The 576716-nt window shown below is 37.2% G+C and overlaps 1 protein-coding gene across 1 annotated transcript; it reads right to left on the bottom strand.

Moving 5' to 3' along the window:
• Positions 1-111952: 111952 nt before the first annotated feature.
• Positions 111953-401109, bottom strand: MYO16 (myosin XVI; the record flags this gene model as incomplete). Its single annotated transcript, XM_083883531.1, is given in 35 exon segments — positions 111953-112214; positions 127224-127315; positions 130515-130673; positions 148033-149247; positions 151048-151355; positions 153199-153445; positions 158761-158851; positions 171181-171286; positions 190162-190367; positions 190616-190696; positions 195031-195206; positions 197898-197973; positions 206429-206629; positions 207812-207964; positions 217332-217404; positions 226702-226843; positions 227457-227528; positions 228306-228423; positions 231821-231932; positions 256322-256469; positions 262544-262661; positions 264503-264608; positions 273491-273618; positions 276261-276326; positions 279144-279254; positions 285835-285985; positions 292936-293089; positions 294351-294426; positions 308362-308487; positions 312260-312384; positions 326011-326119; positions 348807-348950; positions 352573-352643; positions 380356-380619; positions 401082-401109. Coding segments are annotated over 35 exon segments (5787 nt in total). The 3' UTR covers positions 111953-111980.
• Between the last annotated feature and the right edge of the window lie 175607 nt (positions 401110-576716).

Raw genomic sequence — 576716 nt, 5'->3', positions numbered from 1 at the left:
ATTGCCACTAGTGAGAAAGTGCCTACACATCTCTTTAGGTCAATAAAACACAAAGAAGCAGGTGTAAGTCTCTCGTAGAGGCACAAGATAAGACAGATAATGATAAAGAGATCTGATAAATTTTTTTAAATTGAAAGATTGTCACCAAGTATCACCATCACTTTAATTAAATCAGCAGATCAGGAACCTGTATGGGATAAATTGTAACCCTCAGACCCTTTCTGCGCCTCGGGGATACTGGTAGGGTCCTTCTGTGTGTTGACTTAGATTAGCAGGAGGACAGCCCTTGCTAAAGGACCTTATGGAAGTCTAATATATTATTTGTGTGATCCATCAAGAAGAGCCTAATCTTAGGAATAAAACCCACATTTTTCATCGGATGGACTTAGTGTCTTGTACTTTTACCATTATTTGTGATAGGGGGAGTGGGATACGTTTACCTAGTCTAATAATAATAATGCAGTGAAGCATCTGAATAACAGATGTCTCATCATCAAAAAGGGTAGATGCAAGAGAGGTGTCAGGTAAGGTCAGGTGAAGAATCAAACCTCAATATAATTGTTTTTTATGTGAGATGAAGTGGAAAGCCACATGAAAGCAGTAACTGGTTCAGCCTGCAGCAACTTGCCTCCTAAAAGGATTAGATGGTAGACAGAACACCACACCAGAGCTCTGCCCCTTTCTCTGGCTCCTGCTGGTAGCTCAAAATTGCATCAAGATGTTGGTTCTAAAACTTTAATGAATCCTTTCCTGTGCCCCTCAAGGCAGCTGGGATTAATGGGGATGCTGCAGCTGAGGGAGGCCCCAGGGGAAGCTCTGCCACACACGGCACAGCACCCTCATCTGAGGCACTACTTAATCCCAGATCTGAAGGCACATTTGCAGTTTGCCACCATTCAAGCAAAATGTTGTGTTCATTTCTTTGTGCAAGTGCTTGTAATAGCTGTGTTTGTTTACAGAGTGGCTTGGCACTAATTTGCCCAGAGGTAATCCAAGGCATAAACTGGCATAAACAAGTGAGGGAGTGGAAGGCACAGAATGCTTGAGTTCTTACATGTGGCCTGCAAACCCATCTTGAAGAAACTTTTATGAATGCCAACTTGAATTAGATCAGCTATACAACCAAGCTTTGATTTCAAAGAGAAACATCCCAACCATTGTATACATCTTAAGAAAAGTGGGCACTGCACAGCTTGAGCTCTCCTTGTGCTTTGGAGCTTTTCTGTATCAAGGGAGAGGGGAAACCTACCCTCCTCCAGTCTCTCTGACTTAATCTTCAACAGAGGTAAAACATTGTCTGTCTTGGTCAAGTTGGCACGAATTTCAGACAGTGTCTCTTCAAACTACAGGTGCAGACCAGAAATTCAAAGCATGGGATAAAGTAAAAATATCCCTTTAACATATTTCTCCAACATTATAACAAACCCCCTCACTGCCAGAAAGCAGGGATTTAAAATCTGTGTTAGTACAAGTGGAATGGAATTTGGAACAAATAAACAAAAATAATCCTGGGCACATTTCCAAGAGGCTTCACAAGAAGAATGCCATAGGAATAAGTATCTGCTAAAAGACAAGGGTCTAAAAATGAATTGATTTAGCTTTTGGTGCCAAGAATATTTGACTCCAGAGAAGAGTTTTCATCCTTCTGACTGAAGTTCCAACCGTAGATTGTAAATAGTGAAAGAGTTTTAAAATGCCTCTTTCTGGTAATGACAGAAGTGAGAATACCTCTGCAACTAGCAGAACATGATCTATTTTAGGGTAGTTAAAAAGAAAAAAAAAAAGAGATTTTTGAAGTGCCCAAAAGTAAAGCCCTGAGGCTAATCTCACTAGGTAAATGTCATAATAAAAAATTATAGCTAAAAAAAGGAAACAGTCTAACAGAGCCAAAGGGAGCAGACATTATCAAGATGGCCAAAAGCAGGAGGATGTCATTACGGATTAAGATTTTAATATTTAAAATGCAGAAGTGGGTGTACAATACCAAGGTGGGATGATTTTTCATGTGCTGTTCCAGAAAGATGGGTTTTTGTAGAAATGAAAAAAAAAAAATCCCTAAAGAAAAAGATATTGTTAATATGTAAGTCATTAAAGCTGAATTAAAAAAAGAAACAAATACAATATGTGCTTTATTTTATTAGGGACTCAACAACTATTACAATAAATTATAAAGAGAGACAGATGTGGCAGCAATTAACAGATAAAAGCTTTCTGTAGGAATACACAGAAGTGTGGATTGGGGTGTGATCCAATGGACTTGGATGAGGCCCCAAATATCAGCAGAAAAAAACATGAGAAATTTCCTTCAGCCCTTGAGGGCATTGAATGCCCAGAACAGCCTTCAGCAAAATGGGAGATACTAACGCCATCAGTGAAATAGCATTGAATACAGAGGATCAGCTTTCTAGAAAGTCTGTTATTTCATGGATGTAAGATACCAAGGATAGTTGATGTAGTCTGCAGCTCTAGCTGTCACACTCTGAAGAAATCATGATCAACATAACTAGCTCAGATCACTGCTAAATTTTGGGTTTTTGTGCTTTTTGCAAAATTAAGTAAACCATTTGTACCCCTCAAAGTTAAAAAAAAATTAAAAATTGCTTGTTTCAGTATGTGCATTCCTGAGAAGAAGAATTCTAGAGAATTGCATAATTGTACAGGTGTTCTGGTGTGTTAGCCAAAGAGCTGGTTTTAATTGTCATCTTTCTAAATATTATGTTACATTTAGTCTTCTTGTATTTCCATTCCCTATGTGTAAATCAGAAGGGTTTTTAAACTACCACAATAGAGATTTTTTTGGATGATAATGAGAAATTATTGTTAAGTACTCCAATTTTTTTGCAGTGGAAAATAGACAAGGTTCAAAGGACTTTGTAAAAAATAGGTCAGATTGTTGATAACTAAAATTCCAGAGACGTAAAATATAAAGGTTTTAGATTCATCATTATGGCAGTTGTAAACAACAGAAGCAATGACAGTGGTGGATGAAAGAGTGCCCTTAAAGTTGCCCTTCTGTCACCTCAAAAATAATGCTGCAGGGAAAAAAAATCTATTCCTTTATAATGTTGATATTCACAAGACCTCAAAGTGATAAGAAGCAGAATGCAAGTATTTGTACAATCTTAGAGAAACTGAATGTGCAGATGATTCTTTAAATGAAACCTTTAGAGATGTCTGGGTCTTGGCCATGCCTCCAAAACTTAATGCAATGGTTGAAGTGCCACTGATTGCAGTATTGTTTTCTTCAACTTCTTCTTTTATCTTATGCCACTCAAAAATAAACATTCATAGATTAAAATCCAGAGATCCTGTTAAAGTTCTTAAATTCCTGTACCTCTTGCTGAGATGTTGATGGTATTTTCAGATGTAAATTTCATGACAAAGTACTGTAGAAATACAGAATGCTTCTGCATCATCTATGGTATATAAAGCAAAGATGAAGAGTGTCTTGTTATTGGATATCCAGTTTGCTACCCCTCACCATGTATTTTTTGGTTAAATCCACACTGGTGTATCAAGCCACAAAGTTTCATTTCATTGGATGACTTCAGGATTAAAGAGTATGTTAACTGCAATCTATTCTTTTCACCTGTCCTCAAAACCATGTCAGTTTCAACCCCTGCTTTGCCAGTGTGCACAGGCTGGGGAAGATCTTTTCATCCTTCGGTATTTGCAGCCACCCCCACTTGCAGCACCCACGTTTCTGCTTTGCCACCAGTGCTGTGTGGGCAGGCAATTAATATGTGGCTTGCCATCTCCATCTATGGAGTGGGTTTCTAAAGCTTCATGTGTCTCATCTACTTCATTCTGCAATCCACCCCAAACCTCCCACCAGCCAAAAATCAAACCGCTTTACCTTATGCTTTCCACACACCTCCTTCAGGCAGACTAATGATCTGGTGCTGCTTGTTTCTTGGTAGGAGGGTGCAGCTCCTCCAACACACTAACCATCTGATTATATTGACTAGTGCCTTTAAGATCTCAAACCTTTCACAGCATTTTCTGTAACTCCCTGTGAACTACTCTTCATCATTAGTAAACAAACCTGTCAATATAAAAGCAGAAAAAAACCCCACAAAGCCTATATTTTCTCTGTACTTGTTTATGTCAGGTCCCCCTTGATGAGAAGAGTGTTTTGCTTTACAAAGAATCTCGGAAAAGAAATTTTCGTGTATAAGCAGATAAGATATGTTAAAAGTGCTGTGCTGGGATTATAGGTGCCTTGTATATCAAGTCTGACCAAAATATGTTTTGAAATGTCCAGGACATTGCATTCTGTAAAAAGTGATTGTGAGTGGAAACTTTGAGCAACTTGTAATAATAATAGTACTGCTGAGTACCACTATGTACTCAGTATAACTTCAAAAACAATCCTTTCTGTGTCTATTGTTTTTATCACAGTTTCTTCATTTTCTGTTTCAAGAACTTACAATTTCTGAAAGGACAGTATGAAACCAAATGCAAGGAATTGTTTCCAAGGACAGCCATTAACATTTTTATCCATGCTACGATTACTCCCCAGGTGAAACTGGAGTGTTGCCAAATCTGTGTGGAAAAAGGCCACTCCCTTGCAGAGGTCTAGCACAATTCCCAACCACCAGGTAAGCTACCCTCTTACTGTCAGCCTGTGAAGCTCCAAGTCTCTGTTTTGTACCCAGACTCACACAGCCACAGTCATGACAATGCTCAGCTTGATCATGAGAGGCTGTGGGAAGGGAAGCAGTGGAGGAGTATCTGAAAATGAGCCCAGCAGAGAGGACACCCACACTGAGACTGGAGGAGGAAAGCATCTGAGCTGGCCATATCACAAACAAAGCACTGGGTGCAGACCTGATACAAAAACTTCTCCTTACTGCTCTGCATATAGGCACACACATATGCATGTGTAAAACAGAACTGTGTAGGCAGGAAGTTTTATAAATAAATGAATAATTGAAATATTTACAGATGGAAAACATTTCCAGGTGCAGATAATCCACACAAAAGTATATCAGGTTCACCCTGTATTTCATCCTTGGTCCTTCAGGTGTATTTCATCTCTATGTCTTTTTAGTACATTTTAGCAATATACAGGTTTAAACAGGATCAGTCCATTCTGTTACTGTCTATTTAAATGTGTATATATATATATATATATATATATTTGTTTAGATAAATTTAAATATATACTCACTGATATATTTTGCCCACAAGATTTGTGACAGTCATCCAGGAATGTAAAAAATGTAGGTGGTAGGAAATACTGAGGGTTTCTCCTCTACAGTAGCTTTTTAAGAAAATTATTTGGTGTCTTATGATCCATGAGAAAGACAGTTTCATAAAATAGATGATGACTGTACTTTAAAGGCAATTGTGATTGACCCATCCACAGGCATTGCATGCATGGGCACTAATATGTGTGTAGGCTGCTTAACAGGAAGGATTCCTTCCCCATACATGAAATATAGATGTCAAAGTGCCAGAGCGTGAAAATCCCGCTCACACCCATAAACAATTTTTTGAAGAAGACCAGTGCTGTAGTCTAAATGTGGGTGTAGTAAATGATTATACAGTAATAGGATTACTAAGGTGAACAATTGCTCAATGATTATGGTAAAGAGTTCACTACTGGCCTGGAGGGACTGATTGGCACATTCCTCCTCTGGCTAAACAAAAGCTGGCATCTTCTTCTGGGGCAAATTTGAATACATGCATTTACTTAATTTGTTCCATGACACAGTCATGTCATTGGAGATTACACATGTCTGTCTTCATTAAAAACAGTATTAGCTTATATTAACAAGTTTTTCACTCCTAAAGAAATCTACTCTGCTGAGTGCCTTACTAAACATTCATAATAGACTTTGTGATGGTGGTGGTAGTGGTTTGTATGAACAGAATACAAGTGATAAAAAAATGCTATTAAGAATATTGATAGTTGATGTAAAGCTGAGGACTTTTCCGCATAGTCCAGTATACTTTTGCAGAAGTAGGATCTGTTAATCATGGCAAAATTGTCGTTTGGAGCTGTTTAATTAGATTATTAAATATTGCTACTTTAAATGCCCTTTGCAGTTATAACTTGATTTAATTTTCTACACTTCCTGGAACAAACTGTTGGAGTAAGTTCATGGGTGCTGTCTGCAGCTACTGGTTTCATCTCTGCAAGAAATAAATTTGAGTCTGGGACAAAAATTATATGAATGAACATATGGCCAAATTCCATGGCTGTTTCGCAGCCTCCTATAGTACTTCCTTCAGACATAAGTATAGAAAAGTTCATAGTTACATGCTGTCTTGTTTGGTATAGGCAGATTAAAATGCCCTCCTTTTTCCAAGAGTACACATAAAGCTCTACCTGATGGAACATGTCAACACAACAATAAGCAAAGAGCTGAGGGAGGTGAGAATGAGCTGCTTCTCAGAGACTCTGGTAGAATCAGAACCATGAAGGAATGAGGTTCAGACCCTCAGGCAGCATCATGTCCTACCAAAGGAGCTGAAGATTGGCACCTACTTGAGCCCAGCCCAGAGGAAGGAGTATCTGTGAAGTGCTACTGCCTCACTGGTGCAGTGGGCCCTGGGGTGGTGGAGGCCACATCTTGCTGGACCTGCAAGAGTGGACATGCACCTTGTGGTCTGTGCCAGCAGATCACACTGTCTCCTAAGCATAGGAATGCAGCTGTAGGAAATATGAGACAACAAAAGTTAGAGGGACTGGGAGTGATCAGACTGAGAAAAAGTTATGCCCTAGTTTTGGTTCACATACTGAACCCATGATGAAAATGGACCTAAAAAGTATCCTGAAATTTGAGGGAGTTTTGAGTACGGATGGAAGTGAAACCGGCTATAACAAATAAATTGGCAAATTCTGATTTAGTTCTGAGTGGATGCCTACCTACAGAATTGGATCAAGAAATGGAAATGAAGGAATCTGTACCTTGATTCAGAATTGCCTTCTAATCAAGTTCTTAAGCCCATAGTTTTCTTCTCTAAAAAGGTATTTCCTAGTAATCTCAGTTCAGGAACAAAAACAGAATTTTCAAATTCTAGTGCTGTTTTTGCCACAAGACGAGTGTGGGAAAGGATAATCAAAGGTATTGATTAGTAAAAATGCAGTTCTTTCCAACTGGGTAACATCTTGTAGTTGCTAGGCATAGCATTTGCATTTTGAAAGGAGGCAGCTAAATGCACCTTGAGACTTTCAGAAAAGGTATCTTGATATTTCTAGGAGTACAGAGAACTCTTAGCTTCTGTTATCTTCAGGAGGAGCTTTCGTTGTTGAACACAACTGGAAATCAGTCAAGCATAAAGACATTGCATCTCAATATGAATCATGGGAATGTTGATAGCTAATTGTTAACTCAGTAAACAATAAATATGGTAATTTAGTTTATACTGGATTAAGATGCCATGTACTTTTTTTCCTCTTTTTTTTTTTTTTATTTTATTTGAAAACAGTCCAATACCATAACAACAGTGGACAGCATTCATGACAAAGACGGGAAAGATAATTCTTCACCAGTTGTCTGAAGACAACCCTGAGAACTGCTACATCTGAACTCTTCCTGGCATAAGAACAGGAACTTTAGGTTTATTACACAGACCACTGTCATGTGCCTATTTTATTTTTTAGCCTGGCACAAACTAAATTAATCTTTTATTAGGCATGTGTCAGATTGAAGAAAAGTAATGGTGGAAGAAAGGTGATGGTACAGCAATTTACATTCCTATGAGATTCTTACGAGTAAATAAGTAAATTGCTCCAAAGAAAGAAAAAAAGGGGAGAATGAACCTCTGCATTCCTGGAGTTATTCCCAGGATACTATATCTACCAAAGCACATGCTATTGGTTGATTTTAATAGATGTGTAGCTTTTGGACAGCAGCTAGGTGCTTTTTCATAGAACAGAAAAACACACCTTTCATCTGGTTATAAAAAGTTTGATTAGTGGAAATCTTTTAAAATTATAACCTCCAAATGCAGATAAAATTTTATAATTAGCAAAAAGGAGTGCATATTTTATTTTAAAAAAAGGAAAATATTCACTTTGTGAAAAAATCTTTAAACGGCTCTTCTCCTAGAATGACCTTTTTTTGTTTTAGATATTTTATGGAGTCTTCTGTGGCACACTTCCCCCCAGTTGTATTTTTCAATTAATTTCCTTGGCAAATAAAACTACATGATCACTGACCTGGTTAGATACTTTAAGAGCTGGAAATCAGATTTTTTTTTTTCCAGCCTAAGGGTTAGAACCTGATATAATCACACACACACAGAATCACACAGAGAATCACTAGGTTGGAAGAGACCTCCAAGATCATTGAGTCCAACTCAGCCCTAACACCTTAACTAAACCATGGCACCAAGTGCCACATCCAGTCTTTCTTTAAACACATCCAGGGACGGAGATTCCACCACCTCCCTGGGCAGACCATTCCAGTATTTTATCACTCTTTCCATAAAAAACTTTTTCCTTATATCCAACCTATATTTCACCTGGCGCAGCTTAAGACTGCATGGTATTTCCTTGTGCTGAAATGGAGAGGGCTTTGAACAACCTAACCCGGTGAAAGATATGCCTGCCCATGGTGGGGTGGCTGAAACAAATGACCTTCAAAGCTTGCTCCAATACAAAACATTATTGGATTCTCTGAAGTCAGGTACGAAATACATTTGGCTTTCATTATGCCTGTCTTAAATTCTCACCCACTACATGCATTCCATTACCTTTCGTTTGCACAACCTCATCTGCAGGTAGTGTGAATTTGATGGGAAACCTATTATTCAGAAAGAAATCCATGTGGTTACAGTCATTGTATGACCCTTTAAATGGCAGCAGCTTTATGATACGAATTTTATCCCAGGAGGTTTGCTTAACCACAAAGCTTGAACAACACCACTTCTAAAATCAAATACAGCAACAGAATGTCCGAGTGCTCTGACAAAAGCATAAGTCAATAGTAGCAAAGCAACTGGTATTTGATGACACTGATAGGATATGATATTAAATCTAACTGTAAGAACCTAACTGTAAAAGGTAGTAAACATATTCCATTATTGGATTTGTTGTGAAGATCGTATAGAATGTATAGGCTTTTAAAAGTGCTTTGAAATTCCTCGTCAATCTAACAAGGAAGTGATACTTTTACCCCAGGGCATCAATTAAGTAGCCACTGTGCTTATGTAGTTTGGGGTATAATTGTTAGAAGAAGAAGGAACTAACTCTCCCTGTGATTTTTACTAATCAACACAGTTTTGAAGTTTCCGTGATGGGCAACATTAGCTTTGCAGATTTCCAACAGAAATTTGGGTGCATGGAAATAAACTATTCAACCTACTTGCAGCTCTGGGCCTTTTCACTGTTTATATGAGAACAAGTGTCCTTCACATTAGGCAGTGAGGTTTTATGATCTGACATGACAACAGGCCTGTCAGTGTCACTTCAGTGCCTGGTAAGGTTATGGAGAAGATTATTCTGGGAGGTATTGAAAAAACACCAGATTGACAACCCAGTCATTGGTGCTTTCATGAGAGGAAAGTCCTGTTAAACCTAATTTCCTTTTATGAGAGGATACCTCGCCTACTTGATCAAGGGAAGCCAGCTGATATAACCTTTTTGGATTTCAGTAAAGCTTTTGATACTGTCTCTCATAGTATCCTTCTGGAAAACTGTCCAGCCCAGAGCTGGATAAATACATCGTGTGATGGGTGAACAACTGGCTCATGGGTCAGGCACAAAGGGTTACTGTGACTTGGGTTCATCAGACTTATCACTAGAGGGGTTCCATAGGGCTCCATCCTAGGCCCTGTGCTCTTCAACATCTTCATAAATGACTTGGACACAGGATTAGAAGGGATGCTAAGTAAGTTTTCAGATGATACAAAATTGGGAGAAGCTGTCTACTCCCTGTAACACAGAGAGACCCTGCAGAGAGACTTTGACAGATCAGGAGGCCGGGCAATCACCAACTGTATGAAGTTCAACAAGGGAAAGGTCTGGATTTTGCACCTGGGATGGGACTACCCTGGATGCATGTATAGAGTGGGGAATGAGAGGCTGGAAAGCAGTGCCAGGAAAGGGACCTGGGGGTCCTGGTCGATGGCAAGTTGAACATGAGCCAGCAGTGCCCTGGCAGCCAGGAGGGCCAACCCTGTCCTGAGGGTATCAGGCCCAGCATGGCCAGCCAGGCAAGGGAGGGGATTGTCCCCTCTGCTCTGAGCTGGGGCAGCCTCACCTCCAGTGCTGGGGACAGGTTTGGGTGCCACAATATAAGAAAGACTATTAGAAAGAAAGCTATTAGAGACCATCCAAAGGAGGGCCACGAAGATGGTGAAGGGCCTTGAGGGGAAGCCATAGAAGGAATGGCTGAGGTCACTTGGTCTGTTCAGCCTGGAGGAGACTGAGGGGAGACATCACTGCACCCCTAAACTTACTCACAAGGGGAATCTGAGGGGCAGGCACCAATCTCTTCCCCATGGTGACCAATGACACGACTTGAAGGAATGGCCTGAAATTGTGTAAGGAGAAGTATAAGTTGGATATTAGAAGAAGGTTCTTCACCCAGAAGGTGATTGGGCACTGGAACAGGCTCCCCAGGGAAGTAAGTGGTCACAGCACCAAATCTGACAGAGCTCAAGAAGCATTTGGACAATGCATTCAGGTGCAGGTGCAGGGTGTGACTCTTGGGGGTCACTTCCAACTCAGGATATTCTATGATTCTGAGATTCTGTGATTCTAAGCCTCAACATGGATTTCAAAGAGAAGCTATACTGCAGAAGCATTGTGTTGATTCTTTCAGTTTTACCCTTTCTCCATAATTTCTATATGCTTTAGAGGAAAGAAGGAATCCTTTGATGCCATTTTTTGGAATGAAATGACTTCTCACCTATGAAATCCTGGTAAATATTTCTGAATAAAGGCAGAGACCTGGGATGATTTATGCATCATGTATAAAAACATGAGTCCTCAAACATACATCAAATTTTCATGCTTAGTTTACCGATGATCTGTTGGAGGGTGAGAAGGGGAAAGAATAAATAAAACATTTTTCCATCTATTTAGAACTTTGGATCCTTGATCTCAGCTATGAGTTATGCTTTCCAAGATTCACTGCCATCTTCTTTGCCTGTCTGATTCAGCTTTCATTCAAGTCAGTGGAGAGACTCCCACTGAGTTTGATGGGATGTAGATGATGCTGTTATGATATTGTACACCAAAATTGCAATGGTCATTTACTGTGGCTGTGAATGCCATAGCAAAAGGCTAACAAACCTAACATTATATAATTTTATTTTATTTTATTTTTTATTTTATAAATTTGGGGTAAAATTTATAGCCATAAAACTTGACTGGAGACTAAAGCTTGTCAACAAATCCTATGGCCTTAGTAAACAATCAAGTTTTGATTTTTCTTTTTTTTCTTTTTTTTTTTTTTAATAGAAAATAATTAGGTGTGACTATTCATTAAGTTTAAAGTTGCAACAAAACAAACTATAGGTTTTGGTGAAATATTTTTTTATTATTTTCTTCTTTGCTTAATCTGAACCCAGAGCTTAGATTTTAACTCTGGAGACCTGTAGCACCATTTCAGCTTCAAATGTCTTAAGAGAATTGAGAGAATTGTTTGAAAGTAAATTTTCCTGCATGAAGCATCTGTTTTAATTCTTCATGAAACAATTTGTGAAACTAGTTGAAATGAAGTTGTGGACATAGTTTCCTGTGTTCTTGACACTGCACATTTGTGGGCAAGAATATATTTACTGCACTGTCTTACATTCAAGTTTACCTTATCCACAAAAATGTGATAATGAGCTACCACATTACATCAAAGATGTTTCAGCTGTGGCTGGGACTCTACACTGGGGCACTGATTAGACACTCCAGAACACTAATAGCATTCTGTCAGTGTATTGGTTTAATATTCCTATTCATGTTTGAAGAGAATACTCTTCCTTTCTTTTCTTCTAACATTTGCTTACATATCAGTCTTAGAAAACATATTGATAGGTTATATTTATTTTTCTTCTTGAGGTCCTCTGAAAGATTTTGCCAATTTTGATTTGTTTCATGCACAGAGACTTATGTCTCTCACAGTAAATTACTAGACAGCACTCATAAAGAAATACAAATTAAGTCTTTTGCCCAGGGTTCTATAAAATTGTACTGTTTTATGCATTTAGCACTTCACAACAAACTGACCTGCCTTTCAGGGAGATGCCACCTGGTTAGAAGGTGTGGAATGGACATTGTCCTTGAGGGATCCACAGGAGATGTTGTTCATGAGGGAAGAACAGTACCAATTCAGATTTCCTCTAAGTGCTGGGCATTTATTTTCTAGAACCTCCTAATGAATGTATCATACCCTCCCCTCCTCAGTAAAACAGGCATAGAAGCAAAAGAGCAGAAGCAAAAGTGTAACTGCTTTTTCTATTGCACTCCCTCCCCACACCATTTTTCTCATGAGGCACTCACAGGGGAAGCAATCTTTCCTCTCTTGAAGGCAAGTACCGATCTCAATACCCCTTTTTATGCTGACCATGTGTGGGTGTTGTTCTCACGTTTATGTATATTGTTGTTTAATGTACCCCAGTTATGTTCCCCAAGATGGCTCCCCTGGCCTTGTTCTATGTCCTCCATTTTGTTGTTTACCACAAAAGTCCCTCTCCCCCACCCTGTCTGCCCCTGGAGACAGCCCCTGATTGGCCGCTCCTTCCCGCCACCAGCCATGTCCATCACCTCTACCCCTCCATGCCAATCTCTCTGAGGCCTGGGCCTGGGGATTGGCTGGGTCCCTTCCCGCCTTTTCCCTAGTCCTCCCTGTGTGGATCACCCCACTTTCTAGCCACTCCCTGGTTCTGTCTCATTGGTCACCGCGTGTTTTCCCCAGCCCTGGATGTTGCTGTACTTAAGCCGGTGTTTTGAGCAACCCGAGGTCTCTCTCTTCGGAGAACTCGGGTGAAGAATAAACTGTCCTTTGCCCCCTCTGGGAGAGCCCCTTCCCTTCACTTAACCGACTCCATTGCAGCAGAGCCGGTTGCTGGACGAGGTGGAGGACCCAAGGTTGTTGGTGGCTGTCACGTGTGCCTTGGGCTAGCCTTGAGGTGTAGGTGCACGGCGACAACCATGTAATAGGAGGAAAAAGGAACTATTAAGTCCTTCCTTTCCTGCATGTCCAGGATGCTTCCCTCAACCTATTTCTGTATAAAGCTATTTTCACTTAAATTGAAACGTAGTTGATCATCCATCTAAACACAAGCCAGACTTGCTGAAGACTTTAAGAGGTCAGTTTTTTCCTGGCAGCTAAAACCAAAACAATAGTAAAAGCTCAGCTCTCACTGAAACACTTCTGGTCACTATAAATATTATGGGAAAGAACACTAGTCCCAGTGAAAGCAAATGTTCAAAACTGCAGTCTGCTACATAACAGTTAAGATCTGCTTTCAATTTTCAGCATTCAGGCACCTAAAAACCCAGTGACATCCCATGGATGTAACAGGATTTCACCATTGCAAAGCAGTATATTTCAGAGGATGTCAGACTTTCACTCCAAGTGCCACTAAGAACACTTTTCATGACAATGAATTCTTATTCTCTGGCTCATCTCTTTCCAAAGGCCTTTGTACCTTTCCTTTCCCCCTGCACTACGCCCCTAGCTCCTCAGTATTTAAGGGCCACAAATGAAACCGTCCATTTATTTTACATTTTTTTTCCTCTGAAGATGGCTGTGTGAACTTGTTTCATTCTGACATTTAAAAACATATGATGAATGCTGTCATTATTATTACCAAGAATAACTGAGTAAGGAGCTTTCCAGTAGCTATCTAGCCTTTGTGTTCCTGGGTCTTTTTATGTTATTTGATTAAAATTTACCATTATGAATATAAATGCCATTATTCCTTTCTGAAAAGATTATTGTTGTGTCTATTTTTCATCTGTATTGACCTTGTCCTTTTAATGTGACAGAGACTTCATTCATATATAATCACACCGAGATATAAAGTGGCCCATGAAAATTGGTCCTGGAAAAAAAAAAAAACAAAACAAAAAACCAAACATAAAAAGGAGAAAGGAGTGTGTCCTAGATGTTGAGGAAAAAATCAGTTTAGTTTAAAGGTTTTCTTCACATTTTGTTTGTTTTTAAGTACTGTAGCATAATGAACAGATTGACAAATTTATCACTCTCTCCTTAAAAAAACCCCAAATATGACAAATAAAAATATCCAACCCCTCCCAAAAAACCACAAACAAAATAAAACAAAAACCCTACAAAAAAACTCCCAGAAAAACCAAACCAAAAGAACCCAAAACACTAAAGAAACCAAAAAAAACCCTACTCAACCAACCAAAAACACCAAACCAACCAAAAAACAAGCACAAAAAAAGTCCTACAAAAACAAAGGAAGAAAACCCCACCAAAAGCCCTCAAACCCAAACACAAAACCAAAGAGAAAATTGCCAAACCCCAAGAAAAACCTTGATTGGAAATTTGTTATTTGTAGTAATAGTTCTGACTTCCTTCCTGCTCCAGTTTGGTTTTGATCTGCAGACAATAGGAAACTATTTTCCACTTTAAGAGGAATTGATTTTTGTGCTAATTCAGTCTTCATCTCAACCTAACTGTAAAAAAGGAGACCTTTTTCTATACCTTTTTTTCATCTTCTCCAGTAAATTGTTTATCTTTTCTCTCATGCATCTCTGACTAGTTTCAATCAATGTAACAAGGTAATAGAATAAAAGTGATATAATAAGAGCAGAATCTGGTTTGCTAAAATTTTTAATACCTTAATGACCAGAATAACTGAGATAGCTACAATAGCTACTGCTGAGGCTTTGAATTTCTAAATTCGTTCATTCACAGATTCACAATGGAAGAGTTTCTCAGCTGTTCTCATTATCATTGAAAGTGCATACACATGTCCTCCTACTAATTCATAACCTATGTTTGCCAGCTAGTCAAAGCATGAACCAAGCTTATTGAAATTTTAGCAAGCCTGAAAATTGGGCAAGATTTTCTCCAAGCTATTTTTATTTTTGGAATAGATTTGCTTCACTGAATGTAGGATGTTTTAAGTAATCCAATATCAACTCATCTTTCAAAACAGACAAAAAAAGAGCTTTTGTTAGTGGAGCTGGTAATTAATATGTAATCCACATAAAAATTTTCCAAATTTACTTTGTGTTTGCACAGGCTTACATGGCTAGCTTAGAAACTGTGTCTGGAAGAAAATCAAACACGGGACTTTCTACACTGATGATTCATCCACTGTCTCCTATTGGTTATAACAGAAGGGAGCCTGCAAGAAAGATGGAGAGAGACAATTTACAAGAGCATGTGGTGTCAGGACAAGGAGGAATGGCTTCAAACTGAAAGAGAGTAGGTATAGATTAGATATTAGAAAAAAAATCTTGACTGTGAAAATGGTGAGGCATTCTAACAAGTTGCCTCAGGAAGTTGTGCATGCTCCATCCCTGGAAGTGTTCAAGGCCAGGTTGGATGGAGATCTGAGAAACCTGGTCTGCTAAAGGGTATCCCCATCCATGGCAGGGGTGTTGAAACGAGATGATCTCTGAGGTCCCTGCCAACCCAAAGCCAAATTCTATGATTGTAAGTTTCATCTTTAGAGATTTCAAGTCTATGGAAGGAAGGAAGGAAGGAAGGAAGGAAGGAAGGAAGGAAGGAAGGAAGGAAGGAAGGAAGGAAGGAAGGAAGGAAGGAAGGAAGGAAGGAAGGAAGGAAGGAAGGAAGGAAGGAAGGAAGGAGAAACAAACAAACAAACAAACCCAGGCAGTGATACAGACAGTGGGCAGAGTGGCTGGAAAGGGCCATAGAGGAAAAAGGACCTGGGGGTGCTGGTGACAGCAGCTGAACATGAGCCAGGGTGTGCCCGGGTGGCCAAAAAGGCCAGTGGCATCCTGGACTGTATCAGCAACAGTGTGATCAGCGGGACAAGGACAGTAGCCATCCCCCTGTACTTGGCACTGGTTAGGTTGCACTTCAAATACCATTTTCCATTTTGGGCCCCTCACTACAAAAAAGACTGAGCTGCTGGAGTATGTCCAGAGACCAACAACAAAACTGGTGAATGTTGGACATTGGAATGAGCTTCCCAGGGAAGTGGTCTGGTCCCCATCTCTGGAGGTGTTGAAGAAATGACTGGGCATGGCACTTAGTGCTGTGGTCTAGTTGGCAGTGTAGGCATGGATCAAAGGTTGGACTCAAAGATCTCAGAAGTCTTTTCCAACCTAAATAATTCTGTGATTCTGTGATTCATAGCAGAGCACTTAATTAGCACACTGAAGATACTGATTAGTTGTGTAACATATTAGACCTTGGAATCCCAAGAAGGCTCCGTTAGGTGGATGAGAAGAATAAACTTTTGTGCAGTCAAGAGTCAGGAAATGCCATAGAAAAGGCATCTGTAACTAACTGTATGGGACAAATGTAACTGAATGGGACCAAATACAGATTCTCCTCTGTATGCCAGGTAGGCTATTTTCAGAATTTACTTAACCACTTTCTTATAACATTCAAAAGATCTACTCATCAAAAGCCTTCAGTATGAAAAAATTGAATTCACAATGCTCAAAAGCCTTTAATTGTTTATTTAGAATAGTCAACACTTTGTTGTTACCTGCATTACACACAAATTCTCTTTCTTTCTTGGGAGGCAAAGGGAACTGGAATGACCTTCAAGGAGACAACTGGCCTAGAAAATACACCTTTACAAAGAGATAAATTCTGGAATTTAAAAGTGCTTTGTGATGTGGGATTAGAATATAAATAATTATGAAAATCTAAATACAAGCAGCATGGATGTTTCTCTTTCATTATGGAAGACAAACTGATTAGGTTTATCTTTATTAGGAAGCAATTCCTTCACATTACTTATTACTTGAACTAATGGGGAGCCAAGAGATAGTCTGTAAAATATGGTATTCAGAGTCCAGAGGTAGTACTATTCATCCATTCTGTGTATAATACATAACTTTTATGGATTTTAAGTCTTACACTTGTGATTCTAATTTTTTTTTAATTGTAAATGTAATTCAGCTATATCTCACTTATCCAGTCCACAATGACTATTATCTATACAAAAATAAAGAAAAATCAGCAAATTTTGACAGACATTAAAATGCAATTTATACTGTAAGTCACTTAAACAGCCCTTGGCAGTGTTGTTGTGTAAGCCAACTAATACTAATCCAAAAAATTTCTGTGAACAACTCAGTGTTAGAATGGACCTGGAGGCAATTTGGTAATTTTTAGGTGTGCTAAATGTACTTTGTTGACACATGAGTCATGGGGGGTGCTCTGCAGTATAGTATTAAAAAAAACAGAGGTGACATATCAGAAAACATTTCTTAAAAGAAAAATAAAAAATTGTCAGTGCTACTGACAGAAGTGGAATTCAGATTTTAGTCACACTTGACCATCCAAAATTTCATTAAGAACAAGTAAGTCTTCCATCTTATACAGTACATACAAGAAATGTGGTGGTTTGCTGATTTTTTTTGCTCCAAATCTGGCTACGGGGTGGGTGACAATCAGACAATTATTACTGTTAAAATAAAATATAAATATTAAAGAAACTCTGATGACTAAAACCTTTATGTTTTATTCTCATGTGATTTCTGTGATTTTAAATGAGGAGTACCTCATTTGAAGCTATTGAAATGACACAATTGTGAAAGCAGGATGTGAGGATTTTGGTTGTTCAGGTGCATTTATGTTGCTAAAAAATATACGGAAATGAATGCAAGCATTGGACCACTGATTTCCACAAAGAAGTTTTTTTTCCCCCGTATTTTGCTTCCAATGGCTCCAGCAAGCTGCACACAACAATACCTGGTCTTCAGCTCCACTGATGTCCAAGACCTCCTGGAAAGATTGTGGACAAAACTATCACAGGCTTGCCTTCCTTGCTTTACATCATTTTCTGACACCACTGGGCTTTGTGTTTCCTCACGTGCTCTCATCTCTCCCAAAGACAGAGCATGTACTCTTGGATTTTCATTATATAAACACAGTTCCTGTGGTCTACAATACAATCCTTGCAGTAATTTATTGAGTTTGAAAAGAACCTCCTATCTCTTAATAGCAAAAGATAACAACTGCATCACAGGCTGGGGGGACAAAGGAGGATTGAGGGATGAGCCATATAGTGTAGGTAGGGCTACTCTGCCTGGATGAGCAAACATTACCTGGCAGAGAACTGAGCTTGTTTATTTCAGCTAGCCTGGGGTCTGGGGACTAGACCTCTCAAACTTGGTGACATGGACAGTTCAACCAAAAGAACAAACATGCAAGATACTAGCAATGGGAAACAGAAAACAGCACCTGATGGACTGACAGAAAGAGAAATTGGGAGCAGAGAAGTGAAGGAAATATTCATAAAAATGGAAGGGATATGTTTATAACAGGGAAACTTTTTACATTAGCCAAGGAAGAAGGAAACAGATTGCAATGTGGAGGCAGATGCACAACATAATTAAGGAAAAGAGTCACAGAAGGAAAGAGGGATTATAAACTCCTTACTGAGCAGAGTATTTGTGTAAATTATTTTTAAGAATACTTATGAAACTGGGACAAGCAAATACATACAGTTATTTTACTGCAATATGAAGATAACTCTTGTATTAGCTTAAGTAGACTTAGTTAAAGGTAGATTTGGAGGATGTTCAGTGACTATATGCATCTGCTGCCACATCATCCATCATCTTACAGGTATGGCAGAGGATGGGCTTAAGCTACTTGTAAATCATTCAATCAAAACTACTGTGATGATTTAGGGCAACTGTGCTGTGGCATCCCATTTACATTAAAGGCTAAAAAAAAAAGAGTACCACAATATGTGCCAGTAAGACCAATGGATCTGAGAGGCTTTCAACAAAATGAGGCTTCAGGGCATATAATTCAAAGCCAGAGGAGGCCTGAGAAATAGCATGAATATATCTAATGGATTGTCATTTTATTAGGAATTTTAAAAAGATTAGATTTTAAAAAAGAATTTTAAAAGATTAGATTTTAAAAAGATTAGCTTTTGAAAGTTAAGTGTTCATTATGAAGTTCTACTATTTATTGCAACAAACTTGAAATACTGAAATTATTTGCAAAGTGCAAAGACAGTATCAACATTCTTTTTTTTGCTTAATGAGGAAATGAAGATAGAAGAGATAGAACAATTTGAGATAAAGAGCTTTGTCAAATTCTCAAGATTACATGGAGATAATTTTAAGGTTCTGCGTAGACCAAATCTCACAGATTTAATAGAAATAAAGGAAATTCTGTAAGGCAACTTTCTATCTCATTGAGAATATCATGCCTAGTAAACATACTTGCAATGAAGAAGTATGACAAAAACAAGAGCTGTAGAAGTCACTATCCCCCATCTTCTTCAGAAGGATGTCAATAAATTAAGGCTTGGGAATCTCAGACTTCTCAGCAACATAAGTGGCTTTTGTGATTCTGCACAGCTACTTCTGAGTCAAAACATTAATGCAAGCCATGCACATTTCTCAGTGGAACACAGACTTACAAGGGTTGCCTTTGTGTAGATACAATCAGAATTTACCGGAAGATGCCGGCATATTCCCCACTGATTATTGTCAGCTGTATTAATGCAATTACAATGGCTTGAACACTTTGGTACTTTCCAAGGACCTATTTATATAGCAGTCTATTACTAAACTCTGACAACAGCAGCCCAAATTATGATGCACTTACTCACCCTGGAGAGTACTTTGTACCATGAGCAGTCTCCCTTTGAATAAAGCATTCACGATCTGGCCCATTACCCTTTAATTATAGATGTTTCAGAGAAGAGTGAGCATCAGGGTTTACTGCACTATTTATAAAACAAGCTACCAGCCAAACGTTGTAGGACTTCTATAGCTTTAAACCCCCCAACCTTTCCCTTTAGGAGCTCTTCCACTGTGTGCTTGAAGCTCATTTGAATGTATCAAGAACTTCATTGTAGTAAAAGAGGCATCTACAGATCAGAAATAATCCCACTCTTGGAAAAATCCAGCAGTTAATTCAAACAGCTGATTTATAATTTCTGTTTTGGAAATTAAACACGTGTTTATTAAATTAAATACAATGTGTTTATTAATGCAGACAGTAAAGCATTCTGCACTCCTAGTCTGTCCTCTTACTGTAAAACATTTTACAATGCACTACAGTAGCTATCATTGTGTTAACTGAAATTCAATGAAATCTGTCTTCATTGTCTCTTATGCAAATATGACTACACCAAAACACTAATCTGCAGAAATCAGACTCTATCTGGCAAAAACTAGGAGGAAGCATCTCTTGGAATGAAGATATCCCCATTTCTTTATTAACAGAGTGCTACCACCTTGAAGTTGCTGCCACTAAATATTGTTTGAAGTAGGACATGAGCCTGAAGCAGCAGTGCTTGGATTCAGCAGCACAGGTGGGATTTTCTCAGTGTGTAGGGAGAAATATTTATGGAATTCCTGGGCACCAGGGGGAGGATACATGATATGTTTCCATATGCCACATATAGGTGGAACAAAGAAAATGTGCCAGAGGTCTTCAACTGTTCTGACCTTACTTAGTATCTCTTAGTTCTCTGCTACTATATCCTAATGTAAAATTTGCTAGTTTTTCCCACTGTGCCCAGTTTAAGAAGTCATGGGGAATGTGCCATCCATCTTAAACTTATTCTTTGTAGTTCGGAACTTGTACTGTTTTTTTCTGGATTTTCAGAGATTTTTCATGTTATATAGAGGCTGCAGGTTATATAGAGTTACTAAAATATATGCATATCCAATGCATCTTTGTCTCCATAAAAGCTATTTTCAGCTTTTATCAAATAAACATTCCTCTCCATGATAGTTCCTGCTCCCTAGATATTTATATGACCTTTTTTGCATGGTTTATGAGTGGGTCATTATCTCACACCTTTCCTTATCTTTATTTAGCCATACAATAGCCTATCAGTGTGAAAATAATTACCTTCCATACAGAAAGAATGACCCAGCAGGCTTGTCTGTATTTCTTAAGGTCTGCATGCCATAACTCCCCTAACCATTACCTTCCTCTCCCACTCCCAGAGGAAGTTGTTCACAGAGGCAAAAGGATTCTTCTGCAGGGGTAGGTTAAACAGTCCCCTCCAAATGGAAGGCATTTTGCTAAAGGAAGTTTTCCTGGTGTCATTGCTTCTCTATAAGAGTATTTCAGTAAATAGTCACGCCAATGAAGCACAGCTCTATCACTGTGTCTCCAACCAGTAAAGTTAAACTGGAAAAACTTCTAAGTGTACAAACAGCGAAGTTGAGGAGACTTGTATGTGGATGTAAAGAAAGGGCATGTAGAAATAAAGGGCTGTTTCTTCAGGTACAAATGATATTTGCTTTGTGTTCTAAAGCAAGGCACTGGATCAGCTGAGTTGTTGCTGTCAGCCTTTATCAGATGCTACTGACAGGAACTTGGGAGATGTGATCATTTTTTGAGAAATAGCTGGAGAACTCCACAGTGACAGGAAGGGGGAGAATTACACTTGTATTCAATATGTTCCTACCACCTATAATGACAGGTGTGTGAAAAAAAAAATTGTTCTTGCTTGTGCTGAAGTTTCCTGTAAAATGGAAGCAGTTCTTTTGCTCCAGGTGCTCTCTGGGAGCAGACTGCTCTACAAGGTCAATATAGGGATCAGAGACCCTGTAATAAATGGTAAATGGTGAATATCTCTCTACATGAAATATAATAGTCCCAGACCTAATGCTGTGCTTTCTAGCCTCTGTATGTGAAGACATTGTACCATAATACGAAGTGGAATCAGAAAGCCCAAGTAAGGTGCTGAATGAGTATCAGCCTTGTGTCATTTAACAAAAAATATTAGGCACGGGGGCTTAAAGGAATTTAGGTCATCTGACTCAGAGACTCAGTTCACTGAGTCCGTCATAAATGCTGCCTTTAAATATCCTGTTTTGGAGAAGAGCCTTGAGTGTGCAACAGAAATTACTTGATTTCTAATAATAGTCAATTAGAAGTTCTCTGTAATTGTATTTGGAAATGCAATGTAAGTGCTTCTGCTGGAAGAAGTTAATTTGTCTTAATTTTCCTATGATTTCTAAGAATAGATTAGAATTAAATGTCATGTACCTTTGGAACGTGTATGTTTGGTAACTAACAAACTCACTTTGTCACTGTTTATGATCTCAGAATTCTTTCCATGGAAACTATTAAAAGATCACTACTATCATCAAGCAGCAATGAATGCTGTTCATATTTTAGAAAGTCATTAGGGAAAGGACAATCCTAAGGCCTTAAATTCCATTTGTGTCTTCAGCAGGGGAGGGATGTATAATACCTTTTTTGTGTATATATGGTTTCATGTGTTCACAGACAGACATTTTTGGTTTGAAGAGTCTAAGTCATGCACACTACCTCTTATAGAAAGCTATTTGTCAGTCAGAAACTTTGCTGGGTTCCCAAACTACATCTTCATAAATAGCATATTTTTAAATGAAGGCAAAACCTGTAAGGTACTCTACAGTCTCAGTTTCCATTAGCACCTTTTAAGGGTACCCATAACCCCACAGAACTGAGGCGTTCACTGAAAGCAAGATTCTGAATTGTCTCCTCTAACAACACAGAGGTCTTAAGGTGAATGTAGATGTACTTCCACTAGAAGATGTCACTGCACTGCCAAGCCGGTGTAAAGGACTACTCAAACAAACATTTGGTGCAGGACTCATTCACTGATGTAAGCTGTCCCTGTGGAAAGGTCTGATATTTACTCAAAACCAAAAAGAAAAGAAATACACAAACCTGCAATATTTTTTTCAATAGTTCTCTATGTGAGGGCATTTTCCCTATTTCACTCACAGCATTTATACTGCCAGAACAGGGGATTGCATAGCGTAAGATTTCACTAGTATACTGGAAGCAAGAATGGTTTTTAAAGATTTATTGTATATGCATGATTATATGTATAATTCAGCTAATGAGCCTAACTTTAACTGTTGCTGAAGAACTGCAATTGATTTATAGGATAGCACTGGAAGTAAAGGAGGAAATGTTGTCAGTAGAGAACATGTATGCATGCAGATATATATCATAGCAGAAGACAACTTCCATCAGTCAAGGCATTTGTTCACACTTTTCTACTATTAATCTGCTAGCAGGTTTTCACATTAGCTGAAACTCTTCTCTAACATTTGAGAAGATTTAATTAGAATGAGGAAGCAAACTGAATTACAAGATCTGTATTAAAACAAAAATATAAACATAGGAATGGATTTGAGATGACAAATTGAACATTTTACTCAGAGTTGAAACCGAGAAATGGATGAACAGAGGTGTCTAAAACCTTGATTTGTTAATCTAATGAAAATATAGATGTTAATGCTTGCAGCTGTTTGCTAATAGAGACCTTAAATGAAATTAGTTGGTAAGTATAATAGTTTTATAAATAGGTATGATGTAATATTCACCTTAGGATGTCAGAGTACCTCAGGTAGTTATAACAAAAATTGTGCATAATTTCTCCTTTTTTCTCTCCTGATGTCCTCTTTTTTTCCCCCAAGTATTTCTCTAGTTTCTAATAAAATATATTTCTTTTAAGATATGTAATAAAACATATTTCTTTTTTTATAAACCTTCAGAGATGTTTGAACTGTCTGTATGTAGCATTTCAGGTTACAAATCTGAGCATCCCTGGGGTATGGCTAGTTTACTGAAGATCAACTTATCTTAGCAATTTAATCTCTTTAATGTTTCTTACATATGCCATCCTCTAATTGATTTGTATTTTTTTGAAAAAAAGTTTACAGTTTTTTTAAAGCAAGTAACCATAAAAAGTTGTGTGCCCCATTCATACACACATGTATGTACAAGAAACTTAAGGGGAAAAATTTTTATATATCCTAAATTATGTAAGTTCTATATAGTCTGATTCAGAAATGTGTGGTGCTGTTTTGTGAAAGCAAAGTTCCAATCTGAAGTAGTCTTCTTTGCTACACAGACAAAACTAGAAGAGGAGCACCTTGTTTCCTTGTTGCAAACATACCTTCAGCAGCCATAGGGTTCCACAAATTACTGGGTTTTCTGTGGTTATATAATCAGTTTTTTCAACAGTGTACTGTCAACCTCATGAAAAGATTTTTTCCCTTTTTTTGGTACTGACTATAAGTTTGCAGTTATTTTTAATTTTTGTCCTGCTATTTGTTTTCTTCCAGGCTTCCAAACATCTTTGCAACAGCAGTACATGTGCTCTTGAGAAAACTATTTATATCTGTGGCATTTTTCAGATAGAGGTGGCCACACAGGTTTTCCAGACTTTTTGAATGGTCTTACAGAGCCAGAAAGGGACAGGACATCTTGGATTTTGGGGAATGATTGCAAGCCAGGTGATAAAAATCGATGTGTTCTCTGTTAGGAGCTACTGTAATACTGACTATTTAGTGGTATTTGCCCTCTTCGCACTATATTATCTTTAGTATCCACTGGATGGTTTTATCAGATTTGGCACAGAAATGATCTCAAAAAGAGATGTTTTTCAAAAAAGTCTCAGGAAAAACAAAAACAAAAACAAAAACAAAAACAAACAAACAAACAAACAAAATAACCAAACAAAAAACACACACACACAAAAAAAAAACCAAAACAAAAAACACACACACACAAAAAAAAAACCAAAACAAAAACCAAACAAACAAAATTGAAGAGAGATGCCCTAAATCTGAGTTTAACTTAATACTATACCCTTTCCTTTAGGATCTTGCAACATATATTGTGTTTTTCCACCAGTCACTGTCTCAGACCATGGTCAATGACAATCTGAAGTGGAAGTCACCTGCCTAAATATAGACACCCTGTGCCACATGAGATGCCCTAATGCATTTCTCCTAGCCTTCAGCTGCCACTTCAGAAGGCCAGTGAGCCCTTATCTTACCACAAGGATGGTTCAAATATTTTATGAATTACAAACAGCAGCTAGATCAAGCTCTGGATCTTCACTGACTATAGTGGGCTCTTCAGTGCTAAGTCTGCCTGAATTTGTACTAAATCTCAGCCCAGATGGGGGATGCCATTGCCTACTGTCAATGACATTGTAAATACTGCCTACTTTCTTCTGCTCTAGAAGGATGTAAGTCCTATAAATCCTGTCTGCTGGTTCTGTTCCATTTCATTTGGCTTCTTGACTAAAGGAAAGCTGCAATGTAATTTCATAGGCTCTGAAATCCATAACTGGAAGAAGAGTAATAAATGTCCCAGCTCTGAAGAAAGTGCCAGTAAAAGGTTTTAATCAAAAGTGAGGATCCCATGCAGAGGATGCTGAGACTTGACAATCCCAGAGCTCATCAAGCAGCTTCTCTCATGAAAGGTGAGATTCTGAAACCGGAGCAAAGCCACTGCAGAAAGCCACAGTATCCCCCAAGTGACCCCTTTTTTAAAAAAATAAGAGTAAAATATAAAGGCAAAGAGTAAGCTGGTAGTTAGCCAGGATGAAGAAATACTTCATTATAGTCTTGACCATCACCCTGTTTTCAGGATTAATTTATTTGAGCATCAGTCTTTAATTTCCCCCCAAACTCACTGGCTAAAGTGCACATTCAGATTATTCAGTCAGAACAATCAACATGTGATGGACAATGACATTATTCTAGGCTCAGACTTTCCATTTGAATTTGCTGTTCAAAGCAAGTCCCCAGCTCTTTCAAATAGCCTTGGGGTTGCTCTTTTAGCAGCTATTGAGAAGTAGCTACAGCAGCTCCAGGGCTGTGCAGAGGGCTGTCTGTCTCCATTAAATTGAACTAGCCAGTAGCAAATACAATCCTCTACCTTTTGCTAGAGGTTTATGGAGACTTAGCCCTCTCCTAACTGCCTTGGCTTTAACCTTCTCCTCCTCTCAAGGCCTCATTCTTACCTTGGTTTTGAGCTGAAAGCCCTACTCCTGATCTGCCTCCTCAGAGCCATTCCTTCAGATGTGGGTGCTATTTCTTGATAGAATACCCAGTGCAAGGGGAGGTAGTGGGTGATTAATTTGCTTAATTGGCAATCAAACAGACTGCCTTACTGGCAGCTGCATTTTAATTTTGTAGGAACAGTCAATATGGATCTTGTTGAAATCTCTCTGGTGCGTCTCTCCAGAGTTGCCAGAGCTGTTGATTGAACTTTGTGTGACACTGGCATTTCCCTTCAAGCTAATTTTCAATTGTTGCCAAGTGAAAGGAAATTATTTAAATGGTTTTGTGGGAAAAGAAAGTACTGGGATATGACCTTCTGCTTCTAGCCTGATTTCCTTTCATAAGTGTCTCCGAAGTGACAGGCACAGCGACAATTATGGGGACGTTCATGCTTTGGAACAGACTGTTGTTCCAAGGTGTGTGTTCTGCTGTGACCATAGCAGTCTGCATATATGGGAAATGGGACAAATGAAGGAACATCTAATTTCTGTATCCTGCCAAAGAGTAGGAAAAAATAAGCTCCTTATGGCAATATTTGAACAGCCTTAGTTGTTCACACGTCCCCATTACCTTGTAAGTGTATATGTAGTCTTGAAAGTGCACCAGAGACTGCCCCCATACAGATGTCTTCACCTATAAGAAGTCAACTTAGACTTCCCTGACAGTCAGTGGAGTAAATATATGTGCTGCAGATGTGATTAATTTGTCTTATTTAAGACATACCTTTTAAAAATGAGATTAATGAGTCCTTAGAAATACCTATCTTTCTTTATTAGCTGTGAAGGGTGATGACTAACTCAGACGTTGATGTTTCCATCACAAATGTCTTTGGCCAGATGAATGCTCCCTCCACTGGTTTATAAATGTAAATGAGTGTTTTCTGAGTGTCTTGGTAGCTACTGAAATATGGGACAGGACTAGAAGCAATGGGCTCCACCTAAAACTCAGGAGGTTCCTGCTGAACACTTGGAAACAACTTTTTCACTGTGAGGATGACCAAGTATGGCACAGGTTGCCCAGGGAAATTGTGAAGTCCCTGAGCTTAGAAATATTCAAAATACATCTGGACATGGTCCTCAGCAATGGGGTCTTCATGGTCCTGCTTGAGCACTGGGTTAGAAAGGTGAGCAAATACAATCCTCTACCTTTTGCTAGAGGTGCCTTCCAACCTCAGCCTGGGCCATTTTGAGAACTGCCCGTTCAGGCATCCCAGTTGCCTTTGTAAATCTAGTATGAATCGTTCCCAGTTCTACTGGTGAGAACCTGTGAAAGAAAAACTAGTGTAAAACCACCAATATTGTTTTGAATGTCAGTAGCAAAAATCTGTGCTATTGTGTATCCAGATTTCCCTCATTTCTGCTCAGAAAAGAAAGGAAAAAAAAAAAAAAAAGCAGAGCAGCTGAAAAGGTCAAGCCTGCTGATTTTGCCTATTTTTGTGAATTAGTACCCCTTAGTGACCTTGATTGACACTTTATTAACATTAAAAGCCTTGATAGTCTTTACTAATTGCCATGCTTCTCCACTCTGGGAATACTGCAGACCCATATCTTCCTTTATTAATTTATATATTTATTATAGTGGTTTTCCTTACACTATAATGTAGGGATAACATTCATCAAACTCTCAGGGGATCACCTTTTGTGAATCATTTTTCACACTGAGAAAAGACTGTTCTGTGCCAGACACTGGATTTTCTGGCTTTGCTGAGAAAAGGCTGCAGGGGAGGTGGGCATGAAGATGGAAAGGGTACCTTGCATTCATCTAAAAAAAAAAAAAAGCCAAACCAACAACCTCTGAAAACGTTTTGTTTTAATCATTGTATATGAGTAAGGTTAGTTCAGTATGTAATAACAGGCTGTCTTGACAACAAAAGGCTGAATCAACACAGAACATGATTGGAATTATGCATGTCAATTATAATGAATCTCATTATGCAACACGAAAGTCTAATTCTATTGTAAAGGTCTGCAGTCTGCAGTTTTGAGTCTCATGTCAATGCTGCACAATAACTGCCCTCTCATCCACCTCATAGCTATAAAGAATAAATATAAACCTAATTTCTGCAGATTTTTAATATGTAAATTTCCTTGGGGTAAGGGAAAAGAGAAATTTTTCTGTTTTTAATGAAAAACTGTCCAGGTCTTAAAGCAATCCATCATGTCCATGGCTTCTTTGGCTTTAACTTTTTGCTGTTCACAAGAAAAACTGATGTTTGAAAGTTGTCTCCTTGTCTGAAACTATAAATCAAGAATGACAGTTTCTCATATTGTACCAACTCAGTAATGTGTTTATCAAAACAAAATAATTATGCAGCTATTAGTGATTAGGCTCTAATTTCTAGCAAGAAGGTTACAGCAATAAATGTGTTTAGCAACACCTTTATGGAATTACTGGGTAGTAGGGATGTTGTTCTGGGCTTTGTTGCAATTTGCTCTTTTCCCCATTATTTATTGCATGTATTTTGACAATTGCAGTTGAAATGTCTAGCTTTGGGAGTTTATTTTGCAGCAATAAATACAAAGGTGGATTCTCCTTTGAGAACATGTGATTGGAACACTGCTTGAGCTCTTATGTACCTTCCTATAATTAATTTTTAAATAGTGGATAACTTCAGCTGGAAGCGGGTATATAACTGGCATTTTTATTTGCTGAAAGAAAACACTGTTGTGACACTATGTGATTCCAGAGGAGTGGGAAATGTCAGCAAATCGTAGTCAGAATTCAATACTTAAGTCTTCAAATTGCCATGCAGAGTGGTTGGGTGAGCTTATTACTGTGGGGAAGAGACCTCTGCATCCCTTGCACTGAAGCTGGTCAGTGGCCATCAAAGAACACTTTGCAGGACACAGTAGAACTAATCAGTTACTTTGTGCTATTTCATTATTTTCGTTAGACATTATGACAGAGTGATGTAGTTGACAGCAAAGCTTATAGGCATGAGTACCTCTGCTCCAATAGATAGGACTTTTGAATGCAAAACAGTCATCAGTTCTGGACTGCAGTTTGGTGTGAGAATTCATCACTCAGGGATAGTTTACAAACAGACTCATAAAATATCCATTTTAGATGGTGTAAGCTGATTTTTAAACTCATAATTTAAATCAAAATTGAAATTGGACATTGACTTCAAAAGAGTTGACCCAGAATTGCTTTGACCTCACATCTTACCTACAGGTCATGGTTATTAATTTTTCCTTTTAAAAGAAAGATGATGAAATTTCACAATCCTGAAAGAAACTTGCAGTTGTTAGAGCTAAAACAGCTATTCAGTTTGTACAACATGTGGAATTTTCCTTGTTTAGAATTTCTAACAGCTTTCATTGGAAAAGTTTGATTCAAGTTTAGCAGCCTGAGAAAACTTCCTAAAGCTGGCTGTGAAATTAATCATACTTATGTCTTCTTTTGAAATCCAACTTTACACTTGTTCCAACAGTATGTTACTGTAAGACCTGACCAGAGAAAGGATTAAAGACAGCAATTTGAAGAAAAAAAAAAAAAAAAAAAGAATACTCTTCATTTCATAAAGAGAAGGTAGGTTATTCTTATTATTCTTGTTCTTATTGTTACCATCATCTTCATTGGTACATTTATCCTGAGCCAGTAGAAGGAAAAGAAAAAGAGGAGAAAACAGCATCCAGGACATTTCCTCAAAGGATGTGATTCTCTTTCAATTGCTCTTAAAGATCTGTGGGATATTCATTAAACATGAACTATTTTGAAAGTGCTGTTTTCTCCAACAGCAGCAGGATAGGACAGGAAATGATAAAAAAACCCCAAACAACAAACCAACCCCCCCCCACCCCCTAAAAAAACCCAAAAACCAAAACCAACCAACCAACCAACCAACCACATTCCCTCCCCCGCCAACAAAAAAAACCAAACAAAAAAACCAAAAACAAAACCAAACAAAAAAAAAAAAAAAAAAAAAAAAAAAAAAAAAAAAAAAAAAACCACCAAACAAAAAAACCAACTAGATACTTTGTCGGCTTGGTGGAAGATCTCTTATTGGATAGAGAAAGGGAAGAGGGGCCTTTTCTCGAGGTTTTTCTCGAGGTTTTTCCAGAGGCACAAAAGGAAAGCAGGAAGATGGAATTCATTGTAGGCAGCTTCAAAATTAAAGTGAAGGTGCCTGGGTTTGTTGTGAAAACAGAATAAGGAAATAAGGAAATAGGGAAATAGGGAAATAAGGAAATGGGAGGGGCCTATTATGTAGTATTTATACATCACTATGGTGTGTGTAGAGTACGCCAAAACTCAAGTGGATGATGTTCACGCAGGAACTTGCAAAACTGTTGTAGGAAACTATTTTTCACTGCAAGGGTGACCGAGCACCCCATCTGTCCTAAGAGGTTGTGGACTATCCGTCCTTGGAGATAATCAAAATCTGCTTGGAGATGGTACTGGGCTCTAGGGGGCCCTGTTTGAGCAGGGAGTTGTATCAAATGACTTCCAGAGGTCCCTTCTACCCTCAGCCATTTTGTGATTCTCTCACCAAATCAGCCAAGAGCTCTCCCTAACTCAGCTGCTTCAACTGTTTTTATTTATGTCTATGGGGATCATGTTCAGCATCCTGCCACTGACTGTCTTCATGAAACTCAAGTTGAAAGAATCACTCCAAGTCTAGTTTTACAAGGGGATAGATGTGGGTAATAGCACTCCTGTCCCTGAGCAGTGGGAGAAGCCTTGGGTGAGGAACTGACCATAACCCCCCATTCCCAGTCTCCTTGTGCCACTGGGGGAGGAAATAGAGCTGGCAAAAATGGAGGGAAGGAGGGGTGGAAGGTGCTTTTAATGTTTTATTTTACTTGCCATTATCCTGCTCAGATCTTGGTCATAATAAATGCAATTGTTATCTCTGATTCTAGCCTATTTAGCCTGTGACGGTATTTGGTGAGTGATTTCTTCCAGTCCTTATCTCAACTTGGAAACACTTACTTATATTTTCTCTCCCCTGTCCAGCTGCAGAGGTGACTGAGAGAGTGGCTTTGGTGGGTGTCTGGCATCCAGCCAGTAGCAACCCACTACACTGCATCACAAGTTTGGGCCCATGTCCATCTTTAAAGTGCAAATAATGATCTAGGCAGAGCATGTGGAATGGACTGAAGTGTTAGAAGAGCACACTTGGTTGGTTTTTTTCTTCCTGGAATTTCTCTATATTGAAAAACAGCTAAAATAATGATGTCTGCAATTCTCAAGTATTATTATACTTCAATATCCACTTTGGAATCTCAAAAGCTCTTGTTGACTCAATAGCTCCTAAGAATCTTTAAGGAACTGTAATAAGCACCTGGAAACATAAGTGTCCTCCTACAACAGGGTAGCTACTACCTGAAAAGGTCATTATAATTTTCTGTCAAATGAAAAATTAAATAGCCATGTAAACTAATATTATCAACCAGTGAATTCTTGTGCTGTCAGCAGCAAATGTCAGATGCTGTACCCTCAGATCAGTGGTTGTATTCCTAATGCTGCCTTTTCTCAGGCAGTATTTAATTTTTGCACACACATTGTTACACTAGAAATAAAACTAGACTGCAGGGTTTTTTGCTCTGTGAAGCTTTTTTCCTGATGCACAGACAAACCAGTGCATAAGCCAGGTGAGTGACTGTAGACTAGCCAGAGGATCCCCTTGGGCATGGGCCCTCTCTCCCCAGGTCACGCTCCCAAGGGTCATAGTTTCCTGTACACAGGTTGCAAAAACCAGTCAAAGGCATAATGGCATCTGGAGCGAGAAGGAGTGAATAAAGGACAGACTGTAATGAGGCATCGCTGCAGAGAATTCTCTTTGGTGCAAACAGTCATCAGACTTTTGCATAAAATAAACTTACTATCCCTATAGGAAGCAGGATGCCCTGGTAATTAGGGAGTCCCAAACTGTGGAGATCTATGTCCAAAGCTATGTGGAGAGCTATGTCCTAAGCTCATGCTTGTCCTGCCACAGGCCACCTCTATGACCTCTGGTGTGTCATTCAAGGCCAAAACCCTCCACTTTTTCATACACTTTACCTTCACTGACCTCCAGTTTTGGCTGGCCCATCAGGTAAACAGAGTTGATGTTTTGGAAGCCTGGCAGCTTGCTTGTGTTGCTTTGGCTCTAATAAAAGATCTTGGCCAGTCAATAGGGAAGCAGAGAGTGTCTGTAACTAAAGGGACTGCGCTTTAGTACAGAGATAGGTGCAGTCCTGAAGAGGAGGGACACTGGGCATGATCTGTGGGACAGCTCCCCTGCTCCCCTCCCCTCAGACTGCAGACCCCAAAGTGGGCAGTGGTAATTGGGAGAAGAGGGGGATAGGGTAGAATACATCTGCTACCTTCTCTATGAACGTCTACCTCAGTTTAATAGGATTAAAAATATTTTCCCTGTGAGGATGAGAAATATATTTGCCTCCCTGCAGTTGTTCTTACCTTACAGTGAGTTAACTAGGTTTATTGGGCACATTTCTCTATCATATGTGTGGTACGTTGCATTGCTACTGAGAAAAAACCCCTATTACTTCTATTACAAAATATACACATACATAGAAGTGAATTCTTCAATGTCCAGTGATATTCTTAATTTTATTAAGGAACAACACAAGAATTACCTGCCCTTAGCATTTTAATCTATGAAATGCAGTTGGCAGAAGTGCTTAGCACAGGCTTTTATTTTTAGTTTTATGGATATTGGACTATAGGTAAATGAAGACCATGCAGTACTTCAAGGATATATGTATGTTCATTATAGAGATGACAAATTTTAATTCAAGAAAATAGTCTTTAGTAGCAAAAAAATGCTGTCTGATGACATTTTATTGGGCAAAGCAATGAGTCCTAGGCCTTGGGTTTTGCCTTTAAGAAGTTAGGGGACTCATTTTGAGAATTATTTTTAAGAAACAAGCTTCTTCTAAAACAAACTTGTTCTCATAAAGCTGGTCACCATATAGCTGTAAAAATGCTGATGGGAATGCTCCTGGAGAAAGGGAAGCATGGATAAAATGCCCTTATAGATAAAAACCAAACTCATTCATTCAATACCTAAATAATTGCTACTACTGACAGCTGTGCTACACATAATATCTCAAAGGTACTTCTCAAATCAGCAATTATTTTAAAACAAAATGTTTACTAATTCTGATATGCCCTCACAATTGCTGTGTTAGATTTTGATTTGCAAGCAAATAGTACAGTATAAAATATGAAAATAAAAAAAAAATCCCTGAAGAACTGGTGTGTGAACACAAAGCTACTGAATGATGATTTATGCCTGGAATAATCACTGCCATGAGCCCATTTGGAGCATGCAGCTGGAATTAGAATTCCAGAGGAGGAATCCTAAGCGAAGGGCTGCAGCAAGATCTGTGGTTTTTTTGTTGTGTTTTTTTTTTTTTTTTTTTTTTTTTTTTTTTCCCCTAAAGAGCAAAAAGCCTTGTCTCTCCCTGTCTGGGCAGAATGGTACTGTCCCAGACAGAAAGGTCCCCATAGGCCAAGCTATTCATGGAGCACCAGGCTGCCGGGAGTACCAAGCTATGGCAGGGATGGGGAGCAAACTCAGGGAAACTGCAGTGGCTGCGTGGCAATTACTGTGATGTACACTGGCTTTGCTTGGCAGTCCTGAAAAAAGAGAGGGAAAAACGGAGGAAGAAAGAAGAGAGCAAATGAGAGAATAAAAATACAAATAAAGAAGAAAAGAAAAAAAATAATTAGACCACACAAGGCAATATTTCAAGACACCAAAATTAATGATTAGAAATATCAGCAGCAAATCAATCTTTTTCCCCAAGTTGTTTTATAAAATTATAAAAGTGTTATTATTTTTAGAGAATATTCATAATTCTGATAAATCAATGTGTGAATAAATTCACTGAGTGTATGCAAGGTTCCCTGGATGACTGTCCCTGAGTGCCCTTCTCTTTTTTCATGCTTTTTGTAACTGTTCTCCAAACAGTTTATGAAGATCAACATTACACATGTGGTTCTTTGAACTAAAGGATCCATTTTACCAGATTTAAAAATCTCTATAAATGAGGACAACACTGACAAGAGCAGGATAAATAACCGACTGAATATTCTTGTGTGTGAGTAATAAAAACAAATGTTTCAGGATAACGTAGCAAGGTGATGTATGGGGCTTTATGCACGTCACTGCTAGTAAAACCCAGCACGAATAATCAATGTATATATCTGCATATTGAAGGGGACTAGGAATGGCTAGTAACCACCCAGTATCACATTCCTTGAAAAAGCACATCACTTTTTCAACAAGGGAAAGATAATTTTATCATAATGAAAAAATCATGTTCATGTGAAGATGCTCCTTAGTTCTAATTTGTATTATTTTAGTGGTATACTAGTCTGGAAAGCAATCATAATTTTCTTGTTTCTCCCCACCTCCTCACCCTCTGCTATTCATGATTTTCCGTCATGCAGATTTTCCAACTGCGTTCTCTTCTTTATTTTTTTATTTCACATTTTATAGGACACTGTATTTTTGCTCTTGGTTAATGAAAACAAAGAGATCAGCTTAAATTTCCTGTGATAACAGTAGTTTAAAATACCATTATGATGCTTTCTTAGTCTTTAAAATCTTTCATCTTCCATAATCTTTAAGCCTCACTAACCATTATTACCCTACATATGTAATCATAATAAAAGCTTTGCAGAAAGAAGAGTATCAAAATGCTTAGCAAACCAAATGAACCTAACAAAATAATCCTACTAAATAATGTATATGATAAATACATGCACACAAATTTATATGCATCTATATGTGCATATATAGAAGCTTATGTACCCATTTACATATAAAGATTTTTCCTTTTTTGTGGTTGATATCTTAAAACACTGTTGGCTTCCCTGGATATCAGATGATACTTGGAAACTCTCTGATTTTTGCTTTTTATGATGTTTCAGATTGCATCTCCTGCTTCATTTGGGCTCTTTGATCTGTGTGGAGTGAGTTGCTCCAATTCATATGATTATCTCAGATTATTTACCCCAGCTAAGGGCTGGCCTTCATCACCTTCAGCAGGGAGGTAAGATGGAATGTCTTTCTGAAAAGTCAGCCAACTGATGCTCAGAAGCCAAACATCTCTGTCAGTGTAACACAGAGTTGTGCTGCATAAGGGCAGGTTCAGATGGTTAAGCTGACAGAACTGAATGGTTTATTGACTCAGCGGTCGCCTCCTCCATCCTGGATCCATGCTGATGTTCCCTCATGCAGGGTGCCTCTGTAGCTTGTCTGACCCAGCACTGACACGACTCTGCTGTCAGGAAAACCCACACAAGTACAGGCCTGGCTCAGAGGGTCACAACCAATGAGTCATGCTCTGCCTGGAGGATGCAACGAGGTACTGCAGGGGTCTATCCTTGGATCTGTGCTGCTTGGCATCATTATGAATGACCTCAAGGAAGTGCCAAAAGGGTAACCTTGTTGAGTCTGCAGATGGCATGAAACTGGGGAGACCAATGGTAGGACTGACAATCCGGGGGGACCTAGACAGACTGTAGGGATGGGCCCCAGGAAACTGGGGCAATTCAGCAAGGAGAGGTTGTGCACATGGGAAGGAAGAGCCCACTGAAAAGATAAAGGCTGGGGAAGAGACTACTCAAGGAATACCTCCATGGAAAATACCCCAGAAGGTCTGGAAGCTGGGCAGGAGCCTAGGAAAGGCTCTATTACTCCACCACATCTACACATATTATTTTTCCTACCAAGGGACTGGGAATAATAACTGGATGCTTTCCCAGAGCTGGGACTGGGAATAGTGACTGGATACTTCCTTAGAGTTCTTTCTAACTTTATGAATGTAAGCACAAAAAAGGGGGAAGATCTTAGCCCCTCTGTTATTCTGTATTGTTGGTGTTGAAATCCTCCATCTTGTGCTGGTTTTGTCTGGGATAGAGACATTTTCTTCACATCTTGTAAAAAAACTAAGAAAATTAAGTAGTACAAAGAGATGGGTTAGATGTTAAACTTGTAGAGGAAATATTTTGATATGGTTCCTCTCTTCCAAATTACCTCTCGTCTTCCTCTTTTCTTTTCAACCTCCTCCAAGCAATATGATACACAATAGATGAAATAGGTGAGTAGGTTCTTTGTGACTCAGAACCTCCCTGAGAGAAAAGGGAATATCTGTTTTAATTTGCTGTGGGAATATACTGACTCAGCCCAACTCCATGCCACTTCTCATTTCTTGCCTGGCCTGTGTTCCTCACCTAGACACTCCCTGCTCCTTCCCTCCTGGAATGAGTTAGAAGCTGTTAGCACTGTGTTTCCTAATTAGAGGTTTTGATGTACAGCCTAAAGTTACAGAAATCAGCTCATATTTACTCATGTTGTAACTCATATATGTAACATGTCTGCAAAAGAATCTGAGAAACAATTTATCATAGCCAACCTGATCAAACATGGGCACTTTCAGGGAAGGTTCATTCATCTTCCATGGTGACTTGATGCTCATAAACACATTGACAACTGTGGGGTACTATACATTAAAAAGAGGTTTCAATTATAACCAAATCACACTTCCTTAACTGAAAACAAAGCTTTTGATATTTATAACTGCTAAAAGTCCACAGGCATGTTTTCCCATGTAATGACTGGAAATACCTCCACTTGAGAATGGTGAAGTGTGTGTTAGATTCAGTATCTGACATGCTATTTTCACTGATGATGAAGTTAAATGCAAATAAAAATGTATTTTTAAAATTTTTGGCAAAATATTATTTATGCATTTCACTGTCCAACTCAGGACATTAGGGATGGGCATACCCATTATTTTATGTATCACTATACCATGATTTCCAGAGGCACCATTGCCTAGTAAGAAAACTTCAAAAAGCTAATTATAGGTGATGCGACAGAGAGTAAACCCCTAGCAACCTGTGCCTCCCCAAGGAAAAAGCAATATAATACTAGGGCAGATCACACTTTCCTGAAAAGTCATATTCTCCTTCTTTCAGAATCAGAAGCAGGTGGATCTGAGACTGCAGTTCTGTGCCTGTTTAGTGAAATCTCTTGCTGTGGCAGTCTCAATCTATTCAGCATTTGAAACTTGCTGCATATTTGCACCTCAAATGATTATAGTATCACCAATCCCTTGAAAAATTGCTGCTTTGACTTACTTTGAAGACTCCTATCAGCACAGAAACAACCATAGCTTAATCACAGTTTTATTTGAAAAAGAAGAACATGTATTTACTTTGATTACATTTTTGACTTCCTGAAGGCCAGATCTTGTTCCCACTGGTGGCTGTGGCAAAACTCCCATTATCTTCAATGGCAACAAACCCAGCCACTTAGTTTGCATAATCTGCAGAAAGTAAATATTTTAACACTTGTTATCTGTGATATTTAAGTAGCTAATAAAAATGTGCATGTAAAACTGGTTCATATTTATTTAAGCTTGTAAAAAGTGACTTTCAAATAGGACAAAATATAGGACAAAAACATTCTGTAAATGAAGACTCAATAAATAAAGCAATTTTTTCCTCTCCCACGACACAGCATGCACTCTTTATTGATGTTACAGAAATAAAGCTGTAAACCCTGAAAAAAATAAAATGTACTTATTATGGCCATAAAATGACATAAAATGACTTTGAGTCTGGAATTCTGCCACTATAACACATGCATATATATTCATATAAGGGTAAGGTAAAATGACAAACTGTTCTACTTGAGCTTGTTTTTGCAAAAAACATATCAGCCCAGTTGCTAATGTGCTATTTATCCATTAAAGAATGTTGCTATAGTTACAGTATCTATTACAAAAATAGCATGGTAATATGAGAGAGAAGATGAAGAATGCAGAAAAAACAAGCTTTCATATTTCTAGTGCTTTTATTGTACATGAAAGTTAAAAACTTAGCTGTTGGCTCAGTTTTGAATTAAAGCCTTAGAACCATCTTTTGTACTTAGTGGACCTTTTTTTTTTCTCCATCTGGAGTTACAGGAACTAACACCCTGATACAAATAAACACTCCAGTATAAGGATGTAGCTAAAATTTTCACTACACAATTATATGAGTGATTTTATAGGCTGATCAAAACATGAAGATTTGACTTAGTCATCTCATGTTTCATTTGAAAAATCAGATGGTGGAAACAAAATTTTTTTAACCAATGAACAAAGAAAAACAGGTAATTGCACAATTCCAGACTTAGACTGGCATATTTCAGCCCAGAGCTACACCTTGTCGGTGTTTCACATGAAAACATACTGTTACTTTTTGGTGTTCCCACCCAAAATTAGCTCTGGTGAAATCCCTTATCTGTATAGGAGAACATCATACCTCAAGTGCTTTTTCTTGAGGTAGTTTTGCATCAGAATTAAAATGTGCAGTCTAGTTACATCTAAGCAATATGTAGGTAGAATCAGCAGTTTGCCAAATTCCTACTATGCTTAAAAAAACATTTCCAGTCTGAAGAGATTAAAAAAAGAATAATCCAGTGGTAATATTCCTATCTAAAAAAAAAAAAAAAAAAAAAAAAAAAAAAAAAAAAAAAAAAAAAAAGTTAATTGTACTAGGTGTCTTTTACAACTTTTGAAATCTACACAGCCAACCTTAGTGTAAATTAAACTAGGATTAGACTATTCCTCCAAATAAAACAATCATGATGTGAGAGCTATTGGGTTTAGCTCTGGAGAAGATGAAGCCTTGGACAAATTCAAAAAATGCTGGTTTGTCACATCAGTCTTAAACCAAATTTGATATCAAAGACATTTTTCCTCCATGAAATTTTTGTAGTCCTTCTGTTCATCAGCCAAAAATCAATGGCTGAAATAATTTTGCTCTCAAAGTAATCTTGAGTACTTTGACCCTTCCCAGCAGAAAAGAGAAGCCAGAAAGTATGTAGGTAAAATATTGCTTTTGGACAACTTCAAAAAAATTTAGTCCAGAAAAGACTATTCTGCTTTCTGTTGAACCTGTATATGTAAGCATTGAGGATCTCTAATGCTCATGGACCTGCTACAACAAATAAAAAAATATCCTAAAGTGAAATTGTCTATGTTATCAGATAATTTGGCTGCTCACTTTATCCCCTAGTGCCTGATCATCACACTGGCTAAATACCAGTCCCACCGTGTTCTCCCTTTTGGAGAGACCCAACTTCGTTTTCTCACAAATAAACTCTAGGCTGGGTTCGTGTTTTCCTCAGACTCCCACTGAGCATTAGAAGAAGAGCACACAGGAGACAACCCACGGCTAACACCAGGTAGGAAGAATGCTGCAATCTGCTCTACAAAAGGGCATGCTTGCACTAGTGGGAGCGCATGTCTCTTTGCAGCCCTTGTTTTGGAGAGGTTATAATTTGCTGGGGCAGATGCATTTATCAGTCGTAGAGGTAAGTTGTTGTTTAGTCAGAGTTTACTCTCTTGGGGCTAAGAGATTTCTGCAGGCTGCTACCTTAGCACTTGCTCCTTTTGCCAGCTGTTGTGTCTGCAATTTGGTTGCTATGACTTTCCCAAAGTATTGGCTCAGCTGAATGGGGTATCTTTTGCCCAGAACTGGCCCAAGCCTGGCTGAAGTTCACAGCCCCCCACCTATGTTACCAGAGAGGCCTAAATCATAGTACCCTTGCCATGTGAAATGTCTTTGGCAAAAGGAACAGCATCTGATCTCATTAGAAAGAGATGGTTGTGCCTCCTATAGCTCTATGGCCAGAGCATTCAGACTGGAAGAAAGGAATTTTGTGACTTCATTTCCTTATGGACATGTCCTAACCATGAAGCAGTGAATGAGACTGGGGTACACAAATGCTCCACCACTCTTACTAAAAGGGATTCAGTGTTCTTGAGAAAGGGACAGAGCAAGTGGTAGAAGCATGGTTAGATCTCAAGACATTCACTTGATAGAGCCTGACATAATATATACATTTTAGCAGGGGACTGAAAATGCAAAATGCGTAAGCAGTCTTCAGGACAAGGTTTAGAGCAAGAATAAATAGTTTTGGAGGCATTTTGTTGACGGAAATTTGTCTGCAGAAGGGGGCAGACAGTTTTTTCATCACTAGTAAAGACATTGAAAGAATAGTATTGTGTAGGATGGGGAGCCATTAGCCAAAGATATTTAGTTATTACTTCTGTGTTTGTGTTTGTCTCCAGGAACTGAAAAATCTTGTTTCTATTTTACCTGAGGAAGTCAGCATAGCCTATAAACCTCCAGTGAATCTGTTAGATGGAGTTCCTTCAACCCTCACTAGTGGGACTGAGGGACAGTTTGCATAGCTGAAACACAGTACTCTCTCTGCCAATATATCTGTATAGCTTTTGGAAACTATGCAGATGTCTGTGGATGATACCGTATGACTGACCAGTTTCTCTGTTCATAAAAAAAATAAAAAAAAAAAAAAATTGGAAACATACTAGGAATTTATGTGCCTCATAGGAGACAGAAATACTGGCTTTCACCCAAAGCCATGTATCACACCAGAATGCACACTGCAGAAAGGACTGCAACCCAGTCTCTTGCATGAACTTTCTTCACAGAGAGTTTAGGACAGACAAAATTTGATTGTTGGACCATGCACAGATTTTTGTTCCTTTTGTGATACCATGTATTGCAAGTAGCAGTGGGGATGCTGAGGCAGGTAACCCCCATTTCCCACTCCCAGGAGGAACACTGGCAGCAGTTGCATCAGTGGGGATGCTGAGCCAGGTAAACCCCATTTCCCACTCACAGGAGGAACATTGGCGGCAGTTGCAGCAGTGGCAGCTCTCACTAACATTGCTAGAGTACTGTGTGATCCAGCTCATCCCCAATCCCCTCCTTCAGCCTCCATCTTGTGTTGTGACAATGGCATGGCTGAGGAGCTGGTGCTGTCTCCCACACTCAGCTATTTCCAGAACTCCAGTATTGGAGAATGTGTTTTTTGGTCTCAGCACTACAATGGTTTTGGTGCACTGCTAATAGAGGTCGAAAACGGTCTTGCAAGCTTCCCTTACCTTCAGTTTAAGAAGAGTTTAATTCTACTGTTCAACCAGCTTGAGCAAAAGTATTTAAGAACAGGCAGAGAACTTAGGTTTATTTTATAGTAAACAGGCAGAAATAAAAACCTAATGCTTGAAAGATGCCTTGGATAAGGATAGACTATGTACTTTACTTTCATTTCTTTAAAATATATTTAAAGAATTTTAAAAGTCTTCCAGTCTATTAACAAGTACTTTTCCATTCAACTGCTGTCATTAGTTTCCTGTAGACCAACAAAGCCATTTGCTTGTTTGCATGAGCTAAGTAAAAATGTTATTCAACCCTTGGCATAGTCTAGGGTTTGCCACTGTGCTTTCAGACAAGTAATCATACTAACACCTTCCCTGCTAGCCATTTAGCACCAAAACTACTTTCTCATATATATACTATTTAAATATAGAGCAATTAATTCTTTATTGGTTAGATCCTTTAGGAACCTCTCTAGTGATTTTCATTAGATGGTATCTTCTCATTCCCATATAACCATTCATTGCTGGAATTCATTTTGCATGAGTTCCCGATACCAATTATCCCCTCCAAGAGTCAAAGACTGCTGTAGAGGTATAAAGGTTTACTCCTATCCAGCACTGGTGAGTGACAGGGCTGTTTTCTGTCCTTTTGGAAATTGACTCACCATTTCTACCTTGACCGCATTGTGAATTATTTTTCAATTCTGTCTAAAACAGTTCATGATACAGCATTATTGCTAAGCACGTGTTGTAATCAAACCTCTACACTGCACTGTAATTTGCTTTATAAGGATACTAAAAGGTGGAGAAAGCAGGTGATACTGGACTTCTGCTCCTTAATCAGACCAAAGGTAAAGGAGATTTCCCTGTCCATCCTGTCTTGGCTGTGTAGGCCACAGATCTCTCTGAATTTTCTGGCAATTTTTAAAAAGAGATTAAAATCACCATTGTTTTCTGAGTCATTGTGTTATGACAGCACTGCAGTTTAGCAGGACTCTGCTATCCCTATAAAAGTGTGGGAACATCAGGAAGATCAGAACACAGGCGGATTTAGAATAGACTGAGGATATAAAAATCTATTAAAGACCTTCTCTCTCCTTTTTCCTCAGAGTGAAAAATCAATAAAGTAGTATAAGCCAGATAGCACAAAATGTACAACTCCTAGACCTCCAATTTATGCACAAAGTGACCTTGACCTATTCTGCAATTTCCAGTCATTAATTTATTATGTACCTCTTCTAACCATATCACTCCAAACCACAATGAAAAACAAAACTTAAGAGCTAGATGTGTTTCCTTTCTTTTAAAGAAGCAGATTTAGCATGGAGTAAGTTATTTACAACAAAGGGTGAAATACTTTTTTCACAATTTGCAATCTGACTAAATAATGATTTACTATCCAGAAACTAGCTGCAAAATACATTTAGAAATCATATGACTCTGAGCTTTCTGAAAATGTTGTTACTGCCTGTACTCTTCTACCTTTAGCCTGACACTGCTTTCTGTGATATTTTCATGAGTATATGTTCATACTGAAAATGAGGAAAATGTAATGTGAAAAGAGTTTTCCAACTATGTTTAGCTCTTTTAAAGTAAGTTAACTCATTGCATTTTCAGTCATAGATCTATATAACCATAGAATGTTAAGGGTCTGGAAGAGACCTCAAAGACCATCTAGTTCCAAACCCCACTGCCACAGGCAGGGACACCTCCTACTAGACCTGGCTGCTCAAGGCCTCATCCAGCTTGGCCTTAAAGCTCATAGACTGGCTTATTATATAAACTGAAATCAAAGGAAGATAATCACTTCCTGTTTCCTCAGGTAAAACACAGAAGTTAACTATGGAATTTAGGCCATACAGTGGGCAATAAATTTAGTTGAAGAAGACCTCAATGTTTCAGTACCAGTTATAATGAGCAGAATGGTGGTCAGATTTATTATCCATTTTATCCTGAGGAGCCCTCCAGGTGACTGGAATTTACAGGAGGTACACCTTTTGCACTTCTTACTTGAACACAGGATGAAAACCAAAAAGAGGCAATGATTTACATCTATTCTACTTCACAGCCTATTCCCTAGCCCCTAGGAAAAGGCCTTTTGTGTTTTTCCTATTCAGTTACATACCTGCCAAAAGAATGGCTAAGCTTCAAGAGAAGAGATAAAAATAATATTCAGCCAGTAGAAGTTCTTCAGTAGAAGTCATCAACAGAAGGGCCAAATGTTTAACATCTGGCTGGACTTCACTCCTGAGCCCATAAGCTGCTTGCACAGACAATACCAGGGACATGGCAAAGAGAGAGGCACCGGCACTCTCTCTGTTGATTTGCACATCTCCATTTTGATGGAGTGAAGAATTTAGGCAATTCTGTTAAGGCAAATTAGATGCTCTTCACCTTCCCCTTCAACATCCACCCTCTCCCAGGAGCAACTGCCTGAGAACAGGCAATGCCTAAATGAGGTTGCCTGGATTAACATCTTGGTCAGGTTACTCTGCCAAATACATTGTCTTGATCTTACAACAGCTCCAGTTCAATCTGAATATCAAAAAGTCTCAACACTATTGTGATTGAGAGTGGCAGAAGTTTGTTTTCAAACACAAGCCCTCTAAGAATTTTTTATTCTTTTACATTTCAAGTTCTTCACCAAACTGAACACGCAGGTAGTGAAAAACATAAGATATTTTTATATTAAGAGCAGATACTTCCCAGAAGAATTCAAATGTAATTAAACATCACTAGTGAAGAGCATAAGGAAAAATAGGTACCTGCTATTAATGGTGTATGCTCTGCAGATGGGAGGCTGGCAGGAAAAGTGCCCCCTTGTATGGGTAGGTTGGGGTCGCAGATGGAAGGGCTCAGAGTGATATGAACTACAGGCAGCCTTGAAACTGTGCTGCATGAATATGTGCTTCTTAAAATACCCAAATCTGCTCAGAGGTTTGCCATCGATTTCAACAGGAGCAGTATCATGGTCTCTGAGAGGGCTTAAGAGCTGCTCTGCACCTCCAGCACAAAGTGAATGCATTCATGCCGGGAGCCCTGTCATTGCTATTCACTGCCCGATGCACAAACCCCAGGGAAGTTGTTTCTGGGTCAGTGTCTTGCGCAGTTGTTCCAAAGTCCCGATCAGGACTATGGAGAGGACAGATTTGCCAAATGTTTTCTGATTCCCCTCCTTCCATATGCGGGTTAAAATCCATACGGGTTTTATCCTTCAACCCAGCCTTCTGCTACAGTATGGATTGGTGCTCCCCCAGAATTTGGGGATCTATAAATCACACATATCTTTCACTTTTTCTATTCAAATGTAAACAGCACATGAAAAAGACAGGTGTCTCTTTTTGTGTGACCCAAATGAAGCTTTGCAGGAGGAGTAGCATCAGGCCCACACTGTTTACATTTTCATTCCCACTGTAGAACCATCAAAAACTAGTTTTCTTCAAAGTTAACCACATGCAAGAATAGGGCTGCTTTGGCTGGCTGGAAACAACAGGTATAAATAATCTCCTGTGTCCTACAAACAAGCGCCTGGAAAGGCTCCTTGGGTTGTTTTCTGCACATCAGCCTATGAGCTCGGGGTGTTTTAATGCTCTGTTGATGCCACAGGAGCCGATAGAAGCAAGGACAGATTACACTGAGAAGGAAGTAAACAAGTTGTTTACAACTCAGCGAGGCTGCAGTGTATCCTCCTTATATCGGCTGGAAGGCAATGAGAGCATTGGCCACTGGGCTGCTGATGGGAAGGGATCCCTGGAGCTGCCAAGCTCTGTATCCAGAAATGTCTGTGGGGCTTCAATAACAGGAAATCACGTGTCCGGTCATTATCAGCTGCTGAGTGAGACAGATGCACCCAGATCAATATTGGTATCCGATATCAAAGAGCTCTTGTGACGATACACAGGCTTTTGAGCTAAGGCAAACAACAAAACTATTTTAAATTATTAGGACTGTCAAAAATCCCCTGACTTTCTCTTTTCTGCTTTGTTTCTGTTTTTCCTTTCTGAGGCAGGGGATTCATCACCATTAAAGGAACTGAAAGTCCTCTCTGCCCAAAGTAACTTTGATCATTATTGATCTAATTAAACTGTTTGCTTAAGGTTGCAGCAGGAAAAGGCTGCAAATCAGCAGTCTTTCCAATCTATCCCAATAATAAGGGGTATCGTTCACTCGGCTGGGGAACTGATATATCCTTCAGCAATAGCTGAAAATGGAGTAAGTTTCCCTTATTATGCCATGTTTTATGCTGTCTAAAAATACAATTTTGGAATAATGATAAACATCTCCACGGGTCTTGTTCCAAACAGGACTTGGGCACTGGAGAGGTTCTGCACACTGTGCAGAGTTAAGTGCTCTCCAGGTACCAGCATTAGAGCTGTGGGGGTCTTGGTCACACTATCATTGCATAACAGTGGTGATTTCTGCATTAGGCTTTCTGTTCCTTGTCATTTGTGTTGTCAAATAAAATACATTTGTAATTCTATAGCGTTTTTTTTTAATGTTTACATACATTTACACATTACAAACTTGTGTTTGTAAACAAGCAAGTAATTTTAGCTCTGTGCAAATCATACCCTAAATGATGAACTCTGTTTTACAAGGAAGCACCTCACTCCTGATACTTCAGCCCCATTTTTTTCTTTAAAACACACAGTAAAATAGAATATTTTTGAAGGGTCTTTTTCTTTTATGCCCTTAAAATCACTGCAAGCTGTAGCAGAGAATTCAGTAGTTCTCACGCTGGGTATGTTCAAAGGAAATTCACAGGTAGAATCAGGGAGCTTGTTTCACACTCCAAAAAGATATTTTTGTTATGCAAGGGCAGCCCCTTCAGAAGGATTCCTAGGATACTTTGGCCCCTCTGATTTCACATAGAGAAGAATCTGTGACACATGAGAAAGGCACCGAGGTGGATCACGCACTTATTTCCATTGCTTCAGCTGGATGACTGCTGTGCTATTGGTACTTCAGAAAAGAGCCAACAGCTAAAACAGATATTTGCCTTCTGCCAGTTTTGCTGATGGCTCATCTGTTCGCATTACACACTCTAGCTCGTAATTGCATTGCTGTGTTTTCGTGTGTATGTAAACTGCTCACATAATCTTGCATATCCTGATAGTAGCAGTGTGTAAGGATGAGATGGCGCAGTCTGCACGCTAGCCCATATAGATATTTCTGTTAAGTGTAAGTCAGGTGCTTAAAGGGAGATAAGCAGATTTACCACCGGAAATGGTCCAGCCTTGATTTTATTCTGGTCTGGGGAATGGCATTGGGCTGAGAGAGGCTTGCAGTTTTCACTGCCTTTGGCTTTGTACCAGCAGTCAATCAGAGCATGAAGGACTGTCTATTTTCAAAGCTGGAGAGAGACTTGGGAGTGGTGGCAGAGTCTGAAGCAAGGGCTTTTCTTATCCATCCACGGCTGAAGCACTCCTTCACTATTTTCTAAGATTACACCTTTGGCAATCACCCCTTTAAATCACCCGCCTTTAAAGCAGTCCTGCCTGGTTTCCAGTGCTCCTTCTGCAGTAACTGAATGGGCGAGATGGGACAGAACGGCTGCCGTTTCGTTCCTGGCCAAGAACTGCTCCGCAAGGAAGGAGTTAAAGCGCGCAGCTCCCGGCGCTGCCCGCCCGTCCCCGCCCGTCCCCGCCTGTCCCCTCCTGTCCCCTCCTGTCCCCACGGCCCCGGGCGGCTGCGGGCACCCGGCGGGGACAGCCCGCAGAACAGCGCTTGTCTCCCGTGATAAGATAGACGAGTCCTTAATGCAATTCCTCAGATACCCAGGGGGATATCCATAAATGCTGCAGAATAAACAAACAGAGGGAACACTGAATGGAGGCAGAGCAGCGAGCGCTGGGCGCCGGGCGGCAGCGGCCCCCGGGCGTAAACAGCGGCACACGCGGCCCGGGGCCCCCCTCGCCCAGCCCGGCCCGGGGGGAGCGCTCCCGCAGCCCGCAGACTCCCCGCCCGCCCCGCCGGGGGGATCCCGCAGCCCTCCCCAAAGCCCCTCCCGCCCGGCTCCGAGCTCGGGCGGCGGGGTTCGCCCGCCTCCTTTGGATGCACAGGGCTATTTTTACAGCTCGCTGAGAGCCCTGGTTTCCCTTGGCAGATCCACCGCTAATACTATTACCCGACAGGAGAAAAGGAACGAAGTTGCTAAAATAACTGCGCATCACCGAAATAGAAGGATGAGGCATTTTAGGTCATGCAATCCGTGCCCTGGACGGCAAAGGTTGCTCCCTACAGAATAAATCAGAGAGGACTGTAGATCAGCTTTACATTGATGTATTGTCTCTTGCTGAGGAGGTTTTTCAGTTAGTTTCGGTGCATTTTTTTCTTTCTTTCTTTCTTTCTTTCTTTCTTTCTTTCTTTCTTTCTTTCTTTCAAAAAAAAAAAAAAAAAAAAAAAAAAAGACCAAAATCATGGTAAGAAATGGCACGGCTTCATTAGTAATGTTTTACCCCAGGCCAAACTTAGTTCGTTTTCCTTTTTTCCTTTTTTTTTAGCTGTTTTTATGATATAAAATATTGCTCTCTGCAATATAGAAATGTTCTCCAAGGTCACTTCACAAAATGTAATAAAGTAAGCTTATTGTTTCCTAGAAGAAGATTATGTTTGAATTTCTCTAGTCTCCTCTTTTTATTTAACCTGCTGTCTGGTTCATTTTGACAGAGTTCAGCTGTGAAGGTCACACAAGCCCTGACTTTCTTCTCATAATCATATGTTGGGTTTCAGACTGTTTCAGTCAGCGAAGCAGATATTCCAGGGCTTCTCTGACCCACTTTAAATGCTGTAAAATTTGATGATCATCAAGCGACCCTGTTATTCCCTGGGTGCTTAGGGAGCCAGTTATACCCAGAACGATGTTCAGTGTTGTGTCCTGCTCTTCTGACTATTTATTTCTCTCAGTTCTTCGTCTGTGAGGATAGCAATCAGAAGGAAGCCAGCCAACCTGACCAAGAGGGAATCCTCTCCATGGTGTAGCCTAGCTGGAACTCCTTGGAAGTGGAAGAAAATTGGAGGGAGAGATAGAAAATAACATCTGAAATCCTGGTGTTGCCAAGATTTCCTGCACCTCAGCTGAGATGATTTCAAGGCTATGGTGACACCTGCATTCCCAGATCTGAGAGCATTTCCATGTTTCTGAGCCAGCACTGAATGTATGTGCTCTGGCCATATCCTAGCTCCTAATTCTACACCAATGCCAGACCTGCACACCAGCTTTCTCCAGTTTGTTCCTGAGTGTCAATGGAAATGAAACCTTGTGGGTGAGGGCTGGCTGGGAATGGTGGCGTGCTCCTGATGGCAGTTGTCCACCCCCATAGAGCACAGGAGTGTTAAGTCTTGGTGTGAGTCTTTCCTTCTGTCCCTTCTGATCCAGTGGAAAGGCAAACAGATTAGCTTAAATAATTGGCTTTTTAGAGCTGTTAGACATCAAAAAGGAATGGAGAAGTAGTGCTTGCAGACTCAGGAGCAGGTAGGAGGTTGTTTTTAAGAAGCTATTTCTTATCAGCTCCCAGCTATTGGTTGCTGTCTCCCAGCTGAGATGGTGCCTGAATGTGCCCTAATTTTGATGTGATAAGGTCGGGCCAAATATGAAATCCAAGTGTGCAAGAGCCATCCGGAGAAAAATCTTCAAAACCTTTTTTTGTACAAAGATTTGAAACCTGTGTTATTGGCAGAGGAGGAAGTTTTGAGGGGAGACCAGGAATAGGTTACAAACAGCACACCTCTGTAATTTGAGATAAGGTGAATACCCTTTGTTGTTTGCAACTCAAGCCTACAGTACCTATGACAGGCAACAGAACATTTCTGATTTACTGTATTATAGCAACAGTAAACACACTATATAAGTAGCATTTTAGAGTGTTTATCCATGTGATTTTTCAATTCTAAAAGTATGTATTTTTTTCCCAAATCTAATCAGGTTTACAAATAAGAGAACCATGATGGGGGTATATTACTATGGAGGTGGATTATGAATTAAACATCTTTATAATCAGGAAAGGAACAATAGCCAACCAACTAAATTTAGATGATGGTTCATAGTATAAGTCCTATGGAGTACAAGGAGAAGATAGGAGGGGAACAACATTTCAACCCATTCCTCCAGCTGGAGACTTCTTGTGATGAATAGTTATTGAGGGCACTGGTCCAGGTAGAGGGCAAGGTGACCTGAACCCTGTTAGAAAGTGAAGAGCAGAAAACTGAGGCAGTAACTGTGAACAGCAAGGGGAAGTCAAGATATCAGAACATGCACAGGCACAAGAGAGTTAGAAAAAGAGTTGAAGAGGACAAAAGCAGTGACAGCAGGTCTGTGCTGAACCTCTCAATGAGTAGTTGCTGATGTTCAATGAGAGACAGAGTTAAGTATGAGAAGGCTGAAGAAGGCAAAGAAACTTACAGAGACTAGGACAAAGCAGTGAGGAATTAGATGCTACCATTGTAGATTGAATAATGAAACACTAATGACGAGCCAGAAAAGGACGTGCAGAGACACTTATAGCAGAGGAAGCTATCTAGTGCTGAACTTTTCCCAGATGGTTTCAGTGGCTAGGCATTTGGCAGAAAAGGGAGTTGAATACTGCTGAAATTTATGATAGTTTATTTTCTAGGGTTTATTAAAAAAAAAAAAAGGGGGGGAAGAAATGCAAAGAATTGCTATTTTGTCTATTAAATGTGTGACTTCAGCCTTTTAAATTTCTGTTTGTAGCAGCACTCAAATGACTCACAGGGTCCTTCTAAGCAGCTAGTCTGTAATAGCTCTTTCCAGGCATCTGCTCAAACTGTATCCAATTAAAAAAATAAATCTGGGAACAAACTGCTCCTGACAGAAAACTGTCAGGTATGGATTCTACTTTCATAAAAGGCTTATTCTTGTGCTCAGTTCTGTTTATGGCAGTTCAGGAAAACTATATCATGTAACTTTCAAGTCATATAGCCTTTAAATTTATCTAACATTGTCATCTGAAAATAGCATTAGAACAGCATCAAGTCAGTAAAGAAAACAAGACAAAACATCTCAGAAACCTAAAACGCGGTGACATACATCGTTATGAAATACTGCCAAGAGTTCTTATGAGATAAGTGCATCACATTTCATTGGTTTTGGGGATAAATGTTATTGATTTCTGCTAAGATTAACAGACTTCTTGTTTTCAGTAACCACAAAACAAAAACAAAATCTCTATCAGTGGTGATACCTTCCACCTCATGAGATATGGTAAAAAGCTTTCAAGCCTCCCTTGCTTAAGATCCATTCAACATGAGCACCATTAGTATCTCTGCAAGGTGTGGAGCTCTAATAAAGGCATAAAGGTAGAATTTTTGGCACATGAATGTGCTAAGGCAAACTTTTACACTTGAACCTCCCTGAGATTTGTAAGACCAAATGCTGCAGGCAGTGGAGCAGCAACAGTGGGGCAGGCAAGTGTTAGAATTCACACTTGTAAAATTTATAGGGACCAATTGGTTTTGCAGGTGTACTGCCTAGCACTTGTGTACACCCAGTTGCTGGTGCAGATAAAGTGTGAGTTGGGGGTTGGAATGTAGGTCGGGAACTGGGGAGTCAATACCCACCCTGGGGCTACAGCAAGAGGCCTGCCTTGAGAGGCAGAGCTCTTGGCTCTGTAAAACACCTTATATGGTGTCAGGTTTGGCACTCTGAAATGTAGGTATCTCTAAACACTGCATTTTCTTAAAAAGTTAGGAAATAATGCATATCTTTAGAAAATGTGTGCATTTAAGATAGAAGCCTGGTGTAAGGTCTTTAGCTAATGTAACTCATAATGACGAGTCAGACACTTTTCTTTTAATTGTCAGACATAATCTCCAGCTCTGTATTTACTACCCATCTGCTCAGAGGGTTACACTTGCTAGCAGATTTACTGGGGGAGTGGAGAAGGGGAGAACAGGAGTGGGCGAGGTGTTGGAAGGAAACAGGAGCCCCTCCTGTAGCTGCTAGGGCTGAAGAAGCCCTTGTCACTGTACACAGTGCACAGCTCCTTTTCCTCTTCATGCTGCAGATGCAGGAAAGTGAATCTTCTTTTGAAAATCACAAGATGAAACGTTAAAAATTTGATACTCTGGTCTGAAATTAATTATCCTGCATTTTTTAATGTTCTCAGAAGCATAGGTTGTAAATGGATAAATACATGAATCGATTATTTGCATTTTTAATGCTGACTGCTATTAAGCATGATACAAATTGATCACTAGTATAGCAAAATTTAGAAACAGCATTTCATTAGAGTTTGCTGTTTGCTGTCATTGTTTCCATTTCTTCTGTGCTTTCCTAGTAATTTTTACAGGTCAGAATGAGGAAATCACTCACTAATTTCCTCTTTCTAATGGATTTCATAAACATGGCTTCCTGTTAAAAATATATGATTATAAAATGCTTTACTGTTGAGTCTTAAAGCTAATCACATTATTTTACTCCATTTATCAGTGCCAGTTAAGCTTCATAGCACTAAGAGCCTTTAGGTATCATAATTAAAGACTTTTTGGTTAGGAATAGATTATTTGATAAATTATCCTTTACTGTTTCAGATAAGCCATGTATCAAAAGTTACATAGCTTAATGAAGAAGGAAGAAGTGCAATCATTTTAGATGCTTCTCCCTAACACTGAATATCTGAGGACACCAGCTATAACATACCATAATATTCTAATAATTCTGCATGAGAAAGAGCTACTTGAAGATTCTTTGCAACCAAATCTCATGCAAAATATAGCTGTGAATACACAGATCCAGATCCAGGATATACAAACCCTGCTGCAGGGAATGCTTTGTCACTTGAACCTCCATATGCTGCAGTTCTAGTTTAGGGGTGGGATGGGGGAATATGCTATCTATTTGCTTTCTAAATAGCTACCGAGCCACCGAGAAGCTGAGCGTAATAATTCATTTTGTAATCAGGCAATTAATTTTGTGCAAAACCCATGCCACCCCTCTCACTGCCCATAGTGGTGAAGAGGCAGAGTGGGGCCTGGCTGAGCCCTGGCCCCTGTGCTCCCAGCCCTCCCTCCATGTAAACACCACAGGGTTGGAATGCTGCTGGAATTTGGGGTTGGGAGCCAGCCTTTGAGGGGAGCGGGAAGGAGCAGCTGCTTTGTGCGACGGGCTGTCATACAGAGCTTACTTAGCTCATTTGAAGCCAGGGAACCTTCTAAGGCTGCAGAGAGGCTCCCCCGGAAACTTGAAAGGCTCAGGAGGCTGGAGGGGAGCTGCCAGGCAGCTCTTCCTCGGTGCTGAGAGCAGCCGTGGATGCCACATGTTCACAAGCAATACGATGCCGACACATCTCGCCCTTGCTGTTGTGTGGGGAAAAGCAGACTCAAAACACATATGGCCTCTGTTCCTCCTTCAGAATGCAGCAATTCACATGCAGAAATACCATGTGCTGCTAAACTTATGGTAATTTAATGTTTTTAAATCAATTTTAAAACTTTTCTAAGTGTGTGATGGGAACTTTAGTTCTGCTCTTTGCATTTCCACTCAGTTTGACACAAGAATCCTACCTAGGCTTTCTTTTAAACTTTCATTGCCAAGTCATCTATCAGGATTGAATTAGTTTCTAATGACCATGTTTTACTCAGAGCATGATAAGATACCTGCTGTTCCCATCTATGTCCCATGGACAACTCTATGCTGATATTCACCAATAGATAAGAACTGAAAATAACTTCTAGCTGAGCACCCATAAGGACAAGTCAGAAAGATGGTCTATAAATCAAGTTAATACTTTCCCTTTCTATGCAGATTTATCTCATTTTAAGATACTGTGTATTGCGGAGAGACTTCTTTAAATTGATTGGCGAGAACATCATATTCCTTTGGGACAAGAGCAAGTGTCTCATTGTTCCTTCACTACCAGTCTGTGTCATTTTGTGAAAATGCAGTTTTGATTCTGAGTTTCCTGTAGCTCTATCACATTATGTTTGTCACACATTCAAGCTAAAGCTCTGCACCTGCAAATTCTACTTAAAAGAGGGGAAATATAAGGAAGCCTATGTGACACACACATTAACTTGGGAGAAATAAATTTGACTAAATTGCACCAAACTGTCATTCTTTTGCTACCAAATACATTTAGTGCCTGAAAACAGACCTAATTGTCAGAACTCTTTGAGCACAGTGAATAACACTTTAAATAGCCACTGATCTTCATATCATTAGTTCTGTGTAAAAGAAACTGAAATGCCCTTTAATTATCCAGCTGTGGGAATATATAAGATGGTACTAAATTTTGCTTAAGTACAGACTATTGCCAAAAAGAAAGCCAAAATACAAAATTGCATTGGCATTAGCATTCTATAGTTGTGTGATATCAAACTGCACAATGGCTGGAACATTCTGTGAAGGGCAATGCTGTCTGGGTAATGTAGCAGAAACACTTATCTAATAGCATGCCCTCCTGTGCCCTCTGTCAGGGCGCCAGCACATTAGTCCTATTATCAGCCTCCAAATACTGGAGGCTTCCACATCGTCACTGCTGCCAAAAGAAACAGTCTTCCCTGTTACAGGAGCAAATGTCTGTGCACATAAATGAAACTGAAGAGTAATTAGATTACAGGGTTTCCAACTGACCTCCATGCAACAAAATATTCGGGCTCTCTAATTTACATTAATAAAGATTCCACTACATTTACAGCATGTTTGGTTTAGTTCACAGGTCAGGCATTTTCCATAATACATTCTAAACAGACTATTTCAGTCAAGTAGGGAAGAAATGTCGAGGTGACTGCTCATAATTATCTTTAAAAGCACTGTTTGTCTTTTCCTTCCCCTACATTATGGAGGTTTTTTCACATGGGGTTAGTATTTGATGGGCTCAGGGTTTGTTTATTCATTTTCCAATTTGAGCTGCATAGGTAAAAAAATGAGAAACAGTAACAAATACCTGTGCAACCACCACCACCACCAAAAATCCATCAGGAAGTTATTTAATGTTATTTAATTTAACTCCCTCATTAGGAGCATAATACAATAGTCTGTCATCGTGTGACAGGCATATTTCGTATTTTCCATGAAACCATTCAATTTAGTACAAGAAAAAGGGAACCAGCCTTTTAAATGAGATCTAAATCCCCCACACAAGCAACCCCCTCACCAGCCTCAAACTAAAGGACATGTCTTGCTCTAATTATTTTAAAAAACCCAAAACCACCAAATGCCAGGATGCACTGTTCATTAATACATATATCCATTTATTGATAGGCACTGTGATCAACATTGTTGAGTAAAAAACATCTGTTCATCAGAGGACATGTAGTTGAATTCATATTAGCTTGTATAAACAATCTATGTAATATTGAGCCTATCCTTTTTAGAATAAATCAGTGACCAAAGAAGGCAAGAACCAAGGGAGGCAAGATTTACGTTTTATAAGATTTTGTGGTTTTATACGTTTTTATATTTCACAAGTTTTTGTGTTTATAAAATTCCAAAATATTTTTGTGAAACCTGAAATAATAATAATCCATTCATTGTTTTTTCTCCATTTAAATGATTCTCTATAATTTGAAGAATTTGTAAATGAGGAGAAACAAAACAAAGTCTTGATATTTTACTATTTTAGATTAAGGATTGCCATTTTTGTGAGATTTTTCTGTCCTACAAACTATTCCTGGAGCTGCTCATGGGAAAAAAGGATTCTGATGCAAATAAAAGCTGTCAGGTGTCAATCTGTAAATTGCTGTCACTTGTCAGAGATCCCAAGGAGCACTCCATTTAGGGCACGACAGTTTCTTGGGTTATTTGATGAGCTCATTATAAAGGAACCAAGGATTCAGCAACTAATTTATTTACAATGGTGAATTGTGTTTCTGCAATCTTATGAAAATATGCATTAAAAATAGTGTAATATGACATGACACCTTTTACACACATAGTTATGTTGTGACTTTAAAATAGTTCTTTTGTATGGTTCTGAGTGTGACATTATTGACAGCACAGGTTACCAATGTTACCTTGCATTCATATGGCTTCAAACCTGCTCTTAAAATAACTGAGAAATACATTTCTCGCTATTTTGCCTTAGTACAAGTTGTGGGTACTAGAGAACACCTTTTACTTCCTTTAAATCTTTTATCAGTCTCAGGAAAGGCTAGTAAGATGTCAGGAAAAAAGTTAGTGAGAGCTAGCAGGCCTTGTTATTATCAAGTGATCTGGAAAAGACAAGAAAAATGCAGTGAATTATAGGTTAAGGGCAAAGCCTTCTTTATCTGAGCAGCAATGACTTTGGAAAAAAAGAAAGAGAGAAAAAAAGAGAAGGAGAGAGGGAGGGAGAGAGAGGGAGAGAGAAAGAGGAAGGAAGGAAGGAAGGAAGGAAGGAAGGAAGGAAGGAAGGAAGGAAGGAAGGAAGGAAGGAAGGAAGGAAGGAAGGAAGGAAGGAAGGAAGGAAGGAAGGAAGGAAGGAAGGAAGGAAGGAAGGAAGGAAGGAAGGAAGAAGCCAACACATTTATTTGCATTTAGAATGTGTATCATTAACTCTCCTTCGTAGAACCAATGCAAAAGCACTGGATCAGCACCCCCAGTAGATCAGTTCATTAGAAGAATGTACAAGCACCTCACTTCTTAGCAAATAATTCTGTGTATACTGCAAGGGATGAAGCCTGATTTCCAGTGATTCCTGCTTGTAGTTTTAGATTCCCATACAAAGGCTGCACTGTCAGCACAGTGTTACCTCGTCTTCTCTTTTGCTTTGGTTACCTCTGGCTGTTTCCATATCACCTCCTTCATTTAAATCTCAGCACCTCTTCCCTTCTTTGCAATACGTAAAACTTTTGATGTTTCCTATGCACTACAGTATCTGCATAGTTGTTCTTTGTGTGGCCTGGGACAATACCTGTGTCTATAGTGTTTTAGAACTTGGTCTTTGGTAGGACAGCAAACTAAAAATGCACTTTAAAAATTTTACCTTGGTAGAGTAAAGTTCCAGGGAGAATGCTGAGGAGATGTCACCAGCAGCGAAAGCGGGAAAATAGTGTTTAATTTCTTGTTCTGCTCCAAATATTCACAACATCCTTCAACAAGTTATTTGAAAAAAGTTTTCTATATGGAACAGTAACATAAAAGAGCAATTTTATGCTTGCCATACTGCCAGTGTTGCATGGCACAGCACAATGATGACCATGGTGATGAGGGACAGATCAGTGAAAATGGATGTAGGGAATGCCAGATAAGTAGAGAAAGGAATCCAGCAAACTTGATGATCCTATATTCTAAAGAGGAACTGGGTTAATATTGAGGGAAGTCTATTTGCAAACAAGTATGTTTCATCCTGTTACGTGTAGATTAATGTTTTTCTTTGCCTATGAATATTCACGCAATCAATTTTAATTCATCTGGAGGAGTACATTTATTGTAACAGAGATGGAAGTTCATGTGTGAAGACAGTATTTCTGGCTAAATAATGCAAAACCTCTCTCAGGCTGTTCTCACCTACATACTGGGAGGTATGAGATAAGGATTTGGATATTCTGAGATGAGAAGAGCAAGTCAAATGCCAATGGCTTTCAAGGAACCTCAGATCCATCACCCCAGTCAGGCCGGAGCAGCAGTGGGAGGTGATGCAATGCAAGGACAGTGATGCTGTAGTAGCAAACTCTGTCCCAGTGACACCTTTAATGTGTGTCAACCTGAAAAGGCAGCATGATGTGCCTGTAACATGGTACAACACCTAGGGAGAGGGATCAGGCCTCTAAGGACAGCTGAAGGAGACATTGTGTGCTGAAGTCTGAAATGATCTTCACACTTCTGTGTCTCTCTGCCTGCAGGATGAAATTGTGGCTAGACTTGCATTATTATTAAAAGCCTCAAGGTTCTGAATCCATCTTATGTAATTATGGGATTATTGAGGGTTTCCTAAATTAGGAATGTAGCCACTTCACCCTCTGTCTACAGGCCTTTCTAACTGAGAGATATAGGGATTGTCAGTAGGCAATTTGTCTATGTACTTTTCATTGCTGTACATTGTGTGTTGCTTTTGATGAACAGCCTCTTACCACATTACCCTTTCCCAGTCCAAACTGAGGGTGGTAGCTTTCATTCGGTCTCTTTCTTGACTGGTTTAAAAATTATTTTTATGCTTTCTTGCACACTCCCCAAATCATTGTGGTTTCTCTGTGCTAGCCTAATTTTTATTCTTGTAAATCAGTGAAATCCTGTAACAGGCCCATGTTTGACATATTCATTTTAATTTACCTACAGAAATAACCCATCTGGTTGCATGCGGTTGTGTTTTTCCTCCAATCTGTTGTTTTGTCAAGCCCCACAGCTTAATTCCCATTGGACAGTCATTCATTTGCTCACTGAGGCAGGAATTACAGCATTTATGCATCTCACATCTTTGTTAAAATAACTAATGTGTGTGACCAATTACACAGTGAGATATGAGGGTGCTGCAACTGCTTGGTGAAGTGAAGGAAAACACTCTGAGACCTTAATTTACTCAATAAGAATCAGTTGAAATAATTACAGGGTTCTCATTTGTTAAGCAACTAAATCCACAAAAATTCATAATAATAAAAATATTGGTAAGTAAGGAATTTGCTGGTCACACTCAAAGAGTTGTGATTAATGGCTTGAGCTCTGAGTGAGACCAGTGACAAGTGGTGTTCTTCAAGGGTTCATACTGGGACCAGCGCTATTTAACATCTTTGTTGCTCAACAGTGGAAATGGGTGCACTCCCAGGAATTTTTCTGATGACACCAAATTTTGTGGCGTGGTCAGCATGCGGGAGAGAAACAATGACATCCAGAGGGACCTGGACAGGCTTTTGAGGTGAGCCTGTACAAACATCATGAAGTTCCACATGGCCAAGTGCAAAGCCCTGCACATAGGTTGGGGCAATCACAAATATGGATACAAGATGTGTGATAACTAGATTGAGGGCAAAAAGAGTTGGAGTTATTCAGTCTGGAGGAGACAAAGCTCTAAGGGAGACTTTGAGCAGTTTTCCAGTATGTGAGGCACAGCAACAAAAAGCTGGAGAGAGACTCATTGTCAGAGAGTGAGTGTAATGACAGGATGAGGTGTAAGAGTTTTGAACTGAAAGAGGTTAAGTTTAGGTAGGATATAAGTAGGAAATACTCTACAATGAGGATGTTGACATCTATTCCATTGATATGGAACAGATTTTGCAGAGACATTGTGGATGTCCCATTCCTGGGAGTATTCAAGACCAGGTTGGATGGAGTCCTGAGCAAACTGGTCTAGTGAAAGATATTCCTGCCCATGGCAGGGGGTTTGGAACTAGATGATTTTTAAGGTTCCTCTCAAAAAAAGTTTTGTCTGATATTATAATAAAATTCATGCTCGATGTTAACCTATTAACAGGAGTCATACCTGTTGATAGTTCAGAATGAATAGTCTGTCCAGTTGCAATCTGAAGCATCCAGATAGCAAATCAAGGGTAATGTTGTGAGCCTGTATAGTGTCTTGATGTTTGTGTTTAGCAGATGAAATTTTTCGAGTTAAAAGTGGAGCTAATATGTGGGTTCTATAAGTGTGGATAATAAATGATGACCTGAACTTGTCTATGGGTATTGTTGCTTCTCCATTTTTGGTTGATTTTTCTCAAATGGGCTGCAGACAGACCTCTTTTATGAACAATATATTCTATAGTTTAATCAGATGCTTTGACTAAGATCATTATGAATCATCCAATCTGGTTAAATGTTTGGTCAGACTAAATTACCATTTTTGCAGTCTTTTTCTGTTTTGTGCAAAAGACATTTGTTTCCTGTCAAATAGATGAGCCTACCAGAAAGTAGGTCTCACTTTCTAACTACTGGGCTACACTCATTTATAAAGGTATAGCCTCTGTGTACTTCATGAATATAAAGATATTTTCAAGAACTGGTTGTAATGGTCAGATACTTAAAAGACACCAAATAAAGGGTCTGCAAGGTTGTTTTTTAGAGTTGTTTTGGTTTTTTTGTGGCCTCTCAAATACTACTGCCTGCTGGTCTATGACTGAAGGTAATTCTCATTAATTTGCTGCACTGAGCTAATTGAGTCTTCTAAACGTACAATACTTCTTTCCCAGTCTTTGTCCAAGTGAAATGTCTTTGAAGTCATAACTTGATAATGCTTTGATATTTATTGAAAATAAGGATTAATACAGGTGCATTCAAAAAGGACACAGTTAAAAAAAGGAAAATAAACTATGTCTTATATATCCATCACCAGGTTCCATTGTCTAACATTACTTTTATTACATTCAAAATGTTTGAATAATAGATCCTTGCAGTTGGCAAGAAGCAATAATAGAAATAACTAATTTTTATTTAAGGACTTGAAATATATTAGCAAAACAATGAAAAGAGGAAAAAAAAGCAACAAGAAAAAGACATTTCACAGCCTCCAATTCTAGAACAGGAACATTTTTCCTGTAAATTGTTAGAATTTTTTTTCCATACAACTGACACTATAATGTGTACCAAGGAGTGTTTCTAACATATTTCAATCATCCTTAAATTCCTACAGTTCTCTTTGTAAACTTGATGCATGAAAGTCAGTTTTCAGCCTATCAGATATCATACTCAAATGTACACATTTTATTTATTTTTTTTTTTTTTACTAGAAAGACCACACTAACTTCTTATCTGGAGCTTGTACTGGACCTTTTGAATACTTCCTCACCTAAAATAATTCACACAGAAAATTTTTACACAAAATCTCAAAAGTTTCTAAATTATGCCACTACCCAAAATAATACAGCATGTTCTGTACTAATCAAGGCTGTTCAATGGTGCCAAATCTGGCAGTGAAAAATGCTGCAACCTGAGTTTTAATGAACTTCAAGAGAAATTGCTAAAGTTGACAGAACAGTCTGGCATGCAATTTAAGAGTAGTTACTCATATATTCATTTAAAATAATTTTGTCTCACCACTATCTAACATAAAATTACAAGCCGTGGATAAATGAATTACATTTAGACTATTTATCTTTTATATTCATGGTAAGGTTTCTCTTCCAAAAAAAAGTATGGCAAAAACATGTGACTGCACTAGCCAAAAGAAACAACATTGCCAAATCAACATTTTTCTTTTTTTTAAATTTCACAGAAAAGCTGGGGGGTGTGCACAACATAGCTGTAATACAATCTATCTTCATCTTGCACAGATTAAAAGTTTTGTTCTCCTTAATTCATTTATTTAATTCGAAGTCTATTAGAGGCATGGAAACCTTGCTGTACACAAGCAAGGAGAATGTGCCCCATCCTCTGCTTAAGACACAGAAATATTGCATAGATACCAAATATTATGCAGCAAGAATACTTCTTGCATAGCAATTAGACCTCTCTAACAAGACATTTTTCATTGGAACTTGCTTCGCTTTTACCTTGCAAGACATTTCAGGTGTTTTGGCACAATAGACCCTTTTCTTCTGAAAAGAAGACAGAAAAATATGTCACTTCCTTAATAATTTCCTAAATAGGATTGAATCTAAGATGAAAACAGTGCTTGCAAGGAGAATGATTGGAGACTCTTGTCACTGGAGTTACAGCTCCAGCTGCAAGCTGCAGGTGTGATGACAAATGCCTCCAGTATAACGACCTGATGCTGTGTATTTCTTTCCCTTTTTCAGGTAAATAGTTCTTATTAGTCACACTGCAAACAATGGACTAAACCCTGAAGATTTGCTCTGTGCTTAATCAGTTGTCAAGAAGCCTCCTTGGAAGTCAGTTGTAGTTTGCCTTGGAATTGATAGGATAGGAGTTTATTAAAGCTTATCAAAGTTTATTATTATTTATAAATAATAATAAAAGGAGTTTATTTCATTTTCTTAAAATTGAAATATATTCATCAGAGTTGCAGGATCAGGCCTCTAATTTAGCACACACTAAAGATGTTGAGGGAAAGCTAGTCATTTAAAAAGCTGTAGAAAGGCTGAGCTGAGTGCCTGCCATGTCTATGGATGTCGTGGGAGTAGTGTAATGAAAAGTGACTGATGTAGCTTGATAGAACACTTTAAAATGACACATTGAGCTAGATTCAGTGTAAGGGTAATGGACAGATGCTTTTCATTTTCAGAAATTTATTGGCTATTTGACATTCTTTGTCATTAGTGATCCTGCCTAAAACTTTATTAATAGTGATAATTTTTATTTCATTTTTTTAACAGAACAATAGCTCTGCTATCAGTACAGCCAGCAAAGCATACCTATTAAGAGCCTCTACTTCTCAGCAGAATGACTGAGAGATTCTTTACATACAAAACATTTGTATTAATTTTTAACAAAGAAGTTGTCTGAAGGGAGAATTGGTTTACTTTTACTTCCTCTGTAAATCAGATAAAATACTATAAAATTGTTCCTCTTTTTCCTAAATAAAACACCTCTTCCCCCACCCCAGGGTAATTTAGTAATTCCTCTTAAAAGAAATTCACATCAAAATTTATCCAAATTTCTGTCTCCAATTTCAACTTTACAGTGAAGTTCAGGCTATGAGGTAGTAGAAATAAAATCTATGTTATTTATTTCAGATATTAAATAATTAATCACATATTCCTGAATTTATCCTTATTTATATTTTTGGTCTCTATATTTCATCTGCATATTCTGACATCTTTAGAAAGTGTCAGGATATCAACTTCATTGCACGGAGCACTGTCAGATTCAGAAGACGACAGCAAATGAATTGTTTTTCTTTCATGAAGACACAAAACCCCACCCCTGAATCTGAATCAGAATCAGAATGGGTGCATATACATGGCTTGAAATACAGAATTAACAGTCTCAGTGAGTAACCTGAGGTCCTTTTACAAAACATGAAAAGATGTTTTATTTGAACATTTTATAATGTTCTAGTAAAAATCTGGATATGAATATTTTTTATTGTTTGCTGATTTGTGCCTTATTCATATTCTGACAGAAAGCTCATGACTGCAGCAATGCTAATGCTCATTTCTTTATTTCTTTGCAAACTCAACAATGCTTTATTTGCTACAGAATGATGAGGTTGCTCACAAGATGTAAGTTGATATTAGGAGATCTACATGCTCTTACAAAGAGACAGGAATAAAAGTCCAAATTTGTGACCTACTGACTCTGGCAGTATCCTTTTGAAGCATTATTGTTTACTGATGGGTTCATGTTATCAGGCACATTCCATTTTCATTACTTATAAATGGTACAAGGCTTATTTCATTATTTATTAATTTAGATCCCATGTTGTTTTCTTGAGATAGTGAGTATCCAGGTAATTCCTGGAATGTGATGCAAAGGGGCAGATTATCAGCTCCACTTAGCTCCCCTTTTTTCACTGAAATGCATCAAAGCCCCTCTTGGGTATAGATTGCTGGCTGGCTGCTGGCAGGAAACCCTTGATGCTGTAAGATTTGCTTCTGTCCCTCTGCACTGAACACCCCCGACTGCTTTGATAGCGAGCGGAGTGGGACGACACTTTCCTGGCAGCACAGCAGATCCAGCCTGTGTGGGTGTCTTGGTTTAGGGTAAATTTGGGAGAAAACCCTTAAACAGGGTTTCTTCGGAGAGTAAACTTAAATGGCGCTTTCTCTCAACTGGTCTGGGAAAGAACTTCTTTGGAGAAAAGTGGAAAAAAATATTTATTTAACAAATAAAGTGCCCACAAGTATAAAGAATGAATAATATGAAACAATAAAACGTCTTGTTCTGCAGTGAGATGGTAAACTGAGAAAGTCCTTGCTGTGGGTGTAGCTCGTCTCTCTCAGTCTCTTATCAGTCCCTGTGGAGGTCCAGGCCCTGGTGGGTGCAGGTGTCAGTGCTTGGTACTCCTCTGGCTCTTTTAGTTTAGAGCAGGTTTAAGAAGTTCTAAGAAAAAGGAAAAAGAATCAGTCTAGGGAACTTCTTTGCCTTAGCTAGCTAGAACTAACTAAGAGCAAAGCAGATCTTTGTGCCACTGTCTGTCCCTGCCTCCGATGAACACTCAGTCTGGAGAAGGAATGTGTGGGAATCAGGCAGCTTTCTCAAAACTAAACTCGGTGCTTTTCTTTCTCTTTTGTTTTGCTTTCAGAGCTAGTCTCAAAGGTACGGAACACAATATACATCACAAATAGAACAGACAATTGGGGATACAAGCATTGTAAAGTCACCCTAGGACAGTGGGCATCTTTGAGTGGCCCTTGGGCTGGTTCAGCCTGGAGGCATCTGGGAGTGTGAGTGGCTGAGGGGCAACTCTGTCCTTTGCCACCCCCAGCATCTCCACCAGACTGCACCTTGCTGCACTGCTGAGTGTTACAGCCTGGCAGTGCTGTCTGGGCAGGAAGCCTTCCTGCACCCAGGACAGCGTGCTGATATCCTGACTGTTTGCTGCTGCCGCTCGGGTGGCTCTCGGGGCAGGGATCAGGCCGGCCTGGTACATCGCAGAGCAACCAGGGGCAGGCCTGGCCCAGCTCAGCAGGGCTTTAACACCTTCCACAAGGATCTCCCTGCTCCCAGGGAGGCGAGGGGCGGGTGGCAATGCTGGCCGTCCCCCTGCCCCATACTGCTGTTTTCACAGCCTGGCATTGTCATAACATTTGGGAAGAGAGGTCAGCAACTTCCCATTCCCATTACCAGGTGTCACAATGGCAAAATTACGCACTTGGGTGGAAAGTTAAAATATGTGCTGGAAATAAATGTTAGAAAAGAAAAATGTCTCCAGGTCTAATTTGAAGCATGAATCTGACAAAAATGGCTTCCCTGCTGCCTAGGCAAGTGCTATCAAGATTAAAATTTTCTCTGAGAGTAGACACCCTTCTAGATTAAATAAAATTACATAAAAAAAGCTCATCAGCATTAGGTAGCTAATCACCTGCAGAACAGAAATCAGTCAGATCTCGCTTGTCACTGTACCTGGTTAGAACTAAAACATCAGTGTAGAGCAAAGATGTTTTTTTTAAAGCAAGGAAGCAAATGTTTAAGGAAGAGCATCACAGATAATGATAAAAGTTTTTAAGTACTTCATTTTATTTTAATGTAGTTCTAATTTTCCTTAATTATTTTTTATGGCTAACGAATCACCAGTGCTGATTACATCATCTGATTTAAAATATTTGCATCTGTAAGCAAATAAGGATGTTATTAGGATGTAGGTTAACTCTTTCGCTTTTACAGTGAATGGCCAAATGACTTTCTTCCCCCACTGCTTTTAGTGACAACACTATTTTTTGGTCCCAACTTGAAGAGATCAGCCTGTACACCTCTTTGGTAATGTCTCCAGTGAAGCTTGTAGGATAAATGCCAAGGGAGCTGCTATTATTTCCCTGTAGCATGACAGCCTCTTCAGCAGGAATAATTGGCTCAGGCCAAGAACTTTCTTCATGTATATGGCAGAATTACTGACCCAAGCTGGATTTGAACCAGCAGCCATATGATTTAAATAGGAGATGAAAATTGATCTCAAAATAACCTCAACAATCTAAGCCAAGGAAGCAACAAAAGGATGAATGCTTAGCACTGCAGAAAAATAAATATTCTTTTTTAAAAAACAGACCTTGTCACAAGAACCAAATACTCATACATCATGTAATAGCCTAAGTTGAAGAATATGCCTCTGCTGGTAAACACAATGAAAACAATAAGAAATGGTTCTCTGTATATTTTTACAATGTTATGTACGATGTATCACACATCACATATATAATGTGTTTTATCTCCCAACTTTCACGTATATACTTGCTATCTCTCAAGTTTAGCAAGTATTCATTGTGACCTTCAGTGAAACAGTAGCTCCCTGAATCCCTGGATTGTATTCCTCATGGCAACTGAGGGTCCCCAACAAAATTTATTTAGCAGATGAATAAAATTTAGGCTGTGAAAATAGCCCCACCTTCCAACTAGACAAATAGTGTGGGTGAAAACCAACTCACCTTGTTACCTGCTTGTTTCCTTGTACCTTCTGGAGTGTGCTGCTAGACAAGCTACACTGGCACCAGATGTTCAAATAGTCTGTTGCACAAAATTCAAGGGCAAAGCAATTTTTCTCACATAAAGAGTTCTAAAAGGCCTTCTGACAGGAGGAGTAGGTTCTTTGCAGCCTCTGTGACAAGCATTTTAACTATACAATGGGATATGTTCTGCCTCTGGAATCCCAGTACATAAATTACAAAGAAAATAATAGCTTCAATCCAAAAGACCATCTACTAATCTCCTTGTTTATATCACAGGTAATATGTAAGTGTTTTTCAGAGCTAATCCTTTCAGCCATAGCATGAATGCAAAAGGCCAATAAGATTACTTGGAGATGAAGCATTTTAATAGCATCACAGAGTCAGGAAGTAAACAGATTATGAAAGACAGCAACTGGCATTGATTTTATTTTGCAGCTTGGCCTGAATGTCCTACACTTGATGAGTCTTGTAATCAATCTTGTTTGAATTTTGCATGAGATTTTAGCTCATCTTGAGGCTAAGAAAATAAGCAATTTCAAAAATCAGAACATTAGACTGCAAATCATGAGAGGCAAGAAAACCACAGTGTAAGACCCAATAGTGAAATCCTCTTTGCTGGGCCTCAGAAGTTCCTGACAGGGTTCAAAGGATGAATCTGTGAAACAGCTGTGCAGAAGATTTCTGTGACGGTGTCCTCCGGGAAGTACAGGTTCTCCAGATAGGGTCAGATTTTGCAGGTGTGTTGCTAGACAATCTTCAGGCTTTTCCATCTCCAGGTTTGTTTTTCTCCGTTATTGCTCTGGTCAGTTCCTATGAGGACTATATCATTCTGGATTGTGGATTTAATATGAAGACACATATCTAGAACAGAGATACAAGCTTTCTTTCTTCTGAAGGGCTTCTCATTGGTGCAACAAAACTGCTTTGCCAATCAAACTGATGCAAAGGGACAATCAAGGAAATAGTCCTTCAAAACTTCACTGTTTCAAATCAGAACACTAATGTAGAAAAAGGAATGTGTCCTAAATTGCCAAATCAGTGAAATCAATGCCCCAATTTTCATCTTTGTGGTCTTTCTGATAATCCCCATCCTGTAAGAGCTATTATTCATTGTTTTAATACTTCTGTGAAAGTTCTTTACAACCTTCATAGAGACAGAGAAGTATTTATCTGTAAGAAGGACTATTTTGGAGAGGATGGGTAAAATTTAGATCAACAGACTGTTAATCAGCAGTCTGATTTTCTTCCACAGAAACCTTGAGTGTAGTGAAAAAAAGTACTGTGTCTCATGAAGTTGACTACCATGACTAAATAAATAAATAAATAAAAAGTTGTACTATTTTCATACAATAGGAGTAGTTGACGTATCTTTTTTCATAACATTTTTCTCACCAAAATGTTGGAATATGTTCAATATTTTGCCATGAAACACATGAAGTCTGTGTCTGAGACAAACCCATGAATTTCTTTCTTTGGAGGTTACAGCCACAGATTTCCACTGGTATTTGCAAATCCAGTGCATTTTAATATATTTTGAGTCTGTTCAATTTGAAATTCAACCCTTTCCACTCTGTCCCTGCAGCTAGATAATTTGTTTCTGTGGCAGTCTGCTTTTGCCTAGAATTTATGACAAATCTGCCAGTGCGTTCGTTTTGTGTGGTTATATTTCCACTTCATACTTCCAGGCTAAATGGGATAGCAATTTTGTTCCTCTTTGGTTAAGAATAACCTAAACAAAAGAAGCTACTGAGCAAGAGTGGGCAGGGAATAGCTAATACAGTTTAACAAATACTCTTTGGTGCTGTGGACTAAGAGGGATTGGTTTAATGTAAGTGTGAAAGGCAACAGCAGAAACATACTGAGCACAGGTAGAGGAATAACAGCATACTAACCGGAAAGCAAGGAGGAGGACTGGAAGCTCATGAGACCATCAGCACAGAGAGTATAGAAACAATGCAAAAGCAGTTCAAAACACTCGTGAAAATAATAAAACTCTTGTACGTAAAGACTTGCAATGGGTGACAAAGCAATGCATCCTACTGACTTTGCTACAGAGTTTAGGGGGATTAGGCCATATGAACTTTTTCTGCCCATACAAAGGATTGCATAAAACAGGTATCTGACCCCACCATTAATTTCTCCTAACGCAGAGAGCCCTGAAACACTGTGGCAAGCAACCATTGCACAGTTTCAGCTCTGTCTTTTGGGCCACTCTCTCCTGCAACGAGATGGTTGAGATCTGGCATTATCCAGATTTATAAAGGGTTTCAAAGCACAACTTTCACTGAAACTTTAGCTCTTAATTTCATTTTTTTAATTTCAATGCCTTTGGGATTTTCATCTTCCTCAAGTTTTTGAATCAAAACTTCTGTATCTTTTTGCAATGCACTATTTACTTTAAAAACCATCCCAGAACTGATGTATAAATTATCATTCACATCTGCAAATTATTCACAAACTCTTCTTTTTCAATAAATTTGTGAGAAGCAAATAAGTTATAAGCTAGTTTTGTAAGAAAGAAGGATGGAGGAACAACATAAGACTCCTAGGGAAGGAGTGAAAATCCAGGATTACACAAATTATTTTTTTCTGTGAATTTGAAGTAGATACATACTATTTGAGAGTCTGATTTTGCCAAAAGGGAAGAAGTGAAGAAAAAAAAGTCCAGTATGTTTTTACATTTTGAAGAAATGTTTCTTTTAACATTTCAAAAAACGAGTAATTTCATGGCAAGTGTGTAATATGAGTCTGTCTTCATGCCCTTTGAGAACCCTCAGGCAGGAAATATGTGGCATGTTTTACAAGAATACATGAAAAAAAAAGTACTTTGACCGCTGAATTTTTTTATAAAAAGTTGGTTCTCCCTAACAGCTCAAACTGTGATTGCCTTCTCAACTTTCTTGGTTTACCTTTTTCTCTACAAGGTTGTGAATTTTTCCCCTGAGGCAGATCAATGCTGTAATTTTAGCACATAATTTTGTGGAAGGTTTTCAGCATCACTGCTTGATTTTCAAGACTAGTTTTGAAAACTGAATCGAAAAAGGAAAATAGCCCAGGAAAATTAGCCTCAAAAAAACTTTTTTTTTTCTCTTCCAGTTCTGAGGAATCATGTCATCACTCATGCTTATTTTAAGGAAGGCATCACCCTTTTGAAACTGTTAGAGATTTTTCTGTCTGAAGACCCTTTTGCATTCTTTCACCAGCTTGTTTACTATACCATCTCCCTTCATCACTTTGCAAAGGCTGTGGAAAATCTTTTCCAGCTGACACAGAACCTTGTCAGCATCTGTGCACTCTAACAGTACAGGGCACCAGTTACTGTCCCTTCCCAAAAGCCTGGGCTGGTTTTCTGGCATCCAAAAAATGCTTCAGAGGTTTATATGTTGGCACTGACCTGCTTGACAATGTTAAGTGAGGTCTCAGTGCTACCACAAAAAAGTCTTTGTGCTTTTTTTTTTCCATGGTGGAAAGCAGGGGTAGAGTGAAAACCTCTACTGTAGCCTCCTGTTGCTGGTCAGAGGTTTTTTAGTGGACTGAGCATTATCCACTGGCATCCACTACCTGGTTTATTCCAATTTATTATTCTAAACTGCTGTCTGGGTCAGTCTACTCACCTCTCCTTCCCTCTGTGCTAAAGAACAGTTCACCTCTTGTTGTCTCTTAGCTTGCAACCTGCTTGTGGAGCCCACAGGGAGACATTTAAGTCATTCCTGCACATTCATAATAGCTTATAGGGAAAAGAATGGGCAAATGCAAGCTAGAATGTCTTTGAACCTCCCTATTAATGAAATAAAGATTTAAGTCTTCAGAATTAAAAACAGATATGTAGCTACAGTACTATTAACCACTGCTTTGTAACACTTCTCATATAGTCTAAAAATGCCATCAGTGTTTCAGTATTTATGTTACCTCTGTTAATGTAAAACATCAGTAAAGCTATGAAAACAGAGAGCCACCACTTGAAAACTCCTTGATGGCTAGTCTATGATCTAGAGAATGTAAATCGTGGCATAAGGTATTATCCAGATGAATTATTCTTCATGGAAACCAGTTGGGTCCTTCTGAAGTTGCCCATCTTGCAAAGTACAGCCATAATTTTCAACACATACTGGGCTAAAGTGTGGATCTGCCAGGGAAAATGCATACCTCAGATTGCAATTATAGGCTGAGGGCATCAAGTGGCTGAGTCTCTGTGTAAGGGGATCAACAGTCACTGTGATAGGTAAAGGGCTATTCTGAAAATGGTGTAAATTGGTTCCTTTCTATCTATTAAACATTAAGTACTATACAGCTTCTGATGAAACTGCAAGGGAACAAACTGTCTGTATTATTTATAATACTGGTGATGCTCCACAGAAATGTAAAAATACAGTTTTAATCCTCCCATAGTCCTGTCAAGTATGCTACTAATTATCCTGGTTTATGCTGTTGGGAGAAGGGCTCATACATTCTCGTGCCAGATTGCTGAAGCGGCATGTTTTACACTATGGGAAAGCACTTATTGTTTCCTTTCATTTGTAGAAATGTACATACGGCATTTCATTGTAGCTACAGCAAGAAAATAAGCAATCTGTTTGAAACGTGTTGGTGTAAAAACGGTGCTGTGGTCTGGCATCTTCACTTTCAGCTGAACTGACAAAACTTTCTCAAAAAGCCCTTCATGATGCTTCAGCTATTTCTGTATCTACCTTCATCTTCTTGCAATACAATACTCTGTGTATTGTCAACAGAAGAACAGTGATCATGGGTCCACAATAATTTCTTTGTTTTGGGTTATAATTTTTTCTGAGTATTTTCTATTTTGATTGTTATGTGTCTTAGTTTAATGATGATCGGACAGATTTTAATATAAGCTCCAATAACAAACTTATTATGTAGTTAATGTCTGAGACTGAATTTGAACCACAACCAATATTTATATATATATAATCTATATTAATATATGTATATTTCAAAATAAAAATAACAATTTTGAGAAAAGTAGAAATCTTTATCAACATTGGATATACATTTTCGCTTTCCCCTATTTATTTTGCACATTCATGAAAGTATAACAAATAAATAATATTAAATGTAAAGAATATTAAGTACAGGGTAGGAAATATTTGCATGAATTGAAAAGCACTCAATATTACACCATTGTATTAGCATTTATAGTACATCTGTATACAAAAAGTACTTGTTTGAAAATAGTTAGCATATGTAGAGTAATACTGGAAGCCCTACTGGAAGTGTTTAAAAAACTAGTAGGACATACCAGGAAAATATAGGATGTGAATCTGAAGAATGTCAGGTGTCATTTTTAAGTGTACATGTAGCAAGATTTTCCAACAAAACTTGGATTTATTTCTGAAGTAGAAAGGTCAACATGAAATGGACCTAAAAAGTAAGGACACAAATAAAATTTAGAATCACTTCAGGATCAAGTGGTTACTTAGTGAAAAGGACAAATAAATGCGATTTCCAGTGTGGTAGAACTTCAGACAAGTAATGTATACAGTTCATTTACATATTTAACAAATTTTTTTCCTGACTGAAAAAAACAATATTTACTGTTTAAGACATATGTATTTTGTGTTGTACAAGCAATAAATATACTGGCCAACAAATTTTATGGGGACTGTATAGGGTAGCAATCTAGAATAAGCTTTTCTGAAAAAATGGTCTTATTCTAAGCATATAAAAATTAATATCTTCCTCCTAGTCCCATGGTTGTTGGTCTATGCACAAGGACCTGTTGGTGAGTGTCAGGACGACCAGTTGCAAGTTTATGAACTCATTTAAAAAACAAATAAAACCTGAAAACAAAGGTCTGCAAAAGAAATTAAGAGTTTTGATTTTGAGATGTATTTCAGTTGGGCAGATTTTAAGGTATTTTCATTTTAAAAATCTAAAAAAAAGTAAAAACTAGACCCCTATATGAATATATCTCTTCTATAAAAACATATTTTTTAAAAAATTAGTAATTTCTGATCATTGTGTGAAAATTCTTTCTTTTTCTTTCTGGATTTGCAGAAAGAAATCTGAGGCTGAGAGGCTCAGACTCTGAAAGGCTGAGACTGTTCAGCCTGGAGAACAAAGGGCTCAGGGGTATCTTATCAAAGTGTATAAATACCCAAAGGACCAAATGAAGATGAGCAACCAGGCTCTTTTTAGCAGTGCCCAGTGCCAGGACAAAGGCAATAGGCATGAATCAAACCCCATGAAATTCAGGATGAACACAAGAATAGAATGTTTTGTTGTGGGGGTAGTCAAACACAAGAACAGGTTGCCCAGAAAGGCAGTGAAGCCTCCAAATATGGAGATATTTCAAAGTTGGCTGGACACCATCTTGGACAACTGGCTCTATCTAATGCTGCTTTAGCAGTGTGGCTGGACTAAAATAATCTGGAGAGATCCCCTCCTGAAGATTCCTGTGACTGCAGTACTTCAGCCATGGGAGCTATCCTGCTAGGTCTCCGTGATCCCAATGATAGTGTAGCATTGTGATTGCCCGCAGGTCTCTAATTTAGCCTCTAATTTTATAGCACTGCATGCTTCTAGATTATTGGTTTGCTTTGGAGCTACCAGTCTGAACTCACTGCTGAAGATCAGGATCACTTCTATCTAATAAATGTTTACTGACTGCTGTAAGATGGATTTTTGAGCCTTGCATTTCCTTCTGTAATGCATCCCTAATAATTAAAATGAAAAAAATTTCGAAGAGATTTTTAAAAGCTGTGTATGTGATTTAATTACATTAGTCATACAGAAGAGATTCATATTGTCATAGTAACTAAACCAAGATTCTTTTTTCCCCCTCTTACATTGCCATAGTAGATTATGTTAATATAATACTTGGTCTTGTTCTTGGAGAGGCATGTCTGAACACTTTTTGAGATATTTTTTGTTGCAACATACGTTCTACAGATTGCTGTTCAGATGTAATTCCTCATCACACAAGTGTTGCTTGATGAATATGCCATAAGAGCCCAAGACCCTACTCATCTGTGCAGAAATCAGTGTAAAGATTCAGGTTACTAGGGCACTGAAATTCATGCTTTGAAATGGAATTCAGACACATACTGGAAATTAAGTGATGGACTGCTTCACCTGTTTTAAGATCTAAATCTTCGGAGGACTGAGGCCTTACGATTGGAGTTGCAACCAAATCAGCCGACCATCTTCTGTGTCTTGGGGTCATTTGTTACTGCTGGTTTTGTGGGGAAACACTTGCTACAGAACAATGCAATGATACTGGAGTGTACTGCAATGAACTTTTTGCTTAAATTGTCAATCTTTGTTCGTCCTTAAACTTATAATGAGTTACTTTGAAATAATTAATTTTGCCAAGGGTTACTTATATTTACATTGTACCTTGTTCATAAGAAAAAACAAAATATTGATTATAAACCTAGCAGACTGTGTCTTGGATTTTGATTGGTAGAAAATCAGTCATTAACTCAGGAAAATCAGTAATTTTCCTGCACAGCTGCTCAAACATGCTGGGGAATTTACTGTGGGAAAAAAAGGGGGTGAAGAAAGACATTATCGGCATTGTAAAACATTGATTAGAGTTTATTATACAAAATAATTAGATTAAATCAATTATCACAGTTAACAAGTGATTTCTTGGGGATTATTATTACCTAATTGTTATTAAAGATCTGACTACAGATGGCATATGCAGTTCATTGCTTATTATTACTTTTACAAGCACAGATGGCACAGTACAAGCAGTAAGACTAGCAGACAGTGATCTTTTCTTCCTAATGTAGTAACAAATGAATGTGAAGAGTAGGGGTTTTTTTCTTAATTTTTACTAAAGTGACGAAAAATACCTAATGGACTCAACTGTTCAGATCATTTTACTTCAATAAAAATTTCAACATGGTGCATGTAGAAGCCTGCCCAGGATATTCTCAAATTAATGTTACAGACTCAAAATATTTGCCTTATGATGCTCATTCCAACTTGCCTGAATCTACCCTTTGCATAAGAATCAGTTTAACTCGAACTCTATGACCTCTATTGGCAGAACTTCTAAGGCATAAAAATATCAATTACAATCACACAAAGAAAGAAAGGAGTTAGCTCAAGAACATTTAAAAGCTATTTATTTAAAAAGAGAGTGGTAGATTTTTAAGAAACAAAAGAAATAAAAAAGATGCTTATGAAAGAGTAAAAAAAATCCTTTCAAACTAGCAAGAAAAATTATTTCAGCAAAAGAGCAAAAGTTTGTTCGGGAACAAAAACACAGCATGCACGTTATGCATTTATTCCTTCCTTTCCATCTTTGTGTCCTAAGGGAAGGGTGGAAGGATAAGTGTGTGGTTTTATGAACTGTTTACTTGGATAAAATGGATCCCTATAAGCAAGACAAGTGTGCTGTGATAACTACAGATTAATTATTTGTCCAAGTCTATCCAGTAATTATGTTTCAGACTAACATTCCCTCTCAAGGTCCCCATCTCTAGGAAGCAAGCCAATCATGTCATTCATGGTACAGTGGCATTGTCACAATATAAAAAAAAGTCTTGCACTCCTAAGGCTTAATTACAGTACTCCTCCATGAGAGGTTTTATACTCAGTGGTTGCACAAAGCTGGAACATGCTTTCCCTATTCATCTCAGGTCATATTAAAAATGCATTGTTAAATCATGTCACTGTCCTTTAAAATATCCTAATCATATTTCTGAAAAGGTAAACAACAAGGCTAAGTGTTATGATTAAAAAAAAAGTTATTGAAATACTCCAGCATTGAAACAATGAAAAATATATCTCATGAAAAGGAGAGCAAATATTACAGTATGTTAAGTATAGATAGTACAAAAATAAAATTAAAAAAAAAAAAAAGAGAGAGAAGAATTGTATATCAAGATTAAAATCCCTAACATTACCTTATAAATAGGTCAAACATGGAAATAGACATAGATTTTTTTTTTGTTTTTGCAGAGGGCATATATCACAGTAGCTCTACCCCTAAGTATGTAGCAAATAAAAGGAGTGAAAATAACACCATTTATTTTTAATACACTTGTGTGCCAGTTCTGCCATTACACTAATTCTACCATGCGCTGAATATGTCTCTAATTTAAATCAGTAGAATGGCACTTCTAACACTTAAGCTTATTATTAAAGCCCTCTAACATTCTCTATCTCCAACCCCTTCTAGGCCTGAATCAGCCTGCCAAGGCATCAACCAAAGAAATTTATCTGATCTTCTGAATAATTTTTTTAATAATGATGTCAACATCTCTCCTTCTATATGGCATATTTACAAGGTCAAAAACTGTTTAATTATTGTGTCTTATTGAATTGCTACTGTACATCTGAGCTGTGGTAGCTGGCAAAGTGCATCCCCTAGTAGAATCCATTGTGTGAGTAAAAGCCATTAGCTTAAACCACTAAGAAACTGTGCATAAGAAAATCACCATCAAGGAGTTGTGGTTTAACTGGTGGTTTGATTTAATGTGTTTCACTTATCACAGCTTGGCAGAGAAGCAGCCGCTTGTTTAGCCACAATAACATGATAGCTTCCATTCTACGGCCATTTCCTTACGCATTTTCCATTAAGTTCATCAAGGAAGGGCCTGGTTCTACCTGACTTGCATTAAAAGGGTGCTATTTTTAAATAGGCATGACAGAAGAGCACTCACATGTAATTTTTTTACCCAACATTTTTAATTGAGAGCAAAATAATCTTGTCTTTCAAGCTCTGAAGAATACAGGAAATAATACAGACTGTTAGGTGGGTTTAAAATGGCAGATATGTCTGGTTCAGAGGGTAATAATCAATGGTTTCTTTGTTTGTTTGGCTGGTGGTCAGCAATTAGTAGAGTACACCAGAAGCTGATACTGGGGCCCTTATTTTTTAGACCTGGATGATTTTGAAGTTTTCCCCCAGCAGATTTGAATCAGAGGGTAAAATTACCATAACAAAGAGTAGGCCTTGATAAACTGGACAATGGGACCAGCACAAACCTCATGAAATTCAGCAAGGAGAAGCATCAAGTTTTGCATGCCAGGTCGTACAGCCCTGTGCAGTATTATGGTCTGGCAGCCAGGTGATCAAGAAAGAGTCACACTGAAAGAGAACCTGAGGCAAGTCAGATCACTCTCACCATGAGAAAGGCAAATCATGTGCTGAGCTGATGTATGGTTAAGGAACATTAATCTGATCTGTAACAGATCTTGTCCTCTGCTTGCTGTTGGTGACATTACATCTGGGATATTTTGTCTAGTTTTGCAGCTCCCTGTGGAGGTGGGGTAAAACTGAAGAGGGTCTAAATAAAGGCTGGGAAGTAGGACATGATGTAGAGAGGATGAGGGAGATTGTCTTCTTTATCTTGGTGAAAATGAGCTAAAGATGATCTAAAGGAACTCATTATACATAAATGTAGAGTAGCTTTGAATATGAGAGATGAGGCTCTCTGTAGTATCAGGTGATACAGAAGGGACAACAACCGCAAGAGAGGTTCAGGTTACCCAAACAATTTGTGAAGTAGCCATTACTAGAGAGCTTCATAACTTGGCTGAAAAAAGCTGTGGCTGACCTGATCCAGTTTTGACCTGACTGAGTTTTGAGTAGAATTTCCATAAGTTCCTTCTACCCAGCATTTCAGTGTTTCCTATGAATGCTGTTATGTATTATGTGTCCAGCAGAGGAACTATGTATGATTCGGGTAAGTATTTTAGAGTTCAGTATCAGTAATACAACCATTTTCAGGGCACAAAGCTCATGATATCAAATGTCCAACAGCAACTGGTTGCACAACCAGGAGGAATTTGGTCATATACTAGATGATCATGGTTCAAATATAAGAATACCCCTCCGAAAATTAGCCTTTTAAGCATTAAGTATCAAAATTTTAAAGTGAGGGAAAAAAAAATCAGAAATATCTTCTTGAGTTTATTTCCTGTGATGGTAAAAATGGGTACTCAAACCCTTCATTAGATTCTGTGTTGTCTAGATATTCACTTTCTTCTCTTTCCCATATGGATTTATTGGGATAGGAAAAATCAATTCCAGGAATTTTCAAGAATATTTGATATAATTGCACACCAAATAGGTAAAAATCTATGTTGATTTTAAGTAGAATGTGACTACAAAAGAATGTTTAAATGTCTTCATGTTTCTGGACTGTACTTATCACAGTAAAATTTTTCCTCTCTAGTTCCTGGTTTTTAAGTATAAATAAGTTGGTAAGTTTTTATAATAGGGTCATTGAATGGTTTGCATCAAAAGGGACCTTTAAAGACTATTCAGTTAAACCCAGATTATCTAGTCCAATTCTTGGGTCTGTTTTAATATGTCTTGTGAAGTGTCTTAGTCTTAACTTTTTCTTGTCTTTTCTTGTCTCTTTTTTTCTTGTCCTTGCCATTTGGTCACTTCCCCACTCAGAGTTTGCTCTGACTTCTTTTCCCAATACTATGCAGAGAAGTAAATGCTTATAGAAGTGCCTATTGAAGCACCAAAACCTGGGGAAAAAATCACTAAGAAAGATAATTGTTATTTTCCCAACCTGTGGGAAGATGGAGATGTGAGGGGATCCTCACTTCCTTTCAGCCTGCTCCCCATGGTATATCATGTTATGTTATTCTCCACTGCTGATGTGAGGAGGATTTATTGCACAGTGCATGGATCACTTTCCTATTTCTCTCTTTCTAACCAGTTTAAAGTCAGCTACACTCATCCATATCCTAACCTCTATTTATTTCCACATAGGCTATTTGAAGTCTGCATGGTGCAATGTTTTCCCAAAACCTTTAGTCATCTGGATAATTATATGCAAAAATAAGTGTCTCTAAAAATTGTTGAGGCCCTACAAAATATCTTTTTATTGCTACAGATGTTGTGGCTCAGGGACAAAACTAACCTTAATAAAAAGAATTAGGGAAATATCAGCTACACAAAAAACAAAACCAAACACAAACAAACAAACAAACAACAACAACAACAACAAAAACCCAAACAAACAAACAACAAACAAAAAAAACCCACCTGAAGATTTTGAGACAAATCAGTTTTTATTGGAAAGCCAGCACTTCTTATCAGAGCTAAGATGTAAAGATTTCAATATACAGATGTGATTAGAAAGTAAGCCAAACATTTTCTATGATTCAAACCTTTCTGTAGTGAGTGTTTTGTCCCTTACAATAGAAGCTCTTGGCACTTCAGAGAGAAGTGGCCAGAATCTTGCTGTGATATTTTTGGCCTCAAAACATGGTATGGATTTATAATCATTAAAATAAAAATGAAAAAAACCCATCAAACCAACTAACAATGTAAAGTAAAGCAAACACAAAAGATTCCTTTGAAATACTTTTTCAAAAGCAAAAGTAATGAGCTGGGTTCCTAGCACGTGTACATGTTCAACAAGAAACAAAAGAATGTTCATGTATATAGCTCTACAGGCAAGCATGGCAAACAGTTTTATGTGACTGTTTGCTCAGGGTTTGTTTTATTTTCAGCGACACTTTTTCCCTTTTTGTATTAATTTTCAAAAAAAGTATGGATTGTTACCATACATCTTGGCTTTGAAGCTGCCAGAGTAATTATTAGCAAAACTACTTGACACATGAGAATTTGTGCACTCTTCTAATCTGAGAACAGAAACAACACCATATGACTCGTCTGACCAGTCACAACTAATCAACACAATGAGAAAAACAAATATCAGGCATTGCATAAATACAGAAAACTGTTCACAAGCAGTCTCAACATGACTGTTGCATAACAAGCACTTATGATCTGCTCATAGATTGTTCAGTATTACAAAAAGGGAACCTTAAGGTGATGACAAACAGTATTACTTTATTTCTGTTTTCTTTGATTTTGAGCACATAAACCCTTAAAGGAAAATTGCCTCCTTCATGAAGTCTCCTCTATTAGAAAAATAACAATTCTAAAAGAAGCTTAGTGCTAAACTTTTGATTTAATATTGATTAAATTAAACATTCCTTGCACTGAAGATCACTTTGCCAAGCTCCCAAGTCTAGGCATTACCTTCCTCACATTCTGTTTTTATGCACATAACTGTGTATAAACAATAAATGTAAGTCAGGAAAACAGTTTTGGTATGATACAGTAGTGCCACAGCTTTGCTCCAGTTAGTGCAGAGAGTTCACTTTTTGAAAAAGTTGTTTCTCCTAAGGGCTCTAAAATCCCCACACTTCCTTGAGTCTTGCTCCTGGAGACAGTGAAAGGTGTGGATAGAAAACCAAAGATAAGACTATCTGAAAAAGAGTGACAAGGTAAACAATGCTATTTTAATGAGTTGCAGATTTTCTTTTTTCTTTTCTTTGGTTTGCTTTGACTATCTGTCTGGATATGACTGTGCTATAATGATTGTTCTTAAAACGGCCTTGCTGAATATTTACTTCATGCTTGGCATCAGTTGAACTATTGGGAAAATCTCTAAGGAAATTGTACCTAGACACATATTTTTCTACTAAAGGAAGTCTAAAGCTAACTCTTGTGAACCAGATATTCACTTCAGAACAAAACTGCCCTCTTCTCAAGTTCTCTTCCCTTTTGAACTGGATACATTACCTGTGTCTTGGGAACTGAGGACTATATCTGAAGCGAGGTAGATTACTGGAGACAGCCTCCCTCTGTGGGCTTTGCAGCCTTAGAGTTCACTGTTCAGCAAAGAAAGGCACTTGCTACTTCTACCTTTCCTCAAGGTCTCTGTGAAGTATTTTTATAGTGCTCCTGATTGTCTTCCAAGACAAGGGGAAAAAAAACCATGACAAGAAGTCAAGTGTCTATTAATTTTTACAAGCACAAAAGAAGCATAATTGCTGATTCAGAGCTGCTTGCAGTCCAGGGAGCTGTCAGTACCATGCTATCATTAAACATATTTAATATGACCTGTCAGTAACAGGATGCTGTATTTCCCCTTCAGCAGCACATCTCTCATATTCTACTTCCTTGTGCTCTCAAATCCAGTTGGACAAGTTGCAATTTCCTGGTTTTTGGGAGAAGATTACACCTTTTGAGGTGCATATAACTCAGCCTTTGGAATGTCTCCAGCAGTGAAGGAAGCTGACAACCAACTCATAGGGACTGAAAAGTCAGTAGACAGGAACCAGTGTGAAGGAACTTGCCTGCCAATACTTCTGTCCATCACCATGAGCCTGTGACGACAGAAACCTTGAAGCTGAAGTTTTCAATGTGGAACTCACCTAAGTCTTTGGCATTTTCATTTAAGGCTACTACAAATGTGACCATCTTGATTAACTTTCCCTGTATGTTTACTTGGAATTCAAAATCCAGATATCCCTGTATATGGGTTTCCTCATGTGCCTAGCTCAATAGACAAGCTCAGATGGTGCCTAGCAATTCTAACACAACTAATTAAAAATAGGTGCTTTGATCTGAAAGCAGAGTGTTCACTTCCCCACATTTTTTGATAAAACACTAATTAGAGCACTTCTCAATAGAAAGTTTTGGACAAAGAAAAATAATACCTCTGCTTGCTATTTACAATAAGCCCCAAGACATAGAGTGTCAACCATATGCAGCCAAAACTATAAAGGCCATGAGGTCATCTGGTAGAACTAGGAGCCTTTGTAACCTTTGGTTCCACATAAAGCTAAAGACCTGTTTTTATACTCACACTTGCATATCTGGATCTACTAATTGATGTCATTTAAAAAGAAAACCATAAATGAGGGAAAATTGCTATGGTATGTGCCTTCTTCCCAGATATCCTTTTGTGACTTACCTAAAATGTTTAAAGTCTGACAATTTTAATCAAGCCTGTACAAAATATATTGGCTATAGCTCAAATGAGTTCTGTAAAACAAAGTCTATTTCAAGCACATCTATTAATGAAGTGTTATCAAAGCTCCATTTAAAGTAAGTAAAGAATTTAACTTTGAGATAACTATTCAAGGTTTCTTAAAAAAAATAGATTGTTTTCTAGTGAATCAGTATATGAACAATAACCCATATTTTCAGAATTTTGCATGTTGATTTACAACTCCTTTGTCAGAACTAGTTTAAGATATTTGCAGTTTCACTTGTCTCTGGTGTTAGATGGATATTTCTTGAACAGTTCACATAGAAAAAATATAAGGTTTATCATCACACTGACTGTAAAATATATTCTTACTGGTGCTTCCACCCACTCCTCTGATTTGAATGGTTTAGCACAAGTAGCCTTGGTTTCAATTTGACAAACCATTTTGCTCATAGTATGTCTGGCAAAGCTACTTGAATGAATTGAAATAACCGTATTCTCCCTGTCTGACCTGATTCTACAGTCTAAAAGCAGTAAAAAGCAGAAAAAGTGTGTTCAATATTAATACTGTGCTCTCAATGACCTGGGGTAAACATAGTGAGGAGATTAGATGTACAAGGAGTTGCTGTTTTTGCATACCCACTGTCAGAGCAGAACAGAACTTTATCAACTTTAAAGAAAGTATTCACAACATCTTTCCAATGCAAGCTTCACTCACAGACCATACTGTGCATTGAAAGATACAGATCTAGAGAATAATTAGTAGGCAATCCATCTTTGAAAAATATGAACAAATAAGGGGAACCATAATACATTTATTTGTAGTGTGTAACAAATAGATCTAGGGATAATTTCTAATTGCTTGTTTACAAAATAATTTAGTTTACTGAATACATTTTGAGCGAGTTCAAATGTCATTAATGTCACTACATGTGTCACCTATAAAAAATTGTTGATTGCAACTATGTTCACTTATTATCTTCAGAAAAAAGTTAAAAAAGAATATTATAATTTATCCATTTAGATCCTAGTGTAGAAAATATTCATTGTCTGTTCCTGCAATTAATTTAGTTCATAATTTAAGAGAACATAGCTGTGCACCCTTGTGCCTCTTGGGTGGAAGAGAGCAAGTGTTCCACTAGGAAAGAGAAGGTTTGGATGTCTACCAACCTCATCACCAACGCATTGCAGCAGTATTTGTTTTCCCTTCATGAACCAAGGAGTTTTGCACTTCATAATGAAAAAAAAATCATTATCACATGCACTTCTAAACCGCAACTAAACCTACAAAACACAAGGTATAGCTTTAAACACTAGTAAGCCTCTTCTCTGAATTACAATGTATCAGTACTATAAGTCAAAGACTGTGATCTCTAATAGCCAGAGATCAGCAAAAGTGTTTAAATCCTTGTGGGAGGGCCCAGGAACAAATTCCCTGACAATGCCAGGGAATGTGTATTTAGGCTTCAGAAAAAAGGCTTTGAACCCAATTTGGGTAAGAGCAAGAGATGTTAGTCACAACTTAGTCAAAGGCATTTGATCAAGTAGGGTCTTGGCAAGAAAGCAAGGGAGTAGGAAAATTCCCTTTTTCTCTCAATCTCTTTTTCCTTTCTGGTTTCCATTGTGTGTTTCTGTCTTTCTGCATGATTAGTGTGCTCCTTTGTCATTCCCTCCATACTTCTCTTGTTCAGTCAACCACATTCCTAACCTTCTAGCTAGCACTGACATTTATGTGGGCCTAATTACCACTGCCTGCAGGACAATGCCCAGAAAGCTCGTATCAGTTCTCGGATAGGATGCTGCAATCTAATTAAGTCCAAACTGGAGATTTCAAAAACACCTGCTTAACTGCCGTTACAAATATAGGTGCGTCTAATTTGGTCAGCACCCTGCTGTGGTCCTTAGCACCTTCCTATAGCTTAATGGCCTGTGCTTTCCAACAGCCACAAACGCCTGGATACTGGAGTTAGACACGCAACTTTCTTTGAGGGTGCTGGTCTGAGTTCTGTTCCTCTATCAACCGTTTTAAAGTCTTTTCAGATCTGGGCAGTGGGCAGGATATTCTGTTCTCAAAGAGCCAGAAGGGAGTTTCTATGCATGGATTGTTCATAGAGTGTAGAAGATGTCTGCATATTTTTTTCTGCTCTTGAACAAAGATTTTGTCCTGTAATGTTCTATATATGGTAAAAGTGGCTTACTATATATACATAAGTTGCTGTACTGTTATCTCTTGTTCTTTTTTTTTTTTTTCTCTTTAGGATAATTATGTGTCTTTACCTTGATATTTTTGCAGAGTAAATTTTAACTAATTTTGGTAGTAGTAGTTGTTAGTGCCAATAGCCCAATGTGTATTTAACTTATTTGTTGGTTTGAACTGTAGCAAGCCTGGGGCAGAATTGATAAGCTGCATGTATTAACATACAGAACACAACTCTATGGAAAAAGGTAATTCTCTATTTAGGTTAGGTCTTAGCTAGGATATTACCATACTGTGAAAAAGAACAACTTTCTACATTTAATATTTCTGAAAGCCTTTTTTCTTTTCCATGCTGGAATGGAATAACGAAAGTGCAAATTGTTATAGAATCATTCTCTGAAAATAGCTGAAGTAATAACATGGAGATGAATTCAAGTTCCATAGCAGAATAAACAAACAAAATCCCCAGGAAGCTAAACTTGACAAACACTAGTAATGTTGCAGTGCTTGTTATTAATATTAAAGCTTTCTCCATGTGTTCACCTGAGCTCTGTGATTCACCGTTTAATTAGACACACACAGAGCAGCAGATTATATTGTCTCTCCCATGAAAACTTTGAAATTTCAAAATATTTTCTATTCCACATCAGGATAAAAGCTACAACCTTTTGACAATTCTCATGTAACAAACAGCATACCACCTCAGTGAGCACTCAAACTGAGATGAAGGCACAAATCACTTCCCTTATTTAGGCTGACTTAGCAGCTTTCAACTTAAAGATCCACAAAATTGCTCTGGGCACTGGGCTGTGCAACATTCTTGACTGGCAAGTCAGCAGACATGCTCTTTCCTTTCCACTGCCATCCCTAGTTGGGGTTTTCTCATTAAAATGTTTGTTTAAACATAAACACATATATGTATTTAAATTCTGACTATCTGTAAGAGAATATTTTCAAAAGGCTTCTTTAGGTTTTGTGATCTGTTTTTTAGCTAGGGCTGTGTGAGGCAAAGTTTTCTTCAGGAGGGATTTTTGCCAGGGACTGCTGTAGATGACATTCTTTTTGCAGCAATATTAAACGAAGTTTTTGTTAGTTTTGCTGTTATTGTTTTTGTTGCATTCATCATTTTTACATAGCCATCCTGGCACTTTTAGCTCAGTTTCTTGTATATAAACATTTAGATTCAATTAGCCCCAAGTAGATATTATTTCTAAAGGTCTTGGTTTCACAGTACAAAAACATTTCCACCTTTGGATACAATGATAATAATGAGAGGTCAAGTCAATGAGGAAGCTTCATTTTGAACTGCTGCTTTTAAATGGTTTGAGGTTATTTATTTGAGGATTTTAAAATAATTTTCTGGTGTTTTTTTCTATATTAAACTTTCAGATTAACTGCACAGTATTTTGGAAGATACCTCATTTATGTACACAGTAAAAATGTGTGTCTTTTTAAGAGCCACACCAAAAAAAACCCACATGCAAAGGAAAGCAATCTCTAATTTACCTTTGTAAAACATAACACCTGTGGTAATCTTGCATCCTCCAGTTGCCATACAGAGGCACTAAAGCAGATTTCTGTTGTATGTCTCACTTGCCAAAGATAAATCTGTATTTGTATTAATTTAAGACACTGAAAAACAGTCTCTCCCCATGTAACTATTTCACTTGTTTTGGTTTGGTGCTGTTTTCCAAGAAAGGAAGAAACACTTAGGGAGAACTGGTGAAGAGGAAACCTGAGTAATCTACACAGAAAAGTCATATGTTCCTGTGTTTATGCAAACAAGGTCATAAAGTATCTGACAGTGAAAAGTCAGAGTAGTTTGCCACATACAAGCCTGTCTTCAACTTCTGCTGACATGGCTAAAATAGCAAATAAACAAATCCAAAGTCACTCTTCTGAAAAGCAGAACTGCTTAATCATCTTTCAGGATGATCTTTATAATTATCAATCATGAGAACTGAATTAAAAAAAAAAAAAAAAGAGTAAAATACCTATGATATTATTAATGTACAGTGGCTACAGGGCCTGTTTTCCTAGAACAGCCCCATTGTTTTGTGCATTTCAAGCAATTGCTTGCAAAGTTCAGCTTAGTAATCAGGACAAAAGAGAAGTTCAGATTTCTGAATATATGAGTAGCAGTAAGGACAAGAAAAAAAATAATAATGATAATGAAAATTATAATGACAACAACAACAATAATAATAATAATAAAGATAATGAATATAAAAATAAGTTGTACTGGGTCTGGCTGGGATGGAATTCACCTTCTTCACAGCAGCCTGTATGGTGCTGTGCTTTGCCTTTTGGGAATTCTATGACAGTGTTAATACCCCAAAGTTTTGGCTACTGCTGAACTGTGGTTGCACAGAATCAGGGTTTCCACTCTTCCCAAACACATCCAAAAGTGAGTAGGTTCAGGGGTAGGAGAGATGCTGAGAGTGGAAAACATAGCAGACTCAAAGTGACCAAAAAGTATTCCATACCATGTGATGGTATGGAAGAAAAGGAAGAAAAGCTCAGGGCAAGGAGGAGGAAAGAAAGATAATTGTGGTGATGGAGTTCGACTTCCCAAGCAAGCATTGCATGTGCTGAGGCCCTGCTTGCCAGGAATTGGTTGGACATGTGCCTGCTGATGCAGAGTAGTGAACTAATTCCACATTTTGCTTGGCTTATGACCACAGCTTTTGCTTTCCCTATGAAATGGTTATTATCTAAATACACGAGACCTCTTGCTTTTGTTCATTTTTTGCCCTGTCTTGTGAAAGAGGGAAGTGAGCAAGAAGCTGGTTGGGTGTTTGGCTGTTGGCTGGGCCCAACCCACCACAACAGTATTTCCAACACTTTGTAGACAGACTCTGGTCTGAGTGAGTAGAAATATAGAGTAGACATTTGAATCGCCCCGTTTTAGCAGCAAAAGATGAATATCCATTAAGACCTATTTTGAGCTGAGAAAAATAAAAAATATTTATCATCTCAAGTCACATTGCTATGTAATTTTATCATATGAAAAAATGAGAGGCTTACTTTAACATCTTTTCTAAAACACCTTTCATTAAAAATATGGTTGGTTTTATGGGTCTTACCAAAATTTTCACAGCTGATCCAAAACTGAACCAGGCTTTATGGTTATTGTGATTGTGGCATATCAAAGCTGTCCTTAAATCTGGCAGTCTGCATACACAATTACATCTAAATTAGGAGTAGGTGAGGGCAGGCTAACCTCCCATCTGGTTCACTGACACCCATGAGTTCAAGGGCAGAGTTGTCATCCCGCCCCAAAATTCTCATCAGCATAGTATGGCTGTTCCTGTGCCTCAGGTAATTGGTGTAAAACTGATTTTGGAATATTTATGAATAGGCATTTTGTATTTGACACCAAGTATACCAGTGACAGAATGATTATGAGTTAAAAAATAAGAGCAATATTTACTTGGAGTAGACATGCTCAAAGTACATCTCACCAGAACAAAATGATTCATTTAGATTCCAGAAAAGATAATGAAATTTCCCCTTTGTTCTACAAGGTAATGGCATATTGTCTGACTTAGAGTTGACAATATGTACACTCACAGTTAATCATTGACTACTGAGGTGCAACAAAGAAAGTGGAAGCCATCACATAAGCAAGATTGAATTTTGCTGTGTAATCATGCACAGTCAGAAGGCCCTTTTGTTGTAGCAGATAGCAAAAAAGTTTGAACTTCAGTTCAATCAGAGCTCAGTGCCCTAGAGTCCTTTCATTATCAACTACTGGTTGTTTTAGTCATGCCAAATAATCTTATTATTTACTGTCCATCCATGCTGTGCCTGTTTTTTTCTGTGTAAGAGAATTATACTGTCAGGATGACATGTAAATTTACCTCTTTGGATATTGATGTAGATATTCATTTTCTCAGATTCCAAAACTCAGAAATTAATTTTGCCTCTTGAGCAAAAAGATGTAATTCTCTCTTCATAAGCTGTTCATAAGAATTTTTGGCTTTGATAATCCAATCCATACTTAACTACCCTGACAGTTTGCCTGGAATTCCTCAGTCTGCCAAAAAAATGTCAAATAGCATTGAGTGGTGAGGAGCTCTGAGACCCATCAACTCATTCCTCTTCTGAACCTGAAGGCAATACTGAGAGAATTGAGTCTTCATGTGGTATTGTTTGTTCTGTAATGGCAGCTATGGTGCTCTGAAAATAGAAAGCCAATTTGCCTTCTGTAGATACAAAGGGAGCCATAAGTCTGCTTTTGTAGATTATTACTCTGATCCAGAACCTTGAGATCTTTTAGAAAGCACAGGCTGTTCTTTACCTTTCAGAACAGGTATCTGAACCGGTGTTCATGTGAATGTTTATTTGAATTGTATTTTACCTGGCACAGTTACTGCTATTCATCCAGAGGTTCTTTTCATCTTTTGTGAACCAAATGGACATTTGGTACTAGTACCAAAGATAATATCAGATACTCAGCTGACATGAAACACTCTAGAGAGCTGCTCAATTACTTCTGTCAAAGTTCAGATCTTAAACTTGTTGGCAGTTTCCTTCTGCTCTACATTAGTATCTACATAAAATAAACTATTTCCTGCTGCTGTTCCATAGAGGATCATGTAACCAAACATAATTCCCTCTGAAGCAATTGATTACAAAAGCTTCGTCACCATGACATGGAGTCTTTATTTGTTGGTGTCTAGATGTCAAAATGGCACAGAGATTTTTTGACTGATGGGCTCTACTATGATGAGGAAGAATTTAGATAAGCCTATTAACCTGGATACATTTATCTAGGAGTTTCTGTTAACTTGCTCATGATCTTCTGGAAGTAGAATGTCGTAGAAGGAACCACTGCAAAAAGTATTCACTTTTGTGGGTAAATGCAAACTTGTGGTCAGTCTTTGATAGCTACTTTAAGGCAAAGTTTATGTTTTTCCCCATAAATAATTTATGTCAATGTTGTCCCATAGGAGTGCCTATGTATAGCTTTGAATCCTTTTGATACATAAACAGATATGTGCATAGAGTATGAGGGACAAAATCAGAGTTCCAGCTTGTCCTGCAAACTCTCTCAGTCTGTGCCTGGGGAAGAAAAAAGACCCCTCAAAGATACTCCTTCTCCCAGCTGCTTTCTAATCAGGGAAACCAGCCATGAACACTTTAATTATAATTAGTTTTCAATTAATAAGGTTTTGCTTTCTCAAAATTGTTCGGAGTACCCCTAGAAAAACCTAATAGACAACCATCTTTTTATTTTAATTCATTGTCTGCTATTAGTAACCAGGGCTTCACATTCAATTGCTCTTTCTTTTATATTTTACTTATAAGATTCATATTTAAACGTTGTTTACACAAGTCACAAGCACACGGTAATGACAGCTCTTTATCTCAAAATGATACCTTAGGACCTTCAACAGTAGGCAGTGAAGTTTAAAGATACATCTAAGCTGGGAAGAAAACATTAGAGATACTTGATAGTTGTAAATAGTTATTATGAATGATGTAACGGCAACATTCAGGGCATACTGGGCCTGGATATGTGTCCTTCTTTCTTTAACTTCTGAAGAGCTTTGTGTTGCTCTTACTGGAACATTTTCCTTCATGAATAGCTATTTTATATATAGCTCAAACTTTTTAAAGCTGTATCATTGACGGCAGTACCTGCACCACAGAAATACATTCAGGGGTCCACAGTGACCCATTCACAAAACTGAGGAGATGAGCTGCTCATCACAAATATTGCTCCTCCTCTGAAGGACCTACTTCTGTAGAAGAAGGCCACTTCTAGCAGAGTGAAAATATTGAATAGAAATAAATCATCTTCATACCAGCTCCTACCCACAGTGACCCCAGCTGTTTGTATTAGCAGTTTCATCTTCTTAAGGGGACTTTTAGGACACTGTAAAAAGTATTGTTCTTACTGCTTTTACTTTCCAATGGTAATTTCAGCCATTTGGTGTCACAGAGCTGAAAGGGACTTATCTTAGTCCCTTATCTTAGGTCCAAGTACGATCTGCTTGGTGCTGTGGTTGATGAGGTCACTGTACTTCATACTCTCTCCTTGTGTGTTTTAGCTACACTGATGTTGACTGGTTTCCTGCATTTCCATATTCTTTGGTCCTGCTTGATGAGCTAGCTGTATCCAGGATTCTAGAACAGCAATTAATGTAAAAGGTTTCTTGCGAACTGGGTGAACAGAATGATAGATCTACTCTTTACTGAGGTCTGTGGACTTGCTCTGAGTGCACATTGTTATTTTGTGGACAAAAAATGTCCACAGGCTTTCAATAACAACAGATGGTCCTAGGGGCACTAGCCACTTGAGGGTATTTGCAACAGGTAATTGTATGCTGTGTATGTTGAATAAGGCACAAGTGTTTGCTGCTTTCCTTTAATTGCTCATGTCTCTTCTTTATCCACCTCCAAATCATGGCAGCAGGTCAAAAGAGGCACAAGTTCTCAGGGTTTTGTGTGAAGAGTGCTTTGCTACTTGTATGTTTCTTTTCTTTTTTCCTTTTTTTTCTTCATCAAGCCAGCTTGGGAGAGATTACCATTTCAGTCTTTCCTGCTTAGCCCTTGGGAGTGCTCTGAGCTCTCTTTTCCTCCTGATAGAGGGGGAACTATTGAAGTGGGGTACTGTTTATAAACAAAACATAAATGGAGGTTTTTCTCCCTCCATTTGTGTCAGTGGCTATGACCTCAAAGATTTAAGTATGTTTCCTGGGAATATGAAATAAGTTTATTAAATGGAAGTAAAATTTTTGATACCTCTGACTGTGCTTTTCAAGCTCAATTATATATATTTATTTGACATGTCTGTTATTGTGAGCACTAGGAGTCTACATAATTCTTTCACAGTCAGTCACCTCTGTGTGATCTGCATAAGTTCCATCAGGAATGTTGCCCTTGTGCTGTCCTCATGCATCTGTGTCTGCCCAGGTCCATGGTGACCCTTTGCTTTCACATGAAGAGAAATAGAGTGATAAGGAAATCTATGACATTTTCATCCTACTTAAAAATGTCCACAAATAATAATAATTTATTTATTCAATAAATAAATTACAAGCAATTTTTTCCTAAGATGGAGCAAGACATACTGAGGCTAAGAAACAGCATGGTGTGTTCCATGGCCATATTTTTTGAGCAGCATTGCTTTTGGATTCCTTTCTAATTATTAAGATGTCAGGAATAGAAAATCCAAAAGGTCTCTTTCCACAGTCATGGAAAGACCCTCCCTTTCCTTCCTACAGAATTACAATGAACTGATCATGGATCTATTAGTATATTTGGATCTTGTTTGATTATGCCAGATACTTGTTTCACATTTATTGAGTAGTCCAGTCACTGTAAATTCAACTAAGTCAGAAACAAATGTACTAATACATCTACTGAGAAAACAAACCAACAAGTCCAAATGAAATTCCAGTTGGTATCCTTGACAACTGGCCAAATGGTCTGATGTTTAATTCAGCCCTTTTCTACCTGTTTGTGGTAGGCACCAGGAATACAGTACCTTCTGCTTTATGGATTCCCATCCAGCACCAAATATGCTTCTCTGCTTCAGACAAAACCATGTCTGAGCATCTTGCCAGCCCATTAGTGCTCAATGCAACCTTCATTGGACTGCAAAATGAGAATTCTGAACACTCTCTGAAAATGATTTTATGAAAAATCTAGCCCAAAGTGACAAAATGGTTAATACCTTTATAGCTAGAGCTCACAGGGGAGACTTCTATCTGAATTTAAAATCTGATGTTTTCAGATATCTTTCTATAACAATAATATTAGCAAGAAAAAAATATTTACTGTATCTTTTCCATACATTTCTAGAATTTATAAAAAAAACAAGCTACCCTTGTGTTTACCCAGTAGAATGAGTGGAGGCTGTGGGGGCTGTTTTCAATAGTGTGTCAGCACTACTTTAAAGGGAAGTAGTGTAAGTGTAAGGAAGCTTCAGAACAGCTTGCTGAGGTAGTGGAATCCATCTACTACAGGCTCAAAGACAGAGCAGCTCAGATTTCTCCAGGAAATGGTTTGGCACAGCATGCCTGTGCTGCAGTTGCAGTGTTCCAGGTCCCCAGAGAACTCCCTAGGGAGGAGTGTCACACAGTAGGACTCTGTGGCTACATAGCAGAGCTATGTGGCTATGGATGAGTACAGGAGCACTGCACTACTTCCTGCAGCACAGCTTTGGCAGGGCTAAAGCCTCAGATATCACACTCACATACAGCTCTGCTGCTTCAGGACCCAAATCAATATTTGTGTGAACAGTATCTGAGACAACCAGTCCCACTGGAGCAGAACTGGCTCCATTTGTGACACAGCCAGTGCACAGCCAGGTTGGACAGGTACATCACTTGTGTGGGTGCTCTTGGAGGGAAATCAAGGCTCACAATCTACATTCAACTGTATACTGTCAGTCAGCCCAGATATTACTTGTGGACTGGATGTAGCATTTTGCCCTCCTGGTTTTCTCTTAGTTTTTCCATCAGGTTTTAATTTTAAATTAGTGAAAGAAAAAATTTCAGACAGTACAGGTAAAGCAGTGCTGCCTATTTATAGCCTGTGCTTGGAGGTCACTTCACTTCTGCTTTGAAGAAGTCAGCCTTTCCCTGTGTCCTTCTAAAGCTCAGGTGTACCTAATGAGGATGATGGACAATTGCACCTGGAGGGGATGTCCCTGGCTGGCCATTGAGGCATTTACCACACAGGCTACACTGGGGAAGTTGCCTGTAGAAAAACCTCTGAGGAAAGAATTCTCAGAGACACCATAAGTATGTAAATTATGTGTAGTTGTGTATTGAGAAGAAACTTTACCTTGTTAAGGTAATCTTAAATCATTAACACTTTTCCTAGATTAATTGCTTGTGCATATTCTGCTTAACATTAGGAAAAATTATACTTACTATGTCCTGGTTTCCTTTTCTGTTTTTCTTTTACTTTCCATCCTCACTCACTGCCTCACTGCCTTTCTCTCTCTCTTTTTTTTTTTTTTTTTTTTTTTTTTTTTTTTTTTTTTTTTTTTAGTGCACTAAAATAGCTGAAATAGCTCATACATTGTTTTGGAACTTGTAGTACTTCTGTTATGCAGCAACTTGATTTTAAAAAGGGAAGCTTGACTGGCCCAGCCTTCGAGGAGCTGGAAAATAAGAACTTCTGCAGTGCAGCATATAAAAGAGATCCAGACTCAGCCTCGTAAAGAAAAACATCTAAACATTTATGTGATTACCAGGAACAGCGTATTCTCCTGCACCCACGTGCTTCTGGAGGCATTCCAAGATATTAATAGCAGTAGTGGCAGGGCTGTACATTATATTGTTATTTCCTCCTTGGAGAGAACAGAATGTTAGACTGTGAGACTATGACATGGAAACTATGTGAATTGGCTGCCCTCTTCTACTTTATTTACTCCTTCTTAGTTCTTTCTGACTTTGGGGCGTTTGCAGTCGCTTTAAAAGGGATTTGCTTTTTGCCCAGAAAGAAGATTACTGGAACTGCTACTCTGGATCACATGATGGATATTAACCCTGGTTTCTGTCTCTTGGAACCAGACCAGACCTGAGTAGTCAATACTGTGTCAGATAAAGGCAAGATCTTAAATCTACTTCCCTCCTGAGTTACAACAGTGATCAATACATGTCAATAGGTAAAATATATATATGCTTCACTATTTTTCATCTTACTTATACAGAAATAAACATTACACCTTCCGATAAATGTCCTTTCATTATATCATCTGTCTCACTGAAGTATTCAATGACATTTTGTCTTCCATGAGATTGATCTAGGACTCAGCTAAGAATGGGCCAAATACTGCAAAGAGACAGGCCTAAGAAGCCAGGCAGAAAATAGTGATTTAGTTTTTATTATTGCTAGAGCAAGGGCTGTCCACCTCCTGAAAATCTGCCATTCTGTCACTAAATGGGAACCCAAGTATCTCTTGAATTGCCTTAATCTGGATGGAGTCTAGATACATTATCCAACATTAGGTTAAATTTGTGGTTTTCCCAGCACCCCAATGAGGAGGTAATGCTCCTGCAAGTTGCAACTTCCTCTTTTCTACACCTTCCTTGCTTTCCCATGTTTTCCTGCCCTTTGCACCATGTGGGCTCGGGCACCAAAACAACCATCTGCATGGTGTCTCGACAAGGCAGATCAGGGAACTGATCCAGTTTGAAACTAGCTGTTACAAGAGCTCAAGCCAGTTTCCTGCTGCTTTTCACCACTCAGCCATATCAGTTTGCACTGGTTGGTTGCACAGGGTGGAGATGATGAGGGTGAGGGAAGGGAGGAAGATAGAACTGCATCTACCTGCAGCACTACTGCTTTGTGCCGTTTGAAGTGTTATTGTAAGTATGGGCTTGGACATTGTCAAGACTGCATTTCTTGGCAGAATTTTTTTTTCAGAAAAAGAAAAAAATTACCAGTTAATGCCTCTAGTCCCTCCCGTTTTAGGAAAAAAAATAAATCCATGTATCTCAAGATAAACTTTTGCTCTCTGTGAATGCAAGCCAGTGTAAGTTTATGTGTTATAGCTAAAGTAAAATTACTTCAAACTAGAGGCAATGAGGAAAGGTTAAGGGACATTGACAAATTGTAGATGTATGGTAATAGCTGAAAAATTTATTTCTACTCCAAACTAAAGGGTTGCTTCTTTTGTTCTCCAGATTACAAGAGGAATCTGCAGATTAAGACAATAATACCTGTAAGATATTGAAATAACATTGCATTTCAGGGGATATGCATTCAGTAATCCACATAGTACCTTTCAGTTTTCCATGCAATGGTATCTGTTACAACACAGTAGCACTGAAGGGCAGATGCTGTCTCACCATAAATTAGCAATGGGGTGGCAAGAAAGATGCACACTTTTGATTTTCATTTCTCTCTGATGTGGAAAGGGAGCAATCACCAGCTCCTGTTCTCTGAAGACTGTGTGGCTTATTCCCCATGGGACAGATGGTACCAGATAAGTCTTCCCACTCTGTTTAACAGAAGTTGTTTCCCATGGACAGATTTTGCTATGGATAGAATCAAATTGTATAGCCACCGGGAGAACATCTAAGGCACCAAATTTCATGCAGTTGTGTTTACACAGTTTATTGGAGGCAATGCTTGGCACAACCTAACCCCTCACCCCCTGACTTATCATCACCATTTTAGATTTAAGAGCCTAGAAAAAATTGCCTATATTAGTCTAACCGGCTCTAAAATACTTCTATATTTTGATTTAGAAACTGAAGATGCTAGTTTTTTGTTCATAGCAGAAAGTACTATGAATGCAGAACTGATTTCTGAAAGCAATCAATTTTTTCTTATTAAAATTTCATCTTCTTTTGGTGTGAAACCACCTTGAGAGTCCTACTTATTATTTATATGACAGAACAGTGCTTCTGTGTTCCATTTAAGATTGTTCTGTTAGAAGCACATTACTTTTCTGCTTGAATGAAAACATGCTTGAAGGCAATTTGATCCGAACTCTCTGATGCAGTTTCTCTTCGGGATCTTGCTTCAGATTTCTTTTCAAAAGCTGGTCCAAGACCAGAAGTTGAGTTCTGCATTGGTGCTGAAGCGATTCAGATGCCTAGTACTACAGGACAGTTTTGAAAATAGCAACCGATGTGCAGTTTTAACACCACATGAGGTCCGTCTCGGAGTGTCAGAAACTTCAGAGCTGATGTGCAGGCCCTTGTCAGTGCAGCAGGAAAAGGTCTCCCTGGCTCTGATGGTTTCCAAAACTTGCTGATGAAGGTGCCCATTGAGAAGATCAAGCTCAAAAAGTCAGACTCTCTTGGAAGATATTAAAGGAACTTAATTTCCTCGTAAACCAAACATCCAGTCATCAAGAAGATTTGTGGAATGAATGATACAAGAGTTAGTCTTGTGCATGGCATCGTGAAATAAGGCTTATTGCCTTCTTTACTTTCTGCTACTGTTCACAGTGTTTGACAGCAAGGAAAATAAGGTGCATATACGCAGGACTGTAAAGCTACTTAATGAAGTGAATGTGTTTTCAGTTTGTTTTGGAGGCTCTTTAATTTTTATTTTAAGTGAAGTAATGTATCAAAATACATTTTTAATATCTAAATACTATGGTACCTTCCAAGATTTTGCTGTGGTACTTTCCAGCAAATAAAGACAAAGTGTCACCCTTGAACAGCGACCTCATCAGAAAGTTACTTTTGGAATAACAGCTGCAGCAAGTGTTAATCTAAAGAATTGTCAAGGAAATAAGGGTGACTAACTCACTTTCCTGTAGTGTCATTTAGGATTATATTAAATATTCTAGTAATGTGCAGACCCCAGCATTCAGAAGCTGTCACCGAAGTATCAGAGGAATCAGGGTTTGCATAACAACAGGAGGGGATACCCTTGCTATGTTTCCTCTTGTTCTCTTGTTCCCAGTCATGCCTGTGACTGGAATGTAAATTCTAAACCACTGAACACGGCAGCAAGCAAACCCACGGAAGGCAGCTGGCAGGTGGGCAGCAAGTGGTCAAGACAGCAGGAGAACACTGATATGTTTTATGCCTTAACTCTCAATATAGCTCTTCAGATATTTCAGAGCACGCACAATCTGTACAGGAGACTATGGCTCAGATGTCCAGACACATGAAGAATGAGCATGCAATCAATCTTGTATCTGCACATCACTCTGCTTTCCTGAAGATTCTGGTTTTGAGTACTTAAAGATCCATTTAGTCAAGAGAAACCTCAACTTACAAAGTGTTTCTTTTTTTTGCATGCACACGGAATGTTCATTAAAGACTCTTCTGTGATGGTTTTGTGGCCAAAGTGACCTTCATCAGTGCAGTTCATGCACATGAATTCACCACATAACCTTGGTTGACCCTAGATGGTCCTTTTGAGGGAAAGGGGATACTGCCTGCCCAGTAACCATTCTGGTGCTCTGCAGAATTTATCATGTTTATGAAGTAAGATAAAATATTGTGTCTGTGATATTTTTTTAAAAATTAAGCAGAATTTAGAAGCAGCTAAATGGGAAGAAGAAGAAGAAAAAACAAAACAAAACAAAACAACCCCAAAACAATCCAAAAAGCCTGGGACATACTAGAAAACCAGCAATCAAACAGGAATGATAACACAAAAAAATCAATAGGAAAAAGGACATATACAGAATCCAATTAACTTTGAATTGATTATAGAGAGAAAAAACAGAACCAATTTTTAATCCTCTCTCTAATATTTGATCCTGAGAACAGTGCACTCATTTAAAACATTCTCATAATCAGTTTCCTTTATAATCTGCTTCCTCCTCTGAGAATGCGCATTACACCACATTTGTAATTTATGTCAGAACAAAATAAAAATAAAAACAAGAAGCTGGGATAATCAGTTTCAGTTTTGAGAACTAAAGTAACAAAAGTACAATCAAAGAAGTGAAAGGATAATTAGTAACAGTGAATACAAAAATGGCAGCTTAAAGCCTCTTTCAGATTTAGCAATATGTCAGAGCAGGGCTAAGGAAGCAGAGACAATGAGAAAAATGTTTCTTCTCAACAGAGTGGGGGATAAATTCAGGCCACAGTTAAGGACCTAACCAATATTTTCAGTTAAAATTCTTGAGGTTAAACTTAACACGAAGTATCAAGAGGCATTTTTTATTTATTCACCTAACTACTACTTTGCTACTGCACCTTTCCAGGTGATCAAATTGCTCTGACTGCTGTAAAACTTTTACATCAAGAAAAAGGTCCATATACAAACCTGGATCAGACAAGTGGGTAAAAAAGTAAACAATAAGGCAGTGTCCAGACCTTTTAGGACTTTAAATTTCATAAGCAAGATAATTTAAAACAACTAATGACAGAGAAGAATTTACTAGCATAATGAAAACATCTGTTCTACCCTTGACTTCTTATGTTATTAGTCTTGAAGATTCATTGACTTTCTAGGCAAAATGAGGATGATGTCAGTATTAAAAGTAAATATCAGAAAATGGGTAAGTTTAGGATGTGCATTTGTACAAATCTTGGTGATATTTAGCAGAGAGAGCTCTGAGAATGCTGCTCTTTTGTTTCTTATCAGCTGTGAAGTATCTACTCATGAATTATTTCTGTGAACTTACTGGGCTGAAGTTAGTCTCTTTTCACATCTAAAAGCTAAAAGCTGAGTATAATCTAAGCTTGTTGTCCAGTTTGATTCTGTTGTGAAGAGAAAACACTGGATGCCTAAAGTGCGTATCCAAGAAGTTGAAATAAATTGTCCTTTAAATGTGCTTGCTTCTCAGCCAGTGTAGAAAGCTTAAAGTGTTCATCTTGTTAGACAGTTAAACTTAAGTAAGAGGAATCACAGTTTGACATCCAAATCTACAAAGGCATCTGTTGGTGTGAGCGGTATTACATTGAGAGATCTGGCTTCAAAATGCTACAGTTCATAATCTCAGTAACTTTGGACACTGTGATAAAACATGCAAATCCATGAGCATTTCTTGCAAGACACATTCCTGAAATATCTCCTCTCTTGGACTTATTTCTTTTGTTTTCTCCATCCTCTTACTCAAATAAGGCTTCACTATGATAACATATGCATGCAAAGGTGAAAATAAGCAATGAACCTGTGTAGTCACAAGAGAAAGCGTGAGGAAATCAACTTAATTATAAAAAATAATTATTTTGGGTACTAGAAAGAAATTCTTACTTGTTAGAAGGGTGGAACTATAGAAAAGGAAACTGGAGTTGTAGCAGTGTATAACATACTGGTGGTATGTAAGAGCAGGTCCTACTTTACTCTGCACTGGTGTGGCCATACCCTGAATATTGTGTGCAGTTTTGGGCTGAGATCACTTGGTTTGTTTGGCCTGCAGGAGACAGAGGGGAGACCTCAGTGTGATCTTCAATATCTTCATGAGGAAAGTGGAGGACAGGTACCAATCTCTTCATTCTCATGACCAGTAAGAGGACTTGGGGAAATGGCATGGAGTGGAGTTAGGGGAGGTTTAGGTTGGATTTCAGCAAAAGGTATTTCACCTAGAGGATGCTTGAGGACTGGAGCAGACCCAGGGAAATTGTCATAGCACCAAACCTGACAGAGTTCAAGAAATGCTTGGAAAATGGTTTCAGGCACATGGTGTTATACCTGCTGTTGTCCTGTGAAGGGTCAGGAGTTGACTTGGGTGATCTTTGTAGGTTCCTTCCGATTAGGTATATTCTATGATTCTATGATTCCATGATTCTGTTAACTGTCAGTGAAGACCTGCAGAGAGTAGATCTTTATTGGCCCTGACTCAGTACATGAAAAGATGATTTGGCTTGGTGAGTTCCAACATCCTATTTTTTGCAATATTGTGAAAGGACTTCTTTTGCATCTAAAAGAACTCTGAGCTTACATAGGACACATACGACAAGGTCCAGCCATATTTTATAATTTTCTGTCAGTGCTGCAGAATAGAGACTGTCTTATTTCCATCTGTCAAGACTTGAGCAGGGCTGTGCATGAACTGAGGTGTTACTCAATGTATTTGGAAAACTTTAAACTGAAATATTGAAATGGAATTTAGCAAAATTTGAACAGCTGAGCAGGATCACAGCTTTAGCCTTGGGTGTCTGTGTGTTCTGTGCAAGTCCCAGTTTTGGTAAGTCCCTTTGGCTCTGCTGAATTTGTGGGATGTGAAAGTGCCTGCCAGCTTCTCCATCCCTGAAACTGAATCTAGTCACATACCATCTGCCTTTCCTCCTCAGGCTGTGGTCTTCAGCCAGAGAATATTAAGACATACAAGAAGACAGTGACAGCAAGTTTCAACAAGTCCCCTAAAAGAATGGGGGTTCAGGACTGGGTGAAGTAGGGTACCATCAGGGACATGCAGTGTAGAAAAAGTGATCCCTCAGGCCATAAGAGTAGAGGCAATATATTCATTGTTCCTGTGCAAGCCAGTAGTGGATATTGAAAGAGAGATATTCTGCCCTTCAGTATAGGCATGATCTCTCTGAATCTGGCACAGGCAGCTGCCCAAAATTAAATATGCAAGTAAGTAAAGCTTCTGAGGAGAAGAAATGTTTTCTAATCAATTTCCATTAGATAGAAAGATGTTATGGATAAGTAGGTGGTAAGCTTTTCTGCCAGTGAATTAATACATCTATGTCATGACCATCAATTGTTGTCAGAAATGTGTACGTGGCCTGGAAGATTTTTTTACAAATTGGCAGTGACTGGCCAGACTGAAAGCAGGTGTATCTATTTGAATCTATTCTGACCTTTGGTTCATGCCATATGCTCATGTCATGTCATATTACCTCATCATATCACAAAAGCTAAATGTCGTACAGTGTCACATCTTAACCTAAGACAGCTCATCAGCCCCACTGGTGTCAGATTATGTATAATGTAAAAAAAGCACAGTAAATACAATGTCCTGTATATTATTTTAGCAGTTATCAGTCTCATAAGAAGTTGAAAGCAATGTTCATGTAAATGGAAAGATACAGCATAATTTTTTTAGAAACTCTTTGGAGCTTATTTGCTGTTATTCCCATAGATAATTTTGTTGTGTGCTAACAAATCTTTTGAACAATTTCTTCTTAATATTCAGAGCCACAAGCCCTTGGAAATCTTCTGCTTCAGACTCCCTGAATTATTACCAAGTTTAAGGTGAAAATTGCACCTGAGGGCAACTGGATAATAAACCTGTCCTTATCTTCTGCTTGTGGGATTGCCCTTCTTATCACACTCCTACTTTTGTCAGCCTGCGACTCAAAGCCTAGTAACTTAATCAACCTTGTGTTTATAAGGCTTATGGTCATCTGAGTAGGAAACTGAAGCAATCTCTTGTGACTTAGGGGACCAGTCACCTGCTTCCAAAAATGACTGACTGTGGAGCTTTGACTGCCAGGACATAATTGGTTTAGATGAATGGCTGACAAAAAATTGTGAGTGATATACAGGTTTGAATAAATTATCATCAGCCTACAGGAAGCTCATAAACTGGAAGTCAGGCAAAGGATATATTCATGTTACAAACTGTTTAAGTAATCTTTCCATAGGGAGATTCGTGGTCTACATAGCCCACAAAATGCTAGTGTGTCATAAGGTTGCATGTGGTCAAACCAGTAAAGTTTTAATACTCTAAGGACAGGTAGTTGCATGCAGCTGCAAAATGACACCTGGTGGCCTTTTGGGAGAGTGGCTGTCATGCTTTCTTGAGACAAGGGCACAGGGGTGGGCAGGTGCAGTTGCTTTCAGAAGACCTTTATTTCTGGGGACTGATAAATGTGAAGATCTGGACATATCAAGTTTCAAAGTAAATGCTTCTGACTGTTCCTCTAACTACTCACCCCTGGCTACCTGCGAGTACAGGCAAATGCCATTATAATGATTTCGTACAGCCACGTGACACAGCTTCATTTCTTTCTCTCCTCCTCCTCCCACTCCATGCTGGGCATGTAAGGAAGGGAGGGAAGGAACATGCAGGATTGTGCCCTTCCTGCCAGGCTGTGTGCTAAGATATTCCCTTTTCTTGTTCCATCTGATCATGTGCCTACTCTCTCACACACAGAATCATAGACTCACCAAGGTTGGAAAAGACCTTCAAGACCCTTGAGTCCAGCCTTTGACCAAACACAGCCTTGTCAACTAAACTACAGCATTAAGCGCCTTTCTTGAACACTCCCAAGGATGGTGACTCTACCACTTCCCTGGGCAGCCTGTTTCTAGGTCTGATCACCTTGTGATGGGGTGATAGCAGCTTTGGAAACAATGGGGAGCATTAGACTGGCACACAACTTACCTGTTTCAAGATTCTGGGTGCCATGTAGCTTTTGCCAGCATAACACCAAAGACAAATAGGAAATGAGAGATAGGATTCAACAAGGGAATGAGGATTTATGAGATAGCAACCTTAAGGACCAGCTCCCTTACATATCAGATCCTTCTGTGGGAAATGCTGAGCATCTGTAGGCTCCTCAGTAGCCCAAGAAATGAAAAGTATTTTTCATTTTCCAAAGGCTCCTTGGAGACACTCAATTTCTTTCAAGACTACAATTCTCCCATTACTCCCTTCTTTTGCTGTCCTGATCCTCCTTCAGTTGAAATATCTGATACTTACTAACTAAATCATTATCTGAGTCAAGCATTTTAATAGGCTAAGTAATTATTACCCATGGTCATAATAAAAGATATGGAGACGGGGGTTTTCAATTAAGAAATATTTTCCCACCCCTGTGTTGCATATGACCTTCAATGTACAGGCCATATTTCTCACTCCTTCTGCCACCCAGAGGGAACTGCTTCTCTCTCTATATATATAAAAAAAATTGTTAATGGTGCACTTGTAATCACATGGCTGCATTTGAACAAATCTCATTCCAGACTTTCCCTGGAGGGTTTAATTATCCTGGTTTGTGCAGAATTACATCCAGTTTTAATTCTGTGTTGCTGACTGCAGCTGCTGGATCATTTGAGCATCCATTCTTAAAACCAAGTGCACAAAGAAATGTGATGCAACATTCAAATGGACAGCTTAATGGACAACTCTAAACAGAACCTCTCTAACAACAACTATATGTACCTTTCTGTAGAATAGCAGATCATAATCCTGAGCTATCCCTTCAATGTGGGAAGAAAAGATGGAATTAGTTACTTTCATTATGAAAATTAATTAAACATTTTATTTTTTGTCACAGATATTTTAAAAAAAATCAAAAATTAAAAAGGAGCTCCTTCCATTATATCCTCCATTAAAGGTCTGGGTCAAAGACTGACATCTGCTACCTTTCTATAAATGTAGAGATGATACCTGGATTCCAGCAGAGCAAGATTTATACCAACTTCAATGAGAGCTGATTTGGCCTTCTAAATATGTAATTGTTCTTAGCAAAAAAACAAAAACCCCCAACTATTAATCCCTCACAGCAGTCAGTGGTTGTGGCATTTTAACAATAACAGCCAGCATGATTGAGTGTTTTCAGTGCTTACTGACAGATGGTCACTGTGTTACAAAACAGCCTCCAATAAATAATGACCATATCTACATGAGAGGTGGAAAATAGTTCTCTATTGTCAATCCTTTTTTGCTGCACATAATGAAGTAGAAATATTTCTTCAATCCCATTTTATTCTGATACTGAAAGTCAAAAACATCAATTTGAATGAAAAATTATAAGAATTTAAAAGCGGAATTGTTTAAAGTTGTTTTTATTTGTCTGCTTGCCCATTTCTTTGCATCAAATAAACTTTTTGGTTAATGTTTTTCAATTCTCATTTGTTAGTATACATTTCCCTTCAGGTGCCAGTGAAGCTTCATATGAAAAATCACAAGTAAGCTCAAACTGAAGATATTGTTCCATAGTTGCAAGATGACAGGTCTGAAACTTATTCCTCATAACATGATAAGCATGAGTGCACAGTGTATGACTGGGAAAGAGGTTTCATTCTAATCACAATGCTTCAGAACATAATGTGTACCGACAGTTTATTTCAATCACAGAAGTGTGAATTTACTACCGTTACTAATGATGCTACAGAAGTTATGACTCTTATACTTTTAAAGAATCTGAAGCATCAAGTGTGTTCAACAGGTATCTTAAACATATTAGCACAGCACAGTAGAAACACAAATATTTCTGGCTGGGTAGGAGGTGAGAGTCAAATGAAGGGAACAAGTTGTCTTGCATCAGATTGTTGATGAACAAAAGGAATATTTTTCACAAGGACCAAGACTGACTTATTGAACACATGCAGAATTCAATTTTTGAGAATAGATTGTTGACCAGTTGTTATCCCGATTTGCACTGCAAAAAGTCTCAACAATCCAAGTGAGGTGAAGTAGAACAATGAAGCACAACTAGAAATAATATTGCACAGCTGTTTGTTTACATGTTACCTGTTTAGGAGTTCTAAAAGTAGCTAAACTGTTTTTTTGTCTTGAAAAGAGCAAGTAAAGCTAAATATATGGAATGACTGTATCTATGAAGCAAGAAGGATTCCTGTCAGCTCTCAGAACCAAGCTATCCTTCAGCAGTAATTTTCAGCCACATCTTGTACAATCTACAACAAAAACACTCTTGACTTCCAAATCTTTATCCGTGTGGGACTTGATTGCTCATCTCTTCACATTTGCACTTCACTACGTTTGAGGTTTTAAACTGGACTATTTTACTGACTCTTACTTTGTAATCAAGGGAAAAAGAAAAGCTTCCAAAACCATAAGCATCTTGCCTACAATAGTTTTCAGAGCACACTTTGCATAAAGTTCACTTCTGTGGGGGTCAATGATCAGATTGAAATCAGAAACTTCTGTGTGTCTGAATGACCCTTACCAAGTGCAAGTGCTCTTGGGTCATAACCTGTGGGGTTTATATCCCTCTATGTGTTTACATGTGTTTAAATTAGGAATCGTCTGAACAAGGTTCTACAATTAGAAACAAGGAGTTGTGCTTTTATTAGAAGCCATAATGAGTTCTCAGAGCTAGTCACTTGACCCCAACAAGGTGTGGGAAATATTTTCTGTGGTGGTTCCCACTTGTTTCTGATAATGAACTAGCCTCTTCAAGACCAACTAATCTCAGTAAAGATGGGAGACATTCTCATATCTATTAAGTAATCATTTATAATTCAGAAGAACATTTATGAAAGCAGCAGTATGTCTTGTCTTCCATATATAGGACAATATTCAATGCTTAAACTAAGTGAACACTTTTGCTACAGCTTGTTGGCAGTTTGAAATCCTGTGGGGAAATGAGTTCATGGCTTCATCACCTGCTAGAGAGCTATCACAGCTCACCCATAGCTAGCAATCTCAATAACCTTGAAAACTGAATGATTACCTTGTCATATTAGAAAGGTGGTATCTTAGAATCAGACAATGGTTTGTTGTGGAAGATCATCAAGTTCCAACCTCCCTGTCATGGGTAAGGACACCTTCCACTAGACAAGGAACTACAAATACTATCCAACTATCCAACTTGGCCTTGAATACTTCCAGGAATGGGGCACCCACAATATCTCTGGGAAAACTGTTCCACTGTCTCAACAAACCTCACAGTAGATATCTTCCTATTATCGAATTTAAACCTGCACTCTATCAGTTTAAAGTCATTACCCCTTGTCCTGTCACTGCAGCCTTTCTAAAAGTCCTTCAGCTGTCTTGTATTCCTCTTTAGGTACCAGCAGGTGCTATAAGGTCACCCTGGAGCCTTCTCCAGGCTAAACAACCCCAACTCTTTCAGCCTGTTTGCATAGGAGAGGAGCTCCAGCCATCTGACCATCTTCCTCTGGACTCCAACAGATCCATGTTCTTCCTGTGCTGGGGACCCCAGAGCTGGATGCAGCACTACAGGTGGAGACTCACAAGAGCAGAGTATAAGGGGAGGAGCACTTCCATCGATCTGCTGCTCACATCACTTTGGATGCAGCCCAGAACAGGGTTGGCTTTCTGGGCTGTTGAGTGCACATTGCTGGGTCATATTGAGCTTCTTGTCAACCAACATCCCCAAGTCCTTCTCCTCAGGGCTGCTCTCAATCTTATCTTCATGTGCCTTCATGTCAAGGCTGCAATAAAGCAAAATGGATCTTGTAATAGTGGTATCTGGATGAAAAGTTGACTCCTAGCTATTGGCAGTTTCAAGACCTTTTTTCTTAGGTATTTTCCAGCCTAAAGAATTCTGTGATGCTAGGACTCTTTGTCATAATTTAAGTCATTGTTTGAAACTCAAATGTATGAAAAATGTATGAAAAAACCAGCAACAAAGAGAGAGATAAAATCACTTGCTTCCTAATTTTCAGCTGTTGTGATCTTGTGAAACTACTTTCCTGTTCAGTGGTACCTTTGATATGTTCTCTGATTGTACCCAAATAGAGCTAAATCTTGCTTTATCTTCTTACAGAACTCTCACCCACCTATTATTTTCATGTATGGAAAGTAAAGGGAGATATAGGAAGTATTATTTCTCCAAAAAACAGGATTTGGAGCTATCAGGGACAGTACAAGGAAAGAAAACATTTCTAACACATGAAGACATAAAATGGAAGAGAATTTGAAGAGCTTTTGTCAAGTCTGAATTGAAGATCCCAGTGTTTCTATAAGGGCTTTATTTGCAGTAACACCTAAGGAGAACATGTTAAGTTTACAGACAGCATAAGAGACACATGCACACACACATTCACAAAGTGAATCTCCATGCAATACCACACTTACGACAATACAGTTTGTTTCACACCAAGTGCTGCGTGCTGTAGATTGCTGTCTTAGCACAGTACACACAAACTCCACCAGATCATACTCGTTTCCTAGACACGGTCTTCCAAAACTGATTTTTTTCTCTCTATGAGTCTTGAAGCCCTGTTATGTCTCAAACTGTGGGCATGCTTTCTCCACTGAGGGCTAAATGAGCATCTCTTACATTCCCACACTGTGGGAGAACCTTTGGCAATTTTTCATTATAATTTTGAATTCTGGCCCAGCATTCTTATAAGCTCATTCGAGTTTGGTGCCATCCTTAGTTTTATACAAGTTCTTCTTCTATTCAAATAACAACTATTTGGAAAAGTGGGTCTTGAATGACTCTTACAAAAAGACCCATTGTGGAATCTCTCCTTCCTGCTAGTTTGCCAATGATTATTTTCTTGGAATTTATTTTCAACCATATCTTTATCTACTTTACTGTGAACTAAGGTTGCTATCTATGACAGCAGCCTACAATCTGACTGATGAGATATGATTAAGGTAGGTGGACTTCATGTTTGGTAACAAATTAGCTGGACCACGAGGTTCAAAGTGTATTACAATAACATAAAGTCCAGCTGTCAGCCAGATAGTAGCTTTTCTTCGGGGTACACTGAGGAAAATAGAATATTTATTAATGAGCCATGCAATCAATACATTTGTGCATAATACAGAGCAAATTCTGTGTATGCAGCAAGATGAGAGGAGCCAATGCTTCAGTAAATCTCTGGAGGACAGGGCTGACGTGTCAGTGGATGCTGGCAGCTTGAAGGAATGGACTGGGAGAACATTGACATTGTTCAAAAACAAATTAAAATTTGAATCCCCAGTGGAAAACCCCTATGAAACAGAACAGGTTGGGGGCTGATTGGACAGAAAGCAGCTTTACCTGTGGAAGAAAGAAGTTTCCATAGCTTGCCTTGGGAGTACAGGAATCCAACCTCATCACCCTCTCCAAGGCCCTGAAAGGAAGTTGCAGCGAGGTGCAGGCTGGTCTCTCCCCACAAGTAACAAGTGACAGGATGAGAGGAAATGGCCTCCAGTTGTGCCAGAGGTTTAGACTGGAGATGTTTAAAAGACTTGTAGATGTGACATTTAGGGACATGGTTTAGTGATGGATTTGTCAGTGTTTGGTTTACTGTCAGACTCAATCTCAGAGGTCTTTTCCAACTTAAAAAAAACTATGATTCTCCTTTTCTCCCCTGAGTACAGTGCCTCTTTCAGGAAGAAAAATTTGGAATCAGATGGAGTCAGGAATTGGAAGCACAGAACAGCCAATATGGAAGTCCAGTTTAGTCCTGCCTACCTCCCCAGAAGCAAGCCACCTAAAAGGCAGGTAATGCGTAATTTCCTTATTGGAACTGAATTCTCACTAGGATCTGGCCTTTTATTCCTATACAAGGATTACATTAATTACTAGATTACTTTTTTTTTTTTTTTTTTTTTTTTTTAATGATTGGAAGATCTTATGTGAATGTTTGTCAGGACTCTTGTACACACAGAGAAATAAGTAAATCATCAGTGGGCCACAAAAATCAGCTAGGGTCAAATCCTGAACTTAACTGAAGATCTTTGAAAAATCATGGACTTAAACTAGACCCACATTCCCAGCTACAAATCAACCTATCTGTTGAACAAATAAGCCTGTTACAGAGTGTTATATCTTCTCCAGAAAAGCAAGCACATTTACACAGGATATTAGATATAAATCATCCATTATTGCGCCTTTGATGAACTAAATAGAATGTCTTTCCAACCTCAGGGAAGCTGAGGTCTGGGTGTTTGTCTCTCCCAGAAGACAAAAAATGCACTCTTTCCAGTCTGCATGATGTCTGACTTCAGTAACTAGTCATGCCTCATGAGAACTCAGGGATTACATAGGACAGAAGTTTAAGGCAGAAGGAAGTCTTTAAACTTAGAGAGCTACTTTTGGGACATTGTCTTGATCTCTGATGATATGGCATCTACCATGTTACTTATCATAATTCTAAAGCCCAAGGCGCCCCAGTCTCAGCATGAACATAGAAGATATGTTTCAAATACACTTATTTATATACTGTCTTTTTCTTACTTCCTCCCTTTTCTAACTGCTAAATTTATATTACATGAATGGCAGTTACATTAATGTCTAGTTAAAGCTAGACATGAAGAAATACTTTCAGTATTCATGTTACTAAAATATAAATTTAGATGACTAGAGGAGTAATTTCTATTCAAGAAAATTTTAATTGCATTGACTGATTGTGACTAGATTTATTAGGCAAGAATTTAGATCAAATCTATATTCAGGCTACTGGTCAGAACCATGAGGAAGGTCATGATTTTTGGAAATTTCCAAAGCATTACCCAAATTTACCCATCCACTGATGAATATTTTCCTGTCTTAGTCCTGTCAGATTAGGTGACTCCTTGCCTTTTTTAAGGCTCTGACCACTCTTTTAGGGAGGGTCTGCACTAAAATCATCCAGAAATGGTTTTAATTCAAAAAAAACACATGGAGTTGTCTTCCTGAAAGGACACATAATCAGGGCCCCTAGTTTTGAAATCATTTCCTGACCACCAAGTTGAACTATACTGTGAGAGAGAAGAGCTATATCTGTATAAAAATTTATTTATTAGCTGTGGCTATTTTATTGCCACAACTTTCTGGCCTAGTGTTTTGGTCACCTTCGGGCAGCAAGAAAGTTGCATTCCAATACTCATTTTTGGAAACATGTAAATAATTTATATTAAGCTTTAATTAGAGAGAGTCTACAACAGGTTCCTCCTTTTTTTCTGAGAGTATATGACAGATTCAGCATTTTTCTTTCTGTGCTCTAATGAGTATTAGGAGACAGGTGACTACATATCCAAGTAGACTGAGAAGGGGCTACAGCCCAAATAAAACAGTGAGGGCACAAGCATTAGCTAATAACTATCACATGAACATTTCTATGACAGAAATATACCCATGCTTGTCAATTTTCCCTGTTGATACTTCAAAAGACTTCAGCAATTCTCCTGCATCTCAAAACAAATATCCATTACTGTGGTCTTTTCAGAGAAGAGTGGATTTATGAAAGTATATGTTTGTGAAGAGTTGAAATTATGGGTAGATTCAGACTGCATCCAACACATAATTTCAGCTAGAAAGGGTGAAAAACACATTGAAATACTGAAATAAAATATTTCAGTATTTTAAAGGACTTCTTTGCAAAATATAATTATAAATGTTATACTGTAATTTCATTTAACAGTATTTTCTTTTTTATCATAAAAGACTGATTGAAAATTAAGCTAAGTTGACAGGAAAGGAAATATGGAAGTGCTAAGAGAGGACTCACATATGTGAGAACCAAACCAAGCTAAATAAGGTTGAAATAAATATGTCTAACTAATCCAAGATGAGGTTATTTTGTTTACTGTAATAAATCAAAAATCCTCAAAAAGTGAAATCATGACTTGACTGGACTTTTGCCTATGACACTTCACAGCAGAATGCATGATTTGACTAGATCCAGCATACATTCATGGATTGGTGAAAAGGCCAAACCAGAGTGGGGAGGACAGACAGTCTTTGCTAATGATCTAATTCTCACAGCCACAGTACAAGCCAGAACTGGGATTTATTTATTTCTTTTCAAATGGAAAGTCCTGAGTATACAGAGAACAGCAGAACTGGAAGAAAAGCAGTTTCTTCTATTTTGTTCAGCTATTGTAAAATAGTTATGCTCAGGTCGTGTTTTCTTTTTAAAAATTATATATTTAAAACACAAAGCCATGAAATGTTTAATACCATTCTGGAAAACTGATTTGTACAGAGTTTAGTTACATTTATTATTTAACAAGTGAATGGCAAAACTTACTTAAAGTTCCTCAGAGCATTTCAGATATTAGCAGGCTTTATAGAGATAAGAATAACAGGATTACTAGGGATGCCAATACTATACAGCAGAATTAAAAGCTACAATTAATATGGCTATTACTATCACTTTAGAACTATGCTACAACCTATTATGCTTTCTTAGCAAGTTAATGAAATTCTTTGTCCCACACACAAAGGATCTGCAGAATAATAAAGTTATTAATGAAAGTAATTAAACCTTTTAGAATTAAAAAAGGATCACTGGCAAAAAAAAAAAAAAAAAGGTAAATGCAATTCACTTACTCAACAATCATACTATTCTTTTGTAAACAATACAAATTTTTAAAAGGCTTATCACTTCATGCTGTACACAGATCTTTTGAAAAATATCGGTGCATGTTTTCTCTGAACATCTAAATCAGTTTTTAAAAACAAAGTTTTGCTTAAAAACTGCAACAGGAATGTAACTAAAGCAACTAAAAACCACCAAGTGCTGTTTCAGGAATAACAAGTAAGGTATACAAGCTTTAAAAAAGTTCTCCTGCCAATAGATGTTGTTTTTCTTTTTTTTTGTGGCTTAATATGTTTTCATAATTCCCTTAGCTTTAAGACCAATGACTTTTAACGTGTAAAGTGTATCTGATTCCTCTTACCTTATGCTGAAGGACAGATTGACTTGTTAGGCGTTTCGGTTTTTTCACATATTAAAAATTAAGCAATAAGGCACAATGTGGAGGAGTGATTATCTGATGATAATCCCAGCATCCTGAAATTGCTTTATTGCAAATAGAAATATATTTTTAGATTTTTCACTGGATATTAGGGCATTAGCATGCCCATAGAGTTTAATCTTCCCCTTCAGAATATTAAATTCATAAGGCTTTTTTTTTAATTTCTAAGCTATTTTTTAATGTGCAAGACAGGACTTCATATACTTAAGAAATACTGTAATTGGCTGGTGCATACTCCACTGGGGAGATTAATTTACAAGCACTGTACAGTTCTGCTAAAACTACTTCTCAACATTTCAAAATGTCAATAGTATATTTTCCCAGCCCTGTAAACACATTTTGATACACAATATAAACTTTAATGGTAGTTTTAAGACACCTCTGGGGGTATGGTTATTTAAGCAATAAGACACAGTGGGGTGTGAATTATGGTATAATAATTCCCACCAACTGCATTGTTAGGCATGAGGCCAAAGGCCAAGAGACCAATGAACACACTACGTGTGAATTATGACATCATAAGTCACACTCTAGAGTGTCTTACTGCCATTAGAGAAATATTTAAAACATGTTTTAAAGCAAGTACTTTATTCCTATAGTACTGTACTTTATTGGAATATAATGAAAAATCTTTCCAAGTAATCTTTCCATTATGTAACCTGGAATTAAAAACAAATTTGAAACAAACCAAAAAAAGTCTTCTAAGTTTGTAATATTGCACTGTGGTGACATGCTTTAAAGAACAGCCCCAGAAAATATGTCTTACCCAAGTTTGCAAAAAATAACATGATGGCCTTCTGCACAGGGGATTATAATCTACTTTGCTCATTGTCTGTAGAACCAGATTGCCAGAAACAGGGGTGTACTGGCTTCTCCCATGTAACTGTGTTGATGAAACTGTTAGAAAATCTACATACTTGTTTTTGACACTTGTTCACACTGCTGTAATAGGAGACAATATGGACTTTGAGCAGTAAAAAAGTTCCTTAAGACCTCATTTGAGCTCCTGCAGTTGAGCTCCTGAGGCTGCTCACAGTTCTAATACAACTTCTAGTAAGGACTGCAAGTAGGATAATGTATATTTATACCATTTCCCATTTTAAACTCCATTTGACAAATGTAATTTCTCCCCTCTGGGTACTCCCGCATTCCAAGTGCAGCAATGACAACAGTGTCATCTGGAGATACACAAGCTCACCTTACAAGTAGCTAAGTGACTGCAGCAGCAGGGATTTTGGCATGATCTAAACTGGCTTCTCAGTTAATTTTTACAGCTTGTCTTAAACTTCCAGGCTGCTGTGGATTGATTGCTACCAGTGGCTGAGCCAGCTAGTGAGCATTAGGGTTAGCAATATGCTAGACCTTATGAGAGGGCTGTTTGCCAGGCCCATTTGGGGAGCGATAAGCCTCAGGGCATGTCTGCACATCTCAGTGCACTGAGGTGCTCAGCACTGCTAGGCTGGCTGGGTAGAGGTTGTTGTGGCTGTGGATAGAGATGCTGTGCCATGTAGGGATAACAACCTGCATCCTGGAAGCAAAATAGCTGCAAGGTCAGGTTAGCTCTCCTGCATCCAGTTCTGGAGCTGTTTCATTTTGCACTCACAGAGGGAACTGTGTGTCCCTGGTTATCTGACCAAAAAACCAGAAACCTCAGATCTTCCAGGCACAGCCTCATTCTGTCATAATTGTAGCAGGTGAAAGTTGTTTTCTGCATAACCTCAGTCACAGGGGTTACCTGCCTCTCCTGGGAAAAGTCATTATCTGTGGCCGTTTACATCAGTCAAAGGTAAGATTTGGAGTCCAAGGTTCCTCTTTCTCCATGAAATACAAATGGATAATCTTACACAGAGGAATTCTGTGAAGCTAACAGTAGTAACAAGGTAAAATTCTGAGCTACTTTGGTGTCTCCCCTTCCTTGTCCACTCAAAATGTCTATTTTAATCTTCACCAAGAGAAGGTGCTAAATTCTGCCTATAGCTTAATGATACTCATGGGACAATTTGAGTTTTGCTGCTTCCTTGTATAAACAAACAAACAAGCATGTGATTGCTTTTTGCTATTCATCTTGCTTGAAATTTCTGTCAAACATGATGAAAAAAGCTATATCCTTATGGATTTTTTTCCCTTTTCCAACTACTTTCAACCAAGAGTGAGCACACCAATTTAGACCTAGCTTCTATTTGAAAATATTTGTTTTATATTCACTTGCAAAACTGGAAACACTTTTTCCTGGATATCAACAGAGAATGGGACAAACAACCAAGAAAAGGGTTCCACACTGGCTCTACATACTCCAAGAACTTAAAATAAGTAGCCCCAGAAAAGTACTTTTAAAGATATATATAAATTGCACCTTTTAGTGGCAAAGCAGTATTTCAAAGACTACTGGGCAATAACTAACAATTTCCCAGCAGTATGTTTTTGATAAATTAACATTACTGCTCAGAACTCATGTACACTAACTAGAATGCTGCAATTTCTGAAACCATTTCATTATATGAAATTTGAAGTATAAATGCATCACTGTGCTACCATAATAAGGACATAATACTTTGATATACCCATCTCTGCAAAGCCTTCTGGCTTGTAACAGTAAATCACAGACTTATTTTTCATACCTCATTACCATTACATATCTTTCCACTGACACCTGACCTTATGCATAATCAGGTATGAATTTCAAAGCACACTTATAATATAAATGAATGCCTCATTATTTCACATAGCCTAGAATTAAATAAGATTTGAGATGTAACTTCAAAATTCACAGTTCACAACGTCAGAAATGCAGGTCCATCAAAAAGAAGTAATGGTCTCTAATTCATGACTGTGAACAGCACCAAATCACTCCTGCACATAGGAGCTTTGCAAGAATTTCAGGATTAGATTTTAGATAGGATATTGCCAGTTCTGAAAAAAATAACACAGTGTTGAAACTGTTTGGTATGTTGTTGAAGATAATCTATGAAAGAAAAATGCAAGTACTGAATTTATTACCTGTATTTTGAAGAAAGAATGACAGCACCAATTGCATGAAGTTATAAAACACCAGAAATAAACATGTAAATAATCTCAATGGAACACAGACATCTACAAAGAAATATATATATATGTATACATGAAATATAATAAACTCATTCATTAGGGAACAAGAAACATATTTTTGTACTGTATAAAACAGCTGTACAGTGTGCACACAGATTCTCCTGATCTCTCCAAAATGTCTGTCAGTCACTTGTCCCCATCATCTTTTTCTTGACATACTTTCTTCATTGTCCATGGGAGAACTCTTAAATGATGGTTTTGTATTTTCAAACCAAGTACTTATAGTGCAGTTTGTCTCAGTATATATATACACATGCACACATATATATACTTGCTGGTGCACACATATATGTATACATGTATATATATGAAAAGAACAAACGCACACATGTACACACACACACACACACGTGACAGATATAAACAGCTCCTCCATCCTGTGCTATTGAATTAGTGCTTGTAAAGAATCCCTGCATGTTTTGTGAAGGGAAGAAAACTTGCTGATTGTGCAGATTGAAGTCATTAGATGGTTCCATTACTAACAGTCTGCAAACACACATCTGAATCATATGGTGGTATCCCATATGCCTGAAGAGAGTCTGTTGCAGGAGGTATCTTCTACCTTCTTCAGCAGTGTTGGCTTCTTACAAGGGGGTGGAGGTGGGGCTGTGATTCTTTGCTCAGTGTTATGCAATATTTGCTGCCAATCTTCTCTCTCTTCACACAGCTTTCTCCTCCAATCTAGAAGCTCTTGTAGAGCCACACTCTCATTCTCAGACAGTCTAAGCTGATGAATAACCTGTGAGAAGAAAATAATAATAACAATAAAGGTGGATAAAGAAAACTGATCAAATAAGCCTGTTAATAGTTTGAAGCAAACTTGTCCTCCAAAAAGATTTTAAACTCTTTTCACTGTAAATAAAGGACATTAGTGATTTAGAATTGCCTTATTGCAATCTCATGTCTGAAAGTCACAGTCTGAAGTCACAATGTCTGAAGTTGAATGAAGCAATTGCCAAAAATGAAACAAACAGAAGAAACTCCCCTGTGTCATCAAAGGGAGTTCTCTAAAACAATTCTCTAAAACACACAAAGCAGACTGCCTACAGCTGCTGCAGGAGTAGCAAGGTTTTTTCTCTAAAAGTAAATATCCAAATAGCCAAAACCAAGAAACCATAACCTTTGTTGCATATTAGAATCAGTAAAGTTACTTGTCAGACAGGTGTTATCCTCAGCACCAGGGGCCTGTCCCTGTCTTCCTCCAGAGTATACATTAACAATTTTAACTGTAGTTTTGGTTGTCCTGAATCTATTTATAAATTCATTCTGAAGTAGCCATAGTTCTGTACTAGATTCATAATCCACCTAGAAGAAACTGTTCCCTTCAATTTAACTTTTCTATTGAAGTGATTATTTATTTTGTTCAAGTCAGTTTGAAACTCTCATGGCAGCACAAGTCCATGAAGTGATGAAGTCCATCTCACCATCCTTTAAGACTTACTTGACACCTATGCAGTACAGCAGCCCCTGGAGCAAGTACTATTGGCTTGGGAGCATTCTGTAGCAGAAGAGGCTTAATTAGAAAATATGAAACAAGCCCATCATAACATCTAATAGCCCACAATCCTTATCCTGTTACCTTCTTTCTTAAGAACCCCACAGGAGCTCTAAGAAGCACCTATGGCATGACTAAAATGCCCCCATTTCATCTCACACAATGGCCTCACGTTAAGGTTGCCTTTCTACTTGTCATAATGAGGGATGGCTGCACGTTAGTTATGAAAAAGGGAATGATGTGCAGTGCTCATGAGACACCCCACACATGATTAGATCCAGTTGTAAGGAAAGCTGAGCGACACAAAGGGCATTTTTGTCACTGATCGACAATGGGTTTCCTGGGGCAGAAGAGCTACCTGTGGGCTATTCCTGTGGCTCCTGCTATTCCTTCATGCAATAGCAAGTGCCTGGGTACAGAGGCTTACCAGGCTTTACACTGCTACTTCAAATGGATTCTGGGCAAGTCAGAACTTTCATATGCACATGCAGTCAGAGAAGGAATGAGCCCTTATATGGATGTGCCTGAATATGTCCAGGGAATTTGCTTAGTTTCTGGCTGCTTGATACTTATGCATTAAACTATAATATATCTTAATAACACGTATAATAAACAACAGTTTAGAGTTCTGTTTTTTTTTTTTTTTTTAAATAAGAAAAATGGAAATGTTTGAAAAACTTAATTGAAGTATATCTCAATTGCATATCACTTTAAAATTAAAAATCTCTCTGCTCTTATATTTACACAAAACAGCATTTACACAAAGGGCATCTCAGCAACTCAGATGAAAATGGAACATTTCACATATACTGCTAGAGGGATATCAGAGAAAAAAAACATACTACCTTTTTTTCAGTGGTTTATATAAGACTAGAAGACAAAGGCTTTCACTTGGAAACCATGTGAAAGACAGGTGAGGTGACTATCCTGTAGAACAGCTGGATAGTTTGTGAGTCACCTCAGCTTACCCACTCCTGGCCAGTTTCTGTAGTTTTTTGTGGGTTTAAATTATGAGCATAATCCATTTTAGAAACACAAAGATTGGAATACAGTCTTCCCAATTTGGACACCCTATTTGTACCTAAATTTCAAATATTTCATGAATCTGCATTAGGCATGCTTCTCAGAGAAATGCTGTAATACATAAGAACCAAGCTTTGTTAGACTGTCATGGCAAGAGTTTCACATGAAAGAGTTTCAGAGATTATTAATCAAAGACATATCTGAACACTGGAGGATAAATATAGTAATAAAAAAATGGATATTTTCAAACTGTGTAATTGGATGTGCTCTGGTGACAAAAGTTTGATAACATGACTAATGAAGTCTGGAAGAATTGTCAGATTGAGAGATGGACAGAGTATTTGAAAAGAGACAGTGCTACTGCCATTCCAAGGAACATAAAAACACATAGGTGCAGGTGAGAAGTGAGTACATTTTGCCTGGGCATGGAATTGACAAATGCATCCTGTTTATAGCTTATAGGCATTGAAGAAGCTTTATTGTACTGGCCCTGCTTATGCAAGCAGTCATCAGTTAGAGCTCATTTTCCAGTGCATAGTGGACAAAAGTTGGTCTAGTTCACAAATAAGTGTACATATTTTATCATATTTTCTAAAACAGGGATGAAAAAATATCAAACATTTATTCATGGTGAAACTGATCTGGTAAATAAAAAAAACTGGAAAACAGCCTAGATGAAGGACATGAGATGAAATAGCAGTCAAAATGAAATGGGAGAAAATGCATAAGAAGTGGCAGAGCTCTAAATGAAGCAATTAATTTAATTAGATCTATTTGAATAACACAATATCTTTTCTCTTTTCCATTTATGATTAGACCTGCGATGAGCTAAAGATCTATTATACATATTCATTATAGAAAAGGTTGGCTGAATCATTTTACATGAAGCACAACCTAAAACAGTAAGCTATGCTTCTTCATTATTATTCTATAGCCTGAGCAGTTATTTTATGAAGAGCAAATGGTATGTGTAGGAATTAATTACTTTAAGACTACTGATCTTTTTAATGGACACTAAACAAACAACTTCCACCAACTGTATCAGCAAGAACAACTGTAGACCAGGATTTTTGTACTCAAAGTCAATGGTCCATCAGACATGGTAAACACAGCATTTAGGCTAGAACCACAAAACAAACAGTATTTGAATACTTGGCATTTAACAGCTCTGCTATTGGGTGGAAACACCATCCCTGTATTTAGTATCCAGAGCTCTTTATGAGCAAACAAGAAAAGCTGAAGTATCAAAGTCACACACAAAAGAAGAAATTGTGGTTACCACAGGTAACCACTGGAAACTTCAATGGATAGAATTTATACCAGATCCATGTTCTCCACTGCAAATTATGGCAAGATGGACAAAATAAATTTGCAATGGGAGGAGCTTTCAGGATTAATTCTTTCTAATTCACAGCCCAAAATCTCAGGCTGTAAAAGCAAATTCTCTTCTTCTGGTGTTAGGGATTTTGGCTGATGACAGAACACCAATAACTCAATTTCATCATGTGTATGGAAGGACTTTTATCATTCTCTAGAAGTTAGAGCATATTGGGAAATAAGATGTGGATTCAGCTACTTTGTGTTGGCCCTAGCTGAGATGAAAATAATTTTCCTCTTTGCATTGGGAGCTAAAAAGGAGCTGATAACACTCCATTGTTTTGGTTGCTGCAGAGCAGAGTTGGCACAACTCAGCGCAGTCTCTCCAACATTCCCACCTGACCAGTAGTCTAGGGGTGGACAACATTTTGGGAAGGGACACAACTAGGCCAGCCAACCCAAAATGACCAAAGGGATATTTCATACCATATGAGATCTGCACACCTATAAGAAAAAGGAGGAGGAAGGGGGGACATCCATTATTTACAAAGTTTGCCTTGCACAACAGCCTCCACATACGCTGAAGTCCTGCTTCTCAGGAAGTGGCCAGATGTTGCTTGCTGATCAGAAGTAGAGAATAAAGTCTTTCTTTTTGTTGTTTTCTTTTTCCTTTGCTGCTTGCACATGCACAGCCTTGACTCTTGCTTTAGTAAACTGCCAATATCTTGACCCATGAATTTTTTACCAGCTTATTTTCCCCCCCTGTCCTGTTGCAGGGGGAGTGATAGAGCAGCTTCGTGGGCACTTGGTGTCCAGGCAGGGTCAACCCACCACAGTTCTTTCAGGTTAAGGAAGAGAGGAAGTTCCCACATGGTGAGAGGACACTCCAACAGAAAGTGGTGGACTCTGAGTGCAGAGAAGGAGGACTCTGACTCCTGTGCTTTGTGCTGCCAGATTAGTGTGCTAAAGGAAATCCTTCAGAGAGCGCCCCTTGTGGTTTTAAAGAACAAAAAGCCACTGGAGTCAGAGGACTTTGGCTATATGCTGGCACTCATGAAAGTCTTAGAGCACAATTTTATCTATACACATTTGAGTATTACATAATCATTGGAAAATAAGGCTCTGAACTGCCTTCTGGATTTAGGCTTGGAAATTCTGCCTAGATTTCACTTCACAGCCTAAAGCAGACATACTGGATTTCAACTTTGCCTTAGAATCAAGATGGGTTGCTATAAGGTAAGACAATATATTATTTTAATTACAGCCTATTTCATATGCAAGTTAAAAATTCAGCAATTTTTAAATTATAGAAAGTAAAAGGTTTCATATTTTAAATATTTTGTGACAGAAAGTATGCCAGATAAAATGAGTAACTGGCACATTTAAAATTAACTTTGAGTAATTTAGAGATTTGGCTCTAGAATCTCAAGAAATTCATTCTGCATTTAAAGACCAAGCACTATAACTTTACAGAGGATGTTTTGTAACATTCAGAAGCAAAGAACTTGTATTTTCTGTTTGTGTGTCAAATGCCTATCATCAGCCTATAACTAAAGGGCTCATTGCACAGTCCAACAGAGATTTATTATTGGTAGATTCTTTTCAGTATTTCACTCAGTTTTCTCCCTCATTGACCAAATGTAGGGCTTACCTTTTAAAAAATATGTGTATACTACTCTAGTATTTTTTTTTTCATTTGCGAGTGCAATGCTTTTACTAATATTCACCAAAAATGAAGTATTTAATTACATGTGATAATTACATATTATTTAAAACATATAAATAATTCTTTGCCAAAAATGTAGCACTTCATGATTTTATTACAGGTTTTTTTTTTTTTTTTTTTTTTTTTTTTTTTTTTTTTTTTTTTTTTTTTTTTTTTTTTTGTTATTTAAGCTTAAGTAAGATTCCTGCCTATAGACATATAAGCACAACAGAAAATCACAGAGCAATTCAAGGGCATGTAAAAGCATATAAACCTGTGTTCCTGAGACATTTGCATTTTGTGGCTGGTTCATATTTTTTGTTTGGAGAAATAATGCCACTTGTTTTCTTCAATAGATTTATCAATGTTGATGCTTTAAAGTAACTGTCAGTAAATGCTCACAATTATTACATCACTAATTTTTCTCTTCCATTAGTGAAGTTGAGGTCCCATCATGGAATATATGGGAAGGGTGAGTTCAGAAGTGCAATGATTTTACCCTTCTAAACATTTTTTAGGATCTAAAGTGAATTATGTAATAAATGTATAATATTGATGATAAATTATCATAATTATTTTAGAAATGAAACTGCCTTGACAAAACCCTTGTTTACAATACCTTTCAGTTTGTAGACTGCCTAAATATGAAAGCCAAATAAACTTCAGCCATTAGGTGACTCACAGTTAACATCATTATACCCCTCAAAACCAGTTCAAGGACCTCAATGGATCTTCTGTGGATCCCCAGTTTTAAAGACAATAATGATTAGGATGCTCTCACCTCTCGTTTCAACACTAGACACCATTGCATTCAGTAATTCAGAAAATAATTCTTACTGTATGCAATTATTAGCAAGAGCAACATATTTTGATTCAACCTGTATGCAACTCTCAAAAAAATGTTTCTAACTCATTTTAGTGACTTTTTTATTTATTTATTTTTAATTTGATAAACCTCTGCACAGAGGCTTATCCGAACTACAGAACAGGCACACTGCAATCTCTCTAAAAATCCTGACCCTTTAGGTACCAAGAGATATGTTTGGGGGTTTTTTTTATATAAAAAAAGAGCAGAAAACAAGAAAGGATTGTTTTTCTACCAACTACTGAATCAAGGAAAATTAAAAATCTGTTAGTCTACATGTTATTTGCAGATATAATATTAATTTAAATATATAAGGAAAAAGCACTCAGTAAACCAAGGGTGTATTAAGAAGCCTAGGAAAGCGTTCAACATAAATCAAATCAATGTGTAAATTTGTGTTTGATTGGGAAACCTGCATTGGCCATGAATGACCCCAGCACAGAGCAGAGAGCAGCTATGACAAATGAGCTTACATGCTTCAAAATTCCAATTAAAATCTTCAAATAGAAATGTAATTGTGGGATCCAAAGTGATTCATATAATTGTCATGTGAGTGCTGGGACAGACATTTTTTTTGCAAAAGCAAGACCCACTGTATGTAATAACTTGATATGTGATATACAAAAAATAAAGTGATTATAGTTAATTGTTCTTTTAAAATGCTGATGATTTTTCTTTGTGTTGGAACAACTTTACAATGTCCAAAAGTAAAGCTCTGAATGGATGTCAAATGGGTTTATTGGAAAGGAGAAAAGAAGACAGGTGCTCTATCTGGTACAAATCTAAAATTTCTCTGGAGGAGGTATGCCAGCAAAACATTGAGATCCATAACAGAAAATATAATACATTTTCTTTTTTCTAAACAGGAAAATATTTTTTCTCTCTCAGTTAAAATTTCGAATTAAATCAAAAGAAGAAACTTCTTTTAGAAGGAGTGTTGCTATATAGATGACATACCAAAAGAAGTAATAACTTGGCTGACCTATAAAAATTTGGGATAATTTTAAAAGTTACTTTATATTAAAAATAAAATTTAAAATTCAGGCAGAAATGTTTTCTCTTCTGACAAGCAATTTACAGCTATCTCTTGGATATGTTCTTCAAGGGACAGATTCAATTTTCTTCCCAACATCAGCTGTGGAATGATGCTGGAAGCAGGATAGTCTCGTGTCAGAGATCACGCAGACACAGGTATCTTTGATTGCCCAGTCCCTCTGCTATCACATGGCACTTGGAAAGCTCTCAAATGTCAACCTAAAAATTAATTCCACTGTTTGCCTTAGTTTCACTTTCTGATAGGATTTTCCAGATGAATTAATGAAAGAATAATTATCTCCTAAATGAACTCTGCCTCTGGAAGCCCTTCCTCACAGACCACTGAAAACTGAGACATCACACTTGCAAAAAGGATATCTCGCATCTCTGGCTTTACTCTGGGTAGCAGATTCTTCTTGTTTTTATTAGAAAGAGAATCTTGGGCTACAGACATCTATACTGCGCCTCAGGCAGAATATTTAACATTCTTCATCCAACTGCAATTCTATTTCAGGTGGAAGTTGTCTGGTTTTCTACAATACTGTTGTGGTTTCTCATAGTTGTTTTTTTTTTTTTTTTTTTTTTTTTTTTTTTTTTTTTTTCATTTGTTTTGTTTGTTTTTGTTTTGTTTGTTCATTTATTTGGTTTAATTTTTTTGTTTGGTTTTTTGTTTGTTTAGTTTTTGGGGTTTTTTTATTTGAAGGAGAAGGAGGTGATTATTTGGTTTGGGGTGATTTATTATTATTTTTTAAGTAATAGATTTTAGTCACAAAAGCAGGACCTGTTTTCCATAATTTTGTATATATCAGTGAAGTAGTTATATCAATATTATCAAAAATATAAAAATATTTATATCACAATATTTTCAATTAATTATGTTATTCATCTTCCATACAGACTGGAAGTATCTCAGCAATCAAAGAAAGATAATATATCTTTGCAAAGTAAAATAAGCACACAAATCCTGAGTACAACTGTAACTCGCAATCTGGTAGAGAATATTAGGACAAGGTAGACAATGTTCAATAATATATGACAGTACACATCAGGCACACTGATTATCTGAGCTGGGAGTAGAGTTGGACAAGTCTGTACATTCAAAGCAGGGGTGTCCTTTTTTTATTTGGATCTTGAGGATTTCAATTTTTAATTTTTATTTTGTCTGACTGTTTTTCAACTCTAGATTTCTGATGTCAATTAAAAGGTGACACATTCCCAGTGTGACTAAAACATCAATCATCAACAAATATTGCTTTTTTTTTTCTCTAAGGTAATATTTATCTTCAGATAAACGAATTATGTAATGCTCTCTAAAACCTTCAAGACATCCTCCTAGCCTCTGATGCTTAAGAAAAAGAATATGGTCAGACAGCAACTGTGTCTTTCTCAGGATGGATTCTGAAAACAAACAATTTACCACTGAGGTTTTTGAAACAGCTCATCTAACAATGCTAATACTGCTTTGCACCTAATCTAAAAAAAAAGTCCGACAAACTAAGTCATGTTGCTACTTAATTGATCACTGCCTTTTAATGACATTAATGGAGATATTTTATTTTACTTGATAGGGACTATGTTTGCCACAATGCTTTCAAAGCAATTACAAAAGCCATCAACTTGTGTTTGCTATAGTTGTGTATCTGTTGTATAAAAACACTACATTTAGTGTAGTACACTTATGGTCAAACAATGTTAGAGAAAAACATCATTTAATTTAGGGTCTCTCAGCAACCTAAATCTCTGTATCTTATAGCAGTGTGTGACAGCAAGAGAATGAAGGGCAGAGGAATTAATTTGTTCCCTCTCACACCTGGCACTTCCAAGTGCAAAGTCCAGTCACTCTCCACAGATGCTGTCAGTGGGGTGGTGGACCACACTCCCCTTGAGCTCCAGTTTGAAGCAGCCTTTTAAGGTGAGCCACTGGCCATTGGGGCAGCCCAAGAGGGATCATTACACCCTTTATCCAAACACCAGAGATTAGGGAGGACGTGGGGATATCAGGAGGTTTTGTTCCCTTCTCTTCTACAATCTCATTTACCAGGGGAAAATGCAGTGATGGTGAAGCACTGGAGACAGAAAAGGGGTCTGGAATGTGTAGGGAGCTGGCTGTGACATCCACTGGTTCAAAGAAGAGGATCTGCACTTTCATCTGTGGAGGTCACAGCAGTCAGACCTGGGATATACCTGCTTAGCACAGAGGCATCAGCCCTTCCAGAGCCCTTCAACATAAACACAAGATAATGTATTTACTGATGAATTTACATTGTGCATTATCTCATACCATTTAATCTATAAGGAATGTGCTTTTGACTGTAAGTCTTCTAAAAATAAAGCCACAATGTGTTTAGGACCTGATTTTTGTTGCTGTGTGTGACATTACAAAGAATATTTTTTGTATTATTGTCAAAGCAATAAACAAAACACAGTGCAGGGGGATATACTAATTCAGATCAATGATAATATATTCCGTGTCTTCTCTTACATGTTATGTGTTTACAAAGGTGTTAGTGGTTTTTTTTTGTTACAGCAGACCTGTTTGATTGCCACTTTTTGCTTCAAGGATGATCAAAGATTATTTCCAGCTAAAAGGCAAACATGACAGACAATAATAATGAATGTTAGAGCCCAGTGTTTAGAACTGTGACAAAGGGTGGGAGATAGCAACACATTCTTGACTATCCATTTTTTAAAAACTTTTCAACAGTCAACAAAAGAAGTGATTGGCAACAAATATTAAATCAAAGTAGGAACAAAGAAGACCCTTGAAATCATAATGAATATGCAGCTCTTTCTGAGGGAAGAGACTGCTGAAAGCAATGAGATTTCATGAAATAAGAGCTATGGCTTAAGCTGTAATGAAACAATAAATACATACTTCACGAATATAAAAAGACATTTCCAATTTAACATTTTCAGATGTTGGCTCCTACATTACTGCAATCTGCCAATCTGCACCATGGGGTTTAAACAAAATAAAAGAGATAAGACAGCAGATTTTCTAATATAACCATATGTGAAAAAATAACCAGGATTTTTTTATCTCACCTCTTTGAACACATGAGAGATAAAACATATTTCAGAAGTGGGTACCCAAAATCCTACACCAGGGTATGTCATATGTCTGATATTACTTATCCTACCAGGATGGCAAGCTGCTTGTTTATTTGTGTCTTGTTCTGGGAGCATTTCCATAGGATTGAATGCACGTGACATCATCTGATTACAAAGAAGCAAATCTTCAGCCACTCAAAGCTAAACTGGACAGAGGTTTTACATCTATCAATAGAAAACTTTATAACTTTCTTCTGGGACAACTGAATCGTCAGAAGACTATGGCTAAGACCTAACTTGCACAAAATGCAACCCTACAAATGTAAGCAATCATTACAATTATGTTCATTTTATTGTACAGAGAAGATCACATTGATATGTGCATGAAGATGAACGTCATACCTGGAACATGACATAGATTTTCTACTCTTTTTCACCTTAGTCCATCTCTTTTTACTGCATTACCCTCTGCTCTGTTCTTGGTTCTTTTCCTCCTGTTCTTATCTTCCTTTTTTTTTTAATCACTTCTTTGGGATGATGCTTTTGCTCTGGCTCTTCTTTGTCTTTCCAAATCTCTTATTCCATTTCATTATTTACCTTCTCTCTCAGTTACTTTATTCTTTTTCCAGACTTACTTCTTAGAATCATCCATTATCTGTGCCTGGTTTAGTCCCCACTCCCCCTGTCCCCCCCCATGCTTATTATCACTCTAATCTGTCCCTCACTTCCCATCTGTTCATTATCTTCAGGTTGTCCATCTCATCCTGTTACAGACAGACCATGCTGCTTCTTGCTGCCCACATAAGAAAAAAGACATTTTTTAGCTGGCCTTCTTTTCCTGATTCCACTATATCTTTCTCATACCACTTCCCACTTCATAGTGAATGGTAATAACAACTCTAAAATAACATTGAAAAAAAAAACCCCAAACTCCCAAGAAACCTCACAGTCCTGGATCTGTGAAAAAAAGACAGGTCCACTTAGCTTTTGTGTGATATAAAAGTATAGAGGTTTGCTTTTATTGATTGTATTTCATCTTGCTGCTGTTGCTGACATTCCAAAGAATTTATATATTTCAATGGCCTTTATGCTCTTTTAAACACAGACACTCATAGTAGCTGTTGAGAACAGAGAAATCACTAAAAGCAGTCTGGAGACAGCCCACTAGACTGCTTAAGGAACTGAGAAATACTTTATATAAAAGAAAAAGACCACAGGAGGAATATTTTATACAGCTTTTTTATTTTAGAGGAGGTTTTGGATTTTAGACCCAGCTAAGCAATTTCAACATTTGTGGAGTAGTAGTCAGTATGCTTTGGGATCACTTCCTAGAGCATGACTGAAAAGAAATGACTCTTTGTCATATCAAAATTTCCTACCTAAGCAAGTTTATGGTAAAAAAAATGACCAGAAGAGACACCTCTTTCATTTTAGTGAGGTTTTTGCCTCTGGAAGGAAATTATGGCATAAGAATTTGAGACTACAGATCCAGCCACATTTGGAACTGCCAAACTGTTTAGACAAATCACTGAAGCAATTTGAAACAATAATTATTTAAATAATTTTTAGTCTGTAATTTAAAATCAGACTTGGAGAAGGAAGATTCCTAGTTTTCTGCTGTTTAGGGATCAAGAGGCTACCAAAACACTTTCTGTACAAGTTGAGTTAGAGGCACAGATGCTAAGAGTAAAGTTTTCTCGTAAGGGTAGATCAGGATATTACTTCTTGCAGTACCACTCCACTGTAGATTTTGATTTACAATTTTGAATATTTCCTCGACTAGAATGTTTTGGTTTACAAGGAAAGCACAAAACATAGGGAAGGTATGTGCTGGGCTGGGGAAGAGAAAATGTGTGGCTCTGCTAGCAAATAGTTTCCAGAAGATCTACTGTCTGAACAAACTAAAGCACATGAAACTTTTTAATAACTGGTTTCACCCCCAAATTCATGGTTTAATTTTTATCTTCACGGAGAATGAAGAGGAAGTTACAGTGCTATATCAGATGTTAGGTTCTTTATGTTTTTATGTGATATTTTGCAGCCTATTGATAAAGACACTTGGAAATCTTTTGACATGCAAGACTAACTTCTTTTGATGTATGTTCTTTCATTTCTGAGGAGACAAAAATTAAACTTAAACACTCTTCCACTTCTACTAAATGAATAAAGTAGAATTTTATTCCATAACTTTCTAATGAGAAATATTTTGTTAGTATTTGAATTATCCAATTGTTGTCCTTTTTCATTCAGTAAAAATTGCCCTTTACGTAACCACTGCCCTAGAAAATTAGCATTTATGGCCAACAGTGAACCTTTTTTTTCTTCTTTTTTAGCAGACTTTGTTTTAGGATGATCATCTGAATGATGTTTTACACTTGGTAACTACTTTCAAAAATGTTTGCTGAAAGATTAATCCATATACTGCGTGTTGACAGACACTGACCTGAAGGATTATCTCTGGAGTGTGTAGGTTTGGAGTGTGCAGGATGCCTCAGGCAGTGATGTAGGTAATTAGCACCTGATGTGACAATACAATGGTACCACAGCCACAGTGTCTAAACTTAATGGAATGTATATGAACTTTGACACCCTGTAACAAAAATGAAATGAACTAACTCTCACTGTCACTTCAGTAAGGAACTAGCAGGGAGATATTAAAAAACCCATAAATGCTGGAAGCCCCTGAAAGCTGGTGAACCAATTTCCTTTAGCTGAAGTGTCAGTGTCTGCCAAGATATCCAAGGACCTACATTCTTCTCTTTAGAACAATTAGTCAATCAGTATCTTCACAGACCTGTGAAAAAATATGTCCTACTTCATACAGCTGTGCAAGAATTATTTTAAGTGATAAGGTTACTACAGTGAAGCCTGGCAATGACTTTTACAATCAGCTTGTACGCTGTTAGAGTCACTAACAGCATGCTAAGAAATGTCACCAGTAATTAAACCCAATCATTTTCAAATATATGCCATGCTTTGGCAATGGTGAGGAATGCTTTACACAGTAGGAATTCTCAGCCCTTTGAGCAGAGATTTTTAAAGGGTTTTTTTTTCTTTTTATGGGAAGAACATTTTTTCCTTTTTCTTTTGGCAACACCGTTTTAGAAGATGTTTATTCATTAAAGGAATTGTATCAAAATCACAGAACTACAGGTTTCTTTTCTCAACTTGTCACAGTTCTTTCTAAGCTTGCATTTAAGGATTGTCCCTGCATGTAATTCTGAGTACATTGCATGGCATTTATTTTAAAATTTTCTGAAACACTTTGGCAAAACATCTGAAAACTTACTGAAAAGTGGCATTTCAAAATACTGAAATGAAATTGTGTTCAGGTTTTGGCAAGTACTTTTGGAAAAATAAACCCCACAAGTTTGCAAATGGTTAACAACTTGCTTCTAAAATAAAACATTTAAATGTTTCCATTTGCAAAGAAATGAAGACAGTGGCTCCCCTATATCCAGTTCATTTAACTCTTTGTACTGTACTGATGTAATAATTTAAACATGACTGTCTTGACCCAGGTAAGCTTTTTAGCAACAGAGGTATGAGGTGCTTCAGGACAAAAGCAGCTCACTGTGTGAGGTTTCTTACTGGAGCAATGTCAGAGACTTGGACTTTTCATTTGCTAGAAAGGTCTCCGGCCACTCTCATATGTAATAAGTACTTGGCTGATGTAATAAAAAACTGTAACAGAGACAACTGAAAACATCCTCATCCAGGATACTCAACTGGAGAGAGCAGAATTACAAATATTTTTTTCACAATAGGGTCAAAGTCCATTTTTAAGAGTCTTAGAGGTATGGTGAGGTGTGGTGTACAAGATGGATATGTTCCTCCAGTAAGCGCCAGCCAGCCTTACTCAAGGGATAATGTAGTGCTGAGTACTGTCTTGGTACAATTTTTCAGCTCAGAATAGGCACTGTAGTTATGTGCCTCTGACATTAAGGCAGAAAAACAAAAAGTGAAAGCTTTTGTACTAGTTTGCTCACAGATTTATCCAGTTGAAAGTCATTGTTTTTCAAAGTTTTGTTAACACTGAGTATGATGTCAAAGGTTGAATCTTGCTTCTGCTGGAGTCAAAGGCCAAGTATTTATTTAACTTGGCTAGGGCCAGTGTTTTGTTTTTATGATATGTCAGCTGTCTCCCACAGACAAGTGGCTTCTAATGTGATAAGCACTTCTCTTACTTTCTGGTAAAATAGTTTGGAAATTTTAAAATTGGTTAATGAGAGGTTTCTGTTGAGAAAAGTCTTCTCAGCTCCAACTTGTTTCCTCTTTGGACAATATTTATCTTTACAATATTCTTTACAACTTCTTACAATCATCTCAATTAAATAAAATTACTTGGGACTACCCTTTTAGAAAAGTACACTGAAGACATAAGGAGAATACACTAATGCCATTTAAGTGAAGCAATGTAATAATAAAATTTTTGAATGCCCTCATGCCAGAATTGGCTACTTAGAAAGTAAAGTAGTTCACATTAGATACAGAATGTATGTAAATGTTGAAGAAAGAATTAATAAAATATCTTATGAATTTTTTTTCCCTTTTTGCTCATTTAATACACATCAAAATTAGTTATATGTTGCAATTTCTAAATTAACTCATTAGAAATGTTAAGAGAACCAACGCAAGCTTCGCATTACCTTAGAACCTACTGCTGTTTTAACTGATAGATATTTTGATTTTATTACTTATTGGTATTTGTACAAAAATTGCAAAGACCATTTTCAAAGTCTTTGTTGCTTTTATATAAAAAATATGACATACTTATGTATTTAATTCTACAAGGTTCATGTAAGTATTTCTGGTATGAATTGTTCAGTATCTTGAGAGAGATAACATCTTAGTCCTCTCAGGGTTAAAAGATATATTTCCTGTCCGGAATAGCATCCTCACATCCAGACACAGTATGTTTCATAAACTTTGAATTCACTATAAGAACCATTCAGGATGATTATTCTTCCAGAAAACAAAAACAAAAACAAAAATAAACCACAAAAACAACAACAACAACAAAAAAAACCCCACAAAAACAACAAACAAACAAACAAACAAACAAAACCCCCCAAAAACCCACCACAACTTGGTAGTAAATTCATTATTGTCTTTAGCTCAATACAAACCTGCTAGAGAAGTCTGCATTTTTCAATGCCAATAGCCAAATTTGAATCGAAAGACAGCTTTCAACATGTGCCTACTACGATCTTTTTCTCTTTTAGTGGTTCTAGCAAGCAATCTATGAAATATTTACCTGACTAGTGTGGCTCTCCCTGTGCCTTTGAATCGATGAGCCCGCTGTAGTGCTGGCTGACAATCTGGAATATTCATTTTCCTCTGGTAATCCTAAAGCAGAAGAATACTAATTTAAAATCTGAGATTTATGCCCTGGTTTATTTCAAAATAAGATTCAAAAGACTTTGATATGTTTTACTTAAAAATAAAGAAAAAAACACAAATCATACATTTCCTGACTATTTACTATTTCCATGCTTACAGAAATAGAACAATTCTTTTTTGCCATGTAGAGATAACATCATAGGTATGTATACTGGTTGACAAGAAGGAGCAATTGTAGGTAAAGAGCCTGCAAATAACACTTTACCTATACACTGGCCAGGGATTCCTCCCACAATGCAGAAACCCCTGGCTCCTCTTCCCCTGGCTTGTTTTCATGGCAGAAGCAATATAAAGGGAACAAAAGCCATGCCTGCAGCATTCTGCTCTCAAATTAATATCTCTGCGTCACACAGGAAGTCAGTATTAGGTCAGTATTTAAAATCTTCATCCCCTCAGTATAAAACATGTTCTTTGTAAGTCTCATAATTATTGTGCACTCTTTATGTGGGAATTAGCTGCCCAAAATATACACTGGAGGACTGTATAAAAACCAGTCCTCCAGTGTAAAACAACCAGGCAGTCTCCTTCTACAGTCAAGAGAAACACCTCTGCAAAGTGATCCTATAGTGAGGCTCATTGCTTGTGCTTTCCCATCACTTCTGCAGCAGTGGGAATACCATTCACATAGCACTACAGAGGGCCTGAAAGGTGGGATGAGGGGAAGCAAAGGCAGAAGCAGAAACACAGGGAGTCCACGATGGGCATTATTAAGCACCTCACAGACCAGAATCACAGACATAATGATAGGTCTGTGTATTAGGTCTAGCAGAGCTGGAGATCATTTTTGCCATAGCAGACCTCATAGTGCTGTGTCTGTGGTGGGTTGACCCTGGATGGATGCCAGGTGCCCACCCAAGCAGCTTCATCACTCGCCTCCTCAGCTGGACACAGGGGAGAAAACAGAACAAAAGAGTTGTGGGTCCAGATAAGGGCAGGAGAGATCACTCACCAGTTACTGTAATGGGAAAAACAGACTCAGCGTGGGGAAAGGAACTAAATTTATTAATTACCAATCAAAATCAGAGTAGGAAAATGAAAATTTAAACAAAGATTAAAGCCCTTTAAAACCTCTCTATCCTCTTTTTAGTTTCCCCCTTATAACAGTGCCTTCCCACAACTTTGTAACTAGGGACAACAGTTTTTTAATTTTCTTTTTCTGAATAAAGCTCATGTAAAGTTCATTTCATTCCATTCATAAATATGGATCTTTTTCTACATCATCTGGACTTCCTCTGGACACACAGACAGTGAAGAAGGTGAATTCCTTGTTTGAAGCTCAGGAATGAGATCAAATCTGAGAGAGTCCAGTGTTTCAGTCCTTTACTACTTGCTGCAAAGGGAATCTGACTCTGTTCTTTCAGTAATTGGAATTATGTGTTGTTTTGAAGTGGGATTATCACTTTTTGAAGCTGGGAAATGATATATTAGATATGTACAGGGGAAAGGTGTGACATCCAAGGTCTCCAGTGTACTGATAGTCTTGTAAATTATATGTCAATTACCACTACAGCTTTCATATTTACATTAAATTCTCTGTACTCCAACTAAAAATTCTCCTTTTGGAAAATCATGTTTTTGGTCAACTGAAATGCTTGAAATAAATTTCTCTCTAAAAAACCTCAGTTTTTGAGAATGTAGAACAACCCCCTTTTTTTCCAATAATTTCCCAAATAATTTATTTACATAGATTCAGTTTGTACATCTCAAATAAAGTAATAAAAAATTATCCAAATTTTTATGTGATGTACCTTCTGAAAGTAGGTGCTATTAATTTAATTCAAATAATAGGTAGAATGCTAAATATTTTCCTAATTCTAAATCACCGCAAATGAATAAAAATACTTTCCTAGGCTAAGCAGCAAGTTCTGAAAAATATATTGATTTTGTACAATGTTAATACACTTTAGGATTGACTGCCCAGGACAGCTTTGAGCTAAGAATCAGGTTATCAATGATTTTCTGTTTATTTCCATAAAAAGCACTTTGATAATTGGCCTTATCAAATAAGTAGAGTTTCCATGTACAGCAACAGCAGGTTGATACAGACATGGCAAGCAGAGGCTTGGAAGAGTTTGGAAGGACAAATGGAGTAGTTGATTGCACATTAAGAGCTTTCCTTTACGTACACCTAAGCAGACATTAGGATATCACAGTCGTGCATTGAGTGAGACCTTGTTTAATTCAGTCCAAAGTTGGAAGCATCAGTTTAGCTGTGCCAGAGGCAAAATTACAAGAACCTAAGTTAATCAGGGGTTCAGTCTGGAGTACAAACTACACCAGCTGGATTGGGCTTTCCTGCAACTATTCTCAAGTTACCAAAGGTAAGTTGAATTTTTTTTTTTTTTTTTTTTTTTTAATTTTATTTTTTTATTTTTTTGACAAAAATAAGTTTATTGTTGCAATTATATGTGGCACTGTTTTGGGTGATGTGGAATGAAAACTTTCAGCATTGCAATGTAAAAAAGTTATTTCAGGCTTTCTGATTACTTTGTGTAATGGCAAAAGTGTGTGTGGCAAAAAGCTTCTTTCAGACTAAGAACTCTGCTAAGTGTGGAAGTTCGTGGTGAAGTCACTGTTTGAGAGGACAGAGCTGTAAAAATGCGCTACTCCTCCTATCAAAAATAAACTAAAAAATAAGAGCAACTATATTCATTATACGAAATGAAAAAGCAACTTCTATTTAAAAACTGAAAGGAGAGAAGTGTTTTTTCCTTAGGATTAATGCTTTTAGAACATTGAAAGATATTCTGTCACTGCTCTTTGTGCCATTTTGTGTTGCAAAGATAAACAATATTTCATTCACTAGTAAGGCACCTAAAGTAAAGAGAGATCCTGATTTTCTATTTTCTGTCCCATTTGTATTGATTACAGGATCAGAATCTCAAATCTCAGTCCTCCATACCTTAAGCTGCTCATAGACTTGGAGCTGAAGTAATTACAAATTCCTCAACAGAGGCTGTTTTATTTTTATCACATTCAGCTTTTATTGGAGAGGGGCTTATCAGCTCACACATACAAAGTTAAGCCAGTTCCAGATATTTCACAACTCAGAAGATTCCAGTCTTACTTTATCTTACAAAGCTCATTCAAGGAAATACTTCAGCACTTTTATGTTAGAAGAGTTTTGGGATTAAAAACTACTTACCATTTGATACTGAATTTCCATTTTCAGCGGTCACAGAACTGGACAATGGATTAGATGACTGAATTCCATGGTTATTTGCATTTTTATCCTGCGTTTCTGATCCAGGATCTGATGTACTTGGATCTTCCCTGCTCCTCAAGTTCAGATTAGTTTCAGCACCTGACAGAAACAGAAAAAATGATTGTCAGATTTTAACCAGTGATTTTAACCAGTGGCTTTCCCATATAAGTAGATGAAAACTAAACTAGCACAGAGAGGCCAAGTTACTTTATTAAATTAATCAAATTAATCACTAAATTCACAAGTTCAGTGATAAATGTGAAAGATTTAAATGAGTGATTTTTGCAGGTTTGGCTTTTTTCCTTGTTGTTGTTGTTGTTGGTTGGGATTTTTTTCGTTACTGCTCCACTTGAAGCTTTTTAAAGTTTAGGGGACTGAAAGGCATTAAAAAATTTCATTGTGTTATTTCTTCACACACAAAGATGAGTGGATATAGCTCACCAAGTGTAAATATTGCTCTATTTTAGAGTTTATTTCGCATGAGCTTACACAGCACTGTCATCACTGCAATACCTTTCATCATTGCACTAAACGATGCCAAGCAACAGATATGTAATCTTATCCTTTGCTTTTACCATCTACCACAAGAAACAAACTGGCTTTTGAGATTAAACCCTAGTAGCAATATTCCTCCCAGCAGATCCTCCCCGTGGCCATTTTTTACCAGCCTCGGGGCTCTCCAGCCATCAGTTGTCATTTCCTATAAAGGGCCAGGTTTTCATGTCAGAGCCTTTTAGTTAAATTTCTTCAAGACATCAAGAGGAGGTCTGATCCTGTAGGAGTTCCAAAGCTTTTTACAATGCACAGGCATTTGTTCAAAGAGAAGGGCAAAACAATGCCCTTATATTCTTCCCCTCTCTGATTGCACATCCAGCACAGCAGAACAGCTCACAGCAAAGTGCCCGGAGCTGCCTCTGAGCTTGCCTGGCTTTGTCAGCCCCGTGCTCCGCAAGGAACAGGGCTCAAGGCACTGGCTGTGCCCAAGTGGTGCTCCCTACTGGGGTTCAGGGGCCAGGGACACGTTCAGAGGTGGAAGACAAGATGAAAGGGGATAGTAGGAGGGACCCCACTGCCATACCTGTATCCCTGGCTATCCCCACTCCACTCCAGTGTGACAGGGCTGATGAAATGCTGCACTGGCAAGGTTATGCAGTTCTTTAAGGATTTATCTCTCTTTTCTGTGGTTTTTTTTTTTTTTTTTTTTTTTTTTTTTTTTTTTTTTTTTTTTTTTTCCCGTTTTGTTTTGTTTTTTGTTTTGTTTTTGGGTTTTTTTTGGGGGGGGTTTTTTGTCTGTCTTGAACATATATGCATATTCTTTCCTTGCCATAGTCAGGTTTGATTCATAGAAGACAAAGCTGAATGTGGTGCTTTCTTCATTTCAGTCTTCCTAACTCTTTCTGCTCCTTCTGAGGCCTGGCCCTGGCTGCAGGGCTGATGTATTATGGCTGACCCTGGTGCAGAGGTCCTCCTGTAACACTCTAAAATAAAACTTTTCCTTCTATGACAGCTCTGAAAGAGTTACTCCTTGAGTTTGGTTGTCATAATGACAGCAAGAACCAATGTAGGTCAAAAGACTAGCATTAGAACCAACATTACAGCATTCATCCATAGTGTTAATAACATCCTCAGCTTTCCCAAAGAGATGATATATTCTTATAAATCTCAACCACAGGAAAATTTTTTCAAGGGGAAAGAAAAACCCTTTTTCATCAGGTAATAGATACTTAACCTGAAAATTTTCCAGCCTAATGTTGACTGTTCTGTCAATTTTTCATTTTTATGCCTGAATTAAAAAAAAATACATCTGATTTGGAAAGTGCCAACATAAAAAACCCCCCCTAATTTTTGAAATGAAAACTATAAGTCCATTCTGGTTACATCAAAATATTTCATTTGATTGAAAAGGTCTTTCTTATTTTTCTTTAGCTTTTTCTTTAGCTTTCTAACACTGAATTGTTCTTAATATTTTCTTGTCTAAAAAACCCTCTTTCTTGAAAAGTCAAAAAGTTAATTTTCAAACTGTCAGATTAAACATGTTTACATGTTTGTTTGATTTCCGTCCCTTCCTCCCTTGCCCTCATTCCCTGATCAGTATATTTTGCTAGATCTGATTGGATTGTTTCAGTGAAGCAGTTTCATAAAATGGATCTTCAGGCAAATGTGCTTTGTATTGAAAAAATTAGGACAGCTCTACCACAATAACTGACTTGGGAGAGGCTGAGATGGAAAGTCTGAGATGGAAAATGCATATGGTACAATTATAAGAGCATGCCTGATTTAGGTTTTGTACAAGCAAGTTGACTGCAAAATGCATCTTTGCAGCTCATTCTAAATTTGTCTGAAAAGGAAATGTCACTTTTAGATGTTAATAGTCAGTGCACTTGCCTATAGATCATAATCCACCTACATAATTATTGTGCCACTTTTTACATAAAGCTTCTTGGGGAAGTGGTTGGGATTCTTATTTTTCTTGATATTCAAAAGATTTATTGATTTGCCTGACATGTAATTAATTTGAGAATGAGCAAGTAAAATTTTTCTTGCATTGCTGTTTGTAGAAGCCTTTTGTTTCATAGGTTCATTGATATCTTTTCAGGCCATTTATGAAAGGCTCTTGGAAAAAAAATTACCTTTTCTTCTTTGTATCTGTAGAATGAAATACTACCAAGAATTGTGGATAGCTACTATTAAGCTAGAATATCATGCTAAATTGGCGAAATAAGTACTGGAATATATGCAGCATATCTTCGGGGACAGCTATCTAGACAGAAATTTGTTATCCCATTTGGTGTATTCAATCGTAAGAAATGCACTCCTTTAGTTTCTGAACAGAAAACTATATAGAGAAAACACATTTCGTAGTGCCTTATTTAACTGATCTTGGGGGTGGGAAAGAATCCTATATTTTATTTCAAAATAATCTGGATTATATAAAGGTCCTTGAACTAATTTCCTATATATAGGCATCTTCAGCTCCTCATTGGAGCAGATTCATGTGAGTCTATAGAACAAGTTTAACTACCTACCTCAGCAGACATCAAGTGAGTGCCCCTGAAACTAGCTCTGCCCCACACTGGACAAGCTCCCCCTGCCTCAGCCTCTGCTCACAGGACCACACTCCAGCCCTGAGCATGTATCCAGTTCTGAGCTCCTCAATGCAAGGTAGGCAAGCTACTGTAGAGGGTGACAAAGATGACGAGGTGTTTGAAGCATGTGTCTCATGAGGAGAGACTGCAAGAGATGGGCCTGTTTAGTCCAGAGAAGAGAATATTGAGAGGGGATCTCATCAATACATAGAAATATAAATATAATGATATACATATAAAGGACAAGGAGCAGTGGCCATAAACTTAAACACAATAAATTTCACCTTCCACCTTCTGAGGCAGAATTTCTTTACACTGAGACTGGCAGAGCACTGAACAGGCTGTCCAGAGGGCTCATGGAATCTTCCTCTCTGGAGACACTCAAAACCCACCTGGACATGTTCCTGGGTAACCTGTTGTAGGTGACCCTGCTTTGGCAGGGACTTGGACTGGGTGATCTCCAAAAGTCAATTCCAACTCTAACAATTCTGTGATTCTGTGATTGCTGGAGTAAACTTGCTCCAGTTTATCAGCATCTTTCTGCACTGGGAGGCACAAACTGGCCACAGTACCCAGACATGGTCCAACAGTGAGTGCTGAGTGGAGGAATGACACACAGCTGTTGGCTGTCTCTGCTGCCAAGGCTCACTGCCAGCTCCTGTCCAGCTCCCAGGGCCCTCAGCACCATTTTCTCAGGGCTGCTCCCCAGATAACCTGATCCTTATTTCATTGTATGAGGTAATACTTTTCAAGGTGCAGCACTTTCCATTTGCTTTTCATTAAACATGCCAGAAGGTCCTGACTTTATCTTTTGCACAGGGGTATCCCTCTCTGTCCTGCATCCATACTATTCAAAATACCCCTGAGCATAACAAAGGTGTCTCCTGACATTTTATCATAATCTTTCTGTCTAAAATTCCTACTGATTCTTACTTTATCTGTCAAGGATTGGTCTGAAATGTGCTTTCCCCCTCATGTTTTCTTTGTCACCTAACAGAGAAGTCTGGACTTTTCTCCACATCAATGTTGACATGCTCTTGCTTGGTACCTTGTATCTTGTAAGATACAAGTATGCAGTGCTCTTCCACCTCTTATCAACTTTCTGAAACTATCAGAAATATTTTAGGAGACAGGAAAAAAGCCCTTATGGTTCCTATGTTAGAATATATTCACTAGCATGATGAATCTTAGCTTTTTGTTCAGTCTCGTCCTCTGCTGTTCTCACTAGATGGATTATTTACCGGGTTTCAATATTATTTTTTTTAAAGTAACAACATCTTTAACAGTTTTCAGCTGGTAATAAATGTTATTTGAAGAGTCATCCATGCCTACTTGCAAAAAACTAGCTACAGAGAGGTATCAGCTGTAGGAGTGTAATCCTCTTATAATCATGAACTTGGTGGAAGTTCAAGGAATAAAAGTTTTAAGTGAAAATCTAGAATCTGCAAAAGTGAGCAGTATTTGGATTATTATTTCAGTAAACTGACTTTGCCAAAAAGGTACCTCTGACTCAGTAAAGTCCTACTCTGACTAATCTTGCAGTTAATGAGGATGTATGGACTGAAAGGATGTATGCATGTTTGGATTGAGGGCATCATTTGTCCCTCAGCTGTAGCATAGTTACTCGCTGAGAGCAATTGCATGTACAGTGCTTTTAAGCAGAGGATGACAAATCAGAGTGTAACAGTTATTTCCTTACAAGCAAGCTCCATATTCCAACAAATCCACAATTAATTACATCACCATTAATTGAAAAGTGCAAGAGGAACATTATGCAAATGAGGCAGCTCATGAAACCCACAGTAGCTTGTTATTGGTATTCCTGGAAGAGACTGAGTTTAAAACTCAAGATAAAGTCATAAGGCACAGGATGGACAGAATTGCACTTATTTTATAAAAAAAAAATCATGGCCATGATGAAAAGTAATGTATTTTCTCCTCCTCCCCCATTTTAAAGTCACTATCTCACTTTTAAAAGAAACCAACACAGTGAAAGTCTAGAACTTTTTTTTGTCAAAAGGTTGACTTAAATTATTTTAATTGAGCTATTACTTCCAAATCTCCTATTATAAACTTCTTTTTTTCTCAAACATAAAATGGATGATCCTAAGCTTCATAGTTATTTCATAAGTAGTATTTAGGCTGAACTAACTATTTATCACCCAAATTAGAAAATGAGCCAGTATTAGCTCTATTCATATGACAAATTAAAGTACAAAACTGAAACATTTTGAGAGGCTATTAGTTTTCTAAGGAAAAATATACTTCGCCTATTTTATAAAGTCTAAAGACAAAATATAAATTGATAACTAATATCAGCATTTAGGTGGAATCATCATAGACTTTTTGTACAGCAAGATACAAAAAACCAGTATGTTATTAAAGGCCCAGTAATTTACCTGATAGGGTTGTATTTTACTTTTCTGTCAAATCCCTTGTTTTGTTCTCCTTTCTTTAAATGTAGGTATATCCACATACATATGTCCCCAAATGTTCTTTTTCAAATACTTCTTTGAACATTTAGTGCTCATTTACAGTCTAACTGAAAACTCATTAATAACAACAGAAAACCTGCATTCATGCTTACCTTGGATGCTTTGTGCAGCACTGCCAAAGCATCTGGGGACTCCTAATACAGGGTAAGTACTCTTGCTTTGTCTATCCTGATTATTCAGATGTGATCACAACTGTTCTCTGGCCCTGAGGCAAACGGTAAGAGACCCATACCAGTACTACTACACTTTCCTTGCCCTCTGCAGCAGAGAGGAATTCAAATCAACTACCACAACCAGTCCCTGGGCTATGTCTTTTCCTGAACCACGCCCAGATCCGCCTGGAAGGGAGCCGGCCTGCCAGGTCCCAAACAATGCTGGGGAATGCTCTGCACTTCGACTGTGCACAGGAGTGAGCTTCCAAGGAGTGAGCTTCCAAGGACATTCCCTGGCATTGGCTCATTTATAAAACAGATACAGCCCTTCACTTTGACAGCACTGTTTACCACAATCAAAAATCAGTGATCGATATTAATCTATCTCAGGAAAAATAAAAGGAAAAATATGGAAGAAAAAATACCTCAAAAATCATATGGGGCTGGTGGAGCACTGAATGGTTGCAGCTTCTACTGAAGCCACATTTAAAGGCTTCATTGTGACTATACAGAGAGAGCAGATTCTCCTTAGTTCTGCTCTGGTATAAATGGAAGTCATGCATTCCTCTCAGACTTGACATGACCATTCTTTCAAGGCACACATTTCTTTTCCTTAATTAAACAGAGAGCTAAGGATGAGTTTCCAGCTGAGGAAATTCAGTGTCACAAACTAGGCAGGATGTATCTCAGTCTTAAAGCGGAAACGATCTCAGTATAAAATCAAACATTATTTCTTCATTCATGGAAAATATGACTTTCTGTAACTAATGATCAATACACAGTCTGTGGTATCATGATCCACAGTTGTACATTCTGTATCAGCAACTATGAAAACAGGAAAACACATAAATTCTGGCAGATAAATTCATATAGTACAGGAGAAGAAGATTTTTGTACCTGTGCTACCATGCAATGTAAAAGCTAAACAGCTCAATTTCCTAAAAACCTACAGCTGGTATCCAGCAAAATGTAAATTTGAAATCAAACAGCTTGTCATTAAATATGTTAATAAGAGAGAGCTGATGGACCCTATTAACCAGCATCTGAAAGTCAAGACATGGCAAACAGAAGGGATTTCTGATCTGTGCTTTCATTCTTTCTTGGGGGAGTCTGGAAAATGCTAATGGCTGACCCTGGATTTTTTTTTTTTTTACATTTACTGTGACAAGTGGATGTTGTGAAATGAGGGGAGAAAAAATAAAATATGGTGATTTCAGAAAATTTGCAGGTATTTTTTGATAAAGGAAAGGGAGAAGAAGTTTAAATAACAGGCCATTTTATTTTGGCTCATGTTTAACCCTGTGTTTTGTTGTACCGTTTCAATTACACTTTGTGTTTCCTGTTTTGCTCTGACTTACTGTTGAGATATTATTTGTGGCATTTACTAGCTACCCTCAGCACAGGTTGTCTTGGGTGTCCTTTTGCTGGATAAATGCATATTGCTTCATAGTAATTCAGTTTACTCATAGGAAAGCACACTGTGACCCTCTGTAACATGACTGTTTACTTTGTTTGCTGAGAGCTGGAGGCAAACAGCTCCATCTTATTTGCTGAAAGAAATGGAGCGGGCTGAAAACTGTTAAGACAGGATTCCCCCAGCCTATTAGCATGTGCTGCCTGTCTCACCCTTTTAGTTGTGCTGCTGGCTGCCACTGCCGTCAGAGGAAATAATTATTCATTGGTTTATTTCACCTCACAAAGGCTACCCTTGCAGCAGCAATTGTCTAGGATTCTCCCCCCAGCAGTGATGCTCCTAGGATGGAAGCAATGAATTTGTTCTGTCACTTACAGCATCCTTTCTATTCTCTCCGAGCTGTGTAAGTGGAGCTATCAGATGGAAGCTCCACAAGCTACTCCAGAAGCCACACTCCTAGATGGAGCAGGTAAATACAGGAACAGGCCACTTATTTTGTCTGGGAAGCTGCATTTATGGAAGCTTTGGTGAACACTGGAAAGAAAAGAGAGGGGGCACAGGCCATGAAGAATATCAAGTGACAAAACTCACTCTGCTTGAGGAAAGAGCTCCTCTGAAGAATTTTGTGTTAGCATGATACCAATCAGCCAAATTTCAGAGAATGAGGCTGGTAGTAAGGATGAGGTTGCAGAAGCAGCTGAAGGAACTCCTAAATCTGGTTCAGCCTTTAAGAGCCATCAGCTCAATTATAATTTTGTAAATCACAGCTCTGGAAAGTACACACCTAGAACAAGAATGATTCTTCTGCTTTCTTCTCTGATAGATTTGTGCTGGTAGAAAGACAGTGCTCTCATTTTACATTTATTGTGGTGCCAATCATTACAAGCTACAAACTTTCCCCTGCTCACTAGAAGCATTGTTAGGGACATTCTTGGATCAGGTAGAATACCATTCTAAAGTGGAGAAAACAGCCTTCTCAAATGGCATCAAAGGATGACTAATATCTGGACAGGCTGCCATTTCTCCTACCTAATAGTATCTGAGCAAGAACTTGGAACATCATTTCAGTGCAGCAAGTTAGCCAGACTCCAGTCAGTGTACATGTTTCAGAGACTGGGGATTTCATTCATCCCATCTTCTCTAGGAACTGATCTCTGAAGGCCTTTCTGGGGTCCATAACAAACCACACAGGGCAGGAAGGAGGGGAGCATTGATTGAGACAATATCCTGCCTTAAAAGAAACATTTATTCTCTCCATGTCCAAATGTTCCCCAACTTTTCAAGTCTAATATGGAAAAAGAGTAGTTGATTATACTCTGTTAATGGTTTTATTTAGTGCTAGGTGTGTTGATTGGCTGACCAAAGAGTCTACTTTTTGTATTTGTATGTTTAAAAACCTGCTGGTGTGCTGAAAAAGGAGATGGCAATTTGCTGAGAAACACAGGTTCCCTTTTTGAAATGTTTTCTTCAAGTTTGTGTGCATACAGCAGTTCTTCTTGAAGGCAGACATTTAAGTCTGTTTACATTTCTGTGTGGTGTCTCAGTTACAAAACAGCCTTTACTGCTGGGCTTTAGCTGCTGTTGAAAGAAACTATGTGATGAGACACTGTCTCAACCTTCCTCCCCCTCAAACACAGTTTCAAATATTGTAAAAATAAACAAACAAAACCACAAACAAGCAAACAAACAAACAAACAAACAAACAAACAGGAATTTGCTGCTTCTAGAAGTGTCACATCAGTTCTATTTACTTCTCCCAGAATGCTTCTACAGATATTTCTCAGGATATCTCATACCAGCTCTGGCAGCGACTGCAACGCAGAAGTCTTGGCATAAGTGACTGCATTGAGCAGATAAATTGTTTGAGTAGATCCTGAGGAGCAATCCAAAGAATATTTTTGGTTCACCTATACTGTAATCCTGCCCACCAAATAGAGACAGCTGTTCTGGAAAACTTAGGCAACATTCATATTTTGCCTTCCAAATGAGCTTCTTAGACAAAAAAAAGAGAGAATTTAGATATCTATTTAGTTTGTTTTTAAGTTCATTTTGAGAGAGTGTTGGTCAATGACACTCATTAACCTCAAAGCAAGAACACATGGTTATTGTAGATGCAATATGATAAACGTCCCTACTGTGCACAAATACAGATAATCAGTGGCTAAAAACTGTTGCTAAATGCTACCATTATGTCAGGATTGTTCTGGAACCAGCCCCTAAGGAAAGAGCTAAGAGAACTAATGAAATGTAAAACTTCAGTTCTAATTTAATATGTATTTTTGTTTCGAAAATTTCACCACACAAAGGATAAAATTAATTTTCATGCTTTTTATTTTAAAAGAGAATGAAAACTCAAGCAAAAAGAGCACTGAGCTTGAAGGCCTCTGTATTTTCCCATTCACCAGTGGTGCCAGGAAGAAGGCAGATGTCCCTTACTGATTTAAATGCTACTCCTACCTCCAGTACTCCACTTCATAGCACTTGACTATGCTCTCACAGCAGAGTGTAGCAGTGTGGAGAGAGCATGAGGGTCAGGGTACCCTCACATTTATGATCAAGTCTTTTTATCAGTCTCTTTTAAATTGTCTTCTCTTGCTTCTCCATCCAGCCCCACAAAATTGCAATGCTGTAACTGAAACATAATCCTCACATCCAGGTCTATAGAGTTTCAGACTTTCATGATTAGCTCCATTAGTCCTGCCAAAAACTTTTGGTCACCACTGAGGGGCTGGAGATGGCATAGCTCTTGGATACCTGAGCCAAGGAGTTTAGAAGCAGCTTGGCTTGTTTATAAGACAGTCACACCCCTACATGCCAATCTGACCAATGCTGAAATGACTACTCCTGAACTTATCTAGGTCCAAAAAAAGGTCAACACATTTAGTTATTAACATTTTCAGTAAGAAGCATTTTACTGTATTTGAGGCAGACAATTTCAATACTTTACAAGCGTTTTTGAAAGCCTGGACATGAAAGAATATTTATTTCTGCACAGAATTTTAGAATGCTTGATTTTCATTTCAGCCTAAAACAAATTTAAATGCCACAATCTTGACATTTTCTGTGAAATGGAATTATTGTTCTCTACTGAGGTTCTTTGCAAAGGATAATTTAATGCTGAGATGGATGTAAATAAGTTAAAAACATCTGAAGAGATTTCTCACTCTGGCTGAGAATTTAATTAGAGACCTTCACTAAAAAGTGTGTCCATATCTCATTCTTTCATTATGTTTCAAATGCCAGAATTCCTGTAAAATGAAGTGACATGACATTTACTGCCAAATACCCATATTCTTCTTTGGTATCAGGAACATAAGTGTGCTACAAATCAATTTCTTTCTTAGATATGGCTAATTTCTCACAATTGGTTTACAATTAATGATGTAACAGTTCCTGAAAAAAGTCATTTGTGGCTCCGCATTGTGAATTACAAATAAAATTCTTACTATTTAAAGAACCCCATAACACCTTTAGTAGATAGAATTGGAATCTGGAACCATGATGTCACATCAGATGCTGAAGAAAAGACATTTCTATGAAAATAAGAATCCTGTAAGTGTCTACCTTAATGATCTAAGTCACAATTAAAAGTGGGATATTATTAAAAAACTTTGGTTTTGAAATGCACTAAGCTGAACCAGGATGTTGTAGTTATTGTACTCAAGTATCAGACAGGGTGAAGGGGATACAAAGTAAATCAATGGAAAGGATGTAAATCAGAGTCATTGATTTAAAAGAAATGCCTGCAGTTCTCAGAAATGGACCATATAAAGGGAACAGAAAAGTCAGTGAAATGACTTTTCCTCAGTGCTCCTCCTCTTCAGCAGTGACTTGGTATGAATATGAACGAGCCTGCAGTGGGTCAGACCAAGGTGCTGCCTGCTCTAGGATCCCTTTCCAGTAGCCTTAGATAGTTACAGTGTGAGGTCGATGGAAATCGAAAATGTAGTGATATTTTCCTCTGTGGTCCTGGGGCTGCATAGTCTCCTTCAACCTCTATTTCATTCATACAGCTTTTTGAAATTTAAGGAGGAGTGGTAAATATCTAATTTTATTTTCAATGCAAGCATTTAAAATACAAAATAAATATGAATTTTTAAGACAATACCTGTTGTTTTTTTCACCTGAAAATTAGACTTGCTTTGTTTTTCTAATAATTATTGGATTAAAATTATTTATGGTAATCACACACAATGCCTCTTTCATATGTTGGAAGAGATAACCAAAGCAAATTCCATATTATATGGTTTTAGGCTGTAACAGCAAACAGTGAAGTCAACCAGAAATTGAAATGCTTTTGTGAAAAAAAAAAAAAAAAAAATAAAGGTCATAACAGAAACCCAGAACAGTTTTCAGCAGTAAAATATACTAGTTTTCAGACATTCTGAAATGGAAAATTATTCCTGGTACATTGTGTTTATCCAGAAACAACAGGTTTCTGGGATACATTATCCAGATAATGGCAGATTTATAGATCAGGAGAAGACTGCAGATTAAAGTGGTATCTTTCAGGCTGTACAGTCCATAGATATTCTGAAAATAGGAATCTAGTATACTTTCTCTAGACTCTTCTAATTTTCTTCTGCTGCAATAGTAGAAACCACAATTATTTCCTCAGAAAAAAATCACCCAGCAGGGGCTGAATGGCAACTGTATTGCCAGCAGTTCTTTCTACTCCTGTGTAATTTTCTGTATAGAGCATCTGTCTCTAGTCACGAAAGGGCATTTTTATAATGAGTTGCTTTGAACTCTTACTAGCAGTGCGTCCTCCCACTTTTCTACACCTACAGCAAGAGATTCAGATTGAGAGTTATGAGTAGTCTATAGTGAAAGTGTAAGTTTGCCAATGACTCTGAACTGGGAAGAGCTGTTGACTCCCTTGAGGGCAGAGAGGCCCTGCAGAGAGATAGACAATCAACAAGTCTATGAAGTTTAACAAGAGTTGTATCCTGCACCTGGGATGGAGCAACCTTGGATACATTGACAAACTGGAGAAGGAGAGGCTGGAAAGCAGTGCTGCAGAAAGAGACCTTGGGGTCCTGGCTGATGGCAAGTCGACCATGAGCCAGCAGTGCCCTGGCAGCCAGGAGGGCCAACCCTGTCCTGGGGACATCAGGCACAGCATCACCAGCTGGGCAAAGAGAGGATTGTGTATCAAGAAAAGGTTTTTCAGCCATAGGATGGCTGGGCACTGGAGCTGGCTTCCCAGGGAAGGGGTCACAGCACCAAGTCTGTTTCACTTTGAGTGTTTGGACAACAGTCTCAGGCACATGGTGCGACTCTTGGAGTGTGCTGCACAGGGCCTCGAATCAGACTTGATGATCCGGATAGGTCCCTTCCAACTCCACATAGTCTATCAGAGGCTGATGACTCTCCTGTGTTTAGATATCTTATCTGAAAATTAGTCACAGAAAGTCACCCTCGCTCCCTATTAATTAAGTCAATTATGTAAAAAAGATATTAATCTCTTTCTGAGAAGTGTGCTGAAGCTTAACTGACTAAAGTTTTAATGATTTGAGAATTTTACTTTAAAGATGTAGAAGTTTGATGCCATAAACAATCATTCCTCCAGCATTTACAGGTAAAAAGATAAAAGCTGAAAACACAGCTTTTTGTATTACTCATGGTTTGTAAGTCGTTAGCTTTTGCCACAAAGAAAGTATATCTATTTCATTGTACAAATAGGAATGAGATGGCAATATGATTATTATCTTTATTAAGATGCTTAAGACAAAAAGCTGAGTGGCTTAGAGGGTAAAGGCCTGGGATTTCATCACAGAAACACAAGTAAGGATTTAATTTGCAATCCACTGTTGAGACATTAGCTGTACAATAGCTTGCTCTATCTGATGATAAAGGAAAATTATTTACTATCAAAGGGAAACTTCCTTTTATAGGACAGTACTTTTCATACATGTACATTATATTTTGTTATTCTCCAAGTTTGAGTCAATCTCAATAGAGGGTATTTGGCAAGCTTTAGTCCCAAGGTACATCTAAATATCTGTATTGTTTGCCAGTTGTAATTATCTTCCTGTGACTTTCAATGCTTAAACTCCAGAATGTGGAATAAGACACTGATATGTGAAGCCACCTGCTTTACATATCATATTGAAAATAGGTCACTTAGGAAGTAAGTGAAGAAAGGATTCACACAGTGAATGGATGTCAAGGATACTGGACAAACAATAACGATATTGACAACAATAAATTGTTAACAATCTAAAGTTTCTATGCCTTTGCTCTTGTTACCAAACTGGAAAGGAATAGGTCACTGAAGAATGGGTAGATTTGAGTATACAGATTCACTTGTACTGAAACACTAACAATATTTCACAAAACTTGGCACCTGTACATTGGTGACATATATAAAGGAAATGTCTTCCTAATTTTACTTCTTAGGCACCTAGATGTGGGGTTGTGAACTTGTGTATTTTATTTTGCTCAGACACAGAAGTTAAGTATCTATGTTAATTTTTTTCTCAACAAGTGAGAAGAATAGAAAATATTGCACCTTTATCTCAATAGACTAATGGTAAGAAATTCACCCAGGCTAAGGTAAAATCATAGTTCCTTTGCTCCTTCCCCTTCAGAATCCACACGAATACTCACTCTGCCAATCTAAACATGGGTGATTAGTTAGGATATATTCTACCTTTTATTCTGAAGGTGAAATGATTCTCCTTTGCACGGAATAATTAAATATCAACTGTACCAATTAAGAGAAATAACATCACGACCTAGCAAAATCTGAGTATCTTTCCTCCACACTGAGGAACAGAAAATTCTATCCTTGCTCATAAATATTTAAGATGAAATGCTTAAACATGTGATTGTCTCTTCCTTATATAAGCAATGTCTAATATGTTGAATAGTCAAAGATATTTGGATATCCTGCTAAGGAGTGCTGTTTTGTTATTAAGGGATTGAACTAGTTTTCATGAAGTCTAGTTTCAAATGTCAGGTCCTGTCTGTTTGAGTAGGGACTCTGCACATGAGCATTCAGTTTCAATCTGTCTTGCAAACTAAAGTTTTCACTTCCAGAAATCACAGAGAATAGAAAAGGTTTGAGTCTGTGTGTTTTATCACTTATCTGCACTCAAGTCTCATTTTATATGGAGTAAAAACAAATCCTTTTGTAACAATACAGCTGCAGTTTCAATGACGACTCTTTCCAATCTATGTTCTCACCTGCCACAGCTTTGTTTAGTTGAACTATAAGCTCTGCAGAGCAAACAACTTTTCTTGTTACATGTGAAGTATTTTGAATGAAATTGCATACTATATGATCCTGATCATTGTTTGAAGCAGCAGGGGCTTGTGTTGTATTTAATAAGAAAAAAGCCAGGCTGAACCACCAAGAAAAGAAAGTTGTTGTCATTTGATTTTTTTTTTTTTTTTTTTGTTGCCCTTCTGAAAGACAATGCTCTCAGTTCAGTTCACAATAACTCTTCAGCACATCAGAAAACCACAAATGTGCTCTACTGTAATTCTGGACAAGCTTTTCTCACAAAGAGGTCAGGAGCCAAAAGGACATAAGTGTTCTCAGGCCTTGAAATTACTCCTCCAGGAGAGAAGGAGGCATGCTGGGGGATCTGTCTGTATTGCACTTATATTGGCAAAGAGGCTTTCATCTCCAAGCCTGATGATCCCATACAGAAACACCCTGATTCCCATAGGTAACTCTCCATGACTTCAAAATGGTCCACAATTATACTTTCTAGTTTTAGTTAAGATTGTCAATAGATTATCTAACTTCTGAAAATAAAGGAAACTGCACATTATAAAGTGCTGTTCCAGGCCATGTCTTCAATGAAGACATTTTAATGAAATTCTGTTGAGTTTTTTTTTTTTTTTCACTATATCATCGATGATAAATACAAATGATAAAAAGAAAGGGAGGAGTCTTTTAGGAACTTAATATGCATTAGGCAAGAGGTGATAAAAATACCAGAAGGCAGCACATGACAACTTCTAGTTGTACACAACTTGTAAAGAGTCAGCTCTGATGACTGCTGTCTTATTACTTTGCATGAAAGTTTAAATACATTTTTTCCAGCTATTACCCTAGAAAATAATGAACATGTGAAGTACATAAAAAAGCAAATTGTAAAAACAGACACATATATTCACTTGTATTTCTTAGTTATTTTCAATCCATCTACATATCATTGAACTATTAATATGTAACTGCACTTAGTATACAGTAGCTTCCTAGCTCATAAAATATTGATTCTGGTTTTTTATCGTATATCTTTCTTGAACTTTGATCTTTCATACTTAGTGCTCCCTTGATGAAATATTTAGAAGCACATTTTCCATGTGAAAGGTAAATTTAGAGGTTTTTTATGGTACCCTCTGTTAATGCACCAGCTTCAACTCACAAGAGACCCAAGCTGAACTCTGTCTTGGTCACATTTAGTTGATCATTGCATTTGCAAAAAATTTCCATTCCAAAGCAACTTTTATTTTAAGGTAAAGGTTATTTTTCTTGACCCGGTTGGAGTCATTTACAACACTTTCTCACCAGGTATATTGAGAGAGACTTGAGAAGATACATCCAAAAAACTAACTTTAATAGTTACTTCCCAGCAGATAAAAATGTACAAACTATATGATAAACCAACACTCCCAACTTAAAAAACCAACCAACCAACCAAACAAAATCAACTACAAAACCATCAAGAAACCAAGAGAAAACTTTCTACATGTATTTATAGGCAGTGAATGTTATTGAGTAATTTTGTCAACGGAAGAAAAAATTACTGCAATAACTCCTTTATCAATTTTATCAATTTGAATACTTAGCATAGGAAAAAACCCCATTCTCTTGAGTTCGAGAACTGATGAAGTCTCAGTTCATAGCTCATTCAGCATACAGGATTGAATTTGGTATACAAGAACAAGAAGGTTTCAGTTAAGCTTTTTCAGGGTCTGGAGGACTCACATGGTTATGTTCCACTATAGTTCCTCTGATAGCTGAAGGTCTCTTGTCTCTACCTTGACACTAACTTTTACAAAGCTCGTAGAAGCTCAGTTAATTTTGAGACCTTTATCTCCTTGTTCTATTCGGTTGAAAGCAATTTTGGCTGAAGGCAGCCAAGGTTCTCAGGAAGAGAGTGAGATGTAGCGAGGCAGACAGACAAACACATCTACAGAGCAAGAATAAACACCTGCTTCTGTTACAGTATAGCTGTGTAAATTGAGATATGATACTAAAATCAATGCACCAGTGGATACTTAAGAAAACGGGCAATGAAAAATAAGACAATAAATCCTGTTCTCCACAGGATTGTTTTGTATTTCAAAAGTATGGCTTGGGCTTCTTCCCAAAGAGGTGGCACATCAAGAGGCCAATGGAAGTACATCTACACCAAGGCATGTAGCACGGGCAACAAACAGGAGGAGCTGAAGACACTGTGCAGCTGGAAAATTATGATCTAGTTGAAATCATATAAAGTGTTAGTTTTGCAGTTGGACTCAATGAGCTTAATGTTCTTTTCAAACCAAGTAATTCTATAATTTTGTATTGCTTATTTTGAATAAGCTGCACACAGCTCTTAATTTTAAAAAGCTGTCTGGACAGATAAAAGTGAAGAAACAGAGTAAACAGTCTAGAAATTTTCTCACTCTAAATTTTAAATTCACAAAATTTTGTGTTTAGGAGATGCTACTATGGGGAAAAAATTCTATATAAAGTGCACTGAATATTTTCAATAAGAAACTTTTTTTTTAATCAGAAAAGTAATGTGAACACAGGAGTCAGTGTTGTTATTGAGATGCAGAACCAGTTTAACTTTTAAAATATTGTTCACTGCATGACTCTCCATTCAAGCATTATTTAGGGGAATAATAAAGACTGTATCACCAAATACAGAATTTCATGGAAATTAAATGATCAAACTTTAAAAGACAATCTTCAAAGTAAAGCACATCTACCAGCCACCTAGCCATATATTTAATTCAAAGTATTTTTATAGTTTAATAGCATAAACTCATTTATCACACAATATAGCATCTGTGTTTATTTTACTGAGACAGCTGGAATGTTAAAAGAACATTTAAACTTGTGTCATACAAATGTTTTGGTAAAAGAAAAGTTAATATCTCAGACAAAACGTGACGTCATATAGTTTTTATATGTAATTTACATTCTATATGTGTTTTTTATGACTACAACAGACCTTTAAATAAAACTTAAACCAATCAAGATTTTCATTCTGCATTTTTGCCCACTTTATCAGTTTTCAAGGTAAAAAAGTTTTGATGCAGAAAAACTACACAATACAGAAGCACAGAGAACTGTCTTACCTTCTGGCTCCCTGATCTTACGTCCTGCTGCAGATTTTCGTAGCACACTCCTTCCTGAGTTGAACAAGCTAGTTAACTCATCAAGGGGACTGGTCAATGACCTTGAGTTTGTAGGGCTGTATGGAAATGAAGATGATGAATTTGAGTTCAATTTCCTGTGATTCGCTCTTGCCACCTTTGGGGAGTAAGGCAGTTTGGAGAATGGAGAAGACGAGCATCCAAGCTGAGCAGGATTGGGTCTTTGAGGTACTTTTGACAGATCTGAATTTGTACCTGCCTTCCCTGCATTAATCAGAAAACTAGTACAAGTCTCTGGAGGAGATGCAAAATGTGTGGAAGCCCGGTAAGAAGCGGGAGGTGGTACAGGAGGAGGGGGTGGTGGCAGTGGAGGAGGTGGTGTGGACGGAGGAGTCACTTTGGTGGAAACACTGAACACAATCAAACCTGGAGATACTGGTCTTTCATTCTCCCCTTTCTGTCCTTTGGAGTACTGGGGTGATAATGGACTTGAGCCTTCTGACTGCACAGGGTATTTTAGGTTGGTTTCCAAAACAGGAAGCTTTTTGACCTCCAGTGGTGTTAAAGGTGATTCATCAGAAGCAGGTGAGCATGTGACAGGGGTTGGAGGGAATACAAGAAGTGGTGGTCTGTGGGGAAGCAAGTTAGGGAAAGGGGCTGGAATGTCACATGAATCTTTGTAGATCAAAGCTGCTTGACTGCTTCCATCCAATGTTCCGTCTTCAATATTAACATATTTTTTGCTTTCAAACAATAGAGGAGGAGATCCAGTCACTACTGGAATTATTCCGTTACCATTACTTCCTTCTTCTGGTAGAAAATACTTCATTTCTTCATATACAGACTCTCCTTGTTCTGGACTCTCTGCTTCAGCAGAACTGCTTTTCACTGCATTCCCTACCATTTCAATATAGACAGGCTCATTTTCCTCCTCTTCTTGTGACATAAAGAGATTCAACACGCCGTGTTGTGGTCCATCAGTAGAAGCTGCTCTCTGTACTGTCACTGCACTCTGTACAGTGTCATGGACACCTGGTTTAACTACTGTGCTTGGTTTTTTTACATCCCCAGGCTTTTGTCCAGGTATTTCTTCATAAGAGCCACTAAGTTTTGTATTTGGACTTCGCTTTGGTTTTCTGGGAGGTATTTTTTTCATGGTACTATAGTCATCACTGTGTGGTCTTGGACGGGTCAGTACTAGGAAAGTGAAAAAAATCTGTTATTAACAAGTTAAAGTAATTTTTTTCTTACACTAGTCTAATACTGTAAGCTTTCATGTTGCTCATTTAGTTCTACAAACACAGGACTCCAACAAAAACAAATACTTCTAGGAATAAAATGTAGAATTTCCAGCTACCCGACCACAGGCCTTTGCTACCTGGATGTATAATCTGCTTTGGTAATCTCTACTGCCTCTAAAAGATGAGAACTCACACCTGAGGAAGTATATTTTGAATCCAAATGTGCACTGCAAGATCTTTAACACATGGAAATATGTGCTTGTTTCGCCTTTTACTCCAATGGAGAGGGGTATGCTTTCAACTAGGAGTCAGCACAGTGCTTCTTTGACACATATATGATTGCCAGTAACTGAAATACCCCTATGTTATATAACATCTATAGAACTCTAATTATAGGATGATATTATGCCCCTCTCTTCTGTTGTACTGCAGGTGTGGAAATAATTTATAACTTTAGGGAATCCCATAGCCTAAGGGCAAATCCCCAAGCGAGTACACATTTAACTAAACTAGATGTCTCTTCATAGCCTCCAGGCATGTATGGAGTGAAGAGACTAGATATCTAGATAATTGGTCTTTTAAGATCAAATTTAGATGGTATAAATCAGAGCTGGTTTTGGACAAAGACTCAGGAAACTGACATAATTATTGGAAAATGAGTTTAGGGCAGAGAAACTTGCCCTATTGTTTCATACATATAAGAACTCCAAAATTGTTTTGTTGAGTACGTGTATGCATTATCGTTAAGACCACACATACATATATAAATTGTTGTTCTTTCAAAACACCTCTGCTAGAACTCCTTGGTTAAATGGATAATCTCTTGCAGATTTGGACACAGAAAGATTAAATTACTAGAGACCTCCTTAAACCATACTAGTTTAAAAGTATGTTGGGCATAGTTTATGTCTCCTCACATAGAGTTTGAATGAGCAAGGAAGAGGTTAAGAAAAATGGACTTCTATCTAATGAACTGGACATGAGAACAGTAATTCTTTTGAGACAAGTAGCTGCAAAGATTTCTATCCATTGTATGCGGGACTAGGGAGTTATACAGAGCTTTAAAGTGGATCTAAAGGATCTTCCTTAATAAACCTTGAGGATCATTTACACAAAACATGACAAGTTGGGCTTATCAAGGAAAGCAGGATGCATTCCTTTCCCTCATCTTCTATCCATTCATTTCAAAGGTAAAGAATAGAACAAGTGAACTCAAAACCATTTTATGTGCACCATAATGCACTGAGACACTTTGGGATAGTTGCAGTACTTTCCTGCTAAACAAAAGTCACTGTAACCCAATTTTGGCAAAAAAACCCCAAAAAACCAAACACTGAATGCGTAAGTTTTTCATGTGAGCATAGAGAAAAAGTAGGAGAAAATTTAATGTTTAAGTCATCGAAATTCAAGATTCAAGCATTCTGTTTTAGTCATGTGAGATATTCTAACAGTTTAAAAGGTGAAATAAAATGGTTAGTGGGGTAGAATGGCTCATGTGGATAGATTACTTATTTCTAGAGAGATTTCTACAAATAGGTTTTGATTGTTGACAAACTGGACAATTAGAACACATGAGTATTATTTGCTGATATGGGAACAAATGACAAATTGGTTAATTTTATTTACTGCCACTGAAATATTTCAAGGAAGCAGGACCTCTCAAAGGCATTTGACTGTGTTTAAAAGGATCAAAGCGAGAAGAATAAATCAATAACTCAGAGTAACATTTGCGACTGTCTCTGCCTTTATGTCTAACCTTCATTAGCGGTTTCCTTAGAAGCTGCCGACAGGCAAGCACTAACAGCCTCGTAGGAGGCACTCAGTCGTGTGTTGGGGTCCCTCTTTGGTTTGGGAGGAGGCTGTTTCCTTGGTGATGGCAGGCTATTGCTGTCGTCCATGCTGAAAACAGAGTGCAGGGAGGGGGATCTGATGGATGACCCAGCCGCAGAATGCACCAAGCCATCCACTGCCATGGGGACAGGGACAGAGCTGGAGTGAAAGTGCTTTGACGTTCGACAGCCGGCAAAGCTGTCCTCAGAGACCTTCCCACCCTTGTCTTCAGCTCTGAAAACACAGAAAAGAGGCCCAGATGCATTATTCAAGCAACAACAATGAACCTGTTCATGCAAATGTAACAACAGCTTTTTGGTAAACAATCTCACAACTCCCCTGCTGTGTCGAGGGGATGTGTGTAGTAATCTTCTGACAAACAAATCCAGATCAAGCTGCTAGCTTTCTTCCATTTCCTGTTTCATGATAAATCAGGACACCGGCCCTTTTTCACACAAATGCAGCCTTGCTTAAGCAGTCTCATATTGTTGACCAGACATTCACTGAATGAATTGTTCACACTTTGATTGCTACACACAATAAAAAGCTGGGTTTTTAATCTGAATGATAATTTCTGGGAAATCCATTTTAATAGAAAGTTACTGAGGCAGCAAATGCTGAGCCTTTATCATTATTTTCTAAAAAGACAACTATAAATTCTATTTAGATAATGCAAATCTTTAAAATATAGATGACCTTTTTAACCAGCTATATTGGCTGTTTGAGCAATTCCACTCAGATGTCTTCCAGTTTAAACTTAATTATTAGTTATTACTTTTAATAGTAATTTTTATTATTATTTACTAATTTTTATTATTAGTTATGTTTAGTTGTTTCAATTACAATTCAGGTTTTTTTATTTTTTTCCCTTTTTTTTACTATTTGAATACATATTGAGAAATAACCTCCCAGCTGCTTCTGAAAAATTGATTTTTTAACAAAAATTCTTCTAACATTTTATTCCTCCAAGAATCAAAACATTGAGACTCATTTAACTTAGAATAGTAACATATTAGATAGAAGATGTCTATACTACCATTTTTCAAACAAATCCCCAAGCATTTGTCTTTTTAAATTGTATTTCTGCATGGCAAATCACCAGCAGAGCTGAAATTCATGCACAGGATATAGCCAGCTGCCCATGTAGCAAATGAAATACTAAAAGATGAAAAAAGCATGGTGCTCAGTGGATAATTTGTTTTCACTGTAATGTTTAATTACAGTCTTTCCTACAAAGGCATTTCCTCCAATATGTAATCACTGGGATATTTGAAGCTAATTAAGCAGATGCACTGCCATTTTCACTTTTATTAAAGTCACTGACAGAAGCAATGATAGCAAAGGGAGCTGTTCTGGATGAAAATTAAGTTCCTGTGGAAAAATAAACATTTACATGTCCAGCAAGTTATAGACACAAGCTTTCTATTGACACATACCGATTAACTGCAAGCGCCAACTCTGCCCATTCAGCTGTCTAAGAGAGAAATCAGGGACTCAGTTCCTAGAGAATGGCTCACCAGCATTTACTGGATTTGTAAAACAGGTACTCCTGAAAACTCTGATGTGAGTTAAAAAACCCAACATTTTCCCATTTTTAAATAAAAGCATACTCCTTACAATCAATCTACTTGTTTTAGTGAGAAATCAGAATTCCTTAGTCTGGATTTATTGTATTTTAACACTTTCCTAGCTGTTTTTCATTACCTTGGTAATTTCTCAGTGTTGGTATTTTAAGTCAGAGGATTTTTTCTTTTTTTTGTTTGTTCTGATGAAGTTAAACTATAATCTATTTATAGTAGCATTAGAAGTATTTCAGTAAAAAATAAGTGTCTCAGAGACTTGAATAAGTTCTAAGCTCAGTGCCCCCTGAATAGGATACAGTAGTCTCCTTAAGTTTTGAGACTTAATTACCTGATATACAGGGAAAAAATATGACCTAATATTGATTTGGGATGAGCATATACTTGAGAATCCTCTTGCAATTCCTCAGTCATTTTACGGTATTCTAAACAGGGAAGGAATTCACAAAAACTGAAGGGACTCATGAATTCTTCACAGCAGGCATTTCTCATCTTACCTTTTGTGGCCTTCCTCTGGCCTGTTCCTAGCCTCTCCCTTTTCCCTGTGGCAAGCAGCATTCACCTCATTTCGGAGCCGGTCATTTTCCCGAGCAATGTCAGAGGCATTTTGAATCACCAAGTCATCATATGTTTTCAGTCCCATATCCTCAGCATTCTGCAAGAAGCTTTTGATTGAGGTGACCTCTTGTTGTTTGATGCTCATCTTCTGCAGCAAGCGCTGGCGAGCTAGAAATCCTCTTACAACTACCATAGTGGAAGGAGAAAATATGGACCAATGAAAGACAACTAATTGGGGAATTAACTTAATATCACAGTGTGCTCTGCTGTAAACATGAGGAAGCCAAATTCAGTCAGTATCTTATACAAATTTAAGAAAGAAATCTAAAGGCATATAAATTACATAATAAAATGGAACTCTTTCCATTTTATACTACCAGTGCTTAAAACAAAGTAGTGACAGTAAATTCCTAAATTTGAGCTATCATAACTCAAAATGTTTATTTTCACTCAATGTTATTTTTTATTACATTACAACATAGATGTAATAAAATGTATACATCTAAACATATGCATAATGTAAGATGCATACATAGATGTATACTACAGATGGTGAAAGCATACAATTACACTGCAAAGGCTGAAAGATAGTTTGTTTCAAAATAAAAACCTGGAGAAATTAATTGCAGTGAATGCAATTAGGAATTAAATGACTGTTGTTGGTCAGCTTTAAAACATGTTTTAAATGTTTCAATATACCTAATACCCCATCAAAATCACAACCAGCTCAGGATTATTTTTTGTTTGACTTGAAGACCTTTCACTACTCATTTCCTTTCAGCTAAAACAATTAGATTAATTTAATGCAAATTTCTCAAATGTATCTGTCACATCATATTTGCATTTTTCAGTTAAAAGTTTTCATCGACATTGCATCAGATTCATGTGTCTATTAGACTTTTTATTCACACTCTTTGTCAGCTTTATGCTGGGAAAAAAAAATTAGTGCATCTCTTATAATAGCTTTCTGTATCACTTTCCTATGTATGTACATTCATTACAACAAATCCTACCCAAATACCACCCAGTACCCTAGATTTTCTGAAATATAGTTGATCAGAAACACAAGGCATAGGGGCCTCTGTGGCCATAATAAATTTGGTACCATTTTAATCCCAGTGCCTGCAACAGGTGGTGTCAATATTCTCTGAAACTGTGTTTTGGCTTAGAATAAATATACTAACTGAAAGTACTGTGTTTGTGTGAGTGTTTGTTTTGTTTTGTTTTGTTTTAATTTCACAAGACCGTGTTTCTTTCCAGATCTAGAACCTCTGCTGTGTATCTCACAGGGAAGAACCTGTCTTTGAATTATTTTTCTGTTGCCTTAAATACCCTTGGTTTTCATCACTTAACATGTATCAAAACCAGGTCAAACTTCATCATTGCTTCTTATGAATTGCTTCTTCTCTTTGGGGTCAATTGAAAGCTTTTCAGTGAAATCGGCAGACAATAGCCTGTGTAAGATGTTTGTTTGAGTTTGGGGGAAGATACTGAGAATGTTAATTGTAGGATAAAAAAGGTAAAATGAATTAGGTATTTAGAACAATATAGTTAAATTTCAGAATTAGGATCACTGCAGAACAACATTAAATGATGAAGAGTCAAGCTGAAATAATCTCAAGGAAAAACGTCAAAGGAAAAAAGATACAATTAGTCTTCTATGAATATAAAACATTAATGAATAAAATAAACAGCTAAAGCACAGGGTGATGTAATGTGATTTCTATTGTCTTCTAGTGCCTTGTTTTGACATTAAAAAAAGATATCTTTTTTAGAGATGTTCAGTGCCCAGCTGACAAGATATAAGAAAGGCTAACATGAACATACTGCTTCAATTCAAAATTCTTTGGGTTTGAAAATCTTCAAATTCAGCTACTTTGAAATAATTTCTGATAATAATTTATGATAGACAGCTTTGAAGGTTTATACTTTTATAATCACAACCAATGAATGCCTTTAATTACAGTCCATAAAATCGGACTTCTTTAAACTCTAAACGATTAATGCACTTCCCCAATTTACTTGAAAAGGAAATTTATAGTACAGTTATTGTTGAGAATTTTATGAGAGTATTCATAATAAAGATGTTACTGAGTCTCAGTCTAAGGGTTACTGTGGCAAAAATAATGAATGCATGCATAGAATATTATCAGAGTGCACTGCTCACAAATACAAAAATTTTGAAAAACTTAATTAAAAAAAATGCTTTTTCCTAAAATAATCTCTTTAAACCAATCTTCTGCAGAGCAAAAATAGTTAAGGACCAAATCCTGGGTGATTTTGGGAAAAAAAAAATCTGTGTTTTTGAATAACATTTTTACAAGAATCTGTGTGTCTGTGTGTGCTATTAACTTGACAGAAAAAAAATGGGTAACACCACCAAGGTTGGTTAAAATAAAGAAATAGGGAGATCAGTTCTCTGACTGGCATGAATGAGCAGCTTAGAGTAGCCTGCTAGAATGGTCCAGTAAAATGAGATCTAGTAGAGCTAATTGTAACATTTAGAGACTGTACAGTTACTCTGAATTATGCACTTTCACCAAAAGGAAGAAGAAACATTCAACAAAGCTTTATTAGGAAGGGTTGGCAGATAGACATCCCTCTTTTGCACACATTTTCATGAACTGACTACTTCGGGTTTTTCTTTAAATGATAAACATTTCTCCACACTCCCTTCTCTATGATAATAATTTGAAAGATTTTGGTTTTGGTTAAACACAAAACAATTTTATAACCTAAAAAACTGCTGTGAAATGAAACTGTCAGCTCCTAGACTTTTTAGTGCTCAGTTTCATCTACTACTGTTGGGTACTGGGTACTATGATCGCCTTGTGAATTTGCTCCTTATTTATGTAGATCTAAAATAATTCTCACTTATACAAATTAAAATAATTGAGATTAACACCCACAGGGCAGAAAAATATCTAGTGTTTGAGAGTTCATCTAAGGATGAGGATTAGAATAATCAAAATTCAAGTAGACCATGGATCTGGATTATGTGAGAAATTTATTAACTATTGTATATACAATGTATTCAAGGTAATTCCTCATCTACATGAACTCTGATGGAAGAACCTCAGCATGATTTCTCTTTCTATGGGTACAAACAATTTTTGCAGTGACTTAGGTCAAAAAGTATTTGTAGTTCTCATATCTGCAGGGAAAAAAAAGGAGAAAGTCCCTAAACTCACAGATGCATTTATAAGTAAAAGTATTTCTACAGATGCTTTCACTTTAGTTTGACTCCTTTCTTTGTTTGCGTAAGATAAATTTCAAGATACCAGAAAGGACTTATCTGGTTTTCTTTGTTTTGGGTTTTCCCCCAAATCTAGGAGAAGGGATTGCTAGTAAGATTTGAAGTACAGAGAGTAGATAGTAATTTTGGGCAAGACCTGTTTCCCCTAAAGCTAAGCTCTTATCTAGGCATATGATGCTACATTTAAAGCCTGACACAGAAATTAGAACCATAGAATCAGAATGTCCTGAATTGGAATTGGAACCCACAAAGTTTATCAAAGTCCAACTCTTGGTCCTGCAGAGGACACCCCAAGAGTTACTCCCTGTGCCTGAGAGCCTTGTCCAAACGGATCCTGAGCTCTGTCAGGCTTGGTGCTGTGTCCACTTCCCTGGAGAGCCTGATCCAGTGCCCAACAAGCCTCCAAGTTTCATGATGATCCTTTGGGCCCAGTCACTGGTCACGACTGAGAAGAGATTGGTGTCTGCCCCTCCACTTTCCTTCATGGGAAAGCTGTAGGCTGGTAAGAGGTCTTTCCTCTGTCTCCTCCAGACTAAACAGGCCAAGGGACTTCAGCTGCTTCTTGTACAGCTTCCTCTCAAGGCCCTGCACCATTTTCATAGCCCTCCTTTGAATGTTTTTGAACAGCTTTATCTTTTTGTTATATTGTGAATTATTGACTAGGTTGACTATTATTCAATATGTTTTCAGAAGAGATCTAGCTTCCAAAGTCCTTTGTATGTAAAGAGTGAGGGGATAAAGGTGCCTTAGGACTGACACCATTATTCACTAAGCATCACTATATCAGTGTAAAGTATATGGATACCAGTTTTAAGGTAACATAAGAGCAATCTACTGGTACCCTATTCTATTCCAAATCTGCCAGACCTCTTTGGCATGCTAATTCTACAAGTTTACAGTTGCACCTGTTTGCAAAAGCAGCTTCTTTCATGAGCTAATGACATGAGGTCGATGTCTAACTACTGTTTATTCATCCAAGTTCCTGATTTTCTCAGGTTTCCCAAATCATAAAAATATACAGATGAGCCATAGCTTTAAACACATACTTTTGGCAAAAATGGCTTTTCAAGTTATCCTAATTAAGGTGGATAGAAGAAAAACCAAGGAAAATATTTTGTAAGGAGTCAAGAAGCCCTATTATGTTCATTCTTCAGGCAGACTTTGGTGATCTGTTCTCTTACTTCTGCAAAACATATCTGAGGATGTTTTAAATTTTGGTGTAGGGTTATATCGAAGCATTCTGTTTGCAAATTGGAATCCAAAAGGTAAATATTTCCTTTCTTTGATAAGTCAGCATAAGAAGGGAAAGAGGATAAATTGTTACTGCTTTTCAAAATGCATAAATACAATAGGGTCATTTGCATTAAAAAATCACGCCCAAGTTACAAACTCAGTTGAACTGCAGTGTGTTACCTGTCATTCTCCATGTTCATTTCTGAACTCTTACCATTTGGATTTCACTTGCTTCAGGTTTTCTCTTGACTTCCTCTTTTTCACTACATGCTTACATTGAGGAACAGATAATTAAAATTAAAGGGGTTTATATTTCCTAAGTCTGCAATGTTATGTGTCGGACAAAAAAAAAGATAAAGTTTTGTCATTTTAATTTCCTTTAAATAGTAAAAATGCAGATTGCAGACATCAGCCAATTAGGTAAATAATTAATAGTGTGAAGGAATCTTCTTCAAACAAAGCAATATTCATGTTTTTAGTAGCTATTTGAGAGTTTGATAGAAAATGGAGCATAAGTAACAGGAAAACAGGAGGCAGTGGATGGTACCTCCCTTTAAAAATATGCCAAAAAACATCAATGACCTTAGAAAAAATGCAGGCATAAAATGAGGAAAAATACGGACACCTAAACACACTAACATATTAACTGTTTTTAGAGTTGATATATTTGAAAATATTCTAATTTTGTACCACTGTTACAATATTTGATATGCAAAAAGAAAGTAAAGGTGATATTAATGCCTTGAAAAATCACTGAATTTACTCTAAAAAAGAAAATATTCAAGATCCTCTAAGTTTTAATTACATTCAAGAGTTTGCCATAAAATCGTGTTTGACAGACAGAAAGTGCAAGAATCGCCAATGCTAATATCATCTCAAAAATCTGTGTATATCTGTAGGGAAATATATAAAATATAGCAACTATTCAAAGTGGAAAAAATCTCTTTGTTATGTGATATTCTGCTCCGTGTACAAAGCAACAGCTCAGGAATACTTGTTCTGTAACGGTTACCTTTTTGGCAGGTGATAATTTTCTTCTGAAGCTGAAGGCACAAATCGTTGAGATGGTCAGCTTGCCAGTACTTAAGAAACACTTTTCGGACTCCTATCTAGAATACAAACAGCAGAGAAATAAGGCCAAATCAATGACAGGTACATAGAGATTGCATGTTAACAATCCAACAAAGGGTTGAAGTAATATCTGCAATTTAGGAACAGTACAATGCCAATTCTTTAACAGAAATGCAGTTATCACTTGGTTGAATAAAAGATGTATTTGTAAAGGATGATCAAGCTGTCAGACAGATAGTTCCACTTCAGTTCTAAAAATATCCAGAACAAATAGTTCAATCTTCAAGTTAAATAAAAGTTAGGGAAAAAAGCATTCTGAATCTAATTACTCTAATGTGTTAGACAACATAATAGAAAATAAGGTTTAGTTCTTATAAGGCAGAAGGGCACGTGCATGGAGAAAGGTGACAAGACAAACCCATGTGGAACAGAAAATGGTGAGATAACTGCCATCTGTGGAACAGGAAGAACTTAATTCAAGTTGGAGGATGGGAGAAACTCACTGTCATTAGTGACAATGATACCGAATATCCAGTAAAATTATGAATTCTAGGTCCCAGCCTTGCTTACTGAAGATATGCTTTGGATCTCCTTTCAGGATCAAAACCAGAGACAGAGGGACTCATTTGTGAAAAATAATCTCCTAAGTATTGATTCTGGTGTTGTGTAGTATCCTGGTTTAATACATCTAGTTCTTTAAGTAACAATCATTACATTCTCTCACTCCTTTAGAGACAAATTTAGCTAGTTAGACCAAAAGATAACACCTTTCTTTTGATACCTTCTGAACAAGCTGAAACAATGCTAAAAACTTTTTTTCTATATAATCTTCAAAAGCATTCCTTTCTAATAGACCTAAAAAACCACATACAACCTTAGCAACCCTAAAACCCGCATATAACCTAGCAACAGGCAAGTAACTGGAAAAAACCCCAAACAATAAACCAATCATTTTTCTCAGGAATTGTGTAGAAGTAACTTTCTTCACTTCATAGAAATAAAAGGAACAGTGTCGGAAAACTGTGCTCCTCTAAAAGATTCTAGCTTTTGCCTAACTAATATTTTTTTATGGCTAATAGGCATTCTGATTAATTAATACAAGTCTGGCTAAAATTGCAGAAATTAATTCCAACTCTTGTTTGTCTCCAGCTTACAAACTCACTCTCCTCTTACTGAACCATCGTGCTTCACCAGTGTATTTTACTTAAGATCTGGGAGACAGGTATTTGGAGGGTTAATTGCACACTCTTTCAAATTGTTTTTGATCCCAACACTTGCAGATGTACATCCTGGTAGTGCTGGATGACAGAAAGCCAGGACATATATTTCATGGCTAAACTCCATTAACTAAATTCAGAAATGATTGTGGCAAATTTTTGTCCCTTGGATTCCCTTCTCTCTATTGTAGAGAGCAACTATTTCAGATCAGATGTTTCAAAAAGTCTGTAATCCTAAAGTTTGAGCTAACGATGATGGTGCAATTGATAGTCTTTTAGTTAAAATCAGATACACTCAAATGGCAAAACTGGAATGCTTTCTATTTTTTTAAATCAGTATCTCTTTTCCCAGTAAATTAGTCCCTTTTGAATTATTGCAAAGTATGGGGAAGTAGGTGACAAAAAAGATGTTTTACTTGTCTCACCATTGTAGAAACTCAGAAATAGGGAATGGGCTTTCTCTGTATGGTGGTTAATCTGAGGCAATCTCCCTGAGATCCAACTGTGCAGTCAAATGCCGCTCTCATGGACATACTCCCATCTTCATTTTCTTGACTGATGACTTCAAACAATTTTTCTTCCTCAGCTTTCAAAATTCTCTATTCACCTGGTTATCTTAACCCTTTGCTCATTGAACAGTTTTTTCCCCATCTATCTTGTCAAACCACATACTGAACCTGCGTTATTACTAGTTTTGACTACTATAATCTCCATCATCTTGCTTACATTGCGTTAAATACAGAATTTTTCTGTAAGAAATAACTGAATTATTTTTCATATAGTTAACTGCAATTAAATTATCATGTGGTTATCATAATTACCATTTAATCTGAGCAGCTCTCAGACAAAGCCTGAGAACAAATACTTAATAAAATTATATTCCTCTACTCTGATTAAATTTTCTCTTTATACTCCACTTTCCTTTCCACAAATCCTCTACATCACACACTTTTTTCTTCCTGTCTCAGGCCTATGCCAAATCACCCATTTTTTTCCTTATTTCTGTTCTTTGTCCTTAATTACTCAGGGTCCTGGCTTTTTCCCTTGCTACAGCAACACTGATACTCTGACAGTAGAAAAGGGGATGAAAAGTTGCACTTTCAAATCTTAAAAAAGCTCTTATTACTAGTAATGCCCATGGCTAAATATACAACCCCATTCTCAATTAGTCTTATTATTGACACACTGGTTGATCACATTAAGCTATATTTCAAATGTGTAACTTAATTAAACAAGGAGTTGCAATCACAGTGTGCAGTCAGAAAACCACAGTCAAGACAATTGCTGAAGCTTCTGTTGGTTTAGTGTCTGACACTGCAGTCATAAAGCTATCTAGGGGACATGCAAAGCTCTTTTCTCTCATCCTACACCCTAGGAACAATATAAATGGAGTTATTGTGGCATCAATTATGCTATCAACTTCATTAGTAGGAGCCTGCTACAATTTTTAAGTGAATGAAGAAATACAAAATGTCAATATAAATCCATTTTTACATTCGGATAAAAGCTATTTATGGATTTTTGCATCATATGCCAGGTCTACAGAGAGCAGAGCTCTAGACAGAAGCATGTACAGCAGAAACTGCTATTATATGTTTGATTATGTTAGTACAGATAGAAATCTCTGTTGCTTAGTCTTTGAATTAAATCTGAGAGCCTCTAAGGCTGACCAAGGGTACAAGATAGTCTCACTGCCCTCTTTACAGTTCTGGTGTTCAGGAAAAGCATTAGTGCTGAAAAATGTTGGAATTTCACATGTTGCATATCAAAACAGTTTTTGAGGCTGCCACCTGTCTTCATTCTGGTCTCTTCTTTAATCACAAAATGTTTCCTGCTTGCCTAGGGGAAAAAATGTTCAAATGTTCTTCCACTAAAACACTCACTTTTCAGTACTTTTTTCTGGACTACAAAGTGCTCTCATCTGAGTCTTAAATTTTAATGTCATTCAGACTCCTGTTAAAGTAAACCATCTGTGAATTACAGTCATAGTTATTTTAATTAGGAAAGCATTAGGGTTTAAAATGTTATTTTTCAAAATGACACATTTTTTAAAGACTAAGTAAAATTGGCATTAATGACTACTAAAGCTTCAATTGCTACTACAGGCCAGCTTTTCTTTTCTTTTTTTTTTTTTCTTCCTTGAAGAAAAGAGAAAGAATGGGAGGGAGCTGTTCTTTCTCTTTTTTCTTCTTTTTTTTTTTTTTTTTTTTAATTTTGCAGAAAAGGTGTAGGATGTAGAAGTACAGACATTCAAAACTACGGAATGGATGCTGAGATGGTGTGTAGGTGGCATGGAGGCAGTATTAGCTCATACTTAATAGGTGTCAAGGGAATGTGTAAAGCTGTTCTTTAGTTTAAAAAAGGCAATTTGTGGGAGTGCTGTGTGTTTCTGGCAGTACTTTCAAAATAGCTACCTACAAAAGACAGAGAACTATAGTCTAATGATATTTTACACAATGACACACATTTTCACAGAGCATTAATGAAATTTAGAAAAAAGCCTTAATACTATTGTAAAATGTGTCTTCTTGCAGTGTACATGTCTACAAAGATATTATAATTACAAATACAGGCCACTGATTTTAAGGACTGAAATTTTATTTTTAAAGGTTTACTCTCTCTGCTTGGCTTCATACATTTTAAAAGTGATTTTTTTTGCCTCCGCAAACTTGTGACATTGCACTGTGGTACATGCTGAATAAACCTGCATTTTAGCAGACTTTATTTATGGCCTTAATATAAAGCATGTGAGTAGTCTGGTATTCAAGCAAGTGACATCAAGCATTTATATATGTTCTTGTCAGGTGCTGGACTTTAGTGAGAAAACTGTCATTCGGGTCTCTGAGAAAGGGCAGAATAATTGTCACTCCTGTTCCCTAAACTGTACAAACCTCACAGTTCTTCATACTTGTGAGGCAACATGAAGAATTGTCTTACAAGAAAGGAAAGGAAGTGATCAGGAAATATAAGATGTATGTAAGAAACACTCAGTAGGGGAAACCCTACTCCAGTTTTATCTCATGGGATCTTGGTATTTACCGGACCTACCATTCTAGTTTCCAGAATTCTAGAAATAGACACAGCACCAAAACGCGGTGGTATATCCTCCCCTGCACCTTCTCCCCAGGCCTGCTCTTTGATCTCATTCCTAACCTGGGCCAAGCCACTCATTCACAACACAGAAGAAACAATAGGAAAGGGTCTCTTGGCATGAATGAGAAATACAGGCAACAGGTGACAGGGAGAGCAATGGCACAGAGAGGAAGCACTAAGGCAAGGGACAGGAAAACTAACCACAGACAAATAAGGGATGAAGACTGGGACCAAATATGAAGCAAAGTATCTAGAAAAGTGTCAAAAGCTGATAGATGTGGGAGAGGAGAGAGGAAGGGGAGGACAAGGATTCCAGATCTGAGATGCAAAAGATATCCTAAAGAAAATTGTATTAGCAAGACTAGCAATCCTAAGCAAAACCTGAAAGATGGATGGAGAGATGAAGGAATATATTCTAGAGGGGAAAATATACATTTTTCATAGAAATATGAACTAAAAATAGAGCTTTGTGTTGAAAGAGTGAGAGCCTGTGAGCATTCTGAGGCCGAAGTCAACCATCCATCCTATTCTCTGGCTGAAGGGAAGCATGGATTTGTCTAGTGTGGCACAAAGTCACTGAGTTAGCTTGTGGGCAGTGTCTGGCCCAGGCCAGTCTTTTGGTAGCACTGGTGAGGTCAAAAGTCACTGTCTGGTGGTTTCTGCAACTAGCAAATTATTTCCAATATACGCTGAAGTGACAAGAATAAACAAAAATATAATGGGACAATATAATTTTAATAATATAATCCAAAGTATAAGAGAAAAATAGATGCTTTTGTTTTAATAATTTCTCTTAGTATGACCCCCCCCCCCCACCCCTTGCCGCTTGTCCCGGAATATTTTTAATTTTTTAATTGCCCAAAAGAAAATTGACTTTTAAAGTAAGATATTCAAACCAAATAGGAAATTGACTTCAGTTAAAATTACTAAATAAAAAATTAATGAACTGGCATAAAATTTATGAGCTCTAAAGTTTTCCTACTTGAGAGAAAGAAAAAAGTTAAGAATCCCTTATATATTAGATTGGTTGCAAAGTACTCCAGTACTTCAGCATATCAGCTACAAAGCAATTCATATAGCATGAACACTTCAATTTTAAGGCAAAATAAAGAATTCTGTTTAAAAAAACCTTTAAAATTCTCTGAAATAAGAATAGAATTTACATATGTATGATTTCATACACTTCTGCTCATTCCTCTGATTTAATTATATGCCACCTATGTTCTACAATCTGCTATTTAATCATAAATATATTTTTTCCCAAAAAGAACCATAGTATGCCAATATTATATACTGATATATTGAAATTTAAAAATACTTAAAGACAGCTCTGTCAAATTCAATGACTGAAACACCCATAGAACAGTAATAAAACATGATTTTGTCTCTGACTGGCAAGAACTGTGGATCAGACTTTGTTTTCCCTTTGCAGTTCTAGAAGCATTAGAAGAATTTAAAAATCTCAAAAGGGACTTCTGAGATTTCTCTATATTGAGGACTCATTCTCTGTTTTAACACTCATGACTGCAAGTTTGATAGTACAGCTCCACAATGGCAAAGATCATTTCTCCACAAACACTGCTGGCTCCTGAAACAGCTTCAGCAATGTTTGTAGTTGTGAAAGTGTGAACTGACACCAACACAGCCTCTGTCTCAAGCAACTACCTCATTTGGAGCTTCACTGAAACATTCCAACTGATTCTCCTGTATTGCTTATTTCATACCTGATGAGGTTTTGGATCATCCCATTTGAAACTTAAGACTTGTCTTATTCTTTGACAAATGAGTGATCTCTTGTGTTCAGAATTTCTACTGATAGGAAGGAATCATCGTGGGTTAGAGGAAGCAGCCTAAATATTAGAAAGATAAACTAAGACAAAGCTTTTATTAGGATTTTTTTTTCAGGATTGCTATCTTTTAACCAGATAAGCATTTCTAGCAGTTAAAGGCTTAAATATTCACTTTCAGTGAAGTCTGACTTGTGCAGTGCTTGTATTTAACAGATGCACATTATAGTAAAAGCAAAACTGAATTGATGTTTTCTTTTTCTTCTAGTATAGTAAGAGTTTGCATTTCAGCAAGCTCCATCTGAAGTAACTCAGAAGGGTTAATTGCAGACTACTGACCTTAGCTAAACAAAATGTAGAGTTCCAAGTTTTGATGAGAAATCTCAGTAAGCTATGAGCTAACTCTTTTTTATTGAATTTATATTTGCAAGTTTAACAGCTTGAGGACTGATAATCCAAACAAATGAAAGTTTCCTTATGTCAGTGAAAAGAGCCAAGGACTCTTTGTGCCCATACTTCTCCCAAAGCATGATGATGTTTGCAAATTAAGTCATGCCATTGGGACGATAGGGTTTACTTAGCTAATGCATCACTGTGTGACAGTAAATGAACATAGCACTGAAAACGGGGATTTCTAATATAAAGACCTTCACATATTCTGGGGGACAGGAGATTCCTCTGCTTTACATGGACCAGCTAGTATTTCTGCTCAATTTAACTCTAAAGTTACTACATATCACCTCACTGACTTCTCCAGGGTTTAAACAAGTCTATTACTTTCTCTCTGCCTGGAATAGAAATGGTTTGTTTTGATTTGGCAATCCGATTTTCTCTTATATCAGATGTCCCTAGAAGTCACAGTAAGTAGCTAAGCTTGTAGTGATCAAGTATATATTTGAGATGAAAGAATACCTTATCAAGACTGCACACAGAGTCAAGATGCAAAAATTGCCCTTCACTAGTAGCTCTGCACTTTCATAATTCCAGTACTTAAGTGCATGACTGAAACTGCATGGTATTTCTGCTTCAATTAAGCCCCTATTTTATTGTCCTAGTTTAGTTATCTCTATCTCAGCTTACTCAAGGAGCAGCAACATTTCATAAAGCTATCAACACTTCCGTCCGTACATGACAACAGACAAGCTGGGAGGGAAGAAGACCAGCCTGGCTGAATAGCGAGCTTTCACTGGAACGCAGGAAAAAAGAGAGAGTTTATCACCCTTGGAAGAAGGGCCAGGAAACTTAGGAAGAGTACAAGGATGTCACTGGATCATGTAGAAAAAAGCTTTAGAAAAGCTCAGCTAGAACTCAATCTGGCCACACTAGGAAAGATAATAACAATCATTTCTATAAGTACGTTAACAAAAGAGCAGGCCCAAGGAAAACCTCCATCCTCTTTTGGATGCAAAGAGGAAAAGGCATAGGTATTTAATGCCCTCCTTGCCTCAGTCTTCAAGAGAAAGACTAGGTATTTTCAAGGCAACCAGCCTCCTGATCTGGTATACAGGGCCAGGGAACAGAACAGACTCCTTGTGGCCCAAGAGGAAGTAGTTAGTGACCTATTGTCTCACTCAGACACTCAGAGGGCACTGGATCGGGTCCATCTGGGGGTACTGAAGAAGCTGGTGGAAGAGTTCCCTAAGGTGTTCTCCATCATTTATCATCAGTCCTGGCTAACCAGGGAGGTCCCAGACAATGGGAGCTTGGCCAATGTGATGTCCATCTACAACAAGGGCCTGAAGGAGGATTTGGGAAAGTACAGCGTGAACTCACTGCCAGGGAAGATTATGGAACTAATCATCTTGAGTGTCACAACACAGCACTTACAGGACAATCAGGGGATCAGCAGCCAGCAGGAATTTAGAAAAGGCAGGTCCTACCTGACCAACTTGATCTCCTTTCATGACCAGGTGACCTGTCTAACGGACGAGGGAAAGGCTGTTTGTCCACCTAGACTTCAGTAAAACCATTGTTACTGTCTCCCATAACATTCTCCTGGAAAAGTGTCAGGTCATGGCTTGGACAAGTGTATTTTTGGCTGGGTTACAAACTGGCTGGATGTCTGGGTCCAAAGAGTGGTGGTGAATGTGGCTGGTTCCACATCCAGTTGGTGGCCAGTCACCAGTGGGGTTCCCTGAGGGTCAGTATTGGGGCCAGTCCTGTTTAATATCTTTATCAATGGTTTGCACAGAGTTACCCCCAGTAAATTTGCAGACAACACCAAGGTGGGTTGGAGTGTTGATCTGCTAGGAGGCAGGAAGGCTTTGCAGAGGGATCTGGACAGGCTGGATCAGTGGGCCAAGACCAATGGTATGACATTCAATAAAGCCAAGGGTCAGGACACACTTTGCCCACAACAGCTTCAGATAGCTTTTCAAGCTTGGGTCAGAATGGATAGAAAACAGTCCAGCAGAAAAGGGCCTGGGGATGCTGGTTGATAGCTGGCTGAACATGGGCCAACAGTGTGCCCAGCCAGCCAAGAGGGCCAGTGGCATCCTGGCCTGGATCAGCAATAGTGTGGCCAGCAGGGCCAGTGAAGTGACTGTCCCCTGTACTCAGCACTGGTGAGGCTACACCTCAAATCCTGTGACCAGTTCTGGGTCTCTAACTCTAACAGAGAAATTGAGGCTCTGTAGCATGTCCAGAGAAGGGCAATAGAGCTGGTGAAGGGTCTGGAGTGATCCTGTGAGGAGCTGCTGAGGGAGCCTCCATTATTTAGCCTGGAATAAAAGGAGGCTCAGGGCGGACCTTGTCACTCTATGGCTACAATGAAAGGAGATTTTAGCAAGGTGAAGATCTGCCTCTCCCCCAGACAGCAGATGACAGGACAAGAGGAAATGGCCTCAAGCTGTGCCAGAGGAGGTTCAGATTGGACATTAGGAAGAATTTTTTCACTGTATAGGTGATGAAGTATTGGAAGAGGTTGCCTAGGGAGATGGTGTAGTCACCATCTCTGGCAGTGTTCAGGGAACAATTTCATATGCCACTTATTGCTATGGTCCAGTTGATGTGGTGGTGCTCAGTCAAAGGTTGAACTCAATGATCTTGGAGATCTTTTCCAACTCTAATTATTCTATGATAATAAATACTTGCTTCTAACACGTAAGCTGGTGAAGCAAGCAGAAGACATTGACCAACTAATAGTGTTTGCTCTTATGCTAAACAGTAGAAAATAAACCAAAATCAGACCCTGGTATTGGATCTTCTGCACTTTTTGTCTGTTTGAGAACAGACCGGAGTCTGTATTTACAAGAGAAGAAAGAACATGTTCTGTGAGTAGGGTCTGAGCTTTGTTTTGTAAGTTAATAAAACACTCTTCAAACACAGCTTATGTGAGAAGGAAAAGAAAAATTGTCAAGCAGGAAATAAATACTGAGATACCATTTTCTTTACTCATTTTCAGGGATTTTAATTCCGAATACTTTTCCCTGCCCCAGGTTAATATCACCTTTCTCAAAATGGGATGATAGGTACAGTATCAGAAGAAAGTTAAATAAAGTATCATCCAGATTCACTCAGCTAAAAAGTCCAGATCTTTCTTTTTCTCCCTCTGCTCTTGAGCTTATTGGCAACTTCATCTTCTGATGATGAAATATAAGCAGGAGGTTGATTTCAGATCTGTTGCTTTCTCCTAAATATCATCATCTTCGATGAGGGTATTTTAGCTATCTTTTTGGCTCATTTTTTTACCTGAATTTGAAACAGCTCTTCAGGGAGGTGTATGTAACAGTGTTGGGGAAGAAAATTTTTGATTTATTCATGAACTCCTGCAACAAATAGATTTTCAGTTCCAGCAGTGACTCATTTGAAGTAGTTACTGCTGGCAACAGTGGCTGAATAAACTGGTTATATGTGTAACCCCCTGCTTTTTGGATGATTTTTAGTAGTGCACTACAGATGACTCCTTTCTTCTGACTTTGCTAGCTGACATCATCCTTGCTTCCTTAATTCTTTTTTTTTTTTTTCTTTCCTTTCCTCCTCTCTCTTTCTACCTTTAAAATGTTTTCTTTTTTTCAGAATCCTCTGCTGTAAAAGCATAGAGGAGAGTGCCCATGACAAATGCAGATTGTGTAAGCTTCTTCATTTAGATTGTTATTTAAAGTTCAACTTTCATGACTAGTCAAATGAATCAAAAAGAAAATTGAGAGAGAGATTATGTGACACAGACATTAGTCACTTCTGCTGATAGTTGGGTATATGATTTTGTATCACCTATACAAAAGAGGTTAGTACCAAGCTGGTATTCACTAGACATTTAAAAAACTGGACTTAAAGTGAATTTTCTTCTTAAATTTTCTTCTATGTTTTTCATCCTTCAATTTGTTTTTTATACCTCTCTGTGGCTTGAAAAGGGAGTACAGAGAAGGTCACTCATTTTTTCAAACCTTGTGCCTTGCAACTTAGTCTGTTGCCATGTGCTTCTTATTCACTGAGTGACAATGGTATAACTCTCACCCCCAAACCCTCTTACTCCATTTAACTTATCAGTGTCTCTGAAGAGTTTTGTGCCTTTCTGTTCTGAGAGATAATGCATTATGCACTGCTGTAGTTTTGCACACCTGACTTGTCCTGGAGTTAATGAGATTCTGGAGTCAGAACTTCTAAAATCTGTTTGAGATCACAAGCTTCAGTCCTCTGCATGATGGAAGGATTCTGTTTTGCAATTTCCTTTTCATATTTTTGTCTTCCAAGGTTTCAGGCTTGTTTTCAAGTGCCTATCACTACAGAATCACTAGACTTGAGCTCTAGGTTTTCACTGATGACCAACTGCTTTTTTTTCTGTGCTGTAACAATGGTTCTTCTTCAGGGAAATAAACTTGATAGGCATCTTGATCTGTCTTTTGTGACTGGAGCACAGTATACAATTACTGTTACACAGCTTTTGTCCAATGTCAATCTTGTTCTAAAGGTGAGAGATTCTCTCATCTCCAAGTAATTGTAAGTGAAGGTACAATTTCTAGATGTTAATAATTGGATTTTCTTATAGGGAATCTTGTGGCAATGATGAAGAACATAGTTTAGAACAAACTTACAAAACCTGGGTAGCAAAAGCAGGTCTAGTATAATATTGATTTCTTCCTCAGTCTTTTGGTCTTTCGTATTGAGGGAGAGGGGCTATATATGCCCTCTGCTTAGTGACTAAGCTGTGGCTTTAAACAGTATTTTGATGAAACAAAAAATTTCTTATGCGTCTGAGTGCAGGTGATCATCATGTTATATGTGCTCCCAGCCAGTTGTTACTAAGGAATCTGGGCCACTGAAAAATACCTATAGCACACATTCTGACTTAGTCTTTGGCCTTTATAAACAGCTTGCATTTATTCAGAGGTCATACATTAATTAGAAGACCCCATCCTTTAAACTGAAGAAGCCTATGGGAGTACCCTAACCACTGTCCAAGCCCTTAACTTCACAGCTGTCCCTGAAATTGGTCTGGATGCACTCTTGTGCAATAGATTTCAGTCCTGCTAGGCTGGAAAAAGGCCTGAATCTGAAGCTCACATTGTCTGCAGGAATGCTCTGTATGTGAAGCTACAGAAAGCTTCATTTCTCTTCAAGAGCTTCTGTACTGTGCAAGGAAACATGTTTTTCTTTTTAAAATGCACATATTAAAAAAATCAATCCCACACGATTACAAACCTATCCAAAGCAGATAACTGAGTGCTCTGGACAAATGGAGACATCCACCTTGCAGTCTTCATGCTGGTGAGAATTAACTAGGATATAAATAGGATAAGGAGACAGGATAGGGAGTTGATAGCTTCCTGTTTAGTGTTTAATACTTTTTGTTTGTTTGTTTGTTTTTTTAAGTTGATGTAGGACAACCTCAGGTTCTCTGGTGTATCTCTGGATCAGCATGCCGGCACCTACAAATGCACTGACTACCTGGGAAATCCTAAATAGCTGTTTAGAGTCTGCCCTGTTATGACAGCAGAGCATTTAGCATAGGATTTTAAAGAAATAAAATATGTAGAGTTATTCAGGAACCATTCAACCACTAAAATGTATATATCAAATACCTTCAAATTTCTGGATAAAAATTTACATAGTGCTCATGGTTAATTGGATCTTTTTCTTCCCGCAAGAAAACACTGGGTTTTTGACAGTCATAAAACTCTGAAAATCAGTTTGATAATTTACCTAGGCATTTATTAAATGTCAAAAAGAATACACTTCTGCAAAGGATCTGGTGGCTTGCCACCAATGGAAATGACTCAGCTAGCTTGTTTAAAGAATGATATTTTAATTGCTTTGTAGATCACAAACCTGCCAGCCTTGTAATTTACACTGCTGAAGAACAAGACGACATCTCTCCTTGGCACTCAACTTCTTCTTCTCTCCTGCTGCTGTATCAGCCAAATCTTTATACCTAGAAAAATCAGCAGAAGTAGAGTTACTCTAATGTTGGCCTGGTTGACATCTTTATAAAAATTGACAGTTTTCCTTTGACTCTCAAATCTTTGATATCCAAACTGGAAGCTTAGGATTCTGGTCAGGGTAAAGAAAACAAAATGGCAAATCACTCTAAATCTTGTATATTATTAGACATGACCTTGGTTAATAACAATTGATGCTTAAAACTGAAATTTGCTTCCTGTCAGTTCTTTGGATGCCTCACTGAAATCAATGCCAAAGGAATGAAAAGCCTCCCCAGTCAAGATCATTGTGGCTGAATTGGGTCATTGAAAGGAGGAAAATATGTTTTCAGTATGTATCATATAACTTATGCCTCCTAAGGAGTAAGTCATAAGAAAGTGACACTGACAAAAAATATTTTCATCCATCTGAAATAAATTTTCATTATGAACAGAAAGTTATGGAGTGTAGAGACTTCCAGGAACCTGGAAGTTCAGTTTACACTACTGGAAAGAAGTTCAAGAGGAGACTTGATTATTGCATTGAGTACCTTCAAAGACAGAAAATGCTGGATATTAAAGGGCACTTTGATGTACCAGATAAAAATATCAAGAAAGAAAACTTAAGTAATACAAAGTCCAATAAAGCATGAAATTCAAATTTTAACTGTGGACTTAATAAGTTTATCATAACTTATTACTAAAGAAATAGATGAATTTTGTTCATCTTAATGCCGCATAATATTACTATACTTTCTTGGAGGTCTAGATCTGACTGCGTGTAATAAGTCAGAATGCTTTTTCATTAGAAAAAACCAGGCTTTGAAAAGTATATACACTATGCAAACATGTCACTTTTGATTAAACTCTCAGTGAAATTGATAAGTTTTGAAGTTTGTGTGTTAATTACATTTCCTGACATTTTATTTATTTATTTATTTATTTATTTATTTATTTGACAGCCAAATTCACCAATAGCTCTGCTACAACCCAAAACAGATCTGTCTTGGGACCCCCTTGTACACACCATGGTAGGCAAAGCAGTAGTGCTAGTGCTATAATGACTTCAGGGACCTCAATTGTCCCAGCAACTGTGGCAACTCTGGAGCAACAGGTGCAGGTAAACTGCTGTAGGACCAAATTTCACTGAGACTTCCAGTTTTGTATAGCTGCACAGACCCTTGGGTATCTCAGCTCTGGAAATATTCTATTGTCTGGTAGCAGTCCTATAGCTAAGTCTATACTAGTAAATGAAAAGTGAGAGGGACTGTTTCTCTGACATAGAAACCATCTGGCAAAACCCTAGCCTGATGACTTGTTTATGCATTTAATATTATGTATGTAATCTTCCATGTTCTATTAAACTCTGTCCCCTGCCAACAGAGTGTAACCTTGTCTAAGCCACCTTCTTTGACTGGTCACCAGCCTGTCCTAGTTCCTAAATTGTGCTCAGGAACTGTTTGGAGGAATGCTGGTAATAAGGGTCCAAAACTTCACCACAGATCCTTGTATTTAGTCCCACACTCCAGATTAGCATTAGAAAACTGGAGATAGCACTTTCCCAATACTCCACTAGTGTATGGTCACAAAGATACTTATTTTACAGGTTTCTATTAAGGCCAGGATCACCTTGTTTCCCTACTTGTATCAACAGGTTTTTTTTAGAAATCACGGGGAATCAGAGGTGTGAGAGAAGCAACTGCTGGAAAGCTTAGCAACTGCTGACTGAAGCAAAGATGACTAAGCATTGACTCACAATGCATGAAGAAGTAACTGCCAAAGTGGTCAGCCTGAAACTCCCTTACAGTAGAAACCCAAATAAACATATTTTTCTCCTGAAAAAAGTCAAATTAAAATTTAAAAGGTTGAAGTTCTAAGTTTGGCTCAAGTTTTCTTGAAAGACATGCAAATGATAGAATTCAAGGACAGCCAAACATTCCTTACAATCTGTAGTATATAGGATGCAGACAAAAATGATCCACCATTTTCCTCCAGCTTTTAAAGTCTCTGAAATTCCATCACATTATCCTAGAAGTCTAATCAGAGTTCACAATCCCCTTCTGTTTGTTAAAGCAACCTCTATCTTAGAAAAGGAGGGTGAGTTATGATACTAGAGAAAGAAGAAGCCATGGAAATTTAACTCTGCCATAAACTTCCTCTGTGAATACAGTGGGACATTTGGAATATGAACTACTTTTCCCAATGTCAGACACTGAAAAGCTGTGCTCCTAGCCTGAGTTAGTCACCTTGTTCTCAAAACAGTCTGTGAAGACAGGTATTTCCACAGGGTGACTTGTTCTGTGCATTCTAGATATTGTGGATAAAATGAGAAGACATTGCCCTCTGGAGGTGCCTTTCCCCACTGGCCACTGATGGGCTCAGAGGAGAAGTCCAGACTTTCATTCTGGGTGACTCAGAGGAAGCTCACCTTTATGCCTACTTGTCTGACTGAGCTACTCATCCTGCAGAGTAACTAACAAAGGGTCTAAGAGAGCTTCTTTATTTGTCCTATCACTGGTTCAAATCTACTGGCTAAGCACCCAGAATGAAAAAGTACCTTTATGTCTTGTGTTATCATCTGTTATCAATCATTTCCATCTTGTATAAAGATAAGGACAACACAAAGTTTGCAGCTATTTTTCAGCCACAGTGGTTCCTCAATTTGACTCTCAGTCCAGTTGTGTATATACCCATTCCTGAATGAATGGAAATAAGAGGATTACACCTATTGGTGGCAGCCCAAATTTGTCCTGGACAGAAGTGATGGTCTAACCATAAGCTTACATAATTTCTTCTGTATTTAGTTTTAAATGAGTGAACAAACTAAAACTTTTTTCTTTAAATTGACAATGAACTAAGATATAAAGAAAGGAACAAAATTTAAAGGTGTGACATTATTATCAAAATCCAAAATATCTTTTGGATATCAGATACTTTTTACTGTGCATTGACCTGGTGTTCCTTTGTAGACACAATAATTTAGTATCTTAAATTTAATAATTCTCAGGAATATCAAAGTAACTTCTTTTTTTCAGAATTTATTCTATCACAGAAATTAGAAATAAGAATACTGAAATAATGGTACAGGCTTGTATAGATAAACTTGAATTACTTGCAACAGAGGAGCTTGCTTCTGGGGAAATGTGATCTGGGCAGTCTGAAACTTTCCCTTACAGAGAATTCTTCCCCTAGCAACTCCTAATTGCTCTGAAGGGAATGAACAAGACCAGTTAAGTACCAGGCTTCTTCCCACCTGACAAGCCACACATTTTGCCCCAAGTGGATAATGCAGATTTTATTTGAAGGGCTTTAGAGAGAGTCCTAAGGAATCTGGAAACCATACTCAGTGCTATCTTGCTAAAAAAGGTCTTTAATCCTGTGAAATACATTTCAACTAAACTTTGATTTACAAGTTACTTTCTTAAGATTCAGTAGAATAGAGTATTCTGGTGTCATATCCCTTACTGTAATATTAACAAATGTTTACAATAGGTCAGATGAACAGTGCACTGTAAGACCATCATGTCTTTCCACTGAATATGAAGATGCTCTTGCCTCCAGCCTAGAGCCTATTAGACAAAGTGAACCTAATATTAGAAAAAGTGAATCTCTTTCATAGCCAGCAAGCTAAAAACTCCACTCTTTCATGGCCAGAGCAACTCATTCACTAAAGGATTCAAAATAAAATACAAAACAGGGAGATCTAAAGGATTAATTTGAATCAATGTCACTCCACTGCCATGTCAAGACTAATGTACTGTTGATTAGGAAATAAATGCAAAAAACCTCTTCTAGTTACAAGTTGAGACAGTGAACACTACTATTGGAGTGAAGGGGAGTGTCCCCAGTGCCCATCCACATGATATCAGTGTGAGAGAAGATCCATTTTCCCCATCTTTTTCCTTTAGCACCCTCCTTGTCCTAACTTGTCATTTTCAGAGGCATAAACAGAAGAAAGACATTCTGGCTAGACAGGCTCACAGCATGTACAGACTGGCCAGGATTCTCTGATGTTGCAGAAATGTGCTCTGACCTCTCTTCCTTTGCTTCTGAATGATGTGCTCTATCAGGGAAATTTTTTGTTTGTTTGGAGTAGATACTGCTGCCAATAGCTTGTGAATAGGGGAAAACTCGATTCTACTGGGTCTTCCCAGATAAGGATGTTATCTAATCATTTTCTCCCTCACCTCCCTAAGTGCACAGCTGACAAGATCCAGCAGGCTGTTTTTCCCCAAGACAGAATATTCTGCAGTTCAGGTTATGGCACAGTAACCCACAGCAATATTCTCAGCATGCTATTTGATTTACACAGAGTGTGCACAAATGGGCTGTAGGGCTATAGTCCCTGTTCTGTATGCACAGCAAATCTTTAAGCATTGGAATAAACACAACTCACTCAATTTCAGTGGCACAACGTGATAGAAGACACTAAAGGAAAAAACACGGCAAGTACAAAGGGCAGAAAAACAAGCAGCTCCAAATCAATAGCTTAATAAAAGATGTCTTTGAACTGAAACCACAGAACTCCTTTTGTTGGTTGGTTGTTTTGCTGTCCTTATTCTGAGGTCTCTCTCTTGCCTAATTAAGAAAGAAACACCAAAAATAATAAATTTAGAGGTAGCTACTGACTGCAGTCCAATGTCCTCAGTAAGACGATAGTTTCTAGTACTTCAAGTCAAATCTTTCCTGAAGGAAGCTCCTTCTTTCCATGTCTTTGTCTTGTTGCTTAAAAATAGAAATCACATATGGCTGGCAGGTAACTGCTTTAAAAGAGTGATAACTTATGTGCTTTCAAGTTTTAAATATCCAAACATAACTTATGTAAGGAAAAATGAGTGACACTCTTGTCAGTATAATTAATTATGTTGTAGTTTAATTTTCTCTTTCTTTTGCTTACTATAATGTACTCTGTTCGTCAAGGTAAACTGGTATGACTTAATGAGATCTATCGAAAAGTGAGTGAATAAAAGCAGCAATCAAAATTTAATTGTGCACCAGATTTCTGCTAGAAGAAATGAAAATATTGCCATCATAAAGGTTCAGGTTGTGCTGTCTTGATAAATTTGCTTTTTCCTCCTTTTTTTTTTTTTTCTTTTTCTCTTTCTTTGACAATCATTAATTGTTGATAACTGAAGTATGTAAAAGAAATGGACTTTGTTTGCCAAACTTGTCACTATGTCCTTATAACTCAGGATTTTTAGTTTTGTTTGTTTGGATTTGGGGAGGGTGGGAAGAGTGGGTTAGGTAAGGTTTGTATTTGAAAAGTCTATCAAGTGAAAGCTGAAACATCTAGAGAGTTTATCTACTGAAGAGAGATTTCCTGAAAAAATTTCAGTAGAAAAATTATAAAGTCAGTGAGCTGCAAAGAATAGGATGGAATTTTGATTAATGTTACCTTTATATAAAGGATACCTATTCATTCATTCATTCATTCATTCATTCATTCATTCCTCTTCCCTCTGTAAATTCTTTTTTTCTTGAAGGAATAACCTAATTATTTTTGAAATATGAGGAGCATGGGATATTCCAGATAATTGAAAAATGAGAAAATAGATTATTATAGTTTCCAAGAAAACAAAAATGATTGTCAATCTCTGTACAATATATATGACATAAATATCTTATCATAGAGCATAAATATTAAGAACTAAAGCACATATTCAAAATTTTTGAGAGAATAAATCTTTGGATGTGAAGAAGAAAACGATGATCTTAGAAATAACAGATTACATCAGACAGACTGCATTTGGGGCTTCTTTTATAGGACTACAAAAATTCAGTATAAGAAGACTATAAGGTTTGCCTTTTTTATGAAAAATTTTGCACAAAGGCTGCTTCATAAAGACTTACAAAGAAATAATTCAGAATGTTGTAAATGTGAGTGTGAAGTGCAATGTAGAAATAATTATTAAGTATATATGGCAATGAACCAAAATTTCAAAGTATCTGCCTACCATAGCAGTATTGATTTTTTTAATATCTTAATTGATATCAAGCAACACAGTCCTAAGTGACTAGATCTTCAGACCAATAAGAACTAAGGGAGAAAATAAAAGTACAGCAATTTTGGAAAACTAATAATGCTAAAAGTGATCTTACAACAAACTGACCGGTTATTGTAGTTTTTACTTTGTTTTTATATATGCCTCTGGATGTTTTTCTGGTAAAATATACTGGTTTTTTTACTTCAACAATTAAAAATCCTCTTTCTATACCGGGGTCATAGGAAAATATACAGCATAATTTAATGTGTCTGTGGAAAAAGGAAAATATACTCAGAGTGATAATAAGTGACATGTAACTGAGGTAAAAGAGCAAAATTTAGGACTAAGAAATAAAACTGGACGAATACTCAGAAAATTCTCAGAACAAAATTTTACAGTGACTCAAATGTGAGTCAGCCACTGGGCCAATGTGGAGCTCAGTAGAGGGAGGGTCACGACTCTGAAATCCACTGGATCAAAACACCTTTGCAGAAGTGGCCATTTGGGATGTTTTAATTTAGACTGAATAAAAAGTAAGCCAAATTTCTCAGATAAAGATACTACCTTATGACAGATGATAAAGAAATGAATTGGAGGAATTATTTGTTCTTTTGCATTAGGCTTTGGAATCCGTAATATTTTCTAGACATCTGAATTTCAGTTTCTGAAGAAAAGAAGTAATGAAGATATGTGTTCCTTAGTCCTGGATTATTTATTCATATACTTCCTGTAATTAAGCAGAGGCTTCTTCATCTCAGTCAATGTGGCAGCAGAATACTGAGTAGACTATAAATTATAGTTCAGCTCTTGGGATTAGTGGATTTAACTGTGCAAATAAAATATATGATTTTGCAACATCTGCTAAAGATTTGATAAAGATTTACAATATTTTTGCACTATCTTACTTAAAGCTGACATTCCCATTTCATCTTGATAAAGCAATGCAAAACATATTTACTTTAAAAATTGGCAAAAATCACACATTGTCTCAGAAATATGCTAGCATTGAGCAAATAAGCAGCTTTATTGAATCTACAAACATACACATCTGATTCTACCTCAGCAAATATTTGCATTTAGGTCTTGCCAGGTAGGTCTTTTCCACAGCTAACTACCTCTTCATGCTCGGGCATCCCACCAACACGCACACAGGGCCATAAAATGCTTCACTCTACAGAGAATACATGGGCTATAAAATAAATTTAAATTTCTTTGTTAACCTCCTAATTTGATTGTGTTTAATCCAAAGTTGTTGTAGGACTGGTATCTAGTGAAGCTCCTTTCCTTTCTCTACAGACACATAATAGGGCATCAAAATCAAAAGTCCTTCAATTGAAACACCAAAGTGGGCTTGTACAACTTTCCTGCTTGGTCTCCTGGTGACATTATTACTTCAGTGGCTCACTGTTTGCCAAGAAGACACTGCCTTTATATTTCACTGGGAAATATACTGAGATAGAAGCATATTGCAGAAGCAGAAAGTAAAACCAGAGTCAAATGGAAATTGTGATATTAAAGAGAAATAGGATTAGATTTGCTGTTCCACCTAGATAATGCTTTATTTCTTCATTCCTTTTTTTTTTTCTTTTTTTTTTTTTTTTTCTCCTGTGCAACCAGTACTCAGCCAGAGAGAAATGGGAACATATAAAACCCTTCCCACAATATTCACTAGTAGCTTAGACAATGTTTATTGGGATTAGGGGGAAGGATTTTTGGACCTTTTTAAACCATATGGCAAAATAGCTTTTCTGTGAGATCATCTTTACTTCTTGCTCTCTTCTGTGGGAGCTTTCCTTGTACCTTTGAACCCTGTGAGTGCTATCAGTCTGGGTAACAGGGATTCTCCTGGCTCTGGATTGTATAATGGTTAGACAAACTGTACAACAGCATCATTTTTCAAGATACGCTAAGGTCGTGTGCCGAGAGTGGACCAGATTCTGCTCTCATTTAGAGCGGAACACAGCTGGAGTAATTCTGCTAAAACAGATGATGTTAAATTAATGCCAAATTGGTCTAAACAAGAAAACAAAGTAAGATCCAGTGATCAAGATGCATAAAAGGATTTTATGGGCATACTCGCATAGGATTTTGTGTTTGTTCTCAGACATCACCAGTATAAACTGCCCACGATTATTCAGCCTGACTAGGAAATCTAGCCTTAGGAAGTGTCATTCCAGGTTCTTCTGCTGAAGATTAAATGGTTGTAAAGAATATCAAGATATGGATAGGGAATAATTATTTGAGTTGCCTGGAAAGAATTTAACAGCTGCAGAGCCGCAGGAAGAAGAAACAGTAGGAGGGTCACAGTTGTTTCTGAGTGTGAGGCAGCTGGACTGCATCTATACAAGTCCTATGACCTATACAAGTCCTATGACCATAAAAAAGCAGCACTCAAGATCAACTAATATTTTTCTAAGCACTGAAATCATGCAGACATATTTAATTAAGCAACAAATAACATGGAATTATTTTAAAATTATACAGTGAAATTAATTTATGTGACAATTTGCGCCTTAATCTGATAATTCAAAGTTCCTGCATAGTGCCACTGGCATAAACTAACATGCTGGATACTTACTTCTTTAAAATATTTATTTTAAATACATGCTGTTTGAAATTAATTAAGAGGTCAGTAATTATAACAAGCATGTCCTTAGAAGAGTTTCAATGTGTAAGGATTAATGAAAATACTAGTAGTTGATAATATTTTAACAGGTTTATTTCTATGGCAGGCATTTAACTGAAATTCTTACTACCACACATAAATTATCTTTATCATTATGTGATGTCAGCAAATTATGAAGTACTAAATAACAATTTTTGTTGGAACATTTACGTTCTGAAACAAAGTTATTAGCTGCTTGCTATAGGCACACTGAGCTCAGTCAGTTTGTGAGATATGGGTCAAGAACTTTCATTATGCTTATTTGTATAGAAATATAATTCTATTTTTATAATCCATGCTTTTAGATGAAATCCAGTGCTATGGTAGGTATTTTAGTACCTTGTGAAAACATTTCTCGATGTTTAGAAATGGCACAAGCTTTAAAATTCACAGATGTAAAACATGAATAGATTTTTATAAGGATTGTAAGGGTTATTTAGTGATCTAATAAACATTTTGTTAAATTTGAGGGATAAAAAAAGTCAAGTGCTAGTGGAAAGCAGAGCTACCAAGGGTGGCACTTAAATCTAGAAATGAAATAAACATTTTAAAATTTCACAGATCTTGAAGTTAAAATAAAGAAAACTATGAGAACTGCTGAAACAGTTCAGCCGGAATTATGCTTGTGTGCCCAATAGATTTATTATTCCCTAAGGGAATTAATGTCGCTGTATGCACCTAAGAGTGGAGAGAGAACAATACCTTGAGATTCTCACTGAAACAGCCTAAAAACCGGGACATTCACTATTGCACAAAACAATACATTCTGTAAGAAGCTTTACCAAGTTTTATGCATTCTATACTAAATGTAATATACATAATGCTGATAGATTATTCAGATATCACACCAAACATTTGAAAGTTAGGAACCATCAGACTTAACTGACCATGTCATCTTTATTTCCCTGTATCTGGCTATTTAATGACCTAATTACAGGCTCCTGCTCAAGGGACCTCTTTTCTTGTCAATCTTGTAGAACTGTTAAGTGTATGACAGACATGAATAATTCAACTGACTTTGATAGTTTACACAAATTTTCACATTTATAATTGCTTTAGAAAATGAGGGTTGCATTATAAGATTCTGAAGATGCCCAGCAAACAATGCTGATATTTATTTTTGCCTTCAAAATACAGCTAGATGCCTTCTAAATAAAATCAGGTGTCTCGTCTCCCACTGAAAACTCCAGTCAAAAGAGAAACTTTTTTCTCTTATAGTCAGCCATTTGTGCACTCTCTGTAAGCCCCAGAAACAGCAGCAGCTTCACCATCCTGACAGTCCAAACTCTGTGACATGTAACATAAGGACTGATACTCTTTATTTACAATACTAATTCTGTGTGCTAGAGGACTGGTGGTACTATGGTATAGCTTCAAAAACTGCGCCTGTCTCGACTCTGATATGATGTTCTCTGGTTTTTTTTGGAGCCTGTTACAAAGTATTGATTTTTTCCCTTGCCATAGAATGGAGCTACACTGAGCCTGGAAAATACCTGCAAAAATGGATAAACCTAAGAAAAGTCAGTTGAATCCCATGCTAAAAGTGATTGCTTTTCTTTACACCATACAAATGAAGTCCTGGTTAATAAGCAAGTCACCACAGGTGTATGAAGTTATCCTCTGCATTTCTTGTTTCTAAAATATCAAAAAGGATATAATGGGGATAATGGGGCAAACAAGCCAAATGGATACAAAGGAACAAGTCCAAAAAAGGTAAAAAAGAATAGCCCATCTACAGTCAGACTGCATAGAAAGAACTATTTATTTTTTCCATAATATGAGTAGTCTGGTAGCTCTTGCTACACTATCACATTGTACAAGTAGATTTGAAATGGTCTGTAGCCTCTAAGAGAGTCCCAAATACATAGTTGCATCTCAGAAATTCCCCAGGGTGATTTACTCCAATTCTAGGCTTGTCAGGGAAGGTGACAGAGCATTCTGGCTTCTGATCATCTCCTACATGATAATCAGCCCCTATCAGTAAGGTTTCATGGCAAATGAGTAACCTAGAGTAATTCTGAGTGCTGTAAATTATCCTAAACTGGGTTCTGCTATCTGAAAGGTTGGTAAAAGGAAAAGAACAAAATAAAAGCTAGGGGTAGAAAAAGGAAGAGGAGGCTTTCAGAGTGATGCTGCATCTAAGTCACCAGCACAACGAAATGTGAGAAGACAGATCTCTATAGTGCTAAAGGCAATCCTGCCTCCGATATATTGCAGCTGTGTTAATTACCAAAGAGTGGGAACAGCCTTGCCCTCACAGCTGGGTGTGATAAAAAAAGTGAGATAGTTAGTAGAGAGCCGGAGTCTTCTGGCTGTACTGTAAGGAGGAAGGGACAGGCGGTTGTATGAGGGACAGATAAGGTGAGTCACTGTATGAGGGACAGACAGGGTGAGGTGGCTGGGACAGGGACAGGAAGCAGTGAGCTGGGACTGCAGAAAGAAGAGAGAAGAAGGAGAGAAAGAGCCAGAGCTGTGTGGAGCTGCCCATAGGATTGCTACATAAAAAAAGGTATGAAAGACTTCTAGATAACGTGGTGCTGATACTTAAAGCCCCCTGAGGTTTTTAAAGAAGCACTTTGAGTGCAGTGACCATCTTGCCTGCGACAATGAAATACTTTCCTGGAGATCGCTGAAGACCTGTTTGCCAGTGGGAAGTAGAGAATGAGTTATTTATTTTTCATTTCTTGTTTTATCTATTCAATTGTATTTATTTCAACCTATGAGTTTTATGGCTTTTCTCCTAATTCTCTCCCCTGCCCCACTGAGGCAGGAATGAGGTAGTAGCCACTGCTAGCTGGTGTTAACTAATGGCTTTTCTTCATCCAAGTGCTTTATTTGGGATGCTGGTGGATGAGAGGCTGGATATAAGCTGGCAATGTGCATTTGTAGTCTAGAAAGCTAACAGTACCCTGGGCTGCATCAAAAAACAGTGTGACCAGCATATTAAGAGAGGTGATCCTGCCCCTCTACTCTGCCCTTGTGATTCCCCATCTGGAGTACTGTGTCCAGCTCTGGGTGCTCAGAACAAGACAGACATTGACCTGTTGGAGCAAGTCCTGAGGAGGATCATGAAGATAGAGAGCTGGAACACCTATTCTATGAAAATAGGCTGAGGGAGCTGGGGTTGCTCACCCTGGAGAGGAAAAGGCTCTGGAGTGACCTTACTGTGGCCTCCCAGTACCTAAAGGTGGCCTACAGGAAAGCCAGAGAGGGACTTTTAACAAGGGCAGGAAATGATAGCACAAGGGAGAATGGCTTTAAAATGAAAGAAGGTAGGTTTAAATTAGATATTAGGATGAAATTCTTTGCTGTGGGGTTGGAAAGGCACAGGAACACGTTGCTCAGAGATGCTGTGGATGCCTTATACCTGGAAGTGTCCCAGGCTAGGATGGATGTGGCTCTGACCAGCCTTGTATAGTGGAAGGTGCCCATGACAGGTCGTTTGGAACAACATGATCTTTAAGGTCCATTCCAATCCAAAATATTCTATGATTCTATAGTAATTACCAAAATTGCCAAGGACACAGACATTTTGAAAATCACAGTTTTAAACTTCAAGCATGACCCTCATTCCTCATGGGAAGTTAGTCATTATGAGGTTTATGAATTTGCATTTAAAGTGCCCTCAGAACTGATGACTTTAAGATACTCTATTTACTCACCTTTGCTTGCATTCTGTAAAAAAGACAAACAAAAATGATTACCCTCAATCAGAAATATCACTTCCAGCTCTAGATCTGAAGCAACAAACTCCACAAGTGCCATTTGATATAATTTGATATCATTACATCTACTCTAATGAAATACTGCTTTTTAAGCGCCAGTCGGATTACTTCATGCTCTCCTTGCAAAGATTAAAGGTATCATGGCACACATCAATGTAGTGCTCTATGAGATTACTGATACTGGATAGCAGACAATAAAGCTGAAAGGGCCAGTGTGATGATGACCCATCACTTTGACTCTGAAATATTCTGCTGGCTTTTTAAATTCAAAAATTATGTATTAAAAAACATTGTAACTTCCTTGTTTTCAAGAGGGGAAAAAAGAGAGGGGGAAAGAAAGAGAAAAAAAGTGAATAACAAAATGTTTCTGGATGAAGGAAGTTTAGATATACAATAATGACTCATGCATATAATTTACAAACATAAAAAACATCTGTGCTAACATCATCAGCTAATAGCACAAATTTGGTGAAAATATTGCAAAGCCCTGTTAAAAAGGGCTTTGTAGGAAAAGGACAGACATTACTTGACAAAGCAATGATATCAGCATTAGCATAATCTTTCCTGAGAAAAAAGGTTTCTCTTCAGAATGATCTCTAAGCAAAGTCAATTATTTGAAAGAGTTAATAATAATTTAATGCTCTGAAGCACTAAGGTTTTGATATAAAGACCACTATTAGAGCATTTCATTATCAATGAATGCTGCCCTGCCTAGAAGTACAGAATTCAAGATCTGCAGTTCAGTGTAGCTTGAAGGATAAATTAAGAACTTCATACTAAAATCAGAGGAAAACCTGTAATTAGAACAGTCTTCAAACATACCTTTTTCATCCTCACTGCTATGATTACCATAAGAATCCATTATCATTGTGTTCCATATAGTTCCTTCCTAATGTTTTCTATTAAAATGGATGTTTTGCCATCTTTCGAACTTACTTTAAAACAAAAAATCATCAGAATCTTAACTCTTTATTTCCTTTTTTAAAATAAAGCTTACAGTTGGTGATTTAGATGTTTTTACCTTATTCATACAGGACAGTAAGGTTAGATTATGAAACGAGGGAGAAGAAGGAGAAAAAGAGAGGAAGATGGGGAAGAGAACGAGGAGGAGGATGAGAAGGAAGAAGGTATGACATTGTACCTCCAAACCAGCATTTGTCTTAACAGGATAAATAACTACTTATAAAGCTTCATGGCTGCATTAGCCTAAGTAAAACTAAAATATTAAATTGGTGCAATTTAAGCAATTTTAAAATATTATTAGAAATAGTAAATCATAACACTCTAATGACTTATCTCTTCTTGCAACAATACTGTAAGGAATGTTTCTACACACAGCCCTCATGTTCTCCTTTAGACTATGAAATTTTCCCTCCTCTTCCTTGAGCAGCAATAGAAGGCAGGATGGGACCCCCATGATGGAAAACACAAGGGTGAACTGATAGAATTAAATCCAGAAAGACCATCTAGAAACCTGAGAGACAGTAAGGAAATTCCAAGAAACATTCAAAAAGTGCAGAAATAGATGCAAGGAACAGCACACTAGAATTTGGGCTTTCTGAACAACATGATTTCTGCCAAAGAAATCCTGCCATTCTCATCTGCTGAGTGAAAGGCTTAAATTGCTTATCAGTTCCAATAATCCACAGAGGCTATCCTGAGCTTCAACAGCTCTGAGAATTTCCTGTAAACTGGCAGGGAAGGGTAACACAGATGCCTCATTTAAGGACCTTGCAGTCTCCACTGCTAAGCAGTGTCCCAGACACAAGAAACATGGGATGTGTGAACCTCAGTTTCTAAGTTAGTAGTAAACTCTTCCCTGAGCAAGGAAACCAAAATATAGACAGGGAAGAAACTGGATATAGTTCAGCAGCTTGCTGAACAACATTAAAGTAGAAAGAGAAAGAAAGAAAGAAGTATTTTAATTTCTATTTCAATTTAGAGAACATAGAGCATTTGTAGAGGAGGATGGTACCAAAACAATTTTTTTCAGAGGAAGTGAAACAGAGCATCTTACTGCCTCATTTTTTATCTCAACATCCCTGAACAGCTGTATTCTCATACTTTGCTGAGGTTATCTCATGGGTCTTTGATAGTATAATTACTTTAAAAAAATTATATTCAAAATAGCTTTTACATGTCTTCCTTGAGCACCATGTGAGGTGAATGACACAAAAGTCAGCCAGGATTCATTTTATTAACTGATGCAGAGAGATTAGATTCTAGATATTGAACTTGTATAACGAGGCTCTCTGTGTGCCCCAGAGAGTTTCTGAGCCCTATTAAGCTGCACTGGAAACAGAGCAGACACTTGATACTTTTCCTATTCCATGGCACCAACTACCAAAACCATAATAAATTACTGTTTATACTAATGGGCTTTTTGTATATCTTATTCTAAATTAGATATATTTTAAATTAGAATTATTTAAAATTAGATATAATTTTAAATAAGATATCAAAACACTCAGTACTGGAAAGAAACAGCCATCTACAGAGAGTTGCTAATTTCATGGCTATTTTAGTGTTTTCTTTCTTCCAAGAAAAAAAGATATTTGAGGATACTTTACCTATGTGTACAATTTGGGCTGCAAATTGGAAACTTTAAACCGTTTAAAATTTTGTTTGTGCCCCTGTCTTGACTTAAAAAGCAAAATGAGTATTTAAAAATATACTCCCCTGAGGACTGTTCTGAAGATACTAAGCAAAAAATATGGGTAAGCTTTTCCAGGAGTGTAAAATGCATGTAACTCAAGGTTTTCTGTTTTTAAGGTAAGGTAAAAACTGATCCTTGTCTATCTGCTCACAGAGCTTTGAAATTGAGTCAACACTGCAGGTAAATTCAGCAGAAACACTGCATCTGGAGTTGGCAAGTCAAATATATGATTTCTTGATTATCTTAATTTTACAAGGTTTAATAGCATCTGACTTTATGAATTCTCATTTTATTTTATATCCGTTGAAAATAGGTGTTACAGCTTCCATTTAATAATGAGAATTTCTGCAATATTTCTCTTCTGATCAGTGAACTTTGGTGACTGAGGGGTTCACCTCACAGCTCACCTCAACTTTTACTTTGGTAAGACAGAAGCAGAATCGGTAAATTCAGAAGGTTAGCAACAGGAATAACGACTAAGCTTTTTAGCCTAGGAAGATATGCTCTTGCAAAATATACCATTTCTTTAGCTACTCTCTCTTAAGCCTTTGTAGTTCAAATGCAACTCATGAATAGGTTAAAGACAAGTCATATTAATCCCTAATTAGATAGCAATAGAAATTTATTCAAATTCATCCAGTTAAGAATGAACTGCTATTGTCTGATTGTGGATAGAATATAGGTCTTCCAATATTCCATCAATTTGCCACAAAGTCCCCTTATTCAAACATCCTGTCTTCTTATAAGCCAGCAAAAAGAAGTTGTTTTAATTTTTTAATTATTAACTATTTTGAATTCTGACCACATTATCTATATGATAAGGATGACCAAAATGTAAGGTCACAAAAAACTACAGGGATGGTGAGGGAGGATAGTAATTCCCTATCTTTTGGGAATTTGGGTTGGGACTGGGGCCTCAAATTCTCTTTAGAATACTAGAAATACCAGTTTGACAGCAAAGGAAATAAAAATTTGAAAGATGAAAAACTCCATCAGCTCCAGGTCTGTAAGCCTATATGGAAGTATGACAAAATCATTTCTCATTCCAATCAATGAATAGAAAGACAAGACCAGAGTTTGGCTGAACAGCCAACAAAACTAATACAGTTAACAAAAAAATCACCAAAACTAATTATCTGGTTTCTAAAAGTATCCTGTCCAGTTACCAAGGCAATATAGAGATGTAGCACAAGTGAAGGATTTTTAGGAAACTTTTTGAAAAGGAAACTCATAATCTTTGAATTCAATATTTGTTTCTTACCTGCAGTCTGTTGGCTGAAAAGACATACAGCATTAAGAAGTGACGGCGCCATTGAAATGCAGCCTAATAATCTATTTTCTGCTCAAAAATTTCATACTTTCAGCCAATTAAAAAAACCAAATAGCCACACTCACAAACTATTAAATGGAAGGAATTATCCAAATACACTGAATGTGAATATGAAAGTTAACCTGTCATAGCAAGTGAAGTGAAAAATTCACTCCTCTACAAATGAAGATAAGATTTGGCCTGTGCAGCATGGATGGCTATAAAAAACATCACAATGCTGATGGTCTCTTTCAATACCTCTGGACCAAGAGCTCTGTGTTTCTATTTGTACACAAATCTAAAAATTCAGTAGTGTTAAGAGACTGTATGCAGAGTGATTATTACTAACTTCTGAGTAGGTTCAACATACAGTCACAGGGAATTTAAAATGGACTTCATTTTTGGTGACACCGTGTTAGCCCCATCACTGTTTAATTCATTTTATGTATAATGATAAAATTATTATGACCTGGTGCAAATATGTAAAAATGGTAGGGGCTCAGCTGTAAAAACCTGCAAAGGCAATTAATTGTGGAGGAAAAGGGATAAAGGTTATATAGAGTAACAGAATCAGAACACTTTAATAGCATAAATGTTCCTGGCATCATACTTTTGGATTTTTTGCTATTCTTGTGTTACTTTTGTTACTGCAAATAAATATTTATTGTGAGACCCCAGATGTCCTCTAAACTTTTATGTAAAAATTTATCTTTGGTAGGTACTTGAAAGTGTGGATGAAAAGACGAATTTATATTTTTAACAAAACTTCTCAAAATTAAAAAAATATGCCAGATTTGTGCCTATACTGTTAAGAGTGCCATTCTCTGGCACTGAAAATTACCTTTGTACACATGGTTAATTTTCTTTATCCTCCAAAAGAGAGCAGCAACCTCGACACTGATCCTAGGTTTGTGGTAATCCCCAGCCTGTAACTGGGCATTGCAGTGAAAAAGGCTGGGTGGCAAGGAAGCAAATATCTGCCAGAAATCACAGTAAGGATCTAACAGCAGGAAAGATTGTGGTACTTTGCTCATGTAAGAGTACCTCAAAGGTCCAGTTTAGTTGTATGGGAATGGCTATATAGAAATTGCCCATACAACTTCAGAACATGAAAGTATTCCCAAATCTCCCACTATGTGCGTCTTCTCAACCAGCCTGCCCAGCTTTATTCACACTGGAGGATTGTTGTTGAGATGGTCACGACACACAGAGTGACATGATAAAATCTTCAGAAGGCTCTCTTTATTATGGTGGCATGCTGTGTTTTATAGTTTTTACGAACATTGTGGGCAACTTTAATTGGTTAATAGCTTTCTTGTTAATTATTCTATTGGTTAATAAAAGGGATTTTACTTGTCCATCAAATCTATCTATTCTCAGATTGTTTACATATTTTCTTTACTGATTCTCATGGGACAAATACCCTGTTATTACAGGTGCATTTTTTTTTTCACTTAGATTTGTGTTAAAGGAACTAATCATTCTGAAAATAGCTTCATATGGGAACTTGCAAATTGCTTTTTAGCTGCACTAGAAAGAAATGACAGACTGGCTTTTTCCTCTTTTCCTACAGAGGATGAATATTTTGGTAGGACAAAGATGGTTTATTTATGAAAGAGATGGAATTATAAACTCCTACACACCTCACTGTCTGAATATTTACAAAAAGAAAAACCTTCTGCCCAAGCAGTAATTTAACATCCACAACTTCTTCAAATAAGACAACTGAAAGTTGTGTGTAAGCAACTGATATTCCCATGCTGTTTTTCAGAAGTAAAATAATACAAAGATCAGATCATGACTGGTTGATATATATCAATCAAGGAGTAGAACATGCAGAGAGAAGGAACTTCTCTGGAGTGCATGAGGCTGCTAAACAAATACTTTTCTGGCAAGACAGTCCTCTTTATTTCCTGAATCTTTGGAGAATGTAAGTGACCCAAAATACTGAACTGGGAATGGGGAACAAGACTTTGCCTTCAGACAGAAGGAGACCTTTTCTTCTTTTCACATTAATTCAATATGTCACTGATTTCTAACAACAATAATAAAAATGAAGTTGTAGTCTGAGCATTAGTACCTCATGACCATGCATAAACAAATCCTAGCCTATGAAATACAAATAATGAACTTACACCTAGAAAGCTGAAAAATTAGACTATTTCTCCTTCTCCTTTTTAATTACATGCAGACAATATGCAATGCTTTGTATTTTTTAAATCATGCAAACAACATAAAAAATTGCAAAAAAAGAGCTCTTCTATGATATCATACTTTTAAAACATATTTTCTGATGATCTTTATAAATATATTTCTAGATTTCAGTATAGATGTTTTAATTTTTTACATTTATAAATATATTTCTAAAGTTCATAATTCATTCAGTTAAAAAGTAACAATCCTATACCCCTTGCAGGCAGACACGATTTTCTCTGAAAAAAGTCTGAAAGACTCATAAGAAAAACAACATTGCAAACACTACCAGAACATGACAAAAGGCTCTGTACTGTAGGTAGGAAAAATGGTGATGTGTAACTTGAAAGAATTTACCTTGACAAGAAGTCTGTGAAAGAGAGACGTACTGGATACCCATGTCGTATAATTTTGACCATGTCTAGGACACCAATATACTGCAGTTGAGCAGACACATAAAAATTATCAAAAGTATCTGGCAACTTGGAGTTATTAGGTTTTATACAATGAATTGAATGTGGAGTGCAATTCTGCAGCTTGCCAATGATATCTGCAACTGATTTCTGGAAAAAAAAAACCAAACAAACCAACAATTATCAATTATTCTTGTGCAGCTAAGATTATTGTTCAACACATATGCTATTCCTAACTTTTTAACATAATTTTCTCAAGAGGGTTGACCAGGTCATGCAAGTGGCTTTCTCAAACACATGACTTTTCTTTCTTCCACTGCAATCTGCAGAGGGTAATCCTGCCTTTAAAACATTTAGAGGTTCTTTTGCAAATTTCTGTTCATAAGATATTCACTGACCCTGAGCTGTATTGCCACAGTGCTTGGGCCCCCTCTTTCCAGTCTCTGAAGAAATGAGGATGTTCCTTTCTTTTTCAACAGCTGTGGAAGAGAAGAGCACACACACAAAAAATTATCTCAAGATGGGCAGTAAACCTTTAGTGTTATTGTTGCAATTGCCTAATGAAGGCAAAAAGTTTGTACAAACACTGTGCCATAGACAAGGACTGAATTTCAGAAAGAAAGGGGAAGTGGGTAAATATCCTCAGGTATTTGCAGAGCCGTGACTGCTAAGTTTTGATTTCAAAAGCAACTTACAAAGATACTACACCTTTTACAAATAACTGGGCAAATCAACATGTTTCAGAACTCTATTGCAAAAACAGGACTTGTGCCGTTAGTATCCCACAGAGTCTGTCTAGAAGTAGTATAATTCTGTAACTCTGTAAGAAGGTGCCTTATGCCTTTGGCAGATGTTTAAGTCAGTAAATATATGAGTACAGATTACTTAAAAAGACCTTGATAGCAAAAAACATTAGTAGAAATATTTTTAAAAACTATTCTAATTTCTTCTTGCACATGTGAACACAAACTTTTATTTTTTACACATTTTCACCAGTTGTAGACATAAATTATTATTAGCTTCCAATTTCATTAGAACCAAGGTTACCACATACATCAGAATTGGGAGTAGAGAATCAATTTATTTTTCACTATTCTACTCCCTATCTTTGAGACTAAAATGGCAGTAATCATACTAAAAGTAGTCCCAGAATTTAAGGTCTTTTGTTAAACTTTCTACAGAAAGACTGGCAAAATTATTGCATTCCAGGATTTGGCAAGCTGTGAAATTTAAAGCCCCTTATCTATGATGGCAGTTTCACCTCTCACTTTCCCCTGCCTTTCTTCAATGCACTCACCCCATAAAAATCCCTTTCTATTGAGTCAGAATGGGCTGGCTTACTCCTTTTACCAGGTTTATCGAAAAAGTGTACATCTTCTCAGCTTGGCGCATTCAAGCCAAATGCCATTAAATATATTGTAGTGCAAGCAATTTTTTACTTACCATACCATGCTAAACTTTGGACCTCTTTTTTATTTCACTTTTTAGGATGCAATAAGATTTTAAAGGAAAAGACACCCTCAACTTCAAAACCAAAAATTAAAAGAGATGTGCTTATTCCAGTTTTTCTCATGAAAAGAACCACTAGCATGCCAATGATACTTTTCAGTTAAAGTTTACAAAATGGCTGAGGAATCTAACCAAAATAGAATTTTCTTCACCTTATGGATAATGCTGTCAACCCTTCCTCTCAATATTTAAATCAATAGTTCAAGATTATTTCCTGACTTAGTAGGAGATCCAGGAACAACACTTTAGATGCTGTAATTCCTGCCTTCTTTTCCATATTACCTATGACTTCCCATGGGAAAGAAATATTTGTGTCAGAATAAGAGAGAATACAAATGAAAAATGAAAATAGAAAAAGATAAAAAATTAATTTAATTCAAAATCTCCAAACTTGGACATCTTTAATCTTCAGATATGGGCTAAGGAAAAAGGGCTATAGCACTGAAGCTGTACCTCTCTATTACACTAATATACAGCTTTACACTGGAATATCTTGTACCTCTAATCTACAGAAAAAAACCCAAAAACAACCCTACATATATATATATATAATTTTGTAATCTGTGTTAAGAAGCTAAAAATCTTCACCTAAAAAATCTCCAAAGATTTTTGCTGCATAAAATCTGAAACATACTGATTCTTCCCAAGTAAGAGAGGGGAAGACAACAGAGCCAAAACACGCACCAGGAAAAGATTAGAGAAAAACAAGGGAGCAAGAGTTGATGTGAGCAAGGGTTGTGAGAGTATCAATGAAGATATATTTTATTTGAAAAGGGGACATGATCTTCATAAATCACAACGGCTTGAGCTGACATCCTCAAATTCCTATGACTCCTATGTGCTCCAAACTTCTGGCCTGTTAACAGATTTTTTCATGTCTGTCTTAAAATGGATGTATTGTTGTCTTGGATCCTACCATGCTAGCGTTAGTTCAAAGAGGTAGACTATCCTTACTTGTGTCAGCATGCTCAACATCAAGAAGACTAATTTCTGGAAAGGTAAACAGATACATGGCCATAGGTGGAGATATTTATAATTATATAACCTAGCAACTAGCTAGGATTGCAGTGACAAGATGAAAGAAGAGGAGACTCAAACAAATTCCTGTTTGACTTCAACTTTCTCTAATTCCCTTCCCTGGCTATGGTAGAGTCCACATGACTGCCCATACACAGCGCCATGTGTACCTTCCATTTTATGTTTCCCACTGCCTACAGTATGATATGTGTTGTGACTCAAATTTCAGATATAAAAGGAATGTCAGTCTCTGGTTGATTAATGTCCCTTCTTCTCCCTCTCCTCGTCTTTTTTTTTCTTTTTTCCTCATTGTTGCCTTTAACATCTGAATAATCTCCAATAAAATACAGTGGTTATGATTTTCCAACACTTAATAATTTTAATTTTATGCTGACAAGAAAAACCTTCTTACATTGCATTTGCAATTACAGTTATAAAATAACAAACCCAACATTATTTCAGTCCATCACAGCAGATTTTCAAGGCTCTATTGAAAAAGGTAAGGAAGCATTTGGGACAGCACTGTTACTGTTACTGTGGGCTTGATCCACAATAGAATTTAAGCAATTACCTACTTCCCAGCTCCTGCATTGAGTGCTTATTCCAAAAAACATGTGTTGCTTTTTACCAGTGGAATAGCTTAGATTCCTAAAGTTCTGCTTCAGTCCTGCAGGGCAGCACAGTACCTTGTCAAATTAGGCAAACTTAGTATCAAGAAAGTGTATCTCATCTGCGCAGCTCTTGTTGAAGGCTGTGTTTGAGAAGCAACGCCATCCTTGTCTCTGCAGACAGGTGAAGGTTGAAGTTCTTCCCACCCTCCAACTAATGCCTAATAGTTTACAGCATTCTCACTCAATCTAAAATTTCTGATTTCAGATATCATGCTTCCCAAAGGAATTGAATGTCTTCTGTCTCTCAAGGGAGTAACTACAGGTTAAAATCTATTCTGGACATGCCAAAACCAGCATAATTTCAGAGATCCCAACTGTGCAAGGTTTTGCCCTGGTTTGATTAGTCTTCTAACTCAGATATGCTTTTCATACTTCCTCCCAGACTAGGATCTTTTTCCTCCTTAGGAAGCTTCCTCTAGGAAGCTGTTACTACACTGGAAAGGCACCTAAAGGCACATTGTAATGCCTCAGCTGTTTGCTAAATATAGCCTTAAACCAACACCATTTACTTCAACTTAAGTTTTTCCACTGAGATTACTGACAAGAACAGTAGTCAGGAATTATGCTGTTATCAGCAAGGGGACTATAAGGAAGTCCCATTGCTATTCTACGGATGTACAAAGACTTCCACAATGACACATGGGAGCAGCCTCCTTAATCCCATGACAGAATCAATTTTATGCAGCTGTAAACCGAAAATAGAGTTGTCAGATTCAAGAAGCCTGGTGAGGCAGCTGATGTATTGTGAGAAGTGTATGCTTCTTTTCTAGAAGGATAAATTCCAAAGCTCTGTCATGGATTAACTCAGTAAATCACATTATTTCTCTTCAAGAAAGATGTTCCATGTGACATAAACAATTAATTTTCTGATAATCTTCAAAGTTTCTCTCCTACTCCTACTCCCCTCTTTTTTTTTTTTTTTTTTTTTTTTTTTTTTTTTTTTTTTTTTTTTTTTTTGTGGTTTGTTGGTGTTTGTTTGGGTTTTTCTTTTAACTTTTTTGTCTGACTTAGTTAGCAGGAAAAGAGATAAGTTCAGAAATGAGGCGTGTTTGATTTGATTTCAAATTGACTGGGAAAATTTACATATAAGAGACCATTTAAAATAACAATGTTGGCCAAAATTTACATTTTGATCTTCACACAAAACTGTATTTAGCAAAGCAGAATTCTTCTCCTGTTGACATAATAAAGACATTAAGATTTTATTTTTACACTTCTTATGTCTTAATTTATACAACTATTCATCAGAAAGTCTTTCAAGGAGACAAAACAGAGAAGTGTTCCTGTAGAGTCAAAAATCAGCAAGACTGCATCCACTGCTAATAAGACCTGGAACCAGGCAATCATGGAATGATTCAGGTTTGAAGTACCTCATCATCTTGCTTGACCTTCTACTCATAGAGTCTAAGAAAGAGAATCTTGAACCAAAATTATTAGTGTTTGTTAATTAGAACCTTTTCTCCCTTTTGCTGCTTTAGTGTTGATGCTAAGTACTAAATGATTTTAATAGTGTAATGACTACAGAGAATGGAGCAGAGAACAAGATGATTTCAGAAATGACAAAATAACAAAAAAATTTCAAGGAGCCAAGAGCAGAAAGAATCCTAAATTCTTACCTTGCTGAGTTCAATATACTTCTTTGCTTCTCCACTTGCACAGGTTACAGATGTTTTTTTACTAAGCAAAGCTGCTTTAGACCCTTTGATTTTAAGGGAATGATATGGAGGAACAAGTGATCCAGTTTGTGTCAGTTTGGACTGGAACAACTGATTGATGACCACATTTTCACTAGCTGGAAATAAAAAAAAAAGAAAGACATGCATGAAGATAAAAGTTAGAAAATTATATATATTGTCTTTATCAATAAAAAGACACACAGTAGGAGAGAATTAAACAGGTAAACCTAAAACAAATGAACAAATTGAAAAATGAGCATTATCAAAGCTACCAAGGAAAATTTAATGTCTGTAAATAGTAACACTATTTATAGTAATACTATTTTTAGCATATTTAGGTCCTGTGCTAAACAAATAGAGGGCATAAACCAAAACTTTTCAGATAAATCTGTCTAAAATTAATTACTTATGGGATCATCACTTCTAAATTTTCTTCTATTACAGATTCCAAATTTATCCATCTATTAAAGCAATGTAAGAGATAAGTTCTGCACAATTTCCTAACATGTAGTATTTAGAAACAATCAAGGCACTTGACAGAAATAAATTATAGACATTCATTGCACTGAAGAATTATATATACACAAAATATGAGAAATGATTTAAGAAAAAAGGCAAAGTGAAGGAGAGAACTGTAAAAAATTTGGTTTGTTCACATCAAGACCACACTTAAAAACATTTACAGAAAAAAGACATTGCCATACATATATATTATTACTTGTACCAAATAAATATAATTCCAATTTTTTAAACAAACAAACAAACAAAAAAAAAAAAAAAAAAACCAACAACAACAAAAAACCAAAACCCTGAATTTTATGACAGATAATATACTTTATCCTAATTTCAGTCTAATTATCCTTTATGATTTATGGTCACAGGGTTTTTAAGATGACCATGATAATTACATGCTGCTTGTACTTGCACAGCACCAGTATGTATTAAGAATTTGTTGTGTGATACATCCTTATCCATGCTGAATTCTTGTTACATTTTTTTAAAGAACTGGCAAACTGGCATTATGATCACACCCATCATATGCATTAACAAACAAAAAAACCCAGAAAGATGAACAGGATAAGCATCATAAATAATAGTTTAGCATAACAGGTAAAAATCCTCAGTTTGCTCTTTAATAACTGTTTAAAGATTTCTTCCGATATGCTTAAATGCAATGTATTTGTTTCCCTTTTTCTGTGGAGATTAATATTCCTTACTTAACAAGAACATTAAAAGTATGAGGAAGATATGGAAGCAGATAATTGAATTGATTTCAACACAATCAGTGGGCATCAATACTCATATGTTTAAAATGTAATAAGTATGATTAGGACAGGTATAGAAATTATATCTTTCAAATTGAAACAGATATGTCCCATGTCAATAGTCTCTTCTGAGGATTTTCTGGCAGTTATGTTCCACATTCCTATACATATATACAAATTACTTTAATGTTATTATGGTTAAGAGTTTTGACTCAGGAAATGAAATTCAATGAAAATCAAAGCATGCACTTGAGCTATACACCTACACAGCCTATGAAACTGACTCTAAAGGAAATATGTCACTGGCAATCAACAGATTTTAAGCCTAAGTCACTTAAAAAAGAAGGAACTTAGCCCTTAAATGACTTACATGTTTGTAATTTTTCTGCTTCCAGAATTTGTTCATTACTTATGATTGTTATTATTATGACCCCTCAGTTGTACATATACTCACCCTCATCATATTTAACTTTCTATATCCAATCCAATCCTCCATTCCTGGCTTTTAACAGTTGCATAGCTGATTACACAAAATAGCAAAGAAAGTGGAAAAAGGAACTTCATGAGAGAATGGAAGAATGCTCTCTCTTGTTAAACCTACTGGAAGTTGTCATACCTTCTCTTTGGCATATTATCATGGGTATTTGAAGTAATAAGAACTGTAATATCTCTAAAACTACAATGAATAGGTGTATATTCAAGATAGTTTTTTTCATTTCTTTCTTCATTCAGAATTTTAGACACTTTTTGTGTCTAAAATGAATCAATTATTTTACTAGCGACCTTGATTATTTTTACAGTAAAATTGCTAAAATTTTACAGTAGGCCTCTATTTTTAAGGAAAGAAATATAAGTATACAATATATTAAGTGAAAAACACTACAGTGGTTGGAGAGAAGACAATGACACCTCAGGATGCACTGGCATTTCTCTGAGGAAAATGGTTTGTTTTTTCTCTCCAGAAAGGGGAAATGATACAGGTCTTCATTAATGCAATTATGAATCATTAATTATGATTAATTAATTGGTTGCATTATTATTATTAGACATAATTTTACAATATGCTAACTGAAAGGCATTTAATTTTACATTTCTATGGGCATTTATATCTATTCACTGAAAAACATAAGAACACCCACAAGTTACTGCTTTTAGAAGGATACTCGAGCAGTGGAGCACATCCCACAGTAACCTCTATGATTTTGGGAGCTTAATTTTCTTCCCCTATTTTCTGAGTTTTATTTTTGCTTTAGTTCAAACTCATTGTTTTCTTTAAGTCATTCTCACCCATCATATTACACCTTCTTCTTCTTTACATCATATCACATGATAAAGATACTTTATGTTAATGAATCTAAAAGCTTTTAAAGTAGAGCAAATTTCAAACAATAATGTACATAAATACTTAATAAAGATGAAGGTGACCTTTTTTTTACTGGAAATAAAATATATACAAATGTCTCTTAAAACGAAAATGAAAATTAAAATCAAGTAATTATATCTTGATTTCTAACAACAGTAACCACAAAAGCATTTACTTACTTTTCATTACAAATACGAGATTTTGTGAAAGGGAATCTTTATTTTTTTCTATTGCACCAGCAATTTCATATGTAACCTATAATAAAATATTGTGACATTATTAGTAATGACCAATGCATCTTTTAAAAGTCTTACAGCAGTAGAAATTACGCTATGTTTTTTTTTCCTCTCAACAGTTAAAGGCTGCACCAGGTAGTATCTCCTGGCATTTTCTAAGTGCCTACAATGCTGACCAGAAGATCCTGTTTTTGAGCATTATGTGCCTCTGCAACTATTCAGAAATTTCATTGGGCTGATTTTAAAACATTTCCACAATGCAAGACTTTGAATCAAATATATACTGTAAAGCAGGATACAGTGATGGAAACAACACTTTCCCTGTAGGATGAGCAAGCCACTCCCAGATCTCCTTGTTGATGGGAAACTGTCCCCACTAATTATGACAAAAAAATCTGAGTCCAAACTCACACTCAGGACAAGTTCCAACCACTGATATGTCCTTTTGAGGTAAGTTTAGTCAATAGGTTATAAACGAATCCCATTTAAATTTCTAAGAACTACACCCATAAGGATTTTGGGTCACCTCAGTTGCCTGATGTCAAGATTTCAATAAAAGACAGCTGGATTGTCCCTGCATCTGTCACCTGACTGCAGATGAATTCTAATACATGTGGTAGACACTCCAAAAATTGAGCAAAATCCGAGTTCTAACCAGAGGTGTTGAGGGTACATCCAAAATGAAGAAATACAACCAAGTGTCTCTTTTAATACTGAGTATTAAAAGTGAGTCCCTGAAGACACTGTATAGAAAAGGAGCACTAAGCCAAGAAAGCAGAGGGCTTTTTGTTGGTTGTTTTTTTTTTTTTTTAAACTTTCTATGAGGATGGAAGAAAAACAACTAGTTAATTTACAGACTTTAGATATAAGAAGCTCTGGCTTGCACAGTAGTAGAATTCAAAGGGAATTTTTAAGTTAAAAAGGAAGAAAATTATAGATTTCAGTACTTGCATGGTTGGCAGATATTAATGGGAACTTAAAATACAGTTCCATTTTATTTACCTTGGGAACGCATTTCTATCTAAAGACTTCTTTAATTTTTTGTATTGGATCTATATCTTAAACCCCTTAGGTGTTTGGGGAAATTTTATCCTCCTACATTTAATAAAGCCATAAAGACGTAATTAAGATTAGTAACACTAATCAGTGCATTAATTTTCCATTGGGTCATTTGACAATTATGGAATGCTATCTTGCTCACAAAAGAAATCATGTGACTTGGAATTGTATAATCTGTTAGACTGAGTAATTGTCAAATGATGTAATTACTACAGCATCTGACATGAACAAGGTATAACAAGAGAATTATGGTTCTTTTCCATGACAGATGCAATGTTATGTATTTTCTAATTACATTTCCTAAGAACATGTAACACTGTTAGCAAACTATTAGAATACTTTAAGTATACTAATAAATGCTTTCAGTGTACTCAACATAAATGTTGTGCCATATTGTTCCATGAAAGATAATTAACAGAACTTATATGACAAATCCATAATGCCAGTTCCTACTTGAGTGTCTTGGGCTTTGACTAAATTAGAAGAAGAGATTTATTATTGGTGGGAAGACTAGGTAAGTATAGCAGTGGGAAATACTATATTATGATTAACTGCCTAGATTGAAACAGGGAGACGTTTCAGTATTGATGCTGGTATGACACATCACAAACTTCTAGGACTACATTCATAAGACATATTTCATATCACATAAAGTAGATAAACGTTAGGAGGATTCCCTATTTATGAAGAAATTGCTAATACTCTAAACAATTTTCCCATAGACTCGGTAAATTAATTCATCGCCTAAAGACATGAAAACTCACTCAACGAAATAACACTCTAGGGTTCCATAGTCATTGCCAGTCCCACAAAACAGAAAAAGAAATAAGTCCTCTTCCAGCTGCCAGTTTTGTTGTTTTAATCTTGCCCTCATCAGAGATAGAAGATGACATGCCACCTAAAGCACATATATTTCCCTCAGTTTCCTTCCATTTTGTTTGTAAAATAAATCTGACCCAAACTCTGCACTGGCTGGCACTCAAGCACAGTGGATAATTATTCTGGGGAGACGAAATCAAACAAATATTGTATGTTTAGACAGGAAATGGGCACTCAGATAATGGGTCCAGCATTATAAAACATACTCCTTATTGTCACCCCTATTTATCACAGCTTGCTTTATCTTCCTTTATATGATGACTTTTTGGGGTAGACAGTATGCAAACCTATATGTCTGTGTTAGCCAAAGGAAACAAGACCTTTATATAGTATCTGGGAAGCTGAATTATTTTTATTAAGAAAAAAATGTGTACTCTTTTCACACTACATTTTATTTCATTATAAGAGATTAAAACAAAATGGAGTTGGATTTTGCTCTTCTTCTAAATTTAAGTTCATAAAGGAAAAGAGCTTAATGTAAGTCGTAATGGGTATGGCCAAATACTCATATAGTCCTGAATATTTAGGGAAAACTACTATTTCCAGTTCCAGCCACCGGTTCCCTTCTCAGCTTCTAGGGCTCTGCCCATGAAGGCACTCTTGTCTTACAGGCTGTATCTCACCTTTGTGTTTAGTATCTCTTGACTCACATTTCCTCCTCAAATCTCTGTTTCCAGATCTCATTAACATTTCCAGTATCTTTTAAGACTCTGTGTCAAGGAGTCTCACTAATTACTAAATTTTATTTAGTAATTTACTTTAACTTTATTTGTTTTGAATCTGTTTTCTGCTCGTTTAAGTTAGCATAGCTGGTTTTAACATCATAAGAACTACCAGATACAAGTAAGGGGTGAAACACCCAGGAAACAGGAGACTCACCAAACATGCACACATCTGATTTTAGGAACTGCATATTACTCTTATCTTTTTACATATTCTTGCATCTTTGCTTCATTAATTATCTTCATGCCAGAAAATCAGAAGACTGTATGTATTTTCCTCTGAACTAAAGTATCTTCTCTCATAACATCTGACTTGCTTAAGGGATTTTCTCCAAGTTTATTGGATATCTCAATATACTTTATCAACAGGACCACCTTTACACATAGTTTTTGTCAATTCCTTAAAATACTCTCTTTTTTTGGTAAATAATTTTCATATCTTGTGATAGGGCAAAAAAGCTCATTGTTAATGAGAGATTTGGCAGAAACCCTAAAACAAGCTAGGAAAATGCCACCTGGAATATTAAGAAGAATTTGGCTATATTATCAGTTAAAAATGAAAATTTTATGATTTTAATAGCAAATCTTAACTCAGAAACTCAGTTTTGCTTGTGTTGTACATTTTAGTTAATAAAAATAATTAGTTCATGTAGCAAAAGAGAAATTTTTGAGAACATGTCCAAGGACAATTTAGTGCACAGAGAGGCACTAGTAGTTGCGCATTTTCTGCCAGTACTCAAATGTGAGTGATTTGCTTGCATTTTTTAAGGATCACTGGGTTTATATAACCTCCCAAAACAAGCCTTGTTAAGAAGTGAGTGAGCTAAAAAGTTTTATAGTCTGTCATAAAGTCTTATTCAAACACTGCGATAGAATAGCCTTTTGAAAGAAAGAAGAATTTAGAAATAAAATAGATGGGTGGGGAAAAATGTTTCATCATTTTCTTCAGTAAGTGAAAATCCCAAATCAAGACTACTTAAAGAAAGGAAGAGAGAGAGAAAGGGAGAAAAATCACGACTGTCTTGCTAGTGTGAAAACCAGAATCTACGTCAAATAGTTTTTACAGGCCTTGGTACAGTTTAGATTAGATTGATTTGATTGTTGTGTCTGGGGATTCGGCCTGGGGAAAAAGTAGTGAAAATGAAAGCATCCTTATTGATTAATCCACCTCCTTTTGTCTTTTGATTTAGAGGTTCAGTTTCAGAGTCTGCCTGGGATATACAAGGCATTTCAGAGAAGGCTGCCTCGGTGAAGGTGAGCTGACAGCTGAGAGGTATTTTTGATGTGCAGGTAGTCGAGAAATGAAAGACATTGATCTGCACTTAAAGGAACATTATGTGCACTGGTTTATAGAGAAAAGAAGTTGATCTTCAGGTCTGATCAGTTTATTACAGTACGAAAAATCAAAACAGTGGCAAGGTAAACAGCGACAAGGGGCTTATCTCTTTAGTAAATTCAAGTTTAATTTAAACAGCAGAAAGTTTAAATTATGATAATGTATTATTCAGATGACCTGAACAACGGGGCAAATAGCTAATTATCTCAAATAATGGTATTTTAAATACCACTATTAGGTAAAGCTCTGTCTCTTGGCACTGTGCTAAGACAATATATTTCTGATTTACTTACTGACACGTTAATTCTTCCACAAAATTTTAAAAAATAAAGAACTTTGAGTCCTTGAGAAAGTCCAATGATGGAAATGTTATTCTTCAAAAATCATAGCTATTTATATGCTCAACAGTTTAAAGATATAATTTCATGTGAAGCCCTTCCTTAAGTGAGAGCCCACATTGTAAATATTAATGTTATCAATAAATGAACTTAGAAATTCAGTATTACAGATGCTTAGGATAGATTTAGCTGATGGACAGATGGACCCAAAAAATGCTTTGCTACCTCAAGGCAAGCTTGCAAGGTGTAGCATGCGCCTCTTCCCCCACAGCCAGTCTCTGTGAGAAGCATCTCAAGATACCCACAGGCGTCACAAACAAAGCAATGCCCCAGATGAGCAGAAATTTTTTGGGAGAAATCAGACTGCCGATATTCAGAAAAATGCATTAAACAACCTTTGGATAAAGCCTTTCACTAGGATTATATGTTTTGGTTTTTTTTTTTTTTAGTCATAAAACCCCTAAATCATTCTCTTCTACCTTCTGCCTGAACAAAACAGATAAGCTTTTTGTCTTACAGCGCTCAGATACCAAGACATTAAACAGCTCGTAGAAAAGACTCATAATGTGTCAAGGCATTGTAGGATTCTGTTCAGCTGTAAAATTAAAACCAGGAGATAAAGTAAAATACTTGATATGACAAAGTACTGATGCTCACAGTGCCCTTTGCTAAGCATGTGTTCATGTGTGTTCACAAGCAATATATCATATTGTCCATGCAGAAAAATACAGATTTAATCTTGTTCAGGAATAATAGCAAGATTCAAAAGAAATGAGGCACAATTCATTTTCTCTCTTCCACTGGATCATTCTGTCACATTTGTGTAAAATTAATTCTCAGATTCCACTAAAAAATCTGACCCCTGTGCTGATTTCTTGCGTGCGCAGAAGCTAACTTGTGCATATTGCTCCTCTTTCTTCCCTCCAAAACAGACAAGAAAATATGAAAACATCCAAGGTCTCTCAGAATGGTATCACACTCGCAGACTTCCTTGAAGTATTGATTCAGCCAGAAAATTAAGTGTGAATTCCAAATTATTTGGATTTATTTTCCCCCTTACATGCTACTTTGAGCCTCCTGTGTGTTTTTTTGTCTCAATGCAATATCATGCTCTCTTTCTTTTACTTCTGACCCATTTTCTCTTTTCTTTTTCTCTCAGTACTGCTTTTTCTGGGATAGTTTAAGGCTCATTATGCTTGGATCAATAACATGGCATATTTAGTCTTAGGAAAAATTGCTGAGCATGAAACTTAAAGGAATGGGCAATATCTCCCAATTCATGACACATTCAATTGAAAAAAACTTGATAGTGGAAGAAAAGATAATTTTTCTACCTGTATTCTGACACAAAATTTCACCAAATATGAACATATTAGAGGTCTTTAAAACTGCATGGACGCATCTGTATCAGTTGTAATTATCTCAGAATATAAAGCTAGATATATCACTTTTGTTCACAAAAAATTGTCTGTCAATCTCTGTTAAATATAAAAAAAGTAGGTCTTTTCAGTGAGGAAGTATTTTTAATAGCTGTATTTTCCAGTTTAACTGCACTTCTTATTTCCTAAAATAGCTACTGCAAGTGTCTGAGTAAAGAAATGAACCTAATCCATTCTAGACTTTGACCTACATCCATACACTGCTGATGAAAAGAAGCCTAAATTACAAGGGTCATAATTGGTTCATACCAGAGCTTTATTCTAACACAGAGCCTGCTGCATTCAGTGTGATTTCTCCCTCAACTGCCAGCCTAGACACATCACCTGAACATAAATGATTAACACTAGAAATTAAGACTTTCATGTTTGATTACCTGTCACAATTTACTGGTAATTCTTTCTCTACCCTTTGGGTCTGATTCATGTTTCCATTATACTCATGTAAATACAGAGAAGCTTTACCAAGTTAAAGGAGTAAAAATCAGTGAAAAATTGTGGTGAGAATAAAATTAAGGCCCCTTGTTTTAAATTTGGGGATCTCTGAAGGCAACAATGAAGGGTAAGATTGCTTTATAATTCAATTATGTTAGACCCATTTAATTGATATCAGGCTATAAAAATGGGTCTCAAAATCTGTCAAACTATATTGATACTTTATACATGAAATTCTTATTTTTGAGTGCCAATAAATCCTGATATACTTAAAAGCCCCATCCTTTAAAAAATTTCATAAATCACCAATAAAATTTTCATATATCACCAATGACCTCTATAAAAAGCCACTAAATGTAGTAATAGCACAATCTAAAGAAATCAGCAGTTTTAAAATCTGAGCTTTTCATATTCAGGTTCTCAACATATGAAGACATACTAGTCTCAGAATGAACTCAATTTGTGTCATCTACAGTCATACTATCATCAAAGTTTTATATAAATCCATATTATGAAACACTGGCAATTTCAATCCATGATAGCTAGATAACAGTCCCACAAGATACCAAAAATGCAAGTGTCTTTATGGATTTAGTTCAATTACTATTAAAGCAAGGAGAGTTAAGCAGTTGCAAGAAGACTTTTCTGTTTTGGCAGGGCTACGCATTTTAATGTTGTAAGGATGCAAATAGTAACCTGACTGGAACAGTTCTTTGGCCAATGTAAATCAAAGGATCTCCACTGACTTCAAAAGAATGTGTGGATTTACATTACTTGGAGAGCTGTCTATTTGTTCATGCTTTTAGATTAAATGTCATTACTATTATTAGGAAAAAGGTCAAACTAAGTGTCTTTGTTATAGAACAAAAATCTAAACAACCATGCAAGACTAAAACACATGTTAATGAAAAGTGTCCTCTTTACCACTCACAGTTTACCTTTCAGAACTAGGCACCTGAAATATTGGTCTTAACAAATCTTTTGAATGCTTCTTCAGAGAATAGGGAAAAAATTATTTAATTATGAAGAAGTTTACTTATTATTCTGGTTGTGATTTTAATGTAGATGCCTTGCGGCTGCTTCCATGTAGAATTTTTGAGTGTTGAACATTTTTGAGCTCTTATGATAAATTTGTATGAATGGAATGGCATTAAAATACTTACGTAGCAAGTATAAAAAGTTTAAAAATTAAATTAGACATCTGAAGTTCATGGTCAGTTCTGGTAAGTTTCACAAAATCTTGGTTGTACTGTTATCTAATCACTGTGTGCCCACATTCCTACTGACAAGTTCCAATAGTGGAGGTATTCAAACCACTTAACTTTAGTAAATAAACTGATTCTAAGTAGAAGGCCTTGTGATGAAAGAAGAACCTACAGGGAGTTATTCAGAGTATTTGGATTAGGAACTTAAGCACTACTCAAATAGTCCTTTCCATAATGGCCACATTTCTATCACTGGGCAGGAACAAATTTGCTTGTGTCAAAACAAACTCAAGACTTCCATCAGCTTCATTTCCAAACGAGGAGCCAAAAAGTAGATCGGTCTCTATTTATACCACTGTCAGACTATCAAAAAAAAACCCCAAACAAGCTATTCCTTTTAAACATATATCTAACATGCTTGCTCTCAGTTTTACATAGTTGTGGGGACAATGTGAAATTGAAATCTTGGAAAGGAACGGGTAAGAAGCCTATTTAAAGAACTGATTACACTATTCCTGTGAACACTGCATGCATGTGAACAAAAAAATATTAACCTGATTTTACAGTCATGCTGAAAGACATTTAGCATGTTCTGGGATTTTTGTAGGAAAAAAAATGACTATTAACAGAAAAAGTGGGGGGTTTGTTTTTGATTTTTTTTTACCAGATTCATGCTGGTAACCCAGGTACGTACATATATGGCAGAGTAGCTACAGGGAACCTGTTCTGTTCTGGAATCACCTCTGTATGCAAAGCGAAGCCAGCTAAAATGGCATTTATGCTGAGGGACCTTAATCACTCCTTCTACATTAGATGCTTACAAGGAAGAAGAAATTAAGGAGGCAGAAGGCTCCTAAATTTAGGTAGTCCACATCCTGCATGTTGTGATGTAAGTACATGTTTCATACACTAGATATGGCATTGAGATTCTAAGTTGTCCTCTGAAAATTTATCACTTGGCAATGAAATCCCATTTGTAGCCAGGAGTTGGCGAAGCCATGTAAAATTTTGCTTTGTTAACTTTTTTCCATTAACTTTATGTAAATGATATTCAAACAACTTACCCTCCCAGCATAATGCATAACAGTGAAGGTGGAGCCCAGATCCTTTGGGGCAAGGTTACCGTTTCCATCTTTTGTGGAGGAATAGACTGTGTTTGTATCTGATGTATCCAGGTAAGACTGAATGCGTTTAGAAAGACTCTGTTCCACTGACCAAATGGATTGGCTTTCTTCATCCAGCATTGACAAAAAGCCTGATGGTTTCTGAAACAAAAAATAGATTTATCTTATTTTATACAGGAGCAATAGAATTTCAGTTGTTCCTTGCAGAGTAACACAGCTTGTAATTTAGTAAACAGAAACATATATCTCCTCAAAAAAAAAGGAATAATAAAAAAGTTTAAAATATTTTGGTAAGTGTTCAAGGCTGGTTCTTCTATAAGAATGGGACAGTATTTCAGTTGCCAAAAATGATCAATATTGACGTTCTATTAGAAACTCATTGTGTTACTTGCTTCTTAAAAGCTGTCCAGGAACTATCTTCAGGCACTAAAGAAACTGTCAAGGTCACAACAGAGCCCCATCAGTCCTATGCCACGGAACCCAGATTAGACACATGAACTGGTACAGGCAGGGAGGTTCTGCTGCATCTTCCTCAGCCCTGTTCTGTTAGTAAGCTCTGTGAGCCATGAGCTGTGCCCTCTTTGACTCATAACCTTGTCTGAAGATACATAAATTGGAAAGTGCAAGGAAAAGTTTGTATTAGACTAACATGCTGTCCTAGAGTGACTTTATAATGCTTATATCCCTGATTGTCTGTTCTGTGTGTGCTGTATATTGAGTTCTGTGCCTTGAAGACTAGTTCTAAGAGTGAAGCAAGGAAAAAAGAAGCATGCAGGTTTTTTTTGAGAAAACAGCATTTACTCCTCTCAGTTCCTTCTCTGGTATGCTCGGCTGAGGCTTGGACAGACTGCAGCACAGAGATCTGCTTTGCCCTTAGTTAGTTTAAGCTACCTAGGGCAGAGAAGTTCCCTAGACTAATTTTTTTCCTTAGGACTGTTTAACCTGCTCTAGACTGAAAAACCCAGCAGAGCACTGGGAGCTGGCACCTGCGCCCACCGCAGGGACTGATAAGAGACTGGGAGAGCTGAGCTACACCCACAGCAAGGACTTCCTCAATTTGCCATCTCACTCCAGAACAAAACATTTTATGGTTTCATCCTATTCATTCTTTAAGCTTGTGAGCACTTTGTTTGTTAAATAAATAGCTTTTTCCACTTTTCTCCAAAGAAGTCTGTTTCCCAGACCAGCTGGGGGAGGGGTCATTTGGGTTTGCTCCCCCGAGGGACCCTATTTCAGGGGTTCTTTCAGAAGTTTACCCTAAACTAGGACACATGCACAGACTGTGTATAAATATACATGGCGTAAAATGGATCTGGAAACTACCTGAAAGAAAAAATCCAAGACTGCAGTATGGTTACCAGGAGAATACACTGTTTCCATGGCAACTCCCTCTTGTACACATTCTGCTTGCTCTTGTAGGAAAAGCACTTCATTGATGTACTGGTGTATCTTCTCATTGGTCATGTTGACACACAGCTATTGTAAAATGAAGAAAAAATGAGTATTAGATGTTTATTGGATAATTTATCGGTGCAGTTTTACTGCATGTCTAATATCAAATTTGAAGAAATGTCAATCCAAAATATGGTATCTCTTGGTAGACCAGAGATTTAGGAAGAACCGGGAGAAATTTAGATTTTAACAACTATTACTATTAAATTGGGAATACACAAATTTCTGCCTTCACAGTTCATTGTGAATTCCACTTAAGAGTTATCAGATATCAGCATTATCGAATAATGTGGAAATTTACACTAATTCCATTGAATGAAGAAGGGGGTAACTCTACATATAAATTAATGTATTTAATATTCTTCTGCATTTTATATTCAGGAAGATTTTACAAATACAATGTGCTTTTAGGAAAAAACAAACAAACAAACAAACAACAACAAAAAAACGAACAACAAACCCTACACATTTGTTCAAGATCGTGAGTTTGTAGTTAGTCCAGTGCTAACAAAGACAAAACTCTGTTTCTACATATAAAGCCACTGAAGTCTATAGCAGTTTCTAAAGAGCTCATTGTGTTTTAGATGTAAAACATCTAGGGACATTTTACTAGATGGTGCTCTCCATTTTATAAATATTCTAAGGGAAGGTTGGGAAGAAAATGGTGCTCCATAGAAAAGTTCAATGTTTGGAGAGAAAAATAGTGTAGAAGCTTCTAAAATATTTTATTTGATTGATTTACAGGATGTAAACCTAAACAGATTCACAGAAATCTGATTTCAATTAAAAACAGGTGGAAATTGTATCAGCTTATTTGTGTGCTTTTGTATTTTATTCAAAGCTTATCAGCTAAAATAAGTAAAAATTTAATAACCTTGTGGAATAAATGTTTTAAATGGTGGGGTTTTTTACATTAAAGTGGAAATCTTAGTTGAAATTTGAAAACCTCCTCCTATGCTACATTAACTGTGACTAAGAAATCAAGAAAACAGTAACTCCTAAAAGGGTGTAAAAACATTTCATATGAGGAATGATACAAGGAATGCCTGCATGCATTTTCTTTTCGGTCTAAACTAGTCGCATATTTGTGTTGGCCAGCCATTAACTATATCTTCTATGAATAAAGTGTGTAAAAGCAATTCTACCACCAAGTCATATTAAAAGGTATGAAATATTTAGATCAACCCTAAAATTACATGGCTTACCATCCAGATGAGGGAAGAGAACCCAAGTAATGTGTAAGTTTTGCCTGAATTTTCCATTAACACCTCCTTGTTAGCATAGCCAACTTGTATTTGCTATACAATAAAATGGACTAGTGCGAAAAACAGTGAGAAGAAATGAGACAAAGCTCATTTTCCAACTGATGTCTATTAACTGTCTTTACTAATGCATGACAGTTCAGACAAAAGACAGGCTCAAATAAAATCAATATTTCTTTAAAGTGGGATTTGTAAACATTCAGATTGTTACTTTATGTTATTAAAAATGGACGTATACAACTGACTTCCAGTATTTACTTATTTTATGGAAAAGACAGTTCTTTTGCCTGTGTGGCAGGCAAAATGTGCTTTACTGATCACTTCTGGAATTCTAATTATGAAATCTTTCCAGAAGCTTATTAACATTATTTTATAAGGCAGAAAAGTTTACACTTCTCAGAACATGGTAAAGCCTTTAAATGATGCATGCTGTATATATTTTATTTGCAGATGGCTTATTTAGAGAATCAGGTCATTCAACTTTACAAAGGTGTATTTTACAATAAGAAAAACTGTCAAAATCCCTATAAACTCAATCTTACCTTTTATCATGAGCCAATCTCCTAAAATGCATTAAAAAAAAGCATTGAGAGCCTGACTGCAGCAAAATTATTGAAGTACACAATTTGAGAAGAAGGAAAGATTGTCTTAGACATGCCTTACGCAGATTTGATATAGAGCATTGGTTTTATGTAGCAAAAATAAAAGGAATAGTATTTTGGTTAAAACATTCATAAATAGCATGCTTAGATCGTAAAGAAAGAAACTAATTTTTAAATTCTACCGACCAGTGTATTATGGCATACACTTGGGTGCTTCTTAGCAACATAAGTGACATTGCAACCCGGACTGGCAGACTTGCCACAATGCCACTAAGGTATGGCAGAGCAGAGCAGAAAGCAGCTCAAGCACTTGTACAAACTGCAAACTGCTCCAAAGCTGCACTCTAGAACAGTGGCTGAGAGAACAGCTCTGCAGAACGAGAACCAGGACACCAGCCAGGGACTGCTGGAAAGCAGCACATTCTGATCGGATCATTCTCCATTTCAGTGCTTTATAAAACCTGCTGGGAAAAGGTAATAAAATGAAGGTTTCAAATTAAAAGCTTGGCACAGGTTGACATAATGGTTAAAGCAGCTGAAATGTAGAAATGGGATGAATATGAACTAAACTAGCTTTGCAAACCCAAATTCTTTTGTTTCACGTCTTGTAATTATTATATAGAACAATTATGTACTTTCTGTCCAAAGATTTGAAAAGTCCATAGAACCACATTTTTTAAACATATGGTTAACTGTACTTATGTAAATTAGATGGAAATATAACAGTAATAATAATAATAATAATAATAATAATAATAATAATAAATCCTGACCAAACTCAAATAGATTTTACCTAAAACAAATATTTGGGGAACACCTTTAAGAATTATATTTGCTTTACCTAGCAGCATTAGTCAACATTACCTATGGTACTTTCTGTAATTAAATATTGTTAAACTGTTCTTGATACGCATCTCATGGGCTCCATATATCTTCTAAGTCTTTCTCTTTCGACCAGTCTTTTTTTACATTAACTCACTATCACATCTAAGTGAAAATAAAGATAACACATATTTGTCTGTCTTCTCTAAGAAGTTGTTTTAGAATTTCTTTAGAAGAAAAAAATATAAGTTCAAGTATAAAAAACCCCCAAACAAAAAAAAAAAAAAAAAAAAAAAAAAAAAAAAAAAAAAACCAACAAAAAACAACCAAACAAACAAACAAAAAAAAACCCCCAACAAAACCCAAAAAACCCCAAAAGCAAACAAATAAACCAAAACCACACCCAAAAAACCCCATAACTTGCAGCACCATCCAAATTGTAGATTTTGGAAAATAATATAGTGGCATTTGGTATAAACAGTAAGTATTCATCACACAAGATAGCATTAGCTTGATCTCTCTTCTTTTACCACATTTGACCAGTTAGTATCACTAAGTACATTCCAAATTAAAATTTCGGTAGAATACCAAGATTGTACTGTGCTCTGAAGACAGAAAAGCACCCATGACTAACAAAATTTTCCTGCTTTTCACTCTATTCAATTTTAAGGCTCTCATGCCTATTTGAAAAAGGCATTACCAAAGAAGGAAATTTGTGGAAAGCAAACTTGATGACTGTCAATCAGTGAGGGAAAGATGGATGCAAAGACCCTTTGGAAAGCTCATTTACAACCTTTGCTCATGCAGAAGGATTAACTCTCCCAAGGAATGTGTATTCAGAGCATGGAGTAAAGCTTACAGCTGTCATTTCCACACATCTATCAGGCCCTAATTTATGGGTCGAGATGATGAAGTTACAATGTCAAATTTAACCTGCAAGGAAGTGCCCTAGTACTTCTCAAAAATGTAATTTCTAAGATAATGAAACACAGAATCAATTTTTTTCTGAGGTTGGACTCAGAAAATATTTTTAAACCTAAGCTTGACACTTACTTATTTTTCAGAATTATCCGGAGTGCTGTTCCCCTTTGTATCTGCTACCCAAAAAATTTAACACCCTTTTCTTTATGTATAGTACCCATCAGCATATTTCTAATCAATTGATAACAAAACCAGAACCATTATATTTCTCCCTTTGTCTTTTGGGGCTAATAGGATCTAACACAGATTTCTTGTTCTCCATGCAGCTCCAACATAAATTCAGACATAGTCCTTCTACCTCTGCCAGAAGATCTTTAATTCAATGGGACTCTGTGTCATCCTGATCTGTGTTCCTCAAATAATGTAAAAGAGAGGCTGGTGCTATATTAAAACTTTGCTACAGGTAGATGTCACCTGAGAAGCCTTCTGCAAAGGAGGGTCTGAAATGCCCCTCAAAAAAGAGACAATTTCAATACAAACTGGAATAGTCACCCACTGGTTTTTGTACATATGAAAGTATTAAATAAACAAGCTAACAAAAAAACATGGTAACAACAATTTTTCCTCGAAACAGTTTGGAATTGTTCTGAAACTGAAATAGTTCTAAATTATTTTTCACTCACAATGCTGGTCAGAAACTAAGTACTAAAGGATAAAGAAGGGTGATTCTGTGGAAAAGTAAAATGTCAATTAAATGTTGTTGTGCAGTATTTCACCAACCAAACACATACTGAATTGAGCTGGGAATCACAATTTGAGATTTTATTTTTTTTTTTGCTACAAAATGTGTACTGTAAAAAAATAATAATAATAACAAAATTTAATGTCAGGTACATGATAAACCACTTTTAAAGTCAAGTAACACTGTTTTTCCAGTGGCTGCCTGGAACAGGTAATAGTGCTCTGCATAAATGGAAAGAAATATGTGCACTGGGAAGAAGACCAAAGAGACTAAGAGGGGAGAGGGAGGAGTACACTCTGACAAAAGCCATAAAGAGTGTAAGATCCTCAAGAACTGGACTGAGAATGAAAGTAAAACACAGGATTGCCAGGCCCCTGAGGGAGGGAAGAGACCCTGCTCAGTTTTTCCTGGCATCTCCACCCACTCCTTGCTGATGGACCCAGTCCCAAGATGATGCCATGGCAGTGTCAGCTTCAAGCTCTTTCTCCAACTGCCTGTGACAGGGTCCCAGCTCTGCCTGGCTGTTTGCCATGTCAGGGTTCCTGATGGACGCTGTCACCAGCCCTGGCCCTGTCCACCATGCTCCAGGGATGCTGCCCACCAGGGAGGGCATGGACATCCTCTGAGTCCTCTTGTTGCCTGGCTCCCTGGTGCCAAGGATCAGCTGGCTCTTGCTGCTCCACAACAAGGTTAAAACCTTCCTGTGCATGGAGACTAGCAAAACTCTGACTTAAAAATACCACCTCATATTTCCTTGTTAAAGACTGAATTAACATATTTAGCACTTTCCATCATTCTATGGGGAGTAAGGAATACTTCAGCACTGGGAACTGCAGTGGAAGGTTCTGCATTAAGTCCCTACCTAGTAATAGAGCTCAGTGTGCATCAACAGCTGCCTATTCCACAGAGGAACACAGGACCCTCCATCTATGCTCTGCACAGGCAAAACCAAAGAGAGTCGATTTCTTGAAATGCTGTTTCAGTCTGTCTAAATGTAAAAACCTGTTTGTGACCTCCCACCTACTGGCACTGAGACTGCAATGACTGTAGAAAAGTTACGTCATGTAACTTTTTTCTATTCATATCCATCCATCTTCAGAATAGGCAACATAACCTTACATTTGGACAGCTAGAAGCAGTGCAATTTAATGTAAAATAATCTGTTATGGTTGTTTTGGCTAGGAAATGTTATATGACAAAAATGTAGTGTCAGCAGAGTTAATCATAGAAACAACTTGATGAGAAGTTAAAATCTACCACACCTAATAATAAACATAGGTGAAAATTCCAATACAGCTGAGTTCTATGACCTCTTCTGCTTCACCAGTGACTGAAGTGACCGAAGTAGAGTCCTGAGTAGGGCAGGCAGTGCTCTCTGCTCTCAGAGCCAGATGGCTCCTGTTTCAGGAGATGTGCTGTACAGAGCTGCCATGGAAGCTGTGCCTCTCCCAGAGCTATACTGCATCACATAGATAATGTGCATGTACTTTAATGAGTATGGAGTTGCATGGGAGTCGAGACACTTGATTGTTCCAGTGACCTGTAGTACTAATTTAGAAAGATCACTTATATTTCCTATAAAAAGAATAATAAAAACTTTAAGAGGCTTACAGATGTAAAATACCATGCAAGAGCTAAACATATAATTTAGCAAGAACTAAATATTTTCTTCAGTTTCTCATTTGAATTATATATCAGACAGAAGAGATAACTAGCATTGTCCATTTAACTTTATTGCATTATTGTTCTTTATGATGAATCTGCAACTACAGGCTTCCATTTCTGTAGAAAGACCTGACTTTCTGCAGGGAGAAGAAAAGCCACTCTTACTCCTCTAATGTCTGCTTCTTTTGCTATAATACAATTTTTGTAGAAACAGCTGGGGGAAAATGGTACAGGCAGCTATCAGTCCTGCTTATTGGTGGTTATATTTGTTGGTCATGAGTTTGTGGTCAAAACCAAACTATCACAAGTATGAAGGTTGTAGCATTCCTTGACTGTACCATTTGGAGTTGTGCTGTGAAGGAGTCATAAATGAGATCTAATCTCGTTTTAAATCCTACTAGAAGAGAAGCAGACATCTTCTAGTTTTAAAGGGGTACAGAATAAACTGTAAACTAATAGACTCCCTCTCAAACAGGGAAGCCTGAGAAAACATTGAATTAACACTGGAAACTGCCATTGATATTTTTGGTGGAGCACTTGTATTTCCTGAAATGACCACAAAATGAAGGCCATTTCTCTACAGAACAGGAAAGAGAATTTGTGCTCACTTCTAACCATGTTCCAGTGTGGTTGTATACAAAGCTCTTCTGGCACAGCAGGTATGAAGCTGCTCCAGGAAAATGCTGTTCCCAAGCTAATGATCACTGCTAGGAAGTGACTGTAAATTGCTATTAAGGTAAGCTAAAAGTGTGCTATAGTCATTTACCATAGCTCAGCTGATGAGCAGTAAAAGCAGTAACTCACTGAGTCCTGGTAATTCAGAAGCTTTCAGTCTTTATTGAGAAATGACTCCTTCAGACTGTGGCTTCTAAAAACATTGTTCCCTGCCTTTCAGCTCTTAAATTTCATGTCAAAAATCAAAACTCCCCTCACTATTGCTTATTCCATGCTTATTTACTTTTATTTTAGAATTACATGTCCCATTTTTGCGCTTATATCACACATATTCCGTACAACAAAGGCTTACCAATACTCACCAAGTACAAGGAAAATTGAACATTTAAAGTTTTTTAACTTCTAATGCCTTCTTGTTTACAATGGTCCATAAAAGTTTTCTCTCTACGAGCTGCCAGCCACATTGTTTTGCCTGCAGGATTTATCAGATTCTTGGTGTAGGCATAATTCCTCTTACTTTTCTAGTATTTTGACAGCTGTCTTCCTTTGCATTGCCCATGAGTTGTTCCTAGACCAATTCTTCATTTGACTTCAATATTCTAATGCCTTGTCATTCCGAAACATACATTGAAGTAAACAAGTAATTCTATCTGGTTTATACATTTCTGTTTGCCTGAACCATTTTCAAACACAGTTTATTAAAACTGACATGTGATTTACCATCTTATTGCTCTGTTAATTATGATATTATATTGTCTATCTACTGGCTTGATATAAAGCACCAGAAAGATTCACACAGCTACTTTGAATGTCCTCAGTTTTGGGTAATCAGGAGGTATTAATTTTTATTGAAAACAGTCATAATTTTTTTCCAAGAAAGCAGGAAAACAGATATCACATACGATGCCATATCATACACTAATTTGAAAACTAAAAAGGTTTGTTTTCCCTAAAACTACTTTTCTAATGACGTTCTAAAATATGCTAATCTAAGTGTGATTAAAAAATAATGTTTATGGCCCCACTACTGTCTGGTTGTAACACTTAATGCTAACATTCTGCAGTCACAGGCCTTGACACTGGGCATGATTGCAGACATGATGCAATGTTTTGCATGAGGACCCTATCTGGGCTAACAAGACTGTTTATTGTTAGGGTTAATGAGCCCAGGCAGAACTCTGAACCAGACTAGACTGCTAGAGAGCTTCAGCAATGAAGTTCAGGCTGTTTGGGGTAAGTCTGAATGATTAGTATGTACCACATGGAGATACAAACTGCTTCTCTTCACTGATACCACAACCTTCACTGATACGACAACTACACTTCAGGAATCAGATATGTTAATTACATTACGGAGTTCACGTAAAAAACCCCTCTCATTTCTGCTTTGTTTTTTCAGGAATGCAGTTAAATAGCTTCTGAAATAATGGCTCAGATTATTACTTAATATTATTCAACAAAATGCATTCAGTCCAGGTGGAGGGACAGTAAGTATCTCCTGAAATATATTTATTTAGAAAAAATAAAATAAAAATGCAAATTTGACTTTGAAATTATCATGTTTGTTACACAGAAATAATAAATTCCTTTTTACTCATTTTTCTTAGATCTCATATTTTCTCCTCAAGTATCCTTTGCAGTTATTAAGCAGACAATTACTTACCCCAGAAAAGAGAATTTATGGTATTTCATTATGTCTATTGCAGATCTTTTATGAGTTTCATGAGAAAAAAACAATACAGAACAGGGTCAAAGGAAAATAACCAGTAAGTCCCAAGATGAACCCCTCTCTTTTGAGAAGCATTTAAATTGCATAGAATACTTCATAATTATTAGTCAGGAGGCTTATGGATTTTTTAAATTTTTTTTTATTTTATATACTCAGTCTGTTAAAATGTTATTAATTTTTCACTTTATATTTCCCCCTGAAAGTGGGATTAACAATGAGTAAATGAGTAGGAATATTGGTGAACATCAATAGTCCTTCATCCAGCAAATGTTGAAGCAAGGTAGAACTACTTTGATTTTCTTCTGCTGCATTGCAGAATGAACAACTGAACAACTTAAATACTTCTTTGAGTATTTGTGTAGAGTCACTAGTGCTTTCTGAACTATGTAATTCACAAGAGCTCTGGTGTTCAGTGATTAATGTTGAAGGTAGGCAAACATCTTAAAGACAGTTTGATATTTAAAAGGATTTTAAAGCATTAAGTGACATAAATTTCAATTTATTTTCCATGGATGCAATTCAATTTTTTGAAAACTCGCATGTTGTAAAGTCACACAGAGGTGAATCTGCCAGTAATGGCACTTAGCATAATGCAGCATTTTTATTTTATTTTTTCTCCAAGGCATCTGAAGACCTTTTGATTTTTCTTTCAATTCAGTATATTGTCCTTCTACTCACTGATCTAGTTGTGGTATAAATACCACAAGTATGAAAACAACCAACACTATATCCATCAGATTGTCTTTCAGCTAATACTATCTCTCTTCAAATTCACAATAGATATTTACTATATTATTTTAAAATTGCCAACAACTGTACAAAACCCAGCATATAATTCATACACATATAGGTATAATGGGAAAAAATATTTGAAGATAATTTTTTCACCTTCATGTATATTTGTATTCTGATAAAAACTGGTTAATTAAAGAAATAACAGGTACAGTAAATTCAGCAAAGTATCCACACTTGCCTGTTCAAAAGTATTCTTTTGAAATTCTTCAAATCCAAAAATATCTAATACTCCAATTTCAAACACCTGGTCACTGGGGAGAAAAAAGATATTACAGATAGTAAGAATTCAAGCAAGTGAATAATACATCTGCTGTTTCTGACAGAAATATTTCTGTTCTAGGAAAAAAACAAGTTGTATTTCAAAAACACGTATGAAATACACAAGGAGACCATGTACAGGACAGAATCAAAATTCTACTTACAACCCATTATACTGAAAAGAAATAAAAAAGCAGGGTTTAAGATTGTTTTAGCAGCTAAAAACTAAATTTGTAAGAGAAGGAAAAACTCTTAACTTCCTAAAGTCCAGTTTCTAAGGATATAGGTACCCATTTTCTGACATCATGGATTATCATTTTGGGGAAGTTTCAAGAATGCCTGGTTGCACTCAGCTATCTTTCCTGTTTATATTTCTTTGGCAGCCAGAATTGCTTCTACAGAATGTGCTTCAAGGGAAACCTGTTAAGCACAAGTCCGCTCTGTGTCACCATCAAGGAGAATTTCTGGGCTCAGGCTGCTCAATAGGTTACATGCCCCAGGGGAGAGAACAGTCAGGAGTCAGTCCTGAAGAAGACAGATGTTTCTTCTCTGTATAAATAAGAGTAGTTGTTGACATTGCATTTAATTTGTTGTGTGTCACCGCATGCATTCAGGGAAGGGATTTCATTGTGGCCAGGTGGAAGGAGTGGAAGGATCAGGGTAGAGTAGACATTGGATTTGGACAGAAGAAATGGGAAAAGGACAGAAGTGTTACTATTCTGTACTTGGGTAAGAGTCATTGTAAGCCTGATCTGGAGAGGAAACTAAATTCACTGCAGTGAGCAAAAATAGTATTTTGGGACATTTTGTTGCCTACTTTGCGACAATATTGCAGGCTGCTTGTTCTGAGATCCTTCTATATTTGTTTTTCTCCATATTCCAAGTTTCCTCTATGTCTAAATCTCTGTGTATACCAGCGTATAGATGTAAGGGGAAAAAGGTGAACCACTGTCGAAGTACATGAATATAGTTCCATTGCAGTCATTGTAATCCCTACCATGTCATTAGAGGATCCAGCCCTCAAAACAACTTCCTATATAGCAAACAAACAAAGTAAAATCATTTGAAAAAAAAATGCAGACTACAAAGCAAGCTGGGAAAAACAATCCTCAGGGGCAAGCAGAGCCTTTTTCAGAAATCATGCCCAAGAAGTTTGTCTTCATTTCAAAAGCACACCAGTTCAATGCACTACTGATTGTCACAGGACTAGCTGTGTGCGTAAATGTCAGACACAGATTGTTACATAATAAATCTAGTCCAGAATGGCTTTGTTGGGCAGGAGAGGTTATCGGGAGGTCGATTAGCCTCCAAGGGAACTTCTACAAGAAAAAGCATAAAGCTATATCACCAGCTCTATCTCTAGCAATGAATGCAATTTAAATTGGGTTTCAAATGTAAGCCTCATTCACAACTGCTCCTGATTAGAGATGCGGGGGTGTACATTCCTTGTCAGAACAAGTTTTCAACAAAATCTGTCCATTTATAGAAAGAAAAATTAAATGTTTAAAAACAAACTACCTCAGAGAAACAAATATTGAAAATCCAGAATTATTATATTATTTAAATGTTTTGGAAAAACAAAAGAAAAGCTTGAAATTTCAGAATACTTGATAGGTTTCCTTTCCTTTCCTTTCCTTTCCTTTCCTTTCCTTTCCTTTCCTTTCCTTTCCTTTCCTTTCCTTTCCTTTCCTTTCCTTTCCTTTCCTTTCCTTTCCTTTCCTTTCCTTTCCTTTCCTTTCCTTTCCTTTCCTTTCCTTTCCTTTCCTTTCCTTTCCTTTCCTTTCCTTTCCTTTCCTTTCCTTTCCTTTCCTTTCCTTTCCTTTCCTTTCCTTTCCTTTCCTTTCCTTTCCTTTCCTTTCCTTTCCTCTCATTTATATGTAGCCTTCCTTATAGGAAGGCAAAACACGAACTGCTGTGTAACATTGTACAACTGCTGAAATATTGCATTACATTTCATAATTTTTAAGAACTACTTAATACAGACAAAACAGCTTATCCCTTCTCTGTCTGATCCAATTAATAATTTGAGACTGGATTGTTTACATCCCAGTTGAGTCCATGACTGTTATTTTGTCAAATTAGTCTCTCTTACTTCCCCTCAAGGAATATATAAGCATTTGCATTAGGAAAAGACCAATACGAACTGGCTTAATGAATTATTAAAAGTCAGGCAAAACAGGAACCTAGCTTCCAAAACTCTGGGTAAAAGCCTTAGCAGCCAGCTTACTGCCCACCTCAAATAACATTCCTTATCAAAAGTGTGATATTGTGACAAATATACCAGCTTGCAAGTATACTGGAGATGTATTTGTTGAGGAAAAAAACAAACATACAGTCTCAATGTTTTTGTGAACTCCTCTTGATAATTTTGGTCTAGCAGTATTAGGAGATGCACACACCACATTAAAAGACTGGAGGTTTTACATAATTAATATCTTGCCTGCAGGGCAAGTATAACAGCACTAAGCTCTGTATCCTCTGCAACAGTGACATTTTACTATTATATTGTGCTATTCATATGCAAAATCTCTACAACCATGATAGTAATTTTTTGTATTAAATTATTGCTCAGATTTTGAAAACTTAATAACAACTTAAAACACAACATCCAAATTAAAAGCATTGCTTTATATGTGGTTGCAAATTACTTTATTCTTTTAATCTTTCTTCTTGTCTTTCTCTTTCTCACATCACTTTCCTTGCTGGAAGGAGGGTACATATATGTTTTTACTGGCTAGCTGTCAATCATATTAATTCCAGCAAAATTACTTTCCTTAAATAATCATAGCAGAGATTCCCAAGGCAACGTAAAGCAAGAACAATTCCATGTTACCAAATGAAAGGGCATGTCACCAGGGTCTAAAAGAACAAATATTAGAAAAAGGCATTTTGTTCTAAAAGATTTCCTTATTTTATTATTTTATGGTTACTAATCATCACTGACATATTTCTTCATTATGTTTCAGATACTTAATATTTATTATGTATAAATAAAAGATCTATGGTTTTAATGGGGACTGAGGCTTTGATTTCAAGTTTTAAATAATTTCTCAGAATAGAAAGTAGAAAAAAAAGAAACTGTTGATGTTTGAAGAACTTTTTTATCTTTTATACCAGTACACAGGTGTAAATACTTTTAAAAAAGCAGGGATGTTCACTATAAGTAATTTTGGTTTTCTGATACAGGAAATAGCATTTCAGCTTATAATATTTTACGTCTCCAGCTTTGCCCTTTTTCCTCAGAACTTCTCTGTAAATATATCCTTATACTCTAGAAATACCTTTTTGATTTTGTACACTTAACAATTGTATTATAAAAAACTACATAAAAATTCCCTGCAACTCCTAAAAAAAATTCACATAGAGAAGACATCCTGTCTGATAATCTACCACCCTGGCAGACATCTTACATTCATCAAGAGAGGTTCTCAAACCATTTGCCATTCCTGGCAAGGTGAACAGAACTCCCTTTACAATACATCTGACCTAGTGCTTCAGACAAACCTACAGAATGTTATTTCTTCACTTTTATTCCATTGCAGATGGTTCTTAGCTCCAAAATCCATAGGGTCCATTCCTTTTGTCATCTTTTGCAATCTGCCAGCATAAAGCAGTGAGATGAATCTGTTGTGGGAGGGTGATCTAATCTGCCTTTTTATCTGCCCAAGATACAACAGTTCTTGCTCTTCCTCCAACTTCTGCCAGTAACGAGGAAGGCTTATGTCTGATCTGGATAAACTGGAAATTATACTGATTAATGAGGAAATATTTCTCTGATTAGATGAAATACATGGCCTAGCCTTCAAATGAGGTCCTTCAGAATCCTAATTAAGAAGCCCTTGGTTTTCCCAAGGGGACAGATTATACCTGTTGTCACAAAGACAGTTCTTGAAGGGAATAGGCTGAGTAATTCCAGTTGGATATGTTGTTCTTCATCTCAAACAATTACTAAACAAAATTATTTTCTGAAACTTTTGAGGGAGATTTTTCAATAGTCTGAGATTCTTGTTGAGATTTGGCATGATTGCTGTGTCTCTCAGGTATCTTGCTCAACAACTATAATTTTTCTTTTAATATTCCCTTACTCAGGTGTGAGTGGTGCATATAGAGATGGTGGCTGGACACATCAGAAAGAAATACTGACTCCATATTTGACAAATATTTTTTTGAGAGGCACGACAGTTATGGCAGGAAAGAAGTATATTTGCTAATGGACTCAAGATCTATAGCTCTTTCATTAGTAGCACACACTCTTCCTTGGCTCTTTCAAGTAAAATTTGTACTCTGCTTTAAAAAATTGCATTATCTTGTTGAATGAAACACTAGAAATTATCCAGAATTAAGCAGATTTCAAATTATGATGTGATACACCATATTATATGTTTTGTACTGTTTGTCTGTTTTGAAGATTTCCCTACCTCCACATATAGAAACAATTCTCATTATGCTGTGGGTTCAGGTTCTGAATAGGAAGTTCCTTTCCCTCCTTCCTGCACCCTCTTCTACTGAGTTAAGTAATAGATAAATAAATGTTTAAGGGTGTTTTTTTTCTGATTTTTTTCTAAAGCTGTGAAGATTTCTTTTCCAGAATATCTTGTTCTATAAATCACATAATGTACTAAGAATTTTTAAAATGAGACATCTGAGATCCTTCCTTTGCCCAAATAAGTGTTCCTATTGCTACTCTTTGGCACTATTTGAATTTTCAAGGGTATGAGTATACAGTCAGAATACAAAAGCTTTCAGAAACTACCTCTTTAAAATATTCTGTATGCTCTATATGCAATGGAAATTTATGGCTGACCTGGTGATACAGACAGAAAACATGACTGAGTGCCAGCTTTCTTTGTTTTTCTGTAACACTGCAACATAAGATTCTAGAATGGGTCAGGTTGGAAGTGACCACAGCAGGTCATCTGGTCTAACCTTCCTGCCCAAGCAGGGTCATCACAGAGTACATGGCACAGAACTGCATTCAGATGGCTTCTGAATATCTCCAGTGAAGGAGATTCCACAGCCTCTCTGGACAGCCTGTTCCGGTGCATGATCACCCACTCAGTAAAAAAGTTGTTCTTCATGTTCAGGTGAAACATCTGCTTCTGCTTGTTGACTCCTACAATATTGCTCAGTACCACTGAGTAGAGCCTGGCTCCACCTTCCTGACCCTCCCTTTAGATTTTTATAGACTGAGATGAGATTCCCTGCTCAGTTGTCTTTTCCTGAGACTAAACAGGCCCAACTCTCTCAGACTTTCCTCAAAAGAGAGATGGTCCTGTCTCTAAATCATCTCTGTAGCCCTCCACTGAACCTGCTCCAGAAGCTCCGTGTCTCTCTTCTCCTGAGGAGCCCAGAACTGGACACAGCACTCCTGATGTGCCTCACCACGGCTGAGCAGAGGACGAGGATCACCTCTCCTGACCTGCTGGCAATGCTTTCCTAATGCACCCCAGGACACCATCAGCCCACTTGGCTGCAAGGACACACTGCTGGCTCATGGACAGTTTGTCCACCAGCACACTCAGGTCCTTCTCCATAGAGCTGCTATCCAGCAGATCAGCCCCCACCCTGTACTGGTGCAGGAGATTGTTCTTCCCCAGTGCAGGACCCTGCCTTTGCCTTTGCTGAATTTCAGGCAGTTTTTCCCTGCCCCTCTCTCCACCCTGTTGAGGTCCTTCTGAAGAGCTGCACAGCACTCTGGGGTATTGGCCACTCCTCACAGCTTTGTGCCCCCAGTGAACCTGTTGAGGAGACATCTACCCCATCATCCAGGCCAGGCATGAATAAGGTAAACGATACTGCGCTCAGTAAAGGACCCTGAGGGTGACTGCTAGTGCGAGGCCTCCAGCTAGACCCAGGCCCTCTGGGACCTGCTGTTCAGCCAGGCTTTATCTACAAAATATTTATCAGCTTTTTATCAGGTTTTATCTATAAACAGAGAAAATCTTTTCTAACTAGCTGATAAAACAACATGCCTTCAACTTACTAACAGGCAGGGAACACAGTATCAAGATTTTCTCAGGCAAATATACCTAATTAGCTTGTCTTCCATGAGAAATGAAAAACAATATTTCACAGGAATTCACAGACATACTTAAATCCCCATAAAGAAAAAGCTCTCTTGCAGAATGAGTCAGGAATTGTTAAATCATTACCTTAAGTAATTTCATTATTCATTTGGATCACCAGATCCAACTTTGCCAACGTGCAATCAATTACATCAAAATGCCACATTAAGGCAACCATGAATCTACAAAACTGAAATTCAGCCTACTTATCTGAATGGAAGTAAAACAGAGTACACTATGAAGAATTAAGAGTCTTAGGAAGAAATTCACCGAGACCATTTTGATAATAATGAAATCAGTAGAATAGGAAATCATTATATAGATGAGTGAAGATAAATATCAATAATTAAAAAAGATAATTATAAGCACCTGTGAGAAATGTTAATAGCTTTCTTCTAATCCCACTCTAGGGGCCAATTATGGGAAAATAATTTCTCTATAGTAGTTTCTTTTTTAATAATATCAGAATGAATAAAGTAACAAATTTCAGGTCTTGCAACCAGTCTAAACTAGCATGCAGGGTTATAATTTAGTTAAAACTAGACAAAATAATAAGCTTTTATGGAAGAGAACAGTATTTCTAAAGGTGTATTATCTCACATAACACCATCATTAAAATTCTTGCTTTATACCTATGGAATAGTATTTCAAAGTAATGAATTTGCTAGATTCTGGAAACTTTTTTATTCTCTGTAATAACTTTAGAGCTTGGACTTTGCAGCTTTTCACAGGATCATCTTCCTGTTGCTTAGATCTAATGATAATCATTCCTTTTATTTTGCCTGAAACGTGTCACAAGCTTTTTCTTAGTAAATACAAACCAATATTAAAAAATGAAGTATTTCCACCACAGAAGTTAAAGCATGGTGGAAACCATGAATAACCAGTTTCCTCAAAAATGCCAAGAAGAAATGCTTCTTTTAGAGTTAGTAAGCCAAGAAATCTAATTTTATTGCTTCATGTATTCTCACTGAAGTGTGATGGAAATACAGCTAAGCTCCCTCACAACAGAACAAGAGAACAGAATTAGAAACCTTATTCCAGGTTTCTGATGAAGGCTTCATCCCATTTGATAATTAGTAATCCTGTCAGGGGAATAAAGTGTGGCCTGAAATGTATGTGACTTATGTAGTCACATGTTAATGTTTTTTGGTGGATCTTTCAGCAGAGGTTTACTAAAACTGCACCAAACTGGAGATAAAATGCTGCTAACTCATAGTTACTCAGATGTATTTGAAGTAAATCTGACCCACTAATCACAAATTCATTGCAGTCATCCAACTTCCATCTAGAACTATTCTAGCCCTTAATTTACTCCTCCAATTTAAACTATATAATTAGGCCAGAATAAAAAAAAAAATAAAGCTGTATGTGGGCTACTCCAACTGATGTTGAAATATCAGTTTAAGGATGATCAACCTCATTTCCACGTAAAATGATCCACTTCCAAATTTGGAAAGGGGGTGAAGCTGGTTTTGGCCTGATAAAACTTAGTATATCTTGTCAGTACTGCCAATTAATCCTGAGCTGCTTATCTTTTTATAACCAGACTACGTGAAGAACTGCTCTTTTTCAAGCATAGGTATAATATGTGGCCAGAGCAAACTTTTGGGAATTCCTCATTTCTGACACGTCAAACAGCTATCCTGTTTTAGCTGGGACTTACAACCTCACATAGTCTTCAAATTATCTCAGAGATAGAAATATTTTCACAAGGTAGAGGTCACCTCTTTTACCTAATGATTGCATGAAAAAGAGACTACAAGATAGACAATATACAAACAACTTTGACTTTCATTACTTGAAGATTCTATGATAACTAAAGATGATAGGTTTATATTAACAACAGAAGTATATAACTCCCTATTCTGAAAGAATATAGGATATCAAATTGTAAAATTAAACACTGAAAAATTATTTTAAATAATTTTAATATATTTTTAATATATAAATTCTAAATTTCTTCCTCAGCATCCACTTCTAAAAAAGCTCACTGTAATTAGAAATGCCTGAGCTGTCCCAGAAATGCACTGAGGTAAACCTCTGTTTCATAAATCCCAGGAATGAGTGAGGAAGAATTGTGACCTCATGCTGCTGCCTTTCCTTACTATATACAGAGTATGTCAAACTAGTCCATGGACTGGAAAATTGTTCTAGATTAGTGCCACAGACAAATAAAATCATTCCTTGTTACTTCTATTTGCCCTCAGCAGGAAGTGGGACACTCTGGTGGTGTATGTATAATGACAGACAGATTTTAGGTGCAAAAAGCTGAGTTAGGCATGGTATCTTTTTCTCTTCGCTAAACCCATAAGAGGAGAGATTTGTCACTAATTGGCCTATGAATAAGAATAAAAATAAGATTGTGAAGTCTTCAAACTCTACAAGAGGGCACCTTGTAAACACTTGTCCTATGCAGCCACAGAGATGTGATATAAAGAAAATATACTTATGAAAGTTCCACATCTGACATTAGTGGATTACCATTTACCGATAATTCCAAGTCACTTGTATTTCATAAGAAAGCTCAGCTGAACATATGAGCCATTGAACTTTGATTAAGTCACATGTATATGATCATCTAATTAGGTGCACTGTCTTAGTTTGTTACTTTGATTCTACTGAGATTTCATCTTTTTTGTTGTTCCTTTAATTTCTTTCTTGCCTGCTCTACTGATGCACCTTAATTAGCATTCATTTTTCCAAGAAACCATGCTGGATAGCAACAGCATCAAATTTAGAAGATGCAAACCTAGAGAACATTCTTAGAACATTTAAATCATTTAATTTTAAAAATTCATTTGAAGTCCTTTGAATAAAATTTTAGTTTTAATACCCTGTGATAAGGTCACTGTTTTGGGAAGAAAGAACAAGTATGTCCTGCATTAAAAAAGCACCAAGCAGAATTTTGCATGTTGGGAGACTTAGCTCATTCTGTCAAATCCTAAAAGGCTATTAATTGTAACCACCAATCTAGATTACTGCATGAAGTATCATGGCCCCCTGTATAAGCAAACAAATAAACAAATATTTCACAAAAGAAACAACTAGAAGGAAGGGCCAGTGCTTTAAAGATCCAAGCATTACTGTCATGCTATTATAAAATTCTTTAAAACTTTATCAGTGTGCATTAAATTCTGCCATTTAATGGAAGAATTGTTTCTTTTACAATTCTGAATTTGAACAGATAATGGAACACCTAACAGTTTCCAATGGCACTCCTACCTGTCACTCTCATCTTGATTTTGAAGGTAGTAGTTGATTTTGTTGACTAAAAAGCTAAATAAACGACCATACAGAGATTTTGCCAAGAGATCCCGGTAAAAATCTGCAATCTCTATAGTGTGCCTCCGAACAATTGTGTCTCCTAAGAGGAAAAGCAGAAAAAGGAGATGAAAGTGTGCTGTAAACTTTGCCTTAAGTAATTTTAGTTACAGTAAATTTAGCTACAGTTATTTCTCCTTTGCCAAACATTTACATGGTGTTAGCTTTTTTCTGAAGCCTCCAGCGCAAGATGAGAAGACTGTCAACACTCAAAAGATCTTAAGTTTGGAAATACATGCCTTTATACTTCGTTCAAAAGAAATGTGCATGAGTACTAACAGAAGTAATATTTTACTGAAAATAATCCCAAGACACTCCTGTTGATTACAGTTCTTACTAATATTCTCTATTAATGTATAATCTGTTATCTTGACACACTTTTGTAATATTAATCAAGTTAGGAGCATCACAGTGTGAGACGGCTTTGTTCCATATTATAAAGGCATTTTTAATTTGGTGGCCCAGTCTGATTTACTGTATGGCAGATAAGCCTACATATTTCTCAGAGGGAATATCGTATTTCTCACAGGGAATATTTGCAGGACCATACAAGAAATAAGAAACAAAAATCGACAGCTTGTAAATTTTTTTTAAATCAGAAGGCTCAAAATGCCACCACATCTGATGTATGAGAATGTAAGCTTGGAAAAGATTACCTTTAAAATACTGAACATCAGTTGTTAGGGCTGAAGCAAGCTCATCTGGTGAAACCTGCAGCATCCCTGCCACTGAAAGGAAAAGAAAATGTAAAGAAAAACTGATTCATGCTATACTGCATATTTCATTTTTTACAACAGATTTCTTCTGTGTATTTCTTTTTGAACAGTGCAAGAATCCAAACATAAAAGAAAGGTGTGCTGTCACAGGAGTAATCAAAATTAATCAACACATAAAATAGGATTACTATAATCAGTACTTTGTGAAGTTTGAATGTATCTGTATATTACATTACAGCTTTCTTTCCCTTTCAAAGATTACTCAGGACTTTCCCCAGGGTTTGGCAGACTTTCTGTGGTATTAGACTAAAGGTATGCTGCTTATTGACATTCTGTATCCATAAGCCACTTGGAGGAGATTTATTAGTGACCAAGAGGGCAAACTTCAAAGCACAGAAACAAGAGGCCCTTTTAAGACACAGATTTTGGATGCAAGGAATTCAATTCAAGGCAAATTGTTCAGCTGTTGACAAGCAGTGCAAAAGCATTTCAAAACAAGACTGCACAAAGTGCACTGTACAATTTATTTTGGCAAACAGTAGCATTAAATATGACATTTAATTAGCTAATTTGCAATACTGGCATTTTATTTCATCCCATAAAAATCTGTAATTTAGAAAACATCCAAGTCAATTGGACACTGTCTTCCCACAGTAACTTATGAATTTTCAGAAGTAAATTTTTTTTTTTTTGTCTCCCTGGAACTGTGTTTCCATCTGTCGGTGGCACAGCACAACTTCCCTGCTGTGGGATCAAGCAGGGGATGCTCCAAGGTCATGTCCTACTGACCTTGCTCCAGCAGCTGCAGGTCAGACACGAATGCTGTCTCAGCATCTGTCAGAGCCGTAAAGCGAATGTCTCCAAGATGCAGAATTGCTGAGAGAATCACAAACAGGTTCTCCACTTCCTGCACATATTTTTATATTTTTATTTTCAGAATTAAAGATAAAGAAAAGATTGTTGGACACAGCAGTGAAAGGCAATGTTTTATAAAAATACAAATTCTGTTAGTTTGTATCATCAGCATTTGGTAGGTTGGAAAGCATTCACACGTGAATTATCAACAGGAAATTTGAAATCAAACTGGAACCTATCTAGGACATGAACTAAAAAAAATTACTCTTTATTTCCTTTGTTTTAATGTAAGTCACATTAACCATTAGGTTAAGAAAGTTTTTCCCAATAATATAAAAATACTGAAATATCTTTAATGAAAACGTTGTTTCTGCAAGAAATAAAACATATCTTGTCCACAGAAAATTTCCATTGAGACGATTTTATATCTGAGAACAGCAAGGGGTTGTTTTTGCCTCAGCCAACTGAATTCACAAAGTGTCTAGCTCTATAGGTTCCTGGAATTAAAAGCTGTAATTAAGGTCTGAAAGAAACAAAGGCAACTTTCCTTACCCTCACTTTCCCTCCAGGTTTGCATACTCTCCTGTGATGTCTCAGATTATGAAGCAGTTATCTTTATGGGCAGATTTTCTCTGGCCTCGTTTTTATCACAGCAAGAAGAAAACTAAGTTTCTTCAGTTGTTTTGGTTGGTTAATAATATTTAAAATATTTTTAAATTCAAGGAAAAATATGATCCATGGAATATGAACCTTAAATCCTAAAATATGGAAATTATTGTGTGTTTTTGGAAGACTTTTTTTAAGATCAGTTTTATAACAACGGTGCTTCTTTAAATGATAAAACAGGGAACTTGATAACCACTATAACATTACATGGCATTATGTACAGCAAATTTAATTGATAATTCTTGAAATATTTTTTGAAAAATAATATTTAGAACTGGTTCCGTTGAAACTGCCAAAGTGATAGTGAGAACACTAGTAATGAAATACCTGGTTAATACATCCTCTTTTTTATCAGGTTTTCTTCTTCTTTTCTACATGTTCCTTTCCCTGAGAAATATGCCAGTCATCAAAGGGCATTAGAAAAGCTTACAGTCATTCTGGGATAGGCTATAGCTCCTCCAGTGCTGTTTAAACAAGTTTGCTTCTCTAAACTACACTTAGAGACAAGAACCTCTTACTGTATGAGAGAGATGTCAATAGGGCAACAGTGTATTTCAGTATTACACAGTACCAAATCTGAAGATTCTAAAAAATCCAATATGTACAGAGAAAGTCTGAACAAGATAACTCTTAAAATAGAAGTTGTTATGCTAATGTAGTGTTCAAACTAGGGTGCTATACTCTGCTTCTTGGGTGTCTAAGGCAAGATGGAATGGCACAGTAGCACTGCACACTCCTTGCTTGTAGGTTAACTCATTCAGAACTGGTTTGGGGATGACTGTGCAGCACTGAATGGCAGTGGGCTGGGATAGGTTTTGATTCTGGTGATTTTGGCAAGGTCTCAGGTGTATTTCACATTCCAGATTCTCAAACACTTTTTTGTTGTGTAAGATGGATGTTCCCTCACCTTTAAAACAGTAATTGTTTTTAATAAACATTAACATACTTTGGAAGATATAATTAATGACTGCTAAGGAATTTTTATGCGGTTCTTCAAAAAGATTATCTACTCTATCATTAAATGTGGGTACGTAGTCAGGGAATGATACATACAGGCCTCTCCATGTACCTTAGAAGTAATAGGTAGAAATTTTAGAAATGTTTTTTATCTACATACTGCCTTCTAACACTCAGCACAGGAGATCAGCCTACAGTACTTGAGAGTTTCACAGATTTCTTGCCCACTAAACTATACTAATGCTAATTATACTAATAAACGATACTAATGCTGCCTGAATACAGACCAGCCTTCAAGATGTTAACACTTTTCTGAGAGGTAACTTCTTTTCAAGAATTCTGGGAGAAATGAAGGACTGGACTCAAAAGAATACAGTATATGAGGCATTCTCAGACAGTTACTACAAACTTATAAATCATGATTCATTTAGTATTCAATTATTTACTTACTGGCAGAACAATAATATTGTTCATATGTTGAACAACAACAATATTATTCCTCAACAAAACAGAAGCACTAATGGAAGAGCAAGAGAGATCCATGAAACTGTGAACACTGGGCTAAATCCAGAAGTGTCTGCCCTTCTGTTATTGAAATCTACTAGTACAGAGCTTGACCCACTAAGAGTAAGGAATAATATTGTCAAATATAGCCAAATTGTTCAATTTTGTACATGGACTCACGAACATTAATGAAAATAAACCCTACGCTTCATTACATTGAAAGGAGACATTTTTTACAGCCTTAACTAGGGAATGCCAAACAGGTCCATGACGTACCACTACCTCCACAGAAGTCTATCTCCCACCTAAATAACAGCTTCAGCAGATTCACAAATTTTTTGCTGATAGCCCTTGATCCTTTTTTACTACAAGTGCTCCTCATCTGTCATTTTTGATATTGTTTTAACTTAGAGTTACATTAACATTTTGTTCCCTTTTTTCTAATGATACTGTACAGAGATTAATTCTTAATGCCTTTGAAAACTACTGTTGCTTATGTATTTCTCTTGCAGAAATGTTCCAACTACAGTGTGCTAGGTATATACACAGGTAAGACACACAGGGAGTTTGTTAAGCACTGTAGTATTCTGAAGGGATACACAGTTTACATGAGTTCTTATATTCATCCTTCTGTTTCTTCTGATTTCTGTGACACCTCTGTCCTCCACAACCTGTTCCTGATTAATTTTCCAAATTATCTTCTTCATTAGTTTCATAGAATTAAAGACAAACAGCAGGCCTATCTTCTTGTTGCTTTTGGGGAATTAAGTCAGCTCTTTCAAGTTACCTGGCTCTAATTTTCCTTGCCTAAATAGGTATTTACTTCTTTTCAGGTGCTGTTAGCATATGTGTCTTTCACAAAATTAAAAAGGATGGGGAGATAATCAGGAAGAGGAAAAAATTTCCATGGCTTTTATGAGGTGTCATATGGGATTTGATTGCTTCTTTTTATCTATGTAATTTAATTGTTCAGACTATTATACCTTGAAGCTGTTTCGTGAATCTTTAAGAACGAAAAAGATTTACATTGTTGGTTCTCTGTCTAATTAAAAGTGATTACAGTAATTTCCCTGGAGTGAACTAGTGCTGTATTTGTTTCAAGGTCTTAACTAACAGGAAAAAAAAAAAAAAAAAAAAAAAAAAAGAAAAAAAAAAAAGAAAAAAAAAAAAAAAAAAAAAAAAAAAAGACAGAAAGGAGCCTCTTTTCCCCACAAAAGGAGCGTCTTTTCCCCACAAAACGTTATCTATGAAAGTTACTTAGGGCCTGCTTTCAACTAATATGATTATTTTAGCCATAAATAACATAAACTCATGTAACTTACCAGGCTATTGAATCCCAGAGCACCTAGAGCTTGTTTTAGTATGGTTAATTTCTCCCTGTTTTGAGGGTTGGCTGCTAACATCGCCTCTTCTGATACAGTCTGGCTTAGATACCTGCACAGAGGAGAAACAGCATATCTGTATTTACAAGGCTGGTGCATGATCAAACTTTTGAAGTTAAAGTCCAATTTTAGATTTCTAACCAGAGGTTTATTTCAGATTTTTCTCAGCCTTTGGAGGGGGCAGTACCAGTGACAGAATGTTCTGTATTTATTTCTTAAACTTTTGCTTAAGAAATCTCCAAACCCCAACTTTAGCCCTAAGTGGAAGCTGAGAGTTCAAACTGGATTTGTACCACTACCAGTTTTGCCATTCTTGCACTGCCAGAGATCCCCCTGCAGAAGGCAGATTTGAGGAGAACCTCTGATAACTTTGATTGCTGTAAACTCCCTTCTTGCTGACAAGGGAATAGATCAGCCCTTAACTGCCGCAATGATCATTCCTTCCCCCAGCAGGTGAATGGGTGATAGGTGTACTCAACATCTCTCAAAACGAAGCAGTTACGAAGTACACAGAGTAGTAAGTGTACAGCCCTTAAGCTGTACTGCTTTGCACACTGCAAAGCAAAAGGAAATTTTATGTAACTTCCCCAAAACAATGATTACCAGAGAGAAAGAGAGACACCTAGTGCAGCAGCTAACTCAGGAAAGAAAAAACAGAAGCAACTTAAAGAGTAACAGTACAAAACAAATTAATCACAAACTGTAGCAAAACAGATTATTGAAAAGTGCAGCAATCCAGCCTTTACAACCATTTATTTTGACTGTCTTGAAGTCTGTGTTTTTAAAAGTATTCAGGTATCTTCATAGAGCTGAAATCACTGAAAATGAGGCGTCTGAATATCTTACAGAATCTGACTTCTAATTACATAATGCTGAGAATGTAAGTTATTTTCTTTTATTGTTTTCCTTTAACTATTATAATCATTAAAATATGCATTCATCACACAATCTGCAATCTTCACAAGTGTCAAATAAAGAAATAACTCTCCACACCTCTGTTCAAATAACATCATCACTACACCAACAAAGGTGGGCAATTTACACATATTCCAGCCCTCACCCTTCACCACAATTACAACAAAAATTCCCATAATTATTCTGCTCTCTACTGATGTTCAGTCCATGATCTGTCTTAAATATAGGAAACAATACTGGCTTAATTTTTAGCAATTCTTGTTTACAATCATATTCTCATATCACCATGGAGGAGACATAGTTTCAAAATAAACTCCTATTACCACAGAACACTAGGGGTGGTAGTTCTTATAAGGCAACACTCTAGTAGGAGTGGTAGTTCTTATAAAGGGTGGCCTTTTACATGAATATGTTCAATGAATTATTTAGTATTTGCACTTTTCTAACAGATAATGAGGTCTAAATACTACCCACAATGGAACACAAAGTGCATTTTCAGTGAATCCATACCAGATTTACCAGTGTGAATTCCCCTTGCAGTGATAATGGCATAATTTACCCCAGCAGGTGGGAAGAAGAATGATGGGGTTAAAAATGTGTGCCTGGGTGCATAAGTACCTTTTGCACCCACAGGAGGACTAACTCAGCAAATATCTCAAGTACCAACATGCCTCTCACATCAGTGGATAAGGCTGGTTGTTAAACCATTGAGAATGTGGGTCTGTGACCACCACTGCCAGAGCTCAGCACTGATTCCTTGAGGTTACTAAAACATTAATTTTGTACCTACCTCAGACTGAGGTAGGTACAAATGATAGCACAGCTGTCAAATCAGCTAGAGCAGATGATACAAAGTATAGCCAGATTTATGTTTTGGTTTTTTTTTCTTTTTTTTTCCTGGGGTTTTTTACGTTTCCTGTAGGTTCAAAAGGAGCCTAGAATACATCTAATAGTGAATCTGGCATAGAACCTACTGGTGTAAAGGTTAATCCATTAGAAAATTTTCCACTTTTCTGAACTGCTGCATGAGCTTATGCCAGTAACATGTTTTGCATCATGAGTTGGTGGCACTTTTGATCCATAATTAGGAGATTTACAGCAGCAGCCACTCTGCTGTCAAAATATTCTATTGTCGAATGCTGTAGGAGTTGGAAGCATATGGCCATTTCTGCAAAAAAAGCCTCCTCCTCAATGGTTTTCTCCCTAAAAAACTCTTTGTCTCTCTCTGTACTGAGCAGGGAGTAGTCTTTCCTGTTCTGTGAAGGGAATACTCCACACTTCTCCTTTTTGAGCAACCCCATTTAACCAGCACTTTTTTAGCACAGCTGAAGTGCTGGTGAGTACCGTTGTTGCAAAAGGCTGTGTGAGCACTCCCAACACCTCTGAGAGCAGGCTGCAGCACCGCAGAGTGGTGCAGAACACTGACTCTGAGAGGAGAGAGCTGAGCTGCGGCATGAAATGGCACGTGCCAGCTCTTGCCTTCAGCACAGCGCCTGCTGATGCGGCAGGGGGCAAAATGGGCACCTGCCAAACCAGGTGCCTGTGGCTCCAACAGACCATCCATAAACTGCAGCATCTGCTGGGACTTGCCTGCTGGAAGAGAATCTGACTTTCCCAGCTATAACACGTCCTGACAGACTTAATGAGCAGATGTGCTGGTGCTCTTGGAAAGGGATGCAAGTTGGATATTTTCTAAGGTGCACTTCAATTTAGTTTCCCCAGTCTAAAAGCAATGAAATTGTTTTATAACATTTCATGAGGCCCACTCATTTTCCAAGCTGTTTAAGGACTAATAAAATATAAAACATTGCTTTGAAATTTTGCACATTTGACTGTTATATGTTTATAATATTGAATATACTCATATTAAGGATGGATTAATTGTATAGAGTACTTGGAACTGCTGATGGGTATCATGCAACCTCACAAAATGCAAGAAATACACAGTGTAACATAATATATTCTAGCCATACAAGGAAACATATTTTCCTAATTATTAAGTTCCTTCTCCTCAGAAACATATTGACATTTGGATAGAATTTTATTTTTCTTTAAAAACAGTACCCTGGCAGCTCATTCATTCCACCTTAAAGATATTGAGGACTAAACAGGTTTGAGACACTGTTTGTGTCAATGTTCCTACTGTCACCTATTTATGTTTAAGAACTAGAGTCTAGAACAAATCTTAAATTGTCCCCTCTCCTACAAAATTAAGGAAAGGAGAAAAAGATGTGTCACAGTGCAAAAGTCCTAGTAATAATTAACATTCCTTGGTTGAAGATACATCTCTTTTCCATAAAGTGTAACCTTTTCCCAGGATGTCTATCTTTCCTCATATTTATAATGCATTTTTGTCGTTTGACTTTCAAGTGGCCTGGGCAGAATGGCGTTGCTGGAGATGAAGAGGAACTAAACTGCTTAAAACTTATATTTTGAACCTACCATAGGGATTTTAGTTATTATTTTTACTTAGATTTTTGTTATTGTGTATTATACCCATGAAAATCTACCATGTTACTTGAGTGTGTGCAATGTTCCTATAAATTTCCAACAAAATAATCTGTGTTCAGATGTAAACTAGATCTGGTTACTCCTGAGTCCTTTGTTGCTGATAATTTTAGTAAAAGAGGTCCTACTGCTATACAATCCAGAGCTCATGTTCAATAATAGCTGATGCACACAGGCTGTACACCAGTTTCATGCTTACTTAGCTCAGTTTTACTACCCTCACTGGCATATCACTGTGTGTAAATTCATTCTGCAAATGCACATTCATATTATTTTACCATAGATTTAGGAAAAGATTCTCAGATTTTGGATGAAGTTGAGCCTCTTAGCTGAAGGTAGTTACTCAGACAAATGATATTTGTATCTCTCGCAAAAGTGACAAACGAAAGGGTCTATGCAGCTCTAGTAATTAACCCCTTTCTGCTGACTGTAAATATTTGTTTAAAAACTACCCCATGCTGACATTTGCATCAGTCTAGTACTTCTAACAATTTATCAGCACACAAAAAAGTTTTAAAGATATGGTGAGTGATTTTCATTTCAAAAAAGAAGAAACTCACTGATTCACCAAACTTCTTTTCTTAAAGAAGATAAACTAATTAAATTGTAGTATAGTCACTTTCAGTCAAGCACAATGCTACATTAGATAGACAATTTCTTGAGAAAAGTAAGGGAGAAAAGAAAAATAGTTTTTCTTTCTGATTTTTTTCTACCTGTTCTAATTTGCAGCACTGTAGCAATCTCATATATTCTATTCTCTAAAAGAAAAAAAATACTATTTAGAAGGAAAAATCAATGGTGGTAATTTTTTAGTATATTGCTTGTCATAATATACAACTTTTGAACCATCATTAGAATGACACCACAGATCAAATTTTCAGGTAGGGATGTGACTAGTACAGCCAAGAGTATAAAAAAGTACTCAATATGACATTAAATTCTTAAACATTAACCACCCATGTAATTTCATAATTACCTTACCTGTTTACCTTATCATTATCATTATAATTGTTTCACATCATTTCAATTATTCAACTTATATATTTGGTACACAGATCTCAAATATGAAGAAGAAATCTGTATGTCAGCTTACCTGAACAATACTGAACTTTTGTGACATTATCATGTTTCAAAATTTCCTACATAACCCCACCAGTTAAAACTTTCTTCAAGTAATTAATCTTCTGCTTAGATGATTGAGCAAATAATGAGACTAAAGCTACAACTAGCTAAGACAAAGACTAACTAGTTTGCCGCTTAACAGAAACTCAGCAAAATAATACCTGATTTATGTTATTTTCTTTTGAACTGTAACCCAAGAGCATTTAGTATCAAAGTGATCTGCCTCATCCATCATAAACAATTCATGTAATTTCTGTTTATTCTTAGAACTGCTACATTTATATAAAATCTGTGAAAAGACAAAAATAAAACGTTTGAAATCTGATAATAAACCTTGATATTTCACTAACAGGCTAAGTAAAACATTACCAAATCACTGTCCTAACCACTTTGCATTTGTAGAATCTGACACCTGAAATGTTCAAATATTCTGTAAGAGCAGCCATTTTATGCCAGGCACCTATATACATACTGTTCTGTATGATACAGAAATATCTACTTCATTGCAGTGGTTCAAGTCATATCTGGCAGGCAAACTGTCTGAAAGAGATCAGTAGGTTGTGACCAGTTCATCAGAAATTCCCTTTTGTCCGGACATTTAGAATTGGGTTTCAATTAAAGATGAATATGAACTGTGGATTTGCCAGATGAACATGTCTTTTCTGAGGGCATTTCCTGAAGTAAATACTTTTTTTCATGAATAATTAGAAGAACTCTTGGTAGGATCATATTAAGTCATTGTAAAACTTAAAAAAAAAAAAATTAAAAAGGAAGTTGGGGTTGTTTTTAAGCTAGCATCTAGCTACTTCCCACTTGGCTCCCTTCCTCATGGAGAATGAGTGCTGACACATCTCCATTGTGTTGTACAACTTTCTGGGCTATAGCAGATTTGATATAAGGGAACCAGTACAAAATCATTACAAAAAAAGTCTTGAAACTTTATTATAGATGATAGTGAACTAAATGCTGCTTGTAGTAATGAGTTCAGCAACCACAGTCAAGATCTTCAATAAAAACCCCCTCAGGTTACAGGCAAAAAGCTTAATTTCCTAAATGTTTATATTCAGAACAATCTGTGCTCAGATTAGAAACAGAGAACATATCTTTAATACCAAAAAAACCCTCCAAAAACCAACCCAACCAAAAACAAGCAACCAGAACTGCACAGAAAAGCAAGGGGCTGAATAAAGGTATCCTGCTTTATTGGTAAGAAAAAGTGACAGAGATCAGATGAAAGCACATTTTGTCCAGGAATTATGCCAAACAGAAATGGCTACTAAAAAGATACAATTCAACAGCAAACAATTATAGAATAAGACAAAGGGATAACTGAATGTACAAATTCAAGGCAGGTAAGGCTGGTTAGGCAGTGGATCATCAGAACAGCATCTGGTAAAAAACTAAATGAGAGTCAAGTATGCCTCGCTAATGCAAAAACTAATCATTATATATAACACCCTTATTTGCATATCCTGACATAGGAATCATGAAATATTTAGCATGGTTAAAGCTTGAAATGGACTACTCTGTGTGATTTGGGGCATCCCATTTCAGGAAAATCAGGACCAGTTAAGAGAAATCCCAGAGGAAAGCAGCAGCAAAAATGTTTCAGGAAATAGACTTAGGAGCAAAACAGTTCATTAAATGCCACCTACAGAAGACTGAGAAAGATATTACAAAGAGAAAAATTCCCACAGCCTGGAGGACTATACCTGGAGGTTTTCAAGACTTGACAAAGCTCTGAACAATACAATCTGATCTGCCACCTGGTCCTGAATAGAGCAGGCAGTATTGTAGAGAACCCCTGAAGTCCCTGCCAAAATGATCCTAAAACATATTAAATTTATTTCTCAGATAAGTTGGGATTTGTTTTTTGGATTTTATTTTTTTAATCTCAAGTAAAATCAGTAATTTTGGCCCCAGAAAGGTGGGACGTCAAGCAAAGATAGCAGACATTACCTTGACCTTTAAGTAGTCCCTGGAATGCAAAAATTGACTACAGGTGTTAGAGCCAAAGATATCTGAGGATGAGTAAAATTTGATCAGAAGTTTACATTGTTCAATATCTGAAGGGATGACAGTGTTCTAAAATCAGAACAGTCTTAAACATCTGACCCCTACCAAAGGATGAGTCAAAATAGGAAGATCATATATCTGCTCTTCTGCTCAGGTCAGCAACCCTTTCCACTAGTCTAGCTAGTAGTCAAAAAAGCACTGCATTTTGTTTTATAAGGAGGTAAATTTCTTCTGATCTTGAAAACAAATATTTTGACACCAACTTCTAAATCATCTTTTTTACAATTTTAGAAAACTCAAATTTTATAGAAATTAATCTCAATTTTTAAGAAAAAACTGATATCACTGATTTATCATCAGGAAACTTCCAGATATTTGATTACCTTTTATGATCTAGAAACCAAATAAAACCTCCTAAGATTTTTTTATATCTTCAAAATACCTGGAGTATTTTAAAAAGACCTGGGGCACAGGACCAAACTCTTGAAATTGATGAAAATATCCAATGCAAGCTGGATCAAAATAATTGTCAAGACACATGCTATGACCACCACAACATCTCCAAGCCAATACAACTTAGCTTGATTTTGTATCTAGACAGTACCTTCCACATGAAATTATCTATTAATAAGGCTACCAGGATGGTGAAATAAAATCCTTTCTTGAACATAATCACTCAGGGAGGATAAGATCTTTATTCTACTGTGCTTCTGGGTAAAGATGTACAGTAAATGATCTCAAACTTACTTTACTTAGACTTTATTTCTTATGTTTTTTCATTTGTGAAGTGAAAAAAGAAAGATAGGGAAGATCTGGAAGTCACAACAGAAACTTTGCTTATTCCAAATACCATCCTGAGGCAGAAAATCACAAGTTTCAAGATCTGGGAATGACCGAATCATGGTCCTGATAAGAGCTGGGAACATGGATGTGAACACAGATGAAACTGCCCTGGCATTAGCTCACAAATCAGTTTTGTTTTCTTTCTTTTGTGCAGCTGTGGCAATAGATTTTCAAAGAACCTCTCTGTTTGCACAGTAGATTCTGTCTTGATTCAAAGGCTTGGACCTTTGTATACCAGATCTCTGGAGGACTTTTTTAAACCAAGAGCAAAGGAAAATATTATTTTTCTCTGTTTATTTTCCTTTTCTTGGTAAGAAAAAAAAAATAAAAGGGAGATAAATGCATGAGAAGAGCCGAATGCCATAATCTGTTCTTTTTTGAGGCACCCAGCCAACAGGTTCCTGTGAGGAATTAAAACTACTATGGTGTGCTTTTTTCTGCTGATTCACTTGCCCACATGTCATTGCTATTAGTAGGATACCTCTTAACTAACCCATAGAGAGATAGGATAGTATCAACTCCTACTCTAGCACAATTAAACACAAAATATAGTAATTTCTTTTGCTAAAAGGTGTTCAAAATTCATTGAGTAAAGAATTTACATGGAAGGAGCAAAGAATAAATACTTAAGATAAAACGAATCACTAAATATAGGATTCTCTATCAATATTTAATTAGGCAGTGCAAGCTACTGCAGATCATGTTGTGAATCAGAAATTCTGGATTTTGTCTATAAAGCCTTTATTTCTTTTACCAAAATGACAGAAAAATAAAAGCCTTAATATTCCTTTACTAATTCAAATATTTTTTAAAGAAAAATCTTTAAAATAAAATCCTGATACTTAATATTTATTTATCCAAGCTAGAAGGTTTTTGTGCTGTCCAGTTAAAGAAATTTAGAAGATATGATTGAACCAGGCTCACTCAAAACATCACCTTCAGCCTGGATAAGATTTCCTGCATATATCTCCCCTCACACAGAGGTGTCCAAATTCTTTCTAATTGTGATGATAAGCAGGATATAGAACTGACTTATCACTTGCTATGCATGAGCCACTCCATAAGCTTTATAGGCAACTGGTAGGAAATACTGTGCCAATAGCCTAGAGAACAGCATATCAGTCAGACTGAATGGATTCAGGAACGCCTACTGGAAGCATTTATATTCTTCTAATGCTGTAAAGGCTTTTCTTACAGCTTGACCTTAATTAAAATGTGTCATTAAAAAGCACACACAAGTATGCTCTCTGTGCCAACTTCTATAAAATGCTGCATCAGTTGTTCCAAAAACAGACACAGACCATGCCCATCATGACATAACATTTAGTGATTTTAGGCCACTGGAAAAAAAAAAAAAGCTGGTTTCTTTTCTTGCCAGGTTTACAAGTACTGTGAAATAGAATAATTAGTTATTTCACCACTGTGTATTGTCTCAATTCAGCAAAACACTTCTGCATAACTAACTTCAAATCCGTGCTTTGAAATCTAATTTCAGTTGAATCTTAGTATCAAAATAAATATCAATAACTGGAAGTCATAGGTGAACACCCTATGTGGAGCTCTGGTTCACTGAAAAAGAAGAAAAGGCAGACTGAGGTGTGTAAGTGAGACTGGAGGAAATGAGTAGTACAGCAACCTAGACTTTCAGCTGTCCCAAGTATTGTTTATGTAATTTTTAGACCTTAATATAATGTTATCTTACACTTATTTCTACTCCATGCAATTGAGATTCCAAAGATACATAAACATTCCTGAACTGTAACTGTATGACCCAGGCATAGTACAGAAAACACAGTATTTAGCTATTTAGCTTAGATGAACCCCTGCCCCAACACAGCTGTGGCACTTTTTGCTCAACACCATCTGGGCGGTCTCTGATGCACTTCACAATGAGCCACACAGACTTATCTTTCAGCTCTACTTGTCATTATATAAAGTCTAAACCAGAACATTATTACAAAATCTTCATTAGTTGATGCTTTGTTGCTTGAAAATTCTCAAGAGAGCCAATGTCACAGGAGGATAAAGCAGTATTTCATAATCAGATTCCAGCTCTAACACAATCAATATGCATGTTGTGGGTGTCATTTAATATGACATTGTATTAAGAAGCATGGATTAACAAGCTAAATCCCTTCCTTCCCCTTATTAGTGCTGCCCAATGAACCATATACTTGCACAATCATGTGAAAGGCATATGGCTTTTTCCTTTGCAGTCCCCATTTCTCCTTCCCATCCAGTTCAGGGTAGTAGCCCTGATTAAGCACAATGGTCATCACTAAAAATTCGACATTACCAGATCACTTAATTTTTACTTTAACTTCAGGTAGAAATCATAACATCTCAGATATGGGTTAGTTACAGACAAAACATAAGCATTTAAAAACCAGATTTCTTACAACTAGGTCAGTTTACTGCTGTCGTATTAAATACTTGTAAAGTATTTCTCTGAAATATTATTAAGTTTTTGCAAAAGTTTAGCTATTCTTGTGACTTCTTACTAAATCCCAAGATGGAATTTAGGTAAAATTAAACTTTAGGATTGTTTGGTCTGACTGAAAATTAATGACTTCATGGTTTACATAGGTTTTAAAAAATGCTTTCAGAACTGCTGAAATGAAGGATATAGAGTATATAAAAGCAAGCCATTACCTTTTAAAAATTAATTCCACTAATCTCTATGATACTTACAAACTCACAGAGTAATAAATTTCAACAAATCTTTTTATTTCTTTAAATATCTCATGTGAATATGGGAGGACAATGTATTCTGCTTAGTGAGGAAAAGCTGCTTTGCACTTAGCACTGCTTGATATGTAAACAGGAATGAGATAAAGACAAAGCAAAACAGTTTTACTTCAATGAAGTAAACGACATTTCCAGAACATGATAATGAATAGCTTCTGGCTTTTATCTCTCAGGGAAAAAGGGCATGTATTAGTGCTTTTTTTTCCTTTGTCCCCAGTTTTTAAACATATTTGAATCTGAACAAATTTTATACCTTTTGAACCTTGTTACCCTGTAGCACTGAGCTGGAGTTACTGCTTATCATTTAAGTGCACATATTTCTGCTCATAACTCATGCAATAAAGTACCAAAAACAGCACTTAAAAAAATCTGAATAGCTTTGTTAAAGTCAAGAGGTAAAGTATCAGCATAATATTAATTAACTGAACACTGTAGACAGATTTGATGAGAGCCTGAACATAGCTGTTATTTTTAACAAAATTACAGGTTTTTATGTGTTTTGTAAACTGATTTTAGCACAGAAAGCTTATATAAGCCAATGCATTATCCAGTAAGTAGTTTTGCCTTGATATTTTATAAAATGAAATTTCAAACAATTCTGTGAGAAAGTCTATGAAGTACCTAAGTTTACAGTGGATATACTGTCTGTAAAACAAGAAAAGGTAAGCAATGAAATACATATTGGTCTTAAGCCTCAAAATGCCAAACATTGGTAGGATAAAATCAGGTATGGGTTTTTTTTTCTAATTATATTGATAATCCTGTGGAATAGGTTGAAATCAGACACTCAAGCATTCTGTTCCTAAAATTACACACAAACATAAATTTAGAATTATTCCATTAAATAAAAAAAGAATGTGAAACAGGAGTTACTCAAAATAGAAATTTTCACACATCTGATGGTAAATACAAGAACTAATAGAGACAGCATACCTTGAACTGTTTGTCTGACTTATAATTCAGATATTTTACAGGACAGAATCAGAAGATCATAATTCTTTGAACTACTACTCTAAAACTATAATTTTGAAGCTTAATACACATCAAATACGGAGCATAATGCTGATGGTAATGAAAAAGTAGCAAATAATAAGCGTTGCTGAAGATGTAAAAAGAGTAAGCCAATCTGCATGCAAGTGCAAACTGGTCCAATCCATTTCCTGAAATGCAAAAAATTGTTTGAACTTTGCTCCTACAACTAAAAGCAATTTTGTATTTCTGTGTTCAGACTTTGGCATTGGTTGCCAGGCAGATGTCATGAGGTTTATGAGCCTCAAAGGCATTTCCTCACCAGCTACTTCTAAAATGCTGATTCATTAAACGAAACTTACTGTGTTAAGAGCCACAGTATCTAATCTAAACTATAAAAAGTGCTTTGGAAACCTGCTTATAACTTTCAGCAGCATCCAGTTAAAATACTGAATGATGCTTCAAAATTATTTCATTTAACCACTGATTGTAATTCACGAATTATTTTCAGATCAAATCAGTTTCAGGTAAGTTGATTTACAAGAGACACTCTTCTTCCTAAATATGCAGGTACTACACAAGATACTATAGGCAACTTTTGAAATACTTGGAAATACATAAATATATTTACTTAAGAATTAGATTTCTTTTTTTAAGTATTAATATAATTAGTTAATCAATAGCAGTTATTCACTTTTCATGGACTAAAAAAGTATCATACACTACACAAATATGATTTGGTGCAGTACCAAACTTTATTTTAACTTACTTTTTTCTACAAAGCAAGAATATTCTCCTTGCAACTATAAACGGAGCATATTCATGTGTATTTATACATCTTTTTTATTTATCAATCAACAATCCACAATCAACAGCTGCCACTCCTTTAATGTAGGAAGAGTGTTCTGCTTTTCACACAGGCACCAAGGTACATGATGCTGGACACAGTGTTTGGTAGTGGAGAGTCCCCATCTGCTCTCCTACACTCAGCAAGACCAGCTTTGCCCCCCTGCCTCAGGACATATTTTTGTCCCAAATGCATTCCAGGACAGTCCCAAATGTGAACAGGATGGATGTACGTATGTGCGTGTTTCTGTCATATCTTTTCAGCCCTCACAATAAAATCATGCTTGTTGGAAGGTCACAAATGAAAAAATTCTGATGTTAAATCCCCTGCAGTATCTTCCTTTGCCTCCCATAAGGCACCAAGGACACAGGAGCTGAGCAAACCTGCAGTAAAGCTCAGAGATTGCAAACCAAGATCTCAATTGAAGGGTTGTATCTAAGCAGGTTACTGAGGTTCTGAAAGCACACTGACCTTATACTGTATAAAATGAACTAGCCTTTCTAGAACACATTTGAGATTTAGAGTACTTTCATGGTTCGTGTGTCAAAATAAGACAAAGAGACTCCCTACTGGGTCTTAGTGTTAAAATCCACTCTGTATAAACACAGGGATCTACAAAGCTATGTTTTATTCAAATACATTGCTTTCTAACAACAATAAAAACAAAGACAATTTTAAAAGGTAATAAAAATAAAGGAGAGAGGAAAGATAATCATAGAATAAATTATGGTTTATACTACTCCTTTCCCTCCTACGATAAATGAGAAGCAGGAATGGGAACAGATTGGAGAGGATTGCAATTGCATGTTTAAAAAACAAGCTCCAGAATAAACTATGTAACAAAATAATTTAAGATGTTCTCATTTGTTCCAGTTGTGTTAGGGGCCAACCTAATTCCATAACATACTCACTGAAGTTCAGTTCATCATAGGACATATTTTAATAGATGCTGCTCCATTCCTTTTAATTGCTACCTGATAGAGAAGTCCTGTTTAAACAGAAGATTAGGTATGAAATGTGGCAAATATACATAATGGAGCTAAAAATATACTGGGAATGTCAGAGGGCATGATGAAAATCGGGGAAGGGCTGCAACCACAAGGAAGTACAGATGCATTTCTAGTAGTAAATCTGATTTCTCTAAAACCAAAGACATGAGTTATACAGAAGCAAACACAAAGAAATACTCAGAAATACTAGAACAAAAATGTACAGTCTCTAGCAATACCAGGGTTAACCCATCTCTGTTGGAGACAGAAAAGTGATAAAAAAATAAAGTCAAGTGAACAAGGATTTAAATAGAGAAACACATAGCATTATCATCATTATCGAAAGGCTTGGGCTGGCAGGGACCTTAAAAACCATCTAGATTCAACGCACCTGCTATGGGCAGGGATGCCACCCACTAGATCAGAGAGGCAATATCTATAACAAAGAAGGATGATACAGAGTTTCTCTGCCTTTTATTCACTGCTAGAAAATTCTAATGGTATAGGATAATTCTCCATTTGTTTTTCAACAAAACTATTCCATGAAATAACTTATTTTCCTACTTGAATTATTAATGTTTACAGTAAAGGTCACAGACTTATTTTTACCAGGGGTTAGCTCTTTTCTTAGTCTTCATAATCCTCTTCTTGGCTGACAACAGATCACAAAACTGTTGTCAGTGTAGCAGCATCAAAATAAACATGGAAATTACTATGTAGGTTTAATACTAAGCTGAAATGCCAGCTTAGTAAACTAATTTCTATCCATTTAATTTTGATTTGATTTGGTTAAAATTCCACGAAGATTAAAGTAGAAATTAGAAGGTGCCAGCACTTGTCAGAAGCCATTCATTACACTCTACAATTATGATTACAAATACAGTTTGTTTGTCAAATTACTACATTGTTTCAGTGCCTTTTTCTACCATTTCAGACAGCAGAAAATTTGTAAGTTTTTTACGTTTTTTATTTCAAATTGCTTTCTTTATTTGCATCTCTCTTTTTGCAAACTGCATCTGTTCTAATAATTTTTTCTCACCCATATTACTAATATTCAAGACTTACAATCAGACTCACAAACTTACAATCAGAAAAGCATAAAGCTTATTATCACAGACAGGCCAGAGATCAGAGAATCTGGAAAAGGTCTTTAAGATCATTGAGTCCAAAATCCAGAAACTTGAAACACCAGTCTGGACCTATTCAACTCTCCCCACCATGTCTTCTTGTCTGATCCAGAGTTCCATTGGATAAGGTCTGATAAAAATACAGCTTTCCCTGGTTCAATAGGCAAATATATGTGTGCATTTTATATAAATATGTTTATATATATTTATATACACTTTGTGCCATGATTCTAAGAGATGTATCATAAGCTAACTAGATACAGACAAGACCTACTCACAGAATCAAAAAGCTCCAAAGATCATCTGGGTGATGGGTGATTCACTGAAAGACCTTCACACACCATTCTGTTCTGCATTGTATAGTACAAAATAAATTCAGAAGCCAGACTGATAGAGTTGCCATTCTTAGAAGCTGTATAAAACTAAGATCCTGACATCCTTTGGTCGCTAGCACTCAACTAGCATATTCAGAAAATTTTAATTTGTTATTTGCAGGTTTTAGACAAAACTCAGTTTCAGTAACTAACATCAGAAAATACTATGGAAATCCAGTAAATGGAAACTGTAAATGTCACTAATCTCACACAACCAGGTTTAACCTCAGAGTAGTGGCAAAATTGAGTTATGATTAATGAAAGAACTAGAGGAAGAAAACTGCTACAATTTGGGTTGACTTTGCCTGACTTTCCTAGAGAGAGTTGTCTACTAGTGCAATGAAAAATCCATGGCAGCACAGGGAGCTGGGTGAAGGCAGTAAGTTCAAACAACGGTGAGAGGTATCAGCTCCACTAGATATAACACTGAGATGAGCTGGGTTCAATGACTGGGGTTCTATATGTCAATAACAATTTCTGAAACACCCAATCCTGACTGGAAACTCATCTACAGTAATTGTATTAAAACAATTCTAAGAGTGAATTTTGAAACATAAATTGCAGAACTGTGTTATCACACTAGATTTATGTAATGTAATAGCTAAGTGGTTTCAGGAGTTGAATCCACTGAATCTCCCTCCACATGAGAGATGATTAGCAACCTAGTAAAGTGCAGAGACATATTCTGTATTTAAAGTAAATTCCAAATTAACTTTTCTACCATATATGTGAGTAATCACATTTACTTTCAACTCAGGGTTTCTTTGGCAGTTTCACCCCTCGGAGCTATATCCATTTTCTGTCTGACGTGAAACAATGATGGGCTGCTTAAACAGCCAGGACTTAATTTCTTCAACAGAGGATCAAATTTAACCTGAATATATGTGTGTGTGTATATATATATATATATATAAAATTTTCATAATTCTGTGGAGATTTCTTTTTTCGAACAAAAGGTTGAACTTGGCCCAGAAGCTTTAAAGTGTAAGATACTCATCAACAAAATTCACAACAAATTGGAGAATTGGAACTGGTATATGTTATTTTTATTTTTGCACTTGCTTTCCCCATTTAAAGCACTTTGTTCTAAACAATGTCTTATTGTATGTATAATTTTCTGCTAAAATTTAGACAGACGTGTTCAGTAGACTCTAAAGATGCCAGTGCTCTTATTTACCAAGTTTATTTTTTTCTTTTGAATTAAACAGATTTCGCTTTTTTCTTGCCTCCTATTCTTCATCTTTCATGCCATGCCAAGGACATGAAAGATGGAGTATTCTTTTATTTTCTGCACCTGTTTCTATATCATGCTTACACCAAAGAGGACAAGAAAGACAAAGCCTCTCTAAATCAAATAAATATCAAATGGTATCAATGCCAGTCAAATGATGTAAATGCAAGTTTGTGAAATAAAACTAAACATACAAAAGTAAACTGACTAAAGCAAGAAAAAGGCAAAACCCAGAGCACTTTTATATGGTCTGATAAATTTTTCTCTATTCCAAACTGACACTAACAGAATGTAACTTTCCAAATATTATCAGATATCTGAGTTAATTTAGAAAAACACAGAAATACACAGAAAAGTGCCTTGGCTCTACTATACCACCATGAGTGTAAAAGCCAATCCTGAGAAAACATCATGTGTTCATTTAAACATAGTTTTACAGGTTCAGGTTGTTAGAATTATGATGGAGAGAAAAAAAAAATTGTTGAAAAGAGAGGTAATCAAAATGAATGATTTTTCTGCCTCTCAGAGTCTGCCAGTGGAGGACTGAACATCCTCTGCCACTAGTCAATCAATATGCATGAAGAATAATACAATGAAGAGGGGATCAAATGAAACATCAAACATCAAATGAAAGAAAATACCCAGAGGAATATGAGTTTCAAGATTTGCACTCTTGAACAAAGCAGAATTTCTACAGCATTTATTCTGAAAGCCAGACAAACAACAATTACACTTGAGACCTCAGACAAAGACCCTGAGCTGTCTCAGGACAATTTTACTACCTTTACCTGGCTAAATAAAAATTCTTCTTGAATTTCAAGTAAGCTAATGATTGTTAAACATCACTGGAGGTATAATTTTTTAAAGCATCCTTTGGGAATAAAGCAGTAATATTAAAAGCTGCTAATGTCAAAACTGGAATAAATAAATGAATCATTAAAATCTTAAGCTAAGTAGCTTCTGCTTTCAAGAAGAAAAATGCTTTGGATATCTTGACATGTAATTAGAATGCAAGTGTGTAGGTGTGTATGTAACTAACCCTGAATTCAGGATGAACCACTCAAAACAACTGCACAGCCAGATACTCAAAACAAATATTGTGAAATAAAACTAATAACATAGAGGTGTACCTTATGTATGAGGTGTAGGTATCTGCAAATAGAAAAATAACCACGTAGTTTGCAAAATAAAGCAGATGACACAATTTAACATTTCAGTTTTATTTTGAAAACCTAAGATGTCATCCTGATTATATTCTGTAATTGCATTGCCAACCCCCTAGTAATGTATCTTGTAGGACACAATGAGCCACAAACGTCTCACGGAAAGGGGGTTTAAGATAGAAGAAATGTCAATTTTCAGAACCACACTTATATTAACAACACTGACATTATTGCCAGGTATTTCCTGAATATTAACATGCACAGTGATGATCTTAAGGAGGAAGATTTAGTCTATATGGTCCAGCCATTGTATTTCCGCTGCTAAAAAACACTGAAAAAATTCTTAGCTACTGTGCACTAATAGGCTTTTTCGGGCTCCATCTAGTTTTCATTAAAATACGGCAGTCTAAGCCTAAAATATGAGACTAAGCCAAACAAAAGTGAAGCACACAAATAAGTAAAATGAGATGAATTAGACCACAGAGTAAAAAATCAATATTTCTTAGAGATCAATATTGAATGAAAAAAAAAAAAAAATCCCCAAACTTACACTCTGTTCTATTTTTTAATCTCAGACATATCTGAAAATACGTATTGTGAAATGTTACGTTAGAATTAGATAAAATTAGTTGTTGTCAATCAATATCACTTTGAAACATGAAGTTGTGTCTTAATACAACATATAATGTAGTTTCTGGTGTCCATCCTCAATAAAACTGAGTTAGTCATGATTATTACTATCCAGCATAACAAATCACAAACATCAGTCATTCCTGGTGTTGTCCCTGATCATTTCCTTCCTTGAAGTGCAAAGATCAACACTGACACTTGAAGATCATGGTCCAAGAGATTAATGGAGCCTGAGCTTCAAAGAAAGAATAAGAGAAGAAAAAGAGGATAAGGGAGAAAACCCAAAAAACAACAAAACAAACAAACAAACAAAAACCCAAACTCAACCAACCAACCCAAAAAAAACCCCAAAAACAAAATGAAAACAAAAACAAAAAACAAACAAACAAACAAACAAAACCAAAAAAACCCAAAAAAACAAACGATATAACAACAATAAAAGAAAAAACACCAAAAAAACCCCACAAAACATTCATTTTGGTTCAATTCTTGCTTACATAAAAAATAAACCACGTTGAATAAACTCATGAATGAGGAAAACAAAGGAAAACTGAAGAAGGTGAGAGTATTGGATTAAAGACTATCAACTATTATCAGTTGAAATAAATGGGAACTAGAAGCTGAAGTTATATGAGGGTAGGGACAAACATGAAAGAGAAAAATGTGAAAACGTATTTTGTTGGAATATGCATATTACCTACATGCAGTAAAGGTGGTTCAGTCTCAAAAAAGAAAGAGTTTTAAAAGTTAAGACATCAGTAAATATAATGTAAACAGGAAAAGAATACAACCTAAGCAGCAAAAGCAAACAAGCAAAGCACAAAAGAACAACAGATAAAATTTAGACATTGAAAACTTGGCATTGAAAATATTCCAGATTACATAGATATTAAACTCACTGAAACAAGTTTAAATCTGCTCCAGAATCTCAGACAAATACATCTGCTTTCTATATCTCCCCATTACCATCCTGATAACTAGCTTGGCTTAGTTGAGCTGTCAGACCTCGCTGGAATCTAAGTAAATGGAATTGCCTCATTACATTCAGAATGTACACATCTTGCCCTTAAAGTAGTACTACTTGTTGTAAATCAGATTTTCATGGTAGCATTGCATGAAGATAGTCAAGGAACAAATGTTCACTGTTAAAGCCCTTCACTAGACAGCTGAAATACAAATAAATTGTATCAGGAAGATACAATTAAACTGATGGAAGTGTGTATTTTTTGTTATTTGCTACCATGCAGTTTCAAAAAAAATAAAAAAAAAAATTTTCTCTTTTACTTAGGGCTTCACCTATCCATATTAACTTACTGTACTGAAACAAATTCCAGGAAAAATAACTTTTAACTAACTCTCTTGTTTTTGCAATCTCCAATGTGTTTGAACCACATTATTTAGAAAGATTGTCAAGTTCGCTCCAAAAGCCTTTATACTCTGTGCTCTCTAGGCAGCTTGAGCTACTAGTACTACTGCATTGCTTTATAATGTCAGTGTACTTAAAATGCAACATTTTCAGAGAAAAAGAATGTGCTGCATGTAATCAAGTTAGGAGAGGAAAACCTGTATAAAACAACAACAACAAAATACAACTTTACTTGTTCAACCAGAACATGAATGTTTGTTTTAAATTTAAGAGATCTTTGGAAGAAGAAGGACTTGACCTTCATGGCCATTCACCTGTAGGGATGGTTTCTGATCCTAACATCTCCTGCCACAGCTTCTCCTCCTTGCTAACACTGCCCATAAAGCAAAAGTGGAATACAGCAGAGGAACTTCTGAGTATGATCTTTACTCTCCTCCTAAAATTAAATACAAATAATTCCAATTTCCTGGTAGCCTAGAGCTGTAGTTTCTATTAGCAGGATTTTAAAACTAAGTTGATCCTCAACAGTGAAGTTCAGGGAGTCTCAATGCTAGGCTTTATTTGGATGAGACTCAGACTTTTGGTACAACTAACTTATGCTGAGTTTCATCACACAATGTCTAACAACAGTTTGATAAAATGATGTAACTTGGCACTTCATACAGAAATTATCATTCCAGCAGGATAGGAAAATCTGATGTAACTCTTTCAGATGAAGCTGTTTCATTCACATTTAAATCTATTTAATTTTAATGTTGTAACTTAAGTCTAACACTTGGATTTTCCTCCAGTCATCATACACAGGTATCAGCATCAAGCAAATTGTGAAGCAAAGAGATCAAAATGGTCCTGTGTGATCACCTCTGTGAACTGAGCTTTTGGCAGTACTGAAATTTTAAACAAAGTCAATATCCAAAAGAAAAAGTTGTCTATTAGGCTTGAATACAAGGAAACAGCATGCAAACATCAGAGGACTGGAACATTCCTAGAATGCCTATTTTTCTAATTATGTGGGGAAAACTAAAAAAAATAAAACCCAGCTTAAAACACACACACAAAAGAAAACCAACAAAAAACACTAATAAGACTTAACAAACAATCCCCCTCCAAAACAAACACAAAACCATCCCCAAATAAAACCAAACAACTCCAAACAACAACAAAACAAAAAAGCCCAAACCCACACAATTTTCTCTATGAATTTACTGTTAGACTAGCACAGCATGGTTTGTAGAAAACTGGTAAAGGTATGGAAAACAGGTAGTTTCAAATTAAAATTTCTTTCTGTTGCATTTTAAAAGAGAACTTAATCAAATGGACGGGAAAAAAAGGCATCCAAAGATACAAAGAAAGAAAAGGAAGAGGAAAAGTATGGAAATGTGTTCATGGTCCATATCTACAACAGTTAGAAAATAGAGAGGCTGCCACCTGAGTGTATTGAAAAGGGAAATCTGTGCTAACTGGCTACTCACAGTCTTGAAAATTCACATCTTGAGCTCTTATATGTAAGGAAAAGAAAGAATGGGGATCAGTATAGATGTTAGTAGAACAATCATTATTTTTAACAAGTTGTATTAGTACTTATTATGAAAGATGATGACTGGAAACCCAAAAATCATACATAAGGCTCTCTTTATTGGGATCATTTCTATTTGATTCACTTTATCACACTTTTATTTTGAAGACCAACCTTATAATTTAGAATGGCAAATTATTTTCTCAGTGATCAAGGTTCAGATCAGTTTAGACTTTAATTAAAAATTCAATCATTTTACTAAAATTACTCCTTTATATTTTGAATTCAAGTTTTCCTATTGACAGTGAAGAGGGCACCTGCACTGAAAAACTGTAAAAGAAGATACATCAGTTCCATGAATTGATCTACATCTGTTGGTGCAGAAGGGTTTCACTGCTTTTTAAGGGCTGTAAGAAACATCACAGCCAGAGAAAACAAACAGTGCAGTGCACACCATTGTTCTGTGGGAAAAAGGAAAGTTTTACACATCTGGGAACAGCAGTTTAATAATGCAAATACAAAAAGTGCATGCCCTGACCACAGTTCAGCTTGCATGACTGTGTATATAACATTTTCCCGAGCTTGAAATTATTCACTTGTTTTTACAGTACAATGAATTAGGAGAAGTAGGAACCTTGTTTAAACTGAAAGTGGCAACATCAATTTGAACAGCTCTCTAACCTATAGCCTTTTCTGAAATAATTTTCTAGAGTTAAGAGGCCTTAAGTTATGTTATTAAATACAAATGTATAAATGTAAGGACATGATTTTTAATAACAGTATGCTTGAGTATTTTACATATACATATTATACACTATGACACAAAGATATTCTTACATTGTTCTATATACCACAGCTTTGAAATAGAAATGCTGATATGAAGCAATTGGCCCAAACCAACAAAAGCAAGACTTTCTACTTATTTTCTGTAAGACTTATATATTTTCTTTCCTATTGCTATGATCTTTCCATTTGTTTCCTATCCTTTCTTCAGCAGAGTGAAGAAAGATCATTTACAAATCTATCTATCACCACTGTCACTTCTCTTACTGCTCTGTGTTTCACCTTGGTTGCAAGATTCATCACTAAGTTAGCATCTACTGTAACTGTGAGGCTAAATTAATGTGCTAGAAGACCTAGTACATGCTTTTTTTGTGGGGAAAAACTTCAGAGATCACAAAAGTACTGCTTACAGTCATGGACTGTAATCTGCACACAGAAAAAAAAAAAATCCAGAGCAAATCAAGAGCAAATTAAGAATATAACTTCAAATTGCTGATGTCTCTGTATTACACATAATTATCGTCATTAAGATAAAGAAGTTCTAAAGTTCTTTGAAACACAGTAAATTAATAGAAATTTTGGAACTTTTCAATCAACCATCTGCTGATAAAAATCAGTTTCTGAATATAATGAACACAGGGGAGTAGTTGTCAATCAAAAATCTTCCACTTGCCCTTTCGAGACTCTCTCTTCATTTCTGATATGCTTCCCTTGCTCAGTTTTGAAAAATGATCTTACCTTTCAGGAATTACTTCTGTCTTTATCCATCATGATCCACATGCAGATACGATGGGAGATGTATTCATCCAAAGCCTTCCCTATGTAGATTGAATTCTTGCTACTTTAAGATCCTAATTGTATGTAGGCTCAATAGAAAGAGCCCAGCTATTTGTCTTCACATGATGCCTTAGCAATTATAATGCTTGCAAGAACAAATATTTTAGTTTCTGATCTCAAACTCCTTCTCAGGACAGCACCAAACAATTTCTCCTACACGATGGGGCGACACCTCAGCCTGACAGAAATTCTTAGTGATTCCAAAAGGGAGGGATTTCCCCTTTAAGCAATTTACATTACCTCTCAGTCCAGGATTATATATAACATAAAACACGATCTACATCTCATCTTTTACAGCATCATATTGAAAAAATTACTTTAAATCTTTGACGTGCTTTTATCTAAAATAAGAATAAAAAACCCCATACTACATCCTATTTCTTACATTGGAATGGCTTAAGAAAACAATGTTAAAATAGAGGTACTTTGTGATCTTAATAGCCATTATTTACTAAGATCATTGAACTTTCTATATAAAAGTACAATATCAAACAATATGAAGAGGAACAGAAAATTATCAAATAACAACAGGGCAGATACCACCTGCCAAAGGTTTCAAAAGGATTGTTATCTAGTTAATTTTACTATTTGAATCAAGATTACACTTGTTTAAAGCAAACATGAAAAAAAAATCACTTATAGATGTTACCAGAATTATGTGATCTCATCAAAATTTGACTAAGCCAGAAATAATGAGCTTGTAAAAGAGACCAGATCCTGCCTTCCTGACTCATGAATGAGTTTGATGAAGTAGAAATTCATCCGTAATTTAACTTTATCAGCTGAGAAAGATCTAGCTCACAGGAGTTTAAGGTAAGAAAAGTTTGGCCCAAATACTCCCAATAACGCAAGATATAATCTACTCTACATGGGCAAAGCAAAGCTTTATTGATAAAAGCAGCTTTATGCAAATATTTACATAGAAATTACTAAAGCTTTGGTACTGCAATGTTCAGACATCTATTTAGAAATACTATTCTGTTCTTTCTGGATGATTATCAAATCTTATCAGATAGTGGTTTGTTCATGAGAATCTAATTATTCAGGTTTACACTTTTTTCTTTCTTGTTTGAGCTTCTTGCAAGGGGACTTCAAACTGTTTCACTTTTTGAACAAACTGAGTGCTTCCAAACAACTTATGCTAGAAGAGGAATAAAGTAATCATCAGGAACTTAGAATGCTTTTGGTTTCAAAAGTCCTCAAATGATTTAAAATATAGAATTTAACTCTTCTTCTCCCTGCTTTGAGTGCATCATTTTTAACAACGGAATTTAGCCTGAGATTTCTTCAGAGCTAGTGCTGTATGCTATTCTGTATCATACAGAAATGGTAACAGTTTAAAACATTACTTAAAAATGCTAGTTGGAAGACTTCTATCTAAGAAAAAAAAATCATAATCAACAAAGCTTTTCTCTGCAAAAATTAATGTGGTGTCTTTCTATTTACAGGTCCTAAATCTAGAATTGCTATTTTATTCAAGTAACTACCCAGAGTGAAAAATGAAAAGTTGAGAAAAAAAAAATCCATGGGAAAAAAGACTTAGACATGAACATCTTAAAACATTCTTCTTACATAATTTTAATTACTATTGGTCTTTCTACAGTTAATCACTATATTCATTTTAAAGGCAGTCAATTTAATAGAAGATCATTAATACCAAATAGCTTTTTCTCATTTCAGTGACGCTTAGGAAAGATTGAAGAGTAAAAGGCAAGTTAACTAAATGAGGAATATTTTTTCATTCTAAAATAATCTGAATTCATAAATTCTGAGATGTTCACAAAATTTCCTGAAAAAAACCCAAAGCGTGTGTTTATGAAAACACAAATGTAGTTCATTTCATCAAAAGCACACAGCTCTATGTAAGTCTATATATACAGCTGAGTGGGAACTCAATGGAATTAAGGCAATCAGCTCTGTGGAGTCATACAGAAAGACAATTTTAGGTGCTGGCTGTTGAATCCTATCCTTGGGTTCAAAGCAGTCCAAACTTTTGTTTCTGTTTTTCGTATTAATTTGATATGGAGTACTTTGATATAAGTATCAAAATGAAAATGGAGATACAAGTTACATTTAGTGCCATTTCATCAAAATCAACATATTCCATAAGAAAATTATAAATAAATAAAACAAGTTTTACCTTAAGAAACAAAATTTCACCAGGGAAAAAACCAAAAAGAATAGATTTACTCTAGTCCACAGAAGACAAAAAATAGCTAATAAATTTATTTTTCTCCTTTAAGGGAACAGTGTTAATGGATATAAAACTCTGATCTTGTTAAAATACTATATATACACTTCAGAACTAAATCTTCATAAGCATGTACTCCATAATAAATAATGTCAGAACTCATTGAGAAGTTAGAAAAATTTTATCTGTTGGAAGAAGGACCTCAACAGCAGAGAGGCATTAATATAAGAAAACTATTAATACTACATATAAAGTTGTTTTCCTACCTGTGTGCAGATAAATTACTGAGGTACAGGGTGTATTTTTCTTCAGCAGATAATCCATCCATCATCAAGTAAAAAACATGAAAATTACTCTGGTTGAGAGGCTGGATAATGACACGAGATTTCTCCAACATGTATGTATAAATCCTAGCTGATTAAGAAACAAACATAAATTCATTATTATACTGATTGTTCTGAACTTAAATATCTTAAACCATTCACCATTGCAACAGTTAAGAACAAAGTTTCTTATAAAATGATCTGAGGGGAGCCATAAAATATGGTATTACCATTTATACTCCCATGGTTTTCTATGCAAATCACTTATAAAACCTTAATTCCATTAAAATTGTTGGAACAAACATATTACCACACTTACTGTTTTATATTATCATTAAAACTACTTAGTTTTAAAGATACTGATGTTTATTTGTAATAGTTGTTGTATTTGGCAAGACTTCCTAAAAGACAAGCTATTAGTCATCTCACCAAAGTGTAGCCATCTGAGCACTGGCATCTGTTCTATCCTCCTTCTAAACAGAAAGAGAAAAATGGGAGAGATATTCAAGACCTCTTGAAAAAACATACTTGGAAGCATTTCTTCTTTCTCTACTGGTAATCAAGAACATAGAGATTAATAGTTTAGATTAACCACCTAGATTCTAGATATCTACAAAGAGACAAATCCTCTGCAGAGCAGGTTTTCAACAAGCTCACTGACCTGAGCCTGGGGAAACATGGGCATCTCAGAAGAGATATGGTGACCTGAATAAATGAGAAGCTGTGTGAATCAGCAGTCTGGGGGAAAAGTGTAGAAGGATGAATCTGAGTGAGATTTGCCTACAGAAAACCAGTTTACAGGATCATGCATAACCTCAGGCCCATTAAGATTCTGAAAGAGGCAAAGCACAGAAGCAAAGGAAATATTGAGCCCTCAGATCCTGTTCACAGGATAACAGGCATTTTAGAGATATCCCTGAAGAGACAGAGGGACCTTTTGGGCAGGCTACTCTTGAGCTATTCCCTGGAAGTACAACACCATGTGGTTCCAGGTGTGAGAGACTAAGAGAATAAGGGAATGGCACCTAGAGGTCAGGGCCCTTCTGGTCAGTGGGAAACTGATCCCAGCTCCCACTTACCCAGCTGCTGGCACACTTATCTCATAATTACTTAAATACTAGCTGTGGTGCAAAGACCAGAAGCACATCTCTTCACACACAACTCACAACTGAGGACCTCTACCACAAGAACACAGTCCATTTTGCTGCAGCTTTAGGTTTTTCAATATCTGCAGTATGGCAGAGCTTTCTTTGAGTCTTTGCAAGGATCCCTGCCCTGGAAAGGCCTGTTGAGTTTAGAGTATAAGTTGCACTTCTCAGCAATGGAGGACCCAGATTTTTGAACACAGCAACCAGATGAGAATATTAAACTATAGCTTCCCATAGCCTGGCGTTCAACCAATTCATTCAGGACTCCTTTCTTCATGAACTGGAAGTAGTTCTTAAACATACAGTAATTGTAAATATTGGTGCATGCATCCTTCAGCACAGCATGTTCTCTAAATGCATACCACTTTTAGAGTTTTTCTCATTTTTTACTTTTTTTGAGCTGAAAAACAATATTTTACTTTTTCTGAAAAGCAATATTTTCAGAACCAGTTTTGGACTCATCATTGTCCAATGCAAAGTGAAGTTTGGTGAATGAGAGTGTGTATCAGTGTCCACAGTAGTTGCATTAGCACAATGACTAGGCCAGCAGGCAGAATGTCAGCTCCTGTCACCACGCAGTTGCTAATGTCCACAACAGCTCATTCACTGTTAGGTTGGTTATTGCTGTATCATCTGTATTTGTCTGGTCATTTTATTTTAAATTCCACTTCTCTTTTGAAGTTCTTTAAGTTTCTGTTTATACTGTTGAAATAAACACAGCAAATCTGAGGTTACTTGAAATTGTGTGTATGAGAGAATACTGACTTTGAGAATACTGCTGAAAGACAGTGTAGACGGAGAAAAAAATTAAATGGGTGAATCTTGTACATATTGTTTTAAGAAAGGCCTCAGCAGCTAAAGTCTGTCCACGAACTAAATATAACTATGCAGTCTCTCAAAGAATTACTCGCACAGGCCAAATCATCCTGGACACATCCCAGGTAAGGAGTACAGAAGGTCAGTGGTACATTAGCCAGGGACATCCTCTACTCTTTCTTTATGTAACAGCAGAGATAAGTCCTGACTCGTGCTGGCAACAAAAACTATGCCTGGGATTCTGGCTAAGAGACAGTAGGACTGACGGAGAGGAGTTGTAGGTCTGACTTGATGAAGCAAGGAAATATGATCTGACCCATTTAATCATCCTACAAAATGTAGTAGTCAACTGCTATTACAGAATCAATATTATGAGAAATTGTGCATCATCTATCTAATCCTCTGCTGCTACACTACAGAAAAAACTAAAAAACCCAAACCTGTATGGGAAGTAGAAAAGCATACTTGGGAAATCATGTATGTTTCTGGCTCCAGTAACTTTGCATCACATTATAAATTGAAGCAATGCAATCATGGCAGGACTGGCCTAGACACACACTTTCATCAGAATCAATCATTACCTGGCTGTCATTCCTACAGGGTAAAACAGAACCGATGAACCTGAAGGATGATTTCCATCTTTTATTGTGCTTGTAACTTATTTCACAGTAAAACTAATCCAACCATCAATTAATTTGAAAAGAGTTCACTGTGAATCTTTAATCGCATTTTTTTGTGTGCAATATTCTTCACTAAGGCTTGTATAACCACCACTTCAGGTGTTTTTAACATTCATTGATTAATACAAGCAGGAAAAATGTTATCAAAGGTCATCCATCATTTAACTTTGATGATGGGAAACATCACTTATTCAGATGACACAAATTAATTCAGCCCTTTTCAAGTACTTCAAGTCACCTGCACTTTAATAAGGCTAAATACATTCCATCTCAACTAGCATCTCCAGCAGTGGGAAGAGCTGTTAGGAAAAGCCAAGCTTCCAATCAGCAAGCATCAAACATAGCATCATCTTCATAGTGCTAAGAGTCATAAAGAATATTATCATGGTAGTATGCTTTTCTACAAAGTGAAACATGTTTGTTAATCTATGTGTGAAATAAAAGGGAGAAAAATAATAAAGTTCCAAAGCAAAGTCTGTAATTTTTGTGCAATGGTAATTGTGCTTACAGGCAAAAACAAATTTCTACTTCCTTTAACAGTTCACTTGATCTACGCAGCAGCTACACAGGCAGCAAGCAAATTCTGTATTAAAAGTGTGGCCAGTGTAATCTGTCTTTCAGCTATGCATTCTTAGAAACTACATTTCTTGTTCTCAAAAACCACGCTGTCCTAAACACAGCTATTTGTAAAGACAAGAAAACATTTGTCAGTCCATTTCAATGTAACTTAATTAAAAAAAAAAAAAAAAAATCAGTCCTTGCTTTTCAAAGAGTGAAGAAAATAAATGCCTGAAAAGCAAAGCAGAAAATGTGGAGAATAAGTTTTTCAGACTTTATTTTCTCTTCCTAAATTTATTTTTGAGTAATTTGAATAAATTTATAGAGGCATTAATTTTCATCTTAGAAATTATAGCAACTTACCTGAAGGACCATTCTGGGGGGAAAAAAAAATCAGTCTTCTACTATTATGCTGTAGAAGTTAATAATTCTCTATGAATGATATTAAATTTTTTCCAGAAGATCTGTCTTTAAGCACTAATCAAAGCTAAATGATGAAAATCATAGGGAACATTTCAGTTGTTTAGGTATATTGTATTTTCTGTTAGAAGAATAAACTTTGTGACGCAATTCAGAGAATTTCCAGGGTCTAAATGAACTTCAGCATGAACAAGAAGCTGTCATAAAATTCACTGGTGTCCACTCAAAATGCAAGGAGTGCCACCTTGGGCTTGCCCTCTGTAATAAATTGTACACATGCACTTGGCATGTCCTTCCCTTAGCAAATTGTTCTGGATCCCCACCCATAATATTTGTCTGTGGAGGAGTTTAAACCACCTAAACCCTTTGATGGAGGCAGTCTAGTGTCACCTGGATTTTTGTTTACAAACGAGGCTCAATATTTAGCCCCATTAGTATCAATGAGTTATAAATTCATGGCTCGACAAAACCAGGTGCTCTGCATATTTAAATTATTCATTTATGTTTAAACAGTGCAAGACAGTAAATACTGCTGCAAATGATCTTGCAAATAAATACAGAGTATGCCTGGGTGGAATTTAAACCTCCTAAAGACAAGATGCCTGATTCTTCCCTCATTTATGGTGGTCTAAACCTGGCACAATTTCACTCAGATGGGATGCATGTGGCCAGTGTAATCTGTCTTTCAGCTATGCATTCTTAGAAACTACATTGCTTGTTCTCAAAAACCATGTTGTCCTAAACACAGCTATTTGTAAAGACAAGAAAACATTTGTGAGTTGTTTAGGAGTGGCTGAGAAAAGGCAACATCTACTATGCAAATCCAGCAGCAGGAACAACTGCAAATTTTAGAAATATAAAACACAATTCTACTGCTGTAATAAGGCTCGTCTCTCTTGACAGTAAATTACATAACTTTTGGCTACCTTAGATTTGGTAAGAATAATTGATTCAATTCCCAAGTAAATGAGGAATAGCAGGGTAGATAAGTAATTAGTTTATACTTGTTAATTGACCTGATGACCCCTACATTTTCTCATTTGATGCTATAGCTTGAGAATCATATAAGCACAGAATTAGTGTACGAGAAAACTGACACAAGAACCTGGTTCTTTCACAGGGATCCTTTCACAGGGAATGGCTATGAATTAAACTGGCAGTTCTGAGTAAAGTTGTTCATAAACCCACATCCCTGCAAACACAATATACCCAAACTAAAAATGTACAATACAACAGGTCTATAAAATTTTAGCTTTAGGTATTGAGGTCTATTTTTACAAACTGAACTGAGATGCTCTTCAGTCCATGCTAACGTATATTTAATTTTGCATTCCTCCCACAAGAGCTTATAAATGAAAAACAAAATCACACATTTTTAGTTTTGAATCTCCTTTACAATTATCCTACATTCATTATAAAACAAACCAGAGAAAAGTGTTAGTAATTTCCCATGCAGTGACATTTCCTGTGAATAAACTATCATATTTTCTAGAGTATAGTGAACTGTCTCAAGAAAATAGAATTGGATATATTTCCAAAGAAATTTTTATGAAACTCTTCAGAAAGCATAAACACACTTAAAATTATATATTAAAAAAAAAAAAAAAAAAAAAGAGTAGATTTGGAAATGTTTATCTAACAGAATCTTTTTTTGTTACTTGGAACAAAAGTGTGTCTTGCTATACAGCTTCTCCATCTAGGAACAATGCAAGTAGGAAACTGTGTATAATTATTTCTGCAGACATACCTTGCTTTGACAGTGAGTAGCTCTATGATGACCTATGTGGACCAGAAATAAAAGCTCTCTCTGACTGCTTTTGAAGAGCAGTTTTCAAAATCAAACTAAAAGTTTTGCTCAATTTTCTTGTATTTCTTTTTTTTTTCTACTAATGAATGCTTACTAGGGATCAGAAGACTCATACTTACTCTGAAGGCAAGAACGAATTTCACACTACCTTGCCTTTAAGAAGAATAAACAACAATATGGTTCCTATTTGCTTTAAAAGATGCTTTAACCTGTAATAAATTACTTCTATTTTCAGTATTACAGAATATACTTTTAGTTTTTTTGTTTTGTTTTTTGTTTTTGTTTTTGTTTTTGTTTTAAATAAACAAATTATATCACTCACTAATTCAAGGGATACTTAAAATACCCAATACAATATTAGGTAGAAGTGCACAACTTAACAATTTAATCCATTTTTTACTCTTACTTCACAGTGTTGCACTACAAAGCTCAGTTTGTTGATCTGTGAAATAAAAATAAATGTTATCTCCTGGGAAATAGGAGGAATCACTGGCGTCAACTTGTTTCTTGTCTTTCCCTGCCACCTTGTGGTTGCTCAGAAGAGGGCACTGCTCACTCCTGACGAGGTGATCAATTTACACGCTGTGAAAGTTGTTCCTCTGACACTCCCTAACCCCCCTCGCCTCTTCCATGTACTTTGAAGCCCTTGCTGTCCAATTCTGTGCATGGCACGCTGGGATCTCTGACCTAACACTCTGTGCAGGATATTAAAATTTACAGATTAAATTATACTTACCTGCAATTAATGTTTTTTTTCTCTCACAAAACTGTAGTTCAAAATACTTTATAAAACAGCTGGAAAAATCATTCAAGGGTGTCTTAGCATGTCCAAAGGCCTCCAAGATACAGTTTACCTGCAAAACAATAGTAAAGAAACAATATGGGAAGATATTTCAAAAAATATCAGTGAGGTTGGCTTGTGATTAATAAATGGTGAGGGGGGGGGGAAAGACCATTTTTCATCTTGGAATTAAAAAAAATATATATTTGGCAGGATTTTTTTCCAAAATAGAAATTAAAGTAAGACAGCTCAAAATAAATATGTTCCAAAAAAGCAATGTCAGAATAGTGGAAGTTGTAAGTGAAAGGTTCACATGTGAGCTGTGTCCCTAACAGTAGTTTGGATATGATGACTGGAGTCACATTCCTGGAGCAGGTACACTTAGCAAAAATATTAAAATCTTGGAAGACAGCTTATGAAGCTATAGTCAGACAATAATAATAACCCAATAAAGGAATTTACAAGTTTTATATAATGTCAGAAATGGCATAAATTATTGATTTCAAATAGAATTATTTCAGGATTATACTAGTGCAAAACTGAGGAATAGAACAGATTCAGACATTTTTATGGCATGTCTCACTAATGCATTTTCATATTACGCTTTCATGGTCACAGTCATTGTATTTAGCTTTTTTGTGTATAATTAGTTGCTTACACCCCTTACACTCCGACAGATTTCCTTCAGAACTTTTCTGTATGCATCCTTGAAGTTGATTGCAATGTGGTGCATGTACACTGTTGTTCTGACATCACTCCTGTCATGAAGCTGGATGAACTAGCTGGGGAGGGAAGAGGCCTGTGGAGTGGCACAGAAGCTCTGAAAATTAAACCATTCACAATTATTAATTAAACCAGCTGTCTGTGCAGTAGGTGGCAGCAGAAAACTAGTCAGCCTAGTTTTGGTTCCAGTTCCACTCCAGTAGTTTGGCTTAGGATGTATTTGCTCTTCAGACTAATTCAGCACTTGCTTTAACCCATGCAGCTTTATTAATTTAATGGTGCTATGCATAACTGCAGCAGGAATGAATCCAGACAATTGTGTTCATTAAGGCACATGAAAAGGCAAATAAATTAGAATCTCTACTCACTGTGGATGAGATCTGATGCATTTACCATCTAAAGTCAGATATCCCATCTAAGCCAGTTTTGAAGGATCTTTCTATATTGATAAATTTGATAATGCTCTTCCACCTCCATTAAGACCCCTTGATAACTGCTTCTGAGTTCAGACCTCAGATGAGAACTTTCTTCAGGAAAGGTAATTTTTTTAAAGAACTTGAATTGGCAACCTGGAGTTCAGCATAATTTAAAATTTCTATATGAACCTTTATAGGGAATTAAATATGGGTATATGGCAACATATATTTTGGAAATTGAATATGACCGAACAAATATTCAGAACCCTTACCTATGTTTTAAATATATTGAGTACACAAATATTGAGCCATATAATTTCATTTAATCTTCGCAGTTTTTCCTGCAAGTTTGCAGTTTCTGTCTTGCATACTATAACTTCAGATGTCTCAACACTTCTTATGCTGTCCAGCAAAGAATCACCATACCACACAGGCAAATTTATTTATTTATTTACTGAAGGCAAATAATTTCATGTTTAAGAAACAGTTCCTTATCACAGAAATGTTTCCTATTCACTGCAACACTGCTTTTCAAAGTCACCAAAACATAGAAACAAAACTCTCTCCACTTTGGAGATTCTTCTTATCACAAGATTATGAGCTTAATCCCATTCCCATTCATGGGAAAATAGTTCCTTTGACTTCAAAGGTGAAAACAAGCCATTTATGAATTTCTACAGAGCTGACCCCTTTTTCCTTACAGTTCAAACCTCTCTGCCTGTCCAAGAGGCCAAGGTTTTGCTTCATTGAACTCAGTGATTGCAATGCTACTTACATGTTTTATTTTTGTATCAAAGGTATTTCTGCTGCAGCTGGCTCTGCAAGTGAGGTGTTTCACTATCTGTTTGCTGGCTTCAGTCTTCCCAGAACCACTTTCTCCACTGCAAGATGACAGGCAAGGAAGAGAGGGAGGAATCATTGTTAGTTTCACAATTGAAATGTTATTTATATTCTCTGCTAGCTTTGTTTGAATGGATTTAAGGTACCTCCATCAAACTTTCATTTCAAGTAACAAGAGGTTTATGGAAGACAAATAAAGAACAGAACACAGGAGATTGACTGACTGACTGTCTATGTACATGAAGGCTGTCAGAGCTGTCAAGATACATTGTGTTGTACCACAGGTCAAACCAATCAAATCTAATGCTTTCAAGCCTTTTTGAAGGTATTTATAGCATAGATTTTATGTTTTCCTTTACCTTTTGTCCAGGAAAGGAGGTTACTAATAGTGCCTGGTTCTCTTGGCAGACGTCAAATTACTGCTGTGATAATGATGGGGAATCAGAAGAAATGAAAGTGAAGAATACAATAGGAAGAATGTAAAGAAAATATAAAAGAAACAGGAAGGAAAACAAAAAGCTGATTGATTTTACAACCTGTCCAGTTTTTGCAATACACTTTGACAGTAGTGATTCTGTCTAGGTCACTGTGATTTCTTGTTTGTTATGTGGAACAAATATTCAAACGAATGAGAATTTCTGACAGGGAAAGTGAACAAAGTAAGTAAGGCAAAAGGCAATAAATAGAATGACAAAGGTGGAAAGAAGCAATAGAAAAGTGGTGGGATGGAAGAAGGAAGCAAAATCAATGATGCACTTTAAGAATGGAGAAGGAAGGAAAAGAAGAGATGGGAATGATGAAGTTGGTGAAGCCTGACTAGGAAATTTATGGAAGAATTTCTTTCTTGAATTATAAGACATTGTCTTTACAGACTACTGAACCAAGTAAAATGTAATTTGATGCTCCTCCTTTATTTATTCACTTGATCAAATTTACAGGGCTGCTTATAATGGACATGACGGCTGATCAATCTGTTACCTGTGTATTTTAGTTTCTGAAAATGAGAAGGCAGCAAAATACAGTATCTGTCTTCAATCTGGCCATTGCTTTACTATTCAAATATCACTTCAAAGGAGAATTCAATGGAAAAGGAAGAAACAAAACAGGGAAGGACAAAAATGAGCTTCATACTTGGATAGCAATTGGATAGCATATTTGGATAGCACCATTTAATCTCAGTCAACTCTCATGGGAAATACATGCACCTTTGGTGAATATCTTATGGTTTGCCTGGTAAACTCTAGTCTTAATGTGACAAGACTGATCTTGTCATTACTATATATGTGACATATCAATCTGCTTTTGTCTATGTTGTCCATGCCTCTATAACAAAGTGGAGGCTAGTACTGGACCTCAGCCTCCTATTGGCACCAGTAGGAGGTTTATGGTCCAAGACTGCAACGGTTTGCAACCTGGCTACATGGTGATGGATCTGATGAAATTCAGTCATGGATCCTGAGGGAGCTGGAAGACAAAGTTGTTAGTCACTATCCATAATTTTTGAAAAACTGTCAGTCAGGTAAAGTCCCTGCTGTCTTGAAAAAGGCAAATATTAATATCCATATTTAAAAAGAGGAAAGCAGAAGACACAGGGAACTACAGATCAATCAATCTGTATTTTATTCCAGGGCTACAGTGTTGGTGAACAGAGGCAGAGCAACTCACATTGTCTACCTGAACTTATGTAAAGTATTTGAGACTGCCCTGCACAACATCCTTGTCTTTAAATTGAGACAAGAGATCTGATCAGACACAGATCTGATAGCTTGACCACTTGGTGGATAAAGAAGTTATGGATGGATGATCACACACAAAGAGTGGGTGCTCAACATCTCAATTTCCACCTGGAGACCAGACATGAGTGGTGTCCTCAGGGATCAGAACAGGGGCTGATACTGTTGAACATCTCTCTCAGTGATAGACAGTAGAATTGAGAGCACCCTGATCAAGATTGCTGATGACACCAAGCTGTGGGGTGACACTTCATGCTGGAGGGAAAGGATGACACTCAGAGACTTTAACATGCTTAAGAGGTAGGCTGATGCAAACATCATGAACAAAGCAAAGCACATGGTCCTGCACGAGGGTTGTGGACGCCTACAGGCCAGGCAGAGAAGTGACTGAGGGCAGCCCTGAGTAGAAAGAAAGTGATGGTCACTCTCCCAAGAAAATTTACCAAAGAAAAATGCACCATGAGCCAGCAGTGTGTGCTCACAGACCAGAAAACCAGAAGACCACAGACCAGAATCCTGAGCTATGTCCAAAACAGTGTAGCCAGCTGGTTAAAGGAGGCAATTGCCCCCCTCTACTCCACTCTTGTGAGCACTACATCCAGCTCTGGTGTCCTCAACATAAGAAGGACATTGAATTGTTGGAGCAAGTCCAGGGGAGCATCAAAAAATTGGTAAGAGGACGGGAGCACCTTCCCCATGAAGACAGTCTGAGAAAGTTGTGGCTGTTCAGCCTGGAGAATAGAAGGCTCTGTGGAGACCTCATGGCAAACTTCCAGCATCTGAAGGGGCTTACAAGGAAGCCAAAGTGGGGGTCTTAGTCAGGAACTGTTGTGACAGGACAGGGAAAAATGGTACAAACTGAAAGAGGGGAAATTTAGGTGAGATGTTAAGAAGAAATCTTTTACTATGAGGGTGGTAAGACAATGGAACAGGTTGCCCAGAGAGGTTGTGGGTTCCCCAATCCTGGAGGTGTTCAAGGCCAGGTCCTTGAGAAACCTGGTTTAGAGGGAGGTGTCTGTCCTGGATTGCAGTGTAGGATGTGCCCAAAGTATTTATTCTACCACTATCCTCATGAGCGATTGAAACCAGCCGGGGCAGTGTTCTTCCCAGGCCCCTTTCCTTTGGGCTGTCTTCTGCTAATGGCCAATCAACACCTTGCCCATGACTCACAGGTAACTCCCTTCAGGGGTTATCTCTGTTTAATGGGCCATCAAGGACCCACTTCATGACTCATAGAATGATATCATCCCATTGTGAGATTCTCTGCCCAGGGGGAGGAGCCAAGCATTTCCACCTGGATATAATCTGGGATTTGGGACAGCACAGGGAGCCCTTACCCACTGAATTCTGAGCAGAAAAGAGCTACCAGACCTTTCTATGGGATCACTGCTTCAACAAGACCACATCATCTGGACTGCTTCCACCACCCTGCTCAGGTTGCATTCTGACTCTGTCAGTGGTCCTTTTGTATTATTGCATTTATTTTTATCTTTTTCTCCCTCCTGTTAAATTGTATTTCTGACTTGGAGTCTCTCACTGGCTTTGCTTTCAAGCCATGACAGTGTTCCTGCCCATAGCGGCAGCATTTGGGACTAGATGACTTTTAAGTTCAAAACCAACCTCTTCCCATTCTGTGATTCTCTATTATATGAAGATCTCAACTAATATGTCACAAAAGCCATATTTTAACCAGATCTGAGAGGAAAATAAATTGTCTAATGTTAAGATGGTCACTTTCACAACTAATATGAAACTAGCAACTCTCCAGAAATGACAAGATTCTCCTTAAGGGCACAATCCTATGATCAGATTTTCAGCTTCTGGCATTCTGAAAGAGTTTAAAAAGTAAGATGGTACTTGATGTTGCCCTATAAAATATGCATCTCTGCCCTCTTGATAAAGCTTCACTCTGCAAACACTATTTGTACCACGCTGCCTCTGTTCTTAAGATCCAGCATTAGCCTTTTGCCCTTATAATGGCAATCTCCAAATTCCATGCTTCTTTGTCTGTTGTCACTAACAGAAATAGAGAAAAATCGAAACAGGACATTAACCCCGTGATATTCCTCCCTTACAGACGTTTCACTGTCTTGCAAATCACAGATCTTACACCTGTGTTATCCAGAAAGTCAGTGAGCTCACAGACAGATATAAATCATAGCTCCCCTCTTATTGCCTATTCACATTGGCCAGTTCACTGGCAACTGTGTGTCATGATGATGAAATAGTTTTGTCACTCCACAACATGCTTAATCCAAAATCACAGCTGCAACCTGCTATCACTATACCACAGGTTATCAAAAAGATTAGCAACAGTGGCTCTTCAGTTATTTCAGTTGTTAATGAACTTCTCTAAAATTAAAACATCTTTGATATTTAGTACAGTCACTCACATTCAGTTCTTAGGCTATTGAACAAAAGTGTTCATTTATGTTTGAGAATCAGATATGATATAATTCACTGTTTTTAAGAGTTCACAGCTTATCCAAAGTGGACAGCCCTTTATATCCAGCAGATAAATATTTGTATCATTCTGAGAGCTATATAAGACTTGATATTTAACAAATTGTAGCATTTTATTTTTTGTTTGGGCCCAACCTCACATGACAAAAAACAGACTCTTCAACAGAAAGTTTTTCCAGGATTCAAAAATCTTTCTCACAACTGAAGAAACTGAGGGTGGGGAGAAGGGTTGCTAAGTAATTGTTGATATGCCTTTGGTTGTGTTCAAGAATTAAAAAGCAGGCATGCATCTTAAAATTAAAACAAACAAATAAAAAAGCCTTTTTAAACAACAGAACTGGGGTGCTCACCATGAGTTTCCCCCTTTAAGCATTAATTTGCTTAATTTTAAATATAAAGCTATATTTGTTTTTCACCACAAGACAAATGTGCCCAGGTAACACAGGACCACACAAACAAGTACAGAGTGGACAGTTTCTGTCCATTCTTGAATATTTCTTCTTAAGATTCATATTTTATGAACAATGCTGCAAAGATTTGACATGCTTGGCTCAACTGTTAATTTCACAGTCCTGCCACAGGAACTTTTTGATCAAAGGGGTTGCTAGATTACTGTTTAGGGCTTCAAAAATCACAGGATGTAGTTGCTGAAAGAGAGACACAACATGACTTAGTTTTTCTGTACATTTCAATGGGATATATTCACTTCTAGTGAAATACAGATTGAACCTCTGCGAAAGAAATGCTATGTTAGAAAAAGTTTTAATTGCTGACACCATTGTTTGGAATATTTGAGGCAATTTAATAATGAAAAATTAATTTGGTACCTTGTACAAGATCTAGATTACTCCATTTCATTTTAGGTTGAGTAAAATTTTTTGCAATGTCATCATTGTCTGCAATATTTTTGCTCTGGCAATTTAATGTTGCTTACAGAACAATTCCAGTTTTCTCTTTTAAATAATTGTTTCATCACTATATTTTTCAAAATGTGATTCCCAATATGAATGTTGGCTTCTTAGAACTTTTGTTTGGACTGCCTTACCAAGGGGTAGGTTAAGCTAACATTGAAACAAAAAAGCATTCTTCTGGACTAATACTTACTTAGAAGGCATTATGGAACAGACAAAGAAGGCTTATTCCACTGATAAAAAAAAAGGTTAAATTAGAAAAAGTGTATCCCAAAGGAAAGTAAAATGAATGGAAAATCTGAAATCCTATGGTCACATAGGGCTTTAGGCAACTCTATGAAATTTTCTCATTTTATTACTCCTTCGGCTTTCCAGCATTTCTTTACAACTACCTCATGGAGGGCTTTATAAATATTTTGTTACATATTTTGTTAATAAAACCTTAATTACAGCTCAAATATTTTTATCTTTAAATACTATGAATAATTTTTAAAAAAATAAGTTCTATTCGGAAATAAAAAAAATAAAATCTGTATTTGTTAGGAAAAAGACCAATTGAAAGTATGAAAATACAAAGTCATGTGAAGCAAAGAACATGAGACATAATACACCCAGGGGAACTAAAGAAGCTACATCTGTAAAATCCATGGCATTTAGATTATCATCCAGATCTTTTGCTTTCTTGTGCCAGTCTAGCTGGGCTGCTGGTGCCCCTAACTCTGGAGAGCTCCATGCAGAACCTGTGCTTTCTTGACATCCCCATGGACTGCCAGGCTGTGAGGAGCTGTGGCTGGAGTTCCAGCTGCCTTTGTTGTGACCCTCCAAACCCTCAAAGCCTGTGTGAACACCCCAGCTCTGAGACCACCACTGCTGGTGGTGCCCACCGGGTTCAAAAGCTTTTGCATGGAGGGGGACTCAGAGATAGCCAGAACTGTCACATGGAAGTATTTAACCAAGGAAGCCCAGGTAAGTGTCAGAAAACAGCCAACCCCAGGAAACTTTTAAGAATTACTTTCTGCAAATACTGAGAAGCACTTGCTTACCCCCAGTTTCTGCATATTAGCCAGGTTTTTCTGTACCTTTATGATTTCAGAACACTGGATCATTATTGGATCATTACTGTTTGGTAAGCAACAATTCCATTATAAAGGAGTTCTATAAATCATCTATTTAGGGAAAATATGACAAAATACAAAACATATAAGGAGCAATATACCTGTCATTTCAGATTATATAAATCACAGGGTTTTATTTTTTGCACTTCATTTTCAATTCTGACCAAAGGTACCACACTCAGAAGTCTAGGAATACTTACAAAAAAAACCTTACTCCTGCATACCTGAATTATAATTAGAAATGATGGAAAACTGCTGAAAGAATGTGTTCATTTAAGATTTCTACCAGATTCAAAGGAAGACAGGAGTGCTGCTCTGCATGAACTTTCGAAATCAATCTCTTACTGTACTAGAGTGAGCATTGCTACTCCAAATTCCCAATAATATAGTAAGATATACCCAAGGAAGGGTGATTAAGTTTGCACTCTTTTGGGGGTCAAAATAGTTTATTTCTTCTCCATTCTCAGAGTACATAAGTGAGACATTGAGTCTTGTTCCCAGTGACCGAGGTTTCTAGATTTGAAACAAATATGTGCAAGCAAAACTGTTAAATACAAAAGAATGAGTTTTGTGTTATCAGCAATGTTGTCTGTAACTGATCAATCTTTCATGTTGGTTGGAAATTATATTTCTAAAATTAAGCTAAATTGGACAACATATTTCTAAACAATGTTTTAATATAAATCTGTAACTCTACTGCAACAGCCCATTGTATTTAAAATTCATAGAATTGCATTTTCAAAAATAAATATTAAATTGCAATGAATGCTTTTGGTGATGCTAAACTGAGGAAATCCAAAGTTTTCAATGCATTCCACTGTAAAACACAAGGACTTCTCTCCATTCCAGATTATTTGGCTTAAAAACGTGATTTATATCATAACAGTATCATTGTTAACAAGCAAGATCATTTCATTTCATGTATTCATTTTGACTTTTTGTCTCACAAAATTAGCCATCATCATGCCATAAATCTTTGGTTTGATTTACTAAGGCTCCTTAGCTTTTAACAGGACTATATTTAGGGTCCCTAGACAGCTCTTTACTTATCTCGTCAGTGCTTAATGTATCTTCATATCCTGAAAACCAGGAGCAAAATGCCGTCAGAAGGAAGCTAATTATGAAAAGTCCACCTACTGGCTATTTAAGAGCATAACTAATAAACTTATTTTATTCTGTAACTTCCATTAGAAGTTTATACAAAGATAGCTCTTGGTGTTAAGCATACATAAGTAAAGCTGGCTTGCTACACACTGAAAATAATTGTGAATACATGATAGTAAGTTCTTCAGTGATTTGGCCAAATGCTTTCCTGTTGTAAAATGCTCTATTTCAGTGAGTGAAATCTTTATCAGATGTGAAGTGACTTGGGAAAAAAAATATTGTAAAATGGTAGCAAATTTGGCTACACTCAAGTCCTCTGTCCAGCTGTGGTCTCATTTCAAGAAAGTACATTCAAGTGCTGGCAGGAGTCCAGAGAAGGGAAATGGAGCTGGTCAGGGGTTTTGAGCACAAGTACTATGAAGAATGGCTGAAGGAGCTGGAGCTGTTGGAGCTGGAGAAAAGGAGGCTCAGGGGAGACCTTATCACTCTCTACAACTGCCTGAAAGGAGGCTGTAGCCAGGTAGGCACTGGCATCTTCTCCCAGGCAACTAGAGACAAACCAAGAGGAAATGGCCTCAAGCTGCACCAGGGGAGGTTTAGGTTGGACATCAGGAGGAATTTCTTCTCAGGAAGGGTGATTAGATATTGGAATGGGCTGCTCAGGGAGGTGGTGGAGTCACCATCTCTGGATGTGTTCAAGAAATGTCTGGACATAGCACTCAGTGCCATGTCTTGTTGACAGGGTGGTGTTCAGCCAAAAGTTGAACTTGATGATCTCAAAGGTCTTTTACAATCTCATTGGTTCTGTAATCCCATGGAGGATATTAAGATTAAAGATTCAGAAGATATGAAAGTAAATAAAATGTGAACAGACAGAAAAGTGATAAGACTGAGCAACATATTTCTTTGACTGAGTACATCAAATTCACCAGACTCACTGCTTTCAGAGAGTTTGAGAAAAGAAGGGGATTTGGGGATTAAAAGGTTCCAAGTGAAATTTCCAGTGCCAAATTTCACTATTATAAAACTGGCATATTTGGATGAATTTTTTTCCACAGATTACTAATACATTTACTCACAGTCTTGAAGTTATTTATCATTGAAACAACACTGTGAAAAAAAGGTTAGAGGTTAAAGTCCATTTTAAAGTCCATTTTGAGCTTGGAGACCTAACAAACAAACTCATGGTCACACAAGCATGTGAGGCAAGCTCCAATACAGGTGCCTCACCACAGAGGTTTATGATTTAGTTCGAGGACTTATCATTTTCATTGTCAATAGGTTCTGTTTCTAATCCTGATTCATGTAATATTAGCAGACTCACACAGCAGTTTTGAATTCTTTACCATTAGTTCTTGTTCCTAATTAGATGCAGTTACATCAAGTGGCAATTGCCCAAGAGAATCTATGAACTTGAGATGTAATTAAACTTTTTTCATTTCTATTTTGCTCTAATGTATGATACAGAGATCAGTACACAGAAAAGAAAATCAGTTAGAGAAAAAAATAAAATGGAAATCTCAACTGCTGAGGCCCAAGGGAAAGAGCTGAAAGGCAGGAGGTACAAATTAATTACTAGAGAAAGATAAATTTTCACCTGAGGATAAAGCACTGGGGACGCTGCTCCTGGAATAGCATGTGGTAAGCTCTTTCAGCACAGGAAAATATATGGGGGGGAAGTGAGGAACACAGTTTTCCAGAGTTACTTAAATAAAGCTGGGTGACCTGAAAAATTGTAGAAAAATAAAATGATAAATACATTTCAAAACAATTATGTTTCACCTTCTTAATCTTGAGTCTTTTGTAAAGCTTTCTGAGCATTATGAAGAGAATCTCTCTATGTATAGAAGTGATACCTTTACAATGGCTATGAAGATCTTAATTACAGAAAATAGATCTTTAAACACAAAAGGTTTAATTAAGATACGAAATGAAACAAAACTAGAGGACTTGACAGTACTGGTTGGTGTATTATGTAAAACAAAACCTAGTAAGCTACTTTTTAATACCTTACATTTATAGTTATTTCAATGTCTTCACATGAAAATTTACAAAATGAAATACGAACATCCCACGAAAAGTTAAAATTGAGATCAAAGAAATAAGTTATAAGCTAATTATTTTATTACATGACAGAAGAGTCTCCCATAAATACTCCCTCTGCAATATAGAATAACTCCTGACACACATAGCTGGCAACATATACTATCCTTAAAGCCTGAGTAAATCCAATTATCTGTTATATATTCAGTCCTGGGGTATCTACTACGCTGTAGCTGAATGAATCCTCCATGATATATTTGCAATTAGGCCTTAAGGGCTACCGGAAAAAAAAAAAAAAAGATAAATCCACACCAATTTTCCAGGAATCATTTCAGAAAGTCACAAAATACAAAGGAAAACCTTCACACAAGTATACTCAATGCAGAATGTTGCAAGTTCACGTATTTTTCTAACACAAACTTCAAGAATATATTTGTCCTAATCAGGCACAAGTAAATTCTTCAGGAATGTAACAAAGCAGCACGACCACAGCTCAAGCACTTCTACAGTCACTAAGAGACCTTCAAAGGTGTACTTGAATGTTCCTTGTATAATGCTATTATAATGTGTAGTGTAGCTGTAAAGTGTATTTCCATGTAAAAATGCAATAACATTATCAACTAGCAATTGCATTGAATTTCGTAAGAAGCAAAGTACATCAGTGTTCATTAATGTGTGATTATTTATGTCATCTCAGAGTGAATAATTGCTTATAAAATATTTCTTTTAGTAGTATTCTATTGGAACAAAGAGCGGGGGGGTCAATGTTCAGAACAAAAGTGTTTGTCAAGAAGTTATATACAGTATTTTTTTAAAAAAGAAGGAAACATAAAATGTTACTGCTATTAAAAGACATATATGATAATACTTTCATTGCTTCATCCTTGTTTTAAAAATAGTATCATGCTCAATACATGTTTGCATTCCTTTTCTTTTTGACAGCTAACAAACTACATACCTGAAACAAAAATGCTAACTAATGAGCCACATCATATAGTATGGCAACATTTAGTGAGGAATTGACATCATCATTTTTTATTACTTTAATACATAGACCATCTAACACTTAGAGACCTTAATACAATGTCAGATTAGCTGCTGCAGTATACTGGAGCACTTCAAAAACAAAGTGGTTTTACAACCATGGTTGCTTGATCATCTGGGAAATACCTGCATAGTGCACAATTGTGTGCAGATTACAGTGATGAAGTGAAAGCAATTATTATCCAAGGTGACCCAAACAATTACAGGACAAAAATGGTCTCATGATGAACTTAATTAAATAGATCTATCACAGAGAATTAAAGATGGAGCAAACATTCAGGAAACATTTTAATATGTAAACTCTTTCTCTTTACAATTCTCTCTTGGTGCACAAAATCATGTATCTAATATAAAATACACAGTGACAGGAAAAAATACCATCATCTAAAACCTTGGGGGTGATGGAAGATTTCCATTTCTAGAAGTAAATTCAGATTTGGAATCTGCTGCTCCTACTGTGAATGTCACAGTGTTTCTTTCTCTCAGATTTACTACTGTTACACACTAAGCCACATGATGCAGCAAAGAGTCACGAATTACAATTTTCTCACCAAATTTTTAACCCTTTATAATTCTTGTAAGTTAAATAGACACACGTGAACATTCCCTACCAGGGAGGCAGAGCTCTGTGATCTCAGTGCGTCAATGAGAAGATAAGAGGGAAGGATAAATTAACAGTTACACTAACACTGTATCTCTAAAATGTCTGGGTGAAGATGAAGGAGAGATCAAAACACTTGAATGTTTTCACAAGACTCAATCCCCCTTGCCCAAACGCTGCCTGTGTCTGGCACAAGCCACCTCCCTATGCCTGACCCAGGGCAGTGCTCAGATCACCGTGATGTCCCAGATGAGGGGCCTGGTGTGGTGCACAGACAGACATTTGAATCCTTTGTGCATCATCCAAAGTTGTTATTTCCATAAACATGTTTTGGGAAAGGGGGGTGTGAACTCAAACAACCACTGCATGAATTATGCATCTGTTTCTACAAGTTCAACTGTGGCAGAAACCACCACGGTGACCAGGAACTATTTTTAAACAACCAAAAGAGCTCCTGCTCATTCAAAGTGTTGTCAAGGTGGCTGTTTTACCAATAAGACACAGAAAAAATTGTCGTATCTTGGAAAAAAAAATTAAGGTTTTGCTAAAATACTGAAACAAAGATGCTCCCCACATAAAATGGGCATATCCATTAATTAATTTTAGCAGTTTGGCAGGTCAAATGAACTTTATGAATTGTGAAAAAATATCCACAAATTTTTAAAAAGAGAATGCTTACCATGGTAGAATAAATAGGAAGTTCTTTAAATGGGTTAACAAGCAACAGTATATCACCAATGTAGGTCTGAAAAAAAGAAGAAATTGCTTTATTTAGTAATAAATTGATTTTTAAGGAGGCTAATGGCTTTCTTCCAAAAAAGAACTCTCAGCAAAACCTCTTAAATCTAGCTAACCACATGCTAAACATAATTCATGAATTCTGAGCTTTTAACTCCACAGTTTGAATTTAAGATCTAAATTTCCATTTTGAACAGAATTAATTAGCATTTTTTGTAATAAAACTGAGTTCTTCATAGCTGAAAATTATGCAGAGAAAAATTGCGCTACATATATTATTGGTAGATTATTTGAAAGTTAATTTGTAACTTACCACTTTCTATACTACTAAAACGTCATGGAATCACAGAGGCTGCTGAGTTGGAAGGGAGCCACAAGGATCATTGAGTCTAACTCCTGGCATGCCTACCACATAAACAAGCTCCTCAAGTGATGTTTTATGGAAAAGATGACAGACATAATTTAGAAATTCTGTAGTGGTTATCTAGAGCCAATACAATAAAATATGTTGCTAGTGGGGTAAGATGGAGCAATTGATACCTATATAAGTCTTTACGCAAGTGTATGGGTATAGGAACATATGAGCATGCATCTAGAAAAACTATCCTGATCATATCAGAAAGAGTAAACCATACCTAATGACTGCATGTTTGCAAGATTTTACTATTTCCTATTTGGGCCTATTGATGGACAAGAGGCTGGACATGAGCCAGCACTGTGCTCTTGCACCCCAGAAAGCAAATTGTGGCCCAGGCTGCACCACAAGCACTGTGGGCAGCAGGGTGAGGGAGAGAATTCTGCTCTGCTGTGCTCTGCTCTGGTGAGACCCCACTTGAAGTGCTGCATCCTGCTATGGGGTCCTCTGCACAGGAAACACGTGGACCTGTTAAGATAAGATGAGGGCCCCAAAGATGATCAGAGGCCTGGAGCACGTCTGCTGTGAAGATGATAGGCTGAGAAAGTTGAGATTGTTTGGCCTGCAGAAGGCTCCAGGGAGAAGTTATAGAACCTTCCAATATCTTAGGGGGCCTACAAGAAAGATAGGGAGGGACTCTTTGTCAGGGATTGTAGTGACAGAATGAGGAGGAATGGTTTTAAGCTGAAAGGGAAAAGATTTAGATTAGCTACTAGGAAAAATATCTTTACTGTGATGGTGATGAGGCACTAGAAGAGGCTGCCCAGAAGAGCTGTGGATGCTCCATACCTGGAAGGACAGGTTGGATGGAGCCCCGAGTTCACCATCTTCTACTGGAAGATGTCTCTGGCCATAGCAGGAGAGTTGGAATCAGGTGATCTTAAAGGCCCTTTCCAACTCAAACCGTTCTACAATTCTGTGCACTTGAGTGTGAGATTGTAGGTCACTTTTGCTGCTATACTTTTCACTTCACATAAATAGCTTCTGCTATATTACACTCTTAGAATGCAAAAACTGCCAGATTTCTGTCTCTGACAAGGTCAGATAGCAAAGCATCATGTGAACAGTTCCAGTCGTGTTGTCTTTTTCAAGACGAAGCATTTTGATTTGGGGAGGCAGAAAATACTGTCTTTCCTAGTAAATGCACTGGCTTTCTTCTAAAATGCATCAATTTATTTCCTTCCTCTCACCCATTCTGACTTCACTGTTGGATTTTCCAGTGGAATGTAACTTTACACAGCTTCAAAGAAACATGAAACAGGGAGTGTTTAGTGATACTGAGGACTCTGGCTTGGAATTGGAGCCAAAGGATGTTTCCTTCTAAGTCTAAGAACCAAGTCAAGATGAAAACATCTTCAGCACTGGTGCTGACACTCTACCAAAGCACAGTGGCTGCTGTTGAGCAGAATACTACTGATTGCTGCCTACAAATTCTATTAAGCTAAGAGAATTCCAGAGCATGAGATCCTTTCAGATGAAATCTTCAGTATCTTAAAATAAAAGTCTTCCTCTATGGATCTTCATGAATTCAGTTAAAGTTATCTTGTATCTTTGAAAGTGAGATAAAGAAAAGTAAATACTCATATAATGAGTATTTTTAGCATTTGATCCATCATGCCAAAACCCAGAATTTTTTTTTAACATTGCATGCCATAACATCTAAAACTGAAGTTCCCATAATTTCAAGAGGATTCACAGCAACATAACAATTCCCCATATTGTTTTAGTCTAAATAGTGTAATAAACTTATAAATTTAAAAATAATATAAATTTAAAAATAATATTTCACATATACATTCCACTCAGTTGTTCAATAAGTGAGTAATAAGTTATGGGTAAGATACGGACCGGGATACAAAAATTTCTTTTGGTATCTAGATGATTAACATTACAATACAATTACTTCTCTGATGCTGGAAGAAATGAATAATTAAATCTCCCATGCTGAATTCTAAGCTGTATAAATCTAAATTTCTTTTACATTTCCAGTAATCATGCTGTATTAAATTAATCTAGCATTGAAAATGGAATGCTCTTTTGGTGGTTTGAGAAGGAATCATGGTGGTGAACCCCCACCCCAACCACACTGTGATCTGAGTGACCTTATAATGCTCATTCGTGACAAGTGTGTTCATCAATGTTTGCCAACTTACTTCCTCTGTGAAAAAAACACACATAAATTGTATTCAAACCTGTCTGAAGTGATACTTCATTTTTTATTTCTCCTTTTCCTACATAAACTTGAGGAATTGCAGGGCTTACAGACACACACATTCCCTCATCCATTTAAAACTAGTCATTACTTTGGGGCAGGTTACTGTCCAGTAGTTATGATAATAATCCCATTTTTCCTATTCTCTCTTTGGTCTTTTTTGAAAGCTTACTATTGGTAGGTGAGTAGTAACTCACATATATCTGATTGTTGTTGAAACGCTTCTGAATCTCATAAAGCAGGCTGCTGTCTGTTAGCTCACTCAGAGAAGCCAGGTCATCATTTGGAGCTGGAGGCATTAGCTTGATCTAGAAAACACAAATTAGAGAAATAGAGTAACTTCACAATGAATTATTCTGTACCATAATATTCTAATTTACAGTATAAACCAAGACTTCTAGAATTTATGGGAAAAAAATACATTAAGAAACCAGAAAGCTGACACTCCCCAATTAATCATTACTCTTAATCAAGAGAAGAATATAAAAATTAGTATTAATGTTATGGTGTTTAACTGCATGAGTCTGATGGGCTCTTAAGAACACACCAGAACCTTCCAGAACATACCGGAACATACTACACCATGAATTTTCAATCCTTAAACCCAAAAAGATTCTCGGATCAAATGCAATTTTCCTGCTCTCTTCATTAAATGTTTATGGCAAAGGAAATCAAGAAATTAGTTAGTGAACTTATAAAGTATTTCTTGCAGTATTTAGCAAAGCTCTCAGACCACTCTTTAACATATGGGATTTGAAATTTTACTGGAATTTTTCTTGCAGAAAAGAAGTTAGTTAATAAGAACTTGGAAATGTGTTGACATGGAAGCCAGAAGACAATCAGAAGAGTCCACTTGAGCCAAAACTGGTGGGTGAAATTGTTTAACACTTTTGAGATTAGGGTGAATAATATAAGCTCTGCAAGGGTAAGTAAAAATGTAATGAAACAAAAACATCCAAAGGACTGAGATAGGAGATAGAAGAAGAAAGAATCCATGATAATGGAAATTTGATTAAAGACAAAATAAACACTGATACATTAAGCAGTGTGTTTATAAATAATGATCTACACTTAAAATGGGAGACAGAACAAAAAAAAAATCAGTGATAATGAAAATTTGACTGAAGACAAAATAAACACTTACACATTAAGAAGTGTGCTTCTAAATAATGATCTACACTTAAAATGTAGTTTGTTTCATTTTTTGTGTCAGCAAAGTACCCAGAAACAGAAAATTCTCACATGAACAGCAATAGAATTAAGTAGTTTGTTCAGAGTTTATTATAATAACTCAGGGTCTATTTTGAGAATGGACAATCAAGATGAAATTTCTTTTTTTATTGTTCTGCTTAAAATGAAAGCTCGGGAGAAAAGCAGACACTCCCCCTTTGTGGTGAACACCTCAGTGTCATGGTTGCAGCTGGCCTGTAGCTGCCAGATAAATTTGGCTGTATTGGACCCCCAAACTTGACCAGCCTAGAAGAAAAAAGTTCCCAGGTATAGTAAGGGTAGGTTGGATTCAAACCTGTGGTAATTAACAGTGGTGAAAGATGAATTTCTAAGTTTCAGGCAGCAACAGCAGTCTGAGTCTGTGAAATCAAGTCACATAACTTTCTCACACTGGTCTGAGAAATTGTAAGAAGGAATCAAAAACAATTCTTGGAAAGTTAAAGACCGTTAGCAGCTGGTTTTTTTTCTCACTTGTTGTTTACCTGTAAGAAACAGTCGAGAGCTGCTGTTCCAAATGACCAATAATATCCATTGAACTGAAACACTGTATAAAAGGATGTGCCTCTCAATAAACTTTTGCTTTTAAGCCGTCCAAGATGATTTGGAATATATTGTTATTAAAGCCATGCTGAATAATAATAACAACGATACAAACCTACGCAGGGGACCCCATGCCAATCCCATTTGATCCTAACTGCAGACATATCACTGGCCAGAGAGCTGGGCAGTGCTGAAACTCGACCAATCAGCTGTCCAAGCCCAGGAAATTTGAAGCCCCTATCAAAGGAGGTTCCCAACACTAAACCATGCTGTTTGTCGATGACCCTTGGTGAGTTCTGTTGTTTCTGTCTCCAACCAGTGACCCCACATAACACCTCAACACCTTCAGATTTTGTCAGTGACAGGAGATCAGTGGCAAAAGCAGACTGGGAGATACTGGAGGGAACATGGAGCATGCTTCTGTCATGGGGAAGAGCCTAAAGACTATGGATACTTGTGTTTGTACTGGGGATCTGACACAGAACTTCTAAGATGCAACTCAGTTGCCATAGGTTCAAGGTTGAGCGCAGAAAACCTGATACTCAGATTTCACTACCTGTGCTTTACAAGGTGTATGTCTACTTATTGGAGATGTTTGTTCCTCACCCCTTGAAGTGAATGAAGATTTCTCTGTCACACAGAAGATGGCATTTCTTGCTCTTTTTGCTTCTAATCATGTCAGTTGGATGTACAGCTGACTAGAAAACAAGAATTCCACTTGGAATTCCAACAAAAAGTTAAATTACGTTTTGGCATTTGTCTTTGATGATGTACATTGGAATAGGGAATTACAAAAGAATTTAAAAAAAAAAATTAAGTGTGATGTAGAGAGAGAGCAGAGAGACAAGTCTGTGGCCTTCTTTCCTTAATAGCATGCTCACCTGGCGTGCAGGAACAAAACAGGCATCGGGCTTCACTGCACTCCCTGGTGTGATATCAAAACTCAGAACATCTGTGCCATAGAATGAGCTTCTTTTAATCTATCTCTGAGAAGATTAAACCTTTGTTATGCTTTTGTAAATAAAAGCAAGGTTTGGATAAAAGTACAGCCCTGGAATTCACCATATTTTCTGAATTTTTTAGCACATTTCCTTATACATTCCTGGTTCTTATCAGCTAGAACTCATGCAGATGAAACCTGGATATCATTCAGGTCACATGACAATAATAATTTACAATAGGTCATTTGGGCATGACCCCATCTCTGAAGGGAGAAAAATTTGGTCTTACAGATGTTTATGGACTCATCCTGGACAGCCCTAGGCAGCAAACAGGCACTGCCTTGCACTTATTTCATAATCTAGGCATGTCCAAAATTGCTCATTCTGTAGGTATGGTTAGAAATGTCAAGTGCTCAGTAAAACTCCAAGAAAGGAAACCAAAATCTTTTCAACTCTTTTTTTTCTGCAAAGTTTAGGATTTGGCGTTTCAGCATTTTCTACCTGACACATTCCACCAAATTTCATAGTTCAACAAGCAAATAATCACATTGAAATAAGAACATCTAAATCCCTCAAATTCACCACTGATTTCACTGAACAGTTAATGTTATGTACATTAATAATATCTTATTTTTGGGCACCTTAAACTTCCATTCTCATCTACTTTTCTGAACATACAGATGTGTTTTTTAGCTTAATGCATCTATCTGGCTATCATTCTACTTGCATGATGCATATGTTATGAGACACAAAAATAGCCATACATACAGAATAAGTTCCGAAATAAATATGCCTCTGGGAGTGAGTAGGTTTACATTTTTGTAATGCTTACAATGAAGATTTCTATTTACTCTATTCAATTACATACACTTAACAACATTCAGAATAGTTATATATATTATTTAGTTTTATGTATTTTTACATACTTGTGTCACTGAAATATATATACATCCCAGCTCTTATTTGTGATATTATGTTATGCACAGCTGAGCCTTGTCTATGTCATAACTGATACTGAAACAATCAAAAAGCCATCAGGGGATACTCTATCACACAGTTCATGTGGCCAACAATACATAAAAAGGAACCAAAAGGCAGTTTTATTTTTTTAAAAAATACTCAATTAAGATAAAGAAAATATTTAATTTATATTTATTTGCAGCATGGAACATGTAATTCAATTCCAACCCATTAATTTGAATCTGCTATCAAAAAATATCCTTCCCAGATGAGAGGAAGAGAAATTGAGACTCTGATAAAATTCTGGAAATTATTCATACTTCTTTCTTTGTCTGGCAGCACAGATCTTGACATTACTGATAATCAAAGAACACATTTTACCTAGGAAAAAAGCAAAAGGTAATACAAGCCAAGAAAGATCCAAAATGCTTTATTGAAGTAGTCACTTCATCCCCATCTCCTATACTTCAAGCAATTAAAATCTTCATGGGAAATAATATTTTCTTACAGCTCTTTTTAATCATTTTTGCAATTAAAAAAAAAACCTGAAGTGATATATAAATTTGAACAGTTATTTCTTTCCAAACCCAAAAAGTTACAGGCTTTTTCTATTAAAAATGCATGTCTGAAATGTGCTAGGATGAAATTTTTCTTTTTGATCCTCCAATAAAGGCCTAATCTGCAGGCCATATTGCCTAAGAATGTGTGATATTTCTGACATAAAGCATACAAAGTATCATCCTGATATATTTCAATAATATATGAACATGAAATCCAAGTAATGACTCCACATAACCTATTGAAAAATTAAACAGAACAAGATTACTTGGAGTGTAGTTTGAATACAACTGGTAAGAATAAAAGACAACTCATTAGAAACTTATTAGAATTAGGATACCCAAAAGGCAGGAACAGCAGGAAGGGCTTGTTCAAAGATGTCCTTTGGTATCAGCACTAAATAAAAACTTTACTTCTCAAGATGTGAAATTAAAAAATAATTATAATAAAAAAGTGTTAAATGAATACATTTCATCTTTGAAAACTAAGGTCTAAATATTATTAAGGGAAATACAGATATGATACATATATACCTACAGCTCATAATGCATGGCAAGCAGTAGAGAATACAATCCCTCTACTCCCAGGATCAGAACTACATCAAAAGAAAAAATATTATATATTTTAATTTGACAAAATCTAGAGACTCTTTACTTTTCTAAAATTTAACTAGTGAAGTGATTAGAGTAGTTGACTCTCTTTCTTTCTTCTTGAGCTAAACCTCATTAAACCCTTGCCAACTGAAAAGTTGTATTAATTCTTTTCTAATGCAATCGGTATTTAAAAACCCACTAAAATAGCACAATTTCTAACCTACCCCTGTTAATGATAATTTCTCAGACAGGACTCTTCCCATCCTTCCATGCTAGGGAGCATCACTCCAGATTCTGCAATTACAGGTATTTTCTAGTTTTTCTTGTTTCTCAAAAAACATAGGATACACACAGCTAGCTTGTTTGGAGCAGAACTTCAGACTGTTTCCTGCAGATATTTCTCAAATAAAAGAGCTAAAAGAGATCCACCTTCAAGTCTGTTCTCTTGTCTTTGAATTGTAACTATTGTGGGAAATTCCACTGTAGTATGGTGAAACAACAGGAGTGCTTTGAAAATCTGTCCTGGGACCCTGAGGAGACTCAAAGTCATGGTGGAGAATGAAATTGCCAGCATAAAGATTTCTGTTTGCTCATTTTCACCTGGAAGATTAGCTGTTCTTATCCTGATCAGTTTCTGTATATGTTTTATTGCACAAACTATAAAGTAAAAGTTTAGCTTAGAGATAATGAAATCCTGAATAATTTTGGCTAGGCTTACATCAAAAGAGAATCAGACAGAAAGAAGTATCTGTGGTTTTGTACACACTTTTGTTGAACATCTAGAAACAAGCAATAGTCTTGGCAAGACTGTAAGCTAAATACTCCCCTCTCTTTTCCTACAATTATGGGAGGATTCCTCCTTAAAGGGTTGCAAGCATTCACTTTTCTGACCAGCAGCGCTTGTCCCTTGGAATGACAGTTTCCATCAAATCACATCAGTCAGCAACATCAGAAACTGCATGACACGGAAACAAGATGTAAGCCAAGTGCAGAACATGTTGTGGCATCCTCTGATGGGATAGGGAACCAAGCACTCCACAGGATTCCAAAGCTGAAGTTCCTTCACAGATTGACTCATATCATTTACATATGGATGCACTGATTGATCTCATATGATCAAGCCCTTCCTCTGAAACCCATCCAAATAAAAAGCAGCAGAGCATGCGTTCTTCTGCCAAGATAAAGACACAGCTTTTTTGAACCAAACGTGGCTTAAATCAAACCAGTGTCTTGCTTCTTTGTTATGCTTCAAATTTACAGTAAATTATTTTTAATGGAAATACTCCCCTCCCTCACCCCCTTGATTCTAAAGTAGCTTTTTCTTAAATGGCTAAATATTTCTGGAATATGTTTCCCAAATGCATGTAACAGAAAAGAAACCCTTTTGTATCACAAAAAGATACCCAAACAAAAACCAAACCAAACCAAACACAAAGAAAAACCTAAAAAATTTTACATCCTAAACATTCAAACCTGGGATGTGCTAGATTTATAAGCAATTGGTAATTGCCTCCTTTGGCATTCATCCTATATATACCGAATTAGATTGTCCTCTTGCGGAGAAAACCGTAAAGCGTATCCAAATAATCAGTTCTCATAATCTGATGCAGGATCACAAGAAAGGCAGTTAACACTGCAGCTGTAAATCTGACAATTCCTAGCTTTGAATTACAGTCACTTACTTTGCAACTTGATATTCCTTAGACCTTTTTTTTTTGTTTTTTTCAGTCTCCCAGGTTGTGTTTCTTTTGTAACTCGAAGTTTGAGACAAGCACACTGTCTGGGCAGTGCCAACAGTTGTCCCTCCCATTTGTGATCCATGGATAGAGTTTGAGGGGCTCTGAGCCCTCGCCACAGCCCGACCTGCCACCAGGAGCTGGCAGGGAGCAGCTGTTCAATTTGCAGAGGAAACTCTGCAGGGAGTGATCAAGGTGACATGGCTTGTGCAATGGAAATGATATTGCTGTATGGTGAGGTAAAAACATACTATTGTCTTCAGCTTCATTGAGTTTACAATTTCCAGACCTAAGCACTAATGAAAATTTCAAGACACTGCATGCTGTTACCTGCTCAAGTTTGGTTGTGGTGTTCACAGTGATATTTTCAGATGCACTGTCTTGAGACTGCTGCTTACATAAACCTTTAGCTGCATCTTTGAACATGGTATCTTTCTCCAGCAAACTGTCTTGCTTGGCAATCGGTAAAGCCAGGGGATTGCTACAAAGAGAATCAATAAAGCAATTAGACTTCTACTGAAGATGTCAGACAATCAAATGTGGGTGGCACAAGCACAGAACTGAGATACAACTCAGGGCTGAAACACAAGCTCCTGATCCAAGTACTAAAAAGAGATTGGTGAGAAATAAACTGTTCACATAGGCTGCTCAGTTCCCAAAGACACAGAGCAACATACTTTGATTTAAAATTCACCTTTATGCATGTCTTTTCTGAAGCAGATTTGAGCAAGCCAAAGAGAATGAGTCTGCTTTTGACAGCACTAGGCTGGCTAATCAATAGCCAATTTTGCAACTAAATTTAAAAATCACAGTTAAACTACACAATCCTATTTTGAAAAATAGTATGTTTAAATGTAATAATACATATATTGCCATTGCAGTTATTAAAATTAAATTCCATCACTTTTTCGCTTACTTTTAATTTGGCAATATCCAAGATACATTTTATGACTAGAAGGTGCTTTGAGATTGTGCTAAGGTAAAAATAACCAAACAAACATGCAAGCAAATAGCAGACTACTGAAATTACTCGAACAATCTGCAATACTCTTAATCCACATAAAAACTTCTTATACACATGGAGTTGTTTTCCCTGTTGGTAGTTCAGACAACGTGACACTTCTGGAAAAAAAACAATGCCAACAACTTGGATGATTTTTCAGAGTTGCACATCCAAAGAATTAGTAAGGAATCAGCTGCAGGAGTTGAGAATACAAATATCTTAAAAAATACATGTCTGGATTCTGACAGTGCAAATGAGACGATCTCATGGAGTGAACATCAGCTCCTTGCCAAAACGCGTACAGGATTTCTTTGAAAGGAAATGTGGACTCAATATGAGAATGTGGGACTAGCGCATTGCACTATGGAATAAAGACCAAACTTAGTTAAAATAAATCTCATATTTACTCTAAGTTACTTGAGTTTAATCACTGACTATAGAAAAACCATGATTATACAGTTAACTCAAATGAATACTCATAGCTAACAATGATAGCAACTCGGGATAAGAGCTGCTTTTGGAAAAAAATTGAAATACACACATAATATAGAACTGAAATACACACAAAATTTTAGAGATAAAGGATAAAACAGCTTCTAGACAGAATTCATTGAAAAACAAAATGAAGTTGTTTCACACTGAATAAAAAATAGACAAACAAAACTTTTCTTTTGATGAAACTCTCAGTCAATATTGAAAGAATTAGTTTAAATGTTTTATAGTGAATTATAGATAGGTTTTTTTTGCCTCGAGATGTTTTGCTTCAGACATTGAAATGTAAAACATCTAGAGGAACATTGGTGAAAATAAAAATTTATATTTACTGCTTAGATTCACCATAGAAAATTTGGTGACAAATTTACCAAATATCACATGGACAAAAGATCCACTTAAGACCAAAGTATTGCCACTAATATCTTTCTTAATATTAATGTGATGTTTCTTTTAAATTGTGAAGATCCAGGATTTTTTTTTCTGTGAAGTTGAACCTTACCCATTTAATCTTACCCCTTTTGTGGTAACTACACAACATGCAGTAGAAACACTTCTTAAAATTCAGCTATAAACACCTCACAACCAAATAAACATCTCAGGTGTCACAAAAGAGAAGTAGGTTGTAAATCACAGCAGAGTGTGGGGAAAAATGGCTGCCTACTGTAGTGACAGATTAATTTTCGACTTAAGAGGACAATAATAACTTAATATAACAGGCATGTTTCATGTACTGATGTACATAAGAATAGCCTTTAAATTACATACATTTATGAGATATTAATATGGCTTCATGTGATGGAAAGGATGACATATAATTCATATTACAACAAAAATTTGAATGATTCTGTGAAAGAAAGAAACATAATAAAGTTATTCTAACAATTCATTGTGACTCAGGTTCAAGTAGAAACTATGAAAAATAAACTGAAATAAAATGTTTCCAGAAAACACTGGCTTTTTAGAAAAGTATTTCTATTCGTCACAAGATAAAATCAAGCAATACCTCTGAAAGCTCAACTATAGAACAGTGGAAGGGAAGATTTTATGTTAATGTAGGCATGTAGATTAGCATTAACTGTCTTCTTTTATGAAAATTAATGGATAATTAATAAATAATTAACCACAAAGGAAGACTTATGCCAAAATAATGTCACACAGTAGACAGGAAGAAGTGTTATCTAGGGTAATATTTGAAGATGGTAGGACTTTCTGCCTGCCTGACTAGAAAAATATTGAATGTTATATGGAAGAGCAGTGATTTTAATTTTGATGCAACGAAGCATCCATGTATGGGATTAATTTGAAGTATTGAGTGTTTTTATTGGACTTTTTTTTTAGATAAAGTGAGATAGTTTTCTGTAACTTGCCATCCTCTACCATGTAATTTAAAAAGAAAAAAAAAAAAGAAATCAAATAAAAAGTAATGGCTAACAATCAAGTAATTGGAGGTTTTATCATCAATATTGGAAGCACTTGGGTACCTGCTAATTTGATAAGAGAATTATATAAAGGCAGAATCTGCAATAACATTTTCTTTGGCCCTTTGAGCTTATAGCTTTTGGAGAAAAATTCTGTAATCCTTCCACAGGCATCCACTCTTGGATGCTTCATGGATGCTTCAAACAATTTCTAAGCCAGCTGACCTCTGTAAAGTGTATAACCTCTGAAATTTCAGTCTAAAAATATTAAAGCTACATAAAAGAAACTTCAGGATAGAGTAAACATTAGAAGAATGTTTGAGAACACTACAATAATTAAAAGTCAAGTGCTACATAAATGGTTACATGGAAAAGAAGAATTGAAATGTAAGAAAAATTGAATCTGTTTCGCTGTCTTGAACATATCTATTTCTATTTTATTCTACATTCTTGTGCTGATTTTGAAACACATAATTACTATAATTAATATTTACTTAAACATGCATCAGAAAATATACAATGTGATTAAGTCAGCATTACTTTGAGAGTAAGTCCTTAAATTTTTAGCATTTATCACCACCTAGATGACTGCACTATCTGTGCTCTACAGGCATATGTACTGGAGTAGAAGTACAGTGGTCATTGTGACCATAGCATGAGTCCGAAGTCCTTTTTAAACAGCTATGGTCAATTTAATGTTCTGAACTGTAAGCTATGCCAATTAATATATTCTGTGCTGGTTTTCTTCTGACTGTACCATTAGAATTAAAACTGGGAAAACTTTTTGTATAGACCTTAGGTTTGCTGCAATGGTCAACCTTCAAGTAACTTCATGACATTACTAAAATTCTGTCCTTCAGCTAATTTACTTGGTCAATTATGAGGAACTATGCTGGAGCAGGTATGGCCTCAAAGGTGCTGCAGCTTGTGGAAGGCCTGTGTAAAGCACAAGAAAACAGCAAGAGGAGTGACAGAGAAATAACTGCAACCTGTGCCACCCACACCTCATTGATAAGACTGAGTATACAGAAAGCCAGGTTTTCTTGGTAACAGCATATTTCAAATATACTGACTACTAAATTTTGTTTCCTCTACCTGAGCAGTGGCTGACTTTCAATTCACCTCTTCACAGTGTTCTTCCAGAAATCAATGCTGTAATTTAAATTTGAACCAGCAAAACTAGGTTTGCTGACAGGACATATGCTATTTATAATTTTTTGTTCATAATTTTTGAGTCTGCTTTTGAATACTGTTTTCTTGGAAGAAATACCCACAAAGCAATATGGCCAGAACATAGAGTTACTAGGAACTAAAACTTTCCATGTCAGAAAACTTTCTTACATCAGGAGAGTTGATGAAGAATGGATGCAATGAAGAATAAAGCAATGGTACATGTGGATTATTCTGATTATTATTATTATGAACTCCTCTTTAGCACTAAAAAATTGGTTTGGTACACAAGAACAGCACAGATATTTATTTTCCACCTAGCATATTACACATCTCTCTACAGTCTGTTTTAACAGAGCATAAAGGATGAAACTCTTTGTTGTCAACATTAGTAATTGGAAAAAAAAAAAAAGCTGAAACCAGTCATCTAAGCTGTCGCCTCTAATAGGCAGCATGGAACCACTTTGGAGGATAATTTTTCTATATCTTAAGAATATGTCTACTGTCATTTGGAATAATACCTCTCTGCAAGATTTTGGGTTTCACAATTATAAACATGATGCTATAGAGCTAAGATACCTAGCTTTGAAATGACATGATACAGATTAGCACCTGGCCAGAGTCTAATACGCCCCATGCTAATATATCAATCTCTGAGAGTCCAGCCTTTGCAGAGAAGTGCCTAATATTAATTGAGTGAGACTGCTCCTCAGAGGTGTTTTGTAAATCAAAAGGTTTAATAAGGAAAAGTATCAAAAAAAAAACCAAACAAACAAACAAAAAAAAAAAAACGTTACAGAAAACAAATGAGAAACCCATGTACAGGTGTCCGAGAAATCTCTTTCACCTTGCTACAAACACTCCAAAAAGCCCTTATTCCTTTTGTGCTCCTTCCTAAATGCTGAATCTTCCAGGAGGGATAACCTGGCTTGCAGCCAATAGGGAGGGAGATACAGGATTTGAAGAACAGTGAGAAGACCCAATAGATGTTTCTCTCTTGGCACTGTGCCAATCCTTGTCAGGAGGGTATTGGGGTTTCTGGGTTCTTTACCTTAAGGGGTGAGTCTTTAACTTCTCCCTATATGGAAAACACTTGCTGGGTGTGGGAAATGCATCCCTACAATTACACCTGATTTTCAGCCTCTATAAATTAAGATTAGAAGATTTAAAAGTAATATGGAACTCTATGCGGTATGGTTCACCAACAGATTTCCATATTCAGTAGTGATAGCTGAGACATGCATGGGCAAAAATACATCAATAATTTTGCCTTCCAAGAATGCTCCCATCTCAGAATAGCTGGCTGGCCAGCTGATACTCTCCTGCATGGATAGCAGACCTGATAGATAGGTACTGCAAAGCTCTGGCTAAGGAAGTCTCTAAATCTAAGACTGCTAAAAGTCTCAAGAACCTGCCAAAGTGGCATTACTTCAAGCTTACTGTTTCCTAATAATGCCCCCCTGGCTATGTGCAAAGGATTACTGCCAAAGTCTGCACAGAGCTGAACAGAGCTTTGGCTTCACCAGGTGCTTCACCTGGGGATACAGTTGGCAATACAAGCTAAACTCATCCAAGTCCACACATAAATCAATTTTTTATGTTTTTCTCTTCAGTGGACTTTGCTTTTTCAAAACTTCCAGTGAAGGTTTTTACACATGGCAGGTCTGTATTATTGTCACATTGTATAAAGAGTCACTATTTAGAAAACTCCCCAAAATTAGCTATCTTAATCTATGTATTACAGGAAGGAAAGAGTAGAGAAAAAATATTTTCAGACCACTTAAAATTTTTGCAAGTCATGTCTTCCAGAAGTTGATGGGTGGTATAACTAAAACCAGTATTCAGTATAATATGTGTACTGCGGCACAAACTTCTAGAATATAAATACCTAGATGCAAGAATGATTAAGTTCTCAAAATCTCTCAAAACTTTTGAGAATAACTTTTACTAGTCATCATTACATAGGTACAAGAATGACCTGCCGTCTACTTCTAGTATTACAACATATCAATAATTAAAAATTAGTTTTAGTTGTATTTCAGAATCTAAAGGCTTAGTTTCATGCCTCAAAATTTTTTTTCATTTAAAAGACAGTTGAAGGCCACATAATTTCATAAACATTAGTATTGTATACCTAGATACATGTATTAATGACTGCAAATCATGAAGCAGAAACAACACAATATGTTTACCATCCATGAAATATGCAATCTTTACTAAGTATCAGTATATCCCATGGAGTTCCAAATTTAACAGGTTGATAATTTCATGACAATTGCTCACCTCTTCCAAATTCTAATGTATCCAAACACATTCTGCCAACGATAATTTATAATTACTATGAAATGGAAGCATATATACCTTATTTATCTCTCTGTAAGAGGTTTCATATATTGCTTTCTTCACACACTCCTCAGTGATTACTAGAAAAATCAGTCAGTGTTTTGCAAGATTATGCAACTAACAAATATACACTCCAAATATTCAGCAACTGCACCTTATTTGTAGCTTTTAAAATTCCCCAGATCACTGTATCTGGAAATAAGATTTTGAAATATCAGTATGTTTTGTACTACCATAAAACAGTCAGTTGTTCTTCATACCTATTGCACATCTCTTTTCACATACCCAAGGCAATCTTAGTTCAAATTCACAGGAAAATACAAAAGTATCAAAATTTAGAATTTAAGATACAAATTGACTCTTCAATACTGAGTTTAAAGTCCTCACTGCTAAATGCTACTTGATTTCATTTGAATTTTAAGCAGCACAAATCTAAATATAAAATTGTAAATATAATTTTGACCAATATAATTTCATCTGCAATCAGACATCTGATTTTTCTCTTTTCAGGATTTGTCCTTGCTTCTCTCATAGGCAATGGAAGTTTTACTTACACTATACCCATCTACCTTAACAAAATGATGTTCAAGTCTACAGTATTAACCTCTAAAAATTCTGCTAAGGCAATCCCAGGTAATTTTTTCTGGCAATTATAATAATAAATTTTATTATTCATAATCTATAATTATAAAACTAAGATTGACAAAAAGATATGAAAATATAAATGCAAAAGGTGATTCAGGATATTTCCAAAAGGAAAGTTACTTGATCCATCAAATCACACAGAATCATAGAATGGCTGGGAAGGGACTTCCTAGAGGGCACCTTATCCATTCATCCTGCTCAGGCAGGGACATGTAAAGACAGTTTACCCAAGACCATGCCCAGATGGGATTTGAATATCTCCAAGCACACAAAGCTAGGATTCACAAACTGGCAGATATGGTTCTAAGGATAATCAGGCTTCAGGGAAGCTCTGTAACAACACCAGGATTTACTTACAGTTTATTGGAAATTGTGGGCAAGTCATGGATGATCTCTTCATATGGCTCTTCTTGAGGTAAAGTAGAAACAGCTAAAGGGTCTTTCATTTTTTCTTCCCAAACAATTTCAGCCTTCAGAAGTATTTCCTCAATAAAATCAGAAGCTGCAACATCTAAGACATTGGAACATCAAAATATCAGACAAGAAAATGGTTCAGGAAAGCTCCTTTGAATTAAAATCTCTAGACCAGATTAAGACTAAACACGTGGCTAGACAACACAAAAGGAATTGCTCAGATATAAATCATAAAATAATACTGAAATTTCTGGGAAAGCAAAGGTAAAGTAAATTCAGTACAGACTTAAGTTGCCATCTGAAAGACCTCAAAACTAATCTTGGTGTGTAGCAAACCAATGTATTCAACAATTTACAGGACTTCAGGAAAAATAATACAATCCTTTTCAACACTTTATTTCTCTGAAAGCATGCACTTAAAACCTTTTGAACTGTTTTATGTTTCTACAAACTAGATTTATATGTTTTATACATCAGAAGTGCTGAAATCAGTTCTGTTTGCAAACCAGAAAGACAGTTAACTGTGTTAAATATGTACTAAATATGGTTAGCTAAATGTATTGTTAGATTATCTGGGTTAAGTGTCATGAAGTTCCCTGTGAATATATTTCTTGGCAGTACAGTGCTTGAAGCATAACATACTTTGCTTTATTATGCAAGAGAAGTTTCACCCATAATCTGACAGGAAGTTTCAATTTTCTACATTACTGAGTTCCATCCTCATTTTATCCTAGGCACAGAATGTCGAACAACCATGTGTTTCTTCTTTTTCACACCCCTAGCTAGCATTACTGGCATTAGTCCTGCTTTGATCTCGGGTTAGACCAGTTGATCTGAAGTCCATTCCAACCTAATAGAGTCTACAATTCTATTCTCTTTAGAGTAAGTGCTTCAGCTCCCTGTTGCTATCTGGTTTCAGAAGGTGCCTTCTGCAGTCAACAATGGCAGCTACACTCCAAAATTAGGTGTTGGATTTGTTTTCAGACAATACCTATAGAAATTTCAACTCATGAGGCCATGTACTGTAACAGTTGAGACAGAAAGGAGCTCAGTGAGAAGTCACCAAAAATGTGTAAATGCATCTACCACCAAGGCATGGAAGAGCTCTCAAGTAAGAAACAGAGCTAAAAATAAACCAGGAATTAAGCAAGTGGAAGGACATGCTGTCATTTGATACATCTTGCATTACCATGACTAGCAGTTTTCAGTAATGTATGTAAAAATGCATGCATATGTATGTGTATAGTGTGTATATGTAGTCTACACACTAAATAAACTATATCTAAGAAAGCAGGAAGGAAAGAAAACAGTGTCACCATAGGCAATACATACACTGTGTACATGGATTTTTTACCTACCTGAAGGCTTTTCATTATTGCAGTTAAGAAGATTGGGATTTGCCTGGTGCACCAAAAGCAGCTTCACAAGATTGGTCTAAAATGGGCAAAACCAGAGGTGTTTGAAAAGGAAGAAGTAGGACAGGTGCCTGTCACTCAGTTTATTCCTTCCTTCCTGCACTATCTGAAATAATATGATAAACCACCATATGATAAACCTCCCAACCCCCACCTTCTGCAGCTACTAAACACATTTCTATAATCACAAGCAGCAGAGTAAAATTCAATTCTCCTACGATTTTAGGAGAAAATCCTAAAATCCTCCTCGGCAAAACTCCATCCCCGAATCTCCTTCCACTCATACATGTGTAAAAGAATTTACAAAGGAAAAAACCACCCATCACCACCTGTTAAGACTTAGATCACAAATATTTCTTCATGCCTAACTAATCCAACAACTGTACGCCAGCACTGTCAAAGGGATCTGACTCACAGCCACCATCATTGAAGTAAATCTGTTCTCAGTCAGTAGTAGAAATTGGCACATTTATCTTATTACTCCAAAATCATCTAATCTAATAGTAAAGGTAAAAATTATAGCATGGTAGGGGAGGGTAGAGTATCATGTAAAAAAAAAGTCTAAAATATATTTTTAAATTCCTGCAAGGAACTGTTGTTAGTAAGCTCTATGGCTGCACCAAAGTCTCTAGAGATACTTTCCCTTCAGAGGCTATAGCAATGTCTTTCCTGATAAACTGGCCAGAAATGAGCAAAAGGCTTCATAAGGAACAAAAAATACTTTTAGAATTTGAATATAGAGCCCAACTAAATGACAGAACTATATGCATTTTTGAATATATGTTAAAGCAAATAGAATGTATAATATAATATAAGTGTAATAAACAGGAGGGACGAGCATGAGCATAGGGGGAAAAAAGCTGTGAAGAAAAGAAAGGATTCTTCAGAGCAGAAGAACAGAGCTAGAGATAAATAAGACCTGAACTGGAAGCCAGCTAAGGGAAAAGATAGTAATTTAGCATAAACCCAAGCAATAAATAAATAAATAAATAAATAAACACAAAAGAAATCATTGCAATAAAAAAACTCGATAAGGATTCAGTACACAGGAGGCAACTGACTAGAAAAAACCACAGTACTGAGGAATCCATTTAAATGCAAAGAAAAATCCCAAGCTTCAAATCATAGAAAACAGGAAAATATTGTTTCAAATTTCTATAAAAATTAAAAGCTCTTGCTCTCTTCAGATTTCTAATGCTGGCTTTCTTTTCTTGCAGTAACAGCAGAAAATTTAGCAAACTTCAAGAAGTGGGGAAGCCATAACAGGTTTCTTTCCAAATCCAATTAGCCCTGCTTTCCACTGAGAACTTGCAACACATGTAAAAATATACACACATATATGTCTTTTTTTTTTTTTATTAGGAAAAAAAGGAACATGCTTACTTATGGAGCTATTGCATAATCTCTGAAAAGTGGTAGTAATTGTATTAAAGGAAGGAGGCTTTAAATGCATTTTCAGTTTAGTAATAATACACATTTTTGGGTTACTAAAGATTTGGATTTATTCCACAAGAAATACCATGCTCCAATATCAGTGCTTCCTGCTGCCAATGAAATATCTCCTGCTGAGATTCCTTGATGCATGTCACCAAGACTAAGGTATTCAGGTCACTGACAATTTCAATAACCTGCTTTTGGATATGCAACTCTCTTGTGTTGGAACTTGCCTCATTCACTAATGTTTTAGAAGGAGTATTTTAAAATACAGGTAACATATCTTCAGAACTGTGCCTAAATAAAAGAAATATCTGTAGAATAATTAAAGCAAATTACCACTAAGAGGAAGTATTTCAGTTGCACAGATACAAATAACATACATATGACTATGTCAAGAAATAACATAATACCTAATTAATTATTGCAGAACCTATGAATAAAATTAATGTATTATATATATATATTCTTGTTTTTCCAGCATAGTCTTTGCCAATTCATGTAAATTTTAAAAAGTAGACAGTGTCATGACTCACTGTGCATAAAATGCCATAATACTGGCTGTTATTTAAAATATCTGCTTATAAAATATCATTTGTCTTGATTTTCCTTTTATACCCTTAACTATTTATTCAGTAGCTTTACAAAGAACACCAGGAAACATCTCAGACCTTAATTTTCTTCTTTCAAATCTTATCTCTGAATATCCTCCTTCCCTAAATACAAAATTAGTTACCTTTTCTGTATTCATAAAGTGTGGCTGTCACTCTTTTCCTGGTAATCTGCTGAAATTGCAGTATTTCTACCTCTCTGACATCTCTTACTGGATATCTTCCCTCTGACTGTTAAGAATGCCACTACAAAGAATATTTTCCCGTCTCACGCTTTAATCTGAAAATCCAACCTTTTAGATTCCCCAGGCTTCTTCTTTTCCTGCCAAACCAGAAGATCCTTGCCCTTATTTTTAGAAGACTTCAGAGATTCTCCACACTTTATATATTCCCATTCATGCAGCATTTTGGCTCAGCTCTCACTGCACATTGGGCTGTGACTTTGGCCATCACTAATAGATTTTAGGATACTTATCTCTGTACTTCTTCTAAGCTGCATCTTATACGAGTGAGGAAGTCTTGAAACTATTGGCAAAGCTGCATTGTGAACATCCATTCACAACCTGTTGTGCTGTGATGCTTGCTGAAGAGAAACAGGCGATAGGCCATCCCACCACTCAGCTGGACTGAAAAATGGCCCAGTGGCTGGGCCCAGAGGCTGGTGGTGAGTGGCAAGCAGACTAGGTGGAGGCCAGTAACCAGCACTGTACCCCAGGGATCAGCAATAGGTCCTGCTTCACAGCCCCATTTATCTGGCATCAATCTGCTTGATGGGGCAAAGTTCACTGGTGGCAGTAAACGTGAGGAGTGGCTGATATGTGAGAGGGTTGTGCTGTCATTCCGAGGGACCTCAACAAGCTGGAGAAATGGGCAGACAAGAACCTCATGAAACTCAACATGGCCAAGTGCAAAAGAACAGCCCCAGGCACCAGTACATGCTGAGGACTACCCAGCTGGAAAGAAGCTTTGCAGAAAAGGACCTGAGGGTTCTGGTAAATACCTTGTTGCACATGAGTGAGCAATGTGCTTTGGCTGCACAGAAAGCAAATGGTTTCCTGAACAGCAATTAGGAAGAGTGCTGCCCATAGGTCAAGGGAGGTGATCCTTCCTCACTACCCAGCACAGGTGAGATCACACCTGCAGTGCTGTGCCCATTTCTGAACTTCTCAATACAAAACAGACCTGGGAGAGTCTAGCAAACAACCAAGAAGATAATTAAGAGACTGGAGAACATCACATATGAGTAAAAACTGGGAAACCTGGAATTCTTTAACCTGGAGAAACAAAGGTTCAGGATAATCTCATCCATTTGGGTAAATACCTGCAGGAAGGGTATAAAGAGGACACAGACAAGCTCTTTTCAGTGGTGCCTAGTGACATGTCAGTAGGGTACTGAGGCATCTCCCTTGCATAGATAGATTGAGGGAGTTGGACCTGTTCAGTCTGAAGACAACTGGGACGGGACCACATCAGTGTCTGTCAGTATCTGAAGAGGTGTCAAGAGAATGAAGACAGGCTCTGCTCCATGGTTCTGAGCAGCAGGACAAGAGGCAATGGATAGAAACTGATTCACAAGAAGTTTCACTTGAATGTGAGGAATAACTTCTTTAAATGCAGGTGACCATTCACTGGAAGAGATTGCCCAGAGGGGTTGTGGAGTCTCCCTCACTGGAGATATTCAAGAACTCTCTGGACACAATCCTGTGCCCTGTGCTCTGGGATGATCCCTCTTGAGCAGGGGGCTTGGATCAGATGACCCGCTGTGGTGCCTTCTAACCTTACCCCTTCTGTGATTCTGTGACATGAGGCAGCATAAATAAATTTATTGCAATGTACACATTATAAAGCCTCCAAATAGAATTGCCCTGTGCCAAAAAAAGAGGCTAAATATTACCACACATTAATTGTTAGCTAAAAAAAAAAAAAAAAAAAAAAAAAAAAAAAGAAAACAGTGCTGAGTTTCATAAAACAAAAGCTTAGGAGCATCATAAAACAAAGGCTTAGGAGCACCAGTGTTGGCAAGACTGTAAGGCCTCTTGGCACAGATAAGTAACTGCAGTGACAGAGTATGAAATATGGGGCATGAAGGAGTGACAGAGATTCCTCAAGAATCTCCCCACACACCTTGAGGCTGCAAAGGCATCTCCAAACTGCTCTCAAACCATGCTCGTCTTTACTGGTAATTAATTAGCTGGAGAGCAGAACCAGTATTCCTCAAAAGTGTCTTCCTCTTATCTGGTCAAATGTTTTCCTCTGAAGCCCTGCACAGATCATTAGATGTGTACCAGCACTTGCAGAGGATAAACTGCTGGCTCTGCCTGAGCTTTTAATTCTTATTATCCAAGTCCCAGTCCCAGACCCACTAACTCAGATCATTTATTCTCTTTTCTTTATCATCAGAGGGATACCTGCTTAAGTCCTAAATTCAGAAAGCTGGAGGTTTTATGCAAATGTCCTCATGTGCTGTTTAGCACAGCAATGAATATGTATTATCCAATTTGCATGAACCCTCAACAGTAAATTCCTTCAGTCTTTCACTTTTATTCTCTGTCAACACCAATATTTCTCTCCACTTCTCCACTCCTCTCTGTTTCAGCATTGGACATATTCTACAATCCCTAGGTTCACCATCAACCTTTCGGTTCCTAACCTCCTTTTCCATTTTTTATTCCCCAGGCACTTCTTCATATCCACCCCCCAGTTTTCTCTGTCTAAGCCCTCAACACCTTCTTCCTGCAATTTTGTTCTATCTGCTGCCACTTCTCAGGTTACCACTTCAGTTTTTCTGGATATGGTCCCCATCACGTGTTCATCCACAGTGAGACAAAGATATACAGTAAGAAACTAGTGGAACAACAATCTTAAATCAAAATCAGTATTATTTTTGACCATCAATCACACACTATTGTGTGAAATACAGTAAAATCACTAAGAATTATTTTAATATCTAAGGTGTATGTTCACTAAGCACAACAAAACCTCTAGACAGAAAACAAGAAATATCACTGGTTACAGCTTTATAATCTGCAGTCTTCACTCCTGGGTAAGATGACCTATCTCTGCACTCATAAGGACAAGTTTTCCACTGCTCATATGACTAAAATTTATCTTACTGGGTTGAAAAGTGCACATTTAGCTATGTGATTTTCATTAGGCAGTTTTCTAGGACTCCTGCCTGTGAATGCTTATGATTTTTTTTAGTTTTGATTTTTTTTAATTAGCCAGAAAAATAAAGACACCAAAAATGAAGCACTTCTGGTAGCTGGGTGTGGAAACATATTTTATTTGTCCTTATCAGCTTCAGCGTTTGTATAATTTGAAGACTTTTATTAGGTAGAAGATGAATTTCATAGACTGAGATAACGATTTTTTGTCTGCTTAGAAGAAAATCATCAAAACTCAGCCAAGTTTCAAAACTTTAAAAAAATCACCTACCCAGTGCTTGCAAGACAGTTTTTGTTGTTTTTTTTTTTATTATAATGGATAAATCAGGGAGCCCCCTTTTGCTAGTACAGTCCATGTAGACCTACATGTTAGCAGAACCAGTAAAAGCTGCTCTATTTAAATATACAGTTGGATGTTCAAAAGATTTGCAATAAAAAGAATAAAAATCAGGGAAGTAGTTTTATCAGTACTGTTATTATTATAATTACTAAGCTTCTGTGACCAAGGTGCTGTAGTTTAATGCTGACCATATATCCCATAGATGGAATAAGTAAGATCAGATAAGTCATGGAGCAATATAACTCCTTAGAATAACACTACAGACCATTTAACTAATTAAAAGGCGTGATAATAGCCACTTTATCAAGCATCAAGTAAGAAATATGTAGGTTAGGAACCTTACTCCTGGGGAGTGAAACAAATTCCAAGATAGAGACTCCCAATATTACGGAGTAAGGTAATACTTAAGCCATCAAAATTCCTATTAGCTGAGCTTATAAGATCATGTATTTGTTCTCCATTACACAATAGTATACCTTAGATAACCGTGTGTCCCTTAAAGACAAAATTTCATAGGTAAAGCCCTAAAAAGAGCAATAGAATTCAGAGGCTAAATAGCATTTCCTTTACAATTGCAAATCTGATCCACAATACTGCTCTAAACACAGGAAATGGTGTCTGAAACTCATTACAGATCTCCCTTCTTAATACATTATAGATTAGGAAGACTTTTTTTTTTTTCTTTTTTTTTTCTTTTTTTTTCTTTTTTTTTCTTTTTTTTAAATATTTGAGTGCAGAGAAAAGGGGACCAGAAGCAACTGTGGTCAGCAAAGTAGAACAGATTAGAAAAAGTAGGTTGTGGGAATAAGACTAGCAGCAGGGCAGAAAGCAATGAGGGGGAGTGTGTGGAATGGAAGTGGGCACAGATAAAAAGCTGGAATCTGGAACTAACAGCATGAAATAAATGAAATGAAAGGGAAGAAGAGAAATGTGGCAAGGAGCCAGGATGTAAGTAGAGACAGACTAACCAGAAAAATGAAAGAAGAAAGTGACATGTAAGGGGAAAAAACACTGAGATTGAACAGGGGAGATTGGGACTATAAGCAAGTGGGACAGAAGGGCAAGAAGGCTGGCATGAAGTCAAAGCAGAAAAAAATGAAACTTGGATGAGAATCAGGGAGAGGAGGAAGGGCAGAAGCTGACCGTGCAAGGAATCAGGATTCAGATAAAAGGTGTAAGGAAAGGACATGAAGCCAGGCAAATGAATCAGACAATAAGGCAATAGAATAAGGACAAGAATGGAACAGACTAGAGGCAATGGGACAAATAAGGTTATGTGTGAGAGGAATGAACCGTAAATACTGCGTCTGTTCAGGCACAGAGCCTGGAATGGAACCCAAGTTCCCCAAGTGTCACCATTACCTTTCTGCAGTCAGCAAGTTTAACCTACATGGTCTAAGAGGAAGCCTTTTAAACCTCTGGAACAGTTCCAGGAAAAAAAAAAAAGGAAGTTGTTTTCAGCTATTAAAGAAAGTGACAAAGGTTGTTTTCAGCTATTAAAGAAAGTGACAAAGGTCACTTAAATGGTTTTCTACAGTTGATGTAAAAACTGCATCAGTCTTTCCTTGAAGACTGATAACCTACATTTTTATTTTTCAATACACCAGGAAATTAGACAGAGAAAAATAATAAACCAGGGAAAATATTATGTGATCTTATGATTACAGGTGCTTGTAAATTATGGTTCTACAAGTTATATATTTATATTACAGAGAAGATCATAAACCTGCCACTTCTCAAAGTTTGTTCATGAAAAGCCTTGTTAGACTTCTTTTTTTCATACTTGCCTCTCATATATGAAAATCACTATAAATGATATTTTAAGGAAAATAAAATTTCTATTGATCAGAAAGGTTCTGCAATAACCAAGTATTGGTTATAGTGTAGACTATGCACACCTAAGCTTTAAAACCATACATACAAACACTGAGAATTTTATAGTAAATTGAGTCTTTTTCTAGTCTGTATATGAAATTCAAACTCTTTTCTTATCATTTGATACTGTGTGAATCTAGGATTCCTTGCTTTATGTTCTCTGCCCACAGTTAGCATTTGAATCATTTATAGAAATCTTGTGAATCTATTGAGAGTGAAAAAAAGATATCACAAGCAGAAATCCCAAAGTGGACTCTCTGAGAAAACTGAGTTTAATTTGATCTGAAGGGAAATACAGCTCTCCTACCTGAGCACAATAACATATGCCAAACATGAACAAAAAGACTAAAGAAAAAAGGGTGAGATACATCTGGATAAAACATTCTCTAGAGGATCTACTGACCATAAATTAAAGATTCCAACTATTTGACAGGAAAAATATTTATTCCCTGAGTGACTTTAATATATTCTTTTTGGAACACTTAACACACCCCCCCTTCTTTAGGCACTTCTCACTGAAAACATTTGTAGAGTGTGGTTGCAGAAGTTTAGAAACTACATTCAAAGGAACTCCTGTGGCAATGGCCAAACTTCATGAGATTTGAGTACTTCATGAGTATCACTTCCCACAATGAGTTCATATATCCATTTACACTGAAGCATATTTCAACAACAAAAGTGGATTTTTTTTTGTTTTGTTTTGTTTCAAGGGCAATATGCACTTAAAGAAAAAAAAGATTCTACAAGTCATAGTTGATTCAACTGACTAATCTGTTTTGGTAATGATGAGCAAATTAGTTCATATAGTAAGAAGGTGAGACTTCAGCAAGGAGCAGAGTCCCTTTTACAATCTGAAAGAAATGTATTTTGATGAACTAACTAATCAGAGGGGTATGATTCAGACCAGACAAATGTGTGTACGGGAGAATACACTTACAGAATGACAATTTGACATATTTGAAAATGACACAGAATGTATATAATCCACAAAGAAACATGAGGTAGGCATCTGATATCTTTTTTTTTTTTTTTTTTTTTTTTTTTTTTTTTTTTTTTATTTATGTGGGATATTTCCAATTTATATTGGAAGAAATCCTTGCTTATACAGGAGTTATTCTTGCAGAGATCCAGTCAGCAGTTGAACAAATGTCTTATCTGGGGTTTTTTTTGACATCACGAAACCCTTTAAACCTCAAAGCCAGAGGCTAAATCTGTCTTACTAAGTAAGAGAGTGAAATGGATCAAGCTTAAGTATCCCTTATAATCCACTGTTAGCTCTCCCCCTGACTCTCCTTTGGACCACTCCAACCAGCTCTCTACAAACATGACTAATCTTGTATAGAGGAAACTAGCTCTAAACAATATGAATGTAAGCCAGGCTGTTGCCAGTCTTAATCCCTAGTCCTCTTTTATTTAGTGATTTAACAGTTTAGACATAGGCATCATCCCCCAAGGATGACATTTTGAGAGAGGTACTGTTTAAGCTACTGCAAAGTCAGCTCTGACCTGCATGTCTCCAGCAGCTCTTTGAAAGGTGACATTTCTGTGATAAACAACAAAGAAACAGCTTGTGCCTGGGAATTGTGCCAAAGTACCCAAGGCAAATGTCAGAGCTGCAGCCCATTCCCACCATGGGGAGGGCGAGTGTGCGCTCTCCTGATCACAGCAGCTGGAAGATGTCCAGCAGGGACAGCACTACCAGTGCCAGATAACTAGCTGTCCACGAAGTGATTGCCGTGCTAAATTCAAATTAAGGGGCCAGCCTGAGAAATACAAGTGGCCCTTCTGCAGTTGGCACCAGTGCCAGCACGGTCAGGGCAGTACCCGACATGTGCCCTGTGCTGGTGTGCACAGACAGCAACCACAAATAACCAGAACTGCCCCTGTTGTATGAGAGGGAGACAAAGGACTTCTAGGTGCCATCAGAAACAGGGTTAAAAATTTCTATGTCAAAATGGCCCTGTTCAATTTACATAGGCAACCCCAACATACTGTAATTTCTTGGGGCTAGCTTTGTTGCCTTAATAATCTTATTTTGAAGAGGTTTTTGTGTGTCACAGATGCAGATTTGTATGTGTGTTGTAGTGGTTATTATTTTCCATCTTTTTATTAGGGTAAAATGATTAAGGTAAGCAACTCTGATCTTAATACCTCAATAATATCAATTGTTTTGGTATCATGTTAATACCTCAATGTGTTTTAAAAACACAAAATTGCCTTTAGCCTGAAAATATATTGGGGGGGGGGGGGGGATGACTGCAGTCCTTCAAACTCAGAATAACATTGTTTAAAAATTGTTGTATATTTAATGTTTGCAGACTGGTAGTATTTCAATTAACAGTCTATTGCACTCATTAATAACCTAATCTGTTCCTGTAAAGCAGATTCTTGTCTTACAGAGCCTGACCTTTAGGCAGTAGCCTCGGCTGCCCTATTCTGTACTCAGTAGCTATATCCTGTACACAACCCTCAAACTCAACAGCAATATCCTGTACCCTGTACTCCTATGCAAGAAAAAATTTTACTCTGTATCTACATGTTCTGTGACTAACAGGACAATTCATTTATCACTCACCCATGCTCTGTTTTAATGTTCAGACTAATAATGTTTTTACATGGTAAATTTATCCTTTAAACTGGTTTTCTTAACAAATATTTGTAAAGGTAGACATTGATAATATTTCTTTTTCAACATCAAATAATACACATCAACACTTAAAACTCTTACTTATTCCTTTTCTGTAAACAATACAACAGCATTCTGATATGTTTTGCTTTGATAAGATTGGTTTTGTTGTACGTATCTAACTCTACTCCTCCTCTAAGATTCACTATGTGCAACTTTATGTTTTCTAAATGTAAGGCATCAACTCCATGCCCACTTTGTGATGACTGGGGAGACCCAGAACATCAGTGGGCAGTTGCCCCATCCTTTGGCCCCACACTTCAATCTGGATTCCTCATAAAGGATTTAAAAATGTTTAGATTACACCTCTGACATATGCTTGTTGCCCATGACTGCTATAACCAAGGAGGGTCAAATCTATAAGCAATGAATCATTGCTCCTATTTTAAATGCATCCTCTATAATTCTCTGAGTTGATTTCTAGAGGTGTTTCTTCTCATTAGACAAGAAAACACTTTGACTTTGTCCTTAAGTTTAGAGTTGGCTAAATTTAGTTGAGAAGAACTCCACTCTAAATAAAAATGGGCATGCTATTATTAAGGAATCTCTACAAGCCAGGTTTATTATAAAGTGTGGATGCAATGCCTTTCATATGATTAGTTCATTCAGATTGATGTATCATTCACCAGTAATTTCACATATAAATTACTGTGGAAGATGGAACGGTAAGGTTTTTATAATCCACTTCATTTACAACCTGAATTTGTAACAAGAAGCTTATAGTGCATTTTTTCTTTACAAGTTTCCTCCTGTGCAGATGCAAATTAAATTTTCTCACTATAACTTTAAAATTTACCCAGTTTGTTGGGTTTTTTGTTTGTTTGTTTGGTTGGTTTTTTGTTTGTTTTTCCAGATAATGTAAATTAGTATCATCTGTATTATTGCTATGCTCTTACAAATGGCCAAATGCGTGTTTTTTTTCCCATTCTGTGTATTTGCAAATATACAACAATATATGAATAGAGCTCAGGTGCTTCAACTGAGTCTGGATGTAACTCTAAAACAGAGTAACAATTTCTTCATATCACAACATTGGTTTTTTGTATGATAATATGCAAAATATATGCATGTAAGGTCTATAATATAGTTCAAAGACTAAATCTGTAATTTCTATAACTAATTCAATAGCATTTTATTAAGGTGAGAAGCTTCTCCAAAGACAAATACCTCTGTAGCTAGTTTATAAACAGGAAAAACTATCTGGCCTTATGACTCCTGGAATATAATATTCCTATATGAGATGGGGTTTGGTTGCAGGTAACGCAGCACTAGTGCTAGAAAACTATTCAAAGACAATGGTTTAAAACAGATTTTCTGAAATTTCTTTGACCATCCATTAAGAATCATTGCTTATTAGACAAGCTATACGACAAGAAAAGGCTATTTTGCTGGTCAAATACATTTCTGGAAAGACAGAAGTCCTCCCAAGAATTTAAAAGAACAACAAACTAAAGCCAAATAGACTTTATGACAGTCTTCCACTACATGATAGAGATTTTTCACTGTAGCAAGTTTTTCAAGTGTGACTTTAAAAAAAATATGCCACAAATATGTGTTAGAAGAGTGAAACTGTAAGGGATCAAGTCCAGAATTATAATAATTAGTTTCTCGGGGAACATTAAAACTTTTGGCTAAAATTAACTATTTCCTCATAAATATATTTTAATCTAAATGAGACTATTCAAATAATTTTTTGTCTAAGGTTATTCTTTTTCTGCCAAACTACTTTTACCCAAAATAGAAACAATGCTCATATTAGTCTATAATTAATTACTCAAAATGGAATTATAAATATGGTATGCATTCATTCGATGCAATTATAAATACGATTAATTCATTCTAAGGCTAAAATATATTTTTAAATTATCATCATAAGAAAGGCGGTTTCAAAAGCACCCTGATGGTGTAGTTACTGAAAGAAGTAGAAGATATGTAATAAATCCCTTTTATAAAGGAATTTATTTACTTGTTTATTACAAACAGAATCAGATGAAAGCTGTATTTATCTCCTTAATAACACTGGCAAATTGTATATAATGATAATAAGAAAACTCTAAACTTCATTATTCACTAACACTACAAAGGGAAGATATTTGCTTGGTATTTAGCTAATTTTAGTGAAGAGTACAATGTTCCTTCATGGTCTTTCTCTGTGTGTACCCATACTGGTTGTATAAAGACTAGTGCAGCTGGACTCCTCACTGAAAGCTCCTGAAATAGTAAAGAATTAACACTATTGTCATCTGGGATATAAGGGAGATGCAGTTCAACAAAAGTCCAACAAAATAGATAATTTCAAAAATAGTAATCTGAACTCTCAGAATTCCTTGAAAAGAAAGACATTTTTTCCATTAGCCATTTTCAACTACAAACTTTAATGTACAGGCCTGTTTCTGAAAGAAAAATATCTATCTTCATAAGAAAAATAGTATTTCAAGTCATCCAGAGTTAGTGTTGCAAACATACACATGCTACATCTACATAAGGAAAGGTAGGTTCTCTCCCAGCCCTTTAAAGTGAGTTATTTCAAGTCCTCTTCAATTAAACTCTGGTTTAGCTTCACAATAGAAGAAATGTTCAGCTGTAGTATTACCACATGGTTGCAGTACAAAGCTGTAACTTGTAAGCTATCCTAAAATGTGAGAATAAGACGCTCAAGACTGCATCACTGCTATCCTTTACTTCTGAGTAAGAGCTTTCTTGCCCTACTGAAGTCTGAACACAGACAGAGTGCAGAGGGATCAGTGAGAGTAGCAGAACTGCAGCAGAACTACAGAACAGATCAGGGTAAGGCAGGATGGAAAAATTAAATCTACCATAAATTCTAAATACTCCTGATACCTCACTTGCAAACAAAATTTTGCCTCAGTATATATTTGAATGAAATTTTTCTCTGTAAATTTACACTACCTGAAGTTATTGAGAATACACTTCAGGACATATATATATAGGTATGTTTATATATATATATTTTTAAACGCAATGACTTAATCTATTATGAAAACATGCAGGGCTTTGACACCACAAAAGAGCAGGCACAGGGTATCTCAACAGGAGAAATCTATTACCCAGAAGAACTAACTAATCTAAATAAACACATCTATTTTTACTATTTTACTAATACTTTTGGTACATTTTACTATTTTCTTGTTATAAAGTGTATTATTTATTTTCTGAAGTCTGAGCTAAGATGCATCACACAGGTTTTTGGAAGACACCTATGGGTAAATGGTGATTCGTGAGCCCTGAGGTGGGTGGAGAGCTGTGGAGAACTCCCATAAAGTGGTTGAAGCGTAACAAAGACTCACTGAACATGTCTAGGGACAGTGAGGATGAAGGAGAACTGAAAAGGCAAGAAAACTGAAGACTGAGAAAGTATTAAGAGGGAAAAGTCATGTTTAGAATGACCTCTAAATCCCAAACCCAGGACATGCTTCCACAACTCAGTGATTGGAAAACTTTGAACATAACAGCTAAATGAATCCTGGCCATTTATTCACAGAAATACACACAGCAAAAAAGCTACCTAAATAAACTTTGATATCAGACTGTAAAAAAGAACCCAGACAAAGTGTTTATTTTGTCTTCCTTTTAAATGTCAGTGCAAACTACTTTTTGCTGTAGACAAACTGTTCCTGGTGGTAGATTGAGCTGTATTGGGTTGATAGCTTTACAAGGTTCATTCTCAAATGGTCTCTGTCATTTGAGATGCTAATCTGTACCACATGAATGAAAAAGATTTTTACACTAAAGTAAGAATAGTCTCCCTGACTTGAGAGCATTTGCTTTTGCTGCAGAAGACTATCATAAAGGAAAGAGAAGCAGGTGAAAAATCATGCCTTACCTGTCCATACTTTGCAGCTAAATGCAGGGGTGTCCAGTACTGATTATCCACTACATTGAGATCAGCCCCATGATCTAGTACCAGAGATGCAACATTCTTGTATCCGTTAGCACAGGCTACATGCAGCTGCAACATAAAAGTTAAATTTTGCATATGTTCATAGTTAAAGAATTCATCCATGGTATACTACTTCATATCTTTACTAAATCAGAGTTACAGCAAATACAAAATGTAAATGTGATTACTACAGGCTAGAAAACTACTGCAGAACCTTTTTTAGCATTTATAAACAAGATGTACCAGAAAAAAAAATTCTAGCTTTTTGTGAGCTACTAAATAATCTAGTCTATTACTTTTCATATAACTTAAAGCGAACTTGCTTTCAAACACATTCAAAGACCTCATGAGCCAAGGTAGAATCAAAGATTTCAACAAATCTTGAGCTCTCTTTGAGCCTAAAACTAAGTTTCTTTTGTGGAAGTTCAAATATCCCAGATTTAAGTTGACAGTACTCTAAAATTAATTCATTAGCACATAATCAAACCAAGCACATTGAGACTACATCACAAAATTAGTGACAAAAATACTTTATCAATTTTAAACCACAAGGTCTTTATTTTCTATACTTGTATTTCTTCCCTAAATACTTAATTATTTTAATTGGTAATTGTTTAAATAATTTTAGTTGATTTTCTGTATCTCTAAACTTCATTTAAAAGTCAAAATGGAACAGAAGGAGGGTGGAAAATGCAGTAACAAAGTCAGAGAAACAGATCAGCAGCAACCTCAGGAGGTCAAGTAGTGCCACTTGCTGCTAAAGCAGGGACAACTTCAAAGGTGTCTGTGTTTGCTCAGGGCTTGTCACTCTGAGTAGCAAATACTGAAAGAGTGATAAAATATGAAAACTGCAACAGCAAGAAAAGGAAAAAAGAAACTCAATAAAAAAATCTTTATTAATGGCTGATTTGAGCAGCTGGACATTATCTTTTGCAATATATTATTATTTAAGGCTCTGTATGTGTTTGGCATTTATATTAGGATTCACTTCCACTATATGTTATTTATAGCATGATATTTTTTTTATATAAAAAACCCTAACAGCCATGTTGGGGTTTTATTTACAACAAATAGCAAGTGTGCAAAATAAATATAAAAACCGTATAATACCAAACAGGTCTTGTGAACAGAGAAAAAGGAAAAGACATAATAGGGCAACAAAATTATTTTCTCTCATAATAATCAAGTAGAAGAAGAAAATGCAATAAGGAATCATATATCAGGGGGAAAAAAAAAGTAATTTGCAGATTTCGGTGGAAATTGTTTCTTATATATGGTGAATAACTGTTGAGGCATGTATTTCATATAATGAGATTGGTCCAGGTTACAGTTTAGTGGTCTTTACTTTCTCATAGTCCTTTGGTGTGATTTCAAACATTCCCTTCACTTCTGGGAACAAGGGGAACAAGATCTGAATTTGGAATTTGGCAAAATATAACTGCTCATCCCAAGTCAGAAGAATGCAATACTCACACTGGTCAGTAAGAACAGGGCATAGGAATATTTCAGAAATTGAGAAGTCAGATTATATTTGGTCCCTGTATCCCCAAACCGCACAGCCTAACGGCATGACTTTTTCTCCTCAAGGCATTGTTAGGGGAAGATATTCTTTTTCTGGTGATTGAAATGGATGCATGGGGAAATAAAAAGGTCTTGCAATAAACCCGCCGTTACTACAGCTGTGGGGTTCCAAAGTCACTGTAAGAATAGGAGACACTGAAATGAGAGTTCGGGATATTATTTCCCTTACCTGCTATTTCTGGTTCAGCTGCACACGCAGAGTATGCATAAAGTTTTCACTATGAACATGATTGATGCAAAGGGAAAGAATACAGCACAACTCATCCAAAATCTTCCCCTGGAAGGAGTGCAAAACTCCCCTGGGGACAGAACTTTGATTCTGCATGCTATGATTTCCAATGTACAAAACCCTCAAATTTTTCCTGTAATTTGACATAGCTTCATGGTAGAGGGAGGGTGTGTTTTAACAGAAGAAATTACATTTTCTATTCAGACATCAACTTGACAAGTGCTATTTTCAAGCAGTGCAAAAGCTCCTAGGAAATATTTTATGGCTGAAATATTTAAAAGAAAAACTATTCTAGGAGAATACAGCAGAAAAAATGCTGTGTCAGTTGGTATTGCATGTGCACAAATGAAGGTGTTATGACTCTGTGTAAATGTGTGTATTTTTATATTTAAAACAATAAATTCTTGCTTGATTCATCTTAACTTACACATGGACTTAGATATATATTCAAGAGAAAGCAAAACTGATTTGAGACTTAAAACAGAGATACTTGTCTTTTTTTGTATAGATAGATGTAGAGGAACAAAACACTATTCCCAGAACCCTCTGATATCCATACAACTACCACAGACTGGCTGACTCAACACCCATGAATAAAGAGATAATAGTTTAACAAGTTCTGGATTTTCCACCAGTTTGTCAAACAAAAGCTTCACATAATAGAAATCTCAAGAAAAGCAAAACTACCTACTTTGTATCTATTCCTTGAAAAAATCAGATTTCAGCATAAAAGCTGTTCATGCAAAAAGTATCCCTTTTGTTAACATTCTACTAAGCAAACAGCAAAAACCCCAGAGTATCCACAGTGTTCTTCTCTCAGTACTTGCAGTTCTGTTAAACATCTTTCAGAAATGTATTTCAACTATTCCAGATAACGATAGAAAAGGTTTTATACAGTAAGATTTATTTAAGTTTATAACTCAGTTTAACTCAGACAATTCTGACTAAAATAGAAGTACAATAGCTATGTGATTTAGCAGCTTAGATAAAAATATTGGAAAACTGGAAAGTAAATTAATGCTTTTATGAAATAAACTAAAACTTGTGCTGTTTCTTCCCATCCCTTCCCTGCTTCCCTCCTGTTTTTAAATACAGTTAATTGCCTTGGGGTTGCCACCCCAAAAGTTACAGTGTTCGGTTTCTAGAGAGAGCCAATGGCTGGATTCAACCAGATACAAGGCTGATCACTTTTTTGGTTATAGCTTAAACACTCCACAGGTATTAAAATATATTTCGTATATTAATTCAGTATCAGGCAATGTAATTCAATGCAAATGCAGAAATGATAGTAATAATTATTAATGCTCAGATTATATTAGTACACTATTGGCAGAAAAAAAAAAAGGTACTTTTAAAAAGTTATTCAATATATTAATGCTGCTGATTTACCATTTGTTGATTGAATGATTGATTAATAATGGTGTTGAAGAATTTACGTGCAATGGGAACATTCCACGCGCATGCTATGGAAATACACATTAATTTAGAATTATTTGACAGCTGAAGAAATGGAAGTCCTGACAAAATAAAAGGATAGAAGATATATTTGCAAAAAAAGTATAATAAAACCCACTGACTACAAATAACATGCAAATTTGTGTGTAGGAGTATTTTACCATATAAATGCTTCAATACACTGAATCAAGATTGGATTGCTACATTAAACAGTGTTTTAGAAGGGCTCAGCCAGAGGACACAAGCCAAAACCAGGGGTCACTGAGTGAAGTTTCAGCCCCTCTCTCACACAGAATGTCAGAGACTACATGTATTTCCTGCAGCTTTAAACTATGGTGTTAATATGTTTGCTATTAAATTTTATGTTGCAAATTTATTGGCCAGGAGAAAAAAGTTGTCATTGAGATGTTGCACTACTCTATTTTAAAATCCACATTGTGCATGGAATTGACATACATCTATTTTCAAAACACCAGGTAGAACCAAAACCTTCCTAAGAGAATTGTCTAGAAAACATGCTGAACTTGTTGCAAGGCATGCATACTCCCAGGCTGATGATTACACATTCCCACTCACCAGGGTAACTCCTTCATCATTTTTTTGATTCACGCTCCCCCCACTTGAGATGAGCTGTCGGACATCTGTAAGCATTGTCATAGCTCTCTGAATCTTCATTTGGCGCAAGGAATTCAGCTCTACACCTGGAAAAAGAAAAGGATAAAACCTTCTGCTGCTTTATTTATCAATAAAGAATAGATATATGATTTTGTGTTCTGGGTTATTAAAAGGTTAATCAATATTTAAATAGACTTTAATGTATATTTTTGAGTTTTTACTTACCTACAGTTACCAGAAAGTCTACTTCTACCTTTATCAGTCAATACATGGATGAGTTAAGTCAGTGAGCAGTATCCAATAAACCACCCTGATCTCCTACTGACTGCAAGAGCAGTTGCAGGTAAAGGAGATGCAAAATCATGAAACCCACTGTGAGTGTGAAATAGGTGTGATTGGGAAAAGAATGTAAAATTTTAAGGAAGCCATCTAAGTGTTTGGAACTTATTTAATTAATTTTTTTGTTGCATTTTTTCAGCCCTGCAAATACATCACAGTAACCAGACCAGTCCCTCAAATTTGGTGGCTGAACTGCTTGAGAGATTGTGAAGTCAAGTGAATTGCATTAAAACTCAACACTTTTTTATGTGCCTGGGTTATTTTTAACTGGGATTAGTTCTCCAGCTGAGCCATTCAAGGCTCCATAAACCAAGAGGAAATGTGGCATGGCAGTAGGAGCAAATAGCAGAGGATGAAAGGAATGAAGGGTATGGGATTGATTATGTCAGCATTGCTACTGAAAAAACAATTGTCAAAGAACAGTATTACAAGAAGATAGGTAAGGCAGCCTATAACTAAAAGAAAACATGGTCTCCAGTCTAAAGAGGTTTAAAATAAGAATCAGGACACAACAAAAGCGTGAAGAAGTTAAATTAACAACTGGCTGTGGTTTGATTGGAATAAATAACCAAAGTTCGGGACTTCATTCTTCTGCTTCTAATTCCTTGGGATTATTTAAACCCATACATAGAAAATGCAATTTGAGTGTAAAAATTCTACTCTGGCCATGACATAGCAAAAAAAATCATATGAATAAATGACTTTTTGTTCATTCGTGACTGAGTTGAAAAATGAAAAACTATAAATAAATTTAATTAATATGTATTTAACTTAATATTTTATCTTCATCAGTTCTCAAAGTTCTTTATATTGCTAAAACAACTGAAGCGTGTTTCAGGGTAAAATTTGATTTTCTTAGTTTTAATCTGCCCTGGTACTTATATAAATGGGTGCACAATATGTAGTTCATAAAAGAATTTCAATTTTTTTTCCCAACATGCCACTGTACATACTGCTTTATGTTCTGTTGCCCGCAAAACTTATAAAAGTTTTGGCTCTAAGATGAAATGTTCAGTGTGAGCACTGTCTTCCTATTCTCTTATTTTTAGACCTGTCACCTAAATTATACTAAAGATATAACACAAATACAAACATGAGATGGATAAAATTATGTTTTCTGGATTAACCCTGCAATCATTCATGTGAATAATTTAGACAAAGACATACATATATCTGCATATATGCACACATATATGTGTATATATGTATGTATATATGATACTGATAAATTAAACTAGACAATGTCCCCAAAGGAGAATGTGTTTAACATTAAGGTGTTAACCTGAAAGTTGGTAGACCAGAACAAAATGCTAATTTCACAGAATGTTCTCAGTGTCTCCTAACAATCAAGGTTTTCATCAGAACTAAAGCTTTTATGCCTTCATCACATTTCATAGTAATGATTCAAAACTACCTGATGATATTTACAGACTACCAATGCTGCATGATGTCAATTAAATATTTTTTTTTTCTCTCTGATTCTATTTTATTTTTTGCAATAGTAAATTAATGGTTTAACACTCTTGTCCCAGTGACGGAACTCTCACAATACCTAAGGGCAATAGACACCCAAAATTAATTATCATTTGCAGTGTTGACTTGACATTTTAAACACTCAGCATTGAAGACTGAGTAGGCAAAATGAAACTGGTTCAGATGAAGTTTCTTCAAATGTCCTCAGGTAAGAAAGATTAAAGTTTAAAAATAGATGAAGCATTTTATGCCTGATGAAGGCAGACATGCTTAATAACCACTGACAGAACTTACATCAAGTTTTTCTTCCTCTTGATATGTCTGGTAAACAATTAGATCAAGTTTTGGGTTTCAAGAAGAGAGGAAATGGGTGGAAATTAATTTACTACCTCTTTTGTCTGAGAATACCTCAAACACTCAAAACAAAAACTGAGTTCAGAATCCACAAACTAAAAATAAAGTTTCTGATTTTCCCATGAAGAAAAAATGAAATACAAAAATAAATACTGAGAGTGAAACACAGTTATTATGACTTTGTTTCCTTCATTATGTTTAACATAAATTACAGTAACATCTACAGGTTGGGTAAATTGTTAGTAAATTCTAGCATTTTACTATGACTTACACCCCATATAGTCAGAGAATTAACATATCAGTACATTGTTTTTATTAACAGTGAAATATTGATCCTTATTCCTTGTAAATTGCCTTTTATAGGACCTTGGTGTGACTTATCTGGGGCCACAAAAAAAAACAGCTATTGAAAGATTAACTCTGCTCATGTTGAAGAGGAAATCAAGAAAAGCATTCAGTTGCACTCTTATATTATTTTCTATCATAAATGTAATGCAGCCATCAGCTCAGAGAAAACATATAAACCACGCCACAGAGCAACAAAAGTCACAGTTTGTGTGAATCCAAAACCTATTCAAGACAGCTTTAGTGGCTTCAAACTAATAGTTGTGTAAATGAATGATACATATTTCATTAAACAAACAGAAGTAAATCAGCCCAGCAAGAGAGGTGCCAAAGCAACATGGTTCCACAGACTTCACATTTTAAATATCCTGGGTAGGTTCGAAAGTGTTACATAAACAATAAAGCTTCCCTTTCTCTACCTTTACCAAAAAAAAAAAAAAAAAAAAAAAAAAAAAAAATTCTAAGTTTCGGTCTTAGAAGTGTAATTTTCAATTCCAAGAACTCAGGAGCTGTTAGGCTTTAAGCAAAGGCTTCTGTGGCAGGGAGCTGAGAAGCAGACTTATCAAGCATGCACATGTATCATTTTGTGAGGCTCAAACAAGGAGATCTTGTCAGTAAGTGCTTTCCCATAATCAAGTTCATAATTCTGGGGAGTGTGCTCTCCCTCCCCAGGGAGTGATACTTTCCAGGAATTTAGATAGAACAAAAAAATGCTAGTCATACAGTAAGTAACTCTCACTGCCTGAATCACAGAATGACCTTCACGTTGCTTTTCAAAGGGGAAACGTGGTTTAGATATTCAGCTGAAATGGGACGACAGCCAGCATGAACAAAATGAGGAAGAAAAACACATTGGCATCTACTACGGGAATGGATTCACATTTCAAACACTGGAAAGTAGAAAAAAAAAAAAAAAGAAGACATACAATCGAAAAACCACTCCAAATAATTTTTCTGCTTCTGATTTTTCTGTAAAATCAGAAGAGCTACATGGTCAGGAATACTGCAGGAGATAAGATGGAGAAGGAGCAGTTAAAGCAGCACTGACCCTGCAGGGCACACATGTGGTGATGGGTATTAGCACTGATGTCAGGCAGGAGCATAACCTAAAAGCTACAAAATAAATTACCTCTCACTGTTTAAGAAAAACACCTGACAAGGCCATTTCATGGGCTTTGGCTGTCTCACCTTCTCTGGCATATGGTTATAGAAGTGACAGCCAAAAGAATTAGAAAAACCTCAGATAAATAATGCAAAAGTAACTTTCCAAAAGCTTCAGTGACAAAGAAATTCAAGGCAAAAAGAACTGAGCGTTGCTATTAAACATATTTTTCTCACAAATGTCCAGAACAAAGAAGTGTGCAAGGGGAACATCCATTCCTGGGACCAGTACAAAGAAAAACACTAAAGTACTCTTGCAAACTCTCATTTGCACACACCTCTAGCAGCCACTCTTGCTGCAACATGCAAGTTTCATTCTCCAATGGGCTTAAAATTCTTAAGGAGAGGTCAACAGCATCTTGTCTTGCAAACACCAACGTACATTAAAAACTTGCAATGGGTTTGAGAAGCCAATCTCTGTTCTCATACTTGGGCCTTCTCTATATCTGCTGTTCCGGCAAAGAGCTGTAGATACAGCAAGGCTCTTTTCACCCCATGTAGGATGAGCCTCTTACTCTTTTTTAATTCAGGGGATACTACAGTTTAGAACTTGTATTTTTTTTCTGTGCAGCATAGAATAGGATAGACATGATAAAAAAAAAATAAAGAAATCATGGTATAATTCTTTAAATATTAATTTTCATTCATTGAAATATCCAGATGTAGCTATTCTTTTATTTGCTTAAAGTTTTAGAAAGACTTTTCTGGCTGCTTACTGGATATCTTTAAAAATAGCATTATTTTTGTGAGATTACATTGTTCAATAGTCCTTGTGCATATCCCTTGGCATTATGTGAATCTGATTTTCAAAGGTCAGCATATAAACAGATACATGCCAGCAGCATTTACTATGTGAAAAGGGAAGCCAATGCTTTCAGATTCTGCAAAAGAATGTATACTAATAAAGCTACCGAGGCCTATAGCTCTAACTTACTGCAGCATACAAAATGATTGTTGCTAGAGGGTTTTGTCTGTTTGCCTTTAAAGACATCATTACATATGTTTAGTGAAGCATGTTTAGTTTCATGCGCTGGGTTGGGTTGGAAGAAGCCTTTAAGATCATCTAGTTCAATCACCTTGCTCTGGGCAGAGATACCTTTCACCAGACCACATTGCTCAGAGCCCCATCCAATCTGGCCTTGAGCACTCCCATGGATGGGACATCCACAGCTTCTCTGGGCAACCTGTTCCTGTGCCTCACCATCCTCACAGTAAGGAATTTCTTCCTCATAACTAATCTAAACCTACTTTCATTTTAAAACTATTGTCCCTGTCCTGTCACTACATCCCCATGGAAACAGTCTCTTTCCATCTTTCCTGTAGGCTCCCCTCAGGTACTGGAAGGATGCAACGAGGTCATGGCAAACTCTTCTCTTTTGCAGGCTGAATAAGCACAATTCTCTCAGCCTTTCCTCACAGGAGAGATTCTCCATCCCTCTAATTATCCTGGTGGCCTCCTTTGTATTACTTCAACAGCTCCATGTTCTTCCTATGCTGGGGAGCCAAGAGCTGGATGCAGCACTGCAGGTGGAGTCCCACCAGAGTGGAGTAGAGGGGTAGAACCACCTCCCTTGACCTGCTGCCTACACTGCTTTGGATGCAGTCCAAGGCACAGTTGGCTTTCTGGGCTGATAAAGTTTATTTCTTTCTAGTCTAAATATGCTATCAGAAGTGAAGTTCCCACCTCCTCCTCATGTAGATATCAGAGTGATTCTCCCACTCTAGTGAACATGCTTTTATTCCTCTCTCTTCTTCAATAAGGACATTGATGATCCTTTCAGCCAAAATTAGTTAAGTGAACTGTCTCTTAACTTGTACGCAAACAAAAATATTTTTTGTCATTTATTTCAAAAGGTTGGCACAATTTCAAGGCTTAATATTAATGCATTCTTTTGTGGATATGTATTGCATGTTTATTATTTTATTTCTTAGAGTAATACTAGAGCATAGAAGGAAAATAAATATACCAATGTCTCCAGCTACTAGTGGTAAATATCATGTCTGAAATTAGATCATCACAGATGGTATTTCTACACCACGGATTTTCTTGCAAGTTTTTAGTATGTTGTAGAATTTTAATATGAGAGGTTTTTTTTTGTGAGAGAGCAGTAAAAGCAGGCTACTCGACACGTGCAAGGGAGGCAGGAGCTCAGAGTGAACAAAGGCCAGGCAGGTCACCATCCTTGCTGACCAGGGCATAATCCCACATTACCCAAGAAAGAAAATTGAGCAGGTCTGGTGAGGGGAATCAGAGCCAACAGCAGTCCTGTGATTGCCAGAAAAGCCTCTAGTGACAAATCCAGGTAAATCAGATGAAGCAAGGAGTCAAGTCAGTGGTCCAGGGTTGGGTTCAGCAAGGATCATGGGTGGGCACACGACTACCTCAAGCAAGGACCTGAGGCTAAATGTGGCTCCAGAGATAAGAGATGGGTGAAAGATCATGGCAATGCTGCTCCCAGCTTTGCCTCACAGCTTAGCTCTTTCCCATCTGACAGTTCCCAGGTCACAAGGCAGCCAAACCCCTGGGAGCAGGGGTGGAGGAGAGGTCACAGGGCCTGTGGGTGCACTGCAGGCCCTAACATTTTTTTTTCCAAATTGATTAAGGTTATAGTTTTAAGAATTCTATTAAAAAGTGGCAATATACTTCTGATAGTAATGAATTAGATTATTTCTTGGTAAGTTGTTCAAAAGTATACTGAAAGGGCATCCCCAGTTTCTGATGTACTTCACAATCCTTTTTTCAAATCTTAGCAAAGCCTATTAGTTAAGAATATGCTTGTTTTCCCTCTAGCATCTGTTAGAAAACTAGATCATAAACTACTGGCTATAATTTTAAATGTTAATTTCAGTGTCAAAAGTCTGCACAGCGAATTTAAAGGTTTTTCCTTTGATAGAAACATATGGGTAACATGCTAGAAGCATAAAAATATTAAGAGGAATCTGAGACTTCAAAGCCCCCCAAGAACAAAAAACAAATTAAAAATTAAGGTAGTTCATTCACACTTATATTAGAAAACACAGAGGCCAAAGAAAAATTATCATTCTCAACTATGAAATTTTCCAGTGTGTCACATTTTCCATGTGCTTCATTTTTTGAAAGGACCTACTGAAACAGTTCATTTGTTCCTCTGTTCTCACTGGCAACACCAACACTCATACCTACCATCAATTAATCAGGCTTTCTGCAGAAAATAGATTTTATGTGTGCGATAATCTTATGGGTAGGTGGTTCCCAATCAACAAGAATCAAAGTGAAAAACTTTGAGCCACCCTGAGGCTGTTTAATTTTGATTGCCTATTTTTCTGTCAAGCTACTGCATCAATATTGTTGAAAGAAAATTTGTAAGCATAAATCAAGACCATGGTGCATATGGCACTAAAACAGAAAATGTATTAGGGAATTTAATTTTAGCTGAAGCTTGCTGATCTTTAGTGCTAACAATGTGTTGGCATTTTAGTCAGTTCTTACTGCAGTATATTAGCAATAATTCCTTAATGTCTGTGAAATAGTTGGAAATATTAAAGTCTAGACCACTATTTTTCTGAAATAATATTGATTTATATCCCTTTATTTTCTTGACCGCACTGAAGGAACTCTAAGGGTTTTTCCTCCCTTGCTGGATTACTAGATCTGTTTAAGGGTTTCTGTACCACAACCTCCATGCTAAAACATTTTGGTGTACACATTCACTCCTTCTAATTAATAACAATCAATCCCAATGAAAAATACACACTACTGGGGTCTTCATTTTGATCTTATTCTCACAAAAAGTGCCAGAGTATTGAGAAACACACAATGAGATGTATTGTCTGGGTGTTGGCAGTTGTGGGGCTGTAGGGATGGGTTGTGTGGGGAGAGGCAGAGGCTGTGCTGTCAGCTCCAGCAGACCCTCAGCAGGACACAGCTGAGTCTTGCAGCCAAGTGTGACCCATGGCAAAGCAGACAGGAACTCCTGAAGGAGCTCCATACCTGAGAAAAACCCACACTGGAGCAGAGGAAAGGTGTGAAGAAGAAAAGGGCAGAGAGAGAGACTGCTGTGTACCAACTCCCCCAGCTCCATGGGCTGCTCGTGACAGTAGAAGAGTTTGGAGTGAAGAAGTGAAGACTGGGAAGAGGGGAGGAAAAATGTTGTTCTAATGTTTGCCTTCCTGTTTCTCACTCCCTGAGCCTATACCAGTTGACAATTTCCACCAAAATGAATCTGTTTAGCCTGTGACAGTAACTGGTGTGCAATCTTGCTGTCCTTGTCAAGAAGGGAATGGGAGAGCAGTTTTGTGGGAGTTTTTAGTACAACCACACCAGATTTTATGGATAACTTCAAAATAACTTACAGTTTAAATCAAATATATATTTTGCATAAATTCGTATCACATTCTGGATTACTGTAAAGTGACAGGTTTGCAGTAAATCCCTGCCCACTAATCTTCTAAATTAGATTTTTCTGCACATGTCATATGTCCCGTATGTTGTTAACTGTTAGCTTCAGGGAAATTCTCCTTATTGTAGTAACTGACAAGTTGGCTATTTCTGGCTAATGTTAAAACCTGTCTTCAGTGCAGGTTTCTGTACTAACATGTAGCTTGCTGCTTTTCTTTTTTTTCCTTTTTTTTTTTTAATTATTATTATTATTTCTACCTGCTGCTGCAAGGCAGAAAATTAAATTAATTTCTTCTATTTTGCAGCTGAAGATTAAGACTTAATTCTCTTGCTAGTAAAAATTTAACAAATAATGGTCTATATTTGAAAAATCTGCACAATATTTTAACTGATTTAACCATAAAAAATTACCTTAATGGATAGAGCTTGCCAATGATTTTGGCTCTATATGCAGTTTTCTGAGACACCTGAACATGATCCTTTTAACATTCAGGGAACAAAACAGATCCATTATTCCCCCAGCTTGGAATAGCATAATAGATTTTGCTTAAGTGCATGAAATCTCTATTGCCATCAAAGGTCAATAACCTTTAAACAACTCTTTTAAATTAATTTGCCCCCACAGAAAGCGAGTAATACTGTGTAAAATACTTTGCAGAAAAGCAATACCCATTTTTTCTTCTGTACCTGTGTCACAGTAGAAAAAGGAATACCATCTGAACCTTTGGGTAGATATGTTATTTAAATATAGTCATTCTTCAAAAAACAAAATCACAACAGATGGTTTTCCTTTGCTTAAGTAATAATCTGCTACTGCACGAAACTCTCACTACACAACAGACAAGAAAGCTACTAAATTTGCTTTGAGATGTGTGTGATATGTAGACAGTTCTTAAAAAAAAAATTAAATAAAGTCCAAACATTCTTTCTCAGATTTAATAACAAGGCCAATGTTCTTGGTATGGAATATTGTCCTACTGAAAACTGAAGCCAGAGACCTTGGAGGACAAAAGAGAACAACTTCTTTTGTAAATGAATTACAGTGAATATGTCACCTCCCATGACTTTGCAAATACAGAATCAAGAACTATCTGTCAGTCATTTTTAGTTTATAGCTGAGTCATGCAATCCACTATGGAGCTAAATACCAAGTAAGGAAATAAACAAAAATGTTGCATTCCTCAAAGTATTAAGTATTTAAAACAGCCTAATGGAAAAGGAGGAAACAAGGATCATATGCCTTGATCAGAGTTTCACTGACATGGTTCTACAGTAGAACATTCTGCCTCCAGAAACAGAGAATACACTGGCAGTCATTTAAATTTTGATTGTTTTAAAATGCCATTAATGACTCAAAAGATTTGCCATAAAATATAAAGCTACTATTAATCAAAACAAAGGTTATGGAAGATTCTTGGTGGACTTTCTTGTTGATTTCAACAATCAATCAGGTTTAGAACAAAGCAGGGCAAATAGGGAAAAAAGTAACACCTTTTCATATTATGTCCTAGGGTGATGTTATGATACTTGCATCATTATGATGCTCTGTTTATGCTGGATATTAAGATTTGCATCTTTAAGACTAGTTCTGAGAGTGAAAGGGGAGAGAAGAAGTGTGCAGTTTGTTTGCAGAATCTGCACTTCCTCCTCCAGGTTCCTTCTCCCTGACTGTGTTGTCTGCAGCGCAGACAGCAGAAGACAGCTCTCCTTTGCTTTTTAGTTAGTTTTTAGCTAGCTAGGGCAGAGAAGTTCCGCAGACTGAAGATTTTCTTTTTCTTGGAACTGATCAGCGCTGCTCTGGAGTGAAATTCCAGAAAAACACCGGGAGCTCACACCTGTGGCCCACCAGGGCTGGGGATGGCATTTTCCAGCACAGGAGGGGCTGGTAAGAGACTGAGTGAGCCAAGCCATACCCCACAACAAGGACTTTCTCAATTTACCATCTCTTTAGAACAGCGAGAGGCTTTATTGTTTATTATTATTCATCTTTATGCTTGTAAATACTTTGCTTGTTAAATAAACAGTTTTTTCCACTTTTCTCTGAGGAAATCTTTTCCTGAACCAGTTGGGGGAGGGGCCGCTTGAACCTGCTTTCCAGAGGGGCCCTTTTGATAGTTTCTTCCCAAATTTCCCCTAAACCAGGACACATTATTACTTTCATTTCATCTCTGAATGGAGACACTTTCCGAAAGTAAATAGTGAAGGTGTAAGGTAGGTAACAAAGAATATTTCAAATGAAAACAAAATGAAAAGAAATTACATAAAGGTGGGTTAGCACTGGAATGGGAACCTAGAGAAAAGTAGAATGTCCAATCCTACCTGGCCTACTCTCAGTTGACCTTGCTGTGGCAGATGTTGAAATTCTTAAATATCATGACTTTAACAGCTTTTACTGGTGTTTTCTTTTTTGGCTGGTCAAATTAATAACTCCTCTGTTCTCTACAGTCAGCATTTCCTACAATTGCATCATTGGTGATAGGAGTATAGACTACTGAATAGGCACCTACATACAGACCTGTAAATTTAAAAACACTAAAAGTCATCCTACACAGCAGAATCCTATGTCTCAGCTGGTCATTCTGGCCTTCCTCCATAGCACATGGAAAGAAGCAGGCAGTTCAGATCTAAATTCATGTGCCTCATTACAGATGCCTGCCTTCAAAGCACCTCTTTTGCTCTAAGAATAGTGGCTACCAGATATTAGATTTAGATAAATCAATCTAAATAAAGTCTTTGAGCTCATGAGCCCACTAGGCTTCTGAATGCCCCCTGGACACAATCTAATATGATACAGTTAAGCTGTTTCAAACACTTTCCTAAACATAAAACAGGATGCTGTATTTTCCCTTCCATTCTCAATTAGAAATATCTTAAATGAAGCTTACAATATTCCAGAATTATTACCCAACAGAAAAAATGCTCTTAAGATACAGAGAATATGTACCTCAAATTGTGTTCTCTTGAGTAACTTAAGTCTGCTAATTTCTTTCTTCAGTCCATAATTACATTCAGTATACAACATAACATTATCTATATAACAGAATATAACAGCAAAGAACGCTAATTTCTGTACAGGAAAAGAGAATATTTTAATGAAATAGTAATAATTTCATTAGACTTCAGTAATAAAATCTCCACGTAATATCCTCATAATGTTATATTTCATAAGAGTAAAGCATATATGGGAGCTTTCTGACAGTTGATAGATGATTACAATGTTTTGTACTTGTGGCACTCCTATGCCCTAACAGATCATTTACAAGCATAACTCAAAAAAACTAACTCCAGTAAATGTTTTAAAATACATAAATCATTGAAGCCATCCAAGGTTATTGTTATCACTTACGGCTCCAGAACTTCCTCAGAGTAAATTAAGTTATTTCAAACAATGAAGAGCAGTTCAGTCACTAAGATCTGTAGTGAAATTAGACAGATACAGTGAAGTACCACAGTAGTAAAATCTGTAAGAACTTATACACATGCTAGACTTCTAAGACCTCTAATGTTTCCAATTAACAAAGTTTTCTGTGGCTTCAAAGCTACTTGTTCCAATCGTACTTTATTTCATCAAAGTAAATAGATAGCTTCTGCTTTTCTCATTAGCTAAGCTATAAGGCACCTAATTTTACTTTTCTCTGTGTTCTCTGCAATTAGAGACAATGATTAGAGTGATTCTACACACAAATATCTTAACATTGTCAACCAGGATGCACAACTGAATGGAGAATGGAAACATGAAAATGAAATGAAAGCATTTTAGGAAGGCAGGGAAGTTCAGAGAATAGGGAAATATTCCGTATACATTGTACTTAAAGGCTGAGACTATGGGTGGGTGTTTCTCAACACTAGAGGCAGAAAATGGTATTTACTAGGATCAGCTAATCTTGTATAAAGGGGTTTGGTCTTGAAGTTTCTCTGCATTGAGATATTCATATGCAGGTGTGCATGGGGATTGCTGCCATGAGAAGAACTTCATCCAAACAATCCACAAAGAAACACTAGGTCTGGGAAATTCAAAGTAATTCATACTTACTCATACAGCTAAATTTCCTTCAAGAATCTTCTCCTCAGTTATTATTAATCTTGGTGGGCTATACAAATATTTCATAGGTATCAACTAAATTTCAAAATCAAGTGCAAAATAAGGATACTTTGAGCTATCTATTGTTACAAGAATAATACTAGCAGACCAAGCAAAGCTGATGGGCATTTTGACACTGATCATCCAAAGGCCAGGTTTTCATTGCAGTTAAGGGATGGGATTGATTTATCCTAAAAATCTAACCCTAAAGTGCATCAACTTAAGTTCTTATTAGTCAGCAGAAAGAAACAGTCCTGGAAGTCAGCTGTCCTCACCTAGCCAGGTTAGGAAGAGATGAAACAATGCATGCATTTCCTCTTTTTCTCTATTGACCCAAAGGTATGGATGATTAATTAAAGCTTACTTATCTAAAATTAGTAGAGGTAGATGCCATCTTCAAAATGTTTAAGTTTTTTAATTTGGTAACTTCCAACATTCACAGAATCACTGTTTAATTAGGAATAGTGCCTCTCCTATCTACTGTAAAAGAGATACCACTGTAAGCAGACAGTGTATGCTTGCATGCCTATCTTGTTTTGCATGTTACCTGTTAAATACCAGTCAAGGTATCTGGAACATTTAGACAACAAATATCTGTGTTTTTCAAGGCAACCCAGTTTTTAGAAGCTAATAGCTTCTTTACCATTAGAAATATCCAAAACCAGAGTTGTGAAGACATTGCCACGCACTAAGGAAACAAAATTATAAAACATGCAATACACTGCATATGTGAAGTATAGGACCTGACATTGTGATTTCCTTGTCACTTTCCTTAAGTGTTCATTAACCGAATATAATTTAACTTAGTTTATGTTTAAAAAGATTCCTTATATGGAGGCAATGTTGAAAACACACGTTTTTACATTATTTATCATTATATTTGCTTAATGCCTTTTTGTCAGTGTTAAGATGAGCCACATACAATATTAAGACAACCCCTCATAGTCAAAAGCAATGCCAGAAATCTCACTTTCAGAACTCTTAACTAAGTTTGGAACTGATGAGCAACACACCCAGTTTTTCAATATAAGTCCTGTCATCTATAACATATTAAATATAATTCATAATAGAAACCTAGATACAGTATTTTCACAATTAAAAAAGAACCCTAAACCAATAATAATATTTCTGAATGAGAGATGAAGTGTCATATGCATTTTCATTCAAATTATTTGCAAAGATTTATTTATTTAGCAGTCTGTCACCTGAAAAAAATGTTCTCTGAGACTATAGATGGGAAATGAAACAAAATGTGAAACCTAGTCCTCTAATAGTTAAATTAGTTGTTTTAAAAAACTTCTGTATTGCTGCAGTTTCTCTATTTTTTGAATTTACATTCTAACATTTCTATACAAAATCAAAAGCAATTTTGACAATGACAACTGCCATTAACCTTTGTTAGTTGTTCCAATTTAAATACACTGAAAACTTTTGTGGTTCCAAAACATCTTCCTCTTCTTCATCTCCAAACTAATGTAGTTCAGTTTGATTTGGTGAGACTTACATCAGATCAATACACATCCTTATCATTTTTATGACATGTTCAATAAAAGCATTCCAGAAGCTGAAGAGCTGACTTACCATTTTCTTCCAAGTACATCAGAAGGATGCTGCTAGATTCAGTCCCTTCTACAGCATAATCAAGTGCAATATTTCCATTAACATCTTGCAGAAGCACATTTGCTCCAGCCTACAGACAAGAATTAAAAGCACTTTAGGTTTTTGTACTGAAATTTCGAAACAAGCTCTTACATGATCCCATTTAAAAATATTTCGAAGCTGGGGTTCTTAGACAGCAGGCTAATTATAACCTGAAACAAAACCAAACACACTAAAAAGCAAAGACAAAAGGAAGGACTCATGAATGTCAAAAAAGCTGGCTTTGTTTGAGACAGCTGACACTGTTGCCACACTAGCTGTCCAGTCTGGATTTGCTACACAAATGTCTGAGTTGCTCATCGGTGAGTTTTGGAACCACCACCATACGCAGCACAACACTTTGAAGTCAGCTGTCAGAGACCAAAGCCTGCCTTAAAACACTGCACCAGTAACCAGCAGTGGTTCCAAAGCTGACTGACAAGCAGCACAGACACCCTGCAGTAGGGATGGGCAGACAGCTGCTCTGGGTAACCTTGTCAGCTGGCCTGACCTCTTATGGCCTCATCCATCAATGCAACCTCAAAGAGAACCATCCATTGCTAAATAAAATTGCCATTTGTCACCAACTGGAGACAATGAAAGTGAGCTTGATGATTTCAACTCTAGTCTCTAAAGAAGCCAGGCTGAAATTTCTCTAAGTTTTATTCAAAATTCAATGTAAATGAGTGACAATTAAGTAGAGCCCTTGCGGGTGAGGGGTGGTGAAATGAACAGATTCATGAGAAGCTTGAAAATTAACCACCAGCATGATAAGAAAACTTGTATTTAATATGTTAAATATTGTTAATATAAGAATTTGTAGGGAATTTTTTTTTTGTGAGAAATCTCTCATCCTTGAAAATATCATAAATATCTGGTGGACATAGAAGCTTACATTACTAGTGCTATATCATTAGAAGTTACATTACTAATGAATTGTCATGTATCTTCTTTAAGAGGTTGTAACATTATAATTTCAAATGTTCTCTCTATGGCTTTTAATATCAAGGAATTATGAAATATGTGTGACCTCAGGTAAATTTAATTACTTTTCTTAACAGCTTGTATGATAAAGAGTTTAACTAATAAAAATGAGAAGTACAAAGCCTTTCTTAAAACCACAGCAGCAGAGGTCAAATGTAAGACAAAATTATTAATAGAAGACATGACTGCTTTTTTCAGGAGATTTCTCTATAAGTATTGTATCAAAGAAAAACTTGCTCAGGTCCTGGCTCAGAATAAAATATGACACATAAAATGAGCAAGTTCATGTAGGCTTTATGTTATCAAACTTGAAGCTGAACTGTTAGTCTGAGGTGATCTGAGTTTCCAACACGGTGACCAGGGGACAGAAAGGCATCAAAAATAACTCACCTCAGCTGTCTCAAAAATCACTTACATCCTATTAGACCATATCACATTCAGCATAATAATCTTTCCTCCTACAAAATTCACTACTTTCTTCTAGTCTTATCTTGTTTCACTTACTGTAAGGGAAGCCTAGAGAGCAAATTTAGATTAGATGCATATTATATCTTCTGAAATTTTAAATGAAATTAGATGAGTGGATTTGACTCTCATGCTTAGTGAAAAAGAAGTGGAAGGAGACTTCCAAGTGTAAAATCTTACATCCATTATAGTGCTATGAAAATAAATTTTTACTATCTGTCCTGCCAGACAAAATCAAAAAGATGGTAAGAAATTAAATAAAGGGTGGATTTGAAGATCATAGTATCTTTAGGGGATGGTTGAACAACTATTTATTGTACTTGTTCCATTAGTAGGAAGTATGATTTTTGATTTGCTTTCTACTCACTGACCCATGAGAGTTTGTTGGTGAAGGTAGAATTATGGAAGCAAAACAATTTCATATCACATTACTTTGCATATAACAAAACCCCAAAAAGTCTTGTAGGCATCTACTCTTCCTTGCATGCAGATAATCTCCAGATAATATCAAAAGGACATTTTATTCCTTGTTGAGTTAAGAAACCAAAAGACCTTTGACATATCAAATTCAGGAAAAGTAGGATAACTACCTTGGTCAGCAGAGCATTTTTAATTCCTTTCTAAGATGTAATATCACAGAAGGAAAGTCACAATATTTAATTACTCAGATCCAAGTAATTTTTATTGGGTATTTCTATATTAATAAATTTCTTGAGAAATGTTTGCAATGCTCCCAAGCAGTTTTGTCAATTTTGGTGAGTGGCAGCAGCCATAAGAGAAGCTCTCAGAATTTAAGTAAAGAAGCAAATCTGTACGATGGTGCACATCTAAAAGTATGATCTTGCTTTAAAAAGAAGTATTTCCATAGTATTGCCCCATAATCAGAAATCTGAGCCTGCTGCCAAAGAGAAAATACCATTGGCTAGTGAAAGGACAAAATATTTCCTTTCTAGATCCAGCAACGATGATTCAAAATTCTTCAATTTTTATTAGGATCATGCTACTTTGTATTTTTAAATTCTGTCTTAATTTCTGTCTATTCACCTATCAGTAGAATGTCAGATATTTTCAGTGTTTTCATTTCAGAAAACCAGAGTAGAATAGCTAATGTCCACATGAAGTGGTGACCCTAAAAATTAGCTAAAGAGCTCAGGAGCAATACAGCTGAGGTAGGTTGGATGTGCAGAGTTCCACTGAACTAATCTACATGCACACCCACATTTTTTGCTGACATGATGCAGTTTAAGATGACTTCCCACTCAGTGGAAGAGAGATGAACAACTTCAGATTCATTGTGGAGTACATGATACAATGTACACTCCTCACTGCAACTTATCCCATGATCACATCTTTGTATAGCTACACTTGGAGCTAATTTAGGATAGTACAGAGAAAAATACTGGTTTTGCTTAAGAGGATGGTGTAGGAGCTGAAATATTCCTCCCCAGATAATATTCCTGAAGATGGGGAAAGAACCAAATGGCTTCTGAAGTCTAAACACTACTGGAAATTTTGATTCTCAAGAATATACAAGAACTGGTAACTTCATGACATCATCACATGTGAATAGTCCTCTACAGTTCTCTGTCCCTATAGAAGCTACCCTTTGTCCCTTGGGAGAGGCACCCAAGTACAAATGCAGCCACAAACTCTTCAGACTTTGTTTCTGTAGCTACATCCAGTGGATCAATGTCCAAATTCCCACTGGAAAGGTAAAAGTTGAGTCCACATTCTACAGTTAGGAAGACTAATTAGTGATACTATTAACTCAGAGGAACTCAATAAACAATCAATCTCTTTATATATATATATACACACACACATACATATTTTAATATTTAACCAATTCTAAAATCAATCATCATGCACAGGGGCAATTTTTTCATTAAGTATTAAAGTTTTTAGAAAGTCTTAAAACTTCCGTCTGTACTATTTATTATCTGGCCAATGTTACTTCCTACTTTCTTATTTCCAATGTTGTGATACAATGGTGATTCCCAAATGAAAAATATATCTATCTTACTCGAAAAAAAAAAGGAAAAGGGCCCAGGAATCCCCATTCTGAGGAATGTGTCCTTGTATAAAGATTTTAAATTATTTATTTCTTTCTATCTCTCTAAAATCCACTTTTCTTTTTCTTTTTTCTTTTTTTCTTTTTATTTTTTTTCTTTTAATCAGCAGTCTGACTGTATCAGGATAGGTAAAAAACTATTTGAAAAGCTGTGGGCTTAGACCTTCTTCAGCCAGCTCCAATATTCAGGGACAGAATTCTAACCACTGGGTTGTATTTCCAGAAACTCAACTCAACCAAAACAATATGGACAGCACTGTAATCTGATTTAGGCATTGTTTGAGGATTCCTAATTGACCGAGGTTCCCCAAAGACTTGGGAGAGATTTGGGCATTTCTCTGCCTAGGTACTACCTCTTCCTTACCTTCCTAGCTAGGATGTCACAGATGCTTCACCTAGACAACATTGTGCTCAGAAGGGTTTCCTGGTGGATCTGCTTTCTGAATCAGAGTCAGTATTAATCCACTTTAGGTGGAAATCGGACAGATTCCTGAAAGCCTGACTATGATTCACTGAAGATCTTGAAATCCTTTCTTCTGTTGCATACCTTAAATTATTCTCTCAAACCTGTGGGCCATGCAGGTTATTTAAATATTTGAAATAACTAAGTAATTTAGCTTTATTCATATAGTAGAAAGTCCCAAGTGCATGATAAAATATTTTTAATACAGAAATGATGACTCAGCAATTGCCTCTGTCACCTAGGATTACCATTGGCTCTATGGGGTTTTATTAAGGCAATCAGAAATATAGTAGACCCTGAGGAATATGTGAATATGTCTGGATATTTAAAAAAAAAAAAAAAAAAAAAAAAAAGGACAGAGGCAGAAAAAAAAAGTATCTGTTGCTATGGAAAAACAGCCAAACCAAAACCAAAATTTCCTTCTAACAAGAGGCTTCTGGACAGTTCTTACAATTCTTCAATTGTTCTACAATATGCTAGCTGTCTGCAAATTGTGCAGACACTTGTCAACCCCATCACAAAACCTGACTTTGATACACACTTATATTTTAATATTAGTAATCTATTTTTATTAAATTGCACATATTCCATATGTATATAACAGTATACACTTATATACATGCAAATGTAGCAACATTTACATAGTGTTCTCTCATCTACGTTCATCAATTTCCTGCAGGGATAGGCTAGCTTTTTTTTCATTAATAGCTTGGACAATTAACTTTCTTTTTTTTTTTTAAATATAAACACATGATTTACACACACCACAGCATTTTTAAAATTTCATTAACCATGGCTGCAGACCAAGATTAAGTGTAATTCTTCATAAAACATTTGCTGCATTTCACTTCTTGTGATGCGTAGTTTATTTCCCCCCTTTATTGACTTACTTTTTCACATTAATTCCATGAAAAGATTTTGTTCGTTGAAGGATATCCAAGGTTTATACACACACACACACACACACACACACCTGCAGGCTCTGATGTACACCACAGTTACTGTGCTAATTGTACATCCTTGCCAAACTCCTTAGTACACGAAGAGTTAAAAGAAAGCAGAAATAATCAGGATTTAAAGCTCTATTTGTTTGAGAATAGCGAAATATCCAGGAAATCCCACATGCTCAAGGGTTCTATGGTGCCATGCAATCTTGCTCTCTAACCTCAATGGCTTGCACAAATTTTTATTCAAGGTACCAAATCCCACAAATCTACCTGGCTCCTCTTTGTGGTTCCTAGTAGCCTTGTTTGAATTTCAATCATTAAGATTGAGATTCAAAAAGCAAAAGGAATAAATTTGCTCTACACAGTGTTGCGGTTTAGGTCATTAGCATTGGATACCACTTTACACAAGTTCACAGTGCTGAACAGATGAGGAACAGTTCTCAAGGCAAAGATAAAAAAAAAACAAGGCAAAAAAAAAAAAGCTAAAGACTTCACCATATTAGCAAACCACAGACAACAAAATAAAAGATTAAGTGAGATTGAGCAGCTGCTCTCAGTTCAAAAGCTTCCTTCCAACTCATTTCAACAGATTTTCTGTAGGCAGAAAATTATTTCACAGAAGTCACAATATAGCTATGAGAAGAGCTGGGAAAAAAGTTTTTAGTGATTACAATTATAGATCCTCCATTGAAGGTTCACCTACCTGCTGCCATCATAATTGAGTTTTGCCGGCTTAATAAGAAGAAAACTGACAGACATAAGCTGAGTAACCTCTTTTGTGTTCTCTTTATGAGCATAAAACAATCTGGAAACTATTTTACTAAATCTAAATATTGTCTCTCAGAATACTGATTGCAGTCTTAATACTTTCATCTTAGCTTTTTGCGCATAAACCTTTAAGGAAGCCCTTTCCCCATGACACCTAAACATGTTTGGGAGATAAATAACCAATATCTAAACACTCCAGAGTAAAGAAAATATTCCTGTTCCAGAACAAAACATCAAAGGAAACTCATGAAAAGGGCTGATTCAGGACTGGAAGTCTACCATGAAGGGTACATACTTCTAAATATTTTCTTTTACTCCTCCTCCCCCTGGGCTTGACAAAGAAATGAAAAGGGATCACAAACATTTATAAGCTATCCACAAAGATACGTAAATTCAGTACAGCCCATGGCAAACAGTACACTCACCTCAAAGCTGCTCTAGTTTCAGTTTTGGCTTTATTGAGCCTTGATGTAGCTTGCCAAAACAAAAGAAGAAAAAGAAGACAACATACTCCCCTTGCAGGAGACAAGAGTGTGTCTGATAAAAAATCATTCTCAAAATAGGGATATCTGCTGCACAGCTAATCCTAGCAGCCTCCTTTGTTTCATACACCTTGAAGAAAAGTAAGTAAGTGGAAATTTCACCTGTACAAAAGAAATCCTTTACAGGGCGATTTCCATCACTGCCGTCTTGAGGGGGACCCGATATTTTGTTAAATGGGAATTTCAGTAACTCCAGACTGATGACTTGAGCTTCAAAGTATTATGTTTTACAAATAATAAACTACATATTCCCTCAAGTTAAGTTACTTGCAGTTAGTTAAGTTCCACATCAAAACACCACCATCCCTCAACCATAATGGATGCCAGACCTAGGAATAACTTTTCAAAATAAAAGGTCTTCATCAATAAATTCTTACGTATTGAAACTTGAACTACTAAAAGTATTGAAGAAATGCAAACAGTGGCCTCATTAAGTGGGAGTTTCCAAACTGAAAATATTTTCTTCCTTTCTTTCCAGAATGTCTCTTAGCAAAATAATCTGAACAAGGACCCAAACTTCATACCTATATATGTAAATTCAGAACTAAAATCTGTGGATCACAAATCAATGTACACTTAGGTACACTAACAAATGTTTCATGCATGCCTTATATGGGCTTGTGTGGCTATAGAGAAAATGCAGGGAACAAATCTTCCTGCTCAGCTGATTTCCTTCATAGTAGGGCATCATCTTAAGGCTACTCATGAAAACAAATTCTCCCTTAATACAAATAGAAAAGCCTCTCACTTCCTTTTAAATGGACTTACAGAGAGCATAGTGCAAACTGGGCTGGCCCAGCACACCATTTACAGGACTCCTATAACCTTGAATCAATGGTTACCTGCAGTAGGAGTTTCCACCTCTCACACAAGAAAGATATTGATGATCACCTGCCTGAAATATTTGGTCTGTTTCAGGCTTTCAACTTGGTAAGAGTTGCTACTGTCTATAAACCCATGCCTGTCACATTACCAAAACTATTCTTTCACACAGAGTAGGAACTGTCTGCCATCTGGATGAGCTTAACTTGTGATATAATAAAGGTCTGAATTCATTTTCAGCATGCCTGATCCCACCCACATCATAAAAACAGAAACACAAAGCTCAATCCCTTATGTCTGTGACAACACAGCCTACAGAATCAAAGCCGAATTCCGAGCCTTATAAGTGTCCTCCAGGCATAAAAAATAAACTGAACAGAAAAAAGCACATATCTCGAAAAACACTTTCAAGAAATCAGGAGATAATGCAGTGCTGAAAATTTTATACCAATACCTTTACATAATTGCTAAAATATATGCATTTCTATTAATACAAATTTATATTATGCCACTACTACTCACTTATTTCCATCATAGGTACATGCCAAACCAGTCAAGGAATGATCATATAAATGCAGGTTGATATTCACTCATCCTTGTGTAAGTAAAGTATTTAGCTGCTCTGTGGATAAAAGTTATTTAATTCATGGCACTTCTGGGTTCCATCTTGCAAAAATGGGCAGCAAAATCTGAATATGCAATTTAACTGCTCTTATTATAGTCTAGAAATTAAGATTTATGGGTGCATGCCAGTGAGCATAAAGAACATCATAGTGTTCCAAAAATCCCAGGTGTGCGTCTCAGTGACATGCTGGGCAAGATAGGATAAAAGTATGTGCCAATACAGTGTCTGTTCATAAAAGCATCGTAAAGATGTATATATATATAGGATCACCAATGCCTACAAAAATCCCCAATTGTATTTGAAAATGTACTTCTTGGTTGGTGAATTACTTCACAAAATAGTAAAAAATAGCACTTTAAAATTGTCAAAGTTCCACAATCATTTTGAAAATCACCTTAGTTCATGAATAAAGCAATATTCCTCCTTAAACTAATAGAATGTAGGCAATGTCAGTTCACAGAAAAGACTTTCAATAGAGTTAAAAAAAAAAAAAGGCTGTCATGGCACATATTACAGTTTGCTTGACAGGCATAGTCTGTTTGACTAATGCATGCAGGAGATAAAAGAATTAGCACTGATGACTGAAAACGAAAGACCAACATTTTCCCATCTGTTTGTGCACCATGGGGACTTAAGTTCCACCCTTCAGCTGGAAGGCATGAAAAAGGCAAAGAAAATCCCACTCAGTTCCAGTACTAAGCACTTCTGAAAACACTCTAGAAGTGTAGCATGTTTGCAACAGCTTCTTTCAAAGTAAAATACAACTAAGCATGCAGTTATGAAATAAAAAGTTAAAACCTATTAATCCAGAAGCGGTCAAATAAAAAGTAATGTACATTTCTCAAGTTACCAATATTTCCATGCCCTAGATCTACAACATTCATGAGGATTGGGGAACAGTATAGATTTGTACTTGGATCTTAATCAGACAAGTTGCTTTTCTTAGTGGTTCTTAATATTCTGAATCCTTGTACATAACCAAGGTTTCTTGGAATATAAGGTCTTACTTTCTAAGCTAAATATAGTCTGATTTCCTTGACTTAGCTTTGCCTCAAGGAATTACTCTTATTTTCTCTCTTCTTCCACACAAATATCTGGAAACGCTGAGAATCATCCAGATAGTTTGACTAGAAATTGGAAGAAGAGAATTATGTTTGTTGTATCCATTTCTTTTTCTTAACTTCCATACTTTATTCTGAAGTTTTTCAACAACTTCAACTGATTGTTATTAACATCATGAAAATCTCTACCTCAAATGCATTACTAAATTTTGTCATACAATTTGAACCCTAATTTCTATAGCCTCAGTGTGTCTTCAGAAGTAATCACTGCTGGTTTTATATCCGTGAGGAAATAGGCCTTAACAACAAGATTTTTTCTCATGCTTTTATTGGCTAGATGTGCATTCAGGCATGAAATATTTTAGTTTAGCCACAGTGTAGGGCAAAAGAATCTATAGTTTCTGGTGGGACAGGCCATGGGCAGAACATACTCAATTCTAGGGCTCCCACATAGCTAAGAGTTTAAACATCCAATTCTCCAGTCTCTGCACACTTTATTCAATCAGAAATTACAGGAACCAATCTTAATCTCAAGATACGCACTTGTCTTAATACAATATCAATATTTCAATATTCTACCTTCCAAAAATTTTCCTTCCGGTAAAAAAAAAAGTGTTACATTAAAGAGCAGCTAATGAAGAATTATATATCTATGATTTTCATCTCCAAAGCCAAGTATGACAAAAAAGAAAACAATAACTATGTTTCTTTCTTGCTTTCCTACTTTATGGAGGGGCCTCTTGGTTCAAAATACGTGTTGCATATTTTCAGTGAGGGCTTCTCAGAAAAGAGACAAAAAGATGAGGCATTAGGGTATCAGAAGGGCTCTAAAAGTGGGAAGACACTCCTTTTAGCTTAGTATTCAAAAAAACAGGATTTTTATTTGGAGTAATTACATGAATTGGATGCACCTGTTTAAATGTCACAAAAATAAGTTAACATATTTTTAATTATTTTAAAACCATTGAATCATGACAAAAAAAAGAGAAAAAAAATCAGAATTTATTTTCTCACTGAAATTTCATATTTTTATTGAAAGTGGAGGTAGGCTAAAGAATTGAAGAAATTCTTGAAAACTCCACTTGCATGTTATATATCACAAAAACATAAAGTGCTCTTTGCCAAAAATAGCATTTTCATTCTGTTCTATTATTAAGATGCTGCAGCAGTAATCCAAAAGATCAGAATGAGGTCAAGAAAAGGGTAGTTAAAGTACAGAAGGAGGGGTATTTGACTTGATATAGCCAGCTCTCAAATTATTTGGCAAGAAAAGGGAATTAGAAAGGAAACTTCAAAGAGCATTGATGACTAAAGACTAAAATTTCCCCATCTGTTTCTGCACATGGGACTTGCAAACTTCCCATCAGTAGCAGAGCTTATGGAAAAAAATGAAATTATTTGAGCACTGAATGCCTCTGATAAGAGTATAGAAGCACACTTTCTTCTAATTTTATTTTAATTGCAATCATTAAAAAATATGACAGGCACATAGAAAAATGTTCAGTCCCTGTCTTATATACTTATATAATACTCTAACAAAAGGTCACTTTTAAAAATTATTGCCTTTTATTTTTAGAACCAATAGAAAGAAATTCTTCACACAGCAGGGAGTGAGCCTTTGAAATTGTCTGTCAAAAAGTCTTTTAATCTGACTCCACAGTAAGAGTTAACAGTTACTTTATAATCATTAAGCAAACTTGTAATTACATAAAGTCAAACAAATCTCATACTTTACGAATTAAAACGATCACTCCCCGGGGTTAGCAAGAACAGTCACTTGTGTACAAAATCGGACAGTTAGGAAGGCATAGCTTTATTGTAGGCAAAATGGAGATAAGAAGCATCCTCTGATGATCCACTACTGTACTGATAAATACAAATGAAATATAAGGTAAGAAATATAAATGAAATCAAGATTAAAGTTTTACTAATGTGTTTCCTTACAAAGCTCTATGTGTTTGTTGGTATATATATATATATATATACATGCATATATATCGGAAAGTAGTCACACACACACACATATATATACACATATACACACACCCTCCACACAAAACTGCGGGAGAAAGTTCTGCCTAGTAGCTTCACTTGAAAGAGGTTTCATCCCTCACTCACCAGAGATGAGGGACGAACAAATAAAACAACCCCATGCCTACAAAGAAAGGAAGTTAATTTTTGTGGCTCAGTAAAGATTGAAAGTTGTTTTTTGAAGAGCTTGTAGTTTACAGGTTCAGTGTAAATAACATAAATGTATGAAGCCTAACTAGGGGCAAACCCCAATGTCCTGTTTAACATGACAGCCTTCTCCTTAATCCCCATGGTTTGGGAAGCCATCTTCTCTTCCTGTCTATGCACACTGTCATATCCATGCCTATGTATTCATGTAACTCGGGAAATACAGATGCTGAATGTTTTGATTTTCATTCTCCAGTCCATTTTGAGATTATATACACACACACCCCCATATGTGCGCATGTGTATAGTGTGTATATATATGTGTGGATGTGCATGCATGTGTGTGTAAATTAAATAGGCTTGAAATGGTATACATAAATAAATAGCACTACTTCAGGTATGACATTAAATCTTAACCTTTTACTAATGCAGAGAAAAAGGTCAGAGCCTATGTTAATGTATATACACACATAGTAAATGGAAAGAAATCTATACTACATGTCTCTGGTGTAAAAAGCAAGAGATTAAACAGTATGTAAGAAATGAAAGCTGTGTACAGCGTATCGTTTCTGCAAAGATAAATATATCATGCAAGGAAGTAAGAGTACAAAACTGCTTTGCTAAGTCAGCTAATTTGCATTTTTGTTATGAGACAGATTCATTTTGTTGATTGTATGATCAACATGTTCCCAAGTGTACAGGGAAGGGACTGTAGCTTAAGCTGCACTCAGGGTGATGCTGTCTTGCTGGTTAGTATTTAATCTAGATCTTCTACAAACAAATCATCGTGTGAAATTCCAAATCTATTTAGGGAGTTTAGTATGCCAGTCACCTTAATACAAAACTGGCTTCTCAGAACATCATCATATAATTAAAGAACTCACCAGAAAAGCAGAAAACTCTATTATATTCCTGTGCTTGAGTAACGAATAAAGTGCAGTAGACAAGAAAAGCTTCCAGTCATAGTCAGTAGTAACTTGCTGTGTGAGACTGCAGCAAGTTAGTCCCTAATACAGCCGTGGTGGAAAGATACACACTTCATGCCAAATTTTGAAATTGATTATATGAAAAGAAAAACATATGCTTACAAATCTTAATAATACAAGTATAACCACAGCTGACATTTATAAATTAACTAAACATAAGACTCCAGGTCTATTTGCAATAATTGGTCTCTGTGGATTAATATATATATTGGAAAAGATGAAATTTTACACAAAATTGAAATAAATACTTCAAAAACATAATATTATGTCATCCATCATAGATTTATCTATGCGTTTTATCAGAATTTTTTTTTCTTATTGTTCATATAGTGTAATCTTAGCAGTCAATGATGAAGTAATAGGCATTAATCTATCAACAGCCTCTCACCTTGCCAAGAAACGATTGTCCATAATCATTCTCTTACCATTCTCTGGTCTTCATTCCAAAAAATAATTTTTCCACTTTCCAGTACTGTCATAATTTTAAGGAACATCCTTCTTCCCTATATATGCAAGTCAGTAATCTTGCAGTATTAATTTTAATCCAACAAATACTTTCCATTATTTAACATTTGGAAAAATATTATTTACTGTGTTTTAAAAATTCACATTATATCATTGTTTCTAATGGGAGTCATTTGAAATTTAAGACAAGTCTGATTTGATAAACTTCAGCTTCAAACAACTGAAGATGCAGCTGTCATTCAGAAATAATATAAAAGCTAATTTTCTTCTGTGCTTTCATAAGCCAGCTTTTATACATTTTCCAACACTTTTTTTGCCTTTCATCCTTGCAGACAGCAACCACATCTTGCTCAAGCTCATTATCAAAACAGAAAAAATAAAGTGCATCCAACTTTCCATTATTTTTCTTTTCATGACTTTAACTCCTATACTTCACTATCCAAATGAGTATCATTATTTTATATTGTTCTACACTGAACTGAATTACCTACTTTTTCCACACATAGTTCACACCAATTATTCTAGATTTGGAAAGTCAATGCTTTTCTCCACCTTTCCTATTCTAACTGAAAAGTCTTCAAATGCATGTGCAAATGTGAGTCTTTTAATGACCTTCATGTCACCTCATTTATTAGGTCCACTACCTTTGCACTGTTACAATTTACCTAAACCATCTGCTTTCAATATGTAAGCCAGTTTTTCCTGCAGCAGTTTTCTTTCCAATGACTTTACACATCAATCTTTATGGTGGTATATCAAGGTAAGCTGTCCTTGAACTTTTGATAAATTGTATCGGTGCTGCATTTTCCCCTACTAGCTCACTCAGAAATTCAAGAATTCATGGCGGTTCATTTGATTTTTTTTTCCCAGGTTCATGTTCCCAAGCCCTTCTAAATTATGCATTACAAATTGTATCATAGTGATATTTCATTCTAGTACTTCTGAAATGAAAACACACAAAAAGGCATAGATGACTGGGAGAGAAGGCTGCTGGCTTGAGTGGTTTGGGGATGTTTTTTTAGCATTCAGGGTCAGCTCTTATCCCAATAAACAATATATTAAATAATATAATTAAATATTTTTATTTTATTCATTAATAGCACAATTTTAATTTTATTATTACTATATTTTAATGGAAAAAATGGGTTGAATACTTCATTTTAAAAAAATTGGTTTAAATCGTAACATTATGGTGATTCAAGGTCTGGTTCTAAGTTCAGCTTACTTCAATACTTGATGTCAAAATCTGTCACAGTTGGAAAACACTGCTCACAAAGATATATAGATCCAAATGAAAGAAGTGCATTGTTTGTCATGATTACTAAATTATACTGACTTTCCAATCCCACATACAAATTAAACACGTTTTTATTGAAATCTGTCTAGGAAATGTCCATCTTCCCTGATGTCAGCCCTTTGGAAATAGAATTTACTAACATGTAAAAAAATAATAAAACATCCTTCTTCCCACTGAAAATCCAGATTTTTTTTTTTTTTAATAAATATTTCTGAGGCACACAAATAATTACTGATCTAAATGCCATTCTCAAGTTACTTTCAGAGACTAAATATCTAGCTTTTGTGGCCTTGGGGTTTCTTTTTGAGTGAAAAAAAAAAAGCTCTTTTTTGATTTTTTTCTTTGATTTCATGCTATTTGGCCATTATGTATTTTACTTTTGAATATTTGGAAAAAGTATTAAAAACAAACAATCAGAAATATTTCCAATTCTTGAAAAACAGTATGTTTGCCCAGTACTTAACTTCTCCTTCTGAACTGCGTTCTTCCATGAACTTTTCTCCTGTGTGCTTTCAGGCTATAGAAATTTAGCATAGTCTGACAGGCACCAAACATCTACCATATAACTTTACTTGCTTTTTATTGTTCACAATATAATATTTTTAATATCCTCTGTTTCTTTATTGTCTTAAGAACACAATCAGGATAATTATATCTGCACAGCACTCAGATCAGCTGTCATGTGGAAATATAACACTAGAATGGATCTCCTGAAGCATCACTTTGGTAATGCAGGTAATGCATAGTACATAATCTCATGGACAAATTTAAGATCAATTTTTAATCCAGTTAGGGTTCAGGTTTGGGTTTTTTTAATCCCTATTACTCCTGCACGGAATGCTGCTTTCCAGCATGTATCTCCTAACATTAAGAAAGCTTAGTTTAATTTCTGTCTTAAGTTTATTGTTGGACATTTTTGCAATCATTTACTTTTATGCCAGCAATAACTTCAGGTTTTAAGAGCTTTTTCTTACTGCTTCCTCTATCCTGATATATTTACAGAAACTTTTACAACCTCCCTGTTTGGATTTTTTTAAGTATACTATATTAATTTTACTCCCTTCCCTCAAGATAAGCATTTTACTCCCACACTTATCCTTGCAGGTTTCCTTGGTACAATTTCCCATTCTTGAACATGGCTGTAGATAGCTAACTACAGGCTGACAGTAGCAAAACCACTCTTCCCTTTCTCTTGGCAACATCTTCACTCTGTTTTTCTCTATCTGCAGTTACATGTTTGCAGCATACAATTGTCTTAAAATTTACTAAAAGCTCTGAGGTATTTTCCTTAATTTCCAGCTGATAGTTCCTGAGCATATCACAGAAATGTCTGTTGCTCAGAGCATACCTTGTATTTATACACTGAAATTCCATGCCATTTTTATTAGTTAAGTCTTCAAAGATATTCTGTTATTTCTGTATGACATCATAATCTTGACCCCAATAGATAAGACATCACAGCATTGTCTACAATTTATTTCATTATTATACCCTTATTTTTTGTCTCAAGGTTATCACTGAAAACTCTAAAAAAAATAATGTTACAGGACCAATCCTAATGAAACCTCAGAAGCTCTCAGGCCCATTTCTCTATTAATAGTCAGGCTGTTATCTTGCTACCAAGTTCCTCACTACCAAGCAACTTTTCACTTCTCCAGTTTAACTAACAGTTTTTCTCAATTCCCTAGGTGCTTCCTGAGCAACTCACAGAATAAATATGTCAGTGAGACTGTTTGGCATAAAGAATGAATTTCACCTTCTACAAATATCCCCCAGTGGAGGAACATGCCCAGACCATCTTCTTCATAGCACAAAACTATGCTTTACTGAAGATCAAAGCCAGATGTTGATTTTCATTATATTGTCATTCCTTGATCATCTTTCTCTGGGGAAAAAGAGAATTATAGTGAAGCTTATCCAAAATTCCCCATTTTTGTGCCTGTTGTCCATCTCTCAGCATATTTTTCCTCACCTGCTCCAGCAGAAACTGGGAGTTATATTTTTTCCAACAGGTCTAACCCTCCTTTACTTCCAGGAGTTTTTGTTTTCTGGAAATGCTCTGATGCTAAGAACTTCAGAGTATACAGATCTGTTGCTTAATAGCCATGGTCTGTGCCCTAAGTCTCATCCTCCACCCCAAACGTTTTCCACCTGGACAGAGGGAGGGAGGATAAAAGGGGGGAGGGAAGAAGGGAGGCAGAGAGGGAAAGTGTGTGTGTGCGCGTGTGATTTCTAGACATCAAATAGGTATTTACAGACTCTTTCAGTCTTACTTTCTATGGCTACTTCCCATGTAAAAGGGCTTTGATTTATGCCGTGATTTAGCATTCTTCGTACAGTGAACTGCAGATTCTATTTCACCGGTTATTTCTCCTGTCATTTGAAGTTCAATGCTATTTCTTTCTCTTTATATTATCCTCATTTCTTTTCTAGGCTATCTCATAACTTTCATGATAGTGCTCAAAGACTTTGACCATTTTGCTGTATCCAGTTAGGTTCCTGTTCTTATCTCTCCTTGGACCACTTCTGGTGCTGCATGACTCGCTAGCTTCATCCCTTTCCCCCAGTCTTTACGGGGAAAGACTAATATTTCTACAGTTTCCCATGAGTGTTGCCATCTGGTGTTCAACAACTCATTAAAAGGCACCTCCTAGATTAGTTAATTAGTGGCCTTCATCTAGGTTACTTCTGTTATCTCAGCTAGTAACGATGAAAGGCTGTAAGCCAGTAGTACAAACTCTCTGGAAGTTCCCTCCCACACTTCTCACACATCCTCTGCAAACTGGGAATTAATTCAAATAGATACCAACAGCTTTCACAGAAAGAAATGTTATTTTAATTTCGTTACTACAAATATTGGTAACTGCCTCTAGAAAGACAGAAGAATCATTTTTCTTTTGGACTGCATGATCATTTATACTATAAACTGTTAGCCACTCTCCTCATGACCTCTAACTGCTCTTCATTCTTTCCTTTCCCTGCTTACTCTCACATTGACCCAAAGGAGGAAGTCATACTGAGAAAGATGAGTGGGAGGGCAGAATTGCTTCCTCTGAGGAAGCAATTGTTTCTAGAACTATGAAACAGTGAGATCTTTCTTTAAGTTTTAAACATAATGGCATTTTGATAATTCATCTCTGCTTGCTAACTCAGCCTGATGTAGTTGCAAAGAACAAGGGCAAAATATCTATGTAACTGCTGTCTGACTACATGACTTCAGATATGTGCCATTATCAACTGTATGGGGGAGCAGAAAAGAGAGTTACAGCCCCATAAAGACTTCCTTTCTACTCCCACTAGGATGTTGGTTCAGGTGAATTTTTTCCAGTAAAAATATATCTGGTTTTGGAAAGAGGATTTTACACCAAATCAAAAGTAGATTACACATACAGTGGATAGTATTATATACGTGACACTGCTCATCTATTGTTGCTGTAAATCTAATGAATTATTTTATGGTAATGCCCTTTCACACACTGCCAACTTTTCCTAAATTCTTAAATAGGGGAGAGAAAAAATATTCAAAAAATATTCAGCCTCAATATTATTTTTTTTAATTTGTACTTTCAGCTTTCTATGCCAGATTTGCATTTTGTGCTTCAATTCTAGGTTCCAGAAAGTACATGACAAAACATTTAATTAGTTAGCAGATAGAAGGTACTCTTATTTCTCCTGGTAAGGTCAATTAAAAAAATGTATTAAGAATGTTCTGAGGATGCAGTACTGATCTCTTCTAGTTAGTTAAGTGCCAGGTTTATCATGCTAGCGCTTTCAGATTTATGAAAGAATAAATAACAAATCTCCAGTGTGTCACACACATGCTGTACAAACACCAAAATACCATCTCCACCTTCCTAGTTTAATTTGACAAGATCTGCATTGAAGACAGTGAAAATCTAACATTTATGTGCCCACTAAAAGGTGCCTCCTCATGACAGACAAATGAAGTGAAGTACACTATAAGAACACATTCTCATCAGCTTTCTTTTTTCTCTGTTGCTCTTCAACCTCAGGTCACTCAACATCAAAAGATTTCATGATTCTTTGGGAGTGGGAGGAGGGAAAAACCATCCCCCAAACCAAAATCAAAGATACATTAGAAAAGAAAAATCATAGTTATCAACTTGTAATGTGTGAGCCAAACTGTACATCTCCATGATTACCTGTGCTATGCTCTGAAATTAAAGTGTCCCAAACAGCAAGTCATAAAGAAACCTGTGGTTTGCAACACAGCCTTAGTTATCTTGAGAAAAAGAACTAAACATGGGAGCTCCAAATGACTGTGAACCAGCGCTGATCCTCTAAAATACATAATTCATGATAAAAAATAACACAGTCAGAGTGAACAAAAATTTAAAGAAATTACAAGGTTCTACAAAGTAGTATTTTTATCTACCTACCCCACTGCCTGAGTAGTCAAGGTTACTGTACAAAACTGCAGCAGTGTCAATGTTTATTCCACATGTGTGCAGGTTCTAGCTGGGATTGAGTAATTTTCTTCCCAGCAGCCAGTGTGTGTTTTGGATTTGCATTGAAGAGGGTGTGGATGTTTTAGCTGTTGCTGAGCAGCACTTAGACAGAGCCAAGGCCATTTCTGGTCCTCACCACACCAATGCAGACTGGGGGTGGAAAGGAGCTGGGAGGGGACACAGTGAGTGGAGGGGACAGCTGGCCCCAACTGTTCAGAGGGATATCCCACACCATATGGCCTCATGCTCAGCATATAAAGCTGAGGAAAGGGGAAAGGAGAAGGATGTTCAGAGTGATGACATTTGTCTTCCCAAGACACCAATACATGTAGTGGAGCCCGGCTTCCCTGGAGATTGCTGAACACCTGTCTGCTGAAAGGACATGGTGAATTAATTTTTCTTTTGCTTTGCTTATATGTGCAGCTTTTGCTTTCCCTATTAAACTCTCTTTATCTCAACCAACAAGTTTTCTCACTTTTACCCTTGTGATCCTGTCCTGGGGGGAATGAACTGGAGACTGTGTGGGGCTGAGTTGTCATGACAAAAAGATAGTTTTAACAGTGCACAAGTAAAGTGAAGGTTATCAGCTCTAATGTATCAATTAAAAGTATTTGAAGCTAAGAGTTGTCTTTTGTGGAGGAACAATTAGATGGGTACATGTTCAAAGCTCTAGCCATTTAAAGAGCAGTGAGAGGATTAAACACTTGCTGCATCTGACAAAGCAGGAGCAGCATGCTGGTGCTTGGGCAGTCTGCAACTCTAGTAGCATAGGACAAAGAACATTGGATACCAAGGTACAAATCTTGGCTAGTGTTTCAATTCAATATAGAACAAGTCTAGGGGATCAATAAAAAATACAATGTTGCAATGCACTCCAAATGATGAAAAAGACCACACCCCAACCGGACAGGACTGCTGACAGAGCATCCAGTCCTGAGCCTTCAAATGGTAGTGAGGGAAGACTGAGCAGATCCTTCCAATAAATCTGCTTGCTGCATACACTTAAGAGATTTTGTGTGGGCATAAATGTATATAAGCCTACAGATCTTTGTTCTTAAATGAAAGACACTTCAGCATTCTCTTCAACCTGCTACAGGAGCCTCCTTTATACAAAATCCATGAAAAGCAATTCTCTATGCCACGGGGAGAATATGTAACACTGATGAGGTGGAGCAGTGGCTGATGAATGTGACCTTTCCTACCTCATGGCACGTTCGGCAGCCAGACCCCTATGGATCACTCCTGATCTCTGCCTCTCCCCACGCACCAGTGGCTGCCCCAGGGCACGCTCCTCATTGACCCACTGCTTAGCAGACACGGGATCTACCTCCTGCCTGCTCAGTCCGGGGCCCCTCCTCCCTCTGCTGACAGCTTCAAAACTGAGAAGACATATAAATATGTCCCTGGAAAGCAGTACCACCTAGGATAGTGTGTTGGAAATTATGGACAGGAATAGCTTCAAGCGTTTCGTTCTGCATCTATTCCAAAAACAGTGCTTACAATTCCAGTAGCCCTCCAACAGGACATGACAGCAGATTGCCACATTGCAAACAGCTACAGCCCCTCCTAATTTGCAGTGAATGAGCTTTGATTTTGTCATTGATATCCACCAGAGCAAAGAAATTGTGAGTTACCACAGTTTAGATGATGAATAACAAGTCACTATCTTGTCTCAGCCAGAGAAAAATGAAGACCTCTAAAAGTGGGGTGAAGTCAGAAACTGGGAGTGTTTAAGCAAATCTTCATTGATAGCATTCTGGAATCTACATATACTTTTTTTTTTTCTTTTTTCTTTTTTCTTTTTCTTACTCCCCCTTCAAGAAATGCTGTAAGTCCTTACTGAGGAAATCACTGGCTCCTGTGACAGTTTTCCAGAAATCTGAACTGAACAATTAAAAGAACCATGCTATTATGTTTTAGGACACATCTTTAAAGCAGAAAATACAGCATTGTCTAGGCTATAAATTCAGTGTAGAAGAAATATTTATTTAAAGGTAAATAATGAGGTTGCAAGAAGTGCTATTTTTTCTTCCAAAAAACCTGTGGCATAATAGAAGCTGACTGTAGCTCATATTGGCATTATCGAGGCTCATGCTACACATTAGACATGGTCCATGAAACACTAACCTCAAGGCAAAGTAATTTCTAATATGAATTGCTCACGCAAAGGCAATTCAGAATTGTGAAAAATAAGTCTCTCCAACCTCAATTTTCATCTTCACTTTGTCAAATATTATTAAAGATAACATTAATGTGATGATTCAAAACCTACTGCTAACCTAAGAATATTTCCCTTCCTTTTTCATCTATTTAAAAATCTTTAAATGCCTTTTTTTTTTTTTTTTTACTCTAGAAGGGAGAATATAAAGATATTATTTATCTAGTCAAGAAAACTCTTCCTTTAAAAGTGCTGACTACCTAAATGTGAGCAAATTTACCAGAAGTTATTGCAAATAATATGGACAATTCAAACTTTACCTGCAAAAATCCAATGTATGTACCCCTGCTTATTGAAATTTTAATGTATTAGATAACCAAGTTATCAGAAAATACTTACAACCTTCAGATGAAGGCAGATGGTAACAAACAGCAACCAAATAAAAAAACATTCAAATTATGGACACTGGAAAATTATTTTGGATATAATCTTGTATAGAAATAGTTGAAGTTTAATTCAATCAAGCTTCTTGCAAAAATGGGCAAGGAAAATTTTACAAGTGCCCTCTATAACTTAAACTGTCTTATTAATGACAACAGCACTGCATTCAGAATTTCTGAAAATTCCCCCCATTACAAGAGTTTCCCCATAGTACAAGAGTTTTTATAAATAAACTGCAATTTTCTAGTTTATTAATCAGTCTAGGAGTACATATGGAACACAAAGGATACAAAGGCTTCAGAGGTATCTACATTGGACAGATTAAGGTAATACAAGAGATAGAACACGACCTGGAAATTTTATCCTTTATTGGCCAGGAGTAATGACAATGTTTAAAATCAGATGTATCTGATTTTTTTTTATTCATGTGTTTTTTGAGGGTTTTTTTTTAATGTACAGGTTGCCCAGTGAGTTTGTGGACTTTCCATCCTTGAAAACTTGGTCCTGAGCAAGCTGCTGTGCCTGGCTTGTCTGAGCAGAGGGAATGGACTAAATGATCTCCCAAAGAGATTTCATGAAAAGTATTATAAAGTATACAATCTAAAAATACATCTCCCTTCCCTTTACTTGTAACACTGAAATACAATTATAAGCACGACAAGAAACTCTGACCTTGCAACAACCTATTTAAAATATAAAAAATTAAAATTATACAAGAGGACTAAAAAACCTAAAGTCAGACTGTGAACTCTTTCTGTACTACTGTTTTAAAGAACAATATCACATTAATTGAGAGAAAGAGCTGCATTAATACCATTGCATAAAACTAGAGCTTGTGGTCCTAGGAATAGAAGCACAAAACAGAATGAGAGAATCATTTACGGTGGAAAGGACATTTAAGATCATCGAGTCCAACCATTAACTCAGCACTGCCAAGTGCACCACTAAACCATGTCCATATCTGTCATATCTACACACCTTTTAAATACTTCCAGGGATGTTGACTCTGCCACTCCTATGGGCAGCCTATTCCAATGTCGGCTACTCTTTCAGCACATAAAGTTTTTCTGAATATGAAATCTAAACCTCCCCTGGTGCAACTTGAGGCCATTTCTTCTTGTCATGTTGCTTGCTACCTAAAGGGAGAGGCCAACCTCCACCTTGCTACAACCTTCTTTCAGGTTTTCTCTAAGCCTTTTCCTCTCCATCTTAAACAACACCAACTCAGCTGCCCCTCATAGGACTTCTGCTTCAGACACTTTCCCAGCTCTGTTGCCCTTCCCTGGACATGCTCCACCACCTCAATGCCTTTCTTGAGGGGCCCAGAACTGAACACAGGATTTGAAGTGTGGCCTCACCAGTGCTGAGTACACGGGAACAATTCCTGCCCTTGACCTGCTGGCCACACTATTGCTGACACAGGCCAGGATGCCACTGGCCTTTTTGGCCACTTGGGCACACCACTGCTCTCTACAAAGGCTGAATGTCATATCTATTACTATATTGGGCAAATTCAGCACTAAAAAGTCAAAGTTGTTTATATTTGTCTTATAATTTGTCTCATTTTGACCATGTCCACAAACACTTTTTGTGAATACTGAGTGTAAGTGAGCCAATACTTGCCTTTCAGAGGAAGCTTTTAAAAAGATTGTCTGAGAACTCAACCCTTAACAGAAAGTGACAAGGAGAAAATAAAAGAAATTATCTGAATATCCCATTTGGGACTGAGTGCTTATCAGAGATATAAGCTCCATACCACAGGGGAGAAATAGGAAATACTTGACACTGATGTTTGCAATTTATTCTCATTGAAGTCCTAAAAATGCCTTTGAAAGATCCTGAGAACCAAAACAACGCCAAGAAAAACCAAACACTGTATATGTTTTCACTGATCTGATTAGTCGTAATATGTTGCATTCATACAGCAGTTTCAGACATTAGGGTGCTACATTCTGTCTCCTTTTCAAGCACACAATGCATTGGCTTGCTTTACTTACTAGTAGCAGTAGCAGGACAATATCAGGATTATCACAGGCACAGGCTACATGCATTGATGTCCAAAAATCCTCATCTTGATGATTTACATTTACTCCTCTGTCAATTAGAATTTCTGCAGCAAATGCATTATCATAGCGAGCACACTAGAAGAAAAAAGAGCAGATTAGGGATGGTGTTTTCCTCAACGTACAACTAAATTTATTACATACAATTTAAATTGGGCAAATGACGCATTGTAGTTAAGCTGCTGTGTTTGTAGGGAACAACAGCTGAGGAAACTATAGAAATAATTGTGTGGAGATTTCTAGTTCCATGTGCATGATTCACAGAATCCCCCTATTTCCTTATGAAATCTGCTGAATCTACAATAAGGATGAGACTTTTTTTCTGTTCAATACTGTCATTCCAAATCAGTGCACAGGCATCAGTGCATGATGATCACATCATGAGTAGAGATATCTAAGTATTTGTACACCCACACATACATATGTCCATGCATACATGAATTTCTGCATTTACGCAGTTCAGGGCATAATACACCGCTCTTCACACCCTGCTTCTATTTCTAATCCACTAATTATACTGATTTCTGTTCAAGTGTCTTTTCCAGATATATACTCTGCTCACTGAGGATGATACTGTAGGGTGGTGGGATGCACGTGCATGTGCATATGTGTTAATGTTTAAATACGTTTCTATAACTTGGTCATGATCACATCTTTGGTAGAGAAGAAGAAAATGGCCTAGACATTGTTTTGACCTTACTTCTCTGTCAGATCTGTGACTTTTTATGCACAAGGTTATGGATAATACCTTAAAAGACAATCAGGGCACCTCGGTTAAGACCCTGACTCTGGCCTCACACACAATTTCAGTAACTCTTTAGAGAAGGATCCTATCTCCTTCTCCATGGAGGACCAGTTATGGGGAGACTTATTTTAATCTGGCATAGAAGCCAGGATACTAAAGGAAGTGGGGAAGAAGGAAAAGTGTGTAACTGGATTTGACTGTGAAGTCAAGCTACAGCTGAGATCTTCAGCAGAATGCAGCAGCTGCAGGTATCCCTGTGATCACAAACACAGATAACCCTGAAGATGAATATTAAATTCTGTCAGGATAAAAAGTAGTCCCACCCTTAATGATTTCCAAATATACTGACCATTAAATTACAAAACAGAAATTAAATTCTGATGTTTAGTTTGTGTAACTTATCTGGCAGCTCTAGAAACAGTTTTGCTTTGTTGCATAGGAATCATTCATTGTATCAGTACAACTTAAATTGAGATGTTCTATGCTGAAATTATAACAAATCAGACTTAAGACATTTTATATTACAGATCAGCATAATCTAACAGCAACCATATTTTAAAGCCATTGTGAAACAAACAAACCCCAAAACAACGAGTTCTAGAGAAGACAGGTATCACTGAGCCATTTTGTGTATTAATAGTAGACATAGAGCCTTTTGTGATTAGTTGCAACTTAGATTTGTTGCTGGTCCTTTATTCTTGTTTAAAAGATTTTGTGAAACAATTGGGCAAGCTCAGTTAAAGTTCCAGAATAAAACAGTGCCATATTTACTTTGTTATAAGGGTGGGGGTGGGTGATTGCCTGGGTGAATTGACCTGACACTGTGTGCTTCGTACTGTATGGGCAGCTCAGGCACGTACTCGATTTTTATTGTAGTTCTCTCATGGAGCCTAAAGAGAATTCAGTGAATACCTTTCAAGCTTCCATAGCTTGCCTAGATTCAACCATATTGGGATACTCTTTACAGAGACAGAAACTGAATCTTTATTAAGTGTCACATTAGATTTTATTTTTTTTTCAGAATTATATCACATTTGGAAATTAATAGATATGGAAAAGGAAAATGGAATTATATAATGAATCAGATTTTTAAAAGAATGTCAAGATACATAGATTTTCCATTCATTCTGACACTAAAACATTCAGCCTACAAGTGGAAAGAATAAACACTAAGCTCCCCTTTGGACCAAGCAGCTTCACAATTGTAAAACTAACACTTAGAATGGATCTGAGTGGGCCTTAAGAACACAGGTGCATGCTAAATTACTAGTTTCAATTCTTGCTGGAAAATAAATTTGGCTTATCTTGTTTCCCTGAGTCATGATTCTCCTCTTCTGTCTGTACTGCTCCCAAATCAGGGTCAAATCCCAATTTCCTTGAATTGCCTCTATCTCCAGTACGATGAGCATTTTCCTGTAAATTATGAGTAATTACAAGTAACTCTGACTAAACTGAGGCAGTAGGTTACACATAGCTGTCTATTGCAATTTTCTTACTGTAGAAAGCTTTTCTTCCTTCGGAAGCATATGTGTGCCTGTGAAGCAGCAGGCACCAGTTGAGAGATACTGACTGTGACAGTGAATTGGGGTGTGATACAGATCAAGAAACCTAAAATGGCACAGTTCAACTGCAGATTTTATCTGCAGTTAAAAACTGTGCATCAGCTAAACTAGATAAAGCAACTTAAAATCCTTGAAGATTAGTTTTACTTTCTTTTATTTTAAAATGCCTGACACTTATGTCAAATCATCTACACTGGAGATAAAGATTGTCTCCTAGGGCTTTTGACACAGGGCAAGATTTGGGATGCCTCTGTTTTCGGAATCCCAAAGAAAACAACTCATTTGGAATTCATTTTTAAAGAGTGATTGAGCACCTTTACAGCAGACAGACAGCTAGAGAAAAGAGAATTAAAATTTTATCTCTTCCAAATCAGTACTGCACTTTACCCTTACCTTGGCCTCCATTTCCTAAGTCCTTGGTTAAATAGTGTGGCCATGGAAGATGGAAAGCACAGATTAATTACATAACGGAAATGCTGTATCTTGCAAGAGATGGTCACAGGTGTGCTGGAGCCCAGTAATATTACAGGGGCTCATTCTCATCAATAAATTACTGTATTTTGTATACATAATATGAGAAACATAATCCAACTGTTCTAAAATGAAGCACTCTGCCAGCAGACTTTTTGTTACTTTGCTCAGTTGCATTTCTATGAGCCACAGTGTGCAACGAAGTTGGATCCAAATGTCTTAAAATAGTTTCACATTGAATAGACAGCATGTCTGCAACTGAAACACCAAAGACTAGAGAAAAGGATCATAAAATGTAGGAATTATTTGAGTTTTGATACTGGCTTCTGCAATGCCAAAATTCTATTCCTATGGTATTTTTTTTCTGTCTGCCTGTCATGTCCTTACCCATTGCTTTTACTTTCATTATTATATAAGAATTGTTTTTATTTTATCTTCCTGTTACTTAATCTGAATTGATATGCAGATTATGATATGAATAATGATAAAATAAATGCAGATAATGTGTTAACTGTCCACATGTAGGAAACTGGTGCAAGAAAGTATCACAAAAACAAAAGGAAAAATGCTAAATCGTTTAGTTTTTTTCATATAAGACCTGTGAATCTTTGAACCATATAATTTTGTATTTGGAATCAAACAGTATTTACTTTGCTCTTTCTTGCTGCACAGATAACTTATAAATAAAACTCTTCATTCTCCTTTGTTAGCTATCCTATGACGTGATCCATTTTTTAGTAAACAATTTGTAAATGACCATTTATTTAAAAAGCATAACTGGGTGCATTCATAGCCATGGTGGAGCTCTGTAGACTAAAAAAAATTGCTAAGCCTTTCTTTTTTGTTAATATGTCAAACCTGCTATTCCCTATCCCACCATATTTATCCACAGTCACTAACACTAATCTTCAATCACTCTTACCAGATGAAGCAGGGAGCCTCCTGAGGAAAGAAGCATAAGAGGGTCAGCACCATCCTTCAACAGCCGTAGCACTGAAATATCAAAGAAAAGAGGAACAAGACTTAATACACCTAATATACCTAATCTAACAGCAGTACACCTAATTCTGAACTGCTATTAGGCTGATTCTTAATCATCTTCATCAGGGGATTTATTAATATATTCAAATCTCTTATTTAACAGCAAAACTATCATGTCAGCATTTGCCATCTCACCGATATAGCTAAGCCTGCAAAGAAAAAGACCTTCGATAATGAACAATAAGTATCAACAGAATCAAGGACTTTTCAAGTGTATAGACGAGCATGTTAGTTTTGTTCATACAAGAGGGGAGGACTGGAGGAAAGAGCCATGTCAAGGTCACAATCATCTGACTAGTTCATTTGGGAGCAAAATCACAGTTAACTGGTGTTATTTTACTTTTCAGAGTTCCCATGGGATATATTGGCTTTTTCACTATATACTTGAAACTAGTATTCATAACTGATATCACTGGAAATTAATCATCATACCAAAGCTAAATGATCTGCACTCAATTCAGCCTTTTCAGTGCATTGTCAGAGCACTGATGCAGCATAATCTTTAAAACGATATTTGGAGCCACACTCCACTCCCAGTTACATGTATCAAACCCCTTTGAAATGAAAACAGGCTCATAAGTGCAAGCAAAACCACAACCCTTCACATTGGTGCTCATTCAAGTGTGAAAATTCAGCACTTTTCCCCCATGGTCTTGATTGCCTTTATAACCTTTTCACTCTGAACCAAAGCACTGACTAACTCACAGAAACAGTGTTCATTGCTTGAACAGAACTGTGCAGTAGCAATGCTTGGCAGTACCAGGGGACTCCACACCAGCATTGCAACCCTGTCTTCATTAAACTGCCATGAAAAACCCTTTCAAAAGGCCTCTCTCCATGAGAATAGCCACCAATAATGTTTCCTGAGTAGGAGCACAGGTAGTTCTGTCTTCATCGTCTCGAAATCTTGAACTTAATTCTTGGTTAAGATCCTGGATGGACTTGTGCAAACAACTGCAAAGAAATTTTAAGTTGTAAAATGGGTTCCACTGAGATGTCTGTCCTACAAGAGTGCCAGAGATTTGTCTCAAGGCTCTTCTGTTAATCTGTCAACAGACTCATAATCACCACCTCCTGCCAACCTATACATTTTCTGTATCTGTTTTCTTTCTCTCAAGGATATATTGCAACTCCATTTTCACTGTATAGTTAAACTTCTTACAGCATTCAGACATTACTTAACCTACTTGAAAGGCATCAGTTTTCGTTTCAAATATTGTCAATTTATAGAAGCAATGTTTTTTGAATTATTTTTGACCAGATGCCCTAGAAAAAAATTCTCCTAATATTTGGTTAAAAAGTTTGGTTAAAAGCCTGTAAAATTAGAGTGAAACACTTGGTATCATCATTATCAAACACATCATATAGCAAAACCACACCTGTATAATAGAAAAATATTTACAACAATTAGGCAAATTCATTTAATCTTTTGTTCTTTTTTAAACTTTGAAAGTCAAAAATCAATCAAAAGTCCTGTATAGAGTTTTACTTTACAAATAGTTCCATGGTACCTATTTCTCCTCACCAAAGGTCTTATCTCATTTAATTTACATAATTGTAAAAGGCTTATACGTTCTGGCAAATGCCACTTTGAAAGTAAGCCATTATTAGAAGTCCCTGTCATCCCCAGAATATCCACCAAAAATAAAATGGGAGCTTTAGGGTAACACAGAATAAAAAACACTGTAAAACACCTGCTAAGCAAGATGAAAAATCACAGAATCAGAGTGGGAAGGTACAGAATTATTTACAAAATTTCATAACATCAGGAGAAACTGATGAACAATAAAAAGCAAACCATTCCTTTCTGCTCTCTCAGATACACAAATGTCATGCTGAAGCACACACATGTCCTCATCCAGAGAGACCATTAAAAATAGAGGTTCAGAACTAAGTTTCTTCCTTTTTTAAATACCTAAATTTCTGACCACATATGGAGATGCTCTCTCTATCTCAGGTTTAAAGTGAGTAAAAACTTTTAAATCCTTCTTCCTTAAACAAGCATGCAACTACATCCTCCTCAAGAGTTAATATTTCAAATGTTCCTATGTTATGCCATTTCTTTAGTAGGGAAGAAAATATTATTTCCATATCACAGAAGATTTCTTGAGGCTCTGAAAGTAATTTCATTCTCCCAATCTCGTTAGTATTTCACCTGAAGAAATTAACACTCCAAAGTCTTCCCTTTCCTTCATCCCCTATTTTCCAGGGGAAGAAAACAATTCACACATTATGTGGTGGCAGAGCAAGTACACTGTGGGTTGGTGGCAGAAGTCTTATATTGACTGGAACTGTTATGAAACATCATCCTCAGTCTGAGTTTCTACAAGATGGGATAAGACACGTGAGGCATTAACCAAAGGAGTCTGTTCCCTTCCCCCATTCACGAAGGGACTTACACATCTTCACCTCTGGCTATCTCTGCATGGGGGAACTGACTTTGACAGCACAAAAAGTAACACAAATAGCAAAAATTAAATGTGGAATTTCTTGTTGGGTCACTGAGATTAACTCAATCATTGTGAGCCTTGGGATCACCAAAAGTGGCTTTAGGATGGGTCCTTCTATGCAAAGACAGAAAAGGAAGACTTCTCTCTTTTGGCAGAAGCAGGACACATGGGAAGGTCAGTGGGTTGGGAAATTGCATTTCTAACAGTATTCCACAAGAATTTCATCTGGAGCCTAAAATAGTAACCAAGAGACAGAAAGAAACTCTGACTACTCAGGTATAAAAAATATGGGCAATTTATTGGATATCTTCCTCCCACCAACCCCCAAAGACTTAGTTTACATAGAGAAGATATGCAAAACAAAGTAATGCTTTTCCAGATCCATTTTGCAATTCCTTGCAGTTGAAACCAAAAAAACAACAGACCATTTCTAGATCCGAGTTTGAAATCTATTAGAATTAATTGGTTTGCCTTGATTTTTTTCTACCAGCAGAAATGCAGAGCAAGATTACAGCATAAATAATTTATATGTTAACTCTGATCTTCAAGTAGAACATTAAATAATTGTGACCATAAACAAATTACTGAGTCACATACAAAAACATTAGGGAACGTGGATAAAAGATCAATAGATTTTGTTCTTTTTCTTTGGTCTGGTGTCTTTTTCCTCATTATTGCACACAGCTTGATCACTGCTTCAGGAAATTCACATTACTCAGACTACCAGGACAAGTTATGTAAACTCTGCTTTCAACTGGGCAAAAGTCTGTGTCCTGAATCAGGATTATGTGCTACATGCCTCTGCATTTAAAAGCAAATTTAAAAAAAAAAAAAAATTCTTTCCTTGAATTTATCCCCTCTGCAAAATACAATAAAAAAATCAAGAAAAGAAAATCACAGTAACAAATCCCCCTTCCTACTAGACAACTCACTTAGATCATTTACATAAGACTTCACTAGTCAGTAGAAAGTATTCATCTTATGTTCATATTTTCCTTTTGATAGAACTACGACATAAAATCATTGTCAGCCTTGGGATCACCAAAAGTGGCTTTAGAATAGGTCCTTCTATGCAAAGACAGAAGATCAAGACTCTTTTGGCAGAAGCAGGACACATCGGAAGGTCAGTGGGTTGGGAAATTGCGTTTCTAACAGTATTTCACAAGAATTTCATCTGGAGCCTAAAACAGTAACCAAGAGACAGAAAGAAACTCTGGCTACTGAGGTATAAAAACTATAGGAAATTTATGAGATATTTAGATAGTAAATACTACCTAATGCTAGTAATTTTGGATTTAATGCCCTAATGAGGACAGAAAGTAATACAAAACTCTATTCAAGAAATGCTAAATGTCAATTAATGCAATTTTAAGGCAGCTTTCATAAGACTTTATTTTAAAACTTGTTTTACTTGCAATCTTTCATGTAAGAAAAGTTTACAGGAATGATCAAACTAAAAACTGACTTAAAAGCAGGAAGTTGACATTTACCTGGAAAAAAAACAAAACACCACAAAACCCCAAACCAACCAACCAACCAACCAAAAAAAAAAAAAAAACCAAAAAAAAAACAAAAAAAAAACAACCAACCAACCAAAAAAAAAAAAAAAAAAAAAAACAAAAAAAAAAAAAAAAAAAAAAAAAAAAACAAAAACAAAAAAAACAGAGTAAAACCAGAGTAAAAAACTTTCAGCAAACTCTGAGGGTTTTCTTGTGTATGTATAAACCGGTCCATCCATTTTCTGATATCTTTTAGATTTGACACACAAAATTATTGGCAACTTAGAACAGAATTTCAGAATTTCATACCTAATTTCAGATCTAATAAAGAAAGCATTGGATGCATTGAAGTCTCATCAGAAAAAAAAGATAATAATGAACAGACCTTTCTAAGTATCCTCAATGTTGTAATTTTAACCAAATTATTCCAGAAAGCTGAATACATTTTCACTTTCCATTGATTGTATTGACTAGATTATGACTCATAATAGAGCCTTATAATGCAGTGTACTCATTATTGCTGTGCCTGTTACCAGGCACAAGTCTTGTACTAACTTTGCCTGTGGAACTAGGGCTGTAAGGCTTTACTTTTTCTGGGCTTGTCTTGGCTTGCTTTGAGCTTTGTTTTACTTGTTACAGCAACAAGGTGACAATTATCTAACACCGTTTTGTTTAGCTCGGTGTAACTGTGGTGTATAATGCATTAAGGATTTTGATATACATGGCAGCCCCCAGCACTTACACTGCGCTGTGGTTATAATCCATCTATGGTGGCATACAGAGCTATCTGTGATCTGTGTGCTGCAGACTAAAGGGATACTGACCTGAAGTAACAGCAGAGCTTGAAAAGTGAATTCAGAGGTCCCAGGGCTATCAGTAACTCACCAGGGATCTGCTACTGATGGCAACACAAACTTAGGCACTGGGCAATGTTGCATCCACAGCAAACTCAGTTTTAGTAGTAACAGAAAAGACAAAAATAAAGGCACCTAACATACATAAAACCTAACATTTGGTCATCTATTGTGCTGTATATAGACTACTCGTGTATTCTCCTATTACCTGTTCCTCTGGGGAATAGCAGCCAGCAAACGTAAACTTTATTCCTGTTAACATCTATTTTTGTTCTCTCTAGTTTAGCAGGAATAACTCCAGCTGGAAGAGGTTACTTGTTCATGATGTGCATAAACATGACTTACTGCTGCAGAAGCAAAGCTAAAATGCTGCTGATTCTGGAATGGATTACCACATTCCCCTCCTACCCTAGGCTGTATATTTTTGTCACTTGGCACACACAAAGATTTCCAACTACACCAAGGACCAGGGAATGTAGCATTGGGTAATGGGTATGAATAGGGAGAATGGAGTAGCCACTAATTCCCATCCAGAGCTGAAAGTAGTTTTGCCATAAGCTGACCATGAAATTGAATCACAACAGAAGTGATACTGAAAGATGTGTAATAGCATCCTTCCACCCCTTCAACTTCCACCAGTTAAGAGTCATGTTTTTCCCCTTAGTTCCTCCACAGTCAGATATTTGGTCCACCACTGGCATCTTAAAGTCTGTACAGATTAATCACTTAGAATTCTCTCCACATTCATACCTCCTTAGTTCTCTTTTCTCATTCCTCAGCAGTCACTCCATACTTTTCAGCTTGTACCAAAGGTGTTTATGAGAAACCTGCTATGCAATTCAGCTATATGTGAGAACAGATGAATGCCAGTCTCTGGTAATTTCTTAATCAGAACACCAAATGAAATAATACAAAAAGTCATAAATGTTTGGTTAATGTAGTCTTAGAAAAAATATTTACCTCATGCCTTGCTATGAGTAGTCAAAAATTAAATTTTAAAATCCAAGTAACAGTGTTGGTAATTTAATAATTCTTTTTAAGTGTCTTGTTTATCTAACAAAGACATTTGCTTGCAGCAATACTGTTACCCCACTACCACTACAGCAATGGCTCAGGCTTCAGAGCAAGCCCATCAGTTGACAGTGTTTATTCAGAGCAGTCATGCCCTTAATGAGCTTTGCAAACAACTGATTTGTAATCCCACTTCTTTTTACATGAAATATTTCCAGAGTTCATTGGCAACATCTGTCAGACTTGTTCAGATCTTCTCATTTTCAGGAGAACTCTTGGAAATAAATTCCCATTTTTGCTTCACAAAGATTAAAGGCAGCAAACCATGAACAGAATATGCACATTTGCACAGATAAGTGTGCCATTCACAGACTTCAGAAATGAAGAGAGGGAAATTACTCTTTCCATACTGGTTGAATTTGAGAGTGTTAGTCTTGCATATCCAAGCTATAGTGCCCACTGCTTGAACAGAGCACTGACAAGGATAGAGCTGACATTTCCATCCTTCCTGTCAGAGTTTCTATAGTTTTTAATTTTTTTTCAGGTAGCCAGGAATCATAATACCATGACCCCAAAGCAACTGGGTCATTGATTCTCTTCTGAAATTAAAAGCCTTATGTGAAATGTCAGGCTGATTTCTGCGCTCCATTGGACACAATATTACCTTTAAAAGAAACAAGCCAAGCCACCAATGGTGGCTGACAGAGGTAGTCCTACAGCCCCACTCAGCGTTTCTCCCAGCTTTAATGCTGGAAGATCAAAATCCATGGTAGTTCTTTCTCATACTCTCTTTGTGGAGGAATCAGTCAGACCCCACAGGCTTACACACAGCTGAGGGGCTGGATCTCTCAGTGTGGGAGGGAACTGCACGCAGCACAGGTGAGCATGTGACAAGTGTTATAAATTATTAGAAGTCAATCCGAAATAAAAGAATTTATTTAGCAATTTTCCAAGATTAAATTAAAAGGTCATAATAAAATTGGACAACATCAATCAAATGCTGGGTGGACAGGGTGACAGCAGCAACGGTGCTATCCAACTATGGTCCTTCTGAGCTTGTCTGTCCGGCTAGCTCTGCTCTTCAGATACCATACAAACGAGTTAATCCTTTGGGTCCAGATTTCAGACAGAGACGTGACCTTGCTTGGAAGAATGGAGCAGCTCACACTTGGTGTTACTTAGGAAGGTGTTTATTCAGGGCGAAAGCCCAGGTGGTCAAAGCGTGAGTGGTTGCGAAAGTTCTGGCTTGCCCTTATCAACATGGGCGTTACAGATGGAAATGAGGGGGAGTGGGTTAGGTACAGGGGAGCTGGACTTTGACATGTAGGGGAAAAAGGGATGTGGATGATACCCGAGGCCTGGCAGAGCCACCTGGCTTCGCCAGAGCCATTAAGTACCAGGGAGTGTCCACAGATAACATACAATAGGTCTACAATGGGCTAAGCCAAGCTATCAGAGACATACCATGGGGATGGCCCGGGCCTATTATGTGACTTGATGTCCTGGGTTGCAGTGTAGGATGTACACAAAGTATTTATTCTATCACCATCTTCATGAACTGCTGAAACCAGGTGGGCTAGTGTTTTCCCAAGGGTGTCTTCTGCTAATGGCCTTTGGGGTGTCTTCTGCTAATGGCCCATTAACGCCCAGCCCATGAGTCACAGGTAACTCCCTCCAGGGGTTATCTCTGTTTAATGGGCCATCAAGGACCCACTTCACACTTCTCATCCTATTGTGAGATGCTCTGCCCAGGGGGAGGAGCCAAGCATTCTCACCTGGATATAAGCTGGTATGTAGGACAGTGCAAAAGCACTTATCCACTGGATTCCCAGAGGACCAGAGCTCCCAGACCTTTCTACAGGATCACTGCTTCAGGAAGAGCACCTCACCTGGACTGCTTCCACCATCCTGCTCAGGTTGTATTCTGACTCTGTCAGTGATCCTTTGTGTTATTGCATTTATTTTATTTTATTTTTACCTTTTTACCTTTCTTCTTATTAAATTATATCTCTGACTTGGAGCCTCTCATTTGTTTTGCTTTCAAACCACAACACTTGATTACAGTGATCAAGAGAAACAGCGTGGGGGTCGATGAACACTTACAGAAACTTAACAAAAATGACAGACATTTTAGAAAACTCGAAATGCACACTGCAACATCCAACCTTGCCCACGAATGCTGGGTCTCGCGTACAGCATTTATACAGTTTTTCTGTCCGGAGGCTAAGTCTATTGAGAGTCAGAATATTCATGCATTTCTTTATTCCTGAGTTAGGTTTTGAAAGAATTTCCTGTAAGTAAGAAAGAAGTCTCAAGAGTCATCCCAGACTTCTCCTTTGGAGTGCTGATTTGATCATCTTTTGGATCCTCTGCCAAGATAGATATCAGATCCTGAGTAGCCGTTAAGTAGAAGTTCCTCCTTGATGAATGGGCCATTTCCAGCCAGGCCCTGCCATTTCTGTTGCAAATTTGGTGGTATCACAGCTGCACAATGGGCCTCGGAATCCAGGAAATGCCCCCAGTAGCTTTTAACAGTCCAAACTTTTAATACAATATTTTTATATGCAAATTTATATACTACATCTATCACAACAATGTAAGTCCATTTCTTTGTGCCTAGCTTTGTGCCACTTTCCTACCAGATCTTGTGCCATCAGCTGTTGTGTGTCCACGCCCCAGCACTCACCAGCCCTGACAGCTCCCTGCCATGCTGGAGGTTGAGGGCACAGCCCTCCTGTGGTCTGAGGTATCTTGAACTGGAAAATCATACTGAAAACAATGGTTATGTCTCTGAGCCACACACTCACTAAGTCCAACTCCAATGAGATCCATAAGGAGAGGAACAGTTCTCCCATGGGACAGACATTTCTATCATTGTAGACACAGCCAGAATAATTTATGTTATAAATGCAAAGGCAAATTTCAGGTTAATAAATGACAATTTATTAATAACAGAATATCGAGCACCTGAAAAAGAGAAAAACCACAATAATAGGAAATTGTCAGCGCGCGCTGGGTGGATAGAGGTCCGCACCGATGTACCAGACGCCCTAGTCCACGCCAGTGCAGCTCTCAGTCCACCGTTTTATAGGAATTTTCTGCCCTTAGGCAGTCCAGGTGTCCAAGGTGGGTTGAATAGTCCGGATTTCTTTTCGATGGCCCTCCCAGACCTCATCAAGTCTAGTTGTCTCATTCCGGGAAGGCTCCTTTCTTATGTCAATTCCAAGAGTCTGTCTTATGTTGATTTCATTCCGCTTGTGGCACCAGAAGGTTGAGGAAGGAATTTCTCCTTGCCTTGGCGAGGAAGTGATTCTTATCAGGGTTGGCCAGTGTCTTTTGTCTAAGTTGATGACCTTTGTCCTGTCTTTGCAACTGAGATTAGCAGGCTGAGAGAGAACGGTTACCCTTCTATTGGATTTTACAATTTTACTTTAGCTTTGTTTCATTATACATCGAATTATTATTTTATACACGAATTTTTACCCTATTTTTATCACAATTTATGAGTAAGGGACTACAGTTATTCAAGAACTACATTTAAAACTTTTCCTCCAGGCAAATTCCCCCTCTTTCATTTCTGTGTACATTAAATATAATGCAGTCTGTGTCTCCACTGGAAAATTTTAAGACCACAAACCCAATGGCTTAAAAAATCATAATGTGTGCCTCTTATAATGCCCAGGCAGTGACAGATCAACCTATTTCCTTACACAAAAGTGACAATGGGCAGCAGTCAAATGTAACACTCCTAAGTTGTGATGTGGAAGGCAAAACAGTGGTGTAAATCACAGTAATTTTGCGAAGATTGGAAGTAGCCATTCAGTTCTGTGGCCCAAAGACATTGCTGCAAGGGCCACACCAAGGATCAAAAAGCAATCATGGTGATCTGTGGTTTAGAGCTTTGGCCAGAAGGAGAGAACTGTTGTGGTAAGGTCTTAGTCACTAATAAAGCTGTGATTTTATCTCTCTGCACCTACGACCTGTGTATATAACAGAGGTGTTCCTGAAACCATTCAGCATCACCTTGCGAAATAACACATGCTACCTAAAAATACTGGGTCTATCATCACAGCTAATAGCACAGCCAGGGTTTTGCCAGCATAGCTACTTCTGTGGACAAAATAGCTATGTCAACAAAAACTGGAAGCACAGACCTGACTGAATCCAGAATGTGTGTTACTGAGATAAAATTACAATAAAGCAAAGCTTTGTAACATTTACTGGAAGTTGAACACTCTAGAATTAACCTTAGTGAAAAGATGTACAGTAAATTTAAATGTAGCTTTTCTTAAAACTTTCACTTCCAGCTAGTTAATGAGATTTATTTATTTCATAGTTAAGAAAAAAAAAGGAATCAAATATTTAGCATTTAGTTAATGTATTTAATTTTTTACACATATTATATCTGTCTCCCGTGTATGCATTTTTCAGGAGTTTCTGACAAAGGTGACTAAAACCAGTAAGAACTTTATCATCAGGCTACAGTCAAGTATTTGAAAAGCTCACAACCCACTAGGTTCATCTTAGATATATGTTTGAAAGCTCATTATATTGCCAGTATAATTTTTAGGCCAATTTTTCAGCTACAGAAACACCTGATTGTACATTCAAATGATTGTAGAATTGAATAAAAACCTCAGATCTTACAGTATTTTTCTGAAAAAGAAAAAAAATATTTCAGAATTCGCAAATTTCCAGTCCTACTGGAAATTTCCAGTCATTAAATGATAAACACTAGCAAAGAGATCAGAAAAATAACTCATTCTGTGGTAACTACCTTAATTTGAAAACCATTGTCATACCCATGCTTTTCCTTAATTGTAACAGTTATAGAATTTGCATACAATGCAAATTTTTATCTGAACAGACTGTACACCTCCTCTGATTCACCAACATTTATGTTGATTCTATGCCAACGCTACTTAAGTGGCATAAATCAAATTACTGCTGACTTATATTCCTTATGAAGCAAGAGTCAGTCCCTCTTTAACTCTCACAACATGCAAAGCAAGTTTATGCCAGCTGGCTTAGAAGCCTTGTAAGCAACTCATTACGATTTGTATTAGAGATCTTCAAGGATAACAGACTACTATCCTGCTCAGCAGCTGCTAAATGGTTCTAATTACCAGCTGTAGACCACTGGCTGTTACATCCCTGTGTCTCTTTGAATTCCCAGGATGTGCAGTGCACCAGGAAGCAAACTTAAACCAGGTAGTATTAGGAGCATTACCGACCTATGCATTTATCCAAAACAATTGTCTGTGTGGCATATAAGTGACCAAAACTATGAAGAAAATGTGTAGCTCCAGGAACATCTCACCACTTGACATATGTGACTCAGGCACCACCTTTCACAGTGTGTGATCTGTGACAGTTTACATTGTCAAAACCAGAGCTGCTTCCCTCTGGCTCATGCATTCATTCACACACTCCTGCCCTCATCTTTGCATAGCAGTGCCACATGTCACTGCTGCCATGAGCGGCGATGGAGACTTAAACAAGCTGAAGACCAACCTTGTGAAAGGCAGTTTCCAAATGGTTCATCTCCCTCATAAGCATAAAGATGGGAGGAAAAAGGGTGGGACAGAAGCAGTGCCAGAGAGAAAGGAGAGCAACCAACGGCAGCCTCAATTTCAGCTTAGTTTTAAACTGTGTTAGAAATTTAAGAGTCATTTGGTATTAGAAGTATCCTTAGGGAACTATCAGAATCAAGTCAGTGTTTCCAAGACACCTGAATGTTTCCTTTCTTTCTCTGCATCAGCCTTGGCAGCTGTGCAGCAGGAGGGTGAATTGGTTGAGAGAGGTGACACAGAATTTAGCTGTTAATTCTAGGGGGTGATGGACTTTCTTTTTGATCAGTTTGCTGAACTTACTCTGCAGCCACACAATTGCTAAATCTGATACAAAAAGAGCACGCAGTAAAAAACGGTGGTAGGAAGAGCATCACAAATTCATTAATGAAATTTTCTGAATTAGAAAATATAGCATTGACATAACATCCAGATGGGGCAGTGGGACAAGGCCCAGCTGCCAGACCCTGTCCAGCTGCCCTGGCATGGCACTCGTGCTCCCAGTGGCCCACACAGCAGCTGGGAGCATCTGGCCCTCATGGTGCCCTTACAGCATTTACCTGTATTTAATTAGGTTCAAACAAGCTATCATCTCCAAAAGGATTTCCAGTCCCTCCCACAGTTCCATAGGTTTCATGGGAGCAGGGTGAAGTCTCTGCTGTTTTACCTTGGCACTATGAATGCCAACATAGTTAAGTTTTTCTGACTAAAATACTATTTATCTATACATCATTTTATAGCACATTAAAACTGCTGTGCTGTGAAACACTTTTTGGTTGAGACACATCCTGCTATATGGTAAACCCCAAACTATCAACACACTTCAGACTACTGATACCAGCATCCTCTTTCAGACATTTCAGAGGTGGTCAAGAGATGTGAAGAGCAATGGAGAAACCCTGTGCACAAATTAAATCATTCCCTCTTCACTTTTATAGAGTATTAAGATAGACAGAGTGAAATTGGATTTTGGGCTATTCATGTCACACATTTTTCAACAATATCGGCATTCAGTTGCAGTCTTTTATGGTTTGCCAAAACCAAGCGAGAATAACATATTATACTTCTAAATGGTTCTTTTCTACTTCACAATGCCCACCCTCACCTCTCAATTTATTTTTCTTTTCCTAACACAATTCATGAGGTTTGCAAAGACTTATGACTCCTTGTATGTATGGACAGAATGACACCTCCTATTGGAGGTGACAGAATAGGATTTGATGCCTTTGTCAGCTCGGAGATGGAATCACCACATCAAGAAAATTGAGCTTCTGGGGACACAATGTGAAGCCTCTCCTACTCTGCTAAGAATTTGTGACTGAGAAACTGGTACAAGAGGTCTGGAGAGATTATCTGTACTGTTCAGTCATGATAACTGCAGGAAAGCAGCATATGGGGTCCTGTCATGGGTCTCCCACATAAACATGAATATACAAAGCATGCATGCTGCATGAATGCTTCAGATTGGGTAAACTCATCAAGTACTACCTTACAATTCTATTCAGCACTTACTGCACTGGTTGCAGCATGCTGGTTACCAAATTCTTCTATTAACCTGTGCACTATATAAAACAGATATTAAAATTTTCACATATTGGTTATGTGAAAGACTTATGCCACAAATCTTCAAAGAAAAAAACTGTGCCTCTGCACCTAGCTGAAAAAGGTTTTCATTCCTTGTTACTTGTTTTCCAGAATTTGATTTGGCTGAATTGCTGCATTCTTGAAATTAATTATATTTTTCCTAAAGGTATTTCAAGCAGGTTATATCCACAGATGTCCAAGTCTTCTTCAGTATTTTCTAATTTTTCACCTCTTTCCCTGATATGAAGGGTCTGACAGTTACAGCTAGAACTTCTCTCAAATGTTGGCTCCCAAACTCCCAATCTGCAAGGAATTCTTTTACACTTGGCAAAGGGCAAACTTGTCACATTTCATGATAAAACACAACAACTTTTTTTCATCCTTGTTCATTTCTGACAAGGGGGCCTAAATACTAACTTTCACACTTGCCTGCTGTGTATTCTTTGTGCAGACTAGAAGTCTTCTGTCAGTAGTGACTACAACAAAGGTGCAACCAAAAGACAACTGCTAAGCATCCTAATAACACCAATACGGGTCATGTTTTAACTAATGTTTTAATACATTCTGCGATCTTTATTAGTCTCCCTGAAAACTGATGGATGGCCCAGAGGTCCAGCAAGGAGATCAAATTGCCCACAGACATGTCCAGACAGGAGACATCTCTTCCAGTCAGGGCTGCTCTAACTGCATGAGCACAGCCTCCTGGAAATCATCCTGCTTCCAACTCACTCACATCCCACAGCTGTTTCTGGAGGCTTCCAACTTCAGTGCATTCTGGCTAACACCTTCGTTTTCCCTCATCAGTTACAGCAACAACCACCACTACCAATATGTCAACAACAAAAAACTTAAAAAATAAACAATGAACACATTATCACCCCAAGAACAACAGATCATGTGTATGAAGCCAGCACGGAAGGAAAGAGCTATCCAACTTGAAAACTGTGACTGACACTTTCTTAAACCGCCTCAGAAGAAGCAAAGGAAAACATCTCCATGTATCTGCTTTGAGATAAGGCTGTCAGACACGGGCAGCTAAAGATTGCAGCAATATAGGCTTCACTTGATTTCAAAGTTCAGTATGAAATGCAAATACAGGGACACAGGGGACTGGAATGACAGATTTACAACAGTTCACCTGAAAGAAATATGCAACTAAAGAGACAAACTTAAAGCACAAACAGTTCTGCATTCCATATCACCAAGCTCACAGACAGCTAAATCTACATACCAATCTTATGTAAGGTGAACCTACACAGGGTTACCAGTGAAGTATTTGAGGATCTGGGGAACATAGGATGTGATGGATGACAGACCCTCTGCCTCTTCTCTGATACCAGTCAGACACTAGAATAGCAAAATTATTATGCCAAAGGTAGAGCAACCAAAACAAAGAAAATTTTGCTTTATTTATGTTTTACTTCATTTTTTACAGGTATGGATTGCCACAGTGTGAACTGGAGTTACAGGCCAGCATGGAGAGGACAAAATTACATTCACACAATACCTAGTATAACCACCTCTGTTTTATAGTTTATGGAAACAAAAGTCTGACATAAAAACTGATGGTTTTATTTGGCTTTGAAGCAGAATTATCAGTTGCTCTCCACAGGATTTTCTCTGCTTTGCTTAATCTGCTCTTGCACTACAATAGTAGCAGCTGCCTTAGTTCAATACTCGAGTTATCTCATTCCTCTACAAAGTCAGCATGCATTGTACCTTCTGAGGTCCTTCTAGCCAGACTGATCTTTTAACTATGTGAATTCAATCTTGATGTCGGCAAGGGGAAGGAACAACCAACATTACCTGACAGAAGAGGATATCTCCATTCTGACTCATACCAATGAGTCCATGTCATATAGAGCCACATGGTAGGTTTGGGCTGCAGTAATGAGCTTCAGCTACAGGGCCTCAAGCTTTCCCAGTGATACTCAGTACCACATGTTCTCTTGTGTTCAAACAATACATCTGACAGGTAGCTGGTACATAAATCTGGTAAATCAGGGAGAAGCCAGAGAGAATGCCACACTAGAAGTGCCTAAATTAAGAAAAAGAGGTAAAGACTAATCCAGAAGCATCAAATAAAACAACATATATTTGGACTTTACATCTGTCCTTTTCTGCTCAACTTGTATAATTCTAAATATGTGACCCATAGGATTTGTAGGGAGAGGCTTGAAAGCAAAAGAAGTCTAACATTCACCCTGTACAGGAGCTGAGAAGCCAGTGAAGTTCAGAAAACCATTATTAAAAGGTATGATAGTTGGTATCTTCTTACAGGATGTCCTTTTAGTAGACTAAGAAACAAAGCAGCAGTTCAAATTTCACACAGATATATACAGCTTTAAGAACACATTTCAATGCATATTTTCAGTACTGTCAATGAGTAAATGTGGAAGTCTGGAAAAAACTATCATTTTACGTCAGCAGTAGTCATGATGGCTAAAATCTGGAGCCCGACCCAAACTCAAGGATTTAGTGCTACAGCTATCATGTTTGTCTTTTGAGCCCAAATGTAATCAAAATCCTAAAAGTGCATGCTGTGAGAAATTACCTCCTCTAACCATCTCATTGTCTAGTAAAATGACTGTGTTGCTTCAAGGTCACGTTTACACTGCATTGTAGCAGAGACTCATCAGAAATAAACATAATAAGAAAGCAGTATGTGGTTCCAGGCTGACTGAATTCTACCTTGAACCTTTGTATATACTTAAAACCCTTGTTCAAAGGAGGGCATTAAGAAATACTGTAAATTTCACCTTAGCTACTCACATTTCCACCTCAATTCTTGGATGCAATTCACACAGAAATACAAGCTAAATTAGCCATTCTCTTAGATTTATTGGCGGTATTCTTGAAACCTTAAATTCCTCCACTATAATAACCTACTACTGTAAAGGCTGCAATTAATGTTAATTGAGAAGAATCAGATTTTCTATACATTATTCCATATAAGCTTTCTACTAATTTCTATCATGGCTATAGAGTTTGCTCACTATCAATTTGAAGTGCAAAGGTCTTAACAGCTAAAAACCCTTGCAGACTGAGTTAAGAGGATACCTCAGTGCACTGAGAAGAAAGAATCCTCTACCTCATGTCTCGGAGAAGAGAAAGATGACTGAAATAAGCAGTATTTTGTGGAGTATTATCCTTTGTGTTTTGAATTTGTGCTGAAGAAGAAAAATTATTAAGCACTACATAAATCTTTTTCATTCTCGGATATATTTGTGGTTTTACTGGAAAAGGAACTAGGATTCAGACAGAATGAAAGAATCATAGAATATGCTGAGTTGGAAAGGACCCATAAGGATCATCGAGTCCAACTCCTGGGCCTGCACAGGATACCCCAAGAGCCACACCATGTACCTGAGAACATTGTTCAAATGCCTGAAATCTGAAAGCCTGGTGTTGTAACCACTGGCCTGGGGAGGCTATTCCAGTGTCCAACCACCCTCCAGGTGAAAAATCTTTTCCTGAAATCCAACCTAAACCTCCCCTGATACAATTCAGGCCAGTTCCTGGGGTCCTGTTATTGATCACCACAGAGAAGAGATCAGTGCCTGGCCCTCCTCTTCCCCTCACCAGGAATGTGTAACTGCAGTGAGGTCTCCCCTCAGTCTCCTCTTCTCCAGGCTGAACAGACCAAGTGACCTCAGCTGCTCCTCACACGGCTTCTCCTCAAGGCCCTTCACCATCTTTGTTCCCCTCCTTTGGACAATCTCTAATAGTTCAATATCTTTTGTATATTGTGGCACCCAAACTGCCCCCAGCACTGGAGGTGTGGCCGTCCCAGCTCAGAGCAGAGGGGACAATCCCCTCCCTTGCCCTGCTGGCCATGCTGTGCCTGATGTCCCCAGGACAGGGTTGGCCCTCCTGGCTGCCAGGGCACTGCTGGCTCATGTTCAACTTGCCACTGACCAGGAACCCCAGGCCCTTTTTTGTGGCACTGCTTTGCAGTCTCTCATTCCCCAGTCTATACTCACAACCACAGTGTGAGTGCCCAATCACTGGTGCACAATTTGGCATATGCTCTGGTTAAAAAAGAGCAGAATAACAAAAAAGGCCTAAAGAGATAGGACCTAGCAATTAAAAAAATATATTTGCTGCATTTAGTGGCTCTAATTATATTAATTTAGTTATGCCTTCAATGGTTCTAGAAAAAGATACTCCACTCAGTTACCCCACTCCACAAAACCTTCAAGCAAACTCCGCGTTTTAGAAATTTTGAAGGAATATTCTTCTGAAATTGGCAACAAATTTGACAGTCATAAAATAAAGTCTGCATATTGTAAGATATCAGAAAAAGATCTTTTCCCAGTCTTATGTTTAAGTATTCAATATTATTTTATTTTATAGTCAAGTGTAGCAACTTGAGTACGCCCTGGTAGAAAAATGCTTCTGGAGTTGAATTAAAAAATTGAAAAAAAAATTAAAGACTTATTTAAGTTCATTTTTGTAAAGAATTGTATAATTGTTGTAAAGGTTTGCTTGTAAAAAAAATAGATTTTTCTTTTCTGATTTATTTCCCTATATAATTTCTATCATAGTGTAATTTGTGATTGAAATGTAAGCATTTTAAAATAAGTGATATTGAAAGATAGATACAGAAAATTTTCCCTTTTGTACTGAAATAGTGTTGGAAATCAATATGAAGCACAATAATTACGCAGGAGATGAAATCAAAATCAAATTGCATAGAAAATATTCTATTTTTGTTCTCTTTTTATTTCATAAGAATAGACTAGGATCTTCTGCCGTTACAGCAATTTTATTTTTTTTTTAATCGGTGACTTATAATAATAACTAGAGAATGTCAGCAGTACCTGCTACTCAGTGGATACCATCTCTCACAGAGAGAATGGGCTTCTGATTGCTGCCAATTTAGAGACTTGCATCCCACTGTGGATCCCCTTTCAAATGAATAGAAAGAATGCCAGGTGCCAATTTGTAGGTTGCTAATGGCTTAACGAACCTTTATTGGCATGACAGTAAATTTGTGAGTGATTAGTCCTTGTGTTTCTTCATACTTCATACTTGAATGCTGGAGCAAGCTGTGCTGGTTTCAGCTGGGGTAGAGATAATTTTCTTCACAGTGGCTGGTAGGGGGCCATGTTTTGGATTTGTGCTGAACACAGGGTCAATAATATAAAGATGGTTTTGTTATTGCTGAGCAGGTCTTACACAGAGCCATAGCCTTTTCTGCTTTTCTTACAACCATGGTGGGGAGGAAGTTGTTGGTGCCTGGGAGGTTGGGAGGGACACAGCCAGAACAGGTGACCGCAACTGACCAAAGCGATGTCCCAGACCACAGGGCATCATGCTCAGTATATAAAAGAGGGGGAAGAAGGAGGAAGGGTGTATATTTAGAGTATTGGAATTTATCTTCACAAGTCACCATTACATGTGATGAGCCCCTGCTCTCCTGGAGATGGCTGCACAACCATGGGAAGGAGTAAATTCATTGCTTGTTTTTCACTGCTTGTGTATGTGGCATTTGCTTTCCCTATTAAACTGTCTTTATCTCAGCCCACAAGTTCTCTGCTACTCTTCTGATTCTCTCCCCAGTCCTGCTGGTGGAGGAGTGAGGCTGCATGGAGCTTGGCTGCTGGCCACATCTTGGGTTAAACCACAACACATGCCCAAGTGAAAAACTTTTTATTATTAAATGTAAAGGAAGGTCTTTTGAGAAAAAAACTCATGAGCATGGAAATATAAATAAGCTTAATAAGTTAAAAATTGAATAAAAAAGGAACAGATACATGTCTATTTCTTCAGACCAGATAACACTTAAAAAGCTGGATTCTTGTTTAGGGGTAATGGTCTTCTAAAATAATTTTTCTTGACATTTTAGTTTGCAAAAGCCATTTGAATAAGTCTGATTAGAAATCATGAATAATATAAATACTGGCTTTTCCAACGCAGGAAAGCTTCATATCATAGTCCACCAAAATAAATATTTGAGGATTTTGAAAATGTGTTCAGAAGTAAATTTTAAAAAATTAGGAATATAAGTATTTATTCAAAGATTCTACTATAAATATTACATTTTACATTTTTGATTGAAGCAACATTTATGACTTCTAGTTAATCAAACGTGGTTTGTTTGGATATGTAGGGTTGATGTTCAAGAATGGACTTACCTGCATAGAAAACAAGCAACTCAGTGCCTACATTTTAGAAACTTGTGATTAAAAAAAAATCCAAAAGCTGACTTTCTAGAAACTCTATATTAGGGAGAAAAAAGCATGAGTTTTAACAAATGCTTCAGAATGAACTTATAGATACCCAAAAACACCAAAAGGGAATCACGAAGTTCAAACACATATCTCAGTTTTTATTTATTTAGAGCCAAACATGTGAAACAGGACTGCAAATAGGCCAGAACATACTCCTGTTTTCAAAACACATTTAGTAGCAGATCTAATGATAGCATTGAGATTTTTGTACAACAATTTACTATTCATTCAATTTTCTATGGTTTACTGTAATGTAAGCAAGACCAGTTAGATCTAATTTGCTTCTCAGGGAAAGCCATGCCAGGCTGGACAGTGCTCGAGATACTTGAAATGTGTGGATAGAAGGGGACAGAAGAGTCAGTGGGACAAAGAAACGCACAGACAAAAATAGCTCTTAAAGCAACCCACAGGCAAAACCTGTGGGCTAGAAAAAATGGGTGGCTCACAGCTCAAAGCTCAGTTTTTGTGGAGAAGAGGACATCATAACTCCATTTGATCAAAAGACAGATAAATTACACTTGATGTGAATCTCCTTACTCAGATGGATCCAAAATAGAGGGATGCCTTTCCCCACTTGGTACAGACAGAGAATAGCTGTTCAAACAAAGGTAATTCTGGGCATGTGCAAGGACAAAAAATTGCAGCTGAAACAAATTAGGAAAATGTCACAGTTAAGAGAAAAGTAGTCATGGAGCAGAAGCACTCCTGTGGTTAGACAGTCTATATGGAGAACAAAACCATAGATTGAACCTACATCCTCAAGTCTATTCTTCACTTTTTGACATGTCATACCTTTTTCTGTAAGCCTTACTTTTTCCTATTAAATAAGTGGTGTATATAAGTAATCATATTTATTTTTATCAACAACAAATCATTTAATATTCAGTTCTCAGCTTCACTGAAATACTAAAAATGTAAACACATAGACAAAAAGCACATATGGAATCCTGTAGGAATTCAGATGTATTCAAATTTCTTCTCCCTGTGATTTTATGATTGCTTTTGAAATGGGCTGCTTTCATTACTAAACATCTGTTACCCAATAACTAAAGGCATTATGTTTCCCTGCATCATAACAAAAGATGCCGTGTGTTGCTGAATTCAGCACACATGGAAAGTTAACAACCATGCTGAATCTATAGGATTGAAGCCTTGCCCTGGTTTGAAATATCTCTACCTTCTGGGCCTTTGGAAAAGCTTCTTCATCAATGGGTGGATTGAGAGGGTTGAGTGATGTTTCATTTTCCTATACACAGGACAGATTAAATCACCAGCTGCATGTTGGACAGTCAGTTGTGTTAGTGTCATCCAAAGTTCCAGACATGATTCCAAGTCCAGAATACATGAATTTGTCTTGTGAAGGTATTCATTTACAGTATATACTTTTCCTTCATTTACAGTATATACTTTTCCTTCTTTCCAAAACCCTAATTTGCAAAATTTTTGTGTACTTCATTAATTTCATATGCTGTGATTAGACTCTTGCTTCACTATTCAGTGTCTAGTGCTCATGTCTCTTAAGGATTGGACAATGAATATTAAATTGGATAAATTATCATACATGTGTGGTGCGATCTCTTCTACAATAGTTCCAAGCAAATCAACATTTGTAAATAGTCCCTTTTAGATTACTGCCTAATGTACATTCTTCTCCTCTGATTCAAGGGAAACACTGTAAAATCTAAAATAGCTCTGTGTGGAGAAGTCTCCCTGTTATTACATGTATAATAAATTCCATTTGCTTCCCCAGAAAAATAAAAAATAGGTTTTAATGAAGTTTAGATTGAGAGTAAATAGTAATCTGAAATGAAAATATATTAAATAATGCTAGAACGATCATGAAACGAAACACTATAAAAGCTGACAAATCTTTGATTTAAATTTTAAAAAGGATTGAGCATGCTAAAAAAAGATAATACAGAGTATGTAATACTCTTTATATTGTTCTGAATGTTCTTGCCTGTTCTGAGTTTTAAATTCCTAAAACAGAAATTAGATTAAATTGATTTTTTTGGAGGGTTCCCTCTTCATGACATCACTATGCAGGACCTTAATAATTCCTGCTATTTCTCTCATTTCCTATTAATTCAGATTTTGGCCCAAGGTTTTTTCTTGGGTTTTTTTTGGTGTTTTTTTTTTTGTTGTTGTTTTTTTTTTTGGGTTTTTTTTGGGGTTTTTTTGGGTTTTTTTGGGGGGCGGTTGTTTGGTTGTTTGTTTGTTGCTTTCATTTTGGGTTTTGTTTGTTTGTTTGTTTGTTTGTGATTTTTTGTTTGGGTTTTTGTTTGGGTTTTTTTTGTTTTTGTTTTTTAATCTGGGAGATTTCTTCTGTCATGAAAGTTACCTGTGCATGCTAAACACACTACAACTATTTTTCATTTTATCCTTCTCAGAGCTGGAATAACTGGTAAAAGTGAGATTTCCTGAGAGAAAGAGTAAAATCAAGAATGCATGAAAAACTGGGGAAAGTTATTCAAATTACACAACTAAATTCTGATTCACCAACTGTGTTTATATTTCTGACCTTTATGCCTTTGGTATAATACATCAATAAAAGTGTGTGTATATATATATATATATATATACACACACACACATTTATATAAAATATACATATCCCATGCATTTAATTTTTCTCATTTATTATTATTTACTATCATTCATTATTATTTTAGCCCTGCCTCTTCAGAAGGCTGTAGCGGCAACATACAGTATACAAAAGAAATGCTAATTAAAGTACCTTTGGGAGGAGAATAGAATGAAAGAAGGCAATATTAAATATTAATCATAAGAAACAAGGCAGGAAAATGTTTAAAGTGGAAGCAAACAAGAGTGGATTATGGTAATCTATCATGGCACAGAAGACTAATCTGCACTTTCACACAGAGATCCTTCTCTTTTCCAGAGTCTCCCTTTTTTTAAACTCAAGATGGAGTTACTAATTTAAGAAAACTCTGCCTTAATGATAAGAACTTGAGAAATTTAATGTTACACCTGCTTTTCACCTCCTTCCTAAACATAAAGCTTAATAATGTATTTTATTATTTTGTGTCTCTGTAAAACTCTTATATTACTAAAATTCTCCGTCTCTAGTAAACATATTATTTTATCATTCAGTCTCTTCTAGTAGCAAAGATGCCTCTGAACTTCTGGCACACAAAAACGCAATCCTCATCCAAGGGTTTGGTGAATTTACCAGGCAGTGCCATGCTCAGAGCCTGCTTTCTCACCATTCATTGCAGAATATGCAAAAATCAGAAAAGCTCCCTGCAATCAGTTTGAGAAGAGGAGGTATCATCAAACATCTAAAAAGGTAGTCTGAAAGTCAGAATCCCAACAGGAGACAGGCTACTTGAGTATGTTTCCATTTTTAATTATGAAGGTGTTTGCCAAGAAGAGTCTATGTCACACCCTGTTGCCTGACAACAGGTTTCACACAATGGAGCCTTGCACTCACCAACCTGTCACTACTGCCCACATCCTGCTTCTTCCAGCTTTTCAAAAAGACTGCTGGCAATGTTAAAACTGATTGCTGAGGATCAGTAAGTTTGCCCTGAGATGTTTGCCAGTCAGTACAATCCACAGTTTTACAGAATGTATTGTATGTAACCAGCCAAGCTGCTTCTACTAAAAAAAAAAGGTCAGTAAAGCATAACCAAGCCTAATGCAATAAGATGCAAAATAACCCAGTTAGTAGATTTGAAAAAAATGCAAGGAAACCATAAAAAATGGTTTATTTCAGCTCACTTTCAGCCTCAGTTTTGTGTTTCAGATTATTTCTATCTTTTTTCCATGAATAGAAATGATTATTATAACATGTCTGACACACTCTCCTAACAAAAGCTACTCATCTGCCACCTTAAATTACAGATATATTCTACTTCTGAATAGATTTTGTTTCCCCTCCCATGAGACCTCTTTGTAGCCCAAAGTTGTTCAGATGTAAATTACAGTTCAGCACCTGCCCCACCTGTACCCCCTTTTATGCTCACTTACACACACTTTAAATTAATATAGCTGAAATTTATCATAACATTATACATTATACAGTGCTCATTAAAATAACTAATGATACTAAACCTTTCCATTCTATTGATTATTCCAATCTTTCAAATATCATGATACTTCCAATCTCACCATAATATTACATCTTTCAAACAACTAGAGATACTGGCATCACAGGAAGGGGAGTGAGACAGGATTTCTGTTTTCTTTCATGCACTATGAAACTGCTCGGAAATCAACTGGGGCTAGGAGCCAGTCCCAGGAGACCTGCCCCGGCAGTGAACACTGCAAGAAAAGCAGGATATTGGTATCATCTTTTTAAATCGCCTTTTTCTGACATATCCTGGTGAGAGAAGGGAGAGTAAGGCTGTCTCCGGCCACATATACCAGCGTTCTATCTCTAAAGGCAAAATCACATCGGCAACTTTGCAGGGTCAGGAAGAAGCTCTGGGAGAATTGAGGAGGGCTGACTAAAACAGGGAGTTACTACAAAAGGACAAAGAATCATTACTGGAGACTCAGCATTATGCTAACACTCACTCACCCTGGTATTGCTGCTATTTAGAATCACAATGGTGTCACAGAATCAGCATATTGCTCATCAGAAGGATGAAATGGGCTTTAAATAGGTTTAGGGAATCTGCATTTCCCTTTTGTAATGCTGATTTTCACAGGAGTACCTCTTTTGTATCCAGACTGAATTTGATGGCTCTCTGCACTTTGTACCCTGACCTACCACCACCTGCCAGCCTCTGCCAGCAGACTTTATGGTACACATCATGACTGCATTACAGCTTGGAGGTTTTACAACACAAGATACTACATACAAAGATTTTCTGACAACCCTGTATCTTGAGTAATTGTGCAGGATGACTGAAAAAAGGTGGGTTAGAGAATATACCAAAAGATGATAGAGACTAAAGCCAGTCCTTTAATTTCTCCCATGTTAGATTTCAGGTACAGGACTGTCACGTTCACTTTTAGCTACTGTTTTCATCGTAGCAAGCTTATCTACCAGCTCACGTTCCAAAAACCACATCTTTCAAAGCAGCCACTGTTTCTCACTGCTGCCAGTGCCAATAACTGCACCTTTGCCTCAGGAAGGATGCAAACCCCTTATTCTCAAGAGGCTCAAATACTAAGGATCCTTTTGACTTCCTGGTATTTGAAGCAGAAACTCAGACGGAGACTCACTCAGTTTATTTCCTGACTGCTCGGTTCATTTCCTAATTGCTTGTAGAGTCTCAGGCTGATGTGCAGGCTCAGAAAATACCAATGTATGACTTGTGTGTGTACCAGAAAAGATCTGAATCCCCATGATAATGCCACATGTAGGTGCAAGCATGCCTAGTTTGCAGTGGGAAGAATGGGATGCAGAAGCCTGCTTGGCTGCATCCCCCATTTTGCAGTACATTTATATGATGTCACCAAGACAAATTTCCTGCTGTCCATTTTTATTAGGAATTTAATATCTCACAGAAGAAAAATATAGAGTATTTAAAGGGAAATTAACTAGAGGTATTCCCTTGCCAGCAGTAAAGATGTACAAAATCAGTGTCAAAAAACATTGCACTCACTTATTCATCAGCTTCTGCTTCCATACATGTCAACACTGAGAATAATAGTTGCAGAATCTCCCAAAATGCTCACTGCTAGTAGTGTGGCTGAATGTGGCCAATAAACAGCAGTAAAAACATATTGCTTTAAAACAGAGAAACTACAGGATGCTGCAAGGAGACAGAGAAGGAGGATTCCCCTTCAATCTCTTCAGGTCAGATAAAATACTAAAAAACAGTTACAAATAATAAATATATATATAGTTAATAAAAATGAACAAAAATACATCATTTCACTAATTTTAACTTATTGAGAAATCAAATGAGGATATATTTAATTTATAAATTTGAGACAAAACAGGTCACTAGTAAAAATTTCTCAAAGCCCATTCTAAAATTAATTTTAGAGCAAACTAATAGTCCTTCCTGTTAGCATGCAGTAACAGCAATGCATTTTGTGCCCAGTAGCAGCTGCTATAGTAATTTTGGAAAAGGCATACTATATTTTTCATGAACAGCAAAGACAATGAATTTGTAAGAGTGAAATTCTGACCAGATTCAACTGTGAAATGTCTCTGCACCAGCCACATTATAAATTAATCTTTCTATATATATATTAATGATATCCAATTTATCTCACGTACCAAACCAGAACTACAACTTGCCACTTCAAAATGTGCTGTCCAATCTATATAGTTTACGATACTTCAGAAAAACTGTACCCCTGAACTTCACTTGGACGGCTACTTCTATCCCATTGTTGTGCCCTCTTTCCACTTTCTATACTACATTATTTTTGCATTTCATTCATAGGACTGCAAAACACCTTTCTTAAGTGTCTTTTACACCTATCCATTGCTGTTGATTGCTGAGCACATTGTAAAATATGATTAAATAGACAAGAGAAGCAAGTTGTAGCAAAGCCCAGTATACTTCTCCAGTTATACCCTACTACTTCAGTGGGATTACTTTAGGCTCTGTCTAGCTGAGCCTTATGGACTGAAAGCTCATCACTATTTTGGGGCACTAGCTGTACTTCCAGACCACATCTTCCAGTACAGTTTTGCCTGAAAGGAATCTACATTACATGCTCCATAAAACACAACCAAACACAGTAAATAGATATTTATTATAAAACAATATGTCTAATTTGAACAGAAATTCTAATGTGGATATATTTACTGAAGAGTCATGGTTGGATGTTTCACTCAGCAACAATAGGAGGAAAGCAGCATTCATGTCTGTGAGTTTAAACTTTTTTGTTGTTGTTGTTCTGGTTTGGGTTTGTTTTTTATTTTATTATAACAATTCCTAATATAGCATTTTTCACCCCAAAGCAAAGAGGCTCTGGGAACATTTGGCTAAAAACACAACAGACAGGTACTTGCAGGTCTCCAAGCTGCCTAAAGACAACAATCATGTATTTTCATTGTCCTGGGAAAGAACCACAGGCAACAAATTCAGGACTATGTTATCTGTGGGATATTTGAGCTCCTTGCTTCTGGGGACCTGTTTTATCTCTTTCGGGTAGGTGCCGGACAACATTCCTGGTTCTCCTCCATTTTACTTTCTTCTCCTGAGGTGTATTCCCTTTCTACTTACATTATTCAGTCTCAGCACTTGCTGAACTTTATATTCTGATTCAGGTGTAGCTCAAGGCCAAGCATAGGCAACAAAATACTGCTGATGACCTACCACCACTGCAATAAGCAACCTACATTCCTTCAGTGTGAATGTCAAAAATAGCCTCAAGTATCTGACTTTTACAGAATGTTAAAAGTCATACCTAGTATTCGGCTTGATTTTTAAAGAAAGTTGGAGCTATGGGAACATGGAGGAAGATCTTTTGTTTATAATTTCTTCACACCCTAGGAGAATGGAATGGAAAGTTGTGAATTTTATTTATAATTTAGTTATAAATGATGCCCTGTGCACTCTCTTGAAAAGAAGAGCTTTTTGATTCATTTCTTATAACGATCTAAATGTATAGTGCTATACCTGAGTGATAAGCAATGATAGAGCAAATGCACAACAAAATGAAGATTCAGGAGTGAGTAGAAGAGGCATACTTAATCAAACTGATAAAAATTAGGAGAAACTTGTCAAGTTCTTTGTATGATGTGTGCCTGTCTCAGAGTGCCCCATTTTTACACTAATGTAAAGAACTGCAATAAACTCTGTTTGCAAGGAGTTGCCAACAACATTGCATCAGTTATTTTCTTATATCTCTCCCTACCACACAATAGTATGGGGATTTCTAGGGACTTCTGAAAGTTGGGAGATTCTTACTGCAAGGTTTGATTCACTTCTAAGGAGTAAATTACAAATTCCTCAGGTTACTGTCAGCTGCACCAGGGATTCACACAATGCCAGGAAACTAAAAACAGAACTCTGAAGTGTGGTTACGTTATTCAAAAGGATATAAACTTTATTTCACAAGCAGAAAGATTACCTTCTATCTGGTGTGACTATGGGTCAACACCATCTCCTTGCTCTAGACATGTCAATGTCACCAACAGCAGCATCCCTTCCTTTAAATTTTGGCTAAAAATGAGAACCTAATTTTCAAATAACTTACGTTAAATTCTATGGCTCGTGTAGGTATGTAAGGGGCCAGGCATAATTATAGAATCATAGTCTTTGTTTTGAAATATATTAGTTTATATTAATCTCAAAATAAATTCATTAGGTTTCTGAAGGTTTACTCTCCACACCTCATTTATTTCAGTAAGAAGTTGTAATGTGTTGTATGCAATACATGCCTGAATATTTAACTGAGACAATCACTTTATGCATTTTGTATTTTACTTAAAGATAGACGAACAGAACAAGAAAGCTTTTCCTCCAAAACTTTTACTGCTTCATCGTAGCAAGGAGAACACCATAAAACATTAATATGTACCTTCTTTATCATCATGGCGTATGATTGCATCCTGTACCATATCAGCATGATTAAAACGGACCCGTTGATTCTTCCCATGTTTGAGCTTCTTCCCAAAGCCTTCCCGTTTCTGGAAGGCTTTTTCTCTCTCGTAGTACGCCTTTATCTGGTCACAGCGCATGCGCTTGACCAGCCGCTGCCGCTGGCCCAGGGGGAGGGACTCCAGCAAGCACTGCTCAATTTCCATCTCATGGGTCCGAAAAACATTACATAGCTGGAAACAGCCTGCAAGAAATTAAACACAAGCACATTTAGATCTTACTTTCAAACATGCCTTGAAACCTCCATCTATTATTTTGTTGTTCTAACCATGTGCAAGTCCATCACGTAAGGTCCTCCTACTCAACCAAGGCTGACTACAGAGAGTCTATTGTCATTATCATTTACTTTTTGAAAATAACACATAACTCATTCCATTAAATCACTGATGCATTTTTAAAAGCTGGCTCAGCTCATGTGAACAAATATGAATAGGAAGAAGCCTGAAAGTTCAAAGATGGGCATAATATCTAAATATTTCAATACAATTCAAGTGGCTAGCATTTGCTTACAAACAAGAAACTACTATGAAGACTAATGTTAATTTGATCCCTGTTTGAAAATGACGTAATTTCATTTTCATCTAGCTTTGGTTGGCAAATTCCTGTATTCAGTGAGAAAAAAAAATCACCATATCGTAATTTCAATGAGTTCATTAGCATGCAGTGGGAACTCAGGGAACTATCTCTTAAAAACATCAGTCATTTCAGGCTCCTAACCATGTGCACAATCTTTTTCTAATTTTTTAAAATTTTTGATTGTACACAGACATCAAAATTGATCCTTCTAATGAAGCCATCAGATACTAAAATCTTAATGCAGAAACGATCACAAATGTGTCTTTGAATCAGTTACTCCTAACATATCTTTAAATCAGATTACTTTTTTGTTTTTACCATTAAATAAGGTATTTTCGCTGATATTGCAATAACACTGTTCTTTTCAAGTATATTCTCTTTTCCACTGAGAGCAAAGCCCATAGGAGACTTGAGTGCTGCTACTCACTTTTCAAGGGACTGTTCTGTTCCAAAATAAGCCTAATGGATTGTCAGATATTTTTACTGTCCAAGTCCTTGAATGTGAATCCACATCCATCTACAATGCACCTACTATCCCACACTAAGGGCTTTTGATGTGGTGGCTACAGACCACCCCATCACTTCTGATTCTCATGTTCTACTTTATGTATATGAATTTCCTTCATATGGGGATTAGGTCTTCAAATTTGTAATTTCTAAGGATTGACAAGAGCCCAGATGAGGGAAGTTTCCTCTCCATAGTTTGAAGTAAAACCTCTTGAAGGAAATGCAGACTCAATTCCTTTTGGGTAGTTAAGAAATACCAAAATTAGCATTACTCTGCAACTTAATAAACTGTTTTTGTCTACCTGTTTTGTGTAGTTACATCATCAAAGGATCCCTGTCTCACTGAGGGCACACCTGACTAGTGCTGACTAGATGACCCCTTAGTTTTCTCCCAGTGGTTTGACCCCTGTTTAATCTATTGAATACCATTCAAACCCTGCTCTGAAGGCATAATAACAATCTCCTGACTGGATTTTGTAAAGCTCATGTCATCACAGCACATAAAAGCTACACAAATAGTTATGTATTTTCATAAGAAAGAACAGCAGAATATTCTTATCTGCAATCTCTACAAAGAAAATGAAAAACAATTATTTTCTTTTTAAATTACTCACTGATTTTGGGTGTCTCATTCAATAATTTTGTGTTCTTTTTTTAAGATATTTTGGTTTGCTTTAGTAGCATAGTATTCTATAAACTATTATGTATCACAATTCCATAATAAAATCTATAATTATATTTTAGGTCTGCATGCCAATCACTTTATAAAGTCTATGTATTTATTTGCTAAATTATTTGTTATATTATTTAATAAGCTACAGATAATACAAATACTATATTATATTAAATATTGTATGTATTCACTAGAAATTACAACCTATGGTCTCATTCAGACTTCCCGAAACTGAGGAGCACACATTTATCCAAAAAGTGCCCAGAGTGTCTCTATGACAGAAGAAGACACAGAATAGGATTCTACAGGTCAAGTTCAGTTGATTACTTTTAACATTGGCTGCTCTCTCCCTATAATTTCTGTTCCTTTCTTAGCATTAATGCCATTCTAGTTAGAAGAAAATGAGTTGTCAAACTAAAAACTAGAAACAAGTATTGGCTTGCATTAAGGCAAAACACAAACCCTTTCTTCTTGCACGTCAAAGCCAACAACCCCTGTATAGAACAAAATTTTCCACTTGACCTTAATGATAGGTTTCATTTCATAGCAAAAATTATACGTTTCATTTCTTTTATTTCCTTGTTGGAAGACACAAGGAAATGAAAGGGTAACTCTGTAACACTGCAGAAGATGTAACTTTGTTCCTGGCTTCAATCTCAGCGTTCAGAGCATTCAATCCCATAGAAGAGCTACACTTAAACCATCCTCCTCAGCCTGAGGTAGTTTGCAACTGCGTCTTCTTTTTTCCATGATAGGACTGCAGAGGAATAAGCAAACTTCATATCTTCTCTATTAGATTTGCTGTGTACAAAATATTTCAGCAGCCAAGCCTTTAGCTTACACAGGCCTTTTGGCTTGTAACACCCTGAACTTATACTCTAACACTTCTAAAAGTGGCTGTAATGCTGCCAGCAAGGCTCATAGCCACAGAGGGAAAACCAGCTCATTGTGTAAAACCGTGTTTGCCCGCAGCTGGGAACACATCCCTGCTCTGCTCATTCCTTCTCTTTTATGAAGGGAAGAAGGAGCAGTCATGCACTTCAGCTCCAACAGGCTGCAACTGAACTTTATGCTTATATTCTGCAAACTCATCTGAGGCTGAGAATTGTGGTTGCTGTCCTAGTCATAGCTGTAAATCTGCAGTTTGCTAACCAAAGGCTTTAATGGTATATTTGCTTTTCCTCAGCTTAACTCATGGGCAGTCTCTGTTCTTAGGAGGAACTGGTAGTGTTTGCTGACCTATCCCAAATGAGACTGATGAAAGCTGTAGGACATCTTTGCCATCACACTGCTCTCCTCATCCAAGGCAAGAAATCAAAACAAATCAGCTCAGTGTCTTGATCAAACACAGCACAGCAAAGATGCTCTCACATGCAGATTCCAGTTTCAGGAAGGATGTTCCTGGCTTAGTGTCCTCTGCCTCTCCACTGGGATGACTTTCAGCTTGTAGGAGTTTTTGTCTATCTGCTCTATGTAGAACAGTGCTTAACTGCCACAACTGGCCTCACATAGCAATTCCCAGTGTGTGACCAGAGTCAAAGCAGTTCAGACCAATTGAGAAAAGGACTCTTGATCCATCTGGGCACTGGTCTCAGCTGATAATTAATGAATTGAAAATGGAATTTCTTTTCTCAGCACATCTGGAACCTGATACATCCCAGATGAGATCCATATCTGACTGTGGGTGTAACAGCTGCAGGTCAGAAACTTCATTAGATTAAGCCTGGATTAAGAAACACAGTATAAATGCAGACAAGGCAAACTCCCTGAATCAATCTTTCAGGTGCTCATCTCTAAGGAATGCACCATGGAGTCCTAGTTTTAGAACCAGGTAGAGTTCTGCTCTTTGATCCCACTGAGCAGGGGAACTGATGATGGCATATGAGGAAGAGCTCCTTTCACACTTCAAGAGAGCTCAACTCAAACACAGGGCATTTATAGACATGCTTCTGGAGGAAATTCTGTGGATGGTTTAGTTGAAACATGAGGTAATTCACTAACACTGGATCAGATAACTTTGTCTTGTCTCCCAGTCTTCAAAACCCTCGTTGATGGATTCTACAAGTTGTCTGGGTAAACTGTTTAAGTGCTGCAGTGACTTCTATCAAAAATGTCTTCAGTTTTTTGGTGGCCACTATCCCTTCTTACTACTGTCACTGTTGAGAAGACTTCAGCTTTGTCATTTCTGTTAGTTACCCTGGTAGCCTTCCACTGCTCTCATTCTATTGCCTCAATGTCCATCTTAGACTGGTGGGACCAAGACCACATATTTGCAGGTACATCTTCAGTAGCCCCAAGTAGCAGCAAATAGTTAAGCTCCCTCCATCTGCTGGCCAAACTCCTCTGAAACATAGCCCTCTGTGTGGTTTGCCTGATTTATCATTAGCATGTACAGCTGGCTGCCATTCATCTCTGAATTCCAGTGTCCACTGAAATCTCTGTACACTCTTCAGCAGGATTGCAGCTCAAGCAGGTCAGTTCCAAACCTGAACCAAAGTGTAGGGGTTAGTCTGCCTCAGGCATGAAAATATGCACTTGCCATCTTGAACGGCCCAAAGTTTCTGTCAACCCAGTCCCCAGGATTCAGCTCTCCCACTTGGAGCACGCCAACTACTCTGTCCTAAGTGAGCATTGCCAACAGCAGCAACAGCTTCAGCTGTAAAGAAACTCTCCATGAAAAAATAGCTGCTAAAATCCACAACTCCATTAAGCAGAAGTAAACCAGTTACTGCTTAGAGAATGAAAACTCAGCCACAGTCAGACTACAAAGAAAAGCTATTAGAGCCTCCTAAAAAGGTAACATATGCTGTAGGTCTGTCCATCCTTTCCTTCCCCATATATGGGAAAACTGGCACAAACTGCCACAAGAACACTGTATGACCCTCGTTCAACAGCAGAAGATAGATAGAAAATAAGATCCCAAACAGAGCTGGGTTTGAGTATATTAGTCAGGAGGCAGTATAGTAAAGATTTGTAGGTAGGGAAAAGGGTTGCCTTCTGAATCTATTTGTTTAGGAGTTTATATCTCATAACATAAGATATCAGATTTGAAGATTCTTTCATGCGGCTCTTGCCTCAGTGCATGACAAATTACACTAATGTGCAGGGATTTGATAAGGTCACTGTGATGGTCATGGTAGACTGCACCAGAGAACACACTGACAGTGTCACCCATGACAAAAAAGCTGGCAAGGTTTACCAGGTTATTATCTATTTAATAGGCTGCTCCAGACAAAGATGACTAGATTAAACATGATTGTCAGTATGCATATAGTTTTAAGGTCTGCATGTTCTGTATATGAACACAATATAGGAACCTCTATAGAACACTGAAATATCAAAACCAGAGAAACTTTTACCATATTACATTGATTACTAATTAGTACAGGACAAAGGAAGTCATTGCAACTGTAACCAACAGAAAACAAACAAAAAAAAGAAGGAACTGTTTCAATGATGTTTGCTAGCAAACAGCTACTTCATTGACTGGGACCACCGTGAACCACAAGAAAGAGAAGAATCGTTTTTTTAAAACAACACGTTCATAAAATTGTAGCAATTTACTCACAATCAGAGAGTGTGACATCTGCATCACAAGACAAATTACAGTTTTCATCCTGCCTGTACAAACAAGAGATTTCAGAGCAAAGACAAACGGTTTGCTTTGAATTGTCACTGTTTCTCACTGTGAAGATGAGAGAAGGAATATTTTGTGACATTACAAGCACCAGCTCCTGAACAAAATGAAGAGCACAATAAGGGTGATGGGACATAAACAGAGAGGAAGAATGTGATTGTTACAGAAACGTTCGTTCACCTTGTGCAGGTGATTGAGCTCAAGTAACTTTACAATACGCAGGGACATTTTTGCCATACCTCTTTTTAGAAACTATATTGTTACAGCTTTCCCTTATACTGCTTCTTATGGCTTTATGTCAATTAACTTTAGTCACTTGATCTGGCATTTAAATTGGGAGACTAGTCATCCTAAAAAATGCACCTCAGATGGTAATTCACATCACATGAGGGTGATTATGTACCTGCCTAATCTGGGTCACAGGTCAGGAGGCATTTCCAGAAAGTAAAGCTGAATGTCTACATACATGTACACACAGGCTCACCTCTCTGCTCAGACTTGCTATATTTTGATGTTGATGTTGCACGTGACTTTTCACAATTGTGTGCAAGCACAGCATCAAACTGTGAGCATTGCTTAATGCAGCAAACCTCTCAAAGTGACATGGAATGATGGTGCATAATGCTTAAGACTACAAATTCCAAAATAGGCGACATGCTTACCTTTATTTATGCAAACATGCTGATTTTTATGATATTTTCAACAATGAATAATTAAAGTTCCAGGTATTTGAAACAATATGATCTTTACAGCATTGAAACAAAATGTAGAGGGTTTAAAGCACCTGGAAAAATGATAATCTGAGATTCTGAGCATGTATCTGCTTGACACTGCTACCAAAACAATATTCTTTAAGCAGTTTAATCTCATTGAAGGAAAAAAGGGTAAAAAACCCTCTGAAATACACACTGTGTTTAGTTCAGGTCCTCTGACACTTAGCCCCTATCTTGGCGTATTCTTGCTAAAGATATCAGCCCATTTTCACAACTGCAATTAAACATCTACATTCTAATTTAGATAACTGAAATTGTCCTGAATTGCAGAAAGATAAAACATTTCAAAATTTCAACAACTTTGATAAACATTTAAATAGATTAGCATTCATTCAACAAATTAAAAAAGATGCTTTTTTTCATAAAGACAGTACTATTGTACAACACTTTTAAAGCTGGCTAGCTAACTATAACCACAGTACTAACAAAGACATCTGGGAAGGGCATGTAATGAGCAGCAAGTGTTTTGGCACTTTCAGATTCAGATACATGGACGGTGCAAATCAGTGCAGCTTCATGTAGTTCAAAAAGCTACATTCATGTGCACTCCGTGTTTGCTAACAGAAGTCAGACCAGAAATTAAAGCAGTGGCCCTTTCAGTAATGAACTTTTCTGTATACATAATGACATTATTATACAGGAGGTTTTTCTTCTACCAACAATGCATATTATTTAAATTTATGATGTTGAATTAGAAATAACTATTAGTATTTATGTAGCTGAAATTAATTCCATATGAAATCAGTGATATAAATTTAACAGCATAACTGAAGTAATTGTGTCTGAACCACAGATCAATGTATTTTTTACAGGTGCTCTTTTCAGAAATCACAAGTTATTATGCATTTTCTACTGATCTTACAGTTTCCAAAAGAAATGTGCCTAGGAACAGCCACAGGAAAGGCTAGCTTAGTTTAAATCCATCTCAAATTGAAACATTAAGGCCAGCATCAAAATACTTGGATTAGAAAATCCTTTGTTCAGCACAGGAAAAATTACTTACCATTTGAACAGCCTCTCCATTACATTTATTAAGCTGTGAGTGAAGCATGGTGCTTGCAACCACTCAGCCTGACTTCCACAGCTGAAATACTTCCATCAGGTCAGTACAGATCTGCTCACTGTAGCAATGGACTTCATTCTTTTTCTTTTTTTTTCTTGGTTCCCCTTCCCACCCCAAAAGCAGATAATCATGAGGGAGCAGTATAAATGTAAACTATTTACCTTGTAAAGAATGTAAAGAATTCAATTAATTCCAAGTCCTCTGAGAATAAATTACATTGCAGTAAAGAAGCTGATGTGCTTCTCCTATTCTTGCTCTCCACAGAGCTTCTTTTAGATGTAATTAGAAAGTTAGAGCTCTTAAATTACATGATACACAGAGCTTCCTCAATTTCTGCTTAACATCCAATTCTGTCTTTGCTGAAGAGCAATCCTGAGCACATTCAAGTAGCCACCCTCTTATAAAACCCTACTCCTGTATGCTGCTCTTCAAGAGCCTTTCGATGTGACTAGACTGGTAAGTAGGAACTGCAATCAATTTCCAGCTTGATACCAAGAAAAAGTTACTTATCAGATGCTATTTATCAACTCTACAGGCTTTCTAATAGACTCTATTACCTATCTATCAGTAATTCAGTGAACTTACACTGGCATTTTCTAAAAATTTATTATATTTAAATCAAAGAATCAACCAGTTTGTGATTTTGCCATTGTAGCGATAGAAGAGAGACTGAATAATACCTAATTAAATATAACAGAGGGCTCTGCACTGTCATTTGTGATTTATGCCATGTAGCAGTCTGTGACATATGGAGATTTTATGTTCTAGGTAAAATTCATTAACTGTGTGCCAGCTTATTCAACAAATGCAGCCAAACTGTTTGCCTGTGCATTAGCCTTCAGTGTAATAAAACACAGGTTTCAAATACATATTTATGGGGTTCTTCTCATTTCTTTGAAACCCAAAATGTAATTTTCTTTTTGTCTGTTTTTGATATACAGGGAATTCACAAGTATAAATGGTCCAAAAAAAAGTCTGTATGTCCCAGAGCAGTAGTCCTCATCTGTGGATCACATCCAGAAACTACAGTAGTGCAAGCAAAATTAACATACACGATCTGGTCAAGTTCATTTTTGTAAAGTTCTGATCAGTTTATTTTTGTAAAGCTGCTATCTCCATCTCCTCTCTATTATCCTTCTGTACTCCCTTGGAGGATGAGGCAAAGGTGCAGTCTGGATTCCCACAAACCAGAGCATACTTCAAGAAATTTCTCCTGCAAACATCAGAACCTTTTGTGAAATAAACTAAGACGCCATTGTCTGCTCTGGAGAACAGGAGTTTCCAACTAGAAAGACTGCACAGTCTCAGATATGCGTAAAACACATTAACTCGTTCATTTCATAGAATATCCCAGATAGGCTTTTTGGATATGAAAGTCTGTGCTCAAGGTGAATTCAGGGCTTTATTTTAGCTTCTGTAAATAATGAGTATTTAGACAATAGATTTAAACACTGTTCTTATAGAATTTAAGTAAGTCTTTTGTGCAATCAGCCACAAAATTTAGGATATAAGCATTCTCTGACCAAAAAAAACACCCCAAAAATAAACAGAAAAAACCCAAACCAAACCACAAAAAACAACAAACAAACAAACAAATAAAGCTTTTCAATTAAATGATATATACCAGCTCATGTTTACTAGTGAAGGTTCATGCAGAACAAATGAAACACATCTAGAAAGCACAGCATTTAGTCTTAGTTCTCCTTTGATTTTGCTGTGCCCTTGTGCTCTAGGAAATAATTATCTTTTTGTGCGGCTTCTAAATTTCACAGTGTCTAAGGTGAAGACTGCACTTCAACACAGGCAAAAGTTATTTTACAACATAAACCCAAAGATATTTATATATGTTCTAGTAAGTAGTAGGAGGGTGTAAGTAGGCAGTGAACAGTATTTGAGGCTACAAAGCCTTTTGAAATAGATGAAAGATTGCACAGGGGATAGAACACACAGTTTGAGGGTGTTTCATTTCCTTGTCTATTGGGAGGGATCTGTAGATACCCTCCGTAGCCTTTGTCTTAGATAGGACTAGTAGAGACACTTCAAAAATGATCCAGCAGGCTAAATAACAATTCTGTAGAACATCAGCAGTCCAGTGCCTTTCCTTCATTGTTTATGAAGTGTAGAGACACCCTCTGAAGCTTGTCCCACCACCAGCTTGTCTTTATTTTGCCTGCAGCAAGGTAAGTGGTGCAAAGTGTGCATGGCATTGCTTCTCACCCAAGCACTGTGGTCTGACTCCAGCCACCAAGCCCCACACACCTGCTCAGTCACTCCCCCACCAGCAGGACTGGGGAGAGAATCAGAAGGGTAAAAGAGAACTTATGGGTTGAAATACAATTTAACAGGGGAAGCTAAAGCTGCACACACAGGCAAAGCAAAAAGGAATTAATGCACTGCTTCCCGTGGTTGGGGAGGTGTTCAGCCATCTCCAGGAGAGCAGGACCCTATCATATGTAAACGGTTACTTGGGAAAACAAACACCATCCCTTTAAATGCACTCCCTTCCTCCTTCTTCCTCCCTACTTTCTATTGTGAGCATGAGGTCCTGTGTTCTGGGACATCCCTTTGGTCAATTGGGGTCACCTGTCTTGGCTGTGTCTCCTCCCAACTTCCCATGCACAACAACTTCCTCCCCACCGTGGTTGTACAAAAAGCAGAAAAGGCCTTGGCTCTGTGTAAGACCTGCTTAGCAATAACAAAAACATCTTTATATTATCAGTATAAATCCAAAACAGAGCCCTGTACTAGACACTGTGAGGAAAATTAACTCTACTCCAGCTGAAACCAGCGCACCAAGAAGAAGAAACTTACTTGCAGCATGCTTAAATTTCCTCGCAAGGTACTTGACATCATTTGGTACCTTGTGTGACAAGAGATAATGGTTTGTAAGCTAAACCTGATATCCATATAGTAGAAAAGCCACATTACAATTTCTAACCATAATTAAATAGTTGTACAACTCTACTAGGCAATGGAATACTAACTTGTTTGAATAAATCATGACATGATTAACCTGGTTATGAAACATTTTCCTGCAACAGAGTAACAGGTTTAGAAATTATCATGGTGAGAAAAATTACAAAATGCACACACACAAGTGACATAATCACAAAGACTTTGTTTCCTTAGAAAGACCAAAGCAAAATATACTTATGTGTTTCCCAAATCTTAATGATAAAGCCACTAATTTATTTTTTTTAAGAAATAGTCCAAGTCCCTATGTCAGGATCTGAAAAGAGTTTAAAGCAATCAGAAAACAGTCATCTGATTAACACTGACTGCACTATCACATTTTTAATATATATCTATATATAGACAACTTAGGAGAGAAAACAAATTGGCTGTTTGCACTAACCCTTACAACTTTTGAATCTATGAATTTATGTCACACTTTATGTGGCATTTTCAGAAGTAAGCAATGTATATTTCTTAGAATAATATACTAATTAATGCTTGTCACTTGCAGACCCTGTGAGGAAATAGCATCAGAATATTTGGTCATATTTGAATAATCCCAATTGCTGTAAATCATATCAAGAGCAAGTAAAACTCGAGAAGCTCCAAATCAGAAGGTAGAATGATAACAAAGAAGAACTGGGCTTTCCAAACAACCATCAGGAAAGACAAGAAGGAATAGATGGGAAGTCTTCCAGAAAAAAAATAACTCCATCTAGTCCTTGCACAGACCTAGCTGTCTTTATTTGACTGCAATATAAGACATATGAAGTGACAATTAATCTTTGACAATAATATTTATTTCCTTACAGTGTATTAAATGGAGATGTAGTAATACATGGATTTCTAGCCCACACTTTCAGATACAGGATGGAGAGAAGGGAAGCACATGCACCCAGGAAGAGATGCACCAGAAAATTCTTCCTGCCATCACAATATAATATAAAAGTTTTCTTACACAGGTACTTAACAAAATAGACAATGAAAAATACTAAGACTGTTCTTAATACTTGTAAATCTGAAATTTGTGAAAGTGAATAAACACACTAGTGCACAGTGAGAGGAAGCCAAAATTACAGTTCTCACAACTCAAGAGTACTGAAAAAGTTGAACAAAAGCAGCAACAACCAATTGCTTGAATAAAGAAACAAAAAATCAGATTGTTTGAAAACCTGGGGCAGTTCTTTCATCAGACATTCTCGGATATCACTATTTAGTTAGCAAATATGCCAGGGCTCAAGAGTCATACAGTATATGAGAATTACAGAAAACATAGGAGAAAAATTAATAAATCAAAATTTACTAAAACCTGTATGTATAAAAGCTAGTAAAGGACTATGTGAATCAAGACAAAGAGGATATTGAGTATCATACATCACAGAGAGTTAAAAGTCAAAAAGGAAAAGTGATTCATAGACCTAACCATAAGGACTGGCAAGCACACAGGAAAGAAAGTCCTATGCCAAGTGAATTGTGGTTCTACACATAATCTAACAATTTACGGAGATTACTGTAAAGTAAAAGCAGATGGAAAAGTAGTTTACCACAGAGTGGAGCTAACAAAAATTCTGCAGCAGGGCTAATACATACGCATTGGTCAGTGTTCTGTGCACATCAAGGGACTGCCATCTCAGTTTTCAAATAGCAAGAGAATGGGAAACTGGCCCTCCTCCATTCTGCAGAAAGGCAACTTATCTGGAATATTGCATTCAATTCTAGACAGTCACATTGGAGCAGTTCAAAAGACGCTACCACAAATGGGTTTGGGGCCCGAGGGACTGATTCATGAGGAAAGATGAAAAGAATTAAATATGCATAGCTTAGCTAAGCAGTGACTAAGGAGAGGAAAGTTAACAGAAATTTAAAGTGTGAAAAGAAAAAGGAAAGGTTATATACCATAAAAATGAAGAGAATGTGGAACAATAAAATGTATTTAATATAGTGTAAATTTAGGCAGAGTACCAAGACAAAAATAGCACATACTGATGAGATTAACAAGTAAGATCACAAGTTCTTCCTTGGTGTACTGGGTGGACAGCCACACCAAGGCAACAACACAGCCACAGTAGCTCTATGTTTCTGACACTCAGGTCAGCTCCTTCACTCAGTTCTGAAACCTCCAAATGGCCCTGTAAAGCTCTGGAAAGAGAGCCCCTCAGTAAAATGAAGAACCAACCCCTGAGAATTTCTAGCATGTAAAGCCACACCACTGGCATCTGAAAGGCATCTTTCCCTTGCACTGGAGGTGTGATTATGGGATATGCCCTGGGTAAGCCTGGCTAAGGCTAGAAGAGCAAGCATGATTGCTAGTGTGAGCTGGATCTTCATGAATTAGTAAAAATGAAAGCAGGTTTTGTGGCTTTCCTGACAACAGTGTTTACAACAGTCTCTAAGGTCACCTTCCACATCTACCATCAAGCATTACACTTGTGACCATGTACTGCTACAGGACAACTGTATGGGCATGGAAACAGAAGTGAAGATAAGCATTATAACATTTGATAGTGAACACATGCAGCAATGCCCTTTCTGGGCTAAATTAAAATGGGAAAATATGTTTGGTAAGTCGAAAAAGAGGAAGAAGAAGAAGAAGAAGAAACTGAACAGGTTGATCTCATTTGACCAACTGAAAAAAAGCAGACTGTCAAACGGTGGACTCCTAGTCTACACAAATCTTCAGGCACCTTTACTGAAGAAACAACTGGGTGACCATAACAGGGTTTTACAGATGTTGAAGAAACTCAAGCAGAAATAAAACAGAAATTATTATTGCAACTCTGACATTGCTGCTCACAAGAAGGAAAAATGTCACTCTAAGACAAAATAAACCTATATATTCATTGCTGATTAAGAGGAATAAAATCATTTAGTTTGCCTTACTTTCCACAACTATATGTACATGATTTACACATAAAACTTCTGCAACTAACAGTAGTACTGCAGATAACAGAATCAAATAACTGTGTTGAAAGGAAAGCATCTGAAAAACAAGCTGTTCAAGTCATGTGCATAAAATGTCTCTCCTTTCACATAAAATGATTGTTGAGTAAGGAATACATTGTTCTAACATTTTTTAGGGCCTCCTGCAATAAGCTACCGAAAGACAAAAATACTATTCTTCCCACAAAGAGAGAAAAAAAGAGGAAAATCCTACATGCCTGCTCCTCTCCTTTCTCAGTTTACATGTAAACATTCACAAACTTTTCACAGGAGAAAGCTTTGATTTCTTCTATAGGAAAGGGATCACATTTGAAAGGTGTCAATTAACTCTCAAAATATGACCTTAATACATTGCTCTATTTTCTGTAGAGGCCTTTACAAGGTCCCATATATATTTTATATGTTGTACTTCATAATGGGATTTGCACCGAGTGGGACCACAGCAGGAGTCCACCAACCCGAGGTGGAGTGGCCCAGATCTACTGCCTGCCTATGTGCTCTGAATACAGCTTCCATCTCCTCTGAAATGTCATACTGCACAGAGAGACATCCACAGCAGGATTTACAGCAAAATAGATCAGATATTATCTTTCTCTTTTTTCCAAGGATAACATTTTTTTTTTTAAATCAACTATGAAATGAATAAAGTATATATAAAGTATATATATAAATAAAGTACTCTTCCAACAGGAACATCTGTATTCTAGCTGGATGAAAAGCTAGGAATAAATGTCCAAGTGCACTTCCACTGTGCGTGGTGCCCTTCTGTCCAGACTCCTTGACAGGTCCCTTTTGCATCAAAAAGAGGTTTAAAGTGGATTGAATCAGGGATCTTTAAATCATCTTATAGATGGGGGGAAGTTGTCAGGGACTGTTGTCTTTCAATGTACAAGAATGGCACTGGCAGGAAAACTGTTCTGGCCATACTACTTGCATTTGTGTTTCTGCAAGATGAGTCTTCACTGACCCATCTGCTGGCTGAAGGGAACTGCAGTAGTCAAAACTTGCAGATTTCTCTTAGTAGGTCTTATATTGGTGTTGTTTTCACTAGAGGCATATGCTCAAATGGAAAGTACCTCTTGTAATAAACAAATAACATTTTCCTTAAATTGGTGGTGTTCCTTTATGATATATATGAAAAATTGCATTAGGACAACTCTTTATTTGCTCCAAATCAAACTAAGCTTCTGCCGACTCTATTATTTTCATTTGTTTAAGAACAGATTAGAATTAGTTCCATCTTAGATTTCACTTGCTTTAAAATAATCATGTTTATACTGCTGCAATTTTGATTCAGGTGTTAATTGAATTATCTCAGAATATTTTCTGTTTGTTTTTTATAACTTAGAAGCTGTGCAAAACTCACCATGACGCCATATACTAATTTGTATGAAACAAGAAAAAGAAATAAATGTGATTATTTGGAGCAAGAAGCTACTTCAGGATTGAAATGTGGCTATATTGCTACAATTTCATAGATGGAAATAAAGAGGTTAGAAGGGTTGTGTTGTTGGTTTGGTGTTCGGGGTTTTTTTTTCTGGTCTCTGTTCCTGTAGCAATTTTCTCAAAAAATTTAAGATTGCAATCTGAAGCTTCACACATGCTGTGCCAATATAGTGAGAAAATATGGTACTTTGACCTTTATAATCTTCTTTCATCTGATTTTTAGGGTGGCTAGATTTCTCTGCTGTTTGCAGAATAACTTTGCAGAAGAAAAAAGCACTCCAAATACCAAAATTATAAGGAATTTCATACAAGCCCTCAGTAAAGTTTTCCACAGAAAGTGCTGATTGTTCTGCTGAAAGTGGCAGATTTTTTACAGTAGAAAACAAAATAATGACAAAAAAAAAAAGGTGGGTGATTGTGATTTCCACTAAACTACTATAAATAGAACTTACTGTTAGTTGAATGCAACGTTGGCAATGTTATAGTCTTCAACTGTCCAAATTAATACTGCTCCTTTTGCTGTTATTTCGAAGTGTATTTTTCAAAATACCAATTTAATATAAAAATTCATCTTAATAAAATTATTAAATGTTACTCTAGGTGCTTGTCAATGTTGGGAAAGTTGTTACTGTTAGGTGAGTTTTATTTACTGGGAACACACTTAGAAAATTATTAGACTACTAGTACAAATGTGCCAAGCTAATTGGCTTATTGACAGCTCAAAAATGTTTCTCTAAGGATAAATACATATTTATCTCTTTCCTTGCCATGAATTCTTTCTGTGTCATGAATTTCAAACTTGTTAGTTTTAGATTAGGTAGAAAACTAGTTCAAATTAAAAAATTAATGTGTTTCTGTCATTGTCACATGAACTCAGGAACTGGAGAATAAAAATAGATAAACACATCTAACTGGTACAGACATACTGGCATTTGTAGGTGATAAATAATATCCTGTGGTAAATAATTTTCCTGTTGGCCTGCATTTATCCTGTGATGACATGAGAGACAGAGAGATAAAAAGTGTAATTGAAGTAAAAATATTCTAGCTGTGGCTCTTGTTTTAAGGTTAGTAAGATAAAACCTATTTGTTCTTAAATGAATAATTAAAAACCTAATTTTTAGGTATCTTTCATGACACCTAATTATCGCATAACTTTTGAAAAAAAGTTTGCACTGCATATCACTGATACATCAGACACATTCAATCTGTCAAAATGGAATACAAAACATCACATATTGTATTAGCATTCTTTTATATATTTTTACAGTATAAGCTTCTCAAACAAATACCTTTCATCAAAACCTCTTTACTCCTCCAGACTTGCTTTATGTGCCTTCACAGGACCTTAAAACTCCCAAGCAGTGGTTCATTTCACAGAGCCACTCCTCCTGCTCTTTCAGGATTCCCAGGGCAGATGACTCCTAACTCTGCCTCCCAGTTTCATTTCCAGCAGGCAGGATCACTCAGTCATGCTAAGCATCTCATTTCAGTAACAATCTTAACCTCATGGCACAGGTCACAGTGTTATAAGCATGTACAAGGAAAAGGAATTTTTCCCTGCAGCCATGGTGTACTTAGCTCTGTTATTGCAGAAATAAACCATGACATGAGAGTTAGCAGACACTATCATGAACTATCAACCTAAATAAATGGGATAGGTGTTGAATAAGGACTGTCACAGGCATCCTGCTTGTGTTTACAGCTCTCATTTCCACCACCTGCATATTTTTACCTTTTTTTTTTTCCATTGAGCTCCTCACTGGAGGCAGAGGACATGTACAAGAAGATGTGAGAATTCTCTGGGACTCCAGTATATACAACAAATAAATTATTACCACCTCCTGCCTAACCCTGGAATAGAAGAAATTCTGCTCATGGAAAGGAGAAAACACTTCAAAAAATTTGCTAGTTCTCTTATGTCATTAACCATCCAGTGTGACAGAACACCTATGTGTCACTGTTGCTTGGGTCATCGCACATCCTGCACATGCCCCAACAGAGGTAAAGGGTTCCTGTGTCACAGACCAACTATGAGTCTCCAATTTTTCTTTTCAGGCTCCTCTTCTCATCTTATTTAGTCTAACTACAGTAACTCACTCTACTGAGGCACAGATGAAAATTTCACAGGCTGTCTCACAGTAAGAAAACTGACACAAAGGTATCATGTTTCACCCTCAGTATTACTTCTTCATCCATGGGAGAATCAAGTTTAAGTCTCCATCCTCTGAAAACTGAAACTAATGTATCATATTACATCTATCCCCAACCCTTTCCAAGCTCCATAAGGTTCAGATAGAGCTAACCACTTCATGGACAATCCTTGCCATGTAATCAGGTCCTGAAGGTAATAAGGGACAGATTTTGAAGAAAATTATTTTATTTTATATCTTGCTTTAAATCCTGAATTAAATTTATCAATAAACATCTAATTAGTATTTCCATCCCAGATCATTGTAGGTATTCGGCTGTAACATAGCACGATTTAATGGGTTTTAATTCATACAAAAGATTTAAAAGAATTGGAAACAGATAAACCAGAAAGAACAGAAGTAGAAGCTGATGTTCAGATTTTATGATCCTAATATTTGGATAAATTACCTTGGCTTGGACTTCCACTGGGCATGACTACAACTCCTTCTAGCAATGTTTTTATCCTGTTTGCAGTTATGCACCTCTACAGCATTTGTAGTGGAAATCAGACACCGGAGTAACAAACATAAGCCTCCTTGCTAAAGTACTGTTTTTCTTAGTTACCTTTGCAGATTCCTCAGAGGAAGTCTAGAGCAAAGGTAGAAAACCACTGCCATAACACATAAATGGTGATATTTATATCATAACTAGATATACAAGGGACAGAAGACAGCAGCAAGGTGCTGCCTAATTTGCAAAATTGCATTCATTTGTACAATCTGCCACACAAATCATCAAGATAAAATGGTACCCTGCAGCTGGCAGATAATATGTGATACTGTTCTCTTTTCTAAATACTCACACTCACAGATTGCCAAGGATAAGCTACCAGCAGAGACAGGGACAGCTCTGAGCAGCAGCAATACTTGGCTGCAAAAAGGAGATGGGCACAAGTAGTGACAACATGAGCTGCTCCAACAGGCAGAGACGCATTTGGCTTGTGTGTTAAATGCTGCAGGTGCCAGCTAAAGACAACATGATGGCTGCAGCAGGCACAGTTCCAGAGTATTACTGGGATGAAAGACCTCACTGGGCATGGTCCCAGAAAATCTGGTTTGACCACGCAGCTACCCCTGCTCAGAGCAGGTGGGAGTATCCAGAGAATGGCAACAGAGCTGGAGAAGGGTCAGGAGTACAAGTCTTACAAAGGAGCAGCTGAGGGAGCTGGAGTTGTTTAACTTGGAGAAAAGGAGGTTCAGGAGACACCTTATCACTCTCTGCAATCATCTTAAAGGAGGCTGCAATGAGTATCTTCTCTCAGGTAACAAGAGATAGGACAAAAAGAAACGGCCTCAAGTTCTGCCAGAGGATGGTTAGACTGGATATCAGGAAAAAAATTACTTCACTGAAAGTGGGGTCAACACTGGAACAGCCTGCCCTGGAAATTGTTTTGAACTGCAATCCCTGGAACTGGGATTGCTGTGGTTTAGTGCTGAATATGGCAATGTAAGGATAATGGTTGGATTGCCTAATCTTAGAGGTTGTTTCCAACATTAATGATTTTATGAGTCTGTGGTGGACTGGAAAGCTTTCAAAGTTGGATCTTTCCAGCCTGAAAGGTCTTATGACAAGGTGGTGACTTATATGGTGAAGTACATCTGATTTTCACAGCCTTCTAATGGGAGCAATGCCATAAAAAATGAAATATTACTATGAAAATTGTACTAACATCACTGGAGAATAGCTATAGCCCTTCTCAGCTCACATTTCCACACCCAGTTCCTGCAAAGATTAAAGAAACAAAATGCAAACATATGCAAAAGCCAGGTACATAGCACTACAGTTCATAAAACACTAGCTTTAAAGTGTCATTAATTTGTGCCTTTTGTGTATTTCCTCTCTACCTAAAGCAGTCCAAGAGACAGTGCTCTGACACCATGCTTCCTCTGGAGCAGTGTCTTTTCTTTCTGACACAGAAATCATTGATGAAATGAATTAAAAGCAAAGTGGGGTGTGAAGAGTCACGTTCCAACCACTGTGAGATTCAGCTGCTCTCAGCACATCTCAGGACACTGCTGGTGCTGCAACTGCGCATGAAGCCCTGGCCCATCTTTGATTTCAGCTCTCTGCCAAGCACAAATATCTGCAACATATTGGCACATTAAGTCAAATAATAACGCTCAGGGGAGCACCACAGAGGAAGTGCTTCTCCTTCACTAATTACAGGTGAAAATGGAAGCACTTTTGCCAACTCTGAGAAGCATGGGCAGTGAAAGAAACTCCTGTCAGGCTCCAGCCAGCATCCGTTGTCTTCTAAAGGACACTATTTGGAAAGAAAAGAGCTGTGGGGTAAAACACCCTGTTTTACTGAGAAATCACTAATCAAAATTCCAAATCTGAAAACCAGGAAACAAATATTATTGACAAAATTGATGCTGTACATTCACCTTTCCCTCTGCTGTGTTTTAGTCCTTCATCACTTCAATCAATGCAACAAACATCCCAATTAGTCATCATTTGCTTCCTTTTAATAGAAGAACTGCAGGGTAATCCTCATATCTTTGCTATAGTTTCACTGAAGAGTTACTTATTTAATATGCTATTGACACTCACATGCCTATCTAGATTTGCTACAATTTCACTGTAAGAGTAATTTTAAAGTGAATAAAGATCAAACAATACTCTTCTGACATCTTCAAGACAGTTATGCTGCAAATTCCTCGTTTGCATTTATCAAATCTCAATACAAGCCCAAAGATTTATTCCTAGAATGCACCTTTAAAACTGTGCAGTAAAACTAACCTGTGCTTCTCTGCATGAACAGGAAATTGTAACTCCCACTAGTATTTAAAGCAGTCCATACACCAGTCCCATTGAATCCAGACAAGAGGAAACCCATATAAATCATTTTTACTTGAATTACTAAAATACTTCCAGGGCACCTTAATTTCATATTAAGACAGCAAAGAACCACATTACTTGATTATTAACTATTACACAGTTATATTTAAAAATAGTTACAAAATGTCCTTGGTACACTTAAATCATCAAAGACCAGGATCTGGAGAGAAAATCCTTTTAAAACAGTCTGCTATTTGACATGCAAAAATTGTGCCATAATCACTAAAGTCTGAAGTTTTCTAAGTCTTTCAGTAAAAAATATCTATGGCTATTGAACTACTGCTGGCTGTCCAAAACAAGTATTTAAAGAATAATTCATTTTTCTGATGTAAACCCAGCTATTTCCCCTCAGACCCTGGATGCATTCGAAGGCAAATCCTAAAACACTGAAAAATGTGCAGCTAGGAAGACAAGCAACCTTGAAAAAAAAAAATGCTGTTTGGAATTTCCCCTGCAATGAATCAAATACATTTAGCAGAGATCTCAATTTCAGGATGTCTTTAAGGAGGCAAGCTTGCATGATTCAAGGTTAAAAGTTCATTATTATTTTATTAAGTCTGTCACACCAAATAGATAAATATTCCGATAAGAAGGGGATACAAGCATTTGATCTATAGTAGATGATGAGCTGGGCTCAAAATTATAAAGCTATTCTCATTTGTATATCCTTGCAAAGTGTGAGAGCCATGTTCCAAGGTTGTCCTTAAAGATGTCCTTAACATAATGCTGTCAATGACGTTTCTTCTTTTCGGACATTACATTCTTTGGTGATTAATTTATACAAAAGTTTTAAAGCTGATCATTATGAAGTTCAGAACAAGAGCATTATTATACACACAATGAAGTTACCTCTGAACAGAGGAGAGAAAGAAATACTGGGCTCTGCCTATATATTCACATGCAAAGTAACAACTCCCCTTCCCCACTACTATGTTGACATCATGCAGCATCTGCCTTCGACTTTTTGCATATGTAATGAAAAGACACACCTCAGAAAATAAAAAGGCAGTTTCAAAAGCAAAATAACCATTTTGTTACTTACAGCATTTGATAAAATGGTAATGAGACATTCTTTCATCTCAGGCTGTAGTCTTGCTACAGGTTTCAGCATTCTCTTCTGCTACAGCTGTCATGCTCAGAAAATGCATTATTTAAAGCCCTTCCTCAGGTATCCAGTACACCTCAGAATACATTATTTAGCGCAGGTTCTGCTCCAGGATCTTGCAGAGGCTTCAAGTCACCCTCACCCGGCTGCTGGAGTTACGATAAACCTCTGTGCGTCTTGAACCATGACTACTGCACGTGCTATTGTAGCACAATTGATTGACACCGCTCCTAATCCCACATCCCCGGGAATAGAAAGATTTAATTGGTGTGCACTTGCAGCCACATTCTTCCAGCACTGAGGTGTGCTGCTGCACTGCGGCTTTCACAGTCCTGCCAGTTAATGGCTTTTCAATAGCTTTCAAATGGCAGCAAACTAAGCTTGATGAGTGGGCTCGAATGAAATTGCAGAACAGGGGATCTTAAATTTTATTTGTGCATGTTGTTCATGTGCCAAATGCGAACAGATTTTTAGCTAGTACTAAACCAGGATTATTTTTAGTTGCCACCAGTTGCTGTGTGAATAGGAAATTGATATAGGTTGCCAAAAATAACCATCTTTTAGCATCACGGATCATTTTTCAGTATATTATAAGGTAAAAATCAGGATAGAGCTTACAGCTATCTTCAGACACTATGGTTTATGCATGGATTAATTTACATTGAGCTAAAGACATGCTTGTGTACATTCCTTGATATGTTCCTGTTCTATCATTTCTTTGTATTACATTGCATCTTTTTCACAGACGGAATATTTATGTCAGGAGACAAAAACTGCAAGCTCTGCATGGTTTATATCATGATTATGCGCATGCTATCTAATGACATTTAAATCCCTGATTGTAAGACAAAAAGTCTGAGAAAATGCATCACTAAGAGCAAGTCCATACAATTATTTATCACACTGTAGAATAACAAGTCAATGTACACTGACGCATTACCCGGTTTCAGATTAAGGGCACACAAAAGGCAGACCTGCATTGTATTTTAAACACCCAGGGCTGCAGCATCCTCTGAGAGCAATTCCTGCATTACTTTGCCAGGGACAGTTACCCATGAATTTGGTTACTACTTCTGTGAGAAACCTACAGCTGAACTACAGTAAAATATTTTTATAGTATCAAAAAATAATTTAAGAAAACTGTACTCAGTGAAGACCTCCATTTGCTTGCCATGCATCATGCTTACTACAGTCAACACTTCACTGAGTGAGAGTTCTTGTGCAGGAAAACTGATAGCCCAGCCATATTTAAATCTTTTATTCATCTGAAAGTGTTCTCACCTACTATTTTGTATACATAACATTTTTAACAGCTACAAAGTGTTAAAAGGACTACAAAGGAAAAAGGGTCTAACTAATTAGTGAGGATCACGAATTCAGATTCTATTAACAATTCTGCAAAGTTCCCACAAGAGCAGAAAGATATATATTCACAGGCTTCCAGTGATGCATTAGCAAAACCCTTAGGTGAAATCTCTCAGCTCCTAACAGCCACATATTTCACATCCAGATTTAAGTTAAACATGCACAGAAATTCTTTTGCAGAACTAATTGTTTAGGTGTTTTGGTTTTCTTCCTGAAAACATAGTTTTCTAGAAGAAAGTGGGGAAAAAAATCAATAAATAACCAGGACATAGGGATAAAACCCTAAATCATACAAAACACAATACAGTAATTACATTACCATAAACTTTTTTTACTGCAAAGCTCAGAAGTCCAAAGTAATTAAATCTATCCTGACTGTCTTTCACACCTATATAACACTAAGCCAGTTTGGGCCATATGGCTTATAAAATAAACATACAGAGTGTTTTAAGAGGCAATGTTAGTCATAGTTCATGAGCAAGTGTCAAGTAATGTGACAAAAAGGCCTTTGAGCAATACTTTTTGGTGGAGACATTCCTGACAGGTTGATCTCTGGTGGTACTGCCAGGCAAACTGCCTGCCGTGTCTAATAACATCACACTTCACCATCCCACACTGGTTAAAACCAGGAGCATCTCAGTAAACACTGGTGAATCAAAGACAAATGGACAAATGATGCTTTTCAGCAGACAGAAGGAAGAAAAAGTATCTGATTTTGGCTTAAGGAGAATGTGAAGAAAAAGCATTTGGACCTGTCTCATTTTAGATTGTAATATATGTGATTATGTATTGAATTGCCATAGTAAAAATTTAGGATGATGGAACTTGGCAGCATTTATGTGACAGGCTAGACTACATCCTCCATCCTGGAAGGAATGAGAGAGAATTCAACCACACTAAGTGCAAGGTGCTGCCCCTGTGTCTGGGCAGCTTCAGTATCAATACAGTCTGAAGGATGAAGGGATTGGGAGCAGCCCTGCTGAGAAGGACTGGGAGATACTGATGAAAAGCTGGACATGAGCCAGGAATGTGTGTTTGCAGCCCAGAAAGCCACCTGTGTTCTGGGCTGCATCAAAAGAAACATAGCAGATCCAGAGAGTGGCTCCTGCCCCTTTCCTCTGCCCTTATGAGATCTCCCAACCCCGGAAACATTCAAGGTCAGGCTGGACAGGGCTCTGAGCAACCTGATTGAGTTGAAGGTGACACTGCTCACTGCAGAAGAGGGTTGGACTAGATGACCTTCAAAGGTCCCTTTCAAGCCAAAATGTACTATGATTCTACATCCTTTACGAAGAGCATTAAGGTACAGGACAGACTCTGGAATGTGGCAAGCTGTTGACTTGATATTTGCAGGGTCATTCATCAGACAAACTGGGAACAGTGTTGTTCTCTACATGCTCTGATTTCTTCTGTCCTAACGTGCACTGGTCCATGGCATCAGGGAAGAATGGGGGACTGTTTGACAAAGGAGGGTTGCCCTGCTATGCCACAGCTTGACACTGTGCCCTTCAGCTGGACTGCTGGACTAATCAAGTCCACGAGCAGCATGTACCCACCTGCAGCAGGGCACTGTGCACCTTCCCATTCTCCATGAGTCTGTATGTCAAAAATATGTGGTCAGTTGCTCAAGTATGAATAACAGTCCCCAGACAAAGGGAAAAAAGGCACAAACTTTTCAAGAGGTGGCACCTGGCAGATGGCAACCTCAATTTTACAATTTTATTTTAGAATACTGTGTTTCTTTTTTGTTTGTTTGGTTGGTTGGTTGGTTTTTGTTTGGTTTTTGTTTTTTGTAACATATATAGTTTTATTATGTGGGTAATAATCATTAATTGGTTTTGAAAAAGAAGTGAAAGCATAAATGGAAAGAGAACACAGAAAGCAAAGTATATTGCTATCAGCAGGAAGTCCTGACATTGAAGGACAGCATCAAAGAGAAAGAACAATAGGTAACTGCAAGTGCAGAGACAGGATGAACCTTCAGGAGAAGTGGCAGTTAAACTTGAGGTTAGAGGAAGTCACAATAGGAATAATTAAAAAGCCAAAATCTGTTTCACCTGCTGGAAAGACATCATTTCCAGTGCAATCTTTTGCTAGGCTGGAGAGAAGAGGAAGAACAGAGAAGAAACCACAATGGTGGTGGGTTGCCCATGTCATAAACAAAGATTTCAAGTGTAAGGAAAAAAAAAGGAAGACTTCGTTTTTTGGAATGAGTCTGAAGCAGTGAAAACTTCATTGTCAGTGATTTTACAAAACAAATTGTACAATTTGTTCATTCACAAGAAAGGGATATTAACCATATTAGGTATTCTCTCCTGACTGAACTCCAACAGAAATTCAAAAGAGAAAAAAGATAAAAACAGCATTTACAAGGTGAGCATATAAACTATTGAATTATACCTAGACAGGCTCTGAGGGCATTTTAAATCTACTTTCTCTAAAGTAAAGGTAACATTGGCAGGATTTCAATCACAGGTTCAGTGGCTCTTTAAAGACTGCACGAGTGTTTAAGTCTACAAAAAGGCACAAATGCTCTTGAACTGGGGACAAAGACTGAGCTGATACTAAATCTGGTGATAAAACACTTTATGTATTTGATTTTTTCCAGCTCAGCAAAGATATAGATAGAATAAAATAAAGGTCAGAAAACAAGATATATTTAGCTCTTCTGGAAAAATTCCTTGCCACCTTTCCCTATAGAGAGAAAACAGATGATTTCATTCCTTGTAGAAATTCAGCATTCAATGAAATTATAGAGCTATTTAAAGAGAATCTTGGAACAGGTCAGCCATCACTAGGATAGCTCTATTTCTTAGGATAAACACCCATCAAGGAATCACCACATCAGAGTAGACACTGCTTCCATATCTCAGTTTCCAAGGCTCAGCCCTTGACTTAGAAATGCACCTGTGAAGTGTTTCCTAAAACAACCTAGAAAACAAGAACACTTTAAAATAAGATTTTGCTGTCAAGAACTGACACACTGTATTGTACTCCTGTCATGTAAATTTCTTGTTACTCTTCCAGTGTCTCCTGGTGTCACAAACAACTCAACATTTAATAATTTTATCATCTTAGTGTTTTGCAATTCATATATAACTGAAAGTTTCGATAGAGGTACACAGAAATATCCAAAAGCAATTTGAATAATGAGAAAAACACTGTGACTACTGATTTTAAATACATGACAGATGCTCCCCATTTATGCCATTTTTGCTGAGTGCGGCAAAGCTTGTTATATTCCTTCAGATATTACAACTTCATTGCACTACTTACGGGTTTAGAACTGCAGACAAAAAAAAGTGGAATTCAGAGTAACATTGACATGGCTCATATGTTTTGACAAGTGATACTGCTTAGCAATCAAACCTTGGCCATTCTATCCAGCTGCCAACAAGCCACTCTTCAAATAACATCTGGTAGCTGTATGCTTTATCAGGAAGCTGGGATGAGCCCTAGCAGATGTAGATACTTAGCAAGAAGGACTCTGCACTAATTTTCTCTACACAGTCAATACAGAACAAAACACAGCAGTTTCTCCAAATAAATTTTTAGAGGAACTTGCATGTCCTTGATGTGAGGTTTGCTCCAGAGATTGCAGCAACCAATCAAATCTAATCACTCAATCAATCACTCAGTGTGATTAACCTCTAGAGAACCAGATGACTTTTTTGTTTTTTCTTCCCTTCCTCCAACTTTTGCACCCTTTCCTTGTTTTCCCATTTCACTGGAAATGCCTTGATTTTTCAGGAAGCTGGCAATCTTCCTCCCATTCTTCTACCTAGAGATTGAGAAAAGTGAAAAAAAAATCTTTTTTCTTCTTCCCTATATACTGTTGTAATTGAATGTACATGGGTGGACTAATCTGTAATTGTTCTCTAATATATTGAAAACCATAGGATAAAATCACAGGATATTATATACCCACAAATGATGAAGTTTGCAAAATTACCAGTAGAAGTCATGCCATTTATGGCACTTCCTGCCACACCCAAAATGACAGTTTTTTAGGCTGTGAGTAAGTCTGTGTAGCAGTTCCTTAACTGGATGAGAAGAAGAAGGCCTCACTTGTGGGAGAGCCTAGAACAGAGGTAATAACAAGGCCAAATACAAGAAGAAATCCCAATAGTCTCATACACGGTTAGGTTTATGTTTGGCACCAGTAGTGACTTGATAATTAACTTCTTCATTAAAACGTGTGAATATGCTTTTTTAAATTAGATTTCTTAATAGATTTGATGAAAGACTGCTACAGAGGGAAGCTGCAGACATTTTATATGCAAAGCCTCTTACTAGACTGAAAAGACACCACCAAGATATGTTAAAATGATAAGCAGAAAAACATGACAGCCATCACAACACCTACACATAAGAAAAAAAAAATTTAAAACCATGAATTTCCATATAAAAAGTTATTATGTGATCAGATAATTTTTTTTGTAGTTTAGACTAGTCAGGAAAGAAATAGGCAAGAAGAGGAGTTCAATTCAACATGAAAAATGTACTGCTATCCTCTTGATAATTAGCAAATGTACCCTGTATTGTATTCCTAGGTTTTTTTTATTTTCTGATTGGTTTGATGATTTTAAAACCAGGAGACAAATAATGGCTATACTATTAGATGCATAAAAAGTCAAGAGTAGACCAGAGGAATTGTGTACTCTTTATCAAATACAAATGTTACTATAACATTATCAGAACAAATGTTACTACAACAATGTAAATCTTGAAGTATAATTGGGGAAAACCTGAAAGGACTGCAGAAGAGTCCTTGAGATAGAAGCTATCCCTAATTTAGGACAACAGTAATTTGGACAGCTGCAAAAGCCAAAGAAGTAAGTGACAGAATCAGACTCTTCTGGGACTGTAGAACAGCACAGAGGACAGGGTGGCAATTTGAAAAAATTTTAGAAACTATTCTAATACTTGGTGTCCCAAAAGGAAAAAAAAAATATGTTGAAGATTTGTAAGGAGTGATGAAGTGATAGTATTTTAAATTAGTCAACCATGACACTCAAAAAACCTACCAAAACAAAACCACTTGTATCATAGGCAAGTGCTACAGACGAAGACCAGAATGAATTTGAGTTTAAATTGATACTACAATATACTAAGGGGAGTTCTGTAGATGCAACATGAACATTGGACAACTGACAATTATTGTTCTGACAATTATGATGTATATTGCAGTTGCATATAGACACTGTAAGCAAAATGCAATATTATTAAATTATATTGAAAAAGATCTGAAAAAGCAGGGGCTAATCTTAGACAAGAAAAGCTAACCAGGGCTTATTTTATTTTCTGATTTTTCTACTGTACATTTTATTTCACCCTAAATACAATACCACTTATTTTCCCCAGCCTTTCTGCACTTCACTTTTCTTGTAACTCAGTGCAGGTTGTTAATGCATATTTGTCTTACAGTGTTTTCTTATGAAGCACAGAGGAAATGGGAGGGAAGGAGCACAAGGTATGGAAAACTACACTTTTATCAAATTGACTGTGCTGCCGTACGTGCACAGTGTAGCAACATGCAGCTGGGATGATCTCTGTTTCTGCACCTTTTTCAGATTCTGATGTTCATATTTACTTATTTCCTCTTTTTTCTTTGTCTGTGTCGACATGTAAAGAATTCATCATTCTGACCACAAAGACCAGGCGAGAGTCCAACTTGATAAGAACAATAATCAAATCAAAGGGTATGATGGTAAGAACTTTTGCCATGACATAAGATAACACGATACTGCTTGAAGATGATATGGACAAGTCCATGAACTCACTGAACAAGAGAGGCATGCAGAATTTACTGTACTCTGCACAAGTGAGAGATGAAGAATTTACTGCACTCGACTTGAACATAACAGAATTACATCTCGTTCTCAAATTAGCAAAGAATACATAAGAAGTTAACAAGAATTAGGCAGCTGCTTTGGAAAGAAAGGGGTAATGAGAAAAGTATATGAAGAAACAAAGAAAACAGAGGTATTGTGAGATGATTGTTAGAGGGACTGACTTATAGGAGTGTCCAAGCAACAGTAAGAAAGCAGTAAATCTATGTAATTTTAATAACATTTTCTTAGGTCAAAAAGAAGGGCATTTAGAGAGGCAAGTTACAAAGAAAGACAGGCAGAAAGATGGTGGAAAAGAACTTCCATGTGAGCAGTGGACAGGTCACAGCTGTGATGCCAGTGATCAAGAACAATAAAAGGGAGGATTCCCCAAACAGAGACTAAGAATGGTGTGAAGAGCACAGAGGATTAAGCAATAAACACAAGATGCTGGATAATCAGTGCCTTCAAACAGAAATAAATGAAATACTCAGGTTAGATCTCTGTGTTTTGTACAAACATGAATAATAAAGCCAAAAGTCATCAAGTCAGCAAACAGCTGGTTTACACATGACCCAGTAAAGAGTAAGGCACTTTAGTGCAGTTACTGCACATGCCCCTAGACTATCAATAACCATTGGTTATTGAATGAATCTGAATTTTGTTAAAATTAAGATAGCTGGAGCCCCATTTTCCTATTTTTTATTAATATACTTTTTATATATTTAATTTCTCATGATCTGAAAACCTGTGGAACTTGTTCTTAGAGTACATTCACTTTTTACTTCAATGGCCAGCTGTTCATAACAAACAAGATTAATTTCTTTGCTTTCAAATGAACTTACTCTTTTAATCAAACACTGTATTACCAAAGTAGTTATTATTTTAATTTTGGGGTTTTTTTTAAAAACAGTAGCAATTACCTTTAATTTCAAACAGCAAAGGACACGTGAGAAAGTAAGAAAAAGAAATGTACAAGTATAATAGGGTAAAACATATCTATAAAGAAGAATTATCCAGCAGGGTAAATCACATCATTCCAACCAATTTATAATGCTTTTTTGTTTGATTGGGGTTTTTTGCTTTCATTTATAGCAGTTTTCTTTCAGAAAGAAGAGAAGCATTCAGCACCTGGCCATCCTGGCAGAGGGCAACACTGCTCAAGAAATTATTTCCTTCACCCGTTAGCCAAAATACCTAATGCTGAAATCTCCATGGATTGCTACTTCTAGGCTGTAAATTCTTAGAAGAGAAAGCCACACAAGTTGGTGTCAACTATAAATCATTCTTTGATTCTTAGATTTTAACCTCAACATCAGCAGGGGTTCTGCCACTGCCTTCAAAGGATGCAAAGTGAAACACTTTAAAGTAAATGACCTAAGATTATTGGAAAATGACATAAATGAGCTATCTTGGAAAAAAATAATTAGCAATTAATTAGCTAACCCAACCAAACAAAAAAACCACACCACACACTAACAGTTAGTGCAATTTCATGAATGCAACCTGAGACATTAGGCAAAAAAAAGTAGCACCCTTAACAATGCAGCTCAGAAAATCTGCAGCAAATGAACTGTAGATTAATAGAATAGAAGGAAGGAGGGTTTTCAGATTTCAACTTTTTTGATAAAAAAATAAATAGCTAATTTTTCTATTGTTAGTGTTGCTCTAATTGTATAAAATTTGAAACTATAACATATTTTGCATGTTATATTTCTGTTTACAATTATCTGAAGCTAAAAGCAACTTCAAGGTAGTTAGCCAACATCAAAGAACTTCACATTAGTCATGATTATGACTTCAATACAGGAGGTAAAAGGTCTCTGTTGTGAGCATCTAAGTCGCCAGCATAGGCAAGAAACACCACTACAAGCCATGATGGCTACCTCACTTTGTTCCTCAGAGGAGCTGCAGCCCCTGGCTCCCCACTCATCCTCCACCTGTAAACTGAGAGCCCTACAGCTCTCCAAGATACTCTCTGACATGCTGCAAATAACAATGAGTGGGAAAAGACCAAGGAGTTAAAAAATGTTTCCTTGAAACAGATGCATGAAAGGAGCAAGGTGCACCCAGATTGTCTCAGAGATCCCACTACTCCTCTCCAACAAATAACCCAACGATAAACAGCTGGAAGCCACCACCTTCTTCACAGATCCTTTTTTTTTCTCTGGATTTTCCCCACTCTACACAGTGGAAAAAGAAATGCTTTCCTCCCCAGATATGACTTTTTGAAGTCCATCTTTTAAACAATCAATGTTGAGTTTTAGCTATTCTCTGATTTGAGGCAGTTTGTATTGTACTCCTCTGGCTTTTTTTCATATGACCTTGTCCTAAAGACTCGACAATTCTTTTTTCCTCTTTTATCAGCAGGATACCAAGAAATGGTGATAGAGAAGAATGTTGGCAGCAGCGAGAATGACCATCAGAGAAGTGAAGGCAAGAAAATGAGAGGACACTCAAGGTGCTCAGCTTCCAGTCCTCCTGGTGAGTATGCCCTCAGTCAGTCACAATGGAAGAGAGAAAGGCAAATCTGCAGCTCTTCTCTCTGCATCTCCACCAGCTGCTCCAAACACATCAAGGGTAGAGAAACCAGAGAGAAGGGTAAGCAGCTGCTGTCAGCTGTAGGGCTCTCACAAGTACATCCATCAGTCCAGCTCCAGTTGGCCACCTCTGTGACACAATCTGGGAGCACTGCCCCAGGACTGCAGTGTCAGAGCCCTCATGTGTTGGCTCAGCCCACACACAAGGTCTCTTAACACAGCAGCAGCACAGGGAGGGCAGGCAGAGAGGTACAACAGAGATCTGCAGGCTCATGACTCACATTGCAGCTCTGTGTATTGCAGAGAGGTGGTAGCTTATCTGCTCCTGACAATCATGTTTGATGGGAATCTTGCTGAAAGACAGAGGAGCAGGCACCTGTCCCTACCAGACACCTCCATAGCAGTGTGAGGCTGGAACATAGGAATAGGCAAGACTGAGTGACTGCAAAATGCCTTGGTGGATAAGGAGGGGCAGAGCTGTGCATGACTGAAATGAGATCAGAGCCGGACAGCACAGCAGTGCCACAGCTAGGGAGCTGCACCAGCAGTGTCTCTCCTGATTGAAAAACTTTTTTCTCTCCAGTGAAATTTTGAGGGAGAGGAGATGAGAGGTTTGACAGCAGTAAGGTGAAGAAAATGCTGCTTTGACATGCATTAGCCTGAGACAAAGTATTTGACTTTGCATAATATTGCCTTATGCATTAATAGCATTTTCTTGTCCAAGCTTCATTTTCCAAAATGTCTCTTAAAAAGTCTTCCAGAATCACTGACCTTGATGTCCACAGTCTGATCTTTCAGTGATTTGGTGTCACTGAGTTTTAGTTTTATTTGCATTCCAGTATCCCTCTTAGCCAAAGAAGGAGGCAGGTCCTCCCTGGTAAGGAACACAACACTTCTGCTTAGCTGTTTTGGCTGCTCACTGTGTGGCTATGTACCAAGGTCATTAATGGAATATTCCAGTAGATTAGAATGTTAAATTAATTGCATGGTCTTCTAAAAATCAGTATCTCTACAGTACATTTCCTGTATATCTTTAGGCCTTTTTATAAATACTCATACACATAAATTACAAGGAAACTCTTAAACAAAACCTGAGGACAAAATCTCTTGTGTAACTTGCTAAAACAGTAGGTTTGTTGTGCAGAGAGGATTTGCTGGCAAATACACACAGGCTACTGTTTGAATAGGTAATGTCATGGTCCATCTACTGCTCTTGGATGACCCAATTGTACGTATTTCCCTGTAGGAACACCACAAAGAACATCAGTGTTCATTTTTATAGAGTATGAAGTATGCAAGAAGAAAATCAGTGGGAGCTAGACTATATTCCTTTCAGCTTCTGTTTAGATCTACATCTAAAGGGAATACTAACACATCAAGGAAGACAATTTAACTATGACAATACAGAAGTTTTGAAAGGCAGCACAAAGACTCTCTAACTCTTTATGGCATTGCAGCTTCTCTGTTGATAAACTAGGTAAGGAAAGCTTATTTTTTTCAGATGATCTATAATATTTAACTATATCTGAGAGATGAAGGCCAGATGCTTCACAAATAAGATTTACTACATATCAAGGGTTGGTTTTGCAACAAACAACAAAGTTTGACATGAAAATGGTATTAAGGTATATTTTCATATGGAGATTTCAAGAAGAGTATTGAAGAACTAAATCACATTTTAGAGGAATCAAATATTATCAACAGGACATTATTTTCAAGAAGCTGAAAACAAACAAAAAAAAACCATAGAGAGCTATTTATAGAAGACATAGTACTGGTAATCACAGAAATTAATATATAAATCATAAGCAATGGAAAGGTGTAGCAAAACAAAATTGTGATGCTGCTAATCCACTGAAAACTTCTCTCCTGAATCAGCCACATGACTGCAAAAAAGAAAAAAAAAAAAAAAAAAAAAAAAAAAAAAAAAAAAAAAAAAAAAGCAGTTATCTTGAATTTAAGTGGAATTTTAAATTAATTTTTGTCTCCTTTGCCATGATTGACATTTTTCATTTCACAGATATGATCTGATGCACAGGAAAAGGATGCTGGGCTTGAAACATTTAGTGGTATAATCTTTTTCACCCCTTCTCTGAAACTTACACCTCTCTACATGAGTATGTGTCTTCCACAGAATTTATGATTTATTTTTTTTTTTGCTTCTCTCCTTAATGAACAATGCAAATGTTTAGGGGAATTTTACTGATGTGGGGATTGTACACTGGCCCATGCAGTCGAGTATCAGCAGCCTCCAAAGAGCAAGGGAGGATTAGTTTTGTTGTCATGCTGCCAGACTTTAGCTGAACCCCCAAACTGATGGACTTTAAAGTATGACATGGTGTTGCAACCCACCCCATCCAGATGTCCCAAGAGCCTGCTGAATTCAGAGCCCCATCAGAGAGTATTACATCTCTGTCCATAAAGTACAGCACCACAACCTCCCCTCTGATTCTGCACATAGGTGCTCTGGCTACACCCAGGCGAGGGAGCAGCCACCCCAGTGTCCAGCCCATCCTGTCCCTCATGTTTCAGACCAAAAAGGCTGTATAAAAAGTCACCTGAGACATATGAACAACTATGCAAAAGGATGAGGCACCAGACAAATGCATCTTCAAGCCCTTTAATCTGTTTGGCCACAAAGGAAGAACACAGACCAATAAAAATATTTACTTCTGCATAGAGAAAATTGCTGTGAACTGAGCAGTTTCTCCTGGTGCAGGTATGAACACTTGTAGTAATATATGAAATGTCATCAGTGGGAATATCTCACTCCACAATAACCTTGGCACAAAACATGAAAATCATAAGCACAAGGACTCTACCCCCATACATTTACAAAAAAAAATGGGGTTCCAATCAGTTTCAATAGTATCTTTGAATCTCTGAACAACTTGAACAGTTTTGGAGAAGCTTTAATTTTCTGAAAACACACAGGTTTGTTAAACATCCAACTGTTCTTAAGCAAAATCCCTTATGTATAAAATCAAAGAAAACACCTGTAAATTGTGTAACTTGATTTTCTAGCTTTATTTTAATGAACATTTTATGAACATTTAAAATGAAAAAAAAATTCTTATTTCAAAAGTCATTTTATGAGTCCAGCATATGGTCTGCTCCTATAAAATATACAAACAGCTCTGACAGTGGATTACCACAGTCACTTGTTTGCCACAAATCTAAAATGCTAGGTATGTTTTACCCATTGCTGTAAAAATTAAAATATTGTAAGACATAAAGCTCAGATTATTTGGTACATTCAATTTTATACAGAAAGCACCAGGCATGACTCCAGCTGATAACAGAAGCAATACTGCTTCAGTTTATTTGACACTTTCAGCTCTGCCCTTCAAATGTCCTCAGCCTGCTTTGTATGTTCTTAAATGTAAGAGCTGAAGCCACCTCCTTCTGGAAACAACAATCTTTCATTCAGCATCCCCTGCTTGTTTCTCAGGTCCTTAGCTCTCTTCAATTCACAAAGACTGGGAGAAAAACACAAACAAACATAAAAACCAGTTCACTTGCATTTCATTTCTTTTCACCTCATGTGTGACATTGCCAATATCTTTAAACCTGCGTAAATTAATTCGCTTCCATGAATTATTGTTGTTTACAGTGTTGAGGAAGAATGTTTTATCTGATGGAACAGAAGTCATTACCACAAGAGCAAAGGAAATGTTCATAACCTAAAGGAGAGGGCAAAGGTGTCAGAGAGAGAATTTTCTACCTGATTAGGAGATTATTAACAACCCTTGATAAGAATCATGAATGGTGCCCAGAGAGCGTAAGGAGAGATCCAAGATGGAAAGAAAGATGTCCAAATTTTGAGAATAAAGGAGACAAAAAGCATATGAGTGAAAACTTGTTTTCAATACACTTCATCACAACGGTGGGATCAGGCCATTAAAGAGAAAGAGATGTGTCTGCAAAGACTAGAAAGATATCTTCAGGAAAAAAAAGGCTTTTGAGTAATCCTATAGTGGGTCTATAGTGGGTCCTTGTGTTGGGAAAAGATTCTCTACCTCAGATCATTAAATTCAGACTTTTTAGGATGCCATTTTTGTAAAAGTAAAGGAGTTATTTTTAGTTTGTTCTGTGTAAGACAATCTTATTATCAGAATATGCAATAACAGCAAAAATTTTAAAGAAAAGAAAAGATCCTATACTGAAAATACATGGGTAATTATTTCATTTAGAGTGTATTACCTTGGAAAGCATGCCTGGAAATGTTATGTACAGTAGACTGGAGTCAGGATAATATTAAATCCAGTAAGTCATAGCAGCAAACATAAGGCAAGAATGCTAACATGTACTGCTGAGGAGATTAGGTAGAACCTGTATTACATATAAAAAACTTGAGAAGTTTCTTTACAGATTAAATTAATCCTCACTATTTGCTCTTATAAAAACAGTTTCTTATTTATTTGATTGTTTTTTAAATCAAAGTCTTTTTACAGCCAAAGAATTACAATGGAATGTATATTCAAGAATGGCCTTATTGTGTTTAGTCTGTAGTGGGAAATTCCCACACATATAATGAAAGATCTGGGGGTATGAGAGGAGCAAGGTCAGGCTGTGTAATCAAAACGACAGAGATATCACCAGGACACCAATTGTGCAGTGTACAAATTCTATTAGATAATTGGTCTTGAAGAGAAAACATTGAACATTTTGGTAAAGCAAACAGCAACTCCTACAACATAACCTTGTGGCTTACTGAATTTTTAAATAGTCATTTAGTTTTAAAAAATAATTACTAAAAGCCTGAATCAGTGTCAAGTAAAGTGTCATAAAAATGTTTCCACTGACTAGTGAGTGCCAGATCCAGTGCACGGTTTCTCAGATGTCTTACTGAAGACAGATCCACTCCTAATATATTATGCAAGCTTAGCAAGCACAGATACTGTCATTAGGGACATGTAAAATTAAAAGTTATGTTAAGGTCAGAGTGCTGAGATCTAACACCGTATAGAAGGACTAAAGGTTATAGAGAAAGACACAAGATGGATTGGGAAATTGGTTTTTAAGTAAGCAGATAAAATGTTCCTGAGATGGAGAACCCACTCATCTTGGTCTGAGAACACAAAAATCTATGGGGTTTGGTCTCCAGATCTGTACAGGGCACAACCTTGAAGCTTCATGGAACACTTCATGGAATCGACTATGTGCATCCATAGCAGTTACACTCTTCCCTTGGTATGCTAGGTACAGGTGACAGCCACCTGAAACACATTGTGAAATCACCTTTTCAGACCATGCGAGTCTCTGCAAATGACACCTAAAAGGTGTTTTACACCCAGAATGTGAGACAGGGTGATGAGGAGCTGGCTTGGTTACTGTCTGAACATCATCTGCAGTAGCATTTAGTACTTTTTTCCTCCAGTCCTTTACCATCACCTTTCCTGACCAGTAAAAACGTCTCAGTAAGGGAGATAGAAATGACCATGCTAAAGCATAGAAAATGTGTCCCTTAAAGGTGTTATAACCTCAAAAGGAAGATCAAAGCCTTCATTTTACCAAGAAAATGAAAATGTATGCCCTGGACTCTATGGTAATTGGTGATGGTAGCTGTGGCATACTGAATGTACTTTGCCTTCTGGTACCTGCCCTAGGGCATAGCTTTTCTTCAGTTCTGGGATCCTGTGCACCAGGAATATCTGGCAAATGAAACAGAACCAGCCAAGTCTAGTAGAGGAATTCCATTCCTAGGACAGAGGAAAACTGATGGGGGTAAAATCTGAAATACAGGTACTACAGGGAGGAAGATGGAACAGGAACTATGACTGTGCTTTTCTCTTCAAAGCCTGAGACTTGCAATATCAGTAAGAGCTGCTACACTAGGTTTAAGTATTTCTGGCAGGGTGCTCTGAAGGTTACTTCATCATTCCCAAGACCACCCAAAACTATCTTAGCAGACTGAAGCTGTTGGCAGGTGGAGTCATACAAGGATGCTCTCCTGAGCACAAAGGGAATAAAGATATGAATAGAAACAGTGTACAGGGAATTTACAGCATTTGGTCAGTTTTCCAAGGCACACGTCACATGCTTTTCTTTATGTCTGACAGGAAAAGCTGCAGCACAAGCTCTTTCATGCCACCATACTGCTCAGAAAATTGCAATTAAAAACATAAATCCAAGAAGAATATGCTCAGTTACAGTTCAAGAACTACTGCAGAGATTTCAGGATGCACAAAAGCAAACCATTGAAAAAACAATCTAAAAATACATATAATAAAGTAAAACAACAGTGTTCATCTGGCCAATTTGAAAGAAGTTTATAAACTAGTTTGTGAAACTGTACATTCAAATCTTTGCTGGCCATGTTGGCAAGAAAGTGATTCTTGATCCTGGTAAGACTTATATGTGGTCTAAAGGACAGCAATTATTTCAAGGGAATATAAAAATCAAGACAGAAACAATGTCTATATAAATAGACATTCTCTGTAAATACAGTAACAACAACAAAAAAAGTACCCAGAATCCTGATTCCTCATTACAAAGTATACTTAAGGTAAAGATTAAGAATGGATTTAAATATAGCTGCCAAAACAAATTATAATTATAATGTCTTAACATTAATCTCTCTAGTATAACAAAGGCTTGCTCACTGAAACAAGCATTTTCATTGTCAAATATTGATCACCAATGTCATCTTTCTGGAGTTTCTTTAAAACAGGTTACCAATCACATTTTTTTGCAGCAGCATAAGTTTTAGTTAAATGTCAGTTGGGCATTTTTTCCCCCTGGCAATCAACAAAACCATTTCCAGCATCCATTCTGGCGAGCCATCACAGCACCACTAGGCATCAGATATGGTTTGCTTTTGGGCTAGAAGCCACTCTATAAAAGACAATTTCACAAAAGGAAACTATCGGTCCCTGGCACTCTCATATTTGGGCAAATCCCAAAGTTGGGATATAGACTACTATATCACCTTTAAAACTTCATTAGCACTCATGAAAACAAACAAATAAAAAAAACAAGTCTATGGCTTTCCTGAAATTCATGTGTTGGAGGCTGCTTGTACAACTAGACGTCTGACCTCTCTTCAAGTAGAAGTAGTGTTATGTCTTAGAAAAAAAAGTGTGTGTCTGTGTGTAACACTACAAATACATAGAAGAGGGGGGGAAAAAGAGATATGAAACTTAAATTAGAAAATTTAGGGGGTAGCTTTTGTATGTAAATTTAAGGTAGCATGAAGAAGAAGCCTTGCCAGGAAAGGCCAGTATTTTGATGTGAGACAGACATATCTGTACAGATAGCATCAGATCCAGAGTTTACTTTCTGCCTAATTTCAAGATAGATCAAAAAGAGTTTTTGAAACTGGCCTTTCTGTATCAAGAACCATACTGATGGTCATTCAGCTATCCATTTTAGGAACAGGATAAAAAGGAGTCTGTTAGGGTTTGGGGTACAATGCTAATTCACAAAAACCAGAAAATTTTTGGAAACTTCCATATATAAAGGAGCCACTTATTGGGAAAGGATTTCCCAGTTAAAATACAACAAAACACCAGAACAGACAACAGGGCAACAATCAATATATGACTTGGCTGCAAGAGGGGCAGGTCCTATAAAAACCCTGCCAGGTTTCCTGCCAGCTTGGCTGGTGACCTGAAAGGGAACAAAGCCTGCAGTGTCTCCAGGCAGTCCTGCCATCTGGACTGCCTCCACATCATGAATCCTGGGTCTCTAGGGACTGCAGTTCCAGGAAAGCCCTCCCACACAGGCATCTTGCAGGCCACTCTTTCAAGAATTCCCTGTGCTGGAAATCCTGGTTCCCAAGACTGAGACCCACTGGAGATGACAATGAGCAAGCGGCCTGGGAGAATAAGAAGACAAGGGCTGAGCCAAGAAACTTAGTCTTGAGCTTGAAGCTTCCTACAGAAACTGAACAAAAGATCTTATTCCAAAATAATTTTATCCCTTCTGTGCAAGACTTTCTTCTGAAAGGTGCCTTTTTTAAGAAGAATTTTGTGGAAAATAAAAGTTCAAATGTTCTAAAAAGTCCTAATTAAATCTAATCCAAAAAAAATATTACATTAAGTATCCATATTGTATCCCTATCAGCATCACTGAATCACAGCATATGCTGAGTTGGAGGGGATCCTCAAGGATTGTCAAGTGCAACTCCTGGTTCTACACAGCCACATCCCCAAAAATCACACCATGAGCCAGGAGCATTATCCAAACACTTCCTAAACTCTGTCAGGCTTGACACTGTGACCACTTCCCTAGGGAAGCTGTTCCAGTGCCCAAATACCTTCTGAGTGAAGAACCTTTCTCTAATGTACAACCTAAACCTCCCCTGACACAATTCAGGCCACTCCCTTGTGTCCTGTCACTGGGCACCGCAGAGAAGAGATCAGTGCCTGGCCCTCTTCCCCTCACCAGGAATGTGTAACTGCAGTGAGGTCTCCCCTCAAGTCTCCTCTTCTCCAGGCTGACCAGACCAAGTGACCTCAGCTGCTCCTCACACGGCTTCCCCTCAAGGCCCTTCACCATCTTTGTTCCCCTTCTTTGGACACTCTCTAATAGTTCAATATCTCTCTTATATTGTGGCACCCAAACCTGTCCCCAGCACTGGAGGTGAGGCCGTCCCAGCTCAGAGCAGAGGGGACAATCCCCTCCCTTGCCCTGCTGGCCATGCTGGGCCTGATGTCCCCAGGACAGGGTTGGCCCTCCTGGCTGCCAGGGCACTGCTGGCTCATGTTCAACTTGCCATCAACCAGGATCCCCAGCCCCTTTTTTGTGGCACTGCTTTCCAGCAGTGAAAAATTTCCATTGTGAAAAAGATGGAGGATCATGGCAGAGTAGCAAAGAAATTCTATTTGCATGAATAATACTTTTACTCTCCATTTGATGGAACAAGATGAAATTATGCCAAGACTAATATACAAATACAATTTAGAAAGCTGAAAATCAAATTCAATTCAATTTTTTGCCAACTTCATAACAGCCTACCACTACCACCCCTCTTCCCGTTTAGGGTACAAGCATCACAGTTAAATGCTCTCTTCCCAGGAAAAAGAGCCTTTTCTGCAGGATGGCTGCAAAATGGACATATCTTCACATTAATGTGGCTTGGGTTTCTCTCTTTTTTAAAATCTAGTGATCTAGTGACTTTTTGTTAAAGTATCCCAAACCCAGCTTTTTAGCTTTCCTGTCTATCAAGGAAATAAAAAAAACTTTGGTAGTCACTTTGTGCTCTTATAAATTACCTACAGCCTGCTGATTTTTCCTACTCTTTCTCATTAACTGAACAGGATAATCCATGTGTGAAACCCTATGGCATTCTCTTACACAAAACATTCAAGCCTTTTCAAACCAGAAGATGACATGCCTATTTTCAGATTTATATCACTTTCAGACTCAAGTGAAATCACACATTCAAAGAAAAATCACTGCAAAATCAGAGACAAGGTTTAACTGAAACTTGGGACCATGCACATATCCGTTCTGAAAGCTGCCTGAGGCCTTTTTTCACACTGTATCCCATCAGATGCTTAAGCTTGCAGTCTGTTTGCACACCCATTAAAGCTTTATTTTTGGCTGGTAATGATGTCCCCACATATATGAGCCTCCAAAAGTATGTTCAAGGTTATAAAAAGATCCTCCTGCTTTCAGTGAAAGAATATTCAGAGCAAACAAAAAGTGTCAGAAGAATGAGAAAATATACTCCAGCACCACAAAAGGTGATCATTATTAAACACTGATAATCATATCCATTTCAAATGGGGCCTCAAGAAGTGATCAAAGCCACAGCGTATGGAAGACTGCAAGCACGAATGAGAGAGCAGTATTTTACCCTGATGTGCTGGGTGTCTGTGTCCAAAGATATGACAGTGTGCTAGATATAACCAAGTCCAAAGGGCAAAACAGTGAAACTAAACTGAACATAAAAAGCTTAAACCACAGCAGACCAGCTGCTTCCAACCGCTACGTGCCCAAAATCAAATCAGCTTTGGGCCTTTGCCTGTTTCGAAAAAACTACCTTGCATTTTCCAGTTCTTCAGACACCAAGTGTTAACTACTGCACAGCTATGAGGGTTTAGCTCATGAGATCCTGAGCTGACATGGTCATTGCCCTTTTCAGCTCATTTTCTTTGCCAGGACCTGCTGCCAACGTGCCAGAAGCCGGCTGTTTCATCTCTGCTATAGAGCCAGTTGCCGAACAGCTGCCATGGCAAACAGTGTTCAAAACTCTGCTGCCAGTGAGTTAACTATTCAAGTATTTTTAAAATGTGGGAGGGGTGATTTAAAACCATGCATAATGCAGAACCACACACATTTATGTTTGCACTGGAATTACCATGCTTCAGAGATGCTTGAAGGAACGTTAGGTCAGCAGCTATAACAAGTCATGTCATTTGCTTTGCTGATTTTAATTCTCATGCAGTGATAGATATTCCTTGTCAGATGGCTTACTAGCTATTTTCCATTTTGTGTTTTGGTAAATTGCAATGTAATTCTCAATCAACATTAATCCTATACCACAATTAATGACAAATGAGTTAATCATTATGAAATCTTTACAGAGGTTCCTTTGGGTTACCAACTCAAGCTACTGTCAGCATTACACGGTTATCACACTCAAATTAAAGGATTATTATGGGATATATTGAATATTTGGCTTCAAGGCAGGTAAATTCTGTTCAAAACATCTAGGATGCTGAGAAACAGTCTCCTTGATCCCCCTCTCCAAAACAGTGCCAGCAGGAGAAAACCTAATGGTATTACCATATTAAAATATTCCTAGAATGACCTGCTTGATATTTACTTCTAGAGTACTCTTGAGACTGCTTCCTATTTCACATCAGTGCCCAGTAATAATACGATCACTTGGTACCCAGTAATCATATCACTCTTATGCTGCCACTCTTACAAATCCCCAATTCCCTGGTGCAAAAGACATTACAGCCTGTACTGCAACAACGCCAAAAGAAAAGACTGCGAGTTGTTTCTTTTCACTGTCATCACCACCAGCTCTATCGTAACACACTCAGTAACTGGCTGATGCAGGAAACACAGTCTGTTCTTTCTTCTGCCAACTGTCCTCTGCAAGGTGCTGTTGGTGCCCTGAAAACTTCCTGTGACATGTGCTAAATAGTATTCTTAAGCGCAATTCCTAGGAGGCAGGTTACATATACTGATGACTGCCCTCAAGGACCCCCAGGGAACACTCCTTATAACAGCACAGAAATAAACACTAAAATCCTCAGTTCTTGGGGAAAAGTTCTCCAAATATCTCAATCCTCAGGGGATCATGGTATAATGTAACTGTATGCTTCAATTCAATTCCCTGTATACTTCTAACTTCATTTACTCTAGATTTGCACAAAGAAAAAAGGTAGTGTGTAAATGTAAAGACTTTCTGTTCAGCTGGACCAAGCAGAAACCATGATAGTGGTACAAATCAGTGGAGGGAAGAATTGGGGTCATGCCCATACTTAACTAATTCTGAATTCCATGGAAGAAACATCCAGATGCATGCAAAAGTAAATTCAGGCCTCTCAGGGCTCATATATTTTATGACTCTCATTGAAATGCTTTATATCTGACTATATATGGAGGCCAAGGCCTTTAGCTCCCTGCAACATTAGCAGCTGCCTTGGCACCTGCTACAGCATCACTGCTCTCAACTTCCCCAGGAGCCAACCTTGTCCCACTCACTCTCTTCCGGGCCTCACTGGTGAAGCTGGTGCCCAGCACCCCTGGTACACTCTGCATCAACTGGGCAGCCTGATGCCCATGTCCCTTCCCTTGCCTAATGCAGAACCATCTCCTGATGAATGACTGCTACTCCTAAGGGTCTGAAAGGTTATTCTGGAAATGAAGCAGAAAAATCCCCACAGTGCTTCAGAGTACAGCGATATCATTTAACCCTACTTAATCTTCCTATGTCACAGACAGCAAAGAGAAACAGCGAAGGGTAAGAGTAGAAGAGTAGAAAACGTGAGGAACATAAATAAAAATCGGTGTTCTGTTTTTCTCTCACTTTGGGATACCCTCCAAAATAACAAAATTTTCTCCTTATAAGATCAAATATGAACGGGAATGCCATACTGAATGAACAGCTTATGATTCAGGTGTTGCAGAAGTACTTTGCAGGAAGAAAACGCATCAGATATGCAACCAAGGTGAGGGATTTCTCCTTAAACACAACTTCAACAAGATATGACACTAATCAGAATGGAGTTGTTTGAGAATGGCACACTTCAGTACTTCTCCTTAATCTAACAAATGTTCATGGATTTAAAAATATAATATGCACTTGTATGTGCGCTTTTTATTATTTTGAGTTTGTTTGTTTGTTTCTTTTTCAGACAATATTGAAGCACTGGTATGAGCCTACTATGAACTTTACAAGACTGTGAAAAAAATATTGGATTAGAAGTGACCTGCTTACTGTGTTCTGGGTGAGTAGATTTAAACAGAACACAAATATTCCCATTGGGAACTACTTTCTGGCTTAGCATGAAAGAGTCCAGTGCCCAAATCCTTAAAAAAAAGAAAAAAAAAAAAAAAGAACAAAGTCAAGAGTACTCAAAAGAAAAGAGATTTTAAAAATAAAACAAAACAAAGACACGCAGCATGACCCATGGACTGCCTCAGTGACAGTTTTACAGCATTCTACAGTCACACTGTGATGTACAGTTCTAACACTTTTCATTAACAAGAAGATACTATTTTTTTTTCTCAGTTGTGCCAAATGAAGAAGAGAAAGAAATTTTGGCTTTGAAAATATGGCTGCAAGTTCCAAACTGAGTTGTAGCACAAAGAACACTGATAACACAATTATACATGCATTAGAAGTCTATTTAAAAAAATCCAAAACAAAAAAGCACCAAGAGATGAACTAACTCTTTAAGGTGACTGAAATACACATGTAATCATGTTCCCTTTGAGAAGTGCCATCACAGAAAGATAAAGCAATAAAACAGGTAAGAGAGCCTTGATCTGGAAAAAAAAAAAATAACCCAAAAACCTATATCTTTTCCCTCATTAAAAACACTCTTGCAGAAACAGTCTTACTTCAAGGCTCTTCTGTTGACAGAGTAGTAAAACTTGCATGTACTGTATTACTGGTCCACAGTTTTATAACTACCAAAAATATTCTTTTATGAGCTTAAAAATCCAGTTACATACAAAAGTACTCATCTAGATGACTTTATTAAATAACAATGACTGAGTGAACATCATAAGCCAATGTAACAAAACAAACTTTTCAGCTTGTAATCTAGAACAAAGAAAATGGATGAAAATGTTTGCCAAAGATGTGACAAATGTCCTTCTTCTCTGCTATTTTTGACAAGTATTATTAACATAGAAAGCAAACATAAAGCCTTAAAATATGCCAAACCACATCTATGTAAGATAACTTTGCATTGTGTAGCACTTTTAAGACAAAATTCCAGCATAAGGCTGTCAGAATAATAGCTCCAAAGGGCCTTTTTACATTTTCCTAGCATTTAATGAATTGCCATGGAAAATGGCAGCAGGCAAGCTTATGGGAAGCATCTTTAAATCTGTTTTTCCTCTTTCAAAACCATGAGCCCAAGTGCTTTGCTTGGGAGTGAAACACTTCCTGTTGGCTTCTAACAAAGATTGAAAGAATCCTGCTGTACCTTTGGAAAAAAAAATCATGGAAGTGGTATTCATTTGTGACACACAAAGGGAAAATGAAAGGAAAAGGGAAGGAAAATACATATGGACATTTTAGTATGCATTTTATAATGTCTACTGTAAGTGTTTAAAAGAAAACTACATGCAACAGGAAGGAGTATTTACTATATTTTTTTTTTATGTGCCGATAGTTACTCTAAGACAGCAAACCAAACAGAATTGAACTTCATGCAATGCCTGGATTACAGCTGACTTGTACTCAAAAGCCTCTGTACAAGACAATAACATATCCTAATTAGTTCTAATAAAAGCCACTTTAAAGGCACAGCTCTTCATAGCCCTCTTTTGACTTCTGAGCAAACAGAGGAGAATATGAATACTGGCAACAAATAACTTACATGACAAATTGCCTACTTTCTATCCACATAATATAAACCAGTTTAATCTTAATAGGAAAAATAGAAAATGAGTTTGCATAGTAAGAAAATAGGGTATAAAGACTGACTGCTTTTTGGATGCTGACACGAAGTCTGGGTCTCAAGTTTACTTAGTCCAGGATAATTTGATAAAATGATTGAGAAACTGTAATAGTGAAACCTAGATATCATTAAACTGATGAAGCACAGTTGATTAAACATTTAGCTAGCCAGAAAAACTTGGGACACATGAATGTTGGTGACAAAGAAAAGCTTATGTGAAGTTGACGACCTGGGATATGACCTAGCCCGATTAGTAAGGAAACAGCATAGCACTTTCACAAGGAAACTAAAACAAAATTTGGATGGCGCAACTTAAAAATCCTCCTTGCTGAGAGTTTCCACTGTAATTTAACAGTATACAGTGTAACTCACTCCCCCCCTCCTCCCTCCCTCCCTCCCTCCCTCCCCCCCATTAGTTCTTATTGTTCAATCATCCAAAATTCCCAAGAAAAACTTTCTCACAGCAACTCCAGAGAAAGAACCCAACGAATGAACAAGGGTCTTACTGTCTGTGCTTCATTTCTACAGTTACTATTGCCCTTTCCTTTCCTAATCATAGGCAATAGATTAGATTCAAGTATTAAGGAATGATTAAATTATCAAAGCAAATAGACTATATCAGAACTGCAGAATATAGAAGCATGTCATGGCACTTAGGTCTGGACAAGCACCTCTACCACATCATTACTATGCAATGGGATAAAACCTGAGTGTACAATAATCCTTGCCCTCAGGAATAAACTCAAGGCCATTGCCTGCATGGGAATGACAGAGTATTGTGACCAGGCTGCTAAACAAAAAAATTAAGAGAACAGGACTGTGGGAATATTACAAGACAAGAGTATTCACTTAAGCACAACATCAACAGCTTGACAAGCCATGCCTCATTCCCCCTTTGTTCCTTTCCACCCAATCTTTCTTCACAGCTGAAGTGTTTGTGAAGACAACTATATCCAAAGGAATGTGGGAGCACCCAGGTGAGACAAAGGTAGCAAGTACTGAGACAAGAAGATGACTTAATGTGATCTCACTGCTGTTTCAGTCCCAGTTTTGCAATTACAGATAGCATCATTTTGATCAAATGGTCACAACACCTGGGATTCCAAGCCAGAGTCATCTTTTATTTTTTCCCTTTTCTATTTTACATTAAAAAACCCTATTAAGTTTCTAGGGACTGCAGCATCAATTTCTAATGGCCCAGGCATCTTTCTTTTCAGCTGTCAAAAAAATGTACTCTGCTGAGAATTTGTGCTTCACTGCTTCCATTCTATTATTTAACAATGATAAATAAGGATCAACATTTGACTACACAGTCTGACTGAGACCCTTATTATTGTCATGCTGTTTTCCACTGATCCATTCTACTGCAAAAATAAGAATCCAAAGTGGCACAAGCACACCTGAGGTCCAAATTGATGCATGTCTCATCTTCAGCCACATTTCAGTGGGCAGGAATTTAGGCAGTTTATGTAAATTACATACATTTTATTCTTCACTGACAATTTCAGAGAAAACTACTTTGCTCCCAGGCTGATACTTGCCTTACACTCAAAAAACATGTACTACTGGAGGAAAGATTATACACCTAAAATGTTGAGCAAAACACTTCTCTCAAGACCAGCATAAAAAGCAAGTTTGGACATTTTTTAACTCCTATACATTTAAATGCATCCTCTAAGATCAGTTCTTCTGGACAGTATCTTAGAAATTGCCACCCTGATGTTTCTAAAGGAGAGCCTATTTATTTGAAAGCTCCCCTTTAAATTAAGTTCAGGATTGGGAGTGCATTTTTCACTCTGCTTGTTTTTTCAGGAAATTTCATCTAAAGGTCTAACTCTATTGATTGCAGTTCCTGTTTTGCCTGAGACTAAGCTGGCCATCTTTGTTTTATTCATCAGCACTCACTGCCAGAAGTCTGCTTTAGCCAGAATCTGAATTACAGACTACCAGCAACGTGCAGCACAAGCATAACAGAGCTCCAACTAGTCTTGGACTCTCTACACCCTGAATTCCCTAATTCCTTCAAAGTGCTACAAACCTCTTGACTGACTTCAGACAAGTAATTTCACTGTACTTTAGTCATCTTTCCAAAACTGAAAAACTTACCCAAGCCTTCTACATAGGAGTTACATATGTAGCAGAAGCTCAGTTAAGTGTTCCGAGGTAGAGTATCAGGGATTACTTCAATAATCTTTCTGAGAAAATCCCATTGAAGAACAACTTCAGTGGATAATTTTCATCAAAAACTTGTATTCTGAACAACCCACACAAGACAAAATATGCTCTAACAAATGAGAAGAATCATAATTCCCCACCCTCTCATAATTGTTCTTACTTCTTTTGGGGAAACACAGGTTTCCTCAAAACACTGTCACTGTACTGAGCTTTTCTTAGCCCATTTAGCTCCAGCTGGGGTCATCGGTCTAAGAAAAAACAAAAATATTGCAGCCACTCATTCTTCACCTGATACTTACCTTATGTCCAGCTGTTTTCAAAGCATTTTCTGAAACTTATATGATCTCTCATACTGCTACTTATGCTACTGAGTAGATTCCTCCTCAGAGCATTTGATCAGCCTCCCTTCAAAGTCATGCAATTCAAACATGGGAGGGAACTACTCCTCTTGCCTCCTCCCCTCAAAAAAAAAAAAAAAAAAAAAAAAAAAAAAAAAAAAAAGTGATTTCAAACATTGTGCTGGCCGATGTCCTGCTTCAGTAGACTGCTTTGAGTTTTTCCCCCTAATTGCCAATATCTTGATGCTCCTGACCATAGTCAGGAATAAAAGAATAAAGCCCCAAGTATCCAGTGCTGGGCCCAAAACTCCAAAATCTCCTAAAAAAAAGATAATACCACAGTTAAAACCATGGTAAGTCATCACTTTGCTACTACTAAGACAGAAAACTTGGCATAGTGTTTAAGTACAATGAACAAAGCAACAGAAAACACTCCCACAGTATTAAACACTGGGAACAAAAACACAGGGACAAACTATAGATTATTTGTGAAGCAGACTGCAATATTGTTTACAATTACAATCTCAGGCTGTTCTTCAAATGTTCTTCCTAACACTGCTGGCTGCTTGGCACTGTGTTTATAACAAACTTTCTTGAAAGTCAAATTGTACCAGAAAACTCTCTTGGTATTAATGGAAGTTTGCATATTTGTTAAGCACATCACATCTCACACTGCTGATCTATCAGAAGAAAGTACTGATTAAGAAGACACCCCTTCATGATTTTTCTACTTACAATGATGTTTTTATGATGTACATTCAAATTCAGTTAACTTAATGTAAATTATATCTGCTTGATTCAGCAGGATCTCGGTATAGGCATGATTGTAAGGTTAATTTTCAACCTTTTTTAAAAATCATTGGGTATAGAGCACAATTGCATCAAAAATTTAATTTTTTTTCTCTTTCTAAAATTAAAGTTCTCATTGAAATTCAAAAAGTCTTAGAGAAAGGGGCATTTCTATGGAATATTGTCATTTATATATTGTCAGTTTGATACATAACTCTCTTTCCACTGTGAGAACAACTTACAGATATGGTCTAAGCCATCATATTGCACCTTGAGCTCTTCCTTGTAACCAAGACTCAAGGAAAATTGTAAGCCTGATTCATATTTCATGAGTTTACTAAATTAATGTCTGTAGAAGGAAAAAGAAATAATTTTATTCAGTCAAAGAGAATTCAGGAAGAAAAACCAGTAAAAGGCTATATAAAATACATAAAATAATAATTAGCATAAAGCTAATCAATTAAGAACTTTTTAATATGTTAGCAAACATGAAGAATCTTGGGCATCCAAAAATATGTAAAATGATCCTCTAGGGGAGTTGTGTACAATGTGTACCAGTTCTGGATGATGGGCTTGTGTGAAAGGTAGGAAAAATATTTTTTTGATTAAAAAAAAAAAAAAAAGTTTTGTTGTTAGAAAGGCCTCTGGGCTACAAGTTCTTTTAGAATAAATAAGCATCTAAATTAATTACAGCAAGACATAAAGAAGTATAATGAAGAAACAGAAAAAATATACATGGTTTACAACACCATATTGAAGGGTGATCATAAAAGGAAGGCATGAAGAAAAAAGTGTTGAGGTTGGGTTTTCTTAAAATTTACTGCAATTTTCCCCCCTTTTTTTTAAAGCCTGAATGCCTTTTTCTGGTGTATCCCGACTGTAGCATTCTATTTGAGTTGCTGATGTGTTGCTTTGTATCTGTCTGGCCTTACCAAGACACATTTCTCCATTACTACAGTGTCATATGGTAAAAGTCCATTGCTGTTGTGCAACCTTGAGAGAAGTAATGAAACAGGGGAATAACACACATTGCACATTTATCACATTGTCCAATATCTTTTGGAACAAGGTTTATTATAGTTTCAAATAATTCTTTGAACTATTTTTTGCTTCCACTGCTCCATTTTGGCAGCCACTGCAGAGTAGCTTAAGAAATGCTCACTTTGATGGTCAGAAATGGAGCCACTCAGAAACTGTGTGGCAAAACAAAAGTCACATCAGAAACAGCCATCAGGTGAATCTAATCTGATTTAATGAACCACCTTGGATTTAGCTTTCAAAGAAGGCAACTGAAATCTTGCCTGACTTCCCAGTAGCTGGCTGGAAGCCTCGAGTACCAACATGTCCAAAGTTGGAGTAGCTAGCCATGAGGAGGCACCATGGACATCTCCATTACCTAACCTGTACCAGTGCCAGAGATCCTGAAGCTTCTAATTATCTTGACTGCAGGTGTCCAGAGGTCTGACAGCTCTGGGAGTCTCTCACACCATGAGAAACCTGTTCTGGCTGCACAGCCTGAGCCACTTGAGGCTTCATTAGCCAGGCCAAGTAGTTTCACACATGCTGGTGATGCTCTTAGTATAGAATCAGATGTTGCAACAGAGCAGGCCTGGCAAGCAGGATAATACTGGAAAGGCAATACCCTGCTTTGCCTCATCTGCCTTCTTTACTGGATTTACATGGCAAGATGCTACCAATGGGGCACACTACTGGTCTGTTTTGACCCATGATGGTAACACATATCCTTGTCCTTATCTGGACCTGTTAGGTTTGTCTTTTTTTCTTCACTTCCTGTTGAAAAAGGCAAGGGAGAGAGCAGATGGGTGGACATCCAGCAGGCAAACAAGGTCAACTCACCCCATCTTCAGCGGTTTTTTTCCCAAAAATCTATTTTTAAGAAGTGAGGGAGATGTTAACAACAATTCCAAGGGAGATGTACAGAATGACTGAAATTATTATTTTCTCCTCCTTCACAGCTAAATTTTACCTATTTCAATAATCTTTTCATGAAAAATAGTAACTTCATAGTGAAAAGCATATACTTAACAGTCCTAGTAGTAGACATGTTACCACTGCTTACATTTACTAACAAAAATTAACCACTTAAATTTACTAAGAAAAATTAATTTCTAGCAAGTAAAAAGTGTTGACTGAAAGTTATTAACCAGGACTAACAACACAACAGAATAGTTTTTAATTATCAAAATTGTCTTGGCTACTTTTTTATAATATAAAATATCATTTTCTTTTGAAGAATCCACAAGGTGGCCACAGTTGCCTAGGAAACCCAGTTTCTAAAGCACACATGAAAAAAAAACAAAAATCTAATGCATGAAGAACCTAACATGAATTATACACCCAATGCATTCATTTCATTTTGATACAGACCCACATAAGAATATCCAATGCAAGATACTAAATGTTTCTCTAAGTCTAGTCTTGCATCTGGCCAGATTCAGATATCCAAACAGGTTCAAGAGCCATAACTTATTTTGATGCATAGAGTAGTTGGCTCCAGCTTCTGGCATCCACTGACTGAGAAGCTAAAAGACCTTGATGACTATGTGGGCACAAACACAGGGTTGAAGTTTTATTCATGCCTGTTTAGGCTCTTGCACTTAGGTTTTATGCTAATATTTCAACTTAATATTCTGGGCTTATACCTAAGGCACTCTGTTTATATTGTGAGGTTTTTTTATTATTTTTGTGCACATCATGTATACTCTACACAGTTTGGATTGCTCCAACCATACAAACATAGCTTAGCTATAGAATATTAAAAAGGTACATAGTCCAAGTACAATGCAAATCCAACACTGAGATAGAATAAAACAGGGTAGGTTTGGGTAATTTTTTTTTTTTTTTAATTTTAAATGCTTATTTTATAAAAAGATGCTGTGACTATGGAAATACCAGTAAATAGAACTGTGCAAGCATCCTCCCCATCTTCCACTGCTGCTTTCCCAGATTTATGGGGTGGCTTCTTTCCCAGATCTTCACTGTTATACCCTTTATCAACATAACTGTGGGGGTTGCTGCCAGTCATACAAGGCAGTCAAACAGCCTATTTTATAAAGATTTGGAAAAAAGTTACAAAACTAGTCTAGACAACCTTGACAGAATTCAGCAAACAACTGGCTACATGTCTGTCAGCTGGCATTTTGGCAGTGAGCAGTGGCTGGTGTAGCTGGCAAAACCATGTCCCAAATTGTTTGAGCTGCAGGAGTGCATGCAGTCATTTTCCTGTTCTGCAGGATAAAATACACCTCCATGATAAATGAGCAAACAGATTTTCTGCAGATGAAAGGCAAAAAGAGGAATGGTGGCAGAGAGCATCAGTGAAGTGGACAGCAGGTCCACCAGGCTGGGAGCAGGCAGAGCTGCCCATTGCCATCTGCTTTCACTGGTGGGAGCACCAGTGGGGATGCTGCCATCTGTGTGCAGCCTGTGCAAATCAGGGCAGGGGAGAACAAGACCTGGAGTTAGGGGCTGTCCAGCTTCCAGCGCTTCCCTTGGCCACCAGCTTGACCCCAGCCTTGGAAAGCGGGTTTTGTGGCAAAGCTCATTTAGCATGAAGGGATAAAGACAGGAGAAAAATGCCTCTGCGAGCTGTATTACATCAGTCTTGGTCAACTCCTTTTCATCACAACCTCATAAACACTGATCTTGTTTCAAGTTTCTATGCAGGATATTGCAGGATCTTTCATCTCCCAGCAGAGACACTTGCACAGTAATGATACCTGAACATAACTCTGATGAAAAACGCTCATGCTAATACGGAAATGAGCTTTATTTTCCCCTTAGTTATACTTATTTAGTCCCTACTAAAAACAGAGTCTTGTTCGTTTTACATTCCTTTTCCCAATTTCTTAAGAGAATGGTAATGCAATGGCAGACCATTGCAATGTACTAAATACACCCTATGGTTTGGCATGGAGACTTCAAAGTTCAAAAGTGGCCTTTTCTTAAGTGGCAGTCTGGTTTAGTTGTCTGCTCTTTCTTTGCATCTCAGCATGCTTTCAAGTTTGTTCCTACATAATCCAAGCCTTTTGTCTTGCATTTCCTTCTATTTTAAGCAAGTTAAGTATAAAACAACACAGATAGAGAAAGAAGCAGAATTTTAAAACTGTCCTTTTCAAACCAGGAATGAGGATTTTGTTTGTCTACAACAACCTAGTAATGACTTATTCGTGAATAAAAGACATGAGAAAGTTAGAAAATGAAAGTATTCTACAAACCTCCATCAAAACAAGCAGGGAGACCCTTATGCACCATTAGTCTTTCTGTAATGAGATAGCAGTGCACTCAATGAATAGAGTCATCACCAAAACTAGCTCTGTTTGGACTTGGTTTAAAGCAGGTCAATAAAGATACAAACTCACTGTTCAGTGGACACTATAGATCGCATTCTTTTGCTATATGTGGAACCCAAGTAGATGGTTAATATCTTGAAACATGTCCCAGAGGAAAGAGCAAAACAAAATTGTGAGGGATAGAATTGCAGTTCTGTGTCCCACAAGTAAAATTCTATTTAGTTAGTTTTTTCAAAATATATTTATTGTTTTTCATAAAAACTTGGAAGTAAAACCTCAACCTTAATAGACTCAAATGATCATATTGGGAAAATATGCAGATATTGCATACAACAGTAATGTCATAACAAAACTTAGGCTGTGTGGGGAAGAAGAATATAGAAAAGAGGCAGTAGTAAGTAAATTGCCTTAGTGATACAAAGAAAACATCAGTAGCCTCAACCTCAACAGCCTGCTTTTTTTAAAGTCAGTGAAGGGGAGATAAGGTTGGCTCTTGACTGTACTCTACATTTTCTACTGTACAGGAGCTCCCAAACATAGATTAAGAAGGATGATAGTTCCTAGTTCATAGTGGCTTTCAGATCTCTGGGTACTTCACATCATGCTGTGACTTCAGTTTCCCATACAGATATGCTTTGATGCCAACAATTTTCAAATTTATTGAACAAAGTTGTGTTAAACAGTTAAACACACAGCTATCATCTTCATCCTAAAGACTCAATAGTCTCTTGGAAGAACTCAGTCCAAACAAAGAAGCACCCTGAACATAAATATCCTGGGATGGTTGAAGAAGTCTCTGCAAACCAAGAGGGTGGCTGCTGGTCTGTGACATTTGTAACAGTCTATTCCAACAAAGGAATACTTCAGCCACACATAATTGGTCACATTTCTGGGGGTATTCTTCCACACGAAGGATTATGCCATGAATTCAAATGCTGCAAATCACCTTTCTTTCCCCTAAAAAACTCCTTGTGTATTTAGTTTCAAACAATTGTCCTGCCCTTATGAAATTATTTTAATCAATAATAAGACACCAACATCACTAGTTCAACCAATATCACACAGACCAAAGAACTCTTGTAGAGAGTTTTGTGCTGCTTATGTCCGTGGTGTCAAGCGATGCTAAAAAGTGTCCAGGGGGAAACCTATTCTTAAGCAGCTCCACAGCTGAAGGAATTCACAGCTCCTTGTTCTATATTTGCCTTGAGGGAAGGATGTTCATCATTAACCAGAATTCTGTTTAGATCTCGATACTCTCATACACACATTTGAGAAGTAGACATCTCATGGTCAGTAGTGTGAATTGTCATCACAATTCACTATAGGACAGAGGTAGCTGCCTCTATTACGCAGCAGAAACAAAGTAAAACAAAACCCCATCCCCTAACAAACAAGCAAAAAAACATCAAAAGATCCAAACTGATAAAGTAGTACCTTATAAGTAGTTTCAGAGGGGTGAAGTCCAGCACATTCTGGCATGAACATGTGATCAAAACTATTAAGTTACTCTAAGCTGATATTTGTCGCCTAGTTAGTTGTATGTGCCCTTCACACTAACTTCCAATGCATTTTACTTTGCATTTAGGAAGTCTACAAGCAGATTCACTGATTTTGGCTACTGGTGTCTTTCTATACTGTCCTGGGTTGACAGTGCTTCCTATCCCATATCGTGGACTACCTTGTTATGTCTAACAGCTGTCCCTGTTTTTCCTGTTGGCTGGGCGGGCACTGTCTGCCTCCCCTCTTCTGCTTGGCTTCTGGCTTCCAGGCGGCTGGTTCTGCTTTTTGCTGCTTGCAATTTCTGCTCTTTTTTTTGCCTTTTCCTTCTTTCTCTTTCTGCCGCCTCTGTGCCTCTGTTTGTTTGTTTGTTTGTTTGTTTTTCCCTTTCCCTCTTTTCCCCTTCCCCCCCCCCCCCCCCACTTAAGATTTTGGACCAGCACCAGACCTGACCTGACCGGAGAAGTCCGAGGATCTCCGGGGCCCGCAAAAGTAGCTCTGTTCCCTTCCCCTTCACAGTAACCTGAGCTTTTTTTTTTTTCTTTTTTCCCTTGTGTCGCGGGGAGGGGGGGGGGGGGGGGGGGGCGGGGGGGGGGTGTTTATTCATTTGTTAATAAAGCGGCTTTTTCCACTTTGTTCGAGAAATTCCTTCCCAAACCCAGGGCTGGGGGAGGGGTGGTAGAGGTTTTGTTATTAGGGGATTCTTTTGGAGGTTCTCCCTAATTCAACTTAAACCAGGACAATACTAATGCAATTTAATCACTTCAAACTGCATGCTCACAACTGTTGATAAGTTAACATAGAAACATCTTTATTTGTCTAACTTGCTTGGGAACAGGATCGATATTCTGAGGTAGGTAAGTAGGCTGCAACTTGTGAATCTAAGGTGACTTTCTTTAGTGCCTGGAATATAGCATGATTATAAATCAAAGGATAGTATTTCACTAGAAAAGGCAATGGCTATTTTGGCCAAAAGTGATATCAGTTGCTCATTATTTGGTTCTGTGAATCAGTAAAGTGTGTGAGTTAAACTGAAAGGTTATGTTAAAAGTTAAACTGAAAGGTTTTAGGCTGAGATTCCCTTACAGAGTAATCATGATACCTGTGAAAGCCTCCCAAATGCCTGTAATAAATATCAGTCTCCTGTAGCAATTGGAATTGTATTGGCAATTGCCAAGCCATTGGCATCTTTCCAGGCAGTTAAAAGGAAGATCACTATGTCTTACCATATTCTCTCAGCAGTATTTAGTTTCTAACCTTCTTTTTAATCCAAACAAATTTATCATAAAACCCTTGTCACCACTGTGAGAAAACATGAAAAAAAAAATCAAAAAAGTTCAGACCACCTAGCAGACCACTTTGTCTCTGCCACTGACAACTGAGGAGCTGTTTAGGCTTCCTGCCTTCCTTTCTCCCATCTACTTTAGCTTATTCCCTAAATAATCCCCTGCAATGGCCATCACACATCTAAGATTACTAGACCGTACTTCTGTCTATTCCTTTTAGTATCTGTGGGCCTACTGCCCATTAATTTATTTCCTGTTTTATTGGGTTTTCTTCTTTAAAAATGTTCTATTATCTGCATTCGCAAGCACTTATAGCAAGAAAAAAAAAGTTATTTTTATCTGTTTTAAGCCTATCTCTTCCAAAGTTCAAATGCCATACAGCTCCAGTAATAGCCCTATGATGTTAAACTTCATTTATCTTTTCCCTGTGACTCTAGTCCTTAAAGACAGATGCTTCCCTTTCACCAATTTAGTGGCCTCTCTCTGTTCCTCTACTACCCTTCCTGAGGTGCAGAAACCAGACTTGCACACAACTGCCAAGATTTGGGCACATTAATGTTGTAGAGCACAGCAAAACACAGAGCAGACACACTCTGCCTTCTTCTCAACACCGTTCATGATGACAAACATTTTAGCAACTTTTTTGACTGGTGCTGCTACAAGCAAAGCTGATGATATTTGGGAATTGTTGATGATGACTCCAAGACCTTTAAAAATGCAGCTGTCAAAATCCTAGTAGAACTCCCCCAGGGTGACATGCATGAGATAGTTGGTGTTTGTAGTAGTCTGTAAGTGGAATTGTAGCCTGTGTTCTCTTTGGCTCTGTTTTTCCTTGCCAGACAAACAAATTCAAATGAAAATGTGATTCCTGACACAGTGACTTTGTCAGGAGAAATAGCTGAAGTGTCACTTGCCTCTGTATGCAGGATACAAAGGTGCATGCAGAACCAGCAAGATGCACCATACAGGTGCAGAAAGCTGAAACAAAGTACTTCAGGACTGGCAGCATCAGGCAGGAAGGTGTTGATGACAGGTGTTGATGATGCAGGCTTAAGTCTATGATAGACCTTTCATTAACTGTCATCAGTTTTCTGCATTTTCCTCTTTGAATTACTGAGCATAGCTCATATATTATTATACCACATAGTATATATCATAATAGTTTTAAAATTATCATCTCTAGAGATTGAGGATATAATGATATTTCAAATTTCAATATTATAATATATTTTCAGTGTTTTATTTTGAATATTAAATAAAACTGAAATTGCATTTAAAACTTTTGCCTTCTCACTGTCAGTCAGGTTGTCTGAGTATTCACTTTGGATCAAGCTAAAATGTCAATGGCATGGTATTCTCCCTCCTTAGTGTCACCTCCTTGCTTGCAGTTATTCCTTTTTCTTCTTTAGGAACAGAATCCCAAGAAAAATTAATTTCTTTTACTAGAGTGAAAAGAGAAATCATGTTTTTAAAAGGTCACTGTTTATAGTGCTATTAAAACTTCTTACAATCCAATCACTTTACAAGAAATGGAAGCCATTTATAAAAAATATGATTCAGGGTATTTATATAGTATGCACTAACAATGCATCCAATAATTTAGCTTTTTCCAGAGTGGTTGAACTCATAGTAAAGTGAGACAGATCACCATTACAGCAATATCCAGAGGATTAGCAATCCCCTAATGGAGGCTCATCAAAAAGTACTGCTGTTGGAAAAAAGTGCTATTGGAAAAGCCATCCAACAGCTGAGCTGAATTAAGTCAGTCTGTGTAAGAAAGTTAAGATGCATTAACTACAGGCAGAAGGCTGACAAGGAGAAGCAGAAGTGAGTTGTAAGTCGAAGTGAACTGAACAGAAACCTCTGGGTAGTACAGATGGATCTTCAGCAGGAGAAGCAAGGTTAGGAGAAAGTATTGACTGGTTTTTGCACAGCCATGTGAAAAAGCTGAAGCCCAGAGAAAGAGTCTGGGCATGGTGCCACACCTTCCTGAGCTCAGAGGGCAGCCTGCCAGGCTATACTTCTAAGTCACAACAGATCTCTCTTGACAGCATGTCTGTGAAAGAGGAGCATTATTAATTCTCTCATTTTAAGAAGGCACAATCTTACTCTCCTCAGGGTAAAAGGAAAGGCTGTAGGGAAATATGATTAGGATCTTATATTTTATTCAGTTCTGAATAAAATTTCCTATTTAAACTAGGTCTCCCAGGATGTAAGATCCGGGAGGAGGGGGGAGTGGTTCATGGGAAGCCTGGTTTTGGTAGAAGAAAGGGAAGATGGAGGAAGAAATCTCCTGAGTGTTTTTTCATTCAATCTTCAGTGAGAAAAATTGGCATCAATTTTGATTTGTCTCTTTGGGGAAAAAGAAATAATTGTTGTGTTCTACTACATTATTTCAGCTTCAAAACTCAAATGCCCACCGTCTTCATCTATAAATACCTATCCTTTGATTTTTCACAGTATCAACAGTTTGTGCAGAAAAAAATCAACTTAATGCCCTAAGAAAACAGAAAGAAGAGGGAGAATTAAAAATGCACATATATAAAGTCTTACAGAATAAAACAATGTTGCTCTTCACTATCAACAACAACAAAAAATAATCTTGAAAAGGAATTTTATCCCTCTCATACCTACAGAGCAACACAAAGCACTGATAAATATCCTCAGTGGGTACTTGATATCTGCAGCAGCCCCGTTATGGTATTGCCACTTCCTTGGAGAAGCATTTCCTCCCAGATGCACTGAGCAACTTACATAGAATTTGAACTACACTCTGAATATCTTTCACAATACCTAGAAGTAACTTATATGATCTATCCATAGCTAAAATCATCAGGATCAGGGATCACAGAATCATGGAAGGGTTTAGGTTGGAAGGGAACTCCAGAGATCACCCAGAGCAACCTCACTTCCATGGGCCAGGGTATTTTTAAGTCAAGACTGCTCAAAGTGCCATCCAACCTGACTTCAAACAGGTCCAGGGTGTCTCACCAACCTCACTGTAAAGGTGTCCTCTTTCTATCCAATCTAAATCAACCCTCTTTCAGGGTAAAGCCATTCCCCCTTGTCCTCTCTCATACTCCAGACCCTGGTAGAAAGTTTCTTTTATAGGCCCCTTTAGGTCCTGAGAGGCTGCTAAAAGTTCTCCCTGGAGAGTTCTCTTCTCCAGGCTGAATAATTGTTCTCACAGAAGAGGTATCCCATCCCTCTGATCACATCTGTAGCCTCCCTCTAGACCCATTCAAACAAACTCATGTTTGTCTTGTACTGGCAACACCCAAACTGGATATTTGGTGAGAATCACTTCCCTCAATCTGCTGGTCACCTCCTTTTATCCAGTCCAAGATAAAATTCATTTTCTGGGCTGCCAGCTCATTGCCAGTTCATTCTGTGAAGAATGCACAGAATTTGGAAATGTTTGTGCCATTTGAAAAACAACAGCAACAATACTTTCCAGAAATACTGTAGTATGGAGTTATTCTGGGCTTCCAAATCCTATTTAGGTGTACATGGAAGGGACTTTATTGCCCAGCTGCAACTGAAAAAAACTACAATATACCCAGAATGCTCAAAGCAACCATAACTTCCATCCCAGTAGTCAAGTGCATATGTAATGAACACCTATGGACATCTCAGTTAGCCTAAGGTTTAACTGCAGTGCTAGATTCTACAGTAAAACATTCAGCTGAATAAATTTGCTGTAAAGTTTTATCTTCCAGAGATTTATAAACTTTATTTGGATAAGACCATGCTGAAGTTGTAAGTTCAGAAGTTTCTCTGTGAGAGGAAGCAGTCGGAAGTTTCTCTATGAGAAGGAAATAATCCTATCAATTCTGCTTAATCTCACAAATAAAACTACTTAATCCAAATGAAAATAAGTACCAACTTAGTTATTAGTACATGCCTCTAAGAAATTTATCCATATTCTTTGGTGACAGTAAATTCTCACCAACAATCTACATTAAAAACAATGACCTATTGAATATAGTACATTTCAGATGACATAGCTATGTTCACACACTGGAGTGTTAATATTTATAAATATTGGGGTCTATACATGACAACCTGAATCTCCTAGGAAAAACTTTATTCACATACAAACACCTAATTTACATGGAAATCTCCAAGTCCTCTATGATTTTTACTAGAGAGAGCGAGAGAAGCAGCCAAGCAATAACGTAGAACATGACAGAGTTTTATGAGCAATGGCATTAACTCACAGTGCTTTAATAACCATAAGTCTGTTACAGCCAATAGAAATAGTAAAGCAAAAATGTAATCAGGATGTAATTAAAGCAGTTGAAATTGATACAGGACTACAGTAAAGAGTCCTGAGTTGGCAAAATCATGTCCTGCAATTTTTTTTAATGCCAAGTAATCTAGGTCACACCTGCCACACCATTGACTAATAACACAGAATACCCTAATGCTGAGTTCAGTGAAGAGTCAAGAACACGGGGAAACCAGGTCAAATACTCACTTCTGCTCTGCTGAAGCCCGCTCTGGGACCTTTCCACCTAGACCTCCTTATGCACTATTGGAAAAGGTAGTGTAGCATCTATTCTCACCAGCCCTGACAGAAAACTGACTTTCCTCCAGATAACCAGGCACTAAATTTTTGTGTAGAAGTGGAAGAAAATTAAAACCTCAACTTCACTGCTAGCTATAGGCATAGCAAATGCATAAGAAGATACCCCAAAGGACACAAATATTAATTCAGTGGGTTTGGTTATTGTAGCACTGAGCTTGGGGAACAATTTATCTTCTGGGTTTTGATCCACTGGAACCCATCCTCCTACACAGAAGCACAGAGCAGGCTGGGTTAGAAGGGACCTTCAAAAGTCAACAAGTCCAACATCCCCTGCAATGAGCAGGGATATTTCTCACCTACATCAGGTTGCTTAGAGCTCCATGCAACCTGACCTTCAATGCTTCCAGGGATGGGCCATCCACTGCCTCTCTGACCAATCTGGTCCAGCATTTTACCATCCTCATTGTAAAAAAATCTCTTCCTTATATTTTCCTAATCGAAATCAACTCTTTTAAGTTTAAAACCATTTCTCCTTGTCCTAACAATGCAGGCTCTAAAAAAAAAAAAAAAAAAAAAAAAAGAAGTCCCTATCTTTCTTATTAGCCCCCTTGAAGGGGTGGAAGGCTGCTATAAGGTCTCCCTGGAGTCTCACCTTCATCAGCGTGAATAACCCCAAATCTCTCAAGCCTTTCCTCATAGGAGAGGTGTGACAGTATGTTTGCAATACATGAAGTTCCCTACCACAGGAATAAAAAATAATCTGGTACATTTAAATTTAAGGATTAAATACCAAAAATACAGGTGCTGGAAGGTCAGCAAACCAATGCCTCCTTAGGAACTCACGCACTAGAGCCATTATTAATGCAGCTCAATTCATAAGGTGTCAACAGGTGAGCTGATAATCTTCATGTCATCCAGTTCTTCAAAGACGAGGGCAGAAAGTAGGAGAAAAAAGCCTCCTGTGGATCCTTTTTTCTCAACAAGTAGAGAACCAGGACTGCAGGATTCACTATGGTGTATCATGGACTGTAGGAAGAACCAAGTAGTGTCACAATAGTGATTCAATCACAAGATCAGTGATTCTGTGCTTTGATTCTCTTTTAACTGCCAGGGAAGGAGACAAAGTTGTTGCTGTTTCTGTGCTCCCATTTCCACTACCTAACCTATCATACGAGCCACTCTTGTGCTTCATTCATTCTACAGTCGTGCAGTACAAAAAGATAACTATTTAGATAGAACATCCAACTAATAGATTTAAGTGGTACATATTGGCACAAAGAGTTTTAGAATAGAGCTATATCAATTAATTAAATCTACAGCTAATGAGATCTCTCAAGGAACAGACAGTAAGGCAAAGCAGATTGTCTGAGAACCTATGAAAATACAGCTTCCACCAAAGAGATGCATGGAAGAATGACAGAGGCAAACAGACATCTCACACAGGACTGAAGGTGGACCATAAAAACCACTGGCAATGATGCACAAAGGAGTAGCAGGTGCCAACTAGGGCTATAATAAATGATATACCAAATGAACACATTTCAGGAAACCTGAAAAGTACTTACAAGACAACTGTTATGCTCAAGAAGGGGCTATATATTCCAAAAGGGCTGAAAGAGACTGTCACCAACCCCAAAGCAAATACAAAGGGGATTAGTGACGAAGGATTCTCCCAGAATTGCTCAGTAGATACCAGAAAACACATTCCCCAGGGAAGACAATAATTCTTCTCAGCCTTCCACAGAAACCTTCTAACTTCTGCCCTGTGCCCCCTGCCCATATCAGACAGCTCTGACCCGACAGATGAGACTAGATAGCTCCAAAAAAAGAATGGCAGAGGCTGGGTCACAGTCATTATTCATGGTCATGGCTGGGTGTCTCATCCTGCACTGAAGTGAATTGAAAACTGCCTTCACCTGAGTACCTTCAATCCTAAAAATCTGCTCTTGAAACCTTCTAACACCAAAAAGTTAGCTCAGGTGCTCAAATAAGATAATTTGATTAATATTCCTAATGAGATTAATAAAATATTCCTAAAGAGATGAATCCCCAGTTTTAAAAAAATAAAGAAGTGAAACCAAAGAACAAGGAAAATTTACCTCAGTAACTTATGAAGCAGCAAGTTGATGTCTCAGTAGAAGCTAATCCAAAGGATTAATAAATCTCTATTAAAAAAAAAATAAATCTCATGGTCAGACTCTGGTTTTTCCTCCTTTCTCTGTAGACCAAAAAAATAAAACCCACTGAAAATACACAGACTAACTGTATAAGAAGAAATTATTTGTACATAAGTAGGGACTTTTAGCAGGTGTGACGCTGAATTATAACACACTATAAAGTGGTTTTGCTATTACACAAAGCTACATATTAGGTGAGGTTATAATCCTATGAAAGAATTTGTCTTTACACAGACATATTAGTCAGAGGATTTAGTGCCTGATAACATTCTGCTTGCACTGAACATGTTTCCATCCTTTTCACCCCCGGGCTTAGGTTGCTGTGGAGGCAGATCCTCTTTCTGTGCTGCTCCCAGTGCCCCATTGCTGGCACACTGGATTATGTAAAGAAAGCTGAAACCAACCCCAAACACTAAGAACGTATAAGAAAAGAGACAGAGAAAATATTACATCAGTGCTGACTTCTGTATAAAAAAAATTTATCAAGAGAAATTTCTTCAAAATGCCACCTCCATCCTATTGAGTCTTGCAAAGTATTTAGATCAGGATTTTCTGGGCTGTATATATACTTAGCTACTGGAGTAAAGACAGCACTTTTTTTCCATGCATTCTTTATTCCCATCTCCATGACTTTAATTGGATGGACTGACACAAAGGTAATTGACAGTGCAGAGCATCACACACCCAAAAACAGTTCAGAGAGAACATTTTCAGGGCCATATGGTGTCCAGCTCCACTGCTTACCTGAACTGGATGCCTGGATGCATTTCCCCTAACATGCATCCTTTTGTTTCTGCATGTGCTGCTCCAGGTTGTCCCTCTGAGCACCACACAGAGCCATGAGAGCTGCCAGCAAGGGCAGCTGATGCTGCTGAGGGACCATGAGGCACTCATCACATTAGGCAGCACTTGAGGTGCTACAAGACTGGACACAGGCTTCTGTTTAAATGAACTCTTCTCACCATCTGCTTCAGTGGGCAGGAAGAGGAGGCACCAGTAGCTTGACAGAGGTTTTTTTCCATTCACAGAGGGGGAGAGAAAGCTAACTTGACTCGCCTACTCAAGGAAACTAACCTAAGCAATTTCATTTTGTAGGAAATAAAACAGCTGAAGGTGTAGCAATATGTGTTGCTGAGAAAAGAAGCCCTTGATCTGGAGGGTTCCTCTGGGCTGCTGAAGAGACACTTCTTCCTTCCCTACCCCAAAGACTTGCTTCTTAGCCGTAGCTGTCTCGCAAAGATCTTGGGCCTTAAAAAAATGCTTTCAAGGATTCTGCAAGCAATGGTTCTGGGGTTATACTCACACTGGGCTCCTTACCAAGCTCTGCTGATAAGGAGACTTCCAGACACCTTGTGAAAGAGATGTTCCTTTGCTTTCAAAGTAGCAACAAGTCTCTGCAATTTGGCACCATATGCACCAAAAATGAGGAAGTCAAAGCGGTAGGTGGAAAACTGCACCTCTTCTGAAAGCACTATTCCTCAAAGAGAACATTTCCCCTGTTTCAGTTGTGTGCTTGTCCTCATCCAGACCAGCCTGAAAATCAACATAGCTCAAGGAGAGCTCACCAATGGGCTGGGGCAGAAGCTTCAACAGTGACAGTTCTGCCTTTGCCAAGTCTCTGCTGGATATCACCAGGCTGGGCCAGTCTCACATAGCTGCACAGCTAAAATGGTCAGTGGCAAATGAAGAAAAACACTTCATATGCAAACAGTGCACAGCAAAAACTAGATCCTGGTCTATATTATTTCCTTTCACATCTGTTTAACCTTGATCTATCAAGGTTTGACCAATTAATTTAGGGATTTTGTTCCACATATGAAAACAACACAAATGAACACCCTTGAGATCCAGCTGCTCATCAGCACATGAACTGAGTTTAGGTATATTATTTAGTCAGAAATTAACACTTGCAGGGAAATGGAGGAAAATGTAACTGAAGGACTTTTTCAAGATGTTGTTGTATCACAAAAGAACTTTATTCCTATCTTCAAAAATCCAAATCACAAAAGCTTCAGTATTCAGCCAACATGACTCTATCTTTGCCTCATTTTTCCATCCCAATGTAAAAAGTATCAGTCGGCAACTTCTTTGCCAATAGTTTGGCAAATATTGTTCTCAAAAACTAAGTAAAAAGGTTAAATGCAAACAAATATTGGTTTCTGTTCCATAAAGTTCTACTTTGAACTAAAGAAATCAAAGCAGAACCACAGCGGCTTTTATGTGACAGAGTAGGACTTCAGACAAACTCTAGTCTTCATTTTATTGACTATACCTGATAAGACCATTTCAGATGAAATAAAATCTAATATAATGCTGTTTAACTTAGTATTGTTATCATATGCCTTTTTCTTCAGAGACAAATAAAATAAGGAGGGCTTCAACACAGAGATACAGTCACAGGGGGAGACAGAATGAAACAAAAGCACATCTAAGATATTAAGATTTTTGTTAAGCTATAAATAAGCAGCAAGTTTAGATCAAATAAATAACGTATGAACTACAAGCACTGACTCTCATGGATGTATGCCTCCTGCCAGAAAGCCTAAAAAATGTTCTAAAAATAGATTTATGTCTTAGAAAAATATCAATTTCTAACATTAATAACTCACATACAAAAAACCCCTTTCTATTCCTCTATAGCAGGATATTTCCAGGGATAAAACCTTATTCATTATTTGCTCATCTAACTGAACTGAGACAAATTAGTAAAACTGAAATCCTAATTAAAAATACACCTGATATTTATTTTATTTTCCATAGATAACAAAAATATACTGCTGATAGCACATTTTAGTGTAGCTTTTTCACAGAATGTTTTAAAATAAATGGAAAAAAAATCAAAATATTTTCTTCCTAAGACATTCCAAACACTGATCATAGAAATCACAAAATGAGGCAATGAAGCATGATCAATATTAGTGCAATCTATTTATAAGCACAGATATCTGCCTTTTGTAATATCAATATACTATCCAAAATGCAGTGTTTCTAGGACATTTCTGTGGATTCTATCACTGTAATGCACACTGAGAAATAAAGAACAAGTTTAAGTCTGGTGTATGTAAAAGCATGTTTTCAAATACAACTACTACAATATTAGGTTACAGCTGGTAATGAAACTTGTACTCAACTTATTTTATCTTACCAAGACTTTATACAGCTATCAACTAAATTAATTTATATTTTAAAAATTATGTACTTTTTATATTTAGCTATAGTAATTGTTAATGAATTAAATGCCTTATATATGTTGAAACACACATAGCATCAGATAAAAAACACATAAGAGTTTATAGTGGAAAAAACCTACAAGATTTCAATGTTTTTAAAAGTAATTATAATATATTATTGAAAATGTGAAAAGAAATAGATATTCCTACCAGATATTTTATCTTCACCAATTTTGCTCCCACATATTCCTGTGTTCCACTGAATCAATTTCACACTTACCTCCCTGTCTCTGTGATGTGGTTTATTCATTGGTTTGATATTGCCATAGCAACTCAGCAACATGGAAACATGTTAGCCAAGCAATGCTGCTCACCTCACACTATATGGTGAATTGCTGCCTGGTACATACAGCATATTTTAATGTATATTGATCTCTGCTTCTTACTATTAGGCTACTGCTTTAACATCACCATTTTAACTCTGCATTTAGAAATGTTTGGTCATGACCTTCACAGTGTTTAACCTGTTGTGGGTTTTATTACAAAAATCAGCTACTTCCTCAAATTTAAAACCAGGATATATTTTGACTACAAGTCGAACTATTGCATTGGGACACACATGAACAAACAGAAAAATAAACAGCACTGTTCCCAACCCCAAAATTCAGGGCTTCCCCAGCATTCTTGCATTTTTCCCCATGTAAGCAAGCATATGCAAATCACAGATAAGACAGTGCTAACATGGCTGTGCACACATGCTCCATTTAAGAAGCTTTCACTTCGGTGCATGTGGCCTGGAGGGAGTGGGGACCCTCTCACCCCCACCATGCCTCCCCAGGAACACACCAACAAACGGGATGGTGGCTAGTGAGAGGTTTGTCTTTGTCTTTAGAAGAGATGCAGCACTGGGTGAGCTGCTCAGAAGGCAGGCAGGGATGCTCCAGCAGCTTCTGCTTCCACAACCTCCCCACGATCAGTGGGGGCTTGCAATGTGCTCTGAATCACTAAATGGAGGCAGTATGTCTTCTGCATTTATATAAAATGAAACTCCAAACAAAACAACATATGAGAACAAAAGCGGGATCTCTGGAGCAGCAAGCAGCAGAGTCTTTAAAGCTCCAAAGTCTCACACATCAATGCTATGTAAATCAGGGCATCCCCAAACACAGATTTGGATCATAGTGAGGAGACTAGGCAATCATCCAGGGCAATAGTATGAGTGGGAGCTGAAACTGTCTCATTGACTGAGTCTTTATCTTCACAAGCTGGCGACAGCTTCACAACTGTGCCTACTCACAGAGGAAACAGTTCTGCTTGAACTCGGTTGCACCACAGCTTGACCTAAATGGTTTTTAAGAAGAGTGGTTTATCTGCCCTCAGACACTCTCAATAAGCCACATAAAACACTGGGATTCTGACCACTCTTAACACAGAAAATCTGCATGGAGACCAGCAATGCCTCAACACATCTCTGAACATGGTAATGTACCAGGACAGTTCTTTCTGCCTACTTAATAACATCACCTTATCTCACTGTGCTTGAGCTCAAAAGTTAAACTGATTGGGAGGCCTTAGACTAAGTGTTAAGCACATCTGTGAGACAGTATGGGGTTCACAGCTGAAATTCAAGTTACTGCCACATTGGTGTAACACACTGTGGTTTGTGATCTGAGACATACCACAACACATCTGTATGGACTAGCAATCAAGGACTTTAATTTCTTCCCCCCACAGAACTGAAACCAGCATTTCAGTCTGGGATTTAAGCAAGCTTGTTCAAGGAAAAGGTGTGGAACAAAGAGAAGATGAAGAAGGGTATTTTTGAGTTAAAGTTGTTTCAGTTCCTAACTATGCTCTCCAACAAACAAGCAAGAGTTATGAAACTACTGTAAGATGAATTCCATTGTGCCTCAGCACAGCAAAAGAAGAATTACTTGTTCAGAATGGGAAAATGGGTTTCTATTACTTTCTATTACTTGGCTTTGATTTTTTTTCTCAACCAAAAATGTTATTGCAAATTCCAGGAGAGGTGAGTTCTATACACTCAGTAATGATCCTACAATTGGTGTTTCCACTGAGAGCACTAGGAGGCCACCTTGGGGAGGCAGGGATGTGATGTGGGAAGGGAATCAGGATATACAGGGAGATAAGAGGAACTGGGGATACTAAACAAGAAAACACTTAATTCATATCAACACAGTGCTAGGAAATAACAACTTTCACCTTATTTTACACTAGTGCAAAAAGCTAGGTGATTGCTCTGCTCTCCTAACAAAATTTGTGATGCTCTACACTTCTAGGCAATTTGCAATATTAATTCTCTCAATATATTTAGTTTTCTCTTTGACAAATAAGGGGCTCTGAAAAAGTGTTACAAAGAAATATTACATTCTGCTTAATGTGAAATGCTTATTTCATCTAAGTACACATTCAATTTATAATGACCTTTGCTGGAACTCTTACAGGTATTACACTGCAAAGGCATCTAAGAAAAAAAAAATAGCAATTGGTCGGGTGTCTGCTGTCCCCTTCATCACTTCATTAAAGTATTTGAATCTTCGACCCCAGAGCTGTTATCTGCTTCCATCTGAAGGACTTCAAGTAGGGGACAGATGGGAGCTATCTTTGCATACACAGACTACAAACTCATGGCCAAAAGCGGGGCATGAATATGTGGAGATAATCAGCATCATTCCCACAGACATGTGTCCTATGGACACATTTTTGAAAGGAATAGTACAGTAGCAGTAGTACAGTTTCCATATGAATACTTAGCCTTTACATAATCCTGAAATTAGGAATCTATAAACAAAACCAAATCCTACTCATTAATAATCAAACCTAAAAGTCACTAGCAGCTACTCTAAATCTATATGAAGGTTCAGAAAGAACACCGATAAACATCACCCTCATTTCCCTTTCACTTCTCACGTCTCAACAATGGCACAATCTTTTTCAAAGTGGCTCCTTTCCACACAGCACTTCATAAACAGCTCAAGCATGGATGCCTTCCACAGGATAAAGGCAGTCAGGAAGACTGCTCCTGCATGGGTCTGCCAGCAAACATGCTCCAGTGCGGACTCTCCTCCTCACAGAGCAACAGGTCTCACCAGGAGCCTGCTCCACCACAGGCTTCACATGGGGTCACGGCCTCCTTTGGAAATCCACCTGCTCCATCATGGAGTTCCTACATGGTCTACAGGTAAATATTTGCTTCAGCATGGACCTCCATGTGCTGCAGGGGCACAGCTGCCTCTCCGTGATGTGTCTGCACCATGGGCTGCAGGGGAATCTCTGCTCAGCATGTCAAGGACCTCCTGTTCCTCCTTTTACACTGACCTTGGTGTCTGAAGGGCTCTGTATTCTCACTCTTTTGGCTGTTGTTCCACAGAAACTTGGTGGGGGGGGGTTTTGTTTGGGTTTTTTGTTGTTGTTGTTGTTGTTTTGTTTTTGGTTTTGTTTTTGTTTGGTTGGTTTTTTTTTTTGTTTTTTTTTTTTTGGTGGTTTTTTTTGTGGGGTTTTTTTGTTTTGTTTTGTTGTTTTTTGGGGTTTTTTTTGGGGGGGGGTGTTTTTTGTTTTTGTTTTTGTTTTTTTCTTTCCTTTTCTTAACTAAATTATCCCAGAGATGCTACTACCATCACTGACGGGCTCAGCCTAGGCCAGCAGCAGGTCTCCAGTGGAGCCAGCTGGGGTTAGCTCTGTTGGACAAGGGGGAACCCTCTGGAGAGATTCTCACAGAAGCTGCCTTTGTAGCTGCCTCTATCAAAACCTGGCTATGCAAACCGAATGCAACTGCTAGAATAAAAGCAACATTTTATTTACCAGACTGTAACACTTATTTCAAGTCACAGAACCATCACACACAGCCACTAAATTGCAACAACATAGTCCTGCTTTTGCTAAGGGCAGATGTTGCCTTGGGGGAACTATCATGGGCTCCTCTCCAGTCTTGGCATTTCCCAGGACCACAAACCCACAGACACAGTGGGTGCTTCACAGACCTTGGTGTCAAGGGCTACACAGTCACACTAGAATGGTTTGACAGCTTTGGGCTTCATAAAATGCCAGGAATATGTTTTTTTGTCTCCATCCTCTGAGCAAGGCCACATCTCAAAACCCATTTTATATCCAGTCATATCTGCCCCATGGGCTGCCAATCAGACTCTTCTGAAGTAAAACAAAAGGTCATACAAGACGATTTTGGCTTCAGTTTCAGTTATTTGTTGATTTAGATCAAATGAAAGGAATGACAACTCTGATTTTACATAATGTTTCCAATCCCTATATATAATTTCTTTAAAATGCACCCACGGGTATCCCTATATTCTAGCAGAGATGCAGCTCTATACAAGTGGAATTTTAACTTGCTGAGACTCTCAGGAATTTAGTCTGTAAAAACTAGCAAATATACCTTTGAGACTTGTAAAACACCCTACATAAAAAGCATTCACAAACTGAGCATCTTTTTCTTCTGATTTTTTTTTTTTTATTATTAAATCAGTGGACAGTATCATAACAACAGAAAGGCATCTTGATAAAATGGGTGATTCAAACAGACAAAAGGGGTTCTCAGCAAATAAACTGATTTCAACATAAGCAATCACCAGGTCACATAAGCTGATGCAAGCAGAAAACAAAGAGACTGCAAGTTTGACCCTATACAGTAAAACAACTGGTGATATCTTTGTATTTAGAGATCTTTATTAGAGTTGCTATTTTAGGGTTGACATGTGTTGTTATGACGTTATATTGGTTTTGACTGATTGCACCCTTCTCTTTTCATTAAGATGAACCTACACTGACATGCAATGGACTGTCTTTAATGGTAAACAGGTATTTATGGTATCATCAAAAATTACCATCACTGCATAATGTGTTCTTGTTTAATATCACATAGTTTGGGGTTTTTTTAAATACAGTCTCTTATGGCAAACTGATTTCAGAGGGAAGAAAGAAATAAAAATGCATCTCCTACAGTGTGTTGCATCACAGGGATTAGATTAAGAGACTTTTAATGAGACTTTTAATGAGAACTTTTAAAAAGGCTCAATCAAGACAAATGCTATCCTACTCTTACAAGGGTTTTAGCACATTCATTTTCTTCAGATAAGGAAGGTCCTATACCAATCACATTGTTAGTTTTAATGATTACTTTAACACATTTAGGTGGTTTAATACTACTACTAACAGTAAGTATAAAATAATAATTGCATGTGTGGAACAGTCAAATAGATAAGTATCTGTAAAACTTCATTTGTATCAGTGAGTTAACAAGTCAGAATTGGAGTGCACACTGCTTACTTTCATATTTCATATTTCAAATTGCAATCATATTAATTTTAGATATTACTATCTAAACTCATGCATTAATTTTAGATATTACTATCTAAACTCATGCTCATGCTTCCTTTCCACATCAGTTCTTTCAAAATTTTTGCTTTCATATCTTTATTCCTTTACCTATGCAGTCTGACAGTAGAACAGTATTAGAACAGATGCATTAATAGTATTAACAAAACAAATGAAGAAAAGGACACATTGTTTCACATTTATGTTTGTCAATTCACAACATTACACAGGTCTTTAAAATAAGAATACTTTTCCCTCAGAATCAATTAGTAATATATAATTTGTTTATATGCTAAATTAAAAAGTCTGAAAAAATATACCTCCTCATAGAGTCAAACTTGCCAGGAATAATTAGATCATTATGTTTGGCATCTATTGCTGACTAAACATTAGAAGACTTACTAGTTGCTGTTACAATTTTGAAAACATCTGTGAAAAGCAAGAGCCATTAAAACCAAGCCAAATTTTCTTCAGGCATTCAACAAGATAATGAAACAGATAATTTAACAAGATCCCTGATTTGTATTGTTACTGGGTCTTCCACAGCTTAATGCTTGTGTTTCTGTCAGTGGCTCTGTTTATTAGTGTTGTTTATCAAATATATATTTTTATTTGTACTTTGATGTAGCAAAGTTGCTACCTTGATTCCAATAAATTGATATGAACTTATCCAGCTTTGCTACGGCACAAGTAATATAATTTGATTCACCATGCTAAAGCTCAGGATTTTGACTGCCCCTCATAACATACTGAGTATGCCCAGAATATCTCAAACCCATCCAGGACTTAATCAATATTTACAGATGAAATATGCTGAAATCAATTTGCAAAAATCACCACACCTCATATTCTGTATGATTTCAAGTAATGAATTTGCTCTGAGCATGACTGCAGAAAACAAGCTTACCTGTGGGGTACCTAACCAATATGGGCAAGCCTAGAATTTAACTTTATTCCACAAACAAATCCAGCCCCAAAGGAAGATTCTAGTAATGCATACTCATTGTTTGGAAATAGCTATACCAGCACTGAAAGCAGATATTCTTTGAAGCTGCTTCGAGAAGATGAGTGTATCATTATTTGCATTTCATATATAGACACATTATGACTTCGTAGTGGCAGAAGGCTGAAAGACAGGGCTATCAAACTGGGCAGAAAACACACAAGGTGAATAACAGGCAAGGAAGAAATTGTTAAATACACACTAACAGCTGAACAATTGGAGGGACTGATAACAGCAATGATATCAGATAAATTACTGACTCAAAAGTTACTATACTCTCTGCAGAAGTGAAACTACAGATCTGTTAATAAAAAGAGGGGCATTTTAAAATATGAAGTTATACCAATTCTCTGTTTTCAAGCTGTTTGAGCAAGATGTCAATAAAGAAGAGATCATTATGATTAGCTTCTCCTATTGTACTGTATGATTTTTTTTCTAACAGAGAAACAAGAACAAAAGCAATTGGACACTTTTTCACATGCACTATTTTAGTCAGCTTGATTTTGACAGTAATTTTTTGACTGTTTTACCATACACAGGTGTAATTTAAGATCTTACATCATTCTTTACTTAACATATGCAGGGATTTTGTATTTGTTTTGTGTCTACACAAAATAAAGCCCTAGAATCAGAAAGGCTTACCAGGCCTGATACCTTGCATTAATGCAGCTTTTGTCATTTCCCTGATTTCAACCTTCCTTAATTATGCCTACGATATAAATAATATATATAAACCTATAAAAACCTAAAATTCATTAGGTAGATTGATTCAAGTTTTTCCTGAAGAGCAGCAAAAATATCTGAGTATTTTGATGGAATTGTCAGGCACTGCATACAAACACCAAACTATATCAAATTCACAACACAGGGACTTAGTTGTGGCTTGTCCAGTCACTGAGATGTGGTTGTCAACTGGTGTATCTTATTTCTATTACATTAATTAAGGAAGATGTTTTCCTCTATTTTCCATTAAAGTGAAGAGTTTTACTTTTTTCTTCCCTTCTTGAGAAGGGAACGTGGAGAAAAAACAGAATTCACATTGCCATAATTGCACAAGTCTCATTTAAAGTAGAACCTGGATTTAATTATCTTATTTCGTTCTTGTGTATAGTTTTATTTATTCAGGGACTCTACCCTCTCTGTTAGCTCCAGCCAACTCCTTATATTCTAACCTTATGACAGAAGTAAATCTTTAAAAAAGCTTCAAAGGTTATATAACACAAAACCAGAGCCTTAATACATCATTATTTACAGGAAAAGTACTGGAGAAATACCAGTTTTGGAGTCAGCCTCTTAACTTTATGAACTACTGGGCTTCTTTAAGAGACAGAGAAAACTACAAAAGTCTTGCATCTCTATCTCTCTTCCTAAAAACTTATCACCAATGAAAAAAAAGCTTTTTGGGAAACAAGGCACACAAGGTCCTCCAGGTAATGTGCCCGTGAAGTGCTAAAGCCCATGACATGCTGCTAAATCAGAGCACACAGCTGGTCATCACAAACTAACTGTCTAAAAAAATTAGCATTTTTTGCTATTGATAAAACCATTTGTCCTTGTGTTTTAAAGACATAGTGCTCCTCTTCACAAAAATACAGTAGAGGTAATGATTTTCCCTCCTTCACCTCGCTTGCACAAAAGAAAGATTAGATCTTGATTCTGGATCTGGCTTTTATATGGTAACAAAAGAAATCACACTTGGGCTGCATTTTTTGTTTTAATTAGGGACAGATTCTGGGTTTGTCTAAAAGCAAAAAACCATCTCATTTCACATGAGCTGGACTGGCATCACCATAGTTGGTACAGTCCACTTTAATGAAAAAAAAATTCCTGGAATTTGATGAGACAGAAAACTTCTCTGCAGGATCTTTCCCTTGGACAAACATGGACATTTCTCTGCATACTGATTTTTTTTTTTTTTTCCATTCTCACCCCACACCCCTGCAAGTCCTAAAGCTATACGTAAGACTTTTGAGGCAGTAGGTTACCAAGGCAACTCATGCAGCTTATCATTATCTAGATTTCATTACTAAATGATTGATTTTAGACAAATAGTAATCTTGTAACAGGGTGTGCTGATGGATCACTTTCTTTTATTGCTAAAAAACAGGGAAGCCTAAACATACGATTCTATTTTAGGTCTAATGAGTTGAGGAAATGGCACCATAAATGCCTTTTCAGTTTCTTTTGCCCACATTGTACCTATATATGGGTTTCTGTTACCTGGATCCTACCTCTCTCAAGACAGCAACTTCACTGATTCAGAAAAGAAAGGAAAAAATCAAGAACTTAGAGACAGGGGCAACAGAACCCTGGGGTAGAGCCACAGTTAAACACAGACCTCTGGAGATCACAACACTTAGAGACCATTCTGCTGTGGTTCTGGGCTTTACTTTTGGTTGCTTCACACATCGTTAGTATCACTTCCTGGTTTTCATTAACTTAGCTGAAGCAGAGTCTTTCATTCTAGTTTTTGCACCTTTTTTTTACCCATTACATATCTGAACTTTACTCTTTCCAGAACATCCAGTACTCAGAAAGATAGCCTGGCTAGGCAAGACCCTGAATATTCTCAGGTCACTCAAAAACTTCTGAAGTTTGCTCAGTCTGGCCGTAAATACTATAGCACAAAGCTCAGGCAGAGAGCCTGTGGGCAGGCACCACACAGCACACTCCCATTAGCAACGTGTATAATGTTGTGGTGTACTACAGCCACATGTTAATGCTTTGTACTAAGGGACCTGAAGCACCTGTTCAAGAATACAAAAACACGCGGAAAATAGAAAGAAGAATATGAATGATGTGTTTACTTGAAGCGGGATAAGCAAAATGCTCTGCTATGTGCTTGACTGCAAGGCACAGTGTGTGGAAGAGCTGCGCACATGCATCAATAGCAAGGACTGTTTGCTTCCTTTGAAGAAAGGAAGCTGGAAGAAGAAATCCAGACCATCAAAGGAACCTCAAGAAAGGAGTAACACTGCTTCTTGTAGACCTTGCTGTTCCCCAGGGGCCAAGTGAAAGGGTTCCACAGCAGAGCAAGGAAACAAGTCAGTATCAGCCCAGCGCCATACTGGCTCTGTAAGCCTTCCTAACCTCCCTTCACCTATCCTTTTTGGATCTGTGAGAACCAAATACAACACATTTTGGTAACAAGAGTGTTATGAAAGATGGACTTTATTATAAGGAAAAACTTTGATTGTAAGTAAACACATTATTCTTGGTTATAAAATACGGCAGCACAAGCAAGTACTGCTAATAGATTTGGCATGTAAAGGACAAACGTGTTTGAAAAAACACTGCTGTGGTACTTAATATGACTACATTACTCTAAAGGCTGTGGAGAAAAGGCCAATTCCAAGTTCATTTAGGATTATAACCATTTTAAGCTGCATGAAGGTGGACATTTAATTGAAAATCCTTGCAAAAATTGAACAAAATGGCTTTCAAGAAAAATACAGACAATGGTGAGTTTTCTTAATAAACATTTATCCCCTCGGGTATAAATTAAGTATGTTATATGACCTTTTGGAGTAAGACATGTCTGCAAACCATTCATTAGTAGGTTATTAGGCTGATCAAACAAAAATACTGTGGATATTTTTGTGCATTTTCATTCATTACCCTTCAGCACATCAGCTTATCCTGGTAGTGCTGAAATCAGTAAGAGGTTTAATGTTGACTTTTATAGGATTACCTCAGGCTAAGAGCATATGAACTTAGGCCTGGTGAGAGGTTCTGTGTAACTCTTGAAATACAGTAACACCTTCACTGAAAGATATTTTTTAAAACAGATTTAGATGAGAATGCAATGCTGCTCTGTTTCTGGCAAAAAAAGTATAATTATAATGCCTCAATGCCTCAAGTAAAGGAAGCTGGCGTGGTGCTTTGAGATCTGATGTTGATGGAAAAAAAGCATTATCATACTAAAATAATAGATCAAGATTCAGTAAGAGACCAGTCAGATACTTAAAAATAGAGCTGAAATGTAAACCTAGAGCAGTCATTAAGAAAAGATGAATGGAAAAGTCAGTTGTTTTTGAGATAGGAGGTGGGAGGCTTTCCCATGGGGAAAACATGGTAATAGGTAGATTAGAGAAGCATTAGGTCAGGAATTATGAGCTCTCCTACACTGCTGTCTACACCTCATAAAAGGTGTTGCGAGGAACAATGATGAAACGAGATGTACATCACCATCATCTCCTAAAAAGGTTACTTAGCACTGAGGGCAGTTCATCATCATTCCATTGGATTCAGAGACCCATGAGAAACAGCTTTATTATAAAGACACCACAGTTCATTGATACAGGACTATATATTACAGTTCTGGTGAGGTTTTTTCCTGCCTACTCCTGTCTGCACTTCTGGCCTTGTGTACACCACTGGAGTGACCAAAAAATGTGCAAGACCTCTTTTTACACCTTTCCTTTACAAAATTTTCTTATGGAAGTCATATTGTAAACAAATTTCCCCACATTTCCTCCTCATCTAGAATCTTTAAGGCAAGAGCAGCACACTATAAATCCAGGAGGTAAATTTTTGAGTGTTAAAAACAAGCATTTTGAAACGGAAAACAAGATAAATATAACCATTACAATAGTGGCATCTACTTCAGCACTAATATGCACAAGTTCAGTTATGTGAACATATTCAGGAAGCAATAAAGAGGATTGGATATTCAAACAATAACTAAGCAAATTCTTAATAAACCAAGAGAGCAAAAATTTAAAAATGCAAATATCACAGGGTTCCATAGTCTACCATAAGAGACTGGAAAAACAAAAGAAATTCCCAAATTAATATAATTTTTCATATTCTAAGATATAGCATCCACAGAATATGTAGGAATTAATTTACTTAAAAACCAGAATGCATCTGCAGCAACACTTCCCTCAGAACGCATGGAGATGCTTAAGCAGCAAAAAGAATCTTTCTCAGAAATGCTGATGATGAACTGATGTGCTGATTTTGCAGTAGATTCACAGAACTCGTAGGTCCAGATTCTCCAAGTTTATCCCACACATAGAACCTGGTCCATGAACCCAATCAAGGCAAAGTTCAAACTTCCGGCATGGGGTCAAAAGAAGGTAAGGCAAGGTCTCTAGAGGGGCTCAACTTCCCTCTGTGAAGGAGGCTGGGGATGAGAGGAGCAGCAAGAGAAGGGTAGGACTGCCTGTCCTGTGGGAGAGTTTTCCCTTGTGATGGAGACAGCCCCAGAAGCACACCCAGTCTGACACCGAGCTGATGGTACCTGCTGCCAATGCTGACCCCTGAGCCCATTGCTGGTGACACCTGAACAACTTGATGCAGGAAACCCCTACAGAAAAAGTGCTAACTCTGAGTCAGAACATCTATTTGAAAAGTAATTCGCAGCATCTCCTATCACATTTCTGCACTAGGCCTGATGCTAACAAGTGTTAAAAAGAAGTTAACAGCTTCAGATTTACATCCTTTGTAATTTTTTCAGACCACTATTCTATATTTCCTCCACAAAACAGACAAACAAAAACAAACAAAACAAAACAAAACAAACCCCAAACCAACCAACACGCCCCCCGCCCCCCCCCCGCCCTGCCTCTCTGAGGAAGAAATATATTTGTTAGTTGTCTCCATGAGGAGACACCATGAGGTGGTACTCAAAGCACAGTAATGGCTTTATACATAGCCCAAATGACAGATTAAGTGTAAGGGCAGTGTTTTAGTAAGGAATCTCCCAGGTAAAAATCACTAATTGCTACAGATCACAACAAACAGCAAAAGCCAACACCGAGCTTTAACATATACAGCCAATAACAAAGAGCATGGCACAGATCAGACAAATTAATATCAAGAACAGATGAATCAATATCATGACTTGAAAATGTTAACAGATATAAATCCCTTCTAATACGCTCTGGTCAGTCTCTTATCATCTCCAACTGTTCAAAGTCCCTGTTCAGGTACCAAAAAACTGTCTGGGTCTAACCCTAGCCAGCAACTAGGCACCACACAGCTGCTGCTCAGTCTCTCACCAGAGAATCATGGGGAAGAGTAAAAGTGAAAAATTAGTTTTAAAACTAGTAGTCAAATAATATTCTAGTATGATGTGCAGGTATGCTTTGACTGAAGCCTACTACACATATCTTGTGTTACTCTGTGTGGCATCTTGCTCTAGGACAGCTTTATTTTGGACAGAATCTGCATCCAAGCACTTTACAGCCATAAAGAATACATGCTGCTGCAGCTGCACCCATTTCTATTTGCCTGCCAGTTGGCCAGGAGGCACATGGCAAGGCAGCATGTTGTGCTTTAAAGATTTCTTACCCCTTACCAGTCTAGGCACCATAAAACATTTATAGACTATTTTGGGCAGCATTTCATTGCAAATTCCATATGCTTAGCTGAACTATTCAATGCCCAGAATGACAATAAAGAGAAGATTACATTTGAATGCTCCATGTATCGAGGATTCTACCTTTTAGCTGCTACAGCCCATTATCTCCTTAAATAAACAACAGACAGCCAGCTCGCTCCATCAGCTGAGTTCCACAGTTTTAGACACCTCTGTGCAGCCTAAGGCTGCACGTGGCTCAAACATCTACTCCAGGGTACAGTCTCATCTCCATTCACAGATATTTGCAAAACAGAATACAGCCTGAATGGTGCCAGTTCTTCAGTATGTTGTGTAATGCAAAGGGAAAGAAGAAAGGCAGCTACAGATCCTTTCCCCAAGCAAAATGTATGGTCTGACTTTTAGTTACAGATGTAGCCACATAATGATGATGCACTTAAAATAAAAAAATAAAATTCATACTAGTATTTGAAGGAATTAAATAAAAAAAGGTGTCTGATCTACAGAATAATTTAATGTGTATTGAAGGGAAAGAGGTTTTTATTATGGAAAATCCTTTTAAAGAATTTGTCACAAATTTACACGGAGACTGAAGTGAGATATGTATCTTCGCGACATGAAGTAACTCATTTTTTCTGCACCATCATTTGTTGTTGCATATATGGCCCAGCAAAGTGAGAGAACAACGCTATCTATAATTTTACCTCTGCAGGGATAGACAGTGAAGACTGGCAGAGAAGAAAGTGTAAGCCAACTGAATGGGTTTAATGCCTCTCTCTTACCTCCCTTGCAAATGAAACTGGGTCTGCTATATTAAGCTACGGGTAACCAGTCTGGAGGAAAGGATGACCTCTTAGAGGCTACTACAATATTTAGGACCCTAAAGCAGCTCATTGGATCAGCAACTTAATGATAAAGTAGTTCAGATAATCTCAGCTGCATCCAGCAATGAGCTCTGGCCAAATGTCAGGGCGTTTAGTCTGCTCTGACTAATACTGGCCAGGCACCAGCCTTGAACAACAGCTTCAACACAGAGCTTCACACTGTACTCCAAACTTTTCTCCCTGCTTATCTTTTGCGTCACTTGACTGGAAATTTTGCAGTCTATGCAATTTTAAGAAGTTTGACTTTTTTTTTGCCTAGGATTCAAACATTAAGTTGTCCTCTTAAGATCTATTTAATATCACTTCATACATCCTTCTTTTGTTCACTGCTCACAGCTCATAAAGTCTACTAATGTATCCTTTAAATACAGAAGAATCACATGTTTTTCTTCTCATTTCCCTTCCTGCTTTCTGCTTGTTTAGAGCTGAAAGACAGCACCTTTTGCATTAAATCATGACCAGGCCATTAACATTAGGGAACCTTTCCCATTAAAAAGGCAATATATATTGACATGTGAACACTTCACTCCCAAAAGCTTTTTTTCCAACACTTCATTAACATTTTTCACTGCTAAACCATTATACCCTCCCAGAGCATGTCTTTATTGTCCCATTTCCTCAGCATACCACTAATAACACAACAAAAGGAGAGGAGGCAATTGCAGATAAATCAGCCCAACTTCCCATCGGGTTTCCCTTCCACACTCCTGCCATCTGTGCTGGCTGCCACAGCACTACATATGCTTGCAGACAATGACACAGGGGTCACACTCTGCTCTCCAGCCACTCATATCTGCTGCTGTGATTGTCACAGTCCAGTACTTCTGCTGTTTGCCTTCATGTGTTCTGCAGGGACAGCTTCCAGTCACCAAAACTGGGGACACATGGCTGAGCTCCCAGCACCATCCATGCCCTTCTCCTCAGGAAAACTGGAGACTCATCCCCTGGTTTATACCAAGTGATTTACAAAACATGGATTTCAAGACTTGAGAAGCAACATATTGTATTTTGAAAGGCCTGTTTACTCTCAAGAAATTGCCCTGATACAACATTATCAGATAATTTTTTTTTACAGAAAAAAATAGTATTTTCAAAGAAATAAATAATCAGGAAGCTTAAATCATGAAGAAAGTTAGGAATATGTGAACACTTCTTTCTAGTAGATGAATATCAGCAAAAGACAGAATCAAATATTGATCTATATTTCTGGATTAGCTTTCTGAGGTGTGCAACCACCTTTTCACAGCTGTGAACACAGCACTGCAAAAAAATTGATCATCACTCACTTTGCAATCTGAACTGCATGAATCATTAATAGCTGACTTGTTAATTAAATACGGTAGCAGAATTCTAGATTAGTCCTGCCTTTATAAGAACATCATTAATAAACCTGTTTTTCAATTTAGGAAACATCATCTTGTCATAGAGTAGCCATTGTATTATTCCTGCCTAAGTATAATATTTCATTCATTACCTTGACAGGTTGCATCATTTAGGCTATCCACGAGAATAAATTTCATCAGCTTGAAAATGTTATCTCTGTGTCCACAGAGAAGCCCCAGATGCACAATGTCTCCTGTAAATCTCAGGAGTCTGTAACATCAAAATTTTCATAAACCAGTGGGCACACAAAAAAATCCTACAAACGAGGGCACTGCAATTGGTTTTCTCATTTATTATTGGGCTCCACACAAAATGACTGGTTGAAGAATTCTCTTCTTCCCATTTTCCGTTCTTCAGTCATTCACATTGTATGCAAAATGGAAAAATCACTTTTCCCCCCATATTAAACAAGAAACCCAAACAAATTAAGTACACCTCTGTCATTAATCTTTTTATATTGCATATAACAATACAAACATGTGCATTGTACAACATATTTGAGTGTCTCATTTTTGATTTATCAGTAACATTGATATAATCTATCCCTGTCTTCCCTCAAGTATGGCACCCATGGTCAACACTTGTTCCTTCAAAAGACAGCTGGCAAACAGTCCTGGCAAAATTACTTGAGAAACTCTCAGAAAATTGGTAGCTAAAAAGAGATTTTTTTTTAAAGTTTCTGGAAAATATCTCATGCAATTGAATTCACTAACACTTATTTGCTAGATACACATCTAGCAAAGGTACATCTTGTATGTATACATATATACATGCACAAACAGAAGCATCCTTCAAAATCTAGAGATATTAATTTAAGGACTACCAGATTGAACACATGATGATTAAATGACTACCACTTTGAAATGCTGAGGTAGCAATAGTGCTAAAATACCTGCTGAGATTCAACTCTGGCTTCATTAAGCAGATAAAGTCATCACTGTGAAAGTGCAAGATTGTCTTTTTGGCTAATGCTTAATCAGACTCCAAGTATGTATTGCTAATAACTGTGAATAATAAATTAATTCAAAGACTGGTTCTTACATGCATATAGAAGTCTAATGTATGGCTGGTAAGAGGTCTGTTCTAGAGACAGGAAATCTCTTATACACATTTACTAAGTGCATTTATTCATTCTCAAAAATCCTTAATGAGAACTTCATTATTTTCTGTTGTAAGTATGCACAAAAGGAAATTTGAGAAAACAGTGACTTGTGAAACAAAGTAGAGAGTAAATAAAGAAGAGACACGGTTCCTCTTTTGTATGCACTGTTCCCAAGGAGTGCAATTGCTCCACTGTCAGTGGCGCTTTTCTAGTACGTGTTTCTACATAAACAAGACAGTTATTTTACTGCATACCTGTGGTATTTTAAAAGATCTACTTTGCCTCTTTCTTCTGAGGACGTAATTTCTCACCCACAAAATGAGCATGACCAAATTTCTGTCTTTGAGGACCTCTGGTATGACAGCTTTGGAAGGATTAGATATCATACCCATGAACCCAACTTCTGCTCCTCCACTAGTAGGATTATTTTGCCACAAATCTATTTTAATAAGTTGACTATTCTCTTTTACTCCCAAAACACATCACCAAAGGAGAGAAAAAAAAAAAAAAAAAAAGACAGATGTCAAACCAGTAATTTCCACATTTAATGCTCTAAATGTGAATTGTGTAAAGGTATGGTGACCTACCTGTAAGGCAGAAGCAAGGAGCCCATCTTAACTTGGCACAAGATACAGGGGGTTTTTTTCTTATAAATGGTTCTTCATACTTTTAAACCAAACAGAAAATGTGGGAGCCTATAACAAAAAATATTTACTCAATTCCAGTGTGCTCCCACAGGATTTCTGATATACAGTATTACTATATTTGTACTATATTTATTACTAATAGACATTAGTATTTATTATGTTAGTATTACAGTAAATGCATTTTTGAGATCCTGCCTTTGCTTCTACAAATTGGTATGACAGTACTGATTTACCCTGGAGCTAAAACAAAATGCACCAGAAACAGTGTAATTCACTCTAGATTGGCAGAGCTGATACACAGAACCACACAATCAGTTGGGTTGGAAGACACCTCTGAGATCATTGACTCCAACCTGTGACTGAACATCACCACCTCACTTAGACTATGGCACTGAGTGCCACATCCAGTCTTTCCTTAAACTTTTGCAGAAAATGTGACTTCACCACTTCCTCAGGCAGCCCATTCCAATTTCTAATCACCCTTTCTGTGAAGAAATTCCTTCTGATGTCCTGTCTGACCCTTCCCCAGTGCAGCCTGAGACTGTGTCCTCTTGTCCTGTCACTGGCTGCCTGGGAGAAGAGGCTGACCCTCACCTGGCTAAAGCCTCGTTTCAGGTATTTATAGGAGTGACAAGGCCAGCCCTGAGCCTCCTTTTCTCCAGGCTAAACATCGTGAGTTCCCTCAGCTGTTCCTCACAGGATATGTGCTCCAGACCCTTCACAACCTTTGCTGCTCTTCTCTAGGCAGAGATAAATAGTATTTACCTCACATCCAAACAGAGAATGAAATCCTTAATCTCATCACTAGCACAAGAAGAAAATCAAGAATGTAAACCTCTAAAGCTCAAAATCTGGTCAAAACAGAGGCCAAGGCCATAAGGCAGCAAAAGCCAGTTCAGTCTGCGGTGTTTGCAATTATTCACATACATTTTTGTCAATTCCACTGGTTTTAGCAGACATGATGTAGTACAGGAGCATGTGTGCATGAAAGAAAGACAGGAAAAAGGGGAAATTTGGTTATAAGAATAATAATATGGGGATTATAGAATATTAATACCTACATTAAAAGGAATGCATTCCCCTCAAATGAAGAGGTTTTGTCACAGAACTCTGCAATACATCTTATTTTAATGGATTTTGCTTGCTACTTTCTATCATACAGTAGTTCATAAAACAGTTCATAAAGTCCTTTGGCAGAAATTAACTGCATTTGTTGTGTTAACAGTGGTTGCAATTAAAAAGGCAGTATTTCCACACTGCTACAAAATAAAGTATTAAACAATAAACTGCAGTCTTCTTTGTGCTTAGAGAAGAAGTAAGATTTTGCAGATATCTTATTTCATGATAGAGAAGTCTTTGCTTCTTTTGAATTACTTTAAATAAATGCAATTTTCCTGGTTAAAGACACTGAATAAATTATACTAGTGATGTGCTTTTTAGATTAAATTAATCTAAATTCAATTAATATCATCTATTCACAGACAATATAAGAGACTGATTCAAGATCAGTGTGATGTCCCTTAAAGGATGAGTAATTTTTAGCTGCAATATATACAAAACCACAGGCTTACAGAAATTTTTTTTGACCACATAGCACATAATGCCTTAAATCTTAGACTACAGCAAGAAAAAGGTATTCATGTTTCTCCAGAACAATATTTTAGTTTGGCATACCAATTTCTCACACAATTGCTGTATGCATTAACTCATTATTTCAAGAGAAAAAGATGCATTAAGCATATACATCCATAAAGATGCAAGAGCATTTCAGCTGCACTACACATTCAATGCCAGAGATTATAGCTCCTACTTTGCCTACAGAGGTTGCAATTTGGAGGACAGTTTCAATTTCAAAACCAGCCCCTAATTAGTTTGTGTTGCCAATTGATAAATTTTTCTCCTTAAGCTCTAGCATGATGATTGTTGCCACATGATAAAATGCACAATGCATTTAGTTTTGCTATACATTCTTAAAATAATTGGATTCCTTTTTCAAATAAATTTGCCACCCCTCCCCCAAACCTATTTTAATAAATTGCCTATTCTCTTTTACTGCCCAAACACATCACCATAAAAAAGGACAGATGTCCAAGTGTTAATTCATAATTTCCACATTCAATGCTGTAAATGTGAATTATGTAAAAGTATGGTGAGTTACCTGGAAGGCAGAAAGACCTTTGTGACTAAATATGTCACTTATACCCACAAATTATTACAATTAATTCTTTAAAAGGTGAGTCCAAGAGTTGAATGAGAGCATGGGTTCAGTACTTTATCTCCAAAAATGAGAAAAAACCCCTGCACACACTTCAGTCTATTATTTTCATAAATATTGTAAATCAAAAACCATAAATTTTTTTAGAGATTCATAATCTGACAGCTGAGTTGCAAGTTATAGGATTTCATATTTATAATTTGGTAGACCATATGAAAATAATTGTAGAGGTTATTGCTGAAGATGGATGTTGGCCAGCTTTCAGGCACCCACCCAGCTGCTCTCTCATCCTTGCTCCTCAACAAGCAGACAATAAGATGAAAAAGATCACGGATTCTGATAAAGACAGAGAGATCATTTACCGATTTCCAATATGGAAAAAACAGACTTGACTCAGGGAAAATTATTTTAAATATTTGCAAATTACAGTAGAATTGTGAGAAACAAAGACGTAAATGAACCCAACCCTTCTTCCCGGGCCACCCATTTCCCTCCTTCATTATGATTCTTCTGGTTCCTTTCCCCACTCCTGCAGGAAGATGGGGGAATAGGGTTTGTGGTTAGCCTATGGATAACAACCAGTTTCTCAGTGTTAGTCCTTCCTCCTGAAACTTTTCCACTGATCCAACATGGGTTCTCCATAAGCGGCTCCAACATGGGCCCTTCTCATAGGCTGAAGGCCCATGTGAGCCTTGCACTGGCTGCAGTTCCTGAAGGCCACGTCTGCCCACTGCAATACGGGTTTCTCCATGGCTAAAGTCTGGACACCTAGCTGTTCTGGCATGGTTCTCCACGGGCTGCAGGGAAACACCTGCTCCACCATCACTCCTCCCACAGGATGCAGGGAAGTACCTGCTCTGTCACTGCACAGTTCCTCCCCTTTTTTCTCTGACTTAGGTGCTCGCAAGGTTGTTTCTTGCACCTTTTTTCCCCTCACTGCTGTTTTCTGTATTCCTCTTTCTTAAATATGTTTTCATAGAGGCACCAGCAGTGCCCAACTGAGGGGCTCAGATGTGGGTACAGAGGGTCTGTGGAGTCAGCTGGAGCTGTGTATATCACAGGGCAGTCTCTGCTCTCTTCCCATACCCAACACCTCTGGCAGCCCCCACCACTACCAACACCCAGATACCCACACCCAGTGCACTTATTTATGACAAATAGGTTATTTCCATATATCACATCAGACTACTCAATTTCTCACTCTCCCAAAGCAAAAAACTTAATGTACAACTAACATTTGCTAGGAAAAACAATAAACTAAGTTCCCAGTATAACTGAGGACAGCTTTTCCCTGATACAAGTCACTACTGAACATGTCAAACAGGACAAAGAGGTTCGTTCACAAGCATTGATGTTGACAAAGTCTGTTCTAAGAAAACTCTACACCATGCTTAAAGCAGGTGATATTATATAGACAATCTTTAGTCTGGAATAAAAATCTCAAATGTTTTTATTTGTTTAGAGAACAAAATGTATACAAAATATAGAAATAGATTAACATATTCATTGAGGAACTCTAATACATAAATTCATTAGGGAAGCAATAAACATTCTGCATAAATTAATTACTTTGTGCTTATCCTCATTAAATGCTACTTAATGAGTTAATAAGCTTGAAAAGCAATGACAAATTGTGAAAGTGCATGCACAGGATTTTTTTTTTTTTTTTTAATAAAGCAGCGCATCTTACTGAACACTGAAGCTCTGGATACAGGCTGGTTACATTTATGCAAGGTGGTCACTTCATCTTCTAATCTTCATGAACAAACACCTTCTGCCATGAGTTTTCAATTTTTCAGAAAAGCATCAACTTTACAAAGTTCGACTGCTGCAGGTACTAAGTTTCAGGAACCACCTCCTCCTTAAAGTTAATTTTGTACAAATTAATTTGTATTAAAGGATAACTTCCAGCTTCTTGGGAAATATTAATTAGAAATATACATGCACATGCACATGTCTGTGCACACACAAATAGACACACACAATAGGAATATCTTGCCACATTTGAGAGTTACACTCAGGCTTGTGTGGCCTCTCAGTGTTTGAGAATGAAGAACACGTAAATGGTTGCCACAGCCACAAACTGGAAAGAAGCCAGGCAGCACTGGAGGAAGTCATGTCCAGTACCAATAAATACTGTGAATTTTGTGATGGGATATGAGCGCTCCAGCATTAACTGAGCTATGTTATTAACATACTGTGGAAGACTGAAATGGTGGCCCCATTTGTCATGTCACAGATATAGACTGCTTATGCTCTCATTTTCTGCAGCACAAAGAACACAGCATTTTGAGCCTATCTTGTGATTTAAACAAAACAAACAAAAAAAGCCACACATAGGCATTTTTCACTTGCTCTCTTCCCATGCCAAAATTAAGAGAAGATAGAAAACTGCATCCCAGCATACATTAGTTATATTGTTATTATAAATGCCTTTATTTTAAAGTAAAACATAACATCTTCAAATTATAGGTGCATTAAGTAAGCATGATTCAGTGAACATTTCAAAACACCGTCCTCTCACCTTCCCAGGACACTCACAATTCACAGTGAAATTACCAGTGCTGCCTTGATAAAATATTTAAAGCAATCTTTGACCATTATGTGAGCAAACATTTTCCAGACAACCTTGGGATATTAATCCAATTTTTCAACTCTTAAACTGATTTTTTTTAAACTCCTTAATATCCACTTAAGCATAGGAATCTAATTCCTCTTTGTAGGGACAATAAACAGATAAAGTAGCATTCTGAACAAAGACTGTCAGTCCTCTTCAGGGATTATCATTCCTTGGATTATGCTCCTTTTTCCAGGATAGTAGTGTGGTTAATTCCTGATTCTTTGAGAATCATGAGCAATATCTAGCAAAATTCAATGCCTATGATTACATACATACACACATCAAAGCACTTTTCAGTATCCTCCAGCATGACCAATCCACAGAAGTAAGATCTCAGTATCAGTTGTGAGCATGAGAACACTTTTGAAACAAAATCCAGAGGAAATCAGCAACCAAAGCAGCATCAGAGAAAGCTGCAACATTAATCTTGGATCATATAAAATATTTTACATTGCTACGACAGCATGACACTATACTAACCCCACAAACACAAAAAGAAGTACACTTGACAAGAAAGCATGTGCTGATAATACACAGCTACCAGAAATTCTTCCCTTAGAACTAAATAACTTTGTCACCTGATGCTTACATAAACCTTCAACTATTTAAAAACCTTGTCACTCTGCAAACAAAATCATATGTCCATCAATCACACTAAGTCTTTAGCCATTTTCAATTGATTTTGGTCACTTAAGACTAATTCACAAAGGATTAGGAAGTCACAGCACAGCTAAATGCCATCTCCATGATTGGATAAAAATATGTATTAAATAAATCAAGACATACTGATGTTACAAACAGGTCCTCAAGAGTTTTCTGCTGACACTTAGGTAATAAGAGAGCTAATGAGAACAGCTATATTCTGCTCAGCACGGTTTAGGATACTAACAAATCAACTTTAAATGATTTGTCATCAAGTTCCCTGCAGGAAGAAGACGTACTATTTAAGGGGGTAGGGGAAGAAGAAAGACAGCATACTTATCTATGGAAGTCCTTGATCCCGGGCTAACTGCTGGGATAAGAACAAAAACTATACCAGAAATAACATTTGACAGGGAATAATTTTGACCATTTATCTCAGTAATAGTCATGTATTTTTTATATATTGACATGCACTTTAACCTTCATTCATGTCTTCATCTCTTTTCAGTAGTCATGATAGTAGTTAAAATAACCGTTTTGAAAAGGAATTTAAATGCCATTTGAAAGACTTGTGGCAACCCAAATTTTCACAAAGTAGCCAATGGAGTCGCAAAATGAAAAGCAGGTGGTAATGGATGAGAGTGTTTGGGGTTTCTTTTCTCTGTTTTCCTTTTATACATCTTATTATCTCACTTCTGAACCATTACATCTGTGGAAGAGAAAAGGAAAGGTTATCAGTAGCCAGTGGCAGCACCAGCTGAGAGCTGGAAATGGCACTTGTAGTTTTCAGCTGTCAAATGTTGGCTGAAATTTAGTAAGTGCCAATATGAAATGATCTGCAAATCTGTAGCTTTTTTAAAAGCAGCAAGAAAAAATAAAGTATTTTGAGAGAGCAATTCAAAGTCTGTTATATTATTATAGTTATACATAAAGTATTGCAAGTTGTTCAGTCTCACTGGTTCCCATGTTAGCAGAACTCCCACCCATGTTCTGTGCTTAAATACCAAAGCAAAACAGCATTCTGTATCACACTTGATCCACTTCCCTCTTAAAAATGCCCTGAATGCCTCTTCTCTATGGCTGCAAAGTTTTTGTGAAAGTAGATATCATCAATAAAAGGAGACTAAATGTATTTACTCTTTCAATATCCATGACTTGGCAATGTCTTACTAGCAAAGAAAGAAGACAAAAAAGTAGAACCAATACAGGAAAGATGCAGGAGTCACCCAGTAGCTGACCATGTAGCAAAACTACACAAAATATTTTCTGGCTTTGGGTCCAATCTCATGTTTTATATACAAAACTGCAACTTTTGTAAAATAGATGTGCCTTTTCCAGCAGCAGGCTCCATGTGGAATTGTGTGTTCTTGAAATGAGAAGGAATTCACATATGTGCACCCAGCCCACCAGTAGGACCTAAAATAAAAAGGATATGTTTTCTCCACAACTGTGAGTTCAGCAAATATGCTGCAATAGCAGCCCCAACACTGCTGTCCTTTCTGAGAAGATGAGCTAACATTTAAGCATAGAAGACACCCAGGCCCACCCTTAGGCATTCCCAAGTGCCAGCCTATTTAATCAGCACTGATTAAAACCTTTTGGAATGCACCCAGCCAGCCTACCATTGCCACCACCACCTCACACTCCAGCACCTCACATTGGCCTCTCAAACATTCTCATTCCCAGTGCGGAAAAGGATGCGTGCATTGAGTCAAGAGCCAAGGGTAGATGACATAAGTGCCTATGCTTGTCTTTGTGTGTACATTTTTTGGATGTCTAGACCAGACAACTGGTGCAAACAGCCACAGCCAAACCACTGCTGTGGTACATCACCTTCATTGTGCATCACAAACCAGACCAGAAAAATTTACTTACCGCGCAGTCACTACATTACATGAATGGGAATGGCCATGCATGACTTGACACACCTACAGATAACCTGAAGTACTGAATAACTGGCTTTGTCTCTTAAAAATAGACCAATATTTTCCTTCCATCCTGTTACTAAGGTACAGTATGTTCTGTGGTACTTGCTCTTGATTGCTGACAAAGTCAGTCCTACTCACTGGAACTGAACTGACTTTTTAAAATCCTATGGATTTTACTTAAACTACAGTATTTAAAATATTAAGATCTAGTTAGTATAATGATGGCTTACTATATAAAACAGAAATGGAATGCGTTCTTAGCTAATGAAACTCCTCTGACTTAAATTTTGTTTTCTATCTCATTTGTCTCTCTGGACACTAATTTTCCCTCACTCTTCCCATCTAACAGACTGAAAGTTTTTGGGAAGCAGGGACTGCCATTTATTGTATGCCTGTAAAGGACCTAGGCCACCAAAGCCCAAAGGTTTTGAAATGCTACTGCATTTCAATGTCCACATCAAATAATGAGGACCTTTGACTGCTCTTTCTAGCAGACACAATTTGCAGTAGCTGTATTTAAAACTAATAATGAGAAGACAGTTTGAAATTAGTGTTTTCCATTATTGGAAAAGTATATAAAGAGCATAGTCAAGCCACCTCACTCCACCCTCTTGCACTGTAGGGATCTAGATTAATTACTGATCAGGTATTCAGGTCCACTGGAACATGACTTCCCTCTGGCCCATGGCGGCAGCAGGAGCAGCAAATGCCACAGCCAGCAGGACGCTGCCCAGCTGCTGTGGGCTCTCCCTTTGCATGCCCAGGATTCCTCTTTCAGCAACAACTGCAGTTCCCCTAATCCAGTGCCTCTGATTAAAGCTTTGTAAGGGAAATGTTACATCAACCTCAGATATTCTCTGACTGAAAGTTGAGGAAATATGATGGGGGGACAGAGAGAACATCACCAATGCAAAAGCTACCACTCCTGTACCGAGGAATAAAATTTCATGGTTTTTGGAGGAAACAAACAAACAAACAAAAATCCCACAGGATCCTGGAAGAAAATAGCTGCAGCAACTGAGCATTAATGCACACATAAATTCAGAAAGCCTGATTAGTAGTAGTACACCAATGGATGAAACACACAAAAACTTCACCTTGTGGATGAAAGTTACCATGAGCCAGCCTTAACTCACTGAGATAGGATTCCCCACCCTGATGAACAATTTTGGTCTCAAGGCACCAGCTGTCTATTACATTGCTCTGCAGGTCTTGTGTGCTGTTTGTACACACATTTCCCTTCACAGGGGAAGAAAGAATATGTCTGGAAGCATAGAAAAGATGATTAGATACCAAAATTTACTCAGTTGATACTGAGTAAAACTACTGGAACTGAAGTAAAACTACTGATGGCTGTCACCATCCACTTACTCTCTGCATATTAAGGTAGATTCACCATCTGGGCTGGGGTCTCTTTAGTGGAAGTGCTCATATTAAAACCCCGCTAGATCTGACACTCAGGAGTGGTTCCAAGCCATTTCTATCACAGGAAGGAGAAGTTAGTTAAAGGCAGAAGACCTCCTGTGAGAGTGCTAGAGAAATGTCCCAGGCAGAGGAAGCCAAACTTGGCAGGGTCTGTGCCGATACTGTTGGTCCAGAGCAGACCCTGAAGCAAATTAGCCAGCAAACAATGCCTTATTTGCCCCCCTGTCCCTCTTCACAAGGAACTACTTCTCCAGCGCTGGTAGGGATACTGAATTCATTAGCATATATGTGGTGTGAACAATCAGGAGACTTGAACCCGGGACTAAAGTGAGAGCCAAATTATTGACACTAAAACACATTCAGTGAGGAATAGTGAAAGGGGTCAAGGAAGTACCAGGCCACTTGACATCGAAAACAGTATCTGTGGTAGGAAGTAGAAGCAGAGCAGAGTAGCCTGCAGTGTTGTTAGATCCTTTCCTTTATACGGCTGTGCTGGCACACCAGGATGTAGACGAGCATGTCCTGCTGGGAAAGGAAGAGATGTGACAGGACTGAGGAATCATGAGCCCAGGGCATGATCTCGCATGCTGAAGTGGCTCTGACTGTTTTGCATTAAACACACATGTCCACACTACCAAGCACACAGCAGCTCTGCCTATGGATGAACCATTTTCTTTTACAAAGACAAATAAGCAAAAGATTAGTTTAAAAGCCTGCTACAACTGTCGCACAATAAAAACAAGTGGCAAGCTTTTAGACTTAATTGCTTCATCACTCCAATCAGGGAATAAGGTATTCTGAGCCTGAGAGCTTGCCTGTTTCTTTTCCAGCTACATCCATTTAACTAATAAACAGGTCTCTCTCTCCTTATTTATATTATTCCAGAGTGGATACAAAGCTCCCCATCTGCCCAAACATTAAAAATCTAGCACTTAAAGAGAGAAAATTATTAAGCTTTAATTCTGCAAAACATGAAATGCCTTTTAGTACTAAGAATTAATCAAATTTATCAATCTCTGGAAGAACAAGTTTGCTCATAGAAACTGAGACAATGCTTGAGAGACTTTCCATGAAGAGAAAACTGCTATGGACAACTGGTTGATGGGCCAGGATATTCTCCAGCAGGTTCTCTGTCCAACTGAAACACTACATCGATTACCTGAAAACAAGCTACCAAGAACACCTGTATCCTTGTAAGGCCATGCTACATTTTAGCTGCTCCAAGTTGAACCTCATCATCTATGTTTATAAAAAGCTGCCTTGGCTATAAACTGCAAGAACATACATCCAGTAAACCTTGGCTACACCCTGAGTCTTCTTTTTCATCCTTTGAAGGCCAAAGATGACTGTGGTATAATATAATTCAAGAATGCCTTCTCCACCAGGTAATATATGAGCAGAACTTGATCCTACAGATGCACATTCTAAAGCCAGAGTTATTTGGGTTTCAAAAACTGACTATAACTTTTTGCAAAAGTACCTGACACATTTTGTTTTTGCCATCATGTAAAAGTACTACTATTTCCTTATAGACATTGTCTACACAACATTGTCAGGAAATAAAGTTTTCTATAAGCACTACAAGTTAGTGGTTCTGATTTCCTTAAGGGTGAATTTTCCATAAAAAGTCTTGCTTCAGGACTAACTACAAAATTAGCAAGAAGCTTACGAGTAATTAGACTGGGGTGTTAAACCACTAATGTTCCTTAAATACAACTCCTAATTAGGACACATGGCATATTTATCTACAATCTAGATCTGACAAAAAGCACAAACTTGCCTTTTCTAGCTGACATCCAGGACACTGCCAGGGAAATGCTAGGCACTCACAGTACTCCCTTCAGGAAGGCTCACTTGATTTGCACAATTACAGGCAAGGACGTCTGTCCCCCTCCACTTTAATACCAAAGCAGACTAGTAGAGAGAGTCATGGCCATAAATTCAGATACCTACCGCCAGAAAGTCATTCATCTCTCTCTTTTGATGAGACAGGAAGTCTGGGCACTTGCTCAGATTAAGCTTCTCTGGTGGAATTTAGCTGCTGATACCATAAAAATGTAAAACTATCAACACAATCCCTCCTTCTACATGGTATTCTCTAAGATAGATGCAGTTGGATAGATGCTTTTGTTTTATTACACCTAATAAAACACCACCTGAAACAAATGCTTCTCAACTGAGATTGATTCACAATAATTTACTGCAATACAAACAGCAACAGTTACAATTTTTTACGGCCCCTTTACACCAAAGGGGCTTCAAAACAAACCCCACAATTACATTGACATTCCACACATCCTGCAGACATTCTTTCCAAACATTTTGTACTTTGTTCTAATCTCTAAACAAAATAATCTATTTTCTCAGAAAAGCAGATGCACAGATATTTTAGGTATCAGAACTTTTTTTTAAGGTTTACACCAGTTTATTTCAAGTCCTCTGAATATCATTTCATGTAAACACAGAATTTCTATTTGCAAGAAAAATATCCCCCCCACAGTTTGACACTGACCATCATAAAAACTAATGTCTTCTGAACACAAGGTGTATCTTTCAGTTACCTGGATTTTACTGTCTGAAGTGATTCTGTTCTATGCTTGTGCTGCAGCTGCAGAATTTTTTCTCTTGGCAACTCAGTTGAGAGGGACTTAAGTCTAGAAGCACTATAAAAATTAGTATGGCTACCATAGTGCCTGTATGTCTGAGTCAACACAATTGTCAGCCTCATACTGCTGGGCATGCATGTGCTCCTCCATGCTCTCAAGGCCACTGAAGTCAAGATATGATGCCTTATCTGAGACATACATTCATTCCAGAAAGGAGAAGCTATTTTCAGCATGACTGCAATTAACCAGGTACTTCTCTATGTATATTGCAAAAGTCACAGTTAAGACAACCTCCCTGAAGCCGTTTACCTGTGAAGCTTCATTGTTGAGAGTGTTTAATTAATTCTTAGTCCAAATTCAAGTATCCCTTTTCATATAATGCCACAGTAACCAGCCCATTAAAAAGATACATATTTGCTATATCCATTAGGAAAAAAAATCAGTCATCTCTTCCTACAGCACAAAGCAGCAAATTACTTTTTTGTAATATTTTTTCAGCTATTGCAACTTACAATAAACTCTATTGTTTTGCAGTGGATATATTTAATTCTTTCTATTAAAATATTCATTCAGACTGAACATAGAAATGCTCTGACTGAAAGCATGTTGGGTGTTTTGTCAGAAAGAATAAGTTTTGCTGAAACAAAAGCCTTTCAGCAAATGATATTGCAAATCTGGTGTGTAATTTTGGGGGAAAATGTAATGATCACAGATTTCAGCTACATTACTCAGTAGCTGAGACTTCACATTGTCACCATCAAGACCTGAAGCCAGGTCCAACACCTCAGATGCCACGCCTTGCTTTTATAATCCCAAATATTTGAGGGAAGAGAAAAATCTTTCCCTGACCAAACAGATACAATATTTGCATTAACACTTCCAGGAATTAGAGAGAGTAATATTTTAAAGTGAAACATTTAGAAAGAATGAACAAAAGCTAAAATACATTATCCAAGCCTCCTTTTCTGCATGTGTAATAAGACATGCCAGGAATATACACACCTATAGCCACGAATCAGAACATGATTTATTAATAATGCTCCACAAAAAGGTTGTGTGAATAGTTCTATATATACACAAATATTGATTTTTACTTGAATATTTTGAAATGTCTCAAAAAAGCTAAATGAATTAACAGCCGTGCTTGCACTATATGAAATACACACCTTTAAGAAAATTAACAAATCCAAGTGCAAAGGTTAGAGTTAGATGCCTGCCAGGATGGTTTTTTCATCTTATTGAGCTAAAAAAATATTTGTAGTCTTTTTCAGAAAGACACAACAAACTGTAATTCACATGAACTTGGTGGTCTTAAACCAGCAGCTCTGTCACACAAAATGGCAAGTATCTCCAGCAGCTGCTGTTGTTGCCAACATGTGACAATACAATATTCCCAGGTACCATCAGCAACCCCAGCCATTGCTAATTTTGTGCAGGATTATAACATTTTTCTATGTACATTAGCTAAAATTACTTTAATAACAGTTAGTGGCAGAAAGAAGATGAGGTGGAAAAAAACACAGAGAATGTGCAAGTGATGTCTGCTAGACTGTGATCAGAAGGACATTAACAAGCCAACACAAAGGATTGAGATGTTACTGACAGACTATACAAAGTGGACCATGCTGCCTTTTTGAGGTTTAGATTTTTGTTGTTGTTATTGTTTAGAGGTTTTTTTTTATCTTTTGTTGGGATTAAGTCAGATGAGAAACTCAATGTTTTGGCACTTTTTCTATAGAACTGGACAAAAAATCAGGTTCATGAAAATGTGAATAAAAGCAGTATTCAGATTGGAAGAATATTTTCTGTTGCACCTCATCATTAAACAAAAAACCCTTTTCTGTGTATATGTATATTGAGACTGCATATTTAAAGAAATCAACCTGAAGCCACTTGTTGGTTAGGAAAATTGGATGAGACAGAAGAGGCTGATGTTTAAATCTGTAATTCATCTCATTGAAGTGTCCCATTTATTATGGCCATTTACCTTATGTTCACTTTGTCAGAGCTCCCAAGTCTAAGGTATGTTTCATGACAAGAATGTTTTAAGGCAGCTTTAACCTAAATGTCCATTTTCCTTGATATGACACCCTGCATAAGCACAGTATTTTGTAGATACCTTCAAGCAGGGATCTGTATTTAGCACTGAGATCTTGCTTTACAGGGGTGAATGCCAAATGCTTTTCATTTCATTATGCTGGTTTGAAATAACAGTACCAGTTAAAAGTAGCATAATGACAACATAAAATGCAAGAGCTCTTTCAAAGCAGTGCAATAAACCACTGTTCCCATGATGGTCAGTTGTCGGACCCAGCATGACAAATTCCAAGCAAATCAAGCTCCATTTATTTCCTACTGTACAATTACAGAATATATGATACTCTATGTTGATGTGTTCAAATAACTCTGTACACTTCCAGCTGGAATTATTTTGATCTCCCACCTCATAATATTTTGATGTTTATTCTTGTTACAAAATTAATACAGGTTCTACATACTATACATCAAACATTATTGCTAGTACTTAGAAAATTATTCTATAAGCAGGAAAGATTCAATTCATAATGAAGTTGTATTATAACAGAGACAAAATATATAAAGCCATTTGCTGTCTGGAAACTGAGCTCTGGCCTGACCTATGTAATATTAGACAATTGGCTTCCCCTCTGTTCCTTCCTCTTACAAATTGCTTGCTGTACCTGTGTCATCTTTTGAGGCCAAGGACTGGCTTTCTCTTTGTGTAATGTGATTTGCAGCTGGGATTTCTGAATGCTGCTACAACACAAAATTACTGCAACGGTTCAGAGCTCTGCTCTACCAATCACCCTAATCCCAGTCTTTATTGGTACTTTTAATGGCACCCCTGCTGTTACAGAACAATAGCCCACTCAAGAGAACTTGTCCCATCACTTTGAATCTACTGTAAACACACACATACATACATGAACTACATACATAACACGCTTTTTTTTCTTCTTTTTTTTTTTTTTTTTTTTTTTTTTTTTTACACCCTCAGGCACATCTCAGATGCTGGCAATGGAATCTAGGATGTTTTTACACTCACAAAATGATTCTCAGAGACAAAACACCACCGAAAAAGGCTACTACTTCAGCACTGCCTCCTCATTTTTGGTGTAATGTACCGATAAAAGTGATAACAGGACAAATAAGCAGAATACATAGAATAGAAAGCTCCACAGGAGAATAGTCTCTTATAAAGTTGTGGGAACAGGAGTCGAGAGAAAAAAGGATCCGCCTGATATTCTGCCCAGGAACAACCCACAGCAGGAGACAAAAGTTCCTAAACTCACTGTGTGAACACCTAAATTGCATCATATCTCTCTTTCTGAAACACACGGGGTTATCCTGACACGCTACTCGCTATCTTACCAGAGGGAAGGAAAAGTCATTTTCTTTTTCCCCAGAACGATCCTCCAGATCAGGCTCCCACTGCCAGCAACCCCAGCCCTGGAGCAAAGCCAAGGCTGCTGGTATCCAGCCCCGTACCCGCGAGTTTCCAATGGCGAAACCCGGGAGCAGGAGGGCTCCAGCCCGGCCCGGCGGCGCGGGGGACAGGAGCCACCTGAGGGCAGCTGGTGCTGGAAACCAGCCTGGCGCTAGCACTGCTCTCAACTCCTTCTGTCCCCCATTCGGGAGGCACACTCCCACAAAAGACTGGGATTTAACCGACTGACACTACCAATGAAAGAAGACGTTTATCAGAAAATCGCCATCCAGCTGCCCGTCACCCGCGGGGTGGCAGGACCGCGACAGCCTCTCCCACCCAGCCGGGGGCTCGGGCAGGGGCAGGTTTACAGAAAAGTGCCCATCTGACGGAGCGTGGGCCAGTTTCGTGCCCCAGCACACAATGAGCGCGGGCTGAGCCCCGCACCTCAGGGACCCCCGGCTCCCTCCCACCGCAGCCAGGCGGGTCCTGCCGGAGCCCATCGGGGCCGGAGCCAGCCTGCAGGGCACGGACACACGGACAAAAAGGAGCACAGAACAGAGGGGAAAGCACACACACCGCCACCCTCCTCGCACCCCTAATACTCACAAGACACCACCAACCAAATCCGTCCGCAAAAGGACCCTCCTCAGGAGCCCGCTCCGGTACGGGAGACCCGCGGGCATCCCCCGCCTGCCGGGCCCCGCGCCGCCCTCCTCCCTCCCTCCCGAGGGCGGCACTCACCTCGGGGGCTCGCGGCCGGGCCGGGGCGGCCGCCTCTCTGCCAGTGCCGGGCAGCGGCGGCTCGGCGGGGCGAGGCACGCGTCCACTTGCTCCGGGGGTCTTTCTTTGCCTTAGCGAGCCGCGCCGAGCCGTGCGGAGCCGCCTCTGCCTCCCCCCGCACTCCTCCCCGCCCGCCCCCGCCGCCGCCTCCCGCGATGCGATGCGATGCGAGGCGAGGCGAGGCGAAGGGATGCGGAGCGGTGCCCGGCTGCGGGCGCGCAGGGCCGGCCGGGGGCGGCTCTCCCGGCACCGCCCCGCCCCGCTACCTGCCGGGGCACATGAGAGGGGACAGCCCGCACCCCAGCGGGCCCCCCGCCGAACCCCTCTTGTATCTCTCTGCCTTCCTTTGCGATGCTCACCTGCCGTGCTCGGGGCTCACGCGGCCCCCCGGGGCACGCCTGCTGCTCTGTCGGGGTTTGACGTGCTTTGTCCGCCCCTCGCCGTCGGTAAACTGCTCGAATGAAGAGGTCCGGGAAGGCTCTGCGTGTGGGAGCAGTCTACATGTACTTCAACACAACAAAGACCACTTGATTCCCTACTGGCACCTAATGCCCAACAAAAGAGAAATGCTGGAATGTCATAATTATCTCCCCGTGAGATGGATGCAAAACCAACACTTCTTACGAGGTTGTATTTACAAAACAAATGGCAGCTTGGATGCATTTGTTTCTGTCCCGGTACTGTAAGCAGCTTGCTCACGCCCTACTGCTATAGAGCTGTGTTTCCAGGCACTGTAGGTAGAAGTCTTGCAAAAACGTAAAGGCAGGAAAGTTACAAGTCCCAGTGAGTCTTTTGCCACCTTATTGAGTAGTGAGACTGGATATTAAAATATTTTGCCCACAGATGAGATCCCTGCCTAACTTCTAGCTAAAGGTACACATCAGAGCATCTTTTTTCAAGAGGCTTAACAGAAGCATCCTAGCAAAGTCATCACTAGACACTGCCCTACACAACACATGGTATGTAGTCTTCCACTACATCCTCTCAAAGGGAGCCATGGCAGGATTCACACACTGATTTCCTCTGTTTGCAGGCTATACCCAGCACCCCACATGGGCCAAAACTCACTTCCAGGGTTGTATTTACAGAAGTGTTACCTTCTCCCACAGCCCTTTCTAGACATAGCTGTCATGCCAATGATACACAGAATACCCAGATGCATACACTCTATGAAATGCTGCAGAATATAAATACATACATATTAGATTACCCTTCCTCTTGAATGGTCCCTCCTTACCTGATGATGACACTTGCACTGGTGACTCAAGTTAGGTTGTATGGGATATAAGCAACCGTCCTTCTTTTAAAGGTCAATTGTGATCCACATGCAAGTGATCTCAAGGATTTCCAGAGAAGCTCAGGCTATGAATCATGGGTCTGACCACAGCTATCTCCAGATGAAATTATAGGGAGCTGGTATGCAACTGAGCAGTTGGTGTCCCTGTAGCCAGATTAGATACAGGCAGCAGGGGGTGTGGAGTGCAGCATTCAGGCCAGAACACACGCTTCCATACGTCTGGAAGCTGAACCAGCACACGAGAGTTAAGGAGCTATGGGGACTGAAGGAAAGGAGAGCCTAGTGTTTAACTTTGTGATTGGTAATCAATTAGGAAATATCCCCACATAATATTTTTTATCCTGGTATTGCACACTATAGGTATCAGAAATCAGACACCTGCAGGTTAAATCCTTGAATGATGTCTTCTGGTTCCTTGACTTTGAATTCTGGCTGTCTTCTCTCTGAAGCACTTTCTTAGAAAGTGGACAGAAACCCTCTGGGGCTAAGGAAGGTCTTCAATGGCTCTTTGCTTGTTGGTCCAGCCCACTAAATAATCAATGGTTATGCAAAAGGAAGGCAATTTCTTCCTTGTGCTCTGTAAGCAACTTTCATGTATAAGATCTGTCATTTCCTATTGATTTTAACTCAGTAGAGAAGACCAATGTCTCAGGTAGAAAGGATCTCCTAGATTTGTGATGTCTATTCTTTTTCCTTTGACTTTTTCTGTAATGTAGATTCATTCTAGACCCACCTTCTCTGTTGAGGGACTATGGGCTAAACATCTAAAACGGAAATGAAGCAATGGCTGTCTAAAATATGCTAGTAAAGTACTTTAAAGCCAGTATTTCATGTCGAATAAAAATCGTAGTAGTAATGAGGTAAGCCCCATTCTTGTAAAGACTGACACCCAAAAGTTTATTTACAGGGCTAATTGTATTTCAAATCATCGAGGTATGTCATGTGAGACAAAACACAGAGGAAAATCTCTGCAAGCTGAAAGACTTTCTCAAAAGTTAAACCTAAAAAAGTTACAAAATAATCACAACTATGTATCTAGAAATGAGCAAGCAATTATTTTTTTTTCTTGGAAGAAGAGAAAGTGGAGCACTGGTCTGAAAAAAAGTTTATATCTTAATGCTTGCTGATGCCTGCTTAAAAGAAAGAAATATTTAGATGCTCCAGAAGGAGACTCTAGCACTAAATTAGATTGCTGTTTCCCCTAAGGGGAAACATTTACAATGCAGCTAAGCTGGTTTGGGAGCTATTTGTTGTCCTAAAGGTGGCAGTCCTGTTCCTAATGCTTCCTCTATTGGAGCAAAATTGGAAGAAAGCTAAACATTTCTTCATAGCTAGTTTAGATGCTTGAACAAATTCTCTGAGAGTCAGTTCTGGGTAGATGAGAAGGAAGCAGAGAGCAAGCAGCTGTAGTGCCAGCAAAAGGAGATGGGAACTGCCCTGGAACTGCAGCAGGCAGCCCTCAGTTTGCCTGAGCTGTCTTGTGAAATTCACCTTCATAGGAAGAGCTCAGAAAAGACTGTACATTAAATTTGTTCTTCCTATGCTATTATTTTATGTAATTCTGGTTCAATGAGCTGCTAAGGAGAAAGCTTCTCTTCCTGTGTTGTTAGGACACACCATCAGGCTGAGGCAAGACCTCACTTCTAGGGCTTCCTTGAATAATAGATTCTGGGTAGCTGAACAAGGCCTCAAACCAAGGTCTCTACCCAGTGTCCTCAGTCATTCCTCCTGCATCAAATTCTCTAGCTCTGAATTCCAGTGCCAGGTAGAAATACATACCCAGTTCTCAACACATTGGCAGTAATAGCATCTGCATCACAACACAGTCCCAGCAGGAGTGCTGGTCCATGTTGTTCCTGTATCCAAGCTACCCATGATGGCTCTGCAGGATACAGAACTCTGCTGGGTAGATGTATTATTTTTCAACAAGCAAACCATATGAAAATATAATTCTAACAGTTAATACAATATTGGATTATTCCACTAAACTGGCAATATTTCATTGAAATAACAATATTGATTTGTTTCCAAAGTTGATTCTTCTTCTATTAGAAGACCTCAAAGGTCATTTTACAATTACATCTTATGTATATAAAGCTTCCCAGTTTTTTAGTTTCCATTAGTTTGCTGACACAGAAACATGGACAACTCTTTTTTTTTGCAAAGCCACAAATTAGAAGGAAGGCAACAAAAAAATTCCCCACGTAGATATTTAAAGTTAGTTATGTTCACTGTAAAAATAATTTGGCATGACTGCAGATTTAAAATAAAAACAGAATTTTGGATAAAATCTTTGTAATGGTGAGCTAACCACCCACTAGTGTTAACTGCATCTATTCAAACTCCTATATGAGCAGAAAGTTACTTAAGTATAATTTCCAATCTTTGTGTATTCTACCAAGAATGATATTGCAGTTCGTTCATTCATTCCTGTATTGATAGTTATGAATCTTAATTCACAATGTCACATTAGTGTCACATTTGACACTAACCTTCAAACAAATCATCGCTCATTGCTTCTCCCCCAGAGCACTGTCATTATCAGGGGATGAAATTCTGAATCAGAAGGAATTTGAAATAGTTTGAAATAATCAGTTCATTTCTGTAAGCTACTGTTGGTAGGAAATTCTAGTGAGGGTCCACACAGTATTTTTACAAGTAAAACCCTAGAGAGAATCGATAAGAAAACATGGCCATTCCCACACCATAAGCTTTACCAAAATGCCAAGCATGCCATTGGAATAACAGGAATAAACAGCATTCCTTCTGCACCTCAGAAATTCCTGTTTCATAGGAAATGGAACTGAACCTCTGTGGTTGTTTTGAAGCTGCCTTCTTATGTTCAAGAGGATTGTCTTTCTCCTTTCCACCTTTTTTTTAAGTAAATAATATTTTTGGCAGGTCAATTCAAACTAAAGATCATGTTAGCTATACATTTTCCTCAGTATATATTCAACTTGTGTTGTGAGTGTCTCATCCCTGTAAGTATTCAAGGCCACACCGGCTGGAGGTCTGAGCAAGCTGGTCTAATGGAAGGCATCCTTACCCATGGCAGGAGGTTTGGACCTAGAAAATCTTTAAGGACCCTTCCAACACAAGCTATTCTATGATTCTATGATTTTATTAGACTTAATGGTTTTCTCCAGAAATATAATTTCAGCTATGTACCTTGGAGACACAGAGGCATGATCCTGTCTCTGCTTGTCCCATGCAGATACAACACATGCTCTGTAGCTGTCTTGGTTGCTTTTTAGTGGAGTAGTCAGTTGTAGAAGAAAAACATCTCTAGTTTGACAGCTGAAAGCTTAGGTAGGAGGTGTGAATCATTGCCTGAAAGCTGGGAGACACTTTGTTCATGCAAATTGCATGAGGTGAAGTAAGGACAGTAAAAGGTTTCTAGAAAGCCAGAATCAAAGTGGTCACAGAAAAGAAAAGTGGATAAGAGGAGATTTGAGTCAGGGAAAGGGAGAGGGCATATTTTTAATCAAGCCGAAGATGCCTAATTTTCTAACTTGGAATGCATTCCAGTTTTGCTGCATGGACACAAATGGACAGGTTATGTCAAAGAAAATAAATGGACAGAAAAGTAAACAATATACTATGGCTACAAACATGGCAGGTGATGCAAAAATACGAAGTAAGTGAAGAGAAGAAAGTGACCTAGAATATTCACATCAAAGGAGAAAGACATTGCTTGTTGTAGAATACCCACTTTAAAGACCATTCTTTTTAAAGGAGAGATCATGCAGAGTAACAGAAACATCAGGAAAAGTGAAAAAGGAACAGAGGAAGGAACAAGGGAAATGAGGAGTCATTCTTTCAGAACAAAGAAGATCTTTATTTATACATAACCAATACACAGCAGCCTGGCTTGCTTGTATTGAATAAATATCTTTGCTGCAGTCTTCCACTAAGGTTAATGAAACATTATGAAAGTTACTCAAGGAGAAAAATTTTATATCCATTGAAGTGTGTATGAATTTCACAGTATTTTTGTGTCTGTCATTTCAAATTATACTCATCTGTGTTTATTTGTTTTTTCAGATAAGACAATAGCCTGATCGGATTGCTTTCTGGCTCCAGCTCTACTATCTAAATTCATCAATAACAACTTGTTTTCCAGTTCATATTTCTATATCTTAACCTGGAGAGTCATATCTCAATTTCTATTCTGCCAGTGAGCTAACTACAGTAGAGGGATTGCCATTTTAAAACTGGTAAGAAATTAAAAATAAAGTGTAAAAGTTTGTCTCACATTTTGTATTGAGAGGTTCACTTTGAATCCACAGTGCAAAGCACAGCACAAAAACACATAGCACTTTTGCTATGGATTTTCCCTGTATCTTGATCTATTCTGAAGAGTGGATCAGATGCTAAGCTTGACAAAGACATTGATTTCTATTCATGGGTTTGCACTAATCAAGGTACATAGTGTTTTAATATGCCACAAATCTTCTTGACAATTAGTTTGGGGAAGTACAAGGTTTGAAATACTGGAGCAGCTACTAACCACTGAATAGCACCACTACTGATCTGAATTTATGACTCCATAAGGACCTATCACAACCATAAAACTACTAATCGTTGATGTGTTAATGAAGGATTAGGTTACCAAGAGCTTCAGCTGCTTGGTTATTGCTGCATTTAAAATATTGAATTAGATGCCATTAGCTTTTACAGAGGGAGATATGTTACATTGGCAGAAGTAATTGTTCAGAAAACTTATATTTAGGCATTTTACAGACTTGTGCTGAAATACTAATCTGAGATAACTGTTCTGTAGATTTGTACCATTTTCGTCATTATGTGAGTGATTTACATCCTGGGGTTAGGTGCAGAAAATTTTCTGTTTCTAAGGTTAAAACATTGTTTCTAATGTTAAAACACATGAACTTTATGTCTGTTACAGCAATGCAAGGCAGTGAATATTTGCATTTAGCTTTAGTTCAGTAACAGTGTGGCTCCAGTTACTTTAAATTCTTAGTGAATCATTTTTAGAAACCAGTATTTTGCGAGGAACTTCTTATTTGTAAGAATCCAAACCAGTTCCTTCATATTGCCGGTTCAAAACCACATTTTGTCAGGAAAAGCATTCTCAAGAGAAGGGCATGCAAAAGTGCAATCAGTGAAGTGCAGTAAATAATAATGTGCATGCCTGTAGCCTACCAGAGTTAGTAAATGGACAGTGTAGCTGGTTAGAATGAGATCTGTTCCTCATAACTCCAATGAGGATTAGCCATTACCCTGAATAAGGCAGACCCACAACCTAAAAATTACTTTCTGACACACCAAGCCAATGTCCTAGACACTCCTTGGGTTTTCCGTGGGTCAGTCAGCTAATCTTATGCTTCACTGTTTCCACATTTTCCAAAGGTTTATTTACATCCTAGTGATAAGAAGAAGTGTTTCTAGTGGTATTGGGAAAAAATGGTGATAGTCTTGGCGAGAAATGTATGATGTGTAGCTCTGAGGTATTTCAAAGGAGCTTGACAGCTTGGGCATGACCACAAGGGAAGGTGAAGGAGAACAGAGGAGGAAGAAAGGGAGAAGTTGGATAACAGAAAGACTTTTCATCCTTAAAGACATCTTCCTTTCTTTCCCTATCTACATAACCTTAGGCCTACCTTCATGATCTTGTATGAACAGATGAGAATCTCATTATTCAGGACCACAGCATCAACCCTGACAAATTCTGCTTCTTCAGCAAATAACTCACCTTGCATGGAGTCACAGCTGAGGACAGTTCATCAGTGATATTCCTCCATTCCACAGGAAAATCAGCCTCCACTGGCTGTTGATGAATATCTTTCAAGGAGACTGCCTGCACTTTGCCCATGGTTCTAGCAATAGCTCAATATCTTCTGGGTATTCACATTTTGTTAATAGGCTGAAATTGGCTTTACAGGTTTTGTGAAGCTACTCAAATGCAATGAATGGAGTTAATATAGCCAGAAAAAAAAATTAAATTTGACCTTTTGCATCCAGTTTCCTTTGAATGGGCTGAAGGACTGGGAATGAAGGTGTTGTAGGAACTTCTAAGATTAATCTACCTATGTCATAACCTTAGGTAATCTCAATAGAGTGATTCTCAGTAGTGCCAGTAATAATTTAGTCAAATGAATCTCACCAGCACTGTCCATTTTGTTTGGGAAAAGAAAAATATTTTTCTAATGGAGAATTATCCTGATTTTAATCCAGATAGAAAAGATTTTTTTTCTAAATTTCTGATAAATATTGCTATTTAATATAATTTAAAGCTTCTTTAGAAAATAAAGTGTTTGCTAACCACTTTTTCAATCATTGGGAAAAATTCAAAACAAGGTGAATTGCACATTTTTCTGGCAGGTTCCTGAAATTTTCCATTTACCGCTAACAAAACTGGAATTTTATCTGTCATCCTGGGTAAGGGAATGCTCTTATTTAATTTTTTACATTTAAAATACAAATAGGACGTATCTTATTTTATTTAACATTTCAGTGCAGAAAAGTTCTTGCAAGGAACAGACAAATTTTTCAGATGACTTAAGCAATCAGTTAGGCATAATAAAAACATTATCTTTCCATTAGTTTTATTTGATCTCTGACTTCACACAAACCAAAATAATCCCTGTTCACATGTCTTACTAATGGAATTAAAACAGTAGTTGCAAGGCTGGGAAATTCAGACACTGATTTAGTCAAACTTTTACACATGTACAAAATTGAATACTTATTTTTAAAGTAAAATAGATACATAAAGATGGATATACTTCAATGGAGTAGTTGAAGTTTAAATCAGCAAATCAATATTCAGTTAAATTATATGATTCAAAGTAAATTACCTTAATTTACAGATTTAAAAGAAATTAATGGAAACAGGAAAGAAAACATTATTGAAAAAATAAGAAGAGTTATTGTTATTTCTGCTCAACAAACTGACTACCTTTATTACATACAGGGACCAAGGAAAAATTAATTTTACGAGTAATAATGATATTACAACACCTCAGCTCAGGTATTCACACTCCATTCAACTACAGACTTCTTTACTAGTAGGCAAGAAATACAGGGTTTAGACTGGGTCAATTTGTCTTGTCCACGATTACCTCAATTTTCTTTAAATAAAAGGCAAACACTTCTGGCACTCTGTTTCTGATCCTCAACTTACTATGTCAGCCTTGACAAAATCATCCACATATCTACTGCAATTCACATTGCACCAGCAGAGTGGAGGGTGTCCGTCCGAGATTAGACAGCACATACACAGTAATGCTAATGAACCTTCCTGCTCATTTCAGTCAGATAGTGTTTCAAATACATTATGCCATAATTAGTATTTCAATTAAAAAGTGTTGAGCCATTGCTTTAGTTACAGATCTTTGTGCAATTTGTTGTGGTGCCTTGCTCCAGTTCTTGATGAGTTTTTTGCCCACAGAAGATCACATTTACCTTACCTAAGAAGAACTTCAGTGAAGAACCAGCAAATATTCTATAGAAAAGTACAGAAAATTTATACTTCTTCCAGTAAGTCTGTACTGGAGGGGATTTCAACAAATCCAGTGGAACCAATCTCTAACAGGTTTATTTCCATGCCACCCTTGTCTCTCCTTCTTTTAGTCACACAGCTGCACTCAGCACAGCAAGAGAGGCTTGTTTCTCCTTTTTTGCCCCTTCAGGCTTTGGAACAGATATTCTACTTCTCCCTATGTTTGTGTGTAGATAAGTGTGGAAAGGGAGAAGAAAAAGTTTGACGATAAAGTCTTTCTGCATCCCTGTCCTTGCCTTAGAACTGCTTTAGAGCCCTTTGCTAGCACACCCCCCTCCCTGCACTACTGTACCTGAGACATTAAAGACAAATGATTTATAGAAGATATCAAGGTTTCTAGGTTATATAAGTACAGATAAAAGTTGTCTTCTTCTATAGTTTGATCCTATTCCCACTCCAATCAAAATCAAGTGCCCAGTTTTGTACTAGCACTTTAATAACAGAATATCTGAAGAATATGTTCAAGAAAAACTCTATTCAAATTTTAGATTTATTTAATAACAGTGGTAAAGATACTTAGAGAACAGTTTATATTTTACAATAGCTATTATTGGTAATGATAAAGAATTAAGTAACTTTCAGTGAATAGATAAATAGAAAAGTTTGCTAAATTATTTTTCCTGCAATAAGTTTACCTGTAGGGCTGGGATGTCTGCAAGTAAATAGGAAATGACAGAGGACTACTACTGCGTTTTCACTTTAGTCCAGTATTATGCTAGACAAATGTGCCATTTTAACCTTTTCCCTCAGCAATACGAAAGAAATACTAAAGAAATTAAATATATGTATATATCAAATATACATACCTATTTATCTCGAGGGAACCAGTGAGGTAAAAGGGTTAAATTGTGTTTAACCAGAATGTATACTTAGTGTTCTTTATCTCCCTGGAACTTGTTAGCACTTTGAGGACCAATTCACTAAGAATGAATAATACCGTGAATGACATCAGCTTCCGCCAACACGCAAGAGGTTACTATGGTAATGGAGAAAGTTTTTCACAGTACAAAACAAGTACCATACTTGATATATTAGCCAGCCAAAGAAAGCAGTCACATAAAAACTACAGCATCTTTCTAATGAATAGCCATTTATGCAGCATGCATGTTAGCAATTCTGCTGAGTTCCTCTGAACATCAAACTGTTGGCAGTTATATTGAAAATCTTGGCAGATTTACAAAAGTGCTAACATTTTGTTTTCAGCAGCTTGTTTTTTTCTTTCTCAGAGCCCATATCTTGAGCATATTCACAGAGTCTTTAGTCAATGCCAACCAGGAAGGTCTCTGATCTGAGCTTAAATGTACTGTATATGGACACTGAGACGGCAGGATGTCCAAGCCATGCAAGTGACTCAAACTAGATTTTTTTATTTGTGACAGAAGAACAGATGGCTTCTTTGTTAGGTGCTGCTTTCTTTTTTATTTGCTTACCACCTCTTCCATAAGAGTTTAATCCACAAAACAATACAGTGTATTTGCTAACATTCAAAAGCCAGAAAATACTGAAACCTTCAAATCATAGCCATGCATGTATATATATATGGTTATTTCAATAATGGATCAAGACCATACCAAACCACATAAATATCCCCTAATTCTAAACAGAGGCGAGATATTATTTCCTTACTCCTTCCACTTTTCAAAAAAAAAAAAAAAAAAAAAAAAAAAAAAAAAAAAAAAAAAAAAAAAAAAAAAAAAAAAAACACCAACATAGTAACTTCTTATTTTGGATGGGGTCCTAGCAAATCCATTCTTTCTTGCAGGACACTGAGGAATGAAGGAAAGAAGAAATCTGAGAGCAGTTACAGACCATTGATTCCAGGAGTCTGCTAGCAGATTACTCTGGGGTTTTCTACTGATGTAAATTATTGTAAACCTTGTCCCAATGGACCGAGGTATCATCTGAAAAGACCTTCTTTTTCCGTGCTACTCTAATGCATTTCCCTTGCCAAGGTTGAAGAAGTGAGTAAAAAGCAAAGGAATGAGTTAGAGTGAATGAACTTTCATGCAATTCCAGCAAAAAGTAGTAACTGATCTTGGATTCTGTCTTCTGCCACCTAGGTAATACATTTTGGCTGTAGATGCTGCCAAATACATATATTTAAAATGCTGCCAAAATTAAACTTCACTTTCCAAGTCTTTCTGTATATGATCATCCAGCCATTCAACCTGCCATTGTTTTCACAGACATAAAAGGTTTCTCCAATTACACCTCTGTACTTCTTAACAACCTTTCAAGTGAGGTTTTAAAATGGTTTTTAAATTTAAAACACCTTTCATTAGGTGATTATTTTTGTATATATTAATATATTCCTAATGTCAGAATCAGAAAAAATATTCTGTATTCTAAAATTTGGATCCTGCTGGCTCTATATATGAAGCTATAGAATTTCAAAGATTTTCTATTCTCAACATTTGAACTAAATATTTTAAAGTTTTTTTTCATAGTGTTTTAACAATTTAGCTTCTTCTCTGTTGTCTCATCTGTTACCATGCCAGTTGATATGCTGGTAATGCTTTTTGTTTGTTTCAGATACTGGCAAAAGGGTAAACAAGAAGTGGAAAAAAAGACAGGAAAAACTTTTCTGTTTTGTCTGAAATCCCATTCCTATATTTTTACAGCTTTGCTTTATAATTTCTAAGACATTTTATGTTTAATTGTGATTCTGTAAATGAAAAGTATGGCAGTTCCAAGAAGAGATACAGTCTTTGGAAATGGAGGAGACAGTAGCATAGATTATGCATGTTGGCCTGAGACCTGCAGCCTGACTAGTCTTAAAGAGTTAGCACGGTATTGGTGGCAGAAGACAGCCCACTTTCCTGAGCAGGAGTGTTCTCCCTTTTGCTGGTGTTTTTAGGCACTGCAATAAAAATCAGAGATGATCATTTGGGTAGTACTTTTCCATACAGCTCAAATAACTTCCCTGTATTTGGCAGCATTCTACCATACAGCTCATGCAACTTACCTGTTTTTTGACAATTTTGTTTTTTCTCTGGTCATACTTTCTGCACCTCAGGAAGGAACATAACTAGGTTTTTGTTTTTTGGAAAATTATTTAATGTGCTAACACCATCTCAAAAGTGGCACTGTCATTAAAGAAAAAAATCAAACCCCAGTACTCTTTCAAGTACTGCCACCACGTAATCCTGAGAGGACCTGATCTGCTGTTTTATGAAATGAAGCTTGTTAGATCTGTACTCTTAAAGATAGTTAGATATCCATCTTCTTTTAAGTGAACACTGGCCTTATTACTGATATTCAGCTGCTTCCCCGCAGGCACTGCACTAACCAGGAAGATTTAGACACCTTTCAAATTACTCACCACCTACATTCATCATTGAGGGTATTTCCTTCCCTTGAATATATAGGAAAGCAGCACCTTACAGGTTCCAAAAAACTCTCCCAGTAAGACTTCTGAAAGGGCTTACAGTTGTTCATATACTTTGAGTTAGACACATGGGAGAAATACAGACAAGATACACCCAAGAGGTCAAAACAACAAAAAAAAACTGTACTGGCAAGTTTAAAAAAATCAAAGAACTTTGGCAAAAGTTTAAGAGCAACATTCAATCAACATAAAAAACTTCTTAACACATTAACATAGTTCATTCACTTTAACAAACTCTAAGCCTGTTCAGTTTTAAGTTACTCAAAAATTCCAAGAAGAGGGAATTAGAAGAACAAAGAGGAAAAGACAGAAAACATAGAAAGGGACTTACATAACTACCATTCCTGGGTGCCAGTGGTATTCAGCTGACAGAAATCCCAAGAGGAGGCAGGGTCAAGGTGTGTGCTTGCATGTTCAAGGCATGTTCAGCCTTAAATACCCCTTGGTCATCCTGGGCTCTTCCCCCAGGTGGGACTCCGGTGATTTGGCCACTCAGGAGCTGGGTTAGGGGCTCCAGGGTTGGGGTGTGGAGTGCTGGCTCTGCTGTGCCAGGGATTGGCAGCCACTGCTAGGCTGGGATACAGGCCTGGGTTGGGGGGTGGGTGTGCAGGCAAGGCCAGGTCTGCCTCCAGCCCCATACAGGCATCCAAAGAAATGTTTGGAGCCAGCAATCCTTCCATTCTCTCCCATAGCCCTGGAGACACGGCGTTGGACACCCATTATACATCACACATGTTCTCCTGGAGAAGTGACCACAGCCTTGCATCTCCAAATTCTTCACAGAGATTTCTGTCTCAGTGGGATCTCAGTTAAGCAGCAACATTTATAGACATTTTATATACTCAAGAGAATCATGACACAAAATTTTATGCTCTGCTTCACAAATTTCAGAAGGTTAAGCACAAATTCAGGATAATGATGAATGGAGTACCTGGCACTGAAAATAGCTACTCATCCACACTTGCCGAACAGATTTATGAACAATAAGTTATTTTTTAATTTTCCTATTTTTCAAAGGATGTTGGCAATAACTTTCACTTCATGTGACAACAATTTGTTTTCTGTATTGCATTTATATAGAAAGGAACAAAAATGATCAAAATAATAAGTCAAACTTAAAGAGAGGTATAATAAAGGATACAAAGAAGAATTCCTCACACTCCATCATTCTCCTCTGCCATGATGCTTATTTATCATTGGCACTGTTTACAATAACTGTTTTTCTGGCTTATAGCCCAAAATGTAATTTTTTTCTACTTTATTTTTTTCTAATTTATTTAAAATCAAAGGTACAGCTCTATGGAAAAACTTAAATGTTTCAGATTTTCTACATCTCTTTGCTTAAGACTGTTACAATAAAAAAATAAAATTAAAAAAATAAACAAACAACAACAACAAAAAATCTAAACAACAAAAAGAAATAAAACCCAAGAAATAACCCAAACCACATAGGTAGTTGTAAATAAAAAAAAAAATAAAATTAAATGCTTTCTGATATATAGACAGTTGTAATTACACCACCAAGATCTACCAAAACAATTTATAACATTTAAAAAGACAAGTTCAAACCAGCATGACTCTACCTCTATTCTGACAGAATACAAATGAATGAGCAGAGGAAGATATAGTATCAAATACCACATCATTATTTCTTGTTCCCTCATCAGCTTTACCAGCATGAATTATTTATACTGACTGAGCAACTAGAATCAGTCTCATTCACAACTACACACAGGTGACAAAATGAAACAGTGATAATGATGGTAATCTTTTATTGCCCTCAGTTGTTTTTCTACTACTTATGATTATGAACCTGCATTTTTGAGTCTGCTATTGCTTCATTTACATAGCATAAGATATCTGGAAATGTGACTTACTAGACTTTTTGAGTGTTTGGAATCCTGGGACAGTTTTGAACTCATGCTGTTGAGAACAGTACAATTTTCTCATCCCTCAACTCTCTCTCACATCTACTAAAAGTCCCTTGATGACTACGGAATTTGGTGCTTTGTAGCTTGGACAGTGCTCTAAGCTAACTAAGGAAGTGATTGTACTTGACAGAGAATTTCAGAGATAATTTTTGAGTAATTTTTAAGTTCCTTTGCTCTAGCCACTATTCTTCCTCTTCAAGCATCTGATTTAAATCTGCTGTTTGGATGCTTTTAACGCTGACATTAAATCTCAACATAATCATGTACTATTACACTCACGCCACTCCTGTTGTGTTATCTTAGAATCTCCCTTGTCCTGCCCACAGTCCCCTCCTTCCAGCATAACCACACAGATGGCACAGAATACAATACACAGAAATGCATACAGTCCTCGGGTATTGTTGTCTTGCTTCTGAATCCACTTTTCTACTTGAAGCAGTTTGCAAATTAGATGACATTAGATGACTTGACATTAGATGAACAAGGTGTCAGGGAACTGAATAGCTGGGGAGAAAGAGAGGCAACAGAGGCTGGCTGTTAAATCCCACAGTATTTCAAACAGTTTGTACCTTCAGAAGAAGACAAATCATCGTGTATTAGAGCATCAGAGAGGAAAGCAAAGATGAATGTGGGAATCAGTCTCTGAGTGTGTCTTGAGACTGATACTTATCTTATAAGTAATGTACAGTGGGTGAGCTGGATACACTCTGCAACCGCTAGGCAGAGAGCAGAGCTTTGAATGGAGTCCAGAGTGGGAAGAGACTAATCCTGAAAGGCTGGCACTCAGAGTTTCAACTGAGTGCCAGCCAATTCAGAGTAGAATTTAAAGAAAAGGCAAAAGCCAGGCAAGAGTGGAAAATAGAGTACAGCCTGGTGTAACACTGGTGGCGAGACAAGAACTGGAGAAGGAAGATGGTTATGAAGGAGAAGTGGACCTACCTTTCTCTGGAACAATCAGAAGGCAAATCCTGGTCTTTCTATTCTGACTTTTAGTCTGGTTCATTAATTTTGTTATCCTTTAACGACTTCTGGATGACACATTGGAGGTGGCTAATCCCAGCAAAAATGTTCAGGAGAACTGTATCTTCATTGTCTTTTTCTTCTCAACCTGAATTTTGAGATACTCTTGACCATCCCTCTCTTTTATTTGTAGAATTGCCTTCAGCTGCCAAGTAGCACCTACAAAATAGGAATAGTGTGGTGCTGAAGTTTTTTAATCGTGGCTTTTACTAGGGCTGTAGCAAAATGTCAGATCTTTCGGTGATGAATAAAAAGTAGGTTTAGTAAGCAAGTAACAGAGGACTTGGAAGCCACATTTCACATGGCTGAATGAGTGCCAGACTTCAAAACTCTGGCAAAGAGCTTGCTGCTACACTGTACTGCATCTCTGCCCTAGTTTGAGTTTTAAATTGGAATTATCTGCCAGCTTTCAGTTATAATGAAAGAAGTAGGAAAGCAGTCTATGTATGCTATATACAGTATTTGGAATTTAAGCTCAAGTAGTAACAGGAAAGCCTAGTCTCTGTTTCCTCTGCAGGTATCAGAGAGAAAGAAAAATAAGAAGAATTGACAAAAAATGGCAAAAATGTCCAGAGGGACATCCTGGGCATGTCCCTGCTATTGTCTTTCTCTAGATAACAGCCCCCCCCATCCTCATTCACTGCCTGGCCTTGTCAATGGGAATTTCTTTAAAAACTGATGCTTTAGTTAAATAGATAAAACAAATTAGTAGAGAGGAAAAAAAATAAATTGGCATGACCTTCCACCACCTTGGTTTTTTACACTATAAGAGATTTTTAAATTTTCTTTTCTGTGATGACTCTCATTCAAACGAAAGCAAGAATTTTGTGGTTTGTGGCTTCATCCAGGTTCTGGGAGATGCAGCTCCAGTACTTGTTTTAGCTGAGGAAATTTAAATTTGTATCTGCTATTAAGGATCCAAGCCATTAGACTAATTTCCATTCTCTATAGGGTGAAACTTCTTTCTTAATTTTTTTTTTTTCAAAGTGATTGGTGCTTCACATTCACAAAATCCTCTTGTTCTGCTGACCACCTCTGGCAACTGACGATTGCCCCAGGAATGGTGGTTCTTGATAGGTATGGGAGGGTTAATGAGGCCTTCCTTTTTATAAGATGATTAAGCTTGACAGTCTGGCTCAGGAGATCGCACAACCTAACCCCACAAGTTAATCAACCATATAACTAACTGCTGCCAAGTCCATGCCAGTTAGGATTGCATACATTCATGTCAGGAGGGCATCCGTGTGTTCCCATCTGGAACGATTCCTTGCACATTTACACCTAATTCAGATGAATCTCAGCAATAACACTGGACTCAAATCAAAGGTGGATTTAAAAAACTGAATTAAGCATTTTCTAGAGGTTATTGGGGTAGATTGCCACACACCACAATTGAAAGAAAGGAGGAAGCCAGACTAAAAGTCTCCCAAAGAGGGGCAAAAAGTGACTGAGACAGGACATTTGTTTTGGGTGATTTTTCAACAGCTGCTCTTACCTTCAGAGTAGCCTGGGATATTGCTTGCAAGAATCTTAAAATGATAGTGCAATATTTTTATTCTGATAATCCATTTCTTAGATTTGTCATAGGTTTATTCTAAGCTGTAGATTTACACAAACCCATACAAACAAGTTTCCTTGTCTAGCTACAAAAATCCAAACTCTGCATACGTTTCACACACTTCTTGAGGTATATGTATTCACACAGGAAGGTGTCAAATATTACAATCATATAATGGAAGTCGGCATGTGAAGAACTAACCACGTGGGTGTGTTTCTAAAGATGTTGTAAAACACTGTGCTTATGACTGCTTCATAGTTGTACAAAGAAGTTAAAAAAATTCAACAAAGCAGAAAAAAACAAACACTGCATTCTTGTCTTGTATGCTGGCTTTGCAAGCTGGGCAGTGGAATAGATCTCAAAGTTTGGGCTACATCTCAAGTTCTGCTGCAGGTTTTGTATCATGTCGTCGTTTCCCCACTCTGCCCCTTTCTGTTCATAAGGCATGTAAAAAATTAGTGAATGGAATATCCATTACTGAACTTATTTTATTGTAACACTACTGAGCACTGCTACTATGTATACAGTTACAATTATGCACATGTGGAAAAGGGATACACTTCTCCTAGAGAACATAAGTGTCTGATTAGATCCTCTGGGGCTACTGCATTCCAGACAATTAATCAGATCCATAGTATCTAAATTGGTCAGGAAGGCTACAGACATTAAAAATGGGAGGTTTTTGGCCTGCAAGCAAACAGAGGTCAACATGAACTCAGAAGACCTGTCATCAGGCCACCCATTAACAAGGATTTCACCATTAATTATTTCCTCTTAACACAAGACTGGTGCAAGAAATAAAGAGCAACTAACATGGTTTAATGAGTTTATTGCATAAATGTAAACTATTTTGGTTTGTGTTGCATTTGCATGTATTTTGAATCATTAAAAAATAAGTGGAAAGCATCAAAATTAGCAAAGATAAGGATATAGAGAAAAAATAATGATACATAGATTTGATAGAATAGTAACAGAGATTTAAGACACTGACATTCCATATTAACATGTCTTCATTGTATTAACAGTGCTAGAATGAATAGCTGTGCTATTTGCAGGGGCTTCAACGGAAAAGAATGATCATGTTAGCTCAGTCCCTGTGAATAATGTATGAGGCTGAATTCAACTTATTTGCCTCATCTTGCATTCAGTCTAAAGCCCTCATAAAATAAAGGACTACGCTTAGCATTAAGTAACAATTTCTTGTTTTAACTTCCATATCATTATTTCTGTGCAGTTAGACATTGGTTAGAAAATTGCATATGTGGTGGTTTTCCATTTATTAGAATTTTTGGATGCAGTCTCAGTGTCAGATGGAGGCCAGTCTGGGAGTTCTTCTATTTTACCCATTTAAATCCTTTAGGCCCTCAATGCATTTTTAATAGGCCATAGAAGAATCAATTAAATCTTGTTATTTGTATGCATTACAGGGTTATGCTCTTGTGGGTATCTAGCTAGTGTTAATTAACCAAAGAGGAAAGCATTTTGCACTTTTTAATCGTGTAAAATGCTATATTCACAAATTAAGGATCTAACAACAGTTTGGAATGGAAAAATCTTATTAATAGCAATGTATTGGTGAATTATGGCTTCCAGCTGAAGAAAGTTATGTGGAAAAGAAAATTTCATATCACCTCTGTTTAAATCAACCTATTTTTCTAATTTTATTCTTTTAAAGAAAATTATACTTTATAATCACTTTGAAAACTTTAGCTACCTGGGACAGTAATGACCTTGGAGAAATGAAGTCACCCACTATCTCATAGCCGACAAAAGGCTTCCTGAAGAAAATAACATGGAGTTCTGAGGAACATTTCTAGCCCTGCTTATACTAGGAAAAATCAGTCTACTTCTGTCCTAACTGTGTTAACTTAGAAACTATATCCAAAAGAAAAACCTTCCCTGACATAATTCAGGCCATTCCCTTGATCTCTGTCACTGTTCATCAGAGAGAAGAGGTCAGTGCCTGCCCCTCCGCTTCCCCTCACCAGGAATGTGTAACTGCAGTGAGGTCTCCCCTCAGTCTCCTCTTCTCCAGGCTGAACAGACCAAGGGACCTCAGCTGCTCCTCACACGGCTTCTCCTTCAGACCCCTCACTGTCCTTCAGGCCCTTCTTTGGACACTCTCCAACAGTTTAATATCTCTCTTACATTGTGGCGTCCAAACCTGTCCCCAGCACTGGAGGTGAGGCCGTCCCAGCTCAGAGCAGAGGGGACAATCCCCTCCCTTGCCCGGCTGGCCATGCTGGGCCTGATGCCCCCAGGACAGGGCTGGCCCTCCTGGCTGCCAGGGCACTGCTGGCTCATGTTCAACTTGCCATCAGCCAGGACCCCCAGGTCCCTTTCCTGGCACTGCTTTCCAGCCTCTCATTCCCCAGTCTGCCTGTACATCCAGGGCTGCCCCAACTCAGGTGCAGAATCTGGAACTTGTCTTTTGTTAAACTTCATACAGTTGGTGATTGCCCAGATCTCTAATTTGTCAAGGTCTCCCTGCAGGGCCTCTCTGCCTTTGAGAGAGTCAGCAGCATACTTCCAGTTTACTATCATCAGCAAACTTCCTCAGCATACCTTTGAGTATTGCACCTAAGTTATTTATGGACATGTTGACTTAACGAAGGAGAATCAAATGGGATGGTAACAGATATCTTTCCAGCAGTATGATATCGCCATCACCTGCTTTCTCACTGCTAGGGAAAAGCAACTTCTTACTGAATTACTCCTTCTGGAGAGGAACAACAGCTTTACACATACTAACCTCCTGATGGATTTCTTCCAGGCATGGTGCTCTAGATCTCCTGCATTAAAGTCCCTGCATAGCCAGAGGCTTTTTGCCTTAGTCCTTCTATATCATTGTCAGTGTTGAAAATGAAGACATTTTTTTCTCACACTCTCCATGAAAAACAGCATCCTGGTCACAGGAGAACTGCAGGACACTGTATGCCTGAAGACCCAAATGGGAAGGGAAGTTAAACCCAGAAGACAAACCAGAAAAAAGTCACTGGGATCCTTTAAAAAGAAAAGGTCACTTTGCATGTAGCTTAGTATTTTTAAAAGATATTATAATGTTTGAAGATTAATTGCTGCACATGATGCACAGATGGTGGTCACTTTCATTTTGCTGATACTACTCTGTTATTTATGCAATGACTGACTTTGTTCCTTTGGGCAGGCCATGCTATGTTGTACAAAAAAATCTATTCTTTTAAGGCAAGACTGAAGACAGTAAATAGTTATTTGAAGTGAAATTTAGTTCAGAAGATATTCAACAATTTTTTCCCTTTTAATTTATGCTTGGTGTTGCTACAATTACTTGTGTTTCTCACTACTGCTTTTGGTAAGCTCAGGAACAATCCTTTTGGAGTAAGTACTATTATAAATAAGCTTTCCTTCCTACTAATATGAGGATATTTTTCTTGTCCTGCTATGATAGAAGAACAACAACATTATCCTGGAGCAACTGGCATCCATTAAGGGATCCCATCATTCATCAAGCACAAACAGTTTGCTAAGCCAAGTCCTGTCTATGGGAACAAAAACATCCCCATATTTCTAAGGAGGCAGAGCACAAGTTGATGTCTCAATAAGGAGCTGGATAAATATTGTAAAATATTGTTTCAGTAGAGCAGATGCTCAAACCATCTTGACACCTACTAACAAACTCGGACACCCTGGGGCAAGAAACTTTATTTATGATGGAATTGAATTATCTCTGAATGTATGAGCAACATCCCACCTAAGGCAAAGAATAAGGTTACTTTACTTTTAAAAAAAAATAAAATAAATGAAAGCTAAATACAGACCCACAATTTCCTTGTTCTTGAGCATCAGCTTCAGAAAATGAGAAATCATCTACTAGTCCTTAACATAAACTGAGAAAGAACAACAAGAAAAATAAATTGCAGACATTTTTAATTTTTTTAAAAAACTGTTGTTCTATTGCTAGATATGTGGACAAGTCTGATCCAGCATTTTGTTTCAATTAGCACATAGACTCTCATGTGAAAAGAAGATCCAACAGAGAACAAAATAAAGTCTATATAAAATAAATGGCATGTGTTTTTTGTTTTATATTAAGTAGAAGCAAAAAATAGCTCCAGGAGATCCCTCAAGGCTTTTCTAAATGATCATTTCCTAAAAATAGCTACAGTACTGTTGTGCTATAATCTGCATTTCAACCTGCTGTATTTTAAAACAGGAGTTCTAGAATCACCATTAAATATTCTAAGCATGAAACTTCTGGGATAAAGAAAGAGAAAGATTAACATTTTAGGTTTTATATGAACTCCATGAACACAGGGCTGGCCTACACTAATGCTCAATCTGCTTTTTTGCAGTTTTCCAAGTACACAGACTTCTTATGGATTGTAAAAGTAAAAGCAGACAGTTATTTTATTTAGTGAGGAAATTATAGGAAGTTTGAGCTTTCTTACACCATAAATGGTCTAAGCACAATCCTCAGTGAGATCTAATTAATAGAAAAAGACAGCAGACAACATACATGAAGCCATGACAGTAAAAATAATGAGGTGATGAAAAGGGTAAAGTTAAGTCTCAATCTAGAGGGTCAGAATTTATGCGACACAGGTTCCACATAAAATCTTAGAATCATAGTATGGTTGGGTTGGAAGGGACTCTGTCATCCACGTCCAATGCCCCTGCCATGGGCCAGGACACCATGGACGCTTTTTACTAGATCAGGTTGCTCAGAGCACATTCCCCTCTACATTTTATTTTTATTAAGTTAATAAAGCCTAGTGAAAAGTAAACAAAATAAAGTTTAGAGGCATCAGTTTCCTATTAAATATTAAGGCCAAATCATGAACTGAACATTAATTTATTTTGCTGGAAACCATCCTTGATCCCTATATGCTACACACTAATCTGTTCATCCTGACAGTGAGCTACCCATAGCTACTACAAGAGCCAAAATAATCTGAAATTATTTATTTATTTTGCAGTGAACAATTCACCTCTTTCTGGTGAGTAAGTGCACTATTTATAGCTCTTTATTCTTAAATATAAATTCCTACATGAGTTCAAACATAAGGCATAAACTGTGTGTAGAGAAAAACTCGCCAGAAGTTGTATTAATACGCATTTTGTGCATATTAGGTTCTATATTAAGAGCATTTATACTGTTCAAACAATCTCAGCAGCGTCAAGCCTTTAGCTGTCAAAGAAAAAGATCCTGTGTAAGGCAGATAAGCTCCACCAAAGCCCTTATTTGTAAACAGAGTGCAGCTGCCAAGTGCCTCAGGATTCTCTTACGTTACCTGATCACGTAGTTGGGAGTAGACTGTAAAACAGACACTGTCAGCTTGCAAACAGAATGCGTGTCTCCTGATCTGCAACACATCTTTCAAGTATCAAAAATACATAAAGATAAGGTGCTATCTAAATCCTACATTTACTGGTTTACAATTTATAAAGCCAAATTATTGCTCAGGCAGCTCCATCTTCTCTCCCTTTCCTTTTTCTGTCTTTAGTTTTAAACTGTAAATTATTGATTAGGTGAAATTGCCTCCCCCCATTTATATTTTTTAAGAAATTAAATAAATCTGAACTATGTCAACAGGGATACTGGAAAAACAAATTTTTGCCACTAACACTTTTTTTTTTTGCCAAACTCAACAAATACAGAATACAGACAAACTGAGGGAGAAATGTTTAAAGCAATTGTTCAACACCTTTGCCCTGTAAAAAATAGATGAGATAATAAGGAAAAGAGGACTGACAGTCAGGCATTAACAGGTAGTCAGAAAGGGAGCATATTTTTGGTAACATGAATTCATGTGTTTTTCTCTTTTAAAGAGTATTTATTAGAAATGGTATGTAGAGATGATCAGGACACAGGAGCTTTAGAATAGTATATGCTATTAATAAAAAAGAGTGATAGATCTACCAGTAACTTCAGCAGGAACAATTTTTACTATAACTTTATTGTATTTTTTCTGTATAGCTTTACCACTGTCTGGTCAGACAACTGTTATTATCCAGCCTGTAATCCAGCTAATCCAACTGTTATTATCCTTCCCCCATAATCCAGCTTCTCTCCTTAATCAGAAAAAGATTACAAATATGATTCCAGTAAATGAGTTCACTGAAAGAGTCTCATTTTGAGTGACTTTTGTCTTTCAAGTGTGACAACAAATTTCACATCTTTGGTGAGTGTGATCACGGTTTCACATTAATCCTTTGCAAACTGCCCTCAGCAAACTGCCTGAGGTGTTCTGCTCCCATATTCTCAAGCACTGCCTCTCTGGGCACATTTTTCTTTTTCTAACAGTGCTCTACATCATCTCAAAAGCTGTTTGCGAGAGAGATAGACACAGTGAAGAATCACAAATTATATGATCTAATGCCAAAATCTGTCAGTATAATTAAAAACATTAAGTTCTGGTTGAAAATGGGTATATTACTAAATAAATGCAAGTATTGTTTTTAGCATAGTTTTGTGTGTCTTTAAAGTAATGTAAACCATATAATAATATGTAAATATAAGTAAAATAAACCACATAATATTGTTTACCAGGGAAGAATTGTCATCTATATCTGTGGTAGGTTCACCCTGGCTGACAACCACTCAGCCTTGCATTTTTTTCCTTTTCTGCAGATGGGGAGAAGACACGAGAAAGGAAAAAAGACTTGTGGATCATTGTTGTGACATTTTTATAGGAAAAGCAAAAGCTGCACACAAAAGCCAGGCAAAATAAGGAATTAATTCATTATGACCCCTTGGCAGAGAGATGTTAGCCACTTGTTGGCCAGCAGACCCTCAGCATGAATAATGCTTGCTTGCACAGACAAACACTATCACAACAAACATCCCCCCTTTCTCCTTCTTGCCTGGAGCTGTTCTAGCTGAAGCACATCACTTTGTGTGGAGCATCCCTTTTGTCAGGTTGGGTCCACTGGACAGGCAGAGTTCCTTGCCAGCCTCTTGCATTTTCAGCTTGACCCCTTTTGGATGGGGGTGGGGGGCAGGGGGCAGGGGGGAGAATCTAGTAGGTTTAATTTCCCACCCTGGGAATCAAAGTTTTGGGTCTTTTCTCTACCCCAAAAGTGGGAGTAGCTAGAGGCTGACAGAGGACACTGCCAGGATGGGAGACCCAAATTGATCATATTCCATTCCATGTGATATTGTGCTCATCAAGAAACACTCAGGACAAAAAAGAGAAAGGGAGGGTTTGGCAGTGGCATGAAAGGAGTGAAAGAACACAACCGGCTTAAAAAAGACAAATCAGTAACACAGTAGCACACTAAAGCTTGCATTCCTCTGAGACACTGGATTTTGTTACTCATGTGTTTGTGGCCTTGGCAGGTTTTTTGCCTGTGAAAAGACCCTTTGATAAGTTTCATTAAAGTATCACCACAGGAATAAGAAATGTTATGTTCTGCCATCAGGATGACAAATATCTCTTCTTCCTCCTCAACCTTTGAATCAATCTGTACAGCACAAAATCAGCGTGTCAGCTGGGTGCCCACAAATACTTCTCATCTTGCTACTGATTTGTAGCTGGGAAAAGTCATAGCAACTACCTCATCTAATTTGGAAATCAACTTCAAAAGTGGGTCTATATCTTCTTTCCAAGAAGAAGTCAGATTTCCAACAGATTGGACTCATTAATATGTGTTTCTTAAAAGAAAGATATTTCAGTTCACTTCAATGAACTTGTTTTCTGAGTTTCCAACGTTGTTACTGGGTGCTTCTGTATGGTGAACAAGGCGAGGAAGAGGCTTTTTAATGTTTTTGAATCTCCCAAACTTTGATTTTAGACAATTAATATATAAACAGGAAATTAATAGAACTCTATAATTATTTTATTTTTCGCAGGGCAGGCTGGAACAACTGAGGTATCAAGCAGGTCACAATAAAAAAAAAATTAGCACATAAAACCTGCAATACCATTGTCTAAGCACTTCTGCAATACCCTTGAATGAATTCCTTCTTCTGTAAGAGTTGAATGAATTCCTTGCTCTTCTTTGGCTTGTCAGCATGGCTTTTGCTTTACCTACTAAACTCTTTTTATCTCAACCCTTGAGTTTTCTCACTTCTGCTCTTCAGGTTCTTTCGCCAGCCCAGCAGGTGGGAGGGAATGAGCAGCTGTGTGGGGCTGAGCTGCTGGCTGGGGTTAAACCAGACACAAGGCCATGGCCTCCGGGGCTGCTGGAGGTGTGGTGGGACAGGTCACACCACAGCAGTGCTGGCAGGCAGGGGTGCAGCAGGCTCTTTTAGGAAGGACAGAGCCTGGATGCCATCAGGAATGCGACCTCCATGGGACCAGGAGCTGCAGGGGATCTCAATGGGTTCTGTCTGGACAGTTGTTGGGCAGCCAGGCCCCTTCCTACTGCCTCAGCTAAGGAGCAGGGCAGGATGGGGAGCAGTCTGGGCAGCCCCAGCCCTGGGTGTCTGGCAAAGTCACAAGACAGGTCTAAGGTCACCCTGGAAAGTCTGCCCCTGTAATAGGAGACATTCATAGTAGGTCCTCCTCAAACCAAGTTTCCTTGTGTTATAAATTCCTACTCTTTGCAGAGATGTACTGTCACTGGTGTTCACGAATAAGCCAGGGTGTTGTCATCAAGCCTGACCAGAAGCCATTGAAATCGCTGAATTAGGGCTGGTGTGAAACAATATTGTGAGCCACTTGATTTAATTAAAAACTGATCTGTCAGTTAAGGGGATTGAACTTGACATTTCAAAAAAGAAAGAAAGCTCAACAGTAAAAAAGCACTAAAAATACCTTTCACATAAATGTAATCACAATATCATATAGAAATAAGTTCTGGATTTAACAAAGTAATAATTTTTATTACTTTGTTAAATTAAGATAATTATTATTTGTTAAATAATTATTAATTATTTTATCTGCAAAATAATTAAATTCCCCTGAAATAATTCGGACTGTGCAATGTTCCATAATCTTACCAGCAGAAAAGTGTAAAATGTAGCCACCAAATTCTGGTCTGGGGGAGTTATCCAGTTTCAGGGATGAAAGCCATTGTGAGCTGATACAAACTTGCTAGGTTCTGCAATAGAAGAATGTCACAAACACAAAGAGGATCATATCTTTTTCAGTGCTGAGATTTTGGTACTTAAATCTCTCTCAATCTTTAGTTTTTTATCTCCTGTGGAGTATCTAATTTCTCCTTTAAGAAAAAGAGATATTCATTTAGGAAAAGAGTTTGCAAATGCTCTATATTAATGATACAGTTAATCAATTGCTGTAAAAAACTAGGCAGAAATAATTTTTGCAAATATTGTTCCACTTTTGTTTCATAAGATTCAATCTGACAGAGTGGTTGGTGCTGGAATTGAGTGAAATACGATTTCCTTGTTATTAAGTAAGGAAACATATTTCCTTGCTTGAGGGAGGAAAGGTGATAGCTATAGATCTAGAACCGTCTTCAACTGAAAAAACTTAAAAAGTATACTAAAATTTCCTACTTGCTCAAATACCAGCATTTGTTTTCAGAATTTCCGTCATTTCAAAAACAATTTGGAGACTGCCTGTGGTAAAGTTGTGAGCTAATTCATCATAACACTTAACCCTACATGTCATCTAAGTTTCACTGGGATTTCTTCACTAATTATGCTGTAGTTTCTTGCAGGGAAGAAATTCTTCCTGGGTGGTGGACATAAGGTTATTGTAGTTTTGTCACAATGATTTGGGTTTCATACAACAGCCCAGAATGCACAGAAGAGTAAAGACATAATAGTAATACCAAGTTATTTCTGCTATGGCTAATATTTTAAAATAGGAAAAAAATCAGACAGTGATGCTTAATGTAGAAGAGTGCTAAAACAGTAATTGTGACAGCCTAGATAAAGCCCCCACATTGCTAGTGTAGCTTAGCTGTGTGTTTTGTACTGTAAGTATGTAGCTGAACATAGCTGACAATCAGTGAAAATTAGAAATAAGATAAATGTTCCTCACAAACTAAATGAGCTAATCTTTGCAATGTATTTGCTTGCAATACTCACTTTGTTCTCGGATTTAAGTAGGAGGACCTATTAACCTGCTTCTCAGCAGTAGAGAAAATTAATCCACCCAGTCTAAATAAAGCAATTGTAAATGAAAGGCTTTCCTGTGGATTCGTTACTCTCCTACAACTCTTCAGCAGACAGATGGATACTTACATATAAATAGCAAAATGTAGAGGATGCTGATGTTGCCTGGGACCACAATTCATTTAGAAGAGTATTAACCAGTAAACTATTTTCTTTGTATTCAGTGACGGTTGCTATTTTTTCTGTAGGTTTCAAATAAACAGAACCAGCATGGGCTTTGAAGTAGTAGTGAATCTGTTGGTATGGAGAAGTTCTTTTGCACCAAACACAAATATATGCATCTGACAAGAAAAAAAACAAGAAAAAGAAAAAAGAAAAAAAGAAAAGGAAAATCCTTGAAAAGGGATTCACAATCTACAAAGTACAGCGAGACTGTCTTTTGAAAATGACCCAGAGAGCTGCAGTAATACTCAACTCTGGGAGGCAGTGTGAGCAGCCCTAGGACAGAGAAATCAGAAGACCTGGCATGTTGCTCTGCCCACAGAAAGAAAAGACAACACATATTTAACTACAATGGGGCCAAAATGTTGCTCTGGTCTCTTCCTCCACAGCTCCACCATGACTATCCCATGAGACTGTGATTAAAATATTAGTACTCTGTGCCCATTTTTTTTTTCATTTGTTGGAAAAAAAAGAAAGAGCATGTGTTGTTTCCCAGCCTTCAATCATTATCTAGGTGATTCCTGCTGAGTTTTATTAATTTGCAGTGAAACAGGAATAATGATACTTGCCTGCCTTTGTAATAAGTTTTCAGATCTGTAAATGAAATATTTAATATGAAAAGCCTAATTAAAGTTAAATATTTTAGAAAAAATAATCATGTGAGTACAAATGCATAAAAGTCATATTACAAAATGTAATTAAATCATTTGCTACAATTTATTTCCATGCATATTAAGACTCACTTCATATATGTTTTCATGCATAGAGATTTTACCACACAAAGAATTCACACAATTCACACATGGCATATTGATGAGCATAGACAGCAGAAAAAGTTAATATGTACTTGTTTAAATACAATACACTTCTAATAATTTTTGCTAAATTTGAACTTGATGGGAAATAAATATTGGCTGATATTTCACTAGTAAATTGAGTATAGTTGAAATTTTATATGAAAAATTCTGACATTACATAGTGTTTAGTTTTCATCAACAAAGTTCAAATTTATAGGTGAAATAACATATTTTACTAATACTTAGCAAATAAATAATTATAATCTTGATAGACATAGCAATAATTTCTTCTTGAATAAAAGTGGAATTAACAGAAAAGAATCCCCTTAAATGGCAACAACTTAAAACATTTTAAGTACTTAACCTAGTCCCCAAGAATCTCTATGCCATTTGTCATTTAAATATAGCATGAATAGGGCAAATATTTCTGACACGATCAGAAGTTCACGGAAATGAGCTATGGAAATATACACAAGTCTATGAGGTCAAATTATCAAAGCAATCCATTATAGACAGAATACTAATGTAGATTGTGTGCCGACCTCAGTGCCTCACCAAAATATCTAAAAGCTGGGGAGAATGTTAAATAAGTTAAATAAAATCCTAAACACAATATTTTCCCAGATAAGTGTAAATGCAGAGAGTAAGTTCCATTAACAGATTAAGAGGAAAGACCCAAAATAAAAAACAGCATGACACCAAAAAACCCATTACATATAAAAAACCCCTTTTTAGTCGCCTCTCTTGGTTGTTACACAGCCTGTGAGGCCTTGTCTGTTTTGAAACTTTCCCATATAGTGGGAGTGTGAGTTTACAGGACAGTGTTCTCAAAATCCTTGAATTTCAGTCTTTAAGTAGCTGACTCTATATATTTTGCTTTCTTCTCGGACTCAACTCCCACCATTTTCTTTTTCATTTTCAGTAGCTTCTGAATTTTGATGCCTGAAACACTGCTTCTGCCTCTTTCTTTCATAATTCTTCCTGAGAACATCACTTTCTCTTCAGCATCCTCAGCTGCACGTCTTCAATATCTGGAAAGTTTACTTCAAAAGATAATTCTGTCAGCAGCCAAACTAATCATATTTGCTTTCCTTCATATTTTGTGCACACAAATTCTTTAGCACCTAAGAATAAGTTTATAAGCCTTTCACTCTGTGTGGCTACCAGTAACCCTTCAGTCTGCTGCCCATTTTTATCAAACCTTAAAGTTCTGAATGTGCTTGACATCTCTGTACTTTTATCAAGTCTGTTTGAAATTAGCCAGAAGGCTCAAAATGCACAGAACACAGTAGTATAAACCCCACTTCCTTTAAAGAGTACACTTAAAAATACTCCTTCAGCAGGTGGAGACTTTACATTTGTTACTGATTTGCAATTATGATTAAATCTCAGATGAAGAAATCAGTTCTTAGTTTTTTCTATTACATACATGAAATTTTCACACTGCATAGACTGTGACTTTAGAAAAAAAAAATATAAATGCACATTGACACAGTAGCTGAATACAAACAAACTGATGATTATTCCTTCAAGCAAAACAAACACCCAAAGTTTCAGCCTTCCATAAATGCACACATCAATTCTGTCCAGGAAAGTGGACCATTGTGGATAAAATGACACTATTACAAACTAATATAGGAACTATGTAATTTCTAGCAAATTATGTTCAGCATTGCAAATTCAGTATAGTGTGTGATACAGTACTTCAGAGAGAATGTGCATTGCATAGAAAATATCTGGGGCTTGTTTTTCCTGGCAGATTTGCTAAGTAGTTTCTAATTTCATGCAGAGGAATAAAAGGCCAAAATTAACATGATGATCACTTCTAATTTAAAATCTAAATGTTACTTTTGTTTTGGAGCTCCCTTTATGTATATCAATACAAATCATAGCTCCTTGAATCATCCAACAGTATTTGTCCCAGTCTTTACATACATATTTAAAGATGTGGAGGAAGTATCTAGGCAAGCATTTACCATAAATAAACTACAATTCTTACAATAGAAAGAAAGTCTGTATTCTGGGAGGCCCACAAGCAAATTTGTTGAACTACCTTCTTGTTGCATTAATGTTGGATCCTAGTTTGATGCTTGTGCTGAATTTGGCTGATACAGGATTAATTGTCTTCACAGTGCCTCATATGAGGTTGTGTTTTGGATCTGTGCTGAACACAGGGTTGATAATACAGAGATGTTTTTGTTATTGCTGAGCAAGGCTAATGCAGAGCCAAGGCCTTTTTTGCTTTTCCTACTCCCCCACTGGTGAGGAAGTTGTCATGTTCACTTCCTAAACTGTACCTTCCAGAATTTCAGTAGAAAGATTATTGAATTGTACCAAGGTGATGAGAGCAGCAGCTGCTCCTGGTTTTGTATTAAGCCATGAATAGGCACAGGACAAAGTATCTATCTGCATTGTCTTCTCACCCATGGAATTGACTGAGGAAGTAATTCTTGGCAGGATTTGTCAGTGCCCTGCAGCTCTGTGTGGTTCAGCAGATTATTCACAAAGCTGTCTCCCATCTCTTCCAGGAAGAAGATGGTAGAGCAAATTTCTGTTACTTACTGAACAGGGACCCTTGGCAGACCTGGATGGGATGACTTATTCCTGCCTATTCTATCACTCTAGGAAAAAAAAATAACCTTAATCAGATTATTCAGATATGCTAGAGATGAAAAGAGATTTTAAGGCTCTCAGGACCACAAGATGCTAACAAAAAACATGGGCTAAACAATAACTGTAAGAAAGGTATGCTACCACAGCTTCCATTCTACTAGCTGTGCAACAGCTACAAATTTGGAAATGTTTTGTAATCTATCTTTGATGGACATAGAGAAGTTTTCAGCAGGGATCCTCCACAGGCTTCCCCTGAATAGTCTGACTAATAGTGCTGCATGTTAGAAATTATTCCCCTATGAATTATATATGAGTTCTGGTGTGCTTTCCTGTACAGACCTTTAGGGTCACAGCATAAGTCTGCCATTTCTGTGGAGTCAGGCAAACTCCAGCACTAGGTTGTTCCTAGAGAATAATTATTTTCAGTCAAACATTTCAGAAAAGGAGCAGATCTATGATTGGGGGTACAAACCAATTATGACTAGTTATTAGCCTCTGCTTATTGCATATCCAGCTCCAAACTCCCGTTGGTTAATACTGGTCTGTGAGACGAAACTCTACTTTGCTTATGATTTCAAGTCTGGAAATTATTTCCATTGATATGAGGCTACCAGAAGTAAATTAGCAATGGAATATCAAAAAGGTTCTGAATTTTTAGTGCTTTAAGCAATCTTTGTGTTGAAACCTTCTCTAACACTTGACAGGTTGGGCAGAATCAGATTGACTTCAGTGGAAACCTGTTTCTGCACAATTTATCAAGAGGAGAATATTACTATAGGGTGATGCAGTTCCTATGGGTTGGTATTTTTAGTGGGAAGTGTCCTAGTCAGACCTCAGACCAGACTGAGTCAGTATCGTGTGTGTCAGCTACTGTCAGACTGAGGCTGAAGGATAGTTCAGCAGGTAGGATGATCCATAGAGAGGATCATGGTCATGGTCACAGTCACCAGCTTCCCTAGATGCTTTCTCACTATGGCAAGAAGACAGTAGGCAGAACTAAGGGAAAATATTAAGTTTGGTGTGGTGATCTTTGTGCATTTAAGTGCTATGGAAAGAATCATGAGGAAACATCCCTTTCAGTATGTTTTTGGGACATGTAATGAGTTAAAGAGAATTTGGTTCACCAGTATTTTAGAGCAGCCCAGAATAAAATCTGTGGGATGTAGTGATAAGATTTATCTTTTTTTTTTTTTTTTTTTTTTTTTTTTTTTTTTTTTTTTTTTTTTTTTTTTCCCCAGAACATTTCATAAATACCATTCAGAAAAAGCACACAGTGAGAATAAACAATCCCACCCCACAGTACCAGAAGAAGGTAAGGTAAGTAAGATAAGGTAAGAACAGTTTTACTGCAGTGTTTGCTACCATTGGCACAGAAAACCATGTGATTGGGGCTTAGGGGCAAGCACTGGAGAAGATGAGGACACAGCCTCATATTACAAATTCAGGAAACTCTGACAAATAGAAACTTTCTGATTCAGATATTCTTTCTGTGACACAGAAAAAAAAATCAGAAACTAAGTTACTTGTAGTAAAATAATCCATGTCTTCTGTTATCCCACTTTTTCTCCTCTATGAATCTCATTTTGCTAACTCATTTTGCTCCATTTTTGCTATAGAAGATTGCAGGGAAAGGCATATTGCTGCAGAACTGCCAGTGCAACTTTCCTTGTGAATATCTGACTTGCGAAGCAGCTACTCTCAAGGGAACATGGTTTAATTTATACACCAATTAACAGTGTAAATTAATGCTTTACTGTTCATCCTCTCTCCAAAGATTTTAAGTGCCAGTGGAGATTTCATTCTCAACAAAGATGAAAGACTTCAGAGTAGAGCAGAACAGATGAGAAAACTTCCAAAAATTAAAAAAAATAGCAAGCGTATAAAACACCTTGAGTGCAACTTGCTGTAGCTGGTTTGGATACTCTCATGAATTGTCCCACTTCCACATAACTGGCAGACTAAGACAGAACTAGAGAGAAAACAGGTTTTTCTTTAATTAAAATATTCATATTTCATAATGATGAGTTCTAAACTTGGATGAAAAGCCAAATAGTTTCTACCAGCCTAAAATTCCAGTTTGACAAGTTCAAAGCCCACTGTTTAATTTTTGGACTTAGGATAGGAAGTCTAAGGATGCATTCGTATTAGTGTTTTATTTCATTTAAGAAGTGATATTCAAGCAAATTTCTCAGTTATCCCCACTTACCGTGTTTTGAGTCATGCAACAGAGCTCTGAGACAGAGCACACAAACTGGATTCCTTTTGGAAATTAATTTTTTGAAATTAAATCAGAATATGGACTCTTAACATGCACCAAACAGTAGCGAGTCTCTAGTTCCGAAGATTGGACGAGTGCTAGTCTGAAGTAAATGTTGGGATATGAACTTCATTATTATTTTCTTCCTGTCTCCTCCTACTGTGCACATAACTCCTTAATGTTGACTCAGTCTAATAATCTAAGTCACTGACTTTGTTATTGCATGCATTGGTGTCAGGTAAATATAAGAGGAAAATTTTTATGAATAGGAAAAGTGAGGACTGCTGCCTAAATCAAAACTTGAAGAGTGGAAAGCAGTATAGGGGGAGGAAGAAGAATGAGTCTCCTCAGAGCTCCAAAAAGCACTGCAGATCTTGGAAGCATTTTGCAGTGACAGCCAGGAGTGGCAGCTGCTGGATACCAACAACTCTGAGCGCAAGGTAAAGCCTCTCCTACCTCTGCAGCCAACCAGGCTGCTTGGAAGGCCCCTGAAGCAATGACCAACACCTGAGTTAGCACAACACTTGTGTGGAAATGCACCCCACGCCCCCAGCAGGTGCTTCCAAATAGGGAAAGAGTTTCACATTACCTTTGGACATTTTAAGAAATTTAACTAGAAAAATCTGTATTTTTCTGAGAGGTTGGCTCAGTGCCAAGAAAGAAGCATCTATTGAACCTTTTTGCTGCTCTTCAAATCTTGTATCTCTCCTTATTGGCAGCAGGCCAGGTTGTCCCTGCTAGAACATTCAGAAGGAGAGCTAAGGAACTAAGAGGCTTTTTGGAGTGTTTTTAGCAGGGTGTCAGAGGTTTTCTCAGACACACGTGCATGGCTTTTCTTCTGTTTTCTGTAATTTTTTTTTTTTTTTTTTTTTTTTTTTAATTAAACCTTTTACTTTACAAAACACCTCTGAAGAGCAGTCTTGCTAAAATTATTTTAAGCCAATCTGCAAGGGCTGGGCCCTCAGAGATTGATACATTAACACCTGGTTTATAAGACTCTGGCCACGTGTCAAGCTGTACCACACTGTCTTCTTACCAACTCCACAACCGAGTGCTTAATCTCATCAGAGCTTTGTTTGGTGAAAAGAGAAAAGATGAACTGCCTCAGATTTATGGCAGTATGCCAGAAGAATTGAAGATATTGGCTCTTGGTGCATCTTAATACCTTCATTTTTAGTAAAAATGACTACATATTCTTTTAGATTCCTAAACCATGGAAAAGGATATACACATATTTTATTAAAACTCCCCAGTAGGTGAAGCCTTCCAAATTTCTTAAAATTAAGGATCTGGAAGGTGCAAGAAGGAAACAGGAGGAAAAATTACTACAAATGTAACAGGTATTTATTTGTAATAATTCAAGAAGTAATTAGTAGACATATTTCATTCTTTCTTCAGTTACAGAACTACATCAGAGTCCTTTAAAACACTGCATAAATCATGCACAACTATGAGAATCTGCTTCTGCTATGTTACCTTATCCACTAGCTTGCCTTTAGGGTGCATGGAAGAATTTATATCAGCAGCTGGAGGAATCTGATATCAGACATAAATCACAATATTTATATTTATCTTTGCTAATGTGGGATTTAGATAAAGTTGCTCTATCAAATTTGTGCTAATAATTTAATAAAGTTTATCTCATCTATTGGCAGTTAAAGTCTTTGAAAGCTATTATGATAAATGCTATATATCTGTATATATTCTTCCCTGTAATTCAGCAATAAATTGCTAATGTTGGTTTATCAACACAAGGTATATCAACAGATATGTTTTATCTGCACAAGACTGTTTAGCTTTGCTTCAGTGATAGTTCTGTGATAAGACACCTCCTTTCACAATCCAGCTTGACAGAGACATGTGGTAAAAGCTGCATATGTGGCTTACAAACATTTCCATTTACAACATGTCAAAATTAAAGATTTACTTAGGAGAAAATAAAGCAAAAACAGTGTTTAATTACCAGTAACCTGAAACTGTTTTGCAAAACAAATTTCCAGATATCAACCTGAAAAAGAGTGAAACATGCATCGTTTGACGTGCAAAAGCAGGCCACAAAATAATGTTATATGATGTAGGTCACTGTGTAACTGGTGTAGATTTCTTGAACTTTGAGGGATGATTGAAAGAAATTTTCACCTATCTCCTAGCAGTCATACTCAGTACACTATTTCTCTGAATCTTCTAAATTTTCATGGGTTGCTTAAAGCTAAATTTGAAGTTGCATCTGTTATGCAGAAGAGGTATCCAAATTCAGTGTGAGGAAGGAAATCAAATACTTCACATATTTTATGTGAATATATCTCTTCCACATTTTTAAGCTTTTTCTGTATTTTTTTTAAATTTTATTTTCATGCCTTTATTTGGTCTTTTCTTCCCTAGATACATGTTGGTTTTAAAACCCACAAAGTTCTTTAAACCTTTTTGCTTTTTTATTATACCCACAAATTATACACAGATTTAGTCTCCAATGATTTTGTCAGGCAATCTATCCCAAAACATGTTCCAACTCTTCTCAGGGAAAGTACTTTTTTTTTTTTGTTTTAAATGTCACGCTTTCAAAACATTTCTAGATTCCTACTGAAGAAACCCTAATGCTTAACTAAATCTGGGTTTTCTATACCAAGGCAGAACTTCCAAATGTGCTGTATAGAAATATAACATTGTAGAGTTTTTAAAAACATTGGGTTTGCTGGACAAAATAATCTCAGCATTACCTAGAACAAAAGCATCCAAAACACAAACAATACTCAGACTTGAATATGCTTTTAAATGCTGAACTAAATGAAGATTCTTTTGTAGGTGACATAAAATAACACCTGCAGTCATAATTTTCATTATCTTATAGTCCTATATATACTATCAGCTACTAAGAATCATGTTCAACCTGAGTGCATTCTAATATGTCTGCTATGATAACTCACTTTTTACACTTTGAAAAGTGTGCATTTTTCATCATTCATTATTATGCTTTAGTGAGATTTTTGACATGTGATCCTGGCTTTTTAATATATTCTTAAAGGATTTGTCCCATTAAGGTAAAAAATAACAACAGCTTGAGTATTGTGTTGGATTTAGGAAGCCATACGCAGTTTCTTTATTTCATGCCACACTGTCCATATTAAACCAGTTTTCACTACAATCTTCCATTCAAAATAAGTTCTGTATTATTTTAGTTAAAAATAGGAGCTTTGCATACCCATTTCTAAAAGTCTCCAAAGGTTTCAGATATTAAGACTGTCACATTAATATTTCCCATTCCATGGCCCAGCCATAAATCTGCATCAGACTCCTACTATAAACTAAAGACCTCTTTTTTCTAATGAACAACTCATAAAATTTAAGTAATTAATTTTGCTTTGTAACTCATAATGGATACAAGCATTCCTTGATAAAAACTCTTTTCAGATATGTTGTGTCTGTAAGTTTAAATAAAATTATGTCTCTAGCTCCAACTGGAGTTAGACATGGTTTTATTTAAACTTACAACATATAATCCATATTTATTTTTTCAAGGAATTTTGGTCTATCTCAGTAATTTTGAATTTATTAATCTAACTTAACTGAAACTGCCAATTATTTTTATTCTAGAATGTATTCAGAAATGCACAGCTAGACTCCATTTAATTTATCTGGAAACAAATTTTTGGTTCAGTGAAAATTCCTTCAAAAGGGAATTTCACTCCATGAAATTCCCATCTCTGCCACTGTTTCTTGACAGATTGTCTTCTGCTTCTCATTTATTTGCTGTTGTAATACTTGTAAAAAAAAGGTGATGGAGAAAAAGGGTTTCAAATTGACTTCGGGGATATTCTACTTCCTAGATTATCCAGAGGTTTTTGAGGAGCTTGTAAAAGGAAATATACAAGTTATAGAGTAACAAACAAGATCCACAGAGTATTGAGAAAGGCAAGAGATCACCAATCTTGGTCTGTCCTCAGACTAATCATCTCTGCATTTGGGAGGTGTTTGGTGTTGATTAATGTAAAGGTTCATTTCCTTTACAAATAAGTGGTATAGATTTTTTAAAAAAATGGAATTCAAGCTTGCATTTAATTATGCAGGCTTAATTTACAAATGCAACTTTACAATCTTTGTATGCTCAGCACACATCTTTCTTCTTTATCTTTTCATCATCTTCCTCATGCTTTCTCCTCTGGAATTTGACATAACCAGTGGTCTGACTACATTATTAGTATCCTTCTGACTGAGATTTGGTTCATAGAAATGGCTATTCAAACTCTGTTTTGAAATTACTTTAATTGCAATGAGAAAAATCTTGTCTTTAATATTCCATTGCTGAAGTCTCTTAATCACAAGAAGGGGTAAAATATATAATATAGCTCATGGCACCTAGGGACAGCCTTTTGTTTTTCCCCATACTTTTAACCCAAAACCTATTACTCATTTCTGTAATATGATTCCCCTACAAGAAATTGAAAGATCAAAGTAAGTTAGAGCTTTTCCACTCTTCTACTGATTGTTAATGCTTCTGACCAGGAACAGGAATATCATTTTTCCAATATGCTGGGCGTTAGCTGGGGTGCAGCTCACAGTCCTGGCTGCCCTGAGGCAGTGTAGCAGCTCCCCAGCTCTCTGCATCAGCTACACAGCACCAGGGAAAAGAAGGCTGAAAGGTTTTTCACTAACACCTCAAAGAGGAGCAGGAGACAAGACAAAAGCTTCTTTAAATACTGACCCCCAGTCTATTTTTTATTGCTATTAAATTGGAGTTAAATGCTGAAGGGTAAGGTACGTGGGGAAAGATCTTCCAGAAGCTGGCAGAACCTAGGACGAGGAGCCGAGCAGTTTTTAAAAATTCTTGCTTTTAGCTAAGGTTAATGGTAATAACTCACCATGTTGAATGAAAGTGTTGTAAAGAATCTTCTGTCAGAGTGTATTAACTCTTCATAAACTGAGTCAGGATACCACAAGAAATATGAAAGTTCTGCTTGAATCAAATACTATTCCAAACAACAAACTTTGAGCTAGTTTGGCATTTTTGAATAAAATCTTTCCCCAGGCAGTGTTTTCCAGTAAAAGCAAGGAGTTTTTGTAGGATTAATTAACTCTTAAATAAAACTGGCATTAATGCATATCGAGGTGCAGAAATGAGCCACTACATAACCTGCCCTTTCCACTGCAGTGTGAGGGCCTTAATTGCTATTCTTGTGTGCACATATCTTGGCTGAGCAACACTGAAAGCTTTTGGATTTTGATTTAGGTTTCTGAGAAGACGAGATAAATATAAAACCATTTGAGAATGTAAAACACAAAGATTAATTATGTTACTGAAATAACAAGGGCAAGATAGAGAAGAGAAGAGAAGAGAAGAGAAGAGAAGAGAAGAGAAGAGAAGAGAAGAGAAGAGAAGAAGAGAAAAAGGAATTATTGCACAGAATACTCTGAATTAAACAGAGGTTTCAGGTTTTTACTGTTGGACTACACCAGAAAAGCAGCTACAGAGTTTTAGCCAATGTAAAGTAGTGACAGTGGGAAATTTACCAAGATGTCTTAAGATACTGTAAAAACCTGTCAGGAATATTTTGCATCTTCCAAGAAAGGATTATATACTTTGATCTTATTTCCATTGCCAACAATCTGAATATGTAATAGCAAAATGGATTGGGCCAGCTCCTTGTAGTACAGGATATGAGATACGAGAGTGAACTACTGAGCTATGACAACTTGCAAGGGTGTACTTTGCCCAATTCTGGAAATTAATTTTTTTAAATGTGAAGTTTCAAGTGATTCTGAGTGTTGCGACCTACCTCTAAATTCTCTTTCTACCCATATCTGTGCTGCATATGCTGCCTCTGTGAATATTGGTACTGTAACTAATGAATCACAGCAGCATGAGAGCACAGTTGGAGTCAGAATTGCTCTTCTTGATCACTTTGATTTGCTATGAAATTACATTGGAACTGGACTGACACACAGTTTGCCTGGTAAGTTTTAATTGTACAAGTGAAAAAGCAGCAAACTTTTGCTGATGCTGGAAAAATAAGTGGGCCAATTTGAATATTTTTAAATGCCTCAAGGATTAAGTTACTGAATTACTCACAAGCTCTTGAGATTCTGCTGTACAAAACCTCTTAAAGCCTGGTCTGTAGGAAAATAAAACTCTAGATTTCCTGTTCACACTCCAGAAAGTCTTGTATAGTGGCTTATTTCTGCTGAATCTCTTGAATTATAAGGTCACGGATTTTTATGGTTGTATACATCAAATAGAATATTCAATTTACATCAAACACTATTCTGCCAAAAAGGACAAATTAAAATGAGCTAGTTTTCTGCCTGAATTAATACTAGAAGGAAAACGACAAAATATGGTCTCTGAAAATCAGAAAAGGTAGAAACAGGATTAAATCTGTCAGCACATCTGGGAACAGTCCCAGAACTAAATGAGGTCAAACTATAATAGGTTTCACTGTGTTTTGGATCAAGAGTCTTTGTTTTTCCCTCTTATCAGTGAATTTTTGTAGTTTCTGACTGACACCTTGTTTTCAGCACTTCATACCTTGCTTGCCTGTACATAAAAAGTCAAAGCGAGGTGACACAGCAGAACAGTAGCATCTGCTGAAATGTTTCTTGCCAGATGTGGAAAGATCCTTTTTTACTTCAAAGAAAATTTATGCTTCAAGAAAACAGTGAGTCTAATCAGACTTAATCTAAAATAATCATTTAGATTTCGAGGCATACCACATTTTCTGAAATTCTGCTCTGGTAACCCTGGAAGTGTCAAGAAGTAGGGTGCTTCAACCAGGTCTAAATTTCTGTAAAACATCAGAACTAGACCTGGGTTTTTTCTTCCCTAAATATATATGTCTATAAGCTTACTGTCTACATCTGACTTTGAAAATTTTAATTCTTATCACACTTAGTAGATATTTACAGAGAATATTTTTTCTGACATAGTTTGCATGTCTACTTCAAGATGACATGGTTTGTTTGTCTACTTCATCTGTTTTATCTGAGGTTTTTTACCAGTTCCTAAAGGAGCCTTATGTAGTTACCTCTGATATGTGGTATTACATACAAATTTAGGTGTAATTAGTTCTCTGATAAATGTCTTTGCATGGAAGGTCACTTTGAAAATATCTACTGCTGAAAAGAAAAGAGCAAAATAGTTCCAGCTGGAAGAGATGTACAGTGATAATCTAGTCCAACTGCCTGGGAAAATGTTAAAGCACATTATTAAATTCAGTATCTGAATGCCCCTTAAACACTGTCACCTTGGGGTACCCACAACCCCTCTAGGATATCTGTTCCCATAGTTAAAAAACAGAGAGCTTGTTCAGTTAGTTGCATACATAAATCTACTCACTCTCCTTCCCAAAGGATAGTTAAACTCATGTCTTCTGCCTCTCAGAATAATACTTTCACCTGAATATAAACATGATATCATTTCCTTTTAGAAAATATTCCATTTTATTGATTAGGACTCAAAACATGCTGGATAAAACAAAACATGAGCCTCCAACCTATGAGGAGATGGGCTTTCTTTATTCTGATTTCTGGTTTAAAGTCCTTTCATTTACATGCACAAACAAAACACACAAAGCTCATGGCAAACCTCTTCAGATTCTGGAATAAAAATTATTTATCTGCTGTAAACTTCCTCACTGTTACTCCTTTGACATTAACTTTGACATGACTCCTGCATTGGAGGGGAAAAGACAAAAGGCTTGTGAAATACCTACTTCCACCTACTGACACATAAAGACTATTTATAAAGACTAGTTGTATTTCTCATCTTTCAGCTTTTTGGCAAGAATATTTTGAAGACTCAAACATTTTCCCACAGTATAAAGATACCTTTGCATCATGCCCTTGCTTCTAGTTTCAAACAGTACTCTATATTGTTAATCTCAGAAATCTTAATGTGTCGTTCACTGTTATGTACATTATAATCATCTCATTTTGTTTCTTACTAATGTGAACCACCTTCACTTCAGCCTTTCTACTAAGCAATTCACCAGGATTTCTCTACACTCAATGTCACAGATTATTCTATGATTTCTGAAGTAATATTTTATGCCAGATGCTCTTCTAAAATGTGCATACTCAGAAAGAGTCAGCATTTCCCAAGCTTTCTTAACTCACGCTGTTTCTTTATTCCAAAATTAGCAATGTCAAAATAGCTTCTGAGTAGATCTATTTAAAGATGGTATTGCAACTGGGGAGACAAGAAGAACAACCATAAGCCTCACTGAAAAGGATAATTGAAAAAATAGCAAAAAAAAAAATGAAGCTGTCGTCTAGCCTTAACAAAAATGGTTACAAATATGCAGGTACAAGGTGCGTACAGATTTACAACATTACCACATTTCAAAATTTTAAGTAATATGAAGCTACTTCATTCACATGTTTTCCTAATAGAGGTTCATAAATAGTGTCAAGGTCATTCAAAGGTCAAGGAATGCATACATTCAACCACAGCTTTGTATGAAATCATGAATCTGATAAGAGTGGATCAAAAGGAACCAGTCATGTATTTCAACATTACTTATTTTAAATTATATCAGAGCAAGAGAAGATGACAGCTTAAAATTTTATTGTGATTAACTTTTCCCATTAAAGGAAGAACTAAAAACAGTATTCTATTTGCTATAACTGAAGAGATTTTGCAGAAACTTTTTTTGTCTTAAACTCCTTTGCATTTATTCAAAGTCAATGTGGAAAGAGATGATGACCACTCAGAAATTAAAAACTATTTCCAAGACTTAACAGAATGAGAAAAAAAATAAAAGCCCACTTACTGTAATGAAATTTTAATATGCTATCTCATCCATCTGGTTGTCTTTAATATTTGTTATGATGAAAGTAAATGTTTTTGGGAAAATAAATTGCGATTGCTGCTTTTATTCAATATTATAAAGTATTGTGTTGAATGCCAACAAAATAAGATAATAACATAGTTGCAAGTAAAAGGTGCTATAAACAAATACAGAATAGGCATCTCAGAAAAAAGGCCTGCTTAGTTGTAATTTGTCATAAAAAGAGATAAGTTCTGTTTCCTCTTGGAACAAGGAAAAAAGCAACCTCATGCCCAATTAAAATCAATCATGAAGATGCATTTACACCAGAAATAAACACAAAAAGTAGTCTCAGAGGAGGTGAATAAGTGATGTACTCCAATCTCTGCAGGCAGTTTGTAATATTAATTCAGGAAAAAATAACCAAAAATAAATATGTGAATGTGTAGCAAGAAGGGTAGAGATTGTGCATATTTTAAAAGAAAACGTTAAAAAGGGCTATACTATTTTGATGGGAAGGATAAATAAGTAGAATGGAATAGAAAGTAGTTTTTATCTCCAAGAGCAAGGAAAGTTCTGTTCTAGAGGACAACAGAAATAAGCTTTCAACAGCTACAGTAGGAACCCTGTTATCAGTAACTAAAAGCTATGTCTCCAGCTAAAATTCCTATCTGCCTCTAAAGAATAGCTAACCCTGATTTTGTGACAAGGATACACAGATTTACTTTTTGTAATTCTGGGAATGCAAAGATGGAGGTGTAGGTTTCATGATTTACTCTTAGATTGTCCTCATATTTTTTTCACTTTTTGGTGGGCGTGTTTACTTTCAAAGGCAGCAAAAAGTCAGTTACTGTTGGATTCCTCCAATATATACATTAATATGTCCATATTCAGATTTCCATATCTGCATTTTTAACATTTTATACATATATCTACACTTAGTATAGAAGAAAATGTATGTATACCTCTATTTCTTTGATTAGAAACTTTCTAAATTTCATTTATTTTCATCAAGGTCTGATCTCTCAATTTGCCTAATACTTATTATACATATACACTTTTCCCCTCCTGCTTCCTTTCAGCAGTATTAGTCAATTGACAGAAGAGTGCACCTGGACCCTTTAAGAGTGTGTGCTTTTCATCCAGTTATGTGGTGTGAAATGACACTTGCTGCTGGTTGTCCCATCTGTGTTCATTATTTATACTGCTGAACTCAGAACCTGTAAAACATGTGAATCTGCCTGCATTTAACTTGGCAAACATTCTTATTTCCACTGAAAGGTATAAAACTGCAGGAAATGAAAGCCTAACAGGAAGATTAAACACTGGTTATAATTTTGATTTCACTTTGGCAGTAAGCTTTACTTTGACCTATAGGTCATCAAATGACATCTTTTTCACACATCTTCTGTTCCCCTGTAGAGCTTAGAAAAATAAACTGTATAGAAGTAGTGTAGTTGTGTTCTATGCTTTTATTCATAGTGCTTTTAAAAGTACATAAGGTAAGGAATATACATAAGGATTATGCAATTGTGACAGTGGCACAGAACCTAGCTTGTTTTAATTTTAAATTCAGAATAGCAGCTTGTAAGCATTCCCACATGCTTGCATTCTCTATGTACTCCAGATAGCTTTTAAAGTTTAAAAATGAATATGCCAATACTTCAATCAAATCTTTTTATGGCTCACCACTATAACATAACTATAATTGCTATAGACAGCACATTCTCCTGTGGTGTCCTTATAGAAACAGTACCATTAACAAAAAAGATGGTATGGAGGATTTGTCTTCTAGAAGGAAAATTACAGGATGAAAATACTGTTTAGCAGAATGTCAATAACATTGACATGGGAAGATGACTACAAATATTGATTATGTACAGGAATTATACCACAGTGAAACAGGCAATCTTCAGCATACAGAAGCTGTCTTAGTTTTGTACATATCATCATTGTGAAGTCCATGCAGTGTAATCATATGAGGACAGGAGGATAGAAGCAGTTAAGAAAAAAAAAAATGACAGGAATGAAACGGAATATGTAAATTCTTCTTCTCTTTTATTAAAAGAAACCACAGTCTTGGGTTTTCATAAGATTTCTACTTGGCAAGTAGCCTAGCTCAAGGGAAATGGTGGATCACCCCACCTGGCACTTCACAGAACCCCTGGAGCACTGCATGCACTTTTGTGGCCTCACTTCAGCAGAGGCATCTGCAAAGTGGAGCAAGTTCAGCAGAGGCCAGCAGGATGACAAGGGCTGGAGTAGGGGCTGGGGCAAAGTGATTTGTTTAGCCTGGTACAAAGACAGTTTTGGAGGCACCTCACAGCCACCCTGGTGCCTACAGGGAAAGGACAAAGAGGAAGTAAATCAGGCCCTTCAGAGAGATGACAGGCAACAGAAATAAGACGAAATAAGAGAGGTTCTTGATACATAAAAGGAGAACTATTTTTGCTGATACAACAGACAGGCAGTGAAACAGAGCTCCAGGGAGATTGGAAGCCCATCTTTGGAAGTTTTCCAATATCTGACTTGGTAAAGCTGTGATAAACCTGGTCTGATCTAACAGCTGGCCATGATGTGACAGAAAAGAGGCATAAGGACCTCTTCAGGGGATTCTGAGGACTCTGTAAAGAGAGTAACCATTAACTCTGAATCAGTCATACAAGAGTCAGCTCCAAGAAAAATAGAGATGCATCATGTTAATCACATGAACAGAAGATGACTAGACAGTCTTGATTTATGACAGCTGGCATCAGACCAAAAAAGAATTTGTTTACGTTTAAGTACAGCAGTAGAACCCCAAAATCTCTTGCTTAGTATGGAAACTGCTTTAAATTTGGTTTTTGATTTTGAAGCTCTTTGTATGTATGCCTGGCACAGCAGTTCTCTTAAGCAGAGCAATGCCAGAGTCCCACACAAGTGCCATTAGATCCAAAACTAGGAATAATCAACTCTAAGCTGCAGGTTCTTCAAACATTTCTTCCTAATGGGGTAATTTAAAACACAGTAAAAAGATCAGGCCACCCACAATACATATAGATTGTGGCTATTAACCTATAAAATCAGCAATTTTGACAGCATAATATGAAAACACTTGAAAGACTGATAAACATTTTTTAGAAATTGGCCTTCAGTATGAAATAAGGCTATGTGCACGACTTTTCTGGGAGAAAGAAAGAAAGAAAGAAAGAAAGAAAGAAAGAAAGAAAGAAAGAAAGAAAGAAAGAAAGAAAGAAAGAAAGAAAGAAAGAAAGAAAGAAAGAGGAAAGGGCTAAGAGCCTTCAATATAAAATTCATAATTCAAAGTTAATTAGGCTAGAAGTACTCAAAAAGAGAAAAATCATTTAAACCAGTGCCTAAAGCATACACTCATGGGAAAGAGAGTTTATTAATTTCTCACCTCTTATGATTACTTCTAAGGCTTTTTTGTAACAACTGGTAAATGTAAAGTGAATAAACAGTCCTTTGTGTGTAAAAATTGGTAAATATAAGCAGTCTCCAGTTCAAAGTCCAGGTGTCACTGAGAATTGTCTAGATTTTGAATTTGTTTTTCACTGCAAAGCTAGAGGTTGACAGGTCTGATGTTGTACCACGTGCACCATCTTCGTCACAGCCTGGATTTTGTACCCAGAATTTTAAAGCTTTTAGGGTCAGCTCACTATTACAAGGCCCAAATGACTAAGATGGCCTATTTTCAGGTGTATAAATTAAAATACATCTAAAAATACTACATAAGGAGTAGTTTAAAATTACAAAGTCAAGGACTTAAAAATGGGATGTGCTAGACATGCAAGTTATGTAATCTTAATCAGGTTTTTGTGAATGCATTTAAGATGCTGCCCTTAATTGAATCTGTCCCAACTGTCTCCCTTCCTTTTCCTTGGCTCCCTTAGGTGTTCCTGTTCCGATTCTTTGACTTCATTCTTTGCCCAAACAGGCTGTGCTCCATGCTTAGGGAAGGTACTCTTCCTCACTCTCAGCCTTCCTGTGGGCTGCTTATCCAGTTTCAGACTCCTATTCTCTGCATGACTGGGAAGAAAAATATCCCTCTCACTTTGCTTGGGGTGGGGGTGGTTGGCAGGATTTTAAAAAAGTGTGTTTCACCCAGATTTTTACCCTTCTTTCATAAAAGAAAGAATGTCTGGACTCATGTACATATCAGGCAGCCCTTCACTCTGCTGCAGCTTCTGTAGGACTTTATTTGTTTAAGCAATTCCACGAGAGTGTAGTAGCCCCAGAGGTATCAAGCTAGTTCAAATTTCATAAAACCATCTGTTCAGAAGAGAGACATACTTAATGCAGGTATGGGAAAAAGGATCACTATTAATTCAATGTTTACAAAAGGTCTGAGGATGCATTTGAGTTACAAACCACAACTTTTCAAGTGGCGTACTGTGTTTACCTTGAACTTTTTTTTCCTTCTTCTTTTCTTCTTGGAAATAAAAATTGGTCTGGAGCAGAGAGCCACCATGGAAAATTTAAGCCTAAATAGTTAATTTGATTTGGCAATATGATAAACAGCTTGGAACAGGGGCTTAATAATAGGTAGTACTAGAGTCCCACATGTAATTATCTATTATGTCCCAAGTGACAAACCACAAAATGTTTCCTTGAGATGTAGGAAAAGTAGCTGCATCCAGACAATTTAGGTTTTGAGTTGAATCCAGCCTAAGGTAGTGTTTACAGATGAACAGTTGTTAGAGGAGGATCTGAAAACTTTCCATGGTGTAGAGAGGAAATGTGCTACCATAAAACTCCCAGCAGAAGTCTCTCATCTTCAGCCTGGTAATGACACAAGTACTATTTCTGTTTTAATTGTATATGTGACAAGGTTGGTTTAGTGCAATAATTATATACCATTGCAACCAATGATGCATTACAAAAATACAGAAGGAACCAATTCCCTTTTAAATGCTCACTATTTTTAGTAAAAGCAAGATGATATTGTGGATTTCAGAGAGGCTCTGACTATTCAGAACTCCAGATAAATCTTGGATAGATTTCAAAACTATGGTTTCTCACATAGGCTGAGCAGTATTACGATAGTGCAATTCGACCTGCTGCTTCATATTTCCAGGTGTAGTTAAGAACAGTAACTTTTGAAAATTTTGTAGGTTGTCTTTTAAATCTTTTTCATTAAGTATATTCTCAATGTCTTTGATGCACAGTTTCTTTGTGTAATACTGTACTAATCCTCTGTACGTGTTCTTCTACCCTCTGCAATTACATTTTGGTCAGCATTGATTTTGTCCTCTTGGCTTCTGTAATATAGTCACTGAAAGATGTGTCCCATTTCTTGCAAGACAGATAACAGTGCTTGGAGTGGAACTTATAAACCAGGATACAAGCAACATATTCTGGTCAGGTAAAAGGGACAGGGAGCAGGGGATGGAAGGGAGGAAAGAATGGTGTCAGTGAGTAGTAAGAATAACTGAGTCCTGTTAGAAATTGCTGCAGGGATAGAGGGGCTCTGTGGTAAAAGTGGCACTAACACAAGCCTGAGAAGGCAGAGTGTTCTTCAGTTGTACAGAGAAAAGCTGAAGTGCCCAGCTTTCAAAACACCACAGTACAGAGGGGCTTTACTGGTAGAATCCTTCTTCTGTATTTATTTAGGTCTTCAAAGGAAAGTCAGCTTGTTTTAACAGAAGATAAAATTTCATGACCAGCTCTGGTGTGCAGTGGGAGAGATGCTGCTCCATCACTATATTCTGTCTAGCTCCTCCAGTGGTAAGGGATAAGTTGATCTGTACACGTGCACTGGTTGATGCAGCTTTGCTTTGCAGACTTGTATGACAAAGGTTACTTGTGATTACAAGGAGCTCATCACTAACTAGCAATCTTCCCAAGCAAACACAGGCTGCTTCATAACCGTGTATCATACTCACATGTGGCTGCTCTCACTTGACTTCATAGACTAACATTCAAGATACTACAAGTTAAACCATGTGTTTCCTCTTTGAGCTCAAATAAACAGCATTTAATACTCTAGATCATGGGACACAGAAATGATTTCATTAATCCTTGATCACACAGGGATTTTCAAATAATGTATTTTTTCTTCATCAGGGCCTGAAAAAGTCCTGTAAACTCAGAGAAAAGCAGTGCCAGCAGAGACAAGTAGAGTTGAACTCCTTGTGCTGAGGTGTTTCTAGGCTATGCAGTTTGTCCTGGCTCTGTGTTTGTTAAACCTATTAAAGCAAATCAAAGACTGTCCTCCTGTGTATAACCAAAGCTCCTCTTGCCAGAAAGAGGCACTCCTCTTGCACTGAACTTTGTTCTTTGTGAGTAGAAGGTGAATGAAAATTGATCATGAAACTTCTTTATAGCAAGGTTTTGTATCTGAAGATATTAGTTTATTTGTCAAGTTTATTTGAATCTAATTCCTCCAAATTTACTTAACAGACGGCTTTTTCAAAAACATTTGCCATTTCCACTGGTCTCCTCTAGATTTTTCCTAATGCTTATCCAGTTTCCTTACAGCAGAGTAGCCAAAATCTGGAAAAGTAAGGAGATCTAATATTCTGATTGTCATCATGGCTACATGATGGCGAAGATACATTAAACATCATATTCCTCTGCCTTTTCTAGAAAGTGTATTTTTTCCCTCTTCACAGCATGGATGCTGAGGTATAAATGGTTGAGAATAAGCTTTTATTCTTACTGGTTATAAATTATTTCAAAGAAGTGTTTTAATATTTACCTCTAAGGAAGAGTTGAGGGAAAAGAGAAGATATGTATCCTATGTGACAATGAAAGATCTCTTCCAGTCTACATCATGGCAAATGCTCTTCTTGTTGACTAATGTGCCACAGAAAATGATGCTGGATGGAAGGAGATCCTCTTTATTAAACATACAGATCACCTGGCATTAATTCTGTCTTCCTCACAGAACACTGTAATTTCATAAATCTGGCTGTAGTTTATGTTAAGGACATCATCATTCTCCTCTTTGCAAGCACTAAGAAATTAAAATACGATACTATTAAGCAGTTTGTTCAGTTTTTTAATGTGTTGCAGTACATGCAAGTGAGACAGGCCTACCCTTCATGAGGGGTAGGGTATCATGAAGTAATTGCTTCATTACTGCTCTTAGAGGATATTTGACTTTAAAACTGGACTTGGTCTTAAGTATCAGATTAAATGGCTCTATTCCCTCATCCACCAGACTGCCAAGGTTGGAGAGCTCACCAATCCTGTTTCTGTATGAAAAAAACCAGGAAATCCCCCCTCTCAGGTGTAGAAAAATGATCTTTCTGCTTTGTGTTAAACGAATAACATTTTCCAAAATGCTAATTAACTATATATATATATATATATATCTTGCCTTTTCCAGACAGCTCGGAGTTTGTTCTGGCACTTGAAAAGCATAAATGAAGAAGACTTTTAAGAAGAGATCTCTGAGTAGGGTTTGGGTAAAGAACAAAACATGAACACAGCTACTTGGGTAGGATTCTGTTTAGAAGTGACTCAGATTCAGCTAGCTTGTAGTACCCTGGTGTAAAATGAGGCCTTTTTGGAAATACACATCTATGTATTAAACATTTCACAGATTTGTTATATGCACTTTTACTGTACATTTCCTTAAGAACCATTTAGTAAATACCCTCTAAGTAATATACTGAAAGGATTTTCAGTCATCAGTCTGTGATCTACCTCTAAAGATTTGCCAAAAAAAATCCCTTCAGTAAATTTCCATTTGGTATGGACAAAATTTGCAAATTGCAATAGATTTCAATCACTTCAGTACGTATGAAGGTTCAAAGCTGGTTTTGTCAGACTTATTATTTTGTATTTTGCAAAAGCTTATTTAAATTTTCTTTCTTCTTGACAAGATAAGTTTAATATAACATTTCATATGCCTGAAATTCAAAATATGATGTATACTTACACTGTCCCACTCTGAAGTTGGTTTTGAATATTTGTGTACATACACTGTTATTTATTACCATAGCTGCTACCCCTGAAATAAACATGGTGCAGCAGGAGTATTTAATTTCTTTCACTGTTTTCATTTATGGTATGCCAGACACCCCAGAACCAGGTAAAACCTTCTAATGATGAACATCACAGAGTTCCATTGGTAAAACTTAATTTTATGTCTAAGTCAGTCTTGTTGCATCACTGCTATCAGTTCTTTAACAAATTGCAAGGCATCTTAGGTTTAGCTGTACTGCAATCTTATTAATCCTTCCTGGTGAAGCTGAGATGTTTTTCAATATGACATTGAAAAATATGTAAAAAAAACCCCTGTATTTTAACAAGTTCAATTAGCATCTGTTTTGCTCTAGCCTCGGTCTCAGCAGCCAATATAAAGCTTTATTTAATTTTTCATTTTGAGATAAGAATACATCTAAAAAAAAATTTAAAAAAATAATACTGCAACCTTCCACATGCCAATCCCTTTCTTTACAGCCTATTCAGCTAAAGATATATGTAGTGCTTCTTTGGTTGGCATACATACACCAGCAAATTTGGTATTGCCTCCAGCAAAAACTCAGTGAGAAACCACCATGCTAGGCAACCACCACCATGCTAGGCAACCAAGGCAAATTGCTACACAGGACAAAACACACACTGCCATCAAAGTTTTTCCTTTGTTGCTGCTACTGCATCATCCCTGTTTTGTTTGTACATGGAGTTTCCAATGAGGAAAAGCCATGAGACAGTAGGCCTCATTCCATAATTTTCTCATGCTAAAGTCATAAACATGAGTTCAATTAATAAAACCTTTAAAGACATCAGAAGATCTACTTTTACTTGGAGAGAGACTATTTATAAGGGCGTGTAGTGACAGCAAAAGGGGAATGGCTTCATTCTGAAAGACTGAATAAGAAATTATTTACTGCAAGGGTGGTGGGGCACTGGAAATGTTGTGGATGCCCCACTTCTGACAACGTTCAAGGGCAGGTTGGATGGGGCTTTGAGCAACCTGGTCTGGTGGAAGGTCTTCCTGCCCATGGCAGGGGTGTTGGGACTGGATGGTTTCTGAGGTCACTTCCAAGCCAAACAATTCTGCCACTCTAGGATTCATGATTCAACTCATCAGCAACTCACATCCAGAAGGAATAGTCCTTATATTGCTGCCTTCGAAGCTTCACTTCTTATCAGGGCCTAATAATAAGATATATAAATATGAATTACTATAAATTAGGCTGGTTATAAGAAGTATGTTTAAGAACTTTAAGAAGGAAATTAGAAATGCCTAAAAAGGAAAGTTTATTTTCATATCCATTCTGCTTCTGTGAATGACTCCAGGTAATTACATAGAGAAATAGATATGAAAGATGAAAGAGAAAAATTCAGCTTAAGACCCTTATATTCTATGTACATGAACATACTGTGATGGTGCAGTTCTACTGGGTCTCACACTTTTTTTTGTTTTTGATGACTGTGACATTTTACTAATATCTGGAACACTGTGGAGCAAAATGTTTTGGTTTCAAAACCAGTTTACTGTTCTACACAGAAATAAAATATTTTCACTTTTTATAGAATAAATTTTTTAACATCAAAACCAAAAAAAATTAATATAAAAAGTTTAGCATGGTTTGCATAAAGGAATAAGAAACCAAATAAAAAATATTTCTGTACAAACAATACAAACACTTGAATTATATTTCAAATATTAAGAGACAAAGCATTTTAAATCTTAATTGTCTTTTTTTTCAGCTAAAGACATTATTATCTCCAAATAATAATTCAATAATTATTTGAAAATTATTTAATAAACTTCTTTTGATAAAATTGCTATCTCTAAAAATTCATTGAAAGTAGAAGCAAAATATGTCTGAAAATGCAGTAATAAGTGCATTCATAAAATATGAACTTTATTTTTTTACCACAAACTCCTTTTTATTTCATCATAACTATTGCTTATGTTATGAGGAGAAATAATTTTACACTGTAAACACAATCCCTTCCCCAAAGTGACTGCAGCATAACATGGTGGAAGCACACCATCTTCTGGCACTAAAGAGATCACTTTCCAAGACCATGTGGAAGAAAATCTGTGGCACTCAGGAATACTCCTCATATACATCAGGGTGTTTTTTTTTTTTACTTAAGGCATTCTAAAGTGGTGTGGGTTTTTTGTTTTTGTTTTTGTGGGGTTTTTTTGTTTGTTTGTTTGTTTTTGTTTTTATTTTTGTTTTTTTTTCCTTTTCCATAGAAAATTGTATATGAAGAAAATTGCCTGAGTTTTTTTTTAACAAAACACTTGCAAATTAGTAGTTTACTTTCAGCCAACAGGCTTAAAAAGATTCAACCTCGCATTGCTCAAATAACTGGAAGTCAGAAGAGATAGATGATAATTCTGTGCTGAAACATCTACTAGGAAATAAGGGGGGGATTTTTGTTTTGTTTTGTTTTTGTGGTTTTTTTTTGATGTGGGTGTTTTTTCAAATGTATTATGATTAGTAACACTGAGCATGATTGTTTACAAACCGTTTTGCAAAATGATTATTAACTTCATTTACCCTGAAAGAGAGAAAAATTATGCCAAAACCTATACCTAAACACTATATTTAAAGCGTTGCAAAACTGTAATTAAACCCTGGTGAACTGATGGCCTTTGCAGAGAATTTTAATGCAACAGAAGAAGCTCCTTTCAAAGTACACCAGCACAGGTTGCTGACAAATGCTGTTCATTTCTGTGAGCCCTTTATAGCCTAATGCTGTGACTTTCTGCTTTCTCCAACAGCAACAGTGGTAGGTATTTGGGAACTCCATCAGCCCCAAGAGCTGGAACTACAGCCAGGAGGACACACTGTGTTCTGGCTCCTTTTGGCTGGAGACCCATATTTTACCCAGCCTTCCTTCTGTAATCCTTCTGTAATCTACATACTCAAACAAGCACTTTCTTCTTCCTTTCATATGACTCACCAGATACAAATCAGGCAGGCTTTGATTTTCCAAACCTTGTGCCTAAGCCCGATGTGCTTGGGCACTCTGTCTGTATTCCTGCCATGCTGTCAACAGCTAACAATGGAATAGGTCAGGAAATGTGGTCTGGAGATGGACAGAAGGGGCTTTAGGACTTGGGATGAGAAACAGAGTGCAGCAGGTGAATGTGCTCCACTCTCTAAGTTATAGAATCATGGAATGTTTTGGGTTAGAAGTGACCTTTAGACATAATCTAGAGCAACCCACTTGCCATAGGCAGAGACACTTTTCACTAGATCAGGTTGCCCAAAGCTCCATCCAACACAACCCCAAATAGGTTCAGGAATAAGATACCACAACTTCTTTGGGCAGTGTCTCACCACCCTCACCCTAACAAATGCTTCCTTTTGTCCCATCTAAATGAACCCTCTTTTAGTTTAAAACCACTGCCCCTGGTTCTGTTTTTATGCCTTGGTAGAGGGTCCCTCTCCATGTTACTTATCAACTCCATTCATGTACTGAAAGGCCACATAATGTCCCCAGATCCTTCTCTTCTCCATTATTGAATAACCCCAGCTGTTGGCATTGTCATTTCTGCTGTGAGTCTTTTTTTACCTCCAGACCCTTCAGTCCTGTTAATGTGGATTCTTTTCCAAACCCCAAACCCTTTTCTCTGCTTTGTGTTGCAGGGAACAGACTTTTCCCACTGTAAGCCTTACCTCTAAGAGAGACACAGCAACAAGTGAAAGCAACGCAAAATTAGAAAAAGAAAAAAAAAACCAAAACAAACAAAAACCAAAAACCTGTTAGAAATTGTCATGGAAACAGAAGAACTTGCCAATAACTGCAACTTAAAAATATAGCTACAGATCATAAAAACACAGCCTCTGGCTATAACTTCAAAGGGAAGGGAAGGAAAAAGGCCTCTGTTTTACCCTAGAGGTGTGCATTTCTACTGTGTGGTTTTGTGCATGTTACAGCATGTTCAGTGTTTTCCGATGGCAAAATGTGGGAATGTCTGCACACTGGTGTGCATTGGTGGTGTGTGAGTGCATCAGTGAGTGAGAGTTTCACGGAGCCGAGCCGTGCCCTACCCGAGCCGTGCTGTGCCCGGACCGAGCCGTGCTGTGCCCGAGCCGTGCTGTGCCCTACCCGAGCCGTGCTGTGCCCGGACCGAGCCGAGCCGTGCCCGAGCCGTGCTGTGCCCGAGCCGAGCCGTGCCCGAGCCGTGCTGTGCCCGAGCTGTGCCCGGACCGAGCCGTGTCGTGCCCGAGCCGTGCCGTGCCCGAGCCGTGCCGTGCCCGAGCCGCCCGTCGCGAACCGAGCGCGCTGCGCCGCCGTCTCCGTGCTGCCTGCGCCACCCGGTGGGCACTGCCCGTAATTACACCCTTGCCTTCCCTCGGAGGGCCGGGAGCAACTACTTATGGCATTTTCTTCTTCCGTCCTCCTTTCTTTCCTCCTGGCTTCTTCGAAGGCCTCCAGCCCTCTCGGCTGGTTGTAGTAGCATCTGAGAATTTTAAAGATTTTTAGTGTAGATTCATGGAATGTCCTGGGTTGGAAGGCACCTTAAAGATTATCTAGTTCCAGCCCCCTGCTGCAGACAGGGGGGACAACTTTTACTAGATCAAGATCCTCAGGGTCCCATCCAACTTGGCCTTGAACACTTCTGGGAATGTACCATACAAAACCCCTCTAGGCAATCTGTCCGAGTGCTCCACCACCCTCCAAGAAAAAAATTTCTTCCTAACATATAATCTAAACATGCCCTCTCTGGGTTTAAAGCCAGTGCCCCTTGTCCTATCACTAACTGCCTGTATCTCCATCTTGCTTATGTGCCCCTATAAAGTCCCTGGAGGCTCCTCTTCTCAATGCTGAACAACTCCAGCTCTCTCAGCCCATCTTCATATGAGAGACACTTCATCCCTGTAAATATCTTCTGAATACCTCTGAAACAAACTTGTTGGGAATCAGAACAGGCTTGCATAGAGTTGAAATCTAGGGTTAAGTGATTGAGATCATCCCAAATCCCATGAAAAGCCCTTAAGTTGGAAAGAGGAGTAGGGGGGGCTTAGGCTCCAACAGGGACTGCAGCAATTCAAGACTTAGAGACAAGCACTGCAGTTACTTCAGTCCTCGTGACAACCACTGTAGCCGCCCCATCAACAGCCCCTGGGGCCACTTCCATCCCTGTGACAGGCACTGCAGCTTCACGTTCCAGCAAAAGGCACTGAGGCTGTTCAAGCTCCAGACACTTTAACCCCTGTGACAAGCATGATGGCTACTCATAACTCCAGGGGACAGATGTTACAGCCAGACAGACTTCAACAGTGGGAAGTGCAGATGAACCAGAAGACCAGCCTGTGCTGGCAGTAGTAGCTCCTACGTGCAATAACTGTGTATGAAAATCACCTCACCCCATAAGGATGGGCAAGAGGGTGAAGAGAGCAAAGCAGGGTCATCACAGGAACATGAGGATGACTCACAACTACAGTTTGCGACCACTCAATCCCAGTCACTGAGTGAACTGCATTAACCTACAGGCTTATGGATGGGGGCATATATAACTACTGAAATTCTGATTCTTTCTATCAGTTGGATTACTGTGTTAGAAAGGACATATATATATAGCTAGATTACACAGGCAACCTGTGACTTTTGCCTGTCCGACTGGACAGGTGTTCTGGGATGACATTACACCTATTACCTATCCTAACTGTATTGCAATATCATTCCTGACAGTGCTCAAGAGAATTTTGCTATGAGACCTATAAAAGCCCAAAAAAGTCACAACAATAAAACTATAAAAGATTAAGTCCTGATGACCCTCCAAGGTAAACTTACACAGGTTGTAATAGAAGATAAGAAGCTGAATAGAGGCAGTGAAAAGTCTGTAATAATGTTTATACAAATGTGATAGATACATAGAAGAGCCTTGTATTACTTATTTGGAAGATTTAGTGTAGAAATATGTCTGCAATGTACAGATACGTGCTTAACTATAGAATGAAAACCAGCTTGTTTTTCTGAAAAAGGAAGATTCTTCATATTAAATTGTGTTAGATTCTACGCTCAAGGTATCAGAGTAACTGCAGGAAATTTGTTTCACCTTCTTATATCTTGGACCACAGGCATTCAGGCTTCCATGGAAAATGTTACAGAAGCCATAGGAAAGCAATCTGGTATAAAGGAAAGTGGCAGAAGATTACAAATAATTGTTTTGCTAGTAGAGATGCCTTTGGGAGCTCTTAACAGACAACATAAAAGTTTTAAATAGAAACTCAGATATCAGTTGTACCCCACTGCTGCCTGAGTTCAGTCATTCAAAGGAAAGTAACCTTTTCATGCAGTCTGTCTTTCCTTCTTTCTGTTTCTCTCTCTTCCTTTTCAAGCGGTTATGTTTATATCAACAGAGGTAATATTCTCCTTATGGAAGGCTGAGATCAGCCTTAGACATATATTCAGAAGGCTACTCCTCACAAGTCTCAGAGAATGATTCAGATTACATACACACCATTTAACCTCTCAAGGAAATCTATAAAATCAGTGTGTGCTTCCATTCTTGCCAAACAATTTCCTCTGCTGCCAGTCTTCTTTGGCCAGTATAAATGGCTGGGACAGAAACCTACATGTTGGCATGGTCTAGCTCTTCAGTGGAATGAAGGAGATTAAGAACCTAGCTAAAAATTGGAAACTTTCCTTCTGCATCTTGCTTCCATGATTTTTGGTGGGTTTTTAAAAAAATTATTTATTTTGGTAGTAAAACCCATCAATAAAGTTTATAAACAGGATTTTCAAAGGAATCACAGCTATGGATCTCCCTTTTAGGAATTCCGCCCTTTCTAGGACAGATGGATATTAATTCTCTTCAGAATAGCTTGTACTTTGCTATAAGGTAACTAAAAGCAGAAGTGCCATGAGCAATCTGTCCAGAAAAACTGCTGCAGGTGATCTTAAATGGAAAAGAAACTCTTTCTTGTACTTGCCTGTATAAAAGGGTGCTTAATTCAGACTCCTGAGGTCCTTCTGCTGCCTGTGGTTGTGCACCTTTTTTTGTTAGATACTTATCTGTTATTGAATACCTATTATTAGTAGACATTTAGAATAGAGACTCGACAAGGAAAAGGACTTGTCAAGCCTCTAAAGGGGGAAAATGATGTATGAGGGTGTGAAGGTATTACCTGATCCAATGTTCTGCTGCCTTATGATTATTTCATCACTGAAGCTATTCTTTCAGATACCAAGAGTTATATGAGCTATTACAACTACAAGGAATGATTAAAAATCTACAGTATTTCACTTTGGACTGTTTTCTGATGCTGATATTAAATGCATTCACATAAGCAGAGGCTATTGAAAAAAAAATCACTGTGAGAATTTCATAAAATATTTTTAATAGCATGTTAATTTGCAAGATAACATACTGAAAAATCACAAGCCACCAGTGTCAGAAACTACAAACTAGGTAAGATACTCACAGGGAGTCACAGGTTTTTAATGTTTCTGTAAACTCTAGTAGAATGAATGCTTTTGTGCTAATATATTTTACCAAAGCTTTTCAAGATGAAGTAGAGGAGTATTGCTTATTAACTAGAAATTAATACTAATGGTTATTAATATTTGAATATTGTATAATACTCTAAAAATAAATGGTGTAACAATTTCTAGTACTTCATATTAATTGTTCTTTTTTCCTACACTTCAAAAGTCAGCTTAAAACTATCATCGATAATTTTCTGAATTCAAAGTTCAGTATTTCCAAAGGCAAGAAACATTTTTGCTTTGAGCCTACTAAATTTAATTTTCACCACTGGAAAAAAAAAAAAAAAAGGAGAACGCTGGCCTTGAAACACAGCATAAAAAATAGTTCTTGTTAAATCAAAGTCCTTTAAAATAGTATTTTTGCATTACAAGCTTGCACTTGTCTTTCAGAAGTGAGTACTGACCTCAGAGTAGATCCTCTTGCCTATTTAAAATCACAAAAAGTATCCATTTCACTGAGAACAGCTGAGCACCAGGGCAGCTCTAGCACTGCAGAAAAAAGACATGCGGGTTCATCACAGGGATATTGAATGCAACTTTATTCCAGAAATCAATAGTGGGAACATTTCTAAACAAGTCACAAAGAAACAGCTTAGACAGACTGCATAGAACAAAAACATAGATGATTAAGCCACTTGAAATATTTTTATATCAATGGCATTCTGAAACCAAGGTTGTGCTACTGACTACTGCAGGCATAGCTATGTTGATCAAAGGTGTGAAATGCATTTTTGTCACTGTGTTGGGCGAGAGAAATAACTAAAATTAAATAAAATACTATAAGTGATTCGATTTTTTTTTTTGAAAGTGCATCTTCAGCAGAACAGATTGTACCATATTCCACTGTGCCATTTGAGTGCTCTGAAAATGGATGTGGCCTCCTGGTTTTCACTCATGAATGTACTGTATCTTCTAACATTTCACTTGAACATCTATAGGCTTAGAGGGAGGTGAGAATACAAATGTATCAAAATACCCTTGGAATTTTTGCTTGGATTTTACATGTTGTGATCTGGAATCCAAATACTATGGCATCTGTAGCCTTATAAAAATGCTGAATATTATATTTTGCTCTCTCAATGCCAAGTACTTACTAGTTTACAAAATAAAAGATTTGATTCCTTCTCCCTCATGTGTACATTTTATTTTAATATGTCTGATTTTTCTACTCATGCCCTCTCTCTTGGCTTTTTGCAGTTTGTAGCTGAGTACTGTAATGCCCCCTTTTTGGGGGCCAGTGAAGTAAATTCTACTGCGAGTGTAGCTTGGGGAAGGACACTGCTACAGGATATACCCACAAATGCTTATCTATTGAGTTGTTAAAATATATCTTTGAAATTATGAATTCTCTTTTATTTTCTTGTTACAAAAGTTTAAGTAGTGATTTTACAGGTGGCATTTTATGAAGAAGATTTTCAGAAGCAGAACTAAAATCCTCTTCTTTCATTTTTAAAAGAAACATGTCTGTAATTGTTAATAAAATACTTCTACAGAAAACAAATGAAATTTCCTTGTGTTTTACATGCCACGTGTCTACTAACTATATAATTCATTTAATAGTCTCTCTATTTTCAGTTTTAACTTGGAATTTACCAGCTGGGCTTTACTAATGAAGCAGAACAGACTTCCTTCCTTCCTTCCTTCCTTCCTTCCTTCCTTCCTTCCTTCCTTCCTTCCTTCCTTCCTTCCTTCCTTCCTTCCTTCCTTCCTTCCTTCCTTCCTTCCTTCCTTCCTTCCTTCCTTCCTTCCTTCCTTCCTTCCTTCCTTCCTTCCTTCCCATATTGTATTAACAGGCACTGGCCAGTTTCAGAATATTACACAAACCAACAGTTGCCCTACGTAAGTTTTATAACTTAACTGGTGTCCAACCATAAGTGTTCAGCAATATAAGGTACTTTATTCCCACTATGCTGCCAAAGTCAATGTTTCTCTCTAGGAGATCTCTCCTAACTCTTGATCATCAGGCTTCATCTGTGCCAAGGTTTACCAAGGAGATGCCTAAATAAAATACTCTATGAAATAAGTAACAAGAAGTTATTTGAATCGAGACTCTTTTTCTATTAGTAAGGCACGCTCTAACTCACTGCACACCTCATTTGAGGCTGGCTTTGTTCATATAGACAACTTGCTAATTATGAAATCTTAGTATGTTTTGGTGGCCTAACTGCTCTGGTAACCTATTTCTCTGTAAAAAGTGATTTTATCTTTCATTAAGAACTTCTGAATGCTTATATATCTTCTCCTAAAATCTTGGTTTGTTGTTTTGGGATTTTTTTTAGCACAATGTATTTTTCAAGCGTTTTCACCACTAGAGGGTAGAGAAATACAGTGTTGGCCAGCAAGGGAAAATTCCTTGCTCTGCAAAGAAAATAACTGTTTATTGCTGTTAGAATTCGGAGGCCTTTCCAGCATTCCTTTCCATGTAACTGTTCAGAAGGACTAAATGTAACTGAATACAGCTCCCAGATGTGAATCAAACCCAGGTAATTACCTTGATTGCTTGCAAAGGGTCCTCTGCCATCCTGCATTTGAATATCAGGATTCAGTTTCATCTGAGTGCTAAGTTTGCAACACTGAGCCCAGGTATTCTCTAAGACAGGAGAACTGAAGATGAGCTGTATTAGGTATATTTAACTACTTATGGAAGTACACAAGTACTTTAATAAACCTACTTTTGTAGTGGAGGTGGGATTCTTGATGAGTAACTGTCCTCCAAATCCAAAAATCTTGTGATCATGATAGCCATTTTTGTGATGTGTTTTAAAATTACCTGAGAGAATTCATCTGTATGCAAGATATCCCAGCATCTGGGAATATGTAGATGTTTAAAATACAATTAAGCTAATTTCTAACCATCTTGTAATTTAATTAAAATATGGCATATAATGACAATATCTTATGCAGAGTAGCATGTGGTGTGCAGCACCTCAGGGTTAAACTCAACTTCTTGGTTAAATTTAACCTAAGGTTGATGCACTGTAATTAAAGCATCTATAAGTTATAATTTGGATAATTAAGTTCTAAGATAACTTATTTTGAGTGCATACAGTGGAAACAAAATGCATGAAATGGATGCTATTTTGCTACTCAGAAGATCATTCTAACATCACACAATAAAATTTATTCTCTACTGAAAACAACCACAGGTCACAAAATTTTTTTGCAGACAGCTCAGATAGGTTTACCAGGATCCTTAACTCTTCAGAGTTACATAGTGTGCAGGGTTTAGGTGGCATTCCTGCACTCAAGGGTTCTGTATGTTTTGCTCTATATTTGTTTTTGGGTTTGTTTTTGTTTTTTCTGTTTTCTCTCGTGGAGTAAAAAACCTGCTCATAAGAAAAAACCAAACAAAAAATGTAAACAAAGAAAACAAACCCACAAACAAAGAAAAAAACCCCACAGGCCCCCCCCCCCCAAAAAAAAAAAAAAAAAAAAAAAAAAAAAATCACCCAAAAAACCAAAAACCAGAAACATTTTCCTCTCCCATCCAGTCATTAATTGCTATCTGACTTCTTAGCAAAGAAACAATAGAAGCCACTTAACCCTGTTTTAGAAGAACTCCTGTAATTATAAGATATAAAAAATATTTTGTCAAATTATATGTAAAGTAAAAGAGAATAAGAAGAAAACCACATATTTCCAAAAAGTTGAATTTATATATTCAAAACAGATTCTGACTTCCTTAAAGTTTGCTAAAAGCATTAGATGAAAAAAACCCTGCTTCATTTAAAAAACATCTGTGGTAAAGAATTTCTCCTTGAAACAGCCACCTTTCATTGCCTGTTGCCATACATATCAAGAGCTTTGCTTCAGCTCAGGCTAAGGCAAAGAAAAACAAAATGAGAACAGACACAGGCCTGATGTGAGTGAATGACCTGAACTCTGCTTATTCCATACTTCTACTATGGAATAATTTTGGTTGGAAAGACCTCTAAGATCATCAAGTCCAACCGCTAACCCAGCACTGCCAAGTCCACCACTAAATCATGTCCCTAAGCACCACATTTACATATCTTTTAAATACTTCCAGGGCTGGGGACTTAAGCACTTCCCAGGGCAGCGCATTCCACCCTTTTGGTGAAGAACTTTTTTCTAATAAACTTTTTCCTCTAAACTTTCTCCTTGGTACAGGCTGTTTGATAAGGGTGAGGGGGAAGGTGAACAGCCCAACTCTTTTTATGTAGAGCATCACCTGTGTATGGAGCACTACCTATAGCCAGAGCACCACCTCTAGTCCTCTCACTTGCAGCCTCTCTGTGCTCTGGAGAAGAAAGGGTCACTTTAACCTACCACAGCTGTGGGAAAAGGCTTATTCCCACCTACTGAGTCCAGTCAGCTGCACTGACACCAGCTCTGTTCCTGAAGCACAGCCAGAGGAAAGCAGTTGCTCTGTGCCCTGTGTGCCAATGCTGCTGGAAATGAAGAAAAGGAGCATGACACTGAGGCTATTTGAGAAGGGGTGCAACAGTCTTTCTGGGTTTCTTGCAGTCTGAGCTTGTGGATAAGGAGATAGACCCAGAGAAAGCTGGTGATTTGTTCTATGCCATGCTTGTAGAAGAGGTGTGTACACTTCAGGCATGATTTGAGTGACTGGCATCCCACTCACAATGCCTGTTAGTTGATGCTTCAATTTTCTCATTACTGTTATATTCTTGACTTTGTCCTTCTTGTGGGCTGATATCTCCAGAAGACACCTCCTCTAATTCTCTGTACTGCAGCTGATGCGTGGGTCCATGTGTATTATGAGTGGTGGTAGTGGGAAAAGTGTCCTTTCCTGAGCACACACAAAAACTCTGTGGATATTAGTGGACCATCAGCTCCCAGACACAGCTCATCCATGACCTTTTTGTGAAGTGGGCAGTTTGCTATGGCCCAGACTGGCTGAGATAATTGTGCAGAGACATCATACCTTCTGTCTGTCTTGAACTGAATGGTGTATTGACTATATACTTGATCAGGTGTCAAAGGAAATCTTTAGTTTGAGGCCATGCTTTTAAAATAAATACTGATAATATCAGGAAAGTTTCAAAAAAGTAGGAGAGCAGTGATATGATGGTGATATTTAAAATGCATAGGAAGACTGACCTAAGGAATCCTAAACTAGCTACATTACCAGCTAAACAAACCTGATATTTTCCTTTGCAGTTACTAGTTTGGGAGGTCGTAACCGATGGATTACGTTCTACCTAGGGCTTTGGAAGCCTTACTATATAACAAGAATGAATTCTAGTTTTAGAGAAAAATCCTCCACAGTACCAGTGGAATGTAAATGAAATGGATTAAGAATGCAATAACTGGCATATTATGAGTAAGGCAGTCCTTACTGAGCAAATGTTATTTTAAGACCTGCTTATCTGCCTAAGATCTGCCTTAGATCTAGCACAATTGACATAGTCTTTGTTACTTGGAGCAAAAAGTTACAGCTGAGAACTTTTGCTCCAAGGACTGAAGAAAATTAAATAATCATCAAGACAAGTCAATCCTGCAGTGATTTTGGATTGCTTTGTAAGCTGGGTCCTTTCCTACAAAAGCAGGGCATTCCCATGATGGACTGCAAAAGGCAAGCTGACGAGTAGGGAGCATATCCTGGAAGCAATGACTGTGAAAAGGGGCTAGTGATAGTGTCCTTTTAGCTTGTCATTAACTGCCAGAATGATAGGCTAGAGAAACCATTTTGTAATCAGTGAATTTATGTACAGAAAGAAAGAGTAGTAGAAGGCTAGAAAACTGCTCTTCTGATACATTTTCAAAGGACTTTGAGAAACAGGAGAGTCACAGAAAAACAGTTTTAGGATCACAGAAGACAATTTACAATGGTTTGCTTAAAAAGCCTTCATTAGAAAATGTTAGAATTAGAAAAGAGCTGACTCCTCACAAGTATGCAGGTTTCTTAGGTGGAAGAGGGAATACTAGAGTCACTAATATATAAATAAATATCAGTGGCTGTCAGCAGAATCTGGCTAGATAACTACAAACAGGAAATAAGCCACCATTTTGATCTCACATTGGAACAAACTATTGAAGAAAACTCCTGTAGACTTCTCTCTTAACTTGTTCAGCTCAAGTTTGGATGCCTTTCTGGTATAGTACAGAAATAAGGGGATGAAACTTAAGGTCTTTTGGTATCTTGCAGGTCAGATTAGATGATGTAATTGTCCCCATTGACATATAACTCCATGAGTCTCTGAAAAGGCTGATATCCAACATGTTTGAACAGTTTAGTGTAGACAAGACAGTCTGGACTGAAACATACACCAGGAATCAGTGTTTTTAAGCTGTTTTGTAAGATTTTTTTCATTATAAAATAAAATTTACTGGTGCCGTGTAGGAAAAAAGCCAAACTGGCTTTGAAGTAAGAATGACTGTCTTGGACCATTTGTCCTTGGCAAGCTTAAGGCCTAAATAGCAAGTAAGGTGTTGTCTGGTCAGGGAGCAAGTGAAAGCTACTGATGCTTCTCTGAAACAGTCTTTATTTAGTTTTTCCAACTTACTGTGCTTTTTTCAGTCAAGTTCCTGAGCATATGAAAAAACAATTATGCCATATTTCTCATGCTAATACAAAATGTTCACTGTTAAAACAGTGTATATTTTGTTCTCCATTCATAAAATCTACTCCTTCCCCATGATTGATTTTGCAGATTAGCAAAGTTTTGGTTACAAACAAATTTCTCATTTCTTTCTTGCTCTCTTTTATATTAATATATGAATATTAATAATCTAGTATAAAAAATATTGAATCTTTTTTTTAAAGTCTTCTATAGTTTTGCATGTGTCACTTTATATGAACTATAAATCCTGTTACATTCTTTACCTTTTAAAAATTATTTTGGCTGCAGTTGTAAGGGCCTGCTCAAGAACAGGACATACTGACTTTATAAAGAGCAGTTCTTGGTTTTTACAAGATGCAGTCAGGTCTGCTGAGTACCAAGTTCTGAGGGCCTAGGACTTTCTTAATAAGATCTTTTTGTGCAATGCAATTTTTCAGGGATTGTAAGCCTAAATCCTCCATTTATTTTCAGTGTAAGTACTAGACTTATGTGTGTAAATAGAGAAATTGACATAACCTTTCTGTCTTTCAACCATCTGCAGATATAAAATGTAAGCACAGTTAGAGCTTTATGTATTGTGCTGGTGTATAGACACTGTACAAAGGAACTCCGTATTTCTTATGCTAATCCAGTTCTTATACTAATCCATATTTGCCCAGATTTGTGACTTTACTAAGGAATCTAACTTTCTGTGGATAAAAAAATTCCCTGGCTTTCCTCCAAGCTCTGACTCCTCTAACCAAGCATTTCTTTCTGCAAGTTTCATGGAGTATATTCCTTAGGCAGACCTGAGTGCACAAGCAGAAACCCAGACTGATGCCAGTGAGCCATTATGGTCTGTCTGACATGGCTGAGCCATTTCACATGACTGCAAGTATCTGGTGAGTTGTTATTGCAGATCCCAAACAATCCTTAAATTTAATACTTGCAGATTTTAATGTCTGATTCTTTTCAGGCACATGACTGCATAAACAGTTCAGCTGCCAGAGGCCAGGAGCTTTTGCACCTCCAGTTGATGTTAATGTGGCAAACAAACTTTACATGATTTCAAAACAGGACTCCAGTTTCTTTGTCATGCTTTTTACAGTAGGAACACTTGTATATGCTGATTCTCCTGCTTTTAGAAGCAGAAGTTTCTATCACAACAATGATGCTATGAAGCAAAATTTATTTGTCTGGGTAATGATCTAAATGGTATGATTGATTTAAACATCGTCCTGAAATTAGGCTTGGTGAGAAAATAATGCTCCCACACACACTCATGAGGTTTCTCTATTCCAGCCAATGTTTTTCCAGGTGCTTTACTGTTTATTAACACTATTGAGCTGTAGCTCTCAGCTCCTTGTGTTGTTTTGTTGGTTTTTTTCTTTTTCTTCTCAAGAATTCCTCCAGAAGAACGTGTCTTTGCAGCTTGATAAGCATATAGGCGCATTCTGCAAGGATTCATAAAGATTGATAAGGGAGTACAAGGTGGAGAGAGGCAGTCATTAGTCTCTCAGTCTAGTGTGGACAAATAAATGATGTACCCTATGAGTATATCCTTAGCTGGGTGTAGTGTCTTCTTGTTTTCAAGAAAGTAAGACCTGGAATGGCTTCTCTTGCGTGTTCTATGACACTGGTTTTCTTTCTTTGAGGTTTTATTTTTAAGTATCATGAAAATTATGTCCCTTTTTTTGTTCCTCCTAATGCTGGTGCAATATATTCTATTTAATTTCTCAGTCACATATTATTATATGAAAAAAAGAGCAAAGATAAATGAGAGGCAGGGGAGAGGGGGCAGTAATTGAGCAACATTTCTTTTTCCTGCTTCCATCCTATCGAGGGATTCTTCTTTCCTGTTAGGCATATTTTACTTCTCTCCACACAATAGAATTTATGTTCACCCCTTAAGAAAAATACATATATGACCTAGGGGTATATATGGCAGCAAGTCAGGAATAATTTAGTCATGAGATCATATGTGAAGGGAAGTACATTGCTGCTGGAAAATGTTCTGCTAGAATTATGAAAACACTGGGACAATTGTATTAAAAGACACATTATTGTGATAATACAAAATAATTAATATGTTAGTGAGCATAAGGATGAGAAGTAACCAAAATTAGGAAGTGACAAGTTACCAACAGCCAATGATGAAGTTATACTTGGACTAAGGCTAAACATTACTCTGATGGAACATTTCATTCACAGGAGTGCTGAATTAATCACCACTCTTAGCTAATGCACTTACCAGACTTTGCGACAATATGGATAAAATCTAGATTCTTTTATGTTTTTTTCTTTCTAGCATTTACATGGAAAAATGTATTATGTCACCCTAAACTCTCAACTCAGCTAATCTGCAGTGCCAAAGAGTTCACAGAACATTAATCTCACATTCTTCCGGAAGTTATCTACAAAATTTGCAAGACTCCTTACTGATGAAAATAACATAATAGTTACTTGATAGTTCATTGTCCATAACCCTAGAAATACTGTGAGAAATACTGAAAGAAATAACAGATAAACAACCTAAAACAGGACAAAAGGAGATAATTGTGTTCTTTGAAATGGTCATGTGAGATGGTAAGACAGTAGAATATATCATGATGTAGGGCTATTTTACAAGGGGAACATTAGATGCAATCTGCATTATCCTGTGTGGAAATATAAATTCTAAATATATCACACTATTCACTTCTTTATGAAAAGTATCTTTGCATCCTTTAAGGCAAAGGGTACAATTTGACCAGAACCCCATCTGTAAGGTTGTATAGAGACTATCCTAGCTCTATCCTAGCAAAGACCAGGGACCAATGCATGCTCCGTTTGCTGGATCTGCAGCATGGGGCAGTTGGTGCTATAACCTCACAGTATCTGAGGGTTGTTTTGCTCTTTATAATTTCAAACTAACTTCAGGCTTCTCCCAGACACTGAAAGCTGAAACTTCTGGAATATACTAAGTGCGGTCCTCCAGGTTAGCTTTCAGTTTAATTACACTTGAAAGAAATCCAGTTTGTGCATCACAGCTCCAGTAATACCTTCATGCAAAATGATGTGCTCTGTAGAGGAAAGTGCAGGGGGAACTACTTCAGAAGAGTAGATATATCCAATAAAAGCATAATCATGACCTGATCTATTGATGGCTACAATACAGTGGAATGTAGTGCTCTCAAGTAGCAAAACTCTATATGCTTTAAATATGCAGGACACATTTCCTAATCAATGGCCGGTTTTATGATTTCAGAACTACAACATGCTTACAACCTCTCATGAGTTCACTTAGTGGATAGGAGGGAGCTATGTGGAAAAAAAATACACTTTAAGGATTACACTTTTATACTGTCAATTCTTCTGCCAGTTACAGAATTGCTTTTTGTAATGCTAATTAAAACAAGAAGCCTCAGTGAAATGCACGGCTCTTAGATATATTAGTTCAGAAGTATCTAAAAACAAGCTAAATGCTGAGCTCTCCAACTTCAGCCCAAAACTTTTGTCAGGTGTGCTTAGGTGGGGCTTGACGAACTCCAGCTTGTCCCTGGTGTGCTGCTGAGGCTGCTGCACACCCACCTTGGAAGCCAGTGGTTTTCTTGGGTCAGCATTGGGCTCTGGTGGGGCTCAGTTTAGACAGTGACAAAACTCTGCTGAACATCACAGCCTTTGGGTTAAAACTGACTCAGGTTCAGCAGCCTTGGATTGTGGGATGGACAGGGTTTTTTAGGGCTGACCAGCACTGGGTGGGGTAGGTATGTGCCTGGAACAGGCATGCCCAGCCATTGGGTCAGGGTTCTCAAAACTGCCAACAAAAACTTGGTTGACAAACACAGTGCTGTTAATAGATTACTGTTTTTTCTCTCTGAACAAAGGCTCTGTTGTGGTTGCTTCAAGTCTTAACATGCTTTACAATGCTCTTGCCCTCCCTCATTCCCAGAAGGATATGTATCAATGATGAAGTATTTCCGGCATGCACAATATTTGTAAATAGTCTTGTAAATCCTTTAGAGGGAAAAAAGATATTTGAATGACAGCTGTTTTAACTCATCTATAATTTACTTATTAGAAGGAAACCCATTGTCCTAATCAGTTTGATGTTGTACCAAAAAAAAAAAAAAAAGTTATGATTATCAGCATAACATATAATTAAGATCGATTACCTAAGGGGAATGAAAACAGTCTCTGTTACTAAATAAGTAAATAAACAGTTCAAATTCATTATTTGAACTTAGAGATAGTGATTCTGCACAATTCTCTAGAGTTTTTTAAATTAAAATTTCTGTAATTCATTATTTCAAGACAAGTAACTCTAAGGACATCTCAAGTTTAAAAGTCTATTTCTTATAGACACGAAACTATAGAAAAACACAAACAAGTTACACAAGACACTGGTTTTGGTTCCTCTGTGATAGATCTGAACAAAATGAAAGTGAGAGATAGGTAATTTTAATATTTGTTTGGAACTGAATATGCTTATATATGAGTGACATTTGTCGATGTGTAAAATGTGGTTGAAGGTTTAAAGGAAAATACTTTTCTTCAGGATCAGGATGATGAGGCTGATACCTTATAATCGTTTCTCAAGGAAGTCTTGGACTGACAGAACGAGGTCGTCATGGGTGACTGTGACTTCAATTACCCATGCACTAATTGGGAAAACATCATGGCAATGCACAAGTCATCCATCAGGTTCTTGGAACATGCTGAGGACTGACTCCTGCTACAGATGCTGGATGTACTGACAAGGAACAATATACTGCCCAAATTTACTGCTCATGAACTAAGACTACTTGACAACCACCACTGAACAGACTAGTCACATCTCTGGGGAGTTTAAAATCCTGCTGAGCACTCTGAAGACCAGTTGTAGGTCAAAGACACGTGGTTTTAGAAGAAGCAGCTGCAATATCCTCCAAGAGCCAAGCTGTGTGAGGTACCTTGAGCAGCAACCATTAAGGAGCTCTTGTCTCTTTCCGTCTATAAATTGACAGAAAATTGTATTTTGTGGGAGGTGGATTCATTAATAAATCATCTGAATTTCTAGAACTTGCAGTGAAGGTAATGAAACAAAGAGTGGCATCACTCATGCATATTCTGCATATACATATCAGGTAGGTAAACACAGAAAAAGAATTCCTGATTTAAGGTGAGAGACGTCCCAGGACAAAATACTTAAAAGATGGCTTTAGGAGGGTAGATTCTAGAACAACCTTCATATAATAATGAAACTTATAATTAATTCAAATAGATATTTACATAAATTTATTTATTTTAAAAAATAATCATATGACATATCTGCCTGTAAAGGCAGACAATCAGACTCTAGGACCCAGCAAGTTCTTTCCATTATCTTGTGAAAAGTTAGCTGGTATATTATTAAGACTGCCATATATTTTATATTTGTATTTGGGGCTACTAAAAATTCAGAACTGAAAAAATTATTATGAATACTGTCCAGCAGTAAAAGTTTATATTAATTTCTGTATCATATGTTTGAATATGTGCTACTGAAGGAAGGAAGTTATGAAAAACTTAAAGGGAAAGATGCACAGGGAACTGTGCATTGCTCTATTTCTGCAACATTATATAAACAGTAATAACAGAAAAAAGCTCTTCTGCCATGAGACCTACTGACAGCTGCTGCCAGAAGTTCCTACAGGAGCTGATTGTGGATTGTCCATTGCTGAAGGCAGCATGCAAAATGTTTGTGCAGTTTGCACTTTTATTTTTTACCGATGTGCATAACTGTCTAGAAAATCATGGGGCCTGATACCTCTAAAAGTGCCCAGCCAATTTTATTAATATGCAGTCCCATGGATTTAAAATCAACTTAATAATTTTTAATATGCTTTTAGGAACAGAGCATTATTAGCAGCCTTTTTCCTCTTTCCTTTGCGTCTCCAGAGCAAAGTAAAAAGATGGACCCTTATTCCAGGAGACATACAGAGAATGACCAATTGATTTTTTTTTTGTAGAAACTGCTCTCTCTCTTTCTCCACTGTCAGTGTCCCTCCGTTTGGAAGACAGTGTTGCTGTTGGAGAAGAGTTACTGCCGGGAAAAGATGAGCTCTCAAGGGCTGTGCTATGGCCTGGTGAGTGAGACTTGGCCTCAAGCCAAAAAAGAGGAAGCTTCCCTGCGTGCAGGGGTTATTGCAGATGGACAGTGTGTGCTACCCAAAGAAGGCTACAATTGCTTATTGAAGTATTGGAGCAAATTAGTAATCTCTTGTAGCTGAGGAAAAATTATACTCAGAAGAGAAATGCTGTAATTTTGAGGAATGATGCAATTACAGTTTGTCTTTCCCTGCTGTTTTATGTGTTTTAGCACTGTCTCGTGCCAGTGAAACTAAAGCATGAGATGAGTGAGAGGAATTATTATTCTTCTTTATTTTAAGTGTACCCTGTGAATGCTGTATCTGTGATGATCTGTGAAATATATAAAACTCAGATAAGCAATAAAATAAAGGATGGTTATATTGTAATAAAATAAAAATTTAATATTATAAAGATGGGTGTTAATGTATTATGACTATTAATACAGTGAAGATTAATGCCAGTACAATTATATATGGAATTTAAAAATGCCCATGCTTACTACTACTCTTATAAAATGAGAACACAATCCAGTTGCAGCCTTGGCTCATCTCTGATGCTGATTAACACTTGATATAGAAACTGATGCAGAGATGGCATCACTTGGCCACAGTAAGAGATGATCTATTACAGTGAAGAAGGGAAGGAGTAGATCAGATAAAAGATTGTGCAAGTTGAAGTGTGAAAGAGTGGCACTAAATTTCCACCTCCCAAATATAACTTTTGGTCTAGAAATTGAAGTTTCAAGTCTGTTGAGCAGAAAAGGGATGTTGCCATGTGAGCTGTTTCTGCAGGTATAACAGCTGAGGCATTTCTTAAATATCCTAAGTGAAAGCTAAAGAGCCAAAAATGGGACTTCCATAAATAAATCTAACTCTTTTTAAAGAGAAGTTACACACTTTTCCTAAGCTGTTTCCAACTTCATAATGAGAGTTTAACTTTATGCGTGCCTAAATATACTGTATATTTTTTATCCATGCATTAATTTGATAAAACAGTGGCCAAAGGTGAGGAATTAGGTGATTCTGCCTGTTTGGAGGGAAAAGATTGAATGTACAAGAGTGCATGCCTTCAGACCTTGTGGACCTCACACACTGACACGTGTACATGTTGAGGGGCTATGGACCATTTCCTGCTAAGCTTGGGGAGTCTGGATACTGGTTTTGCCAAGTCCTGGAAAGGCACCTCCTCTGTGAGGCCCAAATCAATCCTGCTCCTGGAAGACACAGGTGGCAGTGAGACAGCTCACTCTGGGCAGGCTCCTTGCCTATCACACCTGTCTAGCAGCTGTTATTTGCTGGACTCTACATTGGATACAGTTTCTCCAGCTTAAAAATTGGATATCTTACAGGTGTTCCAAGACAGCTGAAGACTTGGACTATCAAAGCTGTGTGCCAATAAATATTATACAGTGAAAGAATGATAATTCCCCACCACTTCACTCCCCCCAAGAATTAAAAGGCTATTTTACCACTGTTAAGTTAAAGGAAAACTACTTCCAACTGCATCTCTTGGAGGCAGAATTTAGAGCTACATATTTACAAAATGGCACTAAAGAGAAAGAGACATATTTATTTTTATCTGAGCTCTGCTCAGGAAAAAAAATAGATTTTGATAAAAGCTTGTATTTCATATGTGGCTGCACAATTTCATGGCATTTCCCACAGAGATCGTAACAACTGTTTTGTTGGTTGTAGACTTTGACTTTCAACTTAGATCAAAGCAATTCTGAATTTAAAAAAGCATTTTTCACTCCATTTGATTCTTCTGAGGTTCTGTGAAAAACAGAAAAAAAGACAACATTTCAAACTGTTATTAAAAAAAAAGACATGCAACTTACAAGTCTGGAAAACTCTGTATGGTTCTCATAATCTCATGACAAGAAGCATTATTTTAAATAATAATAAGATCTTCACTGTAATATATTGTAGGTAACCTGGTTGCTACCTAAAGTCCCTAAGTTTATTTGACTTTAATTAGATTTTGGGTCTAATGCACTAGCAATGAAATAGTTACTTTAGCATTTCCTTTTGCAGCTTTCCATTACAATATATGTGAAATCCAGATGTATTTGTTTTCTTCCAAAGAGTTACCTTGGGATACAAAATCACAGCTAATGAATCTGGATATGTTGGATCAGATCCTAGTCCAACCCTCTGAGAAACCCAAATACCATTACCTCAAAAAAAAACCTAAACCCAAAATACATTAAAATTGCTTTTTATGCCAAATAATTTTGCTTATTGATCATATCAAAACCCATTGTTTTTGCTTGATGGGAGGAGTCAACAGACCTGAGAGAATGGAATAAAAAAATTACTGTATATGTAATCCTTTAATTATTTTTTCTCTCTTTACTTTTAAGGAGCAGTTCAGAAAAAAATAGTCCCCAGGACTGAAGGTTTTGTAAGTTGAATTTTATCCCTTTATGCCCCAGAAAGTTTTTTCTCCCCACTAAGTTCTAGTTTAGACATCTGAAAAGAGATCCTTACAGTGGAAAACTTGACAAAATTCTAGCTGGGTTATGACACTGTCAACGTAGTACTATATTAAAATTAGTTTTAGAAAACATAACAATTTAAAACACAGCTGCTGAAGGTAAAGCTAGAGACAATTATACAGAGGTGACAACAAACTTACTTCAGAAGGAAATTATACAGAGGTAATAGCAAACCTCAGCTCCTTTCCCCTTCACCACTACAGAGGATCTTCTCTTGTCTCCATTACTGAATTTTTGTTACTGCTGTTTTGTCATGATGAACAGCCCTGTTGCTGGTGCTTTAGCACTGAAAATCCTTTTCAAAGTAGAGCTGCTGAGGAGTCATCTGCTTGCAGTTAGGAGAGGTGAAACCTCAGAGCGTGATTAAACTGTAGCATGTACAGAGCACACAGCCCTGACCTGCTCCTCTGCCTCCCTTCCAATATTCTCGTGCTTCCAAAGTGTCTAGAGGCTGGCTTGTCCAAATAATATTTTCCAGATCAGAAACAGTAAATCAGTGAAAAAGGCATACCAAACATCTTCTTCAGCAGTTTTAGGGTATGCAGTATCCTTTATTACTGTTAGGAAGTGGCTCATGCTCAGCATCTCAGTATCTTATAAAATAAAAAATACAATTTATTTAATACCATATTAGATAAAGTTGCACATTGTTTGTGCAACTGTCAAATCAGCTGGTGACTTCCTTATCTTCCCATTCCATTAACCTGTTTCCCACCTTCCTAGAGGAAACTGCAGGATTTTCTGTTTTATTATAAAACATATTAAAGTCACTAAAGATTTATTATTTTCACTTCCAGTAAGATAGAAATGATATTAGATTATTTAGTGCATCCTCCTGGAAATCAAAAGCCAAAGGCCGCACCTCTGCTGGGTGTAAATGATCACATGCCATTGAAATTTAGACATCCAAAGGCTTATTCTACTTACAAGTCCAAAAAGACATATAAAAAAACTAATAAATTTCTTTTTTATAAGTCTTATTATCAGAGAAAAAATGCAATATTTTTCCACTTCTGACACTGTAAGAATGATAAGGTCAATGAGTGAATGTTCCAGAAAAAGAAAAATTTACAGTATTTCACACAGGAGTAGAAGGCAGAGGCAAAAATTCAGTGGAACAGGTTTGCTTTGACCAGCCAACTTTGACAGGGTTGCCCAACATTACAGTGTTACTTTTTTGACTTACAAAAGTGAAGTTGAACAAGGAGACATCGATTTTCAATAAATCTATTTGGGATGAACACAGTTTTAAATATACCTATCATACATCCTGAATAAAGATTTAACGTTTTCAGCAGGTGACAAATAAGAAGGTAAAGGGAAAAAAAGAAAAGGTGGCAAGAAGGAGGGAGGGAGGCCTTTCCTGTTTCAGAAATCTTTGTTTCATTGCCTGTGTAGAACAGTGAGGAGTATTTTTTTTTAAATATTATTATTTCCTTGATTATATTCAGTTTGAGTTCTCTGTGTGTTATTTTAAAATTAAGTAACATTATATGTAAGCTTCTGTCCTTCACACTGGAATTCTTCACAAATAAGATTAAAATTCCAGACAGATATGATTATCTGATATTGAAGAAAATAATTTGGTTTTGACTCTTTCCTCCAACTTCCTTTGGATGACTTCAAGTTACTCTGTCAATATGCTACGTTCCTTTCTGGAGAGCAGAGAACATAAATGCAATATGATAAATATTATATAAACTTTTGTTGACTGTAAGGCTTTTAGATCAAGGACTGCATTTTGGGCTTTAGTCATATCCATAATATTTCTTGGAAATTTCTTTATTAAAAAGGAAGAAAGAATAAACATTACATAAATTAGAATCAGATAATGAATAGTAAACATCCCTTAACAATTTATTGCATGCAGAAAAACTCAAAGCTTGGGGATTTTTAAAGTAATTTTTTTCTGCTTTCTAAGTAACCTTGGATTAACACATGTGTGAAAAATTAGGTCAAACAGAAAATAGTTTGGGGAAGTTATAAGCCAGAAAGGAGAGGGGGTTCTGGGATTCAGCCTCAGTACAGATAACTACATCCGCTGTGCATAATAATACACAAATAAACATATTAAAGAAGTAATGTAGTAATATTATTTGTTTATATCCATTACTATTACTTGACTTTTTCAGCCAGGCACAGTCACTTCAAGTCTGACCTAAGCAGACCCACCAGGGCTGCAGGAGTCCAGTGTCCCATAATGGGATTTTGGAGTTACATGAAAAGAGCCTTCTGAGTTTTTGAAGATGAAAAAAACATTTTCTGCTTTTGAAAGCTTTTCCTTTTTGTCTTTGTGGTGTGAGAGCACAATGAAAAGCAGAAGGTTTTGCAAGAAACTGGGGAAGCACTTGAGCATTTGCAAAGGAATATGAAATTTTCTGTTGACCTTGCCTGTTGCAATCCCAGTCACCCAGAAAGACTCAAACAACCAGCCTGTGGAAAAATAAGGTATTTTTAATGCATGGCAGTCTCAGCAACATTCCCGAATGAACGATGGTCTTAACTCAGAATTGAAATATAATTGCACATATAACCAAGCTACTCAATACTTCTATTTAAGAATAAAACTGAAGGAGCTTGCCTTTTAAACTATGTCAGGGACAAAGATTTGATATTCTGGGTGCTCTGTGTGTGTGTTTGTTGGCAAGATTCAAAATTTTCTTTACTATGTGGCCTGCTTTCACTCCAGTGTCATTATGTAATAATGTAAAGTAAATAAAGTAAAATAGTCTTTAGGGCAGGGTCTGTGCTGAGGTGCTGACTGTATTAACCCACTTGGTGTGCCTGTGGACCAAGTTAAAGACATTGGAGTTACGGACATCACATTTTCTGATTGTTTTCATGGTCATGGCTGTGAGAACTGCCATTCAAGAGCTTGGTACAGATGAAAGAAAAGAGATTTCATTCTGGTTTTTTCCTATCAAAAATCTCGCAGGAAATCCTTCAGATTTTCATGTGCTTGGCACTAACTTGGTTCACAAGTGAGTTGGATTTTCCCTAGAAAAGACACAAGACTTTTGTACATCCTAGGATCCCTTTAAAAATGCTTGGGACCTAATGCCTTAGGTTTTGAAATCAATGAGAGTGGAGAATGTTTGGTATCCCTGGAATTATGCAGTGCTTCAAAAATTGTTTAAGGTACAGTGTTTTCTTTGTTATATTGTACATGAAAAGCATTAATTTTCAGTAGAGTCTCTTTCTAAGGAAAAGAATCATGGCATGTGCTGGTGTTTAATATAAATGGAAAATGTATCCAGTTCTTAGGTTGGCTTTGTGCATAAGTGCCTTTTAATTTCTGAATATGCTGGTCAGAGAAATTCATTTTTACCACAAAAGTCTATTGAAAGAAAAACAAAACTAGCCAAATTTTATGTTTTTAAAAGGTTTATCTGAAACTTCAAAATCCTTGAATGCCAGCTCTCCTCCCCATCAACCCTCATGAGCTTGTCCATCTCCATTTTAAAGAAATATGATCACTATCTGCATTCATTTGTACTTGAACACAGCACTTCCAGGAGGAAAAAAAGTACACTGTGGAGAGAGTTTTATTTACATGGGAAACCCATCTAGCTGACAGCCATCGTTTAATGACTGGCAAAGAGCCCTACAAAGACTTGCCTCCTATAATGTCAAATTGCACTGCTTTCCAGAAAAAAATATTTTCCTCCTTGTGAGACCTGCCATTTGTACAAGTCAGTGTCAAGGATGGATTTCAGCACTATGATGACAGATTTGGAATCCACAGCATAGTTTACATGTCAAATAAAATTATGCAGACATTCTTCACTTTTCACACAATCATTCACAAAACTCAGGAACATCAATAGACTTATAGCCTGCAGAGTGTGAAAATGTTTGGAAGAGCAGTGTCATACTACATCATTCATCCTTAATATGCTCTTCTACATTTGTGTCACAAACAAAACCAGCTCAGGGCAAAACAAATTACACCAACTGCTGCTGGCCTTCTGTGTAGAAGGACAAACAGAAGGCATCAGACACTCTAGCTGGTTTCATTTGCAAAGCAGTCAACCTTAATGAAAGGTTATTAAAAATCCCCCACAGAATGGAACAAGGACTTAAAAACCCTGATGCTCCTGCAGTGAAAATAGTTTGTCATGCTTAGTCTGGTGGTTTGCTCTTTGAAATTTTGGGGACAGCTGTGATTTTCTGTCTCCAGGTGATTTATTTATTTATTTCCTATTAAAGAAAAAAGGGAGTCAGTAGAAATGCAACATTATGCCATTCCTTTTTAAGGTATACACATCTGTTTTTAACTATTTTGATCATAGAATCATTTAGGTTGGAAAAGAGCCTTAAGGTCATTGAGTCCAACTGTTAACCCAACAGTACCAAGTCCACCAATAAGCCAGTACCTGAGCATAGACCAAGACACTCTGGAGGCTAAACAGAGTACTTCTAGGGTTAAGTGGGTCTCACTGATCCAACTTTCTCCCCGCTCCCAACCTCTCCCATGCAACCCCTTTTCATCCATGGCCCTCAGGTCAGTCCTGCTACTCCTCAGGCTCTGTAGCAACCACCTGGCCACATTGCTGGCTCAGGTCCCACTTCCCATGTCAAAAGCCTCAGGCTGGTGAGGTTGGTTAGTAGCATTTCAGATGGCAACCAGAAGAGAATTTTTCTTGCTTTTAAAGACCATCTTTCACTTCTTAGGGAAATACTAACCCTAATATTTCATAATCGAATTTTGTGACAAGAATGCATAGCTAAGTTACAAAATAATCACTGCTCGCTCTTTTAGGTGTATAACAATGTGGGATGCTATCATCATCTGGATGATTTTGGAGAGATTCTTGTGCAGACCATGCTTGCCATTCCTTTTTCCCTGCATTGGACTTGTTCTTTTGTTACCAGTCATTCCACAGTCACAGCAGAGCAATATGAATATCCTTGGTGTATCTCTACCTTTCTTTGCTGCAACATTATTAAACAGCTCCTCAGCCAGCAGCTAACTCCTTCTAAAACATTAAATTACTAGTTTGGTTGATAATCTTACAAAGAACCTTTTCCTCATCTCTCTTTTTTGTTCTTGTAATGCTCAGAGACAGATTTCCTGTACTGCAAGGGGGACCATGTTCTTCCAAAGTTTTGGATTTGCTAAGCAGGGAGGTAATTTTCCCAAGAGAAAGTGCACAAAGCCATAGTTGATTCTTGCTGCTTATTGCAAAGATTCATGGGTAGATTAAAAAGTTGTATAAAATATGTACATGTGTATGAACACAGTACACAAAAGTGCACAAATGACATAAGATTACGTTATGCAGTAAATATATTTGATTTAGTTAACACATTAAACATGACACTCCAGCATGTATTTATGACCACCTCCTACTTGTCACCAGCTTCTGTAAACAATTAGGAGGCCAGTTTCAGACTAGAGATGAGAGAACCATGCTGCCTGAATGCTGTGTGGCACTGTTTTGGTGAAATCACAGACACCTGGCTACACACTCAGTTTCAGCAATATCAGAGATGTGTTTTTCTACATACTACTGATATTGCAGACAGCAGGTGTGATGCCACCATTTTCAGAGGCCTACTTTTGAAGCTAAAATAATGTTTAAATGTGCATTTGATTTCCAAACCATAACACTTAAAAAACCCCAACTTGGAAATATTACTGAAGATGCCATTTAATCCTGCAATCCCAGCTTGCAGGTGGAGGGGGAGAAAAGAAGTCATGCTGAGTTGCAACTTATTTTTATCTGAATGAGATTGTTCTTGGATCACCACTAAACTTTACAACAAAGATGAAGAAAAAAAAAACATAGCCTCTAAAATTTGACTTACACAAGAGTCTTAGCACTAAGAGAAATCTTTTTTTTTTTTTTTTTTTTTTTTTTTTTTTTTTTTTTTTGAGTGCAAAAAGAAAATAGTTGTGGAAAGGGCAAAAATTGTGTGTGAGAGGTTTTGTATATGAAAGAAGGATTTATTTATTTATTTCTGTGTCTAGATGGGATTTATTTTAAAGGAAACATACCTAATTTCATGCATTGTCCAATAACTCATAATATGCCAAGTATCCAATATTTATGTAGATAGTTTGTGTGAGCAGACAGAAGCTCACAAACAGGCTGGCTTTCTGCTCTCAGATACAACAATCCTGGATGAGCCTAAGCCCTACCACACACATCTTACCTGATTCTACCATCCCTCTTAGGCCAGATGCTCCTCCAAGAGACTGACTCCAAGGGAGAAACAGCAATTATATACTAGCTATGAAGTAGTCTGTGCTGTCAGGGGGAACACATCTGATGGTCTCATTTTCTTGCTTCATTTTGAGACTTCTAGGAGGGTACACATGTCACACGGGCTGGAGATTTCTGTGGCAGCCAAGTAGATTTGCCTTTCCTTAACTTTGTTTGTTTTGGAGGGGGAGGAGAATGAGTAGAACTATAAATCAATCCCTTCCCAGCCAGCTTAGTTCGTTTTTTCTTGGCCCCATCTGGGCCCCATTAGTTGCAGAGCACCAGGGCTGCAATCAGCAAAGCATGGGGCACTGCAGAGCTCCTTACTACATAGCTTCACAACAAATGCTGTTGAGGGAAATTAGGTCATATAATTTCCTGAACCCATGTTGTAAAAGAAACTGCAAACAAGCATGTGTTTCAAAATAGAGCTCTGTTAGGATGTCTCTCACTTTTCCTTCCCCCATCTCTTGATCATATAGTGTTGAATTAATCCTATTTTAAATCCCATAATTGATATAATGGCAGTACTTAATAATTGTGTTTGAAAGGCCTTGTTATTGTCTGCAGTCATATTAATGATCCAATCAGATGATATTGGTCTCTTAGCCATTTGTGTATTGTATACTTGGATTGCTAATCAGATGCATTAGGCAAGAGTACAAAAATCTTATTCAACCTAAGTATTTGCGAAGAATGCAGAATGGAATGCAGAACAGCTAATATTAAGTCACTTACAGTGTTTCAACTAACTGAATTGAAAACCATAATACTGTTCTTATTTGACTCTAATCAATGGCACTTGGTTTTAGAAACCTGGTGTCAGTCAGGAGCTTGAGGGAGGATATTGTTCTACAAAATACAGTAACCCACTGTAAATTGCATCTGCATAAAATCAATGTAACCTGTTGTATGACATCAGACCTTGTAAGTATGCTCTTGACATGCATTTAAGCCAAAGCAGCTGATCTTGCTGAAATCAATTAATTTTAGAGTCAATTAGAAGGAAATACTGGAAGTTACTTAGTCCAGGTTACAACAAATCTAGTACCACCAGCAGTACAAGAGGTTAGCCATAGCTTTTTCTAGCCCTCCATCTCTTTTGATATCCTCTTACAGGGCTCTGCATTTCATTTATGTGAATTAAAATGTTTTATGTTAACATTTGACTTAATTCTCTCAAACGTTCTAATTCCCTCTTGCAGACAAGGCCCAGATACAAAAATCTGAAGCAGAAAGAAGGTTTTCTGATTATCAGTGTGTTGGGACTGTGCTGGTATTGTAAGGCAGGCACATAAATTTTATTATGGGGTTTAGTTTTATGTTTTTAGTTATTTGTATCATAGTTTGTTTTGCTTGTTTTTCTAAAATGTTAGATATAAGAATTTCAGGGTCATCATCATGATTCAGGCAGCTCAAAAAAGTCAGTACAATTTGCTGCAATAAAATGGGAAAATATACAGCAAGACATGCTTTAATTATGGCAAAATTTATTTCCTCATGTGTTTGCTGATTTGTTTAATGCTCACTGCAGAATTTGGAAACCTGTAAAAAGAATGAAACAGCATTTTGACTATTGTGTTGTAATAAATCAACAACCTATTTAAAATGTGAATTAGGGAACTATTTTTTTTTTTTTCCATCAGGGCAACCTTTGGTAAGTTTCAGAAAAACAGAATAAGAATGTGTAAAGCAGAGTATTGGGAATAAACGTTACAAACTGGAAATTATACATTGCTAGCTAATTCTGTAGAGAGAATGAAATAGTGTGAAAATCCTCCCATTGATCTCTATGATGGAAAAAACTATAAATTTCTCGCAACTCTCTATATGCTTTGCTTTCAAATGTTGGACTAGTAATTAGAAAAAAAAATCATTTAATCTGATTTCTGTTCATTTCCTTATTATTCTAGATGGCTGTCATCATTTTATAGGAAAACAATGGCCCTTGTCTTATCAGTAGTGAAACACCCAGAAGTAGGATTGATATTCTGTCCATAAACATCTCTCAACTCTTGACACTTCTTGAAAGAGATGCAGGACAGAACCAGACTGAACTAGTGTATTAGTGTAATGTTGTTGTTAATATACTCTATTCCAGTGGTCAGAAAGATCTCACCTGCCTGTTGTTAAAATGGAATGGAAAAATGAAGTGCATGAATAGCTATCTATTTGTGGTAGTGGAAAAGAGTGAAAGAAGGCTGAGGTCATTTTGTCCATAAAAAGGGAGGTATGTGGAAATGCATCTCAAGCACAAGACAGGATACTCTGAATGGCCTGTAGAACTTACATGCACTACCTGCCAAGCTGGGATGCATTAATCATTTAGACTCAGCTCCCCTTGACCACTTTTCTGTCCTACGTGTGCATCTGCCACATGAAGTGTTATTTTTGGAGGTAGTTCTATGTATCTGTGTAATGGAACTTTTTTTTTTGAGGTTTGAAATAACTGGTACTGTTTAATCTGGTGGGGGTTTTTTTCAATTCTGCACATATTTTTACAAGTATGTTTTTCAGCTTTCTCTAACATGAGCACTACTGGAAAATGATTACAGGCACAAGCTGAAAGGCCATGCTAGGTAATGTCATGCACATTCCCAAGTTCAGTCTTGTTATACAAATTAACTCTCAATTCAAATTTGCCTAGGTCAGAAAAACTAGCAGGAATCCCTTACCAGAAGACTTTGATTTAGAAATGACATGATAAAATGTTTGGGAGCATATATATGAAGAGAGGAGGCTATCTGCTTTGCCAGTACCAGGAGTGACCATGACGCACTGATTGATCACAAGATCAGTTGTAAAAAACCAAAAAAATTCTCAAAACAGATGGCTTAGAAGGATGAGCCAAATCTTCACTTTAGGGTGAAGTTTTGATGTTGTAGGAGGTTTTAGTCTTTGGGTGTTTGAGGAATGAAACAGAGGAAGAATGTCAGTGATAATTAGCATCTCCATGGGAAAGTGCATTGGTTAAAATCTAAAAATATTTTATTTTGATTACTTGAAATGGTTACAGTTCACAATTAGTTTCTGCAGTTTTCCTTTTCTTAAATTTAAACCTTGCTCATTTAAAACCTCTTTTAGTGAAAGGTAGTTTAGTGAATGCTTTGCTTTGGCTCACTCTTTTCTGCAAATGGCATCAGTTCTTGTATTATTTTTTTCTGCTTGTCTTGTTTAACTAGCAGCACTTAGGTACAGGAGCACTGCTCTACAAAACCCCACACAGAAGTAGTAATAAGAATGGACACTTTTAATTTATGCAATGGGCTTTCTTGGATTTGAAACTGGATGATGCAAGGAAGTCAATGCAGGCATTTAGATTGATGCATGCTTTGTTTCTTGCATTATCTAAAATGAAAGTGAAAAGATCTGGAAACCTTGTGAAGCCTGAAGGTTTATTTTCTGTGATTACTATAAGTAACTGAGTAGCTGAATCATAAACCAGAGGTGTCCCTATCAACAAATCTCTGGAAAGGTGTTATTTGAGCTATTGTTATGTCAGAAAATTGTACTTAGGTGGGAAAATGGTAGACAGAATTTGGTTTCTATGAAAGATGTGTGACTGGATGAGTAGGAGTAGCCGCACTGTAGGAGTGACTTTCTAAGGATACAAACAAGGCAGTTGTGCAGGGCAAAATTATGGCTTTCATTTGGCTAACTTGTATTTTGAAAAAGCTGTTAAATTTTTATTCCACAAGACTTTGGATCTCAAACAGAACCAATAACATTCAAACTTGGTAGAGTTGGTGAACAATTCTTCCAAGTTGTCCTGGTTTTTGCCAGGACAGAGTTAAGTTTTTTGCAGTAGCTGGGAGGCGGCAGAGCCTGGAGCCATGTGGGCATGACTGGTTTGTTATTGTCTATCATTCATGTCAGGACTGGAGGACAGAAGTAAGGGATTCTCACTTCCAGGAAAGAGGGTAGGGTACCTTGCAGTTGAGAACAAGAAGGTGGCATGTTGTCTCAAGACTCTTCACATGGGTTCCAGTCGGAGCAATTTTTGTATATGAATCACCCTCTTTTTTTGTATTCTTTTATTCTAAACATTGTTGCTGTTACTGTTTCTTATGTCATCTCTTTCCAGTAGATTTTTCTTATTCTGGCTCATGATCCTTGCCTTTTGTCCCACTCACTGGAAGAGGTAGTGGGGAAGGGGTCAGCTTATGCTTTTTATTTTAGTGGGAGCACTGAGTTAGGGAGTGCCACGAGCCTACCTTTTGCTAAGAAGAGAGCTGGAGAGGCTGCATGCTGCAGGGAGCAGTTTCAGGTAAGTTGAGCCCCATGCAGTCAATCTCAAACTGGGCAGCTGGCAGCAGGTGCTGGACTGGGGGTCTGCAGCCCTTCAGAATGCAGTGAAATACTTCTGAATATAATCCATTACTGTCAGTTACTTTTAACTTCAGAGAAAAAAATCTGATCTGTACTCAAATGTTAATTACTATTACTTTATTTATGAGAAACATCTGTGTTTATCACTGAGAAATGAACTCTGCTTTGAGCTATAAACAACTAAATATATTAAACTGTAGAACTTCCGCAGTCAATTAAGGAACATGGGAAGGAATAATTAGTTATCCCTAGATTTATGATATCTGCTATCAAATAATGTATCTACTACACATAGATGAGGATATCTTTGTAATGCTATTTTTTTAAGTATTAGTATATTTGAATGTGGTATTTGAAAAGAAGGAATGTTTAATCTCATTTAGCTTTACCTCTAAGAAAGTAAGGTGCCCAGCCTCCTCTGTGGTCAATGCGAATGGCATATTAAATGCAAATCCTCAGAGAAAAGGGATCTGTGATTTGGAAAAGGGATCTTGGTTTGGAGGAGAGGTAAAAAGGCCAACGTTAGTTGAAGCCCACTGTGAATGCACAGATGTAATTTGCATCTTCTTAATGTCTCTACCATAGAATGAATCTCTTTTTCTAATAATGTAGCCATATGCTTGTGTTTATCTCAGGTAAAAAAAAAAAAAGGAAGGAAAAACATAATTTATTTCACATTGAGGGTTTTGAATGGAGTGGTGCTAAGACATTTAAATAAATGAAAAAAAAAAGTTCTGTTTTAATACTCTTATACATAAATATATGTTATGAAATCTTCTCTAAGCTTCTGTGAAGATGAATGTGGTTGTGTTATCATGGTCTTGTATTTTCCTTAGCATGTTGAATGATTTTGTAAATACCCTTGCACAGTTGTTTTTTTTTTTTTTTTTAGAATTGAAATTCCAAACTCATTTAACATAAAAATCAGGATGAAATTTCACTTTTATGGCTATGTTATTTTTAATTTTTAGAAAGATTCCTCCCCACCTCACATCAAGATGGATACCTGCATGGATACCTGCAGTGTTTGGCTCCCTTGTCTAGGCTAGACAAAGAGTAGAATCAATTAATATACATGAGATGGTGTTCTCTACAGCAACACAAAGATGTGATGGCACCTCACACCAGCATACTTTGTGTAAATGTAATCAGTGGGGAGCAGTAGTAGTAACCCACATACCTGGGGTATATACTAGCAGTATGGTTTCAGACTCTACAACTGCATATTCTGCTCCCTAATTTGTGCTAAAATATTTACACCTTCAATCCATACCTGAACAAGGCACATTATGCTGCTGTACACTAAAATCACACCTTCATTTTGTACATGTGGTATTAGTAGATAACCCACAAAAATGTCCGGGATTAGCTTCATCCCAACTACTCATGAATATGAGCCAAACTTCCCAAGTCATGGAATTCCTTGAAATATCATCTGAAGTTAAGATATTCTGGGATTTTTTTCTCCTCTTCTATCTTTTGAGCACTAGAATTTTTATTTTCAGACTTTTTTGCCCTCAGGAGAAGGAGAAATGAACTGTTACTTTTTTATGAACTCTGAGAAATATAATTGCATCACTTTAAAGAACTGTGACAATTTACCAGGAGTTTCAGGAGAATTTTAAGATCTGATTTCAAAGTATTTTGAATTTAAAAGCCTGAGAGATTGGTTAACATAAATACATTGCAGCTGGATTATTAAACTTCTAGACACTAATTACGTTTGAAATCTCTGTGTATTCTGCAGAGCAGCAGTCTAATGATGGTTGGTTTTGTACATTAATATTTATTGCTAACCATTTATCTTTTAAATTAGCCTTAACTGGACTTTGATTTAAATATATTTGTTAAAGTGTATTTTGAAACAACATCTAACCACATCAGCATTTATTGCCTTTTACAGGGGATATAAAAGATTGATTATACTGCTTTAATCAACACTCATTTTTTTCCTGTAAAGAGACTGTGGCTTAAAGCTAGAATGGACATTAGAGAGATAAGAAAGGAATTTAATATAAACTGCAGTCACAGGATGTGGTAAGAAATATGGCAGCTCCAAAATGAAGTCCACATCTGTTCAGGTAATAGTGGCAGAGGGAGAGGGAGGGAGTAGAAGTCAGGAATGCTTCCCTGGGTACTTTAATGGGAAGCTCTGGATCTCTCTCTTGTTAATTCAGGAAGTACTGATATATGAGGAGCTGTGACAGAACTTTAAACAAGAGAGAGTGAGCTCTGATTTTAGTAGTGTCACTGAAATTTCCACAGCAGCGAGCAAGCAACCTTCCAAACACCTTGGGCACAGGACAGAGTGGAATTTCAACAAATTAAATGTTGTGTATGACAGCTCAGCATATAGTCAATGGAGTATTTCATATACCAAAACCGGGGTGAAGAACAAAAGGATTTACCCAAATATAACTTTGGAATTTGAAAATTGTTTGCAGTTGTAGGCCTGTGTTTTAGTGACAATCTGGGACTTTTTTTCCCAGTAATAGTATTGTTCCTCACTGACTTGAGTTTTCACTGAAATCCAAAGGAGTTTTACCACTGATTTTCGTATTTTTGGTGTTATTTTAATATTCCTTGTGTGGCTTTCATTACACTGGACGGTCTGTTCATTTACTGATAGCAGTAAGCCATTTTTTATGAATTTTTATTTCTTTCTCCAAAATATAGATAAGTCCATATAAAGAGCCATAATGAATCTAAAGACTAAAGATGATCTAATTTTTTCCCTGTTTATATAAATGATAATAACAGCTGTATAGGAAAAAGTGTATCAGCAGGGAATGAATAGCAGCATACTTTCTCACCACCATCAGATTTCCTGAGCTTTATAGTTAATAGCCCTGATTGACTTCTTCCATGAACTTGTTTGATCTAATTTTGAATTCATGTAGGCTATTAGCATTCACAACAAACTACCTAGTTAGATTAATTCCACTTGTTGGCCTTGGACCGAGTCTTTAAGTGCCAGCAGAGCTGTATTAACTTGTCCTTTATCTGCAGAAAGTATCCTAGATGACACTGGGAATTAAATCTCAGGAACACATATTAAACAGAAACATGTTCAATGTTAATGAATAATATGCAACAATATGCTCTGTCTTCCAAAGAACTTAGTGATATCATAGACATCTGTGCTCCATCAAGTCAGATGTCTGAGTGAACTGTTCAAATATGAAGACTCAAAGCCCCTGGAGTTATGACACCAATGCATGGAATTTCATGGATGTCTTCTTTATATACATTTTCATCCTCTGAGTGACAGTAAAACAAATAAAGAAGAAAAGTGCAGATTTCCAGAACAGATTTGCCTGGAAAAAACTCTGTAACTTCTTTATTAAAAAGATGAGGCAGTCTTTGGGCTAATTTAAGACCCACAGTAAATCAAGTTGTAAAAGCAATTAAGCAAAGATCTACAATACTGCACATGACTCTCTGAATATATGAGCATATAAATCACAAAAATGGAACTGTCATTTAAACATAGCTTTTTAAAAGATCTAAAATATGCCTGTTCTCTGTACAGATGTTTATCTGACTTCACAGTTCCTGAGAATCCAGATTCAAGGGCTATTGTCTGTCTCATGATTGACACTGAAGAGTGAAAGGTATGGAAGCCTTGAGTGTTTATTAATGGCAAAAATAACAGACTTTTTAAAATTTTTTTTTAACTAGACTGCATCCAAGAACATGCAATGGTCAAAGACCCAGGTAAAATTAAGTAAGAAATAGGTGAGGAATTTTGGCTATAGGAAGTGTAGACTACACAATGCACCTTTTTATTAGTGTGTGTGGGTTGTGTTTTTTTTTTGTTTGTTTGTTTTTTTTTTTTTTTTTTTTTTTTTTTTTTGTTTTTGTTTTTTTTTTTTTTTTTTTTTTTTTGTTTTTTTGTTTTTTTGTTTTTTTGTTTTTTTGTTTTTTTTTTTTTCTGCAGATTGGGTAACCACTCAAAAGACTTTCAATATGTTTTGTTTCTGAAGAAGTGTCCACCAGTCAAGGCACTGTGTGGAGCTGCCCTGTGGGATCAGAGGCAGCCTGAGGACTTTCACACAGCCAAGGAAAGACTGCTTAACAGACATGGGAGCCAGAGTTTGAACTGGGAGACTTTTTGGAGAAATCCCTGAAGAAATAAAAAGCTGCAAATATTTTCTGGAGAATCCTTGATCACTTCTAGCTCTTTTTCTTTTTCATTTATACCACACCTATGTAGCATAGAGAGATTGGTTGCACAGCAGGGGATGGTTTGGAGCTGCTGTCACTTAAAAATAACAAAATGTGCATCTTTAATACACATGCAAAAGTAGATTTTCATGAGTATTTAGCAACTAATCAGAGGCAGATTTTCAGCAGCTTATTGAAAAATTGTTTTGAAATCAAGGTACCAAGCTTACTCAGAGCTTTAGAAAACCCCAGGAGGGCCAGAACCCGTCTTTAAATACCCAAAGCAAATGATGAGCACATAAACAACCCTGAATCTCCATCTTTGTACAGCGGTAATGATGTGGCAACTAAGTACAGGTGTGGTTCCCTTCATTCCTATGAGGTTTCCCTGTGAAGTGCTCTTTGTTGTACCAGAGAGCAGTGAAGACAAAGAAACAAGCCCAAATTGGCTTCACAAATATGCAGCAGATGAATACTATAAAATAAAACAGAATAAAGGATCTGACACATTCATTTTTGTTCTCCAGTTGCAGTGGTTCGGCTTTTCCAATGGGTGCAGCTCCGGCCAGCCCTGCCGCCACTACAACCCGGGGGCCACTTTGCCAGAGGCGTGAGCAAACCCGACCACGGTGCGGATAGTGCGCAGAATAGAAAGGCGGGACTCTCAGGATGTGCAACCAAGGGGTGCGTGGTCCCCAAGGCAGCGCTCCGAGGAGCGACGCTGACCTCGGAATGCCACGGCTCTTTATTGAGTGGGTTACAGGGGTGGGATTGCGTGGGACCAATCACAACCTTTTGCCAACGTATAATGAGGGAATGCACAACTTTTGAACCAATAATAAGTAACTTGGGGAGGAGGAATACATGATGAGGGGGTGGGGAAGTTATATAACTTAAAGATTGACACTTAACAGAAAAGTGGTAAACAACTATTATGGGATAGGGTTACCAGGACAACCAAGGTTTTGGCGGGAAAGTCTGGGGGAAGGAGAGAAGGGGAGAAGGAGAGGGAAGGAGAGAAGGAGAGGGAAGGAGAGGCCATCTTAAACAATAGTAATAATTACAAAATTATAAAACACAAATTATGAAACCAAACTGGAGCAGTGAAAACCCAATTGGAATTGAATTTAAGCACCACCACATCCAGTCATCACACTTTTTTGCTATTTCGGTCCTTTCTTCTGAAATTAAATGAAGTACAAAGATATTTCCCAGTGCATAAATTAATTAAATCAGTTTTAATTCCAACTTTGAGACAGAAAAAAGATTCCTGTCTTAAAATGGTGGAGGCCTGCATATCATCATTAGGAGTTTTGCCATTCATCCCTTGAGCTGCTGAATTCTTTTACTTTGAAAACTCCCACAGTCTGCAACTGACAGGAGCAATAAGTCTCAAAAAGCTTGCCAAAATTACCATGCCCTTTTGTATATTTTTTAAAAAGTGATATTTGGACCAAAGTATGCAGTGCTGCTAGGTGAGGCAGTTGTTTCTTTAAGCTTATGGACTAGAAAGCTGTTGGGGAGTGTGTTACTCATGTCTGAGCTGGGTTTAGTTACGGGAACCCAGTGCACTGGAAATTTAGGCATAACAGCATCTGGAGCTCGCAGAAGTGCTGCTGAGGTTTGGCCAGCTTAGATTAAAAAATGGAGCAGACCTTTCCTTAATAATACATAAACATTTTGAGATATCTCTGACTGAAAACCTGTGCAACCTGATGGAGAGCTGCAATTTGTACTCGCTACTGCCTTAAAAGACACTGATGTTCTCACAGAACAAGACCTGCCAACCCATGTGGAAGTATGGCTCTGTTCTGGAGGTCCAGATCTAGTCACCCTTACCTTATGAACAGTCTCACTTAAATTACTGAAACTTTACTGAAGAGCAGGACAGGATCCAGCTGGAGTAAATTTATCAGAATACTTATCTATGGACTCTCATTTTTTTACTTATGGAAACTAGAGAAATATCTTTATAAAAAATCTCTGAGATTGAAGAAGAACGTAGATGGAGGGTAGATCCTTATGTAACCTGCATGCCCATACATTTGCTCAAACATTTTTCAAGTATCCTTGTTCTCTGAAAACACTTTTCTGTTGTTGCTTATGTTTTTTTTTTCATAGCATGTACTTTTAAAAAACTTTTCTTCCATGCTCCTGGTGTTGTGTTGTTTGTGGTTTTTTGAATATCAGATTTATAGCCTTATTTGCTAGAGATTGGGCAATTCTTCAATGCTGATATTGTCAATTAGTTTTCTACTCATGTAGCCACACACTGCTAAACAGAATAGCAGAATTTGTGTTATCTACTGCATATGTGTAACACTAATATTAACTAGTGTATAAATTGCTGCTTTTCTGTTTTTCAATAATGACCTATAGTGGGAAAAGTTGTGCTCTTAGACCTTCCTCTCAATCCCTGATACTCTGGCCAAAGTGTTGTACTAATTTTGACAGAAGCCTGTGTCTCAATGGCCTCATACTGTGGGTGGCCATTCCGAGCAGATTGTTTTTTTCCAGTTAGGTTAATGCTTTGTAAAGACATCTGAATTTTATTGTCTGCTGTAGGTACATCTACAAGGCACAGCACAATGAGCACTGTGTTGTTTAGTCACTAGAATTGTGATGGATTATCATTTCTATCACACATAGCATGGAGGCATCAGAGGGCAGCAGTCTCCACTCTTTGGCCAGGAAAGAGCCAAATTAAATCATCTTATCTATAGTCGAAAGTCAGGTGAAAATTTGTAGGGTTAGAGGGGGTTGTGTCAGTGTAGATTTTTGTTTTGTTTTGCTTGTTTGTTTGGTTTTTTTTTTCCTTTCAGTGGATATTCTTAATGTAAGATAGATTCTTATTCTGGATCAAAATCAAGTCTCTGAGGTTTGGAAACCAGTATTCCTTTTCAGTGAAGGGAAATCCAGTGATGCCACAAACATACAAAAAAATCAAATATATACTCATATATCAGCAGATATATGGACTCTGCATAAATTAAATAGAATTAAATTATTAATGAATTAAATAGAATACTAATTGCTGGTCTAAATGTAATATAAGGACTGATCCTTTTTCAGGAATACTTGAAAAGGTCATTTGTAGACTCAATTATTTTATCATTTAGCCTAATTAGTGATGCAGCAAATAATATCACTACCAGTGGCTGATCATGGCAGAGCTCTCTTTCAGTTATTTTAAAGCAAAGAATAATTTGAATAAATTTTATGACAGGATTTTTGGTCAGTCATTCAAATAAAATGATATCATACAAGGTTTAGATATTCTAGGGAAAAAAACCCATACAAGCAGTAATTTTAATGCAAGATATCAAAGTGAATTGTTACTAGATTTTGAGGTTTTAAAATATGAGACTGCTGTTACATGGGGCTAAAACCACTGTAAAAGAGTAAGTTGACTGAAGGTGAAAGGAATGTGGTAGTAGACACTCATTAACTTCCTTTCTGTGGTGAAAAAATTCAGCAAATTAGTTTTGAGTCTGCAGGGTCCATTTAAAACTAAAAACATCTGCTCAAGAGCTGTTGAAATGCCACTCAGAATTAATTAATTTTATCTAGAGAAAAAATGCCTATGCAGTGGTCAGGAATGGTTTTGAAAGGATAAGCTAATATAAATTTGAAAGAACTGAACTGCATAAGCAGAAAAATATTGGAAAAGACTGTTTCACTTTTTTTATTTCTTATGCTCACTTATTTGGCTCTGCTAACACAACAGAATGCCAGTATTTGGATTTCATCATTGACAATTCATGCTGACATTCCCCCTTACCTATAAGACTAATATTTTCCTATTTGCTTTGATGGCAATTTTGAAAAAATGAAGAAATTTGGATCTCTGTTTGACATGGTTTATCACACGGTAACGGAATGGGCAAATTGAGCAACATGAGTTAAATGTATGTTCACCTATATATCCTAAGACACAGGTGTTTAAAAAATATTTCCACTACATGCCAGAAAAAAAGTCCATTAAAATAATTGGAAATATTTAAGGTTTGTGTTAGTGCTTTTGGCCAGACTATAGTCTAGTAATTGAAATGTGCTTATCTTCTGCAGAATCAGATCTAAGGTATTTCTAAAGAACTGAAAGTGAGTTATTTATGTAAGAAATCAGGAAGAAATTCTTAACTCAGAGGTTGGTGAGACACTGGAAGATGCCATGCAATGAAGCTTTAGATGCCTCATCCCTGGAAATGTTCAAAGACAGTTGGATGGGTCGTTAAAAAACCTGGTCTAGTGGGAGATGTCCCTGCCAAAGTCAGGGGGTTGGAATTAGATAGTCTTTAAAATAACTTCCATCCCAGATCATTCTGTGGTTCTATGGTTCTGTGATAACCCTTCTATGTGAAAGGTCTGTATAGAGACAGTCCTATTAGCCAAGACCAACCCTGAGCTTTAAACATAACACTACCATTAATGTATTTTTGCAAGTGTTGAACATGCATTGTACCTTACAAGATATTCTAGGCTCCTTGTCTTGCATGGGCACATTGCTGAAGCCAAATTGAAGCAACTTAATCAATCTGATTCAGTAATACATTTCTATCTAAGATATGGTTAATTTAGATTTTGTGCTGGTCATCAAAGCTTTGCCTTGGAATTTGATTTGTTTCAGTGGTATTGATACAAAATCATACTCATGAACCATAAAGGAGCCTTTATGAAGCTCACCTACGTGGGAGTGACATCAATGAGTCAAGTGGTGATGTATGTCACTATTGGCATATTCCAGAATAATGTTTACATTTGCTTGCTCTCAGCTGTGTTCAGCATAATATCCTCATTCACAATTCCTTTTCCTGAAAGGAAAAACACTGCTCATCTAGAAATGAGGAGAACTTGGTAAGGAAGGAGGATACCTTCCTTTTGGCTTGCCTTCTGAATAGGAAGGCAACATAAACACATGAACAAATATCAGTTTTATCATGAAAAATCTCATTAATGTCCTACAAAAGTGCAAGAACCAAAATGATTTTAAAGATGATTTTTTTTTTTCTGTTTAGATGTAACCTGTACAGGCAGCTGATATTTATTTCTAGTTCCTCATGACCATTAATGCTTCTGCGGGCCTGGCAGCATTTCAGCTTGATGCATGGTGCCCTCATGGGTGACTGACATCTGAGTGTGAAAGTACTTTTGAGTCCAGGAAAACACTCACTGAGTCTATTCAAATGGAAAGGCTATAAGCTGATGTTCACAAAATAATAATTAAAAAAAAGGTATCAAGTATGTCTAAAAACTCACTAGGGAACTTATTTTCAGTTCCCCAAGTGGAAAGTTATTCAAGAACTGCACTTTCCCTCTCATTTCAAGTATAATGGGTTTGTGATCCTTTTAGTGATCCACTGTTTTGCACAGAGTCAAGAAGATAATGAAGCACCCAAGGAAGCACAGATACAGCATTGATAATTAAAGATGCTCTGGGGTTTTTTAGTTCTCAGTCTGAAAGCAGAAAACCTTTTGATTTTCAAAGCTTATCATTCTTTTCAATAAAAAGCAACAAACTTGAGCTAGAAGAAAAAGGTTTTTTTATGATCTCATTTACCTTTTGGCTCTATTCCTACCAAACTGCCTTGTGCCCCTTTCCTGTGCCCCTTTCCTGTTTCATCCCAATGCATCTTACTGACCTTGAATTTAAACATTTTCCACCCCCTTCCCTACCATTTTCTCATGTCAAGGGCTTCAGTCCCAATGACTGCAGCTCTTTAATAAGAAAAGCTATCCTTTGACTTGTGTCTTTCTTTGCTGACACTACACCTACCTTTCCAATTCAACACCTTCCTCTTGCCTGACAGCAGCAAGGTTTTACAAGTACACAAATTGTACTCCTTGCCTTATAACCACTCTTCCCATTCCAGTCTGCAGTTTGTGTGCTTTTCAGGGCTCTAGTCACACAGTTCTGCAGCTAAATCTGCATTTCCTCTACAGCACTGTCTCTGCCTGCAGTCTACATGCATTCTGTAAAGAGCAGATGTACAAAGCATATTTAGCATCTACAAATCATTTACTGTGATTAATAGAGAGGCTGTAAGGACAGGAGTGCTGAGGTAACACAAGGAGGTTGTATGGGAGTGGATGTTGTCAACAGCTGGCTGAACATGAGCCTGAGTGTGCCCAGGTGGCCAAGAAGGCCAATGGCATCCTGGCCTGTGTCCTGCTAGTGTGGCCAGCAGGACCAGGACAGTGATTGTCCCCCTATACTCAGCACTGGTGAGGCTGCACCTCATGTTCCGTGTTCTGTTCTGAGCCCCTTGGCTACAAGAAGGACATTGAGGGGCTGGAGTGTCCAGGGAAGGGCAATGGAGGTGGAGAGGGGCCTGGAGCACAGTTCTCATGAGGAGTGACTAAGGCAGCTGGTGTGGTTTAGCCTGGAGAAAAGAAGGCTCCTGAAAGCAAGTTCTAGTTAGGTGAGGGTTGGTCTCTTCTTCTGAGTAACAAGTGGTAGGTTGAGAGGAAGTGGCCTCATGTTGCAGCAGGGAAGATTTAGATTAGATATTAGGAAAGATTTCTTCATGGGAACTGTAACTGTTGTCAAGCACTGGAGCAGGCTGTCCAGGGAAGTGGTTGAGGCACCATCTCTGGAGATATTTGAAAGACATAGCTTAGTGGTGGACTTGGCAGTGCTGGGTTAACTGTTGGATCTTAAAGGTCTTTTCGGCCTTAATGATTCTATGATCCTATGGTTCTATGGTTCTATGATCCTATGATTCTATAATCCTATGATTTCAAGCCTCTCACACATTTCCCAGGAGGTGTGAGGAGTAGGTCATTGTCACACTACTCAGGAGAGCTGCTAGCACCTTCCATTTACCAGTTTGTTCAATATATTTATTTCCATATGCTTCTAAATCTGACCTAACTTCTCTTTCCATCAAGTTCCTAAGAACGTCACTGTGAATCATCCATTAAGATGAAATCACTAGTGGGCATCCAAAAAGGACGAGGTAGGAATTCTTTGTGCTTTACTCCTAGGCCCTGGTGGGGGAAAATACTTCTGCAAGAGAGCTGGAACTCATGTAAGGGGCTGTACTCTTCACTATTCCTGCTTATAGTCCATCCACATCAAGAACCCCCGAGACCCCTACTGTTGTGATACAGATATTTCTGATATTCCTTGGCTCTTTGAGACAGGTCAAAGAGCACATGCTTCATTTGGGTGCTTTCCAGTATATTTCACAGCCTGGATCCTTCACTGATGCATCTGAGGCTCAGAGTTTCTGGATGCCTCAAACTTAAAAGCTCTCAGAGGCAACAGCATTTTATTCATGCTGTCGGCAAATTTAGAAACAGGAACATACTAACAGGAGGTGGAACAGCTTGTGTTATAAAAAGAGCTCCTTATGTGTAAAATATTTGATTTATGCAATTCACTAAAGCATCCTATTATTTTGAGTTCACTCATTTCTGGTGTATCTGGGCAGCAGACTTAAGTCACAGGAGGAAATTATTGAAAACGCTTACAAAGCTGTAAAACAAAGCAAAACAAAAACCAGGGGCAAAATGTATCATATACAGAGACTTCTGGCAGCTGTTGAGAATTGAATGAAAAAGCTTGATCCAGTGAAAAAAATTAAAAATTGGATTCTGACTTTATATAGACTTCAGATATATAGGTCCAAGATTATACTTCTGAAAAAAAGTCAGTTGCTAATCCAGGCTGGAGATAACCCAATTTAACTTTTCTCTTTTTGTTTGGTTTTAGTTTTGTTTGTTTATTTTTATTTTTCTTTAACTTTGGGGAATTATTCAGCATTGTGCCTTTTTTGTGTTACCAGAAATACCTTGCTCTTAAAACTTGTGGAAATTTTCCTCTGTACCATTGTGTCTATATGATTTATCTTCAGATATTTATAAATGCATTCTGCTCATGGATATCTATTTTTTTAATACTTAGATTGACAGGTAACATCTGTCTGAGGCTAGACTTAAATTGATGATTTAACATCTAGACTGAATATATTTCTCTGTAAATTGTTACATTTTCTATGTGGTTTGTTACCCTTTATGACTGATTATTCCAGAAGCTATTATTTTGAGCAATGTACAGTACAAGTAGATAATTGTTCATTTGGTGTACAGATTTCACTGTACTAGTTGCTCACAGGTTGCTTTTGTGTTATTGAGTTTTTTATTTCATCTTCTCTAGCCCTCACAGTTGCTGCTTTTTTGGGTTTTGGTACTATGGCTTTTCTACTTCCTTTTCTTTACATTATTGGATGAACATTAAATGTATAGGAACGCTTCTTCCTTCATTTTCCTTCTGTGAGTTTGAATTGCTTCTTTTGTCTTGCTGTGTGTGTCTGTTACTTTTCTGTCTCTGTAGTCACAACTTTTCAAACATGGCAATTTCTTTGTAAAAGCAGAACAATTTTTAGTCTATTACTTTTTACATTATTTAAATCAAAACAATAGAAAGGAAAATAAAAGTATGTCAGGAGAGTACGTCAAAATTTAAGGGTGTGTATCACTTAAATATCACTCTGGTTATGTTTAACGATACAGTTTTTAATTTGGCCTACATTTTCATTAGATAGCATTCATACTTTCAGCTGTGACTCATGTACTTTCAGCTGTTGATGTCATGTTAACATGAAGATATTTTACAGAAATTTGCACATTGCTTCTCTTTCACCACTTATGTGCTTTTTACAAAGAATGTTTCATTGGACTAGGAACAAAGTTAGGAGAACAGTAAATTTCCTAACTTTGAAGTTAGACCTTCATAGCAAATTTTGATTTTAGAATAATGTTTTGGTTGCAAAATGTCACTGCTTCCGGGTCAGAACCTCATGTAGAAGTCCATTTCTGCAGAGGAAATTGTTACAGTGCCACTGGCTTGCTAGGTTATTCTGCCACCCTCTACATTGCAGAGAGCCAGCCAAAAACACAGGAAAACCACAGCAAAATTCCATTGTTTCTGTTGCTTTTGAAAATTATTAATGTTTACCATTAAACTGAATAGCAAATAATCCTCTTGCTGAAAGGAGCAGCACATATATTAGGAATTCAACATGCTGTTAAAAGACAGCACTGTTTAGCTGCTGAAGACATGCAGTTTTGCACATACTCTGGAGAAGTGGGGAGCATTAAGACACTTAAATAGTAACCCATGAGGTTAATATTTGGCAGATTGTGCCAAATGCACGGGGATACAGCCATTGAGCACAGGGGCTGCCATGGCTGTGGTGGGTTTTGGCAGACAAATGGGGAGAGGGAAGACGTGGAGGCATCACATATAGAAAGGGAGATGCAGACACTGGGGCAAGGATTTGGGGTGAGAGGCAGCTGACTGAGTCTCATTCATCGTGTGGGATTTGGCTGTCTCAAATTACAAAAAAGATGTGTCTATCCCAGCATGCTCCCAATACAATGAATTTTGATGGACGTGACTTGGAATGAGAGTTCAAAGATCTGCTAAAATGCATAACCAGCACAGTGCAGTGCTGTGTGGACCTGGATTTAGTGTTTCACTGAGTCCATTACCTCCCAAAAATCAGACTTTTGCTGAATGAACAGTATTTTCTTGACAGCTGTGGAATTCAGTTTTGGAAGACAAAATAAGAGTGAATGTTAGAGCTGCACAAAATCTTTGCTGTAATCCAATCTGCTGCATAAAAGTAGATGTGAGCCCTTAAAAAGGGGCTTTACTGCATTACCCATGAACTCTGCATGAAACCTATGGTTCAGTTTTGAGATACAACTTAATTTTCATACAGCTAACTAACCTTGATTAAAAATTCTGGACAACAATTTCACTGTATTTTTTTACTGTATGTCATCATGAGAACTTTTGGATAAGTGTAATTCCTTTCACTTTTGCTCTGAAGAACCACAAAATTTAAAACATTATGTATTTCTTAGAAAATAAAGACCAGACATTATATGAACTTGGGGATGATGAGAACCAGGACTAGTCAGAAAAGTCAGATGCGAAGTTACAGTTATTACATATTTGGTTTCTGCAAGGCAGGATTTTCTTCTAAAGAAAGATTATGATCTAACATGTGACCCTTCTATTATAAGGCCAAGTGCATTACTTTGTACTATGTTAATCTCCACTGTTGAGATTGTAAAAATTTTGATTGTAAAGGCAGTGCTGCTAAAATAATCCCCATTTCTGTTATTTTAATTTTGCTCTGGCAGTGTTTTTCAGAAATCATTGCAATTTGTGTGGAAATCAAGTTGTCCAGTGCATAATTGAATGCTTGTTTAACATTTAGGTTTATGCGCACTTTGAGTGCAGTCTCTAAAGTGGCCACGGTCAGAGTTCAAGTATGGAAAATTAAGTCAGCTGTTATTTTAGAACACAGCAAAAATATATCTACAAAAAAACCCTGTTCTTTCATTATTTCAAATTTAAATTTAATTTGAACAAATTAGAATGTATGTTATAATTTAGATCATAATAAAACTTCCTTTTTCCACCCTGTTTTTAAATATATATTATACTAAAATAAAAGCCTATGAAACATCAAGGCAAATTTTCCTCCAAATGAGAGTAAGGTTAGGTCTCTGAATCCACTGATGAATACTGGATGTAGTTTTAATATTTATTGAATTTTTTTTTTTCCAGAGTTTAAGTACCAATACTTGATCCTGATGGCCTTAATATCTCAAGGAGCTCTACCTTAAATTTTGGATTTGAGCAACATATGTTTGTCCTTTCTGGATACACATGCTCAATAAATAATAAACGAAGAAAAATATATATACATTCTGAATGGGTAGCTGAGATCCATTATATGCATTAGATATCCAACTGCATAGCTGTTAAACATCATAGTGTCAATTGTCCCCTTGAGAGACTGGTGTTTTCTTCCAGGCCTGTACTGGGATTAGAACAGGTCACAGTTTGTGGTATTAGTCAGTAACCATGGCTGGTATTGTTACACACTATGTTTTTAATGCTGTCTGAGCTTTCACCTTGGAACCTCTAAGGAGATGAACTTTCCTGCAGCAACTTTTGGTGTAGAAAGTATTCTCAGAAAATTATTTTGGCACAGATTTATTGACAGTGATGACATTTTTTTCCTTTATTAGTATATAAAATATAGACCGTAAAACTGATTAATATTAATGTTTGAAAAAAAAGTCAGGTATTTTCTTTGGCAATAGATATGGAGATACCTGGGTAATTTCCATGCTGCATGGAGGGGAGCTGCTGGAAGTGTCTGCCTTGAGAGATGTTCTGCACTGAGCTTGCACTTTAAATTCTCATTGCAGTTACTCAGGAAATTAAAGATCTGTACTCCACATGATTTATGCATTGCTGTGATTGTGAATAAGTTACTACGGACAGGGAGAGGAAACATTCAAAAATGAGGGATTTAAGTGGAAGGTAAGCTGCTAGTGGGAGACCACCATCCCCCTGTGAAAGGCAGCCTCAAGGAAAGATAAGAGACAAGTAGCCCAAGTAGGCTTTCACAGTAATCTGACATTAGATATGGTTTTCCTCTGGCAGAATTATTTTATTGAACCAGAAGATTTTTCCTCCCCTTTTTGTTTATCCTTTAAATTACATGCAGGAATTATAGCCTTCATTTTGCCAAAGAGCATGTCTTTGGAAAAAAAAAATTAAATACAAAGAAATGTGATATAGTTTAGACATTGTTTTCCTGAAGAGAAAAGTGCTATGCAATAATTAGCAACAAAGTGACCTATGAAAAGTAAAGTTTATATTGCATTTTGTTTGGTTGGTTTTCAGAGCTGGTTAAGATCATGGAATAATGAAGTGGTGACACACACCATTCAAAATCAATCAACATTTCTGATGCCTGAAAACCCTAGAAAGTTCAGTCTGGGAAATGAACTGATTCGCAAAACCATTCACCTCATGCCGGACAAATCTTGTAAGAAATTAAATCAGTTTGTGAAATGGAAGAGATTGTCACTAGATAAATAAATAGAATTCCTCTAGCTGAAATACTCTCAGTTTTTGAAAAGAAATTTTGTCATCATACACACAGAAATGAAATTATACTAAGACATATGACATTGCTATAAAAATCTGAAGTGGTTCCTTTAGACTTTTTTTTAGACAAAGGAAATATCAGAGAGATTAAACCTATTTCCTCTTAACACAGATACATAAGGTGAGACTGAAGAAAAACACACTTAACCTTCTGGAAGAGGTAACTAAGATTCCTCTTCTATTATTGTTGTTAGGGAATTCTAATGAATTTGAGAACAACTGGATTAAAAGTGTTTTAAAGATGTATAAGCAATGGAACTATAGGCCATCATGTTAAGAGCATAAACCCCTCAAGCATTAAAATGAAAGTCATCTCCTTGGTGGCAACAGCCCAGGGAAAGTTCTCAGTGGGTTCTATGTCTCTCACTGCCCATTGTGTTTTTGTCACTGCACCCAGAACTGGCTGTTGTCAGAGACAAGATGTGTTGTCACTGGTCTGATGTAGGATGAGAAAATCTATGTTCCACTGTTTTCCTAAGATGAAGAAAGAGTCCATTAAGACCCAG

This window comes from Zosterops lateralis, assembly GCF_965231275.1.
Source record: "Zosterops lateralis genome assembly, chromosome: 2".
Classification (NCBI taxonomy): Eukaryota; Metazoa; Chordata; class Aves; order Passeriformes; family Zosteropidae; genus Zosterops; species Zosterops lateralis.
This window is presented reverse-complemented; position numbering and strand designations above follow the sequence as displayed.